The sequence below is a fragment of the Pseudopodoces humilis genome, chromosome 7 (assembly GCF_049639895.1).
Source record: "Pseudopodoces humilis isolate 2021_Gansu_Grassland_sample_001 chromosome 7, ASM4963989v1, whole genome shotgun sequence".
Lineage (NCBI taxonomy): Eukaryota > Metazoa > Chordata > Aves > Passeriformes > Paridae > Pseudopodoces > Pseudopodoces humilis.
The window spans coordinates 7,778,122-8,293,342 of NC_142206.1; the positions used below are offsets into that span (position 1 = coordinate 7,778,122).

The 515,221-nt window shown below is 53.7% G+C and overlaps 42 protein-coding genes, 3 long non-coding RNA genes and 2 pseudogenes across 82 annotated transcripts; 23 read left to right on the plus strand and 24 right to left on the minus strand.

The window, feature by feature from the left end:
* Positions 1-1,147: 1,147 nt before the first annotated feature.
* Positions 1,148-7,599, plus strand: SLC43A3 (solute carrier family 43 member 3). 2 transcript variants are annotated; one of them, XM_005528992.2, is made up of 13 exons: positions 1,148-1,214; positions 3,617-3,864; positions 4,219-4,348; positions 4,511-4,557; positions 4,642-4,718; positions 4,814-4,906; positions 5,105-5,244; positions 5,383-5,489; positions 5,858-6,016; positions 6,086-6,199; positions 6,437-6,623; positions 6,860-6,983; positions 7,333-7,599. In XM_005528992.2, the coding sequence occupies exons 2-13, from the start codon at positions 3,678-3,680 to the stop codon at positions 7,486-7,488; spliced, it is 1,521 nt and encodes a 506-aa protein (XP_005529049.1). In that variant the 5' UTR covers positions 1,148-1,214; positions 3,617-3,677; the 3' UTR covers positions 7,489-7,599. The 2 variants fall into 2 exon arrangements, with proteins under 2 accessions (XP_005529049.1, XP_087913808.1); XM_088057682.1 differs by lacking the exons at positions 1,148-1,214; positions 3,617-3,864 and adding an exon at positions 2,733-3,185.
* A 48-nt stretch (positions 7,600-7,647) lies between these two features.
* LOC106628483 (proteoglycan 3-like) lies at positions 7,648-9,459 on the minus strand. 5 transcript variants are annotated; one of them, XM_014257872.2, is made up of 6 exons: positions 9,379-9,458; positions 8,922-8,994; positions 8,665-8,756; positions 8,425-8,559; positions 8,040-8,154; positions 7,648-7,764 (listed from the first exon to the last, which is right to left on the minus strand). In XM_014257872.2, the coding sequence occupies exons 1-6, from the start codon at positions 9,403-9,405 to the stop codon at positions 7,706-7,708; spliced, it is 501 nt and encodes a 166-aa protein (XP_014113347.2). In that variant the 5' UTR covers positions 9,406-9,458; the 3' UTR covers positions 7,648-7,705. The 5 variants fall into 5 exon arrangements, with proteins under 5 accessions (XP_014113347.2, XP_014113346.2, XP_014113344.2 ...); XM_014257871.2 differs by having other exon boundaries at positions 8,665-8,789; XM_014257869.2 differs by having other exon boundaries at positions 8,665-8,994; positions 9,379-9,459.
* Positions 9,460-10,275: 816 nt separating this feature from the next.
* LOC106628488 (proteoglycan 3-like) lies at positions 10,276-11,873 on the plus strand. The gene is made up of 6 exons (XM_014257879.2): positions 10,276-10,324; positions 10,639-10,731; positions 10,817-10,995; positions 11,063-11,197; positions 11,404-11,515; positions 11,708-11,873. Exons 2-6 carry the CDS (start codon positions 10,671-10,673, stop codon positions 11,764-11,766), a joined length of 546 nt encoding a protein of 181 aa, XP_014113354.2. The 5' UTR covers positions 10,276-10,324; positions 10,639-10,670; the 3' UTR covers positions 11,767-11,873.
* Positions 11,874-12,054: 181 nt separating this feature from the next.
* CNOT12 (CCR4-NOT transcription complex subunit 12) lies at positions 12,055-20,446 on the minus strand. 3 transcript variants are annotated; one of them, XM_014257946.2, is made up of 12 exons: positions 20,321-20,446; positions 19,706-19,841; positions 18,953-19,577; positions 18,193-18,262; positions 16,185-17,426; positions 13,977-15,928; positions 13,539-13,857; positions 13,198-13,327; positions 12,978-13,114; positions 12,662-12,822; positions 12,496-12,561; positions 12,055-12,350 (listed from the first exon to the last, which is right to left on the minus strand). In XM_014257946.2, the coding sequence occupies exons 2-11, from the start codon at positions 19,797-19,799 to the stop codon at positions 12,501-12,503; spliced, it is 4,791 nt and encodes a 1,596-aa protein (XP_014113421.2). In that variant the 5' UTR covers positions 19,800-19,841; positions 20,321-20,446; the 3' UTR covers positions 12,055-12,350; positions 12,496-12,500. The 3 variants fall into 3 exon arrangements, with proteins under 3 accessions (XP_014113421.2, XP_014113420.2, XP_014113419.2); XM_014257945.2 differs by having other exon boundaries at positions 13,539-13,854; positions 18,193-18,265; XM_014257944.2 differs by having other exon boundaries at positions 18,193-18,265.
* Positions 20,447-21,717: 1,271 nt separating this feature from the next.
* On the minus strand, positions 21,718-27,578 carry SSRP1 (structure specific recognition protein 1). Its single transcript, XM_005528991.3, has 16 exons — positions 27,420-27,578; positions 27,035-27,220; positions 26,764-26,869; positions 26,096-26,286; positions 25,789-26,019; positions 25,596-25,699; positions 25,358-25,486; positions 24,974-25,195; positions 24,818-24,890; positions 24,276-24,414; positions 24,138-24,183; positions 23,516-23,639; positions 22,975-23,145; positions 22,650-22,732; positions 22,353-22,533; positions 21,718-22,108 (listed from the first exon to the last, which is right to left on the minus strand). The coding sequence occupies exons 1-16, from the start codon at positions 27,471-27,473 to the stop codon at positions 22,040-22,042; spliced, it is 2,109 nt and encodes a 702-aa protein (XP_005529048.1). The 5' UTR covers positions 27,474-27,578; the 3' UTR covers positions 21,718-22,039.
* Positions 27,579-29,021: 1,443 nt separating this feature from the next.
* On the plus strand, positions 29,022-32,727 carry P2RX3 (purinergic receptor P2X 3). The gene is made up of 12 exons (XM_088057923.1): positions 29,022-29,161; positions 29,930-30,065; positions 30,148-30,219; positions 30,291-30,357; positions 30,684-30,777; positions 30,859-30,936; positions 31,119-31,260; positions 31,784-31,914; positions 32,010-32,103; positions 32,180-32,245; positions 32,425-32,502; positions 32,605-32,727. The coding sequence occupies exons 1-12, from the start codon at positions 29,022-29,024 to the stop codon at positions 32,725-32,727; spliced, it is 1,221 nt and encodes a 406-aa protein (XP_087914049.1).
* A 2,812-nt stretch (positions 32,728-35,539) lies between these two features.
* Positions 35,540-36,925, plus strand: APLNR (apelin receptor). Its single transcript, XM_014257856.2, has one exon. The coding sequence runs from the start codon at positions 35,614-35,616 to the stop codon at positions 36,727-36,729; it is 1,116 nt and encodes a 371-aa protein (XP_014113331.2). The 5' UTR covers positions 35,540-35,613; the 3' UTR covers positions 36,730-36,925.
* A 4,944-nt stretch (positions 36,926-41,869) lies between these two features.
* On the minus strand, positions 41,870-42,795 carry LRRC55 (leucine rich repeat containing 55). The gene is made up of 2 exons (XM_005528990.1): positions 42,186-42,795; positions 41,870-42,105 (listed from the first exon to the last, which is right to left on the minus strand). The coding sequence occupies exons 1-2, from the start codon at positions 42,793-42,795 to the stop codon at positions 41,870-41,872; spliced, it is 846 nt and encodes a 281-aa protein (XP_005529047.1).
* A 3,062-nt stretch (positions 42,796-45,857) lies between these two features.
* On the minus strand, positions 45,858-56,703 carry LOC102112952 (inner centromere protein-like). Of its 3 annotated transcripts, none has more exons than XM_088057773.1 (20): positions 56,610-56,703; positions 56,211-56,349; positions 55,950-56,063; positions 54,126-54,814; positions 53,089-53,140; positions 52,536-52,569; positions 52,191-52,290; positions 51,588-51,675; positions 50,972-51,107; positions 50,809-50,901; positions 50,685-50,696; positions 50,118-50,227; positions 49,878-49,989; positions 49,109-49,204; positions 48,760-48,881; positions 48,496-48,574; positions 47,588-47,695; positions 47,294-47,380; positions 46,539-46,695; positions 45,858-46,180 (listed from the first exon to the last, which is right to left on the minus strand). In XM_088057773.1, the coding sequence occupies exons 2-20, from the start codon at positions 56,339-56,341 to the stop codon at positions 45,981-45,983; spliced, it is 2,520 nt and encodes an 839-aa protein (XP_087913899.1). In that variant the 5' UTR covers positions 56,342-56,349; positions 56,610-56,703; the 3' UTR covers positions 45,858-45,980. The 3 variants fall into 3 exon arrangements, with proteins under 3 accessions (XP_087913899.1, XP_087913900.1, XP_014113277.2); XM_088057774.1 differs by lacking the exon at positions 56,610-56,703 and adding an exon at positions 56,564-56,609 and having other exon boundaries at positions 55,950-56,060; XM_014257802.2 differs by lacking the exon at positions 56,610-56,703 and adding an exon at positions 56,564-56,609.
* Positions 56,704-56,951: 248 nt separating this feature from the next.
* On the plus strand, positions 56,952-70,584 carry INCENP (inner centromere protein). 3 transcript variants are annotated; one of them, XM_014257947.2, is made up of 17 exons: positions 56,952-57,115; positions 57,198-57,311; positions 57,825-58,543; positions 59,914-59,965; positions 60,108-60,141; positions 61,542-61,620; positions 62,078-62,129; positions 62,624-62,741; positions 62,825-62,959; positions 64,829-64,938; positions 65,286-65,406; positions 66,036-66,158; positions 66,353-66,528; positions 66,786-66,873; positions 67,388-67,501; positions 68,597-68,756; positions 69,174-70,584. In XM_014257947.2, the coding sequence occupies exons 1-17, from the start codon at positions 56,961-56,963 to the stop codon at positions 69,386-69,388; spliced, it is 2,565 nt and encodes an 854-aa protein (XP_014113422.2). In that variant the 5' UTR covers positions 56,952-56,960; the 3' UTR covers positions 69,389-70,584. The 3 variants fall into 3 exon arrangements, with proteins under 3 accessions (XP_014113422.2, XP_087914367.1, XP_087914368.1); XM_088058241.1 differs by having other exon boundaries at positions 67,391-67,501; XM_088058242.1 differs by having other exon boundaries at positions 57,825-58,492.
* A 334-nt stretch (positions 70,585-70,918) lies between these two features.
* VPS51 (VPS51 subunit of GARP complex) lies at positions 70,919-76,043 on the minus strand. The gene is made up of 10 exons (XM_005528989.3): positions 75,816-76,043; positions 75,213-75,342; positions 74,822-74,968; positions 74,409-74,625; positions 73,554-74,283; positions 73,155-73,373; positions 72,651-72,872; positions 72,333-72,454; positions 71,787-71,874; positions 70,919-71,446 (listed from the first exon to the last, which is right to left on the minus strand). The coding sequence occupies exons 1-10, from the start codon at positions 76,026-76,028 to the stop codon at positions 71,186-71,188; spliced, it is 2,349 nt and encodes a 782-aa protein (XP_005529046.2). The 5' UTR covers positions 76,029-76,043; the 3' UTR covers positions 70,919-71,185.
* A 530-nt stretch (positions 76,044-76,573) lies between these two features.
* Positions 76,574-79,925, minus strand: BET1L (Bet1 golgi vesicular membrane trafficking protein like). Its single transcript, XM_005528988.3, has 4 exons — positions 79,873-79,925; positions 79,134-79,225; positions 78,401-78,457; positions 76,574-78,176 (listed from the first exon to the last, which is right to left on the minus strand). Exons 1-4 carry the CDS (start codon positions 79,889-79,891, stop codon positions 78,009-78,011), a joined length of 336 nt encoding a protein of 111 aa, XP_005529045.1. The 5' UTR covers positions 79,892-79,925; the 3' UTR covers positions 76,574-78,008.
* A 41-nt stretch (positions 79,926-79,966) lies between these two features.
* RIC8A (RIC8 guanine nucleotide exchange factor A) lies at positions 79,967-92,420 on the plus strand. Of its 3 annotated transcripts, none has more exons than XM_005528987.3 (11): positions 79,967-80,068; positions 81,504-81,615; positions 83,892-83,939; positions 86,009-86,623; positions 86,949-87,043; positions 87,800-87,950; positions 88,907-89,002; positions 89,156-89,300; positions 89,652-89,796; positions 90,457-90,576; positions 91,357-92,420. In XM_005528987.3, the coding sequence occupies exons 2-11, from the start codon at positions 81,532-81,534 to the stop codon at positions 91,475-91,477; spliced, it is 1,620 nt and encodes a 539-aa protein (XP_005529044.2). In that variant the 5' UTR covers positions 79,967-80,068; positions 81,504-81,531; the 3' UTR covers positions 91,478-92,420. The 3 variants fall into 3 exon arrangements, with proteins under 3 accessions (XP_005529044.2, XP_014113294.2, XP_087914050.1); XM_014257819.2 differs by having other exon boundaries at positions 79,974-80,068; positions 81,442-81,615; XM_088057924.1 differs by lacking the exon at positions 79,967-80,068 and adding an exon at positions 81,247-81,358.
* A 1,291-nt stretch (positions 92,421-93,711) lies between these two features.
* On the minus strand, positions 93,712-98,984 carry SIRT3 (sirtuin 3). The gene is made up of 9 exons (XM_005528986.3): positions 98,970-98,984; positions 98,700-98,919; positions 98,423-98,534; positions 97,039-97,230; positions 96,538-96,770; positions 96,320-96,420; positions 95,955-96,116; positions 95,443-95,652; positions 93,712-94,221 (listed from the first exon to the last, which is right to left on the minus strand). The coding sequence occupies exons 1-9, from the start codon at positions 98,982-98,984 to the stop codon at positions 94,201-94,203; spliced, it is 1,266 nt and encodes a 421-aa protein (XP_005529043.2). The 3' UTR covers positions 93,712-94,200.
* PSMD13 (proteasome 26S subunit, non-ATPase 13) lies at positions 98,922-105,989 on the plus strand. Its single transcript, XM_005528985.3, has 13 exons — positions 98,922-99,077; positions 99,355-99,433; positions 100,055-100,089; positions 100,188-100,243; positions 100,606-100,649; positions 100,838-100,924; positions 101,442-101,613; positions 102,112-102,191; positions 102,275-102,400; positions 102,893-102,955; positions 103,677-103,757; positions 104,419-104,535; positions 105,293-105,989. Exons 1-13 carry the CDS (start codon positions 98,983-98,985, stop codon positions 105,386-105,388), a joined length of 1,131 nt encoding a protein of 376 aa, XP_005529042.1. The 5' UTR covers positions 98,922-98,982; the 3' UTR covers positions 105,389-105,989.
* Positions 105,990-107,215: 1,226 nt separating this feature from the next.
* On the minus strand, positions 107,216-108,666 carry LOC106628490 (uncharacterized). Its single transcript, XR_001331881.2, has 2 exons — positions 108,422-108,666; positions 107,216-107,437 (listed from the first exon to the last, which is right to left on the minus strand). It is a non-coding gene; the product is annotated as an uncharacterized LOC106628490 (long non-coding RNA).
* A 1,186-nt stretch (positions 108,667-109,852) lies between these two features.
* On the plus strand, positions 109,853-117,809 carry PGGHG (protein-glucosylgalactosylhydroxylysine glucosidase). The gene is made up of 14 exons (XM_014257853.2): positions 109,853-109,931; positions 110,797-111,058; positions 111,486-111,696; positions 112,160-112,595; positions 112,743-112,862; positions 113,059-113,190; positions 113,466-113,577; positions 113,947-114,019; positions 114,475-114,611; positions 114,845-114,978; positions 115,134-115,229; positions 115,353-115,450; positions 116,852-117,063; positions 117,150-117,809. The coding sequence occupies exons 2-14, from the start codon at positions 110,812-110,814 to the stop codon at positions 117,212-117,214; spliced, it is 2,073 nt and encodes a 690-aa protein (XP_014113328.1). The 5' UTR covers positions 109,853-109,931; positions 110,797-110,811; the 3' UTR covers positions 117,215-117,809.
* A 1,063-nt stretch (positions 117,810-118,872) lies between these two features.
* On the minus strand, positions 118,873-120,692 carry IFITM5 (interferon induced transmembrane protein 5). Its single transcript, XM_005529104.3, has 2 exons — positions 119,974-120,692; positions 118,873-119,256 (listed from the first exon to the last, which is right to left on the minus strand). Exons 1-2 carry the CDS (start codon positions 120,130-120,132, stop codon positions 119,038-119,040), a joined length of 378 nt encoding a protein of 125 aa, XP_005529161.2. The 5' UTR covers positions 120,133-120,692; the 3' UTR covers positions 118,873-119,037.
* A 113-nt stretch (positions 120,693-120,805) lies between these two features.
* On the minus strand, positions 120,806-122,051 carry LOC106628482 (dispanin subfamily A member 2b-like). Its single transcript, XM_014257868.2, has 2 exons — positions 121,831-122,051; positions 120,806-121,223 (listed from the first exon to the last, which is right to left on the minus strand). The coding sequence occupies exons 1-2, from the start codon at positions 122,017-122,019 to the stop codon at positions 121,065-121,067; spliced, it is 348 nt and encodes a 115-aa protein (XP_014113343.1). The 5' UTR covers positions 122,020-122,051; the 3' UTR covers positions 120,806-121,064.
* Positions 122,052-122,244: 193 nt separating this feature from the next.
* Positions 122,245-124,052, plus strand: LOC106628489 (uncharacterized). Its single transcript, XR_001331880.2, has 3 exons — positions 122,245-122,689; positions 123,371-123,551; positions 123,653-124,052. It is a non-coding gene; the product is annotated as an uncharacterized LOC106628489 (long non-coding RNA).
* Positions 124,053-124,590: 538 nt separating this feature from the next.
* LOC102112200 (interferon-induced transmembrane protein 1) lies at positions 124,591-126,618 on the minus strand. Of its 2 annotated transcripts, XM_005529103.3 has the most exons (3): positions 126,528-126,618; positions 125,614-125,836; positions 124,591-125,175 (listed from the first exon to the last, which is right to left on the minus strand). In XM_005529103.3, the coding sequence occupies exons 1-3, from the start codon at positions 126,584-126,586 to the stop codon at positions 124,978-124,980; spliced, it is 480 nt and encodes a 159-aa protein (XP_005529160.2). In that variant the 5' UTR covers positions 126,587-126,618; the 3' UTR covers positions 124,591-124,977. The 2 variants fall into 2 exon arrangements, with proteins under 2 accessions (XP_005529160.2, XP_087914018.1); XM_088057892.1 differs by lacking the exon at positions 126,528-126,618 and having other exon boundaries at positions 125,614-125,929.
* A 1,146-nt stretch (positions 126,619-127,764) lies between these two features.
* Positions 127,765-146,968, plus strand: B4GALNT4 (beta-1,4-N-acetyl-galactosaminyltransferase 4). Its single transcript, XM_088057438.1, has 21 exons — positions 127,765-127,776; positions 127,891-128,095; positions 135,276-135,385; positions 136,955-137,065; positions 137,138-137,233; positions 137,445-137,535; positions 137,860-137,960; positions 138,209-138,276; positions 138,571-138,649; positions 139,879-139,945; positions 141,301-141,444; positions 141,614-141,723; positions 141,973-142,073; positions 142,355-142,434; positions 143,097-144,288; positions 144,396-144,703; positions 144,861-145,014; positions 145,233-145,305; positions 145,396-145,549; positions 145,764-145,890; positions 146,364-146,968. The coding sequence occupies exons 1-21, from the start codon at positions 127,765-127,767 to the stop codon at positions 146,476-146,478; spliced, it is 3,498 nt and encodes a 1,165-aa protein (XP_087913564.1). The 3' UTR covers positions 146,479-146,968.
* A 2,193-nt stretch (positions 146,969-149,161) lies between these two features.
* PKP3 (plakophilin 3) lies at positions 149,162-158,274 on the plus strand. Its single transcript, XM_014257801.2, has 14 exons — positions 149,162-149,297; positions 152,016-152,196; positions 153,193-153,269; positions 153,386-154,092; positions 154,447-154,570; positions 154,704-154,908; positions 155,111-155,285; positions 155,433-155,550; positions 155,758-155,925; positions 156,261-156,446; positions 156,597-156,750; positions 156,959-157,151; positions 157,543-157,630; positions 157,886-158,274. Exons 1-14 carry the CDS (start codon positions 149,259-149,261, stop codon positions 157,919-157,921), a joined length of 2,451 nt encoding a protein of 816 aa, XP_014113276.2. The 5' UTR covers positions 149,162-149,258; the 3' UTR covers positions 157,922-158,274.
* A 1,065-nt stretch (positions 158,275-159,339) lies between these two features.
* On the minus strand, positions 159,340-164,416 carry SIGIRR (single Ig and TIR domain containing). 2 transcript variants are annotated; one of them, XM_005529100.3, is made up of 11 exons: positions 164,282-164,416; positions 163,682-163,797; positions 162,415-162,518; positions 161,953-162,139; positions 161,731-161,861; positions 161,431-161,571; positions 161,190-161,333; positions 161,014-161,116; positions 160,789-160,939; positions 160,051-160,231; positions 159,340-159,910 (listed from the first exon to the last, which is right to left on the minus strand). In XM_005529100.3, the coding sequence occupies exons 3-11, from the start codon at positions 162,419-162,421 to the stop codon at positions 159,714-159,716; spliced, it is 1,242 nt and encodes a 413-aa protein (XP_005529157.2). In that variant the 5' UTR covers positions 162,422-162,518; positions 163,682-163,797; positions 164,282-164,416; the 3' UTR covers positions 159,340-159,713. The 2 variants fall into 2 exon arrangements, with proteins under 2 accessions (XP_005529157.2, XP_087913937.1); XM_088057811.1 differs by having other exon boundaries at positions 163,682-163,875; positions 164,282-164,345.
* Positions 164,417-166,400: 1,984 nt separating this feature from the next.
* ANO9 (anoctamin 9) lies at positions 166,401-181,085 on the minus strand. Its single transcript, XM_088057889.1, has 24 exons — positions 180,885-181,085; positions 177,134-177,199; positions 176,822-176,938; positions 176,459-176,595; positions 176,126-176,175; positions 175,820-175,878; positions 175,528-175,610; positions 174,694-174,828; positions 174,497-174,593; positions 174,149-174,209; positions 173,236-173,318; positions 172,869-172,973; positions 172,001-172,165; positions 171,882-171,918; positions 171,292-171,403; positions 171,067-171,124; positions 170,797-170,894; positions 170,501-170,667; positions 169,922-170,074; positions 169,545-169,692; positions 168,983-169,093; positions 168,796-168,889; positions 168,587-168,699; positions 166,401-166,989 (listed from the first exon to the last, which is right to left on the minus strand). The coding sequence occupies exons 1-24, from the start codon at positions 180,888-180,890 to the stop codon at positions 166,962-166,964; spliced, it is 2,283 nt and encodes a 760-aa protein (XP_087914015.1). The 5' UTR covers positions 180,891-181,085; the 3' UTR covers positions 166,401-166,961.
* Positions 181,086-184,989: 3,904 nt separating this feature from the next.
* On the plus strand, positions 184,990-214,880 carry PTDSS2 (phosphatidylserine synthase 2). 4 transcript variants are annotated; one of them, XM_005528984.3, is made up of 12 exons: positions 184,990-185,180; positions 193,280-193,381; positions 197,944-198,026; positions 202,683-202,750; positions 204,332-204,466; positions 205,273-205,323; positions 206,776-206,889; positions 207,528-207,646; positions 208,285-208,399; positions 210,041-210,186; positions 213,041-213,226; positions 213,978-214,880. In XM_005528984.3, exons 1-12 carry the CDS (start codon positions 184,990-184,992, stop codon positions 214,120-214,122), a joined length of 1,455 nt encoding a protein of 484 aa, XP_005529041.1. In that variant the 3' UTR covers positions 214,123-214,880. The 4 variants fall into 4 exon arrangements, with proteins under 4 accessions (XP_005529041.1, XP_087913909.1, XP_014113366.1 ...); XM_088057783.1 differs by lacking the exon at positions 184,990-185,180 and adding an exon at positions 186,246-186,382; XM_014257891.2 differs by lacking the exon at positions 184,990-185,180 and adding an exon at positions 191,842-191,861.
* A 1,208-nt stretch (positions 214,881-216,088) lies between these two features.
* SYT12 (synaptotagmin 12) lies at positions 216,089-226,831 on the plus strand. 2 transcript variants are annotated; one of them, XM_088057517.1, is made up of 8 exons: positions 216,089-216,180; positions 220,631-220,695; positions 221,985-222,178; positions 222,483-222,875; positions 224,939-225,154; positions 225,249-225,369; positions 225,528-225,661; positions 226,202-226,831. In XM_088057517.1, the coding sequence occupies exons 2-8, from the start codon at positions 220,659-220,661 to the stop codon at positions 226,373-226,375; spliced, it is 1,269 nt and encodes a 422-aa protein (XP_087913643.1). In that variant the 5' UTR covers positions 216,089-216,180; positions 220,631-220,658; the 3' UTR covers positions 226,376-226,831. The 2 variants fall into 2 exon arrangements, with proteins under 2 accessions (XP_087913643.1, XP_087913642.1); XM_088057516.1 differs by lacking the exon at positions 216,089-216,180 and adding an exon at positions 217,786-218,090 and having other exon boundaries at positions 226,202-226,830.
* A 654-nt stretch (positions 226,832-227,485) lies between these two features.
* IGHMBP2 (immunoglobulin mu DNA binding protein 2) lies at positions 227,486-250,637 on the minus strand. The gene is made up of 15 exons (XM_005528982.3): positions 250,544-250,637; positions 249,846-250,015; positions 249,419-249,611; positions 248,815-248,912; positions 244,273-244,436; positions 243,338-243,538; positions 241,199-241,346; positions 239,329-239,503; positions 234,511-234,693; positions 234,059-234,177; positions 233,013-233,107; positions 232,594-232,717; positions 229,916-230,707; positions 229,353-229,525; positions 227,486-227,950 (listed from the first exon to the last, which is right to left on the minus strand). The coding sequence occupies exons 1-15, from the start codon at positions 250,615-250,617 to the stop codon at positions 227,753-227,755; spliced, it is 2,907 nt and encodes a 968-aa protein (XP_005529039.2). The 5' UTR covers positions 250,618-250,637; the 3' UTR covers positions 227,486-227,752.
* Positions 250,638-250,690: 53 nt separating this feature from the next.
* On the plus strand, positions 250,691-261,035 carry MRPL21 (mitochondrial ribosomal protein L21). The gene is made up of 7 exons (XM_005528981.2): positions 250,691-250,743; positions 251,445-251,505; positions 252,644-252,729; positions 254,939-255,102; positions 256,720-256,772; positions 260,218-260,321; positions 260,818-261,035. The coding sequence occupies exons 1-7, from the start codon at positions 250,713-250,715 to the stop codon at positions 260,880-260,882; spliced, it is 564 nt and encodes a 187-aa protein (XP_005529038.2). The 5' UTR covers positions 250,691-250,712; the 3' UTR covers positions 260,883-261,035.
* A 6,490-nt stretch (positions 261,036-267,525) lies between these two features.
* On the plus strand, positions 267,526-273,907 carry LOC102105450 (ras-related and estrogen-regulated growth inhibitor-like). 6 transcript variants are annotated; one of them, XM_088058265.1, is made up of 7 exons: positions 267,588-267,727; positions 268,606-269,126; positions 269,444-269,576; positions 269,875-270,007; positions 271,346-271,402; positions 272,070-272,143; positions 272,609-273,907. In XM_088058265.1, the coding sequence occupies exons 4-7, from the start codon at positions 269,908-269,910 to the stop codon at positions 273,092-273,094; spliced, it is 717 nt and encodes a 238-aa protein (XP_087914391.1). In that variant the 5' UTR covers positions 267,588-267,727; positions 268,606-269,126; positions 269,444-269,576; positions 269,875-269,907; the 3' UTR covers positions 273,095-273,907. The 6 variants fall into 6 exon arrangements, with proteins under 6 accessions (XP_087914389.1, XP_005529037.1, XP_087914391.1 ...); XM_088058264.1 differs by having other exon boundaries at positions 268,606-269,576; XM_088058266.1 differs by lacking the exon at positions 268,606-269,126 and having other exon boundaries at positions 267,597-267,727.
* Positions 273,908-275,203: 1,296 nt separating this feature from the next.
* Positions 275,204-280,033, plus strand: LOC148183960 (uncharacterized). The gene is made up of 3 exons (XR_015772994.1): positions 275,204-275,340; positions 278,953-279,064; positions 279,202-280,033. It is a non-coding gene; the product is annotated as an uncharacterized LOC148183960 (long non-coding RNA).
* Positions 280,034-280,291: 258 nt separating this feature from the next.
* LOC102105259 (SITS-binding protein-like) lies at positions 280,292-290,124 on the plus strand. The gene is made up of 11 exons (XM_005528979.2): positions 280,292-280,397; positions 281,402-281,902; positions 283,849-284,020; positions 284,738-284,942; positions 285,032-285,182; positions 285,270-285,449; positions 285,847-286,115; positions 286,580-286,716; positions 287,742-287,863; positions 288,997-289,176; positions 289,951-290,124. The coding sequence occupies exons 2-11, from the start codon at positions 281,444-281,446 to the stop codon at positions 290,122-290,124; spliced, it is 2,049 nt and encodes a 682-aa protein (XP_005529036.2). The 5' UTR covers positions 280,292-280,397; positions 281,402-281,443.
* Positions 290,125-291,902: 1,778 nt separating this feature from the next.
* On the minus strand, positions 291,903-293,183 carry LOC148183961 (uncharacterized). The gene has a single exon (XM_088057439.1). The coding sequence runs from the start codon at positions 293,181-293,183 to the stop codon at positions 291,903-291,905; it is 1,281 nt and encodes a 426-aa protein (XP_087913565.1).
* Positions 293,184-294,808: 1,625 nt separating this feature from the next.
* DNAJC17 (DnaJ heat shock protein family (Hsp40) member C17) lies at positions 294,809-308,964 on the plus strand. 3 transcript variants are annotated; one of them, XM_088057808.1, is made up of 12 exons: positions 294,809-294,920; positions 296,286-296,355; positions 297,265-297,323; positions 298,079-298,166; positions 298,564-298,646; positions 299,037-299,133; positions 299,522-299,571; positions 300,083-300,160; positions 301,180-301,260; positions 302,115-302,243; positions 304,817-304,893; positions 308,606-308,708. In XM_088057808.1, the coding sequence occupies exons 1-11, from the start codon at positions 294,843-294,845 to the stop codon at positions 304,880-304,882; spliced, it is 879 nt and encodes a 292-aa protein (XP_087913934.1). In that variant the 5' UTR covers positions 294,809-294,842; the 3' UTR covers positions 304,883-304,893; positions 308,606-308,708. The 3 variants fall into 3 exon arrangements, with proteins under 3 accessions (XP_087913934.1, XP_005529035.1, XP_014113417.1); XM_005528978.3 differs by lacking the exon at positions 304,817-304,893 and having other exon boundaries at positions 308,606-308,964; XM_014257942.2 differs by lacking the exon at positions 308,606-308,708 and having other exon boundaries at positions 304,817-304,949.
* C7H15orf62 (chromosome 7 C15orf62 homolog) lies at positions 305,483-308,550 on the minus strand. Its single transcript, XM_088057809.1, has 2 exons — positions 306,537-308,550; positions 305,483-306,280 (listed from the first exon to the last, which is right to left on the minus strand). Exon 2 carries the CDS (start codon positions 306,008-306,010, stop codon positions 305,495-305,497), a length of 516 nt encoding a protein of 171 aa, XP_087913935.1. The 5' UTR covers positions 306,011-306,280; positions 306,537-308,550; the 3' UTR covers positions 305,483-305,494.
* A 114-nt stretch (positions 308,965-309,078) lies between the features above and the next one.
* On the minus strand, positions 309,079-315,462 carry GCHFR (GTP cyclohydrolase I feedback regulator). Its single transcript, XM_005528976.3, has 3 exons — positions 314,645-315,462; positions 313,382-313,476; positions 309,079-309,903 (listed from the first exon to the last, which is right to left on the minus strand). Exons 1-3 carry the CDS (start codon positions 314,678-314,680, stop codon positions 309,780-309,782), a joined length of 255 nt encoding a protein of 84 aa, XP_005529033.1. The 5' UTR covers positions 314,681-315,462; the 3' UTR covers positions 309,079-309,779.
* A 1,247-nt stretch (positions 315,463-316,709) lies between these two features.
* On the plus strand, positions 316,710-336,687 carry RMDN3 (regulator of microtubule dynamics 3). Of its 2 annotated transcripts, none has more exons than XM_014257931.2 (12): positions 316,710-316,854; positions 317,888-318,089; positions 318,658-318,804; positions 322,402-322,675; positions 323,409-323,511; positions 324,328-324,388; positions 330,957-331,032; positions 331,802-331,879; positions 333,076-333,174; positions 333,713-333,766; positions 334,721-334,801; positions 335,417-336,687. In XM_014257931.2, the coding sequence occupies exons 1-12, from the start codon at positions 316,710-316,712 to the stop codon at positions 335,468-335,470; spliced, it is 1,374 nt and encodes a 457-aa protein (XP_014113406.2). In that variant the 3' UTR covers positions 335,471-336,687. The 2 variants fall into 2 exon arrangements, with proteins under 2 accessions (XP_014113406.2, XP_087914089.1); XM_088057963.1 differs by having other exon boundaries at positions 322,402-322,669.
* Positions 336,688-343,594: 6,907 nt separating this feature from the next.
* On the minus strand, positions 343,595-344,540 carry LOC102111290 (olfactory receptor 5AR1-like; annotated as a pseudogene).
* Positions 344,541-351,198: 6,658 nt separating this feature from the next.
* LOC102111102 (olfactory receptor 8U9-like) lies at positions 351,199-352,194 on the plus strand. Its single transcript, XM_005529098.2, has one exon. The coding sequence runs from the start codon at positions 351,199-351,201 to the stop codon at positions 352,192-352,194; it is 996 nt and encodes a 331-aa protein (XP_005529155.1).
* Positions 352,195-355,796: 3,602 nt separating this feature from the next.
* LOC102104354 (olfactory receptor 5AR1-like) lies at positions 355,797-356,771 on the minus strand. The gene has a single exon (XM_005528974.2). It carries the CDS (start codon positions 356,739-356,741, stop codon positions 355,797-355,799), a length of 945 nt encoding a protein of 314 aa, XP_005529031.2. The 5' UTR covers positions 356,742-356,771.
* Positions 356,772-363,204: 6,433 nt separating this feature from the next.
* On the minus strand, positions 363,205-364,214 carry LOC102110919 (olfactory receptor 5G3-like). Its single transcript, XM_014257799.2, is given in 1 exon segment — positions 363,205-364,214. A coding segment is annotated over 1 exon segment (927 nt). The 5' UTR covers positions 364,132-364,214.
* Positions 364,215-385,064: 20,850 nt separating this feature from the next.
* On the plus strand, positions 385,065-387,173 carry LOC102110725 (cobalamin binding intrinsic factor-like). Its single transcript, XM_005529097.2, has 9 exons — positions 385,065-385,216; positions 385,298-385,480; positions 385,585-385,728; positions 385,803-385,946; positions 386,025-386,200; positions 386,287-386,524; positions 386,634-386,775; positions 386,854-386,972; positions 387,059-387,173. Exons 1-9 carry the CDS (start codon positions 385,147-385,149, stop codon positions 387,118-387,120), a joined length of 1,278 nt encoding a protein of 425 aa, XP_005529154.2. The 5' UTR covers positions 385,065-385,146; the 3' UTR covers positions 387,121-387,173.
* Positions 387,174-387,829: 656 nt separating this feature from the next.
* Positions 387,830-390,092, plus strand: LOC148183962 (cobalamin binding intrinsic factor-like; annotated as a pseudogene).
* A 2,731-nt stretch (positions 390,093-392,823) lies between these two features.
* FEN1 (flap structure-specific endonuclease 1) lies at positions 392,824-395,220 on the minus strand. Its single transcript, XM_014257836.2, has 2 exons — positions 395,132-395,220; positions 392,824-394,624 (listed from the first exon to the last, which is right to left on the minus strand). Exon 2 carries the CDS (start codon positions 394,621-394,623, stop codon positions 393,463-393,465), a length of 1,161 nt encoding a protein of 386 aa, XP_014113311.1. The 5' UTR covers position 394,624; positions 395,132-395,220; the 3' UTR covers positions 392,824-393,462.
* On the plus strand, positions 395,199-395,929 carry TMEM258 (transmembrane protein 258). Its single transcript, XM_005528972.3, has 3 exons — positions 395,199-395,324; positions 395,401-395,510; positions 395,665-395,929. Exons 1-3 carry the CDS (start codon positions 395,199-395,201, stop codon positions 395,789-395,791), a joined length of 363 nt encoding a protein of 120 aa, XP_005529029.2. The 3' UTR covers positions 395,792-395,929.
* Positions 395,930-397,095: 1,166 nt separating this feature from the next.
* On the minus strand, positions 397,096-454,576 carry MYRF (myelin regulatory factor). 8 transcript variants are annotated; one of them, XM_088058386.1, is made up of 28 exons: positions 454,021-454,576; positions 424,012-424,099; positions 422,939-423,265; positions 420,342-420,403; positions 417,666-417,984; positions 417,134-417,306; positions 416,776-416,899; positions 411,267-411,462; positions 410,595-410,671; positions 409,995-410,105; positions 409,648-409,738; positions 408,596-408,796; positions 407,859-407,967; positions 407,340-407,449; positions 406,733-406,893; positions 406,220-406,292; positions 405,561-405,649; positions 405,152-405,220; positions 404,564-404,644; positions 403,346-403,431; positions 403,083-403,244; positions 402,286-402,391; positions 402,113-402,186; positions 401,932-402,019; positions 401,540-401,614; positions 401,315-401,417; positions 400,723-400,797; positions 397,096-400,520 (listed from the first exon to the last, which is right to left on the minus strand). In XM_088058386.1, exons 1-28 carry the CDS (start codon positions 454,574-454,576, stop codon positions 400,434-400,436), a joined length of 3,873 nt encoding a protein of 1,290 aa, XP_087914512.1. In that variant the 3' UTR covers positions 397,096-400,433. The 8 variants fall into 8 exon arrangements, with proteins under 8 accessions (XP_087914512.1, XP_087914511.1, XP_087914508.1 ...); XM_088058385.1 differs by having other exon boundaries at positions 401,932-402,022; XM_088058382.1 differs by having other exon boundaries at positions 402,113-402,391.
* DAGLA (diacylglycerol lipase alpha) lies at positions 448,708-507,664 on the minus strand. 4 transcript variants are annotated; one of them, XM_088058389.1, is made up of 21 exons: positions 504,982-505,056; positions 502,486-502,575; positions 480,479-480,617; positions 479,624-479,835; positions 477,599-477,700; positions 477,004-477,142; positions 473,665-473,752; positions 470,028-470,162; positions 469,268-469,345; positions 468,321-468,445; positions 467,249-467,405; positions 466,967-467,050; positions 466,770-466,847; positions 462,835-462,915; positions 461,402-461,544; positions 460,093-460,161; positions 459,039-459,111; positions 458,049-458,245; positions 457,101-457,230; positions 456,509-456,690; positions 448,708-455,897 (listed from the first exon to the last, which is right to left on the minus strand). In XM_088058389.1, exons 3-21 carry the CDS (start codon positions 480,571-480,573, stop codon positions 454,970-454,972), a joined length of 3,096 nt encoding a protein of 1,031 aa, XP_087914515.1. In that variant the 5' UTR covers positions 480,574-480,617; positions 502,486-502,575; positions 504,982-505,056; the 3' UTR covers positions 448,708-454,969. The 4 variants fall into 4 exon arrangements, with proteins under 4 accessions (XP_087914515.1, XP_087914516.1, XP_087914517.1 ...); XM_088058390.1 differs by lacking the exon at positions 504,982-505,056 and adding an exon at positions 504,163-504,289; XM_088058391.1 differs by lacking the exons at positions 502,486-502,575; positions 504,982-505,056 and adding an exon at positions 507,545-507,664.
* Between the last annotated feature and the right edge of the window lie 7,557 nt (positions 507,665-515,221).

Sequence of the window (515,221 nt, forward strand, 5' to 3'; positions counted from 1 at the left end):
CCCGTGCCCCCAGCCCGGCCGCGGAGCCCCCGGCCGGACACCGCTGATCTGGGCAGGGGAGGGGGAGCCCACCCTGGAGGGGCTGTGGGGGGTGGTGCCCACCCACCTGGCGAGCTGGGGACAGGGTGGATAGGGAGGGGTGGATGGACGGTGGAGGATGATGGAAGGAGGGGACAGGTGGGGGGACAGAGAGGTGGAGGACAGACTGATGGACAAGTGGACGTAAGGAGAGGACAGACAGACATTTGCACGGAGAACATCTGGAGATGGGGTGGACGAACGGAGGGATGGGTGGAGGATGGAGAGGACAGACAGGTGGATAGGTGGAGGGACGGGCAGGTAATGGGCAGCTGGATGGTTGTGGGACAGATGGATGGGATGGATAGAGTTGTGAATGGAGGGGGACAGATGGACAGGTGACAGACAGACAGATGATGGACAGATGGATGGGTGACAGACAGATGGATGGGTGATGGACAGATGGACGGGTGATGAACAGACAGAAGGGCAGCTGGCAGAGCAGATGAGAGGCTGGAGCAGTGGGGACAGGTGGGGACAAACCAGGTGGCTGCAAGCACTGATGGATGGACAGAGGGACAGAGGAGAGGATGTGGCCAAGGGGAGGGTGACGGGAGGGACAGGAATGTCTTGGCTCGGGTGAAGGCAGGGGGTGGGGGACCAGGGCCAGGCAGGGGACACAACAGAGCGAGGTGACATGGGAATGGCTCTGAGATGGCACAGCTGGAGTGGCCCAGGGACAGCCCAAGGGTAGTCCTGGGGTGTCCAGGAATGGTCTAAAGGGTGACCCAAACATCACTGAAAACTGGTCCAAGAGTGAGCAAAAGGGCGATCCAAGGGTGGCCCGAGGGTGGCGCCAGCAGGAGCGCATCCTGGGGACACCAGGTGAGGTGTCACACCTGGAGATGCCGAGGGGGGCACCCGCGGGGGCCGTAGGGGCGGCACCGGGGCAGGGCCGGCCCCTCCTGGGCGGACCCGCGGGTGACCGGGCCCGCTCCACCGAGGCCGCCTCCCGCGCCCCCCCGAACCGCCGCGCCCGGGGGCGGGGCCCGGCCCCGGCCGGCCGCTCCGCCCGCAGTGGGGGGGTGCGGGGGGGGGGGGGCGCGGCAGCGGGGGCCCGGGGAGCATGGGGAGAGCCGGGAGCGCCGGGGCGGGGAGGGCCGGGCCCCCCCCCCGCCGGGCCGGGCGGGAGGCGGGTGAGCGGAGCGGGGATGCGGCGGGAGGAGCCGGGGGGCGCGGAGGGGCCCGGATGGACACGCAGCGGAGGGGGGCGGGAGGGGGGTTGTGGCCGGGACGGGAGGATCCCGGAGAAGGGGAACCGAGGGCCCTGGGCTCCCGGCGTGGACGCGGTGTGGATGTCCGGGGTGTCCGGGGCGGTGCCGGGGATGCGCGTGGTTGGAGCGACGGGGCTGCGGCGGCCCCGGGGCCGTGGGGCCGGCTCGGGGGGCTGGCACGGCGGGGCCCCACGGCCGCACGCCCCCAGGACCACGCTGTGTGCCCCCCGTCACACGTGGGCCGCCGGGGCTGGCCCTGCTCCGTGGGGCGCGGGCAGTGCCCGCCCCAGAACACCCCGTCCCGTGGGGGGCAGCGGGGTGGGGAGAGGGGGCCCTGCCGTGCGGCAGCCTCCAGAAGTCCTGTGACCCCACCTGCCCCCTTCACGGCCCGGGGGGAGCTGCAGCAGGGACAGAGGGGACAGAATCACTGATGCTGCGAACCCCCGAGCCGGACCCTCCTGCTCTCCCCATGGAGGGCTCACCAGTCTGGAGCCTCACCAGTAAGGGGGAGGGTCAGTGCTATGGGGACTCACCAGTGTGGCTGGAAGAGACAGCATGTCCAGGACACCCCAGTAAGGGTCAGTGGCTGACACCCACAGTGAGTGGCTCAGGGTGCCCCATGCAGTGACCCCCACATGTCAGGGTGCCCCGGTGCCCCCCAGCTGATGCCACAGCCCCGGCTCCCCCCCCCCGAGCAGCTAAAAATAGTAAAACTCCCCCCAGGCCGGCCCCCCCCGGCTCTGTGCAGGTTAATCTTTAGCTGCTGGTCACTGTAATGAGGCCTCATTACCCGACATTACAGCAGGCAGGGGAGCGGGACAGGCCCTGGACAGTGACACGGTGACAGGGGCTCGGTGCAGCAGAGCCAGGCTGTGGGCGGGTGGGGGAGTGAGGTGGGGGGACACGGAGGACAGTGACCTTGACACCCAGCTGTGGGGCACAGGGGAGTCTCAACTGCATGTGTGGGGTGACCTGTTGTCAGCCCCAGCTCGGTGACAGCCCCCAGTGCAGTGCAGTGCTTGGGGTGGCAGCGTCCCCAGGAGACACCTCATGATCCCCAGCAGTGTGAGGGGATTCCTGGAGACATGGCAAGATCCTCAGGGGCGTGGCAGGGTCCCAGAGATGTGACAGTGTCCCTGAGAACTGTGCCAGGGTCCCCATGGGAGGGCCCCAGGGGCTGTGCTATGGCCCCGGAGGGGTGTGTCACCATCCCCTGCAGTGTGCTTGTGTCCCCAGGGGCTGTGCCAGCATCTCCAGGGATTGTGCCAGTTTCCCAAGCACTGTGCCAGGCCCTGGGAGGAGGGAGGGTGTGTTGGTGTCCCCGAGGGGGTGCCAATGTCCCCAGGGGCTCTGCCAGCGTTGCCAGGAAGAGCGCCAGTTTCCCAAGGGCTGTGCCAGGTCCCCAGCAGGGTGCTGATGTCCCTGGGGCGAGGTGTGTTTTTGTGGTGTCCCCAGTGCTCACACCAGGGTGTGCAGCAGTGTGCCAGTGTCCCCATGGCTGCCCAGGTCCCCTGTGGATGCTGGTGTCCCTGGGATGATGTTGGTGTTCCCAGGGATGTGTTGTCTGTGTTGTCACCAGAGCACACACCAGGATGCCCAGCAGTGTCCCCAGGATTGTGCCAGGTCCTGCCAGGCTGGCTCAGGGCAACAGGGACAGCACGGGGTGGGGGGTCCTGGCACAGTGGGAGGACCGAGTCCCCCTCGGGGGCCGGAGGTGCTATCAGGGGCCCGAGGCACTATCGGGGACCGGCAGCCTGGGGGACCCAAGTGTGCTCCTGGGAGATTAGGGGGGGACCATGGGGGTGTGGAGATGCATCCCAGCCACACTGCCGGGGTTCAAACTCCACGGCGGCGAAGGTGACGGTGACAACAGGAGGGCCTGGCCTCGTGCAGGTGGGTGAGGGGTGCAGCACGGGAGTCAGCAGGCACGGTCGTGTGTGCAGGTGTGCATGCCTGTGTGTGCACCTGTAAATACGTGTGTGTGTGTGCCTGTAACCAGGTGTGTGTGTACACCTGAACATGTGTGTGCGCTTATAAATGTGTGTGTGTGCCCACAAACGAGTGTGCACCTGTAAACAACAGTATGCACCTGTAAATCTGTGTGTATCTGTAAAGAGCTGTGTGCCACATGTCAACAGCTGTCCCCCCGTGTGTGAGCCCTGGCCCTGTCTCAGCTGCCGTGGCCAGGGACAAGGGGCAGGGCTGGGGCCACGGTGGCCTTTGCCCAGGTGGCCACATGCTGCCACGTGCCCCTGTGCACCCCAGGTGTCCCTGTGCCCCTGGTGGGTGCCAGCATGAGGACGCCCAGCCTTTGTCACCCACAGGCTCAGTGAAGACGCCCCAGGCTGGTGACAGCCCGGGCCAGTGGCCGCCTGGGCAGGGGACATGGCGGGGGGCGCGGGGCTGGCCAAGCGCCTGGGGACCCTCCTGTCAGGGCTGCTGGAGTGCGGCGCCTTCTGCGGCATCATCTTCGGCTGGGCCTCCCTCGTCTTCGTCCTCAAGGACCTGGGCTACTTCGAGGGGCTGTGCCAGCCCTCTGCCACCCCCAGCCCCAACGTCACCCTGGGGTCTGGTATGGACCCCCACCTGTCCCCATGGTCCCCTGACTTGTGACCCCACCGTCCTGATGCCCCGTGCTGCCCCATGTCCCCCCTATGCCTGTGCCTGTGCCTGTGTCTTTGCTGCCTGCGATGTCCTGACGCCCTGCAGTGTTCTGTGTCCCTGCTGTCTCCAAGCCCATGTGCCTACTGTCCCCCAGTCCACGTCTCCGGTATGGTCACGTCCGTGGTGTCCCCACATACCCAGTGTCCCCTGCATCTCCGCTGATCCGTGTCCCCGGGTGCCTGCGTCCCTGCATCCCTGGTATTCCCGGTGTCCCCGTGTCCGTGTCTGCGTGTCCCCATGCCCCACTTATGGCCATCCCCAGACTGCAGCGGGCAGGATGAGCAGTTCTCTCTGGTCTTCACCATTGGCTCCTTCATGAACAACTTCATGACCTTCCCCATGGGCGTCGTCTTTGACCGCTTCGGCACCACAGCTGCGCGCCTCATCGCCATGTGAGCCCCGCGCCGGGGGGGACACGGGGGACGGGGCTTGTGCTGGGGGGATACTGAGAATGGGGCATTATTGGGGTGGCCTGGCTCCCAAGGGGCTGGGGTAGGGGAATCACCTGTGATTCCCAGGATCCTGTCCCCACGTATCATCGCTGTCCCCTTTAGCTCCCTCTACACTGGCGGGACCCTGCTCGTCGCCATCTCCACCCCAGGTGAGTCCCTGTGGCCCGGGGGTCCCCAGCCCTGGAGGGGGTCTCTTCGGTAACCCCTGTCCCCGCTGACCCCTGTGTCCCCAGAGATGGCGGTGCTGCTCTTCCCGGCCATGTCCATGCTGTCAGTGGGTGGCATCCTCCTCATCCTCACCAACATGCAGGTGGGTCCCCCGGCACCCTGACACCCACGTGGCGGCAGGACAGCCAGCCTGGCACGGGAGGGCTCTGATGGCACACGGGGGGCTCTCGGTGCTAGGTGGGCAACCTGTTTGGGAACTACCGCTCCATCATCATCACCCTCTACAACGGGGCCTTCGACTCCTCCTCCGCCATCTTCCTCATCGTCAAGGTGGGTGCAAGGGACGCGGCAGTGGCAGCAGGGGAGGGCAGAGCTGGGAACAGTTGGGTGACATCTATGGACATATTGGGGACATAATCTGGGACACAGCTGAGTCACTGCTGGGGCCACACATGGGGACAGACCTAGGGCCCGAGCAGGTGGCCGGTGGCAGCTTGTCTCTGTCCCTGACTCTGTCCTTGTCCCCAGCTGCTGTACGAGCGGGGGCTGTCCCTACGGGCCACGTTCCTTTTCCTGGCGGCCTGCAGCGCCTGGCACCTCCTGCGCACCCTCTTCCTGATGCCGCGCACCCGCATCCCCTACCCGCTGCCCCCCGACTATGACTACGGGTATGGGGGGCTGCCTGCGCCCTGCTGGGGCTCTGGGGAGAGGGGTGGCTGGGTCCCACCCTGTGGGCGGTGGGTCCCGTCCCCTGGGCAGGTCCAGCCCCACCAGGTGGCCGCAGGGTGACACAGGCGCTGCCGCAGGCTGCAGTGCCGGGGGCGCTCCCGCTCCTACCGAGCGCACAAGGACAAGCAGCCTCCGGGAGAGGCCGGAGCGGAGGAGACACCCCTGGAACCCGCCACAGCTCGAGGTGCCGGGAGCGGGAATCTGCTCGCTGGGGGTGGGGCTTTGGCCAGACGGGCGTGGTCACCGCCGGGCGATGGGCGGTGCCATGTAAATGAGGGGCGTGGTCCGGCGTGGCTATGCATGACGTGATTGGAGGGCATCATGCATATGCAGATAGAGAGGCGAGGCCTCCTGGTGGTGGGCGCGGTCTTTTAATGGGAGCGGGTGGAGGACCGGTGGATGCAAATGAAGGGGTGCTGGGTGTGGCTGTGTGCAGGCGCGGTGACACATCGGAATGGGCATAGAGGTGGCTGTGGAGCCCCAGCGGGTGGCAGGGACAAGGTGTGGCCTGGGGTGTGTGTCTGTATGCGCCCCGCCCTGACACCTGCACAGGTGGGGACACCCCCGGGACGCCGTTCCGGGCCTGCGCCTGCTCGTGGCTCTTCGCCTGGCACGTGGCCTGGCTCTCGGTGATGCAGCTGCGGCACTACCTGTTCATCGGCACCCTCAACCCGCAGCTCGAGCACCTGGCGCGCGGGGACCACGCCCTGGGTAAGGCATCGAGGCGGGGGGGGACACGGCGGGGACCCCCAGGGCCCGCCTGACGCTGTCCCCCCGCAGTGAGCACCTACACCAACGCCTTCGCCTTCACCCAGCTCTGCGGGGTGCTCTGTGCCCCCTGGAACGGCCTCATCCTCGACCGGCACAAGCGGGGGAAGGGCCCCCGCCCCGAGGGTAATTGTCCCCGCACCCCAAGGGCAACGGAGCCCCCAGCTTCGTGCCCTGAGGATAACTGACCCCCAAGGCCCTTCACCCCAGGTGGAAGCGCACTCCTTGGCCCCACACTATGGGGGTAATCCCAGTCCTGTGGTCCTTGTCTCCTATACCCTCATTGCTGCCGTCACCCCATGCACGAGAGAGAAGGGGCATAGAGGGGGCCGTGTCCCCAAGCTCTGACCCCCGTGCCCACAGGGATCCTGGCGGCGCTGGCAGACCTGCGCTCGGCGGTGCTGTCGCTGGTGGTGACAGTGGCACAGTGCCTGCTGTTCTCCGTGTTTGCCGCCGTGCCTGTCCTGCCCGTCCAGTTCGGCACCTTCGTGCTGCAGGTCATCAGCCGCTCCTTCCTGTACGGCGGCAACGCCGCCTTCCTGGCCATCGCGTGAGTGGGGACAGCCACGGCCACCGGGCACGCAGGGCTCAGGGTGGCAGGGGACGGTGACATGGTCGTTGTGGCAGGGGACAGGGTCGCATGGTCAGAATGGGGCAGCAGGGGGTGGCAGTGGGGAGGGAGGATGGCAGGGGACAGGGTGGAGGTGTCGGGGGACGGTATCGGGGAGGGGCTGTCAGGGGTCAGGGTGCCAGGAGAGTCCTGTTGGTGACCTGGGTGCCTGGCAGGTTCCCCCCGCAGCACTTTGGGAAGCTCTACGGGCTGGCCATGGCACTGTCGGCGCTGGTGGCCCTGCTGCAGTACCCGTGTGTTGCCCTGGTGCAGGGGCCGCTCCAGGGGGACCCCTTCTATGTGAGTGTGCTCTGTGGGGCCCCCGAGTGAGGGGTGGGGGGGCTGCTCCACGGGGAAATGGGGGTCCTGCCCTGGGAGGGAAGGGGTCTTGCCACATGGGAAAATGGGGGTCTCATCCCATGGGAAAATGGGGATCCCGGTCCTGTCCATGAGAAAATGGGGATGCTGCCCCAGCAGAGATGGAATGATGAGGTCTTATGCCATGAGAAATGAGGGTCCTGCCCCAGAGAGGGATGGGTGCCCTGCTCCTGGGGAAATGGAGGTGCTGCTCCAAGTGTCCTGGCCTAACACAGGGGATGAGGGAGGGCAGCCCCCCAGCCCCCTGCCCTGACACTCTTCCCCTCTGCAGATGAACTTGGGGCTCATCGCCGTGGTGCTGGTGGCCTTTGTCAGCCCCGTGGTGGTAGCCCGCGAGTGCCAGCGGCGAACCAAGGAGCTGGGGATGGCTGGCGCCCCCCTGGCAGCACCCCCCAGCACTGAGATCCACGCCGAGACCCCACACTGAGCCCCACAGCCAGCACACCGTTTTTGTAGCAGCCTCGGGGTGCTGTGCCAGTGGGGTCGGGGGGTGGGGATAATAAACATCGCTGCCCCCTCCACTTGCCGTGCTGCCCCCACGACCCCCTAGCGCTGTCCCCAGCCCCCTGGTGCACACAGACACAGCTCAGGGCACCTCTGCTTTATTGGGAAAGGAGCTGTGATGCCATGGCAGCACTGGGGGCTCAGTACTGGCAGATGAAGGGGCGCAGCTGGAGGCAGAAGCGGCTTCTCCAGAGCCCATCTGGGGAGAAGGACAATGTCAGGGCCATGGGTGGTTCCTGGAGCCCCCCAGTACCCTGCAACCACTTCCAGTGCCCCCTATATCCCTGCCTTGGCTCCCCCAGTGCCCTGTAACCCCTCCCAGTGCCCCTCCCACTGCCCTCAGTGCCCGCCTCAGTTCACCCAGTGCCCTGTAGCCCCCTCTCCACAGTATTCAGTGTTCCTCCGATGCCCCAGTAGCCTGTGCTCCCCTCCCCAGCACCCCCAAGCCTTGACACAGTGGGTGGGTGACCTTACCTCGGACGCTGAGGGTGGTGCAGGTGGTGACAATGTGCAAGGGTTGGGTGGGCGCCCAGTTCGCGTAGTTCCAGGGGCTGGAGTCCTCCCAGTAGGACTCCCAGTTCCCTGCCTGCTGTGCCAACACTTCAGTCCCCAGTGACAGCCCCCACCACCCCTACCCAGCCCCTCGACCCCAAAAACCAGCCCCAGCAGCCAATACCCAGCCCCTCATGCCTCCAAACCCAGCCTCCAGCCCCAGTATGCCATGCCCAGGCTCATCCCCCACAAAGCAGCCCCAACACCCAGCACCCCAGTCCCTCACCCCCCAAAGCAGCCCCCAGCTGGTCTCCTAGCCAGCACCCAGCACCCCTTTGGCAGCCCCTTGTCCCCGTTGTCTCTTCACCCTTTTGCTGGTGACGGCTCCGATCCAGGGTGAGATGACAATTTTGTAGGTTCGTGCCAGTTTGTGCAGCTCCTGGTTGCGGGAAGCGCTGTGCACCGAGGCCAGCTGACCCCGGTACACGTCCTGGCAGTAGCGCTGTGGGATGGGCACGGGCTGGCACCAGGCACTCACCTGTGCCCACGGGCACCTGCGGGCAGTGCTGGGTACCCCCTGCGCCCCCCGTGCCCCCCGTCCCCTCACCTGGGCTTTGGCATAGGTGCGCAGCTTCTTCACCACGGTGTAGTACAGCGGGGGGGTCTCACCAGCAGGGAGCCCCTGCAGCTGGCGAGGGGCTGCAGGGCAGAGGACAGGTACCTGGGGTCCCTCTGCCAGCCCCAGCCCCAGGCATGTGGTGTCAGCGGGGTGGGCACGGCGCCGGGGTGGCAGGGACATCCCAGGGTGTTCCTGGGGGCGGGCAGGGCTGTGGGGGACACTCACTGGGGCAGGGGGACACTCACCAGGGTGGCTGGCAGGGACAGTGCCCAGGAGGGCCAGAGCGAGCAGCAGGCAGGGCCACATGGCAGTGGGACACTGAGGACACCACCAGGATTCTCTGGAGGTGCCTCAGCCCTGTCACCCTTGGCCACCCCCCACCATAGTCCAGAGCCCCTCTGCACCCTTGGTAACAATCTGTTCTCTCTGTGGCCCTTCTGCCATCCCCCATGTCCCCACTGTCCTTCTGCCACCCCCAGTCCCACCTTGTGTCCCACCCTGCCCCTCTGTACCCCATATCCCCACTGTCCCTCCACCATCCCCTGTGCCACTCCCATGTACTCCTGGCATCCCAGAGACCCCTTGTGTCCCCCTGACACCATGGTCCCAGCCACAGGGATGCCCACCTCCGGTCCCCACCCAAGCAGCCAGGGGCTGAGCCCACTCTGATGTCCCCCTCAATGTCCCTGTCCCCATCCTCACCTGGAGGCTCTGGGGAGCTCTGCTCATTGTCCCCCTTATAGGGGTGACAGGGCCACATGTCACCACCACAGCCTTGCGCCACCCAGCTGGCTCTGGGGACACCATGGGGACGTTGGGGTGACACTGGGGGGTGGGAGGAGTCCCTGCCTGCAGTGGGACACATGTGGCCCCCAGGAGGGGGGGCTGCAGGTCGGGGGGTGCACAGGGGTGCCCAAGGCAGAGGGTGAGTGTTGGGGCAGTGAAAGGGGCGGGGGTGCAGGGGTGGGGGCTGCTCCAGTTTGAGGGGTGCAATGCAGGTGTATGGGGTGCAGCGTATCCTGGAGGGGGGGTGCTGGGGGTGCAGAGGGGATGTTGGGGTGCTGATACCATCTCCCGCCGGCCACGCTTGCCCAAGAGCCATTTCCTTCTCAACGGCTGTGGCCCCCTGGGTCCAGCCTGGCCGTTTGCCCACAGACCCCCTTGAGCCCCCCCTAAACCTCCCATGTCCCTGACCAGCTCCCCTGGCCCGCAGCTGAGCACCACACTGGGGACTCTGCATGCCAATCCTCGTCTCCATGCCCTGTCCACACCTGCACCCCAAACTCTCCAGCCTCTGTACCCCAACTTCTCTGAGCCCCTGTACTGACAACCTGTGCCCCAACTCCCGCAGCCCCCTCCCCACACCTTGCACCCCAAACCACCACAGCCTCCTCTTCATGCCCCCGCCCCCCGTCCCTTGGACCAAGCGCACCCTAATCACTGGCTGGGCAGGCTGCTGGCAGAGCCCCCCCCGGGGTGTCCCCCACCCTGTCCCCAGCAGTTGGTGGTTGGGGGTGTCACAAGACTGTGGTTGGGGACACGCGTCCCTGTCACTGATATAAGGGTGGCAGTGGGTAAAGCCCCCTGAAGACCCAGGTGAGCAGTGGAGACAGGGGCATGGGAGTGGGCTCAGCCCTCAGCTGCCAGGGTTGGCATTCCTGAGTTTGGCATTGGGGGACTCTGGGGTGCCAGGGGTGGAGGGGACATGGTGAGGGACAGAATGGCACAGGATGCCCAGGGGAGGGAGTGACACAAGGGTTGGAAGTGAGGAACTGGGCACATGGTGGGCACAGGAGGGCTGGGGTCTGTGGGGGTGGCACTGGGGATGGCAGAGGGACAGTGGGGATATGGGGGGTTTCTGAGGGGACTTGGGGAGGACAGTGTGATGCTGGAAGTAGCAGAGCAGCACATGGGGGTGTCCCCAGGGTGGCTGAGGGTGATGGGGCTTTGGGATCTCCCAAGGGTGCTAGTGGTGTTCCCAGTGTCCCTGTGCCATGCGGCCCTGCCTGCTGATTGCCCTGGCCCTGCTGGGCACAGTTCCGGTCAGCTGCTCTGGTGAGTGCCTCCCACACCCCCACCCACCCACAGGGACATCCCAGGGACACCCCTGATCTCAGGGTGACCCAGCTGGTGTCCCCAGCTCTTGCCAGCCCTGCAGTGGAGGACGAGGAGGATGTGACAGAGCTGGAGATGCCCAAGGAGTACAGCGGGTGCCTGGGGGCCAGAGACAAGCAGGCACTCAGTGTCCCCATCATGCCGGGCACCGCCACCTGCCGCTACGTCGTCATCTCCCATCCCCGAAGCTTCCGTTGTGCGCAGGTGGGATGGGGTGGGTTGGGTGGGGGTGGGGGCACCAGTGCCCCCTGTGACAGCCATGTCCCTGCAGCACATCTGTGCCCGGCGCTTCCACGGGCACTTGGCCTCGATCCACGACTCCCACACCAACAGCTTCCTGCTGCTCCTGGCGCGCCAGCGCTCCATTGCTGGTGAGGTCTGGATCGGTGCCGTCAGCCAGCCCGCTGTAAGGACCCCCACCATGTGTCTACCACCCTGGCCTCAGGGTACCCTGTCTCCTCCCAGTGTCCCCGGTGCCCACCCCGGGTGTCCCAGCCCCACCCCACAATTCCCAGTGCACAACCTGGGTTCCCTAGTGCCTACCCTGGATGCCCTGTTCCCATCCCACTGTTCCCATTGCTGGAGGTCCCCATACCTTTTCTCCCCTGGCAGACCCCAATCCCGAGCTGCCACTGGACTGACCGGAGCCCCTGGAACTACAGCCGGTGGATTCCCGGGCACCCCCTGCCCAGCCACCGCTTCTGCACCGCCGTCTGCACCAACGGTCAGTGGGGGCTCTAAGGGAGGGGTCCAGGGGGGCTCAGGGGTAGTCCCTGCCCGTGACGGGGGGAGGCTGCTGAGGGGCTCAGGATGGGGAGGTGACACTGCGGGGCTGGTATCTGGGGCATCTGGGGGGTTATCCCTTGGGGCTGGAGGGGGGTCCCTGGAGGGCCGATCTCCACTCTTCTCTCCCCAGATGGGCTCTGGAGGAGCGTGCGCTGCAAGAAGCGGCTGCCCTTCATCTGTGAGATATGAGGGGCTCAGCCCCCCTGGATGCCCCCAGGCCTTCTCCACGTCTGCTCCCCCCCGGGGGGCTGCACCCCCTCCCTTGGAGTACAATAAAGTCTTGCTGTTGGCACCCACTTGGTGTTTGGGCAGGGCCAGGGGCCCGGGCTGGGTGCACCCAGGGGGGGCACAGAGTGGTTTTGGAGGTGTCCCTTGTTTCCTGCACAGCTCCTGTGTGGGCAATGGCAGTCACATGGTCCCCTCTTCAGGGATCTCTGTGATCCTCACCCATGGGCCAGGAAAAGAGCCAGGACTCTCTGAACTGACCAGCGAGGTTTTATTGTCTGTGGCAGCGGCACCATGAGCCGGACTCATCGCCCTGTGTCCAGGGCCATACACGAGCAGGGGGGAGGGGAAGGGGGAGGCTCGTGCCCACCCCCAGCCCCCTGGGGACTAAGGGGATGGGGTACATTGGGGGGATGAGGAGGAGGTGTTGGGAAGACAGGGACCCTGCGAGCTTGTACAAAGTGCATAGGTAGGTGTGTGTGTGTGTCCCCATGGTAGGGGACAGCCCTGGTCCGGGGACAGTGGTCTGTCAGCATCAGGGAGCGAGCCTGGAAGTGACACAGGGGGGAGGGGGTGAGGACCCTGCAGGGGTCTCAGCCAGGGCAGAGAGGAGGGAGGGGGCTACCCCCAGCAGTGCAGACATGGGGAGCTGGGGGGGTGTGTCCCCAGCACTGCCTCAAATCCCACACTCACCCCACTCAAGGCTTCTTCCTTTTCAGCTTCAGCACTTGCAGCCAGTTTGGGGCAGAGGCCTCAGATCTGGGGTATTGGCAGAGTTTCAGCATGAGCCCCCCAAAACCTGTCCCGGGACCCAGACTGATCCCCTCAGCCTCCATGAAGATCCTGGCCCCACACTCACCCTGAGGATTTCTCTGGCTTGGGAGGCAGGGTCGGGGGTTTCACACCAGGGATCTTGCAGGACTTAGAGCGCTGCACATGGGGGTCTTTAGGAGGGGTACCCTTGCTGTCCCCTGATGATGTTCCCTCTTCAGCCGAGCGGTTGCGACCCCTCAGCTTAGCCTGGGGGCAGAGAGAGGTCAGGGAGAAACAGTGCTCTGCCAGCCACATCCCCCACTGCCTCCTCCCTGTCTCCCAGGCCCCAGCCCCACCCTGCCTCAGTTTCCTTGCGTTCTACCCTCTCTTTCACCTTGCAGTCAGGAGTCCAAGGGACTCACCTTGATGGCAGAGGCGCTGAGGCCAGGAAAGAGAGGCACCTTGACCCCCTTGCCCGAGGGTGAGCCGCGCATCCGCCGGCTCCGGGGCTCCTCTGCTGCCTCCTCATCGGAGGACACTGCCAGGGCTGGCCGGGGCTCTGTGGGCACACAGGGACAGTGTCACCATGACAGTGTGCCAGGACAGACACCCTGCTCCCATCCCCATCCCCGCTGGGCTCACCCGTGGAGTCTCGGAAGATCCAGCTCTCCCCCTCAGTGGCGGTGGGACGCAGGGATGGCGCCCGGTGCTGGCGCTTGCGGCCCAGGCTGGCCTTGCAGCGAAACACACTGCTGTCCAGGAGTTCTGTGTCCTGCCAAGCCCGGGGGACAGGTCAGAGCTGGCAGAGAGAGCCCAGGGACCCCCCATCCCAACCAGCACACCCACAGCCTCCACAGCAGTGCTGGAGGCCCTCAATCCATGGCTGTCCCTAGGGGCAGAGATGCCCCATCCAGACACGTCCTGTGACAGCCAGGCAGTCCTAGGCCATACAGGGTGATTAGAATCTCCCCACTTCCACTCACCTCCAGAAGAGGAAATTCCTGCCCCTGCTCCATGGACCCCTCGGCCTCGGGGGCAGCCAGAGAGAGCTGCTGCTCCCCCAGCCTCAAGGAGCTCTCCCCATCTGGGTGGTCTGAGGGCTGTTCCTCACTTCCTGTGTCCACTGGGATCCCACTGACAGCCTCTGGCAGCAGAGGGGGAGCCCTGGGGCTCTGTGGGGCAGTGGCTGGCTTAGAAGGATCCCTTTCCTCCTCAGAGGGGCTGGGTGACTCACTCCGGGGGGGCTCCACAGATGGAGGATCACCTGGAATGTCACCCATCAAAGGGCTGGGGGCCAACCTGCTTGGGAGACAAAACCCCAGAGTTGCTGTAGCCCTGGGTAACACAAGCCCTGCCCCAAACCCCTCTGTCTGCCTCAGGAGAAGCTCCTCCCTCCCTGCCACCACCACCCTCCTCCTTACCCATGCTCTGTGTGCGTGTCTCCTCCCAGGCTCCGCTCCCCCACACCAAGGTCCCGGCTGCGGGCAGCACAGCGGGCACTGAAGGCGCTCGCCCACTCCTGGCGACTGGCCTCAGCATCCTGTGGCTCCACACTCCAGCTGTCCAGGTCCTGGCTCCAGCGGGCATTGCCCATGTCCAGAGAGAGATCCCTGTGCAAACCTGCCTGGGGCTGTGGCAGGACCCTGGACATGGAGCCATCCGAGGCTCCAGCACTGCAGGGGTCTGGCACCTGCTCTGTCCCAATGACACCAAACTGGTTCTGGCACTCGGCTGCTCCAAGCTCCTCAGCCCAGTCCCTGCTGCTGGAGCTGTCATGCTCTGGCTGGTGAGCACTGCCCCAGGTGGGCTCCTGGGCTGGGGGATCGGGGCAATGGGAGCTGGGCATGTCCTCCTCACCAATCCTGATCAGTCCTGTCTGCCCGACACTACCCACAGCGGGCCAGCTCAGCCGGGCTGGGATCAGCTCCTGCTCTTCCTCCCTGGGAATCACAGAGCTGTGCTGCCCATACCACGCTGCTCCACTGGGGCTCAACTCTCTGTCCTGGGCCTCCATATCCCTGGTGCTGGATCTGTCATCCCAGACACCTCCGCTGGCACTGAACAATTCCTCATTCTGGGTCTCTGTGTCCCTGGTGCTGTGTCTGCCATCCCTGGCTGGCCTGCTGGATGTGAATTCACTGTCCTGGGTCTCCAGGTCCCTGCTGCTGGATCTGTCACCCCAGGCTGCTCCACTGGGACTGAACTCATCCTGGTTCTCCAGGTCCCTGGTGCTGCATTCACTGGCTTCAGCCAGCCTGCTGGGGCTGAACTCCTGGTCCTGGCTCTCTGTATCCCTGATGCTCGATCTGTCATCCCAGGCCAGCCTGCTGGGGCTGAATTCCTGGTCCTGACTTTCCAAATCCCTGGCGCTGGATCTGTCACCCCAGGCTGGCCTGCTGGGGCTGAACTCCTGGTCCTGGCTCTCCATGTCCTTGGTGCTTGATCTGTCATCCCAGGCCGGCCTGCTGGGGCTGAATTCCCGGTCCTGACTTTCCAAATCCCTGGCACTGGATCTGTCACACCAGGCTGGCCTGCTGGGGCTGAACTCCTGGTCCTGGCTCTCCATGTCCTTGGTGCTTGATCTGTCATCCCAGGCCGGCCTGCTGGGGCTGAATTCCCGGTCCTGGCTCTCCATGTCCTTGGTGCTGTATCTGTCACCCCAGGCTGGCCTGCTGGGGCTGAACTCCTGGTCCTGGCTCTCCATGTCCCCGGGGTTATACCTCCTGTCCCAGGCTGGCCGGCTGGGGCTGTGCTCCTTATCTGGGCTCCCAGCATCCCCAGTGCTGGATCTGCCAGCCCAGCCCAGTGTTAAATTCTCATCCTTGTTCCCAGCATCCTGGGTGCTGTATTTCCTGGCCCAGTCTGGGGTGAGCTCCCTGTCCTTCATCTCCATGTCCCCGCTGCTGTACCTGCCTGCCCAGGTAGGCTGCCCGGAGTGTGGCTCCTTGTCCAGCTGCCCGACATGTCCTGTGCTGAGGCCACTGCCCCAGCTGGCCTGTCCGGAGCCAAGCTCCTCTGTGCTGCCATAGCCCTGGCCCCACTTGGCTGTGCTGGCACTGAAGTCTGGATCCTGTGGGCAGCTCTTCCCAGTGCCAAGGGATGGGGACCAGTCGCTGCAGCCCAGTTTTGTGTCCCCCATCAGCTCCGTTGCTCTGTAGTCACCACTCCAGCTCTCCTGGGCAGTGCCGTCCTTTTTGCTGTGGGTGCTGTCCCAGCTGGATTTGGTCCCGAATTCCTGCTCCTGCTTAGTCTCAACAGGCCAGTCTCTCTCCCTGGACACACCTGGGTGGCTCCAGTCAAAGGTGCTGTCCCGGCGAGGGTGGCCAATGCCAAACTCACTGCACAGGTCCTTCCGTGACCAGCCCAGCAGGTTCTGGTGCAAAAAAGGGGAGAGGAGTTAGAGGGGGGAAAGAGGTTAGAAAGGGGAGAGGAGGGAAACACCTTGGGGACACAGCACAGTGGGGCCCATCCCAAGGTGGAGGCAGAACCCATCACCTGCTCCATAGCACACAGTCCTGCTCAGCCTCCACCCACCCACCCACCCATCCTGTCCCATCCCACAGCTCAGTGGAGGGCAAGAGGAGGAGCCCAGGCCACACCGACCATACAGAGTCCCCCACACCCCTCACCTCTGGAGAGCCGTGGACCCCGGGTGACGCCAACAGCTCTGTCAGCCAGCCTGGGTCAGCGTGGGGGTCAGGGTCCTGCGAGGGTCCTTCAGCCTGGCCTGGGCCCCCAGGACCCTGCAGGCTCCTGGGGCCATCACCTGCCCAGGCTGAGTCAGCTGGAGCAGCTGGATCTGGGGGGGCTGGATCCAGGGGGGCAGCTGTGGTGAGGCTGGGCTGGGCCGAGGACTCAGGCTCAGCTGGGTCCTGTTCAGGCTTTGTCACGTGAAGTGGGGAGTGGGACATGGGAGCATCCTGCTCTGCCTCTCTTTCCTCCTCCTCCTCCTCTGCCGAGCCCTCAGCCTCTCGCTGGGCCACGGGACCCCCTGGGCATGGAGCCCCCTCTGCCTGCTGGCTGTCAGGCCCTTCAGACCTGCTGTCCTTTGGAGGGCTGGGGGCCACAGCCTCCCCATCTGACTCCCCCTCTTCAGAGAGCCCTGAGTCAGGTGTCTCCCGGATGGGGGAGCGGGGAGGGAAGGCTGGCAAGCGTGCCCCCCACGACGGGAATGTCCATTCAAAGGACTGGGAAAGGCTCCAGGCGGACTCGCTGCCCAGGGAGGGCTCTGACAGGAGGTCTCCAGGCCGGGGCAGGGCACTCAGTGAGCCCCCCAGCTCCCCCAGGCCCTGCCCCGTGGGTGGGGGCCGCAGCACCCCCTCTGAGGAGCGCCGGAGCCCCACATCCCGAGGAGGGGGATTGAAATCAGGACCCTGATAGGACTGTGGGGACACTGCAGAGTCATCAGGTCCCTCTGGGGAGCCTGGGGGACGAGAGGATTTGGCAAGGGGTGGGCTGGGGGGGCCCAGGTACTCGGCAGCAGCCCCGGGAGAGCCGGGGGGGCAGGTGACTCGTGGGGGCAGTTCAGGAGTGCCAGGGGGGCTGGCAGTGCCAGGGGATCCCTCCCCTGGAGTGTGTGGGGAGCCGGGGGAATGGGAGACACTGAGCTGCGGTTTGGTGGCCAAGGGAGCGCCCGGGGCCTGGATGGAAGTGACGGGGACCTCGACTGGAGGCCTAGTGGGGGATTCTGGGGAGCCAGGGGGAAGTGTAGGGGAGTCAGGGGCCAGGAGCTCAGTGGGGGCATCAGGGGAGCCAGGGGCTGGGGCAGAGGGCTCAGCAGGCTGGAAAGGAGCTCCTGGGGCTGGGGCTGGGCAGGTGGGTGGCCTTGGGGAGCCTGGAGGTCCGAGGGCACCCAGCTGTAGAGTAGAAAGCTGTGGAAAAAGCCAGCAGGGGGTCTCAGTCAAGAGAGAGCACCTCCAAACATCATGCATCCCAAGGCCAGCCCCCCAAACCTCTGGAGGGTCCCTCCCTCCAGCCCTGCTCCCCTCCCTGCACCCGGGGCAGGAAGTGCCCATGCTGCGTGCCAGAACCAGGCTGCTCCTGCGTGACTCAGCCAGGGCGGCTCCCGGCACCCCAGCCCTGCTCCCTGCCTGGCCCCCCGCTACCCCCAAAGCGCCTGGACAGATGGAGAGAAGAAACAAAGCAGGAAGAAGTCAGAACTCCCAGCACAGCCCCCTGCCCTGCTTGAGGCTGGCATCCCCGTGCCCAGTACCGCTAGGGTTTGCCCCCTTGCTGGGGTGACCTGGTGCCGGTGCCCAGGCTGCCACCCACAGTGTCACCGTGGCCCGGTGTCCCGGTCACTGCCCTGAGTGAACACGGCACGGGGAAAGGGGTTGGCGGTGTGCCCTTGGGGCCTGCCCTGCCACATACCTGCCGGGTCACCGAACCCCAGCTGGTGACTCACGGCTGCTCCCTGCCCACGCCTGGCACCGGTGTTGGCACATGCCGCCCCCACACCCCCGGGCCCCACGACGGGCACCCGGCTCTCAGCCCCAGGAAGGGGCAGCCAGCACCCCAAGGAGAAAGGAGAGACACGCACCCCGCAGAGAGGGAGCCCCGGAGGAGACAGGAGAGCCCCGAAGGAGAGAGCCCAGGAGTGGAGCCGCCATGGCGCCGGAGGGCGAGGCCAGCACTCACGTCAGGAGGGGATGGTGGCCTCCGGCGTCCGTGGGGGTCCCCAGCACAGCTCGGCCCAGCTGGGGGGGAGCTGCTGCAGAGAGAAAAAGGCGAAGGGGGGTAAATCCCACTGTGTGCCTCGGTGCTATTCTCCCACCAGCCACGAGGCACCCCTGCCCCAAACCACCCTTCAAGGACGCAGGGTATAGGGTCGCGCCCTGCCACGGCCACACAGCCCCTGGCTTGGGCTGCGAGGGGAAGAAGGCAAAGTGGCTCCAGCTCCCCTTCCGGAAAGTTTTCGGTCCTTTGGGAGTGAGTTTCTCACACTCTGGTTCAGAGCAGCCCCCGCCCAGCTCTCCCTGAGGTGCCCGGCTCTTGGGAGCGTGGCCAAGCACTGGCCATGGCCCAGGACATCCTGCAGCTGGGAGCCCCGCCAATCTGACCGCTCCTTGTGCTCCAGCATGGCCCAGCAGGGAAAAAATAGCAAGGCTGGAAAATCAGGAGCATTTCCTGGGGGAGCGACCCCCTGCCTGTTACTCGCAGGGGCTGGCTAAGAGCCCACCCACAGGCAGCTCCTGGCCCGGGACAGCCCATTCTGCAGTCGGCACCGGCTGCCCTGGCCTTCCCACGGAGGTAGCTGGAGGCACTGCAGCTCGGGAGGAACCTGGGCCCCGTGCCGGCAACCAGACCTCAGCTCCGTTACATTCCCAACCCTGGGATGGCTTGGAGTGATACCTGTTCCCACTGCCATTCTTCCCAGCATCAGTCCCCGTGCCCTCACCTCATCTCAGACACAGGGTGTCTATCATCCCCCATTCCCAGCTCGCCTGCCACAGGTCGGGGCATCTGGGGGGCTTCACTGGCAGGGTCTCCATCTGCCTCCTCGCTGGGACGCTTCCGGAAGGCAGAAAAGGTCTTGGAGCCGAAGCGGGAGGAGGGGTCGGTGCAGAAAGGCGAGAGCCAGGCCCGGTCTGGGCTTCCTGGGCCCTCCCTGCTGTCCATCTTGGCCAGGATCTCCTCCACGGTGGTGCCTGGGAACCGCTCCGGCCTGGCAGCCACCGGCACTGGCGTCACCTTGAAGGGCGCCGGGCCCTTGCGCGACGGGGTTGGCGGGGCCGGGGGCACCTCCTCCTCGGCGCCTGTGACCACGGGTGACGAGAGCCCCTTCCCATTGGGGGTCTCAGGCGATCTGACAGTGAAGGAGGGGCGCCGGAGGGGCCCCCCCGCGCCTGCGCCACTGTAGGGCTGGGGCCCGGCCAGGCGGTTCATCTTCTCGGCCGAGGGCAGCTCGGGCCGGGGGTGCCGCGGGCCCGGCGTGGGGGGTGGCACCGGGGGCTTGGCAGGCACGGCCGGCTTGGGCAGCACGCGGGGCTTGGGCCGCACTGGTGGCTTGGGGCGCACGCTGGCTGCGGAGAGCAAGGGAGGGGGACGGGGTCAGCGGAGTGGTGCTGCCCCCCCCCAACTGGGAACAGGCCCCCGGGGGCTGCCCCAGCAGTCCCCCTGCTCCGATTCCCCCCAAGCCCGGAGTACTGACCTTTATCGGGGCTGCCGGCCAGCCCGGCCCCCGCAGTGCCAGCAGGGGACGTGCAGGGCACGGCGGGGTGCAGGGGCTGCGGCTGGGAGGCCATGGCGATGCAGGGACGTGGGGGGCACGGCGCGGGGGTCAGCCCCTGGGGAGAGAGGGAGAATCGTTTGGGGAGTGCCCCAAGCCTGGGAAAACACAACCACCCTGTGGGGCCCTGTGCCAAGCCCTGTCCAGCTGTGCCAAACGGAGATCACACCGTGGTGCCACCCTTAGTACATCTGCCCCGGCTCACCTAAGCCAGCCGGACCCCGGCAGCAGACCCAGACACGGCCCCAACCCTCCCCGTAAGCAGCTGGACCCCACACTACACCCCCTAACGCCGTGGGGCTCCTCCTCTACCTGTCTGACCCTGCGCTAACCTGTCCCAACACACACGTGTCACTCTCACCGGCCTTCGCCAACCCCCCAGCGCCGAGCTGGCCCCCAGTTCGCCCCAGTCCTCATCTCAGCTCCCTGCCCAGGTCACCTCCCGCCCCCCCGAGCCCCCGGCAGCCCGGGAGGCACCGCCCAGTCCCCCGAGACCTTCGGCCAGCCCCTCTCAGTGGCCGCGGGCGCCCCACTCACCTTCCCCACATCAGCCTCATGTCGGGGGCGGGCCGGGGACACACGTGGGGGGCGCAGCGCGGGCGGGGAGGAGGGGTTAGTGTCCCCACGAGTCTCACGCTGCTGCCGCCGCCTCTCCCGTGACTCACCGGGGCTGCGGGGACAGGAAAAACCCGCTTGGTGCCTCCTCCCGGCCCTGCCCTCTCTCCGCGCCCTCCCCTCCCCTCCCCGCCTCGCTCCCTCCGGCCCCACCGGGGTCCACCCTCCCCAAGACCCCCCTCCTCTCGCCTTCCACGGGGGAACCGCCGCCTCAACCCACATCTGGAAACCATCGGGCCCGTTTCCCAGCCCGGGATGGCGGCGGGGCCCCGGGATGCGGGTCCGGCCCCCCGGGGTCTTCCGCCAGCACGGCCTAGCCTCGTTGCCACGGCAACGGGGCCTCCGATCGAGTGGCTGAGTAGGCCGCGACCGAGGCCTAGCGCCGTCCCCATGACAACGAAGCCCCCCACTCAATTCGGGGGTCCCGGGCCCATGTTGCCTGCTGGAGCCGAAGCCACGTGGTCCCCCGGCGGGCGCCAGGAGCCCGGGAGGATCCCGGTTACCCGCAGCCTCATCCTGGCAGAGAGACCCCCACTCACCCTCCACCGGCGCTGCTCATGCATATTCATGAGCGCCCCGGCCACGCCCCCGACAGCGGAGAGGGGGCGGGGCAGAGCGGCGCCGCGTGGCGGGCGGACCATAGAGAGGGGCGGCTGGAGAGTCCTCCAAAATGGGGGTGGGGGACACGCCGGAGACCTCCATCACCCCCCGAATCACCCTCGGGGGTCGGAACAGCCGGACAGGACCCCCTGGGCACCCCATGGAGCCCCCCCGTTGCAAATTATCCCATTCCCGGAGTCCTCCAACCGTGGGTCTGCTGCCGGAGGGCCAGTAATGCACATTTAGGTTGCTGTGACAATAGAGCCGCCCCCCACCATTTGGGCATCCAGGGTCCCTTGTGCCCACCGAGGACCCCCGGCTTCCGCCCCCGGGAGCTCCTGCTTCCCCGTGGCCCATCCCAGCGGTGCCAGTAAAGGCAGTGGAAGGAGGGGGGAACAGGCAGCCATGGGGTCCCCCCGGGGCTGGTTCCTGACCGGGAATTGGCTGCAATCAACACCGGAGGGGAAACAGGCCTTAATCGGATCAACCCCCTCATGAGGGAGGTAGAAAAACCCCCAAATGGCATCAGGATCGAGCGAGGGGCTGTAATTAGGAGCCCTGATGGCTGAGCAGGGGCTGGGGGCCGCTAATGGAGGGTGAGGAGAGAATGAAGTCAGCCCTGGAAGCGGTTCAAGGAGGGGAACAAGCTCACGGATGGCTGCAGGAAGGAAGGAGGGATGGGGGAGCCAGCCCCACACCCACACAAACACCATCACTAGGGTTTTTTTTTTATTCAACCCGAGTTGCCATGTCAACAGACCCAAAATACAAAAAAACAACACCAAAAAAAAACATCGAGGGAAGGAAAGAAAAGGAGAGAAACCCAAGTGTTTAGAAAAAATAAATTGATGGGATACAAATGTGCGGGACTGAGGAGCCTCTGGCACCTCCTGCCACCACAGGGTGCTGGGGGACAGGGGAACCTGGCCTTGCTCCCGGGTGGGAGCCATCCAGAGCCTGGGACCCTGGTCCCTGCCATGGGGCTGGCCCGCCCAGTTCTCTCCCGACCTGGGATCCAGCCTGGAGCCTGCTGGGATGGGGCTAATCCGAGCCGGATGCAGAGTCCTCTGAGCTGGGGGGAGGGCTGGCAGCCCCCTCGTCCTCCGAGTCCTGCAGGCAGGGGACAAAGAGGTCAGCAGGGGACAATGAAGGCAGGGCAGTATCCCCACTACAGAGGGAATAGGGTGATGGTGGTGACTTGGGGACACTCCAAGAGGTGTCCCAGTAACACAAACATAAGGTACTACAAGGACCCAGCCTCTCCAGCAGAAACCACCATGATGTTCCCCAAGGAAGAGGGACTGGGACCATCCCAGTTGTTCCCCAGGGACGAGGGACCAGTTGTGACCCCCACCTCCTTCTTGCTCTCTGCAGAGGAGCTCTCATCGCTGGACACAAATTCCTTGCTCTTGAAGCTGTCGCTCATGCCCTTAGCTGGGGACTTGGAGGATGAGGACTTGGAGGTGGTGCCTTTCTTGTCCCCTTTCCCCTTCACCTGCTTCTCCTGTTTCTTCTTCTTCTTCTTCGACCTCTCCCTGCGCAGGTGGGCAGAGGGGAGAGGAGCTGCATTACCTGGCTGGCAGCGCTCTGGCCCAGGGAACAGCCCATTTTGGGGGGCCAAGCCCTGCCAGCCCCTTGCCAGCACACTCACCCCCTGTGGCTGTCAGCCTTGCTGTATTCCTTCATGGCCTTCTCGTAGTCCCGCCTGGCATCTTCCGCCTTCCGATCCCACTCCTGCAGCCAGAGCACAGGGTCAGCGAGGCTGCCCCTCCTCCTCCACCATCCTCCAGCACCCACCTGCACCCCACCCTGCTCCCACTTCTGATCACCAAGCCCACCAGCCCAAGGACGTCCTCAACCCTTCCCAAATCCCCATCTGTGCAGTTCCAGGCTCCCAAGAACAAGGAAGGGTCTTCCATATCCAGCCTCCCCACCTGTACCAGGCCCAACTCTGCCCTGGGCCTCCCATCCCTCACCTCCTTCTTCTCCTTGGACATGGCCTTCCAGAGCTCCCCAGCCTTCTTGGACAGATCAGTGATGCTGATGCCAGGGTGGTCTGACTTGATCTTCTCCCGGCTGGCGTTCAGCCAGAGCATGTAGGCCGACATAGGGCGCTTGGGAGCGTTGGGGTCCTTCCCCTTCTTGCTCTGGGAGGTGGAGAACACTCATGGAACCTCAGTGCACCCCTGACCCAACACGTCGGGACCAGGCTCTGCTCACTTCTGCAACCCCAGCAATCCAGCTGCAGCCCTGGGAGAGGGGCTGGTGGGTCACAGCTGGGGGTCAGGCTGCTGAACAGCCCAGCAACAACCAGGATAGGCTGGGCATGGGAACATCACGCCCTTGGGAAAGGCTCAGCCTGGACCCATCTAGAGGCAGTGACGCCAGGCCTGGACAACAGCTCTGGTCAGCACACTGGTGAGTGCTGCAGGGGCTGAGGTGAGGCAGCTCAGGTGGGGCTGTGACCCTCCTGATCCCACTCCAGGAGCTGGTCCTGCTCCTACAGCAGCCCCTCACCTCCGGCTGCTTCTTGCGGGGCTTGCGGTCCTTGACGATCTTGGCCTTCTTGGCCGGCTTCTTGTCTTCACGGTCGCTGTCGCCATCACCGCTGGAGGAACTGGCTGAGGCATTGCTGTCAAACCTGCATGGGGGCATCAGCCTCAGAGCTGCTCCCAGACACCACAGCCCTGAGGCTTCCCGGGCTGGAGCTGCTCTGCTCCCGTTAACAGCCCTCAAGGGAGCGGCCTTCCACGAACACAGCTCATTGTGTTCTACTTCCTGGATATTTGGAGCTCTCATGATGCCAGGGCTCAGCTTCAAGTTCTCCCCACATCTCCCCCCCCATCCTCACACCCCTGCCTGGGGTTCTAACCCTCTTCCCAACTGTCCTCTTTCCTGAAAAGTGCAGCCAAGGCCTCCCCAGGAGCCCTTCCAGAACTCTCTCATACTGCCTAATGTCATTACAATGAAGTGAGCCCAGAACTGCCCCAGCTGCCCGCCCTTCCCAAATCCAGGGCTGTACAGTCCCAAATCTAGGTGATCCCAGTCATGCTGTGAGCATCTCTCAATGCTCACACAGCCCTAGAACACCACCTTCCTATGGGGCTTTTGGATAGAGACCTGCCTGGCCTCTACTCACTCTTCAGCCACATCATCATCCTCTTCTCCAGGGTTGAAGGACTCATCTGGAGGAGAAAGCAAGTGCTCAGTACTTTGGATCATCACGGGGAGCAGGAGCTGGAGCACCACAGCAGCCCCTCGCAGCCCCAGCCCTCACCTGTCTCCTCTCCAGAGCCATCACTGCTGTCATTGGCATTCTCCTCCCGGATCTTGCCCTCCTCTTTCATCCTCTCCAAGTAGGCATCATGCTGGTCCTCATCAGAGTCGGCATATTCATCATAGCTCTGCTTCATTCCCTGTGGAGAGGTGGGATGAGAGCCGCTCCCTGTGTCTCTCTCTGGAACACAGCCCTGGGTGAGCACGGCCCTGGGCATGCACAGGGAAGGGGACAGACATGACTATGTCCCCTCCTTCCCCCCTCAGGGCCCTGGAGAGAGGGGCAGAGCAGTTATGGGGGTTAGGGGGCCTTCTCACACCACGCTGGGGTTACTGGGTTAGTCAGAGACCACCACAGCCATGCACAGGAAACCTGCACCAGGAGGAGGAGGACAAAGAGGAAGGGATATCGCACGGACCTTTTTCCTCTACAAGGGCAAGGAGAGAAAAGAGAGGTGAAAAAAGGAGGGAAAAGCAGACAGACTGTGGGAGAAGGCAGTGCTAGCACCAGTGGGTGCGAGCCCTGCCCCACGTGGCTGATACCTCCTTCAGCCCCCGGTTCTTGATGTTCAGCTTCTTGGCATTGACAAAGTCGAAGAGCTTCCCGTACTCCTCCCTGTGGAAGAGGGCACGGTCAGGCCAGCTGTGCTGGGGAGCTCTGGTGGGCACAGCCAGGCTGGCCCCGCAGCCCACACCCACCTCTCGATGCTGCTGAAGGTGTACTGGGTGCCCTGCTTGGTCTCGATCTCAAAGTCGAAGGAGCGGGTGGTGGTGGTGCCTCGGGCAAAGTTGACGAAGGAGATCTCATCAAAGCGGATGTGCACGGGGGGCTTGTGAACGTAGATGAAGCCCCTCTCCAGTGGGTACAGCAACCCTGAACTGGCCTTGTAGGAGCAGGTGATGCACTGGGCTCCAGAGTGTCTGCAGGACAAACACTGCTATCCATGGGGACAAACACCCTCCCCGTGCACAGCCCTGGCAGACAGGCCCTGCTCCCCAGCACGAATCACACAGGGAGTCCCTTCCCCTACCTGGCCATGGGAATGAGGTGAAAAGAGAGGGACTGGCCCTGCAATCACTCACCCCTGGAAATTTCCAGGCACGGTGATCTTGCGGTTCACCAGTGCCTTCATCACCCGGCTGACCATCTCGTAGAGGGACCCTGACATGTTCTTGGTGAGCCGCCCCTCAAAGCGCTTCTCCACCTCCTCCCTGTGTGGAGGGAAGGAGGGCAGAGGTGAGAACTGAGTCTGGAGGGTAAGTACCTCCCTCAGGATCCAGGGAGGGGTCTGGGAAGCGGCGTGGCATCAGGAGAGCTCACTCATTCATGTTGAGGGTCAGGGAGATATCCTCATCCTTGGAGAAGAGCAGGATCAGGAAGTGGTAGCGGGTCTGGCCTTGCTTTATCGGGGGGTCCAGGCTGATCTGGAAAGAGAAGAGGAGGTGAAGACACAAAACCCTCCTGAACCACCCCTAATGCCCTTCCAGGGGAGGGCTGAGCCATTCCCACTCACCACAAAGAACATCTGGCGCTGGTCCTTGTGTGGGAGCAGGAAGAGGCGCAGCACAGTGGTGTAGGGGATCTTGTAGTCGAAGGTCTTGCCGTGCAGGTGCAGGAAGGTGGGGTAGATGCGGATGTCGTAGCGCCCCCGTGGCGTCAGGCACTGCAGCTCCCGGAAGATGCAGATGGCATCACCGGTGGCCTGGATCACGTCTGCCTTGGACAGCACGTTCTGGGCGAAGGCCTACGAAGGAAGAGGTCAGAAAGATCCCAAAGGGTCCCTCGCTGCCAGCCCCCACCCTCCTGCCAGCCCCACACACCTCCACGGGGTCCACACCGTCCTCCTGGGTGGGTGGCACGTAGAACCGGACCTCCATGAGCGAGACCTCAGCGTCATCGTTCTGGTGGAACTCCAGCGTCACCTCGTTCTTGCCCGTGGTGCACTGGGACACGTTGCTGAGCGGGATCTCGAACACCGGCTGCTCCCCGATGTCAAAGGACAGCAGCTGCCCTGTGGGGACATCACAGCCAGCTCACAGCTGTGCCCCACAAACCCCATCTCCAGACACAGTCTCGCTCGTCTCCAAAATCCAGCAGTGGCTCTGTTCTCAGATGCTCTCTGCATTCCCACCCTCCAAAATCTCCAGGCTTTCTCCCTTCCAGATGCATCCATGGAAATTGGCACTGAGCAGAAACACACAAAAAAAGGAGCTGTCTGACCCCATGTGTCCTTGTGCTGGAGGCACATCCACCAGCTCCCCTGACTCCCTTAAGAACGGCAGCTCTGCCACACAGGTGCAGATTTCACACCAAGCACAGAGCCCTGGGATTTAGGGCCCTCCTGCTCTCCTGAGATGGCAAATGTCCTCACTGTCCTTGAGGACATCCCCAGAAAGCAGCTGCTCCTAAGGGAATGGCTGGGGGAGCAGAACAACCACACTGGTAGGAACATCCCACCCCATGGCCTCAGGCTGCCATTGGAACTCACCTCCAAACCTCACTGTGCCCCAGTTCCAGCCCTTCACACACAGATCCTTCTCCATGAGCTCCAGGCAATAGTGGGCTTTGAAGAAATCTGAGAGCTTGTCAAATTCCTGGGTTGTGTAAGAGAGAGGGAAGACCATCAGGAACCACCAGTGCCCAGAGCCCCAAGTGAGACACAGCCCCTGGACATGGAGATGCAGGGGACAAAGCTGTTCTGGGGCTGGCAGGGAGCACAGCTGGATCTGGGAGAGTGGGAGCAGGGAACAGGGACTCACCGACTCCCGGAACCCGTCATACTTGTAGACGTGGCCGTTCTTGGTGAGCAGCTTGAGGCCGTGCCCCAGTGCCACGCGCCGCCACACGCCCTCAGCTAGTTCTGAGGCCTGGATGTTGTCCACCTTCCCTGTCTTGCTGTTCTTGAAGATGACGCCCTGCCGGCTCAGCCGCAGCCGCCCATCATTCTGTGGGAGAGCTGGGCATGAGGGGACTCCGTCCCATGGAGCCACCATGGCCCTGTTGGGTGCAGCCCTCCAGCAGCAGCACCACCAAGCAGCCACAGCTTCATCCCCCACACTCTCCTCATCATACAGCAATTGCTCCCACATCCACACCCCAACCCTGGAAGTCTCCCTGGGGCCATTCCCATGTCCCCTCGCTTACCATGGACCCCTTCACCTCCTGGTAGATCTCGTTGAACTCCAGCGTATCAGCCATGGCGGCTGCGGGGTGCGGGAGGGGACAGGGACGAGCTCAGGGAGGGTTCAGCAGCCCCCTCAGCCTGGCATGCCCGGGGCAGGGCAGAGGAGTCAGTCACGGCAGCTGCGGGAGGACAGCGGGTGAGCCAGGTGAGCTGGGCTCCTGACCCTCCCCAGCGCTCCCAAAACCAAACCTCATCCCTCTAAACTGCTCCCACCCCCAGCCCCGGCCGCAGCCTCTCGCGGTGGCACCGGACTCACCGATGGGGGCGACGCCCGGCCTCTCTCGCCCCCTTCCCCACATGTGCCGCGGCCCCAGAGCCACCCCTTCCTGCACCCCTCGGCCACCGCTGTGTCATCGCACCTCTCGAATCCTCCACCCCGGCTCTTCCCCTCCCTCTCCGCACCTCAAACCAGCCACAGCACCCGCAAATTCTTTCCGGGCCTCAGCTCCCAAGCGCCGCCCGGGCCTCCCCCCAACCCCAGGCCTGCCCCCTCGCCCCGAGCCTACTCACATCTCAGGCCTGTTCCCCCATCCCAGCCCGGGCTCCCCTGACTCCGGCTTCTCCCCCGCGAGATTCAAACACCCCCCCCCCCCCCATACCCCGGGCCATCCCACCGGGCCCCTCCGTGCTTTTCCCGCCCGCGCAGCGCGAACCCTGCGGAGCCGCCGCCACCGCCGCCGGGAGGCGCGCGGGCTTCCGCCATGGCGCCGGTCCGCGCGGGCGCCCCCTGGCGACGGGGCGGGGCCGTGCCGCGCTCGCCGCCGCACCGCGGGCGGCACCGCAGCGCTCCGGACGACCCCGCCCACAGAGGCGGTGGGGGCGGGGCTAGAGCGATCGAGACCCCGCCCCCCGGCCCGCCGCTCTGCCCCGCCCAGAACCATAGAGAGTAGGGGGGAGGCACCCTATTGGCCAGCGCGGGACGAGCCCCGTGACGTCACCTCGTGTGGGGACCACCCCCCCCCCCAAAACCCGGGGTGCCCCAAAGTGTTGGAACTGGTCAATGGGGCGGCCCAGAGCGGGGCACCCCCGAAAGCGCACGCAGGGGACACCCTCCTCCTGCTCCCCTGAGGGGGTGTCCCCCACAAACCAGGCTTCCTCGGTCTGGGGCGCATCCCCCACGTGCACCCCAACGCGGGGCTCCCCGGTCTCAGAATGGATCCCCCATTTGGGGCTCCCCACTACAGGGACCCCCGGAAAGGACCACGGCTGAACCCCTCCATCCCCCCAGAAAGGGGGGGCGACCCCTCCCGTCCCCCCGGGCCGTGCCCCCGCCCCCGGCCCCCGCCCTGCCCCCGCCTCCGCCCGCCCGCCCGCACCGCCCTCGCTGCCCGCACCCCTGCGGGTGCTGCCCACACCCTGCCGGTCCCCTCACCCTGCCCGTGCCCCTCCGGTACCCCTGCCGGTACCCGCGCCCGCGCCCTGCCCTGCCCGCATCCCCGCTCACTGCCCGCATCTCTGCCCTGCCCTTCCCGCATCGCCCTCCGTTCCCGCAGCCCTGCCTGCCACTGCCCTGCCCGCAGCCCTGCCCGTAACCCCGTCGCCGGCCGCCTCCCGCGCTGCCCATGTCCCTCCTGCGCTCCCGCACCCGCTGGGTGAGCGACTTCTTCTCCTACGAGACCACCAAGTCGGTGGTGGTGAAGAGCTGGGTGGTGGGAGTCGTCAACCGCGGCGTCCAGCTCCTCATCCTCGCCTATTTCGTCGGGTGAGCCCCCCTGGCAGCCGCCGGGACAACACCCGGGCACCTCTGGGACACCCTGGCCCGGGACATCCCTCGGGACACCGCCGAACCCTCTTCCCGGCACCGCGGCAGCGCGGTGACTCCCACTTGATGCTGGAGGTGACACCGGGGGGTGACAAGGGTGATGGAGGATGACGGCGTGTGGCAGCGGGGTCACAGCGAGGGGACACCCGGGCGGCGGTGTGGGGTGAGGGGGTGGCCAGGCCAGGAGTAGGGGGTGATGGAGCAGAGGAGGGACGGGAGAGCAGGTGACAAAATGTGTCAGTGCTGGGAATTCAGGTGTTCCGGAGCAGGTGACACGATGGGGATAGCCAGGAGACTGTGCCGCTTGACAAGGCGGGACAGAGGATGTCGGTGCATTTGACACAAAGGGGACAGCCGGAGAGCGTGCCGATGCAGTTGACAGGAGGGTGGCAGCGCAGGTGACATGATGGGGACAGCAAGGTGTCGTGAAGGGTGACACAAGGGGGACAACCAGGAGGGCATCTCGGATGGATGACGGGAAGGGGACAGTGCGGGTGACACCCGAGAAGCCGCTCGGCCCCAGGGGATGACAGAAGGGGGTCCCTGTGCCCGACTGCTCCCGGGGGGTGACGGCAGCCACCGGCGGAGGGATGTCAAGCGGCTGTCGGGGACGGGCAGCCGCTGGTGCTGACAGCTCCGGGCAGCTCCGGGGGTGCCGGGAGGTGCCGGTGGTGGCTGTCCCCAGCGTCACCCGCGGTGCTGTCCCAGCTGGGTGTTCCTCCATGAGAAAGCGTACCAGGTGCGGGACACCGCCATCGAGTCCTCCGTGGTCACCAAGGTGAAGGGCGTGGGGCGCTACGCGGGGCAGGTGATGGATACGGCCGACTACATCACGCCCCCCCAGGTGAGGACCGGGGACCGGAGGGGTCGCTGAGGGGCGCGGGGCCACCCCCCCGGACGGGTCGTGTGACAGCGACGTCCCTCAGGGCACCTCGGTGTTCGTGGTGGTCACCAAGCAGATCCGGACCGAGGACCAGGCGCAGGGCGTGTGCCCGGAGGTGCGGGGGGGCAGGGGGCGCTCGGGGGGACCCCTCGATGAGCCCCCCGTCCGCTGACCCCCGCCCCGCAGAGCGAAGCCGCGTTCCACTGCTCGGCGGACCGGGATTGCCGGGAGATGAGCCCGGGCACGAGCAACGGTGAGGGGACCCCGGTGGGAACGGGGGCTGGGGGGGCTGGAGGGACCGGGCGGAGCCACCACGGGCAGGAGTGAGGGACCCTTGGTGGGCTCAGGGAACTGGGGGTCCCGGGGTTCTGATGCGGCAGCTGGAGGTCTGGGGGGAGCCGGGGATCAGGGTCCCAAGGGTGCCGATGACAGTCCGGGGGTCCCAGGGGTGCTGACGGGGGGTCTGGGCTCTCAGGGGTGCCCCCGGGGGTACTGACAGGAGTACAGGGGTCCCAGGGGTGCTGACAGAGTTCAGGGCTCCGAGGTTCCAGGTGTGCTGACAGGGGTTAGGGGTCCCAGGGATGCTGACAGGGCGCTGCGTCCCCTACAACGCGACCCTGCACACCTGTGAGATCCAGGGCTGGTGCCCATCCGAGGTGGACACCGTTGACGTGTAAGTGGGGTCAGGGGGACAGAGGGAGGAGCAGGGGACATGCCCCCTGCCGTGTCCCCAGTGTCACCCCCTTTATTCTAGCCCCGTCATGCTGGAAGCTGAGAACTTCACCCTCCTCATCAAGAACAGCATCCGCTTCCCACTCTTTGGCTTTGAGAAGTGAGTGGCACAAGACATGGGGGGACACAGGGGGACACGAGGACAGGGGGATGGGGTAACACAGGGACAGGGGGACACAGGCACAGGATGGTGGGAGGACACTGGGATGGGGGTCCATGAATCCCAGACTGCTGCCTGATAGCACATCCCTCCATGTCCTCCGCATCCCCCTGTGTCCCCAGGACCAACCTGCCACCCCCTGGCAGTGGGGTGGAGCTGGGCCGGTGTCGCTTCCACCCACAGCTGCAGCCCCTGTGCCCCATCCTGCGCCTGGGGGATGTGGCACGTCTGGCTGGGCAGGACTTCCCTGTGCTGGCTGCCACCGTGAGCGAGGACACAAGGGACACGGGAGGGGGGGAGAATGGGGTGGGTGTGGGGACACAGGGGTACAAACAGGTGGGATGTAAGGGCATGGGGACATGGGACTTGGGGACAAAGACACGGGATGTGGACATGGGGACAAGGGACATGGGATGGTGATGGGGGGATTTGGGGTGGTGGCGTGAGGACATGGACAATGGGGACATGGGTTTGTATAACGTGGGGGGATGCAGGGGTGAGGGATGTTGGGAACAAGACATAGGATACAGGAGCACAGGACACAGAATGAGGATGTGGGGCTTGACACAGGGACATGGATGTGGGTGCATGGGGTTTGGGATGTGGGACATGGGATGTACAGACATGGAGATTTGAGACATGGGGTGCAGGGGGATGTGGAGCTTGGGGAGATGAGACTGTGGGATGTGGGTTCATGGGACACGGAGCCATGGGATGCAGGACTGTGAAACTGCGGACCTGGTGCCATGGGGCCAGGGTCCGTGGTGCTGATGCAGGGCTGGGGCAGGGGGGGGTGCTGGGGATCAAGATCGGGTGGGTGTGTGACCTGGACCAGGCCTGGGAGCACTGCCTGCCCCGCTACTCCTTCACCCGCCTGGACAGCCTGGCCCGGACCCCTGCCCCTGGATACAACTTCAGGTATGGCCAGGGCACACATGGAACAGGGGTGTGCACTGCCTGGCATGGCTCCTGTCCCCATGTCCCCACATCCCCATGTCCCCGTGTCCCCGCAGGCACGCCAGATATTACCGCTGGCCCGACGGCTCCGAGCGCCGCACCCTCATCAAGGCCTTTGGGATCCGCTTTGATGTCCTGGTGTACGGCAGCGTACGTGTGGGGCCGGGGACTCGGGGGGTCGCAGGGGGGTCGGGGTCTCCGGCCAACAAGGGCTCTGCACCCCCAGGCTGGGAAGTTTGGCATCGTCCCCACCCTCATCAACACGGTGGCTGCTTTCACCTCCATTGGTGTGGTGAGTTGTGGGTGTTCTCAGCCCCAGAGTGGGGACACCTCCCAGGGCAGAAGGGGCAATCCCATGTCCATGGGGCATGGGAACATGGCACAGCTGCAGGGTGACAGCGACCTGGCTCCATGGGGGCCTGAGGGTGCTCCGCAGCGCAGGGCCCCTCACCCCAATGCTGCCGCCCCCAGGGCACGGTGCTGTGCGACATCATCCTGCTCAACTTCCTCAAGGGCGCTGAGCACTACAAGGCCCGCAAGTTCGAGGAGGTCAGACATGGGGTACTGGGATTCCGAGGGATGGGGACACCTCCGAGGGGCTCGATTGACTGGGTGCAGCGACTTACCCAGTGCCTGTCCCCTGCCCCACAGGTGTCAGAGGCTGGCGTGCCCGCCACCCCTGCCAGCCCCACGGCGTGTCCCCCCGGAGCACTGGGGGCCTGCTCCCGGGACAAGCAATCCACCGACTCGGGCACCTTCTCCCTCAGCCTCTAGCCCCGGGGGCCATGGGACAGCCCCCCGCCTGTCCCCCCCACTGTGGGGCAGCCCTGCCTGGTGAGGGACTCACCGGGACCAGTCTTCAGTGTTCCCCCTGTGAGCCCCATCGGCATCTGACCGTCCGCAGCGCCCACCCCGAGTTGTCCCAGTACATCCCAGTGTCCCCAGTGCCCACACGGGGTGCCCCAGTCCTGTCCCTTGCCCCCAGGGTGCCCCCCCAGCACCTCCCTGTGCTCACCACCCGACGCCGAGGGGCTGCGCTCCCCTCCACTCCCAATAAACCCGTGGCTCGCAGCACCCACTCGTGTCCAGCCTTGGGGGGGCCGCAGGGCGGTCTTGGGGAGGCTGACGGGCAGAGTTGGGGTGCGGGAGCAGAGGGACAGGGGTGCTGTCCCTGGGAAGGGGGACACTGCAGGAGGAGCTGCCGACAGGAGGAGCGCTGTGCCCACAGCGCTGCCCGTGGAAGAGGGCACAGAGACACAGGAGTTGTGCCCTAGGGCTGTCACTTCCTCGGTCGGATGTGAGTAACTGCTGGATTCAGAGGAAGCCTCCGGATCCCTCCTCGTTCAGGGTCAAGCGCTGCCCTTCCTGCTCGGAGTGGGGGTCTGGCTCCTCATCCCATCCCGTGGGGGCTCCCACTCCAATCCCCCTGCAGAGCCAGTGGGGATGCTGTGAGGCCTGGCTGATTCCCAAAGGGAGCTGCTGGTGCCAAGTCCCAGGAATGACGAACGAGGGTCCCAGAGCCCCTCGCTGGTGCCCAGGGCAGCCCCCGCCCCGCAGGGGGAGCGGCTCCTGCCCTCCCCCCACTGCAGATAGCGGGGCTCCTTATCAGCCCCACGGATTCCTTATCAGTCAGCCTTGGCCACCCACCCACCACCCGTGGCCACCACAAACCCAGCCTGGGGGGTTCCTTCCCCAGCGCTGAGACCAATGGGACCCCCCGGGTGGCACTGAGGCCGACCACCCCAGCTTCCAGGACAGGGAGGGGGTGACTGGGACACTCAACCCGCAGTTTTTGGAAAGGGAAGAGACTGGAAACGGATTCATGTGTGGTGTCTGGAAAGGGATACTTGTGCTATGTTCCAATTAGGACAGAGATAGCTGGCATTGTTATTAATAGCCATTAATAGAACTGCTCATTAGCAGTCCTGCTCATTAGAGGGCCTCTGGACAGGGCGAGAGCAGCCCGGGGAGCCTCGCCGCGATCCCGGGGGGCTCATTAGCAGTACTGGTGTTTCCCCGTTAAAGCTGTTAATTAGCAGAAAGGCTCGAGTGTCTGCGCTGGGCACTGGGGGGGTTCCGGCCCTTCGTCATTCCAACTTGGGATTTGAACCGGAGCTGGGCACTCTCGCAGTTCTGCCACCAGTTGGAGCAGTTTTGGGGTTTAATACCTCTCTCCCCACAAGCCGGCTGTCCCGGCACCGAGATACGGGATCATTCCTTATCTCCAGCCTGATTAAGCCCTGGTTTGTTCTCCTGGCTGACACTGAAGCTCTGGGTGTCTGGTTCGGTGCTGCTGTGCCCCCACCTCTGAGGCCCCCTAATCTGCACCGCCATTGACCAGACCCTTTAAGCACTACACCACTCTGTCTCATTTTGGAGACCCCTGTGAGCTCTCGCCCCCTATTTCAGCCACTGAATTCCCCACACAACCCCTCCTTTACGCCTCTTTGCTGGTAAAAGGGCCCCACTGAGCTGGCGGAGGGTCCCGGGGGGCTCTGTGCCCCCCTCCAGTCTCTGTTGCTGCACTTAAACCTGCCCCTTCCCACAGCCTGTCCCGTGCTGAGTCCCCCCTTCAGCCCCAGCCCGGACCCCGCTGCATGTCCCGGGGGACTTGGGGCTCTTCAGATCTCACTCTGCAAAGTCCCACTCGGCTTCTTTGGTTCTTTTCCCCAGAGCTGGAATTGTGAGAGTTCAGTCCCAATGGCACGACCCCAGACCACAGCCCCACCACCGCGGGGGGGCTTCCCTCCCCCTCCCCCCAATATTTATTTGTGGGGTGGGGGGAAGTTTGTTCTTTCTTGGCTCAGAGCTGCCGCGTCCGGCTCCATGAGCAACCCGCGGAGCTGGGATACACCGAGAGGCTCCGGTGGCAGCCGGTCCTGCCACAGCTGCTGCCCTAAAATGGTCTTTTTACATCGTGGGGGGTCCCAGAACCACCTTCCACATCCAGGATTTTTGTTAAATGTATAAATCTCCTCGGCATGTTGCGCTCAAAGCGGGGCCCCGGTGCTGGGGGACCCCACGGAGTCACCACTGTGTGCACAGTGAGGTAAAGCTGGGAGCAAAACGGAGAATCCCAAGTGCCAAATGCCAAATGCACACCCTCCCCCGCCACCAGTGCGACCCCCCCACTGCGACACCACCCCCCCACTGCGACCCCCACGCCCCCCCTCCGCTGCCAAGTGCCCGATGTGACACTGCCCATGCGAAATGCAGCCCCGATGTGTGACACCCCGGCGCTGAATGCGGCGCCCTGAGGTGAAACCCCAAATGCTGCCTGGAGCCCCCCCGTTCCCGAGCTCCCCAGCGCTGCCGCCCTGACCCCAGCACCGCACTCCACCGTGGTGGGCGACCAAACCCCCCGGGCGTGGCGGGGCCGGGGTTATCTCGGGGGTTGACAGGCGGGTGAGAGCTCGGTAAAACCCCCCGGGCAGGAGCCAGATGGAGGTGGGGGGAGCTGTGAAGTTTCCCACGGGGGCGCCCCCCGGCCCTGCCTCCTGCCCGGTCCTGTCCGTCCCCTCCGGGAGGAGGGCTGGGAGGAGGAGGAGGAGGAGGAGGAGGAGGAAGGGGAGGTAACGCGGTGGGATTCGCGGGCGGCTCAGGGGCCGGAGGAGCGGGTGAGCCCGGGATGAGCTGAGCGGAGCGGAGCCCAGCGCCGGGATGGAGGAGGCGACGGACGCCTACACCTACGGCTTCGACAACGATACGGACTGCGAGTACACGGAGTGGGGCCCCTCGCTGGCTCTGCTTCCCACCATCTACCTGCTGGTCTTCCTGCTGGGCACCACCGGCAACGGGCTGGTGCTCTGGACCGTCTTCAAGGGCGGCCGCGACCGCCGGCGCTCGGCCGACACCTTCATCGCCAACCTGGCCGTGGCCGACCTCACCTTCGTGGTCACCCTGCCCCTCTGGGCCGCCTACGCCTGGCTGGGCTACCACTGGCCCTTCGGCACGGCCGCCTGCAAGGTCAGCAGCTACCTGGTGTTCGTCAACATGTACGCCAGCGTCTTCTGCCTGACCGGTCTCAGCTTCGACCGCTACCTGGCCATCGTCCGGCCGCTGGCCACCGCCAAGCTGCGCTCGAGGGTCAGCGGGCTGGTGGCCACCGTGGCCCTGTGGCTGCTGGCGGCCCTGCTGGCCCTGCCCGCCCTGGTGCTGCGGCGGGCGGCCGCCCTCGGCGGGGACAGCAAGATCACCTGCTACATGGACTACGGGGACTTGGCGGCGCAGGGGACTGAGGGCGCCTGGGAGGTGGGGCTGGGGCTCTCCTCCACCGCCCTGGGCTTCGTGGCTCCCTTCGCCGTGATGCTGACCTGCTACTTCTTCATCGCCCGCACCGTGGCCACTCATTTCCGCCGGGAGCGGGCCGAGGGGCCCCGCAAGCGCAAGCGCCTCCTCACCATCATCACGGTGCTGGTGGCCGCCTTCGGGGGCTGCTGGCTGCCCTTCCACCTGGTCAAGACCCTGTACGTGCTGATGGACCTGGAGGTGCTGCCCTGGTCCTGCGCCCTCCACACCTTCCTCAACAACCTCCATCCCTACTGCACCGGCATCGCCTACATCAACAGCTGCCTCAACCCCTTCCTCTACGCCTTCTTCGACCCCCGCTTCCGCCACGCCTGCGCTGCCCTCCTCTGCTGCCGGACCCCCGGCCCCGGCCCCGAGCGCTCCGCCAGCTACTCCTCGGGGCACAGCCACCCCCCCGGTGGCAAGGGGGGCCCCGGCCCGGGGGGCAAGCTGGACCCCGCCACCCAGGAGACGCTCTTCCGTGCCTGAGCCCCTCCCGGACCGCCCCCGGCGCCCCCCGAGCTGGTCTACTCGGGGGGACACCCCCCCCACACATCCGCCTCGCCCCAAAGCCTGGCTTGCTTTGGGGACCCGCCGCTGGAAAGCCCTGCTCGCTGGAAGGGGAAACTGAGGCACAGCCGGGGAGGAGCCCCTGGGGGGCTCAGGCAGGGGCGGCTTCCCCGGCATCCCCAGGGCTTTGTGTTTTATTACAAATAAATGAATTTTGTTTAAAAAAAGAGCAGGCTGTGCTCAGTTCCCTCGGGGGCCGGGGGGATGTGGTGGGAGGGAGAATGGGGGGGTGGGGGTACGGCTGGGTTTTAGGGCATCTGTGAGGGAGGGTGCAGTGTGTGGGGGGGTGTTTGTGTGCACTATTGGGGGGTCTCGGCCTGGGACAGATCCTCCTGGACTCTTCCTCAGCAACACTTTGGGAAGTGCAGGAAAACCTCCATCCCAACCCTTCGGAGCACTGCAGCACCGGGATGGGGGTGTTTGACCCCGTGGGGTGGGCACCTGCCTGCCCCAGCCCCCCAGCTGTGATTGTATCAGGCAGCAGCACTGTCCCACCAAATCCCATTTTGGGGCTTTTATCCTTATCTGAGGCTGGGATGAGCCCCGCGTGACTCACCTGGGCGTGAAAACAGGACCTGGTGCTGTGAAACACCCAAACCTGAGGGATGGGGACATGGGACCCCCCGGGTGCGGATGGGGACAAGGGACCCTCTGGGTATGAAGAGGGACACAGGACCCTCTGGATGCTGATGGGGGCTTTGGGCACTGGGCAGGACCCCGGCTCACCCCAACTAGGATTTGGATGAGCCACCAAATGGCTCCTGTCCCATTTCCCCCCCACCCCAGCCCCCGCTGCTTCCTGAGGCTCTGCTCGAAATAAATCTTCCCCCTATTTGCTATTTACATCCTTCATTTATCGGTGATGAACTATCCTGTCTCCTCAGCCTTTGTTCTCTCTTGGAAAGGATGCGGGATCATTACTGGGTTCCTTGGGATGCTTCCCGTCGGGGGAGCTGCCTCCGCCTTCCTGCCGGCCCCACCGTGTTTGGGGGCCACTGCCCGAGGTCTCCCTGTGTGGGGACAGTCCTTTGTCCAGAGAAAGGGAATGGAGGGGGCGGCCAGGGGGCTGGGGACTGCACAATCCCCCACCTGGAGGGGTGAGAGCCTCCTTGAGGGTTTTGGGGAGTTTCCAGATGGATCTGATTTGGTCTAAGGGCTGGAGGAGCTTGAGGAATGGGAATGTTGCATCCAGGGACACGTCCCAAATTGTGTTTACATTCCAGTGCCATCCAGGCTCCCTCAGCCTGGAGAGACCCCTGGATAACTCTCATCCATCTGTCAATCCAGCTGTCCATCCATCAGTCCAACAGTCTCATCCATCCATCCATCCATCCATCCATCCATCCATCCATCCATCCACCCACGGGCTAACGGTTTTGGGGTTACAGGGGCAGTGCTGGGTTGATGGTTGGACTTGATCTTAAAGGTCTCTTCCAACCTTAATGATTCTATGATTTTTCCCTTCTCTCCCTCCCTTTGCCCATCCCTCCATCCCACCATTCTCCTTTCCCTCCCTCTCTCCATCTCTCCCTCTCTCCCTCCATCCCTCCACCACCCCCAAATACCCCAACACTATGGGGGTGTCGGCTTTGCTGCTTCCCCCTCGTCCGGCTCAGCCGCCGGGCGCGGAAACGGCCGCAGGCGCCCGGCCAGCGGAGACGGAGCTGCAGACTTTCTATCCGCGTCTTGGAGATTTCCCTTTCCCTTCCAGGAGGGAAATGTTTAGCTGAGGAGTCTCTGGGGAGATATGCAGGGACGCTCCAGAAAATAACAAGGCCGGGGCTGGGGGTGGGGGCAGCAGGGCCGGACCACCCGTCGGAAGAAGATAAGGAAGGTGTTGCCTTCCTGAGAGTGCCTGGGGAAGATGAGGAGGGAAGATAGAGGAGGGACAGGGGGCACGGGGGGATGGGGAGCATCCTTGGGAAGGATGGCTGGGGAGTGGGGGCTGGGTGTGATCCTCAGGGAGCCTGGGGACCCTCAAACCCCATAATGTGATGCCCTGAGGATGCTGCAGTTCCCGGGGGGCACGTCCATGGGTCCCCAAACCGTGGTGGCAGGAATGTGATACTGGGAAAACAGATTATTCTGCACAGGGAGTAGAAGTGGGCTTTGGGGAGGATGGATGCACCAGGGACAGGAGACAAGGATGGGGACAGGGGGACAGCTCCCCACTCCCCCGACAGCTGCTCCCCTCCCCCTCCCCGCTTTTCCAAGTTGCCAAACGGGATGTTCATCCCCTCCAACCTCCCCCGCCTCGCATCCCGCCCGGGGGTGCCGAAATAATCTGGTGGTGCTAAGGATGTCGCCGGGCGTCCCCTTTGAAGTGGCCTCCGTGTTTACAGCCCGGCTCGGGCTCCTTCACACCTCCCGCCCCAAGGCAAACGGGGCGGGGGGGGGGGGAACCATGTAGGTGGGGGGGCTGCAGCTCCCGTTTGTGCCGGGAAAACTCGGATTTGCCAAAGCCGCGGGAAAGCTTTGGCACCACACCCAGGGCTCAAACTTTTGTCACTGTGGGGCGGGAGCGGTGACCGTCGGTGATGGCATTTCGGGGGGGTCCCTGTCTCGGTGTGTTCCCACCGTGCCAAGCCCTGGGTGACGCACCCGACACCCCTTGGGGGGCCGGTCCAATCTCCCCCATCCCCCCCATTGTCAGGGGACCCTCAAAGGTCTGGTGGGCCCTGTGTGACCCTGCAGGACTGAGGAATGGACAGAGAGAGAAAAAGGAATGGAAAGGTTGGGGGGCAGTTTGGGTGGGTGGGGGAGGTTTGGGATGGGAGATGGGATTGGATGGATGGATGGATGGATGGATGGATGGATGGATGGATGTGTTGGGAGGAAGGGAAAGAGGGATGGATGGCTGGATGTACGGACACGCAGGGCAATGCCGGGGTTTGGGGGTGCCCCGGGAGCCGCTGTCCATCCTCTGCTCCCATCTCTCCCCCGGAGCTGCCAGCGCGGCCGGACGCGGCACAGCTGCTGCCCGACCTCTGGGCTCCGGCCAGGCGGGACCGGCCCCGCGTCCCCCCGCCCGCCGGAGGGGGTCCCGTGGAGGTGACCCAGCAGCCACAGCTGGGCCCCACAGGGGCCGGGAGATGCTGCCGGAGGAATAACAGGAAGCGCTGGAGGGAAAAGCACGGCTGATGCCTTCTGCAGGCTGTGGGACATCGCCTGTGCCCTCTGCACGCACCCGGCTGTCCGTCACACACATGTCCCTGTCACACACACACCGTGTCCCCCCGCCACACGCGTGTCCCGGCCCCGGCTGCGCTGACACTCTTTATTGTCGAGGTTTGGCGCTGAAAAAGTGCCCCGTGGTACAAAACCCGCGGTTACAAAACGTACAAAGAGCGGGGTTGGGGGAGAAGAGAGAAAAAAGAAAAAGAAAAAGAAAAAGAAAAAGAAAAGAAAAGAAAAGAAAAGAAAAGAAAAGAAAAGAAAAGAAAAGAAAAGAAAAGAAAAGAAAAGAAAAGAAAAGAAAAGAAAAGAAAAGAAAAGAAAAGAAAAGAAAAAAGAAAAGAGAAAAGAAAAGAAAAGAAAAGAAAAGAAAAGAAAAGAAAAGAAAAGAAAAGAAAAGAAAAGAAAAGTAAAGAAAAGAAAAAAAAGAAAAGAAAAGAGACAGAAAAGGAAAAAATTTAAGATAGAAGACGGAAAGGAAAGGAGAGGAAAGGAGAGGAAAGGAGAGGAAAGGAAAGGAAAGGAAAGGAAAGGAAAGGAAAGGAAAGGAAAGGAAAGGAAAGGAAAGGAAAGGAAAGGAAAGGAAAGGAAAGGAAAGGAAAGGAAAGGAAAGGAAAGGAAAGGAAAGGAAAGGAAAGGAAAGGAAAGGAAAGGAAAGGGAGAAACAATAAAATCAAAAGACAAGGAGAAACAAAAGGAAAATAAAACATAAATATGAATACAAAAAGAAGAGGATGAGGGTGAGGCAGAGGAAGGAGCTGGTGGGATGCAGGTGGATGCTCCATGCCCGTGTGGCTGGTCCAGGGGTGCAGGAGTTGTGGGGGGTGCAGAGGGTGTGGAGCAGGGGTGTTCTTGGACTCACCAAAAGGAAAATAATAAAAACCCAGACAAAATAAAGAAGGCAGAGGCCAGGTTCCCTTTCCCGGGGGCAGCGCTGGGGCTGGGGTGCAACTGGAGCCCTTTTGGGGTGGGTTGCGGTTAAACCAAACCCCCCTCCCCATGCACTCAGCCTCCATGGGGGACAGGGGAAGGGACAAAGCAATCCCTGGGTGACCCCAGCCCTGAGCCCCCACTCCCCACCTGATCTGCTCCTATGGTGACAGGGTGACACAGTCACTAGGGACATGGCCATCCCGGCTGGACAGAAGGTCGTTGGCTTTCTGCTTTTTTTTTCTTTTTTTTGCCCTTTCTTAGAACTCCTTCCACCTCCCAAACCTCCCCCAGGGTGGGCAATGCTGGTGCCCAGCTTGGGCCCCGAAGAGGAGGAAGATGCCATCCCTGGAATGTGCCATCCCTGGGAGATCCCATCCCCTGGAGATGTCACAGCCCATCCCACTCGGTGGTCCCATTGCTGTCCCAGCACACCCCGGTGTCACCACCGAGGTGCAGGCACACCCTGGAACAGTGGTAGAGAGCTGGGTGTCAGCAGCGCTTCCTGCCCCCCTGGATTTTTGGGGAGGCTGGAGAGTATGTGCAGGATTTGGGGGGCTCCAGGGTGCTGCTTTGGGGCTGAAAGCAGGGATTTCCTCGATGCCCCAAGGAGAGTGGCTGTGGTCCCCAAGACACACACACTTTGTCTCTCCCAGGCAGAGGTGGGGGGTTCCCAGGGGATTCCCAAATCGCTGCCTCAACCAGTCCTGGGCAGTGGGAACAGCACAGGAGGGGGTCCAAGCTCACGGTGATGGGGGGGTGCAAAAACTCCCCACTTTGGGGCAAAAGGAAGCAGGGCTGTCCCCTGGCGTCCCCGGCGTCTCGAGGGCCACCCCGGCGCAGGGGGCGGCAGGAGGGGACGCGGACAAGGCACAGTCTGGTGTCCCCGCGGGGGCGGCCGGGCCGGGGGGTGGCCGGGGCGGGGGTCTCTCGGCGGCGGTGCCGGCAGCGGTCCCTAAACATCCTCGTCCTCGCTGGCCTTGCTCCAGCGGTGGCAGCAGTTGGCCGTGATGCCCAGCAGGAAGTTGGTGGCCACCGAGGCGATGGAGACGACAAAGCCAACGAAGGCGATGAAGAGATAGTCGTCGAGGGTCAGCGTGAGGTGGCAGGCCTGGAAGCTCTCCTCTGTCAGCGACAGCAGCGGGGCCCCCGCCACCTCCGGGGGAGCCCAGCACTCCGCCTGCTGCGAATCTGCGGGACGGAGGGATGGCGTCAGCCCGGCCACCGACCCCCGGGCGGGACAGGGCGCGGGGGGGCCCGGCAGCACCTACCCGAGGAGCAGCGCTGGATGCGCCCCCGCAGCCACTTGAGGAGGGGCTCCATGGCACAACCGCAGAGCCAGGGGTTTCCCCCCAGGCGCAGCCCCACGAGGCCGGGCAGCCCCTCCAGGGCGTCGAGGCTGAGGGCGGCCAGGCCGCCGTAGCTGAGGTCCAGCTCGCGCAGCTGGGCCAGGCCGCGGAAGGCCTGGGGGTGGACGCGGCGCAGCCCCGGGTTGTGGCTGAGGTCGAGGCGCAGCAGCGCGCTGGCCTCGCGGAACATGTCGGCGGGCACCAGGCTGAAGTTGTTGTAGCTGAGGTCCAGGTGCGCCAGGCGCCGGGCGCCGCGGAACAGCCCGGCCGGCAGCGCCGCCAGCGAGTTGTTGCGCAGGTCGAGGGCGCGCAGCTGCCCGTAGCAGCCCAGGTAGCCCGGCGGGATGCTGGCGATGCGGTTGTGGGCCAGGCTCAGGTTGCCGGTGTCCAGCGGCAGCTCGGGGGGCACGGAGAAGAGCCGCTGCCCGCTGCAGTCCACCGCCTGCCCGCGGCAGCTGCACAGCACCGGGCAGCCCGCGCCCGCCGCCGCCACCGCCGCCGCCGCCGCCAGCAGCCAGGGGCCCAGCAGCATGGCCTCGTGGCCGCGGCCCTCACGGGGCGCCGGGGGCCATCCCGCCCGCCCGCTCACGCCGAGGGCTGCCGGCGGCCGGCCGCGGGGCCGGGTTCGCGGCGGTCACAGCGACGTTCCCGGCATCCCGGCGGCATCCGGGGGTCGACGCCAAGCCCTCCGGGGGCTCCGGCGGGGCCGGCGTCGGGCCGTCACCGGCTGCCTGCGAGCGAGAGGACGGGGGAAAGCCGTGCCGGCCACACGCCCCGGCGGGGGGGCCGCAGCTGTTGCGGCCCTGGGGTGGCCTCTGGGGCAGCCTCACCCTCCCCGTGCCCCCCGGGTCAGGGTCACTCCTCCAAGCATCCCCCGGGGATTCCAGGCAGAAAAGGGCCCCCCCAGTCCTTCTGACCTTGGGCAGCCCATCCTAGCCGGTGATGGGCAGAGCAGAGGTGCTGCTCCACTGCCCCTCACCGGTCCCCGCCAGCCCCCAGTCACTACGAGCTGGGGTGCCAGGGACACCCTCCCCACCTCTCTCTCGGGGCAATATCCCCATTCCCTGCACTCACCGGGGTCCTCCCAGGCCTGCCCTCGCCCCTCACCACCTGACCATGTCTGCTCCATCCTCCCTCGCCGCACCCCCCAGCTCCATCCTCTCCCACCTTGCCCCGGTCGCTCCCCATCCCCACAGCGCCCCGGCCCCCCCGTGAGGCCGGGATGCCCTGGGGTACTCACTGGCCAGGGAGGGAGCAGGGCCTGGCTCCCTGCGGTGATGTGGGGATCCTGAGTGGCGATGTGGAGGGCTCTGGATGGTGATGGGGGGTCCCCGGTGGCCGCCCACACCCCGGAGGCCGCCAAGTCGGGAGCTGGGCTTCGGCAGCGGTGGCCAAGGCTGCTGCGAGCCTGGAGATGGGAGCAGGTCTTTCCCCACCTCCTTCCTCCCCTCCTCCTCCTCGTCCTCCCTTGTCTCTCTCTTTCTCTGTCTCTTTTTTTTTTCCTCTTTTTTTCCTTAGGGCCAGATACTGACGTGTCGGTGTCTCTTAGCAACTGCCTCCACATCTCTGAGCAACAGGAGAGCGGGATGCAGAGCCGCCGAGCCAGGGAGACAGCGTCGGGCGGAGGTGCCCCCGCCTCAGGGACCCCTGCCCAGGCCGGGGCACTGGCACCCGCACGGCCCAGGCACCCGGCAGGGATGGAGCAGGAAGAGGGGTGGCATCCTGCTCCCCTGCCCCGATCCCCAGCCCTCCTACACTCGCCCAGCCCCGGGAAGCATCCTCGTGGGATGGGGTGAATCAGGGGTTCCCAGGCGCTGAAAACAGAAACAGATGACGTGGCAGCAGAGGGGAGAAACGAGGCAGCCGGGATCCAAGGGGAGCTCTAGGATCCAAAGGGAGCGCTGGGATTCAAGGGGCACTGCCACCCTTCTGTGCTCCTGCTGTGTTCACAGCCCTAGAAAATGCTTCAGGTTGACATGGATTATTTTGCTTCACGCAAGCTGAAACATTCCCTTTCCCTTCTCTGTTTGGAAGGACACAGTGGGGTCAGCCAGCTGCCCCTTCCCATCTGAGAACAGCCCTTTGGGATCACAGGGATCCCCACAGTTTGCTCCGGGAATGCTGCAACACCATGGTTCCTGCATTTATAGGAGCACATCCAGCCCACCCACGTCTAGGGGTTCCCTGCTTAATTCTCTCCTGCTGATTTCATGGAGCTGCTCCTTTTTCCAGCTGGCACTGGCAGCCCGATGCTGGTGCTGCGGGGCCTTTTGCTCCCCACATCCCATGGGATAGATCCTCCCTGGTGCGGCGCTTGGCAGACAGACAGCACAGCCGCCTCTCCTGGGCATTAACCAGCACTGCTCCAGGCTCCTGGAAAGCTCCTGGGAGCTCCTGCAGCGCGAGGCCCGGGGTCCCAGCGGGCTCCAGGAGCTGCGGGAGCCGAACGGAACCAGCGGCAGCACAGACACCTCATTAGCGCTCAGCCCGGAGCCTGGCAGCGCATCCCTGCCAGCAGCTGTTGGCGCCAAGGTTTTTTCCACTCCCCCACTGTTCCGGGCTCCACTGGCACCAAAGAAACTGGGAAATTGTCCACACTGGAGCTGGGCTGCAGCAGAGCTCGTGTCCTCCTCGCCCAGTCCCTTGTGGAAGGGGCCTTGGGGATATCGTGCTGTGGAGCATCTCTGAGGAAGCCAGAGGACAGATGCTGCCCTCTGGGGTGGGAAGCAGTCTGGCTGTCCTCCCCACCTTACCCATGAACTCCCTGCCTGATCCCATCCAAAAAGCATTCCTGGGACAAAAGGTCCCTTGGGCGAGCACTGGCTCTGGGACTGAGGGCTCCAAGAGCTTCCAGCCCCTTTTCATGGAAGGAGTGGCAGGATGGCTCCAGGGATTCTGACCCTATCAATCTACCTTACAGCCACAGCCATTTCTCTTTCACTCCATCCCTGCTCCTGTCAATCCATGTGCACTCAGGCTTGGGAAAGGAAGGAAGGAGTGGGATAGGTGCAGCTCTGCTGCTGAGGTTGGGGAGGGGGGATGTGGGGTGTGTGAAACCTGGCACACTGATAGCTCCCCTGGGGAACCTTCCCCTCCCTCACCCTTCCCAGATCAACCCAACTTCTGCTCAGGACAGGCTGTCCCACTGCTCCTGCCACAACAGGATCCAGAGCTGAGCCTGGGCTTCCTTTTTCCATTAGAAAAACAGAGTGAGGAGGCATTAGCCACTGCTTAAATTGTCCAGGGAGACTTTTCCTACAGCAGGAAGAAGATTCTGGCTCAGACTAAGATGAGTGCACAGGAATTGTTAAAGGAAAAGGAATTAAGGAAAATAATTAAGTCAGTAAAGATAGACAAATACATAAATATAGTAAATATATATAAAAAAAGCCTTACAAAAACATTATGCCCTCCGGATGATTAAAAAACCTGATCTTCCCTACAGCAATTTCCAAGCTTCCTTGTATGAGGGAATATCCTAAGTGAATAGGAAATGAGGCAGACTAGGAAAGGGCTCTGGTTGCAGAATTAGTAACTGTGATTTCTGCAAGGCAAAAGGCACAGTCACCAAGGTACGGGAAAGGAGACACCCACTGAGTGTTGGCCTTTATATTAAACAACTTTATTTCTGTACAGAAGAAGGAAAAAAAGAAGTTAAAATTGTAAACACAGGGTAAGTAGAAGACAGTCCCTAGAAACCCCTTTTGCTGCCTTGGCTCAGCTCTGGAAGGTGCAGGAGGGGCCGCAGGAGGGGCCAGGTGGGGAGTGCCACACGGCTGAGCTCGTGCGCTTGAAGTAGCGGGGTTTGCTCTTGTAGAAGATGTGCTCCAGCCTGGGGCTGGGGATGGCCCCAAACAGCACGTCCAGGTCAGGGGGGTTGTAGTACTGGTGCATGATGGCCTGCTGGAGCTGTGCCCCTGCAGGAACAACAGCAACAACACATGGATACAGGCGCTGCCTCAGCCCGCAGGACTGGCACTCCCCTTTCCCCTCTGAGAACCCAGGAGCTGTGCAGGAGGGGTAGGACACGTCCCACAGCCACCACACCTCACTTCTCAAGAGTTGGGGCTGTCTCCCCCCTTTCCTCTCAGAGGACTCTGGTTTCACCTTAACCCATGAGCGCTTGAAGGATGTAGTGCTGATCCCCTCAGCACAGACAGCTGGGATCTGCCAGAGGTGCACACACTCCTGGACTGCGCTTTGGGATGGCTCCAAGCAAGGCTGAAAAGCTCCAGGGCAGGAGGGAAAGGAAGCCAGCCCAGAGCTGGCACTTACCATCAGCCCAGGCAGGGACGGGTTTCCGTGGGTTGCTCTCATCATCTGTGGAGTCATCACTGTTCAGATCGAGCCCATAGCTGTTCTCATTGGCCGGGGGTGACCCTGGTCCTTGAGCACCCTTCAGGGACCCGAGGCAGGATGTGGAGAGGGATTTCTGAAACCACACAGAGAGCTGTGATGAGCAAGGGGAAGCAGCACTTCTATGGCTGGGATGGCCACCAGAGCCCCAAAGTGCTCAAATCATGAACCAACATAAAACTGTCACCGGGCTCCGTGCCTTGACACCTGCTCTTAACACTCCCTCTCCTCCCGTTTTCTGTGGAAAAACCTGGGAAAGGCACACTGTGCGTGTCTCAGCACTCGACTCTACTCCTAAACCCTTCCACATACTCTGTCTCATATTCCCTCGCTGAAGCTCCGACACAGCCTGGACGGAGCCCACAGCCCCAGAACAGGTTCCCAGCAGAGACAGCGTCGCATCCAGCTCCGAGCAGCCTTTCCTGTCGCTCTGCCCATGGAAGGCTCCGCAGCCGCAGCAGGCACAGCCCGGCTGCCCAGGGCCGCTCCCGCGGGGATGTCGCCTCAGGACCTGCTGCCCTCCTGTGGCCGCTTCCAGCATCTTTTCCGCCACCAACCACTTGTTTTTCCATCGGATTCCCTGTGCCGAGCGCTGCGGGGGCTCCGAGCTGCGGGGGCTAAGTAGCCACAGAAGGTGGGGGCCACCCGAGGGCTGTGCCGGGGCCAGGGCTCACCTTGACGGCTTTGTTCGGCCATGTCCCAGGGGCTGCTGGTTGAATGGGCTTTTTCTCCTCTCCCGGCTGCTGTTGACCATCAGCCTCCTGTAAGACACGGGAATTAAGTAATTTCTCACTCACACAGAACAGACTCTGACACAGAGCTGTGTTCTCGGCAGCTCTGGCAACATCCACCCCTCAGTGCCTCTGTGGCTTCTTCTGTAGAAATAACCCCAAATCCAAGACTCCTAAATAAAGCCATTCCTGTCTCTCAGCTCAGGTCCAACCTGGCTCTCTGGAGCCCACACTCACCCTCTCTGCTTGGAGCCAGACATTAAGAGCTGGGAAAAGGCATTCTGGTGGCTCATATCTTTTGTCCAGCCCAGGCCCAAGGGGCAGCTCTTTGGGACTTTCTTTCCCCTAATAAAGATAAAAGAAAAATAACCGCTGAAGCTCCTTTTTAACCCAAACTATTTCTCCTCAAGTTTCCCTCCTGTGCTGCTCAGCACTTGGAGTTACTTCCATTTTTCTCCTGCCTGGAAAAGCTTTGCCAGGCTCATTCTGGCCCAGCTGCTGGCAGCACAGGAAAGATTCGGACCTTAAATTAAATTTATACAGCACAAAAGAGTCCAAGTGCCAGGGACTGAGGGAAGGAGTGCAGCAAGAGCCCACACAGGAGGAAGAATTGATCCTGAAGAGGAAGAACCATTTGGGGCATTGATTTTTCACTAATGAAGCAATGAATTTAAGAGTAGAGAGTGAAAGCAAATGTTAGTGTGATATTTCAAGACCAGCAACCCTGACTTAAAGCCCCAATGTTCTTTGTGTGAGTGCAAATGAAGTGACACACAACCATGTGGCACCTGAGGTTTGGGGGTCACGTCCTTTGGGCACAATGAGGAAATGTGGCAGTAAAACATTAATAAATCTCTTATTTCCACATTGATTTCAGGATCAGTGAATGCTCTCTTTGGGGTGTTCTTCCAAGTGCCATTTCATGACTGTCACCATACCATGACAGGGCTGAGGGCTCACCTGTCAGGCAGGGAACTCCCAGCCCTAGGCTTGTTCCTGCACAGCACCTCTGTACAATAACAATCATTAGTTTCATTGTATTTGACCCTCTGAACAACATCCCAGCAGCACATGGAAAACACCTAATCCTGAACCCAGCCTGTGTGCTGCAGAGAGGCTGATCTCAGAACACTCCAGCTCCACACCTTGGTGGCCTTGCCAGCCAACGCTGCTGGCTCCTGCTGTGCTTGGGGGGGCTTCTCCTTCCCTCGCTGCTTGGGATCCCTGGGGGAAAAGCAAGAATTTAGAGGGGCAAGCATGTCCAGATGTCCCTCACCCTCTTACAGGCTCCTGCTTCTGCCCTCCAACCTCCAGCCAGCCCCAGAGCCCAGGTGCAACATCATATTTACATCCACTGCTTCCCCATGGCCATGGCAAATTCCCTGATCAGAACAGGCACCAGCTCGCACCTCTCCTTCGCTTGTCCCAGTTGTTGCTGCTCCAGAAGGTTCTTCAGTTCCAAGACTGTCTTCCCCCTCTCCTTCACTTCATCCTCTCTTTTCTGCAGTGGTTCTTGCTGCTCATTTTCCTCCTGAAGAAACAAGAGGAAAACCCTGTAAGGCTCCAGCAGCTGGAACATTTCTCCCTTGTGTCCCAACCCAACCTCAGCTGCCTGGACAGAGATCTGGCAGCCCAGGCCCCAAAATCCCTGCAGAAGCAGGCAGTGACCTGTCCCTATCCCACCAGCCACACTAACACAGCGGGTCCCTGCTATCCCTGTCCTTCTCCATGTGCAGGAGTGTCCTGAGTTACTCTTACCCCTTTCAGGGCTTTCTGCCTCCGTGCCTCCACTTCCCCATGTTTCTTGGACCCTTTCCTCTTGCTCCGGTCCTCTGCCACCTTCTCTTCCTTCACCTGTGAGATGTGCACCAGAGAAAGCCACACCTGTCAGCTCCACCGCTCCAAGGACATACCTCACAGCCTTGGAGGGAGGTCTGGAACTTGGGATATCCCAGATCCCAAGGAGACTGAGACCCAGTAGTGGGTGCACATTTGTCCGCTCAAGGTTTGGGAAGGGCTGAAAGGAACATCACTCCTTGTTTTCCAAGGCTGAACCTTTCCAAAAGTTTCTTCAGTCCAGCCCAAAATGAGCAGCCAGGCCTCAACCCAGAGGCTGCTCAGGCTCTGGGCCCTCAGGCACAGCTCCCTCAGCCCTTCACAGCCATAACACAGCAGCAGTACTGGCATGTGGCCACCAGCTCACCAGCCTGTGCCCCCAGAAAGGGTCAGGTCAGGCTCTGAAACCCAAACCTGGCCCAAATGCACCCCCTGCTGAGTTACAGTCCAGTCCAATCACGTGGGATAGGTGAGGCTGTCACCTGCAGGGCAGACAGGGGCTGCCACATTCCCTGAACACAGAGCAGCATGAACAGGACCTGTCCCAACAGGAATGTGCAGAGGGATTGAGAACAAAAGCCTCCCCTTGTCAGAAGGAATTCTAGCACGCATGGACTTTGCCAGTGCCCTGTTCACACCTCCCTGGTCTCACAGCTCTCAGAGAGGCCCAAAGCCCACTCAGTCTTCTCACCTTCTCATCACTCTGCAGGATCTTCTGCTCCATCCGCTTTTTCTTCTTTTCCTCCATCTGTTCTGCACGCTCCCGAGCCTGCAGGGCCTTCCTCAGACGCTCTTCCCGCTTCCTGGGCAGCGCGTGGGCAAGAGGGGCCCGTTAGCCCTGCCTCCTCCCAAAGTGCTCATTCCAAGTGGGAAGCACAAGGCAAGTCTGTGCTGACCAAGGAAAGAGCAAGGGGAAAGGGGCCCAACTCACTGCTTCATTTCTGCCTGACGCCGTCTCTTCTCCTCCTCCACTTTCTTCCTTCTCTGCTCCTCAGCCTCCTGCTTCTTCCGGAGGTTCTCTAGTCTCTGCCTCTCCTTCTCCTGAAGGGAGGAGAGTTCAGACTGTACCAGCTGCTGGGGGCTGCGTATCCCCTCAGGCAGCCTGGTATATGCAGTCACTGTTGGAGTCCTTCACCTGAACACTGGGATAGGGAGTGAGCAGAAGGGGAGACAACACATATTTGGCAACCAGGACTATCCAATGCAAGCAGAGGTACAGGAGGGAAAAAACACAGTTCTTCAGCTGCCCAGAATATATTTAGAAAAGAACAGCACACCCACTAGGTGACCACTTAACCCAGGAGTCAGGAAAATGGTGGAGAGGGAGCACAGTGCAGCCTGGCTCAGAGGCCAGAAGCTCCCAGCAGTGCCAGAAGTCCCAGCAGAACACACCTGCACAGAGATCCTGCCACCTCACCACTGGTGTGGCCAGAGGGCTGATGGACATCGGCATGAGGGGAGAGAGCAGTCAGCCCCACAGATAAGGTGCCATACTTACAACAAAGTCTCCCTGCAGAGAAAGGGCATAAAAAAAACATCATTAAAGGTTTGGAAGTAACACCAGAGCTCCTCTTCCCAGCACACGCAGCCTGTTCCCCTCCTGCCCCTCAGATGTGACGCACCTTCAGGGGGGGCCGGGTGGGAGTGTTGCGCTTGATGAAGTCCTTGATGCCACCCCCTTGTCCCTGCAGGAAGTTCTTCAGTGGCCTGACAGCCTGAGGGGAGAGAGGGAGGGAGCTCAGGGCCTGCCTGGGACAGGGGGCACAGGGCTGTGGCACCACTCACCTTGCTGGCTGGAGAGGGGGATGATGGAGCCTGGTTTGCTGAAGTCTTGAGCTTCTCATCCAAAGGGGAAAGGGGCCGCGCCCCCGTGTGCTGCCCCTGCCACAGGACACCCAGGGCTTGCTTGCAGCCTTTCATCCTGGTGGCATTAGCAGGAGGGACATGAAGTGGCTGTCACACCCTCCAGAGGTATTTACTGGCTATTACACCTTTCTCCCAAAACCTCACCAGCAACACACAGTGAGGAGACACATCAGGTGTTCCGGGAGCCAGGTCAGGTATTCCAGACACTCACACAGACAAAAATAACCAGGTCAGTCACTTGCACTTCAGGAGCCCTCGGATTTATCTCCCAGCTCTGAGCTAACTGTGCTAGGGCACCTCTGCTGGTTTGTGCAGGACCTCAGGTGCTCCTCCCTGTGCCAGACCCACTCTCAGAGCCAAACAAGGCTCCAAAAGCCACAGGATCTGGCCAAATGAGATTTCAGAGCTACTAGAAGCAGGGAAAGACAGGGAATCAATCCCCCTCAACCTTTTTTTAGCACAAATTACTTCAAATGCTAAACCCGAGTCCTTCCAGACCCCTGGCTCATCCCTGCTACCTTGCAGTGTCTCCTACCACATGCGGGAGGAATTCTCCCAGGACTTGGCACAGTTGGGTTGTTCCTGGCTCTTCTGAGGTTCACTGTTGGGATTTACATGGCTTCCTGTGGAGAAACCTGCAGTCAGTGCCACGTGTGAGGCATCCAGCTCCCTCCAGGGACTCTTTCCTCCATTCCAGCTCCAGCTGCTTGTCACATCCTGCAAATCCCACAGGGAACAAAAACCTACCCCCAACTCCTCCTTCTTGCTCAGAGGCACAGAAAATAATCAGGGCCTCTAAATCTTCACATAATGCAACCCCAGAGGGAAAGGATATGACATTCTCTGGAAGAATCCACAGAGGAGCTCCTTCCCAAACGTCCCCACTCACTTGTTGCACAGACCGAAGCTGGACAGGGATACATTTGTCTCATGGCTTGGACACATTTACATATCCTTTCCCACCTAACTAATGTCTCACCTCTTCAGGAGGTCCAAACTTTACCTGGAAAACCTTCTTGACTAGTCAGAGGTGGTTCTGTTTCAAATCCCTTATTCCCCAGGAACGTCCCCCCCTGAGCCCTAGGCCTGTGTTTTCTGTGGGTTTCATGCAAGTACAGCAAGACCACCCAGAAGTTACCTGCAGCATTCCCTGCCTGCTGCTCCAGAGGGGACAGGTGCTGTGCAGGAGGGCTGGCAGCTCGGGGACTTGTGCTTGGAACAAGGACATCTCCAGGAGCCTGCAGGGAAAGGGGACAAACATTCCCTTAGCACAGCTGCTCCAAAGAACAAAGCTACCAGGGACCTGCTGCCCTGGAAAAGCCAGCTGCTTGCTCAGATAGGGTCTGCCTCCTTCCCAGTGAGGGCTGTGCTGGCTCATTTTGGGACATCAGCCACATCCCTGCATCCAGTGACAACCTCAGCAAAGGTGCTGACTCAGCAAGAAGGCTTTCACACAGTCTGAGCGTTGTTCCTTGGAACTCACCTTTTCCCTTGGGGAATTTGGCTCCAGCTCAGGCCTGTAAAGGAAAAGCTATTTTAATAATTTAAATTCTCTCTGAAGGTGAGTTACAGGTGATGGAGGCAGTGCATGGGACTCCAAGGAAGGTGAAGGTTCCTAAGCACATCCAGAGGCTGTTCCAGCCAGGCACTTCAAGACTGGGCTGTAAATTCCTCTGAGGGACTGTCCTGGTGTGCTGCTGGCCCACAACCACCTTGGGCCCCAGTAGCAGGAAAGGAGGGGGCTCTGACAGCCTTGGGCTGTCCCCTTCCCCAGAGCAGACCTGACTGAACACCAACTTTCTGGGGCTAGTAGCAGCCAGGAATTCCAGGAACCCCAAGACACACCAACACTCACCCCAGTGAACGACTTAATCTTACTGTGCCTGAACAGCACAACCTGAAATCTCATCCAGCCCCAGGTGACAGCAACACCTGAGCAGTCCCTGACAAAATCCATGGCAGAAAATCCACCGGGAGAGTGTGCTTTTCGGGGAATGCTGGGATCCCTTCCCACTTGCCTTATGTGGCAGCCTCACCTTGTGTTGCTGATCACATCTTCTTCCACAAAAGCCTCCAAGGAGCTCTGACCTGGAGAGGAAAGCCTAAGTGGTGCTGGGGAGTTCACTCCCAGGCTCCCAACAGCCACAGGGTGCACATGGAAGAGCTCAGGCTTCCTCCCAGGAACATGGATTGCTCAGCTTTCCCCACCAGCACCACACCTCCCTCAAGTGCCACTGAATCTGGAGTGGGCTGGGAAGGCAGAGCACCGAGGCAGCAGCTTTGCTGCCTGCAGCCTGCTCCAGCTGCCTGTGTCACAGCCAGCATTCCCAGGCCATTGGCTGCAGCTCCTGCCTCCCTGCACGCTCTGGTGCAGGGATCCGGGGGGTTTGGGCTGATTCCAGGCTCATTCCACCCCCCCATCACACCCCTCCGCTCCAAGTGTTATAACAAATGCCTGGATACGGCGTGACTCAAGGCTGACAAAGCTAAATTCCAGGGGCCTCCATGCTCCACCACAGCCTGTTTGCCTGCAGCAGCAATGGTTTTGGAAAGCCCAAGCAGCCAAACCCTGTCAGGAGCAGCAGAAATAGTGGACACAAGGGATTCAGAGTTACCAGGAATAGCCTGGGCTCCATAACCCCTGTTCCTCTGGTGACACAGCTAGTTTGAGTCTTTTCTATCCTCGCCCAAAAAGCATTTGAGCTCCTCTGCCCATTTCAGCCTAACTTCAGGGCTGCACTTTCAGCCCTATTGATTTTTTTGGAGAGCTAGCAGATGCCATAAATTAAAGCTCTTCCCCAGGGAATGCAGCAGTCTTTCCCAATCTAAAGGCACACATGGCTGGAACCAGCCTGGCCACGCTCTCCCGTCCACAATTGTGCTTTTTGCCAACTCCCAACCCATGTACCCCAACACCACCTGCCCCCCAGCCTTTTCACCTGCTGCAGCAACACCCTGGCTTGAAGCTGCACCCCAGAAGCCCACAAGGACAAGGAGACTTGGGGGAGCTGGAGCCAGGGATGAGCCGATCCACACCGCTCCATTCCCACATGGAAGCAGTGCAGGGACTCACAGCTCACTCTGCTGGAGGCTGAGGAGGATTCTCGTGCTGTTGCCTTCCTGGCCATGGCCCTGCTGATGGATCTCCGGATCATGTTCTCCCTCCTGCTGGCCAGGGAGCATTTTTCTGCCAGGGAAGTCCTATGGCTCTTGCGGGGGGCCGCCAGCCCGCTCCGGCGGTGTGTCCTGGATTTTGCTGTTGCACTTTTACTAGGGGAGTCCTGGAAGAGCAGCATCTCAAGGTCTTGAGGAGATCCATTTCCTTGGAACACAGCAGGATCACCATTCTGAGCAGCCTTGGGAGTGGAGGTGCTGGCTCGCCTGGGGTCCTGTTCCCCATCCCTTCCTGGCTGTTCAGCTGGGATCCCAGGGACACCAGAGACCTCCTGGAGCTCTGCTGCTGCATCACCCTCAGGCAGCCGCTCCTCCAAAACTGCTGGAGGGGCTGCTTCACCCCCAGCAGCACCCTGGGGACACTCCTGGCAATCCAGGTCTGCTGTGAGAACATGTGCTTTCACAGGCTGCTTCCTGGGCAGAGCAGGGGGCTGGGGTGTGATGCCAGCCTGAGATTCCAGAGTGCAGCCAGGCACGGATACATCCTGCCCCTCACAGCCAGGGCTCTGGGACTGCTCCTGGCTCAGGCATCTCTGGGAATTCAGACTGGAAGACAGCAGCTTGAAACCACTCCTCCTTCGGGAAAACCTTAAAGGGAAAGAATTTTGAAGGAAAATAAATTTGAAGGAAATTATGTCCACTTCCAAGTAAGTTTTAGAGGGAAAAGTGGACAGTGTAAAAGTGAAGCTGCTGCTCACTTCTCCACTCCACCATTTCCCCCTCACAGCCCATCCTATCCCTGGGGAGAGGCATATGGACACAGCCCAGGGGGGAGCTCACACACAAGGGCTGTGCCACACAGACACAGCCCAGGCTGGGTATCAAGAGTCGGGTATGGAGAAATGGGCATGGGAAAGGTGTATTTAGCCCTACACCAAGATCTGGGTTTAAACCTCACCCTGGGAACAGCGCACAGCAGAGGACAGCACCTACAGAGGGACACACAGTATGCTACCTTCCTGCTGACAGGCCTGGCTGCATCAGCACCTCTCCCCAAACCAAGTTTAAATGAGGAAAAACACCAACAGGAGTTAGCTGGGCTGCTCCCCCGGAGAAGGTGTGACCTGAGCACCCAGAGCAGGGCCGAGAGCTCTCCTGTTCTGATCCGCAGTGCTGCTTTTCCCACTCTCCCTCGCACACACACAAACCTCCCACGCTCCCGCTATTCCTGCTGCTCTCCCCACCCTCCATGTCTGCATCCTGACAGTCTCCCAGCTCTAGCTCTTCCTCCTGTGGGCTTTTCACCACAGTTAGAATGATTTTAGTGCCCTAACACACCAACAGATCAGGTTTGGGCAGCTTTCAAAGTTTGGTTCCAGGCAAATCACTTGGAATTTCCACTTCAGTCCCTTGATAAACTCTTGGAGTCTCCCTGCCAATTTTAACACAGTGCTGGGAATACATCCCTTTCCCAAGTTTTCCAGGCACTGACACAGAGGCTTAGGGAGTGAACATCAGGAGCAGCAACCACAGGCCAAAAGCCAAACCCAGTGAGACAAAATCCAAATCTAAAAAGACATGAAAATAGAGTGTTTATTATTCTTTAACTATAAACAGGAAAAAAAAAAAGTGAAGGAAAGCAGCCAACTTCATCCCAAACTCTCACCAGAATCCAAACAGTGAGCAATCCCGATGCATCCCTTTGATAACTGAGGGAATGCAGGCACTGATTTGTTTAATCCAAACAGCATGAGGCAGAGCCAGAGGAAGCTGACCCACCTACCTCCTCCTGCTCAGCTCCTTGTTTTCCTCCCTCATCCAGGAGGACTGCCTTTTCCTGAGCTTCCTTCTCTGCGATGGCGTTTTGGGCAAGAGCATAGGCTCATCCCTGAAGCTGCTGTGAGGCAGAAGAGGCAGAGCACAGATTGCTTCTCTCACTACCCACATCAACCCTCCCAAAACAAGGGAAGGATGGGGCCCAAACCCACCCACACCCAGCTGGGAGCTCAGGTGGGCAGAGGGGTCCCCTCAGGGCAGCCCCTACCTCTTGAGCATCCTCATGCCCTGCTCCTCCACCTCCCGCAGCCAGGCCAGGTGCTTGTTCTGGGCATCACAGAGGAAGCGGGACAGCCTCTGCCCACAGACTTCCAGCAGCTGCTGGGGACCCTCTGCCATTGCCTTGCCTGGAACACAGAGCGAGAGGACAAGGCTGGTGGGCAGCCAGGATACCCCTCAAGTGGGAAAGAGAAACGCAGGTAGCAGGGTACTCCCAGGCATGAGAGGGAAATTAAGACAGGTCGGGGCACAGGTGTTGGGTGATCCCCCTCCACGCCCCATACTCCCGGGGACCCTCCCAAGCCCCCAGGGACCCTCCAGAGGGTTCACTCGCCGCCCAACCAGAGCTGCCCCCGCTGTTGCCGCCGTCGCCGCCTCGTCCGCTCACCACGCCCTCACAGCATGGCCCGTCCCTTCCCACTCCGAGCTTATCCCCGGCCTTCGCCAATCATAGCTCGCACCTCTCAATCTCCGGGCTTTTATTGGTTATTTCGCCCGTCCGTCACCCCCAGCCTTTAAAGTGGGCGCCCTATGGCCCCGCCTCCTCAAGCCCCGCCTTCTGAGTTATCCAGGGGCGTGGCGACGGGCGAGCCGAGCGGTGCCGAGTGCGAGCCCTTGCCCTGGCAGCCAATGGGAAAGGCGGGCCGTGGGGGGGCGGCGGGCGGTGATTGGCTGCCGCCGGGGACGGGGCCGTGTTTGAACGGCGTGCCGCGCGCGCGCGGCCGTTGACGCTGAAGAGATGGCGGCGATGGGGCCTGCGGCCGCCGCGGCGCGGACGCTGGAGCTGCCCGCGGAGTGCGACCGGCGCCTGGCCCAGTTCCTGCAGCAGGTGGACGAGACCGATATGGTGTGGCTGGATGAGATCTATGAGGAGGCGGTCAGGATGTTTGTCAGGTACCCGCATTCCCGCTCCCCGCTAGGCCCCTACCGGCCGCCCTCCGCGCTGATCCCGTCTTGATCTCCCTTTCCTCTCTAGCAACTACAGCGAGGAGCTCGAGCTGATGCCCAAGACGCCGTCGCAGAAGAAACGGCAGCGGAGGAGGCGGCTGTCGGCCTTCCGGGAAGAAGAGCAGGAGCCCGGCAGGAAGCGGTGAGAGGCGGCGGGAGCGGGGATGGGGGAGCCGTGGAAAGGGGGAGCTTAGAGGGTGTCCTCGGGGCCTGGAGAAGGAAGGGAGCCTGCGGGAGGCTGAACAGACCTGCTGCTATGGGTTCAGGGAAACAATGCCCTCCATGGAGCATGTACTGGCGATCCCCTCCTTTGTCCGATGAGAGTTCCCCTTCCTTCGTCCCGCGCGTCCCGCTGGTGTTAAAGGTCCGGTCAGACCCTTGTGTCTGGGGCACTCTAGGCTGAAAAACACTGGATTTCGATTTTCACGAGAAGTGTTTTTATTGTTGCCTAGTTCTATGTCCCCGTGTCTCTGTCTATTATCTTTCTGCTTTAAAGTCATGACATCCCTTAATTACTGTCTGCGTTAGCTGCTTTATGCAGCTCTGTGTCTCCTGGCCCATCCAGGTGTTTTGGCTCCTTGCCTGCGTGTGAATGGATGGACTTTGGGCCGTTCACAACTCCTGTACCTATCTAACCCACTGTTCCTGTGATCAGACTCTCCAGGAGGAGGAACAGCAGCATCAAACCGCTGTCTTCTGTGCGATCTTCTCAGCAACTTCAGAACAAAGAAAACCTGGAACTCAGCAGAGCCGAGGCCAAAGAAAACTCTCCACCACAGCGTGTGACACGATCCCGGGCTGCAGCCTCTGCCAGAATCTCCAAGGTGGTTCCTGAGACTCCATCTGCCCAGCAGGCAGCAGGGAAGGATCCCTGGGTGGAAGCTGACCAGGCTGGTACTGCAGTGCCTCTCCAGAGGAGTGGAGGAAAGCCGGCAGGGCTGCTCCCCACAGGCTCAGGGAATGGCTCTCCGAAGGAACGTGGTACTCCCAAATCGCTGGTGGTGCCCAGTACTCCTGAGGCCAGCCAGGCTGTGCCTGAGATGCAGACAGCAAAGGCAGCCAATGTCACCATAATCCTGAGCCCACAAGCTGGGCTGGAGGAGGGGGATGGCTCCCCATGGGAACACAGCCGGGTTCAGGAGCCCTCCCAGCCCCTGAGGAGCAGCCCGGACACTCCGACTGGCTCCCGGCTCAGCCGCCGCTCTGTGCGCCGGAGCCTGATGGGGAAAGGTTCCCTAAGCCGCAGAACCTCCCTGGCAGAGAAATACTCCCTGGCCAGCAAGAGGGAGAGCGTGATCCGGACGTCCATCGCCAGGGCAGCGGGTAAGAGGAGGGCAGCTGGGAAGAGATCCGTGTCCTCCAGCTCCTTGGATGGTGAGTTTGGGGGGTGGGGGGGTGTCTGCTGCTTTCTGCCGCTGGGGAAAGCAAAGCATTGGGGCTGGGTCTTCAGTGTGAGGGTGGCAGCTAAGCTTCCTGGGCTAGACAGGCTGCAATCCCTCATGGAGTTCTCCCTGGCTTTCTGGATCACCCTGTGAGCACAGGAATGCAGGTAGCTGAATTCAACCTTGTAAATCACCTGGGAGATCAGCCTCAGTGTTTTCATTTCAATGTAGCTTTAACCAGTGCTGATTTGCTGGGAGAATTTGCTAATCCTGGAATCCCTGGGAAAGGATGATTGGGGTTGGAAGGACCTTAAAGATTAGCCAGGTCACTCCAAGCCCCATCTAACCTGGTTTTGGACGCTTCCAGAGATGGGGCAGCCACAGCTCCTCTGGTCAGCTGGTCTTCCTGGTTTCTGTGGGGACTGCTGGCAAAGCTGAGAAAGATTTGGGGATTCAAAAGGGGTGGTGGGTTCTCCTAAAGCCCTGCCTGTTTCCTGCAGAGTGAAATTCCCACCAGTTCCCTTTTCCATAGCAGGATCTGGCTGCTGGTTCTAGAGTTTGTTTGAGAAGGGAATTTTGAGGTTGGACTTCGTAGATGAAAAGTCTCCCACAACTTTATACTTGGTGGCAGAGGCAGATTTAGCAAGGACAGTCTCATCTAAACTGCTGGAATTATTAAACAAACAAACTGGAGGGAGACTCTTCATCAAGAACTAGAGTGACAGGACAAAGGGAAATGGGTTCACACTGAGGGGAAATTTAGATGGCATATATGGAAAGAATTCTTCTGTTTGAGAGAGGTGAGGTCTTGGTGCGTGTTGATAGAGAAACTGTGGCTGCCTCATCCCTGGAAGTGTCCAAGGCCAGGTTGGACAGGGCTTGGAGCAACTTGGGCTAGTGCAAGGTGTCCCTGTTCAAGGTAGGGGTAGGAATGGATGAGCTTTAAGGTCCTTTCCCACCCCAACCAGTCTGTGACTGTTTGATTCCATGGTTATTCATGGCAGGTTCTGGCTGTGTTGGAGCTTCTGAACTCAGTGTAGCAGGACTAACTGGAATACTGGCTTGGGAAGCAGCAGTCCCACTGTAAATAAGGATGGCTCTGCTGTTGATGTCAAGTTAGGGCCCTGCAGATAAGCCTGAGGCTAAGTCCTACCCCATTAATGCCAGCTTGTATATATCACCCTGAAGTCATCCATAATTGAAAACTGCTTTCCTGCTGGCCACCTTTCTGCAGTGCTCCTGTGCCCCACCCTGCCCCAGGGCAGGACAAACCCTTTTTCAGTGTCTGGAGGTCCTTGTTCCACCAGATCCTTGGCTGCACCCCAACCTTACAGCTCAGGTGTGTTTTTATCTCTCCCACAGCCTCCAGCTCCATAAGTGTGCCAGAGGATGAGGAAACGGTTGTCAAAACTGGGTGAGAATGCTTTCAGTTATTTATTTATCCTCACTACCTTGTTTTCAGGATTTTGTCACTGTCATTTGTGGTGTAAAATCCAAGTGGCTTCCCAGTTTCCTCAGTTTTGCTAAGTACAGCCCCTTTTGTCTTTTATTTCTAGGCCTCCTCCTGGACCCTCCACTCCCTCCAAGCTGGTAAGATTTGGGCAAGGATTAAAAGCATTTGTGTCTGTGTGGATTTGGGAGAAAAATGTGTGGAATACATTCCTTATTGGGAAAATTGGGAGCTTTGCCTGTGGATTGTCAGACTTTGTAACCTGTCCCATAGCAGTGAATGAAGATGGTGCACAGCATCTGGCTCAGAGGTGCCCATCTGAGCCTCTGTGGTTCTAGTACTCAGACTAGGGGAAGTCTTAATCAAAACATTCCAGAACCAGCAAAACCAAAAGCAGCAGTTTTATTTGGGACATGAGCATGTGTGGCCTATGGCTTTGGGTGCAGGTGTTCTGTTGGAAGGGTGTTACAGACCTAAATGCTTTCCAATATTCTCTGACTAAAACACAGCCTTTCCTCTGTCATTTTCCTAAATCTGTTGAAATTATTGCATACCACCCTGAGCCTGACCTCAGGGTTGAGTCCTGCTTGGCTCTTCCTTTTTAACCTCTTACTAGAGATCATTGTGTGAAAATTCAGTCCCTAACCTTTAGAGATAAAAAAACCTTATAGTTCAGGGAAGCTTGGTTCAGCGGGAGTCGTGGTTCACACACTGTATTTTTAAAGCTTCTTTTGACCTTTTAGTCAGTCCTGCAGGTAATTCAACACTTTGTAGTTTGGACACTCACAGAAATATGTGAATATTTGTGAATATTTTTGAGATCAACACCTTTCCCTCCACAGTCCTCACTGAGGAAGTAATCCTGGGATCATGTCAGTGTTTTGTCCAGAATAAATGAATGAGCAGAGCCTGAATTAATGGAGCAGAGCAGTGACCTGAAGCACTTGTGAAAACAAGGAGAGCTGTGCAGAAACTCAAACAAAGTCAATTTTTCTAGGCCCTGCAGAAGCAATTGTGGGGGATGAGTTCTCCACTATTAATCCCTTTTCTTTTCCCAGTGCAGCACTGTGAAGTTCTGACCAGGAGGTAATGCTGGTACTGCTAGCAGAGGGCAATTCCAGAACCACAACCCATTATCCCAGCAGAGCGAGCCCCAGCTTAAGTGCAGAGGCAGCGAGCAGCGATGGGTATCCCATAACAAAGAGATAGATCATGGAAATGAGCCATTTGCCTGCTGTCTCCAGGCTCCCCATTCATCACTGCTCAGGGAAATGGGCACACTGGCTCTGGCCAGAGCTCCGGCAGCACAGATTTACAGCTTGGAAGGGCTCCTGGCCTTAATAGTTGATGAGCTTGGTTGAGCTTAAGCAGTGCAGATGTTCATGTCAATGTCCCTGCCTCTCCTGATGATGCAGCATCCAGGGCTTTGCCAGGAGGTTTGGCATTGCCTGGTAACACCACTGATGGTGTCAGAACCACCCAATGATCTGAACCAGGAATGGCGTGCAATTGTCCTGAAACCCCTTTGCTTTTTCCACAGGATTTCCAAAGCCCTCAAGTGTCCCTTTGCTCCGACACAGTCAGCAAACACGAGCAGCCCCAGGAGCCGAGCAGCAGTGGTAATTCCAGAGGGTTTTGGGGCAGCACTTTGGGAAATTATCATTTTGGGAGGCTGGCTGGGAAGCTGGAAAGATTGACTGGTTAATTTGAGAGCTCAGTTTGAAAGATTAATTAATGTTTGATGAGCAGGGATTTGTTTCAAACAATTAGCAGTGAGAAAACTCTGTGCTGGAGTTATTTCCACCCAGGCAAGCACATGGAGATGGATATAATGAGGCTGGAGGGTTGTGGGAGGCCCAGTTGAGCTCTGTTGCTGAAGCTATGCAGAGCCCAGACAGCTTTGGGCAGCTCTGCTTTATCTCGAGTTTCCAGGTGGGAATGGTGCCATGTGAGCCTGCCCACTCCTGCAGGTGGTTTTGCTGTTCAGTGAGCTGCTACATCCCTTCTCTGCTGCCAAACCTGTGTTGGAGGGATTTTTTTCCTGCTAGAGCTCACTGTGTAACTGTTCTCTTTCAGAAAACAACTTAAATAAGAATGGGGAGACCCTGGAGCCACCCCAGAGTGCCAGGTATGTCCTGGTTGGAAGTGTTTTGGGCAGGCTGTGGTCCTGTTCCAAACAGGTTCAGTGCTGGGATGTTGCTCACTGGCTTCAGTGTTTGTGACCATGAAACTTCTGCAAATAAGTTTTCCCTGCCTCCATGATTCTATGATTTAGTTTTTATTTTCTATTGCATTAGGATTTTATTTATTGGCTAACTGTGCATGCACAATCTTAGAATCACAGACTGATTTGGGTTGGAAGGGACATTAAAGCCCATCCAGTTCCACCCCTTGCCATGGCCAGGGACACTTTAAACTATCCCAGATTGCTCCAAGCCCCTTCCAATCTGGCCATGGACACTTCCAGGCATGGGGCAGCCACAGCTTCTCTGGGCAACCTGTACCAGGGCCCCCCAATACTGGAATCTCTCTTAAGCTCAGGATAGTTTATGGCCCTTTCCAGCCCTGACTTGGAGGCAGGAGGAGGATTTGCCCGGTGTGATGGGCTGTGCTGTCTCACAGGAGGAAGCCGAGCTACAAGAGAGCCGTAGACGAGCGCTACGACCACCAGCAGGCAGAGGAGGGAGGGCTGTCTCCTCTCAGGAGGAAGACCCCATCCCCAGTCCTCCCAGCCAGCAAGGTGGGATCCTTGTAACCCTGGAATGCCTCACCAAGACCCTTTTTTTACTCAGCCCCACTCACACTTTGCTGTTACTCTCACAGGTGGTGCGCCCATTCAAAACATTCCTGCACACCGTGCAGAAGAACCAGCTCCTCATGACACCAAGCTCCGTGGGGAGGAATGGGGTCATAAAATCCTTCATCAGGTACAACACCCCTCTCCAGACTGATCCCAAGGTAAGAGGAGATTCTTCTTTAAGACAGTACAGGGTGGTTTCATTAAGTGCCTAAGTTAAAGCACAGCCATGAGAGGAGCTTTGCAACCCATTTGAAATTGAGTGATTTAAAGTGGTCGGTTTGCACTTAAATAAATAAAATTTGGGTTAGTCATCTTCCTGAAGAATTCCAGTTTGAACTCCAAGCTTTATTCCTGCTTCATTCCCCTGTGCTATTGGCAAGTAACAGTCAGAGATGAAAACTGGGAAGCAGAAATTAAGTGGGTTGTGAATGTTGAGTTGTATTGATAACTGAAGCCTGTCGATTCCAGGTCTCCTTTCTAGGACTTCTGTCATGAGTGAGATTGAGCAAATACTTCTTAAATGCAAACTTTGGAGGTTTTCCAAACCCTTGAGGCAGGAGGAAACATGAGGCTGTCCTGGATGTGGGGCCAGTCAGACAACTGCTGGTGTCCAGATTGAGCGGGCATCAGTATCACTGATGGATCCTGTGGGGACCAGCAGCACACCTTGGCTGGCTGCAGACAGGTGCTTCTGCACTACCCCAGGGAGCTTTCCAAACCTCTGGTTTTCCAAGATAGGAGCAGTTTTAAAGGGAGGGATTTGAGAGCTAGTTCTAGACAAGGATGTAGCTTTCTGGATTCATTCAGAGCCATGCTGGAAGCTGTGTGCCAGGCAGGAATTGCTCATACTCCTGATACCAAACAACTCACCTGTTGTGAGTAGGCAGCTCTGGAGTTAATCTTCCCTTGCAGGAGAGCTGAGAAGGGAGAAAGAGGAGGGCAGGATGCAGGAATTGGTATTCCTGCATCTAGCAACCTAATGGCAGAGCTTCTTAGAGCTGTGCTCAGAGGCTGGCTGTGCTCCAGCAGGTCAGGGGAGGCCATTGGGAAGCAGTGAAGGATTCCAGCTTCAGTCTTGCTGGGCCCCTGCTGATGTTTGTGTCAGTACTACAAAAGAGTTAATAGGATGAGAAAAGAGTCTTGTGGCTAGGGAGTGCTTCTGCTGCTGCTGTCAGTTCATGGAATGTTTTAGGTTTCATTCCAATGCAGGCAGCTCCCCCTCGGGAGTTTTTCCATGTGGGAGCTAAACATAACTAAATAGCAGCAGAGCAATAAGATATAATTGTTAGTTTTATATTAACCAGTTTGGATGCTGACAGCACCAGGCATTTACAGCATGGAGCCCAGTGTATGGGATTCCCTTGGATAATGACCATGCTGATCTGTTGGTTTATGCTGAGACCAGGCCTGCTTTGGCATGGCGTAGGTTGATGTTAAACCATTTGCTGTGGTTGTGGTGGCTGGATCTTGCTCCCCTGGCTGACAGTGTACCTAGGCTGGGTCAGGAAAATGAGGAGAAAGCCCCTGTTTCTGGCTGGCACACGGAGCTGGCTGCATGCTGGAGCAAGCTGGGAGCTCTCAGAGTGCTCGTGGTTCACCACCAGATCGAGCCTCGTGGGAGGCACAGGCGCCAGTGGGAGCTCAAGGTGTTTCCTGGAGCACCATCTGTCCCTGCGCTCGCCGCAGGAAGTGGGAGCCGTGCCAGGCATTAGCGCTGCTTGGTGGCTCCTTTGCACCAAAAGGAAGCATGGGGCTGGCTGCCTGCAATCCCTGAGGATGCTGCCTGGGCTTCCAGAGCTGATGCTCCTGTTTCAATGCTCCAGCTTCGCCTCTTGCTCCCTGAGATTCACAGCAGTGTTTTCCTTGCATATGTCCATTCATGACCAGGTCACAGCCTGCCTGAGCTCTGCTCCATCCCATATTCCTGCCTGCAGCTCCTTGGTGTCGCCTCTTGGACCTTGCCCAAAGCAGCTGAGGTGGGAAAGGGCACTGGCCAGTGAGTACCATGACATTTCAATTCCCCTCAGGAAAAGGAGAGGCAGAAGCTGAAGACTCTGCGGAAGAAGCAAGAAGCAGAGCAGCTGAGAAGGCAAAAGCTGGAGGAGGAGAAGAAACGGCGACTTGAAGAGGCGAAGCTGTGAGTAGATGTGGTCACACTCCTCTTGGCACCTGTAGGGTCCTGTGTCCAGGTGTTTTATCTTGCAGGAACTGTGCAAGCAGCAGAAACTCCTGTGGGCACAGGCAGTGTTTGTCCTTGGGGTATCTCTGGAATGCTGATACGAAGCATTAACTGTCCTTGCCACCCACTGCTGCAGCTTTTTGTCTTGAGTCCCCACTTTCTGACAGAGCTTAAACATGGCTGGTGCTTAAACAAATGGGGAATTTGGGCCATTGAATTTCCTGCTATGTGTTTTTGGCGTTGTGCTGAGCTGTGGCGGGGCTGACCTGGCTGGAACTCGATGGTGAGCTGGGCTCTGTCCTCAGGAAGCGCGAGGAACGCCTGCGCAAGGTGCTGCAAGCCCGGGAGCGGGCAGAGGAGATGGAGAGGGAGAGGAAGAGGAGGATCGAGCAGAAAATTGCACTGTTTGATGAGAAGACCGAGAAGGTATGGCCCCTGCAGAGCTTATTTGGGACAATCATTAGCCATTTGGCAGCATACAAATGTGCTCTCTGGAAAGAGGGGCACGGGGGCTGCTTGGATTCCAGAGGCTGAACCAAAGAGTAGTTTAATAAAGAATTTTCCAGAGCTTTTATGATCCTGATGGACAACCTTTCTCTGGCTCCAGCAAATGGCAGCTGAACCCCTGTTTTTCCATAATCATGAATCTAAATGGGCTTTATTAATGCTTTGGTAGATGGGAGAAGGAGTTGCAGTGGATAAAGGCGGCCTAATGGCCCCAAGGCTTTATCTTCTCCAAGCTGAGTAATAGCTGGACAGGGGAAAGCAAACATCCTTCCTCCAGAGCCTTCATTTGTCTGCTTTAATTACCCTCAGCTGCCTGTCTGATTGCATGGCTCTGAGGTTATATTCCAAAGGCGTTGTGGAACTGGATATGTAAACCTCAGGATGGGGTCAGCTCTTCTGGGAGGATATAAAACAAGGTCATTGCCCTAAATATGACCTTTTTAAAAACAGAGCACAGGCCCTCATGGTTGCTGGGGGAAAAGGAGGGGTGCCCTGTGAGGGGTCCTGCTGCGCTGTCCTACCTGTGACTGGGTCTGTGTGTGCTGCAGGTACGGGAAGAAAGGCTGGCAGAGGAGAGGATTAAGAAGAGAGTGGCTGCCAGGAGGATGGAGGAAGCTGAGGCCCGGCGCAAACAAGAGGAGGAGGCCAGGAGACAAAGAGCTCTGCAGCAGGTGTGTGTGTGTGGGTGTGTGTGGGCCTGTTCTGTCCCACAGGCAGAGCTGGACAGGGGATCCTCCTGCCTTGAGCACTGGGAAGTTACCCCCAAGATGTTTCCCTGCTGTGTAGAAATGTGGATTTTGGGTTCCTGGTGCTGTCCCCTGGAGCCTGCTTCTGTCAGGTGAGTAATCCCTGCCTGGGCTTACAGGAGGAGGAGGAGGAACGGCGGCGCAGGGAGCTGATGCAAAAGAAGAGGGAAGAGGAGCAGGAGCATGCCCGGAAGATGGCTGAGCAGAGGCAGGCAGAGCAGGAGCGGGAGAGACAGCTGGCTGCAGAGAGAGAACTGGAGAGAAAGAGGGAGCAGGAGCGGATCCAGGCAGAAAAGTAAGGCAAAATCCCCATTTATGTACCAAATTCTGTGCTGGGATTGAAACGCAGCTGGAGCAGAGGGCAGGAGTGGAAGGCTGGATCAGCAGGGAACTGCAGTGACCTGGCAGCACAGCTCTGGACTGTTCCTGGTGCTGAGCTGCTCCTCTGGGCTCAGAGATGTCAGGACTGTGGTGGGGAGTTCCTGAAGATCTGTGGGCATGGGATGGCCCTGATGTGGTTCTGGGAGTGAGGGCCTGTGCTGTGGTTCCCAGGCTCCGGGAGCAGCAGGAGAAGGCTTGCCTGCAGAAGGAAGCAGCGTCTGCTAAGGAGCAGCTCCGCAGGGAGATGGAGAAGAAGGAGGTAATTGATTGATTTTGGGACGGGATAGAGCCACAGTCTGGCCTCAGCAGCTGTTGCTGTTGGAGCAGCTCAGCTGGGACGCTGTGGGAATCCCTGAAGAACTACTGTGGCTCTTCTGAGCAGGAAGTTGGACCTGCTTGGCACAGTTATGGTACCATGGGGAAACTTGGCCTCTAAAAATACTGTTTACTAGTCTAGAAAGAGGCCAAGATCAGTAGCACAGACTTCTGCAGATAGTCAGCTGGTTTCTGGCTTTTATAGCCCCAAGATAAAGTCGGCAGCAAGTTTTCCAAGGTGGGAGGCCCTGTCTTTGTCAGGGAAAGGCAGCTGATGCTGTGGCACAGGGGTCAGTGTGTTTGTGTCCCTCTGAGGACGCTGCACCGTGTCCCAAGAGCTCCTCAGCAGCACAAGAACAGCTGTAATGAGGTGCTTGGATATTTTGCCGGCCACAAAGATGGGTGCCTGGGTTGGCAGTGTAGTCCCTAAGGGTAATCCCATGGGTGTCGCTTGGCAGCAGGAGCAGCAGGTGCTGGTGGAGAAGAAGAGGCAGGAGGAAGAGCAGAAGAAATTGGCAGAGGAGCAAAAGGCCAAAGACAACACATGGGCACCACTCCTGGGGAGCAAGGAGGTAACTGGGGATGGGTCCTTAGGGGTGACAGCACAGTTCAGTCCCAGCACTGACCCACTCTTGCCTTGGGCAGTTCCACCCTCTGCTTTTATCTGCCTATCCAATAACACAGGAATTCTGTAAATCCTAGTTATCTGGGGTTGACTCCACGAATATTCCAATGATAGAGGGAAGGGAAGTCTGAGGGATTGGACAGGGTTCTTAGCTGTGGGTAAACCAGCAGCTGTTGGAGCTATCTTAAGTGCCTCTTAAATACTGGAAAGACCTCGGGCAGAAAGTGCTAAAAGTTTTATTTTGGGTCAAATTTGGGAACAGCCACAAGGTGGCGGCAGAGCCTGTGGGATGGTGGTGATTTGGCACGGGAGAATCCTGCGAGAGTGTGTTCATGTCCTGAACTTTGACAGACAGGTGGCTCTTGTCTCCTTGCAATGCTCAGAATCTTAAAGTGTAAAACCAGGAGGTGGGAGTTAATGTCACTGGACACAAAGCCATAAAGAAAGTTTCTGGAGAAGGACAACTGTGTCCAGCTCTCCAGAGACTGATTGAAAATTGAATTTCTACTGGAAATTTCCAGTTGAAAAACATGAAATTCGCAGTTGTAAGTTTTCTCCTGCCCTTACACTTCCTGCCTGTGCCACTCCCATTAGTGTGAGTTTGATTTGGCTGACCTGGTGGGCAGGTTCTCTGTACAGCAATTAGCAGTTTTACATCATTGATCAAGCCCAGAAGCTGGGTTGCAGAGTGTTTATATCATGTGAGTCTGCTCCAGCAACATAACAACTCTAGTTACTTGGCTTGGCTTGGCTGGGGTCGAGCTCTGTTCTATTAGACCTGTTAGATTCATCTATTGCTATGTGCTCATGCCACAGACGGCAAATTAATCAGTCTAATTAAACAGGAGAAGGCCATGCAAAGCCATCATTGGGTCACAACTTTGGAACTTGGGTCAAGCTCTCGGGTCCAAACTTGAGAACTGCCAGCCTCAGGGTTTGCTATGGGGTGACAGCATGAGGTGGGGACGAGCTGGTCCTGCTGTGGCTTGGAGCCTGATGGTGCTGCTGCATCCAGCACCTGTGGAATGTGTTTCCCTTCTAGAATTCCCCTGCCTGCAACTCGTATGAGATGACTCCACAGAGCAGAAAGGATCTCAAGGTGCCTGTGACAAGCTCGAATGACTATGGGATGGACCTGAACAGCGATGACTCGACAGATGACGAGAGCCAGCCGCGCAAGCCCATCCCTGCCTGGGCCACTGGTATGTGTGTGTGTGTGGAGGGATTTGTGTGTCCAGGGCCCCCAGCAGACTGTGGGACCTGCTGTGGGGTTTTGTCCAGTTCCTCCTGCCTGGAGGAGTGTAAAGTACTCCAGCACTGAACGAGTACTTCTGTGCCCAAGACTGGATAGGAGCTTGGAACAACCTGGTCTAGTGAAAGGTGTCCCTGCCCATGGCAGGGGTTTGGAACTGGATGAGTTTCCATGATTCTATGTGGAATGTGGAACCAGGGGCTCCTCCACCACTTGGGGATCTTGTCACAGTGTGATGGGGGACAAATACACTGCTAAGCTGCCTTGGTGCGATGAGAAATGAGCAGAGCGGAGACACGCCATATGCAGCAGCCTACACAGCAATCCCAATTAACAAAATTAACGCAACCCTCATCTGTTCCCACAGGGAATCAGCTTAGCCAGGCTGTGGTCCGGCAGTACTACAACCCCCCTGACCTGGACGCGCTGTTTGGGGCCATCCCCAGCCCCAAGCTGGAGCACATCTTCTACAAGAGCAAACCCCGCTACTTCAAGCGCACGAGCTCGGCCGTGTGGCACTCCCCGCCCACTGTGGCGGCCAAGCCAGCCCTGGGGCTGCCCTGTGGCCTCAAGAAGCCCTGAGGTGAGCACAGGTGTGCAGCAGGTGTGCCTTCCTGTCATCAGGTCAGGAAGGAGTCACTCTTCACTTTAAGTATTTAGGTTCTAGCATTGAATAAATGGCAGCTTTTCCTGGGTTCCTGTGCCTCGGTTTGCGGGGCTGGTTTCTGTCAGGCCAAGCCATGAGGTGCTGCCCTGGAAAGTGCCTCTCTCACCCTTAGCTTGGAGCTGGCATGGACTCAGACCTTCAGTGGGTGAGGGGTGTCAGTTCTACGTCTGTGCTGCCCCCGAGGCCAGTGACAGCCAGGACCACTGCACCAGGGCACAGTCCGGCCTGCTCCGCTGCTCTTCTCAGGAAGGTGTTCCCAGGTGTGCTCTTCATCTCCTGCAATCCCAAAGGGATTCATCACTCAGTTTCCCACCTGTGTGGTGGTGTCCATCAGCTGGGCACAGCTGGGGTGGGAACATGATGAGGGTCTCAGCGACGTTCCATCAGCTGTGGAGGGACATGACCATGGTGTGACCATATCCCTGAGGACCTGCAAATGTGTGAGCCAGCTCTAGGCCTCAATAGGAGAAACTCCACAAGGGTTCTGGCAGACTTTTTTTGTTTCTCAGTGAAATTTCATCTCTGAGGCCAGATGGGACTGAGAGGATGTTTTTAACTTTAATCCCTCTTGTTCGCCCTTGGCCATGGCTCAGCATCAGCTCGTTGTCTCTCGGCCTGTTTTAGCACTTCCTGTTCAGTGAGCCGCTGTTAACCAGACTCTGGCCAGCCCAATTTCGAACCAAAACTTCCAGCTCAGCTTTCCCATTCCAGGAGCCCATGGTGGTTTAGTCATTCCTTCTGCATCCAGCCCAGCCCTGTAAAATCCCTGTAGAGACTGTGCTGTGTGTGAGGGGACGTGATCCTGTCTGTGTTTCTGTAGCCAATGCACTGTTTGTCAGCAAATGTTCTTCAAAAGATGTGGGTTTTGGATTTAAATACACTGGTGTCTATTCTGGGGCTGCTCTGTATGTGCAGATCTGTATCTGTGGAGTGTCTGTGCTTCTGGGGTTGCTCTGTAGATCCAGGTCTGGCTATTGCTGTCTGTACCCATGGAGTGCCCGTGTTTCCATGGCTGTCTGTGCTTCCAGGTTTGTAACCATGCAATCGCGATTTCTTGTACAAAAGCTTCTGAGCTGGCCAAACACTGTTGGATAAAGTGAGTTTAATCATCTCTGGGCTCCTCACTGCTTTTTGTTACAGAAATGGAAGGTTTGGAGTCTGTCTCTTCCGTGCTGATTCCTTGAGGCAGGAATGTCTTGTCTGTGGAGAACTTCTGATCTGTAAGGGAAAATCTGTGTCCCTGGGGGCTCCCCAGCTCTTTTTAGCACCCATGGAGGCTTTTGGTGTCTGATTTTTAAGGGTTGGGGCCATCGTGGCTGTGGGTCCACTGGGGACATCGCTCAGTGCCCAGCCTCTGTCCCTGTGCTGTCAGCTTGGCTGCAGGTAGGATGCCCCTGTGTGCAGGGCCAGCTCCTGTCCCCCAGGCACAGAGACACAACAGTCAATTCAATTCACACATAATTTATTAGTGACAAAGGGGCTGTCTCCAGGCACAAGAAGATGTCACCAAGGTGGGGGGATGACACTGTGTCACCGGGCTGGGGAGGCAGTGGGGAAGGGGGGTTTGAACAACACGGTGTAACCTGGTGTGGTGGCAAGGTGTCCTCATGTTGGGAAGGACACACAAAGCATCCTCATATATACTCACAGGGTCCAGGTCTGTTCCCAGAGGTGTAAGAGGCCCCAGGTGTGGCACGTCCCTGTCCCTCATCCTACCCACGCTCGCAGATGAGCTCAACGACGCTGTGCTCCATGGGGACGGGGTCAAGGCAGCGGTGGGCAGCGCTGGCGGCCACCTCATCCAGCAGCCCCTGCACCACGCGCTCGTCGGAGGCGAAGCGCCACAGGTAGAGCTGCAGGTAGTGCCCGTCCACCTGCACCTGCTGCAGCCCAAAACGCCCCAGCGTGCGCAGCCGCACGCACTCCAGCAGCGTCTTCAGGCTGATCTTGATGATCCCCGTCAGCACCGACACCTGTGAGAGGGGACAGCGGGGACACATGGCACACGGGCATAGGACTGATGTCCACACAGGATGTGGGGTCCCTGGTCCTGGCTGCTACTCCTGAAGGAACTCCCGAGCGTGGGGATGTGTGGCACATGGACACCCTTGGCCTGGTCGCTACACAGATCCCCCTCCCACCAGAGTCCTGACACCTATGACAGGGGACACTGGGGACATCCTTGTCCTGGTCATCAGCTCCCAGGGACCCCCTGAGCCCTGACACCAGGGACATGTGCTAGTGGGAAGGTGGGCAGTTTGGCACCTCTGGGGATGTTTAAGGAAGGACATGGTGCTGTCCCCATGACCTCACCTTATTGAATTCAACAGGGCTGAAGATGTCAATGCGCTCAGAGAAAAGCTTCTGGATGTTGCTGAGCAGGTGGGTGTCCATGGGGGCACTGAGGACATGGACACAGGGACATCAGGGACTTGACAGAGCCAGGGATGTGGGGACATGGACACAGGAACCTTTAGGGGCCATGGAGAGGGTCAGAAGATGCAAGGATGCTTTTGGGGACAGAAAAGCAGGGGAATGTCAGGATGGTCACAGGACATGGAGGGATGAGACAACTGAGTCACAAGGGCCATAGGGATCACCAGGGGATTCTGGGACAGTTGTAAGGAACACAGGGATTGCTGGGACAAATGGGGATCATCATTAGGGAAGTCTGGGGATATGGGGAGAGCTAAGTGCTGTCAAGATAGTGGGAGGGTATTGGAACAGTCTGGGGACATAAAGAGGGTGACAGGGAAGATGCAGTGGATACTCGAGGAGTGTCAGGGAGCCCAGGGGTGCTGGACAGCCCAGGCAGTGACACAGGGTCTGCCAGGGTGACCCAGAGGTGGCGGGGCTGACCTGGGGGTGTAGCTGGGGGCATAGCGGCCAGGTGCCCGCGAGCTGCTGTAGACGGAGAATGCACGTCGGCTGGAATCACTGCTCTGTGCCCGCCTCACCCCCTCCTCGAAGAGCTGCCCCACCTGTGGGTGGCACCACACCCTCAGCACCCAAAACGCCCTCCTGGGACCTCCCAAACCACCCAGCATCCCTCAAAGTCTTTGTGACCCTCACACACCCTTCCAGGATCCCCAAAGGGCCACACAGGGATCTTGGGAAAACCCCTTGGACCCCCCCTCCAGGGGTGTCCAACCCCCTCGGCACTGGTGTCAGCCTGACCTGGACATCGATGGCGGTGATGTCCTCCACCACGCGCTTCATGACGGCGCGCACGTTGCGGGGCTCGACGGTGCCCAGCCAGTCGCGCGTCTCGACGCTCTTGCGCAGCATCTGCGCCACGGCCGCGCCCTGCACCTGCACGTAGTGGTCCAGCAGCCGCTGCGCCGCCGCCCGCGCCTCCGCACACAGCGCCGGCCCCGGCGTCACCGCCGGCCCCGAGTCCTGGGGGACACACACAGGATCAGTGCTCCTCTGCAGCACTGTCACCACTGGGAATATGAGGGGCATGGGGACATGTGGAGATGCCTCCCCTTGCTGTGACTCTACATCTGATGTGCTGGGGGTATAGCGACTTTGGGGACAGGTGGGACACTCTGCCTGAAGCAGCATCACTGCCCCTCTTACATGTCCTTGGGGTTTCAGGGGCTCTTGAGGTCATGCTGAGCCCCCCTGAAGATCCCTCAGGGACATTCAGGATCTCCTTAGGGCCATTTGGGGGTTCACCTGGGGTGGGAACTGTTCATCGGTGAGGGTGAGGATGTAGCTTATGGTGGAGTTCTCATAGTCCAGGCAGAGACGGGCGAGGAGCAGCAGCAGGGCCGGAGGGGCAGCGGGAGCTCCCCGCTCAGCTGGGCCATCAGCGAAGCCACGGGCGGTGCGGCACAGCCAGCGCACGAAGGCCACCACCAGTCCCTCACGCACTGCTGTCACACAGAACTCCCCCTGTGCCACAAATGGGGGGAGGGTCACACCCCAAAACCCCCCAAACTTCCCTGTACGGGCTCCAAACCGCCCTGTGTGACCCCCAACCTACCCTGTGCCACCCATAGATTGCTCCAGTAACCCCCAAAATGCCTCCAGGCCCCCTCAGCCTGTCCAGTGCCCCACCCCACGGCGCCTCACCTTGAAGTAGGGCAGGCTGGCGAAGGCGACGTCCCTGGCAGTGAAGAGCTGCACGTAGGCCAGCACGGCCTTGAGCTGGCCCAGCACAGAGGCGGCCAGCGTGGCCAGCAGGTCGGGGAGGCCGGGCCCCTCCTTACCGGGGGGCCGAGGAGCAGCCAGCGCCTGGCGCACGTCACCCAGGCAGCCCAGGAAGAAGGTCTGCAGGGCGCGCAGGTAGCGGTCGACACGCTCGCGGGCGGCACGGGCCATCAGCGCGGCGGCAGCGTCGGCGCCCGCGGGCAGCAGCTCGAGCAGCGAGCGCAGCCGACGGTGGAAGCGGTCGAGCGCCCGCACCAGCAGGGACGTGTCGCCCAGGCCGCGCTCCAGCGCCAGCCGCCGCTCCAGCAGCGCAAAGTAGCGGGTGGCCAGCGCGGAGGCGAAGGGCTCCAGGCGCCCCGTGTCCTCGCCAAACAGCGCGCGGTACGAGCCGGCCAGCTGGCACAGCATGCCCACAAAGGCCGAGCTGCCGCGGTCTACAAAGTCCAGGATGTCGGAGGCGGGCGGCGGCGGCGTGGTGGCCGTGCCCGAGGGATCGGCTGCGGGCAGCTCGGCCTCCAGCGCCGCCAGCTCGGCCTCGAGGCGTGTGCCCGCCTGGCTCAGGAACTCCTCGCTCAGCTCCTCAGCCGGCTCCTCCAGCTGCAGCAGCATCTCCACGCACTCGGTGAGTTCCTTGGGATCCAGCGTCTCCTCCCTGGTGGTTGGGATGGCCCGGGGTTACCAGTGGCATGGCAGAAATCAGGGAATAAGCAATAGAAGTTAAGACTCCAGAGGGAACACCCCCCCCAAAGCCATCAGCGGGCTCCAGAGTGAACGCACCGGAGGCGTGTGCGGAGGCGCTGGGCCAGGTCAGCCATGATGGCGTGGCTCTCGTCCTCGATGGCGCGGAAGGAGGGCAGGTGGCGGTAGTGGCGCAGCACGGCGCGGGCGCGGGCGTGGCAGCGCAGGGCACGGGCGGGCTCCGTCCCCGCCCAGCACCGCAGCCGCCCCGGCACCTCCACCAGCGCCTGCAGCTTCCGCAGCAGAGCCTGCACCCCTGCAGGGACACAAGGTCAGGGGTGGGGGAAAAGGGTGGGGACACAAATGGAGCAGGATGAGACAGGGGGGGTGGGATCATCCGCTGGATCTGCCCCCCATGGGGAACACCCACCCCTAGATCTGCCCTTTCCCCCCACACGATTCATCCCAATTAATCCCCCTGGATCTGCCCCCTGGCTGGCCCCGCTCCGTACCGGCCAGCTGGGCGCCGCGGCGGTGCCGGTCCTGCAGCGCGGCGCTGACGCGGGCACTCGAGGCGCTGATGGCCGCCATGTTGGCCGCCAGATCATCCATCTCTGCCTCCATGTGCCGGAAATCCACCTTCATCTTCCGGATGGTGTCTGGGGAACACAAGTCAAGGGCTGAGTCCCTCGGCTGCCCGGGACCCCCCCGGCCCGCCCAGGAATAACACAGCACAACCATAACCCCCAGAGAAGGCTGCTTACTGGAGTGGCTGTCACTGGTCTCCAGAGTGAACCACCACGTTCCCCAGGGCAGTTTCCCAGTGAGTGCTGCCAGAGTGAACACCCCCAAACTCCCGTTTCCCAGAGCTGCCATCAGCAGGCTCCAGAGGGAACATCTCACCGGTGGCAGAGATGAACTTGTTGTAGTTCTCGTAGAGCAGGGTCTGCATGTCACTGTCCAGGGCGCGGATCTCCCGGCCCAGCGCAGCCTCGCGGGCCAGGAGCTGCCCCAGGGGGCACTCGCTGCGCACCTGAGGGGATAACAGATGCACATCTGCCCCTGGTTCCCTCCAGGGTCCCCTCTGGAGCCCCCTAAACGAGATCATCCACTGCCCTCTGCAGTCAGTCTGGGACCCTCCGCTGCCCTGCAGCTTATCTGTCCTCCCTGGATTCCTGCCGGGATATGGAAGTGTTTCCCAGGAGGGATCCTGCCCTCCAGGGATCCCCCCCGCGCAGCGCTAACTGCCCCCAGTCCAGCTGCTCCAGAACACCTCAGTACCATTCCCACACGGAATCAGTCTCCATAGGAAGCACATACATCCATCAGGTCCCCGAAGAGGCCCTTTCTGGGATCCCCTCAGGACAGTGGGGGCCCTGCGGCCCGCCCCCGCCAGGGTCGGGGCCACCCACCGAGATCCCTCGACACGTTCCCCCACGGGGCCCATCGGAGTCCCGGAGCCCTCGCCAAGGCGGGGGTGCCCGCGGGAGAGATCTCCTTGGTCACCTTGGTCATGAACGCCTCCGGGTCGAAGTGGGGCCCGTTGATGTCGGTGGGGTCCGGGGCCGCCTCGGCCGCCTCGGCAGTCGACGGGCCATAGTAGCGCTGGAGAGGCCCGTGGGGACGCCGCCACCCGCTGCCCCCCGTGCTTCCGCCGGCGGCCTCGGGGCTGCCTGCGGACCCGCTCCCGGCCCCGCTCCCCGCCGTCACCGCCGCCATCGCGCCGCAGCTTCCGCCCCGGCAGTCACTTCCTGACCTCTACATCACTTCCGGCGAGACAGCCGGTTGCCATGGCAACATGGGAAGCCGCACGGACATGGTGGGGCCCAGTTACCGGGGCCTGGGGCGGCGACGACGGGGACGGAGCCGCCGAGGCCCGTGTCCTGCTGCGCCCCGGGCACAAGGACTCCCGTGAGGACGCAGACATGGGTGGAGACACCGACCCTCGAGGGGTGACCGGCCGGTGGCACCCCCAACCCTGCCCCCGTGTCTCCCACTGTCCCTTCTCCCCAGTGTCCACCTGTCCCCAGGCCTCCCGAGTGTCCCTGTGAGTCCCCGTCGTCCCCGTGAGTCCCCACAGCCCCGGTGCATCCCCATGCTCATCTCCCCATGACACCGGGTGGGGTCCTGAGGACCCCCACCCCACCCGAGGGTCCTCCTCCAGCCCTGGGCTGGCTCTGGATGATGCTGGAATTGGGTTGTGAGGCCACAGGTACAACCAGGTGATCGACCTTGCACCTCGCACAAGGAACAAACATTCGGGCTAAAAGGTCTAAAATCAGCTTTATTTACAGCAGGAAAGGCAAAATAAACCCCACCAGGGTGAGGGCTGGGCTGCTCCAGGGGCCTTTTGTCGGGAGTCACCTGCTCCGGGAATCACAGGCCACTGATTCTTCCCAAGGGAAAGAGCCCAGAGCTGCCACGTTGCACCAGGAAAGCAGGAAGAGCCAGAGGAAGTTCCTGCTGGCTCCCTTCTCCTTGCCCTCCCTGCACCACTTTTTCCCACATGTGGAAAAGAACACACCTAATCCAGCCAGTGTGTGTTTGGTGAGCAGTTTGGTACATGGGACAACATTCCCTTCATAGCTGCAGACCCGAGTTAGCCCAAGGGCAAAGGAATTCCGGGTGGGAACAGGGTGAAGGCAAAGGAACACCCAGCCATCCATGAGGAGGGTTTGCTGGGGAATTTAAATCAGAGGAGGAGGAATAGCTGTCACAGAAGAGAAATGCAAATAAGCAAAGACACCCCCCCAAGGCAAGGCAGGGGTTCCTTTTGTACCTTCTAAATTCATAAACAAATCGGCAAATCCCTCCTTGATTCCCCCCGACTCCTGACAGTGCTGCAGGGGGAATTCCACTCCACCTCAACCTCAGCTTCATTGGCACAATATCTCCCCAGAGTGCTCTAAAAACAGGGTGCCACAGTAAGCATGATTAACTGCCACCAGATTTCTTTACCCTGATTTAGTAACGTAATTTGCACATGTGTGGGAAAGTTCTGGAAGGGTCCACTCAAGTGCAAACCCATGTGGTTATGGACTGTGGCCCTCCCCACAGGGTAAAGCCCAGTTTGCCCACAAGGATGATAAAGACAACCAAGGATTTAATCAGAGTCCTGCTCCCCTGCATCTTTTCCCTGTCACAGTCTGAGTATATCCAGGCCCAGATCCGTTGCTAATTCCACCCGAAAGCAGCACAGGTTTCCTTTCAGCCCAGGAATATGGGCCACAAGTCCCAGGGAAATGGAGAGCGGCCACACGGAATGTAAGTCACACATTGGTACTCCCAAACCCCATAAATCAGCATCCTAAATCCTACAGCTCGCAAAGCTCAGCTGGGTTATGCAGGATCCACAAGTCTCAGGATTTGTCAGTTCCTGGTTTTCAGTAAGGGAGGTGATGTGGAAGTGGCCCTTAGAAACAGCCCACGGGATGTGGACAAGGCAAGAGGTCACAGCCTGAGCCATGACCCCAAAATCATGTTAGGCATGAAAATCCCTTTGGAACCAAACTTGTTTTGGAAGAGCTGTCTGGGCCCAGCCGGAGCGATGACGAGGAGCTGGAGGGAGGAAAGGTCACTGGGAAGGTGGAGGTGTGTCTGGAGGCTCCTCTGGAAAACGTGTGGACAGGTCTGTGGATGGTGGGGCTGGCCTGTGACACCTGCCCTGCTCAGGGCCCTGTGACACCTCCCAGCCTGGGCTCAGCTCCCTGCCCGGGACACCAGGTAGTAGAGGATGAAGAAGATGAGGATGAGCGCCACGGACACGGCAAGGAGCAGCCGGCGGTTGTCCCGGCCGGAGCGCGCCATGCCGGAGAAGCGCTTCACGCTGCCCGTCAGCAGCCCCGTCACGCTCAGGAAATCCGAGTCCTGGCGGGAAAAGACACGCTGGAGGCGTTGCAGAATCATGGAATATCCTGAATTGGAGGGACTCAGAAGGATGAGCCAGTCCAAATCCAGGCCCTGTACAGGACACCCCAACAATCCCGGCGCTGATTTAGGGATTCTTCCTTAAGGGCTTTTGCCATCCCACCTCTCATCCCAATTCCCTGATTTGAACAGAAAGCCCTGTGTCCCATTTCCCAGGTCCCTACCATGCCATCCAGGTAGCGGTTCTGCTCCTCAGCATCCTTGTCAATATCCAGAGCCAGCTGCAGGGCAAGGCAGGAAACGGACATTAATGATCTTTTAATATCCAGAGAACCTCTAAAATCTGAAATGCAAATTATTGAAGAAGCTGCTGCTTTCCCAGCTCCAACAGACACACAGGGGCTTGTCTGGTGCAGGAAAAAAGAAGTTGATTTGCATTTCCCTGTCAGGCAGGTGAACTTTTCCAGCTCTGAAAATAAAGCCTGACTGTCTAAATCTGCCAGGTGGAGAGGGGAGTTTAAACCCTGGGACACAATGGCAGGAATTCAGTCTGCCCTTTTACACGGTGAGTCATTGACTTCTTTCATAGTTTGCATGAAATTTTTAATGATAATTTAAAGTTTAAAGCTCTAAATCAAAGTGTTTGATGTTAATGGGAGCAAACCAGCTTTAAGAACAGTTACATAGAGACACAGGTATTTTCCAAAATTAATCTACCTGCCTTTTTTTTCATTAATTTTTCCCCCAAGGAGCTGAGCTTAGCAACACCTCTGTGTTCAGGTCGGACAGGGCTTGGAGCAACCTGGTCTAGTGGAAGGTGTCCCTGCCCATGGGAAGGAGTGGGAGTGGATGAGCCTTAAGGTCCTTTCCAACCCAAACCTTTCCATGGTTCCGTGGATTCACAGATAATCTGAGCCTGTTCTTCACCTCAACACCTGATGTGACCTCGGCACTCACCGACTTCAGCCTGGTGACCTTGCTGGCCAGGCTGTCGGCCATCCGCTTGTTCTCCACATCCAGCAGGTCCTCCATGGAGCTCGGACTCTGCCCTGGGGAGAAGAACGAGGAGCACACATCATCCCTGCCCTGCCATGGCACAGCTCTGTTCCCGTCACAGCCCCTCCTCTCATGGAACCCTTCGAAAATGTGACCAAAACACCCCAGACTTCCCCAAAACTGGCCAGGGGAAGAACCCAGACTTGTACCCTGAATTGCCACCACAGCCCAGCAGCAGCTGTGGGGGTTCCACGGCCGGTGACATCCAGGGATGAGATTTGGGTGAAACCCGGCAAATCCGTGGCCCTTTGCCCCTCGGCTGTGTTGGGGTCTCTCGGCATTGCCCCCCATTGTGGGGCAGCTGGGGGTCCGGGGGGGTGGGATTAGGAGTTCCGGGGCAATTAGGGGCTATGGGGGCAGCTGGGGGCTCAAAGGGGTACTTAGGATATATGGGGGGCGCTTAGAGGTTCAAGGGGACGATTAGGGGTTTGGAGGGGGGCAGCCGAGGATCCCAAAAAGGGCCCAGGTGAGCAATTAGGGCTTATGGGGGGGGGCTATTCCCGGGCTATAGGAGGAAAATCGGGGCACTGCAAGAGGCCCCGTGGGGTTCAGCGGGATCGGGAGCTCCTCCTCCCTCTGGGCCGCTCCAGCCCCTTCTGCCCCCCAAACCTCTCCCTGTCGCTGTCCCTTGTCCCCTCACCTCGGCCCCGCTCCGCCATGGCTGCCCCGGCCCGTCCCGCCCCGCCGGGCGGAGCCGCCACGAAATGTCCGCCCGCTCTTCCTCCTCCTCCTTCCCCTCCTTCCCCTCCTTCCCCCCGGCACCGGGACCCTCGGGCCGCTCGCCCGGGCCGGGGCGGAAGGGCTGGAACTCCCTCCCGAGGGATCCCGGGCCGCAGGTACGGCCAGAGCCCTGCCCGGGCACAGGGGCGGGACAGGGGGCTCGGGGAGAAAATCGGGGATTGGGGACAGAAAAGGGAGGGATTGGGGACAAATACAGGGGTTTGGGGATAAGAATAGGGGTCTGGGGATTAAAAGAAGTTTTAGGGAAATAATTAGGGGTTTGGAGGGAAAAAATAGAGGTTTTGGGGAAAAAAATTTGGGTTTGGGACAAAAATAGAGGTTTGGGGGGGAAAGTGGGGGTTTAGGGACATAAATAGGGTTTTGGGGATAAAAAATAGGGTTTGGAATTTACCCAAAAGGTGGGGGAAGGAGGTGGCAGTGTGAGGAGCCAGTAGAAATAGGGAAAAGGGGGATATGCCCAGTGATACATTGGTTCATGTCATCCCCCCAAAAGCAGAGGTGGATCCCCTCCATCCCAGCCCCTGTGCTTGGGGATGCTGTGTCCCTGCCCCGAGCCAGCCCAGCCTCCTGTCTCCGCAGCTTTCTGCCTTCCAAAATGCAGGATCTGCCTCTTTTGGTCCCCTCTGGGGCTGCGTGGGCAGGAGTGTGATTCCAAACCACGGGGGCTCTGGGCCTGGGGTCTCGGTTTGTTGAGGTTGGTGTAACCAGCTCAGCCTCACCCTCGTGGCAGCACCGAAGCCGAACACATGTCCGAGTCCAGATCTGCTGGGTTTCCCCCCACTGGGAGTCACGTCCCAGCACCGTGGGCTCGCGTGGCTCCGTGAGCCGCTAAACCGCTGCCGTGTCCAAAATAACCCCGCGGTGCTGCGCATCTGCTCGCTGGCATTGTCGGCAGGGACATCCTCTCCCGGGGGCCGGCCGGCTCCGGACTCGCCTTTTGGCCGCTCCTGCAGGGATCGGCCATAATCCAACCCGCCACCAAACCCTCCTCGGTCTGCTTCCCACCACCTGCCAAGGTAGCCCCGCCTGGAGCCGGAGGATGCTTTCCCGCCTGGCTGCCTCGCCGCTCCATCCCTTGTCACTCCACGGGAATTTTTCTGGCTTTATTTGTTATTTATCCCCCTGTGCGGCAGCAGAAATCAGGGCAGGCGGGGAGGAGGAGGAGGAGGAGGCAGGGAGCTATTTCAGGGAGCTGCTGTTATCTGCTCCACGTTAATCCCCAGCTGCTGGGGGGAAGGTTTTCCCTGAGTGCTTTCCTGGGAGGGCATATATTAAACATTGAAAAGCAAAGCGAGGAAGAAGAGGATTAGCAGAAGAGAGAGAGGAAGCTGGCTGCTGGCTTTGCTCGGGTTATCCATCTGCTCCACTTTTATGGATGCAGCAGTGTGAGCAATATCACTCGGCATTTTTTTGTGTTGCATTTTTTTCCCTCCTTGCTCTCTCCACCCCTTTCTCTCTTCCCTCTCAGAGATCTGTGTGCCGAGCTGCTTTTCCATCACCCTGGAAATCCCCTCGCTTGCCTTCCTCCAGGTTGTGCTGTAGCTGAGCTGTTGGGATAATGGATCTCCAGGCTGTGGTATCCACGCTGGAAAGCGGGGAGCAGGACACGGTTCTCAAGGTGCTCCAGGTCTACAACCAAGAGGTGAGTGAGCATCAACCCCTCCCTCAGCTCAGGGACTCCTAAAAGAAATTATTATCCAGATCCAAAGTAAAACCTGGCTGGGAAATAAGAGTCAGTGTGAGGACTGAGTAGGAGGAGCTTTTATGTTGAGGCAGTTTTGGAGGTGCTGAGAGAGTCCAGGGAAGAGCTGCAGGTGAAGCGATGTTAGGATTTGCAAGTCAAAGATGATTACAGGTGGCTGCTGGGATCTCATATGGGCACGGCTCTGAAAGCAGTAAATAATGAATATAGACTATCAAACCCCAATGATCTGGAAGCAGAGATGGGAGTGTTTCTAGCCTTAAAGTAGGAAAAGGTTATCCATGGTGGCAAATCTCTGCTTGGAGAAAGGAGAGTGAGGGGAGACCTCAGCCATTTACAGCTTCCTCCTGAGGGGCAGTGGAGGGGCAGCTCGAATCTCTGCTCTCTGTGACCAGTAACAGGACCCAAGGGAACAGCTGGAGAGGTTTAGGTTGGATATTAGGAAAAGGTTCTTCCCCCAGAGAAGAGCACAGAACAGGCTCCCCAGGGAATGGGCACAGCCCCAAGGCTGCCAGAGCTCCAGGAGCATTTGGACAACGCTTTCAGGCACAGGGTGGGATTGTTGTGATGTCTGTGCAGGGCCAGGAGTTGGGCTGAATGGATCCTGTGGGTTCCTTCCAGCTCAGGATATTCTATGGCTCTGTGAAATCCTGTTTGAAACAGGCTCTGGTTGTCAGGGAAATTTCCTTTGGAGGTTTCCCCTGGGAAGGGCTGGCCCTGTAGATCACTCTGACTCACTCTGCACCAGGCTGGAGTAGGTGGAAGCCAGCAAAGGGAAAACCTGAGGAATATTTTGCAAGAGTGTGTGAGAGAGAGTGTGTGGAACTATTCCTAACAGTCGGATTTGGAACGGGGAGACACTGGCCAAGAAGGAGCAGGTGTCTGTTAAGGACAGCACTGAGGATTAACAGCACCAGCAGCAGGTGCAGCACTGGCATCCTTGGAGTGCAGTGTCTGTGTGCCCCCAAACCACAATATTTCCTGTTGGATTCCCCCAGCTGGGTCCTTCCTGTGGTATCGGGCCCAGGGAACTGGAACCACTGGGGTTGCTGGCCCATCTGGAGGAAATGGAGCAGTCAAAGAGGATTATGAAATGGCAGATAAACCTGGCATGGCTTGGCATTGCTTCTGCCACAAGACTGATGGTTCTGTATCCTTTTCCTGTGGATTTATTTTAATTCACTGTTGTGCACACAGATTTTGCTTGCTGGGAATAAACTACAGCTAAAGCAAAACCCCAGGTGTGGCCAAAATATCCCCAAATGGGATTACAGCCTGAAGAGAGGATGTTCTGAGGGAAGAACAAGCAGCCTGCTTGTGGAACACGGCAGTGCCAGGACTGAGCCATCAGCTCCTGGTGATGTGGATGGATCAGCTCTTGGAGCTCACACACAGCCTGGCTGAAGGACACCTGTCCTGCCCTCACACCTGGGGCTGCTCGAGGCACTGTGTCCATCGCTGCTTCCAGGTGGGACAGAACCAGTTCCATCCCTGGGCTCTTGGTGACTGCACACACATGATCAGTGTTTTATAGATTTTAAGCATTTTCATTCTCCAAGCTGGGATCAAACACTCTCTTGGTATGAACAGGGATTGCCACAGTCACTGGAAAGTGCTGCTTCTCCCCAGGCACCTGGGGATCTCCCATGCTCTCCAGTTCTATGGGAGCAGGTTTGGTCAGGAAGGAGACTATCAGTGAAGAACAAACAAAATGAATAGCAAGAGAAATACAGTGAATGGAGATCATCAGTGTTTCTTAGCATGAGGACAGGATGGAGTGTGGAGATCAAGTCCCTTGTGTTTAAAGAACAACCTGGATAACCACGAGGATCCATTCCCATGTACCAAGGAGACAGGACTTCTTTTGGTCAGGAGAAGGAATAATAAATATCAAGGGGAGACGTGTAGGCACAGCTCAGTGGCATTGCTGAGCAGGGGAATTACCGGCTCTTATGGGATATTGGGATTGAGATGAATACTCACTGTGCTGCTGCAGTATATAAACTAAATCCATCTGTCAGCTGGCCTGTGGCATTCCACTGGTGCTGTGGATCCAGGGGTGATGCCCATAATGTGGGGGGGTCTTGTCAAGACAAACTGTGTGTTTGCTGTTGCAGCACATTTTGGACCCACTGCTTTCCAGCTGAATGGCTCTGCCCTGGTCCCATGGAGTTTTAACCTATTCCTTTTTATGACTGATTTTGTTTTTCCCACAGAAATCTCAGTGCTTCATCTTTGAGGATGAGGAGCAGGAAGAGAGGAAGGTAGGTACATGCTGCTTGCTGTCCTCTGGTCAGTGTGTAAATCTGCTGCTCTGTACTCATGTCCAGCTGGGCTTGGCAAGCAGCTCCCACAAGAAAGGAAATGAGAGTTTTCCATTAACTTGGCTAGGGAATGGTGTGCCTGGAGTGACTGGCTCTGTTTTTTCCATCAGTAGTTGGTGGTTTTGGATAAGGGTTGGCATCCATCTGACACTAGTAATGGTTCCCTGATCCATATAGTCCCAGCCATGGATGTGATCTCTGGTGCCTCTGGACAGGGATCACAGCAGTGCTGGCTCCTGGGGAGGGTGAGGGGCTCTGCTGGGAGCCAGCAGTGGGATTTGCCAGGAGCTGTGTATTAGCAAATCCTTTGAGCTGGTGTAATCTGGCACTTGGAGGGAAGGAACACTCTGCCTGCTCATTCCTGCTCCTGCACCTCTTTGTGCCAGGGCAGGCCTCAGCCTGGCTCTTCTGCCATAAGAATGACTGTTTTCCCTGGGTTATTTTCCAGCTGGCTCAGTTCTGTGGTCAGTTCACTGGTGGATGGTGCCAATGCCTGTGTTAGCACAGCAGGTGCAGGCCAGGCACCCCGGCTGGAGAGCAGGACCTCCTTTGGCTGTGCCAGGGCCAGCTGCTGGCACATGGAGCGTTCCAGGCACAGCCTGAAATGTGGAACTGGATCTGATGAGATCCGAGCTCTTTGCCTTGCACTGACCCGCTGTTTGAGCTGGGACAGTCACCCAGGACGTGGCTTCAGGTACATTGTCCCACTTTCAGGGTGTATGCCATGAAATATGAGATGAACATCACCACTACTTCCTGGTGCTTGGGTGTTCAGATGGTTCAGCTTCAGGCACGCACCCCCAGATCTCTTTCCCCTGAGTCAGCTTGAGGCTTTGGTTGCTGGGACTGGATCTGAAACTGTGTCCCTGTGAGGAAGGAGAAGAGGAACAGCTGTACTTCATCATTTCCGCAGGATGTGAGTGTGGGGCGCACCATGAGCCTCACGTTAAGGACTGAAGTTCAGTTTTTCTTCACTACTTCCCTCAGTAGTTTCATTTCACTAGGGGTGAGTCAGGTTGGATATCAGAAGGAATTTCTTCTTGGAAAGGGTGGTCAGGCATTGGAAGGGGCTGCCCAGGGAGGTGGTGTAGTCATCATCCATCTCTGGAAGTATTCAAGGAATGACTGGCATTCCGTGCTCTGGTCTGGTTGTGAAGGTGCTGATTGGTCACAGGTTGGACTTGATGGTCTTGGATGGTCATCTTTTCCAACCTGGGTGATTATGATTAATGAGTAATGATTATGATTAATGATTACAACCTTAATGATTCTCTGATTATTTTGTAGTGTAACCAATGGGGCTGTTAAGCCAGTTACAAACCTCATTTTTTGGGTTCTTTCACTGTTGTAACATCACAGAAAGACCTGTGCTCTGAGCTGTGTTGTGTTTGAGGTCTGGTGGGCTCTGGTGAGTGTGTGTGGGTTCCTGGTGTGATGTGAAGTGCTGCCACATGTAGTTCAGCCTGAGTTGCTGGTGTCTGTGAGGCCTTACCTGTGCTCACCATTCCCCATAAGCTTTGCAGCTCCTGTGAATTGTGTTAGTGGGGCTCTGCCAGTCTGTACCCATGGAAGATCTGGGCCAGTAGGTCTCCAGACAGCACTGAAATTAAGGAGATGCTGCTTATTTGAATCTCCTGAGGTCTCTTCACCTCTTTTCCCAAGGCATCAGGTGCTCTCCTCACCTCCCTTGGGTCCTGTGTCCCTCCCTTGTGCAGTGGGCAGGTCAGCCCTGTCAGCCTGAACCATCCTCACTAGGGCAGAGCTACAACAGTGACCTGTTTGTGCTCTCCCTTTGCACCCAATACTCTCTGCAAGACATTTTTTCCTGGTTGTTCTTGCCCAAACTGGTCAGGGTCAATGCCAGAGCCAGGCACTTCCTGAGCGCTGCTGAATGCACACCTGAGCAGGCCCGGGTGATGCTGCTGTTGTCCAGGGCAGAGCATGCCAGGGCTGTAGGGAGCACTGGGAAGTGTCAGTGTCCACAGAATTGCTTGTTTCCAACTGCACAGAAAATGGCCCAGCTGCTGATCAAGTTCTTGGAGAGGGAGCTGCAGCCATCCTGCCAGGTCACCTGCCTGGAGAGCATCCGCATCCTGTCCCGGGACAAGCACTGCCTCGACCCTTTCACCACCAAAGAAGGCCTGAAGACCCTCTCCAGGCACGCGGGCATCGATTACTCAGAGGAACTCATCCGGGAGGTCCCAGACTTGGATGTAATCCTGGAATCCCTGAAATGCCTGTGCAACATTGTGTTTAGCAGCGCCATGGCGCAGGAGCTGATGGCAGAGGGGCGGATGGTGGTGGGGCTGGCCCGGCGCATCAAGCTCTACAACGAGCGGAGTCTTCCTCACGACATCAAGTTCTTTGACCTGCGCCTGCTGTTCCTGCTGACAGCCCTCAGGGTGGACATCCGGCAGCAGCTCGCCCAGGAGCTCCGGGGAATCAGCCTCATGACAGACACCCTGGAGCTGACCCTCGGGGTCAAGTGGTTGGACCCCTACGAAGTCGCCACTGAGGAGGGACTTCTCCCACCTTTGCCTCGGCAGGAGACGGAGCGAGCCATGGAGATCCTCAAAGTGCTCTTCAACATCACCTTTGATTCCAGCAAGAGGGAGGTGGATGAGGTGAGTTCCTTGGGCCTTTGGTATCCATGTGTCTCTGGGCTCTGGCTGTGCAGGTTTTCTTCTCCCTTTCATTTTCTCATGTCCCAGACTGGTCCTTGTGCACCCTCAGGGTCTCAGGTGTCCTTGGGAGATGTCTCTGTCCAGTGCAGTATTATTCCTTACTTTGCCTGTGCTTTTGGAGCATTCCCAAATGGAGAATTGAGAGTCTGCTTCCCCTGGAATGCCCTGCAGTCCATGATCAGGCTGCTGGAGTGGGGGATAGGCTCTGGGATGTGTGGGATCCCCTTTGCTGATCAATGTGTTCCTTTCTCCATGTTGGGGCCAGGAAGATGCTGCTTTGTACAGGCACTTGGGTGCCCTCCTGCGCCACTGCCTCATGATCTCTGCCGATGGCGAGGACCGCACTGAGGAGTTCCACAGGTCTGTGTTGGGAAGAGCTTCACCTGGAGCTTCACCAGCTCCCCCAGGCACATCCTGCCTGACCTTGGGGGATTGGGAGGGACCGTGCTGACCAGCAGCTCCTGGGTTTAGCCTGGGGATCCCTCATGCTGCTGGAACTCAGAAACAGCCTTTCCTGCCCTGGGAATGCTATGTGGGAAAGCCATGGCCTCCTGGCCCCGGAGATCCTCTTCCGTGTCCTGTGTCACGCTGTCCCAACAGTGACATCCACGTCAGTGGGCAACTGGCCAGAGAAGTGTGCTGCTTTAAAATGTCCATGAGGTGGCCTTAATTAGTCTTAAGCCATGCTGAGAAATTGGCTGTGTCATGTTGCCAAGCATTATTGGTGCAGGGGTTTCAGGTGACACCACCCTGTCCCCAAGAATACATAGGGGGATTCCAAGCAGTGCTGGCATGGAACATCAGGATTAGGAGCGACACAGGAGACTCAAGACAGACCTTGGACCACACAGACTGGTCCTGCTTAACTCCCTGTTAAGATCTGTGGGTTCTCAGATGTCACTTTGGACTCTGAGCATATAGTTTGCTGTCCAAAAAGCATCTTAAGTTATCCCCTTTCAGTGGTGTGATGAGCTTGAGATGCTCGAGGAAAACTCAGATCACAGGGTTCTCATGCTCCTGCAAGTTAATGACAGGCCTTCATTTCTGCAGAGCTGAAGAACTTCTGTGAGCAAAGCTCCATCACTCTGTGTTCACTTCTCTTTTTCACCCGTGCAGCCACACGGTCAACCTGCTGGGCAACCTGCCCCTGAAGTGTCTGGATGTGCTCCTGACTCCCAAAGTGCGGCCAGGCTCGCTGGAGTACATGGGTGTCAACATGGATGCGGTCAGCATCCTCCTGGACTTCCTGGAGCGGCGCCTGGACAGGGTGAGTGCTGCTTCTTCTTCCCACACAGGCTGTGCTCCCCACAGGCACAGTCGGCTCGCTGTGACCTGGGACTGATCCGGCCGGGCTGACGTGGCAAAATTGAGGGATGGGTACGATGGAGTGCCCAGAATAGATTTTAATGTTCGTACAGAGACCGTGTGGTCCCAGGGGCTCCTTCCAAAGACCAGGGGACATCGTGAGCTTCACAATGTAAAGGGATATCTGAGAGCAAAGGTCCAATCACGGCCACAGGAAAGGGTTTTGACCTTGTAAGTCTAAGGTCCTGCCTATTCTGGGATGACTCTATTAGCATCCCTTCAGCACCCCGCCTCCCAAGGGCTTCAGGTTTATTCTCTCAGTCTCAGGAATGCAGTCCCATCTAATTGGGTTCCCACACAGGTCCAGAGCACCTTTCCCTCAGCCTGGAAGAGCCTGGTGGGAGCAGCACACTTGCTTTGAAGTTAGCCCTTTGTAGGAGGGACAGCTTTTGGCAGAGCTGTGGTTGGTGGGATTAAACTAACATCCCTGAACTGGCAAGGTGACTGCTGTTGCTTTGAGGGCTGCAGGCAGTGAGATCGGTGGAACAGTGGATAATTAGCTGATAATTAACTGGGTGATTGACAAATTAGCTCTGTTTCACTCAGCAGTGATCCAGTGGGCGATTCTGGAAACCTGAGTTCATGTTATTTTCAAGCTGACTACAGTTTTCAGCCTCTGGAGCTGTTGCAAAGGGCCTCCACATTTTACCACTGCATTTCTCTGCCCTGGATGCCCTGCCCAAATATTTCTGGCACTGCCTGTGGGGAGGAAGGAGGCACTAATGCTTGTGGCAGAGGTTGGGAAACTCCATGTCCATCCGTCTCCCTGATGGTCTGTGCTCGTGTTTTCCAGCATGAGCCAGGCAAGCTGAGCTCAGCATGACTGACGTGCTGCTCCTAATGGGGATGTTTCTGCAGGGCCACAAGCTGAAGGAGAGCTTGACCCCTGTGCTGAACCTGCTGACAGAGAGTGCCCGAGTCCACCGGCAGACCAGGAAGTTCCTGAAGGCCAGGGTATGCTGCGCTCAGCCCCACATCCAGGGCTGCTGCCCTGAGGGGAGGGAAGGCGAGCAAAACCCTGCTTGTGGCCACCAGACACCTCTGCTGTGGGTGGCTGAGGGCCTTTGGTACCCACAGTGACCTGTCACCCTCACTGTGGCCCTGCAGGTGCTGCCGCCGCTGCGAGACGTGCGGAACCGGCCAGAGGTGGGGAATTCCCTGCGGAACAAGCTGGTGAGGCTCATGACGCACATCGACACCGACGTCAAGCACTGCGCCGCCGAGTTCCTCTTCGTGCTCTGCAAGGAGAGCGGTGAGTCCTGGGGGGCTTCCACAAGGAGACCCTGGGATTGGGACCCTCTGCAGGGCTTCTGCCTTCCCTTGGGACCGCCCTGCTGAGTGGGGAAAAGGGGAGAGCTCCAGGAGCTCTGTGGGAAGGAGCTGGTGCCTCTCAGGCCAGCGGTGAGGGACGAGCTGTGCTGGAGGACACCCCAGTACCCTGCACACGGCCTGGCCCACGTTCAGCTCCCACACATGGGCCTTGCTCCCTGTCAGCATCTCTGTGTCTCCATGGCCTGGAGACACGGCACAATGGTGCTGCTGGGAACACGGGGCTGGAGGCAGGAGGGGAGCACAGGGTGGTTTCTGTCCCTTCTCCCGGCAGTGTCCCGGTTTGTGAAGTACACGGGCTACGGGAACGCCGCAGGGCTGCTGGCAGCACGGGGTCTCATGGCCGGTGGCCGGGAAGAGGGGGAGTACTCTGAGGATGAAGACACGGACACAGAGGAGTACAAAGAGGCAAAGCCCAAGTAAAGAGATCTGCTCCTCCTCTAGAGCTCCCCTTCTCCCACACCTTCCTCCTGCTACTGCTTTATCCCTTTTCATGCACCTCCTGCCATCTCCCTGTTCTGCTCTTCCACATGCAGCAGGGGTGGAAGTGCCTGTTTTTCCTATCTCTCTCCAGAGCTCAGTGTTGCTATACCCAGCGGGTTCCTCTTTTTCCCTTCCCTCACTTTCTTTTTCCCTTCCCTCTTTTTTTTTTCTTTCCCTTTCCTTTCCTCTGCAGTGGGTGGTATCTTGAGGGTGGGGGGTCCAGGCCTGTGCCTACCCATGTGTACCACACACACACCTGTCCCTGCCTGTTGGGTTTGTTGGGATTTTCTCCATTACCTTTTGCCTCCTGCCTTGAGGCGAGGGAGGAAATGTCACCTGCCCTCATGTACCTCATTTCCAGTGGCACTGTGGCATTGGCAGAAGGGGATGTTAGAGAAAAGGGAGGTGTTTGTAAGGATGTAGGTCAGAAGCCCTAGTAGCACTGTGATGGCACTTGGGGCTCAGGGCACCAGCAGTGGTGACAGCCAGTCCTGCTGTGCCATTCCTCTGCTCCATGAGGCTCAGAAGGATTCCAAACAGCCCTTTGTCACCTGCTGTCCCCCTCCTGAGCCCCGGCCTCACTGCTCTCTCTGCAGCATCAACCCTGTGACAGGACGCGTGGAGGAGAAGCTGCCCAACCCCATGGAAGGGATGACAGAGGAGCAGAAGGAGCATGAAGCCATGAAATTGGTCAATATGTTTGACAAGTTGTCCAGGTACTGGGACATGGTGCATGTTGGGGGGGTTACATCTGTCACAAACCTTCCTTTGGTTGTGTTTCCAAGGCCTGAAGGGATCAAGGAGAGGGAGTGGCAGGGGATATGTGGGGAAATTCTTCTCTCAGCATGAATTCATTCTCTCAGAATTCATTCTCTCATGGCCTTATGATGTGCAAGGGAAGCACTTCCAGCTCCTCCAGCTTTGGCATGAAGGGTCACTGTGGATTTCCTAGCTGTGCCTGCACTGTTCCCAAGCCCCTGCTGCTCCCCATCTTTGTCCAGGTGCTTGGGAAGGACAGCAGCCTCTGTCCTGGCAATGCTGCTCAGGGGAAGCAGCATTTTGCAGACAGGCAGGGGGACAGATGGCAGCCAGTGCCACCAGCCACTTTCCCTGTTGGAGTGCTTTCTCCAGTCATCTTTGACCTAGAGGAGCCCAAGTGAGTTCAGGCTTTCAAGAGTAGGAGGGAAGTAACTCCCTCGTGTGTTGGAGGGAGAGGAACATGGACACCAGTGCCAGTCTTCCTCTGGGAATCCTGAACCACACAGAACAGGACTCTAGAAAGTAGCCTATTCCAGGAAATAGGATTGTGCTTTCAAGCCATTGCTTTGCCATGCTGGAAGTTTTAGGGCTGTCCCCACTTCTCAGAAGGGATCTTTAGTGGTGCCGGGGGTGTTCCAGGCCATTTCCACAAGCCCCACGTTCCTGCTGTATTCCTGGTCTGTTCCCGTGTTCTGCTGCAGCTCTGCCTTACCTTTCCCCTCTCCTCCCGGCTGCAGGGAGAAGGTGATCCAGCCCATGGGCATCACTCCGAGCGGCAACCTGGCGCCCATGGAGAACGCCATCCGCAACATCGCCGACGAGCGCTCGTCCTCCGACTCGGACCTGGGGCTGGACTGACCCGGCTCCCGCCCCAGCCACGGAGAGCCAGGCTCCAGCCACTCTCCCTCGGAACTGGTGCTGCACCCAGGGGCTGGCACTGTGCCAGGACTCGCCCTGTGGGATCCGGATCCAGCCTGGACCCCTCACAGCCCACCACATGGAACACCTGCCTCCTTCCCAGCTCCATAGCCACCTCTCTTTCCAGAGGTCTCCGTGACCTGGCTCCACCTCGGTCTCTCCTGTCAGCAGCCTTGAGGATTTCACACTCCAAATTGCTTCCAGGACTCTCCAGTAGGATTTTTGGTTTCTAATTGTGTGCTGTTTGGGAAGAAGGGTCAGGGGGAGGCTCTTCCTGCCACTTCATCAGGGTTCAGTGATCCATGGAGCCTCCTGTGTGTGCGTGGCTGTGTGTGTGCCCGGCCCCACAGCGTGGGCTGCTCCCCAGGAATGCCGTGGGAAGGGGGGCTGCCAGAGAGGGGTGTGGGCCTCCAGTGGGAGTGGGATCCGCAGGGCATGGTGCAGGTGGCTGTATCCATGTCCGTGCACACCCGGGATGTGTGGGTGAGCAGAGCAGAGCTGGTGAGGCCTTGGAAGCTTCCAGCATTCCAATGGCTGCAGGAGAGAGCGCGCGGGCGGCTGCTGGGAACGCTCCGATGTCCCTTCCCTGGCACTGGGCACTGTCCCTGTCACCACCCAGCTGGGTATGGGCATTTGCCTCTCCCCACCTCCTGCTTTCCAGACAAAAGGCCAATACCTGTGCTCTGTCCTTGTCTCCTCCTTGCTGTCCCCAGGTCACTGTGTCCCCCAGGGGCTGCTGTCGGGCCTGGTGTAGATCTGTATTTTTATTCTTGTTTTCTTTGGAAAGAAAATCTTCCCATTTGTCTCATGTATCCAAGTTCCCAAACCTCCTGTCACGAGTAGGAATGCACAAGTGACGCTAGAATAAAGCCAACCTGACACATGGGAGTGTGGCCGTGATTCCTCCGAGCAAGCAAATCCCAGCGCCTGCCCCTGTGGCAGAGGATCCCAGGTGTTCCTGCTCATGTGTCCTTAGGAGCTGGGGGTGTTCCTGAACGTGGTCTAGGAGGTGAAGAGCTGGAGGGGTGCTTTGTTTGCTTTTCCAGTTTCCACTGCTGAGGCCCCTTGAGTCCAGCTCTGGGCCCCTCGTGGCAAGGAGGATATTGAGGGGCTGAAGTATGACCAAGGAAGGGAATGGAGCTGGGAAGGGTCTGGAGCACAAGGAGCTGAGGGGGCTCAGTCTGGAGTAAAGGAGGCTCAGGAGGGACCTGCTGGCTCTCCACAACTCCCTGACAGGAGGGTGCAGCTCCCAGGGAACAAGGGACAAGCAGAAACAGCCTCAAGCTCTGCAGGGGTGGTTCAGGTTGAACATCAGGAAGAATTTCCTCATGGAAAGGGATGTGAGGCATTGGAAAGGGCTACCCAGGGAAGTGGTGGAGTCCCCATCTCTGGAGGTGTCCAGGGAAGGCCTGGATGTGGCACTCAGTGCTCTGGGCTGGTGACAAGGTGGGGATCAGTCACAGGTTTGACTGTAATGATTTTGGAGGTCTTTTCCAACCTAGATGATTCTGCCTTCCTGTTTAGTTCCTGACTGACCCCCAAGTGCCATTCCAGGACGCTGTGCTGGGACAGCCCTGCTCTATCACAGTGTGAGCTTTTAGGCCAATTGCATCTTTTTTTTTGAACTAGCAAAACCAACTCCCACTGCCCTTCTGTGTGTGCAGACACAGATCCCTGATCCCTTCCCAGCTGTTGAAGCTTTCCCAAGCTTTCTGTACAAAAGGAAAAGGGGGAGGGCCTGCTATTTTTAATGCAATTGGTTCTGATACTGTTTCAATTTTCCAGAGTGCTTAAATCCCTAAGAACAGCTGCCAGGCCTGGCCTGGAATGCCCTGGAGCAGGGGCTGAGCTTGGCACTGAGCGTTTTGGGAGGAGGTGTTCATAGAATCATGGAACTCTGTTCTGGGGGGCAGCAGGGGATGGTTAAAAATCAAGTCCCCACCATTTCCAGTGTGGATGTGCCACCAGGCTCTGCATTGTGTTGTGGCAGGTGTGGGACAGAGCAGGATGTGGCGGCAGCCCTGTGACACTGCCACCCCCCAGGATGGCATCTACCGCCCGGAAAGGCACTTGTGTGAGGGGAGAAAAGGGAGAAAAAAGGTATCAAAAAGCAGGTGAAAGAAGCAGTGGTGGGGAAGAAGGTGTGACTTTACAAAAAAAACCTTCAGGTGATATCCAGAAACGAATTATCTCTCTTTATTATTAAATAATTAACCCTCCAGCGATTCAGAAATTCCCCGGCAGCTTGAGCTGGAATGGGAATGGAGGGCAGCCCTCCTGCTCCTGGCTTGTCCCCTGATTAGCAGAGATTTCATGGAAGACTAAACACAGCCTGCAGCAGCTGAGGATCACAGCCAAGGGAACAGTGGCTGGGGAGGAGCTGTGACAGGAACTGGATGCTCAGCCCAGTGGGAGCTGGAAAATACTCTCCAGTCTGTCCTGGCCTGACCTTCATGGTATTCCAGCTCCTGCTCCATGGAACCAGTGCCTCTGAGGGGCTCTGGGATGGATGGCTCAGAAGGAGGGAGATCCAAACAGCCAACTAGAGACACAGAGTTCATCAGATTTACTGGCATGAGCCCCCAGGCCCTCGGACATTTGCTGGTGACACTCATGGCTGGATGTCCTCAAGTGACGTGCTGAGGGGCGACAGGAGCACTTTTCTACTTATCCTTGGCATCCAGCTGGAAACAGAGACCACAGAGTTTGCCAGGGAGCATCAAACATTCCAGCCCCAGCACCATGCCCACAGGTTTGACAGAATCCTGGAATCCAAGGATGGTTTGGCTTGGAAGCAGCCTTAAAGCTCTTCCAGTCCCACCCCTGGCCACGGACAGGGACACTTCCCACTAGTCCAGGTTACTCCAAGCAACTGGTTTTCCTCTATCACAGTTGCATCAGCATTATCCCTCAGGGATTCAGAGCAGCACAAGCATCAAGCCAAGGGCTGGCTGGCTGGTCCCCAAAATGTTGGTACTGAAAAAAGACTAAGAATTCCTACTCATTCCTGCCGCATAATCTGAGGGAAGAACACCGTGGATGTTACAATTGCAATCTTGAAGCCAGATTTTATGAAGCACATTTGGACAATGTATGCCTAAAAAATACTGCTGTTTTATGTCAAATGTGGAAAAAACCTCCCAGTGGTCTAAAGGAATGTAGTAATTAACATCAGCACTGAGCTCCAAGTAATTATGAGCTTGTTCCCCTGCAATTTCCAGAAGGTTACAGATTTGAGAATGGTGGGGAAAAAATGTCTGTTTAAGGATTCATCACTGCCAAGTGGAGCCGGTGCAGGAACCCCACTCCCTGTCTGGCCACAGCAGCACTGGTTGGGTCTCAGCACAACTGGAGCCTCCCTTCCCTACATATTGCTCCAGAGGAACCTCTGGAAGTGGAAGCACAGCCATGAAGGGACTGTAGGGAGCGAGGGTTTCCAGCCCCTCACAGCCGAGGGGAGCGCTGCCTATGGAACATCCCAGTTTTGTGCTGAGGTTCTGCTGCCTCATGGCTCAGCACTACTGGCCTGTCTGGTTACTCCCACCTCCTGGAATCTGCACCTCCAGCTACAGAGCTTGTCTGAGAACAAATCACACACCAGGTGATGTAACTGGAAGCTTTTCAGTCCCTGAGAGGGTCACTGCTTTCAGCCCAAATCCTGTCCTTTTCCATGTTCCTAGTTCATCTGGGACTGGCAGATCCATGTCTGCCACAGACACATTCAGCCCACAGCGCTGTGCCCTGGCACATTGGTTGTGAAGCAGCACTCAGGTTTGGGTTGGTTTTTTTTTGCACTTTTCTGTGCAATGTGACCCCAGCAAGCACAAACCCACTCCCCTGCATTAACTCCAGCACAGGGAACGCAGGGGCTGAGGGGAGAGCTGGGGGTCTGAGCCTCTTCCCACCTTCTCTTTCTCCTTCTGGATCAGCGCTTGCATCTCGTCGTTCCAGCCCAGCAGCTCCACCAGCTTCTCGACGCCGCCGACCACGTCCCCGAGCTGGGCCACGTCGTTGTGGCGCTGCTGCCACGAGAAGGGGCCCACGAGCTCCCGGTTGATGAGGACCCGGGGCACGGAGCTCCGCACGGCTCCAGCCAGGCTGGCAAAGGGCTCCACCTGAGGGGGGGACCGAAGGGGCACAGGGACAGTCACCCCATCCAGGGGCACCAGTTCGCGGCACTCTCGGCTTGGAACCGCTCAGCCGACCCAGCTCTGAAGAGGTCACAGTGTCACCAGTTGCCTGGTGGCCTGTCCTCAGCTCTCCAGGTGCCCACCTGGAGACCAGAGGGTCCCTCAGAGCACCTCCACCCTATTTCTTATCCTCCACCTCAAATTTCACATCCCTAATCCATTTTCTCGCTTGCTCTAAGCCCTCTCTCCCCTTCAGGCCCTGTTTTCCATGTGCCTTTTTCCCAGACCTCCAGGGATGTCCCGATGACGAAGAGCAGGTCTGCCATGGGGAAGTCTGTGAGGTGCAGGAGGAAGCGCTGCGGGAGCTGCTCCCCGAAGAACACGATGTCAGGCTTGACGACTCCGGTGCACACAGGGCAGCGAGGGATCCTGTCCCCCATGACATCTCCCTGAAGGGGGAGACCCCAAAACTGCCTGTCACAGGGGGTTCAGAACCACCACATGTCCTCAGAGCAACGCCCAACCCCAAACCCGGTCCCCTCCATAAACCTCTTGTCCCCGAGGGCAAAAGAACAGGTTTGGATCTGTCATTACTATAATAATTAATGCTTCCTTGTGTTAATTGTGTTGATGCCCGGCTGAACCCACTCACCCTGAAGTCCTCTCCGGGGAAGTTCCTCTGACACACCATACAGGTGGCAGTGGCAAAGGTGCCATGGGCTTCCACCAGCTTGTCGGGAGGGATCCCAGCCACTGGAATACAGTGTGTGGGAAAGGACTGAGCCAGAGCCTCCCTGTGTGCATCTCCCCAATCCTGCTTCTCCCCTCAACTCCTGGTGCTGCTGCTGGAGATGGGAAGAGGGTGCTCACCTCTCTCCAGCCCGTCGATGTTCTGGGTGTAGAGGCGCAGGAGCAGCCCCTTGTCGTGCAGCAGCCGGAGGAAATAGTGGGCGGAATTGGGGCGGTAGTTGCCGGGATAGAGCTCCTTGGCCAGGGTGAAGAAGGGCTTGGGGTTGATGAAGAAATACCTCAGCTCAAAGATGGCCTCAGGGTAGGGGATGTCGTACTGCTCCAGGTTGTTGTACAGGCCGCTCCCGGGAGACCTGTGGGGACAGGGGGTAGCTGAGAGGGGCTGCAGTGGGCTGGAGACAGGATCCCAGGATCGAGGAGGTTGGAAAAGACCTGCAAGATCATCAACCTGTGATGCATCATCACTCTGTCCACAAGAGCACCGAGTGCCATGTCCGGCCGTTCCCCGGACACCTCCAGGGATGGTGACTCCACCACCTCCCTGGGCAGCCCCATCCCATGTTAATCATTTCCATGGACAAGACCTCAGCCCTCCAAGGACACAGAGGATGGAGACATCACCTGAAGTCCGGGATGCCGCTGGGCGTGCTGATCCCGGCGCCAGCCATCACCACCACGCGCCGACATTCCTTCTTCCGGAGCAGCTCAGCCACGTCCTTCAAGGTGAGCTTCTGTTTCCCCTTGTCACCTCCCCACCTGCCCAAAATGCCTCTGGCAGCTGCACTCAGACAGAAGGGCCTGGAGCCTTGGATCCTGCTTGGCACAGGGGGAAGCACAGCACTGAGAGAACCAACAGTGACTTTGGCTCAGGGGGGAGAAAATCACCCCAAAATTCCACAGAAAGCTCTTCTCTGGGCAGGATTGTGCTCGGGCTTCACTAGGAGAAGGCTTGGCTGTTAGTCTGACCCACACCCCGGAGCAGACGTGTCCCTCTGCAATGCCTTATGTGAATCTAAGACACCAAATCACCGGTATTCCTGTGAGAGGATTTTTTTGGACAGGGATGGACACAAGGCTGCACCCACTAGGAATCACCAGTCTCAGTGTTGATTTACACTCCTCTGGGAGACCCTGCTGTGTCCCGAGTTCAACAAGTTTCTCTCAGGGTGGCATGTCACCCTGCCCAGGTGAGCAGAGACACTGTCATTTCCCTGTTCCCCCCTTGGGCTCTGTGTGTCCTTGTCCAAAGGAATCGGAGCCCTGTGCCCAGCTGGGCTGGGAATAGCCATTATCATCTGGGAACAGTCATTAGCAGTTCGGGAACAGTCATTAGCAGCAGGGAACAGCTTCTCCCAGAAAATTAGAGCTGCTGGAGCAGGGCATTGTGCACAGTCCAGACCAGGCACGGGGAGAGCCAGGAGAGCTTGGCAAGCCCGAGGAGTTTGGACAGAGCTGGAAGTGTCTCCAGGCCTCAGGGCTCTGCCTTCCTTGGGATGTGCCAGTTCCTTTGCAGTGACATGACACTGCTGTCCCAGGGATGTGACACTGCACTGCCCTAGCCTGCTGTCTCTGCCTTCCAAGAGATGTAACACTGCCTTCCCTGGGATGTGTGACTTGCCTTCCTAGGGAGGTGCCCCTGCACTGCCTTTCCTTGCTGTCAGAGGGATACAGCTCTGCTTTCCCAGGAATGTGACCCTGCCTTACCCTGCTGTCACAGGGACGTGACACCACACTGCCTTTCCCTGCTGTCACAAGGACTCGGCTCTGCCCTATGAGACCAGGATCCTGGGGAGCTGAACTCGGAGTCTTGGAAAACACTGAGATTTCCCTGGCAGAGCCTTGCTCTCCAGGCTCCCAGGCCAGCCCTGCCTCACAAGGTGATGCCCCTGCTCAGACGGCGACGGGGCATCCCCCATCACGGGAGCACATCCCATCCCAACACCGACTCCCGTCCTCCCGTTCCCGCAGGGATGCTCCAGCCCCCAGCCGGGCATTCCCTACCTACCTCCCGGCTCCGCCGCCGGCCAGCCCCTTCCCGTCCCCGCCGCAGCGGGCGGCCCGTGCCGCGCTGCCGCCGGCGCCATGGCAGGGCCCGCGTTCCCACAGGCTCCTCCAGGCTGCAAGGGAGCAGAGCGGTGCTGGGGGCGGGCCGGGGGGCCCCGGGCTCCCCCCGCCCCCGGCGCCCCCCGGCCGCCAGCTGCGCCCGCGCCCCGCGCACCATCGCCGCTACCGCACTGCCGCGAGCGCGCGCGCCCGCGCTCCCGCCACCCGCCGCCGCTCACCCCGCCCGGGGCCGCTCCGACGGTTCCGGCGGTGCGGGCGCGAGGAGAGGCGACGGGGGAAGGCCCGGGGGTTGGAGGCGTTGCCGCGGTGACCGCGGGGCGCCGCGGGACCGGCGCGAAGCGAGTGCGCGGCGGCGGCGGGCGCGGGGCGGTACGGTACCCGGCGTGCCCCGCGCGGCCGGGAGTGGGTGCGCGCGGCGGGGGCGGCGCGGCCTCCTCGCTCCGGTCCCGTCCGGCCCCGTCCCGGCCCCCCCCCCGCCCCCGTCGGGCCCCCGCCGCCGCCATGAAGGACGTGCCGGGCTTCCTGCAGCAGAGCCAGAGCGCGGGGCCGGGCCAGGCCGCCGTGTGGCACCGCCTCGAGGAGCTCTACAACAAGAAGTGAGCGGGGACGGGGTGCGGGGGATCGCCCGCCCCGGCTCCCGGAGCCGAGCGCGGGCGGGCCCGCCCGGCTGAGGAGCCCTCGCGGGGCCCCGCTGGACCCTCGTCCCTTTAGCCGCCTCGTTTGTCGCCCGGGAGGTGACTCCGGCGGTGTTTGTTCCTGTCAGGGGGTGCCAGCCCCCGGTTCGCCCCCGATCCGCGCCCTCGTCAGGCGCTGCACCGTGCGCTCGGCTCGGTCCGGCGCTGTTGGGCTCACGGGGGTGTTCTGTGTCCCTAGGCTGTGGCACCAGCTCACCCTGCAGGTGCTGGACTTCGTGCAGGACCCCTGCTTCGCCCAGGGAGATGGGCTCATCAAGGTGAGCGCGCTCTTCCCAGCTTTGCTGTTTATGTGTACCAGGAAAAACTCGGCCTGTGGGTTTTCTCTTTCCTAATTCTCTTGGAGAATTGCTGACCAGGGTGGGTTCAGCTCCCGGGGTGTTTGCACTGGTGACCGTGTGAAAATTCTGCTAAAATCAAATGTCTCGGGTTCAGAAGCTTCAAAGTGATTCTTCACTCATCTAAAATTTTTATTTTGGGGAGTTGCAGGGGGATTTTTTTTTTTATTTTTTATTTTCATTCCATGCTTTGGCAAGAGGTTTGGAAGTGTGGGATGGGTTTTCACTGGAAGAAGCCTGTGGGGCTAGAATTAGATAAAATGAGCAGTTCTGGGTTCTGAACAGTGCTGGAATTTCTGTATGGGATGCCCAATTTTCTGGAAAAATCATAGGATCCTGGAATGGTCTGGGTTGGAAGAGACCTCGAGGATCATCATGTTTCACCCTCCCTGGAAGGCACCCTTTCCACTAGCCCAATTGGCTCAGAGCCCTGTCCAGCATTTCCAGGAATGTTCAAATGAGCTGGAATAGAGAGGAAATATGGTGAGAAGCTCTGAACCGGGGTGTTCTTTGCCCTGAGTGTCCCTGTCCTTGTCCCTGCAGCTCTACGAGAACTTCATCAGCGAGTTTGAGCACAGGTGAGTTACTGGGAGTCACCTGGGGGGGGCTTGGGTGGGCTTGGGGGTCACCTGGGGGGCTTGGGGGACCCGTGCTGACTCTGAGCTGCTCCATGCAGGGTGAACCCCCTGTCCCTGGTGGAGATTATCCTGCACGTGGTCCGGCAGATGACAGGTGCGTGTCCTCCCCTCTTCCCTGCCCTGTTGTTACCTCTGGAATGCGGCCAGGGACGGGGCAGTCTTGGATGGGAAGTCGTTTTGCTTCTGCTGTGTGGGGAAGAGAAAGTGCTGGCTTAAAAAGATTAAAAAGCTTAAGTTATTGTTAATCCCTGGAGTAGGAAGTCCACAGCTTCCCTTCAGAGGTGGTTGGTGAGGAAAAGGCTGGCTTACCTGGCAGAACCTGCTGCAGGTTGAGGGTGGGTACACCATGGAAAACTTAGATTCCAGCCTTCAGGAATCCTGTAAAAGGTGTCTTGGTAGGCGAGGTTTAGCTTCATGAGAGCTGCTCATTTAAATCTGTTTTTCCCTCTGCTCCAGATCCCAATGTGGCCCTGACTTTTCTGGAAAAGACTCGGGAAAAGGTACGTTGGAAGTTGTTCTTGGTGTGTTTTGTCTCCAGGCAGGCCAAGAGTCACTGGCATGTGTCACCTGTGCTGGAGAACAGCACTTTTCCACAGGGATGGAATATGGTCACAGGTGACATTTGTCCAGCCCCTGGAGCACACCTGGCTGCAGGTGACAGTCTGAACAGGTCCCTGTGTCCCTGCAGGTGAAGAGCAGCGATGAGGCCGTGATCCTGTGCAAAACAGCCATCGGGGCCCTCAAGCTCAACATCGGGGACCTGCAGGTCACCAAGGTGAGGGGTGGCCTGGGGATGGGGAGTTTTGGGGTGCTGTGACATTCCTTGGTTATCCCAGCTCCCGGCCCCGAGGGGCTTGTGAGCTCACCAGGATGTGGGAGCTGTTCACAGTGACCTGTGGAGGTGTTACCTGAACAAGACACATGGGATTTGTCATCCTTGGCTGGTTTTAAAATCATCTTTTAAAGCCGAAATTATATTTTTCAGGCAGCACAGCTTTGGTTCTCTTAGAGCAATTGCAGAGGGGTGGGTTTGGATGATGGAATCCTGGAATGGTTTGGGTTGGAAGGGATCTTGAAGATCACCCAGTCATGGGCAGGGCCACCTTCCACTAGATCAGGCTGCTCCACCCTGGCCTTGGACACTTCCAGGGCCTGTGCCAGCACCTCTCCACCCTCACAGGGAAGGGTGTGGGAGTGATGATGGCTTTGCCCAGGATGTCACCAGGGATCCCTTGGGAAGGCTGCCATCCTCCGAGCTGGGAGCTGTAAGAGCCAGGTCTTTTCCTTCCTAGGAGACCATTGAGGAGGTGGAGGAGATGCTGAACACCCTCCCTGGGGTGACATCAGTGCACAGCCGCTTCTACGACCTCTCCAGCAAGTACTACCAGACCGTGGGGAACCACGCTGCCTACTACAAGGATGCGCTGCGCTTCCTGGGCTGCATCGAGGTCAAGGACCTGCCAGGTAACTCCTCTCCAGGGGAAATCCCACTTTCCACGCTTGGCTTCATCCCCCCAACACAAATAAGTGCCCTGGCTGAGGTTTTCCCTCCCTGTCATTTTGGTTGTGGCGTGGTGGATCCAAGGTCTGGCTGGACTGAGGAGTGGCCCCTGAGGACCTGCTCCTGAGTTGCACTGGGGGAAAAGGGGGAATGCCCTGCCAGAAGGACAAGTTTGTTCCAATTCCCCAAAATATTCACTCTGGATTCAAAAAGCAGCCCTTTTCTGCTGAGGTTACTACAGGCTCCCGAATTTCAGGTGGCACGGGGGAAGATGAGGGCTGGGAATAGTTTCACATAGGTGAGAGAGGGCTCAATGGATCTCAAAGTGGTGCTTCATCCAAATTATTTTTGGCTTTTTTTTCATCCCAATTATTTTTGATTAGGGTATTTTTTATCCATAGTGGTTTTGGCTTGGGTCTTTTTTTAATCCAAATTCTTTTTGTTCTGGTTTTTTTTCCCAGTATCAGAGCAGCAGGAGAGAGCCTTCACCCTGGGGCTGGCTGGGCTGCTGGGAGAAGGCGTCTACAACTTTGGGGAGCTGGTAAGTGCTGCCACACCCCTTCATCCCTGGAGCCCCAGGAGCTGGTTTTCACCTGCTGACATCCCCCTGCCTGTCCCCTGCAGCTGATGCACCCCGTGCTGGAGTCCCTGCGCAGCACAGACCGGCAGTGGCTCATTGACACCCTCTTCGCCTTCAACAGTGGCAACGTGGAGACCTTCCAGGCCCTCAAGTCAGCCTGGGGGCAGCAGGTGAGGGCTCTGGGTCTGCTGAAGGCCCAGGCTTGGGATTTCCACCTGACACTTGTCTGTGGTCTTTTTCTTAATCACCTTTGCCTCATTCCTGGCTCTGGAGCACTGGTGCAATTCTGATTGGAGCCTAGGAGTGGTTATTCCATCTTGATACACATTATTAGTTTTCTTTTGGCTTCCCTCTGGGGTGCTTCCAGTTGGAAAACAGTGGCTTTCCCTCCTGTTCTGGGAATTGTGAGGGAAAACAGTGATGTTGGATCTTAACCTGCACTGGCTACTCTAGGAATCACTGACATAGCAGTGGATTTGTGAGTTCACTGGCACTTGGATTGTTTTCTGGAACCATTCCTGGCTGGTGGGTGGGCTGTGGCAACCTCCTTCCTCCTAAATGAACCCTCACAGGGATTTATTCCTGTATGTAAAGTTGTTCTGCCCCAGGATAGGGAGAAAATGTAATCCTGACCTGATTTGGTGCCTTTTCTCCCCTCACAGCCTGACCTGGCTGCAAACGAAGCACTCCTGCTGCAGAAGATCCAGCTGTTGTGTCTCATGGAGGTGAGCTGGGATGTGCTCAGTGTGTCTGGTCACTCACCTGCAGGAACTCCTGGATACAGGAAGTTCAGTGTGGATTTTGCCTGTAGATGGAGCCACAGGCAGGTGCCATGAAGCAAAACACCTTGTGCTGGGCTGCTTGTCCCTAGGTCCAGGGGGGCTCTCGCATGGAGTGCCAGGACACAGGGGGAATGGCTTCTCTGACAGAAGGTTAGGTGGGATATTGGGAAGAGTATCTTCCCTGTGGGGGTGGAGAGGCCCTGGCACAGGTTGCCCAGAGAAGCTGTGGCTGCTCCGTCCCCAGAAGTGTCCATGGCCAGGTTGGACGGGGCTTGGAGCAACCTGGGATAGTGGAAGGTGTCCGTTCTGTGATATGGAGGAGAGGGAGAGCAACCCTTCAGGGATGGTGTCTGGAGTATGTTCCAGTGCAACATAAGACTTTTAGAACACAGTTAAACATCTTTGTTTCCCAAAGAGTGAGAGTCCTTTCCCTGGTGGATAACCTGAAACAGTCCCTTCCTGTCACTGGATGGTTCTGTTGTCACCACACTATACTGGTATAAATCATTCTTGTTTGACTTCTTTTGAGATGAGTTAAACATGAGAAATGCAGTTGCCTGTGCAGTGTGGGACTGGGCAGGGCAGACTGGGAGAGGCTCTGTGAGCTGTGGGAATCCCTAAAACCCTGTGGGGGTTGTGTTTTTGGTTTGTTCCCTGGATCCAGATGACTTTCACCCGCCCGGCCAACCACCGCCAGCTGACCTTCGAGGAGATTGCCAAGAGTGCCAAAGTCACCGTCAACGAGGTGAGTTTGGGGTTAGACACCCTTGGTAATGTCCAGGTTCTGGAGCTCTGAGACTGCCTGAATGGACCTGAACCACACAGAATCCCAGAATCATTTAGGCTGGAAAATACCTCCAAGATCACCAAGTCCAACCTGTGCCCAGAGCACTGAGTTCCACATGCAGTCATTCCTTGGACACTTCCAGGGATGGGGACTTCAGCATCTCCCTGGGCAGCCCTTTCCATGGCCTGACAGCCATTCCCATGAAGAAATTCTTGATGTTCAACCTGAACCTCCCCTGATGCAGCTTGAGGCCTTTTCCTCTTGTCCTGTCACTTGGTCCCTGGGAGAAGAGACCAACTCCCACCTGCTTCTTGGGAACAATTGGGCTCTTGGCTTTTTCCAATTGCCTTGTTCTTCCGTGGATTTCAGAGAAAAGAAAATAAATCTAGTTTTAGGGAGAAAGAACTAAAAAAACTAGAAAACCCTAAAATCCAGTTTTAGGGAGAAGAACTCCTCTGTGTTGAAGTCCTGAGTCTCAAGGCAGCTACCTGAAAGGGGACAGGTGTGAGAGCTGCAGCCCTGGTTTCTCAGGGGATCTCATGTGAATATGCCAAGTTTTATTCCTCTCAGGGAGAAAACGGTGATCTGGGTCATTTCCCAGGATTATCTGTGTTCCCAGGTGGAGCTGCTGGTGATGAAGGCGCTCTCAGTGGGGCTGGTGAAGGGCAGCATCGATGAGGTGGACAAGAGGGTGCACATGACATGGGTGCAGCCACGGGTGCTGGACCTGCAGCAGGTAAGGGCCACCAGCTCCAGATGGGCCAGGGTGAGGTGACCTGGGAGTGACACTGGAGCTGGGATGACTCATAGCCTGGGAATGAGCCTCCTTGGGGGCTTGGCTTTGGCCCTGGGGTGTTTCACCCAGAAACCTTCCAGGAGGTGGGACAGGACAGGGCTGGCATGTCCCCTGTGGAAGCTGCACAAACATCATGGAACACTGAAGCCATGGCTGTGTTTTCCAGAAGGATCCAGGCCTCATTCCTAAATGAATGAAACAACCTCTGGGAGTTTTGGGGATGTAGGAGGCACATTCCTCTTGGGAAGAAAGAAGTTCAGGATGGTATTGGAGCTGTTGAACTTCTCAAGTTCATCTTTGTAACACTTAAGGAGACTGCAGGGTGTCTTTACCTTGAAACCCAAAAATGAGTGCCTGGAATTCCAGCTACAGATGATTCCTTTGGTGCATTTCAGTTTAACCCTTGCTGATTTGCTGGTAGAAGCTGTTAATCCCAGAATCCCAGGATGGTTTGGGTTGGGAGTGACCTTAAAGCTCATCCAGTGCCATGCCCCTGCCATGGGCAGGGACACATTCCACTATCCCAGGTTGCTCCAAGCCCCATCCAACCTGGCGTGGAACGCTTCCATGGGTGGTACATCTCCCTTTTTTCAGTGTGTAGGGCTTTGAGAAGCGGTTTGAGCTCTCAGGTGTGAGAAGGAACCTGTGGGCATTGCCAGGAGCTGAGGCACTCTGTCCCTGTGGCCTTGCCTTGCAGATCAAGGGGATGAAGGATCGCCTGGAGTTCTGGTGCACGGATGTGCGGAGTATGGAGATGCTGGTGGAGCACCAAGCCCACGACATCCTGACATAGAGGAGAGAGTGATTCCTGCTGCTCCTGAGGCCGGCAGCACTCAGACCACTGACTGCACTGAATCCATGGAGGGGTGGGTGGGCAGAGTGGGTGCAGCCTGGGATGTGGTGAGCAGGAGGACGAGGACATGGCCTTTTGCTGTGTGACCCTTTGGTGCTCGAGCCAAGCTTTCCCTCTGCTGGCACAAGTGGCTCTGATCCCTGATCCCAGAGCTCCCTCCTTGGGGGATGGATCGCTCCTGATCCCTCCTGCCTCCTGCTGCTGCTGGAGGGTGGGATCCTAGTGCAGGATCCAAGGGGTCTTGGCCTTAGGGGACACAGCCTGTCCCGCTGCCCTCTCCCCCGGCCCCTGCAGCAGCCTGAGGCAGCATTCCCCAAACCATCTTCCCCAAATCCTATTCCTCCCCTGGCCCCGCTTCTCCCTACCCCTCCTCATCTGCAGCAGAGGGAGTGTTTGCTCCATCCAAGGGTTTTCCCGGGATTCCTGGTTAGTGGGTGTGTCCATACACTTGAGGGGGTGGTTGTCTTTCACCAGCGCTTCCTGCTCAGGTGAGGTGCAGTGGCATTGCGGAATAAACGTCTCTGCCTTCCCTTTTTGGGAATTTTGTGTTGTCTCCATCCCTGGCAGCTGAGCTGCTGCTAATTCCTTTAAAAATGTGTTTCCACGGTCAGGCCTTGCCACTGCTGGGATTCAGGAGCTTTCCTCACCACTTTGGTTCTCTGGTGTCATTAGTAAATGGCACTGCTGGAATTTTTGTATTTTTCCTGTCTTGACTGAGGGTGTAAATCCAGCAGGAGAAAGGAAGGGAGCATGTGGCTGATGCCAGACTCCCAGAGTGCAGAGATACCTCACACAAGGGAGACAAACTTCGGAAGACAGGACAAAGTGGAATTGCTGGCATCTTTACCTGCTCACCCTCCTGATGCTCTCCAGGCCCTTCTGGCTGAAATTCCCTCCTGGATGGGGGTTCTTCAGTGCCCAGTGCCTGCCTCTTCCCTGCCCAGCCAGTGGGTTTGCTTTTCCCAATTCCTGCTGCATCCTGTCTTCCAGGGCTTATTCCTGGTGCCACTTTTGCTGACTTCAGGAGAACACGTGGAAGAAGTAAATGCTGTGATCAGGAAAATATTCCCTTTATTTCATAGCCGAGTACAGGAGAAGGCTTAAAGGAGCAGTCTCCTTCCCTGTGCCGTGTCAGCTCCCACCCTCACTCCCATGGCTGTCACTACGCTTTAGGGAATAAAGGAAACCACTGGAGTAATTGACCTGTGGGGCTTGAGATCAGTATCCAAAACCCGGAATGTCACTGTGGGAAGCAGTAACAGCTTCTCCCAGGAGCATTCCGACAGTTCCCGTGCTGTGGGAGCGCTCTCCTGGCTGTGAAGCTCTGAGTTGCTCCTGGGAATGAGGGTCAGATCTGCGGAACTGTGACAGCTCCAGAGGTTTTTCCAGGATACCTGGATATACCCCTCACTACCCAAACCTTCCCTGTGCTGGCTGTTTCCCTGGCACAGGTAATTTGGGATGTGGTCAGTGGAGAGGCCCTTCCTTCAAGGAGAGTAGTGGGCAGGTGTGGCACCCTTTTAATGTCACTTCCAGCCTTTGACTGTTTTCCTGCCAGGAATTTACCTTGGAATGGCTTCCTTGCTTGTGCTAGGAGAGGTGACAGGGTGCACCAGCCCTGCAGGTGTCAGAGGCTCCCGAGGGAATGTGGCTTCCCATTGGAACCTGCTGCCGGCCCCTGAGGGAATCCTGCCATCAGGACAGCGGGCAGAGATCTGGATCATTCCCTACGGACACCCCCATGGATGGAGCAAACCCAAGGAGCCATTGTTGAATGCAAATGTGGATTTTAATGAGCAGGCTCGGGGGGTTCCATCCCAGCGAGGCTCTGTCTCGAGGCCTCTTCCCTCGGGATTCTCTCAGCAGGGAGCAGGCTGCTCCTGCCACTCCTCACTCTGGCCTGCTCCTGTAGTTGTATATGTTGGCCAGGACCCAGGCTGTGGGCAGCAGGAAGGACGAGAACATCATGGCGAGGGCGATGGCTTGTTCCTGAGGGAGACAAGGAGCAGGAATCAGTGGGATGGCAGCGCCAGAGCCATGGCACACGGGGCTCTCGGGATGCTGCCATCCAACACCACACGCCCAGCTCGCTTCCCTGTGCTCTTCCCAGTCCCTTGGACCCACCCTGGGGCTGTGGAGGGAGGTTTGGGGAGCAGAGCTGTTCCCACTGGCAGTGGATCCAGCTGGTGCTCTCCAGGTTTGTTGTTTCTCTGGGACGCTGGAGCAGTGCATGACCTTGAGGCTGTGGCCACGGCCTGCAGTGTTCTGACTTTCAGATGACTTTGGGATGGGAATTGCAGCTGGCAGCAGCCCCTTGTTTCCCCAGTGCAACCAGGACAGCATTAACCCCCCACACTGGTGCCTTTCTTTGATTTATTTGCCTGAAAAAAGCCTCTCCAGGCACCTGCAGCTCCTTTGTTGAAGACCCTTCAAAGGCAGCAGAGGGAAAACCCCCAAAAAAGGGGCGGAGGGGGAACCAGGCAGGATTTTGGTGGAAAGCTCCTTTTTCCCAGTTTGTTTCACCCAGCCTGGGAGGGTCTGGTTTGGGGGGACGGTCCCCACAGGGGGAGCGTCAGAGGGACTTTGGGCTCTGTGCTGACAGCATACCCTGTCCTTGCCCGTGGGGACACCCCCTTTGGAATGACTGTCCCAGGATAGGGGGACAGGGTCTGTGTCTGAGGGACCACCAGCGTCCCTGCTGCCCCTTGCCCTGGGCTGCAGGGGTCCCCCAAACCCCAAAGGTTAAAGCAAGGCCTGAAAGGACAAAACCAAACAGAAGCAGGAGCCAGAGGTGGGGAGCAGGGCATGGACACCATGGGGGTGTGGGCTGGAGCCTGAGGGCATATTCCTTCTTTTCCTCCCCCCCCCACTTTTGCTTCCACCCCCTTCCAAAATAATTTGGCCCTGACACAGAGGGTTTGGGCCCTTTCAACTGGGCTGTTCCCACTTTTTCAGCCCCCCCAGAATACTCACACCGGCGGAGAGTGGGTGCTCAGGGGGGTGGGAGCGGAGCTGTGCCTGGGGGACCCGGCTGATCCGAAGTGCAGCTGCCAGGAGCTGGGAGCCCCTCTGGAAACCCCTCATGGTGCTGTCAGGGCGATCCCGCTGCTCCTCTCTCTGCAGCTGCCCTACTTGTCACTGTCACTGCTGCCACCACCCCCCAGCCGCTCCTTGGCACAGCTCCAGGGGCACGGGGAGGAACAGCCTGACACAGCCAGGTTTTCCCGAATTGCTCTCTGCTTAATTTTTCTTCCCTTAATTGGTTTGGGATTTTTTTTTTCCCCTCAGTACTGGGCAGGACTCTGAGACCAAAACTGTCCCCAGCCAGCACAGGGGGACACTGAGACACTCTAGGGGAGAGCAAAGACATCCTCTTGGAGGGGCCTTTTCCCTTAGAGCAAAACTCTTTCTTTGGAGCAGGGCTCCTCTCTCCCTGGACCTCGTCTTCTGTGGGCTTTTATAAACTTTTTAACACTCAAAACACCATTCAGTGAGAAAGGACTTTCTGGAAAGGGCTATTTCCAAATTCCTGTGATAAAGGGAAGGAAGTGAGGTGCGTGCCAGTTGGGATCTGCTGGGAAAGGAACTGCTCATCCCTGTGTGCCAGTGGCTGCTCTAGGGGGACTCCAGTGCCACAGAACCCCTGTGGATGCTCAGCCGCTCTCCAGGGGATGGATATTCCTGTCCTTGTCACGGACTCAACCTGTGCTGGAATCAGCAGCTGCTTGTGAGGAACAAACCAAAGGGGGAATGAATCCTGCTGGGGCATAGTTTGGATTAGACTCTGGAGTACCAAAGGAGTAGAGCAAGTGTTACTGGTCGGGCTCTGCCCTTTGTCAGGGTGTCCCCAGGGCATCCCTGGGGTATTGGCAATTGTAGGATTGACCCTGCCAGGCTCCATAGGAGCTTTTCCATGGATTTACAGCGGAGGACAGATGTGTTATGCCAATCCTGTAAGTGCTGGATCGGGCAATAAAATAATCCTGGTGAGCACCGGGGCCTGTGGCCGCTTGGAAAGGCTGGTGGCACCTGGCTGCAGCTCCAGCCCTGGATCCCTGACCCACCAGGATGGGACCGGCTGGAAAGGGCTTGGAAAAGCACACCAAAGCTAAAGTCCAGATGGAATTTTTGTCCTCCCTGGAAACAGGCGAGGGGAAGAGTCAGAGCGTGGCTGAGGACACGGGAGATCAGTGGGGAGTGCTGCTAACCCGGCTCTCTGCCAGCAGCTTTGGGATCATAGATCATCCAAAGTGGTTTTCCTCTTTCAGTTCCTCCTTGCCAGGCACATGGCAGCCCCAGGACTGCCGCGCTCCCTCCGTGGGCACTGAGCTCAGCTGCTTGTCCAGGATCATTTTTCCAACTATTTCTTTCTAAGGAGACGGAAAAAAAGCGATTTCCTTCCTTCTTTCTCGGTTCGGCAACTTCCGTCCTTCCCTGCAGCAGCTCTCCGCCTGCACAGGCTGATCCGGCCCCGGGACAGAAGGCAAGAGCCACCTCCTCCCTTCCGCACCCCGGGGCTTGGGCTGGGTAGGGATTTTTCACTTTCCCGAAGGCAGGATTTTCCTCACAGTTCAGTCTCAGTGAGGAAACCGAGCTGAGCCTGAGCGTTCCTGCAATCCGGCTGCTGTCAGGGAGGGATCTGGGGGCTGGGCACCTTCCTTGCCCCTGTGTCACCCTGGCTGCATTCCCAGCTCCGCTCAGAGTCTCTCCCAGCCTCATTTCGTCATTCCTGTGTTTTTCCTGTGCCCGGCATTGCCAGGAGCCAGCTGCAGCTGCCTTTTGTCAGGGGCTGCTTACGCCTGTCCGTATCTGTACATATCTTTAGTCTATAATTATATATATATATATGTTTGTACGTGACACATAAACAGTTTTATGTATAAATCAGTGCAATAGAAAGGTTCTGCCCCAGGAAGCTGAGCTGGAGATGCGGGAGTGAGGGGGAACAGAGGGGTGCAGTGAGCTGGGAGAGAGAGGGGGAAGTGTCAGGAACTTTTCAAAATGTCACGAACAGCACTGGGAGGAAGAGCAGGCCAGATGGGGAAGGAAGGTGGCTTTGTGTGTTGGGAGAAACGGCAGCAGAAGAGGAAGAGGGAGGAGGCTGAGAAGTGATGAAGCCCGTGAGCTGTCAGGTTTTGGGACAGCTGGAGATGAGGTGAAGGAGCTGATGGGATGCACTCCCGGAACCCTCCCGGGGCTGGGAGGAAGCTGGGATGGGGGAAAACCTCTGGAGGTGACCAGAGGGGACACTAAAAGGGGCAGAGACCGCTGGTGGCAGGCAGGGGGTGACGGGGAGCGGGCCAGCACTTTGTCCCCTCAGCCCTCATCCCGTCCCCGCGGCCCCGCAGGTGTGGCCAGCGGCGATGGCCGAGGGCGACCCGGGCGTGTTCACGGCCACGGCTCTGCCCGGGGACCCGCGGCTGCTGCCCACGGTGACCAACACCTTCCTGGGCACCCGCGTGTTCCGGGACATCCTGCACGCCGCCGGGGTGTACAGCGGGGCCGCGGGGGACACGCACCGCGCCGATGTCCCCAGCCCCCTGGGGCTGCGCATGGCAGCGCCCGGCGCCTGCAGCCCCGCCGAGAGCTTCACCCTCAACACCTGGACAGGTGAGCAGGGAGCCGGCACCTCCCCTGGTGGCTCTGCCAGAGCTTCTGCTCTCTTTGCTTTTGCCGCCTCTTCTGCTCAGTCACATCTTCCTTCGCCTCATTCTCCGTTCACCTCGGAGTGCTGTTCCTCTGGAACAAGCGGAAAATTCCCCTTTTGTGTGGGAATAAATGATTTTCGGGCTGTAGCTCTATCCCAGCTGGGGCCAGGCTCGGCAGACAGTCTTTAATCACGGAGCCTGGTAAAATGTTTGATGGCACAGACCATCCCTCAGCAGCCTGGCCAGGCTCGCTGTCAGCGGCGTTGTCCAGTCCACAACTGGATCTGGACCTGGGAAAAGCAATTCCTTGGCCAGTGGGAAGCAGTGGATAGGCCAGAGGCAGCAATCCAAATCTTTCCAAAGGCCGGTGGCTCTGGCTGTGCTTACAGGGACCTTCAGCCATACGATTCAGTGCCCTGGATACACGGCCACCCACCAGCTCTACGCCCACCACTCCCTGGTGCACCTGATGGCCTTCAGCATCACCATCCGGCGCTCGGATGGCTCCACACATCCCATCACCATCCAGCTCCAGAGCCTGTTCGTGCCACAGAGCCAGGACCTGGATTTGACCCCAGGGCCAGACTTCCAGGGGGCGCAGTGAGTGTGGGGGATGGGGGTCCCTGCCCTAAGCCCACCCTCCATGGGCGGAGGCACAGTGCCCTGTTCTCCCCTGAGGAGTAAACTGCAGATGTAAGGCTGGAGCGGGGCTGGAATGGTGAGGGGTGTGGGGCTGGAATGGTGAGGGGTGTGGGGCTGAAATGGTGAGGGGTGTGGAGGCTTCTGCACACCTGCTCTGTCCTGGCAGGTTTATAAAAATCCCCTGAAATTAAACATAGAAACATTTTTATTACTTCCAACTCCAGAATTATCCCTCACACTGATGTGTGAGAGCAGTGAAGGTGACAGGGGCTAGATGTGATTCCAGAAGTGAGGTGATGACCTTTAGAACCGGATTCCTGGGGCCGGAGCCCATTTGCGATGGCTTCCCACTGCCGGAGGGTAGGGTAAGATGGCACGTTGGGAAGAAACACCTTCCTCAATCGCTTCCCGTCTCCGGCAGCTACATCTACGGGCAGACGCTGGTTCCCGAGGTGGAGGGGGGCCCCCGTCCCACTGTCCACATGCTGTGGACCCCCATCCCGCGCTCGCTGACGCTGGACGGGGAGGAGCGGGAGCGGCGCTGGGAGTTCCTGACGGCCGTGGCCGGGAGCGAGGAGGAGGCGAAGCGCAGCTTCAGCTCGGGGCTGTCCCTGCTGGCCGCGGGTTCCCTGCACCGCTCCCACGTCCGCGCCTGGGCCGCGCTGCGCCGGGGATGCTCCGTGGAGCTGGACGGGCCCCTGACCCTGCGCCAGGCGCTCCACGGCTGCCTCTACTATCTGCTGAGCGCCATCCCGCCCCGGGACAGCCCCGCGGTCCTGTTCCACGGCATCAGCCCCGGCGGCTTGTCCAACGGCACCCGCGGCGAGGACTACTGGGGACACGTCTTCTGGGACCAGGTGAGGGGGGCCGTGCTCACCTGGGGGCCTGGCACGGCGAGTGGGGTGGAGGAGACTCCATCCTTCCATCGGGATGAGGGTGTACTTGAAGGGTGGAGCTGGCGGGAGCATTTAGATGCTTCCCCCTGAGCCGATCCCTCCCCGCAGGACACCTGGATGTTCCCGAATATCCTGCTGCTGTATCCCGAGGCTGCCCGCGCTATCCTGCAGTACCGGATCCGCACGCTGGAGGGCGCCAGGCGCAACGCGCGGGAACAGGGCTACGAGGTGGGACAGGGACACCGGGCTGGGGTGGCACCAGCGCCTGTCCCCAGGGGGATCCCGGGCTGGGGTGGCACCAGCGCCTGTCCCCAGGGGGATCCCGGGCTGGGGTGGCACCAGCGCCTGTCCCCAGGGGGATCCCGGGCTGTTTCAGCGGGGCGCAGCACAAGGTGATGTGCTCAGGAATGCCTTCTCCTGGCAGGGCGCGAAGTTCCCGTGGGAGAGCGCAGCCACTGGCCGGGAAGTGTGTCCTGAGGAGATCTACGGAGCCCAGGAAATCCATGTCTCCGGGGATGTCCTGATGGCCTTTGAGCAGTATTACTGCACCACGCAGGTAAAGGGAGGGTGCTCCACCCGATGGCCCGGTGGCAGGACACCTGGAGACTGTCACTGTCCCTTCCCTGAGGAACTCTGCTCTCTCTGCTCTGCAGGCTCCCTCCTGCAGCCCTGCCTTCTCTGTCCTTGCTCCTGTGGGCGTCTCAACATCCTGTTGGCTCAAACCAGGCCAGTCTTTCATCCTGCTCCCTCCATTTCCTCAGAGCTCCTCTCCATCCTCCTGCTGACTTCGAGTCTGGTGGAGTCTCCCTCATACCGCTGTTTTTGCCCCAGGACCAGAAGCTGTTCCAGGAGGACGGGGGCTGGGAGCTGGTGGAGGCTGTGGCTCAGTACTGGTGCAGCAGGATGGTGTGGAGTGAGGAGGACCAGCTCTACCACATCAGAGGTACCTCTGCCATGGGAGTGGGGCAGAAAGCAGAGGTTCAGAGCCATCTGGTCTAGCAGAAAGTGTCCCTGCCCATGGCAGGGGTGTGGAGCTGGATGAGCTTTAAGGCAACCCAAACCACCCTGGGATTTCATGACTTGAAGGTCCCCTTCAGGATGCCCTCAGGATGAGGTGCCTGCATGCACCAGCCAGAGCTGTATCCCGAGCACCGTGCATCACCACTGAGCATCCCACTGGGACTGTGTGGGATCCTGCCAGCAGGATCTGGATGGGCAGGAGGGTCCCCTTCCTCCAGCCGTGTCCCTGAGGAGGGGCCCAGAGCCACGGCGGCCCCTGGGTGTGCTGAGGTGTCCCCTCCTGTCCCCCCAGGTGTCATGCCCCCAGACGAGTACCACAGCCAGGTGGATAACTCTGCTTACACCAATGCCGTGGCCCGGCGCAGGTAACGTTTGGAATGCCTCTTGGGAGCACCTGGAAGCACGGCCTGGCTGTCTGCTCTTCCACCTGGCACTCTGCAGGGACGGGAGCAGTGGGGCTCCCGAGGGGATCCTTCCTCCCTCTCCTCACACCCCTCTCCCTGTCACCCCTCTGCAGTCAGAGGAAGAGTGGGGGCTCCCCTGGCTCCTCCAACCTGTTCAGTGTCATGAGGCTGAGAGGGATCTCCATTCACAGCAGGGCTTCTCCCTTGGCATTCCATCGGTGTCTATGTTGTTAGCCAGCTGGAGACATCCACAGCCAGGGGAACGGGCTCCCAGCTCTCTGATGGAAGCTGTTACCCCAGCTCAATCTCTGCCCCTTGTTCTTCCACAGCAGCTTTTTCTGCAGCTCCTTCTGTCCCCTCTCTCCTTTCACTGTCACCCATCCCTGACATAAAACCTTGTACCTCCTTCTTTCCAGCTTAAATTTTGCCACTGACATGGCTCGGGACCTGCTGCTCCCGGTGCCAGAGGAGTGGGAGGACCGTGCCAGGAAAATCAAAGTGCCCTTTGATGAGGAGAGGAAATATCACCCTGAGTACGATGGCTACAGCCCAGGTGAGTGGAGAGGCAGCAGCAGCAGCCATGGCTCACACTTTTAATCCTGGAAAGATCAGAATTCCAACCGTTTCAGACCTGGGAATGGCAAAAGAAGAGTCCCTGCTGTTGCAGCAGTGCAAGAAGCTGGGCTTGGGGTGGTTTTCCTGCCTCACTGGATTGTTTTTCATCAATGGGCTCAACAACTTGGGAAATTTGGGGACTGCTCCCCGTCTGACCAGCCCTGTCCCCAGGTGAGCCAGTGAAACAGGCAGATGTGGTCCTGCTGGGGTTCCCACTGATGCATCCCATGAGTGCCGAGGTCCGGAGGAACGACCTGGAGATGTACGAGCCCGTCACTGACCCGGCCGGGCCAGCCATGACCTGGGTGAGGAGAGGGCAGAGCCCAGCCTGGGATTGTGTCTCCATCCGTCCAGGGGACAGTGCAGAGCTGGGATGTTCACTGGAAATGTTCACTCTGGGTCGGAGGGGTGGCGGAGGTGACACTGCTGGACCGCGCTGTCACCTTTCCCTCTCCGGCAGAGCATGTTTGCCGTGGGCTGGCTGGAGCTGAAGGAGCTGCAGAGAGCCTGGAGCCAGCTGGAAAAGTGCTTCAGCAACATCACGGAGCCTTTCAAAGTGAGTGGCGGGGCTGCAGATCCCTCCTGCTCCCAGGCAGGTGATAATGGGATTGAAACCCACAGAGCTGCCTGGAGCATCCCAAACCAACTCCTGCGTCATCTCATTCTCGTGCTGGAGCAGGTCTGGGTGGAGAACTCGGATGGGTCGGGAGCCGTGAACTTCTTGACAGGGATGGGTGGATTCCTGCAGGTCATCCTCTTTGGCTTCACAGGGTTCAGGTGAGACCTGTTGTGTCACTTTTAACTCCCAAGCAACCACTTGTCCCTTGAAATATCCCTGTTTTGCTGGAACAAAGTTTGGAACAGGTAAGAGGCTCATTACAGGTCACACTTGGGCAGCAAAATGACATTCCCTAAACCTCTTCTCTGGTTTGGCAGCAAGATCATCCTGTCTCCTTTGGATGTGGTGAGGAAACACCTCCTGCAGCCTCACTGTGGCCTCCCTGCTCACATGTGGCTCCAGGATCCTCCCTGGAGGGAAGCGCTGGGCAGGCATCGCCTCAGCTTTAAAATATCCTGGGAAAACATGGAGCTGTTCATGTAATTTCATAGCTGTGGTGGTTTCCACCCTGGAGCCGCCGTCTTTCCAGCCTATTCCTGGTTTAATTGAGGCTGGACCAAGCTTTTTGATTCCCAGTGAAAACTTCCAGCCCTAAATACGCGTTTGTACTCTGTGTGTGTGGCCAGAGCCGCTGGGAAACCCACCCCGTTCTTTGCCAGAGCTGGGCGTGAGCTGCCGTATTCCCAGCTGGAAATCTCGGCTTTGGCCAAGCTGGGAGGTCTCCAGGCACCCGGTGTGTGCCAGGTCAGGTCCCTCGTGGCACAGGCTCAGGCCACGGCTTTGGGGCTCTGGCCAGATTCCAGAGGTGGCGATGACATTGTGCAGCCGTGCTCCTGCCTTTCCCGCCCTAGGACACGGATCCTGTGCAGCACTGGGGCTCCCCAGGCCCCCAGGCCTCCCTTGAGCCCTCTCCAGTCCCTCAAGCCCTCTCAGTGTTCTGGAGCTGCTGGTGGAGAGCTCTCGTGTGCCAGGATTTGGGTTGGGGACAAGAGGGGCCGTTGTTTTCCCTCACCCAAACGCCCACACAGGCAGCTTGGCTTTGGCTCAGGGATGGAGGGAGAGCCGGGATGTTTGCTCCATTGTTTCTGGGGAAGGAGCACGAAGAGCTGTGCTGAGCTTCCAGCCTTCCATCCCATGGGAGTGGGAGCTGAGGTGGGTGTCTGAGGGTCACCTGCTCTGAGAGGAGCAGGGCATTCCCGAAGTTTTTCCAGCACAGCTGCTGCTGAAGCCAAGCTCTGAACCGGAGCAGGGAGTTGAGTTGTGTTTTTTAATACGAAATCTAACCCTATGGAAACCCCAGGCCCCAGCTGTGGTACTGGAATGGGACAGGAACATCTTGGGGTGGGCTGTGGAATCATGGCCCCGGTAGCTCCTCACCAGGTGCTCCATCAGTGCGTTCAGGATCTGCCCAGAGATCCTTGGATGCACCGAGGACCCTTTCAGGCTCCTCTGGTGTGCATAAGGCGGTGATGCCTGGAGAGGTGGCTGCTCCCTGCCCCCGGGCTGGGCTCCCCTGTGGCTCCTGCTATTCCCACCCTGACGTGCTCCTGCCTTTCCAGGATCACAAGGTCCGGCCTCCTCTTCGATCCCGCCTTTCCCGACGATATTGCCAAGCTGAAAATCTCCAGCGTCTCCTACTTGGGCAACAAACTGGAGGTCACCATCACCAGGGAGGAGATGAGGATGGAAGTGACTGAGACCTCCCGGGACCCTCCAGCATCCCCCCTGGAAGCTGTGCTGGAGTCGGGACAGCGCTTTGCCCTGTGGGAAGGTACGGCAGCAGTGCCCAGACCTGCTCCCTGAAATAATTTGGGAAGAAAGCATTCCCATATGTCACACAAAGCTTTTCTGTTGCAGGGCAGAGCGTCTCCTTCCCTACAGCACCTGGATGGATCCAGAGGTCACCCAGCAGGACCCTCTAAACTCTGGCTGATCCGGGTGTTGCCCGCTGGAGCCCCAGATCTGGGATGTTGGTGGAGGGGGGAGAAGGAGTGGATAGGGGGTGCCAGGAGGCCTTTTCCCACCCAGGACTGTGTGTGCTACCTGTCCTTGTGGCCCAGGGGGGGACAGTGGCTGGAGCTGTCACCACGTCTGAGTCCCCCGCTCCCCTCCACACATCCCTTACTTGGCACAGAAGAGGAAACCAAGCCTGAAAATGACCATTTCAAACGTGTTTGTTAAACATCCAGGAGTTGTTCGTGCTCTCAGCATGTTTGTGTTTGTAAGGAAGCCTGTTCCTGACTCCAGGATCCTGACTCCAGCTCCTCCAGCGTGTCCTGCCCTGGTCCTCGCCTTCCCCCTGTGTTGCTCTGTGGGCTCAAGGGGCTGTGGAGGCTCAGCCAGTGCTGTTTCACCAGATGAGTGATATTTTGGCAGTAAACATTACTCCAAAATATGCAGCTGAAAGCCTTTTAACCCCGTGTGGGCAGCTCACAGCTCCTTTCCTGTTATTTGATGTGTAACATCCCTCACATGTTTTTAAACCCTCATCTACATTATTCCTTCTTGTTTCAAGCAGTTCTAGAGTTAAATCCTTTCTCATTTGGCGTCTGAAGGGCTGCAGGAAGTCTGGACATCAGTGATCTGTACTATTATCCTGTCAGATGGTGACAAGGGCAGCATTTTTCCATGCCTGAGCAGCCTCGGGACGAGCAGAGAGCTGCTGTGGGTTTGCTTCAGGGCGTTTTTGATGTCCCAGAAAATCCCAAGGAATTCCTGTGCCTGCACAGAGTGGGTTTGGTACCCTCAGCCCCTCACTCTGGGCTGCACAGCATCCTCCCCTCCACACCCTCCCCGTCCTGGGGGCCGTGCAGAGCAGCCCTGGGTGGGAGCAGGGAAAGCCGAAGGCGTTCACTGCCCCGAGGGGTCTGTCCTGGCCAAACCAACCCCAGGAATCTCGGCCCGATTTATAAAAAGCCCCGCGGCTATTCCGTGCCCCGAAGCATCTGGGAATGCTTAGGGCTGGAGCAGGGACTCTCCCGCTGCCGTGTAATTACTTGGGTTCTGCTCCGGCCTCATCAGAGCCGCCAGCCCCTAATTAGAGGCTCTTGGCACGACAAAGGGACCGTGCTGTCCCCAGCCCTGTGCACTGCACCGGGATTTGGATGGGGCTGCGACACAGCCGCAGTCTGAGCCAGGGGTAGCTGGCAGAAAAAGGGGTTTATCCTCAAAATAGGGGTCCTTTAGCCCCAAAATGAGCTGTCTCCAGCCCAGGCAGGGAGAGCAGGGAGCGCTGGGGGTGCATCCCAACCTGTCCTGGCTGGGACTGGCTGGGGATGTCTGTGTTGCTGTAATGAGTTTGGAGGTCTCAGCTCCCCTTTGGGGTGCAGAGGGGACACCCCATTTGCTTCATCCTGTCCCCACGAGGCCCAAGGAGCGTCTCTGCTTCCTCCCCTCCTTGGTCCTGGGGGTCCCGGTGGCCAGAGGTGGCCCTGAGGGCTGTGGGAATGACGGTGTCTCCTGTCTGCCAGGAGCATAAATCCCTGTTTATGTTTTCCATTTGGCAACCCCCGCCCCTTTCCACACAGAGAAACTCACGCTGTGTGAAGTGTTTAATGATTTAAATAGTGACCACGGGATCTGGGGCTTCACACGGGATAACGGGAGGTAAAAAAACCCACAGGATAAACAAAAACAACCGTGCCCTCACGGTGGGGTTGGGGAGCAGCGTGGCAGAGAGGGGTGGTGGCCTTTTTGGGGGGCCACCAGCGATGCAGAGGAGGTTCCCCCAGCCCTTCACCCCGGGTCACTGGTCCTCATCGTCGCTCACGCTGAACTGGTAGGTGAAGAAGCCGACGGACTCCTGGGCCAGCTTGGAGAGGTGGATGACACCGGTGACAATGAGGGCACCGAGCAGGAGTGGCAGCACCACGCTGCCCGCCGTGGCCAGGGCGTTGTAGCACCGTGCCTTGGAGCTGAAGTGCCGAGCAGCTTCCACGTCCCCGGACACTTTCCGGTCCCGAGCCTGCAACAGTGGAGGAGAGACTCTTCCCTCAGCCCCCTCTTGCACCCCCTTCCTGCAGGCCCATCCTGCTCCAGGGCTTTGTGCCCCTTGCAACCCACAATTTGTCCATCCATCCATCCATCCATCCATCCATCCATCCATCCATCCATCCATCCATCCATCCATTCATCCATCCATCCATCCATCCCAGGCTGCTCCTGCTCCCCTCCAGCCCCACATCCTTTCCCACTTGTGTTTTCCTTCCTGCTTCATCCAGAGCCTCACTGGCTCCAGCTGCTGCCTGTCCCTATCTTTCTATCCCAGTCTAGTCCAGCTGGAGCCGGGATTTTTCCCTCCTGCTTCCTCTGGAGCCTCTCTCACTCTGGACCCTGCTTGTCCCCATCTTTCCAGAGCTGGAGCTGCTCCTGCTGAGGGGTGGAGGTGTCACAGCCCCCACGGAACTTTTTAGGATCAGGCAGCTGCTCCTCGGGTGGAGGGCAGGGGGCTGCGGTTATCCAAGGCTGTTCCACAACCTCCGGAATCCGTGGCAGGAAAAGCAGGGAGGGTTCACCAGCGGCAGGTGTCACCTGCCTATGGAGATTGTTGGGATCTGCCCGCCGCAGCCCGCCCGGGAGTTATCCCAAGTGCTCGGTGCCTCCTTGGGCACCCCTCCCTTGGCATCCACGTGGGGAGGGATTCCCGGAGCCCCCGAGCGCTCCGGTGCCGCCGGTCCCGTACCTTGACGGCGAAGGCGAGCGCCACGAAGCCCAGGCAGCAGAAGTTCATGTAGAGGGTGTTGAAGATGGCCCAGATGAGGTGGTCGCGGGGCGCGGGGGTGGCGGGGGGTGGCCCCCGCTTGGGGGACGGCCGCTCCTCCCGCGGGTACGAGGTGTCCATGGGCACGGAGAGGGACACCCGCGGCTCCGGCAGCCTCGGAGGAGCGCGGCCGGCACCCCTTTTATATCCCTGCTCTGCTAAATATAAACCTGGGAAATTACAGCCCTGAGGAATGTGGTTGTCCCACAGGCTGGGCTGGGAGAGAGGCTGGGATGGCTTTTAATAGCCAGCCTTCCTCGCGGGATGAGGAGCACGGGTGGCTCCAAGCGCGACTCTGACACCGCAGGAGGGTCACTCCGAGGCGGAGCCCAGGACCACCAGGGCGCTGGCTGGCACAGGTACCTCCAACCCCGCCCTCCAGGTGTGCTGGGCAGGGCAGACCCCTCCCTCGGCAGCACTTTGGGGCTGCCGGATGGATGGAATGGGAAGTTAATAGGGAAAGGTGGAAGAGCCACATCCACGGGGCTCTCCGGCAGCGGCGGGGAGGCAGGGCTGCAGGGTGGGGGGCGTGGGCAGCCCAAAACACACGGAGGGGCTTCGATTTCCTTTTTCTGCCATGCCCAAGACGTGCGGAAGAAACTTCCCAGGGATTTGGGCTGGAAGAGCTCTGCTCCGCGGCAGGGAGAGGAGCAGGAGGAAGAGGAGGAGAAAGAGGAGGAGGAGGAGGAGGACGCCACAAAGATGCCCGAGGGCTCTGCGGCGTCCAGCGGTGACTGAGGTGACAGCGAGGGGGTTTGGCGGGACGAACTTTATTGGTGGCAACGCTGACAGGTGTGTCACAAGAGCCGGGAAACGCATGAGCCGAGCAAAGCGGGGTGAGGGGCTGCCCCTAGCCTGGCCACCACGTCCCCTCCCGCGGCTGTGCGGGGACACCCGCGGTGTGGGCAGCGAGGGGACCGGGGGTCACTCCCTCCGCCCCCCCGCCCCGCACGGGCACATTTTGGAGGCAGGAGGAGGGGGGGAAGCACCCCGCGGATGGGGCCGGGCGGTGGTCAGGTGGCCCTGAGTGTGGAAACCATGATGACGAAGGCAGTGATGAAGATCACCAAGACGACGACGACCACCACGGAGCAGATGATGTTCGCCACCCTGGCGCGGTCGCTGTGACGCCGGGCACCCTCCAGGTCCCCCAGGAACTTGCAGTCACGGGCCTGGGGGGGCAAACGGGGGGCTCAGTGTGTGTGTGGCACTGCCTGGGGGGCCAACCCAGCCGCGGGGGGAGAGGTTCCCAGCGAGGTTGTGCTGGGACCCCAGGAACGTGTCACCCAGGGCACGGGGTGGGGCACCGGGCAGCGCCCCGCAGTCCCGGCGCTCGGGGGTGCAGGCTCGGGGCGGGGGGCACACAGCATTGGGGGTCCCAGGGTAGGGTGGCGTCGGGGATGGGAGACCAGACTGGGGGTCCAGGATGGGACACCGGATCTGGGAATCCGGGGATGGGAGAGGGGTTTGGAGGTGGGGAAGGCGGCGGGGAGAGGAGCTGGGGAGAGCAGGGTGGTGTCAGGGAGGGCGGGGGGTGGGGGCACGGGGGATCCCGGGGTGAGGGAAAGGTCCGAGTCGGGCTGGGTCGGGGGGTCCCGGGTGGGGCTGGATGGGAGGTCCGGAGTTGGGGAGGGAGTCGGGACATGTCGGGGGTCCCGTGCCGGGCTCAGCCGGGGGGTCCTGGCAGGGGCCGGCTGGGGTTCAGTCTGGGTGGGGGTCCCGGGGCCGATCAGGACTAGATCTGGGGTGTCTGGCGGGGGTCCCCGGTCCCCCCCTCACCTTGATGGAGAAGACGAGAGCTGGGAAGCCGAGGCAACCCAGCCCGCCCAGCAAGCACCACAGCAGCACATTGAACAACGACCACAGCACGTAGTCCCGGGGCTGCGGGTCGGACCGGGGGCCGGGGGCGGCCGCTCCCCACCCGGAGGACTGCAGTGGGATGGACACGTCCGCCTGCCTGGGCTCCATGATCGGGAATGAACGCCTGGAACGGGAAGGGAGCGCTCTCAAGACGGGGGAGCAGCCCCGCACCGCCCCGCAGAGGGAGGAGGGGCACGGCCCCCCGGGACCCCCACCCCACGCAGTCTGGGGATGCAGGGCAGCTCTAGGGACCAGTGGGGGGCTTGTGGGGACTTGGGAGGCTCCGAGAGGACTTGAGGGGGTGTTTGGGATGTTGGAAATGATACAAATTTATTTTTTTTTTTAATGTAACTTAAATCAGGGGTTTGTTCGCCTTTGCCCAGGGGGAGGGGAATTCAAGTTTCTCCTTGAAAGATTCTGTCCACCGGGAGAGGTCCGATGATCTGAACATCCACAGACTGGGAGAAGTCAGAAGATACAGAGGAGATAAGTGACCAATAGCGAATATTAACCAACATCACCTCCCTGGCTTGGTTAAGGGCAATTGGGCCAGGAAATTGATCCCAGTTGGTGAGAGAACTGAAAAATGAGGACCAAATTAGCATCGAATATGAAGGGATCAAGGACTGATAGGATATCAAATACTAAGAATTGTGTAATTTAAGACCAGTGAATGAGAATTTCTTTGGGGTTTTTGTCTGTATAGATACTGGAAACATCAGGTCAGAGACTACAGGTGGATAGAATGTTTTCCATGGCACGTCCTGGCCAGAACAAGGTAATGCCTTGTTTTCTGTCACTACAAACATTGTGCTGGAGGGTTTTTATTCTCTTCTCGAGTTTTGGTGACAGATGGGCTGGGGGGAGCTGTCCACAGCAGCCTGGAGTGGTCACAGGTGTGAGGGAGAGAGGGAGGCTTTGCTGGTGACTGGTTTGGGCTGGGAAAGGGTGAATTTTTTCCATGTTGGCTTGTGTGAAGCTGCCCTTTGGATTTGTGTTGGAAACTGTTGATGAAAACAGGGAGAAGGAGGAAGAGAGAATCTTGGAGCGATTTGTTGTCCTGAGTTCCCATTGGATGTGCTGGGGTTTGGGCAGGCCAAGCCTAGGGCTGGGCAGGCAGCAGATCCCATTTGCAGTGGGGAGCCCGTGTTTTCCAGGAAAAAAGCAGAGCAAAAAATGATTCACCAGAGGCTCAGTGCCAGGGATCCTGCAACAAATATCCGCTGTGTTTGTGAGTGGGATTTCTAACATCTTACGAGAGTGGTGTCTTGGCAGGAGCCCAATGTTCGTGGGGAGAGGGAAAACCAGAGTTTTGTTCCCATCCTTGAAGGGCCCCAGCACCGAGCACCGAGGCCTGCTGAGGGCAAGGAGTGTGAAGGGGAAGGGGGAAACCAGGCCAGCAGCATAGCTGAGGCTCTGCCAGAAGGGATGCAGCCAGGATTTTCCATGTCCCTGCCAGGGTCACTCCGGACTCTGCCGGAGCTGGGCCGGGAGTGGCACGTGTGGCAGTCCAGAGGCACGAGGATCACTGCCCTGCCGGCCCTTCCAGCCGAGTGACAGGGATTGCTGGTGCATGGTGTGACTTCCTCCAGCCATACTTCCCTCCCCTGTGGGATGAGGAGACAAGCTGGAACATGAATGTGAGGAAACTGGTGGGCTGGGATGAGTTTAATAGTGAAAGCAAAAGCTGCACATGCCAGCGAAGCAAGACACGGAATTCATTCCCTGCTTCTTGTTGCAGGCAGATGGGCAGCTGTCCCCGGGAAAGCCAGGCTCCAGACAAGTGGGCTGGGGGCTGTGAGCCATAGCAGGATCCCAAATCACCTGGCTGCAGGAGGGAGCTGTGGAATCCAGCCCCTGTGTTGCCATTTGGTTCAATAAACTGCATTATTAAGATAGTAACAAACGTTAATAGTTAACATTAGTTGACATTAGTAGTAGTTATGCTAAGGCTTGGTAGGCCACATGTAACCTGCAGATGAACTATATAGCAGATATTGCAATGTAAGCAGTGTAACTAGGAGATAATCTAGGAATGTACCTTTTGGCAAAACTTAAATGTCAGAGAGATAATCGTACCAGGTAGTGAAAGAGAAGTAAGAAATTGTGATGATGAAGAAATCGTGTAGAAAACATACAAAAACCCGTGATTTTTCTGTGAAACGGGGCTCTGTCTTTGGACGCTAGTCCACAGGCTCCCGGGCCCTCAATAAAGCACCGCATAAACAACTTCGGTTGTTTGTGTTTTCTTCGGATCGGGCAACACCTGGGGGACAATTAGGCATGGAGCTGCAGCAGACACCAGCCCCTTAGCTCTGGGAGCCTCTCCAGCCCTGTTGACTCACACAATCCCATTCCAGCTCATCCTGCTCAAGCCCTTTGCACATCCCACCCCACCAAAGCCAGCTTGCCCTCAGCTCTGCTTGCTGCCACCCCTTCCTGAGGGCCGGTGATGATGGGGCTGCTCCCGTGCCACCCCGGCAAGGATCAGGTTCCAGCCACACCCTTGGCATGATCCTTATCATGGTGCTTGGTGTGTCCCCTGAGCATTGTCTCTGGGATGAGGGACAGTTTCCCCCTCCCCCAGGCACATCCCACGGGCTGATGTTTCTCATCCGGCTGAGCTGCTGTGGAGGAAACCCCAAACCACTTCCCCATGATACGAAACCAAGACGGGGCAAAAATAGAATAAACCTTTATTTCAGGGGGCAAAAATGGAATAAACCTTTATTTCAGGGACCAGGTTTCTCTGAACCAGGTGCTTCTCCTCAGAATTATTTTGAGGCAGCTGGGGCTCCAGACCCAGAGCAGAGCAGCAAGCAGGCGACAGCGGGGCTGGGGATGCTCAGCTCCTCTCTGGGGAGCGGTGTCCAGCTCCAGACACTCCCAGCGAGGGCAGCCATCAGCAAGGGCCCCACAAAAGCTCCGAGTGGGGAGAGAAGAGGGACAGGACACCAGCAGGGTCGGGGTGGGGGCACGTGGATTGTCAATTTGCAGTTTTGGTGACCGGAGGGCACTCCCGGCAGGCTCCGGGGAGGGAAGCACAGCCCGCGGGGCAAGGAGGGGCTAAGTGTGGCCAGAGAAAGGGTTGTACCCGTACTGGGGTGGGGTGTTTATGGATTTGGCGACCATCACGGCGACGACGGTGACGACGATGATGACGATGATGATGTTGATCACCAGGGCCGTGATGTTCAGGCACTTGGCTGTGGAGCCGTAGCTCAGCGCCCCGCTGTAGTCACCCAGCACTTTGCGGTCCCTGGACTGGGGGCAGGCAGAGGCAGAGTCAGGGGCGCTGGAGCGGGGCACCCCGGAGGGCTCGGGGCTGTGGGAGGGTGGGAGAGGTGCCAGACTGGGCTGAATCCCCCCAAAACACCGGGGATACCCTGAGATGCCCGCTGCCCTCCTCACCCCCAAACCCCGGCGGTCCCCAGAGCTTCCAACCAGGACTCTGTGGGGTCCATGGGGCACCCTCTGGTCTGAGGCTTTTGGGGTCTAAGGGACACCCCTGAACTGAGGCTCTGCGGGGTCCATGGGTCACCCTGGGGCCGGGAGCTCAGTGGGGTCCACGAGGACTCCGTGGGGTCCATGGGGCATCCCGGGCTGGGGACTCGGTGGGCTCTAAGGATGTCCCTAAGGTGAGGGACTCAGTGGGGTCCCCGGGGCCTTCCCCACCCCCGGTGCCTCCCCCGGGCTCCCCACCTTGACGGAGAAGACGAACGCCAGGAGACCGAGGCAGCAGAAATTGCCGTACAGGGTGGTGAAGAGGGACCACACCAGGTGGTCCCGGGGCGGCCGCGGCGGCTCCTCCATCAGCACCGTCGTGCTCCGGGGCAGGTCCTCCATGTTCACCTCCGCCGGCAGCACCTCGTACGGCGGCAGCTGCTGCTGCATCCCTGGCGCTCGGGGACACCGGCGGCGACACCTGGGGAACGCGTGGTGGTGGTTCGGGAGGTGGAGGCACCGGGGGGCGGGCGCAGCCGTAGTTTCGTTTCTCAGAGATTTAGGACGGAGCGGGAAGAGGCCGCCCCTCCGGACGCCCCTGTAAGGGCAGGGGAGACTCCTCCTCCGCGGCGGGGAGAGCCCCGGGCCCGCTTTCCTTGTTGCCTGCATTATCCCTCTCTTTACCCCTTTCCTGGCTTCTTTCCTTGTCTTCATCTTTACCTGTTCCTTGCCCCCTTTTGGCTACACCGTTTTCTTTCCCTTTTTCTTTCCCTTTTCTTTTTCTTTTCCTTTCTCTTTTACCCCCTTGTTTTCCTGTCCCTTTCCTTTGCCCCGTATCCTCCCTTCATCTTCTACCCAATTCTTTCCTGCTTTTTTTTTTGTTTGTTTGTTTTGGGGGTGTTTGTTTGTTTTTTTCCAGCTGTGTTGTCCCTTTTTACCCCTCTCCCCCTGTTTTGTCCCTTCTTTTCCCGCTTCTTTCCTTACCCTCTTCTTTCCTTCCCTTTTCTTTTTTCCCTCACTTCTTGCCCTTTCTTTGTCCCCTTCATTGCCCCTTTTTTTTCCTTGGCCCCTTCTATATCCCATTTTACTATCCCCTTCTTTCCCACCCCTCCCTCTTTCTCTGTCCCCAGTCCCTGTGAAGTCCTCAAATCCTGCTGGATCCCCAAGCCCACCTCCATCTCCCACAAATGCAGGCTTGATGCCAGGAGGTGCCACTTTTTGGGGATGCCATTTGGGATCCCTGGAAAGCTCCGGCTGCGCCCCCTTAGAGGAATCCCCCTCTCAGGCTTCACGGTGTTAAGAGTGCGTGAACTGTGTTATTACATCGGAATCCGCAGGATATGCTGTCCCGGAACATTTTCCTGGCAACTCCGGGAATGTTTCTGATTAAATAAACCGAACAAGCATCCGCCCTGGAAACTAGAATTTGGTTTCTGGGAATCGCAGCCCAGGGCACTGGTGCCCTCTAGTTTTCCCAGCCGTGAGTGTATTTTTTCCTTTAACAACGGATTTCTCCCGTGTTTTTGCCCCTAGCCTGAGCCGTAGCGAGGAGGGGACACCGCCTCAACCTGTGGGATGGGAGGGGAAGGGAGAAGTCCCGTTGTTTTTCACCCCTGCTCCGCAGAGGGAAGAGCCAGCCCGCAGAAGAACAATGCAGCGAGTTGTGGCCGGTCCCAGCCCGGCTGAGCAGAGCCGCGGCCCTCGGGGTCTCTGCATCCAGCGAGGGGAATCCTGGGGATCCCGGCGTCCAACAGGGGGATCCTGGCAATCCAGCCCCCATGGGATTTCTGCACCCAGCGAGTGGGCATCGAGTGGGGGGGTCTCAGCCCCCATGGCATCCCCGCTCCCAGCGGGGGGATGATCCCAGGGATCCCCGCACTCATCTTCCCGGGATGATCCCGGGGGTCCCACCCCCGATCCCGTGGGATCCCTGAGGGTCCGAGACTGCGGATGGCGCCCCCCTGCGGACCGGGCCGGCCGCTGCAGCCGCTGCCGGGCGGGAAGTACCATCCTCGCCGCGGGGGGGAGTGATCGGGGGGCGGCCCCGCCGAAGCCCGCGTCACCAGCCGCGCCGACCCCTCCGTCCCCTCGGGACGGAAACCTCGTTCGGTTTCGCCTCGCCGCCGCCCCGCTCTCCCGCCGCGCGGGGCCGGGGAAAGGGCCGGGGGCGCGGCTCCCCCCCGCGCCCCTCATGGCCTCGCCCGCGGCGCCCCGCGGGGATGCCGGACCGTTGGCGTGGAGGCGCGCGGCGCCTCCGCGGGCCCCGCCCTCGCGGCACGCCCATTGGTGGAGAGCCCCCGGCTGGCGCGCTGCGATTGGCCGTCGGCGCCGTCGCCCCTGGGCGGGGGCGTGGCCGCGCGCAGCGCCCGCTCATTCATTCCCCCCGCGGGCGCGGCGCGGGGGGGGGCGATGCACCGGCGGGCCCGGGGCCGCCGGGCCCCGCACCGACCCCCGGCCCCCCGAGCCCCACCCGCCCCGGGGCCGGCCCGGAGCGCGCCGGCTGGACGGGCGGGGGGCCCCATGGGCCGGGGTTAGCCCGGCGGCGGTGGTGGCGGCGGCGGCGGTGACGGGGGCGATGCGGGCGGCAGGATCCCGGGGCTCCCGGTGAGGAAGCTCCGGAAGCAGCTGAAGCTGCTGCTGCTGCTGGCGCTGCTCACCTCGGCCGCCTGGTTCACGTACCTGCACATCAGCCTGGTGCGCCAGGGCCGCGCCCTGCGTCTCCCCTTCGCCTACGGCAAAGGTAACGGGGGAGGGGGGTCCCCGGCAGCCCTCGGACCGGGGCCTCGGGGGGCTTTGGGGGTCCCCAAGGTGTGGTGGGTCCCCTCCCTCCACTCCGCCGTACCGGAGTACCTATGGCTTGGAGGTCCCCAGGGAGTGCCGGGGCTCCCCGCCGCTCTGGGCTCTCAGAGCACCTGGGGTTGGGGGGTCCCCAAGGGGTTTGAGGGTCCCCCCGCCACGCTGGGGACCCAGAGCACCCCCTCAGGGGTGGGACCCTCCCCCCTTCCCGGCGCTGGGTTTCTGTCCCGCATCACCCGCGTGGGTTTGGGGCGAGCGGGACCCCTCCGTGGGCCCCGGTGTTGGACCTTCGGGAGAAGGGGACGCCCAGGAGGGCCCCCAAACCCGCCGGGACATTCATTGTCCCCCCTCGAACCGCTCCGTCCTCGTTTTTCCACCCGCTGCCTTGGCTGCGATGACAAAGAGGCCATTTATAGGCGCTCGCCGCTGCTGGAAGGGGCAAGCTCTTCTTTCCTATCCCTTCCCAACGTTCCCAGCCTTTCCTAACCCTCCCCATCCCATCCCAACACTTTCTCAGCCTGTGCTTCTCTACTGTAAAAAAAAAAACACCAAAATTCCTTTCTTCTCCCGCGCTCAGATAGCGGGCGGGATGGATTCCGGGATGCTCCGGAGGGACAGGTGCCCTAAGGCTCGCTTTCATCTCCATTCGCTCCCGGTTTTCCCGTGGCAGACCTCCCTGGGCTGTCCGGGGAGACACAAAGCGACTCGGAATATTTGCTGGGTGAAACTTGAGCCGCAGCGTTCCTGGTGGGACTGACCTCGCCCAGCGCGTTTTGTCCTAAAAAATGAGACGGGAACAGGATTTAGTGCCTATGGAGGGAGGGAAAGGCATTCCCGAGGGGGTCAGAGCCATCCCGGAGGTTGGCAAAGCCGCCCGGCTGGAAAACCCAAAGTTTCCGAGCGGAGCAGCAGCATGATCCTGCAAATTTTTGGGCCTTCTGGTAAAATCGGGATAATGCGAATGAGCGAGGCAGGAAATGAGGCTGCTGAGGGAGGGGGGGCACCGGGGGCTGCCGGTCCCTGCGGGATCCTCCGTGGTGGGAAAGCCGCAGGGTCTGCCTGGTGTTCCCGAGGGGATTTTCCCTGTGTTCCCATCATTATCCCGAGGCGCTTCCCCCGGCCCCGCCGTTATCCCGTGTTTGGGACGGCCATGGCTGGCCTCGGGCAGCGGGGAATGGCGTGGGATCGCTGTCCCTATCCCTGGAAAAGCCATGGAAAAGCGGGTGCCGGGGTGCAGCGGAGCGAGGCTGAGCCGCGGTTTTCCTGCGGGGAGGATGCAGGGATAGAGTGTGCCGGGATGTTCCCAGGTGCTGAGCCCGGCAGGTGCCTGTCCCTGCTCTCCCTGCGTGCCCTGCATCCCGGCCGCCTCCTCGGGATGCTCCAGGGGGAAGCCATGGGTTTTGCTGTGGAAGGGAGGGGGTCCCAGCGAGGCTGCAAACTGGGAACGAGGGGTGCTGGGCTTTGGAGGAGAACGGTATCTCTGGGAGGTGGGAAGAGAGATGGGGAACTACATCGGGTGGGGGAAGTGTTGCCCCTTGCCATGGGGAACATGGGCTCCTTCCCTGGCTGAGGTGTGGAGAGGTGGGTGATTCTCCAGGGAAAGCTGGATCTGGCTGTCCAGGACAGGACTCCGGGGAGATACTGCTCCTTGCACTGGGATTTTCCAGTGGGCGCCTAAAACCTGGGTGAAGGCTCGGGAAAGGCAGAGTTTAGGTCCAACTTGGCCTGTTTGGACACAAAGTGGTGGAAAGGGGAGGTTGGGGAAGGGTTTGGCCATGCACAGATGGACCCTCATCCTGCTGCTGCCAGAGTGGGAGAGGCAGGGAGTGTTTTAGGTGGAAAAGCACTGAATGGAGTGAAGAAAAAAAAACCCAATCAAACAAAGAATCCCAAATAGATCACAGAAAATAAACTATATTAAGGAAAAAACTTGTTGCAACGGTTTGGGGGAAAAGCATCATGCCAAGGGTCTGTGCACCAAAAGGAATTTGGAGATAACTTTTGAATTTGGCTACCATGAGCCAGGACCTGTCTGTGTGCCAGCGGTGCTGCCCAGTTAATTAACAAGGAAAAAGGTTAATTACTCATTAAACAGGATGTCAGTGAGCAGCTGGATGCTCAGGAGGCTGCAGGTGCGGGGCATGAGGATTTTAGGTATTTTTGGGGGGTGTAAAGTGGGGAAGATCCAGCCAAGTGGGGTTGGGAGCACAGTGAGATTATCCCAGGGCTCCCCATGTCCCCTTGGCCCAGCCACTGGTGACACCTGGAGCTGGAGCATCCAGGGGCTGGGCTGCGAGCTGTGCTGGTCCCTGATAAAACACCCCCCGCTTTTCCTCATCTTCTCCAAGTAGATAATTACCCTTCTCTGCCTAATTGAACACGCAGATTCCTCATTGGAAATAATGAGGCCATTACGGTGCTCTCCCAGCTGGAAACCGCGCCGAGGCAATGGGGTGGAAATGCGGATGCGCCAGGTGGAAAGGGAAAGGAAAAGGATGAAAAAGCAAAAAAAGAACTGGGGGAAAAATGATAATAAAGCCCTAAAGTGGCTCGTAGTGGGGGTTTGGGGCTTGGGGCTTGCTGGGATTTAGCATGGGGGGTGTTGGAGGTGCTGGGGGGAGGTTTTGGGGGATTGGGGGAGCACGGGATGGGTGCTCAAGGGTGCTAAAGCCAGTTCGTGGATGAAATGGGGCTCTCTCTGCCTGCTGGACATGGCAGGGCCTGGGTCGCCCCTCTGCCATGGTCCAGAGGGCTCCCAAAACCTCTGATCCTGCGGCAGTGGTGGGATGGATGTTCTGTGTCCTGTCTTTGGCTGTTCTCCCCCCAGGGACCATCTTTGGGGAGAGCAGGAGGGAGAAGGTTTGGGATAAAGTGTCCCTCTGGGATCCATCTCGGCAGATCTTTTGATTTTAATTGGGAGGCTGGAATGCTGCAGCCTGCTGTGGGGCTCATCCTTTTAGTCGGGGATGCCAGGAGCAGGTAGGGAAGGGGATGAGAAGAGCCCTTTGAAGATGAAGGGCAGTGGGATTTGGGACTGGGAGCTGCTTTTCCTTCTGGCATCATCCCTTTCCCTGCTGGGAAAGGCTGGTTTCCCTGGATGGACCCACATGGGGTCCCAGTACCAGGGAAAGGAATGGGCTGGTTTGGGTGTCACTGGGGCCCTTTTTCCTCATGGGAAACCCTTCCTGGACTACCCCAGGCTCCATGCCCTGCTCCTCTAGGGTGCCCAATGGGAAAAATTTGGCAACTGCCTCTTTTGGGTTTTTCAAAGGCAAAAATGTGGCTCTTCAGAAGCACGAGTGGCTTTGAGCGGCCCTGGGGTGGCACCTGCCCCCAGGCTAGCTGTGACCCAGCCCCTTCGGCACCTGGAGGGTCTCCAAAACTGTCCCTTGAAGCCAGGGGAGGTGAGGAACGGCTTTTCCCAAGCACCAAGAGCTCTTTGCGTTGGTGTTTGGGATCTTTACCTTCCCGGCACTGCCCTGGATCTCCCCTCCATCCCTTCCCTGTGCCTGCAGCTGGGGCTCTCCAGAGCTGCTCCTTGGGAAGGGCAAGCTGAGCAGCCCCCTGGGGTGTCAGTGGCCTTGGCACTGGCAGGATGCAGAGATTTTGGCTGGATGAGGAGCCAGGTGGGAGCCAGCTGCTGGAAGAGGCAAGAAAGCTGGAACTGGAATGGTGACCCCACAGGTAATGAGGAGCTCAGAGGCTGGAATGTTTCTGGGGTGAAATGCACCCTGAAATTCCCAGCATTTCACAGTGACCTTCTCCAGAGGCCTCATCCCAGGAAGCCAAATCTTTGTGCTGAGGGCTGTGAGTGAGCATCATTCCTGCTGGGATGGAACAGGGTCTCGTGGGAGCTGCTCCAGCTCTTTTTGTGGCTGGAGCAGGGGGGACCGAAGGACATTGGATGCACAGTGAGGGAAATGGGGGAAGTCTGGGAGCTCCAATCCCAGGAGGGATTTGAGATGCTGCTTTTGAGCATGGAAGTGTCGGAGCCGCCTCTCCTGGTGGGTGTTTGTCGGTTGGAGTGGTCTCTCGGCAGCTCCATCGCCAGCCAGAGCGATTCCGCATCGATTTCCACGGCTCCAGCTGAGAAGGCTGTCACTGAGTGGGAAAACAGCAGAAAAGGAATGGGGGAGGCAGGAAAAATCCCCCTCGCTCCTCCAGTTCCCTCAGCAAGGCAGCGACAGGTCCCAGCAGGCAGCAGTGCCCAAGGGAGGCAGGGCAGGGGTGGCCAGGGACTGATCCCGTGTCCTCATGGTGGTCACAAAGCCCCTCGGCCCCACTGGTGTCACCACCCTCTGTCTGGGGGCTGTGGCCAGGATTTTTGTCCCTTGTTTCCGTGGCACTGATAGAGGCATTTGTGGTATTGATTCCTTTCTGGCTAATTATAATCACTTAACACCTCGTTAGGAAGCTCCTGCAGGGATGCTCCTGCTCCCAGGCTGGGGAGAATTTGGGGATGGAACCTGTGGATTTAACTGAGGCGCCGCCACCACCTCTGCTGCAGCTGTGTCGGGGTTTAAATGTCACCTCCTGCCTTCCACGTCGCAGGGCTTGGAAAAGGGCCAGGAGAAACCCCAGCATGGAAGAAAGGGGCTGTGTTTGGAGCTGGGGAGGAGGAGGCGGGGGGTGGGATGTGAAAGGCTCTCTGTGCTTCCCAGCGGAGTTACAGGGCCGGGATAACGGGGAGATGCTTCTCCCATTGGAGGCATCGCTCCGTGCCCTGCGTGGATCCCTCGTATCCATGGCCTCCTCCCCAGGATGAGGATCCTGACTCCCTGTCTGGAGGCTGCTGTGACTGTGACTCAGAGCTGGGTTGTGCCACAATTTGTGCTTCCTGCCCTCTCCTCGCTGCTCCCAAAGCATCAGCATCGCTCCAGGGAAGAGCTTTTAGTGCTTCCATCCCTTCCCTGAGCATCCCCATCCCACAGGCAGTGGGTCCCTGCTTGTGCTCAGACCTTCCCCTATCCCTGTCCCGCCCTCTCTGGTCGTTGAGGGAGGCTGGCCAAGGGAATGGACACAGCAGTGCTGCTGTGCATCCCGGTGGGATGCTGGGAGGAACTGGAATTCTTCTTCCTCCCGGTGCTGCCTTCTCCCTCCTCTTCTTCTCCTGACTCTGAGCTGCTCCTCCCACAGGGCTGTGGTTGGGACCAAAGGAGCTCGGGATTTTTGGGAGCAGTGATGCTCATTGGCACAAGGCACTGCCCTTCCCCACCCCTTATCCCCCTGGCACTGGTTCCCAGTTCCCAACTGCCTGACCAGAAGTCACTTTCTGATATTTATATTGCCAGGGAATTGCATGGAAGCCCAGAAGCCTTTTCTGAAGCGTTGCTGGTCCTTTTGCTCCTTCCTGGATGTGGGAGCCCCACGGAAGGGGTGGGGGAGCAAGCAGGGGGCTCATGGTTTTGGGTCCTGAGAACTCCAAGGATGAGCCTGCCCAGCGTGGATTAACTCCTGTTTTTTACCCACTTTGCTCCAGTTTATATCAAATAATCTCCCACTGCTTCACAGTCCTGCCATGGAGGGGAGAGAAGCAGGATGGCCACATCCAGGCATCCCTGTGGATGCAGTCAGGGATGCTGCTGGCTCAGGTTGCCATACAGGGAGTTTTGTGTGTGGAAAATCCCACGGGAGACAGGTGTATCTCCTCCAAGGTTGGGAGAGGCTCCCTGAGCGGGTACCACAGAGCCACTCCCGCCTCCCAGTCCTGGGCTGGTCCCTTGGGAGTGCTGAGCTCCTCGTGGCACAGATCAGTGTGGTGGGAATGACGCTGTCCGTGTGTGGAGTGCAGGAGACGAGCGCTGGCTCCGGTCCCGCTGCTCCCCATCACCCTCCTCGCGGAGGGAAGAGGGATGGATGCGGGAATGAGGCTGGCTGAGGGGAGGGGGCAGCCTGGGGAGCTGCCAGGAGCGAGCTGGGGCTGCCAGGGGCTGAAGAATGGCCGAGAGCAGAAGAAGGGGCTTTAGAGCTTAATTTCCTGTCCGTGCCGTGGGGATGGGATTTGTGCTGCCATCTCCAAGGAGACGCCGGCTGCGCGGCCGCTGGAATACTAATGGTGTGGGAGGCGTGTGCCGGGGGGCTCCGGGCACCCCGAGCCCCTCCCTGGCTGTGGCAGTGGCTGAGGCTGTTCCATTTTGGGGAGTGGGAGCCCCCAGGACTTGCTGGTGATGGGAAGGAGGGTGTGGAGGGGTCAGGGACATCTTTCCATACCCCTGGGACTGGGTCGGTGACCCCTTTCCTGCAATTCCCATTGGGAAGTGGGGAGGGGTCACTGCTCGGCACACCTGGGGCTCCCCCGCATTGCCACATGGGGGTGGCTGGTTTTTGGGGACCCACAGGTGTTTGTGGAGGTGGCTCTTGGACACCCACCTCTCCAAGCATTGCTTTGAGCTTCCCTCGACTCTGGATTGAACTGTGGATCCGTGCACCGGCAGCGGTGGCTGAACCACAAACTCCCCCCGTCCCCCTGGGTTTTGGGGTGGAAGAAAGAAAGGATGTCTTCCCCCCACCCCCCACCCCCCCCCCCTCAAAAGTAACATCTTCCAAGTCTGCACTATTGTTTTGGGGGAAGTGGGGGTAGTTTGAAATTCCCTGCCCAAGGAAAAGGAGTTGCAGAGGGGAGTCAAAGGTTGGGGATGATGAATTCAGCACAGTAACAAAGCTGATGGGTCTGGAAGCAAGGTTTTGATGTGAGTGTGATTTTGAAGAGGGACATGGCTCAAGGGGATGATATCTAGGGGGATTTGGGGCTGGTGTGCTCTTGGCAGAGCTGCGGGATGCTTCAGGAGAGCTGGGATTTGGAGGGGCAGGAAGTGGGGATACATCCCTGAGGATGGAAGGGGAGCAAGACCCCCAGCAGCTTATCCCAGCATCTCTTATGTAAAGGGCTGGGAGCTGTGGGGGATGTAATTAAACCTGCTGCTGATGAGCTGCTGCAAAGCTGCTTAATGCAAATGGAATGAGGGGAATCGCAGCCAGGGACCCCCGTGTCACCCCCTGTGCCTGTCCCTGGGAGCAGAGGCAACGCCAGCACCTCCCCTTCCCGGTGACGGGGAGAGGGGTGTCCCCAAAAGAGGTGCTGGGATGGGGGGCTGTGGTGTGACCCCTCTGTGCTCCCCTGGCAGATGGAGAGAGGCCGGGGGAGGTGACGGATGCCGGGAGGCGGCCGGCGGCAGCGTCAGTACGGCGCAGGAAAGCCGAGGATTCCAGCGAGAGCCACGAGGAAGATCTGATGGTAACAGGGGAGGGAAGGGGCCTGTGGAGGTCACTGCTCTGAGAGCAGAGTGCTCCAAGTCTTGTCTGGCTGAGGGGATCCCAGGGTTTGGGGGCTACGTCAGAACTCTGATTCTGCCCAGCAGCCCTCACAGTGGATGAACTCTCTAATATCCCATTGTAACTGGGTGGGATATCCCTCCCAGTATCCCACACTCTGCTCCATGTGCCCTGGCACAGCTTCCCTGAGAAGGGGCCAGCTTCATCTGCTCTGCAGTTCCCACTTTTCTGGGCAAAGCCATCTGCTCCTGTGTGTTCTGCTCTGTCCTGGGCTGGAGAGCCACTGTGCCCCAGGTGGAGCCTCCAAGCAGCAGGAGGCACTTGGAATTGTAGCCACGAGGACACCTTGTCCAGCAGGTCACCAAGCCCCTGCTGAGGGCCCTGCTGTCCCTGTCCAACCTGTTGTCACCAAGAGGCCTCATAGCAGGGCAGCCAGGAGTGGGAAGCCATGGGGTATTCCCTGCCCTATCCCAACAGTGGGTCTCTCCTCAGAAATAAGGGACAGATGGACAGAGGAGGAACCTCAGGTGCCCAGAGGAGGCACAGGCTGGTGCTGGGTAAGGACAGAGGGCACAGCAGGAATTGCATCCTGGCTTTTCCCGGGAGGAGGGAGAATCCTTCCAGTGAGCCTGGCACAAAACCCTCCTTCCTGAGGTCTTCCAAGGGTACTGCTCCCTCCTCCGGGGCTCTAATGAGTTCGTTTAGGCAGTTTGCTAATTATTTCCCCTGTCACTGTGCATCCAAATGGGCTGTGCTGTGGTGACAGTGCTGTGTCTGCCCTGGGGGCTGGAGGAAGAGGGGGATGATGCTCTGGGGAAGCTGAGGAAGAGGGGAATGCTCTGGAGGGGCTCCAGAAGTGCCTGGCTCTTCCTTGCCACCCATCAGCGAGCTGGAGGCAGGTGAATGCTCACCTAATCTCTCTAAATTACGAGATACAAGCAATGGGATTAACCTAATCCCCTTTAAAGGAAGAGGGGGAATGGAGAGACATCCTGCTTCCTCTGCTCAGGATGTAGAGATCACCTCTGTGCTTTTAGAGAAAGAGCCCAAAATTCCAGCAGCCCCCAAGACTGGCCAAACATTTTGGATGAACAGAGAACTCACTGTTTTGGAGCAGTTTTGGCTGAGGGAAGGGAAACAAGTTAAGCTGGAACATTTTGAAACTGCTGCCTGCAGCACCTTGCCAATATTTTTGTGCCTCCTGCTGCTTTCCTTTGCCGTGAGCTGTGAGATGTTTCGCCTTGGTTTGGCAACGCTCAGAATGAGGTGTTTAGATCATGGAATCCTGGAATGGTTTGGGTTGGAAGGGATCTTAAAGCCCATCCAGTTCCACCCACTGCCATGGGCAAGGACACCTTCTGCTAGCCCAGGTTGCTCCAAGCCCTGTCCAACCTGGCATTGAACTTTTCCAGGGATGGGACAGCCACAGCTTCTCTGGGCAGCCTCACCACAGATGCACGGAGACATCCCACAGGCACAGGATGTGCTGGCCCTGATCACACATCCCATCTCTCCCTCTGTTCCTCCACAGAATGACGGGCAGGACGTGGATGGCTGGTTTTCCAGGGGCCAGCGTTTCAACCAAGCCAGCACCCACCCCAAACTCAACCTGACCAAGCAGGCCTTGCCCTGGAACGAGCAGGTGGGTGGGCAGGCAGCAGCCTGGGAGGGGATGGAGGAGGAGCCCCACTGAGCCCCCTCTCTTTTCCCACAGTACAAAGGGAAGGCGAACCTGCACGTCTTCGAGGACTGGTGTGGCGGGGCCGTGAGGCACCTGAGGAAGAACCTCCACTTCCCACTCTTTCCCCATGTGAGTCCCGGTGCTCAGGAGTTGGTGGGAGGGTCCACCCATCCCTCCCTGGGTCTCTACTGGTCCTCAAGACTTTGGCTTGCAGGGCTTGGCTTGGGGAGGTGATTCCCAGCTGGAGGAGAGGTGGGTGGTGATGGGGCCCCCTCTGTGCCGGGGCCATGGGAGCCTGGGATAATGTGGAGGAGGTGATCCATGCCCATCTCCTCGGCAGACCCGCACCACGGTGAAGAAGCTGGCTGTGTCTCCCAAGTGGAAGAACTACGGGCTGAGGATTTTTGGCTACATCCATCCCTTCAAGGATGGTGAGTGACGGAGCATGGCCCTCTTCCCCATGGAGCAATGTGGAGGTGCCGTGTCCTTCCCCTTTCCGGCCACAGGAAAGGCTCTTGGAGATGGTCCCCAAATCCTGGCTCCTGGGCAGGAGGGTCCTTCTGGAGCAAAGCCCCTTTTACCTGTGGCTTTGAAGGGAGGCAAAGCCCTGATCCCATCCAGGACAGAGCCATGACATGAGGTCTGGGGTGGGCCCACCCCTGTTTCCCCATCTCACCACGAGGCAGCAGGACCAAGCTCATGCCACCAGGGTCCCCGTGTTCCTCAGTGGTGACCCTCTCCATGGCTCTCTGCAGGGGATTTCCAGTTTTCCGTGGCATCGGATGACAACTCGGAGTTCTGGCTCAGCTCCGACGACAGTCCCTCCAATTCCCGACTGGCCGCATTTGTGGGCAAGGTACGGCATTGCCTCTCTGCCTCGCCCTGCTCCAGGGGGAAGGATCCATGTGGGCTCTGCTCCCATCCCTGGACAGGCCAGGCTTGGCTTCCAAAGGAGCCCACTTGGTCCCTTCTTGGTTGGAGCTGCCAAAGACCAGGAGATTTAATATTTATTCCTGGGTTTTCTTGGGGTTAATTCCTCTAACGAGAAGCTGGTGGGCTTTGGTGTGGTGTCCTGCTGCTCTCATGCTCCTCCTTCCTTCCCAGCTGGGCACTGAGTGGACGGCGCCAGGAGAGTTCACCAAGTTCAGCTCCCAGGTCTCCAAGCCCCTGCGGTGAGTGTGTCCATGGGGATGGAGTCTGGGACACGGAGTTGCTGGCTCTGACCTCCCCGGGCCACGGCGCTTTCCCAAAAAGCACGTGAGGCTGGGCTGGAGCCCAGATCCATGGTTTGAAGGGGCAGGTGTCACAATGTCCCCTCAATCCCAAAAAACCCCTCAGCAATGGGGACACCCTCCTCAGCTCCCTGTCTCCTTGCCTCAGGAAGGTTTTACCCACCCGTGGGCAGGACAGGGAGGCTTTTCCCAGGCTGGCCCTGGGCTCTGACCGCTGTGTCCCCTCCCCTGCAGCCTCATGTCCTCCCGACGTTACTACTTCGAGCTGCTCCACAAGCAGGATGACCGGGGCTCGGACCACGTGGAAGTTGGGGTGAGTAAATGCCCACCCCCCCCATGCCAGGCCCCTTCCAGGACCAGAGAGCCAGTGCCAGGGATTTGCCCATGTGTGTTCAAGTGCTTTATCCTGGAGCAAAGCCACAGTTTCCCCCTCCCATGGCTGCCAGTGGGGACAAGTCCGTGTCACTTTCCCTGGTTATTCCAGCACTGGGATGCATGGAGTGCTGTTCTCCTTTCCTCCTGGTGGTCTTTGGGCAGCTGAAGACCCTGCCATCAGACTCCCACAGGCAAGAAGAGCCCACAGCAGGCAGGTCCCACCTTGCTGGCTGCATCCCAGCAGTGGGAGAGAGGTGGCCAAGGCAATGGAGCGATTCCCTGTCTTCTTCTTTTTCCCCCTTGGAATTACCATGAATTTCGAATCTGAACTTGCCTGCCTTGGCAGCACAGCCCTGGCAAAGCTTGGAGCGTGTGTCAGGGGCTCAGGCTGGCTGAGGGGAAGATGTTGGCTCGTTAGCAAAGGTTTCATTTCTCCCAAGAACTCATTAATCACTGGAGTCAAGCTGGTGCCAGCAAAGCATCAGGGAGGCCGGCAACACCCCTTCCTCGCTGGCTGCCCCCCTCCTCCCCATCCCCTCTATCCTGACAATATCTGCATTTCTTGGGGCAAAAAACAAGTAGTGGGGAAAACAAATAGATGGGGGAGATGTTTCTGAGATGGGATGTTTTTGCTGGAGGGAAGGAGCGAAGCCTTTCAGCTGTGCAGAAAAACCTCTCAGCTGTGCGGAGAGAGACAACAACAACATCCACAACAAAAGCAGGACCCTCGTGTGTCTTGCCCAGGGGGCATTGAAGGGCTTGTCCCGACAAGGGCTCCAGACTGGCTTTTAAAATGCTGGAGTTAAATCAGGGCAGGCAGCTCTGGAGACCCTCTTAAATCAGGGCAAACTCTTCTTTATAAAGCACTGGAGTGAGGAAAGGAGTCCTTTGGTCACAGGACTTGTGATGGTCCCAGAGGGAACCAGCATGAGCCTATACCCTACCCACAGGAGCCTTTCCCTCTCTGACCCTGCAGGGATCCCTGCTAATCCCAAACCCTGCAGGAAATGGGATGGGATCAGCCCTCTCTCTTGCTCCTCTTCTGCAGGGAAGTTTCTGGGAGCTGAGGACAGGGAGGACCCATCCTGGGGTGCCGGGGTTGGGCAGCTGCGTCCTGACCCCTGCCACCCTTCTGCTTATTCCCCATCTCCTTTTATTTTTTCCCAGTGGCGGGTTTTCCTCCCCAGCCTGAAGTTTGAGGTGATTGACTCCTCCTACATCTCCCTGTACACAGGTAAGGGCCAGGTGCCTCCTGCAGCCACAGCCAGCAGGGGCTGCATGTACTGGGAGAGATGGGAAGGAAAGCAGAACCTGGGAAATGGGGTCCTGGGGGGACATCTCAGCCTCTGAATCCCACCACTGGACTTCTGCCTGGTGTGAGGATGGATGCAAGGGCTGCAGTGGGTAGGATTGATGCTGGGAGCAAGATGAGATGCTGCTAAAAATGGGATGTGGAGTGAACACACCATGGAAGCACAGCTCTGCTGGTGCTCCAGCCTCATCCTGCCTGCCAAGACCCCTCTGGCTCCAGGGCCTGGCCCTGAGTTACGAGGAGCTGTCGTGGAAGCAGGGATGGATGGCACAAGGTTTAATTAAATCTATAGATCTTCTGCTTCCTGCCCCTGCCCTGGCAGCAGGAAAGGGCTTGATAGATGGGTCCTGCCCTGGCGCTCCGCACGGAGCGGGAGCGGTCATCATTCCTGCTCTGGAAGGCGTCAATGAGGAGGAGGGGCAGGCAGCAGGCAGGATCTGTGGGGAGAAGAGGGATGAGGGATGCCAGTGGTGCTGATGCAGGTGCCTGTGAGATGGGTGACGTGCAGATAAATCCCTGTCCCTCAGCACTGGCTCTTCCTGCTTCTCCTTCCTGCTTCCCAGCTGCCTCAGACCCAGCAGCACCCCGAGGCAAAGCCATGTCACCCCTGGGGAGCCCATCCCTGGTGGGGGCTGCCAGCAGCAAGCAGAGCTCCTTCCTTCTTTCCATCCTTCCTCCCTCCCTCTAGACTTTCCCAGGGGCTTCAGCCCAGCCCCAGCCAGCTGCAGGGACGCATTTGGGAAGCCTCTCCCTGCCACAAGAAGAAGAATTTGGGGTTTGGGAAGGGAGATCCTGTTTCCCTGTGTCTCTGCAGCAGGCAGGGTTTCCTGGGAAGGGAGCACCCGTGGGAGGCAGTTTGGAGCAGGGTGACCTCCTGTGGGAGCCTGGGGGCTGGTTGGTGGCCGAGGGTGACATGCTACCCTCTTCCCTGGGTAGGAGGCAAACCAGCTCGTGTTGCAGTTACCTGCAGGAAGGACAGGCAGGGTTTAACCCCTGTGTCCTTGGGAGTTGCAGCCCTGAGCATTCCCTCGTTTTTGAGGCTGTGGTAATTGGAGCAGGACGGCCTGGCTGGGATCGGCCGTGCCCTCGTCCTCATTAGTCGATGCAATAATCATTAGCCTGATTAGTCACGGGGTCTGCGAGACGCCTGGGAGGGCAACACTGCCTTCCCAGGGTGCTGGAGGAATCCACAAACCCTCTTGGAGGGACTGGGAAAGGCCCCCTCGGAGGATGCTCCCGGTGTGCCCGGGGGGTTCAGCCCCGGCCCTGTCCCGCAGATGAATCCTCCCTGAAGATGAACCATGTGGAGCACATCCCGCAGACCTTGGCCAGCCACCCCGGGAGCCACCTCTGGGCGGCCCAGCAGGACGAGCACGGGGCCGACATGCTCAAAGCTGACCCCAGGGACACGTTCTTCCTCAGTAAGTGCCTGAGAATGCATCCACGCTGATCCCCGGCAGGGTTTGGGAGAGGAAAAAGGCTGCTGTGGGGACCTGGGTCACCCCTGCCACCCTCTGCCCATCTCTTGAGTGGAGGCATCTCTGTGGGGGTCTGTGGGAGCACTTTGGGATGCTCTGGGGTTCTCCACAGCCCCTGCCATCGAGGCGTCCCGCGTGGAGAACGTGCTGGTGCCCTGTGCCTACAGCCCCACCTACGTGGTGAAGGATTTCCCCATCGCCCGCTACCAGGGCCTGCAGTTCGTAAGTGTCTCCCTGGGGACAGGGCCACGCTCCCACTGGGACACGGTGGGGCCTAGAGCAGGGGTGTTCCCACCTGGGTCAAATCCAGGAGGAAGCGTCCCTTGCTGGAGAGTCGGGCTGAGCTTGCACGGCTCAGCCTGAGAGGGTTGGGGTTAAATCCCTGTGTCTGAGGTGCTGGGGGTCACTGATGTTGGCAGTGGCCTCAGGTCCCCAACTCCTCGGGGTGATGTGGCACTGTTTACCCCACAGGTCTACCTCTCGTTCGTGTATCCCAACGACTTCACGCGCCTCACTCACATGGAGACGGAGAACAAGTGCTTCTACAGGGAGTCCCCCCTCTACCTGGAAAAGTAGGTACTGGGGGCTGGGATTTTGGGGTGCTGCACAGAGGGGGCTGGTGTCAACAGTGCTGAGATGATGCATCCTCAGCCACGTGTCCCTGTCCCCCGTGGAAGGGCCACCCCAGGCTGGCTCTTTGCCCATCTCCCAGGCATGCAGCAGCTTGAGTGCTGGCAGTGCTCCGGGATTTGGTAACCCCGGTTCCCTTGGCAGCTGGAGCTGGGCAGCTCCCCACACACATCCCCTCGCACCTCCCTTCTCCTGGGCCCTCACCTTCCCTCTCCATCCCCAGGTTTGGGTTCTACAAGTACATGAAGATGGATGAGGAGGAGGATCCGCGGCAGCAAGCGTTTCTCTTCCTTGGCCCTGACAGTGAGTCACTGGGATCGCTGGGCATGGGGGCCGAGCTCCCGGCATCCTCGCTGGCAGCTCATCCCCTCGGAGCTGTGGCTCATTGGGCTGACTGCAGCGCTGCCAGAGGCTGCAGGAGGGCTGAGCTGTGCAGAGCAGCATCCCTCAGAGCACCCCTGCGAGCATTCTGCTTGGCATGACAACAGGGCGATGTGGAATGTGGGAAGCAGGACATTGGATTGGGATTTACTCTCCCTCCAACATCTCTTGGGTTGGCTTTGGCAGTGAGCAGCAGGAACCGGGCCCAGGGTGGAGCCTGGGGATGTCTGTGGAGCCTGGGGGTGCTCCTGGGGAACCAGAGGCTGTTCAGAGTCTGCCTTGGGCAGTTTACAGTTTGGCAAAGCCCTGGCAGGTCGGGTTTGCTCCTAGATGAAGTGGGATTGGTGCCGAGATTTGAGGTGGGAGTAAGTGGCAGCAACTGGAGCTGCCAGCCCTGTGTGGGCATCCCTGTGTGGGCATCCCTGTGTGGGCATCCCTGTGTGGGCATCCCTGTGTGGGCATCCCCTGGTGCCCCAGCTCTGCTCCCTCACCTCAGCCACTCACGGGTTCCTCTCCTGCTGGGATCAGGCTCTGCCTCCTTGTCTTGGCCTCTCAGGGTATTAATGTCTGCCTTCGCTGCCTAGATTTCCTGGAGGATGAGGAGGAGGAAGAGGAAGGAGTGGACAGCCCCGAGCCCACAGACTCCCCTCGTGATGGCAAGGAGCACAGCTTTGGGCCGGCACCCAGAGCCAAAGGGAAGGATCCCGCGCCGGTCACCGGGGATTACGTGGATGACCTGGACTATTACAGCTTCCGCCGGAAGCGGGGCCGGGCGCAGGCTGAGGAGGGCACCCCCGGGCAGCTGGGGACGCGGGGCACATCCAGCCCACCGGCCGCTCTCCAGGAGGATCCCGTGCCGGAGCGGGGCCCGGGCCGGGCGCTCCGCTGGCTGCCCCAGGAGGATGAGGAGGATGAGCTGGGGCTGCCGGAGTCTCCAAAGCACGGCACTGCCCTGGGCCTCCAGCCCCACCTCTCTGTGCCCATCTTTGGTGGCAAAGCCAAAACGCCGGGTCCCAGCAGGCCAGCAGCTCCCAGCGAGGACAAGAAGCCCCGGAAAAGCCAGGAGAAGGTCTACGTGACCCGGCTGCAGCCCGGGAAGCGCAAAGCTCCGGCCCAGGAGCCGGCCTTCCCCGGCATTTTCCTCTATCCAAAGCCTGTGAAGAGAGTCCACCTCCGCTCCAGGACCCCGCAGAAGCATCCCATCACCCCCAACAAGCTCCGGGCTGTCTCTGGCCGCCGGAGCCCCTGGCTCCTGAGCAGCATCTCCAAGGAGAGGGACCCTGCCAGGCGGAAGAGCGGCAGGAGGTGGGACCGGCCACCCAAGCAGCGAGTGCTGCCCGGCCTCCTCACCCTGGGCACCGAGGGGCTCTTCAGCCATGAGGACACGAGCCCTGCTCCGGGCAGGACAGCAGCCACTGCCGGCTACAACTCATCCGAGGCCACCCGCTCCGAGGGGACACGGGTGACTTCCTTTCTGAAGGTGTCAGAAACAACAGCGTCGCAGCAGGAGGAGGGAAAGGGACAGGAGGAGGAGGAGGATGAGGAGGAAGAGGTGTCAGACTATTCCTACGAAGCGGGGGAGCTGCAGCAGGGCTGGCTGGAGGACTCCATCAACTGGCAGCGGACGTTCAGTGTCAGCTCCGTGGACTTCGAGCTGCTGCGCTCCGACTGGAACGACCTGCGCTGCAACGTGTCGGGAAACCTGCAGCTGGGCGAGAGCGAGGTGGTGGACGTGGTGGCCCAGTACATGGAGAGGCTCAACGAGAAGAACGGAGGGTGCGGAGGGAGTGGGATGCCGGCGGGAATTCACGGGGTTGGGTCTTGGATCGTGGGAAGCAGAGCTCATGATGACGGTGATTTCAAGGCTTCTCTTTTCCCTGCAGGATCTACACCCTCCTGAGGATCATCAACGTGGAGAAGCGGCGGGACACGGCGCGGGGGAACCGGTACCTGCTGGAGCTGGAGCTGGCGGAGCGGGGCCAGCGCACGGTGCGGCTCTCCGAGTACGTCTACATCCTCCTGCACCAGGGCAAGCAGGACGACAGCGCCGAGGCCAACCCTGACGGGCTGGCCCTGGGGGCCACCGAGCCCCAGCCCAGTGCCTGGAGCATCCTCTATGGAAAATCTGTCCTGTGCCGGCCGCTGCGGCTCAGCTGGAGGCAGGATGTCATGGTGCACTTCGTGGTGCCGGGTAGGTGACAGCAGGACACGGCTCTCCGCGATCTGTGCTGTTCCCTCAGCATCCTCCAGCGGGGTGAGGGTGTCGCCGCTCCTCAGAGGGGTTTGGTTTGGCTGGGAGGGGGTGCTGTGGGTCCCTGCTGTGAGCCTGAGGGATGTGTCTCCGGCAGTGAAGAACCAGGCCCGCTGGGTGCAGCAGTTCATCTCGGACATGGCCGGCCTCTACGGGGCCACGAGGGATGCCAACTTCAACGTCATCCTGGTGGACTTCGACAGCGAGGACATGGATGTGGAGAAGGCCCTGCAGGATGCCCGACTACCCCGGTAACTCCCAGCCTCCTCCTCGTTTTTGGGGGTTTAAACTACTTTTCCATGTGGTTTTGAGGGTGCAGAAACTTGATTCCATGGGGGGACCCTCAGCTTGAGCTGTAGCACCTGGGTCATCCTGATAAGGCATCTTGCCCCATGCTGGTGGTTCCTGTCCCCTCCTGGCTGTGTCCCTGTCTATCCCCAGTGCTACTTGCCCTGTCCTGTCTCCCCAGGTTCCAATACCTGCGGCGCACAGGGAATTTCGAGCGCTCTGCCGGGCTCCAGGCCGGCGTGGACATGGTAGAGGTGAGCAGGGACAGGGACCAGCTCTGGCTGTGGCTTCTCTCCCAGGGCTGTTCCTCTCTGATTCCCCTGCCCCGTGTCTGTCCCTTCCAGGACGAGCACAGCATCGTGTTCCTGTGCGACTTGCACATCCATTTCCCTGCCAACATCCTGGACAGCATCCGGAAGCACTGCGTGGAGGGGAAGCTGGCTTACGCTCCCATCGTCATGAGGCTGAGCTGTGGCAGCTCCCCTCGGGAGCCCAACGGTGAGCAGGGACCCCTTTCCCGCTGGGAGCACCCCAAAACCAGGCCATCACCTGGTGGATTTCCGCAGGAGGTGGCACAGATGGGGATGGACCCGTGGTGAGAAGAGAGGTTGGGATGGGGCTGAGGCTCCCAGGTGGTGGGGAGAGCACAGAGGGGATGACATGTGCATTTGGGGGTCCCCCCAACCCTCACCTCATTGCTCCCCACCTCCAGGCTACTGGGAGGTGAACGGCTTCGGCCTCTTTGGCATCTACAAGTCGGACTTTGACCGTGTGGGAGGGATGAACACCGAGGAGTTCCGGGACCGCTGGGGCGGGGAGGATTGGGAGCTCCTGGACAGGTGAGCCTGGGGGTCCTGCAGCCCCTAAACCCCCAGGAACAGGGTCAGCCATGTGGATTTGGGTGCATCCATCAAGCTGGCTGGGGGCTGGATGATGGGGTGGCGAAGGGGAAAACTTCGCTTTGGGAGGGCCATCTCCATCTGTCAGTCTATCCGGAGTCTTGTCCCTCTGTCCATCCATCTCTTGAGCCCCATCCCTTCCTTCCTCCATACCCTGAGCCCTGTCCCTTTCTCCCTCCATCCCTTGAGCCCCATCCCTCTGTCCTCGATCCACAGGGAGCCCTCTCCCTCTGTCCATCCTGACCCTTGTCCATCCATCCCATCCATCTCATCCATCCATCCATCCATTTGTCCATCCCCTGAGCCCTATCCCTCTGTCCATCCATCTCCTGAGCCTGTTGCTCCCTCCCTCCGTCCCCTGAGCCTTGTCCCTCTGTCCCTGCATCCCCTGAGCTCTGTCCCTCTGCCCACAGGGTGCTCCAGAGCGGGCTGGAGGTGGAGCGCTTGCGCCTCAGGAACTTTTACCACTACTACCACTCCAAGCGCGGCATGTGGAACGCCCGCAGCAAGAAGCCCTCCAAGGACTAGTGCCCAAGCCCAGCCCGTAGCCACCGACCCCTGGCACCTGCCTGTCCCCTGCCACCATGGCCACCGTGCCCCAGTGCCAGCACGGGGGGCACCCAACACCTGCTGCGGTTTTCCTGGGGAGGGGGAAGCGGGGAGGGCTGTGGCGGGTGGCGGTGGTTTTTTTCTTAAGGATCTAATTTCTTAGTCAGCAATGAGTTCATTAACTCCTTAGTGCCGGTGGGGCCCGGGGGCTTTGTGGGGTCCTGGAAGGCTGTGCCAGGCTGGGGATACCGGAGGTGGAATTGTGGTGCCCAGGATCGCTTTGCAGCCCCTTTCCTGCGTTGCCTCTCCTTAAAACACCCAGTACCTCATCCCCGTGTCAGGCTGGGGAGCTGAGCTTTGGGGAGGGACTAAGAACCCCCTGAGGCTGCCCAAACCCTTCTGCTCCCCTTCCAGGACCCACGGACGGAAGGGGGGGTGTGGCTGTGCCCTGCACTCGGGACATGCTGTGGGTGAGGGGCAGAGCCCTGAGGCTGGCACTGCTTGTGCTGGGGGGGCTGGGCTGGGGGGGGACAGGCAGAGCCTGGAGCAGGTACGGGCAGATGACGTTTCCAAGCTAATTTCTGTGAAATTATGAGGTAGGAAGCTGTTTTCAGGAAGTTTTTGTCTGTTTGGTTTGGTTTTTTTCTTTTGGTTTGTTTTTTTTTTAATTCTTAAAAAATTAAAATCAATGTCTTGGCTGGGATTTCCCTCCACTCCGTCACCCCCACACCCAGACGAGGATGTAGGACATGGGAGCCAAGTTGGCCTTTGTCCCTTGGTCCCTGAGGGTCCCCTCTCTGTGGTGGGAGTGGGCAGCAGCATTCCGTGTTGTTTCCATGCGAGGAGGAGGAGGCAGCACCCTGTTTGATGCCTGACCGCATGCCCGGGCTTGCTGAGCCTCCGCCCCACACCTGGGCTCCACCCAGCTCCATGGGGGCCTGCCCTGGTTCCCTGTGCTCCTGCATGTCCTGGCACACTTGTCCCTGCCCACCCCTGTCCCAGCTCTCTGCTGGTGCTTCCCCTCACCTGTGTCTGGTTGTGGTGGGTGTCTCAAGGGTTCTGTCTCATCCCCCCTGCCATGGGTTCCTGCTCCTCAGCCAGGTGCCCCGTCTCTCAGATCCCCTGGGCTCCTCCCTGACATAGTCTTGGAGTTTCCCCCTAAGTGTTTCATTCCCCATTTGCATCACCCACTCTGAGCATCCCAAGTTTGAGGTGAGGATGGACAAGGGCGGCTCAGCCACCCATGTGCCATCAGCAAACAGCCACAGTTCGGGGCTTTTTGTCCCAAATTTGGTACCTGTGGCCCCAAGCTCTGTTGGGAAGGGACCCTCCTGGCAGGCAGGAGTTGTTTCTCCCCTCTCCTTTTCCTGCTCCCTGGTTTTTTGCAGCACTTTGGAAACTCTTTGTTGTGGGTGAGGGCTGTGCCCGCTATGCCGGGAGCCGGTCTGTGGCTGGGCAGAGCGGGTGGCCCCACAGCCCCCGGGCCACCAGTCCTATCCCAAAACCAGCCTGGCCTTAGGCACAGCTTTTCCAGCAGCTTCCCAACCGGGAGAGCTCCAAAAGCCACCACCATCAGAGCGGGCCCAGCCCAATCCAGAGCTGCCTCTGGTGCTGGGAGGGACTGGTGCCAGCACTGCCATCCCCACTGGTGCTGGGGACAGTTTGGTGTCTGCTTGGGACAGGGCCAGCAGCACAACGCCGGAGGGTTTGTTTCTCCGGTGGTGACTGAGCTGTGGCCACGGGATGACACAGGGATCATGGGGATTGCAGGAGCCACAGGGAGCCTCTCCCGGGCCAGGTGTTGGAGCCCCAGGTGACAGCGGGGTTCGGGCAGCTCCCCACTCCTGGAGGATCAGCCCTGGCCCTCCCTGCCCCGCAGGGACACTGCGAAGGTGTCGGGGCTTGTCCGGGGCGGTGGAGGCGAACTCCAGCCTGGAATTGCCTCGCTGAGGGGCTGCACCAGCCAGGGGCCTGAGAGGGGAGGTCGTGGAGGCTGAGGGGAGCACAGGAACCTCCTGACACCCCCGGGCTGGGAATGGGCCACACGTGGCAGCAGTGGCACCTCCTGCCCTGCACTGGGCTTTGCCGAGGGGCTCCCTCCTGGCATCCCTTGCTGAGTGTGGGGTGTGGTGGGGGGCCTGGGTTAGTGGTGGTAAGAGAGCTAAGTGGTGACCCCCCCCAAACTGGTTTGGCCCGTTTCAAACGCTCCCTCTCAGCTTATCTGGCTTCAAAGGGCTCCTGCTCCATCCCACGCACACAAACACGCTCCCTGCAAACCAGGGGCAGCCCCCTGCATCCCAAAAAATGTGTGTGCCCCCCAAGCACAGCCTCTCCTCCAATCTCTCCTTCTCGGACCCCCAAACCTTCCCTGCTGCACCCATGGGCGCCCCGAGCTGGGTGTTCAGGGGGATGTGGTGGGAAGGACACGTTGGATCATGGCCACGGTGGCGGTGGGGATCCCTGGGGACTTTGGGGCATCATGAAGTCGACCGAGACGTGGCTCCGCTGTGGAGGCTGGCCACCCCCCTTCCCGGCCTCCAGCCTCCCCCGGACTCCTGGCCGTGCTGAAGATTTTGTGGAGCCCCTGTGAGCCCCGAGATCCCAGCCTTGACGGGGAGGCGAGCGGGTTCCATGCAAAACCCGGGCGAGGAGACTGGTTGGGCGAGGTGCGGGGCGGGCCCGTGCGCCCCACGCCCGCCGCAGACGCCGGCGCCCACCCGCACCCCGCAGCACCCAGGGGTGCACCTGCCCGCCCGAGGATGCTGCAGGACAGCGGCCCTCCGGGGCCACCCAGCCAGGTACGTGCCGGACACTCCCGCGGACATCGCCGCCGCTGTCCCCACCGCGGCTCCCTGGGGAGAGCCGGGTGTCACTCGCCCTGCCACGCACCCTGTCCCCATCCACTGGCCAGGGTGGTGCCGCGGGTCTGGGGCTCCGGCATGTGGGTCTGGTGGCTGCCCAACACCGACCAGGAGGCTTTTCTCTCCCTCCCACCCTCTCTCGCTGTGCCTCGGTGTCCCCAGCGTGGCTCCTGGCACGTGCGCGCGGTGGCCAGGCTGCGTGGAGCCACTCCCTGCCCCAACACCGATGGCCCCGGCGGGCACGGCCAGCCCTGGGGACGCGGACGTGGGGACGGCCACTCGGGGCTGCTCGGGGGGTGGGAGAGGATGCGGCGCTCCCAGGAGCCGGGGCTCCCCGGGAATGTGGCGCTGTCACGCCGCGAGGAAGTGACAGAGGTGCCCCCAGGCCGGGGGGTGGTCAGCGGCTGCTTTAGGGATCCCAGATTTGGTTTATTTAACTCTGTGTCATTCCAGCTGTGGTCGGATCCCCTCGGGAATCCCTCAAAATCTTACTTCAAATGTTTTCTTTGTGCTGATCAGCTGATTTTTTTAAGCCCCCTGGTGTATCCCCCTCCTATCCTTCCCCAACTAATGAGCTGCTTGATGAGGCCAGCGCTGCCCATTCCAGCTCCAAGCATTCCTTGAATCCCCCGGGACCCCCACATTTCCATTTGTCAGCTGCAGGGCGGTGTTATGCTGGGGGAATGGGCGTTCGGGAGCGACGCTGGGGGAAGGTGGGATTGCCAGTAGGCTTAGGGGTGTCCCCGGAGCCCCTCTGTCCCCTGGGGCTGGGGGACCTCCCGGGATGGCCCCGATCCCCCGGGATCCTGGCACGGGGACGGCGGGCAAGTGTTGGCTTGCAGAGGGAGCGATCCACCCCCTCCGCCCGCTGCGGGGGGAACCCGTGATTCATCGGGGCTCGGAGCGCTGGGAGCGCCCGCCGAGCTCTGCCAAACTCGGTGCGCCCTGGGGTGGTGCCGCGGAGGGAGGAGGGGGGGCTTTCCTGGGTGCTGTACCCCAAAAAGGCTCAGGGGTGGCCCCTGGGCAAAAGGGGGCTCCTCCAAACCCCAGAGCTGGGGCGGTGGGTTACACCTCCCTGTTGGTCCTCGGCGCATCGGGATGGTGCCGCCAAGGGGGGTTTGGGGGGTCCATCAGGGGACTGTCACCCCAAACTGCTGGCCCGCAAGCTGTTGCCACCCCGCCCCTGCCCCGGCTCCTGCTGACGGCGGCACATTCCTCGGGGACAGCCGCCCTTTTCACCCCCGACCGAAGCGCACACGGTGTCACCGCCGGGTGTTGTAAACCCGGCCCAGCCCGGAACGCCGCTGTCGCTGCCGGAGCGGTGACGCCAAGCGCTGAGCCAGGGCTGGCCACAGAGCCCGCGTGGCCACGCTCACCCCAAAGCACCTGGCCGGTGACACCGGAGCCACCGTGTCCCCGAGCGGGGGCTGAGAACGGCCGCAGCTCTCGGTCAGCGGGCCGGAGCTGGGGGCCAGCGGCGTGGCCCGGCAGCGGGGGGATTTGGGGAGCTGATCCCGAGCACAGCCGGCCGGGGGGGATGTGGTGTCCCCGGTCGGGCTGGGATGGGGCGGCTCGGCAGGTGGGGCGAGGCTAATTAGTACCTGTGGTGGCAGCGGGGCCTGAGTCACCGCGTTCGTCACCGCGGGCCCGCGGCGCTCAGCCGCCCCTTTTTTATTATTGTTTTTTCATTCCCCGGCTGATTTGAAAAGCAAAGCAGGGAGAGCCTAGCCAGGAATTACAGCACGGAGCCCCCACTCCAGACAGGACCCCGGTGCCAGATGGGGGTCCAGAGTGCTCCTGGAAAGTGGCTTGAGCGATCTGGGGGTCCCTGTGGAGGCGGCCTGGGGCTTTGTGGTCAGGGCTGGTTGAGGAGTCTCCCCGGTGGTCTGGGACACCCCTGGGAGCCCATGTGGGGGTCTGGAGCTCACTGGAGTGACAATCTGGGGGTCCAGAGCTGTGCAGAGACGTCATATGGGCATCCAGAGCACTATCCTCAGAGGTTTCCTGGGGGTCTTGAGCTCATTGGAGGGACATTGTAGGGGTCTGGGGCTCAGTGGCAGGGCCATGTGGGTCTCTGGAGATCAACGGGAAGGTTCTCCAGGGGCCTGGGGCTCTCCGAGGAGACCACATGAGACTCGAGGGCTCACTGGAGGAACAATGTGGGTGTCCAAGGTTCAATGGCAGGGATCCACGGGGAGGCTTTTGGAGGGTCCGGGGGCTCTTCCGGGAGGTTGCCTGGGGGTCTTTGGCTCATTGATGGGGCAGCGTGGGGGGTCTGGGGCTTACTGGTGTGGCTGCCCAGGAGTCAGGGGGTGACTGTCTGAGGTGGTCCCGGCTTTTCCCAAGGTAGGACCCCCAGACCCCTGGACCACCCTTCTCCCTCGTCCCCGCGAGGTCGCCCCTGGGCACCTCCACCTGTGGCGGTGACGATGGTGATGGTGTCAATGGTGACAGTAGCCCCGGTGGGGCCCCCTCCTTTTCCCGGCGAGGCGTGGCGGCGGGGCGGGACGGACGGGCCGGGACGGAGCCTCCCTACGGCTGGGGAACGCCGGAACGCCGCCACTGCCGCCGCTCACCTGCGCAGGGCGGCCGGGCTGGCCGCGGCCCCTCGCCGCCATGCAGGAGACTAACGCCTTCCTGCTGTCGGCCCTGCAGCCCGAGGCCGGTGTCTGCTCCCTGGCCTTGCCCTCGGACCGGCAGCTGGACGAGCGTGGCCGGGAGGCGGCCGAGGCCCAGCGGCTGCGCAGCGCCCGTGTCCAGGAGCAGGTCCGCATCCGCATGATGCTGCGGGGGCAAGCGCCCGCCCGCCCCGAGGAGCTCGCCGACGGCACCAGAGGTGGGAGACCCCCCCCAGGGACCCCCTGGGAACAGGCGATGGGAGGGGTGGTGGGAGCACCTCGGCCGGCACTAGGCTCTGGGCGCACCCTGGCTGTGGGTTGGGGTGTGCCCCCCACCCTGACCGAGTCCCCCGAACGCCCCCGAGCATCCCCAGCACTGGGACCAGGGGTAGCTCAGCCCCAGCGCGGGCTCGTTTCGCCCCGCTCGGGGTCCTGCCTCAGTTTCCCCGTCTGCCCTTGGAGGGTTTTGCTCTGGTGGGGTCCCACAGCCTGAATTGGGCTGGCAGGGGGGGAGGATTTTCCCGCTCTGGCAGAGCCCCCCCAGCCCTGAGCGGCGGCGCTGGCCGGGCTCCAGCTCCTCCATTTAACGTCTGCTCCGGCTGCCTCCGCCCTGCCGCCCCGCCCGGCACCGCCGGGATCCCCCGAGCCCCGATCCCCGTGCCGGGGACCCCAGAGGAGGGGACAGACCCCCTGTGACACCCCGAGGGCTGCCCCAGGCGTGAGTCACGTCCTGGCACCACCAGCGCTGGCGGCGTCCCTGTCCCGTCCTTGTGCCGCCCCGCCGGCGGCCCCGGGGCGGTGGCAGGGCGGATGGGGCAGCGTGAGGTGCCATGGGGGGCGGTGGGGTGTCCAGCTCCCTGCCAAGGTCCCGTTCCCAGGACGGAGGAGCAGGGACCGGCTGCGGAGGATGCCTGGGCTGCTGATCCAGCTGCGGCAGGGGGGACCGGGCTGAGCCGCGGCGTCCCCGCCAAGGTGGCAATTAGTGCCCTCGCCGTCGGGGCACGGGGCAGGGCGGGGAGGGAGGCCACTTCTGCTCCCCGTGGCCAGCGGGCAGGTGAAGGCGGCCTCCTCCCACTCCTGTCCCCCCAGCTCTGCTTGCGCCGCCATGGTTCCCGCAGCAGGTCCCTCTGGGATGAGCCAGGGCGATCTTTGATCTCCAGATCCCTTCGTGCCCTGCCCGTGCTTACACTGCCTCCTCTGTGGCTGTCCTGCAGGTGGTCACTACAGCTCGACCCTGCGCTCCTCCTTCAGCTCCCGCTCCCAGAGCAATGGTGTGGACGCCAAAGCCTCGGTACGTTCCGGGGCTCTATCCCCTGCCCACCGCCTCGGCTGTGCCGAGGAGAGCTCTGCGCTCCCCTGCTGGGGCAGGAGGGACGGACTCTCAACCTCCCATTTCCCTCGCTGCAGCTGTACCAGCCGCTGGCCAAGAAGGATTTTGGCACGCTGCGGGGCAGCGGCTGGTCCTCGCGCTCCGCCGTGGACCTCACCCCGCACAAGCGCATGGCCACCATCAGCAACGGGGGCCTGGCCAAGGGCCGCGCCTACACCGCCGGCTACGCGGCCTCGCAGGTGGCCACCGCCTCGCCGCGGCCTAGCTCCTTCCACGAGCGCAACTTCCGCTGCCGGCAGAACCTGGACACGCTGTCGCTGCGCTCCCTGCGCCTGGCCGACGGGCACCTCCCGCTCGCCGACGACCGCTACAGCGTCCTGTCGGAGCAGCTGGACGCGCCGGGGCACCGGCAGCTCTACAAGAGCCAGGCTGGCGGCGGATTCGGCCGCTCCTTCACCTTCGAGCGGCAGCTGAGCTCCGGCACGGCCGGCAAGGCTGGCTGCGACTGGCTGGACGGCGCCGAGGGGCCGCCGAGCCGCACCATCCGTGCGCCCGCCATGCGCACGCTGCAGCGCTTCCAGAGCAACAACCGCTCGCGGCTGAGCACCGGCTCCTTCGGCACGGTGCCGGCCGCAGGCAGCGGCGCCTTCCTGGGGCTGGGGGAGCACAGCTCCCGCGCCCCCTCCGTGCGCAGCCTGGCCGAGTCCGGCCATCACCTTGCGGAGCCGCGCGCCATGGAGATGTACAATGGGCACAGCACGCTGCTCGGACACCACGCCGGCGGGTGAGGGCCGCGGGCTGCTCCGGGGTGTCTTGGTCCTTGTCCCCACTGTGGTCACCTGCTGGGTGAGGGTGAAGCACTCCAGCTCCCACTGGGCACAAAGGATGTTGGGAAGAGGGGTGGGATGATGGGTGCAGCTTGGTCCACAGCAATAGGCTGATCTCTGGTGTGTCCTGCCTCTGACCCTGGCTTCTCCATTGGCACATCCTGAGACATGGCAGGAGGGTGATGCTTATCCCGCTGGGAATGGAGTCACCTGCCCAGAGCTCTGTGGGAAGGAGATGGGTTGGTGGGGCTCCTTGGAGATGGGGGACATAGTGGGGCGCTCCACCGGGACTCACCTGGCTGCGGTTCCAGGTTTGATGACATCGACCTGCCCTCAGCAGTGAAGTACCTGATCGCCAGCGACCCCAACCTGCAGGTGCTGGGCGCTGCCTACCTGCAGCACAAGTGCTACAGTGACAGCAGTGCCAAGAAGCAGGTGAGCCCTCGGAAAGGTGGGAGAAGAGGTTTTCCCAGCAGGAGCAGGGGGTTTCCCAGCCCCTCTGACACCGCAGGGGCCGGAGGGAGCCCTGGGAGCGCAGCATGTCTGACCCCCCCGGGCTCTCCCCCAGGCCCGCAGCCTGCAGGCCATGCCCAAGCTGGTGAAGCTGTTCAACAGCCCGAACCAGGAGGTGCAGCGCCACGCCACCGGCGCCATGCGCAACCTCATCTACGACAACGCCGAGAACAAGCTGGCTCTGGTAGAGGAGAATGGCATCTACGAGCTCATGCGCACCCTGCGGGAGCCCGACGACGAGCTCCGCAAGAACGTCACAGGTTGGGGACAGCAGCAGGGTGGGCGGAGGTCCCGCTCCCCTGGGGGTGGCACTCTGCTCCCCTCATGTGAGTGGAGCTGGGGTGATGCTCCACGGGGATGATCCCTTTGCTTGGTTGTCACCAGCATGAGGTCCCTGGGAAGGGGAGTTGGGGTGGATGTGCTCCCCAGGCATTCCAGTACTGAGGGTTCCCCTCTGTGCAGGGATCCTGTGGAATCTGTCCTCCAGCGACAACCTGAAGGATCGCCTGGCCCGGGACACGCTGGAGCAGCTTACAGACCTGGTCCTGGTCCCTCTCTCTGGGCTGGGGGGCTCGGGTGTCATCCAGCAGAACCCCTCAGAGGCAGAAATCTTTTATAACTCCACAGGCTTTCTCAGGTATTTCCTCCAGGTCCTCCCGCTGGGAGCAAAGTTTTGGAGGGAGGAAGAGACAGGAGTGCTGTCTGCAGGGCTCTTTTTTGAGCTCAGGGAAGGGGTGGCTGTGGGGGATCCCATTCTCTCCATGAGAACCCTGTTCCCGTGCAGGAACCTGAGCTCTGCCAGCCAGCAGACCCGGCAGAAGATGCGTGAGTGCCACGGGCTGGTGGACTCCATGATCCACTACGTGAACAGCTCCCTGGAGGTGGGGAAGTCGGAGGACAAGGTGAGCCCCGAGCTGGTTTTGGAGGGGCTCCCCTGTCCCCTTGTGCACAGGCACATCTTGATGTGATGTTGGGAGAGCCAGCCTGGCTCTCTCGGGACACAGTGGGCACAGCCGGCTTCATGAGTCTGCCACGGAGCCCCCGTGCCAGCTGGACACACCCTGCAGGTGGCCCAGGGATGACACCCTCGTGTCCCTTGTGCCCCCCAGAGTGTGGAGAACGCTGTCTGTGTCCTGCGCAACCTCTCCTACCGCCTGTACGACGAGATGCCCCCGTCCTCGCTCCAGCGCCTCGAGGGCCACCGGAGGAACGCGGGCGGCACGGTGACGGGGGAGCTGGTGGGCTGCTTCAGCCCCCAGAGCAAGAAAGCCCGTGAGGTCAGTGGGGGCATGTCCTGGCCGTGTCACCGGGGTGGGGCTGGCACTGGGAAGCGCTGGCAGCGGAGGTGATGCCAGGGCGGAGGTGGACGCCGGCCTCGGCTGGTGGGTGGGACACAGAGGTGAGCTCAGCAGAGGGTGAATCAGGTGTTTGGAGTGAATCAGGGTGCTGAACCCCTGCTTTTCCATGCTGTGGGGCATGAAGCAGCCAGGGTGACCTGCCAGCTCCTTGCCCAGCCGTTCAGGCCAGGCAGGCAGGGAAAAGGGGACGCTGGCAGTGAGGGTCACTGTGGAGGGGACACCCCCCAGAGTGTAACAGTGCCCCCGTCCCTCAGCACTACCTGAACGCGGACATCGTCACCTTCACGGAGGTCTCCAAGGACCCCAAGGGCATGGAGTGGCTCTGGAACCCGCAGATCGTGGGCATCTACAACCGGCTGCTGCAGCGCTGCGAGCTCAACAAGCACACGACGGAGGCGGCCTCGGGCGCCCTGCAGAACATCACAGCCGGGGACCGCAGGGTGAGGCCAGAGCCGGGGGTCCCCCGCGCCTGTCCATCACAGCCGGGAAGGGGGCTGGGAAGGGGGCACCCGTGGTTCACCCCGACCTGCTCCCGGTGAGCGGGAGGAGGAGGGAGCTGGCGGAGTCTCCAAGGGGTGTTTGCCTTGCAGTGGGCGGGTGTGCTGAGCCGGCTGGCGCTGGAGCAGGAGCGCATCCTGAACCCCGTGCTGGACCGCGTCCGCACCGCCGACCACCACCAGCTGCGCTCCCTCACCGGCCTCATCCGCAACCTGTCCCGCCATGCCCGCAATAAGGATGAGATGTGTGAGTGCTGGGGATGAACCAGGGCTGGGGGTGTGCTTCCCAACCTTTTCCTTTGCCTCCCGCTATCTCCAGCCACAGCCCAAGCCCATCCTGCCTGCTGCATCCCCACTTGCAGCTGAGCATGCGGGCTGCTCCATCCCCTGTTCCCAGACATGGCTCTGTCCCCCCTGGCTCTGGCCACCAGCCCTGATGTGCCGTTTGCCCACAGCCACCAAGGTGGTCAGCCACCTGATCGAGAAGCTGCCAGGGAGTGTTGGGGACAAGGCTCCGCCTGCCGATGTCATCGTGAACATCATCGCGGTGCTCAACAACCTGGTGGTGGAGAGCCCCATGGCCGCCCGTGACATCGTCTACTTTGACGGCCTCAGGAAGCTCTTCTTCATCAAGAAGCGGCGGGACAGGTGGGAGCTGCCATGTCCTAGCCCACATCCAGGCTCCTGTCCTGCTCTCCTCTCCCTCCCTGCTCCAGTGCAGTGGTCACAAATTTCCCTTCCCAAGCCTTGGTGTTGGGAGTCCCCAGACTGGCTCAGAGTGGCCTTGTGGCCACCTGGTAGCCCTTTGTCACCCAATAAACACACCCCACCATTGTCACAGCTGCCTTTTCCCATCAGGGAACCTCTCTCTGCTCCTGCTTGTTGTGGTGGGATCCAGCCATTCACCTCCTGCCCTCTCCCCACCTGCACTAATCTCCCAGTCCCTCTGGGCCCTTCTGGGGTGGTCTCCTTGCGCTGGTGGGCACTGGCCTGTGCTCAGTGGTCCCCAAAATCTCATTGCATCCTGTTCCTTTCCCAGCTCGGACAATGAGAAGTCCTCCCGAGCTGCTGCCAGCCTCCTGGGGAACATGTGGCAGTACACCAAGCTCCACCGGGACTTCAAGATGGTATGTACCCATTCCAGAACCTCCCGCAGCCAGTGGGAGGATCCCTAGGGAATCAAGGCCAGGGGCTGCACCCTGGAGAGCCACACCACTCAGACGCTTCCCAGGATATGGTGGGGCCTCACTCCACGCCTGGTTTTCTTTGGGTGTGGGCACATCCCAGAGCGTTGTCCCTGTGAAGGTGGGGTGGGGACGGTGTGGCCCATCAGTGCCGGAGCACAGGGGCTCCGTGCGCCTGATGGGGCTGTCTCCTTGCAGAAGGGGTACCGGAAGGAGGACTTCCTCAGCCTGTGAGGACACCCTGGGAGCTGGAATGCCTCGCTGGGATGCTCCGTGCTGCTGGCCATGCCATGGAGAGGCTGCTCGCCGCCGGATTCCCGCTCTGTAGCCTAATCCCTACATCCCATACACCTCCCCCCTCTGCTGGGTCCTGTTCCCTGCCTGGGGGACACTTGTCCTCCCTCCTGCCTAGCCTTAAACCCGGCGGCTGCTTTTGGTTGCTGTGGGGCCCACCGGGACCCCAGTTGGGGGGGCTGCCCCATGGCACCCCTTGGGGGCCCTCCACTCTCAGGCAGCTGTCTACAAAACTTGGCTTGTCCTGCAGCTTGATGGGGGGCAGGAGCTGCAGGGAGTTGTGGAGGTTCCTGTAGGGCAGTTCTGGGGTAAGGGGGCTTCTGGGGGCGCTTCATCACAGCTCCCTGAGCTGTGGGGCTGGGGGGGTGTCCGTGCCCTGTGCCACTGTGGGATGTGCTGTGGCTTGCACTTTCGTTCTGCCCTGGCTGGGGATGGGGCTTTGCATGGCTTGGGGGCTTGGAGGGCTCTGAGGTGGCTTCCCATAGTTTATGGGGTGGCACAGCGTCTGCAGGGAGCTGGGAAGTGACACCTTGACAGGGCTGTGTTCCCCATTTGCTAGGGAGGGTGGGCAGGGGGTTGTGTCTGATGGGGCTGCCTGTGCCCTCGCTGCAGGAAGCCTGGGAGGGCCTCAGGGCCCCATCTGTCACCCTGTGGGGTATGTCCCAGTGTGGCAGAGGCACTGCTGTTGCTCCTCAGCAGCTGCAGCCAGGGCTGGGCCCTGCTGGCGCGGCAGGAGCAGGATCCGGGCAGGGCCGCCCAGGTCGTGTTTGCTGAGCAGCGTCGCCCCATGGGTGGGGAGATGCCCCTGGTGTCCCCGGTGCCAGGTGCAGACGGGTCCAAAGCTCCCTGTGCCACAGTGGTGGCCAGGAGGGGACACACGGGTGGGCTGGGGGTGGCTTTGGGCAGCCGGTGGATTTGGGGCTGGGGGAGCCCCCACGCTTGGGGGGCACAGGGCACCCCGGGGGGACGATGTAGAGTAGGTAGAGGGGTGGCAGGATGGGGGGAGCTGCGCCCAGAGAGAGCTGCACCGATGCAGTCCTGGCTCAGGGTCACGGGGGTTTGGCTCTGCAGCTGTCTGTGTACAACCCCCCAGCCCTGTGTACCCCTGAAATAAAGGCCTTGAGTGATGCCCACCTGCACCTGCGTTTGGATGGCACCTAGGAGGGGGGACAGTGCCACCAGTGCCGTGGGGACACGAGCACAGGGTGAACTCGCCCGCGGTGCCACGCCACGCTCCGTGCCTGGCATGGCTCCAAGTTAGTGGGACACTGGTGTGGGAAGGACAGACCGAAGCACTGCCTCTGGTGGGGAGACCCCCCCTCCCTGTGTCACCTGTGTTCCCATCATGGACAGACCCAGTGGGTGCAGCAGCCTTTTATTGTCACGGGGGTTTCCATGGGACAGAGGTGCTGCCAGCACTCCTGTCGGGCACTCCCTGGGGCTGGGGCACATGTTCCTTGGAGAGCATCACCCATCCCAGTATTTGTCCATCATGCAGGAAGAATGTCCCTGCCACCCACGGCAAGGGACAGGGCCCAGCCACCTGGGTGGCACCCAGGGGTGGCACTGAGGCATTACGGGCAGGGTGCTCCTAGGTTTTCCAGTTTTCCACTTTGGAGCCAGCTCCTGCTTTCCCAGCATGGCCGTGCCTCTGATCCCGTAACTCCCAGGCTCCTCGGCCCTAACTTGGTCCGTGTGTCCCCACAGGGATGGGGGACACCTGTGGCCCTGCTCAGATGTCATCCTCTGTCACCAGGCAGTAGAAGTCCGTGCGGGCGCCGTAGTTGCGCGATCCCAGATCTGAGATGTCGAGCTCGGAGCGCTGCCCGTCCCGCAGCTGTGCATCCTCCATCCCACTGCACGCCCTGGGAGTGCCGCGGCCACCGAGGCGGGGCGGCGGGGGGCTTCCGAAGACGCGCCCTCGGAGGCCTGGCAGGAGCAGGGAGATGGGTTTAGGTGGAGGGGGAAAGGGCTGGACCCACCCCACCGCCACAGGAGCAGGAGGCAATGCTCAGGAGGGACCTCCAGGGCGTATCTGTCCCCTCAGGAGAAGCGGCAGGGACACGGACCTGTGCCGAGGTCCCCGTCTGGGTCCAGGTCTCCTGCACTGTCCAGGTAGCTGCTGTGCAGGATCAGCATGGGGTCCTTGTCCTCCTGCAGCTGGGTCTGCGGGTCCCCCACGCTCCCTGGGAAGGACACCTTGCGCGGCAGGGCCAGGCACAGCTCCTTCCAGAAGTCCGACGATGGGGTCTGCAGGGGCCAGGAGGGGATGAGCCGGGCTGGGAGCACCGGAGCACGGCCCCGCACAGTGTCACGGGCTTGGCTCGCTCTCTCCAGCACTGGGAGCTCGGCCAAGGTGAGGGCTGTGCTCTGGCGTGGCACCGTGCCCATGCGCCGGCGGAGAAACCGGCCCGACCTGCTGGAACGCTCCTCAGGGCTCCGGCTCCCAGCCTGGCCCCGAAATGGCCGGAGCTGAGGCTGGGGAGGCCCTGGAGTGTCACAGGGTCCTGACCATGCAGGTTTGGGGGGTGAGCTCCCAGATCCGGCGCTCTTCTGGTTGGGTTTTTAAATGTCCTCCAAAAGGCAAGTGCCCCAACCTGCTCTTTAGCACTGGAGCCTGGGGGAGCAGCCCCAAAGGGCAGCAGGGAGGTTGACCCAAAATGGGAATGGAGGGGGCTGCTGGTGGGGTGGGTCCTGCTCAGCTCTCACCATGGGGCAGTCCCAAAGGGCAGAGAGGGGCTGGCACTGTGGGGTGCTGGGGAGAGAAAGGGGCTTCTGGAGGGGTCAGGATCCTGCTCAGCACACACCATGGAGCCGGCTCTCCACACCAGCAGGGTCACAGCGCTTCGGTGCTGCTTCAGCAGGGTGATGGCGGGGTGAGTGATCTCCCGGTACTGGCTCTCAAAGACGATGAAGATGGGTTTCCTGGAAAGCTCCAGCAGCCTCCAGAGCCCATCCCTGTGAGAAAGGTGGGTGACAGGAGGGTGGGGGACCCGTCAGCCCCTCTCCTGTGGGAGCTGCTCTGCTCCTACCTGAAGCTGCTGTTGCACCAATCCTGCTCCAGGTACGCGAAGGAGAGCACCACGATGAGGCGCCGGCACCGGCTGACATTCATGATGAGGTCAGCTGACGGCTCTGTGGACAAAAAAAGGGTGTCAAGCCCCCAGGTGTCTGTGTCACCCCCTGCCCAGCCCTGCGTGGTGCCTACCTGAGTTGGGCAGGATGTTCTGCTCGTCCAGGAAGAGCTTGTAGCCGTGGCGGTTCTCCAGCTGCGGCTTCATGATGAAGTGGACAAACTTCCGGTCGTCGGGGGCAGTGGCATGGGAGACATAGGCATCATACAGCTTCCCGTCTGGGGAGATGCACAGAGCAGGGATAACATGGGAAGGGCTGTGTGAGCCCCTGGACCACGGGAGGCTGTTCCTGGTGGGGTGTCACCTCCGGCTCACCGTTGATCTCCAGCTCTCCGTAGCGGTCCCGGTACCAGAGGAGCACATTCAGGCGGCACCGGACGTAGAGCACAGCCAGGAGCACCAGGAGCACCAGGACCAGGAGGGCTGCCAGCACCGCTGGCACGTGTCCCACGGCCTCTGCCAGGACAGGGAAGGGCACTGTGAGCGTACCTGGGTTTGGTGCAGGTTTGCACCCCGATGTGGGAGAGGCAGCAGGGCCCCTATCACTCTCCTCAACCCCCCATGCACCTGGGCTCTCTGTGGGATGTCCCCTCCCTGTCCCCAGCAGGTCCCTACCTGCTCGCCGCAGGGTGAAGGTGGCCGTGGCATTGCTGATCCAGCAGGCAAACACCCCAAAATCGGCATAGTGGGTGAGGTTGAGCTGCAGGATGCTGGCCAGGAGCTTCTCTGAAGAGTTTTGGCCAGACCTGATGGGACATGGGGATGCTGTGGATTGGGCTACGTGGTGACACCCCCCCCAAAAGCAGATGGATGGATGTTCCAGGGCAGGCTCCTTACCAGACAGTGTCCTGGCTGCTCCCATTGCCCAGCCACTGCCCATCCTTGCTCCAGGCAGGAATGGGCTGGCAGCGCTCGGTGCCCACCCAGCGCACAGTGCAGTTCAGTTCGACCTGGCTCCCCAGCACCAGATCTAGCGTCTCGTTGGCAGCTGGCACCAGGATTTCAGGGGGCACACTGCAAAGGTCTGGGGGCATAGAGGGCAGGGGGTTTGGGTGGGAAAGCTGATCCAGCTGCCCCCAGGACACGTGACTGCTGTAGCCATCCCGGAAAAACAAGCTCTGCCTTGGGGGTCTGGCAGTGAGTGGTGCTCGTGGCTGTTTAGCAACAGGCTGAGCTGGTTTGAGGGGCTGGGAAGGACCCTCGGCACCCTAGGAGGTGACACCAGAGCAGGACCCCCAGTTGAGCTTGCACAGGGATCCTTCCCAGCTGAGAACAGGGAAGGATTGGGATTTCACTTACCTGCCATGGTGTGCTCAGGTGACAGGCGCAGGCGCTGCCAGCATCTCACGCGGCGTCTTCCGGGGGACAAAGTCCACCTGCCTCTGCCACAGGGTGGGCTGGGCCTGGGACAGACCGGGAATAGCTCCGTGAGTGCTGGCACAGGGAGGGCCTGGCCTCCCCCATCGGCCCCTGCAGTGATTCTGTCTGGGGGTGGTGGGTGCTGCTCTGCGGTAAAGCCAAAGCCACGTCCCACCCACAGCCCAGTGGCCACTGTGTCACCTGCCCTCCCTGCACTGACTCCCAGTGTGGCTTTCCCAACCATGAATTCATGCGTGGGAGGTGATTAATGACCAGCTGGGGGTTGCAGGATTTAAAAAAATACAGCTTCAGCCTAAATCCAAATCCCCACCAAGGTGGGGAAATGAGCTCAGCCATGGGAAACCACAGCTTTGGAGGTCTCAGTGGTACCTCCTTCACCTACCAAGCCCCTGCCTGGGCTGCAGAGCTGCCTCCAGCCTGACATGCCCTTGAACCTGCTAATTACCAGCGGTCTGGTTTGTTTATGGAAATGCAGCCTCCCACCTGGAGAGCTCCCCGGCGGGTGCGGTGTTCCCGGCGCGTTGGGAGCCTCGGCGCGTTGCTACCCCGTGGCTGTGCCCAGGGATTGGCACAGCTGCACAGTATTCCAGACAAGTGGGCAGCACAGGGATGGCACACCCAGAACCCCCCAGCTGGCATCACCAGAGGTGTCATTGTGACGGCCCCGTGGGAAGAGGCGGATACTGGGAGCAGACAGCGGAGCAGAGCTGGGCAAGGCTGGGCTCCTGTGTTCCCACACGCCTGATGTGGGTGATGTGGGTGCTGAGGTGGGAGGCTCAGGGACATCACGATGCCAATGTTTCCAAGGTAAACACCCGGCCTAACTCTGCGAGTGAGGAGGGGTGAAAGCCTCTCCCAGGGCTCCTCTTTGCTCTGGAGATTCAGCACTCCTGGGTGCACCCTGACTTTGGGTGGGAACAGGGCTGGTCCCCCCCGTGTTTGTTGGTGTGGAATGGGAAGAGGAGGTCTGTGGTGCTGCCTGGCTTGGAGCAGGGATGCAGGCACGGTGCTTCCCTCTGGAACAGCCTAGTGCCAGGCGTGGGGTTAAACCAGGGATCAAGGTACGCGAGAGACGCCCAGTGCATGTTCAGCTTGACCAGCTGGAAGTGATTTATACCTAAAGGATTAACTGAGTTTCTCCATGGCCAGGGATGGAAGAGGACGGGATGGAGATGAGCCAACCCACCTGGATTTCACATGGAGAAAGGGTGGGAGACGCTCACGAGGATGGCGTGGGGCTGTCTCTGCCTGGCGCGATGCTCCGGCTCTGCTCCTGGATGGGTCACTCCTAAGCCATTTCCTCTGGTGGTCGGGATAAGGAAGCTCCAACAAGCTGCAGCCCGGCCAGGGGCTGTGGGGAGGCCCCAAACCCCCGGAGCCCTTTGCTCCAGGGAATGAGTGTTGGATAACAGGGAGTGAATGCCGGGACTGCTGAGTGCCAGGGAGAGAGGAGCACCGGCTGACAGGCAGCAGTGGCTCCCATTTCCCACATCCTGGCCTGGGGACACCCCGGATTTGAGGCAGAGGACCATGTGGATGTTGTGGGGTGGTGAATGATGGCTGGGTGCAGAATTCCCTAGAGCATGGCCATGGGGAAAGTGAGGAGGACAGGGAGGCACCATGGCCAGGGAGTTGTGAGTGGGTGTGCCGAGGGAGCAAGCGGGATGGAGAGCTGAAGGAGGGCCAGAATGGGAATGCACAGGGAATGGGGCGAGGGTGAAACCCTGCTGACCTCATCTGAGGTGGCTTGAGCATGGAAAGGGAAGAAGAACTGAGCTGCATTTACCTTTGGAGCTTCCCCAGCCGCAGGCTTCCTGCTTGCTGCCTCCCGCTTCAGCCGACCCGACCGGCCAGATCAGTGCTTGGAATTTCTCTCTTTTTTTCTTTCTGTTTTAATAGTTTATCTATTTCTCCTCCCAGTTCAGCCCCTGCCCTCGGCCGGGCGCTCCCGCTGCCCCAATCCCCGGGCTCCAGGCCCGTGGGAAGGGCTGCCTGTCCCTCCCTCCCACTGCTCCACCTCCACCTGAACCTGCCGGGGAAAAATCCAACAACTCCGGCTTCCGGGGAGGGGAAAAGAGAGGGGAAAAAAGAGAGAAGAGGGGGGGGACAGCAGCATACCCAGCAGGTGTGGGATCGCCTCCCAAGACTTGGGGGCGAAGGAGGAGCCCCTGGTTTTCCATGGCTGGAAGAGCCCACAGAGGTGTCTGGGCAAGAAGAAGCCTTTGCCAGCCATCAGATGTGCCTGTGGGCATCGTGTTTGGTTCCTTCTCCTCCCTTTCCTTCTCTCTGTGCCTTTAGAGCCTTTTTGCCAGATGAAGCTGGTGCTGGAAGTGGTTGCTCCGGCTGACGCTGGCCGTGGGGAGCTGGATCCTGCCGTGGCCCCTGGTGGAAAGCATCCCCTGTGCTAATTACCATGGAGGTGATTAGAGCCTCGGCATGCCCCGGGCATGGATGTGGTGACAGCAGCACCGGCAGCCTCTGGACAAACACCAGTCCGAGCCACAAAAGCATCAACCAGCACGTGATGTGAGGCTAGAAAGGGAAGAGGAGGGCCATGGGTGCAGTGTATGTATTTATATATATACACATATATATATGCATATATTTAATAATAATATAGCATTACATTTAATAATATATCTATGTAGATGGATATTGAGTAACTATGCATATATAAATAAACATGTACAGGTCACGGGTAGGTCTGTGGGCCTGTTCCCATGGAGAAACACACCGACTCGGACTCCTCATTGTTTAGGATATAAATTACCAGTGCTGCTGGCTTGTTGTGGGAGGGAAAGAGACAGAGGGAACCCTGTTGTATTTCTGGGGAGAATCCCCAGCTCCTGGACCCCACAGCCACTGGCTTGTGTGTTTGGGGCAGCAGGTGTTGGAGCAGTCCTTTCTGAGGGCTGCCCGCTTGTCATGGGCACTGTGATTCATCAGCTGTAAAATCCAGTGTAAATCTGTTGGATTTGTGGGAAGGTGAAGGATCGCATGGGACAAGCCCAGGTTCTGGGGATGGCAGGGCTTGGGAGCAAATCAGGAGCTGATAATACGTTTATTGTCTATCAGGGTTATCCCTGTGGTACATAAATTAAATGGAGGAGCAGAGGCAGTTTTGGTCACAGTGGTGCAAAAACAGGACAAGCCCGAGGGCTCAGCAAGCTCCTTTTCATTCCCTATGGGATGGTTAGTGGCTTTCCATGCTCTTGGGAGCAAAGTTTTGAGGCTGAGTTAACCCTGGTGCCTTTCCCTGCAGTCCTGACTGGGGTGTGTCACCTCCAGGGCACAGGCCCCAGGACCAACACCTTGGGAAGTCTCTGTGGACACAGGCAGTGTCAGGGTGGTCCAGCCAGGTTGGGGTAACTACTAGTGGGAAAGGAGGGGGCTTCCCCCCAGTTTTGCCTCTGGGATCCCCTATCAGAACCCCCTGAGCTGTGGCACCTGTCCAGTCCTGGGGTGTCACCCCATTCCTGCTGCAGACAAACACGTTCTGTCTGGAGTAGGGGGGGCCAGCCAGTAGTGGTGTCTCTAAAGGAAAAGGTGGGATAACCCTATCATTTGGGATTTGCTGTGTTTTTCCCATTTCCCCCAGGTATTTCCATTATCCCGGCACATTTACCAGGCTGTGTTCCCACTGTTCATGGCCAAATCCTGGTGTCCCACCAGCCAGCTCCCACACAGCCCTTGGAGTGGGCACAGCTCCCACCTGTGATTGTCCCCACTAAGACAAGGAAAGGTTTTGGGGGATGATTTGGGATGGCAGAAGAGGAAGGCAGGAGCAATACCAGACAGCAGCTGATGGTCTGTGTGTCCATGTGGATGTTGTGTTTATTTACCGAAGGCTGGTGGCAGCTGAGCCAGGAACAAGTCTCAGGACCCAGCTGAGCCCGGAGCTAGACACAAGATAACAACGGCATTTTTCCAATGTCCATGGAGACACCAGGGCAGAGCTGGAGCCATGTGAGAGTCATGCCGGGGAGGAGTTTGGTGAAAGAGGGTCTCAAGTTCCCCAGTGGTGTGAGAGTGAGGAGGTCAGGGAAGGCAGTGGAAAAAGAGCCCAAGGCCAAAGTACAAAATAAGGGCTGGAGAGGGAGCCTGGAATGAGGTGCGTGGTGTTTCCTGTGCTTAAGGAAGTGAGTGACAAGGACCCAGGTCATCTCCTGCAGCCCAGAAGCCGGGTGCTGCCCCTGGGTTTGTCCCCAGCACCACAGCTCTGTCCCAGCCACTCCCTGTGATAGGGAGGCACATCCCGGCTCTGCCCCAGCATCCTTCCTTCCCAAGTTGGAAAGCAGTCTGCTCCTGTGAAGCCACTGTCTTGTCATCACTTCCCAGCTCAAGTCCAGCTCAGTCCCAGATGGGACATGTGGCACCGTGTCGTGGGGCTCATCTGGCACCCCTGGCACCGCCAGGCTGGGAAAGGGGCTCGAGTCCATGTTCTCCTTCTCCTTGGTGAGCGGTGGCTACACCTCGGTGGAGTATTCCATCATGCTGGGGAGAGAAGAGAGAGACATTGGGAACTGTCTGAGTTGGGAAGTGTGGAAAAACATTCCGAGTAGGAACAGGGCCTCTTCTCCAAAACAGATGGAGAAAGGATGACAGGCTGTTTGTGGAAAACCCCTGTTTGTGGGGAATCCCACAGTCAATAGGAAGGCAGAGAAGGAAAGCTGTGACAGTGTGGTGTTGGGTTGTTTTTGCACAGCCTGGTTTTTGGTAGCAGGGGTGCATAGAGGTGGCTTCTGTGAGAAGCTGCTGGAAGCTTCCACCATGTCTGGCAGAGCCAGTCCCTGATGCTCTGGAAGATGGACATGCTGCTGGCCAAGGCTGGACCAATTAGAGGTGTTGATTACGCCTCTGTGACAATGTATTTAAGAAGAAAATGAAAACAAAAAGGGGCACAGGTTTTTTTTCTAGCCAGAGGGAGAGGAGGAGGTGAGAACATGCGAGGGAAACAACATGGTGACACCAAGGACAGTGCAGAAGGAGGGGGAGGAGGCACTCCAGGCACCAGAGCCGAGATTCCTCTGCAGGCCATGGTGATGACCACGGTGAAGCAGCTGTGCCCCTGCAGCCCGTGGGGATCCATGGGGGATGCAGAAATCCACCTGCAGCCCGTGTTGGGGGACGTCCAGGCTGGAGTGGGTGGATGCCTGGAGGGGGCTGTGATCCACTGAAAAATCTGGTGGAGAGGGTGGCCCTGCTTCCAGGCTGGAGCATCCTTTCCTTGAGGGATAAGTAGAAGAGTGACCCACACTGCAGCAGTTTTGGGAGGACTGTGTACCCATGAGAGGGACTCACGTTGCAGTGGTTTTGGGAGGACTCCTGCTTGTGAAATTGGAGCCATGGTGGAGAGGGTTGCAGAGAACTCTCTCCTGTGGGAAAGGACTCCTCTCCCTGAGCAGCACAAGAAAACCTTGGGTGACAAACTGACCAAAACCCCCATGCCCTATCCCCTGCACTGTCAATGGGAAGGAGGGAATGGTTGGGGGAAGCAAAGGTGTTTTTAAAGGCTTATTTTACTTCTCATTATCATCCTCTGATTTTGTTAGTAATAAATTCACTTTGTACTTCTAAGTTGAGCCTGTTTTGCCCTTGGAGTGTTTTCTCCAAGTCTTTATCTCAGTTCATGAACTCTTTGTTAATTTTTTCTCTCCTCTGCCCAGCTGTGGCAGGGGAGGGTGAAAGAGCGGCTTTTGTGAGTGCCTGGAGTTTGGCCAGTGTCAAACCACGAGAGGTGTTTCCTGAACCCTGCTCTCTGCTCCCATTGGGATTATGGGTGGCAGCTGGGATTATAGGTGGCCATGGAGGGAGGTCAGGCTGAGCTCTTCCCAGAGCACAGCTTAGTCACTATAGGACAGCAGCACAGGGGTTTGTTGCACAACTACAAAATGGTTCTGTTTCCCACTGAAATACTTAATCCTTTCTCTTTAAACAAAGTTTAGATGGAAAACCTGGGAAAAGTCCTTCCCTAGGCAAAATCAGTTCATTTTTTAACTTAGAGCTTTTCTTTTTCTGAAGGAAAAGTGGCTCCAGAGCAGACAGATCTTGAAACCTGACAACCCCTGACACCTTCCAGGGCATCACCCACCTCAGTTCGTCACGGAGATTACTGTGTTTTTCCCTCAGAATTTGATTCTTGACCTTCTGGGGGACATCGGGGATGTACCAGGCTGCGATCAGCTTTACGCACAGAGCCACGTGCTGTGGGAAGCAAAGACAGTCAAGGGCTCCCAGCCTGGGCATGAGGCACAGATCCAACCCCTTTTCCAGCCCTCTCCTGCCTCCCTGGGTGCTCACCTCGAAGAGGATGAGGAAAGCGAGCCGGGCTGCAAAGATGTGCCAGAACTGGATGGTGTAGGTGTAGTCATCAGCGTTCCGATAGTCCCGGTACCTGCAGCACAGCTCCGTCGGTGCCAGCCAAGGCTATTCCATTCTGGCCTGGATGTCAAGGTGAGGGGCAGGGGCTGGCAGGGGCTGCTCTTACCTGCACTCCTTGATTTGGACCCCATTAAATTCTGGCAGCACCTTGGTGTGGGGCTCGAAGTCCTGGATGTGGAATATGGAGAGGCTGTTGTTGATGTACCCGGTGGAGCAGCTGTGGGGAAAGACTGGGTTGAGCATGGATTGTACTCTCCTGTTCTGGGGAAGCATAACCCTCCTAGGGCTCTCACTGCCCACTTTCACAAAGCCTGGTGGAAATGGAGGGCTCAGAGGCTTGTGTCGTGTTTGAGTGAACTGGGCCAGTCAGCCAAGGCTTGGAGAAATGGGGGGAGGGCAGGAGAGAGCATGTCCCTGCATCCTGGGAATCCTGTAGCCCTCCAATATTACACACTTCCCTTTCCAGTCCGTTTACCCACCACAGGGATGATGTGATGATGCCTTGTGGGAACGTTCCTCTGCTCTCTTTTCCCCCCCACCTCACTCTGGGTGACAGCTCAGCTGTCTCATGCTCCTGCAGTGGTGGCACTGAGGCAGGAGGGGACACAGCTGTGGGGACAGGGCCGTGGGGATGCTGTGGACAGGGACTGTCTTGGAATTGAACTCACTCCATGCTGGTGTGGTTCTCCCTTGTGCAGGGGCTGTACATGTACTTGTAGACCTGCACAGGGATGAAGTCGGAGGTGATGGCGATCACCAGCCCATTCCCGATGACAGCCAGGGTGCCAATGGCCTCTAGGACCTGCAGCCAGATCCCTGTGGGAGAAGAGCAGCCGGTGAGGTCCCTCTGCCAGCTCTCTGCCACCATTCCAGCTCAGGGACAGCTTTAGCATGGCCAGGTCAAGGAAGGAGCCTCCAAGGTGCCCTTCAGCCTCTGGCAGAGTCTGAAGCAGCTTGTCCTTCTCCGACTTGTGGCTCTCCCTGCGCTGTCCCATGGCCATGGGGTGCTCAAGGGCTCAGCCTGGTGCTGCAGGACCCCTCTCACCGATGTCCTTGGCCTTTCTGGGCACCATGCGCCGGCGCAGCCGCATCATCTTGATGGCGTCCATGTGAATCTCGATGATGTTGTTGATGAGGGCCAGCAGTGGGGCCAGGGGAAAGGCTGCCACGAAGATGGTGGTGAAGCTGTACTGGATCACTGGAGGGGGAAACACCAGGTGCTGGTGTGAATCCACTGCAGAGGGGACGTCCCCCTCTGTCTGGGTTTGTCCTGCTTTGTGGCTTGGGTCAGAGGGGTTTGCAGGGGTGGAAGGGGGAGATAGCCACGTCTTGGGAACACACAGCTCTCACAGGGCTGTCAGAGAGTGGGATCTGTGGGGATAGTTGAGCCAGTCAGTCACAGGCACACCCTGGGGTTACAGCCGTGGCCCTGGAAGGAGAGGAAGGTCCAAGGCAGGGCCAAAGGCTAGCATAGTTTCCTGCTCTCTGTTTTGGAAATGATCTTGGTGTCCCAGGGCTCTCAGAGCAGGGCAGGGTGTGGAGTTGTGGCTCCTTGCCCGTGTATGGACTCCCTGGCATCTGTCACTCCCCAGCCAAGGAGTGCACAAGGATCTGCTCCACGTACCTATCTCCAAGTACTCATTGAACAAGCTGAAGACGTTGACCTCGTTGAGTTCGTAGTTGTTCAGCCACTGCCTTTTGCAGGGGTCCTCTGCCTCCTCCTCCTCTCCTAACATCACACTTCTCTTCTTGGGGGACTTTTTCTTCTTCCGTAGCTGGTGGGATACCCAGCTGCAGTGGGAGAGAGGGATTTGTGTGGCTGCCTGCGGGGCTGGGCTGCTGCCAGCACATCCTTGGAGGAAGGGGAAAAGGAAAAAGACCAGGGTTCATCTCTGGGAAGTATCAGTGTGGGAAGCTTACGGGATGAGGTACTCCATGATGTTGCTGATGGTCTGCTTGAGCAGCATGATGACAGCCATCTGGATGAAGAGGTCGGTGATGCAGCCGCTGGGGTGGCACTGGAGGGGACAACAAGACAGGGGTTGTGCCCTGCAAACAGGGTGGGTGGGTGGGCCTGAGGGACCCTTTGGCAGGTGCTATGGGAGAAAGCTGGGCTTCCCAGAGATTCCCTGGGTAGTAGGGAAAGGAAGAGGAGGAGTTGTTCGTGGGGTCAGAGAGTGGGTGCCTCACCTCCTCCAGCCTCCAGTGGCCAGCAATGCGCACGTAGTGCCCTGGGTGGCCATTGATCCTAAGCAAGGAAGCAACAGTGATACTTATGGGGTCATGGCCCTCCTGAGTCCCAAATGGGGTCCTTGTGCCTGGTGGGAAGGGCAGAGGGGCTGGGCTGTCCATACACCCTGGGGAGATTTGGGAGCATTCATCCCAAACCCTGGCTGCCCTGTGTTCTCCACTCACCGTCCCAGGAAGAAGGCGATGTAGATGAGCGAGGAGAAGTTTGTGAAGAACTGGAAGATGAAGATCTTCACAGTGAAGTTGTTCTCCTGCTCAGAGAAGGTCCGTGGTTTCTCTAGGAAAGAGAGAAATGCCCAGGGGCTTGGTCATAGAGCAGTGGGACCTTGCCCTGCTCCTCCATGGGTACCACCACAGCTCTGGAGGTCCAGAGGGTGTCTCTGCCCCTTGTGAAGCCTTCCCTGCCTGAGCCATCTGATGGATGTGATTCCAGCCAAGCAGGGAGGTCCCTCAGAGCCATGAGCTGGGGGAGAAGGGGCCTTAGAGCTGGGAGGAAATCCATGTTGTGACCTCTCCAGGAGCTGGGGTGGCTTCCTGCTCATGCCAGGTCTCAGCCCTGTAGGGTGACTGTCCCTGCAAAACTGGCTGTGGGACAGCATGTGGGCCACAGGTGTGTGCTGGGTGGCTGCTGGCCTCCCTGTCTGGAGCTGCCTGGAAGCTGCCTTGTGCTGGTGGAGGGAGGGAAAGGGCTGGGAGGCTGGCTGTGCTCAGGGACAAAAGGGTGCTGCAGGTGGGACACACCCCATTTCCCTTACCCAGGCTGCAGAGGAAGAGGGCCACTTGCCAGTTGACCTGCAGGACAGAGGGATACCATGAGCAGGGGGCGGGGCTGGCCGTGGAGAAATCCTGCCAGACATCCCCTGTGGCTCCTCACCTTGGTCATGATGACGATGGTGACGTAGTGCAGCACGGCCCCCGTCATCACGGCGATGGTGTCGGCGTGCTTGCTCAGCAGGTTCACTTCGCTCTGCGTGAACAGTGCCATGGCCACCGCCCGGTAGATGACGAGTGCGTGGGCAATGCCGATCAGCACCACGATCTGTGGAGAGGGAGAGAGGGGTCAGGAGCCACCGAGGGCATGTGCTCCATTGCACCTGATGGCCCCCTCAGCAGGGCCCTGGATGTGGCCTCAAAGGCAAACCAGCACCCTTCGGTGGACAAGCCTGTGAGGTGGATGTAGTGATAGGACAAGGAGTAACGGGTACAAGCTGAAAGAGGGGAAATTTAGGCTGGATGTTAGGAAGAAATTCTTTCCTGTGAGGGTGGGGAGATACTGGAACAGGCTCCCCAGGGATGTTGCAAATGCCCCAGCCTTGACAGTGTCCAAGGTCAGGTGGGACAAGGCCTTGAGCAACCTGGGGTAGTGGGAGGTGTTCCTCCCCATGGCATGGGGCTTGGGACTAGGTAAGGTCCCTTCCAACCCTTAACATTCTATAATTCCAGGATTCTATGTCTCCACCTGAACCAGTCTCTATTGACCCACACTGGGGACAAACGCATTGGGATTTGCCTCTTCCTGCCCTCTGTGTCACTGCCTTGATCCACATGGCAAGAGCAGAGCCTTCAGCCCATGTCCCTGAAGGGTGGGTGGCCCTGCCATCAGCACAGTGAGGTGTGAGCATGAGGAAGCCCCAGGATCCTTGTGATGGGCATGGAACTGCCCTAAAAACCTGGTCTGTGCCTTTGCTCCTTTGGTCCATGCACCCTTAAACCAAAGGTTCCCATTGTCACCGGGCACGTACCATCAGCACAGCCAAGACGAGGACGATGGTGCTGCGCAAGTAGGAGTGCTGGTACAGCCGGGGTTCGTGCTGAGAGTTATTGATCAGCTGCAGAGCCAGCTCCTCCTTTAACAAAAAAAAAGAAAATTAAAAATGGGAAAGAAATGGGAAAGAAAGGACCCAGCAGTGCTTTATCCCCTTGGGTCAGTGGACATACGGGATAAGCAGTGCTGGAGAAGGGCAGAGGTGCGCACCCAACCCACAAGAGTGTGGCCAAGCCTGACTGAGTTCAGTCTGGGCAAGGGATCCCTCTGATGTGTCTTTTCTAGGTCTAAGTGACTCCTGCCCTGAAAAGGGAAGCACCAAGCAAGAAAGATGATGTCCTCACCTCTTCCTCATCCCACCCGTACAGGTCCCAGTTGATGGCCACAGTGGCTCTCTCCCTCTTCCACAGCTCCAGGAATACAGTGGCTGGATTGGGAAGGAGAAAGTGAGGTGACACTTAGGAATGGCAAACCAGTCTGGACTGCCCTTGGGCCATGAAGGACAGGCAGTCCCCTCTGCACCTTGGTGACCTGGAAGGGCCCTGGACAGGCAGCAGTGAGGGAACGGGGATGGTGCAAGTGAGCTTTCACTGGGCTGGTCTAGTGTCAGTAGGGAATTAGGTATAAGTCACTTTTCAGGTGCAATGGGTGTACCTGCGCTGCACCCTGGCAAGGCTATATCTCTCCAACTCCAATTCCAACCACCCCTTACGTTAATTGGATTGATGCTCCTGATTATGTCCCTGTGTGACCCAGCCCATGGACACAGTCAGGACTGTGCCGTGGCTTTGCAGGTGGGACACCCGACCCACTCCTGTGGTGGCTGGTCAAGGAAAGGGCCATGGAAAAGCCAGATGAGTGTGCAACTATGGCAGCAATGGGATTCCATCATTCCATAGCAAATAAGAAGCTGTACAGAGGTTTGGGGAGGTGGAGGAGGAGTCTGGAGGCCCCTCCTTCCTGTGGTTGCAACCATTTACAGGCAGCTGCTAGGAAATTGCTGGGTGCCTTTGGGGAGGCTATGCTGAGCAGAAGCTTCAGGTAGAACAAGCTTCAGGTAAGGAATATTTGGGGAGCTGGAGGATATCAGCAGGATGGTTTTGTCTCTTGCTGTGTCTGGAAGGGGAGCTGAAGGCTCTGGAAGCAGAGGAGATACAAAACCCCCTGCAAAGGGTGAAGTTATGTTGGTGTCCTATTTTTCACCTTCTGCTCCCTCTCCCAACCACATGTACTGGGCACCCAGGCATGGACACCTACCCCAGATGGCCATGAAGATGGCAAACACCACCGTGGCCTCATTATCAATCATGTGAGTGACCTGGAAGAGATGAAGGAAGAGTGTGGTGGGGCACTGAGGTGCAGGGGCTGTGGCACCTTGCGGTCTTGCCATGCTCACCTCCCCTGAGACAGGTAAAGGTGCTACAGGAGGGCAAAATGCAGGAAGGTGATGGACACTGGGGCTTGTCACTGGTAAAATGTTCCATGGTGATGATGGAGACTGTGATCTGGAGTGGGGTTTCTCTTTAGTGGTGTGGGAGCAGCCTGAGCTGGGAGTGTTTTCCCCATTCTTTACCTCAAGCTTGCCCTGGAAAGGGGGTTCCCTACCTTGGCGTAGGTGCAGGTGTCTGAAAGAACCCAGAACGAGCAATTCTGGTCACAGAGCGGGCACATGATGGTGTTGTTGGCATCACAGATCTCCTTGCTGGAAGAAAGGAGGAAGAGAAGCCAAGGGGGACAAGGGTTCCTCAGAGCCACCTGCAGAGCTGAATGGGATGTACATTTGGCATTCCCAAGGGCCTTACCTCACCTGGCTGGAACTGAAAACAGTAGCCCCAGCTGCGACTGTTGCCAGCCCAGCCAGGGCAGCGAAAACCAGCAGGTAGGTGTACCAGCCCAGCCAGGCGAAGTACAAGGCCACCTTCTCTCCAAAATAGCACCTAGGAGGAAAGGTGAGCTGGGATTACAGCCAGAAAGGAGATCAGATGTTGGGAGTCACTAGAAAATGCCCGTGGTGGCAGTATCTCAGTTTTTATGGCATGGGGAGCGGGTTGGAGTCACGGATAAGAAATGACCTACTGACTGAGGGACGGGGAGCCCTGTATCCCAGAGGAATTAACTTCAGCCAGCTGTCAGAGGTGCACCTCTATTTTAAGATCTCTCCTCTCTACCAGAGCCCCTTGGCAGGTTTATGAAGTAAGACGTTCTTTTTGCCCTTCCGCCCCTGCCTACGGAGTTAGTTTTCAAAGACAAGAGCTGTGCTCTTTCCTGGGATTTCATGTGGTTGTAGGAGCCCCATGTTGCCTTTACTGCCCCGAGTTCAGCCTTGGGCTGGCTGTGCAGCACTGATGCTCCGTTCCCACCTCTCCTGCCTTCTGAATGTGTCTGAAAACCAAACATGTTCATTAAAGTCTGCACAGACGTGGGGGTTGTTTCATGCTGCAGGATTAGCAGATGGAGCTCAGAGCCACAGGGATAACCCTCAGGCTAAGAACTCTGGAAGCTGCAGAGGCAGCCCAGTGCTTTTGAGCACTAATGATTTTTAAGACAGTGCAGGAGCCTGGCAAAGGGCACTGAGCTCTCTGCGTTTCAGGTAGGACCACTTGGTTAGAAAAATCTGCCTCTTGTGCCTGTGTTACCTGATCTCCTCAATTGGCTGCTCCTTAAAGAGAACTCTCCAGCGAGCCCACTTCTTCTTTAGTATTTCCCTTATGTCTTCTTTCTGGAGAGGAGAGAAGTTGGTTGGTTGCAGGAACATCAGGGCACCCTTAATGCCCTGCACAGCTCCAAGGCAGGTGCCAGGAGCTTTGCCGTGCCTTTCACCCAGTGAGCTCTTGGTGCAGCCCCGGTCACCCACCGGTCCCCCCCACCCCATCCTGCTCCTCCATCTCTTCTGGATTTTCCTCCCAGGCACTGTGTGCTTGGCCTCACCTTGTGCAAGGGAAAGGCTGCCTCAAACACCTTCTTCTTCATCAGATCACGCAGCTTCTCTGGGAGCAGAGCAGAAGGGACAGGGTTAGGCTTAGGGATCTGGGGAGACGGAGAAGAGGAACTGCTGATTCCTGCAGTCCAAATCTCCCAGCCTCTGGATGCAACAGCAAATTGACTTGAGTTCCCCCCTTTTCTATTCTCCCCAGGATGGCAAGGCAGCTGGGATGCCAGTGCCCAGGATTCTTGGGCAGGATTCTTCCTGCAGATGCAGGCTGAGCATCACCCCTGTGATCCCCGTTCCCTTACCTAGGTCGGACGTCACAGTGTTCTGCAGGATGAAGTGCACGACCCGTATCCTGAACAAGGAGAAACTCTGCTTAAGGGCTGCTCTGGGATACAGACTTGTGTTGTATGGCTGAGGAAAACAGGACAGAGAAAGGAGAAGGTGTGCACTAAAATCCAGGGAAGCAAGGGAGGGAGAAATGTGGGCAGTGATAAGCCATCATCTTTGCACGTGGGAGGTGAAGGAATGTTCTGTGGAAAATAGAAAGCCTGGCACATCTGTGAACCGAGCTGGAAAATGGATGCTGGTGTGGAGAAGAGTGAGTACAGGAGGCTGGAAATCAGCTCAGCACCCACCTGGTGGTCACTGGGACATCCTGGTGGGCACTGGAGTTTTGCTGCCTGCTGTTGGGGTTTGTCAGGAGACACTGGTATTTCCAGAAGATGTGCTGCGGGGCACGGACTCCATAAAAGAGCTTTGTGTCCTCAATTTTCTGGTGAGGGGAAGAGAAGGGCTGTTAAAACAGAGCCAGAGGTGCAGGGAAGGGCCAGAGCTGGAAGGGCTAGGGTCTTTCTCCACTGGTTGAGCAAGTGGGTTATTTTCCAGCTCTGATGTGGTGAACAGTGCAATCGTTCAGGCCTCTCCCATTTCCTGGGATGCAGGAGCCCAAGCCAGGCCAAGTATCTGCTGCCTTTTCTTTTCCTCCTACAGCCCCTCACCTTGATGGTGAAGCCCTTCTTGCTCAGCTCATCCAGAAACTTCTTCCTCTTGATCTCCTTCTCACTGCCCATTTCGTGGATGTCACTCACCAGGACAAAATCCCATTTCTCTTCATTCTGCCCACAAAACCAGCAGGGAATTATTAGGGATGGAAAGTTGACAGCTCTCCTTCCCTGCTCCAGCCTCTCAGAGGTTTGGACTCTCACTGTGGCTCTGTAGAGGGGAACTGGGAATGAGCAAGGGAAATGGGGATTTTTCCCCTCTCTGAGCTGGGCTGGGCTCGCTGCAGATGCAGAAGGAGCAGAGCTTACCGGGGAGGCAAAGGGGTCCATGTCCTCAACAGCAGATTCTCTGCGGGGAGTCAGCAGAATTTCATCCTGGTGAAAAGAAAATCAGTGAAGAGAAGGCTGCAGCAGACTCCCTGGGAAATCCCGTGTTTTCCTCTTCCAGCAGCCTTGAAGAGATGCCCAGGGAGGAAAGTAAGAGGAGGCTTGTGTGAAACCTTCTCCCACATGCTTCTGATCACCAGTTTGGGGTCTTCCTAAACCAGCCAGGGATTTGTGTTTAGGAATGCTGCAGGGACTGCTACCCGGGGAGGGTGTGCAGCCTCCGGTAGAACTCATCATGCACAATGGTGCTCTGGGGCTGTGAGGGATCTGGATTAGGAGAAGAAAACCTCCCTCAGCTCTTTCACCTCATGCCCTGACATATGTGCTGGGGAGGTGTTCACCTTTCACCCTCTCTCTCTGCTACAGTGGATTTTACGGGCTTTAATCAGCCTTTTCCATTTGTCAGATGTTCCTATCAGATAGGGCACTGCTGGCTTTTTGGGGAGGGTGGGAAAGGTAGTTTAAATTCAGGTACAGGGAGAGTGGAGCACGGGCACTTGGAGGCTGGTACAACTCTGCCAGAAAGCAGGTGAATAAAGTTCTTGGAAAACGTGTTGGATGCCTCAGGCTGCAGCCAAGGGACAAAGAGGGGAGGATGAGCTGCTGATCATAAAATCATAGAATATCCCAAGTTGGAAGGGACTCACAAGGATATCCAGCTCCTGGCCCTGCACAGGACCACCCCAAGCATCCATGTGCCTAAGAGTGTTGTCCAAATACTGCTTGAGCTCTGGCTTTTCCGTGTTCTCCTCCTGTGTGTCAGTGGCTCTGGAGATGATGGCTGTGCAGCTCCCACCTTTTTGTTGACAGGTAATTACACTCAGACATCCAAGGGTGCAGATGTAGGGGAGCACAAAGCAAGCATCATGGAATGTTGCTTGGAATGTTGTATTGGAAAGGGCCTTCACACCCATCCAGTCTGTTCTTCATGCTCCAATCTGGTCTTGGACACTTCCAGGGATGGGGCAGCCACAGCTTCTCTGGGCAACCTGTGCCAGGGCCTCAGCACTCCCACAGGGACGAATTTCTTCACAGTATCCCATCTAACCCTGCTTTCTTTCAGCTTAAGCCATCAGCTGCCCCTGTGGGGTTTTTTCCCACCCTTTGATGTGACTTGTCATGTGTCCCCACAAACAGTTACACCGCTGTTCCCAAGGGAAGGTGATGCAGCTGTGGGAAGGAGCTGCCAGGGATGGGGATATTGTCACTCAGTGTCACCAGAGATACTGTGACCTAAAAGAGCTGCCAGCCAGACGAGTTCCTCCAGACGTAATCTTGGCAGCAGAGCCATGGTGGTGTAACTGTGCCCTGATGTAAGATCTGCATCCTGAGCTTTCACTGGAGAATGAGGCCATGGGAACAGAGGAGCCGAGATGAGGAAAGGGCTGAAATATTCTGCCAGATGCTTGCTCACAGGATCAGCCAAAGCACAAGAGCCATGAAGAGACTGACTGACAAGAAGGAGAAGTGGGAAGGCTTGAGAAGAGGGATGCTTTCCCCCAGAGTTGCTGCTGTAATAAGAACCAGAACTTCTCTTAGATAAAAGGCACCCCAGTTTATGACAAGAGGCAAAGGGAGGCTTCTGGTGTTGTCATCTGTTCTAACCAGGTTTGCAGGGCAGGACTGGGTGCAGCAGTTCCCTGTATCCCAGTCTGAGCCCCTCTCTGGGCACAAGGCAGGGAGTGGGAGCCTCTCAGGAATCTGCCCATTGCCAGTACTCCGATGCTGGCATGGATCTGGCCTGGCACACTCTCTGCTGTCATATTAGCTCATTCCTGCTTGGCTGGTTTCTCTCAGACTGCATGTGCACCAGCCTCATCCTGCAGCAATTCCCTGCCAGTGCCACCTGTGATCTTGTGGATGTATGTGGAGGGGAAGCCATCCTTTGGGTATGGGAACATTTTGGGGTGTTCCTAATGCCACCTTGGCACACTTTTTCTCCTGCTGCTGTCCCCGATAAAGCTTAAGATGAGGTGAAGGGACCTGCTGGTCCCTTCACCTCATCTTAACACCTTCTGTTCACAGGTAGCTCCCAACTCAAACACCTGCAGGCACGGTCCTGCTTGGGCATCTGAGCATCCCAGCCAGCACATCTGCTTCCTTGGGAAGAGGCTGAGAGGTTTCCAAGGTGGGCTCACAAATGGGGTGTTGGATTCATCCCAGTGGCTGCTGGGGCTCAGACTGCCATGCAGGTGCCCAGCTTGCTTTTGGGGCCATATGGTGTGTGCATAGAATCCCAGAATCCCAGAGTGGCTTGGGTGGAAGGGATTTTAAAGCCTGTCCAGTTCCACCTTCTGCTGTGGGTGTGGACACCTTCCACTGGCACAGGTTGCTCCAAGCCTTTCCAGTCTGGTGTTGGACACTTCCAGGGATGGGACAGCCACAGCTTCTCAGGACAAGCTATGCCAGGGCCTCACCACCCTCACAGGGAAGAATTTCTTCCCAATATCCCATCTAACCCTGCCCTCTGGCAGTTTGAAGCTATCCCCCTTGTCCTGCCCCTGCAGCTCTTGATGGGAAGGCAGGGATGTGTGGGCAGGGATGGCTTCAGCAGGCAGGGACTTTGGATCACTGCTACTCCCAAATGTTTTTTCCTGGGAATTAAGGACACTGTCTGACAGTGGCACCTGTGCTCTGGCCTCACAGGGCAGTGGGACCAGGTGCAGGTAAGGCCACCCAGACTCTGCAGTGGTTGTACAAACCCTGGGCTCTATCCCTGCTTTCAGGAAGGACAGTTTCAGTTTCACTCCTTCCTGCCCTGTGTTTGGAACAGGATGTGGAGGTGCAACTGTACAAAGGTGTAAAAATGACTGGCACAATGGGAAGCAGGGATTTCCATGCTGAAAAGAGTTTCCGTGCCTCCAAAGGGTATCATTGGTTCTTGTTCCCAGCCAGGTAACCCACTGCCCTGAGTGTTCCTTCTGGGAAATGGCTGCAGGCACCCTTGGGCTGGGTACAGAGTCACCCATGTGAGTAAGTCAGGACAAGGACGTGGATAGGATCTGGCATCCTTGTTTTCCTTTCCAGTCATGGATTGGTGTGGGGTTGGGTGTTTCCTGTCACCCACACTGAGATGATCAAATTGCTCTTATCTCCAGGATGTTTCTTACACAGCTTCCCTTGGAGCACTTCCACCTTAGCCCATGGCTTCCTGAGAAGTGGGACAGCCTTTGCTTGGACAGACAGACCTGTACCTTTACTACCTGCCCTAAATTTGGAGAGTTTGCCTGGCTTTTCCTAGGAAAAAAAACCCAAAAACCCGCATCTCTTCTTCCAAGTTAGAAAAGAAAAAGATCATAGCTCTCCCTCCACCCATACTGTATTCCAGGTGCTCCTGGAACACCTGGGGCTGTCACCTCTGCAGTGCTCATTCCTAGGTTTACATAAGCTCCATCCATACCATCCTTCTTTGATTTGTGCTCTGGCACCTCTGATCTCTGGGACCAACATGTGGGGCCAGTGTGACCCCACTGCACCTTGGGATGGTGCATGGGACCGGCAGCACATCCTGCTTTCCCTGTCACACACTTGTGGCAGGAATTTTGTACCTTAAAGGCTGAAAGCAGATGGGTGGTAGAGATTGGAGGTTAGTGTATCCTGTGTTTCCAAGCCACCGGTACTCAGGTGCTGAAAAGCAGCATCCTGGGAATGTCAGGGCAGTTTCTGTTCCTACCTGCATGGTGAAGCAGAGAGCCTTCCTCGGTGACCCTCTGTCCTGGAGCCCCTCAGGGCAGATCCCTCAGGAGAGGGCTGATGGGCAGGATGGGCTGGAGGCTCCTGGGCTCTCTCACGCTGTGGTTTTCCTTCCCAACTCCTTTGCCCGAGGTCTCAGAGGTCTCGTGAACCGAGCGGTGCCGTGGCTTCCGTGTGGCACTCGTGCCTGCTTTGGGAGGGAGCTGCCTCTGCCTGGCAGTGGGCAGATATCAGGAGGAGGCGAGGGAGCTGCCCTTCACCCTCGCCCAGAGGAGTGGCAAGCCCAGAACCGCCCAGCGCAGGTAACAGTGCCGAGTTCCTCCTGCCAGCTCCAGGGCGCTGCTTTCCCCTCTGCCCCTCGTGGTGCCAGGGCCGTGTGCTGTACCCTGTGACATCCCCAAGTGGTGCCATAAACTGGCCAAAAGGAGCTATTGACAGAAGTTTTGGAAAGCTCTAGAAATCTCCTCTTGACATCTCACTGGTTGGTAAAACAGCCGTGGGAGTCATGTGCTGTTTTCCCCCCATGTGTAATAGTGCCGTCAGCCTGACCTTGAACACTTCCACAGCTTCTCTGGGCAGCCTGTGCCAGGGCCTCACCACCCTCACAGAGAAGAATTTCTTCCCGATATCCCATCTAACCCTGCCCACTGGCAGTGGGAAGCCATTCTCCCTTATCCTGTCACTCTAGGCCCTTGTCCAAAGCCGCTCTCCAGATTCCTTGCAGGCTCTGTTCAGGTACTGGAAGGGGCAATCACGTTACCCCAAAACCTTCTCTTCTCCAGGCTGAAAAATCCTAACCCTCTCAGCCTTTCCTCATGGCAGAGCTGCTCCATTCCTCTGACCAACTTGGTGTCTCTCCTCTGGACTCTCTCCAGGTCGATGTCCTTCCTGTGCTGGAGACCCTGGAGCTGGATGCAGAAGTTCAGATAGGGTTTCACCTGAGCAGAGCAGAAGGAATCAACTCCAATCTGGATGTATGCCTTGGAACAGGGAATAACTCTTATAATAAAAAGTGAGTGAAAATGTTATGTGTAAGCCAGATCTTGCCTTACACTTGTTTCCTGGGGAGGTTGTGGGGGTGGAGTTTGCTGCTTTTATTTTCAAATAAGAAGAGCATTTCCTGGGAATAACAGAAGGGTCAATAACTGCTCTGGATTCCCTTGTGCCCTCCAACAGCATTCCTGTGGGCTGCTGTAAAAGAAACCAAGTCCTCAGGGTGGTAATCCAGCTGTGTCCTGCTAGGAAAGGCAGCCTGCATTTTCAGGGTGGTGCTCCCACTTAAGCCACCATCATCCTGTGGTTTTGCCAAGTGCCTTGAACAGGTGCCAAAACAGACCTGGTGATTATCAGGGGGGGAAAAAAAAAAAAAGAGTTGTCCTCCCAATGTCCTGCCGTGTGTGAAACCAAGGTATGGGCAGACCTTTAGCCTTCCAGGGGTGATCCAGGGGTGATCCATGGGCTTGGGAGCGGCAAACGGGCTTTATCTCTGGGAGAGTATGTGTGTTTACCCAGAGAGAGTGAAGCCCTGTCAGATGGTGCTTTCCACCGACAGCAGGGCAAAGGCCTTTGCAATGGGAGCGCTGCCGTTGTTCCAGGGAAATGGGGTTACCTGTGGGAGGAACAGCTGGGGCACACCTCCCACGCTCCTGCTTCTCCTTCCTGAGAAGGGCTTGGCTCTCCAGACAGCCCAGGAGGTCATGCACCCAGCAGCAGTTCCCACAGCCCGTGGATGTCACCAGCCAGCGGGGAAGGTGAGTCTGTGTCTGCAGGTTGGCTTTGCCTGAGGTATATCCAACCCCTGCAGCATCTTTCATGGCACTTGGAGGAGACCATGCTGCTGCTGCTGCTGCTCCTGTTTAGGAGGAATTTGGTTTTGCCTGGGAAGGATTTAGCTGCATTTGCAGCAAGGCAGGTGAGCAAGTTGATGTCCCTCTTGCAGTGATTCCCTCTCCTTCTGCATTAGCTGCTCTCAGGTGACTGGGGTTGAGGACAGCAGCAGGAAAAACTGAAACTGGGGAGGGAGCCACACGAGCCCTGTGTGAGCAGAGGAAGTTATTTTGGGTGTGATCAGCTCTGTGGCTGCTGGGTTGATCACACACCTGAACCCACTGGACTCCAGCTACTGTGGGCAGCGATTTGACCTGCACTGAGCTTTGGCAGGGAAGCTCCAGGAGCACTCCTGTTAGTCCTGGCTGGATGTGGAGATGGTAATTCCCACCTGAGGAGACTGCAGAAGGGTTTTGTGCGTGAAACCACTGTGTCTGGATACAGGCTGTCCACCTCCTGCCTGGCAGCAATGCTTTTGGACAGGGAGCTCCTCTTCCATGGGTGCAAAGGCACTGATTCAGGCGCTAAAATGGCAGCAGATGTCTGTGTCTTTTCATAAAGCTGGGGTTGTTTTCATCCCAATCTCGGTCTGTCTGGATCTGTGGGTATCCCCGGAGCTACAGTCAATATGTTAGAGCAGAGGATGAGGTTCGAGGTGAAGGCCTGCTTGTAATTAAAGTACTGGGTGCTCACTCCAAGCAGGGAAGGCTTAGACTGGATATTAGGAAAAGGTTCTTCACCCAGAGGGTGGTCGGGCACTGGAACAGATTCCCCAGGGAATGGTCACGGCCCCAAGGCTGCCGGAGCTCGGGGGGCGTTTGGCAACGCTCTCAGGCACAGGGTGGGATTGTTGGGGTGGCTGCACAGGGCAGGAGTTGGACTGGCTGATCCTTAGGGATCCTTTCCAACTCGGGATATTCTGTGATCTCTTGGAACAAGGTGGGTGCCTCCAGCTCTTATAAAGCATCGTGAGATGTGCAGGAGAGTGTTTTAGGCTGGAGAGGGGAATTGTGGAGCAGACAGAAACGTCCTTTATCGATGCCAGAACTGTGTTCCGCTGGGGTATGCCCGCTCCTCGCCCAGCCCGCTCCTGCCCTCCTGTGGCCAGCTCCGTTATTCCACAGAATCCGAGAATCCTGGGGTGGTTGGGATTGGAAGGGACCTTAAAGCTTGTCCAGTCGCACCCCCTGCCATGGGCCCTGACACCTTCCACTATCCCAGGTTGCTCCAAGCCTCGTCCAGCCTGGCGTTGGACACTTCCAGGGATGGGGCAGCCACAGCTTCTCTGGGCAACCTGTGCCAGCACCCTCACAGGGAAGGATTTCTTCACAATATTCCGTCTAACCCTGCTCCCTTTCAGTATTTCATAGAACCATGGAATAGCTTTGGGTGGGAAGGGACCTTTAAAGGTCATCTTGATTATTTGCTGTCCTATAAATATTTCCTCTAATTTCTTTCCCTGTTTCATTTCTCTGCTTCCACAGGACTTTGCCTTCGTTCCACAGAGTATTCCTGGAGCTTGCTGCCGTGCCAAGATCTTTCCAGAAAGCCGGAGCTCCCTGCCTGCCGTCCGGGATCAGCATGGCACATTCCGGATGAGGAGCCTGACCAAGGTAATTTGGGAAGCGCTGAGAAATTTTAGAATTCTTCAAATCCAAGGGCACAGGGGCACCCTGCAAGCACCCCCAGCCCTGGCCAGACCCTCCGGGTGGGAACATAAACTTTTGCCAGGCGAAAGTTTTTTAAAAAAAGGCTTTGTTATTTTGCCAGCAAACCGCACGTATTTAACAGATACTTAACATTTCATGGCACAAAGACGCGGGAATCGGGACAGCCACGGCATCAGGGATGGGGTACCCAGTGTGGGATACTCGAGAGCCGCACGGCAGCCTGGCAAGGGGCGCTTTTCCCCGCACGGTTCCGGTGGGAGCGTGCGGAATGAAGACATTTTTGTTGAATTACCGCACTCGGGTTGCCCTGAGGGCCGCGGGGTCCCGTCCCTGAGGGGAGGCGGTGGCTCCTCGGGGCGCCGCCTAGCGGGCACGCGCGGTTGCCACGGCAACGGGGGGGACGCCCCGCCGGGCCCGGCCTTCCCGGGGCCCGGCGGGCCCGCGCGCGTGCCGACGCGGGGTCGCGCGCCCGCCGCGCCCCGCCTCCCGCCCGGCCTTCCCCGCCCGCCGCGGCCCCGGCCCGGGTCCCCCCCGGCGTGCCCCCTCCGCACGGCCGGTGCGTCCCCGCCGCCGGTTCCCCCCGCCGCCATGAGGCGCGGCGAGCGGCGGGCGCACGGCGGGAACGTGGGCAAGGCCGCGCTGGAGGAGCAGCAGCCGCCGGCGCCGCCGCCCCCCGCGCAGCCCAACGGCGGCGCACCCGGGGCCGAGCGGGACGGCGCCGGGCCCCGCCGCAGCACCGAGTCCGAGGTGTACGACGACGGCACCAACACGTTCTTCTGGTGAGAGGCGCCGGGCATGGCCCCCACACCCCTCGGGGCTCCGCGTGGGCCAGGGGGGCCCTAAGGAATGGGGTGTGGAGGGGCTGAGGAATGGGATGTGAGGGCCCCCTAAGGAGCGGGATATGGAGGGGGCCCCAGGGAACGGGATATCCGAGTTATCTGCTCCCCGTTATCTACTGTTTACGGGCCGCTTCTGTCGCCGATACCGGCGCTGGAATCGGCTGCAAGTGTTTTCCTGGTGTGGCCCTACCGCTAATTGTTTCCTGCCAATGTCACGGGAATTCAGGGCTGGCTTTTGGCGGTGGCGCCTCTTTTCCCAGCCCTGATCCCCGCCTTTCCAGGAGCAGGACCCTTAGGGCTGAGACGGCTTGTCCTGCCTGGTGTGGGTGCTTTGGAGGTGTTTTCCAGTACCTCGGGAGCTCACTGTGTTCGGGCAAGCATTCCTGCCCGATTCCAGTTATCAGCATTGTTTATATGGACTCCACCTCCTTCTCTCCTCTCCCTTAATCTTGGAAGAGGCTTCTTCAATCCATGTTCTTCCCAATGATCCTGGCAGAAAGCTGAAGTTGTCGTGCCCCACTCCTGCTGGGCAGGTGTTGTGTATTTTTATGTGTCTCAGTCGATAAAAAAGGTGCAGAAACCCACGGCTGTGTTTGGCCAGCGGAGAAAATCAGCTTTCTGTTAAATTCAGTCTTGTAGGAAGAGGTGTGTTTGTACTGGAAAAGTGCTCCTAAATCCCAGCCTTGCTGGAGTTGTTCAATAAATCCCCTCAGCAGCACGCGTGTGTGTAGGTAGAGGTGTTTTTCTGTGTGTTAAACACACTTCCCTTTCCACGAAGAAAACCAAGCTGACACTGAAGACGCGCGTTTGGAATCCGAGCCGAGGGCGATGGGATTTGGCTGGAGCCTGGCATGGAGGAGTGGGAGGGGAGGGCACTTGGCTCTCACCCTGCCAATCTGGGCAGCAGCGGAGCCGAGGGTGTTGATCCCGATGAAGGAGGTGACATTCCTGCCAGTGCAAGCTGCAGAGGAACATTGGGATGCTGCTGGGTCCCGGCAGGATCCCTGCGGAGCCCTGACAAGCGTAGGTGTAGCCGAGGGACTTTGTGATCCCGGGGACAAAAGGACCTTTCCTGGCGGGCACACCACATGTAGGCTGAGCGAATCTCGGGACACCGGTGCCAACCTTTAAATGGAAAATGGGTAAAGCTGTCCTTTCCTTACTCCCTCGTTCAGGTGGCTCTTACCAGCTGTTTTGTGAAGCCTTTAAGATACCTATTTTTGCTGTAGAATCTTGTCTCGTTGCAGCTTTTTGTGGTGGTGACAGGGCTGTCATCCCAGGATAAACGCTGTAATTGCAGTTAGTGTGTCCATGTGCCTTGTTCTCTCACAAGCTTCCCTGTGCAGGGTGGTCCCTTCTAGGTGGACAAGTGTGTTCTTTAACTTTCCTATTTATTAAATTTTCTTTTTCCCTAGTAGCTTGTGCTGGCAGCCAGGAGTTTAAACAACTGGAAAAGTCCCAAGGTTTTTCCTCTTTTGTCCTGTGCATGTTAGAGTATCCTTTGGCAGTGACTCGGTTCCTACTGTGTCCAAGAATAAAGGTTATCCAGAGGAATGATTTTCTTCCTGTGACCCTTGGGACTCCTCTCGTGCTGTGGAGGTGGCCACAGGAAAGGGAAATTTTTAGGTGTGGCTGCCCTCTGACTTTGGAATCACATGGAATGTACCGTCTCTTTGGAGTTCAGGAGTTAGGGATAAGGTTACTCACGTGGCTCACTCCTTTTGGGAAAATGAAAGGGTTTGGGATCTGTGAACACAGAAATCATTCCAGGAGTAGTTTAATTTGCAGAGATGGTTTTCCTGCTATAAACGTGGTCTTTGGGAAGGGTCGAGCTTCCTAGCTGGCTTCCTGCCCTTTAAAATCTGTTTGAAACTTTGGAAAACCACTTGTGTGCTAATATCTCTGGTCTTATTCCATATAAATGACTTGGAACTGGAAAATACTGCCTTGTGGGAACCTGCTCAGTCAGCGTAGCCTGGCAACTCCCTTTGCCATTAGGAAATGCCAAGGGAAGGGAACAGGAGGTAGCTTTCTGAGGCAGATCTGTGGTTTCTATATCATTTATCCCTGAACTAATTTCCTAGTGGAGAGCTGGGAATGCCAGGCCTGCTTGGCAAGCCACTGGAGCATGTTCCCTGTTGTTTCCAGCACCTTGGATTGTTCTTGTCTGTGTGCCTCCAGCAGAAGCTTTCACACAAAGCCCTGCTTGTTCTGGAGTCATTTAGTTGGATACTGTGTATGATGTTCTCCTAAAATTTCTGTAGGTATTTCATTGCTTGTCTTTAGCCGAAGAAGATTTTCTAGGAAAACATCCATCCAGTCTCAATTTGAGGGTGCTGGGAGGTGCCAGATGCACTTTTGCCGCCACATTGTGACTCTGTGGGTTAATTGCTTTTTCAAAGACTTACTTTAATTTGGATTTCATTAGCTTTAATGTCACCTTTTGATTATCAATGTGTTTTATCTCTCACACTAATAATCTCATGTTGCCAGTGCGTGGATGTGATATTAATTCCCAAGGTCAAGGTATGGCAGCAGATATCTGTGGAGCTCAGGATGCTAAAATTAATAAGAAAAGAACTAAAAAAGAGGGAATGGCAGTGATTCTATAGGCTAATGACAGTGTTTGTAGGAATTATTTCCACCTTCTTGTGCAAAAAAGCGTGGAATTTGCAGCTAAGGAAGAGGCAGACCCCACTGGCATGTTCCTCTCGGTGTGTTCGGTGTTGTGACTCTTCCCAGATGGCCTGGGAAATGAGGATGTGTGTGGGCAAACCAGCTGGTGTTGGAAAGAAGGGATTGGTACTCAACCCAAAACATTCCTTACCCATTCCTTGTGGAGATTGCTCTTATCTCTGAAATACCCGGGATTTGCTAAGGGTGGTCTGGAGGAAGAGGTGGGGATTTATCCGGAAGAGAGATTAGGGAGACGGAATATCCACATGTTGGCAGGAGCTGCTCTCGTGCCCTCTCCTGAAGGATGGCTGTGGCACTTCCAAGGCAGCGTTCCTTGAGTTTGCTGGGAGCTGAACATGGGATTTTTCCCTGCTTTAATGGGGCCATGCTGAGCCACGCTGCCCACTCGGGATTCACCGTGCTGGAAGAAAGGAACATTACTCCGGAGTCCTGGGTCACCCTGCCATGCTTTTCCAGCCTATGGGAATGCCCTGGGCAGGGAGCAGGAACATCCAGGCCTTGTGCAATCCCACTAAGCCACTTTGCCAGCTGGTCATGGATGAGAGGGGCTGTGCCTTGGGAATTGCGCTGTGGGAATGGCATAGTCGTTTCCGCAAAGGAAGGGGTTACATTGTTCTGCCAAGTAAGCTGGAAATACGGAGGGAATATCTTTGTGGAGAGGGCCTGTCAGAGTTTAGTTCCCCACCTGGATATCAGTTCTCTATGTTACTTTTTTTTTGCACATTGCCAAAGTTTTAAGAAGAATGGGGAAAAACATGCTCAAAGAGTGTTACCTGTAATTCCCCATCACCTGTCTCAGTAGAACTGCCCTAAACTAACTCCTGAGACACGCATTTCCATAGGTTTAAGCAAAAAAATGTTTAATAATCAAAATAGGGCATTTATGAAACTTGCAAGCGCTGTAGAACTGATGGAAACTTTGGAAACTTGGAGAACTTGGTCTTTTCTCCTGATTTCCTTCTGATGAAGGAAAACCCCAGATTTGCCAATGCTTTGCTATTGACCTGTGGTTCTGGGTCTCTGGAGGTCTCGGTGCCTGGGCTTCTTGGAGGAGATGGCAAGGAAAAGGCACGTTGCTATTTTGGAGTGTCACAAGTCTGTACGGAAATTTAATCGGCGTCGGGTGACTTCAGGGATGTGCCGAAGATGTGCGACTGCTCTAAGAATAGGGACAGTTTTATTAACTCTGAGAGTTTAAACCGATTTTAAAGCATAACTTAGAGCTTAAAACCAACAGGGATATTTGTATGGTTGGGTTTGACTTGAAGTTTTCCAAACCCTCTGTCTATCCCTTATATTAATTACAGTTATTATTTCAGATGTGGGTGGCTTTAAGTTAGTATTAATTTTTGTTGTACTTTCTTGTGTCTTATTCTTCATACAAACCCTCTGCTGCTTTTAGAGGAAAAGGTTTGTTGTACTATTTGCTGTATTTTCTTAGAATTCCAAGGTGACGTGTTGATTTATGGAGTGTACAGAGCTTTGACATCCATTTAAAAATCTCTTCCAGGAATGGTTTAATGAATTTGCCGTTATTTGGAATAAGGAATTAAATCATGAAAAAGTCACTGATGGGACTAATTGGTTTTGCTGACAGATCCTTTCACCAGCGGCCGCAGTTAATGCAACTTTTTTAACCCAAGGAGCAAACTGGACTGGCTCTCCTTTGGAATTTTGTTCCACTTAAGAGGACTGACCAAAATATTAATAAATAAATTCTTAGCATTGTGTTCCAGTGATTATTATTGTGTTTAATGGGATTGTTGCATCACTGGTGACAAACAAGCCATGGATAACATGGGTGCGGTCCCTGCTTAAGATGATTTTAATTTGTGGGAGATTGAATGAGGCCATGGGCCGCCTGCTCCTGGGTGTTACTCTCTCCCTTTCACACAAGGATTTGCCAGAATCTCAAAAATAATGACATGTTTAAACAATTTCCTTACATCATTTCTGTCATGTAATTCAGTTGGAAAATAAAAGTACTCGTAGTCATTTCCTTGACAGACCTGCAGCATCTCAATGTGACAGGAGAATGACCTAGCATGAAAAAGAGAAGTTTGGATCAAACTTAATCGCATTAACTAGGAAAAAAAACCACTTTTTTCATGATCTGCAGTGCGGAAGAGCTTCACTTGCTCTCACTTGGTGTTTGAATTAGCAGGGCAAGGGCTTGTGTGAAAACAAACCTGATTTATTTCATTTCAATCTCCCAGGGCTTAAGTGGGGAAAGAGCCAAATGTGTGGTGCAGAAAGTCAGAAAAATAAGGCACTTAATATTCCAGCTTTTTTAACAGTTTTTTGGGATTTGTTGTGAATTCATTCCCTGGCCTCAGATATTTTTGTGCTCAGCTACATCAGGCACTGCTTTGCAGAGTTTTTGATGTGAAACCTCACAGATCTGGCTGCAGTTTGTACCCCCTTTGCTTCGGGCGCGTTGCCCAAACTCCTGTGTGTAATTTTAAGGGGAAGATTCCCAGCTTAGCTCTTTTCAGCCTCCCAGGCTCCAGGCCAGGAGAACATAAGCCTTCCCGTGTAACTCCCGCCTTGCTTACCTTGCTGGGTTCTTCTTAGCTGGTCTTGCCCTAGTGTGTTATTTTAAAGTGTGTGTGGGGATGAAAACAATCCCCTTGTGCCATTAAATTCATCCTGATCTCTTGGACAAGCCCTTCCTTAAGGAGAGCTGCTCCTTTCTGTGAAATTTTATTTTATTTTTAAACTCCCTAGCTGTGAGAAGACATGGTGTGTACATCTATATTTCCTGGCTTTTTCCCCGCTCTGAAGTGGATTTGTGTGGTGCTATGCTCCCTCTCATTGCTGTGTCACTGCTCACAGCTCTCTGGCAGAGCTGCCAACTTGTTCTTTCCAGAAGTCAAGCCAATCTCCAGAGTCTTTCATCCCAGCTCCTGCAATCCACACTGCGCTGGAAGCACCTTTACTTTGAAAACCTGCTAGGAGGGAATCTGGCAGCATCTGGAGATGAAAGCTGAGCTACAAGGGAGGTGATGAGAGGAGCAGCCTCTTGTTTCTCCTTAAACAAGGCAGCTGGTCGGATTTCAGGCTGGTGGCTGTGGCACGAAAAATAAACGGGCAGTGGGATGTATGGGGCTCCCCAACAGCGACCCTTCACTGTCCTACAAGATCCTCACAGGGAGGAACGCAACTAAATCATCCTTGTGCTGGCAGAGGGGTTTTTTGAAGGTGTTTGTCCAAGGGAGGATGTGTAATAACTGATTTTTTGGCAATTTATGGGATCTGAATGCATTGAAAAAGCAGCTGACTTGGTGTGGGTGTTTAGGTGGTGAAAGGTAAGGTGGGATTCCTAGACTTGTTTTCATAACCTCTTCAAAAATGAACAGTGATGTTGCAATTACATATAATACATCATATCTATAACTCCACAACAAGATGTATAATTATATAACAATATAACAATACAATAATAAGTTTCAAAACCAAACAACAGAACAATGCATGAGATACCAAAACAGCCTGGAGTTCACGCAACCTTTTTGGTGTTCGCCATAGAATCCATTCATTATGTCCAGATGTAAATGCAGCGAGCAGGAGCATGGTGTGATTGGAGCGTGGGTTCCGTGCCTGCTGTCCTGCCTCCTGGGAGAGGCCGGGGTTTCGTTTTCCAGCTCCTGCTGGATCCAGGGCAGGCTCCACGTGAGTGCTGATGGCTGAATCACCTGTCCTGGCACCTGGGAAGATGCAGCTGCCGAGCAGGAGCTTGCGGCTCCCAAGCTTTTCCTTGGGTTTTGGCACACTGATTACTTGCTAATTCTGGAAGTACTCGTGGGTCCTCGTGTTTTTGTCCCGGAGCTGGTGTTCTGTGTCCTCGGGACCACAAGGAAGGAGAGCCTTCAATGCCAGACTCTATTCTGGCAGGGGCAGAAGAGGATTGTGTCTGCTTATGAGGTATTGCTCGCATTCCCAGTGGGATTGCAGGAATGCTGTGGAGTATGCGGGGTTTGGAGTAGGTTGGAATTTTCATTCAATAGAATCCTTTCTTTGACTTTTGGAGCAGTTTTGGGTGGGTTACAGCGGGGTTGGTTAAAGGTGACTCAGTGGATGGTTTGGAAATGCCAAGGTTTATTGTGCACTGCACTGCCTGAATATACAAACCTTGGCATGACATGGAGATGGGATGTCAGCTGCTGTTACAAAAGAATATATAAAGAAAATGGAAATAGAGCCAAATATGTCACATACAGACACTTTCTTTTGCAGGTTTTCTCCTCCCTAAGCTTCCTCTTTATGTGTGGTTTGTTCTGTTAGTTTGTGTTAAGGGATGTTGTCCTCTGAACCAAAACTCAGGACGTGTCCTTTGGCCTTACATGGACAGAGTTCCCATGCTTCCCAGCTGGGGCTAGAGGAGTTTTCAAATGAAAACAATGAGTGGCTTCTCATTAGGAAAGGGATTTTCAACTTGAAGGAAGAAAAGATGCAGACATTGTAAGAATATTCTCTGCATGGTGATCACTGGGTGTAGGGTGTGGGTGTCACCTGGCTGGGTGTGCTCTGCTCACTCTCCTTCCATAGAATCACAGAATCTTGGAATGGTTTGGGCTGGAAGGGACCATAAAGTTCATCCAGTCCCAAGGGCAAGGACACTTTCCATTGGCCCATATTGCTCCAAGCCCAGTCCAGCCTGGCCTTGGACACTTTCAGGGACAGGGCAACCATAGCTTCTCTGGGCAACCTGTGCCAGAACAATTTCTCTCTGAGTGCTTCACCAAAATCTGTATAAACTTCTGGGCTCCCGTGGATGGGGATGTTTCACTGCTGTGGAACAGCCACCCAGCTTTGCTGACATGAAGGGGTTCCCACAGAAACCCCTTGTGCTAAGTGTGCTGAAATTGTAGGAATATCACTGGAAATCCGACATCCTGATCTAGCATCGGTTCTTACAATAGCAACTGTTCTCCTGTAGAGATTAAAAAAAAAAATAAAAAATTTAATGACTAGTATTTCTTGTGTAATTCCCATGTCTGAGTGAATTCCCTTTGGTTGCTCTCAAGGGCCTGTTTCCTCAGCTGCAATTTTGATTAGTAGGCTGTGAAATAGGGCAGCACTGTCAGGTGTGGACCTGCCAAACCTGGGGAGACACCTGGAGCTGTTTAAATCTGGGTGTTTGCACTGGGTGCTGGTTTTTTCCAATCTGCTGCTGATCACATGCAGTGCCACTGTAAGTTCTGCTCTCTGTGCTCTGCACAGAGAAAATCTCAGAATTCCTGATTGCTGGCCATGGTTTTAGCCTCCTGAGGCTGCACTGGCAGGAGGAGATGTGAGTTTTTGTGCTTTTTAATGTCTGTTTGCTCTGTTCTGAATTTCAGGAGAGCTCATACCCTGACAGTCCTGTTCATCCTCACGTGCGCACTGGGCTACGTAACCCTGCTGGAAGAGACTCCCCAGGACACCGCCTACAACACAAAGAGGTGAATATCTTAATATTCACAGGTGTGTTTTGGAAAAGGAACCTTCAGTCCTCCAGACCTTCCCCTGTGGAAGTTCCTGTTCCCTTAGGAAGTTACAAAACCAGTTATAAGTCCATAAGCTTCTCTTATGCTGATCATTGAATTAAATTTCTAATCAGGTTAGTGTCACTGTCAGGCCTGTGGCTGCTCTGTGGTGTGATTTAAAGCAAAATAGAAAAAGCTTACTAAAGTCTTCTGGCTGGGCTTCTTTGGCAAGGGTTCTGCCTCTGTTTCTTGAAATAGCCTTTTCTTAAAAATAACCTTTCCTTAAAATAACCATCATTTCAAAATGCTGGGAGCAGTGACTAATTTTTTCTGGCTCAAGTGCTTTTTGTAAAATTCTGTTCAAGATTTCAATACAAATCCTTGTTTTTTGTTGAAAATTGTTGTGAGAACGCATAGCACCAGAGGGAAGCTCTGGGAAAATAAGAATGAATCTTACATGTCTGGTCAATTCCTACTGTAATTTAAGATGGTTCAATGTGGTTGAATTTCTCCTCTTTTAAAATACAACCGGGGAGAAAAAGGAGGTAGAAAAGTGGTGTTTTAAAAAGCTAGGTATGTTTTAAAAATATGCTGCAAAGCGTCATTGCTAGAAGAAAGAAAATAATTGTTTTCTGCCAGTCTGGTTTCTTAAATATAATGAAATTTTCCCCCTTGCTGTTGATGGGTTTTTTTTCCTCTTTTTGTACATTTCTGAAGTGACTCAGGATATAGCATCCATTGTCCTGGAGATGCAGGAATTGGGATATTTCCTGAGATAATCTTGGCTGTTGTTCTGGCAGTCACACAATGTCTGAGGGTAATGGAACTCACACTGTGCCCCACTGAGAGCTGGGATTTCACACGTGGGGGTGACATGGGATGAGCTGGGAAAGGTTCTGGAAGGTTTCTGTGTGAACAAATGCCATTTTATTCCCAGTCATAATGAGGGAGGCCAGGCTGGAGGGATGGTGTGGCCTGGAATGGCCACTCACAATTGGGAAGGGGAAAAGCTGAGAGAAAAGTGATGACGCATCCTTTGGGAGTAATACAGAGCTAAGGTGACTCAGTGGAATATCTTATTATTGAGCTTAGAGCCTCTGCTGCCTTAATCAAAACAAACCCAGGGAAGATTAGTCAGCAGGTGGATCTTTCTCTCAGGAAACAGGAGTTGTTTATCTGCTTATCCAGTGCCCAGTTGTTAAAATCAATTTACAGCATCATGCCGGGGAAGGGGCAGCAAATGGGCTTTGCTCACTCCTGCAGCTCTGCAAGGTCTTGGCACAAAAATCCTGGAAAAGCAGCATCCTGAGCCTTGGACATGATCTTCCAAATATTCCAGGTTTCGTGTATCTCTGAACAAAAGGAGGCATTTCAGAGCAGGATAAGATGGGCACAGTGTGCATCCATTGCCCAAATTATCACAGATTTTGTATTTTTGCTTCCATAATTTAAAATCCCTTGTCCTGCCCCAAGACCTTTGTCAGTCCTAGTGTACTGTAATGTGATTCCAAGTCCCATCCAGCATGAGGCTGTCCCTGTGTGCCAGTATTCCTCGGGAACACTCGGTGCCTAATGACCAGGAGGGGTTTTGTCACCAGGGAGCGGAGTCTGGAGCTGTCACGGGGTTTTATTTCCACCTCCTGCACACTGACAGTGGAGCAGTGTCTGGGGTAGGTGCAAAGCCTAAATAGACACTTCCAAAGGCTCCAGCCTCCTTTGTTTCCATGTCCTGGCTGAGGTGCCCTTGTGAGCTGCAGTAGGTGCTAAGAGCAGTAAATGGAGGTGAACTTCCAAATTTGCTGGGTCTGTTTCCCGGATGGGAGTAATGGAATGGTCCCACCTTCCCCCCTGTAAAAGCAGGATTATGTCACCCTATGAAAGTGCTCCATCCAGTCTCTGGCAGGAATAGGGTGAGAGGTGGATCTGTGGGATCACTCATGGGAGAAGTGATGGACAAGACCCAAGTGAGAGCAGGAACCTCTCAGCTCATGGGGTGTGGTCTCTGCGGCTGAGATTGGTGTTTGCATCATCACTTTTTTCATCCTGCAGTCCTGCAACGGGGCAGGGCAATGAAACAATTAGAGGAGGATTGGTTTGGGTTTTATTTTTAAGATAAGGTTGCAGGAGCCTTTTATATGTAAATGTAGTAAGAGTTCATTGGGATCACACACGTGATCGAACTGCCCCTGGTGTAAGAACAGTGGAACGTTCCCTTTGTTAGGCAAGGAGAGATTGTGCTGTGAGCCTATCTGATCCATGAGAGCTTTATTCCCACTGTTCTTCCAGCCATGGGATAGCTCATCCTGACTGACAGCTGTGACATTCTCCTCTGTTCAGCCTGGGCTGAGCACTAGCTCAGAGTGTACCCAAATTAACACTGAGCACCTCCTCTGCGTACTGTGGAAGAATTCCACAGCTCCCAGATACTTGGAATGCTGAGCCGAGTGTCTTGGGTGGGAAAAAAAGTTCTTTTTTTCCATTAAAACACATTCAGGTTTAAAAACACCAGTGTGCTTCAGGCTCGTATGTTGAATTTCCAGCTGGGAAATGTCTCTCCTGAGATGCTTTTTTACATAGCTCTTGGCAGTCCTTGCTTTCCATGGGGACAGGTCCAGGGATATGTGGGTTTGCATGCTGATCTCCTGCTGCTGTGGCTGAGCACCCACAGGGAAATGGAGGTCACAGGAGGCCAGAGCCCTCTGCCAGGGCTTGTGGTACCCCGAGGGGGATGTACCAGCTGTGCTAGCATGGATCCAGCCCGGGAAGGGACAGGGAGTGGAAGCTGGCTCCTTGAATCCCAGGACAAAGGGCCATACACAGCTCCTCATTGTCCTGTGTGTCTGAATCAACTCTCAGCACAAACAAGAGTTTGTTTGTGCTGATGGAGCTGCTGCCAGCAGCTCACTTTTTTTTTTTTTATTTGGTTAAGTGCTAAAATTATTTTTGTGGGCACACTTTGGTATTTTGTGCCTTCCTGATTTGCTGCTAAGGAAAATCCATTGGCTGTGTCCAGCCAGGTGAGGAGAACCCCTCTCAGGTGCTGGAGCATTCCTGCCTCAGGCCAGGCTGCTGCTTAGGCATTGGAAGCTTCCTAAGGAGGTAGATTAATGATAAGAGGGAAAATTCAGTTACCACTGAGGGGGGAAAAAAAAATAAATTATGGAGCTGGTGTGATTATGCAAATTTGTGATTTGCTTCCAAACTTCCTGTGGTGAACTTGAAGTAAATGAATATATCTGGATCCTCAGCATATTTCAACACAGCTGCTCTTGGGCTGAGAGTGGATTTTAGAGGAAGGAGCACAGCTAAGCTAAGCTGTGGTGATTTGGATTTGAATTCCAGCTTTGGGAAGACAATGCTCCCAAGCCCAGAACAATGGTCTGGACCCCTCAGATTGTGGCTGAGCCGGGATGGGGTTGTCACACCACGCAGGACTGCAGCTTCCAGATTGCAACCAGGGACTCAAAATGCAGAATATTCTCATTATTGGAGGCCATCTGAAAGGGTTTTGTCCTCCAGATCTTTGGAAATCCCCATGGAACTGTCTATTCACAGATCCATTCAGCACCTAATTCTGGTGTGCTTCCCAGTGTTTAAAGCAAGCAAAATTACTGAGTTACATCTGGTAACTAAACCCCATTTTTGTTTTCAGGAAGCACAAACATTTATACTCAGAGGTGAATGCTACAAAATAGTTTCTGTAAATTCTTTAGTGTTCTATTTTGAAAGATTTTTTGACATGTTTAAAGCACGAACAGTCTCCTGTTGCTTCTGGTTTGTAACATTTTTTTCTCTGGCAGCGAAATTACTGTGTATTTTGTGTGACTTCTGTAGACAGCCATTTTATTTGCAGTCAGGGGTTGCATCATTTTCTGCAAACACAGACTGAGCTCTTTCCCAGTTGTCCATCCTTTCAGCCAGCTCTTAAGCAGGTGATATGAGACAGCAAGCAGGATCCAGTGGGAGTTGAAGTGCAGTAAGAAGAGCATTTTTGGATTGCTTTATGCCATTTAATCCATTAAAACTAATGGAACATGCCCAGGGTCGTAGGTCTTTGGTACACTTGGGCTTCTGGTCTGATAATTTGTTTTTATTTAAAATCTCTGTTATGTTCCTTAGGCTTTGTGTTACGGTTCCAGCTCTTGAAATAGCAGCAGTGCTGGTGTGGTCTGGAAAACTCCTGCTTGTCTTTAGTTGCTTAAGAAGTTGTTTTGGAGTGGTGACAAGTCTGACAGCTCCTTTTTAAATTCCATGGAAATCTAGTGGAGCAGTGAGAGCTGTCTCATTGCTAAATCCTGTGTGTCTTTGTGAGCCAGTGGGAATAAAAGCTGCTCCCAGACACAGGGAAGTGTTTGACTTGCTGTGATCTCAGCCTTTTTTTTGATTGTTTTTTCTGGATGGTGTCTGGATCCATTAGAGGTGGACACATTCAGCAGTTAAAAAACAAGGGCCAGACATTTCTTACATCAAAGAACATAATTTTCAGTCTCAGGAGGAGGATGAGGCAATAAACCAGGGTGCTCTGTTTTTCCTTCCAGAGGAATTGTCGCCAGTATCTTGGTTTTCTTGTGTTTTGGGGTGACACAAGCTAAAGATGGACCATTCTCAAGACCTCATCCAGGTAATTCACCTTGCTGGGATCACTGAAATACTCCTGAGGAGCTACCTGGTTTGTGAGGAAGGTAAATGTTTGTGTTGCCTGGAGAGCAGGTAAGTTGTAATTTCAGTAATCACAGATTCCTCCGCACTGCACACTGCTCATGGAGGCTTCTCTGTAACCATCCTGTTGGGATTCCATAGAGCCTGGAGATCTGTTTGGATCTCCCTGGTTTTGGCTTCCTGTTGTTGGTAAAAAGCTCTGTGAGAACTCCCAGGTTCTTAAACCTGGATTTCCCGTTTATCCTCATTTTTTTTCCTTCTCTCTGTGCTGGGACTGCGCTTTTGACCTTGTATCCTGTTCTGGAGCACTTCCTCGGCTCCATGTGCATTTTCCACAGGAGATTAGAGGCCCTTGATTTTGATTTTAAAGGTTTCTTGTAAAACTGGAAGTCTTGAAAGCATTTGAAAGCACAACACAGACCTCTTCCAGGTAATGTAATAGCAGATGAAACATGAAAATATTTAAATGGCTTTGATCTTTTGCCTATTTTTAGATGTGAATCATTGAAAGAGAAAGAATTAAGGGTATTCATATAGGCTTAAATAATATTCCTGAAAGCATTGGGCTCTCCCACAGCCAAATAATGCTGGGTTTTATGCCAGAAATTTAACCCAGCAGCCACCCCACAGCCATCAGCCAAAGCAAGCGTGGTTCCAGAGCGGTGCCCTCAGCACACCTCTGCAAACCTGGGGGTTTATTCCATTTGCCTTTTTGATTAAATACCAGGTTTTAGTGTTTCCTTCTGTTCCAGCTAATTGTGGCTCCTCCTGTGAAATGCTCCTTTTGAGGACACCAGTGACACTGGGGTGCACCCAGATTTTGAGGGTTTGTCTGGGCTGGTTTTATCCCTAGAACAAAGCAGGGAAGTTTGGCTTTTGGTTTTGCCCTCAGTGTAACATTTCCTCATAACATGTTAGCATTGTTTTGAGCTTTCTGCTTTCAAATGTCCTCTCCAGAGCTGCAGGATTATTTTGGGCATTTTTGTGATAATGTGATGCTTCCCAAATTCCTGGTTCCAGGGCGTGGAGTTATGTTAGGAGCTCCTCTGTCACTCCAGTCTTTTGGGATCATCTTCTCCGCTGTCCCTGCCTTCCCTGCTGCTCCTGCTGTGTGTCATTAACCTACTTTTCATTAAGGCCATTAAGGAAACTGATGCCAGCCACCACCTTAGTGGCACCTGTCCAGACTGGTGGCTTTACTTATTTTTTTTAACTGCCTTCTCAGCATTCCCAGCTTTAGCCAGGGGCTTATCCAGCTTTGCTGTTTCCCTACTGATTCCACACACTTCTCCAGTTTAATCATTTTGCTATGTGGACAGACACCAGTTGTCTCCCTGTAGTTCAGAAATGTAGGATTGTCATGGAAATAAATAGGTATGACTGTTCAGGCAAGACTTTACCGACTTGCCCTGCTTTTATCCCGTTTTCCACTGGCTTTGGTTCCGTCCAAACCTTCAGGCAAAGGGGGAGCACTGCTTTAGCCCTGGGAACAGTACAGTGCAAGGGACAGAGCTTAAACTCTGCTTGAGGATCCATTTATTTATTGGTGGGTGAGCAGCCAAATTTGGGGAGCATTTCCTGGTCAAATTAATCCTGGATACAGTCAGCATCAGTAGCCTGTCTCCTTAGGATTTGCAGATGACAGATATTCTTCCTTCTCCCTGCCAGCTCCTTTCCTGGAGCCTGGTGTTGTAGGAGGCCAGGGATGCTTTATTGCCTCTGTCAAGATAACACATCCACGCTGTCATTGCAAAGAAATTTTCCATGGCACTTTCTAATGCTCTGAGAAGCAGCTTTTAATATTCCGAGCCTGTTCCAGGAATTATTTTGACTTGATACACGGTGTGTGACAGGATGAGATGTTCGGGGAGTAAATTGTGAGAGTTTGGAGTAACCTGTGGGATTGTGGGCTGGGATAGCTGGGAACGTGCAGGCAGGGACCAGGCAAGGGCAGCACTGGTAATGCTGGAAGGAGCAGCTCCAGGAGAAGTGGTTTTCCTCAGGCAAACAACCCACATTTTTGTATTTTTTACTCATTTAGCCCCCTCAAGCAGAGTGGGCCAAACTCTGAGCAGAAATAGGGACTGAGGCTGGTTGGATTCAGCTTTCTGGGATGTTCATGCCCTGTTCCCAAATCCCTGCAAGGCAGCAGTTTAATGTTTGATCACAGGAATCTCTGGGTTATCCGGTGTGTCAATGATTATTGGAGACCTCCTTACTCAGGAGAAAAACCCTGATTGGAGGGAGGCAAAATGTCAAGTGAATTAAAGGAAAACAAGTATTGGAGATGTGCCAAAAACAACCTTACAGCTAAAGCTGAGCCTGACCCAGGAGGAGAGAGAACTGTGTTTGTACATCCTTGAAAACATTTGGGATGCAAGTACTGAGTGCATTCAGAACTTCTCGGGGACCTCTGTGAGCTGGGGAGAAACCACAGCACTAAATAAGAACCAGATCTCAATTTTTAATTACCTTTTCTTTGCTGAGCCTGCTCAGCCTGGGTACAGAGGGGAATAAAAGCTCAGACAAGGATTTAGATTTCTCTGCTTTCTGTGTCTACATCACTTTCAGGACCAGTCTGTCACATTGCTGACTGTGAGCGATGTAAAAATCTCTGGTACGAGGTTTATGGTTTAGAAAAAATGGCATTTTTAGGTATCTGGCAGTGACATTTAAAGGTGGGGCAAGTGTGCTGATGAAAGGTTAATTCCCCCTGCTGGCTTGAATGTGGTTCCAGTTTGGAAAGAGGCTCCTCTCTTCCAAGTAATCCTGTGACCAGTGTAGGATATTTTTTTTGCTGTTTGTTTTTTCCTGAGCTGCATTCTGGAAAGGCAAGAGGGTGAAAGCTACCACAGAGCTCTGAACTGCTGTTCTCTGGGCCACACCTGCCTTTTTATTTTCCCTTTTTATTTTTTTTTTTTTTTCCCAGAAGTGAAAAATAGGTGATTCTGATGAAATTAATTCAGCACCTTTGCTGCAAGAAGGTCCCACCTTCCACATTGTGGTCTCTTTTAATGATGGTGCCAGAGACTGCTTTTAAAATGTGTGAAGTTTGTTGGCATTTTTGGTTTCTTTTTTTTTTTCATCTTGTTTCTTTGTTGTTTTGGTTTTTTTAAATAATTTATTTCCTACTCGAGGCTGAACTGGATAAAGACATGTTTTGGGAGAAAACATCTTCTGAGGAGCTCCATGGGGAGTTGATTTGGGGTTCTGAGCTGATAACTCCGTTTGTAGGCAGCTGTTTGTTTCATTCTTGTGTAATTTATGCCTGGCCCTGCTTTGAATATCAAAAGTTCCTACATTGCCTTGGAATTAACAGAGAAATTCCAAGCCAGGCCTGAGGGTCTTGGTTTCCTGGCAAGCCCTGTTGGGATCCCTGTCCCCCATGCACCTGAGGAAGGAGAACTCCATTTATGACCAGGAAACACCTGAAGGCAGGTCTCATCCCAAGACATTTTTGGAATTTCAGTACCCACCCAGAATGTGTCGAGTTTTCCTGAATTCCCTCATGAGGAATCTTTGGATCTGGGTAGGGAAAGCTGCTGGAGCTGTGTCTGTACCCACTCTGCCCTGCCTCTCAGGGCAGGAAACAGAAACACTGAGGGAGTTCAGAGCTCAGAAGTCACTGCATGGAACAACAGCCAGGCTCTGGGATGGATCAGGGGCATGAATGAGCCTGTGGAGCACAAAACCCCCATCCAGGATGGCCTGTGAGCCAAGGGCTGAGGCTGTCAGGAGAGCTGGAAGTGTGCAGACACTGTAATTTGGGCACCCTTTGGATTCAGGTGTCGCTGGGGTGTGCACAGATCTGTAATCACACGTCTGGGGAGGGCTCCAAAGCAGCTGAGCTTTGTGTGGCATTTCTTCTGGAGAGTCCCAGGTGATCTCAGAGGCCTTGCACCCAGCACCTGCTGAACCTTTGGTCTGCTTGCTTTTAATTTCATTCCAAGTAAAAGTGAAATTATCTGTGGGGTTTTGAAATGCTTTCTGCCCCGTGGGGACACGACCTTGTCCTCAGGCTGAAAGCTGGGCTGCCAGACATGACTCCAGCCTGGGTGGGTCTGGAGTAGCCAAGGCTGGACAGGTCAGGTCACCTGAGACCAGGGAGAAAATTCAGGAAGGATCATGTTCTCCTCCAAGGACTGCTGGAAAGCATTGCAGGTGGCACATTCCTTTCCTTCCACTTCTGAACTGCTGAGTTTGTTGGGTTGAAGTGTTCTGGATCCCTTCTCCCAGATCCAGGTCAGTGCCTGAGCAATTCCAGTAAACTTACACAGTAGCCTGTGTGGGATTTGAAGATCCTTCCTGGTTGTATCCCTGAGGGAGGGTGGGGAGCACTGTGCTTGGCAGCTGGGAATTATAATTCCGTGGTGGGAGCGTCTCTTGAAGTGGAATTGGTTTCCTGAGAAGCTGTGGCCCATCCCTGGAAGTGTTCCATGTCAGGTTGGGTGTGGAGCAAGCTGGGACAGTGCAAGATGTCCCTGCCCATGGCAGGGGGTGGAATGAGATGGGCCTTCAGGTGCCTCCCAGCACAAAGCATTCCAGGATTCCGTGATATTGAAATAGATAATTAACTTATTTGCTCCCAACTGCTGACATCCCCTGTGTCTCTCTGCAGCTTACTGGAGGTTTTGGCTGTGTGTCAGTGTGGTCTATGAGCTCTTCCTCATCTTCATCCTCTTCCAGGTAAGTGACTGACACCTCCAGCTCCTAAATTCCACTTCCATGTGGAGATCCACTCCTTTGGGATGTTTTTTTTTTCCTGCTGACTACAGGAGATGCTCATTCAGGCTGTTTTGTGAGACTATGAGGCTGAGGGAAATGATAATGTTTCACCTGCTTTGACCTCCAGTCACCCTCAGCCCGGGGTAGATACTGTGTTGAAGTGGTTTTAGATGAGCTGGTGAGGGAGTTCATGTTCAGGAGCTGGTGTTTCACAGTGGAGTCTCTGCCCTGCTGGGCCATGTGTGACTCGGGGGGAATTGACCTGGTTTCACCTTTGGAAATACCTTTTACTTGGAGTGACAGGTTCTTTGTAGGTGTGGAGGTTTTGCAATAAACCAAACCTTCACACCCAGCTTTGTATGGTGGCAGGAGCTGAGGAGGAGCTGTTTTTCATAGAAAGATGTGCCCTTGGTGCTTCCAACTTAAACAGTTTTTACCATGTTCTTTTTTGACTACATTTTACCATACCTTGTTCTTTTGTAAATTGAGAGCTTTCCCCTGACTTTTACAATTCTCAGAAGTTAAAATTAAATATTTCTTGACAGTATCAGGCAGCTCTAAAAATCATTTTGCATGAGAGAAGGATGAGGAATGTTTTTTTGTCTTTTAAAGGTTTTGCTTCTTAGAGGTCATGTGAGCTTGAAGAAGTGGGGCTGGTCACCCTGGATTTTCCCAGCCATCCTTGAGTATGATATTCCTGAGTAGCTGCAGTCAGACTGAGTAATTTTTATTGGTTGTACTGGTGTGGTTGTGAATTCCAGCAGAAAAGCCTGGAATGGCTTTGATTCCCTGTGGCAGTGTGTGGTGTCAGCAGAGATTTAGTGGTTAAGGAACTCCCTGCTGTTGCTCAGCTCTTCACTAAAAATACATCATTGCCTTGCCCAGGTTTAAATAAGGTTAAATTCTGCTGAGTCTGCAGGTGGCTGAACTTCCTGATAGCAAACCCAAGCTTGCTTGTGGCTGAAACTTGTCCCAGAGTTCATGTGACTTCAGCAGTTTATTCTGTAATTTTATTATTACTCTGTTAATTAGTTCTGGCTTTGTCCTGCTTTGCTGCCTGTCACAGATGTTCCAGGGCCAAGCCTTGACCCATGACACTGATTCCTTTGGGAAATAAATGCTGAGCAAATGTGTGGCTGATTTAGTGACAGATGAGTTCACATTATGGTCATTTTGATCATTTCTTTTTGCTGCTTGCCTGGGACCTTACTGGGAATGGGTGTTGGGAAGGATGAGCTGTGTGAAGCTTCTGGGGAAGAGGGAGCACAGAGGAGTGGCTTGGGGTAAAGGGTTAAAGATCACTGATTTTTCATCTTTAAGGTCATTCTGTAGCCATTTTTTGGCTAAATATTTAGGAGTAGAGGCTCCAAGTCAGGTGTGTGTGTGTTGGGGGGGGTGTGCTTCAAGGCCTGGCTTTATTTCAGGAACTGTAACTGATTAGAGAAAAGGTCGATTTGAAGATCAATGTTGGCCTTAATTCTGTTTGTGCCTTCTGTGTGTGAATCCTTCAGGGGGATCCCGGGTTTCTGTGTTCCCTTGCAGACCGTGCAGGATGGGAGGCAGTTCATGAAGTACATTGACCCCCATTTAGGAGTTCCTCTGCCAGAGAGAGACTATGGGGGCAACTGCCTGATTTATGACCCTGGCAATGGAACTGATCCCTTCCACAACATCTGGGTAAGGAACAGACTCACTACCGAGGCTATTTTGGGGTAAAAAGCTGCTTACTTTAACTCTTGCAGGTGCCGTTGTGAGTCTGGCTGAGTGCTAAATCAGAGCACAGCCTGTGACTGACTCTTCAGCCTCTTTATTTCTCTTCTCTTGACCTTTCCTGTCCATTAGATGGGGGTGTGTCTCTTTGGATCCCAATTACCTGATTGCCCAGGGCTGAACTGTTCAGCAGCTCTTCTTTCTCAGGTCATTGGTGTCAAATTTTCCCCTTAGCGTTTGGATTTCTTCGTGTGCTTGAGAAGTCTTCATAGTCACCCTGAGGCACAAAGCTCTAAAGCTGCACCACAGAATCCCAGAATGATTTGGGTTGGAAAGATGATGTAGCCCTGCCTCCTGCCATGGGCATGGACAGGACTTCCACTAGTGCAGGTTGCTCCAGCAGCACTTTTCTGAGTCCTGAAAACCATCAGGTTCCTCACTGGCAGAAATTCCAGGGCAAAGGAATGATGGTTATTTGCAGCTCCCTGATTGCATGGAGTGAGGTGCACCTGAATCCTTTGGGTCTGCCCTGTAAATCTTCAGTGCTTCAAAAACTGAAATAACTGGGATCTTATAAAAGTAGAGGGAAAGGCACTGTGCCCAGGGACTGGCAGGGCTGGTAAGATTTAAGGAGCTCTGCTAAATTCTTTCCTGATGAAGGAATGCAAGTATTCATGTGTGGAAAAAACAGAAGTTTATTGGTTTATTGTTGAATTTTTCTTGGAGGGAAAAAAAAAAAAGGTTATGACCTTCACTCTCTTCTTGGTTTTCAGGACAAGCTGGATGGATTTGTTCCTGCTCACTTTTTTGGGTGGTACTTGAAGGTAAGAATGGCTCATTTCAATATGGGAACTCTCCTCCACTGTTCCCAAAGCCTCACTGCTGCAGCTTTTGTGGTGCCAGGCCTTAAACCAGGCTGTTTGTAATACATGAAAATGCATGTCAATATGTGAAAAGCCTTTTTCCCCCTTTTTTCCTGTCTCCTGTCCATGTTAGGCCACCTCATTTCCTTCCAGAGCTTTGTTACATCAACAGGCCCCTTCCTTCCTCCACAGGAATTCACCCTGGGGTCAGATCAATAAAGAACTTCATTCCTGTAGCAACAGTAATGCTGGAAAGACCTTTGGAAGTGGAGTGTGGGGCTGGCAGTAACAGTGATATTCCCAAAAGCAGATGTTGCTGCTGCTTTCCCAGTGGCATCAGATCACAGTTTTAAACCATTAAATGGGCAGTGGTTTAATTCATTTTACTTTTCAGTCGGTATCAACCAACTGTGGAAGGAATTCCAGCTGTGTCTGTCTCTGGCAGAACATTCAACAGTGTTTTGCTGATTACTTTGGTCTAAATATTAGCTTTTTTTAACCCCAGCAGACCGGCTAACTCAGGAGATTTTGCCCCCTGCAGACCTTACTTGGGTTTGCTATTTAAATAACAAACTGACAGAGCTCAGCTGTTTTAAAAACAAGCTGGGACTGTTGGTTTGTATTTTCATTTAAAAGTGCAGATATGTTCTGTGTGTGGTTTGGGGGATCCCTCAAAACCAGAGGTGAATTTGCTGGGTGTGGAGAGACCTGGACTTCATCATGTTCTGTTAATGGACTGAATTCTAAATCTGGAAAACTTGGATCCTTTTCTTCCAAGAGAATTGCATTAGAAACTGGGCTGCCCAGCTGGGAGGAGACTGGCTGCTGGATTTCTTCTGGGCCATAGTATATTTTTCTCCTAAATATGTTAAATATTAGCCTATTTCTCTATTAAAAGCTGGAGGCTGAGTGTGTTGTCTCAATAAACAGAGATGGGCTTGTGTTTGGATTTTTTCCTCAAATCTCAAAGCACCAGGATGGCAATATTGAGTATGAATGGGCCTCATTCATCAGAAATTATTGTGGCTTTGGACTCGTTTAGAGCCCATAAAAGGCTCTGAAAAGCCTTTTCTGAGCACTGTTAGAACGATGCTGCCTGTGGTGGTTGAGCACCCAGTAATTCCATGCATTTAACTAATTTCCCTCCTGCTGAATCCCATTTTTCCAGAATTCATCATAATCTGTACTCCTGTGCTGGTTTTGGCTGGGGTGGAGGTGATTTTCTTCAGTGTCATTCCTGTCTCTTGTGCTGGTAATGTTGATAAGTTGAGAGGCCTGTGAGCATTTTGGATCATCATATCATGAAAATAAAATTGTCCTGAGTTTCCTGATCATCTCCTGGATCCTGGAGATCAGATCTACAACTGCAGGTGTTTTTTAGCAGCTGTTTAAAAGACTTTTTTCTCCCTTCAGACTCTGATGATTCGGGACTGGTGGATGTGCATGATCATCAGTGTCATGTTTGAGTTCTTGGAGTACAGCCTGGAGCACCAGCTCCCAAACTTCAGTGAATGCTGGTGGGATCATGTACGTACTGCAGTGGTTGGGGTTTATTTGGGAATACAGATTCTACAGGGAGAGCTAGGAAGTGATGAGAGCTGAATTGTATCCCGTATGTGACTGCTCCCTGTTGAGTTTGTAGCGTGCTTGTCACTGTTTCTGTAATTTTGTGTGTTACAAACACTTGGACATGGTTAAATATTTGTTTGGGTTTATTTCACACTAGAGGGAGACTCTAAAGCTGTACCTGAACATCTTCAAATATTTGCTGATGGTGCAAAGCAGTAAAGCCTGAAATTCAGAGAAAGGCAAAACTTGGTGTGAGCTTAAAGGGACAACCTTTTAAAGCTGTTTTTTGTTTTCCTGTGAGGTGTAAGTTGGTGCCAGAGCAATCAGAATTCCCTGCAGTCAGGGCACACAGCTCTGGGTCTTTGTTTGGATGGATTTTGGGAAAGACCCAAGCTTGGAATGATTTGTTCCATGGCAGTATTTCCAAAAGTCAGTGAATTATTTGAGACATCAAGCCAAGCCATTTAGCCTTCAAAAAACCTGTGGAATTAACACTCTGTCCCACTTCCTGGAATGCAGAGGTCTGCCTGTAGTGATTCCCTTTCCCAAGCTCTAGTGTTCCTTCCCCAGCATCATTCCTGTGTTTCTCCTTCCAGTGGATAATGGATGTGATCTTATGTAACGGATTAGGAATTTACTGTGGGATGAAGACTCTGTCCTGGCTTTCCTTGAAAACCTACAAGTGGCAAGGACTCTGGAACATTCCAACCTACAAGTAAGTTGGGGAGGAGGGAACTACACAGGCACAGCACAAAGGTTGGGTCCCTGTTCAAGAGCTTGGTTGTTCTCTTCGGGTTAGTATGGATTAAAGAATTCCTGGGTGTTCAGGTGACTCCAGGATCCAGTGACTTGTGGATGGGATTGTCGGAAATACATCTGTGTGTCCCAAACATTGCCTGATGGCTGGGAGTGAGGGCATCCTGTGGAAGTGACCTTATTTGATGAAATGGTTTAAGGAGGTGCAGGAATCCAAGTTGGCATCATACTCCCATTCACAGCAAAGATCTGTTTGGTCTTTTTGCATTCCCTAGTAACAGAACTTCACAGGAACTGGGACACTGGGAATTAAAATTTAATAAATCCCTTGTAGTCTTGTACCAGTAATGACCCATCATGCTCTGTAGTGTCTTTGCTGAGCAGAGCAGAACTGCTTACAACAGTGGGTGTAGTATATTAAAGCTTAAATTGATAATTAAAATAACAAGCTCAGAGCTGATCTCATTAAGTTGTAATTTTAATGGAGTAAACGGAAGTATTTTGCATATCTGAACTGGTGTCTCAAATGGAAACGCTGGCAGATGCCTCGTGCCTGCTTTTCCTTCAAGCTACAGTGGTTATTTTGCTTTCTTCCAGAGGCAAGATGAAGAGGATTGTGTTCCAGTTCACCCCGTACAGCTGGGTGAAGTTTGAGTGGAAGCCAGCCTCCAGCCTGCGCAGGTGGCTCGCGGTCTGTGGCATCATCTTCGTGGTGAGGACACCTCTCTGGCCCTTCTGTTTCCTGCTTCCAGGTTCTGTAACTCAGGCTGCAGCTCTGGGGATGTTTCTGAAGCTGAGGCCAGGAGGGATCCCTTCCCAGTGCTGTAGAATAGGGGGCTGTGTATGTGTCTCTGGAACAGGTGACAGATTCACTGCAGAAAGGGTTGTCCTTGCCTGCTGACCACTGTTGCTGGCAATGGGAGCAATATAAACCGGGATCTTCGGGTTTTCAGCAAGTTGCTGTTCTCCAAAGCACTGGCTGTGGGTGAAAGTAGCTCAGATCCCTTGGTTTTATGCAGGCACAGGTCACATTACAGCTGGAAGGGGCTGTATCCAAGGCCTCAGGCTCATATGAACTCACTCCTGAAGCACAGATCTGCTTAAATCATTCAGTTCTCCTAGATTTTTTTGTTTTGATGTTTTGTTGAGGTTTTTTTGCGTTTCACTGCACACACAGCACCTGAGTGGGTGGAGTTGTTTCATGCTGGGAATGCAGCATCTGAAATTCATTCCTGTGCCTGTGCAACTGAACTCATCACCCAAGTGACACTGATAGGGAGGGTAAACTGGGAAGTTTAAATGCCTTTTTCCCACTTCTGTGCCTTTGCCAGCCAGGGGACTTTGGCCTTTGTGCCATCCATGGGATGTCACTTGGCTCTGCTCTGAGCAACTCAAACTTATCTCAACCCAGGAGCTGTGAAATTTAACTAAATCCATCCCCGAGACGCTTGTGATCTAGAGGCACTGGGCATGAACCAGGTTCAGTGGCACAGGACAGAGCTCTGTGTTTGCCAGAACAAGCTCTCAGTGCCTGATTCCTGCTGCAGGACACATTGGCCAAGCTCATGTGGCACAGCAGGCCTGCTTTGTGGGAGGACTAAAAGTATAAATAAAATAAGATGTTTCCCCAAAAGGTTGCTGGTTGCACCCTGAAGAAATTGGGGTTTAGGTGCTGCTGCAACAGAGATCCCAGTGAGTTTATACTGGACTGTGGGATTACATTTCTTTCAGCACATCCCAGCTTCAGCTGACAGTTTCTAAGCAGCTTCAGGTTCTGGCTCACTCCTTGTGCTTCAGCAATGCTTAATGCCTTTTGTTACCACTTCTTTTGAAGTGACAGTCTGGTGTCTCTGCTCCCTTAAGCACATTGCCAGGGCAGCTGCTCGAGAGAACATTTTGCTCTTAATTTATAATCAACTTTCCCAAGTTGGCTTTGAGGGTGAGTTTGCATAACTGAGAAAAAACAACCCAGCCCAGCCCCCCAGGATGTGCAGCTCGTGCCTCTTGTAGTGGTGGGGCTCCCTCAGCTGGGTTTAAAAGGACAGGAGAAATTGTGCTTTTGGGATTTGTCCTCAGTGTTTGTGCAGGTACTTTGGGCTCTTTGAAGTTCAAAAGCTTGCTTGAAATTTGAGGGTACTGCTTGTCCAGCTTTTTGCTGTGGTTTTTAGTGCCTCTTCCAAAGTAGAGGAAATGTTTAAAAACCCAGTTGGTTTTGGGTTGGTGCTGATGGTTCACTCGGTGATACTGAGCAGGGCTGAGAAATGCACAGGGGGAGCCGTTCAGGGAGAGAGGGGCATTCCAGGCTTCATCCAGTGGTATTTTCCAAATGTAATTCCAATGTCCCTTCTCCCAGTTTTTATTGGCAGAGCTGAACACGTTTTACCTGAAGTTTGTGCTGTGGATGCCCCCTGAACACTACTTGGTGCTGCTACGCCTCGTGTTTTTTGTCAACGTGGGAGGAGTGGCCATGAGGGAGATCTATGACTTCATGGACGACCCGTAAGCCCCACCTCTCTGCTCTTCCCATGTCGAGCTCCACGTGCTTTGTTTTGAACTTGCTCCAGCTTGCTGGCATCCATCTCGGGCACCAGTTCAGCTTGTCAGGGACAAAATAGGCCTAATCCCAAAGCATCTGCTTTGTGTTCCTTTGTTTTGGAGGTACCACTCTCACTCCCCCTGGTCAGAGAGCAGCTGTTGTTAAGGGCATTGTGTGTGCACTGTGTTAACCTCAGTGTCTGGTAAATGATCTCTCTGTGGAGAAGGGAATGTGGAAATGAGCTGGAGTGCCCCTGGCTCGTGGGCAGAGGAGCGCTGCGCTCTGATTCCAGATGATTCCAGACCGAGAGCCAGGAACTGCAGTCCTTGGATGTGCCCTTTGGGGACATCGGGGCCCAGATTAAGAAAATGTGATTCTTAAAGGCACTTCTTTCCTTGAACTGTCTTCCCCCTGCCCTCTGGAGCTCTCCTGGCATCCTCTTGTAGGTCAGAGCCCCTCAGTAGCAGGATGTGCTGCAGGTCAGGCACCACACGCAGCAGTGCATGTACTTGAGACTGTTCCCACCTCAGCATCATATTTGTCCTCACTGCTTTTGTTTCTGCAGACCATGTGAGAGCTGAGAAAGCTTTGTTCTCAAAATCACCTTTTCTTTTAATGTCACAACCTGCCTGAGCCCACATCCTCAGCCTAAGGCACCGCCTGGCTTCCAGGGGCGTTCATTGTCTGTCGCTGACCAACGCAAAAAAGTGTCTGTGTTCAGAATTTAGGGTTCCAACATGGTCTGAAGATCAGTTTCCCTTGCAAGGCTTTGACTCCTAGAACTGGGAAGAAGGGCCAGCCCACATTGCTTAGTCGGAATTCAGGACATTCCACAGGGGCAGGATGCCCTGCCCTTGGTGTTGGACCTACTGGTTTGGGACGAGCCTCCAACTCACAGGTAAGAAGAGTCTCTGCCTCGCTGCTGAGCTCCTCTCCTTAGCACCATTCATCTTCTTGTGTTTGGGTTGGAAAAGCTCCTTTGCCCTCTGTTCAGCCACGTGGCATAACACTGGAGTTTGGGAGAGCCATCCCTTGCCAGTGCCTCATCCCTGGTTCCGATTGTTGCTGTTCTTTCCATGAGCTGGAGCAGCTCACCCCGAGCTGCACCGTCCCCTGTCACTGCCACCACCTTCTGCCGTGTTCCCTGCTGGGGGAGGTGACTGCCCCCACATCCTGGGGTTCCTGGCTCTTCTTGATGCCCCCCAGAGCTGACATCAGAGCTGAGCACCTGCTCTTACCTGGTACCTTCTCTGTGGAGGGTTTTGTAATTCCTTCCTGCATTCCAGGCCATCCAGGCAGAGAGGATCTGCCCCCATTTACCGTCTTCCTTTGCCCATCATTTCAAGCCAAGGATCCTTCAGGATTCTTCCCATGGTGTTGTAGGGGAAGAGGAGGGGAAGCATGATTTGCTCCATGTTTGTATTTACAAAAGTCAGTGCATTATTCCTGCTGGGAAGAGCAGACTGTACCAGAGGCTCCCAGCTTACATCACATGGGAAACCTTGCTGACCTTTTCCTTTCGGTAGCTCTTAATGCTCAAAGATTGGAATATTCCACTGACCTTCCTTGACAAAAACGTGGCTCACTGCCTTGTCTGGTGGTGATGGGATTGTTTGGGGTGGACTGATGAGGTCTCTTCAGCCAGCCCTGCAATGTTTGCTAGAAATGCTAGAAAGCAGTGAAATTCCAGCGTGAAGAATTATTTTTCCCGTTCAGCATTCTGAGTATCTGCAGGCAGTTCTGGGGCTTTGCTTGCAGGACTTTGGGCTGAAGTGGTGACAAAGTGGTGCCAGGAATTGTGAAGTCCCAGAAGAGGGGTAAAGCTTTCTCCAGCCCTCACATACCACACGCTGCCTCCGAGTTCCCGAGGACTGGATGTGTGAAATGTTCCTGACCAGGAGTGTCTTGATGCGTTTGTAGCATTTTACCTAGTCACACATTTCTGATTGGAATCTTCCTGTCACCTCCAAGGAGTCTGCATCAAGGCCATGAATTTCTATCTCCTTCATCATGAGAAAAATCTTTTGCATCTTTCCTGAGTATTCAGGCAGGAAACTAAGCTCTCTTCCTCGGCAGCCTTAGGGGCTGCCCAGCTCTTGTGTTGGGATTATCTTTGATTCCGTTGTCAGGGAAAGGATGGCAGAGGAGGAAGCAGCCCAGCAGAGCAGAAAGCTGCCCTCGTCATCCCAGCAGCTGGAATCCCTTGTGAGAGATCTGCTGCTTCCTTTCATCTCTCTGCCTGTGGGTTAGGGCTGGTCTCTGCCCATTTAATCTGTCACCACCTGGAGCAGTTTCTGCAGCCCTTTTATCTGAGCTGATCCAGGCAGGATACCTTTTAAGAAGGGATGCACTCATCCCCTCTGCAACAGCAATCACCTACACTTGATTCATTCCATATTTTTTCCCAGTGTATTTGGATGGTTTGGTGTAGCTTGCACGATAGGTTGGTGTCAAACATGGCTCTGGGCCTTGTGTCTGAGAAGCTCCTGTTTGGAACCATACCCTGAACATCAGCTGGTCTCAGGCTGGTCAGAGAATCGTTTCATGTGGATTTACCTGGGAATGGGGACACTTCCCTGCATTGTGTGGTGATGAAGTTTAACTTTTCTTGCTTTCAGAGCCTCAGAGAGGAAACTGAAGTAACGCCAACATGAAAGTGTCATCCTGCAGAGCCTTAGTGCGTGTGTGATCTGAACTAGACTTGTAGGACTGTGCAGAGCTGAATGAAACCACTGCCCCAGCTGTCTTTTTGTGCTGATTTCTCTACATCCCTAATTTTACAGCAATGAAATGTTTTTGTCTCTGTTTCTCCTGCAGGAAGTTCCACAAGAAGCTGGGCCAGCAGGCCTGGCTGGTTGCTGCTATTACTGCCACGGAGTTCCTGATCGTCGTCAAGTACGATCCCTACACACTCACCCTCTCCCTACCCTTCTACATCACCCAGTGCTGGATCCTGGGGATTATCCTGGTGCTCACCTGGACGGCCTGGCGCTTCTTCATTCGGTGGGTGGGGCTGTGTTTGGGGCTGGCCAGGGTTTTAGGAGGATTTGTTCAACCCCGTCCTCAAATGTGCTCCCTGGGACTGCCTGGGGAGAGAGCACAGCTCTCCTAGTTGGGTGCAGGTTCTGAAATAAACAGAGCTCTCTGGGCCTGATCCTGGCAGTTTCCTGTCTGGATCATGGAAAGCAGCTGCACAGGGCCTGAGGAATTTGCAGCCTTCCAGTATTGGAAGGAACCCACAAAGAGGCTGGAGAGGGACCGAGGGGACAGGCCAAGGGGGAATGGCTCTGCACTGACAGAGGGCAGGGTTAGATGTGCTGTGGGGAAAGAGGAGGGTGGAGAGGCCCTGGCACAGGGTGCCCAGAGAAGCTGTGGCTGCCCCATCCCTGGAAGTCCAGGTCCAGGTTGGATAGAGCAGCCTGGGATAGTGGAAGGTGTTCCTGCTCATGGCAGGGGGTGGAATGGGATGGATCCCTTTCAACCCAAACCATTCCACAGTTGCTTGAAGTGCAGTGCTGTGTGGAGGGGGCAGCAGTGGCTGCTCCTGCAGGTTTGGCTGTTCTGCTCCAGCAGAGGTGGGAAGCGCCAGGCCACCGGTCAGAAACACAAACTGCCAGTGAATCAGTGCCATCAGCACTTGCAGAAATGCTCAGCCAGAGGCTCCAGTGAGTTATTATCCTCAGGAAGCTCTGAGCAGAGAGGTTCCCTTGCTGTTAGTCCTGCAGGCTGAAATTGTGTGCTGTGTGTGTTGCAGGGACATCACCCTGCGGTACAAGGAGATCCGGCGGCAGAAGCAGGAGCACAGGCACGAGAAGGACAAATGCCTGAGCAACGGGGATGGACACTCAGCCCTGCTGGATGAGCCCAATGGGAGCAAACTCCGGGAGAGGAAGCTCTGAGCGCCGACACAGGACTGACAGGAACTCGTGGTGCCCGAGCGGGCCTGGTGCACAGTCCCAACCTTATCCTACCTAACTCCTAATTGTCATTGTTAGCGTTCCAGCGCGTGGGAATCCTCTCGGGGGAGGATGGCACTGACACAGCCCCCCTCTCTCCTCGTGGCACCCGGGCAGGGCTGGAGGAGGTCTGTGGAGGGAGGTCAGCGCTGACACTGCACACGGGGCGGGGCCTTCACCGGCTGCTGTGTGTCTTCCTCGGAACCAGGTGTGGAGACGGGGCTCAGAGCACGGCACACAGGGATCTGCTGCTCCATTCCCAGGGGACTGAGAGCTCCATGGGGCATTTGGGCATTAGGAACACTTGTTTTGGAGTGTACAGAGACCAGGCATAGGAAGTGAATTCTGTTCTTCCTGCTGGAACTACCTGGAGCTGTGGAGGAGGGTTGGGTGAGGTGTTGAGCGAGGTGACCGTGGGTACACGGGGACGTGTGGCCGAGCTGCGTTCCTTGCACGGGATGTACCACACCACACTGCTGCTCCAGCCCCTCCGCAGGGCATCCCACTGACTTCCGATATCCTGGAGCGGCCTGTGGCACGTGGGTGGTGTGTCCCAGCTCTAGGCAGACAGACAACTTCTCCTTAGCTCTTATTTTTAATTTCTCTTTTAGTCTTGGTCATCTTGTAAATGTAAGGGAAGGTGAAGTGAGAAAGGTTAACCTGCCTTTGCTCTGCGGAGTAAAATGTGTCACAAGCAGAAACTGGGAGCGTCCCATCAGTCTGGAGTTCTTTATCCTCAGCTGGGTTTGCGTCCTCACCACGGGGGCTTTGCTCTCTGGGCTCTCTCAAAGTGCCCTTTGTCCCTGCCCTGTTCCTTCCAGGACAGCTCCTGGAGGGGTTTCTGATGCCTGCAGTATCACACCCCCATCCCTGTCCCCCCTGCCAGCAGCAGGCCCAGGTCAAGCACGTCCCTGGCACAGCAGAGCCAGGGAGCATCCTGAGCCAGGCAGTGTTTCTGCTGGTGACTCAGCATCCTGGAAAGGGAATTGGAAGCCTGGGCTGCTTTGTTTCCCCAGGTCATTATTCCAAAATGTGAGAGCTCCACTAATCCACATGGATTCTGTACCCTCTGCTCCGAGCCCTTGCGTCGCTGTCCTGGGCGCTGACGTCACCCTGTCACTGCTTAATCCAATCTGCCTGTTTTTCAGGCAAGTGTTTATCCAGAAGAAAATGACACAAACAGTACAATTCCAAGAGTACAACCTGAACTTTTGAAGTGGCCGGAGGTCGCAGAGCTGCTGCCCAGTGCACATTGGGTTTTTAATCCTGTTCGGTCTTGTACGGGAATGACAGCCAACATTCCCAGTTTTAGTGTCTCACATACTTTCCACCTATTAAACGTGGGCAATGGGCAGTCTGGAAGTCGGGGATCCCCAGTTGGGGAGGTGGCCAGGTGACCTGGGGATACTTGTCACTGCACCCCCCTCTCACCAAAGGGCTACTTACCTGTTGGCAACACCTGGTGAGGAATATCCAGAAAGATCTGGGAGCTTTGACCTCATATGTGAGCCACTGCCTCATCTGTCCGATCCAAGGGATCCCAGGGATAAGCCTGGATCCTGTCCATGTAGTTCTGTGTGCTGATTTGTCCTTTGGGACAATGAATGCCTGTGGGTCCTCTCTTGTCACCTCAAACACGGAGCCAGGGGGCTGAGGGGGCTCGGGCTATGTCCCCCCCAGCACACAGGATGGGTGGCTGGGTGCTGGGCCTTGAGGTAAGGAATGTGTCCAAGCTTTCAGGGAAAAGGTGGGCTCTGGTCACTGCAAACATGCCTGGATTCAGGAATCTTTTTGTGATCGTCTCAGAGCAGCCTCATAGGGAGGAGGTGGAAGGAAGCCAGGAGTCCTCATGGGAGTAAACATTAGGTGTGGCCTAAAATGGGACCCTCTCTGTGGAGAGGGCAGAGGTGGCTGGCTCCTGCTCCCACACAGGAGTGTCCAGCTCACCTGGAACAGGTCTCCCACCTGTGGTCACTGATTTCATGGAGAGCTTGGCCAAAGGTAAGTGTTTGCTTTAAAAAGGAGGAGCTTTTAATAGGTGAGCTGGTGTCTGTGTGAGGCTGGGTGAATCCAGGTGCCCAGCTTGGGGATTTCTGAACCTCAGCCTGATCCAATCCTGTCAGGAACAGCTCTGGGGGTCACTTTTGCCCAGAGTCTGGAGTGGTGAGCCCTGAGGTGCCCTGCAGGAGGGTGCTGGGTCCCAGGCTGTCCTGTAGAGGGACATCCTGCCACATCCCTGGGGATGCAGAGGAGCTTTGGGAAGTGGGGAAGGACCGTGGCCTGCTCTTTTCCAGCTGTACCCAGAGGAAGAGCCAGGAAGCCTCATGGAAAGGAGCCTTGGCTGCAAGAGGAGGCAGCTCTCCCACCCAGGAAGCATTTTTGGTGCAGTCAAAACTTGCTGTGTTTTCTCCCTGAAAATGAACTTCCTACCAGGAAGATCATGAGGGCATCTCCCAGTGCTGCCCTCCCTGGATCTTTACAGAGCAGGGAGCCTGGCCCTGTGGCTGGGTATGAATGTTCCTGGGAATTACAGGTCCTGGAATGTCACACTGGTCCATGGCCTCTGACCTCACCTTTTCTGTTTGTGTGGGTGTTTTTTCCCCACAAAATCACAATTACTCCATTTTCTCCAAGCAAAAATGTTTCTCCTGCTGTCTGAAATTGCTCCTTGTTGTCCTAGAAGTCACCTGACGTTAAGGTGAGGTGGCTGAAGCCATGGATATGAAGGCAGGGAAAGGGAAGATCCCACAGGAGGGTGTGAAGGCACAGTCTTTCCAATGGTCCTGGTGTGGTGGGCATGGAGCCAAACTGTCCGAGGGGCTTTTGGGGCCAGATGCCAAAAGGTTCCACTTTCTGCTGCAGAAGGAGAGGATCTGATGGTTTTTCTTAGGAATATCCACAGCCACGACCTTGCTGGACCGCCCCAGGTGTCCCCATGGCCAGGAGGGACACACACCTGGAAGCTGTTTGGGACAAGGGAGAACCCAAGGATTCGGCTTTGGGGTGGTGATCCAGAGAGCACAAGGGGCTCTGCACCTTTGAGGGACAAGGGGAGGGGACATGGGACCCCGTGGAGAGAAGCACTCGTCAGGGTCCGTGGGGAGGAGCAGCTGGAGATGCAGAGATGTGGATGGATGGGGGAGTCCCTGGGAAGTGGGATTTGGGAAAGCCTGGTATGGCCAAGCACACAGCAGAGGGTCTCTGGTGTGGGAGGAGGGACTTGGCATTGTCCTTCCTCACTCCTGGCTGGGATTTGATTTGGGGTGCGTTCGCAGGGGTTTGGGGTGAATTTTGTTGGGTTGGGGTTTTTTTTGTTTGGTTGTTATTTTTTTTTAGTTTTTTTGATTTGTTTTGTTTTGTTTTTTTTATGGCAACTTCCTCCGGAAAGCTGGGAGCCTGTCAGGCAAACCAGAGTGAGAGACCCCCGGGGTGGGCAGGCTCTGCCGGGGGGTTCGGGCTGGGCTGAGCCAAGCCCGGGGAGGCGCGGAGACCGCCCAGCTCATGGCACGGATGAGCTGCGGCTCCGCCCCGGGCTGGGCTGGGCGAGGGAGCGGAGCCGCTCCCGGTCCCGCACCGCCGGGAAGCATCCCGGCTCCGGGGGGGACATCCCGGATCCCGGGGCTGGGCTCTGCAGCCGCAGGGACCCCCGGGCAGCGGTGTGGGGGCTGTGCCCGGTCCCCGCGGCCGGGAAGCATCCCGGGGTTGGGGAGTCCCGTGGATCCCAGGGCTGAGCTCGGGGACCCTCGGGCGGTGCGGGGGGCTCTGCCCCGTCCCCACCGCCGGCCGGGCGGGCCACGGGGGTCTCAGGGCCCCCCCCTCCCCCCTGGGAGCGGACACAGCTCGGCGGATGCCGGGGCCGCCCGGGGGTCCCCGCGCTGCCCGCGGATCCCTGAGGATTTGTACCTGTCCAGGTAAAGCGCGGGGGGCACCGGTTCGGGTGGGATGTGTCCCTTGTGGGGGCTGGGGAGGGCGATGGGTGAGAGCAGAGCCCAAATCCTTCTGTTTTGGCAAGTTTGGGATGCGTCTTTATTCGTGCCAGGAGCAAGCTCCATCCCGCTTCTGTGGCCTGCGGATGGAGGCCGGGCAGGGCAGGAGAGCGGTGGAAGGGGCTGGCAGAGCAGCGCTGCAGGACCGGCACCACCGCTGAGCCGAGCTTAGCCCGGGCTCAGCACACCGGCCACGGGTGTCTGGGGCAGGACAGCGAGGGAGGATGAGCAAGGAGATCGCTGGAACCTGGGTTGGGACGTTTGGGGACTGCAGTGTGCTCGGGGGGGGTCATAGCCAGGTTGGTCCGGGTGCTTTGGGACCAGCAATTGGGGTCACTGTGCCTGTGGCCTTGGCAGCAGCGAGGTGACAACCCCGTGAAGGCTGGGGGACCCCCTTTTCCAGGGGAGACAGGTGGCTTTGGTGCTGTTTTTCTCTACCTCGTTGAGCTGTTTTATTGTCCCTCCAAGCAGGAAGAGGGACTTGAGCTCTGCAGCAGCTCCCAAGGAAAATGAAGCTGGCCTGGCATTGGGGTGTTGAGATGGACGGAGAGGGTTCTACACCCCAAACCTGGGACTCTGCACCCCAAACCAGGGCTCTGCAGCCCGATCTTGAGGTCTGTGGGTGAAAAATCCATCAATCCCTGTGCTGCCAGAAGCGGGAGAGCGGTGCCTCTTCCCTTCCCAATGCCTCAGGCTTGATTTCCCAGGGATTTGAGCAGCAGGTCAGGGGGATGTCAGAGCAGCTCGGTGCAATGCTCCAGGGAAGAGCTTAGTTAACAAAAAAAAGACATAAATCCTTCCCTGAGCACCTCCACCCCCGTTTCCTTGCTCAGGAGAGATTGATGCTGTTTTCCTAATAGGAAAATACCTCTGGGTTTCATCCCAGTGCTGAGCACTGCAGTCTCTTTCGAGGTGATGCCTTGGAAATCTGCTTAACTTGATGCTTAGAGCTCATTAGAGAGGGAGGTTTTGGGGAGAGCTCTGAAAGGAAAGAAAAATTACAAAGTCCTTCTAATTTCCTGAAGAAATTGGGAAGAGAGATGGAAGGGGTTTAAAGGGGATGTTTGTCTTGCAGGGAAAGTCAGTCCTGAAAACTTTGCTGTTTTCGTATTAAAAATAATTGGGAAGCAGAGAGAGGAACAGAGCTCCTTGCTTGGGCACAGGGGCTTTCCAGGGCATAAAAAAAGGCAGTTTAGGGTAAATCTCCATCACGATGCTCTGTTAAGATGTCAGTTTTCAGCACTAAACAGCAAAGTGGGCCTTGAGCTGAGCTCAGCCCATAGCATGAGCTCAGCTAGGATAGGAGTGTTTTATCCATTGCACAGGGAGATTTGTGCCAGAGAGAGGAGGGTGGGGAGGGACTGGGCATCTCCCAGCCCCATCCCAGCATCGCTGTCACTTCGGGTTACATTTAGGGCTCCCCTTCCTCCTGCTATCCCAAGGATAGGCTGTGTGCCCTGCAGAGGAAGCCAAGCCAGCACAGCTGATATTCCATGCCATGAAATTCCCACTTTTGCCTGTTGAAATCCAAGCCTGGATGGTTTTGGGGGGAGCTGATCACTGCTCCCCCCCACCCAGTGCCTGAGGCTGTGAGCACCCAAGGGGAGCTGGAAGGTGGGGCCCAAGTATTGCAGAACCATCTGTCTGAGGCCAATCCAGCTCCATGAGTGGGCTTTGGGAATTCTGGAGAAGGGCTGGGGGACTCTGAGGGGGGTGCGTGGGGGTTTAGGTGCAGTGCGGAGGTTGTGTCCCCTTGGGGTTCTGTGGGATCCCACCAGCTCTCTGTGGTCTGTGATTCCCTGGCACAGATGCCAGGGAACAAGGGGTGCTGCTCAGTTCCCATTGGATTTGCTTGTTGGGTGTTTTTGGGGATCTCAAACCCCTCTTTTCAGGAGTAGCGGCTTGGATAAATCCTCCTCAGCATCCATGGTGCCTTGTGCTAGGATCTGCTTGGGAGAGCAGCTTCTTTCTGACTTGACTGGGAAAAACCCTTTTGTGGGGGAAGGCCATGGAGCTTTCCTGCTGCAGGAGCTGATTCCTGGGGAGGAACATCCCCTAAACCCCACAAAATGGGAGAATAGGGCTGCCCCCCTCGGCTGGGGCCGGGGCAAAGCCTCAGGAGAGGCTGGGAAGCTGCAGGAGGCAAAGGAAGATTTCAGCTGGAAAAGCGGCAATGGGCTCCTGGAGGGGCAATGTACACACGCTGAGAGGTTGGGAATGTCGCCTGTTTAAAGGCTCCCGAGGTAAATCGAGCGGCTCTGCCCCTTCCCGAGGGTTCCTGTCCCTCCTTCAGCTCCTGCCGGTGGCTGAAAGGCTTCAGCTCGTTTGCTCAGCGCCTGGAAGCGGAGCCAAGGCTGGGAGTGATGGAGGGGGAGCAGTGATGGAGCATCCCTGCTGGAAAATCACAAGGCATTCATTCTTCAGTTCTTCCCCTTCATCCTAACGCTGTGTCTCACGCATTCCAGGCTGTCCCGCTCGCCCGGAGCGTTTGCCATGGACACTGGGCACGTAAGCAGATCCCGCTTCAGTGGTGAGTCCTCCCCAGGGAGCCCAGGAAGGGTTTGGGGCAGAGCGGCTGGTGCTCTCACACCGAGGTTTTTTTGGGGAAGGGTTGGCAGGTCCTCACTGCTTTCCGTGGGGAGAACCCTCTGCTCCATGGGCCTGCTGGGTTTTGTTTCCTAAAACAAGGGTAAAACCCTTAAATCCTCTAAGTTTTCCAACGTGAGTGCTCAGCCCTCGGAAACGAGCTGGAGGGAGGGGGAAGCAGATTCCAGTTCAGCTGGGATTTGCACTTGGAGTTCCTCAGAGCCAGTAAAAGATTATTCTGCTATTTTTTATTTCCAGTTTTACCCCTCCACCATAGCAGGAGCCTGGGAGCTCTGTCACGGGAAACCTCCAACTGCTTCCCACAGCATCCTTAGCCGGGATGCAGGGATAAAGCAGAGCCCTTTAGGGTTTTGGATCAGGGTGGATGAAGCAGGACCCGGGTCCCATCCCAATGTTTAACCTCGCAGATCCCTGTGGGCTGCTCCTGGGATCCAAAGCAGGTGCTTTGGATGCGAGTACTCAGTTCCTTCTGCTGTTCCCGCTGGAGGAGGGCTGGGGGGAGCAGCAGGTTGTCCCTGCGCTCGGATGCGATGTGGGAGTTCAGCCTCGGCTTTGGGCTTTTTCCAGCTCCGAAGGAGGGAGCTCTGCGGCGTGATGATGCCGGAGGACTCCCCGGCAGCGCTCCGGGATGAGAAATCCTCTCTTTCCCCCTTTTCCTGTGCTGCACGGGGCGGCTGGTGCCGGTTCGGTGCGGGAGTGATGGAGGCTGGTGCAATGCAGCAGGAACCGCTCGCAGCCCAGCCCGGCGCTCCCTCCCCGCTCGCTCCGCCGGCACCCGCGGGGCTCTGCCTGTTTCCAGCAGCTTTTCCTTTGGTTTTTCCCTTGTCCCGCCTTTCCGTGGCATCCCCAGGCAGCAGCTGGGCCGAGGGCGATGCAGATGTGCGCTGGGCACATCTGTCGGTGGCACAGAGCCGCAGCTGGCAAAGGGACCCCCGGCACCTCGGGAGTGACACAGCCACTCGCTGGCAAGCGGGGCTGGGACACAGGAGAACTTCATCTCCCGGGAAAGCCAAGCCAGAGCTGCCAGTTTTTGGCCGGCACAGCCTCTGCCTGACCCGTTTGCAGCCACCCGGGTGGGAGCTGCGGTTTATTCCCTCCTCGGCCCATCCCATCCTCGGAGCTTGGAGCCGAGTTCCCGGCGTGGAAGCAGCCGAGGCTGAAGGCTCATTCCCGGGATTGCGACCAGCTCATGGAGCCCCCTGTCCCCTGCAGTGGCCTCCAGCCCGCCGCGGTGGGAGATCGGGCTCTACGCCGCCGGCGCCTTGGCGCTGCTGGGAATCGCGGCCATCAACCTGTGGAAGCTCTGGCGCTCCGGGAGCTACCCGGCCCCTTCCCCCTTCCCCAACTATGACTACCGGTACCTGGAGCAGAAATACGGAGCGGCGTGCCCGGACATCAGGAACAAGGTAAGGGGGGGAAGCTGCCCTTGTCTACTTCCCTTTGCAGAGCGCGGGATGCGGGAGGGGTGGGAATATCTCCTGGATCCCCTCGCCGGGGGGAAGAGCCACGGGCACCAACCTGGTGCTGCCGGAGCTTTTGAGGGGACCGCTGGAGCTGGGAGCTGCGGGAAGCTCCGGGCTCGCTGCCGCGGCAGCTTGAGGCGAGGCAGGGGCCGGGATGCATCCAAGGAGGCGGCGGAGAAGCCCAGCTGTCCGGCTCCGCACGGAGGGATGGCATGGATGGCAGCGCCTGCTTTCCTCTCCCTGGCAGCGAGGGCTGGCCCCGGGCTCGCAGCGGGCTCCAGGTCGGAGCTCTTCGTCCCGCAAGAGCAGCCTGAGGGCAGAGGACACCTTGGAGAGCATCCAGGAGCTGGGCAGCCTGGAGCTGATGGGCAGAGACCTGGGCCTGGCCCACTACGGCCCCCTGCGGAAATCCATCTCGGCCGACTCCCTCAACTCCATCTCGTCCATCGGGAACAACTTCGGGCAGGATTTCACGGTGGGGCAGGTGGAGGTGTCCATGGAGTACGACGGGAGGGCGGCCGCCCTGCACGTGACGCTGCTGCAGGGCAAGGACCTGCTGGAGAAGGAGGATGCGCGCTTCGAGTCCTGCTTCATGCGCATCAGCCTCCTCCCGGCCGAGCAGATCGTCGGCATCTCCCGGGTGAGCCCCTCATTCCCACCCAGACATCCCCACAGACCCCTGGGCACACGTGGCGTTTTGCGTGGCAGCGTTCCTTGGCCGCATTCCCCAAGGAAGTGGTGTGGTTTGGGAGCAGGGAGCTCCAGGCATGCCAGGATCGGAAATGGCTGGCACAGGATTTGGGGGATACCAGCTCCCCAAGGCAGTGGTGGGGTTTGGGAGCACGGAGTTCAAGGCTGGATGTGGTTGGCATGAGATTTTGGGGTGGGTCTCATCTCCCCACAGCGGTGATGGGATTTGGGTGCAGAGAGCTCTGGGCTGGCACAGGATTTTGAGGATTTTGAGGGGTGTCCCAGGTGGGTTTGCATATCAGAAATGCGGCAGAGGCAGGAATGTCTCCCCCTTGGCTGGGATTTGGGCTGACTTTGTCATCTCCGAGCATGGCTGGTGGCAAGTTCTCCTGCTTGACTGTCCCTGCTGTGGGAAGGATGCAGTAGCATGGGGAGGAAGTGGCCTTGGATGGGATTTGGGTGGCAGTGGCAGTTTGGGCAGGTGCTACTGGTGTCTTGCCACGTCCCCACAGTCCCCTGAGTCCCCACAGTCCCTCTCCTTCCCACAGCAGTCCCAACGCTGTTCCCTCCCCACAAAGGATTGTGGAAAATCCATGTGGCAGCACTGGCAGCCACAACCAAGGTTGGATCTGGGGCAAAACCTCACTTTTTAGGTGCCTCAAAAGCTGCTTTTGGAAAGTTTTCTTCCAGCAGCTCTTTTATTGCAGAGTCAGTTTGATTCAATCAGGATATTCCAGCAAGGAGTAGGAATTTGCATTCCATTAAAGCACCTCTCCACTGGGGTGGAGGTGCTGCTCCATCCACACAAACCAGCTGCTGCCTCCAAAATATTTCCACAGTGCCCTTTTAGACCATTTTTCCATCCAAATCTCTGACTCTTTATTTATGCTCTGGAGTTATTTATTATTTAGTGTCATTATTTATAATTCACCAGCACAATTTACCTCCTCGGCTGCCCCAAGGCCACAGTTATAAAGGCCCAGCTGCTTTTTTTTCCCAGTGCTTCTGGAGGGATTTTAAATAGCAGTTCCTGTTTGGTTGTACTTGATCCAGAGCTCCCAAAATACAGCGTGGGCTGCAGACAGACAGTCTGTAAAATCTGTAGGGCTTTAAAATCTGCTCTTCACACAGAGGAACTTCAATCCCCCAGGGACTCTGGAGGTTGGTGGTATCCAGTGGGAGAGCATGGACTAAGAAGGCAGGAATGGCAGGTGCTGCCTTTGTGTCCTTCCTCCCAGGGATGGAGCAGGGCTAGGAGCAGACTGAGACAGGAGAGAGTCCTTGGGGCAGAGGAACCCTCTGCTGGGGGGCTTTTGGGGTGACACAGCCCCACAGAAGAGCCCCTTCTCCACCCAGGTTTGGGTGGCTTTGGGGAGCTGGTGGTTCCACTTAGCTCCATGCTATCCAATCCTACAACTTTCCATCCTATGGGACAAACCCCTGGTTTGCCTACGACATCTTGGATGTGAAACAGGGCTGGAGTAGGGAAAAAAGAAAAATCCCTAAATTTTTGACCTCGGAGCATTTTCCCTCGGCCAATTCTTTGGGATCAGCACCTGCAGGATGAGCCATGGGAGCTGCTGCCGCCTCTGCTCCCAGAGAATGACATGACACAGGGACAACAGCAGCCAAATAGCACCATTCGCACTGGGCACGTTCAGGAGTTGGTTCTGCTCGGAGAAGGTCTGGGGGTTACACCTTGTGGCCATAAATCCTGTCGCCTGATGTGCATCCGCACTCCCAGGGAGTTGGGATGTATCTGAGAGCACCGGGCCAATGCCGATTCTCTAATTAAAATAATTAATAGGCACTGGGGCAGGTCACAGCCCTGATTTTCATGCCAATGGCTGAGCAGTTGCTGTGGTCAGGCCGGGAATAAACCATCCCTATTGGATGGGGCGTGCCCTGGGGATGGCCTCCCTGCACTCCTTGCAATTCCCATGAGGTGGGGTAGAGCTGGGGAGCAGCACCCAGCCCCATGTGTGCCAGGGCTATCCCTGCTTCCCACGGCAGATCCAGAGGAGCGCCTACTCCGTGGCCTTTGACGAGCGTTTCTCGGTGCCGCTGGATCCGGCGGCGCTGGAGGAGAACAGCCTGCGCTTCTCCGTCTTCGGCATCGACGAGGACGAGCGGAGCGTCAGCACCGGCGTGGCCGAGCTCAAGCTCTCCGACCTGGACCTGGCCACGCGCCCCTTCAACGCCTGGCTCTACCTGCAGGACACCAACAAGGTGAGGCAGGAGTGTCCCATCTCCCAGCTGGGATTTGGGACAGTGGGAGGTTGTCGTGTGGTGGATGTTGTGTCCTGGATGTTGTGTCCCACAGGCGGTGGACACGGTGGGGGAGATCCTGCTCTCCCTGAGTTACCTGCCCACGGCCGAGCGGCTCACGGTGGTGGTGGTCAAAGCCAAGAACCTCGTGTGGAGCAATGGGAAGGTGACCTCAGGTGAGGGGGGCTCCGTGGTGGGGTTTGTCCTGATTTATCTGATTTGCTACCCGGGAGGGCTCTCTGTGAGGACAGACCTGACACCAAAAAGGGTCCCCCCGCTTTCTCCACATCGCCTGGGACACGTGTGACTGATCCCTCTCCTGCCCTCTGAGCAGATCCCTTCGTCAAGGTGTACCTGCTGCAGGACGGGAGGAAGATCAGCAAGAAGAAGACAGCAGTGAAGAGGGGAGACACCAACCCCGTGTTCAACGAGGCCATGATCTTCTCCGTGCCGGCCATCGTGCTCCAGGTCTGGCCCAGCCCAGGGTGGCTGGAGAGGGAGGGAGGACACATCCCAGTGCTCTTCAAGCTCCCCAAGCCCTCCAGTGGGGAGCTCCTGGGGGTGTGGGGTTCTGGGGAGTGATCCTGGGAGCTGTGGGGGTGTGGGTCTGGTTTGGGGCGGATGTGTGGGGGCTGTTGTGGGGTATACGGATGTGTGGGGGCTGCTTGGAGAGGTGTGGATGTATGGGAATGGCTGCTGGAGGGAGGATGTGGATGTGTGGGTTGGATGCACAGGGATGGTCTGGTATGGGGACAGGGGCAAAGATGGATTTAGGGGATGTGGGGGAAAGAGGGAGCTGTGTGTGGGGGGTATATGAGGGTGAGTATTTAGGGATTTGGAGGGGTTTCAAGAACAGGGGGTGGGTTTGAACAGGGTGGGGGCACAGAGCGTGTACACGGGGCATGGCAGGCTGGGTGGTGATGCACGGATGCGTTGCCCATGGAGAGGGCACAGGGATATGTGTCTGGGGGGGTCTGTGCGAGGCCATGACAGCCCCGTGCCCCCCAGGAGCTGTCCCTGCGCGTGACGGTGGCCGAGAGCGGCGAGGACGGGCGCGGTGACAACACGGGCCACGTGCTCATCGGGCCCGCGGCCAGCGGCATGGGCACCACGCACTGGAACCAGATGCTGGCCACGCTCCGCAAGCCCATCTCCATGTGGCATCCGCTCCGCAGGAATTAGGCCGGATCTGGGGACAGCGGGCCTGAAGTGGGGACTGGGTGGCACCGCACGAGGACGAGGTGCCGTCACTGAGGAGCCCAAAACACCGGGAGCACGGACAGAGCGGCTCCGTGGGCACGTTCCGGGTCACCCCTGCACGTGCTGGGCCAGACCTGCCGGAAAGGAGCCCGAATGGATCAGAATCAGCAGGAACCTCCCCAAACCATGGCTCCCGAGCGTTCCACGTGCTCCCAACGGCCTTGAAATCCGTGGAATCCTCAAATGCAGACTCTGAGCGAGGGAGAGGGGAGGATTCCTTTGGAAGGTGGTTTTCGGGTGGGAATCGTCAGGGGGGTGATAAAAGCCAGCCTGGCGTGGGTGGTGATCCTGAGGGGATCTTTTGTAGTGACTTTGGTGTGCTGTGCCAGGGTTGGAATGTTTCCAGTGAGAATGGAAAAAGGGAGCAATAACAGCAGAAAATCAATTGTTACATACGGCTTCTCCTCCCATCTGTTTCCCCACACAGTAAATCCCTGCCCATCTCCACTGGCTGTACAGGCAGGGATTGGTTTCCAACCTCTTGGGACTGAGGTCAGATCCATGCTGGGAATCATCCCCTAAATGTCCAGTAGGATCAGGGGCAGCTTTTCCCAACCAAGCCACTTTTCCAACCCAAACTTACCCTCAGAGTGCTCAGGACAGCACTGCAAATTCCTGCTCCTTAACACAACTCTCACAACTGGCGATTGCTTTTTCCAGCCTCTAATCCTGGACTTGGGCTGTGACTTACCCTGCAACTCATTTTATCCAAGATTTGGGCATAGAGAGGAACATCTTGGCCCTATGACCCAAGGCATGGTTTGGGCTCGAGGCCTCCCCTTCCCCATCCCTATTCCCATTCCCAGGCACACCTGGAGCAGGGCTGAGCCCCCTCCTGAGCCCCTGGCCCAGGTGGGGAGGGAATGGCTGCAGTGTGTGTAGGCCGGGTCCCTCCAGCTCTGAGTGGTGCCGGAGGATTGCTGGGCTGGGACACATCCATTTCCTCAGTCATCCTCCCTGGAACACGGGCTCACCCAGGGTTTCTGGTGCCTTTTTTGATGCCCTGCTGCAGGGCATCCACCATTTGCTGCTGCAGGGACCGATGTGACAGTGACAGCTTTGGGTGTTTATTGCCCGTTTTACCAGCGTGCTCTGGCCACTGAGTGCATCCATCACCCTGTCCATATGGATAATCAGGACAATACAGCAGCTCTCCCTCCCCTGCCTCGGCCCTGCACCTCAGGCAGGCTCCCAGCTCCAGGTTTTCCCCCCAAAATGGAGCCCCTATTCCACCCAGCAGCTTTGCCCTGGCGGGGCTGAGCTGCGGCTTTGAGGTTAAAAAAGCAGGATTCGGGTCCCTCATTTCTCCTTGTCTTTCTTTTTGCCCTTCCTCTGGCTCGTCAGCTCACTGAGCTTCTTGTCCAGGCGCCGCTGGAGGTGGGCTCGCTTGGTGGGATCCAGGGATTTGTCCTTGGAGCCACTCCCAGGATACAGGACCCCTTCCCGGCTGATCCGCTGCCGTGCGTGGGCCTTGGCCTTCTCCCCACAGCCATGGACCTGGTGGGAGAGAACGGACACCGGGAAGTGGGGCAGGGATCTCCCATGTGGGAACCAGGGGCTTTCACACCTTGAGCCTGGAATTCTTTTTTTTGCCTGCTTTGCATTCCCCTAAAATCATCTCCCCTCATTTACAGACATTATTATCATTATGTTATATATTATTATATTACTGTGTTGGTATATTGCTTTATATACTCACATATTTTTATCATTTCAATTAATTATTTTTTTTATTATTTATCATTGTTTACTATTTATCCTATTTATCCTAATTTTATTTTTATTTAGTTTCATTTTATATTTAGATTCTATATTTTTATAGATTTATTATTATACTTATTGTTTAAAATTAATAATTAATATTTATTATTCTGTATTTTATTAAACCATCATTTATAGCTCCTCTCACACAGAACAAAATCTAAAGATCCAGGTCCTGGGCTCTGAACAGCAGGTAAATCATCCTTTGGGATGGTTCAAGTGGCTCCTTCCACCTCCTTTCCAGTGAACTGGGAAAGGTGTTTTGGGGAAAAGGAGACCTTTTTTAGCCATGAATCTGCTCCTTTGAAGAGCCAAGTCCGACACTGGAATTATTTCTCGCAGGTGAGATCCTAAAATCTGATCCCTTTTTTTGGCCCATCCCAAAGTCATTTATGCTTCCATGGAGTGGGGACCCAGCCTGTTCCCTCAGAGCTGTGACAGCCCTTCCTGGGGTTGGGTTGACATGGATTTGAATCCCTACAATTGCTGGAGCCTCGTTACAATTCAGCAGCGAGAGGCCATTCTGCAGGGAATAAATCTCCATCCCCCTGGCTGGTGAGTGACCATAAATACAACTATTCCTTGCCATGGAAACAGATAGCTCTTAACAGAAGGAAAAGCGTGCCAAGGATTTATAGGGCTGCTGAGCTCTGGGAGGCTCCACAGGGTGTGGAAGCTGCGGGATGAGGAACAAAGACACAGGGAATTCTGAACTGCTGGCCAGGCAGCACTGCACCATGCCTGACCTGTCTCCAGGATTCAGAGAGAATCTGCAAAGGGCTGGGATTGTCCTCAGAATGCAGAGGGAATGTGCAAAGAGCTGTGAATTCAGTGCAGGTTCACTTGAGCCTGAAACTTGTGCTTCTCCATTTCTGCTCCCTGCCTCACTTTATCCACACGGCCTCAGAGTGTAAGTGCCAGAAAATGGTAAAGAAGGGCACAAAATGAGAGGAAGACTGAAAAGCCCTCAGGAAGAGGTGAGCAGAGCCCCAGGTGTCAGCACCTGCCAGCCCTGTGTACCTGAGCTCAGCACAGGCGCTGACAGGGAGGGCTCTGCTCAAGCTCCCTGCAAGGAAACCCTGCCCAGGGAGCTCCACAGGGAAAATTCCCAGGCTAAGCCCATCCTGCCCCTCCTTACCTCGGGGATGTGGTGGCTGAGGCAGAACTGCCGCTGGCAGTGGTGGCAGAGCTGGCCCAGGGTGGTGACAGAGGCCTTGCAACGGGGGAAGCCACAGGTCCTGTCAGCTTCGATGGCAGCAGCAATCAGAGCGTCAAAATCCTCTCCGGCTGTGCTCCCGATCACCGGTTTTCCTGGGAAAGGTGAGCACACACCTGGATTGGGGCCTGGGAACAAACCCACCCCCCTGCAGCCACAGAGCAGCCTCTCCCTTTACATCCTTCAGCATGGGCCGGGTATTCCCCTCTGCTCCTCTCCCTACCCTTGGGAGCCTCCCATGTGATTCCCGAGACTCACTACTACGAAAGGGACCCGAAAGGAAAAGTTCAAAATTCCTTTGACTTAAGGAATGCGCCTCCAGGTATCCAAACCCCTCTACCTGGATACTGCAGCCAGTTCCCACCTCCCTGCAGCTTTCCAAGAGCCACATGCTCCATGCCCAAATCCCAAAGACTGGAGCAAACCCATCGGGATCCATTCAAGGAAGAGCATTAATTGTGCTGGTTAGAAAAAGCTTGACCCACCTTTGGCTTCGCTCTTGTCCTTTTTCCTGCTGCCACGGCTGGGCTCCTGCACCTTCCTCGCCGCCTCCTCCCGCCTGGCTTTCTCCCTCTGGACTCTCTCCAGGTGCAGGGATTTCAGGTCCACTTTCCCTGAGCCCTTGCTGCCTTCCTCTGGCTCTGCAGGGTCGGGGGTGTTCCCGCTGGGATGCCGGGGCTCAGGAAGGGGTTCGGAGGGCAGCGGGGGCTGCTTGGGGAGTCTCTTGCGGACACTGATGTACCTGTCCCGGCCCTCCCCGGAGCTCAGGTGCTGCAGCCCATACTCCTCGGCCAGCACGTGAACCAGCATCCGCTCGTGGGAATTCAGGGATGCCGGGAAATCCAGCTGCACCTCGCTGCTCACCAGGAAGGCCACCAGCATGGCCCTGAACTTGTCCCCACCCTCCTTTGACCCTGAGTCATCTCTCCCAGCCCTGGCAGCACTCGGGGAGCTCCGTGTTCCTGGTTTCTGGCTCCCTGCTCCGGCTGCTGCCGCCTTGAGCTTCCCAGCTGGAGCTGGCCTTGCTTTGGGGCCCGGTGTTTTGGGGCCCTGCTGGCGCTGGGCACAGCCCTCCCCGGGGTAGTTTTGGGGCACGAGGTCATCCAGGTACTCGAAGGCGGAGCGCACAAGGCCGTGCTGGGACAGGTGGTCCAGGAGGCGCCGCAGGAAGGGGCGGCTGCCCACGGTGTGGCTGTCACACACCACGGCCACCTGGCGCCGTGCCCGCGTCACCGCCACATTGATCCGCCGCTCCTCGGCCAGGAAGCCCACCTCACCTGGGAAGACAGGAGGGAAGGGATGCCAGAGGGGACAGGGCTGCCTGCAAGTAGGGATTTGGTCCAAGTGATCCAAGGATTTCTTGGTTGGAGGGTGAGAGCTGGTGTTTATGGGGCTCTGGTCCCTGCTCACACCTGTTCCTCTTCCTACCTGTGGAAGGCTCCACACTGAGCTCCTGGGGTTGGGAAGAGGATGGAAGGCACACGGAAAGGGGAAATATCTCCCTGCCTGGCCCACGACACGAGCTCAGCTTGGAGCTGGGAGCAAACATAAGATAGAGCAGCATGGAAAAGGCTCACCTTGCGACAGAGCGGGGACTGCAGGTAAAGAACTCCCCCCTGCTCCCAAATTCTCCGAGGGTCTGTAGGAGCAGCCATTTGGGAATCTGGGGGGGTTTTGCTCTGCTCACAGACAGCAGCTGGAGCCTGCCTGAGCCGGGATGACTCAGGCAGGATCAGCCAGCAAGAGCGGAGTGTGGGCGGCTGCCGAGCTCCCAGCTCCAGGGAACAGTGAGGAGGCCAGTCGGGAAGAGATTAATGCCTCTGCCGGAGCAGTGCCCAGCCTGGCTCTGCCTCAGCAGCCTCACTGTGCTGCCTTGGAGGGACAGGGTGAGGGGGAGCCCCTCTCCCAGCTCTGCAGCTCGGAGAACAATTCCCAGTTTATCTGATGAGGTTTAACCCAGCTGCAGGGCAAATCCAACTCCTTTGAATCCTGGAATGGTTTGGGCTGGGAAGGACTTTAAGGCTCATCCAGTTCCACCCCCTGCCAGGAATACCTTCCGTTATCCCAGGTTGCTCCAAACCCCATCCAACCTGGCCTTGGACACTTCCAGGGATGTGGCAGCTACAGCTTCTCTGGGCAACCTGTGCCAGGGCCTCACCACCCTCACAGTGAAAAATTTCCTCTTAAAAGAAGATTTCCTGCTGGATCAGGAATGGCTGCAGAGGGACAGATCAAGGAGAAGCCTCTCTGTGCCCCCAGGAAAACAATTCCTGCCCCACACGTGAGCTTTGGCCTCTCCCTGTGCAGGAGAAGGGGCTGTGGGACACTCACCATCCCAGGGCCACCAGCTCCCACAGCACAGGGGTGAGTCACTCCCGGATCAGGACTATTCTTAGTGCTGTCCCCACCTCCATTCTCCCCACAAGGCTGCTTTTCCTTCTCTAGGCTTAGAAAAAGAGGCACCTCCTCCTTACACGCATATTTTTCCCCTTTTTTTCTCATTCCAGCCCTCAGCACTCAGCATTTCACCTCCAGCAGCACAGGTAGGGCCACAGGGCTGTGGGTTTCGAAAGGGAATTGATCCCAGCATGGAAAAGAGGTGATCACAGAGCGATCCTGCTCAGCCAGCTCCACAAAACCTTTCAGCTCCCCGCACAGGAGCCTTGTGCCCCGAGGGCAGCAGCTTTTTTCCAGCTATTAACTTTCACTGCAGCTGCTGATAGCAAAGAACTTGATTTTCTGCTCTAGATTTTGCTCCCAAAAGCAGCATTTTCTGTGCATGGCTTGGGATGCCAACTCCTGCTCGCTTTCTGCAGGGAACTGACGCAAAATGGGCTCAAAACCCAATAAATTACCCCCCAACTCCCCTAAATGTGGGGCTAAGGGGATGTGATATTCTTAGTGCCCTGGTTTAAATAATTTCTGAGGCCTCAAGGGCCAAGAAACCTTCAAACTGAGCAGTCCTGGACCTGCTGTACTATGGGAGCCTCCTCCTGACAGCAAATATATTCATTAATCAAACAAAAAAGGCTGAAAAGGGAGGGTTTGCCAGTAAATCCATCCAGAGCCAAGTGTTAGAGCACTGCAATTAAACCACAGCACTTGGCTACATGACTTTCCTCCCCTTTCCCCTGGGAGCAAGGCTCCAGCAGCGAGGTCTTACCTTTCCTGTTGGATCTGACAAAGGACAGGATCACTGCCTCCTTCTCCCTTCCTTGGAAACCATCCACTGATTTAATTTCTAGCTCGGGGTGGCTGTGGCAAAGGTGCTGTCGGAGCATGTCCACCTGAGAAACAGGCCAAGGGTTGTTTTTCAAGGAAATACATGGGTGAAAAGGATTAAAATAGCATGGTTTTGGGGAAAATCCCTTCCTCCCAAACCCACAAGGACGAGCACTGGCGTCTCCTGAGGCTTTGAGTGGAACACCTCACTAGCAGCTCTTCCCTCCACGGCCTCAAGCTGCTCAAAGGTGCAGGAGTTGGTCCCAAATGCTGGTTAAATTTGGCTCTGCAGCTCTCTGGGATCTTGTGGTGCTCTGTGTGCAGGGAGAAGGGGGATGCCTTGAGAGAGGGACAGCTCACCTGGAGGTTGTAGGGGGCCACCACAGCGATGTCCTTGGCCTTCACACCAGCATCCACCAAGGCCTGGATGTGCATCCCCACCAGCTGGACCTCCCCTGGGACAGGAACAGAGTGTGACAGGGAATAGAGGCGGGAGGAATGTGCCCACCTCCCCCAAAACAGCAGGAAATGCTGTCATGAACTGGTTATCCAAGATGGTGCCTGGTTCAGAGGGATCTGAGGGGAAAAATTAAATCCTATATGAATTATTTCATGTTTTATTGGCTGGGCTTCTGCTTTGCAGCGATAAACATCAAGACTCTGCAGTGAGCTGTGCCAAAAGGCTGCCTCCCAAATTTGAGGAGATCTGCTTCTAATCCCCTGCTCCAAATCCCTGAGTTCTCTCAGACCAGGCTTTTTGGCTGTCTGTGAGGGAACAAGAGCCTGTTGTGTTCAGCAGGGCCCTGGGAATGGTGCATGGAGAAATGAGGCTTAAATGATGCTGGGGCTCAAACAGAAAGTAAAAAGATATTTAAACTGGTAAAAACTGCCCTTGTATTTTCCAACCTGACTTTGCACTCAAGCTCTGTTAATGAAACCTATTTTGTCAGGTGAAAAGTGGCAGAACTCGGTGTCCTAGGAAAATCCATGGAGAAGAGCCAGACAGGATCTCTGAGACATGGAAGGAGCAGAGGACTGGGTGGTAATTCTGAGCCTTATCCACAGCCTTCCCAAAACAGGCCTGTGCTCTGCCTGCTGCTGTTTGCCCTTCCTTGGTGTAAAGCACCTACCACAGGGATTCTCCTCCCTGTCCCCCAGCCCTCAGCACGGATAAATGTCCCTGCAAGGTGACACGGCAGCCAGAGAGGACACCCACAAGCTGGACACTGTCACCAGAGCTCAAACAGAGCTTGGAGTCCCTGGAGGTTGAGGATTTATGGAGGGAATGATCTCTCAGCTAAGCAAGGCTCTCTGTGACCCCACCTTCCCCAGGGAGACATCTTTGGGACATGGCCAAGCCTGTGGTGAGCTGAGCACCTCAGTCCATCCATTCTGGCCAATGGTACCTGGATTCCCCTTGGACTGTTCATCCTCCACTTCCAGCTCAAACAGGCCACAGCCAGCGGTGTCTATGAGCAACAAGGGAATGCTGGTCTCTTCTGTGGAGGAGACGCCCGGCAGGTCCCTGCACAAGGTATTTGGGAAAGGGCCAGTTACTGAGGCTGATGTTGCAGCAATATCCACACGAGCTGTGGCTGCCCCGTCCCTGGAAGAGCCAGGCTGGATGGAATATGGAGCAATCTGGTCTAGTGGAAGGTGTCCCTGCCCATGGGATGGGACTGGGTGGGCTTGTAGCCTTCCAACCCAAACCACTCTGGGATTCCATGATTACCATAGCAAAGGAGCACGCAGAAGACAACTCTGTATCACTTCTGATTAGAGAACAAAAAGGACAAAATGCCCCCCCCCCCCCAGTAATGTCTCCTCAATGAAACAAAAACACCGCCAAGTGCCCCACCTGAGCAGGTGCTGTGCCACGGAGGGGTGAGCGCTGAGCCGGCCGCCGTAGAGCTCCGAGGACGCCCATTCCATGATGTCCCGGTGCATGCGGTACTGCACCGTCAGCATCCGCACCGCCTGCTCCCCGTAGTGCCCGGCCAGCCGCTCCATCAGGCTCAGGGACAGCCCCTTGGCCGCAGCCCTGCACGCAGAAGCACCTCAGAGTGGGAGTGCCCGTCCCCCAGTGATGGCCCAGGGTGGGATGGGACTCAGCCAGCCCTTCCCGACACACGCCGTGTCCGTCAGGGCTGAGCGTGTCAGTGGGAATGCTGTGGGAGCAACTGCACTCCAGCCCTGCTCAGCACCTTCATGTGGCTCCCCTGGGGTGGCACTGTCACCTCTGTTCCCAGCTGGGTGCCAACAGTGCTGTCTGTCTGACCCTCAGGGACAGACCTGTGCCATGAGATTACAGAAGCTTGGACACGGATCCCGCCCCTATAATTCAATGTAAAGCAATGCCAACAGTATGGCCTGGGGAGTCACCACTCCTGGAGGTGTTCAAGGAACAACTGGATGTGGAACTCAGCACTCTGGCCTGATTGACAAGGTGGGGATCGGTCACAGGGTGGACTCAGTGGTCTTGGAGGTCACTCTCAACTTCAGTGATTCCATGGTTCTGTGATCCATCGGTGTAAGGCTACACCGGTGCTCCTGCAAGCTCAGCCATGGCATCAGCATCACCCAGTGTATTAGGATCAGAGCTCCACCCCAAATTTTGGAATGCCTGCTGCTCACACAGCCAACCCTTGCTGGTTTCATCAAAACCCCTGCTGCTCCAGCATTTCCATCCTTCCCTGGCCATTCATCCTGTGCATGGATTCATCACACTTGTTGCTTTTTCACCCATTAAATCCCCATCACATCCTGCAGTGCCCCTTGTTCATATATGTGGCACAAATTAATCAAATTCCTACAGAATTCAGCCTTTCAGGAGCCTATCTGCTTTCTCCTGGGCCCATGGAAGATTTGTTGGAAGGCACTGTCTGAGGAAGAAGGATGGGAAGTCGTTGTGCTTGGATTTTGTGAGCGTATGGAGATTTTTCATACTGAGGCTGACACTGAGGGGTGCTGGTGGCTGCCAGACACAATGAAGCAGCATGAAGATGACAGAATGATGACAGGGAACAGCTCAGGAAAATGCTTTCCATCAAGCTCTGGGGCACAGCACGCATCCGATCCCTGCCGGGGGAATTCCAGCGCTACACGGCCCCACAGTGAGTGGATTGTTGTGGCACCAGCCAGCCCTGCCACACTCACCACAGGCACTTGGGAAATGTGACAAGAGACTGCCAAGTCATTAAACCTGCAGAAGGGACAATTAAGGACAAATCTTTCCCTCATTAGCTCTCCTCCTCGCTGAATCACAGGATGCAGCACACAGTCAAAAAAAGGGGAATAACCTCTGGATGGACAGAGCTGCAGGATGTGGGAGTCAGCAGCTTGTCAGAGGTGGGCTGGGGTGGATGGGATGAGGGGACATGGCAAGATGTGGGATTGGGGGATGCATTCCTGTTATCAGGAATTAACTTGATTCTCCCAGCTCCGCTCTGCCCACAGAGCCTGGATCTCCTGGAGAGGAAGGAGATTTAGCAGGGAGAGCTGTTGGCACTCAGGATGAAGCACATGCCTGAAACAGCCAAAAAACCTCACAGCAAGCCTCAGGAATGATGCTCTTCCCTACCCTTCCAGCACCATTCCCACCACAGGGATCCACAGGAGGTTATATGCTGAATTAATAATAAGGAATTCATCTGCTCGGGAATATTTCACCTGTTAATTTGCTATTATTTTACCACTTGATTAATTCCTCCGGTGGTTGATTTCTCTGCCAACGAAATCCTGAGTGCCCTGAGTAGATGTTTTTAACCTATTGATTGCTTTAGAGAAATAAAATCAGGATAAGAGGTTGGACAGACAGAATCATGCATGGGATGCTTAGGAATATCAATTGTAAAGTGCCTAAAGCACAGCTGGGAAAGGCAGAATTCCCAAACCCAGCCCACAGCAAGCAGGATTTGTTGCTAACATGGTTTCACCTTGTTTTGCCTGCACAAAATGCTGTGCTTGGCCAGTCTGCCCTGAACGTGTCCAGAATGATCAGTACTAGGAGAAAAACAGGAATTTTTTCCCATGGAAGGCTGGAGCTGTGTCCTCAGTCATGGTGTATTTTTCCTTATTCATCCCTGAGACAGGAGATGCTGGTGTGACTGATCCCTGCAGTACACGCTGGATTTGACAGGAAAAGCCTGGAGAAGGAGGTCACCGTGTTTTCCCACCTCAGGAACTCCACATTAATGGATTTCATTCATGGATGTGCACTGCAACATTCCAGCTGTGGGGGCTACCAGAGAAACCCAAGGCCTGGCACTTCAGTGACAAACTGAAAGGAACTCCATTCAGACGTTCCATGGGAATCAGCACAGGGATTTGGGATGGTGCAGACATCCAGACTGCCCATTGACAAACAAGGTGGCAAAATGTCCCTGTGTTTGTCCAGGAAAAGGTTTGAGAGCAAGAGGTTTGATAAGCATATGCCAGTACCTGAGGGAAGTAAAATCAAATTAATACATCAGAGCCCTGATGTGGAGATGAATTCATTGGGAAAATGGATGGAATGAGGGCTCCAACAAGGCAAACAAATATTCCAGTCAGACTGCAGGAAGGGCCCTGGCATGGAGATGCCCACAAGGACAAAATGGAAAAGGAGAAAGGAGATGGAAGCTGCTGCCTGTGAGTGTTGGCTGGAGCTGCTGAAGGAATCTGAGGAATCAGAGGGGGCTGGAATTTGCCAGCATGGACTGGAAGGTGTGTGTGGGGATGCCCTCTGCACCCTGGGACAGCTCCAGGTGTGTCAGAAAGCAGGGAAGAGGGAGCAGCCTTCAGACCCTCTGTCAAACATTCCCTAGGCCTCAATGGGTCACTGCTGATAGGAGCAGGTAAATGCTGATTCCATGGAGGAAAAAGCAGGTAACAGGAAGGTGGATAGAGTCTCACAGCATTCCTGCTGGACAGAGGCTTCCTGCCCGAACAGGACTGACTTCCCTTGCTGTAGTAACAGCCGAGCCTCCTGCCAGCCTGGATTCATCCCCAGTAACTTCAGACCCTTCCCTGTGGCCCCAAAAATAGGAGCCCACCCACTCCAGGCCCGCTGTCATCAATGGAGAAGGGGAAGGTGGGCGGAAGGGTTGGAGTCCTCCGCATGAATCATCTCTGGAAATAGCTCCTTGCTTTCCCTGAACCACAGAGGAGGTGGCAGGTGATTTGGGGCCTTTGTAGGAGCTCTGGAAATACCCACGGAAGGAGGTGGATCTGCCTCTGTGCCGCTTCCCGGCCTGCAGGGAACGTGGAAAGCCCAAACACTGGGCTCTCCAGCATCCCATTTATTTGTATCACAGCTGTTCAGGTTGGAAAAGATCTTTCAGATCATGGAGTCTGACATCCCCCCAGAACTGCCAAGGCCACCAAGTCAAAAGTTGATGGAGAGAAAAGCTCCTCAAGCAGGAGGAGTGGGAGATCCAGGAGCTCTGCAGGACGTGAGGAGCTTTTGGCTGCCAGCTCCAGCCAAGGCTCCTGGCAGCAGACACCGTGACAGAGCAGAAAAAAGCAGCTGCTATAACGTTTTGGGAGTGAAAAAAATCTGCTTTTGTCTCAAAAGAAGGAGCCAAAAGTGACACCAACTGAGCATCAGCCCCGTTCCAGAGTAACAGAGCTGGGATTTTTACTGTTTTGCCCTTAATCTGACAGTCTGGGGGGAAAAAAAAAACATGCTGAGATGCTGAGGTGGATCCAGCTGGATGGGCACTTCGGAGCTATGAAGCATTATGGAGCTATCATGCAGTCTTTCTGGAAGAGAAGAGGGACTTCATGCACCACTTACAGAAAATAATGATAACCCTGAAATTAGAAGGACCAAAAATGGCCAATTTCTTCTTGCTACCAACAAGATACCAAAAAGTGCCTTGCTTGGAAAATCCAGGCATGGAGAGCTAGCCTGCAAATTCACAGGGAATAAACAGCAGGGACACCAGGAGTGGAGGGCTCTGGAGAGGCTTTTGGAGCTCACCAGCCTGGACACTTCCAGGCAGTTGAACATGTGTTTATCACCTGCCAAGATCTGCAGAACAGCAAGCTTTTGGGCATCTGAGAGAGGTAAAATGAGAGGATGCTGCAGCCCCTGAATGTTGTTCTCACTATCTCTCGGCCATGTGCAGGGAGCTGCTGCCTGCCTTGGATTTTTCATTTCCTGTGCTCAAAATCCAAGTGAGACGGCAGATACCCGTCTTGTTCATTATTTTCTGGAAGCAGGAGAGGATGTTTATGAAGTCAGCCTATTTCTCTGCTTCAGTGGTTCAGTAATTCCAGATATGGAGCTGCCTAAACCAGATAAACACAAGCACATTTATGTTTTAAATTACTCAAAGATTCCTCAGTACTTTTTGCAGCATCTCCCTGGAAGCACAGGAAATTTTCACTATTCACAGATCTTTTCCACAAACTAACTGCTCTTATTATCCACGTTGTAGGGATTGGGAAGTTTTATAATCCCTGAGGTGTGTGATAATGCAGCATCTCACTGGGCCAATTTACATATTAATACATTAAATAAATAAATGTGGAAACCACAGAAGCAGAACTAAAGGCGAGACTTGGATGAGCCTGAGGATAAGCCCAAATGCATTCCACAGAGCCTGCAGGCAGCACAGATCACCACGAAATGTCTCCAAGCATGAGGGATTCGGAAGCTGCACAAAGAACAGGGAGGATGCAGCATTTTTACCTGTGGGAGATGATGGTGGGGGGCAGCTGCTTGTGATCCCCCGCTAGGATGCACTTGGGAGCCTTCAGCAGAGGGATCCAACAGCTGGCTTCCAGAGCCTGGGCACACTCATCAATCACCACCAGGTCAAAGTGGGTTTCAGGCAACAGCTTCAGGGGGCCATCTGAGGAAGCACCTGGTGGAAGGAGAAGGTTCCCAAGTGAGCAGGGAGGCGAGGAAGAGCAAGGAACCTGCTCTGGAAACAAACCTCACAAGTTGTAATAGTGATTGAGACAACTGAAATAATGTTTCTTTGCAGAGATTTAGGAATTCAGCCCTGCCAAACACGTATCCATTGATGTGTGTAAGTCAGGATTGTTTTTGCCAGTTCCGCTTTGTCCTTTTTTTCCTTGGCATCTGGGCCCAGAAGCTTCCAAGTATCTTTGGGAACAGCAGCGAAGCCCAGAAGCTTCCAAGTATCTTTGGGAACAGCAGCGAAGCCCAGATGCCAAAGAGAACAATATGCTCCAGTGCTTCATCTGGAGCAGAGCAAGGAACACCCACCTTCCTGCTGCCCCCCAGTGCCAACAAAACTCCTCATCCCCAAGTGAGAGGGTGAGGGACTGACTGGGGATCCACCTGTCTGGTAACTGAGGGACACCCCAAGAGGGGGAGATGGGCTGAGACCCCTATGCCTCTGCTCCTCCTCGTGGCACTGGGAAAAGGGAAAGGAGACTGGAACCAGACAGCCACGGCAAGAGCTGATTTTTAACATCAGAATTCCATTTGTAACATTTGTCTCCTTACAGACATCCTGCTCTATCCCAGACCCACAGATAAGTGATCCAGGCACTGACCAGAAATCTGAATTCCAGAAGCCCTGAAGTTCACAAAGAAGAAGGATGCAAAAGGAGGAGAGCAGTCTCCCAGCCCAGGAGATTTTTATTCACAAAAATGTTTTTTCCAAAGCTCCTGTGCTATTGCAGCTCTGAGAGCAGAGATTTGGCTTTACCACTGTAAATCCTGCTGCCTCTGCAGCTCGGCATCACTTCAGACATTCAAGTTTGCCATCAAAGACACTGTTTTCCTTCCAAAACCATTTTCCAGCCTGTATGAATCCGCTCTGGTGAGTAGTACAGTTATAACTCGATTTTTGCCACTTGCACAGACCCCCAGCTGGCTGGGAAGCTCCAGTCCCAGGGATAATCAGAGCTGACCAACAAAAATACCAGTTTTACTGGGAGGAGGAAATCTCCCCCTTTCTTTCAGGCAAATAAAAAGGAGTGACAGGCCAGCTCCCAGGGACTAAGACACAGAAGGATTTATCTTTCCACTAACATTCATTCCAGTAACTTGCTTTTTTATGATGTAAAATTATTGATGTTTCCTTTCAGCAAATGACCCTTGAGCAACCAGATCTGAAGATCGTAAGTGGGCCCTGGGGTATGAAAAGCTGCCAGTGTCCCAGCCCAGTCAGGCCAGCCAGGAAAGCCCTTCCACATGTGCCAAACCTTCCCACCTGCAGCTGCCCGATGGACACCTGGAACTGCTCCCTAAAATCCCACGTCACATCATTTGGGTGAGTGCAGAACCAGCCACACGCAGCCTGGGAGCAGGCTCTGGAAACATGTGCTGGATTCCATCAGTCCTGGAAAGGGTCCAAGCAAGGAAGTGATCCCATGTGATTTATGCAATTGGGAGCAGATTGCACACCTCCAGCAGCACTTGTTTACTCACTGCACTCCCAGCTCCTACTCAGAGCCAACAGGGGCCCTTCCAGATCCATATTCTGTGCTCAACAACATCCTGTGCCACAGTGGAAGCTGGGAGAATCCCACTGCCCATGGTTTACCTGGCAAAGGGAGGGAAAACAAGCAGAAGGATCTCACACCTGTGTTGGTGGCAAGGACAACGCTGGCCTGGCTGAGGGCTGTAGCCATGGCAGCCTCTTCTCGCTCCTTCAGCTCCTTCCTCAGGGTTTTAATCTCACCCAGAAAATGGCTTCGCTCTCCCTTGTCTTGGGCCTTTTTGGTTTTTGCCTAGAAAATAGAAAAACATGGGATAGAGCCAACTGCTGCTACTCAGTTCTGGTCATGTCTATGACCAGCCAAAGCATCTGGGCATGGGGCACGGAGGAATATTTGGGAAGAGGAGCCTTGTTTCTCTGCTGGCAGAAAGACTGGAATTTCCTATCTTGTTCTGAGGAAGCAGAGCCTTTCTGGAAGCAGGATGGCTCCCCAAGCCCCAGCAGCAGTTCTGCCACCTCAAACTGGCCTCTCTGAGCTGCTGGAAAGGATCCAGAGCAGCATCCAGACAGGCCCAGGGCTTTTTTTAGCAGGTATTAAATGTATCTACCACCCCAATCCACCAGCACTGGGCACCAGCACTGCCAGAGCAGCAGCCATGGGACCACAGCTCAGCTATGGCTCACTGAGCAATCCCAGATGGAAACTGGGATTATTTCCCTGGAGGAAAGGCTGATGATTTGGGAAGGATGAAAAGGCTGCAGACAGAAGTTCTTATATGCAGCCAAAACAGTAAGACCTACTGGTTCCTAGATTTATGCCATGGATGGATGGATGGATGGACGGACGGACGGACGGACGGATGAGTGAGCTCAGCCCCGTTTTGGTTGAACTCAGGAATTTAAAACTGTGACACCTCCATGTGTCTGTCAGGTGTGGTTGAAATGGGCTCAGGAATTCCAGGGGTGGGATCATCGGCCCTGAGGATGAGGTCAGTCTGGATGTCACCCATTCCTAGCTAGGGATGAGGAATATCACCTTTAATCATCCCCACCTGCCTCATATGGACTTTCTCATCCACTCACTGGTTTGGGAATCTACTTAAGGCCAGCTCATGGAGTGAGCTTGGTTTCTTTCTTGGATTCCCTGCCTCATCCTCCTGGACTGTTCCCTGATCCCCCTCAGCATCCCTGGAGCTGGACTGGCCCTGGACTGTGCTGCATTTCTTTCTCAGTACTGTGGGGCTGAAACCTTGCTGGGGCAAGGAGTATCCAGAAGCTGAGTTCCAGGGAATCTCGAAGCCAGGTGAGGGAAGGAGGCACAAAGGGGTAGGAAATGCCTCAAGAGGGCACAGGTTTTCATTTCTGTTACTGCTCCTTCTGTGGCCTGGGGTGAAGGGAAGGAGAGAGAAGAGTCAAAATGTGGAGCTGCAAAGGGTGAAATTGTTCCAGTGAAAAGCAGGGAATGTGGCAGTGGAGAAACAGAGGCAGGAGGAAGAAAAGATGGGTCAGGACCTTGGAGATGAGCTCTCTGCAGTCAAGGGCAGCTTCTGTGACAGACTCCTCCCAAGGAGATAAAAAGGAAAATTAATCATCAGTAAGAAAGATGGAAAATAAATTAAGTAAAAAAATGGCTTTTGGACAGTGCTGCCACCAGAAAAGGGAAGGAAAATAACATAACTAGCATCAAATCCTCACCCCAAGTACTGGAGCTATGTTGTGAGAGAATGTTAGGAAAAATTAGGGTGAGAAAGAAGAAATTAAGGATGCATTTTAAAATGTGCTCTGCTTTCTCCTTGAGGTGGCTGAGAGTGGGAGGGAGTATCAGGACAGGCAGACAGCTTGTTAGGAAGTGAATTAATGATGGGAATGTTTCTCTGGTAAAGACGAGGGCATGGATCAGGCCAGACAGGTGATGTGGGGGGCAGCAGCTCCCCACACAGCAGCAGGGCCTGGAATTTTCCCAATTCCATGAGGGATTCAGGCAGGAGGAGTTCTGTCCTCCAGAACATGAAGATTAGAGAATTTCAAAATGGTTTTGGATTAGAAGGGATCTCATGGATCATCTCATTCCACCCTCTGCCACGGGCAGGGACACCTTCAACTATCCCAGGTTGTCCCAAGCCCTGCCCAACCTGGCCTTGGACACTTCCAGGGATGGGGCAGCCACAGCTTCTGTGAGACATCCACTCCAGGGCCTTCCCACCCTCCCAGCGAAGAACTTCTCCCTGATACCTGTGGGATACACATTCCCACCCCCGCGGGATGCGCTGCAGGGCCACGCACCCATGCCTGGTCCATGTCCCTCCTGATGTCAGCCACGATCTGGGCGTTGTCCCCTCGGGCCAGCACGGCATCCAGGGAGTGCTGCTGGATGGGCTGCAGCAGCCGGGCGGGGTGGCCCAGCCGCAGCAGCCGCGCTCCGTGGCCGGCCAGCCGCTCCACCAGGTTATCCACAGCCACGTTGGACGGCGCACAGCACAGCACCTGCCGGGGGAAAAACACGGCCTCGGCACCTCTGAGGGCATCCAAAGGCTGCAGCAGAGGTATCCAAGCAGGAAGAGGCAGGGAGAGGGAGATTGGCGTGCTTCTGTTGGGAATAAACCGCTGGCGTCACCACAGGTGATTCCCTCCTGGCTTTGCAGCACTTCCCTAGGGTCCCCAGTGAGCACCAAACCTGAGCTCTGTCAGCACTGCAGCTGTGGGGAAGTCCCTGGTCCCTGCAGGCTGAGCCAGGCTCTGGACTAGTGCTGCTCCAATGGGAGCTGCTCCAGCTGCCACAAAGCCCAGGAGTGTGCAAAATAATCACAGAAACCTGGAATGGTCTGGGTAGGACCTTAAAGCCCATCCAGTCCCACCCCCTGCCATGGGCAGGGACCTTCCACTATCCCAGGCTGCTCCAAGCCCCATCCAATCTGGCCATGGATGCTTCCAGGGATGGGGCAGCCACAGCTTCTCTGGGCAACCTGTGCCAGGGCCCCTCCACCCTCACAGAGAAGGATTTCTTCCCAATATCCAACCTAAATTTCCCCTCTTCCCATTTGATGCCATCTCCCCTTGTGGGATCCAACCCAGTTCCTGATGAAGAATCCCTGTAAAGCTTCCCTGTATGCCCCTCCCATGACTGGAAGGCTGCTCTGAGGTCTCCACACAAGGCCAGCTGGTCACTGGTGGCCACCTGAGGTGGTCCCTGGCACCACAGCCCTGGCACCAAGTCTCACCTTCAGGCCCTGCTGCACAGCCTGCAGGATGATCTCCACCAGGGTCGTGGTTTTCCCTGTGCCAGGAGGCCCGTGGATGATGGCAAGCTCCCTCTGAGCCAATGAGAAGGACACAGCTTCCTGCTGAGACTCATCCAGGGAGGCATTGAAGAACTCCAGAGGTTCTGGGGAGACAGCAGGAGAGTCACTGGGACCTCAGCCCCAAATGGGAAGAGGCTGGGAAGCACAAATCCAGAAATACATGGAGCTCTCTGCACCCAGCCTAATTTCATTTGATAATGAGGAGAACCTTGGGAAGAAAGCACTGTGGGGCATGGAGGACCCCAGAAGGTAAAAATAAGCTTTTTATGCTTCCAAAACATACAGGCTCTCTCCCCATCCTGCACTCACGCTTCCCCAGCCCTGATAATTTGCCTTCAGCCAGTCGGTGGTGGAATTCCCAGAATTTAAGAGGCATTTAGCTGCTCCAGCATCAAACAGGTAGGTTTTCCTGGCTCTGGAGGGAGCTCTGGGTTTGTTTTGCAGGGGAAGCAGCATCTTTAGTGGAATCTTCAATGAAAACTGGGGAGGAACAGCTCCTGAACTGGCAAACAAATCCCTGCCAGTGAACGAACCCAATGCAGCACCAGTGAAAAATCAGAAAAACCTCTGTGAGCAGAACAGAGCAGCCCTGTGGTGGTCAGCCAAGACTGGGAATGAAGGCAGGAAAAGGTACAAACAGCAATTTAAATTATAAAACTAAAATTAGTTTCTTCTTTGATAAGTGAGGGAAAAAAAGAGAAAAGAATATGCAAATCGCATTAGAAGAGAATTGGTTTCACTGCAGAGACTGAATTCCCAAAAGCTGCTTTTTAACCTCCCAGATTTATCTCATTTAGGCCCAAATTTATTCTCATCCCCCCCCTCCCCTAATCCTAATGCTAATCTCCTTGTTCATTATGGGAGTTAATTACAGCAGGGATGATGACTCACTACACCGAGGTTTCCTGAAAATAACGTTCCCACAAAAGCTTATATAAGACACATCTCTGGGCATCCTTCCCTGCTGGGCATCATGTGGCTCATCCCTGCCTTTGCATTAAGGGCTGGATTAAAAACATGGGGGTTTCTTCTGGTTTTAGGCAGGTGAACCTGTAGCTTTTGAAGCAGCACCACTAAATGAGGTTAAGCAAGAGACACTCATTGAGAAGGTGATGATGAAGAGAGAAATGGCGCTTAAATGTGCTTTTTGCTGTCACTCTGCCTCTTGGTTTATATGTAAATTTGGGGTGAGTGTGTTAATGACTAAGACAAAACCAGGAAGCATCCCATGGGCTGGGGAAAAAGCAAGAACAGCTTCAAACCTGAAAGGCTTTTCCCACAGCGAGGAACAGCCGGGATGTGGGAGTCATTGATGCTTCCTTGCTCAAGGATGAGCTCAGGAACTTCTCCAGGCCTGTGCCCACCCTCATCCCTCCTAACCACAGGCTGCCAGGAGCTGCTGTGTGGGAAGGCTGGGATTGTGCCTCTCCTGGGCTGGCCACACTGGTGGGGAGGAGGGAAGAGCCTCTTATGGGATGCTGTGGCTCCTCCAAACTCTTCTCCCTGCAGCAGCTGGGCTCCAGGTATCCTCACCTGAAGAAATCCCTGGAATGTGTCCCACTGGTGGCCAGGTAATTGTGCCCTGATGCACAACTCCATTTATTAGTGTTAAAAACCAAATCACCTTGGCCAGGTTGGTGCCCCAACATTCCCAGGAACTGAGATTATTTTTTTTTTTTTGCACAGTTCCAGCAGCTCTGGTGAGGCAGTGGGTTGGGGGCATGATATCCAAGCCCATGAAAGGGGTATTTGCACCAAAAAGGGACGGGAACAGCCCTTCCTGGGAAGAAGAGCCCAGGTTTTCCAGAGCTGGAGGTCCTTTCCATGGTATATTCCTCCCCAAGAGCAATCCAGATCCCCCCAGCAGCTATTCCCTGGTACAACCTCACTGCAGCCAATGCTGCTGGACAAAATCCAGGTGGGTACTTCAGCCTGGATCAGAACTTTCCCTGATCTCCAGAGGAAATGTCTGGACTGCTTAGTCTTCCCCAAGAATCTCAGAGGCCTCTCCACAGTCCCTGCGATGACAAGAGGTGTCACAGGGCACAGGGATGAGAAGCATTTTAGGTTTTTTTGCAAGTGCCAAAATGCCAAGAAAGTCTTGCTGGAAATCCCTGGTGCTTCCCCAGTACTCTGCTGCCAGATTCGCTTTTTCTGAGGACATTCCTGCTCTTTCACCAGGATTTTTAATTGCTTTTTTCCCTTTTCAAATGTTTTTACAACTATGGGCAGAGCTGGACATGAGCCAGGAACAAAAAGGAACATTCCTGACTTTCTGCAGCCCAGGAGCACAGGAGAGAGCTGGCAGCTATCAGTGACCTGCACAGGTAAAGCAGAACCTGCTTTCCAAAGGGAAAAGGGACATGTCCCTCTTGGACGGCCAGGAGGAGCACAGCAAGCGGAGCAATGCTGGCCTCTGCTGGCAAGCAAAGCCTATCCACGCCCCCAACCATTCCCAAAATGTATGGATCCCACATGGATGCTGACATCGGGGGAGGATTGTTTGGAGGAGATTCCAGGTGTGGAAGGTCCAGCAGGGCCACGAGTGCAGGTCAAATTGGGAGACAAGGAGGGAATTTTTGATGGGGGAGCACCCGGATTCTGCTTCCCAGGGAGTCTGATAAGGGCAAAATTCCTGCTCAGTTCAGACTCTGCCCTTTTTGGGAAAATTGTTCTCCCACTTGGCACCTTCCTGGAGGCAGCAAGGTGAGGTGGGGAAGTGCTTTGAGCCAGTCCCAATCTTTGCTGCAGATCCTAGATACCCACTGGAGAGCCCTTCCTTTCCTATTTCCTTAGGTTATTCTTCCCACAGCCTGTCCCATGTTTCTGTTATGCCAAGGGTATTTATTGTTGCATATTTAAGTGTTTTGAAAGGACTTGGGCTTTGATGTGTTGTGTTGGGCTGCTGCTGTCTGGTAATTAATTACCGAAATACACAGCGGTGTCAGAACCCCCTGACAAGATTCCCTGATTGCAAAATTAGGATTCTCCTCTTGCCCTCCACACTTAAATAAAAAAAAAAATCAGATTCAGGCTTCTGCAGCTGCACATTTCACCTGCTGGAGTGGATTCTGCCCTCTCTCCCACCTGTGGCTCCCTGGTTTCTGACGGAAGCGAGCTCCTCTCGCATCCCAGAACGGTGTTGACACAGATGTGTGTCTAGACAGCCAATTTCATCAGCTGTCCAGGGTTTATTGACTCAGCCTGCTGCTGATGGGTTTGTTTGAAACCAGGTAACGGATGGGATGAGACAGATCCCCAAAGAAACCAGGCTAATGGGTGCTTTGTCATGGAAGGAGAGGCTGTGACATGGAAAAGCTGCCTGAGTGCTGTGAGGTTTGTCTGGCAGAGCCCTTCAGCTCAGGGCAGGCTTATTCCAAGTTATTATCCCTTAATTCCTGGCTGGTACAACATCTCTCTAGCTGGGGAGAAAGCAGATCTGAAAGGAGGAGGTAACTGCAAGGCCTTTGTGTTCATATTGCACCTCTTCTGTCTGTCTAACGTGGCTCAATCTATCCATCAATATTCCCAGTGCTGAGGAGATGGAAAATTCACCTCTGCTCAGCCTGGCCCAGCTGAGCAATGTGGTGAAAAGGAGTTTTCCTTTATTAGAGGCAGTTCTGCTCCCTCAAGGGTAAAAGCACTGTTGAGGAAAGTTGGTTGATTAAAATTTAATTATTTTATTTAATATTAAAATCTTGAGTGCACCAAGGTCCCCAGGCAGCCAAAGGGCTAAAAGGTTTCACTCAGACTGGGATCAGTGTTTAGAGAAATGGGGATAGGACTCATTAACACCCATTTTTTGTCCTTGGCACATCCTATCAGAAGTCAAGCCTGGCTGAAGGGGATGGGAGAGAGGCAAACCATGGTGGGCTGCCAAATCTGGGAATCTAAGGAAGGTAAACAGTGCAGGGAGCTGTGGAGGGGAGGAAAAGGGACAGAAGCCTGGCAGGGATGGATGGCACGAATGGGAAGAGCAGAGCTGAGCTCTGTACATGGCTTAGACACAGCTCACCCTCCTGGGCAGCTCAGCCCCACCCTCAGTATTCCTCATTCCCTGACTTTTGCATCCTTCCCTTCTGTCAAGGGATAATATCCATTAGCAGTTGTTGATACCTGACACAGCTGCTGATCAGAGGCTTTGCTCTCCCCGTTGCTTCTCCGAAAGGCGAAGCTGCATAAATTCATCTTCGCTTTTTTCAAACAGGCACAACAGAGTGGATACTACTTATATCCAAGTTTTTGTCAAGGTTCTTTCCATGAGGAAAGTATGCCCAGTATAAACCAGTATGAACATAATGCTACCAGGTGCAGCACCACTGATGACTTGGATTGAATACTGGGGTCTTTTCTGGAGCAAAGTGGCTGCATATGTGGATAAAAACAGGGATCAGAGCTATTTGTGCTCTCGGGGGCAATTCCCAAGGATGCTCACCATGCCTGATAAAAAAGGATCCTTACTTGTTTCAGGGAACGCCCTGGGAGCAGAGGTAAAGAAGAGGACATCGATCAGGTCGGAGGCTGGGCCACCACGGTACTGTTTGAGTGCAGTTAAAGCTCTGCCAGAGAAGAGAATATCCAGGTTACAGGCGCAGCAGGAATTCTTTGGAGACTCCCAAGTGCCCAGAGACAGGCTGTGAGTAAAGACTCAACTACTCCAAAGCTGAACAATGCTACCCCACAAGACTAATCCCACACAATTCCTGCATCTCCCAACCCTTGCACACACATCCCTGTGCTGGTCAGGCTTCCACTTCTCATTGTCCCTGCTTGGTACAGCCAAATCTGATTTTTCAGGGTGTTTATCCAGCAAGGGGCTGTTCACTCCTCCTACCAGGATGGAAAATGCCCTACAAGAGTGTTCCAGAGGCGATGCAGCGGGACGAAAACACAGCTGGGAGAGGGAAAGGGAAGAGCAGGACCAGCCAGCAGGTGGCTAAACTGAGGCTGTTGTGAGGCTCTAGAAAGACAAATCCAAACTGGGAAGGCTCTGGGAAGAGCTTTTCCAGACTAAACTTGGCATTCCTCCTCCTGCTGGGCAGAGTGAGCCTGGGTGAGCCCTCACCTTTTGAGCCTGTTGTAGGTGACGTCGTTGGCCAGCTTGAGCAGGCGGAAGGAGCGCTCGTGGTCCACGGCCAGCTCCCCATCCCGGGGCTCCTCCAGGGCCACCGTCACTGCCTTGGGGGTGACACGTGTCACCACACCCGTGCACAGCGGGTCCCCCTGCCCAGCTGACTCATAGAGCCCCACGATGTCCCCTGCAAAGGTTTGAAGGGACAGACAAACGTGTCAGTATCCAGGGAAGCTGCAGCTGCCCCATTCCTGGACGTGTCCAAGGCCAGGCTGGACAGGGCTTGGAGCAACCTGGGCTAGTGGAAGGCATTCCTGCCCACAGCAGGGGTGGGACTGGGTAAGCTTTAAGGTCCTTTCCAACCCAAACCATTCTAGGACTGCATGATCTCTTTCTTGGGAAAGAAAGGAGCATCACTAACCAGGCCCAAAGCTGTTGGAGGGCAGCTCGGCGTCCGAATCCCACTTCCTGGGCTGGAATGTCACGAGGAGACGCCCGTAGAGGCCGGTTCTCTGGCTGGTGACCTGGAGCTTGAGCAAGCAGACGCCCCTCCGCTGCAATTCCTTCAGGGAGACGCTCTCCTGCCATGCCCTGGGAACCACACACGGGTGGGATCACCATGGGGTGAGGCTGAGGGTCACAGCTCCAGGAAACAGAGCGGAATGACCTATTCCTGGCTCCCGGCACCTCCATCCTCATGGCTGGGTAAGTGTCTGTACTGCCAAGGGCATCTAAGAGGATGGCTTGGTGCTACGGGGGCGAGTCCAGCAGGATTCCCCATGGATCAGAGCCCTGTGGGGTGGGTTTCCTATGGGGTGAGCTGGTTAGGAAGGTGGGATTCCAGCAGCATTCCCACAGGTGACAGGAGGGCTTCCTAGAGGTGACAGGGGGCCCCAGGTGAGGGCTCCCTCTGTGTTGCCCATGGGTGACAGCAGCTCCCAGCTGAGGGTCCCTCTGCGTTCCCCACAGGTGACAGCGCTCCCGTGTCCCCCCCACAGCCGCTGTGGCCGCCCCGTAACCCCCCGGCGGCCGGTGCCGTGTGCCCGGCGGCCGGTGCCGTGTGCCCGGCGGTCGGTGCCGTGTCCCCGGCGGTCGGTGCCTGTGCCGTGAGTGCCGCACCTGCTCTGTTCCAGCTCGGCCTCCCGCTCGTCCCGCAGCAGCTCCAGGTGCCGCTCCGCCGCCTCGGCCGCCATGGCCCCCGCAGGCCCCGCCCCCGGCCCCCAGGGCCCGCCCCCCGGGCTCCCTGGCCCCGCCCCCGCGGTTCCGCGTCCGGCGCGAGGTCACCGCGATGGCGGCGGCGCGAGCGCGGCGGGCGGGAGGTGAGCGGGGACCGGGAACGGGGACAGGGACCGGGGACAGGGAGGAACAAGCTCTGCTGCTGGGAGGGAATGAGGGAGGAAGATGCTTCGCCTGCCACTGAAAGGTGGGGAGGGAAGGAAAGGAAAGAGCTGTGGTTGCTGCTGGAAAGGAGGAATGGATGGACTGGTCTGTTGCTGCTGCTGGGATGGAAGGAGAGAGTGAAGCAGGGAGCTCTGCCGGCTGCTGGGATGGAAGGAGGGAAGGAAGGAGGCTGACAGTAGGTCGGGGTCTCTACCGCTGACTCCTGGCCCCTCTGAGCTCTGGAGCTCTTCCCTGGGCGGAGGTGGAAGGAATTCGGGTCATTCCCAGCATCCGCCTCGGAGCTGCCTGAAAGCTGGGGAATGCTAACAAAAGAGGAGGATCAGCTTTACGCAGTTCTTTCCACCTTGGCATAAACCCTTCAGCAAAATCCAAGGGGTGGGAGGGAGAAGAGAATTCATCAATCTTGGGGCTGCCCAGGGAGGTGGTGGATTTCCCATCCCTGGAGGTGTCCCCAGCTTGGATGTGGCACTCAGTGCTCTGGGCTGGGTGACAACGTGGTGACCAGTCACAGGTTGGACTCAGTGGTCTGGGAGGACTTTTCCAGTCTGGATAATTCTGGAATTCTGCAAAGGCCCAGCAGCTGCTGCCTGTGTTTAATTCTCTTTTTTCTCCCTTTCAGCCTCCCTGCTTTCGGCTGTGGTCCGGCACCGGAGTTCCCAGAGCTCATCCCCACAGCCAGGGTAATGTCACACATCATTTTGCCTCTTCCCCCCTGGAATGCTGGCCTGCAGGGTGAGGAGGGCAGCTGGTTTTCCTCTGGGAAGGAGACTTGGCTGCCCTTTGTCACTGTCTACCTTCTGTCACCTTTTCCAGAAAGCTGCTTCCCTTCATTTTTTTTTCTTTTTTTTTTTTTTTATTTGTCCCAACCCTGGGAATGTTCAAAGCCTGGTTGAAGAGGGCTTGGAGCAGCCTGGTCTGGTGGAAGGTGTCCCTGCCTTGGGTTGTGACTGGATGAGCTTTAACATCCCTTCCATGCCAGACCCTTCTGGAATCCTGTAATGCCTCTTCCAGTAGGACCTTCAGGCTTCGCTTTTTCCAGCAGTTTGGGAGCTGCTTGTTGTGCCTTTACTCCATTCCCTGTGCCGGGATCTCCTGCAGGACTGAGCTACTGCTGTCTGTGACCAGGAGGGGACACTGCAGGAGCAGAGAATTCCTGCTGGGAGAATGGCAGGATGTACTGTTCCCTCTTCCTGCTTATCCTCAAGGATCAGGGATCCTTGGATCTCTGCCTGGGTGATGCAGCACCCAAAATCCTCACTAAACCCTGTGAGGCTGGAGCCTGTGGTCATGTACTCACACGTACTTGCAGTTCCTGTTAAATTAAAGCCCTTTGGGATGTTTGGCTCAGGGTTACAGAGTAAATCGATCATTGCAAAGGATTTGGAGTCAATTTTGCTTTCTCCACTGCATCTCATGTTTATTCCTGAATATTTTATGCATTTGGTGCCTCCTGTGTTATTTAGGCAAAGTGTGGATTTCTGTGTGCAGGAAAACCTGAACTGCTCACTCCTGAGGGGGATGGCATTTACTTTTTATTTTGGGATGGGATTTACAAAATCTACTACATTTTCAGATTTCAGAAATCATGATCTTTGTGTTCATCTCATGGAGTTTTCCAAGAGAAATCTCCCTCCTCTTTATATCTAAGATTGGTTTTGTGTTATTGTAGATTCTTGCCTAATTGTTAACTGTAGTCTGATGCCTTTTGTGAGTAATGTCCATTTCTACTCCATCTCCTTTTTCCTTCTTTCCTCTCCCTGTTTTCCATCTCTTGGCAGTATCTGTTTGCTGCAGTGAGTTTTACCTTGTCCTTCACAGACTTGTTGCCAAAACTTCTCTGACTTCACCCCCGTGGCCTGAAGTGAAACTTCCAGATCCGGTGGAAGAAGCCAAGTATCATGCAGGTAAAAAGTCTCAAATCTGGTCTTCCAGCATTGCCTCGAGGTCTGATTGAGCATAAATGTCTTCTGCTGGAAGTTTATGTCCTTCACTTTTTTTTTTTTTTCATTTATCACGTGTTTTAGTGTTGCTGGAATTGTGCTCCAGCTGCTCTCCGGGTTTGGGAGATTTGGGTACAATATGATTTCTCTTTAGCTTATGGCAGCTTGCCACACTTCCTGAGGAACCTTACCTGATGTGATGTGTGACATGAAACACTATATTAAAAAAAATTAAAGAATAGAAAAGCATTTTGAGCAGGAGAAATGAGTTCTTTTCATTCACTGGCTAAATCAAAGCCAGCAGGAGCAGTTGGATGGTGGGCACACGGAGAGCTGGTGTATTTTGGTGCATAAAACAGAACATCCAGCCAGCAGGAGCAGTTGGATGGTGGGCACAGACCTGCAGAGGTGGGACACAGCGTGACAGAACGTTGGTGGTCGTGTCCCTGTCCCCCCAGCTTGTCAGGACTGCTGGGTGAGAGGAGATGGCCTCAAGCTGTGCCAGGGAAGAGTCAAGTTGGGCACCAGGAGGAATTTCTTCCTGGAAAGGGCTATCAGCCACTGGAAGGGGCTGCCCAGGAAGGTGTTGGGGTCCCCACCCCGGGGGTGTCCAAGGAATGACCAGACGTGGCCCTCAGTGCTCAGGGCTGGGTGACAAGGCTGATGAGCTGAGCTCACCTTCCTGCAGATCTCCCCATCACGTGGCTGGAGCGTGTCCCTGACTGAGGGATGTGCTTTGGAGAGAGCCTCCTGCTCCGTGTCTCCTCCTGGGCCGTTTTGATCCTGCTTTTTATCTGCTCCGTGCTCCTGGGATGGCTCAAGTGACAGATGGGTGCTGTCCCTGTGTGCGAAATAACCCAGCGGTGAACCACAAACTGCTCCGTGCGAGCTCTGTGGGGAGCAGGCCCCATCCTCGGGGATTGATCCCATCCTGCTCCCATCCCATTCCCTCCTGCTGCTGCTGAGCATTGAATCGTTATCTCCTGGCTGTGCTTATCCAAAGGGAACAGCAGCGGGAGCGTTTCAGTTCTGCCTCCCGTCTCCTGCTGGCCATGGAAACAGCCCTGGATATTTTAGGATGGGCCTCTCCACATGGTGCTGAGATCCAAGCCAGCAGTCACTTGATGTTTCCTGGCACTGGAGGTGTTGGAAGAGTCATCAACAACTCTTTATCCTGGTGGGAACTGCAGCAGCTCCTGCCCTGCAAATAATTTGTGTTCCTACCTCTACCTTTAAGTTTGTATCCTAGGGCTGGAAGCTTGGACCTTTTCTGAGCGTTCCTGTAAGGATCGGGTTGGGTTTGCTTGGCTGCTGGATTCCCCTCTGTCCCAAAGGGATGTTCTGTTTGCATTCCAAGGAAAAAAACAAAAATTATTCAGCCACTTTTTAGGACAATGTGTTTTTCTCAGTGGCTCAGGAGGGTGGGAAGCTGCTGTTTGGCAGTGGGATGGTGTCAGGGAGCAATGCCTTTTGGTGTTCCCATGAAAACTGGGGTTGGATTCACTGCCCAGGAAGCTGATCACAGGGAATGGAGTTTGTCCATGTGCAGGACCTGGTCTCTGGGATCTGTTCTGCTCCTGGCACCACTCTGCATGCACGTGGGAAGAGGTTTTTCTGGGAAAGAGCAAGGCACAGGTCTCTCTTGTCCTTGCTGCAGGTACAAGTTCTCAGGCCAGGCTTTGCCCTGTGCTGGAAACCTCTTCCCTGGTACTTTGCCAAGCTCTTCCCAACATTCCTGTGTGCCTTAGGAACCACTCAGAGTCCTGGGCTGTCTGCATATGAAATGGAAATGGAGGGAATTTCCTCCAGACACAGGACACACGGACAAGAGCTCTTTTCTGGAATGCTTTATATCCAAGTACAGTGTATTTTGGGATGCCTGAGGAATGGACAGAGAGTCAGCAGTGTAGAGAAGCTGCACAGTGTATACAAGATGTTTACTTATGTGTGGCTTTGCCAGCACCTAAAATACAAATAAATCATTAATTTTAAGAAAAGGAGGCTCACACGTCTGGGAAGCAACACTGCTGTTGATCCTTGCTTAAAGATTCCCAGGAGATAAGAGTGCTGGGGGTGGGGGGGGTGGAGAGCAGGGTGGCTGGGTGAGTTTTCCCAGCCCTTCCCAGCTCCCTGGGTGTGCTGCCCTGATCCCTGCCCTGCTGTTTGCCAGCAGAAGTGGTGCGGAAGGTGAACGGGCTGATCTCCGCGGGGCAATACGGGCGGCTCTTCGCCGTCGTCCACTTCGCCAGCAAGCAGTGGAAAATCACCAATGAAGACCTGATCATGATGGACAATGTCCTGGAGGCTGAGTGTGGGGATCGAATCCGGATGGAAAAGGTGAAAAAAACAGAGCAGATTCCCTGCAAACGTTCCTGGAGGCAAAACCCATCACCAGTTCTAACACCACATCCCAAAGTGCTGCTGGGGGTCTCCCACCTTCATTCCAGGCCTTTGCTTTGTTCCAATTCCCTTAGTTTTGTTCCAGTTTCAGATATTACAGTGATTTCTGTTCAACAGGGCTGGAGTGAGTCTTGCCAGACTCTGTGGGGAGACAGATTTTTGTTGTCCTAACTCCTTCCAAAAAAAGAAAATGACAGTTGTTGTTTCCAGAGCCGGCAGCGAAAGCCTGTGTTTGCCTTGAGACTCCAGCACCCTGGATCACAGAATCATTCAGGCTGGAAAAGACCTCTAAGATCATCGAGTCCAAGCTCTTAATTCCTTGCAGGTCTCCCAGAGGGATTGTAAACTCCTCAGGGCTCTGCAAGATCCTTATCGTGCTGGGCCGGGTGGAGGCAGAGGGATGGGGCACGGAGGGGAGGATTGCCAAGATCCAATTAATATCTTTATCCTCAGCCTTGGACAACCAGCAGGGACTTGCAGAGGCTCATTAATCCAGACTGAAGGGAAATATTATGGAGTAGGATTGTGTTGGCTTCACCTTCGTGTTGGTTGTTAGAGTAATTAAGGAGAGCTGTGGTGTTTTTGTGCTCGTCCATTGCTTTGAAGCCCAGTTTTGAAGCAGCTTTTTAGGGATGTCCTCAGCTGTGTCCCACATCCCTGTGTCCAGCAGAGAGGAGGGATTTCTGTGGTGTAGCCAGTTCAGAGTGCAAAAGTCTAGATGGGAGTGAAGGAGAAAATTTGCCTGAACACCAGAGCCCTGTAGGGGACTTTTCCCATCTAAAACAAAAGCCAGGACTTCTTCTGACCATTTCTGTGTGGTTTTTAAGTGCTGCCAGAGGGTTTGTGAGGGAGCCCTGGGAGAAGTGGCTCTGGATGTGGCACTTGGGGGACATGGTTTAGGGAAGATTATGGTAGTGCTGGGTTTGATGGTTGGACTCCATGACCCTGAAGGTCTCTTCCAAACTCGATTCAGTGAAATGCAGCCTCTTCCTATTGTATCCTCTCTTATCCTGCCTGTTCCTTTAGATGTGGCTGAAATGCCCCAAAACAGCAGGGGCTGATGAACCCCCAGATGTTAATTTCTTCATTTCCCATCTTGAAGCCTTACAGAGGCGAATGAGGGAATTGCTTCTCCACTTTTGTAGCAATTTGCTACAAATTGATTTGTAGCAATTGCTGTAAAAAATCCAACGGTTTAGGAGCTGCCATTTGTCCTGATCCCACACGAGGCAGGTTATTCATCCCTGATTGCTTTCCATTTTTTTATTCAGCTGCTGGTAAGCCAGGACAGGGAGGTTCAGTGTGTTCTGATCATGGAGAAAGATACTTCTGCAGTCTGTTTTAGTGGGATGAGTTCTCTGGAAGAGTAATGGCTCTGTCTCCAGCCTGTTAGCAGCTTTCTCCACTACCCCTCCAGTTAGTGTCAGGTTTGAAATGTGGGAAGGCCTGGTTTGAAGCAATTTGACTCCTTTATGGTTGTAGAATTTGAAAGGTCTTGTTTGCACTTCTGCCAGGACAATGAGCAGTGATTTGTGCCTGATTTATTTCCCCCAGGTTTTGCTGGTTGGTGCTGACGACTTCACGCTCATTGGAAGGCCGCTGCTGGGGTGAGATGCTTCATAAAGGAATTATATGACATTTTTGTACTTAATTGTGGCTTCAGGGCTCTGCAGTCCCTGAAAGTGGGATTTATCAGCACTAACTTTGATCCCAGCCCCATGGCTTTTGAAAGAATCACCAATAAAACAGCTCATCAGCCTCTGGTGACTCTTGCCCACCCCAGTGCCGGGAGAGCAGCAGGTCTCAGTTCTGAGGTAGCTCTTGGATATTCACCTCAGCTGGATTTTTTCCTCCTTGCACAAGCTAGCAGAACATGTTGCACTTCAACATCTCTTCCCTCTTACCCTGAAGTTGGTGGTAGTCATCTTGAAATAAGCCAGAAATCCTTCTCCTTAGTCCCTTGAGTTGGGTTTTTTAACCCCTTTGCTTTTGCCATTGTCTTACCCCAGCAAGCCTCAACCCTAATTTCGGTGTTCCTAATTTTTCCCTTCTGCTTAATCACGTGGTCCAGCAGCCACAGAACTTGGGAGAAGTTTATCCTTTGGCGCTGCCTCCATCCCAGTGCTGTTGGACTTGCTGTACAGAACCCCTGGTTCCTCAGCCTTTTTCTTCCCAAAAGGAAGGGGGGTGTGGACCAGGTGTTACTGCTGGTGGCATTTAGGAGTTATTTGTGCACTGATAACATGGCTTGAGAGGCACTGGTGGTACCAGGTACTCGGGTCCCTGTGTTGGACAGGATTTTGGGAGCTGCCAGTCCTTGTAACAGCACTGGAAGTGGATCTGGAATAGCAGATCATCAGGATTCTGAGCTGCTGACAGATACTGCCCTTGGGGAAGGCTTTAGGAAGGGAAATCTCATTTTTAGGACTAGAAAGGGGCTTTTAGTTTTGGGATGTGCCATGTCAGGCAGGTGAGGAGCAGCTTCCTTCCCCAGCTGATCCAGGGGCCCTGGGGTGGTTCTTCACAGCTCTCTGTGCTGCGTTTGGCACAGGGATAGCCAGGAGCTCCAGGACAGGAAGAAAACCAGCTATTGACTCCTGCAGGTGCTCTGAGGGTGTGGGAAGTGTTGGCAGCTGCTTGAGGCAGGCCAGGCTGCACATCTGGCCTGGCCTCCAGGGCCTTTGGCTGAAGGAAATCAGTGGGAGGAGGAAGAGGCTGGCCAGGAAGAGTGAAGGCTGAGGGGGAGATGCCATCACCCTCTGAGCTGCAGGGAAACCACCCAAATCCCAGCTCTCTGGTACAGGATGAGGAAAAAGAGAAGGGGGAAGAGAAAAAGGGTGTCACCACAGCAACGTGCGCTGCAGTTCTCTCTCACAGTCCCCTAACCCACAGACATTTTGGGGAGGAGGGAAGAGGCTGGATGAGAACAGAGGCAGTTCTGTGTTCCTGTTCCTGCATAAATAAACACCCAGTGAGTGCTCACAGCCCGAGACACTTCACTGGAGCCGCTTCCTGTCAGCTCCCAAACCTGTCCTGTTTGGGACAGCTGGACAGGCCTTGTTCCTCTGATACCTCCTGGCATGACACTTTAAATCCTAAAATGCACCATCTGCATGGTGGAGGCTATTCTGGGAGCTTGTGACTGGCTCCTGCTCTGGAATCTGTTGGGCTCTGTGTTTGTCCAAGTCACCGCCAGCCCCGGCTGGCACGGGGGCTGGAGCCTGCAATAGGCATGAGTGGACGGAAAGTTTGGCTTATTTCTAGACAAAATGGAGCTGATGAGAATTTTTCCCTCTAGGAAACCTCACTGTTTCTTCTGCTACCTGCCCCTTTTTGCAGTGGAAGTGCCAAAGGCTTTGGACCTGTTCTTGTCCCAGACAGCTGGGCTGGGGTTCAGTCCTGCGGGGAGCCGGCTTGGCAGCTGGAGTTATGACCTCCAAGAGTTATGATCCTGTGGGCTTGTAGCCTGCCTGCATCTTTTTCTCTGCCTCTTGACAGCATCTTTCAGCCCAGCTCAGATCCATGGGATTGCAGGCTGAGTTTTTCTCAACTCCTGCAAAAATCCAATCTGTGGAACATTTTGCTGCTGAAGGCAGCAGACCCAGCTGTTTCGGGCTCTGGGAAATGTGTGACCCCCTTCTTATTTTTATGGACATTCCAGTCATACCTAAAACGTTTGATAGAGACTTTTATTTTTTCCTTGGGCTCTGTTTTGCTAAGAACTTGTCCTGCCCACGAGCTCTTCTCCAGAAAGTTGGTTTCTGTTGTGCTTCAGCCTCCTGCCAGCAGTTCCTAGAGCTGAGTCTCACAGAGAAACTCATCAGGGCCTTAAATTCAGGAAGTTTGGTCCCAAATTAGTGGTAAACCACGGCTGGAGTGCAGTTTGCTTTCTGGATTCTCCCTCAGGGTTGCAGGGTTTGTGTGTGGTTCAGTGGTGCTGGATCTGGAACAAGTCCTAGAACTGGGATGTCAGGGTCACACAGTGGTCTCTTAAAAATCTGTATTATTTTATGTCCCTTTTCTTCTGTGCTGGTCACTAACTGCAGATAAATCAGTTTCCTCCAGGATGCAGTGTTTGATTTAATCACACCCCCAGGGTGGATTTTAAGAGATGGTGGCTGTCTGAAGCCTTTGGCCTCACCGTGACCTTGCTGGAACAATTTCAGCTGGATGGGCTTCCCCCTCTTCCCCCCTCAAGTGCAGACAGAGCCGTTTGTCAGCAAAATGGTCTTTAAATGTCTTCCTGTGGCAAACTTAACGAGCTTTTAATGGAATTCTGCAGTGCTGTGCATGGAAGAGCAGCTCCTCCTCCTTCCCTGTGGCTGCTGACTAAAACCCCCTTGTCCAAAGCTCCAGTCTGGATCCTGCCTGGGGGTTCTCACCTTCTGAGACCCTTGAAGCATGTCAAGGTTGATTACAGTTGTTTTAGCAAAACTTAGTTTCTGTAATTTTCCCAAAAGTTGTGTTCCCACAGCAGCAGCTTCTGGCAAGCCTTGCTAAATGCTGGCTACAGTGGAAAATTGCTTATGGTTCATTTAAACAATTAATTGGAAAATTATTGGGAAAGTTACAGCATTTCCAACAAGGTGAGATTTTTCTTCCAGCTGTCTCTGATGCTTTAGAGGAGGAGGAAGGACTTGTGTGGGGAGCAGGATGGGAGGAGGAAGGTGACCGGGGCAGGGATGGGCTCATCCTGTGCCAAAACCGAAACAAGGCACGTGAGATCACCTGGAGGTGCCAGGGGAATTTGTCTTGCCGCAATCCTACAAGTTCCTGCATGTCCCTGTCTCTCCTGCCTGCTGTGATGGGACGATCTCATCCCTGACGTGACAGGGAAGTTGTGACCTGTCACATCTCCTGATCCAGGTACAGCACCTGGAGGCTTTTGGCTGTGCCTGGGCAGGTGGCCCTCCTCCCACAGAGGATCCGTAATTCCCGGGATCTGGCTGTCAGGCAGGATGTGTTATCCCTTTGTCTCTTCTCCCAGGAACCTGCTGCCAAGAGTAGGAGGTAAATAACTAAAGCCTGGTGCTTCTCACACTCATTTTTAAGGAAGGACCTGGTCCGTGTGGAGGCCACGGTGATTGAGAAGACGGAGTCGTGGCCCAAAGTCAACCTGCGCTTTTGGAGGAGGCACAACTACCAGAGGAAGAAAAGTAAGAGGGAAAGGACACATTTCCTTCCCTGCTGGATGTGGGAGGGGATCCCAGCACAAGGACCTGAGGCAGGGGCTCGTTCTCTGTGTAACCAAAGCCCCACAGGAACCAGCCCCTCTCCCATGTGTGCCCACAGAGCACCAGGATTCCCTCAGTGTTCCCTGAACTTCCTGGGCAGGAAAGCAATCCCAGTCTCTTCACAAAGCCTTAAACATTGGATGTGTCATCACAGCTCCCAGCAAGCCTGAACAGGGTCCCACACAGGTTTTGGTAGCCACATTTCCTTCTCTGAGAGAGGAAAGAATTATGGCTGTTTTTATATGGGATGGATGGTAAAGCCTTGAACAGGCTGCCCCAGTGACACTCTGCTGTCCTTGGCATCCCCATGGAATGCTGCTCTCTGCCAGCACAGCCCTCCAGGAGCCCTGGCATGAGGTAGGAACCAGGTTTATGCTGTTACCTGATCCTTTTTTTTTTTTCCACCCTTCTTTTTCAGTCATTGCAAACCCCCAGACCGTCCTGCGGATCAACACCATTGAAATCTACCCCTGCTTGTCCTGACTGGGGGGTGTGCCTGGGAATCTTTGTTGCTCCAGGCAATTGTGGAAATAAAACTGCCTCGGCACTGGAAAGTTCTGGACTTGTTGCTGTGGTGGGAAATGGAAATCTCTATGTGCTTTCTTTTTAAAATAATGAAATATTTTTTAAACTGTTGCTTCAGCCTTGCTGGTGTTTATTTGCCAGGGGTTTTAAACCACCCAGGATCCATTGCTGGCTCTCCAGCCTTTTCGTGCTTAATGGATCTTTTTGCCTCTGCACCACCCTGAACTTTATGAATTCAGGAATTCTGATCATGTAATTCCTGGCATTGTGTGGCTCCAGGGAATATCCTGGGATACAGCATGGCCCTCAGCCTGTGGGACTTAACAGAGCAGTGAAACCAGTGACTGCAGGGTCTCAAATCTGCTCCCAGATCATGCCAAGAGGTGAAAATCCTTAACAATTAGCACTGGGAAGTGGAGCTGAAAAATTCCTGTCTTGAAGGTGAGCAGCAATAAATTGTGTGTGCGTGTGTGTGTGTGTAACACCATCAAAATGAGACACTGGTGGCTCAGGAGGGATTTTGTGCCTATTTCAGAGTTGAGTTTTGCCCTGCTGAGTGTATTCCATGTCTAGATCCTGGTCTTTTTTCTCTTCTGCGGCTGCATGTTGAGCACTGTCCTTTCCTGAGCAGCCCATACAAGGCCAGGGGGATCCAGCTGAGGTCTGCTGGTGTTTCCAGGCTGGATATCCACCAGGAAGCAGGTTTCCTGAAGTTTCCTGGAGTCTCTTGAACTGTGGGGTTCTCAGTAGCCACCATGGGAAGGGATAACGCGCCCTGCTCACCTTGTATTCCCTAGGGAATACCTTGCTTCAAACTGGGAGTAAAACCACGTTTGAGTGCCCTTTGCACTCCCACCATGGCTCCTCCTGGGACAAAGGTCGCCACAACCCTGTGCTGAGGGAAATGGGGCTTTTTTTTCTCCATCTGGAGCTGGCCCTGGCTGTCCAATCTCACAATTCCTTTGGGAGGTCCCTTCAGGCACCACTGTGGTGGCTATGGCTGCATCTCGCCTTCAGCTGGAGAAGGATCCAGCTGTGCCAGGGTCAAGCTGCTTCTTCAGCCACTGGAGACATCTGGATCTGCAGGGGTGGACTCAGCCCTTTCCTGTTTCAGATCCTCTGGCACAAACAGCCCTTGGGAATGCTGTTCTTTCCCTGCTGCTGAGGTTGAACACAGAGCTTTTAGCAGCTGATGGAACGTGGAGGCAGGGACAGCTTGGATCATCGCATCCTTGTTCTCAATCTCTTCCAAACTGAAAGGGCGGGGAGGCCCCCCCAAAAATCATCTCCCACCTGTTCTCCTTCTCCCACAGGTGATTGCAGTTCCATGCTGGGACCAGCAGATCCCAGCAGCAGGCAGAGTGTGCTGTGGGCTGGCACAGGGACCACAGCCTCCGGATGCAGGCTGTTCCTGGTCCACAGCGGAATTGGCGTTGCCAGCCGAAGGAATTGGACTGGAAACCCTCAGTCCCTCTGTGTTTGAGTTCTGGGGCTAAGAAACAGCATGTCTTGGCTTTAAGGGGATGTAGCAGGAATGTTCTGTCCTTCCCAAATAGGAAGAAACACTTGGAAATAACACGAGATTCAGGGCTCAGCAATACGGAGGGCAGAGGCTGCTGTGGAGTCAAAGGAAAAGCAAAGGGCTTAAGTTCTGTAAGTCTGATTCCCCCAAAAAGCCCTTGGGAATGTAGTTCTGATCCAAGTGAGATACTGCACAAAATTTGGGTGGTTTCACGGCATTTTGAGGGGGACAAAAATTCAGGAAGGGAAAATCCAACCGGTATCAGGAAGTTTTTAGTTTGAAAAGTTTATAATGCAAAATAGGCAGGTTTTGTTGGAATTATTTATTCAGACCGAGGTAAAAAGGGATTATTTTAATGTTTTCTTCAGAAGAATTTAAATCTAAAGCTTTTTGTCGTTCCAAGTGGAAGCAGGAATGCCCAGCTCCTGGGGATGAAGTCACAGGTCTCCATGGGGCTCCATGTGTCAGGGGGGTGATCCTTGTCACCCTTCCTGCTGCTAAATAGCACTGAAATAGTTTAAGAGCAGGAATTTCTCAACAAAACAGGTTTGGGATTTTTTTTTTTTTTCCTGAACTACTGATTCACGGTGGAAATTTATCTGCCAGGACAAAACAGATCCGGGTGGAATTTGAGATGCTTTGCCGGAGCTGAAGATCCACGTGGGTCAGACAAGAAGCAGGCCTGGGCTCCGGCCACCCCTGTGGCGTCTGTCCCCCCCGGCAGGGAGGCTGGAGAGCCGGAGCAGAGGGCATGTGCTGGGAACTGGGAGTGAATTCCAGCGCTGATCCCTGCCCGCTGGCCACAAAGCCGCTGCCTGTGCTGCTCCTGCTGTGCTTTCCAAGAATGCCGGCAGAGCTCCGCGGCAGCAGGACAACTGGCTCCGCAGCCCTGACATTTCCCATCATAAGGAAGCGTTGTTTTCTTGCCAGCTGCAAGGTTTGCTCGGGCATAGCTGTCGGGAATGATTCGGGAGGTGCCGTTGCTGCTCTCTGGGCTCCCCATGGCATCCCTTGTTTTGGGCAGGAGCACCAAGCAGATCCCTGGATCTCCCTGGATCCCAGGTGTGTCCCCCGAGACCCCTCCTTGTCCTTCCCTCTCCGGAAGAGGTTGAATCCCTAATTTCTGTGTGCACTAAGCCCAGCCCTGACCTCCTCCTCTGCCCTTCCAAGAGTGGCCTATGGCACCGGAATTTCTTTGTGGCTCCAGGTTTTTCCCTCCCCCTTAGCTCCAGCTGCTTTTAGGAGCCGCTTTGGAGCGAGGTTTCCATCATTTCAAAGGCTGGTCCTTTTCCAAACCCCTCCAATGCTCTGGATGTTGCAGCTTCGAGGGGCTAGGACTTGTGTTTCACATAAAACCCTTCTTGTGATTGAAGGTAGAACAGCCCCATCCTGGTCATCATCCCACAGGATCGCTTTTTGCAGCATTTCTGGAGGTTTAAGTTACTTCCACGATGGGATTTGTCTTCCTTCCCTCAGCACAGCGCGCTGTGTTCTAAAATCAGCTTCCCAAGCAAAGCCATTCCCGCAGTGGGAAGCTTCCTGCCGTGAGGAGCTGCTTGTGGAGTCTGATGGAGCCTGACAGGCGGGGTCTGTGCCAGTGTCCTCCTTCCCAACAGCCAGCTCCTGCGGGAAAACAAAGTGCAGGACACTCTCTTTGGAACCCACGGGGCAGCAGAGGGATTTAGCAGCTTTGTCAGGACATTTGGATCACTGGCTCTGCCAGCCCACGAGCTGCCGGCGTTTATCCAGTGGCAAAGCAGCTCGGAAAGCTCTCGGGACACGTTGTTCAGGCCCTGGGGCGGGAGGGAAATGTTGTTAATTTGCCCCTTCCCTGTGTTTTTTATCCCTCACAGCTTTGGGAGGGAGCCTTTGAGCTCTGACGTGGAGCCAGATTTGTTTTCTCAGCGTGATCCGGCCGCGTGTCGGAATCCGCTTCAGCAGCAGACAGGAACAGGACATCAGGAAACTCTGTTGGTTGGGTTTCTCTTGCACTAGAGGCTTTATTGTCTCCCGTGACCTAAAAAACAGCCTTTTATTAAAGAAAAGAAAGGGAACATGTACCCAGTGGGTCCGTGTTGATGTGAATCCCACAGGGAGAAGTCTGGCCGCGGCCGGCACACCTGGACACTGGGCCTTTCATCTGTTTTCCCTCTCCCTATTTATAGCAAATGGAGAAGCAACTGGGACCTGTGTCCCTGTGCTTTGTCCTGGATGCGAATGCAGAGGTTTCACAGCAGGATTGGTGTCAGAAGGAACAGAGTTGAATCAAGGAAGGTGAGGGGCTGAAGGCTGGGAGGACCCTGGGGCATGCTGGGTTTGCTGCAGCAACCCAAAATATGTTTATGGACAGGGCAGTGTGGCTTTGGTTGTACCCTTGGAGAGCATTCCCTGACGGAGCTGCACGTGGGAACATTTGTGCAGTAATTAATGAGTGGCAATTAAATGGGGTTGGTGAGCTGGAAAAGGGTTTGAGCCCTTCAAATGGAGACTTGGGAGAGGAGCTAAACCTTGGGGAACCAAAGTTTGAGATACCTCAGTCATTTTTGAACCGGAGTTGGCTCCTGCATGGATCTGTTGGCATTCCATGTCTTTGGATCACCTCATGAAAAGAAGAGGGACTGGTGTTACTTCATCTTCCTTTCCTAAGTGAAAAAACACCATTGCCCAGTTTCAGAAGCTTCAGAGTTCAGTTTCTGGGCAGCTCTCAAAACAGCTGCAAGTGGTTTGAACCACGGAGCGGGATCCCCCCGATCCGAGGCTGCGGCCCAAGGGGATTTGGCTCTTTGCTTTAGGCCAGCTTTTCATTTCAGCTGATTTTCTGTTTGCAGGGCTGTGATTCATGGGAGCCTCTGGCATGGTTCGCAGAGCAGACTCCGTGTCTTGAAGGACCGGCAAGTATGGAATAGCCTGACCACAAATATTTCACCAGGACACAATATCTCCTGCACCTTTCCCACCTGGCTCTGCTGCGGAGCACCGGAGGTGGATTATTCAGCGATCACTGCTGATAAAGTCCTGTTTCCACTGTCATCCAGCCAAATATTCCCTGGCAAACGTGGGATGTGGCGCTGAGTGCTCCTGTGGGAACATGCATGTGGCTTCCACCACGCCAAGGAGAGCTGTGCGTGAGGAGCAGGAGTTTCCCCCAGCTGTGCTGTCAGGGACACAAACTCCCCAGCTCCGGGACTCACACTGACCTCTTCCTAAAGAATCCAGGGGTGCACTTTTCTGGAGCAGCTGGTATTGGATTAGAAGTTCATAGTGGTCCTGGAGGTGGTGGGAAGGGAGCCGACTTTCCCAAGGTGGCATTGGAAGTCTGTGGCATGAGTGCAGCTGTGCTTCCATTTTGACTCCATCCTTCTTGTCCCTCTGTTCTCTCATCCCCAAAAATCCATGTGCTGTCAACACACTTGGAATTAAGGCAAGTGTGACTGATGTGCTGCCGAGGTGCTGCACCTGAGGTGAGCACAGCAGGAACCTGGAGCAGCAGGAATTGTTACTCTGCACTCCCCCAGCCAGTTCCTGCCTTCCAAAGTGCAAGGCTTGATTTTCCATGAATTTTTCCCATTTGTTGTCACACAGCTCACAGGGAAACGTTTTTTTCTGTGGCTTCTCCCTCATTTGCCTGGAATCAGGCAATGTATTAAAAGTGGTCTTAGAGAGGATCAGGCAAGAAGAGGACTTGATTGCACACATCTCATTTCCGTAGGAAATGGGGCTAAAAATAGGGAAGGAATGCAACGGAGACTTCTTTTTCTTGATGCCTCCCTGTTCTCCAGCTGGGAATGAGCTTTTGTCCCAAAATCTGTTTATTGCCTCGCTGTTGTTTTCTGGGCCCCAGATGTAGCCATGGGGCTGATTTTTGGCTTTGGAGAAGCTGGAGCTGCTTCCAGGTTTGATGCACAAGGAAGACACACGTGATGGCAAGATAGGTTTCTGGGAGAGGTCTTCTGGCTCTCCACAACAGTCCCTGTGTTATCCAGGGGCCTCCCTCCGTCACTAATCCCACTGGCAGCAGCTGTGATCCCGATAACCCTGCGGCTGGTTGAGTGCTGATGTCCCTGTAGGCACCAGGACGTTCCCTTTGGACACCTGATAGGGGCTATAAATACCAGGAGGGTTCATGTTCCCTCAAGCACCAAGTGGTCTGTGCCAAGTCACCCCAGATGGTCGAGATCCCTGTGCCAGAAATGACTGCAGCCTTTGGAAAAGGGGCTGAGTCCCTGATGTGGGCATTTGAAGGCTCCACACCCTTGGCCAGATCCCTTCTCCCAGCTTCTTTTTTTGCAGCACTGGTGTCACCTGGGATCTGCATCCCACGGGTCAGAAGCGTTCTGGGGTCTGATGGAGAGAGTCAAGATGCTGCTCAAGGTGTTGCCAGGCTTGTCCCTTCTTCCCAGGATGCCCAAGGCACATCCATGCCAGCTCCAGGTGGTGCTCCGAGTTGTTACACGTTCCCTGCACACCTGGGTACACCCTCACGCTGCTGCTTACCAGCCTGGGGGTGCTGCTGCACCAAAACGCACAAAGTTCGGTCCCAGGCCTGGTGTGGAGTCCTTGCTCTTGGATATCCGTGGGGATTTAGTTGCTGGTTTGTGCAGAGCCAGGATTCACTCCTCGCCCTGCTCCCGGGACAAGGGGGAAGGCTGGGGCTGAGTCAGCTCCTCTCATCTTTACTAACTTGTCTTGTGCACCAACACGGGGAAAATTATGATAATTATGATTTCGGGCAGAGTTTTGGGGGCAGGCAGTACTCTCTGGCTGTGTTGCTCTGGCTGGGGAGGTGCCGCACCACTTCCCTCTTTCCTCACTCAGGGAATCCCAGGAAGGTTTTGGGATGGAAGGAACCTCACAGCCAATGCCGGCCTCTGCCCTGCGTAGGGACATCTTCCAAAGCCCAGGTGGCTCCGAGCCCCGTCCAACCGTGCCTTTGCCCCTTTGAGTGGAGCAGCTTTCCCAGTCCGGGAAGCGCCGCCCGGCGCTGCTGCGTGCTGGGAAACTGAGGCACAATTCCCGAACCGCCTCCGGGACGGGATGAGGACCGCCTCCGCGGGCCGGGAGGAGGAGGAGGAGGAGGGCGGCATCAGCCGGGGCCAGCTAAGCCCAGCCCGGCCCTCGGGGCGGAGCAGCGCCCGGCGGAGCGGGGAGCGGCGGATCCCGGGGCAGCCCCGGCGCGGCTCCGGGATGAGCTTCCCGCGGCCCCTGCGCCGCTCCGTGAGCCTCAGCCCGGCCCGCACCCTGCGCCTCGTCGTGCTGGGACAGAGCGCCGTGGGCAAGACAGGTAGGACGGGGCTCCCCTGTATTCCCCCCAGTGTCCCTCGGTATCCCCCGCATCCCTCCGGCATCCCCCCAGCACCTCTCCGGCATCTTCCTGCATCCCTCTGCTATGCCCTGGCACCCCTCTGGCATCGCCCTGGCATCTCCCCGGTATTCCTTCTCCCGGGAGAGGGACCAACACTCCCATGTCCCTTAGAAAGCCGGAACGAGGGACGTTCTCCCGGTGCCCCCGCAGCCGGTGGGGTTTAAGGGCACTGAGTTCCCTTCCCCTCGAGTTTCCCGCATGGACGCTGCAGCCGGGGCTCGTTTCCCTTGCCCGAGGGCTCCCCAGCTACGTGGGGGCACGGGGTGGACATCACTGACTGGGAGAACTTTCCTAAAAGCTGGGCTCGGGGTTGGGTTTTCCCGGGTGTGAGGAGTTCTCTGCTCATTCCCAGCGCCCACAGCAGCTTTGTGGAGCCTCCTCCACAGCGCCGGGCTGTTTTCCTTCGGGAAAACTCTCTTTCCCTGCGCCTTCAGCTCTCCGTCTGTGCCTGCTGAGGTGGGGGTTTGGGATACTGTGCTGGGAGCACTGCTGCTGCACTCCTTCCTTAGGATCATCCTTCCCTACCTCCCACTCCTCCATCCCGACCTGTGAGCACTTGAGGGCGAAGATGTCCCCTGTAGCACCCAGAATTCCAGGGCTGGAGTCAGAGGCAGGGAAAGCTGCGGATCCATGTGGATCCATCCACACTGATCCGGGCAAAGTCTGGCAGGACACAGCTATGCTGCTGTGCCCTTGGGGACAGCGAATGTCCTGCCCCTCTGGAAGAGGGAAGGCACCACAGCAGTGGCACCTGTGCCGGACTTTCAGAGCCTCTGGAATTGTGTTTCCATGCACAGCAACCGGCATTAAGGAAAAATCCGAATTCCCTGATTAAACTGAAGGAAGGAACTCCCAGCTGTCCCTGAGCAATGCTGGAGCACGGGATGGAGCTCAGCTCCGGGGTACCCAGAGCGCCGGGGGGTGGTCCCTGGCGGCCTCGAAGGATCAGGTGGTTTTATGGGGTGTACGAAGCCTTTGGCTCGCCCCCACCCCAAACACGTGTGCCTCCCTGCTTGTGGGCATCCCACCCGGCACACAGCAGATTCCTGGCAGCTTTGGGCCCCTCCTGTGGGCAGGTGCGGGGTTTTTGTGCCGCCTCCTCCTTAGGTTGGATCGTGCCGAGGGTCTCTAGAAGTTCCTCCGGTTAGGTTCGGCTGTCAGCGTGTGTGCCTTGCAGCAGCGGGGTGACAGTGTGACAGTGACACGGGCCATGGAATGGGGGCACAGGGAGGTAATCGATACCTCGTGAAGAGGAGAGCTGGAGCGTGCCAGGAGCAGGGAGCAGCCCCCGGGAACGGCAGGCATGCAGCCTCCCTGAGTGAGTCCCTCCCCATCTGTGTCCCCTGGGCGCTGTTCTGCACGTCCTCCCCTGCCAGGGGACAATTGTGTCACCTTCCTCGGGGGCTATGCCCGAGCTGCCGGGTCCTGCTGCCCGCCAGCCCCTGCGCTGGGGACGAGGACACCTGTCCTGCTGTCCCTGCCCAGCTGGCAGGTGACATGCCAGGTGATGGATCTAGTGCGGGAGAGGCGAGGGAGGAGCCAAGAGCATCAGCAGCTTCATTGCTTGGGCTCCTGTGGGGGGGACGAGGGAGGCAGCTGTGTCCCCAAGGTGGGAATGACATCTCTTCTGGCCAGGGTGTGAAGCAGGGGAGGCCGAAGGTGGATTTCATCGCCGAGCTGCCAAGCTCCCATCCTGGCAGGGTGTGAGCGGGCCCCACTCAGGAGCATCCCCGGGACGAGCTGCTGCATCCATGGGATACAGAGCCAGGTCGGGAGAGTTGAGGGCTGGGAACAACCCAAGGGTAAATCCCACACGGGCAGCTGCAAAAGGAAAAAAACAAACCTTGATTCTCAGCAAGAGTTAGGGGTTTTTTTTTGAGCAGTTTGGAAACCTTCAGGATCTGGTGACCCGAGGTCCCAGACCCCCCGAACAGGGATGGGTTTGGGTGCAGCCGTGTGTGCATCAGGGCTGTGTGAATCAGCAGCGGGGGCTGGAAATCCAGCCCAGCTGGGGCTTGTGCTATCCTCTGCTGCTGCTGCCCAGCGTAAACTTTGCCATAATCCAGAGCAGAGCTCTGCCTGCAGCACGTGGAGCGAAGATGGATCGGCGCTGGAGCCGCTCGGCAGCGGCACAAACCGGGCAGCACGTGGGCGCGCACTCGGTGCCATCCCGAGGTGCCCAGGCTGACTCCTCGGCAGGTAAATCACCCCTGGAGCCCGCAGCCACCCCCTCACCCCACGTTCAAAGCACAATTAACCCTTTCAGCTCCAAGGAAAGTCCTTCCCGCGGTGACTGATGTTCGGGATGGGGAGAGAAAGCTCCTTATAAGGCTGGGTGGCCGCGGCCGCTCCGCCTGCAGCCGCTTCCCCCACTGGCAGCTCCCCTCGTGTTCCTGCGCTCCAGCCAATTTTTAATCAATCTAATTGGCTCCTCTTCTCATCCCACACCATGTGCTCCAGCTTTGGGTGGCTGCCTGACATATGACACACAATCAGGTGCTTTCTAGAGACCGAGCCTGCCTCGTCCCGCTCCCCCCCGATAATTCTGTCGCCTCTTTGAAGGTGCCTGCAGGTGCCTCCTGTGGGATCCCTGGTTATCTCCTCAGAGCGGTTTGGCTAAATTACCTGCTTTTTTCTTCAAATCACTTCCCTGCTGGCCAGGTTTTTAACCCACAGACTGCAGCAGGTGAGAGGATGGTGAAGCCCCCAAAGAGGAGCCCAGCAGGTGTGGGAGGCAGAAGTTCCTGCATCCCTCTTTCCCATCGTGTGGTTATTTAAGCCTGGCCTATGTGGAGTGCCACATTCCTGGGATAAACACACAGATCCTGATCGGCTTGGTGAGGGCAGGACACCAGCAACATCTGCTGGTGGGCAGCTGGGACAAACTGACCCTGGGTTGCAAGGGAAAGGGAGCTCCGAGTGTTGTTCCAACTCGGTGTTGGCTTTTCATTTCCCTTTTTGTTTCTGGAGGGGTTTTCATCACATCCTGGTTCTGGTGAGGTTTATCCTCCTGTCACACTCCTGATCTGTTTTCCATTCCTCCTCTCCCTCCTGGTTCTGTGCTCCTGCCTAGCTCTTTTGGGTTTTTTTCCCCCATTTCTTCCCCCATTCCATTAATTTCAGTTTCCACTCCTGTTGCCTTTCCAAGCCAGCTGTCAGCCTCTTCACTACCTTTCACTCCCATCTCCATTATCATCATTAACGCCTCGAAGGGCTCAAGCACCACTTCCACCCTCCACCCCTGCACTCTCTGCACCCTCCCAGCCGTGGCTTTATCCAGAAATTCCCACTTCAGGCATCAGCACTGTTTCCAAAGCAGCTTCCTGGAAAAGATGTTAGGTCCAAAGGCCCCACGGAGGGTTTTGCCAGCAATTTGGGCTTTGCCTCACCCAGGCTGTAGTGCAGGGAGATGTGTAATCAGATGAGAGGGTTTAATTGCTTGAGCTGTGGCTCCTGCTGCTTCTTTGCCCTTGCAAGGAGGAAAAATGAGTCCAGAGGACTGACAACTCCAACAGGGTTCATTGTGTTTTTTTCTAGCGCTGACCGTACGATTCATCACCAGGAGATTCATTGGAGACTATGACCCAACCCTAGGTAGGAAACTTTTTTTCCTTGGAGCAAACTCCTTTTCCTCCATGGCAGAGCCAACCCTGCTCCCAAATTCACCATATCCCCTCTTCTTCCTCCTCAACCAGACAGGCAGCCCGTGGACATCCTGACACCCCCCTGGGCCCTGCATGCCTTTTTCCCTTTCTGTTATTCAGGCAAAATTTATCGGGACGAGCCATTGGATTTCACAGGGAAGTGCTGCAGGCTCAGTCATGGGATCATGGAATCATTTAGAATCATAGGATCACACAGAATCATTTAGGTTGGCAAAGACCTCTGAGAGCCCAGCCACCAAACCAACCAACAGTTCCTCCTCAGTTTCTCAAATTCCTTCCCAACCTGCTGGAAGGTGGCTTTTAAGGGACAGGAGGCTTCTAAGCTCCTGGAGCCTGTGCTCTCCTGAATTCTAGGATTTTGTGGTTTTGTTTTTTTTTTTAATTGTTTTTTTTTTGCATTTGGGTTGTTTTCTGAGCACTGAAGCCATGTCCCTGCTGGAATGTCCCAGAAATATCCCCTCCTCCCACTCTCCTGCGGAGCCCGTATCCCTCCCTTGATGCTGCCATGCTTTGGTCACTGCTGCCCTCTCGGCCACCTGGGCTGTGACTGCTCCCTGGGGGTTCTCTCACACACCTTTCCTGTGTGTCCTGCCCAGAAATGATCTACAGGCACGTGGCTGTCATTGATGGGGAGATGGTGCACTTCGAGATCCTCGACACAGCCGGACAGGTGAGCTCAGCCAGGAAAACACCATCGGAGCACAGCGGCCTGCCAGGCAAGGCAGTCCCTGCTCTTCCACTGGCCTCATTCCTGGTATCTGGAACATCGTGGTGGTTACCTCAGGAAAAGGGTGTTTTGGTGAATTTATGTCTAGCCTCAGTCACAGTGCAGCTTAGAGTAAATATTCCCCTATTCCTGTGCGGGGCATAGCTCTGCTTCCTGTGCCAGTGGAGCATCCTGGCAGCTCAAGGGAGCACTGATTCCCCAATATCCACGCCAGGACAGGGCTGATGGTCGTCCCCACCTGCCACACCACCTAAGCCACCCCATCCCTGCCCCGAGCTGCCAATATTAGCACTGCTGTCCCCAAACCCTTCATGGAGAAGGCACCATGCCCTCGGGAGGTTTTCCAGGGTTGCACCCGGCAGTGCTGGCATTCCAGCGGTGCTAACGGGAGCCTGTGTGCCCGAGCAGGAGGAGGACTCGCTGCAGATCGAGGAGAAGATCAAGTGGGGTGATGGCTTTGCCGTGGTGTACTCGGTGACCGACCGCTGCAGCTTTGACGAGGTGATGCGGCTCTGCTTCCTCATCAACCACCTGCACACCAGCCCCAAGCGCAGCGGCGCCGCCGAGCAGCCCCCTGTCGTCATCGTGGGCAACAAGAAGGACCTGCAGTTCGACAGGATGGTGTCCACTGAGGATGGGGAGAACCTCTCCAAAGCCCTCAAGATTCCCTTCTACGAGATCTCCACCCGGGACAGCTACGAGGAGCCGGTGGCGGTGTTCAGCAGCCTCTACCAGGAGCTGCTCAGGCAGGGGCACTTCTCCCCGGGCTCCTTCAAGAGGAGGACAGTGTCCAAGCTCATGGAGAAGATTCCCAAGATGCAAGCCAGCTCCACCCTGAACTCCACGGGCCGGAGCCTCAGCTTTAACTCCTTCAGGGACTACATTCCCGAGTGAGCGGCCTGGCTCCAGCCTGCCATGGGGGCGGCTGCTGGGGCTGTGCCGGCTCTCTTCAGGGGAAGGTCAGGAGCAGAGACGGTGGCACTGGGGTACAAAAGACTGTGGGTTCTTCTTACAAGGGGCTTTGTGCCAGCAGGGAAGGTTTTCTTCATCCATCTGATCCCTTTGTTCCCTCCTCCCCCTCTGGTGTGGCCCTGATGGCTCCAGTGGTGCTGGGACAGCCCTTGGAGGGAGGCTCAGCTGTGTTTTGGTGGGGCTCAGACCCAGCACAGACACGTCTGGGGGGGCTTCCCCCCTCCCCTGAGCTGGCTGGGTGTGTCTGTACCCCAAATCCAGCACCCACCATGCTGGGTGACCCCGAGGGCCTTGCTGGCTCCTGGGGAGCACCAGCCATTCCCTGGGAATGGAGCCTGCTTCCTCAGCGTGGCTGGTGAGTAAAGCTTCTCGGATCCTCAAACCCTTCCAGCCCATCCAGGCTGTGCTCAGTAGCATGGACACAATGGAGCTGATTCCAGAAGCTGCTTGCAGGTACCCCTCTGTCTGCTCATCAGCTGCCCTGTTCCCAGAGGGGAAAATCACCATGGGCTCAGGACTTGTCCTTTTACACAGGGATGGGGCAGGAAAGGCGTGGGAAGGAGCCAGGCTCATGGCTCATATTCCTTCCCTCCCTCTGGGTGTTGGGGGCTGTGTGGGTGGTTGGGGTGGCTGTGCTGGGACCCTGTGGTGTGATGTCCCTGTCCCCCCTGTTGTGACCGACCCCACTGTCTGCTGCTGTGTCCTGTGACAATAAAAGCCAAGTTTCCAACCGCCTGTGGCACTGCCAGGATAGATTATTTTAGGGAGCTTGAGGAAAGGAGTGCATGGTGTGGGATCACCCTTAAATTAGGGCTGGGCATCCCCCTTATCCTCTCCCTGAGCCCTGGCACCTTGCACCCTCCTGCCTCCCTCCACCCCTAAAACATGTCCCTGGAGGATCACAGCCTGGGAAGCCACTTATCCCACCTCCCCAGCCTGCTCCAGAACCCACTCAGGCACCCTTTTCCCTCCTACAGCTCCCAGACGTGTTTCCTGGTGCTGCTTTCGTCTATCCAAGGGGTTTCCCTTCAAGGAAGGGGATTCATTATATTCCATTTCTCTTCATACACCCACATCCTTCTGTGGGGGGGAAAATGAGCCCCATCAAGGAGCTGGGCTGGGAAAGCAATTTTGGGCTGCTCTTTCTCAGCACCTTCATTAAAATCACAATTTTACTGAATTAAATTTAATTTAGTGAATTAAAATTCGCTCAGGGATCTGTGTATGGGCAGAGCCCAAATGGGGCTGGACAAGGGGTGTGTGTGTGTTTATTTTTAGGGGGTTTATGGCATTCCCAAGGGTGTTGAACACTGGGAGCTGGGTTGGGGGTTTGTGATCCAGCAGCTGGGGTGGGTGTTGCTGCCCTGGCTGGAGAAGAGCCAGTTTGGGAAGTGCTGGGATGGGGGGAGAAGAGCTCAGGAGGGATTAAACTCCAGTGGGATGCTGAACACACACTTGAGCCTGTCAAATGCAGGATTTGGGTGCTCTCATTCCACGTAGCTCAGTTCCCAAATATCCCCAAGGCTTGTCCAAGGGGGTGGATTTAGCTGCTGGCTGGAGCCGGGCATGGCGGAATCGTGCAATATTCAGCAGGAATTATTCCAAGTGATGGATGAGACAGGACCAGCTCATGAGCAGGAAGCCAGGCCAGTGCTGGAACAGCATCCCCAGTGCTCCTGGCAATGGAGAAGCACTCGGCACGGCCGGGATCGCTGTCCTGGAGTAACCCCGGCCCTTTTTCATATCCCAAGGAATCCAGAAGGCTCCGTGTGGTCGCTGCCTCAGCCCCTCACCAGGGCTCCTGGCCGTGCCTGCTATAATTAGCACCAAACCTCATTAGGAGAGGCAGGGGCAGCTCTTCAGCACTGGTAATTGCTAATTACTGGAAGCCTCTAATGGCTCTCCAGGGAAAGTTTCCTCTCCCTTATAAAGGAAGGTCTTGAGGATGCAGCATTCATTGGGGTGGGGAGAGGTTTTGCGGGGGGAGGAATTCTGGGGGGCATAAATCCTAAATTCCTGTGGTGAGAGGTCTGCAGGGGCTGGGCAAGGGAGAAGGAGGAGGAGGAAAATAAAAACAAGAAAAAAAAAGAAGGGGAAGAAGATGAGGAGGAAGAGGAAGGTCTATGACTTACTTGGAGCAGAGCCTGGAGATTCAGAGCCCCAAGCAGGTGAGTCCAAGCCAGGTCCCTGGAAAGGAGGTGCCCAGAGCCTCCTGGGAGCCCCTTGGAGGCACACGAGGTTCTGTGGGGACCTGCAGCCTCCTCCCTGCCAAGCAGGGCAATGCCACTAAAACAACACTCCATGGGGGTTTGGGACTGGAAGCCGAGAACGAGAGCTGCGGTTTGGTTTGTCTTGGAGCCCTCCCAAAAGAACCACAACTGTCCTTGGGGAACACCAGGCCTCAGGGCTGCTAAAAACTCTACCAGGGAACAGGGATAGATGGAGCTGGGGTATCCTGTACTGATCCCCTGGGTGGATGTTCCCATGTGTAGCTGGGAAGTGCCACCTCTCTGGAGACAGGTGGGTGTCCTGAAGGCTGTCCTGCACCTTTCCAGCCTGCGGTGGCTCAGCTCCAGGGAGAGAAGCTGAAGAATTTTGGTCTCATCATTATCCAAACAGCATCTCCAGGGCCGGGATTGAATTTGGCAGCAGGGAGGCTGCAAATCTGCTCACCAGATTTCTGGGAAGTTTGGGAGAGGCAGATGAAGCAGAAAGGTCCTTTCCAAGAGCTCCTGGCTGTGCTCACCCCCAGCAGCTCCCTGGCATGCCAAGCCCCCCGATTATCCCCCTTTGTCCCCTCTGCCAAGGGGTTTCCAGGAAAACCAAAATCATGGGCTGAGGCTGTGGGGTGCAGCTGCTCTCTCTTCACAGCCACAACTTTTATCATCAGTTGTTCCTCGTTTTAATTTAAATAAATAGAGGTTTGGGGCTTTTTGAAGGCTTCTCCTGGAGGAGCAGCACATGGATCTGGCCTCAGTGCAGCCCTGCTCCTAGGAGGGGTGGGGAGAGTGGAATTGCCAACAATCCTTTCCAAGCAGGTGCTGCCATCAGAGATGCCAAATCAGCACCCTCACACCCTCTGAGGGGTTTGAGCTCGGAAAGGAGCATTGAGGGTGTCTGGGGGCTGCAGCATTCCCTGGATTTGAGGTACCTGGGCTGGGTTTGGAGGTGCAGGGGGGTGAGTGCCCCATGAAGGGGAGGGGGGGGGGGGGTTTCCTCAGCACTGTGGGATCCTCTCTCCCCAGATTAGAAATTTTAGGGAATACTGTGCATTAGGAATTTGGGATTGATGTCCCCAGAATATCAGGCTTTTCCTGAAGGGAAAAGAGGGGGGAAAGGGGTACACAGGGGCTGTGTCCATCCCATCAGTACCAGCTAAAATTGGCAGCTGGAGCTGGCGACTTTCCACCTGGAAAATTATCCATCTATGGATTATTTCAGGTGCTGCAGCCTGTTCCCCACTGCCCATAATCTGTTTTGCCTGTGGGACCCTCCTGAAAATCTGTGGATTGTGGGCTGTGGATAGAGTCAAACAGCTCCCAAATCCAGGTATTCCTGGTTCAGGGGGCACAGTTGGGATGGGAAGGGACGATGGTCGCTTCCAAGAGCTGCTCCTAAGGCCACGTTGTCAGTGCTAGTCCTGCTCCTCATTTTTTGTTTTATAAATAGCTGTGGAGTTCATGGAAATCTGGGATTGCTTTCCAGGAGGAAATCTGGGCTGAGATTTCAGGAATTAGGAACTGTATCATCCTTTTTGGTTTGGGTTTTTTTTTTTTTTAACCTTTTAAACTGAGCAATAGTTCAGCTCCAATAAGGAGCCCAAATTTTCTACTGAAGAATTCCAGCACAGCCAAAGGCTTTTGCTGGCCCTGAAAGGCAAGGCTGGGAACTGCAAGGGGAAGGAAAACCCAAGGAGAACGCCCACTATGGCACATTGGCTGGTTTATTCCCGGGGTGGATTCTGAAGGTTTTTTTTTTCCTTTAAATAAGCTCTGGTAGGGCGGGAAGATGGGATATCCATGGCCATCCATGCTGCCAGCTTCAGGAAATCTACTCTGGTTCATCACTGTGTCTCCCAGCTCATAGAAATCATGGATAAATGGATAAAAATGAGAGTTTGGTGTTGGCTTTTGAGGTACTGTGGGATCCATCCCCATAGGGAGAGTTTTGGGATGAGGCTGCTCCTCACTGGGAAAAATGGAGGAAAGATGCCAAGTCCTGGAGACACTTTGCTGCTCCCACCGGTTTTCCTTTGCTCTCGGCCAACCCACACATCTTTCCTGTATATTTTTTTTTAAATTAATAATAATATTTAAGAAACCCCAAACCAGAAACCCCAGGAGGGTCTGGCTGGGAAGCTGAGGTTGTAATTGCTGGTGCTTAAAGGCTGTAGGAAAATATTGATGGAAAGGGCTGTGCCTTCCCAAGTGCAACCTCATAAAAGTGGAAAATCCCTGTGGCTCTCTGTGCTCTCCCTTTTCCCTGCCAGCCTGAAAGGTGATGGCAGAGCTCTGCAAAGGAGTGTGATCCACAGGGTATGCAGTGATGGAAGCCTCTCTTAGGGGACAGCGATCCTAAATCCCAGTGGGAATAACCCTTGGTCCTTGCTTTATGGGTGTTTCACCAAAAAGCTTGGGTTCTCAAGCTCTGCTTATGGATGCTGGTGACATAAATCTGTTTCCAGCCTCCAACTCCATCCTTTCCCTGGGCACTGTCCACCCATAGGTGCCACATCCCACATGGCCCAGAGAACCTGGAGGGTTGGAAAATCCCAGAATCCTAGAATGGTTTGGGTTGGAAGGGACCTTAAAGCCCATGCAGTTCCATCTCCCTGCCATAGGAAGGGACCCCTTCCACACCAGATCAAGGTCCCTCAGCCACCCTGGAGCTTGGAAAGCTCCATTGGATATTAAAAAATAACCTCAAGGTGTTTTCAACCCTGAAAAGTCATGAAGAGGGAAAAGATGCTCTGTTTTGCAAAGGGGAGATTTTAAAATGTTTAAAAAAACAACAAACCAAACCTCTGGAAGCAGAGGGGCAGGACACCCTTCTGGAATCCAGGGAGCCACCCCGAAATATTTTTTTTCCCTGTGGCCACTCAAGGCTAAGTGGTTTTTGTTGGCAGTGGGAGGAAGATGAAGGGAGGTTTCACTCTGCTTGTGGGAGCCAGTTCATGCTGAGATTTGTGACAGGCAGGAAAACTCACAGATCCATTCCTCCTCCCAAAAACCAGGAGTTCTGGGAGGGTGGGAGAGGGCTTGGCCCAAACCCCCAGGCTATATGCAGAGTTGTGGGGGCCAAAGCTTGGCCAAATATTGAGTTGTTAAAAGCTCCAGCAGGATTTTTCCCTGGGATTTGAGCTGCTTTTTAAGAAAAGGTTTTTAAAACCATCCCCATTTTCTGCTATTCTGCCTAGGCATGGTGTCCTGTCCCTGCTTATCCCTCTGCATCCGTACCACTGGACGCGCCATCCCAGGGTTTCCCTAATCCCACCTTGGGGGCCCCTCTGCCATTCCATGGATGTGATTTAATCTTGTGCCATGTGACAGGGCTTTGCCTTCAGCTGCTGCAGCCAGCAGCCTCATCAGCTGCCCCCCTCCCAGCCCATTCTGTGGTGGGAAGCAGGAATTGTCAATCCTTGTGCAGCTTTTGTGTTGGGTGCTGCTGCCATGTCCCTTCCTCTCCCTTGGACAGAGGATTAAACCTTCCTGGTGTACCAGGATCCCAGATCATCCCAAAGATCCCTTTTTTTTCCCCCCTCCTCTGCCTTGTTTCTGCAGGTTTTACAGCCAAACTGAGCTCTCCCTGGGGCACATGGATCTATAAATCCCCACAAGTAATTCCATTGGTTCCGGCTGATGCCGTGGGTGAACAGCTCTGAATCACCACGGGGTTTGCTCACTTCTGCTTGTACCCCTTTTCCAGGTCATGGGGAGTGTTGAGCCCCTCGAGTGCCTGTAAGATCCCTGGTGGAAGGAACACCCCTTCTTCCTCATTTTTTTTTAATTTTTTCCCTTTATTTTTCCTAGATTTGGGGTCCCATGGGTCCATCACCTACAGTTCTGCAATAAACCTCTCCTGACCCCATTCCAAGGGGATCCCCAGCCCCTTTGGGATGGACATCATGGTCTCCTAGCTCATATCCAAGCTTTTTTCATCCTTTCTCCTTACCCTGGATCCACCTTCTCTCTGGAGCCCTTCTTGTCCTGACATGATCCATGATTTTTCCCTCCATCCAACACTGGATATTGCCCCACCTACAATAAAACATTAATCCTGGAGAGGAAAGGCCCCATCCAGGGGCTTATTTGGGCCACAGATTAGAATTTTCCCGGTGGATTTGGCTGTCCTGAACTCTCCTGAAGAGCAACATCTTTGGCCTTGGGATCATCCGGGGTTTTACCTGGATGCAGGATGGGGAAACACTTTTAAGTCCCAAGTTTTTTATATCTTGGCAGCCAACAGGTTGTAATATCACTTGGGAAAATCCAAATCTTCCCTGATCATCTGTAGACAGGGTGAGATGAGTGTGAAGGGGGACCAGAGCATGGAAAAGTCAGTGGAAATCTCAGATTTCTGGGGTTTTTGCACCAGTGGTGATTGCAAGTGTCCTGGGAAGTGGCTTCCCTGTGGTTTTGGGTGCAGGCAGCCACCCTTAGCTGCAGCACCCATTTTGGCAGCCCTGGAGTTGATCTAAGGGGGTGTCCCAGTGGCTCATGTGAAGTAGGAACAGGGATAAAATCCCCCAAAACTGAATAATAACAGCAACAAAAGCCAAAGCAGGAGAATGAGGGGGCTCAGCACTCCCAGGGCTTCACGTGTGGATTCACAGGTGCGGAGTAAAGATTCAACCATAGCCACCTCAGCAAACTGGCAAAAAAAAAAACCAAACAGAAAAAAAAACCCTTTAAAATTATTCCCCTATATATAAAAGCCTTTAAAAATTAGTATTTTTAATGTCCTGCCCCTGCTGGGGATACAGCCACCTGTGGCTACGTGCGGGCTGCAGGGGAGCGGGTTGGGAGGGAGGGAGGGAGCCTGGCTTAAGTAACGCTCCTGGGTTAGTCTGGATCAAGTTCCTTCGGCTCCACGGGTCTCAGACACGGCCAGGAGGGAAAACCGCCCGGGAAAAGAGGAGGAAAACCTGCTGCTGGTGGGAAAGGCACTGGGAAAAGCATCGCGGACACTTCGGGGGCTGTGATAGCATCTCCGAACCTGTTTTTAGGTAAGGGGGTGATGGGGGGTGTAGGAGTGGCTGTGCTGTGCCAGGGGAGGTGGCACCGTTCCCAACCTGCCATCGGGCAGTGGAATGGGGCCTGGGATACAGGGACAAGGCAGTGTCACCCCGTGAAGCTGTCACCACAGGTGTCCCCTCACCTGGAGGAGCAGTCGGTGCCCATTCCCTCGGGCTCAGCCAGCGCCCAGACCCTGCCCACAGGCGCTTTTGCTCCGTGCGTTATCCAAATGCTATTCCAGGGAAGAGAGACGGGAGATGGAAAGAGGATCTTGCATCCCCTCCTTTCTCGACCCACCCTGGGATATTTTCCTGCACCCCTGGCTGCTATTTGCTGCTGCTTCCAAACTGAGCAGGGAAGTGATGCCAAACCCCAAGGAGCAGCAGAGGCTGGAGCGCGGCCGCGATTCCCATTGTCCGTGGCCCCATCTCCCTCCCGGGCTCGGGGCCACGTGTGTCCTCCTCCTCCTCCTCCTCCTCCTCCTCGGTGTCACTGGGTGCTGCTGGCTGTGCCAAGGGGCTGAGCCCCTGGGTTTGGGCGCTGAGCCACCGTCACCGAGCCCAGCAGTGGGATTTGCTGCGGAGGAGGCTGTGGAAGGGACTCCCCTTACCTCGGGATCAGTGCAGAGAGAACAGAGTTGCAGCTTTCCTACTTTTAAACTATATTTTTTCATATTTCCTTAGTATTTTGTGCATGCTTTTGGAGCTATCCCAGAGGATCTTTTGGAGCTATCCCAGAGGATCTTTTGGAGCTATCCCAGAGGATCTTTTGGAGCTATCCCAGAGGATCTTTTGGAGCTATCCCAGAGGATCTTTTGGAGCTATCCCAGAGGATCTTTTGGAGCTATCCCAGAGGATCTTTTGGAGCTATCCCAGAGGATCTTTTGGAGCTATCCCAGAGGATCTTTTGGAGCTATCCCAGAAGATCTTTTGGAGCTATCCCAGAAGATCTTTTGGAGCTATCCCAGAGGGCTTTCTTTGCTGTGCTGCTGCAGGAGGGGAGAGCAGCGGAGCCGCGGCATCCCTGCGATCGCACCATGCCCCTCTCTCGCCACACCGGCCAAATCCCGGAGTCCACCTGGACCTTGGGCCTCAGGGAGATGACGGAGCCCTGGAAAGGCGCTTTGGGCTGCCTCGGCGTGGCCGTCTTCTTCGCCATGACCATCGGCATCATCTCGTGGCAGGCGCTGGAGCAGTCCCCGGAGGAGTGGGTGCTGCGGGGCCGGGATGCGGGGATGCTGTGGGAGCGCGGCCGCGGGGCGCTGCTGCTGCGGGCGCTGCCGGCCGGCCGGCCCGTGCTGGCCATCGCCGTGGGCAGCGTGCCGGCCACCGAGCCCCCGCCGCCCCGGGACCGCTGCTGGCACGACGGCGGCCAGTTCTGCTATTCCTGGGAGGAGGACGCCGAGCTCCGGCTCTCCCTGGAGCCGCCGGCAGCCCCCGGAACCGAGTGCTACGGCGTCCGCTGGACCCCGCTGCGCCCCGACGTGACCCTGAAGGTAACGGGGACCCCTCTGTCCAGCTCCAAATCCTTTGGGATCCAACAAGGGAGGGCCTGGCCCGACAATAATCCCCCAGCTCTGTAACGAGGTCACACTGTGGCCGCGGCTCCCTGTTTTCTGCAGCCTGAAGGCGCTGGGTGGGAAAAACCTTTTGGAAGCATCGTGCTCCGAAGCTGAGCCCCAAAATCCTGTGGCGGTGCCACGTCGGTGACCCCGAGGTGGGAGAGCTGTGTTTATATGGAGACGGAGTAAATACCCACTGGAGATGACAATGCTGGCGAGAGCCTTGGAAGGTCTCTTCCAACACAGACACAATGGGCAGCTCCCGCGGGATGGGAATAATCCATGTCCGCTGCTGCAAACATTTTTGGTATCATTCCCTGTTTTCTCCCTCAGCTAAATAAAAGCAGACTCTGGGAAGGAGCCTTAGGAGGGGAAGGAGAAGCTGTCAGAGCAGGGTGTACGGTTGTGGGGAGCCCTCAGAACAGGGAGGGAAGCAGGACGGGATTGTCTGGGATGGAGGATTGTTTCCCTTTCGCCATAAATCACCTGTTGGCACCGTTTTGGGTGGGTGGAAGGTGTTGCCTGGGCACAAACCCTGGGTCTCCTCCACTGACATGGGTGTGAGGCGTTTGAGAGGATGAGCGAGACAGAATAGGCTTTCGCCCACTTTTTAAAAAAAAACAAAGCCAAACCATTGGAAAATATGATCCAGCGAAATCTGAGTTAAGAACAGACTGTTTTCCCTCTTTCCCAGCTGGTGTAAGGAGTTCAGCTGACACCCGGTACAGCTATTCTGAGCCTCCAGGGTTTCCACGTTAATAATTTACATCACCTCTCCACACCCCCTGGAGAGACTTAACCTCTCTGTGCCCCCGAGCTCAGGACTCCAGGAGGCTCTGAAGCCTTGGGATTGGGAATAAAGATGGGGTGAGTTGAGTGGGGGCTCTCCGGGTCCCCTCTGCCACTCCAGACCCTCTTCAAGGCCTCAGATCTCTGGGCTTTTGGGGAAGCCTGTCCTGCCTGGGAAGTCACGAGGACGCTAAGTCCTGCTGATCCTTCGATTTGGCAGAAAGGGGAAAGTTTAAGAAGCTTTGAAGTGAAAACTAATGACTTCTGGCAGGAGGCGGGTCAAGGATGGGGATGTCCCCCATCCCAAGGCCCTGTCATGCCTGCGAGAAGTGCCCCAAATCTCCAAACCGAGTCTCTTGAGGGAAATTCTTGTTATCAGCCCTGGGGAAAGAGGGAAGCTGTGCCTTGGGAGGGAGAATGTGTCACCCTCAGCACACTGGTGACATCAAGGTGAGGCCTCAAGATGGGGCTAAAAGCTCAGGTGAGGGCAGTGGCACTTGCAGATTCACCAGAAACTCTGGGGAGGGCAGCTGGAGAACTTAATGTGTTTTTTAAGTAAAACAGAGAAAAAAAACCACTAGAGAAAAAACCACCAAACTAAAAATACCAACAAAACAAAAAATCTGAACAAACCGAAGAAACCCGACCAAACCGAAGAAACCCAACCAAACAAAAAACAACCAAACAAACCAGAATACATAGATTTTCCAGCTGGGTTTCTGAAAGTGCCCTAAGTGCATTTTAAAGCCGTTTTCCTTGAATTTCCCCCTCCATTGTCCTGTCCTACAGCCAGCCACCTGCAGAGTCTCTTCGTTCAAACCTTCGTCTTTTCACCTGCAACTCAGAGGTGTTTGATAACTGTGGTGGGTGTAGAAAGTGTGATTGTCATGGCAGTTTGATTTTATTTGTGCTCCTCCAGCAAAAACTGACAGGCTTTGGGAAACACTTCTTGCTGTCCCTTTTTTTAAAAATGAAACCATAATCTTACGCTGTATGAGGGACACCTTCCACTAGCAGAGTTTGCTCCAAGCCTGGCCTTTCTGCTTCCCCTGAGTATTCCTTGCTCTTTGATGATGCTTTCCTGGCTGCAGGATTGTTTTTCCATGGCCAACGTGTCCTGGTACGGAGGGCCAAGCATCCGTGCCCAGCGCTGGCCCCTCAACAGCGCTGAGAGCCCCGCGCAGCCCTTGGTCAGCGGCGACCTCAGCACAAACCCCAGCGGCTTCGGGCCTGTCCTGGAGAGGTATTTCCTGGGATCCACAGGTAACCACTTCCTTCTCTGTCCAGTGTCCAAGAGCTTCAACCCCTGTGCTTCTCTGCCCCTCTCCTCCCCTCTAAAGCAGCTGGTTTAAGAGCAGCGTAGATGTCCCTGGGAATAAAATATCCTGCAAATGTAGAAGCAACAGGCCACATGGGATGGATCCCACACTGCCTCATCCCTGTGGGAAAGGCCATGAAACTGAAGCTGAGCGCCTGAGCATGGGGTGGCCCAAGCCACTCCAGGGCCATCCCACGCTCTCGGTGTGCCTGGTTTGTTTTTAAGCCCAGATCTGTGTCCATTGCTGCATCCCTGATGCTGCTGTGGGATGCTGGATTCAGGCAGGAGTTCAGCTGCCATTTTTAGACACATTTCAGGTGTCATTTTATGGGGTAGATTTGTATTATTCTGCAGAACATCAAACTTCAGATATTACAAATTAATTTAATTGACCTGCAGCTGCCCTGCACTGCTGAGGCTGCTGAATGCCGAGCAAATAAAGCCAGGAAAGGGAGAAATCCAGCCCTTGAACGGCATTTTGGACTCTACAAGGGAATAGCAGAAGCAGGGTGGGGATGGCTGGCACAGCTGGATGCGTGGTGGGATAAACGCAGGAGGCCTTGGCACCAAGTCAGGCTCTTCCCTGATCATCCCTGTGGCTCCCAGGACGAGGAGCAGCCGGGTGCTCGCTGAGACACCGTTTCCCCACTTTTCCCCCAAAGGAGTGACGGTGACAGTGGCTCCTGACGTGTCCCTGCTGCTGTCTCTGGAGAGCCACAGGCAGTTCTGCCTGGAGACGCCGGCAGGACGAGCGGAGGCCCTGCAGTACCAGCTCTGTGTCAGCGCTGACGTGGCGGCCGCCCGCCGGCACACGGCCAGCGCTCCGGCGGGAGCAGCTCGGACACTGCCGGACACCGCGCTCCTGGGGTGAGCTCTCCTTCCCACGACGGTGGGAACCCTTCCAAATGTTCGGCTCGCAGTCCCAAGCATCTCACGAGGAATTTCCCGCCCTGCAGGTCTCCGATCTGGCGGTACCACGGCCCAGAAGCTTCTGCCGCCAAAATCAAGCGAGGCCTGAGGTCTCTGGTGAGGAGGCTGAAGCGGCATCGCCTTCAGGAGGGCGTCGTGGCCCTGGGGGAGCGCGGCACCGCCGTCCTCGCCGCCGCGGTACGGCCGTCCTGCCGCCCTGCGGGCACACGGGAGCGTGGTGCTCCTCTCCCACAAAGCCCTTATTCCTGCCCTTCCCGCCCGCAGGACCTCGTGCCCTCGGAGCGCAGGAAGAGGCAGGCCCCGGCGCTGGTGGAACCTCTGGAGCTCTCCATCACGCTGTCCCCGTACGCCGGTGTCACCTCCCCGCTCTTCCTGCACTCCCTGCGCGGCGGAGAGGCCACGGGATACTGGCTCAGCCGCCAGCCCCGACCCGGGGGCAGCTCGGTACGGGACCCCCTCAGCCCCCAAACCAAAATTAAAGCTGAATAAATCCCCTCAGGTTTATTATTTATCAAGGGACATAGCCTGATCCCGCTGTGCTGGGACACAGCAGGGCTGAGGGAAGCAGCGTCTTTCCTCGTTCCTACGGAAGCAGCTTTAAAATGTCCACGTCCAGTGTTCAGAAGATTCCCCAGCTCCATTTTGTGTGGTCATTTTAATGATTCCTTTGCCATTAGCTCAGGGATTTTTGGGGGATTTAGGGAGAGTTTACACCTTGATGTGCTGCACCGTGACAGCGCAGGGTGGGATGAGGGCAGCATGGCATCCCCCAGCCTTGCACCCTGGAATCAGCAGGATATTCGATGGATCCGACAGGGATTTCAATCATCCTCCTCTGCAGATCCCGCTGCTGACCACCTGGAAGGGGCAGCTCTGCGCCCGCCTGAACGTCACCAGCGAGGCAGCGCTGGGCTGGTACCTGGCTCGTGCCCGGCGCCTGCGGCAGGCGCTGGGGGCCACCTACGTGGCCTTTGAGGGAGTTGAGGGCAATTCCTTCCTGGAGCAGGATGTCCCCGCTCCTGCTGAGCTGGCAGGTGATGGATACACCGAGGTGCTGGCAGCAGCACTGGCAACACTGGGAAATGGCACCGTCATCAGCGCTGGGAGCAGGTGGGCACCAGGGAGAGGCTGTGCTGGAGCTGACAGGCACAAGAGCTCGCTGGGGGATGGCTGAACTGGCACTTGGAATATGTTCTTGGTATTCCGAGAGGTTTCTGGGCACCCAGGGAAGCAGTGATGAAGCGGGCTAGGGCAGTGTGTTGGAGCCAATGATCCTTGTGGGATCTGAGAGTGGTGTGGCCCTGGCATATAGGGTGCCCAGAGCAGCTGTGGCTGCCCCATCCCTGGAAGACTCCAAGGGCAGGTTGGATGGGGCTTGGAGAAACCTGGGATAGTGGAAGGTGCCCCTGGCCATGGCAGGGTGTGGGCCTGGATGGACTTCAATGTCTCTTCATACCCAAACCATTCTGGGACTATAATCCGGCCCCAGTGACTCCCAAGCCAGCTGGGCATCATGGAATTTCAGCTCCTGCAAGCCCTCTAAACACCTTGAAGGGTTTGTGTTGTTTCCCCAGATCCAGTCACCTCCCGCTGTTTGTCCAGATGAGGCCCCTGCGCTCTGACTGGAGCCATGCCGGGCTGAAGGGGCTCATCCCCTCTGTGCTGCACTACAGCCTCCTGGGCTACAACTTCTTCATCCCTGATGCAGTAGGTAAGGATTTTCCATTTTTCCCCCTATTTCTGGCTTCTCTGCAGTGAATTCTGAACCCTTTTTCCAGGCATGGGAGGTACGTTTGTACCTTAGGTGTTATATGGGATGGCTTGGAGAGTTTTGCTCCCCAGTTTTCTGTTATGCTGGCTTGATTGGGATGAATGTTACCAGGAAGAAAGTGAGGAATGAAAACCAGAAGAATATGCTGTAAATATTGCCAGGCAACTCCAGCAGCAGCTGAGTCTCTGGGGATGCTCTTCCCAGAGTTCCACCACAGCCCACTCCTGCAGGGCTTGGCTTGGGCTAAATCCCACCTGGCACAGCCAGGATCCAGGCTACTGGCTGAGGAATGGATGTTCCTAAAACTCCAGCAGCTCTGCTCCAAATCTGTATTTCTGCTCCAAAGCAAAATGGCTGCAGAAATCCTGAAATAAAAGCATTATAAATGGGCAAGAAACAACCTTTAATCAGGGTCAAGTGGATCCATTTCCCTTTTTCTTGGAGCTGATGGAGTTAGTGGTGGTTAAAACGCCCTGTGTAGAAGTGTCAAATGTGGAGAGCTGAGCTAAACAACAGCCCTGAAATAGGGCTGAGAGCAATATTTCAATTTGACCTCTAGTTTTAGCCTGTTTTCCTTAGAAAATGAGGCTCGAGCAATCCCAGCACGGGAGTTTGCTTCCCAAAGAGGTGCTGGAGCCCTTGGCTTGGATGGATGGGAGTGCAGATCCTCCTGCACAGAGAGAGCTGGGCAGTTTGCTGCCAGGGGTTGTGTCCCAACAGCCTGGGAGCTGCAAGAGTTGGGAAAAGCCTCTGGAGGAAACAGGAATTTGTGGATGGCTGGGTGAGCCCTCGGCCTTGGGGGATTTGTGCCATTTCCAGGGAAGCTGTGCCAGGTTTTCAGAGCGATGGCTCCCAGGGATGATCTGGCTTCCAGGGGTGCTTTGGGCATTGGAAGGAGCTCTGAGGTTTCCCAAGGACCTTTTCATGCCATGTGAGGCCCTCGCTCCAGCCCCATGTTCCTGCAGGAGGGAGCGTGGCTGGAGCCACCCTGGGGGACCCGGAGCTCTTTGTGAGGTGGCTGCAGATTGTGACATTCCTGCCCGTGATGGCCTTTGGGACCCCGCCCTGGCTCTGCTGTGATGCCTGGGTACGTATCCCACACTCCAGATGGCAGGACACCGGGATTCTGACATGGCCAATGCCCCCAAAACCCATGGAAGGCCTGGCAGGGGTCTCCTACCAGCTGCTGTTCTCAGCTTTCCATTGAAGTGGGAATAAATCCATTATCAGTGGGTTTCGATTGAAGTACCAATGGATTTAAATCCCATGGATTTGTACCTGTTATCAGTGGATTTAATTATATTTCAGTTCAGTGGATTCATATGCACTATCAGGGGAATTTAAATCAAAATTATTAAGGTCCTTTATCAACAGATGTCCATAGATAAATCCATTTAAATCCAATTAATTACCATTATCAGTGGAAGTAAATCCATGTGTTCATATTCATTGTCAATGGATGTAAATCCATTTAAATCCAGTGGGTTTATATTCATTATCAATAGGTTTAAACACAATGGGTTTATACTGAGGATCAATACACTTAAATCCATTTATATCCAATAGATTAATGTTCAATATAAATGGATTTAAATACATTTAAGTCTAATAGATTCATATTTATTATCAATATATTTAAATCCATTTGTATCCAATGCATTTGTAATCATAATCAATAGATTTAAATGCAATGGATTTATAATAATTATCAATACATTTAAATCCATTTACATCAAATGTATTCATATCCATTATCAATGTATTTAAAATCATTAAAATACAATGATTTTGTATCCATCAGCAGTGTATTTAAACCCATTTAAGTCCACTGGATTTAAATTAATTAAAAATTAACAATGGATTTAAATCTATTAAAATCCAATGCATTCATATCTGCTATCAATACATTTAAATCCAGCCAATTTATAACAATTTACAATGGATTTAAAGCCATTTAAATCCAATTGATTTATGTCCATTATCAGTGGATTTAAATGTATTACCAATGGATTTATATTCAAATCAATTAATATCCAGTATCAACCCCATTTTGCACCGTAACCTGATCAGGACAATCCAACTCATTAGTTTTTCTTCCCAAGGGAATACAAATTTTACTCTTAAATTTTTAATTTTTTTATTTTTGGGTTTTTTTTCCCTCTGCCTGCTTTGCTGTTTCCTGGGTATCGGGTTCCTCATGGATTTGTCCCCCACCTTCAGGTCCTGAATCTGACCCGCCAGTGCATCCAGAGGCACCGGGACTTCGTTGTGCCGCTGCTCCTAAAATACAGTGAGGAGTGGCAGAGTTTGGGATACCCCATCTTCCGTCCTGCCTGGTGGCTCAGCCCCACGGATCCAGTTGCATTCACCATAGAGGATGAGTTTCTCATTGGAGATGAGGTGGGAGTTCTGCGTTGTTCCTGTAAATCCAGCTCTACGCAAGTACACACCAGGGGTTGGATCTGAGCAGATTTAAATCCAAGCCAAAGCAGCTGAGTTTTGTGGGTTTGGGTTTTTGCTTTTTGGAAAAGCTTGGCTTTCCTCCTGAAGCTCTCATTTAGGGCCCCGACACCCTCTATCAGCTTTGGAAGTGAAACGATTTAGTAGGATAAAGAGTCTCAGAATGTTGGGAACCGCTTTTGGGAACTGCTTTTCCCATAAAACAAGAGAAAAAAATGCTCCCTGAAGGTGGGATTACATTGGTTCTATCACTGGGGAGGAGGTTTTGCAAGAAACACACATTTCTAATGTGTTTTTTCATTCTGGTTTTTGAAAATATAGACTGGATGGAATCTTGGGGCAGGTGCAGGCAGGGATGACCCCAATCCCAGTCAAAGGAATGTCAGTGCACTGCATTAATGTTTTTAAACTGACAGAAGGCTGGGATAGATGGGATTGGGAAGGAACTCCCTGTGAGGGTGCTGAGGCCCTGGTGTGGCTGCCCCATCTCTGGAAGTGTCCAGGGCCAAGTTGGATGCAGCTTGGAGTAATCTGAGATAGTGAAAGGTGCCCCTGGCCATGGCAGGGCGTGGGACTGGATAATTTTTAAGGTCTCTTCCCACCCAAACGATTCCAGGACTCCCTGATGATCATCTCATCTCCACACGTGCATCCTGGCTAATCCTCCATCTCCTGAAGTTCTTTTTTATTTTTTTTTTTTTCTTTTCCCTGCAGGTCCTGGTTGCTCCAATAACAGAAAAGGGACAAACATGGAGGGATATCTACCTGCCAGGAGAGGGGCACCTCTGGCTGGACACCAACACTGCCCGAGTGTTTGATGGTGGCACCACCCTCAGGAATTACTCTGCCAGCCTGGCCGAGGTGCCAGTGTTTGTAAAGACCTCCTGAATCCAGGCTGGGCAGCTCTGGGACAGAGACCTCCAAGGACAGTGCTGGCCACAGGCACTCGCTCTCCCCTCAGACCTCCAGCCTCTTTGCACTTTTCCAAAATCCCTTTTTTTTGTTTTGTTTGTGGGGTTTTTTTTTATTATTATTATTTTTTATTTTATTTTATTTCAGCAGAAATGGTCTGAATTTTCTTACTTGTCATTATCCCAAAATAGTGGCTCTGCCACCAACATCCATCCACAATGAATGCTGCATTTTTTCCAGGGTTTTCCTCATCAAATGTCTGTGTGTGTATGTTCAGGTGGGCATATCCAGCATTTGCAGAGCCCTGGAACCATGCTCAGAGAGGCAGGGAGAGAATTTCCCAGGAGATAAACAAACATCAGCTTATACCTGAGGGGAAGATTTGTATTTAATGAAAAAATTAAATCTAAAGGAAAAACTCCCAGGATAATTTCGGGCCTCCTCCTGTGCTGAGCAATGCTTCTCCCACCTGAGGCTGTGTGTGGTTTCCAGGTTGCAAGAGCCCACCTTCTGAGTATATTTGGGAAAATGACTGAACTCCAGGTGTATTTGAAGCAGGTTTCCGTGGAAGAAAAATATATTTGATCGAGCAGAGGCGTGGCTCTACCAGAGCATGACGTGGATATCAAAGATCTTTGCCCACCCCTGTGTGCCCAGGCTCCTGCTTTTCACTGTTTGTTGAATTTTATATCTTTTTTCCAATTATTTCTTGCAGTGCAAGAGGGATCTGGTGTGACCAGCCTCCTTCTGTCCAGCAGAGAACATATCCATAGACAAAATCCACATCCCACACGCGGAATATGCATTTAGGGAGATGATCAGCTATGCTGATACCCCAAATTAGGGATCAATGGGACATTGCAGGATGATTCCTACAATGGGATGATTCCAAAGGCTGGCATTTGGGGACAGGGGCTGGATGACAGCTGGGAGGGAAGTTTAGGGCAAGTTTTGGCCCTGGAGCTGGGCTTGGGCATCTCCAGCACTGAATTGTATCAGCCACACCTTGGGTTTTTGGGGAAAATATTCCTGTACCAAGCTGTGGCTCTGCTGAAAAAATGCTAAGGGGTGCTAACTTCTCCCAGCAAAACTTCCCTGGATAAAAGGCTGTAACAAGGGAAATATAGGTTGGATATTAGGAAAAAGTTTTTTACAGAAAGGGTGATAAAGCATTGGAATGGTCTGCCCAGGGAGGTTGGTAGAGTCACGATCCCTGGATGTGTTTAAAAAAAGACTGGGTGTGGCACCTGGTGCCATGGTCTAGTTTTCAGTTTTTTTTATTATTAGGGCATGGGTTGGACTCAATGATCTTGGAGGTCTCTTCCAACCTAGTCATTCTGTTGAATTCTATTGAAAACTGAAGGGAAAGCAAAGGCAAAATCCAAGCCAGGTTCAGCCATGGAAAGACTGTGAGGACATGGAAGAGGGGAAGAGCCCCTTGGCTCCTTCCTTCTTCCACAGAGGTACTTCATGGTGCTGGGGGAAGTTCACAGAGGGACAGGATGAAGCTCATGAGGGCAACCCAAGGGCCTGGGATGCTCCAAACTATCTGTGGAGGCTCCTGAGGTGGCAAAAACACAAAAAGAAGAAAAGGAGTGCTGGCTCAAGTGGCATTTGTTTATTTGCAGCAAGTCAAGCCCTGGAATGGGATGTCCAGGGGGGATCTGGAGGCTCCATCCTGGGAGATCACCAAAGCCTACCTGGACACCCTGGGCTGAGCCTGAGTGTGGCAATTCCCGTTTGGGGAGGGTGGGCTATGTGTCCCTGCGCTGGTGCCAGCTCCTCCCTGAGGAGCCTGGGATGTCCTGCTGGGACCTTGGAGCTTGTCCCTGGTCAGCATCCCAGCTCCTCCAGCGCCTCTGGTTTGTGGAGTGGTTGCGGGGCACCATTCCCTGGGAGGCTCTTTGGGAGATCTGGCCTCTCCTGTGGGATCTGCCCCGGGTTCGCCTCCTTGTCGCATGCTGTTGCCTGGGGGAATCCCAGTCTTCCCACTGGTGTCTCTCACTCCTCCTCGAGGGAGTGTCACGCTGGGACCTTGGAGTGCGTCTGTCATCATCATCCCATCTTGGAGTGTGTCTGTCATCATCATCCCAGCTCCTCCAGCGCCTCTGGTTTGTGGAGTGGTGGCGGGGCATCGTTCCCTGGGAGCTCTGGCCTCTCCTGTGGGATCTGCCCCGGGTTCGCCTCCTTCTTGTACGCCGTTGTCTGGAGGAATCAGAGTATTCCCGCTCTCTGTGTGTCTCTGGGGAGATGTCTGTGGGGACATCGTGCTGGGGCCTTGGAGCGTGTCTGTCATCGGCATTCCAGCTCCTCCAGCGCCTCTGCCTTGTGGAGCGGTCATGGGAGCCTGTCTGGGCATCCTGGTCTCTAGGGGAGGACCTGCTCTGTCGCCTGTCCCAGCCATGGGAACGCTCCCTGTCCCTGCTCCACCTGCGGTGGCCCCATGGCTGCTCATGCTGGCTCCATGACCTGCTGGACCTGCGCCAGGATTGATTTCCCTGTGAGGAGGCCGGGATGGCCCATTCAAACCTTGGAGTTTGTCCCTCTTCAAGTGCTTCCTCCCAAGCCCTTCTCTGCTGCTGCCACCATGTTGAGGAGTCGCTGCCTCGGTTGTGCCGAGACTGCCAGCGGCCATTGCGGGGCCACCTCATGGATCTCCTTCTCCTCCTCTCCCAGGGCCTGCCATGTCTGAAGTGTCCGTAAAGGCTCCATGGCTGCTGTGCATAGTGGCTGCGCCATCTCTGCTTGCTGTTGTACACCCGGTCCTGCACCTCGTGGTACAGGGCCATGTGCTGGGGGTAGGGGTGGCGCGTGGGCCGCTGGCAGCACGGGCACACGGCCTCGCCCAGGCTCCAGTCCCACGTGCACAGCTGGCAGAAGCAGTGCCGGCACGAGCTGGAGCACACGGTGCTGATGTGCTGGCACTCCGGGCACCCGGGATTCTCCTGGTTGCTGTCCTGCGGCGCGGCCGGGGCCGCCTGGCTGGTGTTGGCAGCAGAGGTGCCCGGCTCTGGAGTGTCCTCCCTCGATGACATCTCACCCTGCAAGATGCACAAAGTCTGTTTGCAGGTACCTCTCCCCCAAACCCCACATCTCCTTGTCCCTCCGGGGCTGCCCCACACCTCATCAGCAGGGCTGTGGTGGGGCTGGAATAGCGGTGTTTGCATCCCACAGGCCTCACCGTGGGATTGTGGCTCCGTGTCCCCTGTCCTGCTTTTGTGACATGGCCCATGTCCTGTGGCTGCTGTGACATCACTGATGGTGGTGTCACAAAGGGCCATTGTTGAGGTGTGGGACAGTCCCCAAGGGCTGAGGTACTGTACTCGGGTTTTGGGACAGGTGTCAGCGGATAAATTTTGTTTTCTTTCAGGGCAAGAAGGTGTCACAGGGGGGGAATCCAGAGAGGATCCTCAGGGGGAGGCCACAGGAGGTCCCTGAGGTGGCACCACGATGGCATCACAGGTGGCCTCAACATGCCCAGGGCTACAGCTCATCAGGAACTGCAGGGTTAGGACAAGGGGAATGGCTCCAAAATGGAAAAGGGGAGATCTAGGTGGAATACTGAGAAGAAATTCTTCCTGTGCAGGTGGTGAGGCCCTGGCACAGGGTGCCCAGAGAGGCTGTGGCTGTCCCATCCCTGAAGCATTCCAGGTCAGGCTGGACGGGGCTTGGAGCAACCTGGGATAGTGGAAGGTGTCCCTGGCCATGGCAGGGGGTGGCACTGGATGAACTTTAAGGTCCCTTTGAACACAAACCATTCCAGGATTCTCATCAAGAAGAAGGAGGTGGCAGTGGAGCACGAATGACACTGACAATGACTTTAGTCTGCACCCTGAGAGAAGAGGCTCTGCTTGGGTGAGACTCCATGGAGACAGACCGGGAATCTTTCATTTTATTTCACTACTGGCTAAGATCACCTCTCTGAAACAATTAATTTTGCTGGAATCATGGCTATCCAGTTTTCTTCATGATCTCAGGTTGATCTCAGCTTTGTTGCTATTGTTGATAAAGGTAAGTAACCTTCAGCCATGAGGACACAAATCCTGCCAGAATAAAGGAGTAAGGGCTGAAAAATTCAGTATCCTGTGTGTGGGACTAATTGCATAGGCTTTCTTCTACAGTGCTCTTTTATTAGAGCAGTGGGGGGAAAGGGAGATATCATAGATCAGTAAGAAGACCAGAGTTTCCCAAGAAGCTGTGCCTTGGGCTGAGATGGATGTTCTTTCAGAGCAACAAAAACAAGTATGTTTTTGGGAACAGGCTGTAGCTGGGCTCACACCACCCCCCACTGCCACAGGCTTCCCGAGGAGGTGGTGGAGTGCCATCCAATCCCTGGAGGGATTTAGTGCGCGGATGTGGTACTGTCCGTGGAACTAGGGCATAAAGGGGTGACCTTGGGTCACAGTGAGATCCACGTGCTGTTTTCCCTAAGGGCTCGGTGCCCCCGCGCACGGCCCCACGGGACTTGTAGTTTTCACCTAGTTTCTCCCCGCTCTCAGCAGCCACTAAAGAACTACAACATCCACCATGCCCAGCAAGGCGCTGCGCACCCTGACTGTCGCTGCCTCTGGGGCCGCGCGGTGCATCACGGTGCTTGTAGTCCAACCTTCCCGGGCGGAGCGTGGTGCGGCGGCGTGTGAGGACTACATTTCCCAGCGACCGCGGCGCCAGGAGCGGAACCGGGAAGCGCGAAGATGGCGGTGGATAAGGAGCTGTTGGAGCGGGACCTCTACGGGCTGCTGGGGGTCGGTGAGAAGGCGTCCGAGAAGGAGGTGAGGGGCGCAGGCGGCTCGGCTCCTTCTCCCCCCTCCCTCCCTGTCCCGGTGTTCTCGGGAGCGGCGTGTTCTCGGCGCGGCTCGTGCTGCTCTCCAGTGCTGAGCTGAGGGGCTGCTCCAAGCGCTGCTGCGGGACCGGGGCTGTCAAATGGAAAAAGCCCGTTTTTGCTGAGGTTGGCGATGTCATATCCCGGTTTTACTGGAATTGGCGTCATTCCCCCAATTCACCCCTGTGCGTTCTCAATCCTGCGGGGCGAGGCCCGCCTTTGGAGGAGGAGATGGCTGGGAGAGAGCTGCGGAGTTGGTCTGGAGCGCTGTTGTTCTCGCTTTGTTTATTTGCTTCCAGAAAGGAAATTCCCGTGTTGACCCAAAAATCCAGTTGTTAGAGGTTTGTCCGAGTGCCCAAAAGTCGTGTAGTTGATTTTGTGCGGTTGGAATTTCATGTTTGCGGCTCTTAATTGAATTAATTGGTTAGTCAGTGCTAAACACAGGAAGGAAGTTCCGATAGAGCTGCAGAGGGGCTCTGGACAAGGGCCTGGAATAACAGGATTAAAAGGGAATGGCTTCCCACTGCCAGAAAGCAGGGTTAGGTGGGACACTGGGAAGGAATTCTTTGCTGAAATGGGAAGTTGGAGGATGGAGCCCGGGAGGAGACGCCTCTCCCTCAGCTGGACTCTTTTGCAGGAGGTGGGGTCATCTGCAGGGCTTTTCCTGCACACTCCCGGGACTCCAATCCCGGGAGCTTTGTCCACCAGGTGGGGCCGGGACACAATTTTTTCCACTTGTTTTAGCAGGGAGTTGGTTAGGAGTGGGATAGAGGGGCTTCCTTTTTTCGTTCCTCCCCCCCCTTTTTTTTTTCCATTTCCCCATTTTTCGTTCTCTTTACCTCTTTTTCTTTTCTACTTCTCTTCCTTTCCCTGTTTGTTTTCCTTTCCCTCTTTTCCCCTTTCCCCTTTTTTGGTTCCTTTTCCCTCTTTTTGATTCTCTTTCTGGTTTTTTTTCCCCTTCCCCCATTTTTTTATCATCTCCCCCTATTCCCCCTCCCCACCTTTTTCCTTTCCCCTCTTTGGTTTCCTTTCTCCATAGTTTTTCCTCTCCTCCTTTTCCCCCCCTCTCTTCTTTTTTCTCTTCTCTCCTTTTTTTCCCCCTCTCCATTTTTTCACCTGGGGTTTAACTGCTGCAACACAAGACACCTGGGAAGGAAAAACAGCTTTTAAAAGCTCCAACTCCTTCCAGATACAGCTGTGGCCTGGGCCCAGTGGGTTACCCTCAAACACAGGGATGATTTTGGTTTTCCAAGTTGCTTTTTTTGGCAGAGACAAACCAGTTTCCCCCCAGTAACTCCCGGTGTGGCCCCTGCAGGTGAAGACAGCGTTCCGGCAGAAGGCCCTGACCTGCCACCCGGACAAGAACCCGGACAACCCCCGGGCAGGTGAGATGGGGCAGCTCTTCCTGCTGGAGTTTTCACCACTCCAGGCTCCTGGAGGTGGCTCTGCTTCCCTAAGTCCTTAGGGAATGGCTGGGTGTGTGTCCCTGGGAATATACACAGAGCTGGGAGTTGCTCCTGTTGGTGTTAACTCTGCTTTTTAATGCTGAACAATCCTTGCTGGGTTTAGAAATTCTGGCATTAAGTAAGTGCTGGAATTAAAGCCACACCTCTCCAAACCTTCCCAACCTTTGCCTGTTTGGACACTGCTTTGATCTGTGTCTCTCACAGTTCAAACTTCACCAGCACTCCATGAATCCCATTATCTGTGGGCAGGGCAAGAGGAATTTCAGCTGCCTGCAGCGAGTGATTGCTGTGGATGGAGGCTGTAGAATTAGCAGTTACTCTGTATTTTGTGTGTCAAGACTGACAATTCATCTTTATAAAAGATAAGAACAATTTGCCAGTGCTTGTAATGAGACAAGAGGAAAAACTTTTAAACAATATATGGCTGTCATTCAACAACTTCCAATACAACATAAGCAGGACTTCTTGTTGAAGGAGAAGGACTGAGATGGAGAAGGAAATTGTGAGCTCCAGCTAAAAGTGGCATGAAGAAGGTACAATCCAATATAAATCCAAAATACAAAGAATCAGTAAGAAAAAATAAGTTTGTGTGTTCCAAGATTTCTCTTGTAATGAAACAATCCCAGTTTTTTGTTTCTTTATTTACTCTCAAGTTTGTATAACACCTTTGAGTTGAGGTGGCCCTGACTAGAGGTTGGCTTACAGATCTTTTGGAGAGGTGATTTTTCTTCCTTGGGAGACCTTCCTGCAGGATTTTTTTTTGCTGGTTCTTCCCCAGGTCCCTAACCTGGTTTCCCTCATCTTGCCCTTATTTCTTCTCGTTCTCAGCGGAAATCTTCCACCAGCTGTCCCAGGCCTTGGCCGTGCTCACAGATGCAGCAGCCAGGGTAAGGATGCTCCCTTGGGAAGGGTGGGATTTTTTAGTGTTGCTGGGAACTGTATTCCTGCCTGTCCTGCTCTCTGCTCCAACAGAGACTTTGTGAATACAGATTTCAGCTGTTATTCCCCCTGGATCTCCATGAGATCATATCTCAGGTGCCAGGTAAAAGGCTGGAGAAATGCTTGGGATTTGCTGCTGGGAACAGCTCTGCCCCAAGATTCTGCCTTTAGTAACTTGCTGGGCTGCGGCATATCCCATTTAATAACACCAGTAATAACCACCCCTGATTCAGGAACACCAAATTTCCATGGCAGCAGTGCATCTGCCATTCTCATCAAATTAGGGGCTAACAATTGAGTAATACCTGGATCCAGTTCCTGAGGCTCCAAGCTTTGCTGTCTATGGAACACAGGAGAGCTTGGATCCTTCTGGAGTTGTGAGGAAGTGGCTGAGAACCCACTGCCCAAAGCCTGAAAGAACCTGGAAATGTCCCTGGAAAGAATAAAAACAAACCAAAAAATGAGCAAGGAGCTCTCTCCAGATTAGCTCAGGAGAGGGAAAAGTGTTGATTCCAGGTGATAAGAGCTAAAAACATTTACTCCTCTTTTCAGGGACTGGCAAAGCTTGTAATCCAAGAAGCAGCATCCAAGATGCTTCACCCCTGCTGACAGGGTTTCAGTCCCTGATGTTGTTGTATTCCCTGTTTTCCAGTTTCTCTCCTGGTTTCTGTAGTTTCCCACTGTTGTGCTGGTTCCTTGGCAGGCAGCCTATGACAGGGTGAGGAGGGCGAAGAAGGAGGCTGCAGCAAGGACACAGAAACTCGATGAGAAGAGGAAGAAAGTAAAACTTGGTAAGAAAAAACAAAACTTCACATTCTCCTGAAGTCTCCCTTAGCTGGCTGTTTGCATTTCTCCTTCTACAGGAATCCCCCAGCGATCAGTCCATGCAGGGCTGGCTCTGGTTTCTTTGTGCCCACTAATGTGCAGGAGCCACCTGGAATCTCCTCCCACAGCCATAGCTGGGGTGGTCCTGCTCTGGGAAGGAGGGAATTAGGTCCAGCTGTTTGAATTAGGGGGTTGAGGACTGTTAAGACTCCTTTGGTGTGTGGGACCAGAGGGACATGCAGCAGAGTTATCAGGATATTGGTGCAGCTGTAGTAAAGTTTGTGATCTATCCATCTTCCTCTGGTCAGCAGGGAAAATTCAAATTCTCTTTGGATTGCTTTAATTTTGTTTCTTTCTCTGCAGATCTTGAAGCCAGAGAACGAGAAGCCCAGTCCCAGGAGAACGAAGAGGAGGAGATCAGGATAACGAGATCATTAGAAGAAGAAGTAAAGATAAATTCTTAGTTCTGTCTGCTGTTTTTGAGAAGAATTGCTGGCAGTGTTTCCATTCATGAGGAAATCCATGGGATGAGGTGCAAAAAATCTCTGGAGAGCAGTCCTTCAACCTTTGGGGTTAAAAGGCTCTGTGAATCAGAGAATCCTGGAATGGTTGAGTTGGAAAGGACCTTAAAGCCCATCCAGTTCCAGCCCCTGCCATGCTCAGGGACCCCTTCCACCAGACCAGGCTGCTCCTTTTGGAGCTCTCCCAGGGGAACAGGCAGGAGGGGTGTCCTAGGAGATGGGTGTGAGACCCAGAATGTCCTTGGAAGTGTCCAGGTGACATTCCAGGCCTGGCTCTGTGCCTCAGGTGTCCGTGCTGTGTTCCCTGTGCCCTAGATAATCCGCCTGCGTGAGGAGGGCTCCCGGCAGCTGGAGGAGCAGCAGAGGCTCGTCAGGGAGCAGATCCGCCTGGAAAGGGAGCAGCACAGCCGAGGTGAGCACAGGGGAGCCTGGAGCCCTCACCTGCAGGTGGCATTGGGCTCTTTGGCAGCTGTCCACACTTAATTTTTCCAGTTGTCCCAGCACAACCTTCTTGCTGGGGAAAATGCCTCAGAACATGTCTCCTGCTTGTATTTTTGCTGACCCGTTCTTAGCCTTGATTGTGGCAAGTCTGAGTTGCCTAGAAGGGAAAAATGCTGCCATGGAGTCTTCAGTCTGTGCTGCAATTCCTGTTGCACGAGATTTTTGGGACTGGAATGGTCCAGTGGAAATCCGAAAGTGTTTCATCATATGTGTGTTCTCAGGGAAAAAAGAAATTGTGCAAAATGCTGAAGAATTTTCACCCATGTCCTTTCCATTTTTTTTGCTTTTTCTCTCTTTAGGCAAGCAGGAAAGAAATGGGGCAGAAGGCAAAATAACTCCTAAGCTCAAGGTAAGACATCCTTAAAAAGCTGTGTTTTGGTGAAAACTGTGATAGAGCATGGTGGAAAACAGAAGGGACATTCCAACCCTGCTGAGCTGGCACATCCTTTTTTATACTGAAGATGAAATTCCTCCATGGAATGTGCATCATCAGGTGAACAGCTCCTGTCCTTGCTGTTAGAATTCCTTTCTCTCTCACCTTTTCTTTGGCTGCTCCAGATTTCTGAGTCTGGGATTGAATTGTCTGTGCTTTAAACACAGGGAAACATCTGCTAATTACCCTGTCAGAGCCATTAGCATCCTTTCAAATGCAATCTTTTTTTATTCCAGTGAGCAGCGTTTCTCCCTGTTCCCCAAACAGTTTGTTCCCTGTACTCACTCCCATGCTGAGATCACTGTCTTGGCAGGCCTGGGAGTGTGGCTGGAAATAGCAGACATGGTGAATGTGTACTGGGTGGGAGCTGCTTGAGCAGACAGCGCATCCAAACGGGAAAAATTAACTCCTGGTGTTTGTTTCCCAGCTCAGGTGGAAATGCAGGAAGGAAGATGAGACAGGAGGGGGATACTCCAAAGATGTGCTGCTGCAGATCCTGAAAAAGGTCCTGTCTGACACTCTTCCCTATTTATTACTGTGTCTTCCCTGCTCTCAGTGTTGTAAGAATAGTGAATTCTGGGAAGCTGCATATCACAGAACCATGGAATGGTTTGCCTTGGAAGGGACCTTAAAAATTATTCAGTTCCACCCCTTGCCACAGGCAGGGACATCTTCCACTAGACCAAGTTGCTTCAAGCCCTATCCAACCTGGTCTTGGACATTTCCAGGGATGGGGCAGCTACAGCTCCTCTGGGCAACCTGTGCCAGGGCCTCAGCACCCACACAGGGAAGGATTTTATCTAATATCTAATCTAAACAGGTAATCTGATCTAAAGAGCTGGTTTGAAGCCGTTTCCCTGTGTCCTGTCACTTCATGGCCTTGTAAGCTCTAAACTGGAGTGGCTCATTTCTTTCCCTGTTCAGCTTTCTCATGCAGTTTTCAGAGCTCATCAGCATGATCGTGGAGTCATTAAGGTTGGAAAAGATCTCTTAAATCATCAAATCCAACCTTTGAACCAGGTTGGATCCTTTGATCCCTGAGCTGGGAGCTGTTTCCCAGCTAACAGCTCTGCCTGGCTCCCAGCAGGGACTCTTGCTGAAACAGAGCGACTGCAGACTCTTCCCACTGGATGCTTCCTGCCCACTTAGTCTGGCTCTGTGGTTGTGGTGCACTCATCCTTCACTTCAAGCACTCCACATCCCTGCTGTGGGAAGTGCAGAGACAGGCACAGACAAGCCTTTGATTTGATCAATCTCAGCCTGGCATCTTTATTTTCCCTCTGAGCTCAGCAGCCCTCTTGCACCGGGTCTTGCTGGGAGCCAAGTGTGTAGCTCCATGCCTGCCCAGATTATTTCCTGGAGGGACAGAAATGGTGGGATTAGTGGAAGCAGGACAGAAATGGTGACAGCTCAAGCCTCATGTCTGTGAAAACACATGTTTTGTCTTTGTGTTCATTTGATAAATGAATTTGACATCTCTCCTGGCTCTGTAATTAACTTTCCTTCCTTTCTTTCTTTCCACAGTATGGTGATGTGCTCAATTTGTTGATCTCCAGCAGGAAGACTGGGAGTGCAGTGGTGGAATTTGCCACGGTGAAGGCAGCTGTGAGTGTGCAGAGTCCCTGCTGGGTGTGCTGGGGGTGGCACAGGACAGGTGACAGCCAGGACACCACTGCCCTGTCATTAAGGCAGTGGAGAAGGGTAATGAGAGTCTAAAGGCACAGAGGCACGGAGGGAGTGGCACAGCTGGAGGCACAAACCCAGAGATCAGGCACATAAACAGGTTGTGCATGGAACAGGTTGAAGGAAGAGGCACTGCCTTAAAAATCAGGCACTGAGCACTTCCTCAGCTCTCTCTGAAGATGGAATGCCTTGGACTTGGGCTTATGTGTTTTGGAGGTGATATCAAGCATTTGCCAAAATGTCTTGACTGAGTTATAATAATTCATGTGGCTGTGGGAGCAGAAGTCATCAGTTACGCTAAATTTTAGTAGTTCCATCACCTTGGGCTGTTCAAGAGTTTCCTTGTTGGCTTTTCTTTCACTCATTCCCAAATAATAAAAACCCCCAGAACTGTGTGCAACGTGTATATCAAAAGTACTGACCGGGGAATGGACCATAGAGGTGCTTTTCATGTAGGGCAGCTGTGAAATCTGAGGGTCATGGAATGGTTTGGGTTGGAAAGATCCTTAAAATCTTACAGAATGGAATCATAGAATGGTATGGGTTTGAAGGGACCTTAAAAGACCTTGCCCCCAGCCATGGGCAGGGACACCATCCACTATCCCAGGTTGCTCCAAGCCCTGTCCAGCCTGGCCTTGGACACTTCCAAGGATGGGTTTTATTTGTGCCCTACTTGGCCTTGAGGTCATTCTGAGATGGGAACATGATTCTTAGTGACTTGTGAGGGAGCAGGGTCTGAAATTCAGGTGGTGATGGAAGGATGTTTTCCCTGCCAGGAGATGGCTGTGAAGAATGAAGTGGGCCTGCTAAATAACCCCCTGAAGATTTCCTGGCTGGAGGGCCAGCCCCAGAGCCGCCCCAGCACCGTCCTCCCTGACAGCACCAGCCATTCCAGGACCTCACAGGTAAGGAGAATGGGCTGTGGGATGGAAATTTGCTGCTGTAAATCTCAGTGTGCTCTGTGGATGTGGTCAGATAGAAGCTCTTGGGGCCAGGCCTGGCTTTCCCAGCAGCCCTTTCTGTGCTGGATCAGTGGCTTTTTAAATCACCACTTGCCTGGGCAGCAGCACACTGGGAACTGGAGCTATTTGGATGACTGGATCTTCACACATTCCCTTTCTCCCAAGTGAAGAACAAGGATGTTCCTTGTTCAGCCTAAAGTCTCTGGTGTCATTCTGATGTTGGAATGGTGCCATTCTTGACTGTTGGAGTCCTCTGAGTGAGAGCTGCTGAAAGATTCCTTTAGAGAGTCTTGGTTACTCACTGCATTCCCAGGAGGAGGTTTCAGTGCTGGAAGCAAACCTCTATTCTTAGGGTTTGCAGGAGGGACAAATATAAAACTAAATACTCTTTTGTATGTTCATTCCCTAAATATTTTAAACTTGTGAGGTTGTTCAGTGCATTCACTCTCTTGGTGTTTTATTAAGATAAATATTATTTATTTTATTTATATAATTTGTAATTATGCATCAGAATGCCTGATTGTTATCCTGTCTGTGTAGGACCAGGGAGAGTCCTGCAGCCACAGGAGATTCACCAGAGTGTTTGCAAGGAAACTGGGGCAAAAAGCAGAATCCAAAGCATGTTATTTGAGAATTTCTCACTAGCAGAGAGTGAGAACCAGCTCATCCCTACCCAAGGGGGCTGCTGGTGCAGTTGAAGCTTGGTAGTGGATTCCAGGCTCTGTGGGTTCAGATCCCTGAGTTTGTCTTGGCCTGTTTCCATGCCCAGAGCTTGTTAGTGTGGAAGTGCAGCGTCTGCCTGCGGTGCAGGATTAGTGTGGTGGGGCGGCAGAGAAAGCAGGAAAGCAGCACACGGTGTTGGTGACTCACCTCTGCCCAGCACAGCCTCCTCAATCCCACCTGGCTCTGGGAATGCTCAGAAGCTGCTGCCAGGGACCTGCATCCTTCCCAGGAGTTGCACAGCTGGTGCTTTGCTGTCCTTTCTGCTGCTTTTAGCTGTAAGAAGCTGCACTTTCTGGGATTGCACTGGAGCCTTGCATCTCCAACTGCTCTTCTTCCTGTTTTTCCTTGTTCCTACTCCAGACCCTCCCCACATCCTCCTGCTGCATCCACTAGGATGCTTCTAAAACCTGTAATGTGTTTACAGCTCCTCTTGGCTGATCTGCTTCCAGCTGACTTAGCTTGTTCTCTCCAGTTCACGACTGTGCAAAGTGAGCTCCCAGATCCCTGTTCCCTCTGCCTCTTCCCTTCACACCCAGCCTGGCTTCCCAGCCACCAGACTCCACGATTTTGCTTCCAGGCTGCACTTATCTCATTCTGATTCAAGCTGCCCTTGCTTCCTGTTCGCTTCCCCCCTCTGTTTTTGTCTGAATCCACCCCCGTTTTGTTCCCACTCTGTGCAAAAGCAGCTCCTTCGCTGCTCTGCTTCAGGAAACAGCCCAAACCTGCAGCATTCTCATGGCAACGCGCTCACTACTCATCCTCTGCTCCCTGTCTGGGACAGGCAGCCAGGTATTCCCTGCCTGGGAGAGCCAGCCAGAACCTGAGTGCCAAAATCCACAGGTAAAGGGCAGCCAAACCCCAGCCACAGGGTTTGGAAGCAGCTCCCAGGTAGAAGCTGTGCTGTGAGGAGGTTGCTTGTCTTCCACAGCCTTGTTGTCTCCTACAGCAACAGGTGCACGTTGTCCAGCAGTTCCTGGAGAGCTGCTGGAGCCAAGCAGGCTCCAGTTCCCCTTGGAATTCAAAAGTTGTGGCTTGGCCAGTGTTACTCCAGGCTACTGAGAGCAGTGGCTGTGTGATGGTTCAAAGCACACAGTGGCTGCAGAGAGCTTGTTTTGCCACTCCAACAGCGTGCAATGCTCATTTTTTGGGAAGATTTTCCCTGCTCCTGCAGTGGAATCTCCCTGCCACTGCTCCCTCAGCCATTCAGCCCTGAGAAAAGCCTCCTGCCTGATGTTGTTGTACCTGTTCTAAGCTCCTTCAGAGATTTCAGAGGGTTTATTTCCTATTATCTGATTTTGGGAGGTGAATTTCACTGGCTAAGAGGCAGCTGTGCCTTCCCTAGAATGTGCACTTTGCTGTGGCCACTTCCAAAGCTCCTGGTTATCTGGGGGCATGGAGGTTTTATCATTGTTATTTTTTTAAAAGAACTCTAATAGTCAAAAAGGTAAGAACTGGTAGTTTCTTTTAACCGTTTGTCCTGGTGCTGCCCAAAATGTTCTAAGCCTGGCAGAGCCTTTCCCATTGTCCAGCCCAGAGTGGGGAACTGTTCCTGTCTTGCCCCAAGTTGTGTGACCTCTCCTCAGGGGAAAATCAAGTCCCAGCAGCTCTGTCCTTCCCTCAGAGGTTTCCCCCCTGCCCATCATAAAACCCTGCAGTTCCAGGGAGGATGGACCTGGGCCACTCCAGATACCCTGTGCTCCCAGTGCCTGGGATTTCTGTGGCTTTTTCCCAAGGAAATGAGGCAACCAGACACTTCCAGTCACAGATACATTTATTCTTCTATGTCTGTACAGCTGGGAGCTCAGTGCATGCGTGAGGCAGCAGTGTCAGAGACATCTCTTCTCCTGCAAGGAGGATAAATCCGCTGCTGGTGCTGTATCAGGAGCCTACTTGGATGCTTACCTGCTTCCAGGCTGGGAATGCCACCTGCACTGGAGTTGAGGGAAAAGAAACCCACAAGGAGGAAGAGAAAAAACGGAGGAACAGCTTTGAGCTTTCACATCCAAACGTGGTGGGAGGAGAAGCCCCAGTTCCCATCTCTCAGCCCTCAAAGCTTTGGCTTTGGGGTGCAGTGCTGCTACCTCCTTGCAGGCTGCCTGCTGTTCCACAAGTGATCCATGACAAATCCTTGTGTGTCTCTGCCCCACAGTGTCACATCCCCAAAATAAGTCCCAAAAAATGCCAGTCTTCCCTGAGGAGGGGATGTGCAGTCTGGAGTGGGAAATTCCCCGGGGTGGAGAGTGGAAAGTTGCCCATGAGACAGAAGACTGTGTTCTCACCTGAACACGGAGCCCATGAGCTCTGCTCCAGAGGAATCCTTGGCAAGGACAGGGATGGTCTGTGGTGGGCGAGGTGAGGACAACAAAACAGGCCACACACAACAGGCATGCTCCAGTATCCTTCCTCCCGCCGGAACTGGAGGAACTGGCAGCAGCAGTGAGTAACTGGGATGTGATGGACAGTGAATACCTTCAAATGGCGTAATCCCTCGGGTTCTGTTTCCTGAGGGTCTGCAGCACATCCTCGAGGAGTGATAGCCCCAAATCCACTTTGAAGGACAGGAAGGGGTCAGCCAGGTCGGGAAGAGTGGTGCTGTTCGGGAGACCTGCCTCTGAGGTGCCGCGGTCTGTAGCCTGGTCCTTGTGCGTTGGAGTGGCTTTGTGGTACGGAGCAGCGTCGGAAAAGGAGAGGTCAGAGTGGGAATCTGTGCGATCGATGATGTTGGGGCAGCTGGAACTGTCCAGGTACAGCCGGGGAGGCTTGGGAGGGGCTTGTGCCTTGGCCAGGTTCTGCTCACTCTGACAGGACAGGTACTCAGACTTGTCCTTCAGATCCCTCAAGCATTCCCTCTTCTGGCCATCTGTGTCCAGAGTGTGGCTGTTCTGGTTCAGGATGATGACTTGGTTGCCCAGCTTTTTGTGCCTCCTGAGGGAGAAGCGTCGGAAGAAGGTGGTGGACTTGATGGACCCCCTGCGCCAAGTATCCATGCTGAGGAAAGGCAGCGAGGAGCAGGAATGCTGGCTCCTCACAGGCGGGAGCCGAGGGATCAGCAGAGAGCCACGCAACAGGAACAACCTCTTCCTGCCCCGTTCCTGGAGCTGCAAGGAAAACAGAGAGGCTGGTAGTGCAGGAAATGCGAAGTCCACGCCGTGGCAAGGAGCGCTTGGCTCGTCTTGGATCTCAAGGAGTTTCCCCCTGGAGTGGAGAGGAGCGGCGGTCCGTGAGGGAGCTCGTCAAACGTGTGCTGCGGCTCTGGGCTGGTGGGGAACAGCAGAGGCACAGTCACCATGAGAACAGATCTAATCTGGCATCTAGAACAGAAGGGCACTCGGGTGCCATGGTAACCAGGCACCTTCTGCGGAGGGGCACTGCCGGAAAAGCGCCGTGGGTGGCTGGGAACGAGACAGTGACTCAGTCCCACCGAAGGAACCCAGGGAATACAGGAGAAGGGGGATGTAAAAAGCAGCAACACGGGAGACAGCGTTGGGAGAACGGAGTGCAGAGGAGACTTACGCCCTGTTGGATCAGCCCGGAATCCAGGAGCGGAGAGGAGAAGCTGCTGGAGCACTCGGAGAACTGGGTCTGCCACACTCACCAGGATGAGGAAGCTCTCCAGGGAGAGCTCAGCCAGGAGTCCAGGAATTCAGCCAGGTTGGACCCAGAATGCCAAAGCTCCCCAGCGCTGTCGCTGCCGTCCCTTCATGAGCCACCCGTCGCTGCTTCCCGGGCTGCGGCTCCCTGCGTGGATGTGTTTGTTTTGAGCCAAGCCCTTGCTGAGTCAGCCACGTCAGAAACTGGGTTTTACTCGATTGGTAATTGCCAGGATTGCAGGAAGTAGGTGTGTGGAGTGGCAGAGCCTCAGCCCACGCTCAGGCACCCAGGAGCACGTGCTGGGAGCCCACCTGGATCAGGCTGCTCTCCCTCCCGCCACTCCGAGGGCTTCTCGTGTCAGCAGAGCTCCCAAACCAGGCTGCAAATAATCTCCTGGCTGTTTTAAATTTCAATACCAGTGTGAGGTGGGGCTTCAGGTTTGTGTGGGTGATTCATCTGCATGAGTCTCATGCAGCCTCTTCCATCCAGCCCAGCAAATTCCTGGGGTTGGTGGATGGGACTTAGAAGGATCCTGGCTGAGGGCTGATACCATCAGTGCTTTCTCAGACACTGCTGCTACCAGTACCCAAAGGTCATTTTGCTCAGGTGGCTCCTAAGACACCAATTAGACTCTTAATTTCCCTCTTGATGTTCTTTATCTGTTGTGGGCTTTCATTGTGTCCTCGCAGCAGCCGGAGGAACCACTTTGCTGGCACGGGATAAGGAATTGCACTCACCCATGTTTCCATGCAGAATCTTACTTAGGCATTCTATTGCTTTTGTATCCCTTCTGCTTCCTAAGAAATCCTTCAATATCTGGAGAAGCTGTGGCTGCCCCATCCCTGGAAGTGTTCAGAACCAGGTTGGAGCAGCCTGGGTTAGTGGAAAGTGTACCTGCCCATGGCACGTGGATCCAGATGATGTTTAAGATCCCTTCCCACCCAAACCATTCTGGGATTCCGTGATTCTCTGTGATCACCACTTAACCCGCTTCCTAGAAAAATGCATATGAAGTGGGGTTTTTTCCATTCACCTTCCGTCAAGACACTCTTATTTCCACCTGAACTGTCAAGGAACGAGCTGGATGTTTCCAAGCCTTGCAGTGCTTTCATACATCCAAAATAGCACGGCCACCTACTAGTGTGGAATGGCTTTGGAAGCAGCGCCAAAGCACCGGAGCAGCTGTCATCTGCTGCCCACGTTCATTAGGCAGAGTCTGCAATCAACTGCCTTGACATGACAGTTGCTGCCACACGCAGCAGAAAGGCTCTGGGAGCTTTGGAAAACTGTTCCATTCCTGTGTCAGGCTTGGGAATATCGCTGGTGTTTTTCTTTCTGCAGTTGCTTAGAATCATGGAGTTGTTTGTGTTGGAAAAGACCTCTAAGGTCATTGATTGCAACTGTTAGACTCATGGAGTGGCTTGGGTGAGAAGGGACCTTAAAGCCCATCCAGTTCCACCTCAGGGCAGGGACACCTTCCACTATCCCAGGTTATTCTAAGCCACATCCAACCTGGCCTTGGACACTTCCAGGGATGGGGCAGCCACAGCTTCTCTGGGCAGCCTGTGCCAGCGCCTCACCACCATCAGACAGTTGGAAGTTTCATGACTAATCCACACAAAGGTTTGATTTTTTTATGGCATTAACCTTTAAAACTGGTGAAGTGTACGCTGGACTTTGGCACCAACGTTGTTGGTGCAGGGTGATCTTGTCATCCAAAATAATGCCCCATCCAGCCTCATGGAATGCTGGCTCTGTCTGTCTCACTTTCCTCATCAACCACACTTATTGCTGGTTATTTGTAATAATCATTTTAATAACAATTCCTGGTTATTTCCTGTAGCCAGGAAGCTTTCACCCACCTCACCTGATTTCTGTGGGATCAAAACCGCTTCCTGCCTGGAATGCTGGTGGTGTGAGGGGGATTTGGGGAAGGTCTGGGAGTCTGTGCTGTCCCTGATGGGTTGTGTGTGTTTCCTGCTCCTTCCTAGGCGTCGGTGGTGTCGGAGCGGGACTACGAGAGCCTGGTGATGATGAGGATGCGCCAGGCAGCCGAGAGGCAGCAGCTCATCGAGCAGCTCCAGCGGGAAGATGAGGAGGAAAAGTCTCACACTTAGCATGAGAGTATGGATTCTCCCCACCCCTCCGTCCCCCCAGAGCTGTTTCTTAATTTAAGTCAATAAACCTCCTTTCTTTTTAAAGGTGTTGTGGGAATAGAATCTCCCAGGGACTGCAGCCCTGATCCCTTTCCAGGTTTGGGGAAGGAATGCTTGGGGTTCACAAAGTACAGGTGTTACCATGTGTGTGTGCAGAGCAACTGCCCTATCCCATGGGACAGGATGTGAGAGATGCCATGAGAACGACCAAACCTTGGAGCTTTTAATTCCTGAAAGCTCAATTTGGGATCCAGATGCATCCAGAGGGATCCGGCAGCAGTTTTAAACAACCCACAGAAGGACATTGGTCTCTTTGAGCGATGTTTTATTGGTGCTAACCCCACAGCAGGATCCATGCACAATTCCAGATGTTCCAGCAGTGTTTGGATTAGCACCTGGAATAGTCACACAACCTTTCTGTGTTATTTTGGGAATCCCATGTTAGGCTTGGATGGCAGTCTGGGATCTGGAAGTTTGGTGGTGCTGCTTAGATGGAAACGGGCCTTGCTGTCAAAGGGAAGGGATTCTCAGGGCACTGGGAGTAGGTTTAGTGGTTCCCCCTTAGGTTTTCAGGGATGAGATGGGATGGTGTCCATGCTTGGTGTCCCTCCCTAACCCCTGACCCAGGAGAAGGCACAGAGCTCTCCGGGGCAGCCCGAGGAGGAGGCAAACAGGGCTGTTACTGAGCTTCCTCCAGGGCATGCTGAATACATGATTAAAATGTAAAAAGCTGGAATTTGCCAGACTGCCATCCTGCTGAAGGCAGAGCTGGAGCCATCTGTTCCCTCTGCCTGATTCTGGGCACACCTTCCTCCCCCTGCTCTTGGGAAATGAAACAGGGATGGCAAAATTCCACTGGGTCCAGCTCTGCCTCTGTGCCGTTCCTCCCCCTGCCCGAGTGCCTGGAGTCTGGGACAGGAAGGAATTAAGGGGGGAAAAATTTGCTGCCGGTCGTATAAGATGATCTCCAGCAGGATGTTGTCTGGGCGGAATGCAGGATTCTCCCTGGCTATTCCCTGTGGAGGCACCAGACCAGGGTCTGGCCCACACCGGTCATGCTGACCACGCGGTAGCCGAGGCTCTCCAGCTTGTCCAGGACCACGCGCGGAGCGTCGTTCACGTAGTACTCACTGCTGCATCCAGGAAAGATGGGAATAAGGTGAGCTGGGGGAGGAAGAGGTGGGAATTTCCTGGTGGAAATGAGCCTGCCTCGCTCCTGATCCCTGTAAGACCAGCGGCCACACCTGGCACAGGTGTGTGTGTGACACAGGGCCTTGGTTAACCCCAGGGGAAGGCACAGCCCAAGGTGCCAAGCCACGGGAATCCTGTCCAGGAGGGAAGGATCAGGTCGAATGGGAATGTGGCTCAGTGGGGCTGGTGTCCAGAGCCACATGCTGCTCGGTAACTGGGCTGACGCTGCAGCTGAGGATTCACAAGTAAACACAGTGAGCACATTTTTAACACCCAGGAATTCATGGATGAGGAGAGGAATGATTCAGGTGTTTCTAAGGAATGAAATCACAACATTCTACCTATGTCAGAGCATGTCCGTGAGATGGGTGGGTTTGAGAGACTGTTGGAATTTGGCGATTGCAGCAAGGTGCTGGTTTCAGCCAGGTGGGAAACCTTTGGAAAGCCAGTAGGCGAGGTGGAGCCCAGGCTCCAAAGTTCCAGCAGTGCCTGGGAGCTGATACCGGGATCTTTGATCCTTGTCCAGCTCTGATTCCCCGTTGGTTTGTGCTGGCTTTATGCTTGGAGCAGAAGCTGTCCCACATTCCTATCCCTCAATCCCAGAAGTTTAAGGGCTGTGACATTGCTTCCCAGTGAAGGGACCAGGCACAGGCTGGGCTGAATTGGGTGGGGACAGCTGAGCTGAGCTGGCCAGTGGGACCTTTGGCACTGGATGTGCCAGGCTCTCCTTTGGCACAACTTTTGGAATAAGGCCCAGAGCAGCTCAGCTGTAGCTGACTCGCAGTGCCGGATAAGCAGATAATGATGGGTTGCAGGATCACTGGGGATCCTGTTTGGGCACCTGAACAAAGCCTCTCCTGCTTTTCCTACTAATAATGATAAAAAAAGATCTCCAAAAGCCGTTCCAAAACTGCTCCTTCTTGGATTTCAGAGCCGTACTGGAGCTGGGAGTGCTTTAAAGCACAAAATAACCCGAGATGTGAGAGATTTTCCAGTTTCTCAAGACAGACTGTACTTGGCTGTAATTATAGATGTGGTGTAAAGATAATGTGCATTATTAAAAGTGTCTTTGAAGTCTGTTCTTTCTCCAGAAGGGTTGCCACATACCCTTCAGATTCATAGTGGGAGCTGGTAAATATTATTTGCATTATTCAGAGGAAATAGCAGACAGGGATTTGTAGGAACCTAAAAAACGGAGTAGCTGAGTTAAAAGCAGGAGGGAAGAGTTTCCAGGGCTTTATCCCAGCTGTGTGTTGAGGGAAGTGAAGATTGCACACTGTGGCTATCAGATATGTTGCCATCTGCATGTGCATCCAGTCAGGACGGAGGGGCTGGGATACCTGCAAAGCCTTTTCTTTCAGGTAAACCCCCACCCCAGCCCTTGCCCCACCTGGATGCCCCAAGGGCTCTGACCCTGAGTGAGAGGGCAGGGACCACATCCCTGCTTCCCACACCTTCTGAGACTTAATGAGGGGCCGTGTGTCTGTGCAGAGCTGCGCAACATGATCCGTGCACTCCCTCGTTACAGGGATTTCAGTTTCACCTCTACATCCCAGTTTCCAGCAGGTCTGCGCTGCTCAGGCTCTTTCTTTCAGGCTCCCTACAAGTCATGGCTAAAGTTTTGGGGCCCAAGGTGCTACAGGAATGGGGTTTGCAGCATCCATAGCCACGCTCTGCTCCTGAAGGAATTAGGGATGGAAAATCCTGCTCGGCCACAGTGCAGATCCTGGAGCTCCCAGCCCTGGTTGGGATTCTGGAGGAGGCGGCCAGGCTCACCCCACTGGCACGTGGCTATGCTCTCGGGGGTGCCAGCAGCCACATTCCAGCCAGGGGACTTTCCCCACTGCCTGTTGCTCAGGCACACACGGGGAGGACGTGCTGTGCCGCAGGGATGTGCCGTAGGGATGTGCCACGGGGACACAGCTGAGTTCCCAGCTGTGACAGGCCATGCCAAGGAGCAGGTGGGGCAAGAGGTGCTCAAATGCTCCAGGCCACAGGGAGGGGAGAGAGGTGGTGAATCCACCAGGGAGATCCCATAGGAAGCTTGTATCCCTTCCCCAAAACAAGCAGAACGTGGTGCTTCTGTTCCTTACAGTGCTGCGGCTCCCGCAGCTGCTGGGGCAGGCACCACAGGGGCTTTTATCTGTCTTTGCCTTCCTTTTCCACCTGAATCCCAGGGATCCTTGCCCAAATCTCTCAGGATCCAGTTCCTTCTTGGAGCCTGTTGTGTTCCTCCCCAGCTCTGTCTCCCATCCCGTTGCACAACTCCTGGCTCTGCACGGCGGGTGGCAGCTGGCGGTGCTGCCAATCTCTGCCCACCCACGGGCTTGGGAATAGCAGCACGGAGCTGGATCAGCCCAGCAAACCCCTCAGGAATTCAGCTGGGATTGGGGTGGGGGGGGCCTCAATAGTTACATTTTATCCTCCTTACTATTAAAATTTCCCACCCCACTCAGATTTTTAGTGCTGCAGCAGCTGAGGATCCAGCCCTTGGTTGGCCAGGCTGGTGCCGAGTAGGAAGGTTTTCCCAGCTCCATGGATTGAAGCTTGGGAACGTTTGGGATGAGATGCACCTTCTTTTTTAATGCCTTATCCTTCTCCTTCTTTTCCTACTCCACACCATGGCACACTGGACACAGGAGGAATTGAGCTGCTCCTCTCTGTCAAGTTCTTTTGCATTTGGGGGTTTGTTTTGCTTTGCCATTGTGGGATTTTTTTTTTGTGTGTGGTTTCTTTTTTTTTAATGTGTTTTTGTTTGTTTGGGGTTTTTTGTTTGGTTGGTTTGGTTTTTTGAGGGGTTTTTGGGTTTTTTCCCCCAGGGGAAACCAAGAAGTGGTATATCAAGTGAAGAAAAAAGAAAAAAAAATGTGGGTCAAGCCATGAGGAAGATGCTGGTCACAACTCTGAGTGGCAGAGGTGGGGACATGGAGAAGTGTCAAATATCCACAGCTTGGGAACACGCCAGTGGAGGGGTTGGAGTCAGGGGTGACACAATGGGAAATAGCTCCAAACCCAGGGATCAGCTGCCCATGGAAATGATTTGGGAGCTGTTGGCAAGGGCTGGCTCAGGTGAAACCTCGAGCTGCACTGAAGAGCAGGATGGGATGGACAGACAAACTGCAGCTGGGAGGGACAGGATGGACAGAAATGGGTGAGCATTCTGGGTGTCTCAGCACCCAGAAAGGCCACAGGCAGAGCAAGGCAGGGACGGCACCGAGACAGGGAAAGGGGGGGTCGGGTGCTAAAACAGGGTCGGAGCAAGGGAAAATAAAGAACCAAGTGAAGTACCAGGCAGCATTTCCTCATTAACAGGACACATGCAAGTCCTGGGATTAACTGTACAGCTGGAAGGTGCTGTGGGGAATTCCAGGAGTGAAAAAGTTCTGCGTTTCTTGGGAAAATAAGGAGAGGAGGACTTACAAGTTGTTCCCCAGCGTGCTCCTCTTTGTGGCCCCCAGGATACTCATCAGGTGGGGATCCGAGTGCTCGTCGCCCACCATGGTGGGCCCAGCCTCCTGTGGGACAGGCACAGAGTGGTGAGTGACACGTGGTGACACGGCCACCCCAACACACGAGCCCAACACAGCTCCAGTGAGAGCCCTTAAGGAAGAGAATTGCCATCAGCCCATCCTGGGAGGGGCTCAGTCCCAGCCACTGCCTGGAAGGCGCAGCTGCTCACCCGTGTAAGGGCAAGATGGGAAGTTTCCAGCCTCAGCTCCGTGCCAAGTTTGACACTGGAAATGTTTGCTTTGCCCCTTTGGTAAAGAGCAGAGTTTCCAAAGTCTCTGGAGGGCAGACTGACCCCAGCTGCGCCAGGCTCTTCCCTCCAGTGCCATATTCCATGTGCTCCTTCCTCATCCAAAATCACTCAGTCATCTTGCACGATCCCAAATGCCACTGCCAGCAGATGCTTTGGTGCTGCAGCATCCCCACATCCCCATTCCCCACCCCCTGCTGCTTCCTTTGGGACATCTCCAGTGGCAGCAGTAGCAGTGCCCATCACAACTCCCTCCCTTTGCTCATTTGCTGTTTCCACTGTCCCTGCTTCCTGCCCCAAACCACACCGGCAGATCCAGGCTTCGGGAGGGATGATTGTCGGGAGAAGGGAAAGCCCAGATGAACACACAGCTGTGGGCTCCTCCAGAGTGCTGCAGGATGTGGGTGCTGCCAGTGCCGGGGAGTAGCGTTTGTTTTGTGGCTTTATCTGACAGTGACAGGCAGCAATCCCACCAGTGCTCCCCGACGGTGATGCCAGCCAGAGATCCCAACCACTGCCCGGCTCCTGTCAGCTCCAGCCATGCCTTTTCCACCCTGGAATGGCTCTTTGGGGACGAGGGAAAAACCAGCTGCGAGGACAAGTGGAGCCGTCCCTTTGGCGTTCGTGGGATCCCGCCGCAAGTTTCCCAAGTCAGTCGCTGTTCGGGACAGGAGGGTTTGGGGGCAGCAGAGCCGGGACGGGGGCACCGGGGGCTCTCACGGAGTTGTGCCGGACACCCCACACCGGCCACGGCCGCTGGGGCACAGCCTGGCCGTGCTGGGGGTCACCCCCCGACCCCCCTCCAGCAGCAGCAGCAGGACCAGCACCGGAGACACCGCGGGCTGAGCGGGTCTCACCGCTCGCCCCGGTCGGTCCCTGTCCGCCCCCGGGAATTCCCCGTCCCCGGGGGTCCCGCCGGGACTCACCAGACGGATTTGGGTGCTAATGAGCAGGTAGGGCATCTCCGCTCCGCCGCTCCCGCCGCCGCTCCGGGGGCACCGTGCCCGGGGCCGCCCCCGGTCCCGCCCCGCCACCGCCGCCCCCGGGCAGCGAGGGGGAAAAGGCTCCCAAAGGGGTCGGGGGGCACCGCGGAGCTCCGATGGGTCCTTCGGGATCTGGGCGCTGCCGTCCCAACAAGGGATGGGCAGGAGGTGAAGGGCTGGAAGGTGGTGCAGCAGGAGGCGACGGGGGACAGATGATGAGCAGGGAAAAGGTGGACCAGGAGATGAGCTGCAGGGATGCGGAGGGCAGGGAGATGGAGGACAGAAGATGATGAGCAGGGAGGCAATGAACAAGGAGATGATGGACAGGGAGATGATGGATAAGGGAGACGAGGACAACGGAAATTAATAGCAGGGAGATAAAGGACCAGGAAATAACAGCAGGGAGATGAGGACTGGGAGATGATGGAGCAGGAGCCAGGCACGTGGGGAGCCGTGGGCCCTGCAGAGCATTCCCTGTCCTACCCCACAGTCCAACCAAACGTTCCCCTGAAGCAGAATATTCAGCATTACCAACATTTTTTTGGGAAAAATCTGTTTTTCCACTGGCTGTTGAGTTATTATCTGGGAACACAGGGGTTAAACATCAGCTTGTTTTGATCATTCCCATCCTCAGCAGAGCCTCTTCCCCAAGTCCTGGAACAGCTGGAATGTTTGCTCATTGCTCTCCTGTCCAGTGCAAACCTGTTACCCAATGAACCAAGGGCACATTTCACCCAGTTGGGTTGGATTTTGACAGAATTCCCATAATCCATGACCCCTCTGGACCTCTGCTGGACACGTGTGGCCTGTGCTTATGCAGGCAATAATACGGATATGAAATCCAGACCTTTCCAGAAATTAAAGGAAAACTAGCCAGGGTTCTGGCAGCCTGCCCAGCTCTGTGTCTGACATGGCTCTTTCCTGGGGAAAAAAAGATAGTAAGGAAAAAAGAGGGAAATGAGAGCAGAGTTATACGTAACATTTTAATATTGAATTTCTTGAGGAGATACCGAAATCTGGGAGGCAGCCGGACCACTGATGGATCTCATCCATCATCCCAAAGCAGCTTATCACCCTCTGGCTCCGAGCTGGCTGCTCCCAGCTCTCCTTGGATTGGGCTGGCTCGGAATTGCTCCCAATAATACAGATAAAGGGAAGCAGGTTCTTTGGCTCTGTCCAAATCCTGCTGTCACCCAAACCCCCAGAAGTGGGGAGAGCACACAAAGGACTCGGTTTTCCTTCTCCTGACTGGCACATTTTCCTAAGGAACCTTTTTGCTCTTCCAGAAAAGGGTATTTCTAGTTTCAGTGATTCTGGGATAAATAAGTTCTTCCTGAGGGATCCCACCAGGAATGTAGCAGCCCACCACATTTCCTGCAGAAGGGAGAATACCAACCCCAAACGCTTGGGATGATTGTTTGGCCATTCCTGTCTCCTTTGTGCCTATTCCACCTAAAACTCACTATCTCATCCCAAAAACCGGTGGCTCTGTGCCCACACTCCCACAGCCAGCCCCGTGCCCAACTCCCTCACTACAACAGCCCTGTCCCACTCAGCTCCCTGGGGCATCCCAAATTCCCATTTTTCTGTCCCTCGCTGCCGGAAGCCGAACCCCAAACCCAGCGGGGTTTCCTCCCACGCGGGGCTGTGCGGGGACACCCGGCCTGTCCCCCCCGCACCCGGGTCACGGCGCGGGCACCACCGCGGGACAGGTGCCGAGGTGGCAGCGGGTGCAGAGCCCGCGGCCTTGGAGGGATTTTTCCCGGGACATTCTGCGGATCCAGCGCCTGTGGGACGGCGGTGACACCTGCGGAGGGTGACACAGCCCCACGGCCGAGCTCGGCTCCCCTCCCACCTCCACCTTCAGGCGGCACCAGGCGCGCGCTCGCCGCCCCGCGCGCCGGTGACGTCACGCGCCCGTAGACAGCGCCCCCTTCCCGCCCCGTTGTCGCTTCTCCGTGACGTCATCGCGCCGCGCCGCGAGCGGTGGCGCGCGCCCGGAGCGGCCATGGCGGTGCCGGTGGGGGGGGCGGCCCGGGCCCGGCCCCGGGGGGGGGTGGCGCGGGGGCTGGCGGCGGGCGCCGGCCTCTGCTTCGGGCTGCTCTGGGCCATGCGCCGCCGCTCCAAGGAGACGACGAAGCCGCCGCGCCACGGTACGAGCGGGATCGGGCGGCGGGGAAGCCGGGTCGGGATGTGGGGAACGGGGCTGGAATATGCGCAGCGGGGGTGGAATCGAGAGGAATGGGGCTGGAGTTGGCGTTGGAATTGGGGTTGGGATAGAGGGAATGGGGAAAATGGGATAGGCATGGAGCTGGAATGGAGGAAATGGAATGGGGCTGGAGTAGGAAGAGTAGGGAGAAACGCGATTAGAGCTGGAAGAATGGGATTGAAACGGCGGGAGTGGCGTTGTAATGCGGGAAATGGGATTGGAAAAGGAAGAATGGGGGAAATGGGGCTGGGGTAGGGGAGGATAGGGATTGAATGCGGGGCATGGGGTGGAATGGGGGAGTGGGACCGGGATAGGGGGAAGTGAGGTTGGGATGTTGGGCTTTTAGAAATGCTAATTCAGAACCCTGAACTCGCTGGGCTTCACCCACGTCTTTGCGAAACTTCGGGAACAGAAAGTGAAACCGTGCTTTTGACGGTGATCATAGAATAATGGAATCCTGGAATAGTTTGGGTGGGAAGGGACCTTAAAGTTCATCCAGTTCTACCCCCTGCCTTGGACAAGGACACCTTCCACTATCCCAGGTAGCTCCAAACCCCATCCAGCCTGGCTTTGGACACTTCCAGGGATGGCACAGCCACAGCTTCTCTGGGCAGCCTGTGCCAGGGCCTCAGCTCCCTCACAGGGAAAGATTCCTTCCCAATATCCCATCCAAATCTCCCATGTTCTAGTTTGGAGTTGCTCCCCTTTGTCCTGTCCCTCCAGGCCCTTTCAAAGAGTCTCTTTCCAATTTTCCTTCAGGCCCTGGAAGGCACAGTTGGGTCACCTCAGCACCTTCACTTTTCCAGGCTGAACAATCCCAATTCTCCCAGCCTTTCCCTTCAGCAGAGCTGCTCCACCCCTCTGATCACCTTGGTATCCCTATCAAGCCTCCCCTGCACACAGAACTGGTCAGATTTCCATCCCCTTTGGAATCCTTTCCCGCTTGGATCTAACGGCCTCGTTGTGCTCTGGTGCAGTCCATACCATGCCCAGAGCGCTGCTCCCGGCGGATGCGGGCGATGGAGCCATGCCCAGCCCCCTGCTGAAGAGGGACGGGGAGCTGGAGCTGCTGGAGCGCCTGGACTGCATGGTGAGGAGCATCGTAGAGCTGAGGAAGGAGGTGGAGGAGCTGCGGAACAGCCTCCAGCACCTGGCGGTGGAGATCGTTGGGGAAGTCAGGTACTGCTCCTCTCTCCTGGGCTTGGAGCAGTCCCTCCCTGGCATGGGAAAACAGCCACAGGATCCCAGGACCTGGGAATGACTGGGCTGGGGGGGACCTCAGAGCTCACCCACCCATGGGCAGGGACACCTTCCACTATCCCAGGTTGCTCCAAGCCCCATCCAACATGGCCTGGAACAATTCCAAGGGATGAGGCAGCCACAGCTTCTATGGGAAATCCATTCCAGTGCTGCACCACCCTCACAGGGAAAGATTCATTCCCTGTATCCAACCTAAATTTCCCCTCTTCCACTCTGAACCCATTCTGTCACTCCAGCTCCTGATGCAGAGGCTGGATGAACATCACATCTGTGGATTCTGTTTGCATTGTCCATGGGTTGTCCATGGAGGAGGATTTGCTTTAGCTGCAGAACACAACATTAGCTCCATTTGAGTTTGTACAAACAGCATACACCACCTTGTGAGTTCTTTGGATATAAAGGGAATTGGGTGAAGTCTGCTGGAGAGGAGAAGGGGAATAGCAGATGTCTCACTACCAAAGATTTATTTCTCTCCTTTTTCCTCCAGGACCCACCTGGAAGAAACCCAGCGCGTGACTCGCCGGAGGAGGATCCCCTTCCCCAGGGAGAGAAGTGACTCCACAGGCTCCAGCTCCATTTATTTCACAGCCAGCTCAGGGAATATCAACATAGATGATGGAGAGAGTGAAGGGGGGTAAGCAGAGCACTGGGACAGATGTTTTAGGGGATTTGGTGCCACAGCTGGGCAGTACAGAACATAGGGAAGGGAATTTTCTTCCCCTGCAGCCTGTTTTAATTTGCTTTTATTACAGTAAGTGTGTTACTGCCAGGGCCAGACTGAGAGATCTGAAACGATCCTGACTTTTAGAGAAAGGAAGAAAAAATAAATTTATTAGGTTTTAAAGAAGTAATTTGATTAAAGAACCTTGCAGAAGGAAAGGAAGTGCGAGTCCAGCCTGGCAATGGAGCGAGAGAGTTTGCAAATCAAATTTGTGGACAATATATATTATATGAAAGTGATCAAATCAAAGAATATCCTGAGGTGGAAAGGGCCCAGGAGGATCATCCAAGTCCAACTCCTGGCCCTGTGCATGACAGAAGAGTTCTGTGTGGTATAAGAACATCATTAAAAATGCCAATATAGCTGTGGGTTTAGTCTTGCTAGACAGGTAACAAGTTCTCCTGCACCTATGATTGCTGATTTTCTGAGGAAGTGCTGCTCTTTTATGCCTGAATCTGACCACTTTTGTAGCTTTTGGGGTATGGAAGCACCACCCAAACCAGGTGGTGCTGCTGTATACATTTTCCCAGAGCACTGGGGATGAAATGTCATTTACAGAGGGATTTTAGAGCAGTGGGAGCATTCCAGGGGGAATTTGGGCAGCCAAATGATCTGGGGGCTGGTGGCATTTCAGCAGGGATTTGTCCTCCCAGGGCAAAGGATAGGGATTTGTGACTGCCCTAAATTATGTTTATCTCTAATAACTGGAGCTGGTGAGGTAGCAGGGAGCTGCTGTGATCTCATTGGGGTTTTAGAGCTTCATTCAGCTCAAGTGGGTGTTGGAACGAGAAGGAAATTAGGGAAGAGGTGATTCACGGTGGTGTAATAAGTAACGAGGCTGCAGAACAGATTTTGAAACTGTGGAGTTGGTTCTGAAGGCAGGACTTGGATATTTGGGTAACAGCAGGTGCACTGAGTCACCAGGGGGACAATAGTTTGTGTAAAACTGCTGGAAAAGGGGGTTTTGTCCACACATCCCAGCCCTGGCTGTCCTCAGATCACAGAAAATTGTGAGTTGTGACAGAGGCCAAGAATTCAGAGTTACAGAAAAGACACCTCTTGAGGGGATCGGGGTGTATTTTACTGCAAAACCTCATTAATTTATTTGGAATCCAGTGGTTGTTGGTGGAGTCCTTACATTTTTAATTAACATCTGTAATTAGCTGTAATGATCAGTGTGGGGATCGATTGATTAGCAGCTCTCACCTGATTTAAAACTGGAATCTCAGGTAATGCCTCACTCTGGTCCTACACAGAGGTACAAAATTATCAGTCAGGTCAGGACCAGCTGCCTGTAGTGTGCAGTGTTGGCTGCTAGGGATGTAAATGTGCTTGAAAAGTAACATTTTCAGGGTAGGAAATGTAAATTTTGGAAAAAAACTATTGAAGCTTTGGGCCAGGCACTGGGAGGAAGAATGAGCCTGTTGCCAACAGATGGATTTCAGCTGGGTGTTCCTTGCTGACAGCTGAATTCTTTCAGTGAAATTCAGAACAAAGAACCCCCATTTCAGCTTTATTTTGTAAACCATGTGGGCATGAGCAGCTTCTCCAATTTCAGACACAATTCCCAAAAATCTCCCAAGAGTTTTTAGGTGGCTTGTGCTGCTTAATTTTCCTGTGTGGCTTTAGATTTTGGGCTTCTTCACCTTCTCTTCCCATGGGCTCTCTTTTCCTTCAGGATCACCATATTAAAGCATTCCAGAGCTTTCCATCATTGTAAACATTGAAAACAGGCTGATAACACCTAAATCCCTTAATCTCCCTGAAAACTTGGCATTTCCTTGTCTTTTTGAACTGGCAGAATCTTATAGGGGCTTCTCTCAGAAAACACAGTTGTTTTTTGAGCTGAAGGACCAAAATCTTGGCAGCTGCCAGTAACATGTTGGGGGTTAGGATGGGGAAATCAGGGAGTTAAAGGAGTTTAATTACTGGAAATGAGGAGGTCTAGAGAACTAATGATGCCATTAATGTTAAGAAATGTAAATAAATGAGGATTTTAATCTGAGACAGAGCCGTGCCAGTGTCACCTACCCTTGTTTTGATGTGTTATCCATTAGTTCAGTGTCATCTCCAGCATGCATCCTTGCTTTCCTGCCTTTGCAGCTTGAGGCTGATGCTTTGTTTCTTCCTTAAAACGTTTCAGGACAACATGGTGGGGTTTTGAATGTCTGGGTGAGGGTTGGAGGCTGTGGTGAGGGACCAGAGAGGAGAATTCATGAGAATTAGGGATGGTTCTCAGGAAGTTTTGATAGCCAGCTGTGTCTTGTTATCTGTGTATGGGTAAAGCCCTGTCACTGCCTCTGTCAGATAGGGGCTGTGGTCACATATCTGTGTCACCAGACAAAGACAGGGCCACAGAGCTGTCCCTGGGAGGAGCAATCAGCCAGGAGAGAGGGAAGCACAGCTGGAAGTACCCAGTGCCCCCAGAGTGCAGGGAGTTCAGTTCCAGCAGAACTGCTGAAGTTCTCTTGGGCAGTTCCTGACTTAAATCAACAAAATCCCCGTGGTCAAGTGCACATTTTGACATGACTGGCTGATTTGTGCCTGTTCTCTAGTTAAGGGTTTTCAGGTAAAACTGAGGGGCACAGATAGTCTTGTTTGAAAGGGAATCAGCTCTGTAAGTAGACTCCCTCCTGCTGTGGTACCACTGTGTAACGCTGGTTTAAATTTCAAATTTTAATTCCCAGCTTTAGTAGCTTAATTTTCACCATTTTCAGGAGCTTTACAGGAACACTGAGGCTGGGAGAGACCTCCAAAGTCAGGGAGTCCCACCAGCACCTCCATAATCTCATGTCATAAACCTCCATAATCCCTCATGTCCTGGTTTGACTGACTAGTTTAGCTGCTGGTCATTCCCTGGGTTTTTGCACATGTGGTGAACCCTTGCTGGATTCCTTGCTGGCAGGATATAATCCTGGTGGTTTTCCCACTGTTCTGCAGCTTTCCAGGTGGCAGTGGGAACAGGCTGTGTAGCATTTAATGTTCGGGGTGGTGGAGGTGTGAGGTGTTGCCAGGACAGCTGTTGTGCCTGACATTCCCTGGAACAGGCTAAAACCCTGAGGTTATGTTTTTTTTTTGCGCAGGGATTGTTGAAATTCCCTTTTATCACCTGTACATTTAACTGCATTGTCCTGGCTCTGGTTTCAGCTGTTTAATTCTCTTATCCTGAGGTTAGAAGGGCTGAGAGGGAGGAGCTGTGACAGGGTGTGCAGAGGAGGTGGGGACAAGTAGAATCTTGGAATGGTTTGGGTGGGAAAGGACCTTAAAGCTCACCCAGTGCCACCCCCTGCCCTGGACAGGGACACCTTCCATAGACCAGGTTGCTCAAAACTGACTTGGGACTTAACTTTGTTGCCACCTTCATCCTTCAGCTTTCTGAGGGTGATACAAGAAATGAGGTTGTGTGAGGCACTTGGGTTGTGCAGTTTTCTCTGGGGTAAGCTAAGATACTCTTCCTCTTCTGAGGAATAGCTCCTCAAATTGCTTTGGTGATGTTTTTTTCCCCCAAAGTTACACCACGGCCAACGCCGAGTCTGACTACGACCGGGAGTCGGAGCAGGAGAGCGAGGAAGGGGAGGACGACGTGAGCTGTGACACAGTGAGGGCTGTGCGCAGGGATTCCCTGGATCTGGTCCCTGAGGATGAAACCCCTCTGGTCCTGGATTCCTTGCTGGAGGAGGGGCTGGGGCAGCTCCTGGAGCAGGCTGACCGGCTGCACAGCGGGGATGAGCAGGACAAGAGAGAGGGGTTCCAGCTGCTCCTCAACAACAAGCTGGCGGTAAAGGTGCCTTGTTGTATTTTCCAGCACCAGGAAAGGGTCAGCTTAGATATCAGGAGGGATTTCTTCACTCAAAGTCCAACCTGGAACTGATCCCCACCTTGTCATCCAGCCCAGAGCATTGAGTGCCGTGTCCAGTCATTCCTTGGACACCTCCAAAGATGGGGACTCCACCACCTCCCTGGGCAGCTCCTTCCGTTGCCTGACCACCATTTTAAGGAAGAAATTCCTCCTGATGTCCAATCTGAACCTGCCCTGACACAGCTTGAGGCCATTTCCTCTTGTTCTATCCCTTGCTCCCTGGGAGCAGAGCCCGGTTCCCTCTGGCTGCCCCCTCCTGTCAGGGAGTTGTGGAGAAGGTTCCCCCACCTGAGCCTCCTTTTCTCCAGGCTGAATCCCCCCAGGTCCCTTCCCTTCCCTGGACATGCCCCATCCCCTCCCTCACTGCCTTTCCTGACTTGAGGAGCCCAGAGCTGGGCACAGCACTGGAGGTGCCCCTGCAGTTCCTGGCACAGGGGGACAATCCCTGCCCTGCTCCTGTGGCCACACCGAGTTCTAAACTTGCCCTCACTTCCCTCCGCTGCAGTTCTGCTTCAGTTCCTTTGGAATTGGGGCATTTTAAGGCTTAGAAAAATCCCTGCATGACTTCAGCTGTGAGTGCCCTGTTCAGCCTTTGTTCTTGACTCCCTTTTTCGGGGCCAGGCCGGGCCCTGATGTGGGATGTTTGTGTTCCCTGCAGTACGCCGGGCAGCAGGAATTCCTGTGGCGCCTGGCACGGGCGCACAGCGACATGTGGGAGCTGACGGAGGACGCGGAGGAGAGGAGATCCTACGCCAGCGGGGGTAAGGAATTCCCTGCTGGCCCACAGGAAGGCTGGCACTCAGCTGTACGACCTCTCCACCTGACAGCAGGGCTGTGGATTTATTTGTTTTCTTTAGAATCTGGATTTTAGGGGAGTGGGAAGCAGCACTTTAAACAAAAAATTTTTGTGTTTAGCAGTTGAGCTTTCTGAAGGAGTCTAAATAGACTGAGACCTATGTAGAGCTGGGAAAGTTGTTTCTCAAGCCTGTCATCCATTTCTCTGTGATACTAAAATAAACCATAAAATAAATATAAAGTAAACAAGCTTAGGCAGTGGCACACTGGATTTTCTCTGCTGCCAGCAAATGCAGATATAAAAACAATACCTATTTTTAAATTTGCTTAGGGGAGTTACTTTAATTTCATTCCCTCCTTCTTTACCACCTCAAAGGTGTCTATAAGGTTTTAGGTGAGTTAGGATAGAACAAAAATCATCTTTATTACAGCAAAGATGTGCAACAAAAGATACTAATCTAAATAATTTTTTTTTATTATGCACAGAAGTTATTTAATACTATCGCTAATACAATTATTCTTTTCTGTAAACCAGTGGAGCCACTTAAACATGGAATTTTAAGTTTTATATTGTCCTTTTAGCCATCAACAGGTGCTTAGTTTTCTAAGTTGGACCTGCCAGAGGATAAAAATATGTATGGGATGTTTTCAAGCCAAATGCATTATCAAATTAACAAATATATGACTTTTATGCCATTCTGTTACTCTGGCAGCCTCAGAGAAAGAAACTGGGAGAGAAAACAACTGAATTTCTTACCTCTGACTACCTTTTTTTATTCCAGGGAAGGAAGAGCTGGAACTTGCCTGGCAGAAATGGGATCAAAGCGCTGAGTGCCACCAGTGGTGAGTGACTTATGACTTCTTGCTTTTAAGAAGTGTAGGAAAAGGACCTGTACATTTTTGTGAGCTGAGCTGCAGTTAAAAAAAGAATACAACCCCCACCCCCCACAAACTTACTTGCTGTTACTTGCACACTGTGCCACACTGGTGGTGTTTTTCCATAAAAAGCCATTTTTAACAGCTTTGCTTAGTTGGTGTAAGGAGTTACTTGAAGGACAGTAGGTTTGGTTGTGATGGTAGGAATAAATTTGGGGTATATCTTACATCAGTTTAATTATTTTCTCTTCAAAAAGTTCTGGAGGAAAAGCTCCTAAATGGAGCTGCTTTTGAGGCAAGAGGGGATGTGTTTGACTCCATCAGCCAGGCTGAGTGTGAGCTTGGAGCTGTGCCAAATTCCCTATTTTCCACTTAATTCTGGAGGAAGGAGATCCATCACTCTTATCAGAGAAGGCTTTTAGAGTCTCCCTGGAAGCGTTTTCTGGCGCTGCTGGCTCTGCTCTCGTCACCCTGCAAGACCCTTGGCTTGGAAATGAAGTGACACAGCAGCACATGGCTCTTTTTTTATTTAAACTAAGGTATTTTATATATTTGTTCCATGCTAAAAGAAGAGATGATCTGCAGTTCAGCCAAGCAGCTGTGGCCAGCATTTCTGCCCAGGATTTCAGGAAGGAGGCAGGAGAGCAGGGGAAGGACCTTGCTCCCTTCAGCATCCTGGATGAGCAGGCTGTGCTTGCAGCTCATGTGTGGAATTTTTAAATGTCCTTTTATAAAAATTACTCTAAAAGAGAGTTTGTGGAGTGGTACAGATATTTGTGGAGATAAGGGAATGTGCTTTTCTCTTACTCTGGTGAATTCCTCTGTGAATGGTGTTTGTCAGCAGTTGCTTTGAAGGAGTGACAACTCTTATATTAGAATAAAAGGGATTTTTTTCCCTCTTTAATGAAAATTATTGGGAAAATAATTTTTAATTATTTTTATTATTTTATAATTAAGATCAGTATAAATATAATTATTTTATAATAATAAAATAATAAATAATTTTATTATTTTTTATTATTTATGTTAGCACACATTGCTGAGTGTCTTTACCAAACGAGATCTGTGCTCTTAAAATGAGTAAATTTACTTGAAAGATAGTTTCGATACTGGCATCTGAATAAATGCCTTTATCATCTTAAACTGTATTTAATTTGTTGGTAATGAATTACTGCTCTCAATTAAAACTTTGATAGGAGGGAAGAATTTGGGAGCAGGAAAATCTCCAGCAGATGAAGGGTTGGGCTCTGTCTACTGGCTTAACATCTTTGAATTACTGGGGTTTAGTTGCCAGGGTGAATCTTAACATTTGTTTTTTACAAAGGCAGGTTCTTTTTACTCCAGTGTCCAAATATTGACAGTTTTGCCTTGAAATTCCAAGCTTGGGACAATTTTTGGCCCCTCAGACTACTTTCCCGAACAGGGATAAGGCTCCTTCCTGCACAGCTACATCTTGCTTCCAGTTCTCCAGGGCAGCTGGAGAAAGGAAACAGCACAGCAGCATGTGGGAGGCGTGGGATTTCTTGGGAGTGAATATGTAACTCCCTTTATCAGCACACAAATTACTATTTTCTGCCACGAATAGAACAGGAAATTATTCCCTTCCCCACTCTGAAGTGGTCACAAGCTGGCTTAATTGCAATCTTTCTTTATGCAAATTGAATTCACCCTGAGGAGAAAAAACAGCAGAGGTTTTTGGGGGGGGTTTGATGCCCCAGCTCTTGGGAGAAGCAATCAGAGAACGTTGTTCACATTTATTTAAATTACAGTTTCATTCTGTCATACTTCTCTCTAGTGACTAATTCCCTTGCTGAAGACCTTAATCCTTTATTATCTTCTGTCACAGGGGAATAATTTATTATCTCTCACCACCCATGTTGTCTTTCCAATATTCTTTTCCCTCTTCCTTACAGTTTTTCAGACAAAAGTGAAGGAATTCAGTGCAGGACACAAGCTGTGGGAGTGGCATGGCTTTGTGCTGGTGGGATGGTCCTTTGCATTCTTTCTTCTACACACAGCAGTCAACATCATCTTTCGCTTTCCCATTGCATCCGAAATGGCCACTTTAATAGAAATATTCCCAGTTATTTTGCTCCCTCTCCACAAAGGCTCTGTGAAGCCTGATGGTGCAGGTCTCCTGGGCTGCCTTTTTTCTCTGTGTGCATCATTTCATACTGATTTTCTGTTTCATCAGTTGCCTCTTCAAAGTTTGTGGACTCCTTCAGATGAAATTGTGCTGGTTTTTCGTGCTTACTCATTGTCTCTTGTGCTCATCCTTTCCTCCTGCTGCCCACATCATTCCCAGTTTTTTGAGATGCCAGGGAGGACAAGAGGTACTTTGCCTGCAGTTATCATTGCAAGGAGAGCTTTCTCCCCTCGGTGCCTTGTCATTCAGTCATCACTGACATTTTAAAGAAACAAAGAAAGAAAATAACGGGGGGAGGGAAGGTTTTCTGCTGGGGAATCAGTGCTGGCTACAGCTCCTTTCAGGGTTGGATGGTTGGAAGGATTTGGCAGCAGAAGGAAAAGTGGTTTGTCAGGAGTGACTGTGTGGGGCTGTGTCTGGCCTGGCTTTGAGATCTGTCCAAGCTCAAAGGAGAGGCCTTTCATGGCTCTGTTCTGGCTGTGGAGTGTGGGACAAAGCTCTCCTTGTAGTCATTGCTGTTGGAAGCTGGCCGGTCCCAAGGGAGCCATCTCCGGGTGGAATGGAGAGGGAATTTGGTCAGAGCTGCACAGGCAGGCTCAGCCATGTGCAAAGGGACTGATCTCTGTCCCTGCTGCCCTTTGGGAAGTTCCCTTGGGAAATGTTGGAGTTTTGTTGGGCATTTGGTGCCTTAAGGGTAGATCTGTGTATGGGAAATGAGGGATTTACAGGGAATGATCTTAGAGGCTCTCTAAAATTACCTGTTTCTTACCTTGGATTTAGACACCAGAGTCATTCTCTGCTTTAATTGTCTAAGATCCCTGAGCAGGTGGAATTTTTGTCCATTTAAACTGATTTCTCCATGAGCTGATTTCAGCTCTTGAGTAGGACAGAGCAAGTTCTCAAGTCTGTTCTTGCTTTTAGGGAGGGAGGGAGGGATGGATGGATGGATGGATGGATTGTGATTGCCTAGACCTTTCAGAATCAGTGATTGCACAGACCTTTCAGAAATTAATTGAGAAACAGCTGTGGCCTTCTAGAATTCCCAGTCCATTCCCTGTGGGTGAGTTGGACATTTTACCCTGGAAATGAAGCTGAAAGCCACTGTTGTGGAAGGAATAGTAAGCTCCAGCCCCCTTGGAGTTATCCTATGTGTAATGGAAAGTGGGATTAGGTTGGATGAGTCTTCAAAATGTGCCCTTTCTTCTGGAGAGTCTGGCAGTTTGGTGGAACATCTTGATCACCAGCTCTTTTCAGTTCCGTGGGTACATCTGGCTGTCCGTGGGCAGATCCAGGATTTTTGAAAAGTCACAGCATTCCAGATATGCCTGAGAAATGGCTTTAATTTAACACCTGGCAGGGCTTCAGGATTTAACTCTTGGTGCCTCACTGCCCAGATCTGGCCAATTCTGAGCTAGATTTTGGATTTATGAGCCGAGCATTTTCTGTTCTACAGGCAGATTAAACAGGGAATTTGCTGTCAGTGTGATGTGGGGCAGGAGCAACTCTGGGAATAGGTGTTAGTTCAGAATTTAGTGGAGGGAAAATATAATGGAATTAGAGCTGTCTGAATGCATCCCCCTGACTTGTGTGCCCTGGAAGGTGAATTCAGAAATGTGAACATCCAGAAGACAGGAGCTCTCCCATACGGATGTCTGTGTTTTCCCCTTGGAAAAGCCAAAGCTTTTTTTTCCCAACCTCTTCAGGATCAGCTGGTCATTAATTTCAGGTTGAGTCACTGGGAATTTTGCTGTCTCTCCCAAAGTACTAATTCCCAAATAAATTCTTACTTTTAATTTTTGGTTGTTGCAGTCTAAATATCTGCCTACTAATTCCCTGTCCCCTCTCTCAAGTGCAGGGACTCACATACATCTGCCCAGTGCACAGGAAGCTGAAAAACTGGGAATGCTCACAAAATATTGGGAAGACTGTCTTTGGGGTGGCTAAAAGAGCTAAGAGCTGCATTTGGGCTGGCAGAGCACCCTGACTGTGGAGGGGAGGTGCTGGAAGCTCTGTATTCCATGGCAGAGTCCTGCTTCCAGGGAGGTCGGGATGCAGAACTCAAAAAGCCCTTCACAGTCCTGAGCCTGGGGATTTAAGCTCTCTCATCAGGCTCTCTCAGCTGGGGATTCCTGCTTCCACAGAGTTTATTTTCTGATAAATGGGGAAATCCTGAGCTGAGATTCCTGTGGGAATTGGTGTGTCAGCAGCTTAATGAGGAGTCTGGCTACTAATTAAATCAAGGGATATCCTAAGGAAAGGTCTGGATGGGTCTGAGCAGTAATGCATAGGGCACCCACTGGTTACAAGGGATGAAAATCCCCGTAATCATTATTTTTAATCTCTCCTGCTGCTCAGCCCTCCTGCACCTCCACAGTGCCTCTGGTGACGCTCATCCTGAGGCATCCCATCGAATGAGCTGGAATGAATGACTTCATCCTGCCAAGCTGAGCAAGCAGGGGAGAGAACAGCAGAAAGCAGAGCCTAAAATCCCAGAAGTGCAGAGTTGTGGGTGTGAAAATCCCCAGCAGTCCAGTGGCCCTGAACTGGGATCTGCAAAGCTGGGTTGGGAAGAATCATCTTTCCTGGGAATACAATGAAAAAGCAGATCAGGTGTCTCTTCCCCTATGTATTTTTTAGTTTATTTCATGGCACCAAAGTAGGACTGCAATTTAATTTACTGCTGCTTTTATGGCTTTTTCATCAACATTTCACCAGGCTGTTAAAAAAACCCTGGAATTTATATCTGACATGAGACAACTGCATGATTTATTGTCTAGGAGTATTTTATCTCATGATCTTAGAAAATAAGTTTTTTATTGGCTTGTATTTCTCAACCCCTGTCATGCTGTGGTTAGGGATGTTTAGTCCAGGCTGGTGTATGTTAGGAAACAAAATGGAGAAGATCCTAAAAAACACTCCATCATCTGAACACAACAGAATGGTGCAGTGGAGTCCCAGCAGCAGGAAAAGATTTCTTTCCAGCTGGCAGGATAAGATTTTTGTCCCATAACTCACTGATCTGGTAATTCTTGACATTACCATGAAAAATAAGAGCTGATCTAGGGCTTTTCCACAAGAAAGCTAACAAATTAAAGGAAGAGATTTAAGGCAAAATGCTAAATTGTTCATGCAACTTTGTGCTGTAACTTACACACTGGAAATGGAGCAGCGAGGTGTGAGGGGATTTGTGGGATTTTGTGACTCTGAGGAAAGTGTAATTGGAGATTTAAAGGTCTCCTGACAGATTCCTGCACGTCTGCTATGGTTAATCATCCCAAAGGATGCTTTGGGAAATCGATGCCGGTATCTGTGGCAGCACTGGGTGTGGGTGTAGGAAAGGGGCTTTTTATTTTCATCTTTCTGCCTTTCAGCTTTATTTTTTGCAAGGATAAGCCATGTTATTTATTTGTCTATCTCTTCCACCTGATACTTCTTGATCCAGACTTGGAGAAGGGGTGGAAATGTCCTCCACTCCCAGAGCTCTTGCCCGAGCAGGATAAGAGGCCAAACTTCCATCTGCATGTTGTGTCCCACTTGAGAGCACTCTGAGCTGCTGTTGTCTCTTGGGAAGTGATGCAGAGAGGGAGGTTTTGAGCCACTGTGCTGCAGGGAGGTGAGATGGGAGGGTGCAAATCCACAGGGGATTAATCTTGAATTTCACAGCTCGTGCAGTAACTGCTTTTGCTGGGGCCTTGTTTCTCAGGCTCACAACTCAGTCTCTGACTGGACAAAACTAAATGGTTTTGCACTTTCAGCACTGAACATGTGTCATTCTGTTTCCCAGCTGCAGGATGTAGGTAGGTTTTCCAAGTATTTCCCTGTGTGCTGCAGCTGGGCTGCTGCGTGAGGAGGTCGCTGTGCCCCGTAGTTCATTAGAGCTGCTCCTCGTCTGCCTCTTGCTGCAGTAACTTCACTCTGCACTGCTCTGTGTTCTGGCACAGTTTTCCGTGCTCAGAGAAGCAATTCCAGGTGTGGAAGTGTGCTGCTCCTGGTTTTTAGCCATCGGTGCAGTGAGTTTGTGTCACACCCAACCCCTCTGGCTGCCTCATCCTTTGAGCTCATTCCTTCCTGGGAGCTATGATTTTGCTGCTTATGTCTTTTCCCTGTGAGGGATGTGCTGTATTCCTTGTTTTCCCCACTAAGGTATGAAGCTTTAATGCAATTCATAGAATCCTGGGATGGTTTGGGTTGGAAGGAACCTTAAAGCTCACCCTGTTCCACCCCTGCCATGGGCAGGGTCACCTTCCACTATCCCAGGCTGCTCCAAGCTTTGTCCAGCCTGGCTTTGCACCCTCATAGATCTTCCTTCTGCAGCCATGGACAGCAGGTAAATGTGGATTAAATGTGGATTCAATCCCAGCTGGCTCATGCAGATGTCTCCCCATGCAGGTTTGCCATTCTATGTGGGCAGGTGTCAGAATATGAGAGCATTCCTAAGCGCATCCAGGCTGGATATGTTTTCAAGGTGAGTGGCCAGGAGGTGCTGGCCTTTGTGTGAGTACCAAACACTTATTTCTGCAGCAGGAAATAGGGAAAATTGGCTCCAGTTCTTCTTAGGGAAGCAGTAGATCTCAGAGATGCCACAAGTGGGTGGTTTGGGGTGAGGAGGCTGATTCCAACCATGCCTTTTGGGAGTGACTGATCTGCAGTTTTACACACTATAATTGCAGAAAAAGGAGAAATCTTGGAAATTAATTTAGGCAAAGGATGAGACTTAGAGCTTGAAACATGGAATTATTATGTGGTGATGAGATACAGCACCAGGTTCTCTGCAGTACATACCTGTGAACAACCTGCACCCTCCCAGGAAGCAGTTACTGCTCAAAGAGGACTTAATTTGTCTCAGATTCCATTTTTTTTTTTATTCCTATTATTATTACTATTATTATGATGTCTTGTGGATGTTCCAGGGGAAGAGGATGTACATGGAACAGGCCACAGGTAATTGTTTCCCCATCAGCCTTTGGCAAGATCAGTGAGGTTATGGCAAAGCTCTGGAGCAGGAATAAAATGCAGGTGTGTGTCCAGTAATTCTTGTCCCTGAGGCTGGAGAAACGCTGCTTTTCCTTTCACTGAATCCACTCTTGGGAAAATTCAGGATCTGTAGCTGTAATTTTACTGATTGTGACACTGAAACTGTGGATTTCTTCCTTTGCTCTTTCTCCACGTGCTGTTGTGGGTATTTTATTTGCTTTTGACAAAGATGTGACGCGTGCTGGTGGTGCTTCCCGCAGGAACACATTGATAAAGCCATTGCCCTGAAGCCACAGGACCCACAGCTCTACTATCTCCTGGGCAGGTGGTGTTACCAGGTAACAGAGTTTATCATCACCTCCTGGGCAGGCCTCTGAAGGGTTCAGAGCTCCAGCTTTGGGTTTTTAGTCACTGCTGGTGGCATGGGAGGTAAAATGGCAAAGGGTGGGTTAGGAAAAGCCCAAGCTGTGAACTCCTTTCCTGTTCCCAGGGCTTTACTCGGTAAAAACAACCTTCCTTACACCCTCTGAGCACACAGGGATGTGGTCAAGGCCATCTGAGGAGCTTCTGCTCATAGTGTTGGTGTGTGACGTGTTGCACGTGTCCCCCTGACCCTGCCACACACAGAACTGGAGGCACTGGAAGCATGTGCCAGCTGCTTTATGCTTCCTGACAGGGAAAAGCTTGGAGTCAGATGCCATCAATCAGATTTAGAGCCTAAAAAGGGGAATAAAAGTCTGCACTGACTGCTTCTGTTCCATTTGTGCCATTGGAAAGCACTTTGTTGGGAGTGGAGCCACGGTGCAGGGATTGTAACTAGGATAATTGACAGTGGGAATTACAGAGCAGCCCTGAGCTGAACTGCTGGGAGCTCCTGGCTCTTTTTCCTGTGGGGAAAATCCTTCCTTCATGCTGAGCCTGGGGCTGCTGAGGTCATGGAATAAAACCATGGATGGAAAGTATGGTAGTGCTCCATCTAGTCTGCATTGTTAGAATTATACAGGATTAAACAAGGGAGGTGGTGGAGTCCCCATCCCTGGAGGTGTTCAGGGAGTGCCTGGAGGTGGCACTCAGTGCTCTGGGCTGGGTGACAAGGTGGGGATCATTTAGGTTGGCCTCCATGGGCTGGGAGGGTTTTTCCAACCTAAATGATCCCATAATTATTTGGTGGGAAGGCTTCAGCCTGCCTCTCCCAAGGGATCTCTGGGTGGGGAGGGGAGCAGGTTCTTATGGAAAATTTAGACTTGGAGAAGGGAGGGCACAGCTGGGGGCTGGTTTGGCTGCAGCATGGCAGGTTGGGATTTGGGGCCATCCAAATCCCCGATGTATGGAACTGCAAAAGCTGACTCGGTACAAGGGAAAGCGAATCGGGTTGAATTCTGTGGCCGGACTTGGATACTCCATCGGAATATTCCAACCCTGCCGAGGGGTTTGGCTTCCTCCCGGGTGCAGGAGCAGCTCCCAGGGACCGGGCAGGCCCTTTTTGCTGGGCTGGTGTTGGATGGGTGGCCAGGTTGCCCTTTTCTCTCTGCAGGTTGCCCACCTGGGCTGGCTGGAGAAGAGGACGGTGTCGGCGCTGTTCGAGGCGCCCCCGACGGCCACGGTGCAGGACGCGCTCCAGAACTTCCTGCGGGTAAGGAAATCTGGGAATCTGCCAGGCAAGGGCATCACTGACCTGCACAGCTCACAGGGATGGGAGTGGGGTGCTTGGATCCCTCACTGGTGCTTCCCTACAGCCTGGGACCTGGGTAAAGGAAAGCTGTGAAACCTCCGTTCCAGGATAGCCAGACAGAAGAATGGGATGTTGAAGATGTCAGAATTACAGCCCAAAGTGTTGGGAATTGGTTTAGGGGGGGTTGGTTTTCCTTTCTGAGGCTGCACAGCAATTCCTTCTTGCTCAGTACTGGATACATCTGGGCTGTGCTTCCAGGGGCTGGGAGCTGGGAGCTCCTCCCTCAGAATATTTTACTTAAAGCCTGGCTAACTTTTCCATTTCAAACTTTTCCAGGCAACTGTTTGAAGGTTTCAGGGGCATAGTGCTTTACGTATTTATTAGGATTCTCCTTCTTGCCATCAGTTTTTTTTTTCCTTTAAAAGCTGCAATGAGCCTGATGTAAGAATTAACTGTGTCCTTGCATGTTGTAATGTCACACCCTCCCTCTGTTCTGTAGGTCGAGGAGCTGAGCCCAGGGTTTTCCAAAGCAGGAAGAGTTTACATTGCCAAGGTAACCACTCACTTGTTTGTTCAGAGGGTAAGAAATACTTGTATTAAAAATCACCTTTGGCTGTGAAGTGCTGACTGGGTTGAAAATACTCCATGCAGGAGCAAGATTTTATAGAATGATAATACTTACTTTTATCTTTTAAATCTTAGGCCAAATCACCTCGTGCAGAGGCTTTAGAATTCAGGGGTTTTGCCTTTGAGTCACCCAGTGGAGCATCCCTGGTTTTTAACAGATTAATTTCTGTGTAAAGCAGGTATAGTGACTTGGTAGCCACGGGCTGGAGGTTTAATCCTTCTCCACCACAACTTCTGTGGTGATACAGCCAGAGAATCATGGGGAAAAATAAAGAATAAAGTATTTTTCTTTTCCTGTCCAGCAGGGGAGTCTTGAGCCCTCTTGCTGAGGGGGTTTTAGCACCCATTTCCTTTTCTTGGGTGTATTTCATGGTCTCCAAATACCTCCAAGACTCTCTGGGCACCCAAAATCTTCCTGTTCCCAGAGGGATCACTGTGCCTCAGCTGCTGGTCACGTGGAGAATATTTCATACCTGCTTTAGGACCTGAGACTCCTGTAGATAATATTTATTACACTTTCAACAGTCTGGGTTTCTACATGTGCTCCCAGGAGAGAGGTTTTAGTGGAGGAAATGGTGTGAGGAAGAGGGGAAATAGCAACTGAAAATCCAAGTAGAGCTTTGAAAAGAGTGAAAACCACAGAGACACCTTAAAATGTCCAAGCAAAACCCAATCTCCTTGCCCAAAATGAAAGGGAGTCAAAAATATTTAGTATTCCAAGATGTGGTGGTGCTTCTGAGGCCTTGTGGCTGATACTGCAGGAAATGCCAGTGCAGAGGATTAAGAGGCAGGAAGAGCTCTTTTTAGCAGTTTCCCAGTTCCATTTGCTGCCTGTTTTTTTCCATTTAACCCTTCTCCCATTGCCATTTTCCCTTCCCAGTGCTACAAGGACCTCGGGAACGCCTCGGCGGCGGTGCTGTGGATGGACCTCGCTTCGGAGCTGCAAGGGAACACCAAAGAGGTAACGCTCAGCTGGGAGCAAAAATGGGTCCTGCCCCTCTGTTCCGCTCCCCTGAGATCCCAGCTGGATCACTGCACCCACAGGGAGGACAGGGAGCAAATCCAGAGGAGGGACAAATTGGTTGGGAGGGATGGGGCACCTCTGCCATGAGGAAAGGCTGAGAGGATTGGGATTGTTTAGCCTGGAATAAAGAAGCTTCGTGATGCCCTAATTGAGGCCTTCCAGTGACAGGAAAGGTGGAGAGAGACAGTTTTACAAGGGTCTGGAATGACAGGAAAAGGGGGAGTGGCTTCAGACTGAAAGAGATTATGCTTGGATCAGGTATTAGGAAGAAATCCTTCCCTGTGAGGGTGCTGAGGCACAGGTTTCCCAGAGAACCATGGCTGCCCCATCCCTGGAAGTCTCCAAGGCCGGACTTGGAGCAACCTGGGCTTGTGAACGGAGTCCCTGCCCAGGAACTGGATGAGCTTTAAGGTCCTTTACAACCCAAACCATTCCAGGACTCCACAATATGCTCAAAAGCTGGTTTGGGGTTGGAGATAAAGAAGGGAAATAGTGTTTTTTATTTGTTCTAATTGAGTTGTACATTTATCTATTTCCCTCTTGCATTTCCAGGATGTAGAAAGCCAGAGGGAACTTGAGGAGATGCGCTCGGTCTGGGAGGAATAATTTTGGCAAAACTCATCCCATTGCAGAGACAGTAAAATTCCAAATGGATTTCACAATCCTGATAATTCCAAGTACACTTCAAGGATAAACAGCAAGAGCTTACAGGAAAAGACCCAGCAGCACATCCAGGAAAACATCTTGGAATTAATGGGATAAAATCGTGGTTTATTTTCCTTTGCAGAGCACTGCATGTGTTTGATTTTAGGATCCCTAAAAATGTTACATTCCTGAAAAACGGGGGGGAGTATGGGGGTTTATAGGTAGAGGTTGTGATATAAAAATATTTGTGGTTTTATATATATATATTTATGGCAGATATATGTGAGGTAGATACTTTGTGATATAAGTATGTATTATATATATTTTATATATGTGTGTATAAATATATATATATATATTTATTTATATATAATATATATATATGCACATATATATTTTATATCACACACTCTGCCTATTGGGAAGCCTTGCTGGTGAGCTCCCAATTCATTTCTGAGGAAAACTTAAGCCAAATTTTTTTCTAGTTTATTTGTATTCTCTTTTCTGTAGTAATTAATGATATCAGTTGTAATAACTGATAAAAGCCTTTTGTGGATGTTTTGGGGAGATCAGTTTCCAAGTGGGACCAAAGAACATTTCTGCACAATCCAGACTGGATTTTAAGAGGTTCGTTAGTGAAAGAAGCGAGGAATAGAATTTTGTTTAGGATTTTGAATTTAGGATTTTCTCCCAGTGATGTTTCTGTCTTCCCTCACACGAGGCTGAAAACTTCTGTCCCTCCAAACCGTGCTGCTGTGGTTTAGATGGAATTACTGAGTTGGGGAAGTAGTTCTTGATCAGAGAACAGGTTACAGGAGCGGGAATATCCTGTGGCAAAGATGATGTTTCACTGTGATGATCTTCTGCCACTGACCAGATTCATTCTCTTCGAATTAATTATCTCCTGGACTAACGAGGTGATGCTGAGAAGGTGAAGCCAACAACTGACATTCCTCTTGCAGCTCCTGGGGACCAAACAGGAACAGGGAACTGTGCTGGATGCTGACACAGATGGGGAAGGAAAACGTCTTGTGGAATTCCCCACATCAAGGCTTTGTTCATATCCCTTAAAATTCCAATGGCAGCTACTGAACACTAATTCCTGAGTGTCTGTTTCATGCTGGGGGGGTTGTGAGGGGTTAAGTGAGGAATGTGAGAGTAAAACATTCCTGAAATCACTTTTTTTTTCCTTTGCACTGTGATGAGTTTGTTACTTCCTGAAAATAACACAATGCAGCAGACTCCAGCATTAAAACTTCCTGAATTTCGGGTCTGGATGCTGCAGGGCTGGGTGACAGCCTCGGGCACAGGCCTGGGGGAGGTGTGGGAGGGTTTGGAGCAATGGGAGGAACTGGATGGAGCGATGGGCCTGTGCTCCTGCCAGCAGGGCTGGGCTTTGGCTCCTTGTCAGGAATGTGGTGGCAGCCCCGGGGGGAGAGGCTGGAGGTGAGACCTGGGGCAGTGTCTGGGACTGATCCAGGGCAGGGCAGGGTTTACCTGTGGGGGGGTTGGCCCCACACGCTGAGTTCAAGCAGGATCAGGGTGACAGATGCTGCATTTTGTACATCCTGAGAGTTTCTGTCCCCCCTGGAGATTTTCTGCCGGGATGGGGCAGCGCAGGGAGCAGAATTAAACTTGCACCTCCCGTGGGCATTGCTGGCCTTTGTCTCTCTGTTGTGCCATCAGACCGTGGGAATTTGCTGCTGTCACTGCCACTGCCACCCCACCTGGGGCTGCATCCTCCTGGCAGCCCTTGTCAGCCCCACACACGAGCTCCAGTGGTGCCTCTGTGCCGTGTTGGGAGTGTTTGCTGGGAATGTGCCTCGCCCCTAGGAGTATCCTTTTGTTCCAGAGCAGATAGACACAGCTTTTGGGCTTGTCAGCTTCAGAGTTGGATTGCAGAAGTCCCTGGAGAGAAGAATGACAGTGAAGTTTGCCCAAGTGGTGCTTTCAGACCCCACCTGACACTGTTTGCTTTGTGTTGGAAGTCGCTGTGCATTTGCACTGCAGGGAATGAATGTCCCCATCCCAGTTCAGCCCAGCACATCCCAAAGGCTCTTACGGGAATATTTATCCTTTCCTTCCCTTTGTGATAATCTCCATCCCACCATGAGCCTTTCCTTGACTTCTCCTGGAGCAAACCCCATGGCAGAGGCAGTTTGCAAAGGAGCCCAGAGCTGTGTTTGGAGCAGGGAGAGCTGAGAGCTGCATCTGCCTGTGATGCCTCAGCCTGGCAGCACCCACATGGAACAGCCTGGGCAGAGGGGATCAGATGGAGCAAAATCCCTTCATGGAAGAGATTTTCTCCTGTGCAGATCAGGCATGGGGCAGGCAGTGAACTTTGGAAATCAGCTGATTTCCCCCAGGAAGCATCACTCACATCAGCATGAATGACATGACACATGTCCACCTGCTCAGGATTCACCCAGCCAAAATCAAAATGGGTCTGAGAACTTGAAATAACGTGGAAGGAGAAGAAATTATCTCTCCTCTCCCCTCCCCTTTCCCCTTCCCTCCCCTTTCTCCTTCCTTTCCTCTTACCTTTTTCTTCCTTCTTCCCTCCCTCCCTACCTGGCTGTGAGTTTGTGTTCTCACTGGGAAACTGGAAATAACTATTAATTAATTGCAGAAATGTTTTCTGAAACCTTTCCCCTTTGCTGGTAGATCTTCTCTTTCTGCCTTTGAATTTACAGCTGTTCCCTGCTGTCATTTGCCCTGCCTGAACTCCTTGCAGCTCCTAACTGGGAAAACCTGGGATAACTTAGAGGGGACAGAGGTGAAATTTTTAGCTGAAAACCTGGAGTAATTGAGAGGGGTCACAAGAACTGTTTGTGTAAGAAGATATGAGGGGATGTCCAGGGGAGTGAGGTGGCATTTTTGAAGGGAAAGCTGAGGTGATGTTTAGGGGAGAGAGTGCCCATTTTTGGGGTAGAAAAAGAGTTAATCAATATTGTACAGGAAAGAGAATCCTGGGGGTAAAACTCAATGTAATCTGTAGGGGACAGAATTAATATTTTGGAGTACAGATGAGGTACTCAGTAGTAGAGAAGTAAGGAAAATTTTTGAGGCAAAACTTGACAAAATCTCAAGAGTAGAGAATGAACACACTGAGGAAAAAATGAGCAGAGGGTGTGTAGGGAAAATTTGGGAGCTAAATCTGTGTTAATGGATCAGGTTCACAGTTTTTCTTCTATGTTTTTCAACTATTTCAAAATTCTTGGAATTAACCCTCGAATATGCCCAAGAAAATTCCTGTGAAAACATCAATCAGAGGAACATCCTGAAAAGGGGAAACACCTCCAGCAGCAGCTGGAATGATCCCATTTCTGTTCTTACCTGGTCTCCAGGTGCTCGTGCCAGAGTTCCCACCAGCCATTGCCATTCCTAAACAAGAGCTATGGAAGACATTTGTGCTGTCCATGAGGATGAGGAGGCAGTTTTGGATGTTCTTTGCTGTGGAATCAGACAACAGAGTGTAAATGATCTTTGTGGTTCCTTCCAAGCCAAACCAGCTCATGATTCCATGGTTGTGAACAGCCCCTATCACAATTCCATTCCAGAAACATCCTCCCACTAACCCAGAATTTCCCCCCATCTCTTTTTGCTCCCCATCAGGGCTCTGTTGCCGAGTGCCACAGGCACAGGGTGCCTCAGCATTCCCTGGGGATGCCATTCAAGACTGAACTTGTGGCCTCAGAGCTCTGAAATGACCTCTCAGCTTCAATTCCAGTCAGGAATGTCTCAAATGCCACCCCCTACCCCTCTTTCTTCTCCCTCACACCCCACCACTGGGACAGTTAAGATAGAATGACTGACTTACTGGATCTGGAATTCCTGGCTCAAAAGGCAGGTGTTGGATACCAGTAGGGGTCCCTGGAAGCCAGGCAGAGTCAGATGAACAATCCTGAACAGGTTTTCAGGGGATGCATCCCCAGCCTGTGGCTGCAAAGTCTCCAGAGCTGTTCTTTCCCCTTGGGACAGCCAGGGAAAACATCCCCGTCATGGATTTCTGACAGGAAAAGCCTCACAGCTCCAGGATACTCTGCTCCTCCCAAATCCAGGCCAGCACTCCAGCAGGCTCTAAGGAATAAACAACAGGAAAGGCCATCTCAGGGTGCACACCACAAGCTGAGCACCGCACTCCTCACTGGAACTGGACTGTTCCCACATCTCTGACAGTTGGGAGCATCCTCATTTCCTCACTCTTCCATTCAGGAGAAAGAGAGAACAGAGCCCTTAAACACCCAGTGTGCAATCCCAACAATCCAGGGAAAACCACCTCACTCAGGCAAGAAATGTAACTCCCACTTTTGGAAAAAAAACAAATAGCAGAACTGGAAACATTTCCAGGCATGGAGCCTCCCAGCTCTGGAAATGCAGCTCCCAGGCTTCTTCCCATGGAGACCCCAAACTTGCCCCTGACTGTGCTCAAGGAGAAAACCCTGCTAGCCTGGGACAGAGCAAATTCCATGCACAGCCCAGGAAGGTGTCCCTGACCATGCCAGGGGGTGGGAACAGGATGATCTGTAAGGTTCCTTCCAACCCAGACCCTTCCAGGAATTTAAGGCAGATCTTAAACTTCTCAGCTCACAGCTCCTTCCCAAGCCTCATCCTCTGGGCTGCCTTTCCCAGACCTCGCTGGGAAGGGAAGCAGGGGCTCCTCTCCCCAAACACACCACTGCAAATTGCTGTTCCCTGCCCAAAACCACTGGGTGACACCAGAGGTTGATCCATTGCCTTGGCTGTTTTCCATAATCCAGCATTTCAGGGACTCCAGAGTCAGTCAGAATCAGTCCCAGGTTCCAGGCACTGGCACAAAGCACCTGCTCTGCTGGAAGGGGCAATTTTAGGGGCTCCCCTCCCCTTAGCTAGGAATTCAGTGCTGGAAAGGGCCTGGCAGTGATTGTGGATTTATCTGTTCCTCTGGATTAAGCCCCAGCACTCACTACCAAGTGCTGCTGGAGCATCTCTCCACAAAAAACTCTGCCCAGTCCAGAGGGTCCTCAGTGGGGTCCCTGCCCAGTTTCCCAGGATGGGAAGCTGTTACTGACAGGCTGGAGAACTTCAGTAATTTGCTGGAAGCTTCTAAAAGAGGGTCTTCTTTCCAAGTGTAAGGTAGCTCAAATCCAATGGCCAGCCAGGATTCCTAATAAGGTGCTGCATAAATGTGTCTGTGTAGGGGAATCTTCTTTTAAGGTGATTTCAGGGAACAGCTGCCTGGGATTTTAGTTAAATTTCATGTAAATGTAAAATTTACATTAGCCTGTGACAAGTCAGACAGAAAAAATTACCCAGAAGCTCAAGGTTGACTAAGTGACAGTTCCTTGGAAGGCAGTGTCTCCTACCTGGACCTGTGCCTTGCCCAGCCTTTGGTGGCCGCTGTCTCCATCCTCCCACACCTCCTCATCCTCCTCCTCACCAGGGTTGGCTTCCTCATCCTGCAGAGCAAACACAGGGACATCACCAGCCTGCTCATCCCAAACCTGGGCAGCAGGGATGGACTGGTGGGACCCTCTGGATGGTCACCCCTGTGCCCGGTACCATCCCTGCTCCGCAGCCCATTCCTGTTCCTGGCTTGGCATCTCCTTTTAACGGGATGTTAAACCACAAGCGTTTGCTCTGCTGGGTTTTGGGACATCAGAGACTCCCCTGAGGCACTGGGCAAAGCTCCTGTTCCCACGTCCTCTGCCTCCCAGAGCCCTGCTGGGGCTGGACAGAGCAAAGGAAATGTCTCAGTTCCTGCTGGAAATTTCCTCCTGTGCCCATAAACCCACAGAAACTGTGGCTGCTCCATCCCTGGAAGTGTCCAAGGCCAGGCTGGACAGGACTTGGAGCACCCTGGAATAGTGGAAGGTGTCCTGGACTGAACTCAGCAGTTCCTGGGGTTTCCTGTGGCTGTGCTCATATTGCTGTGGCCTGAACGTTTTGAACACTGACTGGTTCCTGCCCAAATTACAAAAATCAGCATTTTCAGTCACATTCCATTTATTCCCCTTTCCCATTGTTATTTCTGTGACATTCATTATTGTTGCAACAAGAGAAATAAACAGGAGTGGAAATTTGAGAAACAAAGGACAAAATACGGTTTTTGTGGCACATTTTTTCTCGAGAAATCAATTCTAATTTTTAAAATAGGACTTCAGTTTCAAAGGGAGCAAGATAGAAACTCACTTGGAGGGAGGTAAGAGAGAAATCCTCTACTTGGAGGTCCCCTTGGGTCTGACCCAGCTGGGCAGGTACAAAAAAGAGACCTCAGGAACTCCCGGAGTCTGAAGAATGAGGGTGGTGCAAGGACCAGCACAGGATTTGAGCCCACCACGGCTCATCCTGGGACACTACACAGGAGCCAAATCCCACGTAAGGACATTGCCCAGGGCGTCTTCCTTCAGGGAAACGGGAATGCTTCCAGATCCTGACATCTCTGCACAGTTAAGGAAAACCTGGAACTCTCCAAGGCTGTGTCATCCCAAAATGAGTTCCCTCCTGAAAACCAGAAAACAAGGAAAACACCTGGGGAGCACTGGGAAGGAAAGCTGCTGGAACAGCTCTGATTTCACACACGGATTTACAATCCATTTTATCCCTTCTGGGACTTTCCCCACCTCCAGTGCAGATTGCCTCGCTTTTACCTCAGAACCCTCATCCTCTCCCCCTCACATTAATTCAGATTTTACTCCCAAAACGTTCATTTTGCCCTCTACGGAATCCGCCCCGGAGCGACGCCCCAGGCCCCGCACGGCCGGTCCCAGTAGTGGTGCCGGTCCAGTTCCACGTCCTGGTGCCGGTCCAGCTCCATGTCCCGGTCCAGCTCCATGTCCCGGTCCAGCTCCATGTCCCGGTCCAGCTCCATGTGTCGGTCCAGCTCCATGTCCCGGTCCAGCTCCATGTGTCGGTCCAGCTCCATGTGTCGGTCCAGCTCCATGTCCCGGTCCAGTTCCATGTCCCGGTCCAGCTCCATATGTCGGTCCAGCTCCACGTCCCGGTCCAGCTCCATGTGTCGGTCCAGTTCCATGTCCCGGTCCAGCTCCAGGTCCCGGTCCAGTTCCATGTCCCGGTCCAGCTCCACGTCCCGGTGCCGGTGCCTGGAGCTGCAGTACCGGGTGTCCCCACAGGGCGGCAGCACTGAGGGCGTAGCAGCCACCGCGCATGCGCAGCGTTTTCAGGCGTGCCAATAAATCCCAGTTTCAATCCCACCCCTGATCTCGGATTTCGGGTGTTCCAGCGGGAGGAGATAGGAAAATTCTGGGTACACAGAGCTGTTTTTACTTCCTTCATTCAGATCATCTTGTCTTACCTTTTCAACTCCTTTATTGTTTCATTTATGTACACAAACATTGCATTTGTATTTTCAAGTCCTACAGATCCATATTCAGAGTTTCTTACAGTCTAAAACCCTGACTATAACACAGCAGATAGGGGGGGTTATTTTAAAATCAATTTATATATAAATTAAGGTTATTTCTCAATATATATATAAAATTAGAATCTTTGCAGTTTTAAGTATTTTAAACACAAACCTCTCAAGAATTTTCAGACATTTTTTGGCCTATAACCTCCCTTGGGTTTTGGGGGGACCCTGCCTGACCCCCCTCATCCCTCACTCACCTGCTCCCCCCTCTGCAGACATTGGTGTGCCCCAAATGACACCATCACCCCCTGGATTCCCCCATCTGCCTTTTTCCTCTCCCCCAAAGAAGGCACAAAACAAATCCAAGTGTCCTCACCAGCAGCTTGGTGCTTCCTTTCCACATGGACAGCCCCCAAAAAAGAGGGATAAATCAAGGGAGGTCAGGGCAGGCCCCCAAAGGGTTGGAATCTCCCCAGGTCCTGTCCTGCAGCACAGGAGTGGTGCCTCGTCTCCCACCCAGGCTCTGCTCTGCCGTGTTCCTTGTGCGTTCCTGCGCTCCTGACAATGCCAGGAGATGTCTCATCCCTTCCCTGCAGTGCTGCTGCAGGAACATCACGGCACCAATGGCTTGGAAGATGAGTCTGGATTATGACCCTGGAATCCTGAGGGTCTGATATGCATCCCCTCTCCCTGAGGGGCCAAAATCTAACACAGCAGGGTTGTCCTCTCCTTCCAGCTCACCGGGAGCCACGGATGGACCAGGCAGTGAGGATCCTACTTTTTGCTTTCCTCACGGCATTCCTCAAGTCTGTGTTCCTGAGGCTGTAGACAAAGGGGCTCAGCATGGGGACGGTGACGGAATACACCAGGGAGATGAACTTGCCCTGCTCCGGGGAGTGGCTGGAGACGGGCTGCAGCTACGTGGGGATGGAGCTGCCGTGCTACAGAGCGATGGAGGCCAGGTGGGAGGTGCAGGTGGACAAAGCCTTGAGCCACCCCGCTGCCGAGTGGATCCGCAGGACAGCGGTGGGGACGGACGTGTAGGACCGGGATGAAGGCCGTGGTGCTCAGCACATTGAACCCCACCACGGTGGCCACCACGGCCTCGCTGGTGCGGGTGTTGGAGCAGGACAGGGCCAGCAGTGGGGGCCCATCACAAAAAAAGGCGCTCGATGGCGCAGGAGCAGCAGAATGGGGCGTGGGATATGGAAACCATGTGTAGGGTGGAGCTGAGCGCTCCAGCCAGGTAGGCCCCGGCCAACATCCCAACGCAAATGCTCTGGGACATGAGCACGGAGTAGAGCAGGGGCCTGCAGATGGCCATGCACAGGTTGTAGGCCATGGTGGCCAGCACGTGGCACTCGGTGGTGGCCCAGGTGGTGAAAGAGAAGAGCTGGGTGACGCAGAAGGAAATCACCTTCTTCTCTGCCAAAAAATCCCTCAGGCTCCGGCGATGATGGTAGAGGAGAAGCAGATGTCCAGCAGGGACAAGTGGCTAAGGAAGAAGTACACAGGAGTGTGGAGGTGCGGATCGATCCAGATCAACACAATGACTCCTGGATTTCCCATGTTTTCCACGTAAAGGGCAAGGAGCAAGACAAAAAACATCACCTGCAGGTCTGCTCAGGAGGTGAAGCCCAGGAGAATAAATTCAGATGCAAATGTCTCATTCTCTCCAGCCATACTGAACATTTTATATATGCAGTTCAGCTGCTTTCTGCCTTTAGATGGAAGTGTTTAATGCACATAAATCCACTGATAATGATAAGAATGTTAATTTTTGTCAGGCAGTTACAAAACCTTCAGTCAATTAAAGGTAAATCCTCCTTGAAAAAAAACAAGTTCCTGGCACGGATATCCCTGTTCAGCCCACATATTTGGAAGCAGGGGCATATTTAAACCATTAAGAAGGGAAATACCATACCAAAATAAATAAATCACAAATAAGCTGCAAGGCTTCCTCCTAGTTCTTCTCAATCCACTTACACATGGAATTCCATGATTTTCCTGATAATTCCTGGGAAAATGAAATTATTTTTCATCTTTTGACCACTCCCAATCCAGCCTGAGCACTTGAGGAATAAATACCTGCTCCCCATGTCCCAGGAAGAGATTTTCTAGAATTGGAAAATGGGACTTCTCTTAGTGTATTTTTACCTGATGTCAGAATAAGAGCTGGATTTTGTCTTACCTCACTTTGCTTTAGACATGATGCTTCATTTGGAGGTAAGGGATAAATTCAGGCTCCATCTTGCTATTCACCAGGGAGAGATCAGCAGCTCCTAAAACCCCACTCTGCGACAGATAGGATAAATAAACATGGATTTTTCTCCTGGATCATCATGGCTTGATGGAGTTACACCAGAGACTAAACCAAGGATAGCCACTACTGGCTCCTGAAAAATGGATCCAGACCTGGAAATCCTCATTATTGCATGAGCCTTGGTTGAAGGGCTGAGTTCACCCCCAGAACATGACGTCTCCTTTCAGGTGTTCCATGGTCCCCTGGAGTTATTAAGGAGGATTTAGAGCTGCTTTTCATTACCCTCGTGAAGATGACAGAGGTATTAAAATAAGGAAAGTCAAACATTTTTGGGGCTGGATTTCCCCCCAGAGGCAGAATCCATCTGCTTCCATTAGAGAGCTGACCTCGACTTCTTGCTTAACTAAAGTCCAGCTTCACTCTTCCTTACTCAACCAACCAACTTTGCTTTGTGTGATGGATCAGACACCTGGAATGAATGTAAATTCAATTAAAACCCATAGGTTATATTTTATTCCTGCTGAGAAGCAGGTGGTTGGTGTGAAATAACTAATGGAGTGTTCATCCTTGTCCTCCTGTGCTGAGGATCTCCATTGTGGCACCCAAATTCCGTAAAATCTTTGGCGAAGCAGTGGAAGACCTTCCAACGAGCTGCCCTAGTATCAACCAAGATCACCCCATCCAACCTGGCCTTAAACACTTGCAGGGCAGGGGCAGCCACAGCTTCTCTGGGAAACCTCTGCCAGTGCCTCACCACCTTTCCAGGAAAGAATTTATTCCCAGTATTCCATCTAAACCTACCTGAAGGTGAGGTCTTGCTCCTCTTCGCTCCCAGGTCCAGTTGAAGCAGTTTTTATACTTCCAGCTGCTCCCAGCTCCAGCTGGAGAGTTACACCAGGGCTTCTCCCATGTAACACCTGTGTTTCCAGGGCTTTGCCCTGCGGAGGATTCACAGAACCAGGGACAAAACAAGTCAGGGAATAACATCTTACCCTCCAGGGAGCTGTCACACCAAGCAAGGGGCAGCCAAAGCCCTGAGGGGTCCCAGGATCCTCCACTACCAAGTCAAGAGATGATTTGAAAATTAATGGCAGCAGAAGTTGTTATTTAAACAATAACAGCTCAAAAACATTGCCTTTAATTGTTCAATATATCCTAAAACTATCCCCCTGGGACTTTCTCACAACATCTGTATTATGGAATGGTTTGGGTTGGAAGGAACCCTATGGATCATCCCATTCCATGGGCAGGGACACCTTCCATCAGCCCAGGCTGCTCCAGACCCCGTCCAGCCTGGCTTTGGACACTTCCAGGGATGGGGCAGCCTCAGCTTCTCTGGGAACTCCATTCCATGGCCTCACCACCCTCTCAGGGAAGAATTCCTTCCCCCTAACCCATCTAACTCCACCTGAAGGATTCAGACAACCTGAAGCACAAAAATAAAGTGCAGTTTAAAGCATTGTTTCCAAATGTGAGGAAAACTTCAAACACCCAATATTTTCAACCAGCTCAGGAAATGATGCTTGGAAAATGAAATACCCATGTGGGATCAGGCACATGATGCCATTGTTTTATTTATTGCTGCTTCTGAGTTTTCTGAGCAAGAACAAGACACTTTGCTACCCAGGGCCTTCAGGAAAAAAGGAGGTTTTATGTAAAATAAAAAGGAGATCGTGTTCCCAGCAATGTCCAATAAATGGTGGTGTCATACAGGAAATTCTGCTGGACATTTTTAACCTTATTCCCCTTCCAGTTCTCTACTTCATACCTTCAAAGGATTTTAAGTTTACTTTAACATCCCTTGGGATTGACAATGGAGCAACATGGTGCACTAAAGGAGCAAAAAAAAGTTGTTCATGTGAAAACAGGAATTAAATTGATTCAGAACTAGAAGAAATTAAACCTTTTACAAGGAAAGGGTTTTAACAACAAATACCAGGTTGATTTGTCATCCTTGCCAGCACCAAGTTTTCATCCAGAGTGTGGTGAAATGAGGGAGCTGCAATTTCTGTCAGGAGATATTTCTTGCCTAAAGAAGGAACTTTAAAATAATTATCACCCTTAATTTTTTATTTCAGGTTATTCAGGTTTTTTCTTGCTTTGCTTTGTTATTTTTCAGTCCCTTCTCCCCACTGCCAAAGTGCAAATCTCTGGATATAAACTCCACTGTTAGCAAACCACCAGGGGCATAAAGTGGAAAACTAATTAGAGCTTTGTTTGAAGTTTTTGAAAGGCAGAAATTGGGAGTGGAAAAAGGACAGGGAAAATGTGACTGGTTCAATTGAACCTGGAAATTACCCTGTTTTCAAATCTGGAGCTATTTGTTAATTAATTCATTGACTTGGCTTATGGGTGATATCTCATTATCACCAAACTGCAAATTAATCCAGTTAGATGTTGTCTTTCCATCTGTCCTAGAAGGAACTTTTCATGGGAGCTGCCTCCCTGATCCAGCCCAGAAATCACAGAAGCCTGAAGCATTTCATTTATTAAGTCCACATGAAAGGGGATCCTGACACCTTTCACACAATCCCGGAATGGTTTGGGATGGGAGGGACCTTAAGGATCATCCAGTTCCACACCACTGCCGTGGGCAGGGCCACCTTACACTAGCCCAGAGTGCTCCAAGTCCCATATCCATAAATATATATGGATATAAATGTATAACTTTGCCATCCTAGGGCCAGGGATCTCCTAGATGTCTGTCCTTTCTGATCCAAAATTATAAATATATACATATTTTAAAATATAAATATTATATAAATATTATATAATAATATTATACAAATATTATATAAAATATAAGTATTGTAAATATAAATTTTATATAAACATATAAATATATAATAAATTCCAATATCAAATGTATACTATCCCATATATTTATATGAAAAATCCAGAAACATTCTTGGGTTAAATATGTGCACCAACACCCACATATTACTGGATTTTCTTCTCTCTCACAAACCTCCATGAATCTTACTTCGTTTCCAGCTGTAAACAAGGTCTGGATGAGAGCCCTGGCATGAGGGAGGGAAAAAAGAACCAGACAGAATTCCCTGTCCCTGATTATACAACAAATCAGAATAAAAGGATTAAAGATAAAAATCCAATTCCTACCTCACCAGAGGAGCATCGGGATCGGAAGTTTCTTTGAGGAACCCTCTCTATCAGCAAAACATCCTTTAACAGAAATATGATTTATTTTTTATAGTGAATACAACTTTACTTCAGGGTCAGTGGGGGGCTTTGCTCCAGGTATCCATTGCAAACAGCTCAGGCTGTCCTGGATAGATCCCTGGAGCAGCCAGCTGGGATTACAGGGGGTGAGGGCTGAGCCAAGCCTCCAGGTAAAGAATGTGCCCAAAATGCATCCAGGCTACTCCTGGCTTAGCACTGGGAGGTCTGTACAGGACCCACCTGTCAGAACATGATCCAGACTCCATTAAACCTTCTTATTCTGCTCCAGGTATTCCCAGGAATATCTCAGCTGCCCACAAAGCACAGTTTGGATCCACAGATGGGATTTGTCTGTCAGCTATCAGTAACATATCAGTAACAGATATCAATAGCATTAAGCACATCCTATCTTAGGTGGAATTAGAGGGATCAAGAGACTCCAGGCAGGCTGGAAGTGGATGTGCCATGTCCAAAGGAGACCCATGCAGGGTCACAGAATCTTGGAATGGTTTGGGTTGGAAGGAGCCCTAAAGATCACCGAGCTCATGCTGATGTTTTGGTTTGGTGTTGCTCTGCAAACAACACTTGAACATCAGTGTTGGAATTTGGTGAGTTTCTGTAGCAAAATTTCACCACTGACTCTCATTAGTTCCTGCTTTATTCCCAATCCCCCAGGCACAACTTCAAACACCCCTTCTTTTCTCAAAATAATAAATAAAACCAGGAAATCTAATTATTTCCATGAGAAACTTTTAATACTTAGAAAAGAACCAGGAAGGTAAAACAGCTTGTAAAAGAAATTAAATAATTATCAGGAAATTGAGTATAAACCTTTGAACTGTTTATCATTAAATTCTTCTTCTACCTTTGTGCATTTTCCAAGAAAAATTGCAATTTTTGCTTTCATGAGCATTTCTGCTCCATTTCTCTGGCACTGGCCCAAATCAGATTTGTTTTATCTTTTTCCAGGACTGTATTGCATGCTGACTTCCCCAAAAACCTTCTTTTTCTACCTTCCAGCTTGCTTCATAAATCAGAACCAGATTTTTTCCAGGCCAAGATGTTCTCTGGGCCAAGACTCCAAACCACCAGGTGAGCTGGTGACAATGAGGCAGGTCCAAAGATGACCTAAATTCTATATTTTGTAATTTATCTGTTATTTATTTTAATTATGAATCCTGTCCATCAAACTCTTATATATCATTCACCCTGGATATAGTTCACATTGATAAATGAATGTTTTGTACCTTTATGAGCTCCAGCAGGCTGTAACATCTGAAAACCAACTCAATCCTTGGTCAGGGCTGGTGGATCAAGACAAGCTGCAGATTAAAGGAATCCAAGGATGTGCACATGTTGTTAAACTGGCAGCCCAGACTTGTAACTCCAGAGGGCCGCAACCTCTTTGGGCTGAGCTTAAACAAAGTTTGAGGGTCAAGGTGTGGATGGAGCCCCCAGATGGGGTGATTAATGCAAATTAGCTCACTTTGGGACAATTAATCACTGTCTGAAAGTGCCCAGAGCCACCTGCTCAGGTGTGGACATCTGGGCTGCAGGTATCTCAATGTGGGTAATTCCATCCTTGAAGGAAAACTGGGCTGTCTGGGGTCCACAGAGGGACATCAGCAGCTCCAGAGCCTCTTGGGGACCCTCTGACCAGCTGGTGCCATGTGTCCATGTGACGTGGTGGCTCATCCACACGATAGATATGAGCTCTCTGAAGCACAATGGATTTCAGAATTCCATTCTATCCCTTCTTTTCCCTCTCTTTTCTTCGTTTGCTGTGCCATGAGGAGCCCTGAGGGTTTTGTCCCAGGAGAGCAGAGGGAACATATTTACAGCCCTGTCACCCACAGGCTCAGACTCAGAGGAGCACATCCATCTCCACATCATCCTGGGTGTCCTCTGCCGCATTTGGGATAAACCCTTGGCTCCCACCACCACAACGAGGGCACAGGAGGAGCTGTAAATCCAAGAGAAAGAAGTTGACTTCTTTCTTCATGTCCTGATATCCTCTTTTTTTTCTGGGCTGTGTTGGAAAACAGCCTCCCAAAAATAGTTTGTTTTTTATAATAGATGGGAACAATGGATTCTGTAAATCAGTTTTTGTTTTCCTTAGGCAGCTAAAGCAAGATAAATGGATTTATGGAAGTGGTAAGGACAGGTCCTATTTAATTATAAAGAATTGTCAGCAGAATGCAGTTGTTATCAAACCAGCCTCTGGAATTGGATTGTTTTATAATTCATTCCCATTCCAAGTAAGTTTTATCTTAATTCACATGGTTTTTGGATGTTTCAGCCTGCTGGAGCTCAGAAAGATATAAAACATAAATTTATCCATGTGATTTTTATCCAGTGTGAGTGATATGTAATGTAACAGTTTGATGGACCGGATTAATAATTAAAAAACAAGGAAAAATGTTCTTAATGTGGTGTAATCTGGGATTTCACTGGCACTGGGACTTTCTCCCACTCCAGGTTTACGTTATCTCCGATGAGATTCCTCCAAGGTGTCTTCTGAAACAGATTTCTTTCAAACCAAAAGGGAATAAATATCTGATTCTTTTCTTCATTCTTAATTAACATGTGCCAGAATAAATCCATAATTTTAGGTATCCAAGCACAAAAAAGCAAATTTGCCATTTGTGTTTCTTCAAGCTCTGTGTTCTTTTCTAAGCATTTTAGTTGATAAATAAAAAGTATGGAATTTATGTTTGGAAAATATATGGAATATACCAAATTAAATGAAATGCAAATAATTATTTAATTAATTAAATTATTAATTAAATGCAGTTAAAATGGTGATTGATTTGAATTAAATATGACCCAGAAGAAAAACTCTGGATTTTACAAGTCTGATGTATTTCTTCCCTTTGCCTCAGCAGGTAACACCCAGCCATGGGAGGAAACCACACACAGCCCAAATTCATCCTCCTGGGAATTACAGACACTCCCTGGGAACAGGCCCCTCTTTTTGGGCTCTTTCTGTTGATTTACATCGTAACTTTGGCAGGGAACATCGGGCTGATAGTCTTGGTTTGGGTGGCTCCCAGCCTCCACACCCCTATGTACTTCTTTCTCACCCACTTTTCCCTGGCCGACGTCTGCTATTCCACCATCATCTCCCCCAAAATGCTCACGGATCTGTTATTTGGGAATAAAACCATTTCCTGGGCCGGCTGCGTGACACAATTCCACCTCTTTGCTCTCTTTGTCACGGCCGAGTGTCACCTCCTGGCCGCCATGGCCTACGACCGGCTGGTGGCCGTCTGCCACCCCCTGAGCTATGTCATGGTCATGTCCCCCCGGGCCTGCTGGCAGCTGGTGGCCTGGTCCTACCTTGTGGCCTCCCTCAGCGCCCTCGTCTACACCGGCTCCACGTTTGGGGGCTCCTTCTGTGGGCCCCGCCACATTGATCACTTCTTCTGCGACGCCAGCCCCGTGCTGAGGCTGGTGTGCTCCGACACCCGCGGCAGCGAGGTCGCCATCTTCGCCCTGGCCACCGCCAATGGGCTGGGCACCAGCATGGTCATCCTGCTCTCCTACGGCCGCATCCTCCACACCGTCCTGGGGATGCCCTCGGCACCCAGCAAGGCCAGAGCCTTCCACACCTGCGCCTCCCACTTGGTGTCCGTGTCCGTGTTCTACGGCACCCTGTTCTTCATGTACTTGCAGCCAGCGTCCCGGCATGGCAGCCGGGACAAGGTGGCCTCTGTCTTCTACACCGTGGTCAGCCCCATGCTCAACCCTTTCATCTACAGCCTGAGGAACAAGGAGGTGAAGGTAGCGCTGGGGAAGTGCAGGAGGAGGATGTTAAACCTCTGCCGGCATCAGAGAGGTGCAGCTAATGGCATCAGGGAATCCTGGAATGTTTTAGGTTGGAAGGGACCTTAAAGATTGTCTTGTCCGATATGCCATGGGTGGGGATACCTTCCAGGCTTCCAGGCTGCTCCAAACCCCATCCAATCTGGCCTGGAACTCTTCCGGGGATGGAGCAGCCACAGCTTCTCTGGGCAGCCTGTGCCAGGGCCTCACTCCCTCACAGGGAAGAATTTCTTCCCAGAATCCCATCTAAACCTACTCTCAGCTTAAAGCCATTCCCTGTTGTCCTGCCACTCCATAACTGTTCCTCTAAAGCAAGAATAAAAAAATAAAATTAATTTATTTGGATTTTTCCCTGATCCTCACAATTTTATGTAGGTTCTTCCACAGTTCTTCACAAAACTCAATTACAATATTTATCCTGGAGAAACAGACCTCAACAACCACATCTTCCTTGGGAGGAAACAGGAGTGGGAGCCTCAAACTTGAATTCCCTTTGCAGCCATGAGGCTGTTGGAAGAAATCACCCAGAATTATTCTAGGCTATTATAAACCTCTCTTTCTCTCAGGAAGAGCAAATCACAGTTTTATTGGTTTATCACTTATTTTTCACTGATCCATATGTATTTTTCTTGCAAGATTATTGTCCTTATCCCTAAACTCCAATAAAATTCCTCATTGTTATCTGTGAGTTATTTATTAGAGCTGGTGGGAGGGAGCATTTGGGAAGAGTAAGAGGATTTTTTAATTTGATAAATGAGTAAAATAAAAGGCTTTAAAAATGCATTTTTTTCTGACTTAGAGGGATAAAAAGCTGATGTGAGTCAGGATCTCAAAATACACCTTGAAATAAGGGGAAATACCAAGAGGAATGCAAGTGTCCAATTGCCAAAAATACATAATGAAAACCTAACAGGTGCATTTCACCCAAGCTTTAAGCACATGACTTGGTTTCCGTAGGTGAAAGAATTCTCAGCACCTGATCTATTCATAGTTGGGATCTGTTTGGGTCTGGAAAAGGCCCTAAAAAAGCCAAAAACAGTGGTTCTCCTAATTATGGCTCTATCATGGCCACAACACTGGGGAGAGACCAGCAATCATTCATCTTTTCCTGACAGGCACTAATAATGGAAAAAACCTCCTAATTTTTACCTGTCCTAACAAATTCAAAATAATATTTGCTGTTTTTGAGGGCAAACTTAGTGCAATCCTGCAACTTGCTTTCACAGTTCAGGTGGTCTGGATAAGCTCAGCAGGCACTTCCCCCTCTTCCTCCTCTTCTCTGCACCCCTCATTTTGTTTGTCCCTCATCTGTTGACACTTTTGGGGGTGGGATGAGCTCTGACTCTGCAGAGGGAAAAGTCTTGGCTGTGGCAGGGAAAGGTGGAAGCAGAAAACATTTCCCTTTGGTGTTGTGTTGTGTAGATGCTGTGTTCTGAGGAGTTACATGAGAATTCACTTCCATTTGAGAAGTAAATGGAAGGTGAACAGTGTCCTTCTGCTCTGGAGAAAAACAGCAGGAGAAGAGCTGCTTTAGGCCTGGGGGGAAGTGGGGAAGGTGGATTTGGACCTGGATGAAGAAGTTGGAATTGATATAATTAAATTATAAAGGTCTTGGCAAGACAGAGACTTTTGGTATCAAAGATGGGTGGGAAGGGACTTTAAAGCTCATCCTGTTCCAACCCCCTGCCATGGGCAGGGACACCTGAAGCCCTGTCCAACATGGCCTTCAACACTTCCAGAGATGGGGCAGCCACAGCTTCTCTGGGCAGCCTGTGCCAGGGCCTCACCACCCTCACAGGGAAGGATTTCTTTCCTATATTGTAAACCCACTCTCATTCAGTTTATGATTTTCAAGTTTAAATGAAGAATTGAGAAAGCCCACAAGCTGGTTTGTGCTCCAAGGTCCCACCACACAGGTGCTTACAGCAATTTTTGCCTCAAGGGATGCTGCTCCCATTCTTAGAGCAAGAAGTGATCCCCTGGGGACCAACCAGCCCTTGAAGGGATCACCAGCTTAACAAGATCTTCTGGGCTTTGCCAGGAAAGTTTCTTAATCATCATCATGGAACTTCTCAGAGAGCTTTTCAACAAGTTCTTCCATTCTTCTTAACGAGCCATGAGAGACTAATTAACAAAGGAAAACGAGGAAGAAACTTTCTTTCTCATTAAAGACAAAGTGAACTTCTTCAGCTGCTTTGTTTGTCAGATCCAGGCCCTGGAGCCAAAAAGCTGGAGGATCAATGTGGACTGTGTTAAGAGACCTTAAAGCTCACCCAGTGCTGCCCCCTGCCATGGTCAGGGACACCTTCCAGTATCCCAGGCTGCTCCAAACCCCATCCAATCTGGCCTGGAACTCCTCCAGGGATGGGGCAGCCACAGCTGCTCTGGGTGACTGGTGCAGGGCCTCTCCACCCTCCCAGGGAAGAATCTCTTCCCCATATCCAATCTAAATGCTCTGTCAGTGTAAAGCCATTCCCTGTTGTCCTGCCACTCCAGGCCCTTTCCCAGAGTCCCTCTGCAGCTCTCCAGGAGCCCCTTTAGGCTCTGGAAGGGGCTCTCAGGTCTCACCTCTACAGACTGAGCTTAGACATGGGTTAGTGCTGGTCTTAGAAGAGCTGGCTTAACAGTTGGGCTCCATGATCGTAGAGGGCTTTTCCAACCTAAATGATTCTGGGATTCTACAACTGTTTTTACCCCATATTTGCTCCTAGTCAGCATTCCTGCCACTCCTTCTGTGCATTTTCACTTTTTCCTTCCAGTTTGTTTTTCCTTCCTCTGTGTCTCATGGTTTGTTTTAGAGGGGAAATTGCACAATTGCTCAAAACTAAGCAAAACCTGTTAAATAATAAAACCAAAATAAGGACAAAATGCCAGGGTAGGGAGCAGTGGTTGTAATTCCACTGTGATCCACAGGAGATGCCAGATGAGGGGTCTCACTGCTCTTGGAGCAAGCTTGGGCCTTGAGTTGGGTCACTGCCCACCCTGTGGTGGCACACCGGAAATTCCCTTTGGAATGGATGACTTTGGAAGCAGCTCCTTCAGCAGGAGACTTGCACTGGTGAGTAAACACCATCAGTTTCAGGAAGTTCAGTGGAAGCCCGAGGGTTTGTGTCCCACTTCTTTATATATATATTTATATATGTAATTATATATATATAAATGTATATGTATGAAGATCTTAATATATGTATTTCTTTATGTATATAAAGAAAGTTTATAGAATTTATTTATATATTTTTCTTTAAATATTTATAATTTTAAATATATACAAATTTGTCTTTGAAATATATAATTGGCTTCTTGGCATCAGAGAAATAAAAAGAACTGGTGTAAGAAATGGAGATTCAGGGACTGGGAAACAGCTTGGGATTTGAAGAAGTGCTGCAACTGCTAATTGGGAAGAAGGGAGAAGGCTTTAGAAACTCTCCTGCTGCATTTTATTTTTACATTATCTGGGATATCCTGATGCCTGAACACCCAAAGGGTGTCAGAATCAGGCATATGGAGAAAAGTTTCTCTTTTTATTCCCCTAAAAGGAGGAAATGGTCCCAGGTAACTGTAGTCAGAACAGATGAAGAGTCCCTGGTCCTCAAGCTCTACAAGTGGTCAAGAAGGGCTTAAATTCCTGAAATTAAAATACCAAGCAGCAAACACAAATAAAATAGAAAATACTATTTTTCAGCTGAATGTTTCCTCCCCATCAGTCTCCAGAGCGCAGCCTTCACCTCCTGGTTCCTGAGGCTGTAGATGAAGGGGTTCAGCATGGGTGTCACCATGGTGTAGAACACAGAGGCCACCTTGTCTCGCTCCCGGGAGCTCCTGGAGCTGTGCCGGGAGTACATGGACACGAGGGATCCGTAGAAGAGCACCACAACAGCCAGGTGGGACGCGCAGGTGGAGAAGGCTTTGCGCTTCCCCACGGCCGAGCGCGTGCCCAGGACAGCGGCCAGGATGAAGCCGTAGGAGAGGAGGATGGCCAGGACGGTGGCAGCCAGGTTGAAGCCCGCCATGACAAACATCCCCAGCTCGTTGGGCGCGGGGTCCATGCAGGAGAGGGCGAAGAGCGGGGGCCCCTCGCAGTAGAAGTGGTCGATGACGTTGGGGCCGCAGAAGCTCAGCCCAAGGGCCAGGCCCGTGTGCAGGGTGGCATTGGTGACCCCAGCCAGGCACGAGCCGCCCACCAGGAGCACACAGATCCCGCGGGACATGGAGAGGGAGTAGAGCAGGGGGCGGCAGATGGCCACGTAGCGGTCATAGGCCATGGCAGCCAGCAGGTAGCACTCGGTGGTGGCGAAGGCCACGTAGAAATAGAACTGGGTGAGGCACGCGGCATGAGAAATGACCTTGTCCTCATCCAGGAGATCGCGGAGCAGCCTGGGACTGATGCAGGAGGAATAGCAGAGGTCGAGGAAGGCCAGGCTGCTCAGGAAGAAGTACATGGGGGTGTGGAGCTGGGCAACCAGCCGGATCAACACCAGCAGCCCCACATTCCCCAGCAGGGTGAACACATAGATCACCAGGAACACCATGAAGAGGACAACCTGGGTGTTGCCCTGCTCTGAGAATCCCAAAAGGACGAAGTGAGCACTGGGTGTTCCATTCCCTTTGGCTGCCATCCTAACTCAGGTGCTGCAGGAAAGCCGAGATGCAGAGTCAGGATATCCCTGTTTTCTGCACAAACATGTTAAAAATGCTTGTATTTTTATCAGCAAGCACAGCCTGGAGATGCAGGAACTGCAGAATTTACTGTTTGTTCAAAATACATTGTTCAAAGTACATGTTCAAAGGTCATCAAAGTTCACTACTGAGTTTGTTTCTAATGGTTTTAGTCTGGTTTAGCCACTAATTTGGTTTGGTAAATCGCTTTGCACAGTGGAAGGTTTATTCCACCTCCCAAAGAGGTTTAGGGGGTTGTTACTAATCAGATTCAAAACATTAACCCCAGTAATTTATCCTGACTTTAGAAGTAATTTTAAAAACAAACTGAAAACAACAAAAAACACCCAAAAAACAATCCCTTCTAAATCTGGTTTAGAAGATCCAAAAGAGAGAAAGCACTGTTTAGAGATCAGGACATCTTTAAAATTTTCTTTAGGAGAGTCAGAACAAATGAAAATAAAACAAATTTCTGTCCTTCCTTCCCATGAAATTGAAATTCAGGTTGAAGCAGGATATTTGTATTAAAAAAAAACCTCTAAATATTGTGATACTCATGTTATTCCTGTGAGAAGTGTGAAGTGGAGGAAGAAAAGGGTTTTAAAAGTCTGTAGGGACCAATTGTTGTGGTGCCATGGGGTGAGTAAGATGCTGATAACACAGTTCAAATAAATAGAAATAAATATATATAATTTAGGAAATAATCCAGGTAGTGCTACTATGAAATGAATGATCTTCAAGGCCAGGTTGGACAGAGCTTGGAATAACCTGGGCTAGTGCAGGGTGTCCCTGCCTGTGGACCATCACTGGAGGATCCATAAGGTCCCTTCCAACCCAAACCATGGATTCCATGATAAATTCCTGGGTTTCACCTCAGAGGCCCTGAGGCTGGATGATTATTTATTGTGAGAACAGGCTCCCACCTCAAGCCCTTTCCTTGCAACAAATAACTCCTGCAGCCTAATTTTGGGTAAATCTCACCTATTTCCTCACATCTTGGGGCCTTTTATGTTTAACCAGATTTTATCTCCCAGACCAAAATTTCCAGGGAGAAATGAACCCAGATTTCTCCCAGTATTAGTGTGGAAGACAGGAATAATTTACTCTCACAAAGAACATCAAAACTTGACCAAAAAACCTGCTGTGTGTAGTCTTCATTCACAGGAACACCAGGGGGTTTGTCATTGCCCAGCCCTGGAGGAAGAAATTTCCCTTGGGAATGGATGACTTTGGAAGCAGATCCTTAAGGAGGAGACTTGCACTGGTAAATAAATGTTATTAGTTAAAACAACTCAATTAGTTTTGGGAAGTTAAATGGCAGCTTGAGGATTTATTTATCACTCTCTCTCTCTCTATAGATATATAATTAAATATATTAACATTTTAAAATATAAATAAATATAGATGTTTATTTTATATATGCAGTTATAGATATAATTACTTAATACATAGAAATATTTTCCTAATAGATATAATTTTATTTTATATATTATATGTAATTACATACATTTAAATGTATCTCTTGGAATATATAATTTCCTTGAATCACAGGGAATTAAAAAGAAGTGATGTAAGAAATTGAGATTCAGGGATTGAGAGACAGCCGGGGGTTTGGGGAAGTGCTGCAATCAGGATGAAAGAAAAACTCTGCCAGAACTTTCCTGCTGCAATTTATTTTTACATTTTCTGGTAATAATGATGAGCTGAATTTAAGATTTTTAGGCTCTGATTGACCCTTCAGTCAATTTTCCCAGAGTGTGCCTCCTAATTCTGCTGATATGAGGAATATTCATCCAAAATTTGAGTTAAGATTGAAGGTTCAGATGCACTGGAATACATGTTTTACCATCAGGAAGGACCTTCTCGATTTCCTGGACTTATTTGCTATTATATTCCATAAAAACCTTCATGGAGAGGCTCCTGCTTCTGCAAACACCTGGGAAGGACAATTTTCCCCACCCAGAAAAAAGTTGTCTCAAAAACCAGTTAAAATTTCAGCGTTTCTGATTAATAAGATACTCACAGTTCCTTGAGCTGAAGTCCACAAGCTCCATCAGTCTGGCCAAAACCAGGAAGTTTTCTGCTTCCACCCTCTAACGTGGCTGGAATATTTAAGTTTTACCCCTTCCCCATGTGACCAATTACCACAGGGTCTCTTAGGCACCTGAACACAGAATGGGCCTTCTCCAGAGGCCCTGGAATCCATCCCGAGGTTTCTCCCTGGAGTTTTAGGGATGAGATGCCCACAGCACATCGGAATTGATGCAGGCAGAGCCTGGGCGATGCCATTTGTGAACACAACGCTGTCAAGAGGAAACACCAAAACAAGAATTTTTGCTAAAGGCTTAAAGTGGAAAGATTTTTAAATTCTTCTCTAATTCTGTATTTCTCTTCCCCTCTCACCCTCCCAAAGAAACTTTTCCTTCCCTGTTCCTCCAGCTCTCAGTCAATGTTTTTCTCCACCTGCTGGTGCATGTTCTTGCACCCAGGAGGTATCGATGGCTCATCTCAATCTTGGTGGCCACCACAAGCTCCACAGCTGCTCTCCAGCCTGTCCCGGTGTCTGAGACAATTATTGCCCATGGGCAACACTCGGCATTTTCCCTTTTCCAAGTTCTTCTCGTTCCCATCTGCCCATTTTTGACCAGAAAAGCTCATTTTGAAAAGCCATTTTGCAATGTGTGCTTCAAAATGGGTTCAGGAGATTCACCAGGAGTAAACTGTGCCAGTCAGAGCATCCTGGAAGGGCTGGGGTTGGAAGGGACCTTAAAGCTCATCTCAGTCCAACACCCTGCCATGGGCAGGGACACAAGATGACCCCTGAGGGGGGGTGCATCCATCAGAAGCAAACATCAATGCTGGACATTCCATCTCCTTCCCACACAGTGGCTCCAGCTCCTCTCATGGTCAGATGCTGTTCCCAGAGATGCTGGACACAGTTCACCCTCCTTTACCCAATCCCCACTTGCACAATAAGCCAAAATCATTTGGTTTTGAGAGCAGCGGCTCCAGCTTGAAGCCACAACATGCACAGTGACAGTGCCTTGGCCACAGGCTCAGTGTTTAATTCACTAAGGGCTCATGTTCCAGTTTAAAGGTCAGGTGATGGTCAAGGCAAGACTGGCTGGACAAAGTCATTGAATGGTTTCTCAAACTATTATTCAAATATTGAATATTTCTCAATTTTAAAAAAAATATTCAATATTTTATTGCCAAACAATGGTTGTAAGGCCCCAGTTGCTCTGGAGCTTATGTTTTAAATGTCTTCATGTTTTATTAAATTAATAATTATGGGGGGGTTATGTTTTAAATAAAACATTAAAAATAATCTATAGTCCTGTTTAAAGAAAAAACGTACAATCTTTTCTGCACTTAAATCAAACAATGTCCTGAGGGAGGCAGGGAGGAGCAGATGAGTGGGAGAACAGCAGGAGTTACACAGAGGTCCCAGTTCCTGGTCTTCATCACAGAAACATGGAATTGGTTAGGTTGGAAAAGCCCTCTAGGATCATCAAGTCTGCCCATTCCCACGGCAGTGCCAACATCACCACTAATCCATGTCCCCAGGTGTCACTTCCACACGCCTTTTAAATCCCTCCAGGGATGGGGGCTCCACCATTGCCCTGGGCAGCCTGATCCAGGGCTGGACAGCCCTCACCATTAAGGGATTTTCCCTCTATCCAACCTAAACCTCCCCTGGTGCAGCTTGAGGACATTGATTCCACACCTGGAGATGTGTGAGTTGGGGACCTCTGGGGTCCCTGCCATGGTGGGGTCAGTGTCGTGATGTCGTGGTTTTAAAACAGTAACTAAAGAAATTACTTATTTCTTGCTGTGAGATATGGATTAGAGCAAGAGCAAAACAGGCTTAAAACTTAAAAAGGAATAAAGAAAGTTTATTAACAAACTACAAGAATAAGAACACCAGAATAAACTTCCAGAAAACCCTTTTTATCCCCTACTACCCACCATTCCCTTGTTCACATGACAACAGAGACAAAAACTTTGGAACTTTGGTGTTTAAAACAGTCCCAATTCCTGCTACAGTCTTTTCATCAGTCTTTGTAGAGAAACAGAAGTTTTCTTCTGCTAATCTATGGAGTTTTCCACAAGAAAGCTATTTCTGTTATAGCTTTCTATTTTTCTGATGCTAGCTGCTCAGAACTCTTATCATCAGAATTCACTCCTCCCATTTCACATCACTCTGAGGTGTGTATGGGTCATGAGTCTAGGGATGTCATTTTAAGGATGAGTTATTCAAAGGCAAAAGTCTTCTTCATCTGCCTCTGTGAGCTCCACTGGAAAACAGTTTTCTCATTGCCCCTCAAGGCTTCAAATTTTTGCTTCACTCTGTTCCAGCACTTCACTGTATCACAATTACTCTACTTTTTACTCAAAATCTACACTTTGAACACTCTATTCCTCCCTATATACTCTGTCATGAATTAAAGGAGTTTTTTTCAAGACCTTATTGTCCATCTCCATAGCTTTAACAGAAAAATATTTCAGCTTGTAAAGCATCTCCTTATTCTCTACCTTTTCTGAAGCTTAATTCTTTTCTTTACTGTCTCTGATAGTTTATAAATCTCTTTACATGTTAATTACTCTCTTTTTCTCTCTCTGGATAAAAGAATTAATCTGCAAGTCTCATCTGGGTAATGAAAGGGTTAAAATCTTGCCCAGGCTTTGTAGATGGTTCTGTGATCTCTGCTGGAGCAGCAGCTGGAGCTGTCTGTGATGGAAGATTCCTCATAGCTGCTCTGGAGAGTGTGGTCACTGTCTCAGCCCGCTGCAGGTCAAGAGCTTTTTTTCTTTTCTTTACTTGGCAGTCTCTGGTGAATTCAGTCACGGCAAAAACTGCAGCGGAGCCAGGGACCGGCCTGGCCCGGCCAGAGCCCGGGGCAAGCCCCGCAGGCCCCATCTCCCGGCCGGGAGCCGCTGGGCCCAGCCCAGCCCCCGCCCGGGCCACGTGGCCAGGCAGGGAACGGGAGGCCAGCCAGAGCTCTGTTACCTTTCACAGCCAGGAAACAAAGAGAGACAAGAGTGCTCTGACTTTACATCTTAAGGAGGTGTTTACAAGTTGACTTCACTTTTTAATGGTCAAAACTGCTGTCAATTCTTAGAAATTACTGAGAATTGGTCAGGAGGAAAGACTCCCATCAGCCACCAGCAGCTTTAATTTCCTTGGCTCCCAAAACCACCTGAAAGGTAAAGCCACCCCATGACAGTCAGCTAAGCTGGTAAGAAAGGAACAGGAGCATGAACAGCTCATGGGGATTGATATCCAGGCAGGCAGACTAAATAATAATCAGGGAATTATCAGTAAGTTCTGGTGATGTCTTGAGAGTCTACCTAGAACAGAGACTAGACAGAGTAAAGAATAAAGTAGGTATTTATTAAAAGGCCTTCAAAGGATACACCTTGGGCAGTACAGGAGCCCAGCAGAGGCTATGCCCAAAATGGATGCTGGGTCAAGAGTTTTCACACTTTTTGTAGGTTTTGGTCCATTTACATATTGGGGTTAATTGTCAAAATACAGCTTCAGGTAATGAAGTGCCATCCTCCCAGACTGCTCTCCTCAATTCGCCGTCGTTTGCACTTTTTGGGCCTGAAGCTGTAACGGTGTCCTTGGTTCTTGGGCTGGAAAAGGATTGTTTTGTCTAACTGAACTGTGAGGAGAAGTTGCTAACACTTTCTATGAAGTTCTGAGTTATATACTTATGCAGTACAGAATCTGAAAAATATGAAAGCTAAAACTTAAGGCATCATTCCCCCCTTTAGAGGCTTGACAAGGCCTCTACCTCGTCGAGTCTCTATTCTAAACATCTACTAATAATAAAGGAACAAAGGGAACAAAGGACTCAGCTCATTGATCCTAAGTGCCTGTGAGTTGTGTGTCATCAATAAATCAGCAAACTACCTTGATCCAACCCAAATGAGCAGCTTCTCTTCCATCCCAAGTTATTCCATGTCTCTAGGAGAGTTCCATCATTCTGGATTTTACCATGGACCTGAGACAGGATGAGATAATGCACTGATTGGAGGTTTTGGGTTTTTTTCACATATGCAATGCTTGTGCACCAAAACATTAAGACCAAATATATCTCAGAATTCTGGAATGGTTTGGGTTGGAAGGACCCTCAAAGCTGATTCAGTTCCAACCTCCTGCTGTGGGCAAGGACACCTTCCACTAGACCAGGTTGCTCCACACCTCATCCAAACATCGAAATTGGAGTGAGATTACTATTTTCAGCTGATATTAAATCAGCCAGCACATCATCTAAATCAAAGTGCAGAGGGTGCCAAAAATGTCCCTCTGACATATTACACAAAATTCCCAGAGTAGCACCCACATCTCCATTGTGGCTGGCCACAAAGTTAAAGCTTTGCTTTAACGAAGTTAAACAGAGTTAAAATCCAAGCTCATTTTGTTTTCCTGAGTCTCCTCCAAGCCTCCTTCACCTCTTGGTTCCTCAGGCTGTAGATCCAGGGTTTCAGCATGGGGGTCACCACAGTGTAGAGCACAGCAGCCCATTTTTCTCCTCCCCTGGAGGTGTCTGACCTGGGGATTAAGTACATGAAAATCAACGCCCCATAGAAGATGCTGACAATGGTGAGGTGGGAGGCACAGGTGGAGAAGGCTTTGTGCTTGCCCTCAGCTGAGCTGAAGCTCAGGATGGTGGGGATGATGGCCACATAGGATGCCAGGACCACCAGGATGCTGGGAACACCAAGCAAAGATGAAGCAGTCCTCAGGATGGTGAGGCTGAGGGTGGTGTTGGAGGTGGAGAGCAAGATCAGCAGGGAAATGTCACAGAAGAACAGATTGATGGTGCTGGAGCTGCAGAAGAACAAGCTGGACATGCCGATGGTTTGTCCCATGCCATTGGTCAGCCCCAGGAGGTAGGACCAGGTCACCAGCTGGGAGCAGCGCTCTGGGGACATGACAAGGGGGTAGAGCAGGGGTTGGCAAATGGCCACGTATCAGTCATAGGCCATCACAGCCAGTAGGAAGCACTCAGTGACCAGAAACAGGGCAGAAGTGAACACCTGCGCCATGCACCCAGCATAGGCCATTCTCTTCTTCCCCAAAAAAATCCCAAACAACATCCTGGGGGTGATGATGGTGGAAGTGCAGAAGTTCACAAAAGCCAGGTTGCCCAGGAAATAATACATGGGGGAATGGAGCAGGGGGCTGGCTCTGATCAAGGTGATCATCCCCAAGTTCCCCAGGATGGTGACAAGGTAGGTGAGCAGGAACAGCAGGAAGAGGGTGACCTGAGTTGCTGGGTTCTCGGTGAATCCCACCAAGCTGAACTCAGTTGCTTGGGTGCAATTGCTTCCCAGCATTCCTTCAAAGAGTGTTGTCTGTGTGAACTCCTTGCTAAAGGTTTCTTCCAGCTGGAAAACCCTCTTTGCAGTGGGATCTGCTTGGAGACAATCCTACAAAATCTAAAATGAGAGTTTAGGCACAGATTGATTAGACAGTGCTGGGTGGAAATCATGGCATGGGTAGGGAGAAGCTGTTACACAGCCAGGAGGAGCTTCACCTTGGTGCTGCGTTTAATCCCCCTATGTGTGTTCAGTCTGGGACTTTGAAATTATCCAGCACAACCTGAAACATGGAGAAACCAAATAAAAGCTGTAAAACACAGCAGATTATTGATTATTCATCCTTGTCCTGCCAACCACCTGCTTTGTCTGTCTTCTTCATAGAATCTGGAAGGGTTTGGGTTGGAAGGGATCTTGAAGACCATCTCATTGCACCCCCTGCCATGGGCAGGGACACCTTCTACCAGACCAGCTTGTTCCAAGCCCCCATCTAGTGTTGTCTGGCTTCCAGAGAAGGGGCATCCAAAACTTCCTGACAATGAAGTCTACCCTCCCTCCTGATTCAGCTGGTTTTGCCCTAAAAGATTTTCCCAGCTCTTTACCCTGTTCCTGCAGTCTTCAAACAAAAATACGCAACACCCAAAGCTGAGCAATCTCCTCCTGAAAATATTCCTTTTTGGGTAAAAAAAAAATTAAAAATCACCTTTTGGATGTGTCTTATATCAGCAAGAGTAAAATCCATAAGTGTTCCTTACAGGAAAGCTGCCAGTACTCATCCAGGAGCCCTTTGTGGTCAGTGAGAAGTACCCAGAGTGAGTGTTGCGATGGGGTGTTCTCACCACACACCTGCTGCAGATCACCCGGATTTGGTGCTGAGCCCAGAGTACAATAAGGAACTTGTTCTGGGGTGACTTTATGATACTGGTATCCCTAATCGACTGGTTTATGTTATATATTAAGTTCTGCACTTTTAAGATTGGCTTTGAGAGCAAGAGAGAGGGAAGAAGAAGCGCGCAGTTTGTGTTAAGGAAAAACATCACTCCCCCACATCTCGCTGGCAGGACTGTGGTGTCTGCAGCACGGACAGACAGCGGGACAGAGCTTCTCTCTGGATTTTAGTTAGTTCTAGCTAGCTGAGGCAGAGGAGTTCCCTGGACCTTTGTTTGTTTTTTTTCCAATTTTCTTGGATCTGTGCAAGCCTGCTTTGGACTGAACACTCAGCCAAACTTCGGGAGCTCACGCCTGTGGCCCACCGGGGCCTGGGCCTCGGCACTTTCCAGCGCCAGAGGGACTGATAAGAACTTGAGCGAGCTGAGCTACACCACATGAAAAGGACTTTTCTTCTTAGACTTGCCATCTCATTGAACAGCAAGAGGTTTTATTATTTAATATTACTCAATTTCTGTTAAATAAACAGCTTTTTCCACTTCTCTCTAAGGAATTTTTTTTCTTTTCCCGGACTAGTTAGTGGGGAGGGGCATTTCCCTGGGGAAATCCCCATTTAGAGTTTTTCTTCTTAATTTGCCTTAAACTAAGACAGAACTGGAGCACAGGAGCCTCCAGGTAGGAGCTGAGAGGAAGACTGAAGTTGTTTCTTCTTTGCAAGGAAAAACGATAGGAGATGGGTGGCTTGGCACACGCTATCCTTGCTCGTGGTTCTCCAGGATGATCCTCCCCTACATCTCCACGCTTTCCCTGCTTGCCTCCTGATGCTCTTCAAGGTGGATATTAAGGTGCTCTGCAGGTGAGTTTAAAAATATATCACTGTCAGCAAAGACCTTTTTCCATGCAATTTGGGGATTTAGAGGCTCTTGGAGCCCCAGGAGAGTGACAAAGCCCAAAGCAGGTTGTTATCTTTTCTCTGAGCTTTTGAGTTTAGAGGCAATTACACAGAGGAGATGATCTCACCTTGAGTAAGCCACAGGGCTTTGGGGACTCCACAGAGCAACCACAGTGCAAAACCCCACCTGTTGTGTCAAATTTTTGAGCATTTCAGGTATTTTCAGCTCTACAAATGCTGTGTTTGGCCTTATCACACCAGTGAATTGAGTGGAATCTCACTGGTAGGGCACAGTCCCATGGGAGCTGGTATCCACCAGCAGTTCCAGTCACCAGAGATGATGAATCACCTTTCTACCTATTCTAAATTCCTTAGACCCAAACCACACTCATCTGTCCCATCCCTGTAAGTGTTCAAGGTCAGGTTGGAGCTATCCAGTCTAGTGGAAGGTGCCCTGGCCCATAGCAGGGGGATGGAACAAGATGAGCTTTAAGGTCCTTTCCAACCCAAGCCATTCCAGGATTCTATGAAGTTGGGCTGCAAAAATCCAGGAGAATCACAGAATACGCTGAATTGGAAGGGATCCACAAGGATCATCAAGTCCAGCTCTCAGCCCTGCATAAGCCCATCCCCAAGAGTCACACCATGTACCCAAGAGCATTGTTGAGATGTTTGTTAAGCTCTGTCTGACTTGGTGCTGTGACCACTGTTCTGGGGAGTCAGTTCCAGTGCCCAACCACACCCTGGGTGAGGAACATTTTTCTAATACCCAACTCAAACCTCCTGTCACTAGGACAGAAAAGACATCAGTGTTTGCCCCTCTTCTTCCCCTTGCGAGGAAGTTGCAGACTGCAAGGAAATCTCCCCTCACTCTCTTCTTCTCCAGGCTGAACACACCAAGTATCCTCAGTCACTCCTCCAACAGCTTCTCCTCAAGGGCCTGCACCACCTTTGTTGCCCTCTTTTGGACAGTCTCTTATAGTTTCATGTCTTTCTTATATTGTGGTGCCCAGAACTGCCCCCAAGACTCAAGGTCAGGCTGCCCCAGTGGGTTGCCTTGTCATAAAAGGAAATCAGGTTTAATAAGCAGGACTTTCCCCTCATGAAGCTGGCTGTGATTGATGACTGTGTTGTCCTCCAGGTGTTCTTCAATAGCTCCCAGAATCACCTTCTCCATAACCTTCCCAGGCACTGAAGTGAGACTAACAGGCCTGTAGCTTCCAGGGTTCTCCTTCCTGCCCTTTCTGAGAATTAGAACAACTTCCAGTCAGCTGGAACCTCTCCAGATTCCCAAGACTGCTCAAAAAATTGAGAAAGGTTTTTTGATGACATCACCAGCTCTTTGAAGATTCTTGGATGAATCTCATCGGGGCTCATGGATTTATAGGGATCCAGCTGGAGCAGCAGTTCCCACACAATTTCAAGCCTGTCTTGTTACTAGAGGTTCTACCCACTGTCCCTTCAGCACAAGACAAAGATCCCACTTCTGTGCTAGATCCAAACACAGAACAGGACCAGCTGCCTTTTACTGATGGAGGAAAGAAAACACCCAGTTTACAGAAACAGAAAGTGCATAAAAATCAACAAAGACCATACTTTTGGAATTCAGAACTAGCAGTCCCCTGAGCAGGAATAGGTGTTGAAATGCCCCAGACCCCATTTCTTGTTCCCAACAGAAGCAAAAGTCTGGGCTGAAAGATGCCTCTGGATTTCAGATTTCCTGTGCTTGGGATGGGAACTGCCACAGGACTGGGAACAGTTCCACCTGACATGCAGCAGATCCCCAATGGAATAATAAACCAACACTAATGTTTTCAATCTCTGAGTGACACCAACTTCTAAACTTCCATCTCCTGGCCTTTGGGGCTCCCTAGAAAAAGAAATACTTTAGATAAGAGCATGGGCAGTTAAACATGTCCTCAAGCAGACACACAGCCTTGTAGCTCTGTCAGACACCGATCACACCTGAAGTTTCCCTCTGGGATAACCAGCTACACTGGGGACATTTACATTCCACCTTGGACACCTCACCAACTTCCATGGCACAGTCAGAAGGCATTTACTTAGCTCAAGGGAGGCAGATGGTAGGAGAGTGTGGGAAATGGAAAAATAGAAACTTCCATGGATGCTGAAAGGTTCAATCTGCAGCCTTAGAAAGAGCTTGGGTTAGTGTAATGATAAAGGTACACAAACATTAAGTAGAAAAATTATAAACTTATGTTCCTATAATTGTAAGAATATGCCTTGAGTAAGTAGGAAATTATATTAGGTAAAATAGTGAGAAGTTTAAGTTGTAATAATGTGATTTACAGGGTAGGCTAAGACTCTAGAAGCTATAATAGAGGGGGGGTGTCTGGGTACATGACCTATCAGTTTATTGGCTGAAAGACAGATACAGTGTGGCAGAATTAGCCAAAAGTGATGGGTTATTAAGTAGAAGCAAGTTTTGTGTTAACTGTCTATTGGACCAAAATGTTACACATTGCTGTGTGAGGAAGAAAGGAATACCTTTAAGCTATGGCTGACTTGCTGCTTCTCTCCAAATCTCATGTCTTTGAGACTGATGTCTTATCTGGCTTACTTGAGCAATAAATCACCTTAAATAGCATGGTAGTCCCATCCCTCGTTTTTCATCCCCACAGGAGAGGTTTCTACAGCTGTGAAGTTCAGGAAGTCAGACCAACCCATAGGCATCCAAACCCAGGGATGGGCTCCTGCCACAGCCTGGGCTGGGAAACAGATGGGGGAATCCTTTAACCTCTGTAGGGAGCAAGGGATAATTGTTGTTTTAACACTTCCTGGCTGGATTGCAGTTATATCTGTCCTGCAGAGTGAGAGAAACAGAGATGGAAATATGAAGCTGTAAAGCCAGGCTGTATGGAAAAATCAAATATAGTCTGGCTAAGGTATAGTCTCCCACTGGGCTGGAAACATCCCAATGCATTAGGGAAAGGAAGTGACACAGAATTAAATGCTCCTTTGACACCATGGCATGTCAAAGCCCTTTCCAGAGGCTGGGAAGAATTTACAGAACTTTGCGAGATTCTCCTTTGGATTTTTGTTATTCCAAGCAATGCCAAGCAGAGAGATGTCCATGGACCAGGGATGAACACCCTCATTGCTCCCACCCCCCAAACACTGAGGGAAGTCCCCTACCCTAGCAAGGGACAACATCATACCCAGTACTGATCTTTCAAATATTTGGATCATTTCATGTTTTGGGTGACATTCTGTGCTTCCAGCCTGTGAGATCCCAATAGCCAGTGTCATTCCAAGAAGTCCAGCCTGGATTCTCCCTGTGCTGGCCCATCTCCACCCCAACCATCCAAGCAGCCTCCTCCTCTTCTAAACAAGCTTTTGTCATGAATATTCCAACCAATCCATTAAAAAAAGCAGGAACCAGTCCCACTAGAAAGACAGAACCCTTCTCCTTGACACATCAGATCCATTGCTTCATGGAATGATGAAGAAAGCAACACAGGTTTTTCTCAGTGAAACGGGGCAAAAACAGTGAAAAGGCTGAATCATTTCTCAGGTCTTTCAGCTGCACAATCACCTTGAAAAGAGGCACTAGTGGTCAGCAAGGACATCCATGGATCCACTGGCTTCCACCATGAAAAACCCAACTGCTTGACCTTGGTTTCCATCACAGCTTGGGAATACTGTGTCAAGTACATTCCTGGTGCAACATCAATACCCAACCCCCAGGTGTGGGCAGGACATTGAAATCACTGTTCCCTGGGCTAGAAATTACCCTTAAAAATAACAGACATGCCAAGAAGACTCAGCTTTGTAATATCTACAAATATCTCCAGTGCTTGGCTGTGACAGGGACTCCCCAGCTGCAGTTCTGGAGGACGGTGAAGTGTTAGGGTCACTGGTGCTGTATCTCAATCCCTGTAGGGCTACAATCTTTGGTAGCAATGATGGGGGGCATTGCTGAGCTTCTCCTTGTGTGATTCTTTGCTTTGAGCTCTAGTAAATGACACTTAATTCCTGAAGCTGGTGTCTGTGTCTGCTGCTGACCCTGCCCCATGGCAGAACAAAAACCTGCAAGGATTTAAGGTTTTAGGCCTGGAATTCCCCTTGGTGAGCTTGCTCCAGGTCCTGATGATGTACTCCTGCTGGAAGTGCCACAGGACCTCCCAGGACGCAGGAGCTGTAGGCTGGGTGCTGCCTCCGTTCTGCACTGGGAACAGGGAGCCACTGGGAGGATTTGGGGAGAAATCTGAAGATGGGCTGGGGAAACCTGATCTGGGATATTTTCCGTTCCTGATGTTTGGTACCAGTGCAGTAGGAAAATCCAGGTTTCCATCTAGCTCAGAATTTCTTGGTCAAATGAACAAAACTCTAGAAGATCCTGGAATCTGAGGGGGTATTGTTCTAATTCTGATTTAGAGCCACCCCCTGTCATAAAGTAAACAGCATTTCCTGCAACTGGCAGACTTCTGTCCATCTCCATCCAAACATTTAGTCTGCTCTGTAGCTGATGTGCTGTTACCAACATGTGCAAGGTCCTTTTCTGTGCAATGTAATTAATCTTACTCCACCTAAAACTGAATGTCCCTCCAAGTATTTGTGACCTAATGAACTGATTTCTGAACCAAAGTTCCCAACCTGAATGAGGTTGGCTCTAGTAGACATGTAGATTCCTGGTAATTGTGCCCTTCTGGCTATGGAGCACCTTGGGTAAGTCAGAGACTGGGAAATCTGTGGCTTTTCCTCATATAAGTAAATGCATTTATGGATATGGCACTGTAAAATCAGTTGTGTTATTGCTTATCTACAGAAATCAAGTATTTCACTATCAAATAAAGCTTTTCTGTCTTCTGTCTCTGTTTCTCAGAGTTTTCAATAAATTTTCATATTTACTTCTTGAAATTCAAAGTTCTTCCAAAATACACAGGGAAGAAAGTGAATGACGGTCACAACACTTAAGCACTTGTGAGAGGCAAAGCAGAGGCTTAATTCAAGAGCTCTGCTAAGGAAAATGTCAACAGAATTAGGTACAAGCTTCAAAAATAGTTAAAATTTTTCTTCTAATAATGACATAATGAAAATAAAGGAATGGAATAGATAGTATAATTTTAGTATAGTAGTATTTATATATATATTATATATATATTTAGTATAATTATATATATAAATATATATAACATATAACATATAACATATAATATATAACATATAATATATAATATATAATATATAATATATAATATATAATATATAATGTAATTTATATAATAAATAAATAAATAAATAATTTTTTTTAGTATAATTTTAGAAGTAGTTTAGGAAGTACAAACTGCACAAAATTATATCAGCAAGATGGAAGAAATCAGTTCATTTCCCTGAAATCACAGCTTTGGTTGAAGTGATTTTTCTGGGCAGTTTTTCAACTTGAATGGGAATGAGAGTTTCCAAGGTATGCTGAGATCTAGTGTGACACTTCGTAGCTCAAGCCACCTCTTAAATAACAAGCTGATATTGATATTTTCACTTTCTTTTTAGGGAAGAAATGACCTGAAGCTGTTCTTGTCTCTGGCAATTTCAGGGCAGACTTGGATCTCTGCTCCAGCTGTCCTGGTGTGTATGACGGGTGGTTTTCAGGGATGTGATGGGTAAGGGGTAGCATTCCAACCTGGAGAGCTGTTCTGGCTGCACTGCAGGGCTACTATGGCCTCCTGGGTTTCTCCTCTGCTTCTGCCCCAGTGCAGACCTGTCCTGCCCTTTCAAGCAGCATTTCCTTTCCTTGGAAATTGATCCATCCTATGTTCAAGAGAGAGATTTTGGTTGTGGCTGTGTTCTGCCTACCTAGACTGGCAAATGTTGCATCTGTGGTTGGAATATTCTTATGGAGAGTAGGTGATTTAGGCTCAGCCTGAAGGAGATTCCCAATAGAGTTTTAGAGAGAGGTGATGTTGGGTTTCCTTGGTTTATTTAATTTTAGTGTTGCTCAATAAACAGTTGAACAATTTTTTTCTTCCAGAATGCTGCCAGAAAACCCACCTCTGTGCTTCACACATCACAGGTTTTTCCATCTGTTGTCCCACTGGGACACCCCAGAATCCTCAGGTACAGAGGGACTTTGAGAAACAGGATTCCCAGCAAGATAAACATGATCATGCTTTTGTTATGGATTTGCTCGAAAAATTCTGTGAGAAAATATTTTTCAGCTGTTTTTTGCACAAAACCAAAATTAAACAAGCCAGCTCTGGGAAACCCTACAGCAGCTCTCACTGAAACTCCATTGGGAGTCTCCTCTGGGCTGACCCTAAATGCTCTGTGCCCCTGAGAAAAAGTGTCACCTCAGTATGGGGTACAACTGACTTGAGGCTTTAGCTCCACAGCAGTGCTGCTCCTCTGTGGATGTACACTATGGATGAGGAGGGACTGGCATGGAAGAAGGAAGAAAACAGCCAAGCCTTTCACAAGCTTTTCACAGTTGGCATTGGGGCTGGAGGTGCTTACCTCCTCTGCTTTGCATGCATTTTGTCTGCTGTTGTTTTTCCAACACCCTCCTATCCCACAGGTTAAACTTCCCAATGCACAGGTGCTGTTTGGCTCCCTCTGGACTCAGCTATCTGGTACAGGGGCAGTCTCCCTCTGTGGGTCCAAGAACACATCCTGTGATTTCTGCAATGACCTTCTCTTGCTGACCTTGGAGCCATTAGACCATGTTACCATGTAGAGCACATTGAGAGCTTTGGAGTGGTCATGGCCATTCCTGATTGTGGCTATGTTCCTGAGGAACTGTCATATCTTACTGCCTTTGCCACAAAGCCAGGGTGGTTCTGAAGGTGTCCCCATCCTGGCTGTGGCATCCCAGCTGCTGCCGTGGGAGGGCTCTGCCAGGGGAGCTGATTATGGCCTGGATGGGGGTTCATTGGATCCATGAACCCACCAAGTGCATATCTAGGCCACAGCCATGCACTGTTCCCACACCTGCCACACACATGGCACACAGTAAGCACACATACATTCCTTTTACCCTGACTACTGACCTCTGACTGTGACATTTGACCCTGACTACTGATATCTGAGCTTTTGCTTTGACCTTGATGTCTGCCCCTGAACATTGACTTTCAAACCTGGTATTGTCAGTAACAGGCAGCCAGTCCATTCCTGCATTTAGATCTAGTACAGAAATGGGATCTTTATCTTGTGCTGATGGGGCAGTGATTGGGAGATGTGGTAAAGAGACCAGAATGCAAAGAGTTAAAAAACAAGACAGGGGCTTAGTTTTGTGTCCAGAGCCCAAACTGCTGTAACACATTTCCTGAGCATGGCAACCACATGCACATGCCACTAGTACATACCAAGCACGTACCACACCCCATGTGCAGGCCAAGCACCTGCACAGGTTGCACACACTGAGAGCACAGACAGTATGCATGCCACACACAGACATTGCCTTTGACACTGGCCCTTCAGCTGCTCCTTCACCTGTGACTTTTTCCTGTGATTTCCTGTGATTTTTTATTTCTTGTGACCAGTGGGTTTTCCCACACTGTGGACTGGATTGCATGATCCCATCCATGATTTCCTGACTGCGGATTATGTTCCCTCCACTCTGCATTTTCCCACATGCTGGACTGCGTGTGCAATCTGATCTGTGTGTTCCCGATTCCTGAGTCTACATGTGACCCCATCCACATTTTCCCAATTCTGGACAATGCATCATCCAGTCTGTGTTTTGCCCCGTTCTAGACTGCATGAGCGCTCCAATCCATTTTCCTGATTCTGGACCCCATGTGTGTGTGCTCTGCTTTTTCCAACGTTCTGCTCTCTGCATGTGATCTGGTCCAATTTCCTGATTCTGGACTTTGTATGCAATCCAGTCTGTGTTTTACTCCATTCTGGGCTCCACATGTCATCTAGTCTGTGAATTCCCAATTTTGGGCTCCATGTGTGATCCTGTGTTTTCCTCCACTCCAGACCCCATGTGCAGTCTGCTCTGTGGAGAGTTTTTCCCCCATTACAGACTCCATGTGCAATACAATCCTAGTTTCCCCCTGCTTCAGTCAGGGGAGACAGAGGCACAACACAACATCGGGGTTTCATGCAGCAGAGAGACCTTTAGTGGCATTTGCACACTCTTACACACCCAATTCAAAAGACTCCACGTTCAAACCTGATCGGCTGTGAATGGTTACCACCCAGTTCACTGACCAATAGCTGCCTGCTCACATTCACCATCGGGGGTTGGCTAGCCTCTGCTCTCTGTAGTCAAACCTCTCCTCCTTTTACGATCCATACAGACCATCTGTATGCTGTCATAGTTCCCCCTTTTCTGTTTTCAAATATAAAAGTTATTATCTTTCTGCAGGGCCCTTTGAAAGAATGACAATTAACATGGTACAAGAAGAATGAAACTCCTCACCAAACTGACAAACCCAATCTTTCTAGCTATTGCTGTGTCCCATCAAGTTTCTACTATCATGTCCAGGAGCTATTAAAGGTATAATGTTACTGGATGGCATGTTGCAAGTTACTTACTTAAAACTTACAACTTGAACCTTACAAATAAAACTTAAAAACTATCAGAGGTAATTTAAAACTGTCAGAGGTAGCATTTAATATCTTTAAAGTGTCCGATTTTTGAGGTCCAGGTGAAGTCACAGGTAAGTTGTCATTCCAAAGGTCTCAGGTTTCTTTCCACCTGGTGCAGTGGGTTGTTACGTATCAAATACCAACATCTGTGGGAATATATGCTTACTTGCGCCCTTAAGTGACAAGGTCCCATACCAGTACTTTAAGTTTAGTAACTGGACGTCACAAGAGGGCTGTCTGTAATGACAAAAAATTATTTAAGATGACAGTTGTGCTGGTTTTGCATTAATTGATATTTAGTAAGGAGGTGTCCACCCCAGGACAGGAGGAAAGAAACCACCCATGGAAATTATTTTCCTGAGAGAAGATACTAAGAGCTTCCTCTGTGCTTGGAAAAAAACAATACCTGGCTAGCTCTGAGAACTGACATCCTATTAAACCATTTAGAAGCTGGGTCTGCCTCTGTGAACTCCATATTTTAAAAACAGGCAAGCCCCGGAAATCTCTCTCTTGCTTCTGACCTTGAAAGGTAACTGAGCTCTGGTGGGCCAGCCCCGCTCTGCCATGGCCCACATGGCCTGGTGGAGCCAGGCCGGACCGCAGCAGCTCCCGGGCAGGGGACGGAAGGCTGTGGGGCCCCGGCTGAGTCTGGGCTGGTTCACAGCTGCTGACATCTTGCTAACACCAAGCCCTGCCCACCTGTCACCAGCCTGCGCTGAGCTGGGGTCTGCTGGGTTCCAGGGGTGGCTCCGGGCCAGGCCAGGCCCCTCCACCACAGCCCCACCCGCAGTGGCTGCCATGGCCTGAAATCCATCACCGTGACTGCTGCGGCCACTGCCCGGCAGAAACCATTATGACCATCTGCAGGCCTGGGCAAGATATTAACCCTTTCACTACACAGATGAGACCTGCAGACCTTGATCATCTCTCAAGGGAGAGAAAAGGACAGGGTGATCACACATAGAAAGACAACATGAAAACACCAAGGTCAGTTAAAGAAGGAGTCAAGTCCCAGATGGAAGGAGAATGAGGAGATGCCCTAGTAATGGGGCTGAAAGTTCTTTTGGTAAGGCCATGGAGATGGACTATGATATGGTGAAATATCGTCTTTAATTCCTGAGAGAGTATGGGGGGATGGAGTGTTCAAACTGTAGATAAGAGCAGAAGCAACCATAATTAAGCCAAGCAGATGTTAGAGTAGCTGTGATCCCATGAGAAGCTTGAACAGAGAGAGAGATGAGAGTGATGAAGACCCTTTGCCCCCAGGGAGAGAAGACCGCTGTTCTCAGAGATAAAGATGATCACAGACACAGATGAAGAGAACCTTTGTTTTTTGAACAGCTCATCCTTAAAGCAGTACCCCATAAACTGACATGACCCATAAATTCAGCGGTGTGAAGGCTGTGAAAATGGGAGGAGCATCACGATTACAGATTTTTTTCCCAGGCAGCTGCTATTTGTGGAAATGAATGGCCATGAGAAAACTGCTTCTTGTGGAGAAGTCTCCATGGCATAGCAAGAGAAAGCTCCTCTCCCTACAAGAACTGATAAAAAACTACTGTAGAGTTGATAACTGATTAAAAATCCCAGGTTTTGTCTCTACATTGTCAGTTTGGAAAAAAAAGAAGTCAGGTGCAGGGAAGAAAGGTGTTCTGAAGGTTTTATTCTGATTTTTTTATTCTTTTAGCTCTGTTAATAAAGTTTTCTTCATACCTTTTAAGTTTTGAGCCTGTTTTGCCCTCCTTCTAATCCATATCTCACAGCAATAAATGAGTAAGTGCACTGTTGGAGTCTGAGGCACAGAGTGCGTGCCCTTATCTCTGATACCTGACTCTGACATCCAAGAAAACACTGAATTTCATATAACACCATGAAAATAACTGTTAAATAGAAAAACTAAAAGTATAAGTGTGTAGATTAGAGAGTTTTTTTAAGTCACTAGGTGAAAAAGTTAGAGTTTAAACTAGTTTAGAGAACAGAAGACAAGATGGAGGATTTAGAGTGTTGTCTTTTTTCCTTCTTTTTTCTTCATCTTCTTCTAGAGGTTTTGGGGTAATAGTAAGTGATTAGATCGAGAATGCCGTAATGCAACACACAGGTGATAGGTCATTGGGTCGCTAAGAAAAATAATTTACATGTCTATTGTTAATTGGGTGAAAATAAGTATAAAGATAAAAGAGCTGTGTATTTTGGGGCCATTTTGTGCTTTTCAAGCCAATTTGAGCCAGACGATGGTGGGTTCAACTTGAGAAGAAAGTCTGGGGAAGACCTGCCAAGTCTTTTGATTATATATTAATAAACATGAGAAACAAGAAGCTAACGAGCCTTTGGCGTATCCTTCCTGAAACAGAACTGAGATAAGGGAAACTCCCCATGAGGGAGTATCCCAAGGGGCTCAGCCCTGAGGAGACCGAAATCTCCAGCAACAGTGCACTGGTGATTTTAGCCAGCGCTAAATCCACCACATTATTTGGTGCATTGACTGGGATACTCAAATCAGCAAACCTAAACCACTACAACAGCACTTTGAGAGTTTTGCAACACTGTTGAAGTGCACAGGGCTTTGGCTACCCTAGTCTGTGAGGTCTCACCACACATCCCCCCTCTCTGTTTTTCAGAGGCACATTTTTACCTGTGTCAGTATGTTTGGTTATGGTAAGCTGGCGATAGTAGCTTACAATTTTGTAAACAGGTTGTGCTGCTGAGATTAATACAATCTTTTAGGTCTACAATCAGAATACCCCAGGTGGCAGGAATCATTGTAGGATATGGCATACCAGGTTGCAAAGCACCCATGCTTTCCATGACTGCATTGATTTTTCTCAAGTCATGGAGCAACCACCATTTACTGGACTTGCACTCTGGATTTCTAACCAACACAAATCTACTACTCAAGCAGCTCTGTGTGGTCTCTCCAAGGCCAGCAATGGCAGATCCCCCAGTTGTGGTGGGCTATGATGGAGGCCAAACATTGGCAGAGATGATGGTGACGTGTGCCCCTGTGTCAATCATTCCACTGACCTTTATTTGCAGGGGGCTCGCCCGAGGCATTGTGACAGTACACACCATGTTAGGTCTTTGATCGCACACGACCTGGGTCCAATATACCTGGGGTTCTCCTGTTGACCTGAAGCCTCAGTCTCCTTGCACCTTAGGATCTGTTTTGGGGACAGAAGACTTAAAAGGGATGAGTTGAGCAATTCAAGTTTTAGCAGGGATAGTCACAGGTGGAATAGGGGTTGATATCATGTGTGGTAGTTTGGCATTTAGGAAAAAAAGTGAGAAATATCCATGGAAGTGATTCCTCTGAGAGAGGCTGCTGCGAGTTCCTTCTCTGCTTGAGATCAGGCCAATAGCTAGCCAGTTTTGAGAACTGACAGCATTTTTGACCCTGAAAAGTGAGATCACCTTTGTGGATACCACTCTTTAAACCCAAGCCCGGGAACTTCTTGTCTGTTTGTTTCTGGCTTCAAAATGTATCGGAGCTCTGGTGCAGCTGGCCCCACTCCCCCGCAGCCTGTCTGGGCTGGGCAGGGGAGGCTGGGCCCGACTCCAGCAGCTCTCAAGGTGAAGGATGAAGACTGAGGAACTTCCTCAGGCTGGGCTGGGCTCTGCTGTGGCCACCGGCCCTAGGCTGGGCCAGGCCATGGCTCCTAACATCTCACCGATACGCTCCCCCATGGCCCAGTCAGACATCTCCTAGCCAAAAACCACCTGCTCTCCAGAGGCCACTGAGCTGAGAGAGACACCTGAAATCTGACACCATGAAGGCCTGTGTGTCTTGGGCCAGATTTAACCTTTTCACTACACAGATGAGACCTGCAGACTTAATCCCCTCTCCAGAGAGAGGAAAGTGGGAGTGACCAACATGTAAAGAGACAACATGAAACATCAAGGTCAGTAAAGAAAGGTGTCAAGCCTCAGACAGAAGAATGAGGAGATGTTTTAATAAGCTGAAATACTCTTTTTGTTGGGCCGTGGAGATGGACAATAATGTTCTGAAAAACTCCTTTAATTCATGAAAGAGTATTGGAGGGAATGAAGTATTCAAACTGTAGATCTGAGCAAAAGTATCCATTGATGAAACTAAGTAGATGGTGGAGTAATTGTGATCCCATGAAATGTGTAAACAGAGAGAGAAGTGAGAGTTGATGAAGATCCTTTGCCCCAAAGGGGAGAAGAAGCAGACCTCTGTCCCCACGGATTATCACAGATATAGATGAAGAAAACCTTTGCCTTTGAATAACTCGTCCTTAAAATAATACCCCTTGAGTTCATGGCCCATGGACACACCTCTGAGTGGTGTGAAAATGGGAGGAAGGCATGATGGCAGAGCTTTTTTTCCAGGTGGCCGCCAGTCATGAAAATGAAAAGCCACGAGAAAACTGTTTTCTTGTAGAGAACTCTTCATGGAATGACAAGAGAAAACTCCTCTCCCTACAGAGACTGATGAAAAGACTATTGTATAGTTGGTACTGCTTTAACATCCCAGGCTTTGTCTCTATGGTGCCAGTTGGGAAAGGAGAAAAGTTGGGTGGGGGGAGGAAAGGTTTCTGGAGGTTTTATTCTGGTTTCTTATTCTTGTAGATCTATTAAAAAACGTTCTTTATTCCTTTTAAGTTTTAAGCCTGTTTTGCCCTTCTCCTAATCCATATCTCACAGCAAGCAATGAGTAAACACCTTGGTGATTTTTAGTTAGTTTTAGTTTTTAGTTAGAACTAAAAACCACTACACCATGGCATGTATCTGTAAAATCAGAGTCTATGATACCTGAGTGTACAGCGATACCTTGCAAAGTGGCACTGGATCTTCCAGTCAGCAGTGCATTGCAATCCTCTCCTGATGGATTGCCTGGGCCTGGCCTTGAGAGGGACTTTATGTACCTTTGAAGTGCTTATGCTTGTTGAGACTGAGGTGGAAACATCCATTCCAGCTGATCCTCTAATCCTTCCTGTGAGCTGATCACATAGGCTTGCACAGGAAGGCGGGAAGATGCTCGTGTCATTGCACATCTCCCCATTGCACCCAGTCTTCCGTTTCCCTGGTACTTAAAAGATTGTCAGTTAGTATAGACTTTGTATTTGCATTGTCTGGCCGGGTTTCCCACACCAGTTACAGTTAATATTTACACTCCTCTGTCCTCGAAATGTCACCATTAGAGTGGCTTGTGGGGACAGTTCGCTCTCAGGTGGCCTTGTTGTCCACATCTGTAAGCACGGGATGTCAATTTTACAGCAGCTGCAATGGAATCTGCTAATAAAGACACACTGTGAGATTCAGATCTAACCTTGGCACAGGCATTTATCATTTCATTTAAAGATGGATTTTCATTTGGCAGCAGTTCTATAATCTTTCAGCAATCCTCATTCACATTGTCCCTTGCCAATTGTAAAATTAATTGATTCCTGGCCTCAATATTTATGATTTGTTTTTCCATGGCATCCTGCAGTCTCTCTATGAATTGCGTGTAACATTCTTTGACTCCCTATCTGATCTTTGAATACCTTTGGGTTGGGTTAGCCAGGTTTGCCACTTTAAATAATGCCTGCATCCCCAAGTTTTTTTACTTGTGCCAGCACTAATGGATGTAATCTTGCTTGCAGTTGGGGGTCCCGCAATGGTGGTAGTCCTAGGAGTTGAGAAACCCCTGCCCCAAAACATGGGTCTTGCTGTGAAACTCTTAGGCTTCTTAGCTCCTGATGTTCTGCACTGCTTCTCCAGGTTGACTCAAAACTATATATTGAACTGGGGTATAAATCAATTTTGCTAGCTGCTTAATATCAAAAGGTGTTACTTCCTCAGTGGTTAAAAATCACAGAGTGTTAGCAATGGCAGAAGACCTCAATCCATGTTGGCAATGAGCTGGCGTAGTTTGGAAAGAATTGGCCACTGGAAGGGTGTGTATTTATCAGGCACGGCTTCGCTGCCTCTCAGCACAGAGAATGCTTCAACAGTCCCACCGCCAGGCTCCCAACCCCCGGACACGGGCACGTCAATTTTGTCTGCTCCCTCATAATCTCTGCTCACGACAGCCACTCAATTTACCTGTTGCCAGAGACTGACCAGACTGGGTGCTCTCTCAGGGTTTGGCAAAGGGATGCTGGCTCCAGTTCTCTCTGTGGGTGTATGTTGAGTCCCAAATTGGTATATATCACAGGGGCTGCTCCGATTCCAGTAGTGGGGGCGGTGCGTGTGCAGTGGCAACAGCTTTAGGAACCTCCAATCCACCGGCATTTTCAGGTCTGACATTGGCTTGGTTTCCAGGTATCCATGACGTGTCTCCAGGGTCCACCCACAGATCATGGTCTCAGAGCCGAGCCAATCAGCTCTGGGAGAAGGTGGCCTGAGTGTGCCCATGGTGGCGAAGGACAAATGTGGCTCCAGTACGTGCTGTTCAGTTGCACAGGCATACTTGGGACAGGTGACCTGAGAGCTGCTGCAGGGGCAGCAGTCCAGTGTGACTGCAGAGCTCTTGTCTGACACAGCTGCAAGGCATGGCACAGCGGCAAACACGCCTCCACAGCTTGATGCAGCATTGCAGCAGCTTGGTGTGGCTCCACAGCAGCCTGGTTCGGCCCCAGGGTGCTCCATTGGCAAGGCATCTTGACACGGGGCGGTGGTGCAGCTTGGCTTCATGGCACTCTGCTGGCGAGGCATGCTGGCATGGGGCAGCAGCGCGGCTCTGTGCAGCTTCACAGCGGTCCACTGGCGAGGTGTCCTAGCACAGAGCAGAAGCACAGCTCAATGCAGTTTTGTGGTGCTCTGCTGGAGAAACATCTCGGCACAATGCAGCAGTGTGATTTTGTACAGCTGCAGGAAGCTACACTCGCGAGACATCCCAGTACGGAGTGGCAGCGCTATTTCACATGGTTGTCTCTCCTGTCCTCCTCTCCCACGGACTCAGTGCAGCATCCAAATCTCCTGCTGCTGCTCCTGGTGCCCTGTCCTTGTCACCGGCCTTGCTGGGCGGCACCCACAGCATCCCCACTGCTGTCATCGTGTCACGCTCGGTTTTTAACTGCTTTAGTAAGTTCACAATGAGCCTCCAGGGCTTTTTTACATTAATGGCAGTCTCATTGCCTATGGAGGCTGCTGCAATTATAAATCTGCCAGCCCACTCCCATGTTCTCAAGTCTAGGATGGCTCATTCAGTCACGTCCAGTCTGTGGTTCTTGGACCACATTAGCAAGGCTAGCAAAGCCCACTCACCATATTTTATCCTTTGTTTCTTTAAAAGAAGAGTCCATATCTTAATAACAGGGTCTTCCTGACTGAAGCCTATGTTCCCACATCTACCAGTGGCATCTTCTATTCACAAAGGGTCTGGACCCACACGGCTTTCTCTGCCGCCTTCCACAACTCTCTCCACTGCTCACAGCTATACCCACTGCTCCACCAGGACTACCGTGCCTCTCCCCACCGCCGTACAGGCTGCAGGCAGAAATTCCCGCTGCCCCACGGCTTCCCCCACCACTCTCTGCAGCCTTACAGGCTGCAGGAAGCAATCTCCGCTGCCCTCTCTCTCCCCGCAGTATGTGTGGCAGCTTGTTGCGTCACGTCGGGTGTAACCACTTATTGTTGATGTTGGAGACAGGCACGTGAGAAAACACACTGAGGTTCATGCACAACAGCCAACTTTTATTAAGTGCTCTTCTCCTTATATTGTTTTGAAAGCCTACATGGTTAGTCCTGATTGCCACCTGGCCAACCAGACAATAGCTGCCCGTGTCCCCAGCAGCTTTACCTGCTCCCCAGAGGTCCATACACCTCCAGGTTCCAACACACTTCCAGTTTCCAGCATTATTCCAGTTTCCAGCAGACACGATGGAGGGGGTCCCCGGTACCGCGGCAGGGGCAATCCTGACTGCCGTGCAGGCATTTTTGATGCCAGTGTCTTAGCAGTCACTGTGCAGGTTATGCAGATGCCTCCAGCACCAGCAGGGGCCATGGCTTCGGAGCTGCTGGCTTTGTCTCCGACTTCCAGCGCTGCGATGCTTCCCAATTTTCCAGGGGGCACAGGGTGTGTCAAGTGAAGGCCAGGCTATCAGCAGGGCTCCAGGACTGCACCACTCATCTGGAAGCAGAGGCAGCCCAAGTGTTTCCATAGCAATGCATTGAAGAAATGATGAGTGGGTCCAGCAGGCACTCCTGTCACAGCTCCTGCCACAGTGTGGGCACTGCAGCGGCTTCTGGTGCTCCTGGGGGATGGCCACCACATGGGCTGGGCACACACCTTTGGTGCCTGTGGTGGGGGGGCTCTGACCCTGCTATCATGGCGCGCCAGCACTGCGGGGCTGGGGAGCCCAAACAATGGCTGCTCCCCCTTCGGCCGTTCCCTCCATGTGCCCAGCCTGGCATCCCCTCCCCCACAGGCTACCCTCAGTGTTCTGCCATCTCAGGATGTTTAGGCGGGCAGATCCCATGCCATGCGGCGACTGCCATCTTGGGTGAATGACTCTGGTGCCATGTGGTGTCCAACATCTTGGGTGAGTGACTCCAGTGCCATGTGGTGTCTGCCATCTTGGGCGACTGGCATAGGCTTCTTAGAAGCTGCTTTTTCGGTTTTTTTCATATTTTATAAATTCTAACATATCCATTAAAGTTCTCCAGGTAGTTAAAACACTCAGCAATTTTGTTGCCTCTAGAAGCGAAGTCAAATAGCAATCAGCTGACTTTTTCCCAGATTTTAACATTAAAGGCAGCATCTGTGGTGATTTCTACACCCTGGATCCTATAAAACTGTAATAAAGTCTCTAGAGTCTTTTTATCATTCGCAACCCCTCTTTTACTTAAAATCAAATTCCAAATATTCACTATAGCTCGATCTTCTGCAGAAATTGTACTACCCATGTCCCAGCAGCAGCTCACCCTTTTATGTCCTCTTCTAGATGGTCACAGCTCCTCAGCTGTTGGTAGCTCTTTGGCTATCTCTTTCACACAGCTCTGTAGGCTGTTTTTTCCCCTCACACAGCTCTGGCTGTTCTCTTTGCAGCTCTGGCTGTAACACCTCTCTGGCTAATAGCTCTCTGGATTTTCTTTCACACAGCTCTCTAGACTGTATTTTCCTCACAGCTCCCAGCTGCTCCTCTCTGTCACTCCATCTCCTTTGTTTTCTCACGGCTTAGTTACCATCTTCATGTCAGAGGTCACCATATGTCGTGGTCAGGGGAGAGGGAGACAGGACATGACATGCCAAAATTCGGGCAACAGAGAGCGTTTATTGGTGTGCACAGCTCTTTATGTAGGCTATTCAAAGACTCCGCGTTCAAACCTGATTGGCTGTGATTTGGTTACCACCCAGCTCACTGACCAACAGCAGCCTGCTTATGCTTTTGTCAGGGATTGGCTCTCTGTAGCCAAACCCCTCCTCCTTTTAGGAACAGACTAGCTGTTCTCCTGTTACAGGACACCTCCAGAAGCATTCTGTGAGGGACAGGGACAAAACTCACACTACAATTCCAGAAATGAACAGGCTCTGTCTTCCCATCACCTCTGGGCTGGGTGACTGTATGGCAGCAGGATAAGAAACCAGTTAGACGGGAATTTCTCTCCCTTATCCTGAACTGCTTGTGCCTGATGCAGGCATTGTCCTTGAATTGCTTTCCCAGCAGGGTCCAGTATGACCTTCTCAACCATTTTTCTTAGTACTGAAGTTAGATTATCAGGGCTGGAATTTCCTGGAAGAGTCCAAGCGGGATACAGCTGGAGAATGCCCAGCCAGCAATGGAGCTTCTCAGGTTTCCAAGACTTTGGGTGGAAGATTGAGATGGTTCCTCCTGGGACATACTGGGATGAATCCCATACAACATCACAGCCTCATGGATACTGAAGTGGTCTGTCTTAGTTCAGGGCAAATTAGGAAGGAAAACTCCAAATGGGGATTTCCCCAGGGAAATGCCCCTCCCCACTAACTGGTCCGGGAAAAGAAAAAATTCCTTAGAGAGAAGTGGAAAAAGCTGTTTATTTAACAGAAATTGAGTAATATTAAATAATAAAACCTCTTGCTGTTCGATGGGATGGCAAATCTAGGAAGAAAAAAGTCCTTTTCATGTGGTGTAGCTCGGCTCGCTCAGGTTCTTATCAGTCCCTCTGGCGCTGGAAAGTGCCGAGGCCCAGGCCCCGGTGGGCCAAAGGCGTGAGCTCCCAGGGTTTGGCTGGGTGTTCAGTCCAGAGCAGGCTTGCACAGATCCAAGAAAATTGGGGAAAAAAACCAAACAAAGGTCCAGGGAACTCCTGCCTCAGCTAGCTAGAACTAACTAAAAGCCAGAGAAGCTCTGTCCCGCTGTCTGTCCGTGCTGCAGACACCACAGTCCTGCCAGCGAGATGTGGGGGAGTGATGTTTTTCCTTAACACAAATTGCGCGCTTCTTCTTCTCCCTCTCTTGCTCTCAAAGCCAGTCTTAAAGGTGCAGAACTTAATATATAACATAAACCAGACGATTGGGGATACCAGTATCATAAAGTCACCCCAGGACATGGTCCAAGCGGTCCCCAGTGATCCCAAATGGAAAATCACTGCCCCTCCTCCCCCACTGGACACACAGATAAGCCAGTGGTGCTTGGCAGAGCCAGCGCAGCTGTGGGAGGGCAGGTGACTGGAGAAGGACACTGGGAGCAGCTAAAAGCAGAGAGGACACCCAGAGAGCTGAATTCCCACAGGACTCTACCACCCTGAGTGGGTCAGCTGGCTCCAGGAGGATGCTTGGCATGGCTTTGGGCATCGGGGTCCTGCTGGCCCTGGTGGGCTGCACGGCCACCGAGAGCTGTGGTGAGTGCCAGCCAAACATGGAGAACCAGAAGAGAACATGGATATGACACAGGATCCTGGTGACCTCTCCTCTCCTTCCAGTGGCCCCACAGGACATGGTTTCCCAGCTGCTCCAGCGTTTGGAGGGATCTGTGAATCTCGAGGAGGCAGCAAATCCCAGTGTCCTGCTGGCCATGAACCTGGCTGGGGGGGACAGTGACGGTCCCATCCACAAGTGGCTGCTCCAAGAGCTCAAGGAGGAGGCAGTGAGAAGAGCCCAGAAAGGTATGGAGGGAAAGGAGGGAATGCACTAGCTCCTCAGGGACTGTTTCTGCCAGTTTTTGGGGTGCCCAGCTCAGCAGAGCCCAGCTGCCCTCTTGTCCCCACAGACATGACCTCGGGACAGGTGGCTCTGCACGTCCTTGCACTCCTCTCCTCCTGCCAGGATCCGCAGCGTGTCCATGCCCTGGAGCAGACCCTCAACCTGATCCATGTTCTGCAGCAGAAAACAGATGAGGAGATGGCTGAACTGGGTTTGTTGGGATTTAGGGGCCTTAGGGGTGTCACTGTCCCCACAGCCTGTCATCTTGCCACTCTTTGCTTTCAGAGTCCGAGGGGATTCCCAAAACTACCCTGTACAGCGTGGGCCTGGACGCCCTGGCCCTGTGCCTGGCTGATGCGGGTGGTGCTCAGGGGCCATCGGTGGCCCTGGCCAAGCAGGTGCTGAGCCCTGAGAGCCACCTCTCCGTGGGTAAGGAACCCCTCTGCTCCCACATTCCCGCTCCTGGGGTCTATCCCAAACCTTGGCAGTGACTCCAGGATCCCACAGACACCCGGGCCATGGTGGCACTGGCGCTGGCCTGTGTCTACAACTATGTGGAGCTCCAGGATGTGCGGGATCTGCTCCAGGAGGCACTTTGGACAGTGAGCAACAGCTTCCTGGATGAGCAGGAGAAAGGGAATGGCATGATCGGAAATATCTACAGCATGGGGCTGGCCCTGCAGGTAGGAGAGGTGCCAGGGGAGCGTGGTGTTACAGCCACCTGGTCCCCTTCCCTGATGTGTCATTCCACCTTCCACCCACTCCACAGGCGCTGGAGGCCACAAGGAAGTTTTACGCCCCACGGAAATGGGACTGTGCCCAGGCCTTCTCCGTGGTGTCCGCCCATGACTACCAGCAGCCCATGGCCATCGCCCAGGTGCTGCCAGCCCTGGTGGGCAAGTCCTACCTGGATGTGGCTGGCCTGGACTGCGCTGCCACCCAGGATACATCCCCAAGCCAACAGTTGTCCCTGTCTCCAATGCTGGGGACACACGGTGTTCCCGGAGGTACGCTGATCCCACCTGGAGTCCCCCAGACCCTGCAGGGATGATGTTCCCAGCCTGTGCCCGCAGGGGGTGTGCCAGGTGACCCCCCTGCCGCTCTCTCCCTGCACAGCTCCCATCCAGGTGACTTACTCCATCACCAACGAGCTCCAGGGAAAACACTTCCACTACTCAACCACAGTGACAGTCCCAAGTGGCTCCACTCTTCTCAAGGTGATGGAGGTGGCAGCAGAGGAGAACCCCCAAATATTTAGGTGAGAGCCAGGGTGGCTTTGGGGGGTGGGATTTGGCATTTCCCCACTCAGGTCTGAGCCTCCTCAACTCTCCTGCAGCTTCCAGACAGAACAGACATCCTGGGGTCCCTATGTGACCTCCATCCATGGGCTGGCTGGCAGCACGGATGACAGGACCTACTGGCAATTCCTCAGTGCTGGGGACGCCCTCGATGAAGGTGGGGCAGGGGCCCAGTCCCGGGGCTGGGGAGGAGCCTGTGGTGGGGGTCTCCATGTCCCAGCCTCACTTATCCTTGTGCCACAGGGGTCGGAACCTACAAACCACACGACGGGGAGCACATCCAGGCTGTCTTCAGCACCTACTGATGCCACCAAGACACCCTGGACCTCTCCAGGGAGCAATAAAATTCCATTCCAGCATGTCCTTCTGTGTGTGTGTGTGTCTGTGCCTGGGAGAAAACACAGCTCACATCCCTCTGGAATTCATTCCTGCTTAATTCCATGAGCTCAGCTCCTCTCCTCTTCCCCAGCACCACACAAAAACACTGCCTCTCAAACTCCATGGAATCAATTCCCCCCTGGACATCAACAAAACCTTTCCCCAGCAGCCACGGACTTGTTCCTCTGGCCACAGTCCTGTGCTTCAGTTCAGCCTATTCTGATCCCCACACATGCTCTCATGGCATTAATCAGATGCAATTATCTCTGATTATTACAATCCCAATTAGCATCAGCCTCAGGCCACCAGTTGTATTTCTCCCCGGAAATCCCCAGGTGGTGGCCTGGGGTTGCAGCTGATTCTAATCCCAATTCTGTGAGTCTATCTCTGGCCAGGAGTCACCAGCACCTCCCAGCTGGGTCCCAACAGCTTTCCAGCCAGCCCCATTCCCTACTCCCACTGGGCCTTGCACAGCCAGACCTTCAGTCTGGACCTGCTCCCAGATGGACCCTTCTCACCCAAACCATTTTACGATTCCACAGACACCATCTCTAGAAGGAGCTGTGAGGGACGGGATCCAAACTCTTCCTAACAACCCAAAAACCAGCATCCACACCCTTCTATCATCTCCAGGACATGTGGTCTTATCCCAGACATCACACCAGTCAGACAGGTGCCATCCTGTCTGACTCAACCCACAGAGACAGTGCCACCCTCCAGGTCCTTCCATGACCACACAGATAAGCTGGCACTGTGTGTGGCAGCAGCACAGCGGGTGTGGGCGGGCAGGTGACCACAGGATGGAGCCAGGAGCAGATAAAAGCAGGGGGCACAGCTGGAGAGATGAGTGCCCGAGGGACTCTGCTGCCCTGAGTGGATCAGCTCTCCTGAGGACAGAGGATGCCCGGCATGGCTTACAGCATTGGGGTCCTGCTGGCCCTGGCAAGTGCCATGGTCATGCAGGGCTGGGGTGAGTGCCAGTCCTGCAGTGGCACTGCAGACAGACCGGTGACACTGCAAGGGGACAAGTGGATGATGCACAGGGCTCCTGCTGACCTCCCCTTGGTGGCAGAGGGGTGCCAGGCTACAGTCACCCACCACCACCTGGTCCAGAATCTGCTGCAGCGCATGGAGGAATCCGTCAAGTTTGACGAGCCACCGAACCCCAGCATCCTGTTGGCCATGAACCTGGCTGGAGCCACCCATGGCCACATCCACAGGTGGCTGCTCCAGGAGATAAAGAAGAACGCAGTGGAGAGAGCCCAGACAGGTGGGGAAAGGAGAGGAGGAGAACCCAGGGTAGGGAGGGGGTGCACCTGATCCCAGCAGACCCTGTACTCCAGGCTCGGCACCGCCAGCTCTCAGGATGCCATGTCCCATCCCACCACTGTTTCCTCTTGTCCCCACAGACATGACATTGGGACAGGTGGCTCTGCACGTCCTCACCCTCCTCTCATCCTGCCAGAACCCCTGGCGTTCCATGCCAGGGGGAAGACCCTCAACCTGATTCCTATCCTGAAGCAGAAAATGAACGGTGAGATAAGCAAAAACAGTACACAGGGACATGAGGGAAGGACTGGGGGACTAGGGGGGAGTCACCCTCGCTGCACCCCATCAGCTCCCCCCTCTTTATCTTGCAGTGATCACCTAGTATGGAGAGAGCCTGGACATCCTGGCCCTGTGCCTGGTGAAGGAATACAACAACCAAGATGCAGTTGAGGCCGTGGCCAAGGAGTTGCTGAGCCCCAAGAGCTCCCCCTGTGTGGGTAAGGGAACCCTCTAGCCCCGCTGTGCCCACTCTGCTCCCAGTGTCTCCAGGCTGCTGGCAGTGACACTGGGATCCCACAGACACCCGGGCCATGGCAGTACTGGAGCTGGTGTGCGCCTACAACCACACAGACAAGCAGGATCTGATCCATGATGCACTAAAGGTGGTGAACAATGATTTCCTGGATGAGCAAGAGAGGAGAAATGGCATGATTACGGATATCTACAGCATGGGGCTGTCCCTGCAGGTATGGAGAGGGGCTGTGGGGTCACAGCTCCACTCCCTGGTTGCTCGTGACACCTTCCACCTCCTCCACAGGCTCTGGAGACGTCAAGCAAGTTTTATGCCCCTCAGAAGTGGAACTGTGCCCAAGCCTTTAGCGTGGTCTACAATCAGGACTACAAACAGCCCATGGCCATAGCCCAGGTGCTCCCTTCCCTCGTGGGCAAGTCATACCTGAATGCAGGTAGGCGGGGCTGAGCTGCCACCAACAGAATGTCCCCAGGCCAACAGCTGTTCCTGTCTCCAATGCTGGGGACAATTGGGGTTCCAACCTGAAGCCGACCCGTGGGGATGACACTCCTGCCCTGTGCCAGGTGGGATGTGCCAGGTGCCCACCCTGGCCCTCTCCCTGCCCACAGCTTCCATCATGGTGCAGTTCTCCATCACCAACACACTGAAGAATTACTTCCACTACTCCACCTCAGTGTGTGTCCCAGATAACTCTACGCTGCTCTGCATGATGAAGGTGGCAAGGAATGAGAAACCTGACATCTTTTGGTGAGAGCCAGAGGGTAGGAGAGAATGGGAAGTGTTTGCATCCCCCCACCCAGCTCTGAGCCCACTCCCTTTGCTGGCAGCTTCCAGACGGAGCAGACATCCTGGGGTCCCTATGTGACCTCCACCCATGGGCTGGCTGGCAACAAAACTGAAAGGACCTACTGGCAGTTCTTCAGCTGCTGGAGTCCCCTCCAGAAAGGTGGGCACCTGGGGGATGTGGGGCACAAGGGGCTGTGCATGGAGGTCTCCATGTCCCAACCTCACACATCCCTCTGCTGCAGGGGTTGGTACCTACAAGCCAAAAAACTGGGAGCACATCCAGGCTCAGCAGGTGTCTTCAGCACCTACTGACGCCACCAAGACACCCTGGACCCCTCCATGGAGCAATAAAGTTCCATTCCAGCATGTCCCTGTGTGTGTGCCCCTGGGAGAAAACACAGCTCACATCCATTTTGAATTCCATGAGCTCAGCTCCTCTCCTTCTCTTCCCCAGCACCACACAGTGCAAGTACAGCTTCACCCAATTCCTTGGAGACAAGCCATGTCCCTGGCTCCATCAGCCAGGAAGTGAGACCATCATCCTCCTCATCATCACTGTGTCCTACTTTGCTGAGAATCCTTCCATCTGTTCTGCTCCAGAGGGCCAGCAGTATCCACATGGAGCCCCTTGCTCCTGGAACCACTGGTGTGCCCTGGGGCTGTGAGCACCAGGGTGAGGCGGGGCTGTGACGTCACACAGGTGTCCCATCCACAGCACTGTGACATCAGCACGGTGTCTCTACAGGACACGTGCCACATCCCCCCGGCTCCCAGTGTGGCCAAGATGGGACATGGATGAAGCCATGAGTTTCCTGCTCCCCTTGCTTGTCCTGCTGGTGGCCAGTACAGCCGTCCTGCTGGCCACCTGCATTTGGAAGGAACGGAAGCGCCTCAGGGGCCGGGCCAGGGGGTCCCGGCGCAGCCGAGCGACTCCAGAGGCTCCCGGTTCCCCCCCGGCTGAGGAGACCCCTCCCCACGGCCCGGCTGCCCCCGGGAGCCCCCTGTACATCCCCTGTGGCTGCGGCCCCGGCTGCACCCCCTGTGCGACAGCGGCCCGGGAGCTGCAGGACCTGGTGACACCGCTGTGGCCCGGGGTGTCCTTCCCGCAGGACTCAGAGATGTGGCAGCTGTTGTGGGAGGACCTGGGGCAGCTGCTGGAGCGAGGCCACCTGCCCTGCTGCGCCTCCTCCTGCTTCTCTGGGAGTCCCCGGCCCTGCAGGAGCCCGCCCCCAAGATCCCTGATCCATTGGAAAACATCTGCCGCTGGAAAATGCTCAGTCCTCCGCAGAACTCGACGCCGGTTGAGATCCTGCCCCCTTCCAAGAATGTCCATCCCTCGGAAAGGCTCCTCCATTTCCATCCAGACCCTCTGTGACCTGTGTTGTGCTCCAACTGGAACCTGGCCCGTTCCTTCCAAGAAGCAAGTGGAAGTGTCCTGGAGCCACCGGTGCCCAATCCATGTCTCCCAGGATCCTGCGGCAGAGCCATCTGGGCAGACTCTCCGCACACTGCTGGACAAGAGGCTCCAGCAGCAAAGGCAGCTGTTCCCATGTCCAGGATGCTCCCTGGAGTTGGCTATGAAGGACGAGGAAGATATTCACACCTGGGATATTTATAGCAAAGGTCTCCATCCCTGCCAGAGCCTCCATGAGATCTGCTGGACTCCAGATGGAGAAGCCCACATGGACAGGTCTCCCTGCTGCCTTGGAGCTGTGGCTATGCACAGAACTCACCAGATACCCACGGACAGGAAAAGCCTGGAAATACAACTGGGAGCCCAAGCAATTCCAGCAAAGCATTCCCAGCAGCAAGTGGCACGGCAGAAAGTGTCCCTGAGCCGCTGGTGCCCAAAGCATGGCTCCCAGGACACTGCAGCAGTGCCACAGAAAACCCTCCAGTCAGTGCTGGACAAGAGGCTCCAGCGGGAACGGGAACACCCCCTTTTCAAGGGAGCTCTGGGGAGATGGCTGTCACGGCTCAGGATGCAGCTCGTGGCAGCAGTGGGAACACTGTAGCATTCTCTCTGCTGGATAAATTCGGTGTTTCCTCAAAAGCTGTGTGAGAGCTCCCACTGTTGTGCTTTCCACTGGGACAGGGTTCCTTTCTTCCCTGGAGCTGGTACGTGTTGGGTTTGGACTCAGGATGGGAATGCTGTGGGTAATACATGGGTCATGGCCGAGCCAGCCAGAAAACTGGAATGAAGGAGTCGAAAATCCATTTAATTTGAACTAAGAGGTGGAAAAGGGGAAAAGGTGGAAAAGTATTCCACTCTTCCCATGGGGAGACCACCCACACCTGAGAGCCCCAAATCCCCCTTGCCCCCTCTGATTGGCCCTGCTGGGTCCCTAGCTTCCCACAGCACTTGCTCCCGGGATAAAGAATGGAACTGAAATTCATTAATAATGATATCATTGTCAGAGGCAGTGGGAATCTGTTGGGAATGACAAATGGAAGAAAAATGGAGTGAAATACCACAAAGTACCAGGTAGGGAGAGGGTGGTGGAAAAGCAGTTTTTAGAACTGGTAAATTTCCCAGACTTATTTCCAGATATTATTATTTTTAAATAATTTTTTTATCCCTCTGCCACAAAACCATTCCTGTACCTATGGCGGTATTTGGAGATAAAAGAGGAATACTTAATTTTAAAACTTCTGGTAAAAAAAAATTACGGATTGAAACATGCAAGTGAATCCACAGCAAGGAAACATAAATCCCAATTTTAGCAAGATTAATAGATAATAAATATTTATTATTAATTTTCCCACAAAACAAGCCAGCTTCTTATTTTCCAAAAGGGCAAAGAGCCGACTCACAGATTTGTCATGTCTATGAAGCATCCAAAGAGCTCAAAATTGGAATTCTTTGTGCTTCAGACTGTGTTTGTTTCGTTGGCTGTAATGGAGTTCCCTCTAAAACTGGGATTTTCATTTAAAAACATGGCTTAAGCCACTTCTCTGGAGAAACAGTGTCTTTGTGTTCAAATTTTATTCTGAAAACAAAACCCATCCTGTGGCTCTGACAAGCAAAAAACTATAGAAAATACAGAATAAAATAAGAAGGAAAACATTTTAATTCCCATCCTGGGACCTGTAAGTGTGTACAACACAGAAAAATGCCTCTGGAATTCAGGGACCGAAGAGGCTGCAGTTCTAGGCTTATGGATATTTTTATTTTTAAGCATTTCTAAGCAAATTTCAGGCTGGGAGAGAGCTGCAGTCTGGGCTCAGCTTTCCTTGGATTACGCGCTAAAAGCGGGCCAGGACATTGCTGAAATTGAGATCACAACTGGGTTTTAAGTAAGAGTGACCACGAGAAGGGAAGGAAAAACCTTAATGAACTCTTGTTAAAGGGAGAATTTTACCTCCTTAATTGAAGCCTCCTTCCCAGTTCCAGCTTGCCTTCCACTCCTATCTTTCTAGTTTCTGCTTGCATCTACCTCTTCTGGGATGGATGAGATCAGGCTGAAATCTAATTTATCCTGAGTCTGCTCTGCAGCTGTTCAGCTTTGGAATTCTGAGATCTGGGTGTGTTTGTGCCCAGAAACTGTTCCACTCTGCTGGCCTCATCCGTTCCTTCCCAGCACTAACATGCAGCATTGACATACAACTCTCATTAGTCTAAAATGCTTCGTTAAGCCCCCCCAAAAACCCAATCCCAGAGGTCTACGGGTGCCCAATCCGGTTATTTTGCCTTTTTAGTCTTTGTGGCTGAGGTGCCATTGGGCTTGGAGTTGGTCTTGGTTTTCTTCTTGGCTGCTCCCTTGGGCTCCGGTTCCTTGCGCTTGGCTGAGGTGATGGATCCGGTGACCTTGAAGAAGTCGTCGAGCCGGCCCTGGGTGCTTCCCTGGCGGCTCTTGCTCAGCCTCTTAACGCCGTTGCGGATGCGCTCCTCATTGAACTGCTTCTCCCCACACATGAACTGCACCAGCTGCTCCTCGTCCGGCTCACTCCACTTCAGCTCCACAGTGTCGGGATCGATCACATCGGGCTCCAGGAAGAGCTTCTGGGCCTCCCTGTGCAGCCAGTTCTCAGGCAGGGGGTATTTCTTGGTGTCGAGCTGCTGCACGATCTTCTCAATGGATTTGTGCTCCCGGATGAGCTCCACAGCGCGCTTCGGCCCGATGCCGCGGATGCTGGCGCAGTAGTCGCAGCCCAGCAGGATGCACAGGTCCACAAACTGCTCCCAGGTCAGCTGCAGATCCTGCAGGATCCGGTTCAGGTGGAACTCCTGGATGGGCAGCTTCTTGGTCTCACTGGCCGTGAGGTGCCGCATCAGAACGGGGCTGCCGAAGGTGAGGCAATCCATGTCCTCCGTGGCGGCGGCATAAACCTTCCCAGCCTTAACTAGGGCGGCACAGCTGGCCTCTGCCTCTCCGGGTGCCTCCACGTAGGGAATGCCCATCAGCGTCAGCAGCTTCTTGCACTCCTGCGTGTGCTGCGGGGTCACCTTGACCAGCCTCTTGCTGTACTTCTCAATGTTCTCCTCCTCCCCTGCTTCCTGTGCTTCCTGCAGGTGCTTCTCCGCCTCGGCTCGGCGCTCCGTGCGCTTGGCCAGCTCCCCGGACTTCAGCTGCGGGGGCTTCCCATCAAACACGTACACTGGCTTGATGCCATTCTCCACCATGCGGATGGTGCGGTAGAACATTCCCATGAGGTGGCTGGTGGTCTCCCCATCGTCATTCTGGAGCACGTCGGCTCCCTGCCGCACAGCGATCAGGAATTGGTAGATGCTCATGGAGGCATCGATGGCCACTTTCCGGCCAAAGTAGGACTTGATGTCGTTCTCCCGGATGGCCGCGGGAGCCACGTCGGCAATAAGCTTGGCCAAGCCATGGATTCCCATCCTGGGGAAAGGAAAAAGGGGATGTTGGGATCAGGCTCTGCATGAGGAATGCTCGGCCACCGAGGGAGGGGGAAGCAAAGAGGGCAGTGCTTCCCCTGCGAACCATCACTCCAAGGGCTGTGGCCTCTACTGGCAGCCGCTATCCCGAGTCTTGCCTCAGGCCACCTTATCCCTCACCACACCCCTCCCGGCTCATCATTTCTACCCTCCCAACCTCTACCCCTCCCATCCCAATCCCTCTCCCGAAAATTTGATTATCTCCACCATTACAACCATCCAGACCCCATCACCTCCCCATTATCTCTTATTTCCCAGCAACCTCGCTTCCCTCCCCCTCAGAGCCTCCGTTTCCCCTCATATCCCCGCTCTTCCTCAGCCGCCATTAGGGCCTCACAGCCCCCGTTTCCCCTCAGATCCCCGCTTTCCCTCAGCCGCCATTAGCGTCTCAGAGCCCCCGTTTCCCCTCAGGTTTCCCCTCAGATCTCCCCTCTCCCTCAGCCGCCATTACCCGGCCGCTCGCGCCTCCGCCGCTCCCGCGCTCCGCCGTCGTGCTCGCCGGGAGCCGCCGCCAGCCAATGGGGAAGCGGCTCGCGCTCGCCGCGCCTCGTTCCCATCCTCACTTCCACTTCCGGCGGCGGAGGAGGCCGGACGTGCGGCGGCGGGAGCGGAGCCGACGTGTCGCAGCAGGGACCGGCGACATGGTGAGGATGGGGATGGGGGGAACCGGGGTTTGCCACAGGGGGCCCGGCCCCGCTGAACACCGCCGTGTCCCCGCAGGAGCTGGAGGCGATGAGCAGATACACGAGCCCGGTGAACCCGGCCGTGTTCCCGCACCTCACCGTGGTGCTGCTGGCCATCGGCATGTTCTTCACCGCCTGGTTCTTCGTGTATCCCCGCGGTTGAGCGGGCGGGGCGTGCTGTCCCCTTGCTGTGCCTTCCACTCCTGGATTATCGCCCTAATTCCCGGGGCCAGGGGAGCGGGTGGGGGGGTCCCCTCGCCTTGTTGTGCCTCTGTTACCACCTTAACCCCCGGCCTGGCAGCTACGAGGTGACATCCACCAAGTACACCCGGGACATCTACAAGGAGCTGCTGATCTCGCTGGTGGCCTCGCTCTTCATGGGCTTCGGCGTCCTCTTCCTGCTGCTCTGGGTCGGGATCTACGTCTGAACCCCCCGGGGGCCTGGATGGGGGACTCGGGGAAGCTCTTTTTATATTTCTTTTTTTATTTCAACGAGAAAACGCCTGTAGCAGGTGTGGTCTGTGATGGGCAGTGATCCACAGGTGAATAAAAGTGGCTCTGTGACACACCTGCCTGGAGACTGCTGGTTTGGTTTTGTTTTGGTTTTTTTTAACCTGTCTTTTCCAAAGGGCTTAGATAGAATTATGGGGAGTCTAAGGCTGGAAAAGCCCTCTAGGATCACCCAGTCCAACCATTCCTCCAGCACTGCCAAGGCCACCACTAACCTGTGTCCCCAAGTGTCACAGCTTTTAAATCTGTGTCCCCAAGTGTCACAGCTTTTAAATCCCTCCGTGGATGGGGGCTCCACCTCCGGAGCCTGTTCCAGTGCTCTAAAACCCTTTCCATGAAGGAATTTTTCCTAATGCCCAACCTAAACCTCCCCTGGTGCATCTTGAGGCTGTTTCCTCTTGTCCTGTCACTATCCTTGGGAGAAATGACCAGTCCTACATGGCTGCACCCTCCTGTCATGGAGTTGTAGAGTGAAAAGGTCCCCCATGAGCATTTCTCTCTTCATATTGGCACAAGATCCAGGTACTTTGGGATGTGCTCACTGTTATCCCAGATTTCTGTGCTGTGCGTGGTCACAAGTGTACCAGTGCCACCTTGTGTCCGGATGCAGCCAGGCTGTGCAAAATCTGCTTTTAATCCCTCAGCCTCCTTTGTCATCACATCCCCTCACCCTTTCTTTTGGGAATGCTGTACTGTTCTCATCCCTAACCAGGAGTTTTGTGGTGCTGGATGTGTCCTTCATTAATTCCTGAATTAACTGCCTGACCTAGAAACAAGGAATTGATTTATGTGTCTTTAAGAGGCAGATTGGAATTTTAGCCCAGCTTTCAAACCATTCCACTTCCAAATCACAAATGCAAGCCCCAATTTCCTTCTGTGGACTTTTGGATCCTTCTGGATCTGAGCCTGTCCTCTGACATGAGCAATGAGAGGTCAGAGGCAGGTTTTCCTCTTCCTTTCTTTTTCCTTCCCTTCTCCTCTTTTGCGCTCTTCCTTCCTCCTTTTTCCCTCCTTTTTTCTTCTTCCTCCTTTCTTTGTCCTTCTGCTTTCTTTTTCTTATTTCCCTTGTCCATTTAACCTTTCTTTTTCCTTTTCATTTTCTTCATTTTTCCTCCTTCCTTCATTTTCCCTTCCTAATTTCTTTCCCCTTCTTAGTTTTCCTCCTTCCTTTCTCCTTTTTACCTCCATTCCAAAGAACCATGACTGGGCATATCCAGAAACTTCCACTGACTAAAGACCAGGAATTTCCTCCATCCCATGGGCAGTTCTACAGCCACTCACCTGAGTTATTTCCTAGGAAGGGAGGAAAACACCAGGAGCCATCCTTGGATACAAAGCAGTATTTATATATTTTATTCATATGGGCACATTTACCTCCAGCATAAAACAAAGTCTAAATAAGCAAAACAAAACAAAACAAAACAAAAAAATCCAGGGAATCCAGAGACTCAGCTCTCAAATTCAGCAAAATATAAATATAAATCAGGAAGAAAAGAGGGAAACCACGCTTGTTCCCCACAAATAAAAACCAGGAATCAATAATAACCTGCTACAAATGCAACTCTACAAACTGGCTGGCAAAATACAGTGATTAAAGCTGTGGCAGCAACATTTAAACCAACAAAATTAGTGCTTTACGTGGTGGTTTTTTCCTTAATTCTTCCAGTGGTGCCATAGTCTCTATTTACAGGCTTTAAGCTCCAACAGTAGGACAGAAGAGTTGGGAATTTGCTTTTGAAACAACTCCCAAACAGCCTCGTTCTCCACCCTTTTTTCTTCCATTTCTGCCAGGAATGTCTCTTTGCCGCTGGATAGGGAGGGATTTCCCCAAGCTGGAGAGGTCGGCTCAGAATTCCCTCCATCCCACGCAGGGAAAGGCCTGATTGTGAACTCTCTTGGTACTGATTTGGGACAGGGAAGGGGCAGAGATGCGTTTTGGGGGGGAAATCCATGCAGACAGATGTTTCTACAGGCCTGGAAGCAATTCCATGACTCTTGCATTTTATAATTCTGAACCCCTTTGGAGCTCTTGTTGCTGCCTCGCTGGGAAGCAGCTGGTGGATGATTTTTATAATGGAATCCTGGATTTGGGTGGGAAAGGACCTTAAAGCCCATTCAGTCCCACTAGTCCAGGCAGCTCCAAACCCATCCAACCTGTCCTGGAACACTTCCAGGGATAGAACATCCAAAACTTCTCTGGGCAACCTGTGCCACTTTAAGACATAAGGTACTACTGACACTAAAAACTTCATCCTTGAATCCCTGTCCTTTCCTGATCCCAGGGATTGCTGCCAGTTCCACGTGGGTAGGGCTGGCTTTGGCACTCCAGGAATTGCCACATCCCAGTTAAACCTGGGCACCATTTCTGAGGCAGCATTTGGGAATATATGTGGGAAAACACTGTTCCCTGGGGTTGTTCCATAGGGAAAAAGGCACTAGAGATGTTTCCAAGCCCTCAGGCACTTGGTTTGTTGGGGAGCTCCCTAAATCCCATGGCTGAGTGTCCTGGGGACACCTGAGAGATCCCAACTCCTCCTGGGCCACCACTGATTGATTCCTTTCCCCAGGAGCGGGGTGGGATGCACTGGGGTGTCTTGGCTGAGTGGGGGTGATTGCTGGCTCTGGCCCCCCAACATTCCCTGTTTCCTCTTCCAAGGGCTTTTATCCCAGCTCAGCATCACTCACCTGAGGAAAGACATGCCAGCCTGGGCCACTGATTGCCAAGGGGACAATAAACCTGCCAAGGAAGTAACTTCCCAGCTTAAAAACAGGAAAAACTGTGCAAGGCAGGTGGAAGGAAGAGCACTAAGCTACATCCAGGTGTTTCCTTCCCAGTTCCAGGGAAAAACAGAGAATCCTGCTGAGCATGAAGCCCCCCTGCTTGGGGCATCCTTTCGTCCCACTGAGCTTCCCAAAACTGAGTTTTCCAACTGCTTGGCTGCTAGGAATTCCCTGCTCACCCACTATTCCCCGCTTCCCAGGATTCAATGGATTTTAGTAACTATAATTCAGTGTTTCCAGGCCTTGAAACCTGCCTACAAAATGTTTTTGAGGGCAGATGCCAAATTCAAGTGACCTCACCAGGAATTTTGGGGCTGCTTTGCTGGGATAAGCTCAGGAGGGGGATGATGTGAGATAAAACCAGACGTGCCCAGGAACCATACATCACTTTACCTGGATAAAATCCATCTTTGTTTTCCCAGAGCAGCTTTAAAATGTCCTTAAGATCAGCATGTGGCATTCCCCCCTCACTTGTTTCCTCAGGGAAATCCATCTTGGAATAACCTGGAGGTGGCTGAGCCTCCAGGAACGCAGACAACTCCTTTGTAGCACAAGGAGCAGGATGGGGAGGAGGAAGCACAGGGAGCCACTTGGCTTTCCCACAGGACACACGTGGCTCAATGGGGCCAGAAGGAAATTCCTATTTTTTTACGGCTTAAATCCCACAAGAATTCAGTAGTTTAGCAAGTTAAGGGCTTGTAACAGTAAAATATCCCAAATCCCTCCAGTGCAACTCTGTGAGGGCAGGGACAGCCTGCAGCTGCTGCCATCCCAAATTTTGGGAGAACACCACCCCTCTCCCGAGGCAGAGGTCAAACCTGGACACAGATCCTGGTGTTCCCAGGGACTCAGCCTTGCTCTGCAGGGCACTCCAGGCTTTGCCAGTGCTGCACATCTGGGCAGAGGTTGGCACTGGCTCCAGAGCCGACCAGGCAGCTCTGCACATGCCACTTCCAAGCGGATAAAAATGGATCCCACCACACTTAATGTGGGTAAATCCCTGTCATGTGTTATCCCTGGCCTGGGGACAGGTGTCCCCAGGTGTGGCATGGCCTCAGCAGCAGCTTGAGTGGGGGGTTTATCCATTTAGACCTGGATATCCCACATGGATATGGGATGTAAGAGCACAAAGAAGAGGGGGTATGATGTCGAAGCTGCTCCTTCTCTGGTTGTTCCTAGAGGAACTTGCCCATTGGCAGGTCCGGGAGTCTCTGGGAAGTGGCCCTGGGCCAAGCAGAAGGAACAGCAACTCCAGTGTACGACTTCCAGTAGGTCCAGCCACCCTTTCCAGGCCAAACTCCAGCATTTGGCTCTTGGAAAGGGCTCCAGTGTTGAAGCAATTCCAGTGTTGTGAAGAAGTGATGTGGGACAACTGAGAGCACCGGGATGGGGCTCCTGTCCATGGAAGGAGCATCCCTCTGAGATCTGGCAGAGCCATCCAATGCTCAGTCCAGTGTGATGCTTCCAAATCCAGTGTTGGAAGGGGAGGGGGAAGTGATGGAGGACACAAATGTTCCCATAAGGGAAGGAGAGGGATGTGGGATGCTGGGAATCGGTGCGAGGTCCCCCCAGGAGCCACCACGGGGCTGGTGGTGGCTTTTAGGTCCTGTATGTGCTGAGCTTCAGCGTCTCCAGCCATCACCATTCCAGCTCCGGAACTGCCGCAGGACACGGGGATGAGGTGGGGCTGGGGGCCAGTGGAGCAGGGAATTTGGGAGGCTCCCAGTGGCACCAGTTCCCCTCCTGTCTCCGAGCAGAGGGCACTGGTGCTGCCAGGACTCACTCACAGAGCCAGTAGAACTGGAAGTAATAGTCAGTGAAGAGGTGTCCCAGCTGCTCCAGGGAAGTGTTGCAGTCAGCTCGGCCCTGGGAAAGGGAAAAGCAGCTTAGAGAGGGGTGCGACTCCAAGGGCGGAATTCTGCCTGGATTATGGGCTGGGGCAGGGACAGATCATCCTCCCACCACCCACAGAACCGTGGGAAGCTCCTGATCCTAAACCTACATTTCCCAGATTTCATAAATCCCACATTCCTCTCCATGTGGCCCTAGACAAGCGGCGGGCACTCACCGGCTGCGCCACTCGGAAGTGGTAGGAAAACTCGCGGAAGGACAGCATCACCAGAGGCCAGCGGTGCGTGGTGTCCTGGGGAAGGAAGGGCAAGAGCTGGGATGAGATCAGGGATGAGCTTGGGTATGTTCTTCAGGCCAGATCTGTGAGGAAATCCACAGCCTCGTGCTGTTAAGTGACCTCCATGGGTGTTTCCTGGAGCACAAGTGGGATAAGGAAGGGCTCTGGGAGCTGAGGGGGCTCAGCCTGGAGAAAAGGAGGCTCTGGGAGGACCTTCTGGCTCGGCATAACTCCCTGACAGGAGAGGGCAGCCAGGTGGGATCAGGTTCTGCTCCCAGGGAACAAAGGACAGGATGAGAGGAAACAGCCTCAAGCTGTGCCAGGGGAGGTTTAAGTTTGATATTAGGGAAAATTCCTTCATGGGAAGTGCTGCCCAGGACAGCGGTGGAGTCCTCATTCCCAGAGGGATTAAAAAGCTGTGTGGATGTGGCACTTGGGGACATGGTGGCCTTGGCAGTGCTAGGGGAATGGTTGGACTTTTCCAGCCTCAGTGATTCCACGTATATTTTGTGAGCTGTCCCTTTCTCCCTACCTGTGCATCTGTGGAGTCAGTGGAGCTGTTCCCACTCACAGCACCCTGGCAGGGATCACTGGAGACCAGCCCACAAAGGGAGATGGACACAGCGGAGGAGGAGCTGGGAAGAGAGGACAGCATGAGAGCCTGGAAGGGGGAACATGTGTCCCTTTCCTACAGAGACACCGCAGCCACATCGGCCACTCCAGGGGCTCCCAAGGGACATAATCCATGGGTACTCACTTCATCTCCAGGGTCAGGTTGGTGTTCACAGCTGTCTGCTGGCTCACAGGGATGCGGTAGCTGAAATTCCCAGTCCTGGGAACACACAGAGAGCATTAGATGGCACCAGGCTGTGGGAAGGCTGGGACAGGACCCAAAACCCGTGGCGGACTGAGAACTCAAGAGGGGAGAACTTCCCAATGTCCCAAGGACGAGCCCACCACCAAACACAACCCCTGAGGGAAAGCTGGGAGCGCCAGCTCCTCTTCCCATGGAGCACCACGTGGTGATGGCATGATGAAACACTCAAAAAAATCTTGGAAAAATTCCCAGATTTTCCTATTTGCTGCTCCCACAGTACTGCTGCCACCGAAGTGCCACCGAGGAGCCACCAGCCAGCCCTTCCCACTCACCTGCAGGCGTCGGCAGCAGCGCAGTACTGGGAATGGATAGCCAGGTTGATCTCCAGGATCCGGATGGATTGCAGCACCGGGCTTGGCCCTGCTGGGGAGAGAACAGTATGTTTAGGAAGAGCAAATGGTGGAAAATCCCAAGAGCGTAGGCCGGAAGGGAAAGAAGACGGGATCCACGTACCATCCGTGCTGGGCTGTTCCGTGCGGGGCCGCTCGCTCACCGGCTGCCGGAGGCTGCGCTGCTGCCGGGAGTTGCTGCGGGAGAGCGAGAGGTTGGAGATGTACTTGGATTTGCCCTGGATGTGGGAGAAGGGGGAGGAGGGGCTGGCATTGGGGCTGCCGAAGCTCTGAGACCTGTCAGGAGTCTTTGGCCACTTGGTGTAAGAGGTGGATTTCCCGGTGATGCCCCTGGATTTGGCTTTGATATTTGTCACTGGCAGGAGGGAGGGCTGGCTTTGGTCTGTGGAAAAATGGGAGAGAAGGTTGTGCTGAGAGAAAGAGAGAGGCTGGCAGCACTGGGATCACCCTGTCCCCATGTCACCTCCTGATGTTTCCCAGGTTTCCCAGAGAAGATGTGGCTGCCCCATCCGTGGAAGTGTCCATGGCCAGATTGGAAGGGGCTTGGAGCAACCTAGGATAGTTGGAGGTGTCCCTGCCCATGGCAGGGGTGGAACCAGATGGACTTTAAAGTCCCTTCTAACCCAAAGCATTCCAGGATTCTGTGCTTCCATTCCCTCTGTGCCTGACGGAGCTGGTGATGGAATGAGGAGGGAATGAGGTCAGACCTCAAGGTAGGGCTGCTCAGGTGAGCTGTGCCTGGTGTAGCTTCCCATGACCTCTTGCTGGCAACATAGGAAGTTCCAAATCCTTTCCAGCCCCCACATCCCCCTGGCAACAGGATCCAAACTGCACCGCATGGGCAGAGGATATAAAGGATATATCCAAGGATAAGGATAGAAAGGGTATCATCTCTTAGAGAGCTTCCAAAGGAGTGGAATGAGGATGAAGAGGGATCTGGAGGGGAGAGAGAGCTGGAATTGTTCATCCTGGAGGAGACTGAGGAGACCTCATAAGGAGCAGGGCAGGGGACATGGGGTGACACAAACCTTGGAGATGTCCCAGCATTTCTGGGAATCCAGGCTGGGCCTCACCTGTCCGGTTGGTGGCATGGGCAGGGCTGGTCTCCAAGGGGACAACAGAGGAGATGTCAGTGGGAGCAGCAGAGCAGCACGTGGAAAAACAGGGAGGGCTGAAACAGGCCAGCACACTGTGACTGGGAATGCCAAGGGCTGCTCCATGTGTCTCATCTGGGACTGCAGGGACACAGGGAATAAGTCAAGGGATGGAACAGGAGCAGCACCTGGTGTCCTGCAGCCCTTCCATGAAACCAGAGTCATCCCAATCCATCACCCACCGTGCTCTGGGGGTGTCCTGCGGCTGGCTCCGTTGGATGCAGCCGTGGATCGCACTGTCTGCGTCTTGTCAATGTTCTGGCTTGACCTGGAATGCAGGAAAAGATGCTGGAAACCTCCTGGATGTGGACAATGGGGTCACTTGTAGGTGGGGAGAAAAGTGTCTGCAGCAGGAGGATGGGAAGAGGGACATGGAGCAAGTGGAGATGTGGAAGAGAACAGAGTGACCTGGGAAAAGCAGGAGAAAGGCACAAGAGCCATGAAGACAGCAAGGAGAGCTCAGAAATTCCATAGGGAATCATGTGGCAGTTCCATGTCTGGCAGGGAAAAGTCACAGATGGTTCAGAGGACACCAGCAACCCTCCTGGAACATGCTGGAACAGGGTGTACATGGCAGATTTGACTCCCATCAGGAGTCTCCAGGTGGAATTTTTAGGTGCTTGGGAATCAACAGACTCCAAACTCTCACCATTCCCTAAGGAATGTGCCCCTTATCCCTTGAAGACAGACTGTTCCTCCCCTTGCTCCTTAGAAACACACACAATCCACACAACCCCCCCAGTTCATCCCATGGAATTCCAGGTGTTTCACTGCAGCTATCCAAGACCTGAGCTGAGGACACCACAGGCATCTCCTGAAGGTAGGGGAGATGGGAAAGGGAGGGAATCCTTCTCCCAGGCCTGCAGAACAAGGAGCATTTCTGGACACCTGTGTCCATGTCCTACCCATCCCTGAGCATCGCTCCAGGTTTCTGTGGGATTAATGGAGCTTCACTCATTTAGAGGAATTAAAAAAACACTTTGTCATCTCCAAGATTTGTATAATTAGAGGGATTTCTTTTTCAGATGAAAAGAGACTCAATGCCAGTCTCCCAAAGGGAACGTGGGCACAAGCCTCTGGAGGCTTCACCTTCATCCCAGTCTAAATCCAATCCTTATTCCTCATGTTCCTCCACTGCCTCATCCCTTTTCCTCACACAGCTTTATCTCACTCCTGCTCTCCCTGAAGGATGCAATTTCTTTATTTAACCTTTAATTAATTGATTTTTCCATCTCCTACTCCTAATTTTCCTTCCCTGACAAGATCCAATATCCCACTGGAACTCTCACATCCCTGTCTCTGTTTTCAGCTTCTTGGTCTTCCGTGGTGCAGGGAAAAGAAAAGAAATCAAGAGAAAGGACAAAGGAATTAAATAATGAAATAATGAAACAGTCACATACCGTGGACACAGAGCGACCGGAATTCCGGGACCCCCATGCCGAAAGAGGGCCAGGAGACAGGCAGTGGGTACAGCAAAGGAGCTACAGGACAGTGCAGGGAAACAGGGAGAACAGGAAAGTGGGAAGATGACCAGGAGGACGGGGAATGAAAGAGGATATGGAAGATAATGGGAAGGAAAAGACAAAAATGGGGAAACCGAAGACAAAGCGGGAGGAAAATGTGTTGGAGGAGAGATGTAAGGAGGAGAGGAGGGAGAAAAATGGGAGAAGGAAAAGAGAGGGAGAAAAAGAGACTCATTATCAGGTTACACCATCTCCCAAAGCTGATCCAGCACTGGTGCATCAGTGGGATGAGGCTGTTTTAGTCCAGCTGAGGCATCCAAGGAACATTCAGCACATCCTAACAGGACATTCTCTTTTCCTTCTCTATCCCTCACTTCTTGCTCAATTCAACTGCCGTCACACCGGGGTGTGTGGCTGTGCTTGGCAGGGTTTGCAGCTCTGGAATTGTGCTCAGTAATCCCAGTTTCTGTGCTCCAGCCTCTCCCAGGTGACCTCATCCCTCCCAGCGATTCCCAAAGTACCCACCCATCGATGTCCACGAGATCCTCCTCGCTGCGCAGGCTCAGCACGTAGAGCGTGGACATGGACACCACACTGGAAAAGAGAGATAAGGACAGGTAAGGAGGAGCAGGGATCAAGGATACAGCATGGGATCAATCTGCTTCCACGGGATTCCAGCCCAGGAGAGATGGATGCCCCATCCCTGGAAGCACCTGAGGTCAGGTTGGAGCAACCTGGGATAGCAGAAGTTGCCAGCTCATGGCAGGGGACTGGAACCAGATAAACTTCAAGGTCTCTTCCAACCTAAAGCACTCCAGGATTCTCTGGAAGAAGCTGCAGATCCACAGCCCCTTGCTGCACACCCCATGGATGGCCCAGCCCCAAGGGATGAGCTGGAGGGAGCGGATGCAGAAGCCCAGGAGTGGGATCTCACCTGAATGCCATGATGATGACCAGGGCAATGATGGTGCCCTGGAGGAAGCGCTGGCTGATGCAGGCCTGCTCCGGGACAACCGACGGAGACTGCGAGGGAAAAAAATTCTGGATCAGCTCAGGACCCCCTGGATCAGCTCAGCTCCCTCACTGCTCTGGTCCTTGCACAGATCTCCCCCAGCCCATCCTGAGCTCTCTTCTTGCCTCCCTGAAAAACCTGACTTCCCCAAGTTTAGAAGTCATTTAATGTCTCCATTAGGAGATAGAAAGGAAGATCATGGGAAAACTGAGGTTGGAAGAGCCCTCTAGGATGATGGAGTCCAACCCTTCCTCCAGCACTGCCAAGGCCACCACTAATCCATGTCCCCAAGTGCCACATCCATATGGTTTTTAAATCCCATCAGCAATGGGGACTCCACACCCACTCCAGTGCCTGACAGCCCTTTCCATGAAGAAATTTTTCCTAATATCCAGCCTAGCTCTCCCCTGGCACAACCTAAGGCCATTTCCTCTTGGATAAGCCAGGGAGGAGAGCCTGATCTCCTGGCTCCAACCTCCTTTCAGGGATTTGTGGACAGTGAGGTTGCCCCTGATCCTCCCTTTTCTTCAGGCTGAGCCTTCTCTGCTCCCGGCGCTATTCCTTTGGGATCCATCCCTTACCTTGCTGGCTACTTTGTGGGGTCTCTTTTTGTGGGGCACACTTCCTGCCCGGCTGAACTGGCTCCCAGTTTGGCTGCAAGGAGAAAGGAGGAATGGAGTGTAGCTGGGCAGGAATAGCTCTCCAAACCATTCCCAGGCAAAAATGGGATTTTCTGGGAGGGAAAAGACCTCTCTGTGGTGTGACAGTCACAAACCCTTTTGGTGCTCTGCCCCAAAACTGGCATAGGCAGGGTCAGGATGGAGATTTTGGAAGTATGGGAAACTATTTGCCATGAGAAAGCAACTGACTTTAGGGAAACATGGAAACCATTCCATCCTGGGTGTGGTTGGGCTGGTCCTGTGGGAATTCCAAACTTCCCCAAGCTCAGCTCTTTAAATCCACTCCAGGCCAAGCAACACCAGCCAACATCCCACTCCTTCCTCATCTCCCTGTTCCCAATCCAAGCTGCCCCTTGGAGGGGGGATTCCCATTCCTGGGATGAAAGGGGACACTCCCTGTGGCTCCATGGGTACCTGAAGGCTCCAGAGCTCACAGTTGACTTCATGCTGTCCAGCCTCTTGAGCTTGGCCAGCTTGTGGCTCCACCTCTCCAGCTCATCAATCCGTGTCTCCAGGTTATCCGTGAGCTTGCACAGCTCCTTCACGGCTCCCACGTTCTCCATGAAGATCCGCTCCTGTCAGGGAATCAGGCCAGCAGGCTGAGGCACACCTGGATCTGGATGATCCATGAGTGCTGTGGGAGACTGTCCCCTCGATTCCCAGAGCAGCAACCAGGCTGCCACAGGCTGGGAAAGGTCAGGAAACCAGGTGCTCCAGGTTATCCTGACATAAGCACTTTATCTTATCTGGGAAAGGGAGATTAGGACAGGGAGCCTCCCTGCAGGAAGCTGCCAACAAGGAGCCCTTCCCAAGGGAGATGCTGCCAAATTTCACCAGCATCAGGCTGGTTCCTCCCTGCCAGTGTCTGATATCCACCCAGGGCTGCTCCCGACTTCTGGAAGACCAGCTGGCTCTGAAACTCATCTGGGAGCATTTCCCAGGCATCACACTTTCCCTCTTCCATACCCAGCTCCACGATTCCCTCGAGCCAGGTTCCCCAGCCCCCCAGGCTGCCACCAACCTTGTTCACCACCAGGAAGTTCTCCAGGGTTTTCCCATTGGAAAAGACCAAGTCCCCAGTATCTTTCACAGCTTCCGGGAGGATCTCCTTCACTTCCTGAGCAATGACACCTGTGTGGAGGTGGAACAGTGGGATGGGATCATCCTGCACCCCCTGAACACTCTGGGAGTGACACCAGGGGTGTTCCCTCCTCATTCCAAGCTGTGCAGGGCTCCTTGGAGACCCTGAAGGGCAGATGATGGTCAGACAAGGCTGTTCCCCAAATTCTGTGGATAGGGATAATCACCCCACCATAGTGTGCTTGGAGAAACCTTCTCCCTGTGGGAAGTGCCACCTCCTCTCCTGCTCACTAAAGAGGAAATTGCATCAGGTTCCTTCATTTGGGAGGTTAAAAGGCCCCTCTTGCCCACCCCACACCTGGGGAGGTGCCCTGGTACAGAGCTCGGTACAGTCCCTGGGAAAGGCAGGGAATTCCTGTGGGACATTCCTGTGTCGGGGGCATATTCCCGTGGGATGTACCTGTCTCAGAGGTGCTGTCAATGCCCACTGTGGCTGCAAACTCGGGTTTGTAGCTGTAGTGCACCAGCCTCATCCTGGAGATCCGCTTCAGCTGCTCTGTGGTGTCCACCTGGGACAAAACAGGCACATGGAATTCCCAATGGGATATTGCTTCTTAAATCCCCACCACTCTTCATCCAAGCAGGACAACCCACTGTGGCCCATGTGATCTTCTGTGGGAGATCGCCCTGAGCCCTGAACTGTGCTCTGAGCAGCCACAAGGACAAACAATGGGGTTAATGTCCAGGTCAGGACAAGATCCTTGGATGGGGAAATCAGGAGACTGAGTCTCCTTGCAGAACCAGACACAGGAAAGAGACAGCTCCCAGAAACAGGTGACATTATATCCAGCTTTTCTGCACAGGAAAATCCTTCTGAGAGGAATTCAGAGCAGATCCAAGCCTCTCACCCAGGCTCTGGCAAGGCCCAGTGTGGTACCTGCCATATTGACCTTTTTTCCACTTGTTTTCCACCTTTTTCCCACTGTTTGCCACTTCTGGCTAACACTGGAAGAGTCAATATTCCCTAAGACACGGTGGACTGGCTGTGCTTGAGACAGAAGAATCCTAAGGCACTTCCCATCCACTCTACAGTCATAGGATCATGGAATATCCTGAGTTGGAGGAGACCCACAAGAATCATTTGAGTTCTTCAGACTCCTGGTGACCCCAAGCCTGCCCTGTTTTCCAGGTTCTCACCTCCTGGATGTCCTCTTTCACTCGGGCATCCGAAGGGTGCATCAGGGACCCCATGACCTTCACATTGCCATGGACCACCAGGGCTTCATCTGGGCGGTCTGTGTTGATTCCCACACGGCCGTGGTGGAAGACGGTGTCTGGGAGCTGCGCCCGCTGCCAGAGCACGTCACTGTCACTCTCAAACTGCCCCGGGTTGGAAGCCTGTGGAGAAATGGGAAAACAGCAACAGACTGAAAGGCAGGGAGGGGAGTGCTGGGAAGCAGAGATGGGGAAGGTTGGCCCTTCCTGCTCCTCTCCTCCCCCTAAAGGAATATCCTTGCTTCCTTCAGCTGTTACCCCCAGCTATCAGTGTTCCAGCCACTCAGGACAGCAGGAAACCAAGTGACATGGATGACACTCCTGGGTCCCAAATTCAGAGCATTCCAGGCTACCTGCAGTTCCCTGAAATCCTGTGCTGGACATCCTGGAAGCTGCCTAACCCATTGTGGACTTCTTGTCTGAGGTGCCTGTTTGGGTTTTACTACCTGTTTTCATGTTTTGGAGCTGAGTGCTCCAGTAAAACCCTGGAAGAGCCTGGGAATGGTGCCTTTCTTTTCCTGCTCCTCTGCCTTAGGACATGAAAAGGTGATGGTCTGGGAAAGTGCCCAATTTTCCAATTTTTTTTCCAATTTTTGCATCTTCTTGTTCCTGCTGCAGAGTTCCAGCAACACTCTTCCCTCATTCCCAACAGTTCTACTGGACACTGATCCCATTTGGAGAATGGGATTCCTGTAACAGGTTCTTGAACCAGGTATGGAAAGTCTGTAGCCAGAAGCCAAGTGTGGACAGGAAAAGCAAGGCAGGGAGAGTCTGGAGGGGGTGGGAGAGGTGGGAAATCAAGTTTGGAAAAGACCACAAAGAACATCAAAGCCAACCCAGCACCACCATCACATTCACCATTAAACCATGACCTCAGGTGCCACATCCACATATTTTCTGAATGTGGAATGTGGGAAACAGCCCAGGATGGTGCAGCAAAGGAGTGTGGATAGAGGGAGGAGACGGGGATTTACCCGGACGATGATCCGCTCGGAGATGTGAGCTGCCAACGTGTAGTTCTGGTTCTGGGCATGTGCCTGCAGGGCCACCACCAGCATGAAGTACCTGCAGGAGGACACAGCTCAGGGACACAGCCTGTGCTGGGAAGAGGTGGATCACCATCCTCTCTGGGCACCATGCAGCACTCCCTCTCCTTGTGCTGGGTGTCCCCAACCCCTCTCAGAGCAGGGACACCCTTCTAGTGTCCGCAATCCACGCCCTATTCCCACATCCCACTCCATCCACTCTGCCCAACCCAGGGACGGGCAAATCCACAGGATTCTCAGGATGTTCTGGAGGAGGCCCCCGTGTCCTCTCTCACCTCTGGTCTGGGTTGGGTTTGCCTTTTTTCCTCATGTTGTTGGCCGTGGTCTCGCTGAAGTGCAGCCGCCCCACAGTGACCTTGGTGACCTGCTCCGGGGGCAGGTTCACCCTGGAAGGAAAGGAAAACAAAGGAATGAGTGAGGATGGTGGTTATCTGGGAATGGTGTCTCTCTTTTCCCACTCCCCTCCTATCTCTTCCTTCCTTAGGGGGGAAGTACACAGTTTTCCTGCACCTGGAGGCCTTGAACCCACCAACACTCCTCCCTCATTCCCAACTGGACAGTGGTCCAATCGTGGGACCTGCAACACATTCTTCAAGCCCTGAGGAAGCAGGTATGGAGAGGCTAGAGCCACAGCCTGGAGAGGAGGACTTTCTTGGGAATGGCCTTCTCCTGGCCTGCTTCACCATGGCAGGTCTATGAACTGGGCACAGAGCAGGGTTGGGAATACAAAGAGAGGAAAACAGGAGAAAAACTGGAGAGAGTGACACCCACACAGTGAAGTGGGAGACCTCCAACTCCACCGTTTCCCCACCTTCTCCTGCTGTTGCTTATTCCCTGGAAACACAGGATGTTCATTCCCACATGGGCATACTCACGTGACGGGGTTGAAGGGCCGTTTGCTGCGGTCCGACTGCGACTGCTCGATGTTGATGGACTGGTTCAAGGCCTCGAGCTGGAGAGAAGGATTTGGGAATGTGGCAGAGAGCACAGAGACCTTCCCCTTCCCACCTCCTCCTTCCCAGCTCTCTACCCACCCTTCCATGACTGGGTACATCGGACTTGGGACACCCAGCCTGAGGGCGGGCATTGTCCAAATGTCAAAGAAGTTGAGGGTGGAAGGATCTTCCCGAAGTCCCTTTATCCCTCTGGAGTCAAAGGTGAGTGGGAAGCAATCCTGAAGATAGCCAGACTGAGCCCATCTCAGGGCTTGTATTTCAGTGGCCTCGGGGGATGTTTAGACTGCACATTAGGGAAAATTCCTTCATGGAAAGGTGGTCAGACATTGAAACCAGGGCAGTCACCATTCCTAGAGGGATTTAAAAGCTATGTGGATGTGGCACTTGGGGACATGGATTAATGTCGGCCTTGGCAGTGCTGAGGGAAGGGCTGGACTCCATGATCCTAGAGGGCTTTTCCAACCTAACCAGTTTCATGATTGTGTGATTCCACACATTCCCCTACTACATGAAGAGGTTACCTGTTCCCAGCCACCTCCCAAGCCCTCTTTTCCCAGCTGGCTTCACCATGGTCCCTCAGCTCCTGCTTACCTTCACTCCGTGCAGCTTCAGGTAGAAGCATTCCAAGGGTTTCAGGCCCTCGGGGGTCTTCACGTACTTGGGATCGCCGAGCATTCCAATGTACACGGTGACCTGGAAGTGGTTCTTCTTCTGGCACACGAAGGCGTCGTCTCCCACGGAGAAATTGAAGCCCTTGTCGGCATCCACGCGGTACGTGAGCATCGGGCTGGGAAGAGGGAGCAGGTGAGACCAGGAATTTCCCACAGAAACTCTGGATATCCCATCCCTCAAAGTGTTCCATACCAGGCTGGACAAGGCTTGGAGCAATGTGGGCTAGCAGAAGGTGTCCCTGACCATGGATCATCACTGGATGATCCATAAGGTACCTTCCAACCCAAACCATTCTACATCTCATCCCATTCAACTGGGAATGAATATGGAGATCCCAGTTCCAAAGTCTGTCCAAAGCCTGGAGCATCCTTTTAATGTGGCTCACTGGGAGAAGCAGCTCAGTGACCCACACCTTGTGCATTCCCAGTGTCACCTTCTACCAGGCTGTACACCCCTGTATCCCAAATTCCTGCTGAAATCACAACCACCTGCTCTGGCTGCTGCGGAAAAGCTTCCAGCTCCCAGCAGACAGGTCTGGAGGAGGAGGAGAGGGAGGAGGAGGGGTCCTGGCTGCTCCATGAACACACACCAGCTGGAAAGGTTTAATCTACATCTCCTTAATGGGCTGGTTTCCATGGGAATCAGGAAAATATGTGGCCTTTGCAGTGAGTCCATTTTCCTCACCGTCCATAAAGCCCAGTCCTGTGCCGGTGGGCCCTCGGAAGGGGGGAAGGAGCTGCATCTCATCCCACAGAACACCCAAATCCCATTGTTATTAATTAAGGAACCAGGGATGAGGTAAAGAGGGAGCTCAGCCCAGCCTTGGATCTCAGGCTAAAAACTATGGAGCACTTTTCCCCCAAAACCAAACCTCTTCTGACCTCCAGACAGACACACAGATTCCACCTGGAGCAACAGGAGGGGAGCTGGACAGACTGACAGTAAGGAATATGGCAGAACTCTGGAGACTCTGGGAAGCAGACAATAAGGATTCTGCACTGGTATCTCTCCTTTTTTTCTGGAAAAAAAACATTCTCCCCCTGCAATCACTTGAGGAGTTCATGTGGATGAGAGCCGGGGGTGATTCCAGGTTGCCACGAGTGATTCTGGGATGGTCACGAGGAGCTACTCGCTCCTTACGCCCCAGGGAGTCGGGAATGCTGTGCTGTGCTCCAGACATAAACCAGGCGGTGGGAGCAGAGCACTACCTTAGCCCAGAGGCATGAGAGGAATTCCCCAACCTCCTCCCAGCCTCAGCCCTGGATTCCCCATCTGAATATTCCTGACTGGGACACGCAGCTGAAGCTGACCCAAGCACCCTCATCCCAAGGGAGGTGAAGCCATTCCTGGCTGTTTTTATGGCTCCTGAATGCTCACCAGTCTTCCCACTGTTTTTAACTGGCAGAGCCAAGGAGAGGGAGGGTCTGTCTGAACTTCCAAGCCATGGATGCTTCCCAAACCGGAAAACTGATGGCTGCTAAATGTGTGCTGACAGAGGGGATACAGGCAGGCTCCCCCTCCTCTGCCTTCTGGAGATTCCAGGTCTTCCACAATCCCCTTCCGGAGGCTCCTTTTCACTGATTTTACCATTTTCCCAATGGCTGTGGCTGGTGCATCTCCCAAATCGGGATCACTGCACTGGGATTGACCAGAGGGAAGAAGCTGCTTTCCATGCTGTCTTTTCCAGGAAGAGTGCAGGGGCCAAAGGGCAAAGTGTCAGGAATAAAAGGTCTGGGGTCAAATGGATTATTTGATCCTGAACATCCCCACTGACAGGGGTGGATTAAGGCAGGATAGAAGGGCAGGATCAGACAAGGTTTTTCTTGATCCCAATGAGGGTGAGGGGTTGCAAACTTCCCACAGGGAATTGTATGGGGATTTTGCCAAGAGCAGGACAGCAGAGGGATGCTCATGTTCCCCCATTTCTCCCTCCCTCCCTTCCAGGTTTCCTCTTATCTAAACCATTCCTAAAACAAAAACCTAATCCAAAAATGTTCCCTAATTCCATGCAATCTGTGATTTCTTTTGCTTCCAGGACACAAACTCCAACTGAGCAGCAGGACACTGTCATCTTTCCCACACAGCCCCACCTGTGTGCCCATACTACGTATTCCCTTCAGCTTCCCGGGATACATCCATGATCCATCACCAGCACCCCGTATCACATATCCCAAAACACATCCAGCAGGTCTGGACCACATCCCACTGGTCTCCATTCCCTTGGTGAGGTCCAGGATGTGCAGCACAGCCAAGTTCGGAGCTGTTTATCCGGACACTTCTACCAGCCAGAGGGTGCAACCCCAAAACCCCAGGATTAGCCCCCAGAAAACACCAGTTTGCAGGATGGGAAAAGAACAGCACCTTCCCAGTTTCCCAGTTCTAAGGCTCTGGCCTCAGCATGGAGACGTTTCCATGAAGGGCTGCACTATTCCCAGCTGCCTTCCCTCAAACTGGGAGAAGGAGGAGGGAGCTGGAATTTATCGGAGCCCGCTGTCAGGGAGATGAATGGCTCCTTCTCCCAGGAGTAAATTAGGGAATTGCCCGGTTCCAGGCCTCTTTGGCTCCGCTGCTGGAAACCAGCTCATCCCTGGAAAAGTTCACTGAGTCTAAAACCACAAAGTCAGAGCAAAAGGCAAAAAAAATTCTATGTTATCCATAAAATTAATCCAGGGATTTCTGTCTCCTTCAACAACACAGATTCCTTGGCAAAACCTGAGACATGAGCCTGGAATGGAACCTAATCCCTACCCCATCCCCTTATGGAACCTAATTTTTTGTGTGCAAAGGGAGGCAAACATGGAATAGCATTAATTGTATTTTTTGCCCTGTAATCGTTCCCAAAAATCTGGTAAGAACCTGGACAGCTTCCCATGCTCTCCCTCCTTCACCTCCTTCCTGGACTCTTTTCTTAGGATCAAGAGTAGGAAAAATCAGATAATTCAGATGATTCACATTCCTGAGGCCGTGAAAAGGTTTTGGGCACCTGGATCACAGGGAACTCAAACAGCATATCGAGACTGGGGACAGCTTCCAGCAGAAACCAGACTGGGAATGAAGTTCCAAGGCTGCTCCTTGGAAGCTAAATTGGGAGAATAATTATGGATCTGGATGTGGATGATGCTCGTTTGCTGAGGACACCCAAAAGCAGAAAGGAAGGAGACAATTCCCAACTGCCAAATTTGAATTAACCAACTTAAAAAATGCCATTATAGGAGCAAGGAAAGATGGACTTTTTTGTGTGTTTCTCATCTGTTATCCTGGGAAAGTGCTGCACCAGGAGAATAAAGGGGTATTCCATTTAAAAAAAGATGTAGGTCCACCTTGCACAGGAGCAGGAAGAGTCCCCTGAGGTAAAGTGGAGCTAAAAATTAATTAATCAACCTTTAACCCTTAATTCCGCTCAAATCCAGCGCCACAACAAAGCCCACGTGGTTTCCTCAAATCTCCACGGAGTCACCTCAATGGAATTTATTCCTTACACAACGGGATGACGACCTCAATGCCCCAGGAGTGGGTTTGATCTGGCTTTTACTCTAAACCCTGAAAGCAGGAATTAGGGAAGTGATCCCAAGATCCGAAGAGCAAGGCTGGTTTTGTTCTCCAGCAACTCCTCTGGACTTCTTTCTTCCCAGCAGAAAATACCATGGAGTTTGTCTCTGCCAATCCATCTGGGATCTCTGGAACTGGGATAGAAATGCCTGGAAGTGGCCCGGGACAAGCTGTGATGTGTTTGGGATGGAAAATCATTTTCCCAGAGCAGGAAGCAGTGAGAAGGAAGGCTGGAAAACCAAAGGATAAGAGGTGATGTGTCCAGACAGGTCAGAGGAGGTGGCAGTGGAATTCCTGCACATGGAAGAGGGATTTTGGGGGCAGGATCCATGGGAGATGCTCAGCCTTCCCCATCCCACCATCCAGAGAGAGCAAACTGATGGTGGAGAGCAGGGAAAGGTGCAGGGTGGCTTTGGGGCTGCTGATACTCCTTTATGGAAATAGCTAGGTAAACCAGAAGGAATTGTCTTCCCAAATTATCCCTCTCCTGCTGTGGGGTGGGAAAACAGCCACAGAGTCCAAAAGAGGTAACCAGCTCCAACAGAGAATTCCTTACCCTGGCACCACGATGAAAGATGGGATAAACACTGGATGAGCGATTTGTGTGGGAAAGCTGGGACTCTGCCCCCACCCTTGGAGCCCTTGGCTCCCATTCCCAGGTCCTGGGTTATCCACAGGCACCTGAGCATTCCCTGTTCTGTGTCCCCCACAGGACCCCAGCTGGCTGTGTGGAAAGAGGAGGGGGGGAATTGGGAGGGAACAGAGGGTCCCTGAGAGGTTCCTGGAAGCCATCCCACTGCTTGCCAGCTCTTTGTCACCTCCCAGGAATGCAGGGAGGATCCAGAGTGGTTTCCTCCTGAACACTCCTCCTCCCCGGTGTGCTGTCTCCACCCTCCGCTGCCTCAATTCCCAGCCCAGCTTCCCACTTCTCCCTTCCCTGTCTTGGTCATCCCAGCCTTCCTCTCTGGCCTGTCTGCCACTTCCTAGATTTCCTAAACCCCTTCCCTCTTTTCCCTTCCTCCTCTGCCCCTCCAACCACTCCCACTCCTCCTCCTCCAGCTCCTTTCCATGCTGCTCAAGCTCTCCTGAAGTGGCTCTGGATGACCTCCTATGGATGCTAAATCTGAACCAGAGTGCCTGTAGTTATTACAGGCCACATAGCTCTCAGTCCTGCCTGAGAGCTAGCCTGAGAAATTCATGGGAGGATTTAAAAACAATCCTCAGAGACAGAAAACAGCCATGCCAGGTGCTGTTTGTCTGTCCCTTGTTTTCTTTGCAAAAGAAAGTCAGAGGGTGGTGTGCACCACTGACCAATGATGGTGATGTAGTGGTTTGCTAACCAATAAGAGTTTCCTTTCTGTACTTTCCACGTATCAGTCTATAAAGAGACCTGAAGCAATAAACTAAAAAAATTCTCCTGTTCTGACTCCATGAGAGTCTGTGTCGTCTCTACCCAGCTGGTCCTAATAGAGCGGCAACTTCCAGCCACCCACACTAGGAATTCACAATCCTAAATTTAAAATGCAGGATCCTGGTGAACCTAGGGAGAGGGAAAAGGTGCTGCTCATCCCAACATTCCTCAGGACAAGGACGGATTTGCCAGTAAAGCCCTCCATGGTGAGCGAGGTCTGAGTGGCTGCAGAATTGTCACCAAAGTTGGTGAAATTCCTTCTGCTATTCCTTAATTATCCATAAAAAGCGTAGAGGAGTAACATTCCCAGTAGGAAAGAGGCAGTGGGGAACATTACCCTCACCACAAAGCCCAGCCAAGGGAGATCCGTATCCCACGTTTTGAGTGGGATGCTCCCAACCCCGGAGGCTTGCCACTTGCACGAGGAATATGAATTCCACTTTTTCCAGAGGCGAAGGAATTACTCACAGCTCCTTGTAGTTGGCATCGTATAGAGTTGCCCACTTGTTCTGCTGATGTGGCTGCCACTTGATGGACTGGAAGTTGGGATCCAGGTAGGAGCCGTTCAGGCTGTCGTTATCCTGAATCAGGCCTGTGGAGAACGTTAAAACGGATTAAATCCCGATTTTACTCCCTGGGCCGAGTATCCAGAGGGGTGGGAGCCCAAGGAAGAGACTGGCACTGCCGAAAGCTTCCCCTCCTGACTGCCAGAGCAGCACCAGATGCAGGCCAGGGGTGAATCCCACAGGTTGGCAACAGTCTCCCCTCCTCCCAGGCCCCTGGCCCGGCGGGAGCGGGGTTGGAATTCAGGGGATAATGGGGATACCTGGCGAGAGCGCACCCGGCTGGTGCCAGGGAGGCGTCTGGACGCGATCGGGATTGAGCGGCACGGATCCCATTCCCGGCTCCTGCTTGATCAGCCCGTTGAGCATCTGGGCATTGAGGGTGTTGGGGGGGGACTCGGAGTGTTTCCGCTTCTTAGCGGGATGCACCGGGAGGCTGCGGATACCGCAGGAAGGCTCAGCAGGGAACGGAGAGTCGGGAGGTGACAATCCCACAACCACGACAAGCGGGATCTCACAAGGAAAACACAACATTCCCACAGTGCTGCCCCACCTTCTCCCACACTGCTGAGTCTGCGTCACTCATGTGCTGAGCCACATCTTTAATTCCACAGAATCCCGGAATGGTTTGGGTTGGAAGAGACCTTAAAGCTCATCCGGTTCCAACCCCCTGCCATGGGCAGGGAACCTTCCACAGATCTCCCCTTGTTTGTTCCTACAACCGAATCCCCCAATCCAGGCAATCCACACAGCTCCAGCTCCCATTCCCTCACCCCCGCCATTCCCAGGCCTTACTCTGCTCCATGCTGCTGGAGGAGCTGGTGCAGCATCTGGGATTGCTGGGCATGGTGGAGCTCAGCGGGCGCCATTCCTGGCCCAACGCCGTACGGAGGCATCAGGGGCTCGGCCTTCAGGAACATATCCCGCTGCAGGCCGGGAAAGTGGGAATTGTGCTGCGGCTGGAGGGGGTGAGGGGGTGGTGGGGGTGGTGGGGGGGGACCTTGGAGGTGAGGGGGTGGAGGAGGAGGCGGCGGAGGAGGAGGGTGCTCCAGGCGGGAAGGGGGAGTCAGGTGACACATATTTTCGGGAGTCATGGTCCGGAGGAGGTGAGGATCTGGAAAGGGAGAAAGAGCTGAAGTTAGGAGTGTCCTGATCCCAGGTCCAACACTGACCTGTTTGTCTTGGATACCCTGGCTGGATGAGGCTTGGAACAACCAGGAAGTGTCCCTGCCCATGGCAAGGGATTGGAATGAGTTGAACCTTCAGGTACTTTTCCACCAAAACCATTCCAGGATTCTAACATTCCATGGGACAATGAGAGAGAAGAGACAATGGAATGACCTGAACAGCCCCAGCACTTCCAGGGAGGATTTCTGAGGGGGCGCTTTAAACATTTTAACTGAAACTAGGAGGAGACTTTGATCCCTGAATTTAAATAAATAAAACAGCAACATTCAAATGCAATCCCACCCTTCTCCTCCTCCATTTGGAATGGGATACTAAAGCCATTCCTTAATTAGAGAGGATTTGACTACACCAGCATCAAAATAAATGTTTGGGGTGTGGAGGAACATGCAAATCCACGTCCCTTCCTGTTCTGCTCCTCATCACCTCAACATTCCAGATCCACTCCCTTCCATGGGCAGGGATATCTTCCACTCTCCCAGGCTGTTCCAAGCCCTGCCCAACTTGGCCCTGAACATTTCCAGGGATGAGGCAGCCATATCTTCTCTTAGAAATCCATTCCAGGGCCTCACTGCCCTCACAGGGAAGAATTCCTTCCCAATGTCCCATCTAACCCTGCCCTCTGGCAGTGGGAAGCCATTCCCCCTGGTCCTGGTATTCCACGCCCTTGTCCAAAGCCCCTCTCCAGCCTCCTTTTTCTTCACCAGGACAAAGCCCATCTGTTTTTCCAGCCTTTCCTTTGCATCAACCTGTGCCTTCAGGTGTCCCCACAGGACACCACAAACCTGGCAGGAATGAGGGACTGACTCCTGGGACATGAGAAAACCACCGAGTAGGAAGGGACAGTGACTTTGTTTTAAATGCAAGGCAAAGCTCCTTCATGCTCCAACGTGGAAAACTGGATGGAAAACGCATCCAGGGACTGGCCAAGCTGGGCACAGCCTCTGGGAAAACGGAGAGGGACGGCAGGGAAGGATCTGTTGGATCCTTCCAGGCTTAGCTGGATGGACTTTGGCCTCAGAACACCCAGGCAAGGGTTGAGTAACAAGGCCAAAGCGCTTGACCAGGAATGGGAAAACTCCTCCCGTCGGAAGGTTTGGAAAACTGGAATGTGTTGGCGCTGGGTCCTCCTGCTGAAGGCTGCCGGGGCAGGGCTGGCTTCCACCCATCCTGCTCCATTCCAAGGTTTTCTGCTTCCTGCTGGACCTCTCAGTGCCTTTTCCACACACATGGAACCAGATTCCTCCTTCCAGGCTCAATCCCAAACCAGCCTTCCTTTGGGAGCTGCCTCAGGGACAGCCCAGCCAAGGATAGGCAAGTGATGTGCTTGCCCAAGGCATTCCCAAATCCAGGGAAAATCATCTCCAGGAATGCAATCCCAGCTTTGTGGGTGCCCTCCAGAGCCTCCTCTCCTTCCCAAATGAGCTCCGAGCACTCCAAAGTCGCTCTCCCCATGGTGAGCAGCCCGGCCTCTTTGTTATATTTAAGGAAGGGCCAGGAGGAATTCCAGGGATTTTTTTTAGCAAGATAAACAGAACTCTTGACCTCTTCCATCACAAAAAAAAAAAAAGGAGCAGGCGCTGTTCCCAGTGGGGACTGGGCTGGAGCCTGGGGAAAAGGGTTCTCCTGCCGAGGGGGAAGGGAGACCAGGACAACCTTCCCACCTTCCTTCCCAAGGAGTTTTTCCATGGCAGAACAGTGAAGGTCATCAGAGGGACCAAACAACCCTCGGTGGCTTTCCTGGGGGAAGCCAGGAGTACCTTGCAGCGACCCTGGAGGGGGTCCCAGCTCCCTGTGCCATTTCAGTGGGAGCTAAGATCCTCAGGATCAGCTGGAGGGGAGGGAAAGGCTGGGAAGGAACTTACTGGAGAATGGCGGGTTCATGGCTGCTTCCCAGAGCCAGGTTCCATGTCAGGGACGTGCTCCCGCTCCGTGTTCCGGAGGTAGAGGGCAGGACGAGCGGGATGGTGAGCTCCACATCCCACCCCGCCACGATCTCCCTGCACCCACAGACTCCCACCACGGATTCAGTGTCTGTGGAGTCTCAGCTCGCCTTCTGTGCCGGTCCCTCTCCCCTTTTCCAAAGCCGGGAGCGGAACAATGGGTGAAAGCCGAGGGATATTTACTAACTGATAATCTCCCCACGTAGTGCAGCCGCCTGTTTTCTCCCGGCTGATAAAGATTGCAGAGCCAACCACTTTCACGGAATAAAGAGGGGGTGGATGCTGGGATTTGGGGTTTGGATTAGGATTTTTTTTCCCCCTTCTCCCTTTCTGAAGCACTTACCATTCACCTGCTGAGGGGAGTAGGCTTCTGATCCGGAATCCGGGGGAGAGTCTGGCAAAGTGCTGCGGAGCAATGGGAAAAGAAAAGGGAAAGTAATTTTAATCCAGTTTCTAGCACAACCAAGAGGTCCAGGTGGATCCAAGCACCTTCCAGGATGTGGCAGGGAATCCCAGGTGCACCTGCAGCAGATCCTGGACACCCTGAGTGTCTCCAGCTGGGATTGCCATCACTGCCAGTGTTTTCACAGGAGCTTGGGAACAGGGACGTTCTGTTGAGCTGACAGTGAAAATTCCAGGGAATAGAAGCCAAACAGAAATTTATCTGCTTCCCAGGGAAAGGTGTGCTTCCCATGGAAATGTCAGTGATCAAGTGGAATGCACAGAGCTCTCTCCCCATTCCGGGAAGCTGTTCCAGGCCAGGTTGGAAAAGGAGCAGCCTGGGATAGTGGAAGGTGTCCCTGCCCATGGCAGGTGCTGGGCTACACAGTCCCTTTCCATCCAAATAATTCCATGACTCTATGAAATGGGAGGCTTTGGGGGACCTGGGGAGTCCCTGGGATGGATTTTGCCTGTACAAACCTGAGCACCACCACAGCTCCTTCTGTATCCCCCTAGATATATTCCAGCATCACCAGGAGCAGGATTTGGCTCTGACTGTGAAACATAACCCAAAAAATAGTGGGAGCTCCCAGCTGCCTTTTCCAGCACATCCATGGCTAAGGATGGCAGGACCAGGTCCTGTATGGTGGCACAGCAGGGACAGGCAGGGAAACCACGCCACATTCCCATTTTCCACAGGAATTATTTTCCATTCACCCATCCTATACCATCAGCTTTATGGATGTGAAATAATCCCAGACAAATCCCAGTGCTTGTTGGATGAAAGCCAGCCAAAAAGCAAATGAATAGGGGAGGAAAAGCACAGGACACATTGCTCCACCTCTGCTCCAGACAGCACCCACAATTCCAGCTGGGAACCAGGATATGGAATCCTCCTGGACCAGAGAAACCCAAGGCCCATTAATTGGATTCTGCATCGGAAGTTGCACACAGCAGGGGCTGGAGGGATGAGCTAGGGTGATCCCAAAAAAAACCCTGCCATACCTCTCTCATCCTCCACCTTCCCTTGGATCACCTTTCCATCCTTCCCTTCCTATGCCTGGCTAGAGCATCTATTCCCAGCCTTATTTCCAGGCTCCTTGCCATGTGGGATCTGAGTTCATACTGTATTTCCTATGGATTTATCAGGATTTATGCACCAGCAAGCCAAGTCTTGGCCAGTAACGAAAGGGAACAGCACAATTTAAGGAATCCAGAAGGCTGGAAAAGGTGGACACTGCAGGATTCCCACAGGGAGTGTAGCGTGGAAGTGCCCAGTCCAAGGGAAGGGTTTTTTGGTATCCACCACATTGTCCCTGAGCACATCATGGGGTGCTTTGGCCAGGAAGTGGACTCCATTATCCTTGTGTGTCCCTTCCAGGATATTCCATGACTGTCCACTGGAAAAAGCCAGGCACAAGGGGGAAGAGTCATTCTGGGATGCTGAAGGCATGCTGCCATCAAAGCTGATCCAGTTCAGCTACATGCAAATGAGGTCTCCACCTCGGACAGCAAGATGTGATCCTTGCTCATGACATCCTGCAGAATTCCCGATGCATCCAGAAGAAAAGGACATAACAAGGCATCACTTCATTCTTTTGATTCCCCCTAAGCTCCAGGTATCCTCCTGGGATCACTGCAAGGGAAAACCCCCCGGTCTGGAAATAAAAGAAAGGCAGATTTTTTTCTTTTAGCTTTCTGAGATGTCTTTCCAAGTTCATCCAAAGGGTGAAAGTCATTGGCTGAGTGTTCCCAAATTTGGGAATCCCCACGTTGTGCTTGGTGGCAACACTAGAGGGCACAAGGCAGAGGGAGAAGAGCCAGTCCTGGAGCCATCCTAGCATCACTGTCCTTGCATCCATAATCCCATGGGAGAAGGCTGTCCAGGGCCACCACCACCTAAAGATCCAGGCTGTAGCACAGCACAGCACCTTGGGATGTTACTATTCCCCTCCTTTCATCCCAGAGAGCAGGAACCACATCCTTTCTGCTCTCAGGAATAACTCCAGTTGGGTCCATCAGCAATTCTAAAACCTGCCTTTCCTCTCCCTCAGAGCTTGTTGAAAAGGACACATCCAGCTCAGATCCATGTTTTCCTTCTCTGGAGCAGAGCATCTGCAACATCAGCCCATAAGAAGATGATCTCCCTGCCCAGGGTAGCAAACTATCCTCTGGGATAGTCATGGCAACATCCCGCAGACTGAATTTCATCCCAGAGACTGAATTTTGTCTTGTTCCAGTTTATTCTGTGTCTCTTCCTCCTTAAAAAATGCTCCAGTGTTCTTCCACCGGCAGATGTCCAGCACAGGTATCCAGAACTGTGTGATGGTGTGGGGGTTTTCCCAAAAAACCTTTTGGGAAGCTTCAGGAGCTCCACTTGTCCAAAACCAAGGACATACACAGAGCAACAGCTGTCACTGCTCCGTGGGACCCTCCAGGTGCCACCAGCCCGGAGGAGCCTCCATCCCACCCTCATCCCACCATCCCATTCCCTCTTACCCAGGTGCGTAGGAGGCCTTGGGCTCGGATTTGATTGGAGGGACCACGTTGTTCAGGCAGTGGCCACCCAGGAAGCCCTTGGGCACCACCATCCCATTGTTGTTGTTGCAGTTGAGGTGAGCTCCGTAGGCGGCTCCGCAGGGATTGGCCAGGAGAGGACCATGCCGGATGGGGAGCTGGCTGCCAGCGGGAGGGAGGTGGAGGGGAGCGCTGGGAGAGGGATTGCTCACGCTGCTGATGGAGCTGGCAGGAGGCGCGGGGATGCTGGCGGAGCTGGAGGGCTGGGGGTGCGGGTAGCTGGCGGGAGCAGGGATCTCAGGGAAGCAGCTGAGGGAGAAAATGGGACAATGTCAGGAGAACAGGTCAGTGGGAGTGATGGAAGAGTCCAAAACACACCCAGGAAGTTCTGAAGTGCCCAGTACAGCAACCTCCAGGAATGTGTAGCCAGTGGGATCTGCTCACTGTACTCCAGCTTCACAGAGCTGCTATGACAAAGATCCCACTCCCACCCTGCTCCCAGATTCCCTTGGTGCTCTCCAGGTCTACTCCGTCCTCCTTCCCAAAGTTGGGGTACACAGGGAGATCCTTCCCTTCCCCACACTCATGTAGTCCTGGGGATTTAATCCGAGCTCCCAGCGCTCAGATTAAGGGAAAGCGTTTATGGTGCCCTTGGGGAAATAAAGAGAGGGAACAAAAAAGACTGGGAAAACTTGGAGGTAAGAAGCCAGAAAGAGTCAGGAGGGATGGGAATGATAAAGGAGCAAAGAGCAGTCCAGGAAGACTCTGGAGGGGCAGAGGTGATTCCTAAATGATTCCTCAAATTTCAGGGCTGGAAACTGCTCAACAGGTTCCCAGAGAAGCTGTGGCTGCCCCATCCCTGGAAGTGTTCCAGGACAAGCTGGGCAGGGCTTGGAGCAACCTGGGATAGTGGAAGGCGACCCTGCCCATGGCAGGGGTGGAAATGGATGAGCTTTAAGGTTCCTTCCCACTCAAACCATTCCAGGATTCTGTGATCTCTCCACGGAAAATCACAAGGAACACCGTTCCTGCTGTGGAGCAAGGGAAGCACTTACATCTCCGGAGAGTCTTCCTTGCTGATGTACTCTTCCAGGATGCTGGTGTCGATGTTGGATGGTTCCAGAGCTCCATTAATGTCGTGGCCTGGAGGGGAGAGGAGGAGGAAGCATGAGCTGGGAGAAGGACAGGAAAGGGCCTTTGGAAACACCACCAGACCCTTGTGCAGTCAAGGAGCTGATCTGAGAATCATGGAATCACGGAATGGGTTGGAAGGGACCTTAAAGATCATCTCATTCCAACCCCCTGCCATGGGCAGGGATGACTCACTAGATCAGCAGATCCCTGGGGATTGCCAGCTGTCCATACCCACTCATCCCAGTGCGCACACTCATCCTGGGAGATGGGGCACATGGGACAAGCCAGGGCGGGGACTCAGACACATGGTGGGGACCAGATCCTTTGGGATTCCTTCCAACTCAGGACATTCCATGATTCCCTTTGGACCCTTTGCAGAACACACTGGAATTTCTCCACCACAGCTCTGGATCAGCTCCTGACCTTCCTCCCTCTCCTCTGCTCCACGGGCAGGCAGTAGATTTCTCTGTCCTTTCTCCGGAGGGCTCCTCCTCCCCTCCCTGCCCTGTTCCAGGGAAGCTGGGCAGGGTTTTGTTGACAGAAAATCCTTCCTTTATCTGTCTCTCCCAAGTGGGAGTCCGGAGCCAGCCCGCGGTGCCAAAGGCATTGCCAAGAAAGTGGAAGGGAAGATCCAACTCCCCCTGCCCCGATAAGGAAGTCAGTGAAAGACCATCCTGAAAGACCCCACGTGAAAGCCCAGGAGAAGCCCCTGACCCCCTGGATCCCCCAGGTTCCCAGGAAAGGTCACCCGCTGATCCGCAAAGGCCGGCCCGGGGGGCTCCAGCCCACCCCGGCCAATTGCAGCTCTCCCTCTGCAAATCCCTTTCATACCAAGACAGGCAAATCGGCAGGAATAAATCCAGCTAGGAATTCTGCCAAGCGGACAGGGTGTGTGTGGACACAGGGATCTCTGCCTTAGAAACCTTGGCTGGAGAGGGGGGAAATGCTGGGTAACTGTTCATTTTTGGGACATCTCCGTGGCAGAGCCTGGGGACCTGGGGGACAGGGTGAGGAAGTTCTTCCATGTGAACACAGGATCCATCTGGAGCAGGGACACACAATCCTGCTTCCAGGTGAGCACTGAGGTGAGGAGAAGATGGAGCAGGCAGAGCCTCTGGGATCTCCAGGTGTGCCAGCACCTCCAGTATGGAGTTACAGATCCCAGGCAAGCAGAGAGGTGGCTCCTGTCCCTCCACTGTGACAGCCGCATCCTGTCCTGAAGTTCCTGTGATGCAGCTCCACCCTCTTTTCCTTGGAGTTATGGGACCTCATTGATGACCATCTGTATATCCCTCACTCATCCCTAAGGATCTCTGCCATAGCCTGCTCCCAGCACTTCACAATGACCACATCTCCCAAGGCACCTCTTCAAGCCTTTACTGTGATCCCATAACATCCCCGAAACCTCCTGCCAGGAATGAGCACTCCAGGAGGGTGGGAATCCTCCCCGTGCTCCATTGCCTCCCTCCTAGCAAAAAAAAAACCCTGGGCTATAAATCACAGCATGCCTTTGGCAAACAGCCACAGAGATGTCCCAAAAGTCATCAGGAAACTTGTCTTCATCCCAAGTTTTGGCACTGGGATCCACGATCAAAGCAGTGAAAAGGACACCTGGCCAATTTTTGTGACTCAGCCTGTCCAAGAAAAGTCCAGCTCCAGCAGGTTTCCCTCATACCTCCAAACTCCAGGAGCTCCTCTGTGGTGGAAGAGGAGCCCAAGAACCCTCCAGGAAGGAAGAGATGTCTCTATAGGCAGTAGGATGCTGCGCTTCCAAATTTTCTGAGGGTGCTGAGGCCCTGGCACAGGTTGCCCAGAGAAGCTGTGGCTGCCCCATCCCTGGAAGCATTCCAGGCCAGGTTGGATGAGGCTTGGAGCAACCTGGGATAGTGGAAGGTGTCCCTGCCTATGGCAGGGAGTGGGACTGGATGAGCTTTACAGTCCTTCCAACTCAAACCATTCCAGGCTTCCTCTGCTTCCCTGGAGTCACCTTGAGGAGGGCGAGATAAGCCCGGTGACGCGAGAGGTGCGTCAGGGCTGGAGGGGAGACGTGGCTGCCCACCAGAAATCAAGGACCTTCCTCTGCTCCAGGGCAGTGGGATTTGCACAGATCCAGGGATATCGGGGCAGGGACAAGGAATGTCCCACCGCCCAGAGCTTCCATGTAGCTCTTACCAAAGCCAGCTTAGGTGATTAATTAAAAGCTAATACTGCTCCATAGTCACGAGATCCCAACGGCACCAGCATTCCCTCCCCCTCCCAAGTGGGGATTAGTGGGAAGCCACCAAGGAGGGAAGCTCAACACCCACATGGCTCCTCATGGGACAGGCTCCTACATCTCATCCCAGCAAAGATGGAGGGGCCCAGGGAAACACTGAGCTCATCCATCCCAAACCTGCCAGGTCCCTACATCCCTCCTCCTCCTGTCCCTGGCATTGCCACCCTGCTCTCCCACCATGTCACCGCTCCAGTTTCCAACTCTTCTTTGGGAAGAGAGCTGTGGCAATCCCAAAAACCCCCAGCCTCTGCCTGAAGAACAAGAAGTTAAAACTCTCAGCACCCTCCTCGTGAGCTGAGCCGGGCGGGCTGAGGCCCCCGGACGTGTGAGAATGTCAGGAATCCCAATGTTTGGACTGGTTTTCTCTGCCTTCCCCAAACCTCCAAACACGCTCCATATCCCAACGGAGGTGCTTCCCACCCCGCCACCTCCTCCCTGCCCCTGCTCTGACTGGCTCGTCCCTCCTGGTGGCACCTTCCCGGCTCAATGTCCCAGTTTTGGGTGCTCACAGAGGTGGGCATGGAGCCATAGGGCTTGGAAAGAGTTAAGGGAGCCTGGCCTCCGTGAACTGTCATATTTACAGGTCCAAGGGATTTAACCCGGAATTTTCCTGGAGTGATAGGCTGAGAAGTTTATGGAATTTCTATTTATAACAGTCCCCCCCTCCCTCTTCAATTCCTACTCTGTTGCCTGTCTTCAAATCACCCCTAATCCTGCCTGGGTCACCTGGGGGTGGGAGGAAGGGAGAGAGCTGGAGAACTTCATCCCAGGATGCGCTAACACGAACCAGATGTGGGAAGCTGGAGATGATGACGAGGTCAGCACTCTGCAGGGGCTGGGGAACATCAGCCAGGGGTGGGGGGACACCGTGGAGGAGGAGGAGAAGGAGGAGGAGGAGGAGGAGAAGAGGCTGTGCCAAGCCCAGAGCTTTCCTGTGCCATTGGAGCCACGTACCAGAGAATTTTCAGGGAAAACTGAGGCATGGAACAGCCTGGGAGGTGATACAAGCTGGTATTTGCACCAAACTGGTGCAGAGTGAAATAGGATCAGGAGACGCCAGGAGCTTCTGGTTCTATGTGGTCCCTCTCCTAATGGTCCTCCAGAACCTGCTGGAGCAGCAGTGGGATACATGGATGAGCAGGACAGACGGAATGAAGCTCCACCAGGAGTCACCTGGGATGCCACAGCAGTGCCAGTGCTTGGCGAGGCGGCGAGCCCCGGCGCATCCCTGGGCTCATCCCTGTGTCCGTGCACCGGGGCTTGGTTGTGCAATCCTCAAGCCAGGCTGCAGCATCGGCACATTCCCGGGGCCCCGCTCCGCTCCTCACCCCCTTCTCCCTCCTGCCGTGTTTATCCTTCGGCCCGGGGGGATTGGCTGCCGGCCTGGCCGCGAGCACCAGGAATCCGGGCCATGGCAAACAAACCAAACACCGCCTAAGCCCAGGGAGCCGCAGGGCCAGTGCTCGGCTTCGGAGCTTCTTCCCATCCTGGACGGCTCTGCCCCTCAGGGAGAAGCTGCTCCAGCTGGGAACAGCATCCCTCCCGTGCCTGCCACCTCAGCAAACCCAGAGACCTGGCCTGCACACCTGGACACAGCTGCTTCCATAAGGAACTGCGGGATGACCACCCTACTGCCCACATACCCAGCCCTGGGCTGCTTCTATCCCCTCCGGTGACCCTGGAGGAGCCCCTGGCTGCCCCTGCATCCCGGCCCAGCATTCCTTCTTAATTAATGCTCTTTATTACCTGACTAGGATGATAACCAGCCCCCAAACGGGGCTCCTGTAACCAAAGCAGGACAAGGAGCCAGCGCTCCCACAGCTCCCCAAAGACCACCCCAGAGCAAAGTCCCGACTGTCCAAGGCATTTCCAGGGGATCCCAGGCCTTTCCTCTGAACCACAGCCCCTCCCCATCCCATTCCCCCCAGGAATATCATCCTTGGGCAGTTGCCCCTTGGATTAGGACACCTTTTGTCCCTACGCATCCCAACCCAGCCCATGTCCCTTCTCATCACAAAAGGTGGGACTGTCCCAGGCCATGCTGAGGTTCATCCACCCCGTGAACCATCCTGGGGACATTCCCTAGCCAGCCCATCCCCAAGGACAGCCCTGTCCTTCCAAAGCAAACGGGCAGCTCCTGCATGCCCTGCTCATACCGGAGCAGAAAACACAAGGTCCAAATTCCAACTAATTCCACACCAAAAACACAGCCAAGGATGAGCTCTGGGATCTGTGGGATAAGATCCCAAGGAAAACACCAAACTGAGAATTTGGGGGTTGGGCTAAGAATTTGGGGGTTTGTGAAAATTTGGTTGTCATGGAATTAAAATGAACTAATCCACAGTGCAATGGATATGGGCTTGGAAAAGACACATCCTGCCAAACCTTCTCCATGGAGGGGCCAGGATTGTTCCCAACCCACCCATACCTGACCCTCTCCTTCCTGGTGAGCTCCCAGCCAACATCCCTGCTCCCAAATCCAACCCTCTGCATTCCTAGAGAAACTAGGCAATGCCAAGCAGGGCTGGATGCAGGGAAAGCAGTGATCAGGGATAAGGATACAGGACAGTGGGATTTAGCCAAACCCCCAGACTTAGGGAGAAAAAAGAATTTACAGGGTGTTCAGGAAAGACTCAGGAGAAACAACCTGTGAGCCAGCTCCAGAGGCAAAACACTTGGAATAATGAACTGGCCTGGTAGGAAGTACAACCAAACCCATGGCAGGGGGTTGGAACTCGATGATCTTTAAGGTGCTTTCCAACACAAACCATTCCAGGATTCCCTGAATACCCAGTGTCCAGAGGCAGCAGCATCTCCCTGTTCCCTGGAAAGCTCTCTCTGCTCCTACATAATCCCACAACTCTTTAGTTCACATCCACAGATTAATATATTTGGCACAAGTACCTTTGGATGAGGAGGACAAGGGCCTGGGAAACACCCAAAACTCAGGGATAAGGAGATAACAACTTCCATTCCCCCTTCCCAAGAGGACAAAGTGTTGGTGGGAGACATCCCAAGGCACAGGAAGTGTGAGGAGCCAGAGGAAATGATCCTGCTGTGCCATGGCAGGCCACGGGCATGTTCCTTGGGAAGCTCCGCAGGAAAAGGAGGCAGAAAGGATGATCCTCCCTCCCAAACTTCCCTGAGCCCTCCCTCAGAGCACCTTCTCTCCTCCAACCCTCCTGGAATATCCCCCCATCTCCCCTCGCCGGAGCTCTTCTCTCTCCTGCATCCCTTTCTCCTGGCAGCTCCCCACCCTTGTCCTGGCCTTTCCCCCACCCTGGCCAGCTGTGAACCTTGGCATGGATGGAGCCATTGTCCTGGGAGAACGGGGGCCGAGGAGGAGGAGGGGAAGGTGTGAGAGGGGACACAGAGGCGCGTTTGTCCCTGTCCCTGCGGCCGTCAATGCCGCGCTTGTCCATTCATGCTCTCCGAGGGCAGGAACAGCGGCTCCATTTGGGAGGCTCCAAGGTGCCTGCCCAGGGGGGCACATTGCCCTGTTTGTTTGGAGACAACGCCTTTATCTCCCTTCCCGGGATGAGGGTGTTGGAGCAGGGACAACAGGACTGGAGGAGGCCACTTCATCTGGCGGCTCCCGCTGCACGAGGCCACAGCCTCATCCATGGGAACAACAGGGATGGGGAAAAGCTCCTGAGGATCCCTTCTGCTGAGGTGCCTCACCTGACCTTGTTTTATCCAGATTGCAACTTTGGGAGGGGACAGGAGGGACATTTTCCATAGGATAACACATCATGGGTGAGCTCCTGGACACTGCTGTGGTGGTGAAGGTCCACATCCATATCCCACACCATTCCCTCAGAGTGAATTATTGCCAGAACGGATAAAAAATTAATAATATAGTTAACAGCTACATACCAGCACCAAGAAGAGACTCAATCCAGCTGCCCAGAGCTTTCCCATGCTCAGCAGTGACCAAGAGCGGGAATACTCAGGGAAGCACAAGGAGATGACAAAGTTGATGACAGATCCTGAGCTGTCATCCCACTGCTCTTCTGCTTCCAAGGAAAGAACCCAGGGAATGCCTGGACACTGACCTTGATGCAGGGCAACACTGTGGCTCTGGAAAGGCTCTTAGGGAATCTGGAGATCCAGGATGAGCCATGATCAGCTCAATTCTAAGATATTCACACCACACACACAGGGAACTCAGGATAACTCAGGTTTGGAGAGGTGCTGCCTCTCCTGGAAACCCCCCCCAGGACAAAACAATCCTTAGGGAGGGAGGTTAAGAATGGAACAGCACCAGGATACAGGAGCAGAGGCAGCCAAGCATCGCCGGGAACACCGTGTCCAGATCGGACACATCATTCCCTCCCTTCCAACTGGGAGGCACCAAGGTCTGTCCAGGCTGGATAATCTCCAGAGACTGGGAGGAAAATGCAGAGCCATTTATCTAGATGGGACATTTTCCAGGGCCTGGGAAGGGCCATCCCAAGTTTTGTGCAACCACCATGGATCTTTCACAAGGAGCAGCGTTGGGTCACCAGGGTTTTCCTGCTCCTCACACAGCTGGGACGATTGCTCCAGAGTTGTCTCCCAAGAAAATCACAAGGGGTGTGAGCTTCCTCAGCCATGTGGCACAAAGCTCCCAAGGAGGATCCCACTTTTCCCAGGATCTAACACAACCAATAGAAGTGGGACAGGTCCAGGGCTGTCATTTCTGTCTCCATGGTCCCACGGCAGGGGGTGGAATTGGATGGTCTTTAAGGTCCCTTCCAAACCAAACCATTCCAGGATTCTACGCAATTTAATCCATTATTGAAACCCCAAAATTCCCTAGGGATTGCTGCCATGCTGGCTATTCTCACATCCACTTTTCACAGTGCACTGAGGTTTCTTTTAAAAAAAAAAACAACAAACCCTTGTTTACCTTTTCTGACCAAGTCTGAGCCATCCTGGAACATATTTCCTGCTCCAGGGATTTAGCAAACACTTCCTAGACAATACAGCCGAGATACCAAACGTGCTGCTTGGATCCCGTCCATCCCATGTGCTCCCTGGGTGTTCCCGGGATCACTTCAAAGCACTGGGCTGGCTGGAGAGGCCTAGATCCAGAGGGAAGGTTCCCGGCATGCTCCATGGGGAGGAGAGGATCAGGAGGTCGCTTGGGAAGGTGGGAATGAGTCGTCTCCAAAATAAATACCAGGCACAGGGATATTCCTAGCAGAGACCCCCAGGAAGGGACCGCGGTCAAAAACATTCCAGGGGGACCTTCCTGGTCTCCACAACTCCCTGACAGGAGCCAGGTGGGGGTCAGTCTCTGCTCCCAAGGAACAGGGGACAGGACAAAAGGAAATGGCCTCAAATTGCAGCAGGAGAGGTTTAGATTGGATATTAAGGAAAATTCCTTCATGGAAGGGGACATGGGATAGTGGTGGTCTTGGTAATGCCAGGGGAATGGTTGAACTGGATGATCCCAGGAGGCTTTTCCAACCTAAAAGACTCCATGATTCCACAATCTCTGCTCACATGGGGTGAAAGAAACTCCCAGGATTCCTGGCCCCTTGTTTCTGTTCAATTGCCTCTGCAAGGGATTATACGGATACAAGAAAGGAAGAGGCAGCAAAGCCCTTTTCTCCTGGTAAAATCAGGATGGTGATCTCAGTCTCATGGATAAACTCTCTGTGGCAGAGGGAAAAAACCTTTGGAGCTCATCCCTGCTGCAACAATACCAGCAATGAAGTAAAAACACCTTAACAACGTGAGAACGGGGGATGGTTCAACTCCATGATCCTGCAGGGTTTTCCAACTTAGACCCAGCTTTTACAGGTTGGAAATCCTATAAAAATCCCTCTCAGTGATCATTCCTGACCTGTTGCATCCAAAGATGCCCTCTGGATGTCCAGAGCCACACGATGCGTTCTTAAAACCCAGGAAGTAGGAAAGGTCCCTACCTTGACATTCCACAGCCCATCCCATTGGACTGAGTTGAGCTTGTCCAGTTCCCTTCCCTGAGAACACCAGCACAGCTTCCAGCATCCAAATTCCTCATCCCAGGTTGTGAAAGCTGTTCCCAGCCTGCAGGTCCTCACAGGGCTGTTCCCTGTATCCCTCTGGCTCCTCAACACTGTGAGGTGAGTTTGGGAATATCATTTATCACCCAGCATGTGTTGGGCTGGAAGGGACCTTAAGGATCATCCAGCCCCACCCATTCCATGGGCAGGGACACCTCCCCCTAGTCCAGGTTACTCCAAGCCCTGTTCAATCCAGGCCTGGCCTTTCCTACACCTCAACCTCTCCATTCCAATACCCCTTCCAAAAAACTGAATTAAAACAACACAGAATGGAAGGGACATGGACAGGTAGGATTCCCCCCTGCCCAGAACTCCTCAGAATTTGGGATAGATGGGATCTGGGAAAACCCCATGTCTGTTCGGGAGAGGAGTACCGACCGCATTATCAGCAAGCAGCCAACTGTAAAAAGGTCTGATGGCCCTTAAAAGCCTCGGTTTTCCAAGTTTTCCTTTACTTAAGCAGGTGTTTCATTCCCAATAAAGTCAAAGCGTCCTTTTTAGTGCTTCCATGAATCAATGTCCATAAACCCTGGCTTGTCATAACACAGGAGATAAGCCAAGATCCAGTAGGCTGATAAGATGTTTGCTTTCCTGTTTATGTGGATTTCGAGCAATCGACACTCAGCATTGAAAGTCGTAAATGATGTGGATGCCCCAGCCTCTGGAAGTGTTCAAGGCCAGGTTGGATTGGGCTTGGAGCAACCTGGGACAGTGGAAGGTGTCCCTGCCCATGGAAAAAGATTGGATTTAAGGTCTCTTCCAACCTAAACCATTCCAGGATTCTATAAATCAATGACTGAAACCTCCAGTTCTTTGGAAATCCCACCTGAGCCTTCCAAAAATCCTGTTCCATGCCAACCCCAGGCCCTCTGCACTGTCTCCTCCCCACCAAACTACTTGGGTAGGAAAACCAGAACAATTTGCCACTCCATAGCAAAGTTGGGGTGATACCAAAGACAGTAGAAAAAAACAGAGAAAATCAAATCAACCCAGAAAAAATTCCTTTAATGCCTGCTTTTTACACCCAGCCTGGATCCAAGCACTCTGAGGCTGTTTAAAACCCCAGCCTTGGCCTTCCCAACCAATTCTCCTCCCCACCACCCCAAAACCCAGGGAAGTACGCAAGTGCTGGCACTTAGGAATATTTGTGGACAGGGAATTCCACAAGAATTCTGTCTGCTCCATTTGCAGCCAGGCCTAGCCACTCTTCCCACCTTTCTCTCTCCCAGTTTGGAGTAACTGCCCCAAAGCAGCCAAAGTTCAGTGAGATAAGTGGTGGACTCTGAGTGTCACATTACATTTTCCCTCGGGAAAGAGTCCTTTCCTTCAAATGTGCCTTGAACATGCTCCAGGTGCCACTGGAAGCCGGCCTGGAGTGTGGGATCCTGGGCAGGCCATGTTATCCACCACCACTGGATCAGGAAGAAGATACCATGGATGGGAGTGGAACTGGAAAATCTTTAATGTCCCTTCCAACCCAAAGTATCCCATGATTACATGTCCTGCTGCGCAGGAAGAATGGGGAGAAGGAAGGTCTGTTGGATAAGCAAGGGCATGCCAAGCATGCCAGTCAGTTGGAATAAAAGGATATATCCATGAAAATACAAGTGAGAGCCACTGGATAGCCAAGTGTGGTGTCCAACCATAGAATCCTGGAATAGTTTGGGTTGGATGGGACCTTCAAACTCATCCAAGTTCCATTCCCTGCCATGGGCAGGGACACCTTCCACTAGCCCAGGTTTCTCCAAGCCCTGTCCAACCTGGCCTTGGACACTTCCAGGGATCAACCCACCCTCCACTCCTCAGAGTTCCCATTTACCCTCCACAGCAGCAGGATGGCGGCTCTCTGCCACTGTCTCATCCCTGTCTGTCCATCCCCAGTCCTGGCATCCCTCTGGAATGCCCCATGCTAAGGGTTGTCTCTCCTGAATGATGCTGGAGCACGGGATGGACACCCGGAAAACACCAGCTTGGCCCCAAAAGCCACGAGACCGTTCCTGTTTGTGTCTCCAGCCACAGCTGCTCCCTTGTCCTCTGGCACAGCACACGCTGGTTAATCATTCCTCAGACACATTCAGTGTCCCGGGACTCTTATCAGAGAGTGCAAAGTCCAATCAGCAACACCACTGGGAAGAGGCAGGAGGGTTCCCCGGCAAGGGCGGCAAAGCTGTGCCGGAGCAACGCCATCCCCAGGCTAGGATACCCGAGAGGGATGCCAAGGCATGGGCTGGGAAGTGCCCTTGGGTTCACTTGCACCTTCCCAGCACAGCTCCCAGCTCCGGATCAAGGAGTCCTGGAATGGCTTGGGTTGGAAGCAACTGTAAGGATCATCCACTCTGCCGTGGGCAGGGACACTTTCCACTACCTCAGGTTGCTCCAAGCACTCTCCAACCTGGCCTTGGACACTTCCAGGGATAAGGCAGCCACAGCTTCTCTGGGCAACCTGTGCCAGCACCCTCACCACCAGATCACTGCAGCCATTCCCACCAGGAGCAATCCATAGGGCCCCTGTCCAGAAGAGGGAAAGCAAAGCAGGATCCCATCTCTCTTCTTTGAAATAACCAAGCCCAGGAGCCATTTAATTCCCTCTTTCTGCCAGCTGGGATGACTCTGTCCTGTAAAGCCTCTCACTGATAAGGGTGAGGAAGCAGAAGGAAACCTGTCCATCCAGCATCCCAAGGCTCCTCCTTGACCAGGATTCCTTTCCCATATCCCTGCATGCAGCAGCCCTTCCACACCCCATCCCACACTGTGTCACCGTTTCCATCCTGATCACACCTCCAGCACAACTCCCTCTAGTCCATCCCAACTGCCACCTCTTCTTGAAGCTTCTCCCTGCCCGTGTCCGGGCATCGCTCCCAGGGCACCAGCCAATGGAAGGGGCATTACCCAGGACTTGGGCAAAGTTCCTCCTCCTGGAGCCTCATGCTGACATCACATTTCCAAATCCCAGCCTGCCCTTTATCAGGCTTTACGGATCCCCCTCTCATGAACAGCTCTCTGGCCTTACTCCACCTGGATGTCTCGTGCTCTTTTCCTAGGATAAAGGAGTTTTGGGGTCCAGGATAAAGGAGTTTTCGGGAAATGGGAGGGAGAAGTACCAGCACAACCATCACCAGACCACGCCAGAAGTTGCAGCGTTTGGCACCTTTCCCTGAAGAGCAGACAAGGGTGAGTCCTTTGGCTGAAGAGACTCCAAGAATCTCCTACTGGGATGGACGTGGCAGCTTCCCCCAGTGTCCAGGAATGCCACCTGGGTGTGGTGATGAACTCAAGGGAATGTTTTTGTCTCTTCCCTGCTCTGCTCAGGCCCTGGGATCGAGCTGGACTCAGCAGCATCCTCACATCACCTGCTCCTGTCAAGGGCTTACCAATCAGGCAGGCAGGGAAGCTTCAAACAGAGGGAAGAGAGAGGAAAACCAGGGAACAATCCCATTGGGAAGAGAGAGAGAGGCAGAGGGGAAAGCAAGGCAAGCCATGGAAGGGCTGGGGGTCCGTGCTGTTACCTGCTCGGATCCAGCGCATCCTGAGCATGGTGAGAGCCGATGTCAAGCTCCCGCCGTATCCCTGCTCTCTCCCTGTGTCATTATTCCCTGAGCTCAGCTCCTCCAGCTCCCAGGGCTGCTGCTGCCTGCTGGTTTTTCTATTACCTCCGGGAAGAGTGGGAGGGCCGGGGAGGCGAGCGGGCAGCAGCTGCTCCGCACTGGGATTTGGGACCGCGAGGGGATTACCCGCAGGGATGGTCATGTGTTTGTGCTGTACCAGCTTCCCCGGGCCCATTCCGGCACGGGCTGACTCCCGGCTCCCAAAGAACTCCGGGCAAAGCCTCTTACCTTCCCACGGCGCCAGCCAGGCCCCGCAGCGACTGTCACCTGCGCCGCCACCTCATCCCCAAGCTGCTCCTCCCTCAGCCAGGAGCACCCCCCGGCAGGGATCACGCTGGGCTTTTCCGAGGGGTTCTCCCCCTGCTACAGCAGCTCCGTGTGGGAAAAGCTCTCTCCAGCATCGAGCCTTGGAAATGGATTTGGGGGCAGGCAGAGGGTGGTGAGTGAGCAGGAAGCCCCAAAAGAGCCATTTTTTCAAGGCATTCCATGAAAAACGATGTTCTGATCCATGTAGTTGCATTTTTATGTCAAGCCCAGGAACCTAAAACATGAGATATCAGGACAGAATCCCCAGGTTCTACTGTCCTCCTGCCCTTTCTGCTCCCAGTTTTCAACCTCAAGACATCCCAAAAGCAACAGGAAGACTTGGGAGCAGCCCCTGGATTCTCATGGATAAGCTGGTTTACACCTGCAGGAATCTGTGAATTCCTTCTCCACTCATTCCCACCACAACCAAACCCCCGCTTACGGCCTAGCATGGGGGACAAGGGGCAATCCCAGCTGTCCAGGGGTCACCTCACTCCCTCAGCTCCACTATTCTATATTCCTTCATCCAAGGAAGTCAGGGAAATGCTCCAAACCTCTTCCTGCAGGGTGACACTTCCTCCTCACAGGCACCAAGTGTTCCATAATCAAAATCACCAGGAGTGTTAACCAACACCAGGAACATGGGAACAGGCTGTCCAGAGAAGTTGTGGATAACAGAGGGAGGGTTTAGATGGGATATTGGGAAGAAATCCTTCCCTGGGAGGGTGCTGAGGCCCTGGAAAGGATTTCCCAGAGAAGCTGTGGCTGCCCCATCTCTGGAATGTCCAAGACCAGGTAGGATGGGGCTTGGATAGTGGAAGGTGTCCCTGCCATGTGGGACTGGATGATCCTTAAGGTCCCTTCCCACCCAAACCATTCCAGGATTCCTTGATCACACATATCCAAACATTCCCCCAGGCAAAACCATCGACTCCCGATTCCTGTGCACACACAGAGCACAGCAACCCCTGCACAGACACACGGCTGCTCCACAGACAACATTCCCAGTGTTCCAGCCACTTGTGCTCCATGAAAACCTGGAGCTGTTGGATAACTTCCATGGAAATCTTCCCCTTCTGCTGAACCAACTCTTGTCTTTCCCAGATCCACCTCAACCCCAAACCTGTTCAACTTCCAGCGCTTGCTCTCCTTTCTCTCTTCCTTTCCCGAATTCCCGCTTCCCAGCCCCCGCCGGCCCCGCTCCGCACATCTTTCCCGCTGTACATTCTTCCCCAAGCCCTTATCTCATAAATTAGCCAGGAGAGGGATCCCAAATAGCTGAGCCGTGGCGTAAGCGTTTCCCTGAGGCAGGGGCGGGCAGGAGCAAGGGAAAGGTTGGGAGCAGGATGCCAGCCAAGGGTCAGACGCTGTCAACTCCCTCCTTTTCCTTTGAATCCAAACACAAACGCTCCAGGAACACTCCCAAACCCATGGAAATCTCCTTTCCCTCCCCTGCCAGAACCCTCCCCGGCATCCCATGCTCCCTGCTCCAGGATTTTTGCCTGAGCTCTCCTCAGGCAGGATGGGCTTGGGCACCTCCAAACACATGGATCAGCTGTGCTAACACAAACCACAGAGCTTGGGAAGATTCCTGAGTGGGAAGGGATGATCCATAAAGATCATCCAAGCCCAACTCCTGGCCCTGCACAGGACAATCCCAAAAATTCCACCATGTTCCTGTGGACAACAAGAATCTTCCTAACACAGAAGCCCAGCTTGAGGACGCTCAATACAGAAAGCCAGGATTGCATTCCCTGCACCTTCATCCCAGGAAAGTGTGAAATTATTCCCAATGCATCTTTTCCCTCAGAGAGTTTTCCCATCCCAAACACCAGAGCAAAGCTTGAGATCTTTCCCATCATTTTTCTGCTTCTCCATCCTCACACGCCTCAGATCTCGCCCACAAAGAGCTGACAGCCATATTCCAGGGAAATAAGGATATCTGGGAAAACAAGATTACCCAGGGAAACAAGGATATCCATGGAAGTAAAAATACCCAGAAAAACAAGGATATCTAGGGATACAAGGATACTCAGAAAAACAAAGGGTACCCAGGAAAACAAAGACATCCATGGAAATAAATATATCCAGGAAAACAAGGATACCCAGGAAACAAAAATACACAAGGAAATAAGGATATCCAGGAAAACAAGGACACCCAGGGAAACAAGAATAGTCAGGGAAATAAGGATAACCAGGGAAACAAGGAAATCCTGCCTGAGCAAACACCAAGGAAAATTTAGGAAAATCCAGGTCCATCGCTCACAGCCAAGAAAACCGGAGGCACCAACCAGAGCTAAGATCTTGGGAGCACTTGCTTCCCAAAATAAGCCTGGCTCTGCAGATGGGACCAGCCAAATTCCAGGATTTGGAATGACCACAGGCACCGATTCTTCCCCAGCTCCACCAGCACAGCCCCCACTCCCAAACGTCTCCGTGAGGAGCCCAGTTAATCCTTGTCTGACACTGGGAAATACAAAGGGCTCAGGGATTCCTCTTAAATTTTCTGGGATTGCTTACAGCAGGCTCAGATCCTGGGAAAATCAGAGTCAAGGAAAAGAAAGAGAATTCCCAAATTATTCCAGGGTTCTCAGCCTACAGGAAGAAATCTCTTCAGGGATGGGATGATATGTGAGAAGAAGAAAATATTTCACTCCAAGAGAAAAAGAGTTTGGAAAATTATTTCCTTATGATGGGAATTCAGTGATAAATTTTAAAGGAGTGATGGGATAATTAATTTATTCCTGTAAATTATTAAATTCCAACAGTTCTATTGTTTACCACATCCAAAATCCATTAATTCCTCAGGAGGGCCAGATTCCAGCGTAAATCCAACTCCATGCCATGATTTAAGGCCCTGACCTTCACTCCCAAAAAACCAGAGGATCAGTTTGGCCTCAGAATTCCGCGGAGCACCACAATTAAACTGGGCACAAGAGGGGAAAAACTGAGCAACAATTCCTGGTGGTAAAACTTCCTTCTCTTCCCTTCTCCTCCTCCAGCTCCGTGTTGGAACAGATGCTCTGGAATAACAGCGGGAAAGGGATTGAGCTGCCCAAACAAAGTTGTGCTCCATGGAATATTTGGCTCAGAGAGGTTTTAAGAAGGATTTTATAGCTGAGGGTAAGAAATATCCTTCAGGCACAGTTTCCTTGATCCTGGATTTTTACAGGAACAGGATGGTTTTGATTCAAGAAAGAAAGAAAGAAGGAGAAAGAGATAAAAAAAGGGGAAAAGGAGGAGGAAAAAGGGAGAAAGGAGAAGGAAAAAGGGAGAACAGGAAGAAAAAAGAAAGAAAAAAAGAAAATAGAGAGGAAGAACCTAGAATGGCTGAGGTTGTCAGGGATCTCTTGGAGTCACCTTGCTCACCCAGAAAGAATGGGAAAATAGTAAAAGAAAGAAATCTCCACATTATAATAAATACACTCTGGGGAGAGGGAGAAATTCCATGAAGAGACAGAGAGCTGGTCCATAAACAACATTGGGATGCAGAGCCAGAGCTCTGCAGGACTCCCAGGAGGTGCTCAGCACCCTCAGGATGGGAAGAGGGAAAGGAGAATTTAAGAGTTTGGCCCAAGTAAAATCCTAAAACCAAAGGAAACCTCGGAAGACTGCAGAGAACATGGGCTGGGAGCAGCTGATAAGAGCCCTCATGGTGAGGCTTCCCATCTTCCCTAATCCTGGGGCTCCTGGGAATCTGGGATCATGGTCAGAACTAACAGGAGGTGCTTCTTCCTTTGAAGAAGATATGCCTTATGAGAGATCAGATGGATGCCGGGAGAGAGGGAAGCAGGGAGGAAGCAGCTTGAGCTTCCACTTGCTCCCAAGAGCATCTTCTGTTCCCACTTCCCAGGACAAATCCTTCTGCAAGACAAAGAATCCACAGGGACACTATTGTCCCACCCCAACTGCCTCTGGGGGCTCACTGCACAATCCCACTGCTCCTAAGGGGCTGGATCATGGATCGGGATCCACCCCAGGACCTGTCGGGGCAATGGAGCCTCACCAGGATGGGCACGTTATTCCCTCAAGCAGCACATCCATGTGCCAGGGGCTCATCCCAAAGGACACAGCCCATGGCAACTACACCTCGGCCTGGCAAGTGACCAAGAACCCCACTGGAAAACAAGGGAGGAAAACAAAGCAACGAGGAGGAAGGAGAAGGATGCAGCCACTCTGAGGAAGAGCGGAGCGTGCCAAGCAGACCAGAGCAAGGAAGGGAACATGGACCTGAGGCAGGAATAACAATGGGATCAGGCAACACATCCCAGTGCAGCCATGAGCAACCACATTCCATCCAACAGAGGCCAACTCCTCTTCCCAAACACTTTTCCACTCTGGTGGGAAGGAGAGCGATCCAGAGCCATGCGGTGTCCACAAGGATCCAGGTTCCAGAAAACATCTGGAATCCATAGGCCAGAGCCACTGCTATGAGCCTGCTCCTGCTCCAAGGATGGTGAGGGACATTCCAAGGTCCATGCTGGGGTTGCAGTGGGAATCTAACGCATGGCACAACACAATTCCGAGGATATCCAGCTTGGCACCCACGGTGTGCACTGAAGGATGCACAGCTGCCCCTGGATTGTGCCCCAGGACAGGGATCTGTGCCATTCCAGAGCTGGACAAGGCTAGGATGGTACAGAACCAGACTGAGAGAGCTGGGATTGTTTAGCCTGGAGAAGGGAAAGCTCCAGGGATACCTTGGAGCCCCTTCCAGTGCCTCAAGGGACTCCAGGAGAGGTGGAGAGGGACTTTGGCAAAGGGCCTGGAGTGACAGGACAAGGGGGAATTGCTTCCCACTGCCAGAGAACAGAGCTACACGGGATGTTGGGAAGGAATTCCTCCCCGTGAGGGTGCTGAGGCACCGGAATGGGTTTCCCAGAGAAGCTGTGACTTCCCCATCCTTGGAAGTGTCCGAGGCCAGGTCGGACGGCGCTGGGAGCAACCTGGGACAGCGGAAGGTGTCCCTGCCCACGGCAGGGGGTGGCACTGGATGAGCCTTAAGCTCCCTTCCCACCCGCCCCATTCCAAGGCGCGCGCCGTGCGCTGCCTTTGGGGGATCCCGGGATCGAGCCGGGATCGAGCCGGGATCGAGCCGGGATCGAGCCGGGATCCCGGGACCGCGGTGCCCCCGTTACCTTCAAAGAAGCGCTGCAGAGCCTCCGTCTCGTCCACCACTTCCATGGCTGGGCCATGCACGGGCCGGCCCCGGCTCAGTCCGTGCGGCTGCAGGGAGGCATCGCCCCGGCCCGGGGGGCTCCGCCGCGACCCCCGAGCCCCGCCCGAGCCCCGCTCTCAGCGCCGGGCTCCCGGTGCCCGTGCCCAGCGCGGCCGCCCGATGCCCATCAGCGTCCGCCGAGCGCTGCCCCGGACTTGGGCTGCTGCGGCCGCTCCTCCCTCTCTCCCTGCTGCCCTCCCTCTCTCCCTGCTGCCCTCCCTCTTTCCCTGCTCCTTCCCTTTTTCCCGGCCCTTCCCCGCCCGCTGCTCCTCCTCCGCCCCGCAAAGGGGGTTCGGCAACGCCGCCGAGTCCCGAGGTTGCCAAAAGTCACCCAAAAAACAGTGGCGAGGCACCAGGAGGAACCCTGCGAACTAAAAATCCGGTGGTGAAGCGCTAAAAAGCAGTCACGAGGCGCCAAAAAACAGCTGCTAAAGCCCCAAAAATCTGTGCACAAAGCACCAAAAAAAAGGAGCCATAAATCACCAGAAAACAAAACAAAAAGGCACAAACTACCAAAACCTGTCCAGAAACCGCCGCAAAAACAGCCAGAAAGCACTAAAATATGTGCACAAAGCACCAAAATCCCTCACAAAGCATCAAAATTTGTTCACGAGGCACCAAAATCCCTCATAAAGTACCAAACCCTCCTCACAAAACACCAAGATCCGCCACAAAATCACAAGCTACCAAATATCAGCCAAAAGCTGCCAAAAATCCAGCCACAAACCACTGGTAGAAAAACAACAGCAAAGCACCAAAATCCAGCCACCAAAGCACTAAAAAAAAAAAAAAAAGCCCCAAGCCACCAAAAACCCAGCCACAAACTACCAAAATCTGTCCAGAAACCACACAAACAAACACTACAGAGCACTAAACTATGGCCACAAGTCACCAAACATCACAAACTACCAAAATCCATCCAGAAACCACCAAAAAAAACAGCTACAAAGCACCAAAATTTGTGCACAATGCACCAAAAACCCTCGCAAAGCACCAAACTCCCCTCCCAAAACACCAAGATCTGCCGCAAAGCAAAGTCACAAGGCACTAAAAAAAGCCACGAGACACCAAAATCTGTCCAGAAATCACTGAAAAACACCCACGCAGCACCAAAATCTGTCCCCAAAGTCACACGGTGCCAAAAAAGAGCTACAAACCATCAAAAGTCCAGCCAGAAATGACCAAAATCCATCCAGAAACTACAATAACGCAACCACAAAGAACCAAAAACCAGCCACAAAACACCAAACCCACCACAAATTACAAAAATGCAGCCACAAACCAACAAACCTGCTCATAAAACCAGCCCTGAGGCACAAAATGCAACCACAAACCACCAAAGTCCTCCCCGAAATTCCAAAACCAGCCACAAATCAACTGAATCCAGTTTTTAAAAAAGACACAAATCACTGAAATCCACGTACAAATTACAAAACGAGTAAATCCCCAAAATCTAGCCTCACATTCCAGCCACAGACCACAAAAACAACTGCCAATCACCAAAATCCAGCTACAGATCACCCTAAAACAGCTCCAAATCATCAAAATCCAACCTCAAATCACCAAAATCCAGTCCCAGATCATCAAAATCCAACCTCAAACACCAAATCCAGTCCTAAATCATCAAAATCCAGTCACAAATCAGCCTCAGCCAGCCCCAAATACCAAATCCAGCCCTAAATAATTAAAATCCAGCAGCAAACCACCAAAATCCAGTCCCAAATCACTAAAACCCAGCCCTAAATCCACCAAAAATTAACCCTCAAATCACCCTAATCCAGCCCCAAATCACCCTAAACCAGCTGCAAATCATGAAAATCCAACTGCAAATCACCCTACATTAGCCCCAAGCACCAAATTCAGCCCTAAATCACCAAAATCCAGCCCAAATCACCCTAAACAGCCCCCAACACCAAATCCAGCTGTAAATCACCAAAATTCAGCCCCAAGCACCAAATCCGCCCTAAATCATCAAAATTCAGCCCTAAATCACCAAAATCCAGCCCCAAATCACCCTAAACAGCCCCCAACACCAAATCCAGCTGTAAATCACCAAAATCCAGCCCCAAGCACCAAATTCAGCCCTAAATCATCAAAATCCAGCCCCAAATCCAGCCCCAAATCACCAAATCCAGCCCCAAATCCCACCCCAAAGCCCAACCCCTGCCCCCTCAGGGGAAGGCCCAGCTGTGGTTTGTTCACCCCAGATGTTCCCACAATCCCAAATAACGCCCGACTCCCCCCTTCCCCCCCTGCCCCTCCCACCCCATAATGACTCCAATCAAATAAATAAGGGCTCGCTGGGAATAATGTCCATGAAGTTCCGAGTTCTCGGAGCGCCGGGGCCCTGCCAGCCCCAAACTGTGGGGCCTTTCTGCTGCGGGCCAGCCCGGGCACAATGAGGGATTGTCCAGCCCCACATCCCAATTGAGAAGGGCAGATTCTCCGGGATATATAAATATATTTATCCCGCTCCCACAGCTGTGCAGTGACCAATTCTTCTCCCGGGAGAGGAGGGGGATTGAGGATTGGGGACAGTAATGGGTCTATTATTTCGGGATGGAGAGAACGAGCCCTTTTTTCTCCTCTCTCTCCACATTAAGACAATTGTTATTTTCTGCTCCCCTTGTTCCTGCTCTCAGCCCCCCGTCTCGGGCACAAGATGTGTGGGAAGGAAGGGAAATTTAGGGAAAATGGATTTTTCCCAGGAAGCCAAGCGCCAGCCCAGCCCAAAACCCTGTTAGACGTTGATCTGTAATATTTTAATGAAATAAAGATTAAATCCAGAACTAAAAAACTAAAGTCAGAATTGGACTGGAAGATCCTCGGGGGTCTTTTCCAACTCAGGATATTGAATCCTAGAATGCATGATTCTGTCATTTAGAATCCTAGTATCCATGGAATCATATCCCATATTTTTATAGATTCACAAAATCGTAATTTGATTTGTAGAATCCCATTCCATGATTCTATGATTTAGAACCCCAGAATCCTGGAATGATTTGCCTTGGGAGGGAATTTAAAGCTCATCCATGGAATTATTCAGCTGGGAACAGCCCCAGGCCATGAGAACCTGCTTTACAACTCCAGAGCCTTGTCCCTGTGTCCCTAGCCCTGCAGGACACTGGGAAAATCCCAGCTGGGACTCACCTTCCTTGCAGAAAGATCCCAGCATCCAAAGGGCAGATTTCCACATTATTCTGGCTCAAATATCCAACATAATTGAGTATTTGGGATATATTTTTGACTGAGAGCATTCATCTTCTTCTACCCCTGCCATTCACATCCACTCCCAAAAATTCCCTTGTACTCAACTTTATTTGCACTAAAATCCTTCTTTTTATATGGCATGATGACTTTAACTTGGGATAACTCAAAGCATCAAGTTCATTCCTTAATTTCCTTCTCCACTGAAGGACAGGTTCCTAGAACTGATCTTGAGGGACAGGGATCATGGAATCCTGGAACGGTTTGGGTGGGAAGTGACCTTAAAGCCCATCCAGCTCCACCAGCACTTCCACAAGTTCCTGCCCGTGACAGCCAGGTTCAAGGAAGATCAGAAGATTTGGTGAAAGGATCCTGAGCCCCGATTTGGATCCCTCTGGATTGACCATGTTGGAGTTGCCCTGGGATTCCCCATCCTAAAGTGTAAAATCCTGTGGAACAACTCATTTACAATAAAAACAGGACACTTCCCTCCTTTCCTTAGGGACAATGTCAACATTCCCACATTCCAACCTGTCAGTGAGACAGCTCCCGAATGCCACACAGCCCCTACCAGAGAGGAAAACCCCTTTGGGAACGGTTCATTAAGGATTCAAATCCTCAAATTTGAGCCTCACCGAGTGGCTGCCATTCCCAGACCACCCTCCTCTGGACATATCCCTAGGAATCTTTGCTCCTTCCCATTTTTCCTCCTTCCCTGGTGCCTAAATCGAGGTGTGGATGATCCACATCCTTCTCACCTGAGTTTTCCTCCTGCCTCCCAATCCTGCTCAGCTCCCACTCCCCCAAGGAATGCTGCTCTTTCCCTTCCCAGACCAGATTAAAGGGAAAAGACCCACTGGAAAAACCCACTAAGAGATGGAGCCAAACCTCATCCATACGGGATGGTCCAGCTCCCTTCCTGCACTGAGCTGGGAATGCTGCACTTCAGGGACGGACTTGTGTGATACCCAAAGGATCCTAGAGAGCTCTGAATCCCAAAAAACCCAAAGTATTGCTTTGATCCATAGAAAGTTGGTTCCAGTGGATCCAAATGCAGTCCCTCATTGGTCTTCCTTTTTCTTGCCCTCCACATTTCCCACATTTCTCCCCCTTCCCAATCCCCTCCAGCTCATGCTCCCTGCAAACCCTGCTCTCCCTATCCCCACATGGCTGGCTGGGAGCATGAGCCAGGAAGGGCTGGAGGGATATTACTTGGGATATTACTCATGGAAGGTGTGGCCGGGGCTCCCTCCAGCGCCGAATTTCAAAGTCCAGTTTGCAACAAAAGAATAATTCAGGAATTTCCCCTTCCCTTATCCCATCCCTCCCCACATCCCAACCTCCAGCTGAGATTCCCAGGAATGACTGGAAGGATTTGGAGTCTGGTTTTAACCTTTTTCCACCAGCTCTGAGCATGGACACCTCAGTGTCTGGAAGGGCGCTGGAATCATTGATCCGGCTCACACAGGAGGCTCAGCCAAGCAGGGATCAGGGATCCAGGGATATTCAATGGATAGAAGATCTATTTCTCCTGGTGGGACCAGGTCCCGAAGAAGCTGCTGGGTCGCTGTCAGAGACACTGAAGACTTGGAATCTCCTATTCACAAACCACCCCAAAATCCAGGCACAAATTCCCCAAATCCCAGAATGGTTTGGGTGGGAAGGGACCTCAAAGCTCACCCCATTCCATCCACTGCTATGGGCACGGACACCTTCCACTATCCCAGACTGCTCCAAGCTTTGTCCAGCCTGGACTTGACACCTCCAGGGATGAAGCAGCCCCAGATTCTCTGGGAAATCCCTTCCTACCCCCAGGGAAGCTCAAACCCTGCTGGAGGCGGAAGCAGAGCTCCCTCCGTTATCTCCTCCTGGCAGGAGACCCTGCGGATCAATCCCTTCCAGGTTATCCATTAACTCCAAAGGGTTCATTCCCGAGACGGCGAGAACACCTCCATTGATTTATAAAGAAATAAAGGGCTGTCCTCAGGGAGGAACACATGTCCTGGGAGACCTCAACATCCTGGGAGACCTCTGGAGCTGGAAGCACAAGGACTCAAGCCAGGCCTGGAGCCAGGAAGTGTCACCCACGTGCTCCCAATGAGGACATCCAGGCTCCATGGAAAACCCCTCTTCACTCTACCAGGACAAACAAGGGCACAAGGGCTGGATGTGCTTTCCAAGGAAGTTCTGTGGTGGAAAGGATGAGTACAGATTGCTAGAAAATACAAGGAGACATTGCTGAGGAGGCAGGAAAAAGCAAATGCTGCTGGAAGAGGCCAGGAATTACATCTGGACCATCACCCCCAGATCACCGTTTCCTTTCTTTTCCAAAGGAAATACAACCTGGAATCCTTGGAAAAGCCCCAAGGAACTACTTGTGCCATGCTGGTTTCCATTGAATTAATTAACAATTAGATGCCAGCTTTAGCTAATTAAATATTTTCATTATTTTCCCTCCTTTTCTTTGCTTGCTGGGGAATACTTCAAAAATTTGGAAAATTGGGGGCTTTTTCTGTAGTTCTGAATTTTTTTGTCAATGGATTGGAAACAACTTTTCTCAATAAGCTGGATTTTTTTTCCTAAGGTCACCAACACACCCAGCAGCTAGAGAATCTCCTTGGAAAACATGACCACATCCCAAAGGAAGGCTTTTAATAGGTTTCATAGCAGCATCCCCCATTCCTGCTGTGTCCACATCCATATATTTTCATCCTTAAAAACTGAATTAAAGCAGCCTCTCCTAAACATGGATTATTCCGTGTTTATCCAAGGATAGCAGCCAGAGTTGGATGTTTTCCTTCCCCAGCAGAGGAAGGATTTCCAGAAGAGCCAATATCCTTTTATGAGGCTGATATAGCTCCGGGTAGGGACAAAAATCCCACAAAACCATCCCAAAGCATCAGGCACTTCAACATTCCAGCACTTTTTATAGGCATTTTTATAGGAACTCAGTAGTTCAGCCACCTTTGAGCTCTTAATTCCCTGATAGTCCCTTCAGGAGCAGCCATAAAAACAATTCCACGCAGCCATTAATAGGATTACATACTTCCAGGCATTCCTTTTCTCCCTGGATTTCTCCTGGCTGGTCAGTGAGCTCCAGGACTTCTCTTGCCCTTATTCCCCGACCCTGTAAGCCATGAATGCATCTTTTCCCTTTTCCAGAATATGAATTATGTGGAATTATACAGCTGGGAACAGCTCTCAGGCAGTGAGATTCTGCTTTACAACTCCAGAGCTGTGTCCTGTGGGACACTGGGAAAATCCCAGTTTGGACTCACCCAGCTCACAGAAGGATCTCAGCACTTTCATATTCATCCAAAGGGGAGATCTCCACACTATTCAGGCTGGAATATCCAATAGAGAGCACACATGCTCCTCTTCTATCCCCATCATTCCCATCCACTCCCAAAAAATTCCCTGTTTGCACTAAAATCCTTCTTTTTATAGGACAGGTTGAATTTAACTTGGAATAACTCAAAGCATCCGGTCCCTTCCTTAATTTTCTTCTCCACAAAAGGAGAGATTCCTAGAACTCATCTCAAGGGATAGGGATCTTTAAGGTCCCTTCCCACCCAAACCATTCCAGGGATGGGAGCCTGGAATGGTTTTGGTGGGAAGGAACCTTAAAGATCCAGTTCCATCCCTGCCATGGGCAGGGACACCTTCCACTACTTCCAGGACAACTTCCAGCTTGCTCCAACCTGACCATGGGATGGCAAATCCACAACTTCTGGATGTTCCTCCAAGTGTTTTCCCACTCCAAAGGCTGAGATCCAGAGCAGAGAACTGGAGAAGAAACAGCCAACCCTCAGTGATTCCCTGGATCCTTCCCAAGAGCTGCACACCCAATTCCTGGTGTCCTTCCCACCTCTCCAACTCACTCACCGGCCTTTAAGGCAGAAACCCTCAGGCAGCTCCCAACCATCCATGTCCAAGACATCCTTGGGAACAGTCACATACTCCAGCCATGCTTCCAACATCCATTTTATACAGAGTGCCATAGAATATACAGAAAATTTATATACATCCATGTTTCTGGAATTAGGTTATAATTCATCCGGATCTTTCTTTACAGCGGGATTAGTTCAGATCTTTTGTACAGAGGTACAAAATAAGTCACATGGAGAATGAAGGGCACATGAGGAGTGCTTGAGTTTCCTCGGAATCTTCATGCTGGGGCAGCTCGGAGCAGGGATTCTGAGGGCAGCATTCCTGGGATGAGCATGGGGACGCAGGATGCTGGGCTGTTTTCCCCCCCCAGTTGCATATCCAAGTGCTCCAAGCCCTGCCAGAAGCAGTGGGAGTGCCTCAGAGCTCTCTGGAAGGGCTGGTTCTCCCAAAAATGCCAAAGGCTTCAGCTCTAAGGAGGCAATTAGGATCCAGCAGGAAATTAATCCAGAGGTATCCTGCTCTGAGCTGCCCCAGCACGGGATGGGACACAGGTGACAGGCAGGAAGGGTTTTTCCAGTGAGGCAGAGCCAAAGGGAGGGGGCTTGTAGGGCACAACATTCCAGACAGGGAGGCACAGCCCATCCCAAAATATCCCTGTGCCATTAGGAATTCCGCTCAGAGCCAGGACAGGAGCTCAAGAGTGGATTTGTGGAGGGAAAGGTGGGAAGCTGGAGCTGCAGCCACCACCAAGTGCTGGGGACATCCCGGGAAAGGATTTAGGACCCAAAGGGTGTGGCAGTGTCCTAGGAAAAACCCCTGCCGGGATCCCTTTGCACACAAACTTCCCAAAATTGGATATCCCGGCAGGACAGGACCGTGCCACCCCTGCCTTCCGACTCGGAGCCATCGGAACTGCACAAAGCCCGGGACGGGAAGCAGGGAAGTGGAATCCAAAGAAAAAACAACGTCAAGACTTGTTCCTGTGCTGCAAGGATTTTCAGGAATCAAGAGGTGAAGACGGGAGATGTTCCTCTCATCCTACAGGTGTGCTGGGAAGGTGGGAAAGTCGGGACACGGAGCATGGTGTGACATGATGTCAGAGGGATTGGACACAACAAGGAAAGCAGGAAAAATTCCCAGGGGAGCTTACCTTTGGCAGGGGGCTCCTCCAGAGCCAGGGAGAAACGCGGTGTGGGTTGGAGGAAATCGCCTGCCTCAGGTCAAGATTTGCTTTTGGCACTTGGATACGACCTCAGGCAGCAGGGAAAAGTGGGAAGATGTGGGAAGTCCTGACTGAGGCAGAACAGGAGACAGCTCGGGAGCAAGGCCAGCTCCTACCAGGCCTTGGCCACACTTCCATACTCCCAGAGAAGTGGGAAAGGAAGGTGGGAAATGTCTGATCACAGAAATCTGGCACCTGAAGCCAGGGAGAACAAAGGCACAACAGGTATGAACTCAAAAAACATGGAAAAAACAATGGGAATGGAGATGGCAAAGCACTCAGAGGCTGATGATAATTCCCTATGACAAAGCAAGGAGTTGCCTTAATCCATGGATGTTTGGAATTTCCAGCCCTTAAGCAGCTCCTTGGAGCTGGAAGAAGGGAAAGGACATCAGTGACTGCTGATCCAGCCCCCTTCCCATCCCTTCTCAATCCCTAACTCCCCTGTGGATCTGACTGGAGAGGACTCCCAGACTGGATCCCTGCTTCCAGCTGCGATATTCCCTCCTCTCCTTCTTCCCCCAGCTGCCAAAGATGGGCAGTGTTTGCCTCCAGCAGGATCCACGCAGCATTGCTTCCTCCATGCAGGAGCCATGAGAGGGAGCTTTGGCACAAGAAATGAGGCTCTTCCCAAAAATCAGCACTGCACAGGCTCTGGGAACAAAGCAACGAGCCCAATTCCAGGCAGTGCTTTCCAACTGCTTCCTTCAGAGGAACTTCTCAGCAGAGCAATCCATGCAGAGGTGCTGCTGGAATTCCAACCTTCCCTCTCCTGCACCACCGTAATACTGCAAGCAAGGAATCACAGAATTCCAGAATCATTTGGAAGCTCCCACCTGCTGCCATGGGCAGGGACATCTTTCCCTACCCTAGATTGTTCCAAGCCTTATCCAACCTGGCCTGAAATATTTCCAGGAATGAGGAATCCACACCTCTCTGGGCAACGTTTGGAAGTTCCTCAAAGGCTGCAGTTACAACCACTATCCCTAAACCCATGGGAATTAAATATTCCTGCTCCCATCCTGCAAAGCCAGAATGTCCTACTGCCAGGGGAAAGATATCCCAGAATGGATAAGGATAAACCCAGCATGGAGGGGAGCTCCAGCCCAGCAATTCCCAAGGCAAACACAGAAGGACTCTGCTGCCCATGGAAATTCAATGAAGATTCTTGGATATAGCCCCAAAACACAAATCCAATCAAACACACCCATTCCAGCAATAATTAATCCCACCTAATTCCCATTGCCAGGGGTAATCCTGATTATTCCTATGTCCCAATTTGTAAATGAAAGCTGTGTGGGTGATTCTATGGAAATAATATTATCTGCCTGCAGGAAAAGAGCAGCAAAAGCTGGGAAAACATCAAAGTGCATGGAGAATGTGCTAGATACAGACCCCGTATCCCCACGCTTGGAGCTTTTCCTCCTTCTTACATGCCTTTGGAAACACATTTCCCACTTCAGTCCTGCTTGGGACCATCAACTATTCCTGGAATCTAACATCCTAAAAGAACAGAACTGGGAATCACTGGAATTCCATACCCACACCACCCTCTGCTACCCCAGCCCTCTGCAGAGACCAAAATACCTCCTACAAATCCTGTTTGCTTTGGAAAAAAAGTTCTTAAAAAGTTCCAAGAATCCCATTTAACTGCTTTGGAATAGTTTTCCCATGTGCTACTAAGGATGTGGAATGAACCATCAGCACCCTGAGAGAAGAGAGGGATAAGGTGCCTCCTGAAATAGGTGAGAGGAATAGGGAGCAAAGAAAAGAGGGACGTTTTAGGAGGAAATGAATATTCCAGTTGAAGAAGGCAGCCCTGAAGGAGAAGGAATAATGATAAATATTGGGAAAGCGCCAGTATATCCTCATCACTGCAGGGTCCTTCCCGAATTTTTGGCACTGCTGCAACGAAAGCAACAATAAAATCAATTTACTGGTGCAGGAAGAGCCTCAGCTCCATTCCTCTGCCAAGAAACCCTTGGAACAGTTTGTGTTGGAAAGGACCTTTAAAGGTCACTCAGTCCAAGGAAGAAGGATCAGAATGGATTTTAAGGATGAGGCATGGAATGGGTGACCTGTTGGCCAGTCTGGGGTCTGCGGTGTCAGGCGCTTCCAGCCTGTCAGGCACTGGCTGGAACATCCTGTTGGAATATCATGGGAATATCCGAAGATCCGAAGGCACAAAGCTGAAGAGGAAGAAGCAGAAGACAAGAGATTTGGAAAACTGGAGATGCTTCATATTCCCAAAGACAGAGAGGGAAGAGAAAGCAGGAAGTTTGTACAGTACAGATGAAGGAGGTAGCTGCAGCTTTAACATTTATTTCAGCATTCCAGGTGTGCTTTTCCAGGAGGAAATGGGAGATCAGCCTTTCCAAATGCCCAGATAGCAAAGAAGTGATGGGAATGGAGACATGGAATGCTGGGGATCAAGACACAGTGATTGGGATCAAGACACAGAGACATTTAAAGCAGAAATAATTCAAAGAATGTGGATTTCATTTGAGAGGACTGGGATCAGATCAGTTTGTCAACAAAAAACAGGAATTATCCATGATGGGATACAATGAAAACCTTCGAGGGGCTCTTTTGTGCCTTTACTCCTTGACCTGTGGCAAGCCCAGCTCCCGGGAATTATGTATTTCCAGGCTTTTCCAAAGTCCAGTAATCACAGAGCTAAAAAAATGCAGCATTCCAGACTGCTTCCTGTCAGGGCAAGGGTAAGCCATTCCCATGGGATACAGTTCCAATGGCACAGAGAAGGAAGGAGTCACCCAAGGATTGGGTCTTCCAGGACACGGCAGAGGAACGTCAGGGAAGGGACTTTCTAGTGCAACATTCGAGCCATGGAACATCAGCAGGTTCCCACATTTCAGGAGGGAGATATCCCACTTTTCCTCACCTGGAGGCACCTCCCACCAGTAGTTCCATCTAATCCCAGGTACTCATGTCGCTCCCAGGGACAGAGATGATCCCTTTCCTTAGGGTTTTAAAGTGCTTTGCAGATCCCAAGTTCTGCCTTAGTGCTAAGGGTTAATTCCTGCCAGGAGGAAGGGCAGGAATGAGCTCCTTATCCCGACTCCTGGGCCAGGAGGGGAGCTAGCCCGCTAGCCCCGGCCTCCCTGCCTCTCAGCTCCCCTTTTCCCCTCAAATCTTCCCAGATTTTTGTGCGTATTCCTGAAAAATCACCTCGGTAGTGTTTCCTGAGTGCAGGAATTCCTCCCTACCCTGTGCTGTGCCTGCTCCCTGCTATTTTTTTTAAGGATCTACAAAAACAGAAAGAACTTCTGGTTGCTCAGAATAAAAGGATTTTTCCTTCTCCAAATCCCTCTGAATGTAGAGGGACTCCTCTAGATTCCCTCTGACTCCACTCAGGGAAAGGTCACTTTTGGAACCTTAAACCACAAGGATAATGTTTTCCTGGCCACTTGAAGCACTTCTGAAGGCTCTGAAACGGCTAAGGAGCAGGGGCTGGAGCATCCCATGCTGGTTATTTCCATCAATGCACACCGGCTATAAAGTGCTCCTCGATGGCATCGGATCACACTGGCTCCCGGGAAGCGCAGCTCTGACCCATCCCGGGGCTTCTGGAGTCCACATGGACAACAGGAAACCTGGGATTTGCCAGGAGCTGAGCTCCTGGAAAGCACAGCGTCCTCCCAAAATGGAAACAGCACTGCTAAGGAGGGGAAAAGGGAGCAACCACAGGATTCTAAGGAAGTTAAACCAGGAATTTCTTTTCCAGGGAGGGAGGATGGAGCTCCGGGGAGAGCCATCAGTAACTGCTGAGCTTTGAGGGGGAGTTGTGGCAATTCAAGGCCTTTTCCAGGTCCCAAGAATGTTTCATTTCCTAGGATAGGTAGTTTTCCTTCTGCTCCCATCATTGGAAAACCTGCCTGGAGAGGCAGAGCAGGCTCCTCTGGGCCCAGAGGCTCAGGTAGTTTTCCTAACAACTTGCTCAAGCTTTCCTACATGGAATTGTGCGGGTGGGGAGAGGGAAGGAGAGGAGGCAGGCAGTTACCCCCGAATCCAAGCCACCTGGGAAGCAGGGGGCTTGGAATTCTGCCTGCTCATCCTCTCTTCCCTCAGTCCCCACAGGAAACAGCATGGGAAGGAGAGGATGACCATGGGTTTTCCTTCAGGAAAGCCTCCCTATTTCCTTAATAAATACCTTCCAACCAGCTCAGCAGCTCTGTAAACATACAAGAGATTGCAACACTGGGAAAAAGTCCATCTTTTCCCTGAATTCCCAAGGACAGAGGCCGGCACTGATCCGTGGATGCTGCATATGGGTGGTGTGAGGACCCCCAGGGATCCAGGAGGAACTCCCAGACTCCACAGGGGCCTGGAAAATAATGCTGGGTGCATTTTGCAGTTGATCCATCCATATCCATGCAGCTCTGAGATGAGAATCCTGGCAGTCCCGCGGGAATGCCGCCAGCTCGGAGGGGTCCAGGGAACTGAGGAGTGATGGGGGTGATATCCAGGAGAACCTTCTGCCAAAAGAGGGATGTGGCAGAGGGATTGGGCTCTTGGGAACAGCGTCCTTCCCTCTCAGGAGTGCTCAGGGGAGAGAAACCATGGTGCCAGCCCCATTCCTGCTGTGCCTGGCGGGAAGGGGAGACTGGATCTGCGGGGAATACAGCCCCAATGGCTTTAAAACAGGAGTGTCCTACAAAAGCAATCCCCATGGAAGTGTGCCGAATTGGATCTTGGGCCGGATCCATGGTAGTGCAACAGGGCCCAAAGTCTCAATCCGCTCATTTCCCACACCACCGGCTCAGTCCCGACGGGAGGGATCTGGCCCGGCCCCCTCCTGCTTCCATCTATCCAGGTATCTCACTCCCAAACTCAGCAGGTGCCCCAGGGCAAGGAATCTGCCTCTGGAATGAGACAGGCTGAGGTAGGGAACTTTAGTGCCTCAGACCCTCTCAGGCCCCGTGGGGCAAAGCTTCTCCCAGCTCCAAGCACAGGATTCCAGCACAATCCATCCTCCAGACACCACCACTGTGTCACCCCAGAAAGGATTTTTCCAGCTGTCTCCTCTGATCCCAACTGCCCGATGACAGCCTCCTCCATGGATTATCCCACTGGGATCATTCCACCCCTTTTCCCCTGCACTAAAGGGCTGAAATCATGAGATCGTCCTGCTTGGCAGGGCTGGTTACATGTCCGGAGGGGGTGGAAGTCCGGATTTTGTCCGTGGCCAGGCATTCCTGGCTGCTCACACCCGTGGGAGTGATATCCATGAGTTCTCCGGATGAACTAAGGGGGAAAGAAGGCGACACGGAGATTCCCGACGAAGGATCCGTCGAGCCCGCAAACAACCTCGGGGGCTTTGGGACTAAGTTAGGCTCGTACTGCGCCCTCAGCAGGATCTCCTGGTCGCTGACGGATTTGGGAATCTCCGCAAAGTCGCTGGAGCTGTCCGACACCATCATGCAGTAAATGTCCTGAAAGGAGCTGCTTTTGCTGTCCAGGTTGAAGAGGCTGTCGATGAACTCGGCGAATTCCAGCACCTGGGGACTGGGAACGTCAGCCAGGCGGCCATTGTGGAGCGCCGGCTCTTCCCGAGGGGATGAGGACACGTGCTCCCCGTCGCTGCCGGTGCCCTCGGCGCTGCAGCGGCGCTGGGGGGTGGTGCCGCCGCTGTTGAGGACGTTTTCTGGGGGCTGCGTCTCCTGGGAATGCTTGGAGAGGCTGTCAGCAGCCAGCAGCTCTGTCCGGGAGCTGAGGGAAGGGTTTTCCTCAGGGATAACGGGGTCAATATAAAAGCAGTGCGTCTCGTCCTTCTCCATGACCGCATGGAGGCTGGGGGAGCCCCGGATGCTCCGGAAACCGGAGGAGCGCCGGGAATCAAAGCTGTAGATGGATTCGTTGTCCGAGAGGCTCTCCATGGTGGCCAGAGGAGCGCGGCGGTCCTGGAGCTCCACGGAGAGACGTTCCTTAGTGTCCAGGAGAAGCAGCTCCACGGGGTCCTTCTGCACGGGAGAAAGCGGCTTCGTCTCGTAGAATCCCTCCAGGCTGATTTCCGAATGGGATTTGCTCCTGCAATGGGAAAACAGAGAACATGAGGCTGCAGAATCCCAGGACAGCCAGAGGATCCAAGGGTTCCTCACACAGTTCCTCCAACCAGAGGCATCCACAGCCTTCTCACTCCGTCCTCCCAGCTGGAAATATTACAAATGGATTCTCCCTCTGCAGACTCCAGTTCTTGCTCTTTTTTCCTGGCTCACTAAATCCTGCCCTGCCCAGAGAGGCTGTGGACTATCCCTGATTCCTTCCAGGTTGGATGGGGCTTGGAGCAACCTGGGCTGGTGGAAGGTGTCCCTGGCCATGGCATTGGCTGGAACTGGGTGATCCTTAAATTCCTTCCAACCCAAACCAAATTTGGCTCCAAGTTTTACCTTGGGAAAACCCCATTTGTCTGGATAAAGAGAAAAAAGGAAGTTTCTTCCATACCTTTTCCTGACCTTGCTGCACTCAAATTCCTCAGCAACACACGGGATTTTTCCCCCCGACATTCCATAAGAAATCCTGAAGCTTTAACTCCCACAAAGGCAGCCCATGGATCTGTTCCACTAACATGGATCACAATGCCCCAAGAGGAAGAGGACCCAACACCTGGAGCCACTATTCCATGAGAAGTCTCTCCTTACTTGGTGCTGCTGTTCCTCCTGTCCGCTGGGATGGCTCCAGTTCCGATCTGCACGGAGGGGCAGCTGGGCAAGGGCTGGCTCTGGAATATCAGCTCCGGGGTGAGATCCACTTCCGTAGGACTCACCATCACTTTGGCTGCCGAAAGCAGAGCTGTTTTCCCCTTGTTGTAGTTCTCCAAGACCTGTCCAAGGAAAGCAGAGGAACAGCAGGGATTGACTGGAGGCTTTCAAACAGCTGGATTGGTCTCTTTCTTCCCAGAGCCTTCTGGAAGCACAGGGAGATAGAGGATTAGATGGATAAAGCCTGACACATCCCTGGATGTCACCTGGGCTACAGTTTAATGGCAGCTCCTGGAATGAACCATCACCACCGACCTCATGTTATCCTGACATTAAATTTGGAAAGAGGAGCATCTGGGATTTCGGGAATTCCATTCCCAGACCTCACCACACTCCACTCCAATACCCTGTGCAAGACTGACCCTTTCCTCCTCTTCTCCAAAATAAATGGCCTGGTGTATTTAACCAGCAGTATTCCCGGGCAAGGCTGGCCTTTCCCAGTGTTTTTTGGGATGGCAATTCCCTACCTTACCTTGTTGAGCCCTTCCATGACCACGTAGGGGAGGTGTTCATGCAGCATGGCTGGGGAGATGATCACCTCGTTGAAGGCCTTGTTGTCCCCCCAGATGGCAAAGTAGGTGGGATCCTCCTGCTCACAGCAGCTGGAAAAGGGGTCCAGACAACAGGGAAAATGAGATGGAAGAGCAGGGATGTGTTTTGGCATGTGAAAACAGCAAGATGTAGAGGGAGAAAAAGAGGAAAAACAGAAGGAGGAGCTGTTAAAATACATATTGCTCCAAAAATCCTGCATTATCCAACAGGGACGTGATTATCCAATCATCATTTAAAGAGGAAAAAGACTTTGGACAAGGGCCTGGAATAATGGGAAAAGGAGGAGCGGGTTTAAGCTGAAAGAGGGTGCGTTTAGGTGGGATATTGGGAAAAAAATTCCCCCCATGAGGGTGCTGAGGCCCTGGCAAAGGTTGTCCAGAGAAGCTGTGGCTGCCCCATCCCTGGAAGTGTTCCAGGCCAGGTTGGATGGGCTTGGAGCAACCTGGGATAGTGGAAGATGTCCCTGCCCATGGCAGGGGGTAGAAAGGGGTGATCCTAAGTCCCTTCCAACTTGAACCATTCCAGCATTCCATGTGCTGGTTTAGGTTAGATATTGAAAGAAACTCTTCCCTGTGAGGGTGGTAAGACTGGAAAATTGGGATGGATTTCCAAGGGAAGCTGTGGCTGCCCCATCCCTGCAAGTGTTCAAATCCAGGCTGGACTGGGCTTGGAGCAACCTGCTGTGGTGGAAGGCATCCCTGCCCATGGATCTCCACAGTCCCTTCCAACCCAAACCATTCCACAACTCCACCAGCACAGGCACAACTACTGTCACCGTCAGACGGTGGGTGGGGAAGAAAAAACCCCCTTCTCCTTGTGTCAGGGAGAGTTTTCCATCAGGAGTCCCGGCAGGAATTGCAAGACTCACCAGCACTGCTCGGCAGGGTGGTTGTGCACCACGTGGATGATGCGGCCGGGGGGGTACAGGGGGGTGCTGGCACTCAGGGCGATGGTCAGGTCACTGGGATGTGTCCAGAGCCGGTTGCTCGTCACCGAGTTCTCCTCTGGCTCCTCGGGGAGCTCGGATTTGGGAATGCACTTGGTAGCCCCCACAATGATCCGCCACTGTTCCCACAAAGAGAGAGAGAGAGAGAGAGAGAGAGAGAAGGGAGGATTTGAGGAAAGAAAAGAAAAGCACAATTGCCTCATAAGACTTGAGAGGTTTAAAGAATTCCAGAGGCAGGATATTCTCTATTTCTTTCACACAGAAGGGATTGGCCTAAGGAAGATGAGTGAAACACCAACAGAGGTCTCCAGGTAAAACACAGTGACACTGGGAATAAATAAGGAACAATACAAAGACAGGAAAACCGGGAAGCTGGAGACAGAGATGATCCAAGCATTTCTGAAAGTTGATTTTCCTTTCCCAGTTATATACCTTCTCCAGGTAAATTCCATCATGTATTATCCCTAAAAATCTTCGTATTTTATGGTTTTTTCTATCTTGGTGCAATGGTAAAGACTGGGGAGGGACAACTTCCCACATTTCCTATCTCCAAGAAATGAGCAGACCATTTATCCTGGAACACCATCACCCCAATGTTCCAACAAGCACAGTAGCTGCTGTACTTCCAGCCTGTTCCCAGTTTTAACTGGCCAGGAAAAGCCACATTTGGAATACAGACTTTAAAAGAGGCTCAGACAGAAAATTCCCTGCTTGGTTATTTGGGATCTGTGATGGTGAAGTTTCAGCAAGTGAGCTGGAATGATCTCACTGAGCTCTCCAGCTCTTTCTATCATTCCTCTGGTTCTCTAAATAATGATCCTGAGGAAACCTGGAGGAAACCCACCCTTCCTGTCATTAAAATTTCCCATCCCTGCTCAGAGATGTCTCCAGGTGTTGGTTCTTCTCTCTTACCTTTGGTTTGGTGCTTCTTTGGAGAACATCCAGAAGCTGCCGGCGAAATCCCTCCAGCTGAGAGAGCCCGATCCTGGAAGAGAGGAAGATGTGATCATGGAAAAGAGGAAGATGTTACTCTGGAAAAGAAGGTGTGGTTATGGAAAAAAGGAAGACATGATTCTGGAAGAGATGGAGATGTGATTCTGAAGAAGTGAGTCTGGTAAAGAAGAAAATAATGGATTATAGAAGAGGGGGAAACGTGTTCACAACACCTGGGCAGGGAACAGGTTGAGGATACAGAGCACGGAAAAACAAGGCAGTGTGTTTAAAAGGACACAAAATGGAGCAGATGGATGCAGAGGTGGGCTGTGGCATCACCCAGGAGCAGGAGCCAGGAGTGAGAGGCTCCAGGGAATTACCGGGACAATAACCAGGGTAAGATCAGTGAACAGGGAAGGAGGGAGGTGACAACAGAAGATGGCAGAGAACAGGGGAGTTGGAAAAGTGTCCTGGAGCTGAATGACACCACTGAGCAGATGACAGGATGGACAGGATCATGGCATCCAGGTAAATCCCAGGTTGCCTGGCTCCTGCTCCAAATCCCTGCTCAGCAGAACGTATGCCCGGAGATGAGGAAGGTGAGGAATGCCAAGGCACAAGGAATGAACTGGTTTGGAGATGAGGCGACATGGAACAGGGATTTTGGGACAAACTGGTCCCAAATCAGTCCCCAAATCAGGTGACAGCACATCCAGGACACAGCCAAGATAACACAGGAAACCAGGAAGGTGGCACACCTGATATTCCAAGTACCACAAGGAAGGATTCCAGAGGTAGGACATTCCTCCTTTTCTTTCACACAGGAGGGATGTGCTCATAAAAAAAACCCAACAGAGGTGTCCAGGAAAAACACAGTGAATCAGGAAGATAAACAGGGAACAATACAAGGACAGGAAAATAAGGAAGCTGGAGACAGAGATGATCCAAGTGTTTCAGACAGGAAACACTTCAGACAGGATTTGGGACAGAACAGCAGAGATTCATCAAGGAATTCAGACACTTCTCCACTTGCCTGGGCACCAGATCTTTGCCAAGCACTACTGCAGTCACAAACTCCTTGGAATACTCCATGGCATCCTCACTGGAAGAGAAACAGGAGCAAGAAGAAGCAAACAGTGTTTCATTCCCAGTTCGGTGGCAGGGAAACCAGGGGCACAAACCCAAATCCAAACTGCTCCAGGCTTTGGGGATTTGCGCCTTGTGGAAAAAGAGCCTGGTCTCCACATCCCACGGCCCAACCATTCCCCTGCACATGACTCTGGATATAGCTGGGAAAGGAAACGCTTGAACTCAATGCCTCAGTCATTTTCCAATTGTTTGGGAATGGCAGGACGGCCAAGGAAGAAGATATTCTGTGCTCCTGAGGCTACAGTGTAGGATGAAATACCCCAATATCTGGGAGAATTCGGATGGCAGATTTCTGCAATCAACCTGACTTCCAAGACAAGAAGAAAGAAATCAAGATTCCCACTCTGAGTTTCCTGGAGATATTCCCAACCAGTTACCATGGGCAGAGGCTGCCTCACTGACCTAGGGATGATCCTGGGCATGACACAAGTCAGGAGCTACCAAGGGATCCAGGAGTGGAAGTTTGGAGCAAAAGGTTGTACAACTCTCCTGAAATATCTTCCTCTGCAGCTCCATGGCTGCAGAAGACATGGGAACACTACAAGGAATACCAGCATCCAGATCCAGCAGCAGGATGGTTTAAAACCCTTGGCTGCTCCTGGAATATGATGTAGGAACTACCATGAGAAGCTTCCCACAATCCATAGCTGATTCCAAGGATCCCCATGGTGCCTGTCACAACTAGGAAGGCCTTCCCTCACCTCCCAGCACTCCAATGGGATGTTTTGTTTGGGAATGACATGACCAGAAGGTCTGTGCCCATTTATAATGGGAGGGATTCACGATTAATCTCTCCCTGGTTTTGCCCCATGGCCAAGGGAGAGAAACCAGAACAATCCCTGTGACCCCATTTTAGGCTGCAGAATGACAGAAATCACATCCCAACTCCAGTTTCTTTGGAAAAGGAGTCCAAACAACAGGATCAGCTGCTGCAGACACCTGCATTTGGTCAAGTAGCTCCTTTACTAGTGGGACTGGGCACAGAGTAAGGAAATTGCACCTATTTTCCATTAAAATTAGAGCCACGGATAATTCAGTTATAAACCAGAATATTTCGGAAAGCAGCCATCTGCCATCCTAACTTGAATTCCAAACTATATCCCAGAGGGAACACTCAGCTTCTCCAGGCTGCCTGTCCATTTCACTGCTCCCTAGAGCCCCACAAGCAGGATCCAGTGTATCCCAACACCTACCTGAGCAGCCCACCTGGGGGGGAATAGGCAAAGCACTTCAGGGATGGGTACTGGGGACGCAGCAGGAAGGACAGGATGGCAGCTGTGCCAGCTCCTAGGGAATGCCCAACCACAATCAGGCCATAGTGTTTTGTTCCTCTTCCCTAAAAAACATGGAAGCAACAAGGAATCCAGCTCAGGCTGGAAATTAAATTGAATGTATCCCCCAAATCTCTCTCCCCAGTTTTGGAGCCTGTTTCTATACAAGAGCACTCCAGATTCCAGCTGAATGGCTCTCCTTGCTTGCTCTGAATCATGGAATCATCACGGAATCCTGGAATGGTTTAGGCTGGAAAGGAAGGGAGAGATCATTCCATTCCACCCCTGCCATGGGCAGGGACACCTTTCACTAGCCCAGGTTGCTCCAAGCCCCATCCAGCCCATGCTGGAACACTTCAAGGGACGGGTCAGACACAGCTTTTCTGGGAAACCTGTGCCATGGCCTCACTGGAGGCTGGAATTCATTCACTTCTAGAATTCTACATTTGGCCTACTGGGACTTCCCTGAAAGAAAGAAAGAAGGTGGGAAGAAAAAGGAAAGGCACACCAGCTGTTTCAATTATTTAGGATTTGATGGGAGCCTTTTGCCCCTCCTGATAACACCCAAGCCCACACAGTGTCTCTACACCTCACTGGATACTTTTCTCTGGAATACCTGTCCTTGGCAGCTGTCAGAAACAAGGTCCTCAGCTAGTGGGACCTGGGATGGGACTTATGGACCTAAAGCCAGGAAAAATTCCTCCTAACAGGAACAACTCCCATTTTCCCTTTCTAGGCAGAGAGGAACGAAGCTCCATCCCAAAACGCTGGATGCTGGTTTATCTCTCCCTCCATCCACCAAATATCCCAAGGCAGCACTTCAACAACTATTCCCATCATACAAACCAAGGTAAGCTGCTTCCCAACATCTCCCTTGAGTCCTGTGACATCTCCCTGCCACCAGGAATGTGCCCACAGGGAGAGTCAGCATGGCATTCCAGAGAAACTCTCCATAAAAATGGGATTTTAGTTCCTGCTGATTTAGTTTTAATGCTCCCTGTCCTTCATTGCCACCACGTGGGACTTCTTGCCTCAGGAAAAGGAAAATAATCAGGAGCTCTGCAGTACTGGTGCTTCCAAAATAAAAAAGCCTTGCAGGAAGTCTGGATGGGGCTTGGAGAGACCTGATCTTGTGGAATGTTCTCTGCCCGTGGCAGGGGGTGGAATGGGATGCAATTCAAGGTGCCTTCCAACCCAAACCATTCCACGAATGAGTAACTAGCTGGAAATCCAGAGGGACAGGAATTAAAGGAAGAGTTGAGAAATGAATGCAACAGACTCAGGGACACAGATTCCCTTAAAACCCAGTTTTCTATGGAAATCTCATCCTCTGTCCAGAGACAACTCGTACTCACCAAATCTCGTCCAAAAGCTTGGGACAGCACCATCTCCTGCTCCAGCTTCTTCTTGATGTACTCAGCAGACAGCACCATTCCCTGAGGGAAGTGGGAAGACACAGCAGGATGTAAATGGGATCTCAACATCCAGCAGCCAGAAGGTGAGGAAGTTCTGGAATGCCCCTCAGCATGGATGAGGAGGGAGGGAAAACTGACTCTCCTCTGCATTTCCAAAGTTTTGGTGTTTAAGGAGTAATGGCAGCTCTTAATTAAGGAACACTCCAAGGGCTTATTCCAGGGCTTTTAGAGGGAAAACTACCCCAAATCTAATTAAATTAAACCTAGGATTGTGGATTTGGTACTTCAGACCCTGGGACCTGGGGCAGAACACAGAAGCAGACTTGGATATTCTAAATATTGGTGGTTTTAAAGCCAAATTATCCTATTCCAGGTAAATGTGGGAAGAAGTTTTCCGTATAAATGTGGGAATAAAAATATTACTTATTCTAACAGAGATAATAACACAAACACCAAAGGAAAAAGTGGCAGCAATTAGGAACTAGTTCCTGCCTTTTCCAGCCATCAACATTAAGGGAATTTGGCTCTCAGAGGACATTCATCCCAAATTATTAAAGGTTTTTATTCCCTAGAAGTCAAGGAGTGCTGGAAGATGGGAAAGATCATATCTGAGTCTAAACAATCCTCTTCTCTGCTGAGAAGTGTTTCTCTGTGTGGTGATTCCAAATGTAGTTGATCCAATTCCAAGTGCAGTTATAAACATGCAACTGGAATTTGGTTTGTTGCATAAATTCCTGATGATGCTACAAGTTAAATTCAGTGGGAAGTGAGCCTGAACTCCAAAAAATGGGGGGAAAATGGGGGAAATCATCTCCTTGGCTGTTTTCCTTTAAATCCCTGTCTTGAAATGGTGTAAGTACAATGGGAATGTTACTGGGGACTCACTCTCCATGCTGGAGATATAAAGGGATTCCTGGCTCCAAAACCAAAGAAAAAATATATAAATAATAATATATAAAACCTAAATTATCCTGGAGAGATGGATTGGGGGTTGGAGTTAAACATGGCAGGATAACCAGAGGGGAAAATCAGGGAAACATCAGGGAGAAACCAGAGGTGAATCAGAGGAAGAGCTGAGGGGGAAAATGGCTGGGGGAAAATGAGGGGGCAGAAACTGGGCAGGAAAATCTAAATCAGGGAGACATCAGGAGTAACAGTGCTGACTCTCCTGCATCAATATCACCTCATCAAGCCTCCAGAGATCAAATTTTATTCCATTCTTATGGAATTTCTTGGATTATTTCAAAGAGGGGCATAAGAGAAGCCAGTGAGGAAAAGAAAGCAAATAAATACGGAATTTTCCAGGTCCTCAGTATCCAAAATGTCTTTGATGCCAATCTGGATACTGGAGAGGGGAAGCAGGACAGCAGAGACCCTACTCCATGGAAATGAGATTGATGGGATGCTGCCACCACCAAAAAGCACCAGCGTGGTTGTGCCTTATCCCAGCTCCCAGCAGCTCCCCAGCTTCCAGAAGAGTCTCCATTCCCAATCCTAATGAGAAGTGAGCAGCAGGCTGGCCACTGATCTAAATTCCCACCGCGAATTTGGGATTCTATTTTTAGAGAGCGTGACCCAAATCCACGGTGATGTCACTGCTGGGATGTTAGTCAGCCTTTGGGACATGATTTTGGTAATTATATCCTAATGGAGACAGGGTTTTAATTATTATGGAATGAGACTGCAAACTTCCATTTAGATTTTCCATTGGAAAAATTCCCTAAACTTCATGGAATCTTGGTTTGGGTTGAAAGGGACCTTAAGGATCATCCCATTCCAGGGACAGGGACATGTTCCATTAGCCCAGGTTGCTCCAAGCCCTGTCCAACCTGGTCTTGGACTCTTCCAGGGATGTAGCATCCGTAAATTCTCTGGGAAACAAACCCAATTTCAAGTTAATAAAACTATTTGGGTTTAATTTTGGAAGTTCACACATAAATAACCAAATGGACCAAGGATTTAGGGAAAGGGAATGGAAATATTCTGCACTATTTTGCATCCCAAAGGCACAAAACTGCTCTGGGATATTGGAGATTTTGGGGGAAAACCCTCAGAAGGGTCTATTTATGAGAGAAAAATGTTGGAAATTCTCATTACTGGATATTCCACCAACCTGGTATCATGGCTGAGTTTCCAGGACTTTCCAGCAGCTCCTTGTTGTCCTCCTGGTTGGCTTAACACCAGGAAGCAAAGCTCCATAACATCCTATTTTCACTCATTTTGTCCTGGGAGTTCAACAATTAAATCTGGATTCATCCCTTTGGCTGAGGATTATTTTTCAAATTGACTTTGTTATAAAATCAGCGGATTTTATAACAAAAATAGTGAAGTTGGATTCTTCTTTGAGTTATAATCCCTTTTTTTTTTTTTGGCATTCTAATCCCCAAACTTTAGTTCCAGCTTTATTTTTTGATCCAGAATAGCTCAGAGCCCTGACAAATATTTTTTCAATTGTGACATTGGAGCTGTGGAGTGATAACAAATTTCATGTAAACATCAAGACTTGGAATTTTAGGATGGCTGATGGACACCCACAGGGATGGGTGGGACAGAATCAGCAGGAAAACACCCCAAATCAAACAAATCCTGGGAAAGCTCCCACGTAGCCAAGTCCTTGTTTCCAAATTAAATGTGTAAGTGAGACACTGGATTTGTTTGGATATTAAACTTGACTCCTGGACATTAAAAATGCATTTAAAATTCCATTATCTCCCTTAGTTTTCCCTCAGGAATCAACAGCACATTATTGTCTGCAGATTAATATTGATAATAATTCCAGAGAAAGTGAATATCTGTCTCCTGGCAGCAATCCCAAAAAAGAAATAACACAAAGGACAAACGCTCTGTCTGGAATAAAGGGAATAAACTGATAATGTTTCATGGAAGTCACCAGTGGAGGAATATTTTCATATAAAGATCAAAAACAAAGCCAATTTCTGCAAGGATCTATTCCTGGATTTTCACTGAATTGTGGAATTTTGGAATGGTTTGGACTGGAAGGAACCTAAAAGCCCATTCCAGTCCCATGAGCAGGGACACTTCCCACTAATCCGCTTGGCTACTCCAAGATCCATCCTCCAAGGTGTCCCAGCCCGTGGCAGGGGTTGAAACAGGATCTTTGGTTCCATCCAAACCATCCCAGGATTCCTAAAGCAGAGGGAAGAGGTTTGGTATTCCACCAGGACACCATGAAGCAAGCTGAAGTTCCCAACTCATGGCTTCCAAGGACCTCCAAGCTCCACATCCCACCTGGAGCAACACCTCATCCCCCTCCAGCAGCACTCCCAGCAACTGCTCCATTCCTTCCAACCTTCACTCTGGATTTTCCTTTTCCAGCCTAGCACTGCAGCTTTGGAAGCTGCCAAATTCCTGATCATCTTAAAAACTTGGCACGTTTTTCCTTTGCCAGACAGGGGCAAAGGTCAGCTCTGGAATAAATGGATTTAGCCAGCCCAGAGCTGCTCACAGACAGAGCATCCATCTAATTTCACGGATCCGAGTCCTGCCAGTATCCTTTGAGGACATTCCCATCACAGCAGAATTTTAAGCACATTCTCAGGCTTTGATTGAAAATTCCTTAAAGGTCGTCGGAAGAAAAAGTCGTTTGAGTGGCTCCAGGAATTTCATTGTGGGTCTCCACCGTGCCTCTCCGCATTCGGAACCCTCTAATTGTACCGAGTTTTTAATTACACGCCCAGCGGTTTTAACTGTTCCCACTAATTATTTAACACCTCAAAGCCCTTCCTGTAACTCCTTTTTCAAGTAATTAAGACCGTTTGGGGGTTTATAATTAAAAAGTGAAATCATTAGACAAAACCACAGGATTTTGTTTGGTTTTGGGTTGGTTTGGAATCGTTTTCCCTTTGTTTTCCCACCTTGTGTCCCAACCACGTTCCGTGGTGCCCCTCAACCGGCAGGCGCTCCGCGTCCCCTGTTAGATCCGTCAGGGCATCCTGGAAGAAAAGCAGTCACCTTGCTTCAGGTGAGTCGAATCCGGGTCAGGATTCCAAACCAGGAAGGGCTCAAGCTCTCTGGAATGTCCACCAGGGAGGCCACCACATATCCCACTTACTTTTGGGGACAGAGTTCCCCGGATGCTGATGACCACCTTCTTCTTGTCATGGTCCACAGCCACATAGAAAGGGGTTTCATAAACCTGGAAAAGACCAGGAGAGACATTCCCATTGGATTATCCCCAGGGAAAAGGAGGGAGAGCATGTGACAGGATTTGTGTCCAAATAACAGAATTTCTTGATGGAAATGGGAGAGAAAAGGGCTTTGTTTCCCTTCTTTGTCCCACAACAGCTGGAAGTGGATAAATCCCATTGGGAAAGGGGTCTGGGATTGTCCTTACGGCATCGTGGCAGGAAGTGTAGACGATGTCCACGGAGGTCATGTTCTCGTCCAGGAAGTGGCGCCGGATGGCAATGGCGTTGCAGCCACAGCAATTGTCCTCCTCGATGGTGACGCCAGGAGCGTAGCGCGGACGTGACGGGCACAGGCAGCAACATCTGGGGAGAGGAAGCACGGCTTTGAGGCAAAAAGGCTGGATTTAGAGTGGCATTCCTAGAGGAAATGGAAAGGCGAGCCCTCCAGACCTCATCCCAATGGCAGCGAGTGCCAAGTAAAGGATAAAACCACAAAACAGCCTCGAAATCTGGGATCAGGTGCAGTTTTCCTTCTGAGCACCAGAGAGAGCTACAATGCAGCCAGTCCCTGAGGAATCCAAGGATGGTGGGGTGGGATGGCTCCTCAAAGGATACTATCCAAGGAAGCACAGTTTTCCAGTGCTTCAACATGAAAAAGCCAACACTGACCGAGCTCCAGGTTTATTTATAGGGAAGAAAAAGGGTTTAGAATCATCCCAAAATAAAATGAGAAGCACAATTGATTTTCCTTCTTTGTCTCTCACAAATAAAAGTATTCCCAAGGAATCACATTCCTCCCAACAGCCCAGGAAGTGCCAAAAGCTTGTCTCCAAATTGAATCCAGTGACAGAATTCTGGCAGCTGGAAACAAACCCTTGCACTGGAGCAAAAATCCCGAGCTGGAAAAATCCAATTAATCCAAGGGAGAACAGCCCAAGCCAGGCAAATCTTGGAGGTCTTTTAATTAGGACCCAAGTGTCAACTCCCTGATTTTTGAGCTCCAAGAAGCTCTTTATGGAATTGGTGTTGTGCCAGGTGAGATCTCTCCACTGGGTGTTCCAGAGAGGATGGAGCAGAGGACAGGCTGTATGAGGAACTGGAAGAGATTCAGAAAGCCTTTGGAATACGAAGCCTGGAGACATGGAAAAACATGAGGAGAAAAAGGGCAGAAAAGAAATCGAGCGGGGACGAAGCACCAAGGGGATAAATGTGGGGAAAAAACCATTTTCTAAATGTGGGAAAACCAGGCAGGAAAAAGGGATGGGAGTGGGCACTCACGAGCAGGATCTGGCCAGGCGGCAGAGTCCACATGTGGGCTTCCTCATGAGGTAAATGGGCCATCCATAGGCTGCCAAGGCGAAGAGCATGTAGTAACACACCTCCCGGTACCGCTGCATCTCTTGCTGGAAGACACGGGACTCCCTGAGCCTGGAATCTCTTGGAATTTCTCTCCTCCCCATTCCCTTTTTCCAGAGTTAGGCACATGCTGAGTGCCAGCCCCCTCTCCCAGCTGCGCTGCGGTGACTGAGGAGAGTGAGGTGGGATAGGCAAGAGCCACCCCCTCCTAAGGATTTCTCTGCCTGATTTCCTGAGGAATTCTCTGGGTATCCCACAATGCTGCCAAGGAAGGTGTTTCCTGCAGATTTGGAAATGAGCTCCCTAAATATCCCCTTTCCAGCAGGCTGGAGGATGCCTGGAGAGGCCCACAAAGCCAATTTAGGGCCATGTGCTGTGGCTGCACCCTATAAAACCTCGATTATCCTGGAGAGCTGGATTGGGGGTTGGAGTTAAACATGGCAGGATAACCAGAGGGGAAAACCAGGAAAACATGAGGGAGAAATCAGAGATAAATCAGCGGAAGAGCTGAGGGGGAAAATAGCAGGGGCGAAACTTGGTGGGAAAATGAGATGGGAAAATTGGGCTGGAAAATCTAAATCAGGAATAAATCAAAATCAATCGGGGTAAATCAGACAAATCTAAACCAGAGATAAATTTGAGATAAACCAAAACCAGGGATGAATCAAAATCTGGAATAAACCAGGGATAACAATGCTGACTTTCTTGCAGCAGTATGACCTCATCAAGCCTCCAGAGATGAAGTTTTATTCCATTCTCATGGAGTTTCTTGGATTACTTCAAAGAGGGGCAGAAAAGCATAAGAGAAGCCAGTGAAGAAAACAAGGGTCACAGGTGGGTTTGGAGGATCCCACATCCCAGAGACTTACCGCATTCTTCAGATCCAGGTATTTGGTGTTCCTGGTCACTGGCATTCCAGACAGGAAAGCTAAAATGTCATTGTTTGCCTGGAAGTCACAAATACACAGAAAAATTCTTCTGTGTGACAGGAAGACAAAAATCCACTCCCAAATATCCCAACCAGGACCCTCAAATAGTTCTAGTGGTTTTATTTCTGCCTGATTTGAATCCCTACTCAAGGGGGGAAAAAGCCATTAGAATAAATCAATTTCCTACTGGGCTGACAATCTGCAAACCTCAAAAGCAGCTTGGAAAACTCAGAATTTTTTCCTTCTGCAGCCTGAATCCCAAATCAAGGGAAAAGCCCTAATAAAATAAGTAAGTTTCCTATTGGCTGGACAATCTGCAAACCTCAATAACGGCTTAGAAAGTGGGGAATTTTTCCTCCTGCAGATTGCTGAATTCTTCTCCACATCACTGTACAGTGGGAATAATCTTCCCATTCACTTCCAAGTACCTACAACCCCCTTGGAGGCCCTTTTGGGATCAAAAGCTCCCCCTGTATCACCTGCCTGGAGAAGATCATTCCAGATTCCGGACTTGATTCAGCACCAGCTGAGCCCTTTGAGATGGAAAAACCACTCAAGAAAAGCTGCTGAAGTCACCATTATTTTCCTTTCCCACCTCAGCAAGCGAGAACAGCCCAGAAATGAGGTGGGCAGAGCCATGCAGCTGTTTCCCAGGGAATCCTGGAGCAGCTGGGAAGCCGAGATTCCCAGGTTTTCCCACCTCATCCAGCACGGCGCTGCGCTTGGCCCGCTGCCGCTGCCGCAGGAGAACCAGCCCTGCGATGATGTCAGAGGGGACGATGTCCAGGTCACGGAAAAATTCCGCAAAAAGGTAGGCGATCTCAGAGTAGGCGTCCTGCAAAATCCAGGGAGAGAGGGGTTGGAGGAGGAGGAGGAGGAGTTTGGGTGTGGGAAGCCTCAGAACAGGACACAAAGTGAGAACTGGACTTGTTCCTGGAGCTCTGCCTCCAAAACAGCCATGAGATTCCTGCAGGGAATGCCAGATCTGGACTAATCACATGATTATTGTCTCTTTCTTTTCCACAGTCCCACTTGGGGGCTGGATTTGTGCTGTGTGTGGGCACCTCAACATCCAAACAGCTCACACAGGACAAAGGGAGGGAAAGGGAATGGTTTTGGCTCTCTCTATTACACAAAATAGAGAAAATGGGATGAAAACCTAGCAAATCCCAATCCAGTACAACCTCGGAGTCATCCTTTCTCCTCTAAATAAAGGCCATTCCATGAGGAGAAAGCACTAATTTTGTCCTACTTAAGAGTCTCTTCAACTCCAACTTTGCCCTGGGATTCTTTTACCCATATTCATCCCAGACCTGAGATCCTCTTGCCCAAATTTAACCCAAACCCAGGAACCTTTCCCCAACTTTACCCCAGACCTGGGACCCTTTTGCTAACATTTATCTTGCCTGTGCTTATTCCAGACCTGGGATCCTACTGCCCAAATTTAACTTCTCCAAACTTATCCCATACCTGGGATCCTTTTGTCCATATTGCCAGGCTTTTCCAGGTTTATTTGGGACAACACCCGAGCAAAAAGGCATGAAAAGTAAAAACTGAGTCACTGAATGCAGAATTCCCAGGAAAGGTGACCGAACCCAAAAAAGGAGGGACAGAAATGGAAGTGACCTGAGAGGGTCAAGCAAAAGGTCTGGAGCAGAGGGACAATGATATTTTGAGGAGAAATGTCCTTTTCCCGCTTTTTGCTCTAAGCTACAGGGAAAAAGCCCACAAGACCTTACAGGAGAATATTTTGGGAGGGTGGAGAGGGGCTGGAATGTGGGTCAGTGCTGACCTGTCACTACTCCGGCCTAAGGACAAGGGTGATCCAGAGGCTGGAGCAACAAAACGTGGAGCTGTACCCACCAATGGTCCATATTCGACTCCTGACATCCAAAACTTTTCCTACAAGGATGATCAAAGCCTTAGCTGGAACCTTTATCCCGTGTTTTCATAGTATCCTTTATCCAGCATCAAAACCCACAAGACTGGAGTGCTGTGGAAACCCCGAGCACTCCAGGACGGGATTTCTCCTCTCCCTTCTTTGACCATCAAGACAGTAAAACCCTTCTCTTCCCTGCAGGAGTGACCTACATCCTTTTATCCCTGCCAAACTCCTGGCGTGTGGGATGACTTTCTGTCATTTTTCACTTCCCTACAAAAGCCAGTTAAATCCCCATTAAGAACTGGGGCTCCAGGTGCCAACTCTCCGTGCCAGCAGTGCCTTTGGAAAGCCAACGGCATTCCAACCGCAGTATCCTTGAAATCCTGACCTCATCAATCCTAGCATGGCTCCTGTGAGCTCACAAGAAATGCCAAGAGCCTCCAAAGGAAACAGGACAAACACCCATTAATCCAAAGTGGCAGCTACAGCCCTGGATGCTCTGACAAAAAAAGGCCCTGATGGAAGTTCAGTGTGAATTTTCCGCTCCAAAGGAACAGCTTTTTGTGGGAACACCTGACATTATTCCTGTTTGTCCACCTGAAGTGCTCTCTGCTACAAACCCTGAAGGCTCTGAGCCTTCAGACTTCACCCCAGTTCCTTTCCCCAAAGCCATGTCCATCCCATAAAACACTTTTCAAGCCCAGAGGACAATGATCCTCTGCTGCTAAACCTTTTTTTTTTCCATGGAGTCTGGGATAGGCAGCAATGGATTCATTTCTGATCCATTACGTGCTCATTCATTCCACACGCTGCCATGCCAGGACACAACGTCAGGGCTTGTTCCTGCAGAGAAAAGAGGCTGGAAATTGCTCAAAAGCTAGATGTAAAGTGGAAATTCAACAGCACGAGGAATGTGAGGCATCTGGCATCCACTTTTATTCCAAGCTTAAAAAAAAAGAGAAACGGTCACTGCAGAACGGAAAGTTTGTTAAAAAGAACTCGAAATATTTGGAATAGTTTGCAATCCTCAATGAAATGGGAGCTGTTCAGGGCAAGGATGCAGCATCCATGCTGTGCCCTCAGGACAGGAGTCTCCAGCACCTGGGCAAGGTGACCTGGATGTGCTCTCAGGGAGAAGGGAAGCGCTGTGGAGCACCAAGCGGCTCTGGAGCACCAAGGAAAAGCTGCTGTGGGAGCTGCCAGGGCACAAAGCTCCTTTGGTTTCGGTTTTCCAGATGGATTACCAGATGGATTTTCCCGGCAGATAAGCTGGGAGCTGGCAGGCCTGGGCTTGAACTTCCCAGAGGGACATTCCTGGGGAACATGGTAGCATTTCAGCCAGGGAAAGGGATCCTCGAAGGGGCAGCATTCCAGGACACGGTGCTGGATTTCTGCACAAGAGCTGTGACAATTCCTGCAACCTTCCACACTCTGCGAGCTGCACCTGTGGATTATTCCACAGCACTCCCTAAGAAATGCTGTTAATTCAATTCATCACCTGGGAAGAACAAACGTTCACCTGACTCTCCTTTATTTTTCCACTTTCCCTTTGGAGATTTCAATCCCAGCCTCATTTCTCTTCCTCTCCACGTTCACATCCCTTCCAATGTGCTCCTTTTCCCGCTGCATCCTTTTGGAGCACGAACTCTGGGCTATATTTAGTGAGGACACGGCGGCTGTGGTCGGTCCCTTGGTGTTTTCCCTGTCATTTTCCGTGCCCTTCTAACTGGAGTTAAACGTCTGGGCGGATTTTTTGGCCACTGCTGGTTTTGTTGGAATGTCCTTGATAAATCCCAGCTTTTTTCCCTGAGAGGTTGTAACTAATTCAGAGCTCAGTGTCTGCAAGTGCACAAATCTCCTGATTTTTATGACTTTCTTATACCTTTGGGAACAATTCCCTGCTTCTGCTGGCTCCTTCAGGAGTCCTCAAATCCTCAGAATTCTGACCAAATTCATTAAATCAAAAGCAAAGTTTTCCAGTGCCAAATTTTGACCTGCCTCTCCGGCAGATTCTCAGGAATGCTGGTGAGTCCCACCCTCAGCCACCAACCTGCTCCCAGTGATTCTAAGGAGAATGGAATGAAAACTTTTGGGGAAGGAATTTCAAGGCCCTTACCCTTCCCTTCTAAAGAACAGCAAGGGAAAATCCCAATGGCAGCACATGAAAATTCCCAACGATCTTCACATGGATCTATGGATTAAACAGTTTTTGACCATCAGGAAATCCAGAAGGATTTTGGTGATTCTTCCAGGTTTTTGTTTTCCCATTTCCAAACTCTCCTCCTTAAGGGTGCGAGACTGATGGAAACAACAGGAGAAAATGCTGAGGAAAGGGCTGATAAAGGGAAACGGGAGCTGCCCAGGAATTGCTGCCAAATGTGATCCTAAGCTGAGGGAAAACAGGGATTTCTCCCACTGGTATTTTGATTTCCAACAGGAGATTTTTGGTACCCACCGACTGTGAGTCCTTTGTCCGTGTGCAGCAAAGGAACACTTTGAGCCTGCGTGTCCAGCTGCTGGCTTGTCCCTCTTCCAGGCGGTGTCTGGGAATAAAAGGGAGAGTAGGAATGTGAGGAGAGGCAGAACATGGTGTAGGATCCAACATGGAGTGGCACAGCCTGTGTTGTCCCTGGAAAAACAGAATAAGGTTCTCCCAATCCTCCTTTCCCCCAGGTTGAGCCCCCTCAGCTCCCTCAGCCACCCCTGGTGCTCCACACCTCCTCCCACAGCTCTGTTCCCTTCCCTGGATATGCTCCAGAGAAGTGTGAATCCACAGGATCAAGCACTGTGTTTGGATACCTGGTATCCTGCCTGAATGGGATGCATGGAATGAAGCTCCTGTTGCAATCTGGCAGCTGCTCCATGTGCCAGGATGTGCAACCACTCAGGAGGAAAAAATCTACCTCAGGATGAGGGAGTGGGAATGGTACAAGAGACCCCGAGCATTTCAGACATGCAATTTTTCCCAGTCACAGAATCATGGAATGCTTTGGATTGGAAGGGACTTTTAGGATCATTGTGTTCCACCCCTTGCTATGGAAGTAGGGACTGATTCTGTGCCAAAGTGCCAAGCTCCCTGAAGTCCACAGCTCTTTTTTTTTTTTTTAAAGGAAACACAGATTTAATCCAGGTCAGAGCAATCCAAAATAAAACACCACTCCATTTTCTGGCAGGGTATTCCATCAGGATAAGCCCAAGCCCAGAAAAGCTGCAAGCAGCTGGAAGGAAAAGATGCTGGTAAAGGAATATTTGCTGGAAATGTAAGGAGCAGATCCCCCAGGCATCCATCAGCTCCTGCCTGAGTCCTCTGAAACAGCATTCCATAACCTTTCAGAAGAGGAATGGGAATATGACTGGCAGCAGGGCTTTGCTCCCCCAGGTTCAAAAGAACTCCAGAATTTCCCTGGTGAGGTTCAACAACCAAGTGTACTCTGAGCTATTTTCCCCTCCATCTTTTCCCAAATTCTTTCTTCCTAACGCCAAACTTCCACACATTCAGTAGGAACTCCAAAGCTCCTTGGAAAAACCTTGGCACAACAAGCCAAGCCTTTTATTGGGTTGTTTCTTTTTCCCAGTCCACACACACTACAATGCCACTAGGAAAGGAAAACCACCATGGGACACAATCCAGCCAGGCAGAGAACTTCCTCATCTATTCCTTGGACAGGATTTCTTTCAGCAAGAGGGAGAAGTTGGGAATATATCCTTTGGAAACAATTGTTTGAGCAGTGAACAGTCAAATTTGATGTTTGTTTTTTCACATCATAGCCCACAGCGTTTGCTTGTTAACAGCTGTTAACATTCCCTTTCCAGAGAGAAAATCCATGAACAGCAGGAACAAACTCTCCATAAATGTTGCAGGCCTGGAGGGAAAAACCCGGCCAAGGGAGAAAGGCCTTCAGTCGGCTTTCTGGAATCTCAAAATTCGCCCCAGAGGAGATAGTTCTGGGGTTGGTTTGAATTTACTTTTGCAAGCTGTGGAGCTCAGATTTGCTTTGTTAAAATTAGCACAGAATTCCGGAATGGTTTGGGATGGAAGGGACCACAAAGCTCGTCCAGTTCCACCCCCTGTCATGGGCAGGGACAGCTCCCACAATCCCAGATTGCTCCAAGCCCCATCCAGCCTTGGACATTTCCAGGGATGAAGTAGCCACAGCTGCTCTGTGAAAACCATTCCAATGCCTCACCACTCCCACAGGGAAGAATTTTTTCCTTGGATGCAGTAATACATCCACAGTATTATCCTTCTTACCTTCCTGGGAATGCCCTGATCCCAAGCAGCAATCACCACGCTAGGCACTAATTCCAAATATTCCAGGCTACTGTAACATACTGGAAAGGTCAGGAGGAACATCTGGCATTCCACAATAAAACCCAGGCTCCTTCCCACAGAACCTGACACACTATCCTTAGACAAGCCTAGTTTTCCCTCAAAAGGGACCCCATTCCAAGTCATTGGAATACACAAAATACACAAACCCAATGAAAAACGGGAGTGTTTTTTGAAAGCCTCATTTTTTTATCCCTCGGATCCTGATGCCCTCCAAAGCCACATTCCTCAAGGACAGTCACATATCAAAGGAAACAAAGCCTGTTTGTGTTGTCCCCTACTGGAAAAAAATCCTTTAGAAAAAGCTCTGCTTGGTGAAAAAAAGCTTTTTCTCTCCCCATCTGGGGAGCTCCAAGATGGAATCAATTCTTAATTAAAAGATCCAACTGCCAACACAAAGGAAATTGTTCCTTGGCCAAGACTAAGTAGGAGAAACCTCCGGGCAAAAGGTTGGATTTTGGAAAGGAAGAAAAGGGATTTGCAAGGAGATGCTGCCTCAAAGTAAGGAAAATTTAAGCACAGACTCATTGTTTCCATGGAAAATGCTGCTATGGAATATGGACTAATAGGTTGTTGTGGTCAGCAGGGTCCACGAAGATCCACAAATACAGTAATCAAGGCAGAATCCAGCTGGATTCTGCATGGCTTTGCCTCCTCTGGCTGCAGGTGCACACACAGCACCTGACAGGGAGCTGCATCCTCCCAAAATTCCCCTCAGCAGAGCAGAATGCTCCCTGCAGCAAGGCAAGGAGAAGGGCAAGATCTCAAAAAAGCAGGACACCTGTCCAGAAACCTTGGCCTTGGAAGCTGTGGCTGCCCCATCCCTGGAAGTGTTCCAGGACAGCTTGGACAGAGCTTGGAACAACCTGGTATAGTGGAAGGTGTCCCTGCCCGTGGCTTAAAAGGCTTTAAGATCCCTTCCAACCCAAACCATCCTGGAATTCCCTGGCTCTGGGAGGATTTTGGGTGCCTGTAGCCATGAGGCTATGGCATTGTTAACCCTGAAACCCTCCACTGGTTCTTTCCTTAAATGTATGTGTCCCTGGATAGAAGGGAAATTCTGCCTGCTTTGAAGACAGGCTGGGAGAGCTGGGAATGTTCACACTGGAAGGCTCCAGAGAGATCTTAAAGTGCCTGAAGTGCATCCAAGAGAGCTGGAGAGGGACTTTGGACAAGGGGCTGGAGGGACAGGACAACAGGAAATGGCTTCCCACTGATAGAGGGCAGGGATAGATGGGATATTGGGAAGAGATGCATCTCTGTGAGGGTGCTGAAGCCCTGGAACGGATTTCCCAGAGAAGCTGTGGCTGCCCCATCCCTAGAAGCATCCAGGGCCAGGTTCGAGCTACCTTGTCTAGTGGAAGGCATGCCTGCACATGACAGGGGGCTGGAATTGGATGATCTTTAAGCTCCCTTCCACCCAAGGCACCTGGAATTCCGGGATCCCATGGAATGCTGCCTCACCTGAGGTTGTAGGTCCTTAGGTTGCGCTGCCGGCGCTTGGTGGCGCGGAGCTTGACAAAGGTGCGTCCCGTGGGATCGAAGACACACAGCACGGTGATGCACACACTCAGGATCACCACCCAGTTGCACACCACCATTCCTGAAGGAAAAAAAACAGGAGTCAGGTGCTCCAGCCTTTACTTCCCACCCCAAACTCCCACAGCAAAAGGAAATCCTCTGGAAAGGCTTTTAAGCCACAGCTGGATGAGTCTTCCGGCTGTTTTATGGGGCCATTAAATGCTCCCTGAGTATCCGGGACTGCAGCATTAACATCATCCCCACCAGGAGACTGGGAAAGGCTTCCAGGAAAACAGTAAAGCCATTCTGAAGGGAAAAAGCGGAATTTACAGACTGCCCTTCCCTAGGAACACGGATCCCTGCCTGAGTGCTGGCAGCACAGGCTGATGAATGGAAGGACTGTTCTGAGCAATAAACAGGAAAACAAGCCCCACATTGACAGCTCCCATCCACTTCCCAGAGTCAATCGGCACAGGCGGGAATGAAGGATGCCCGCCAATCCGTCGGAATGCACCCAGGCCGCATTCCAGCTCCGTACCCAGGGTGACACTCTTGGCTGTGATGTCGTTGCAGGAGGTGTAGTACTGTGTCAGCCACACGATGCCCACGATGGCGTACACGAACTCGATCACCAGGATCGCTGGAAAAAACGGGAACAGCACGGATAACAGCAGTCTTTTCCCTAAGGACGAGCTCCTCTCCCCATTTTCTCTCAGGGAATAGGTATAAAAACACTTCAGAAGGGGACATGTAAGGAGATGAGCCAAAAGTGTGATGTGTTCCAAACAAATGGGATCGTGGAGGGGTCAGCGCCCCTGGTTGTGTCACAGGTATGAATCAGAGATCCAGACCTTCCTCCCACGCTGCTGGAAAGACTTCCTGAGGCAGCAGGAATGACAGGACCCAAACCTTAACTACCTCAGACAGCTGGCCTGACTCACGGATCTAAAATAAATCGTGTGGATCCAGGATTAATCCTGCTCACTACGCTTAGCAAACATTGTCAGCACCTTTTCAGCCCTTCCCATAACAGTTCCAAAGAGACAGCGCTCAAGGAGCTCCTCAGCTTTGCACGTGACTCTGACAGCAAACTAAGAAACTGGGGATTAACTGCAAGAAAAAAGCTGGAAAACTGCTCTAAAGTGCCCATCCTCCCACTTTCTCCCCAGAATTCCAGAGGACACGTGGGCATCAGGTGTGGAGAAGGTGAATACCTTGTTTGGGATTGCCTAAATTTTTGTGGAACTGAGACGAAATCCAGCCTGGCTTATCCCACTCACCCTCCTTATCTCCTGCTGGCACACAATCTTTCCATAAGTGGCTTTGCTACAGACCTGGAAAGACCAGTTCCAGGAGACAGAGCTTTCCTGGGCAAGGAATCAGGGCTGGGACTAGCTCCTGATGAACCCAATTTATGCCTGAGTTAGGTTATGCTTCCCTTGGCTCCTCTCCCCTTTGCCTGCTGCAGGACAGGAGCAGCAGGAGCAAGGATGAGACATTCCCAGGTTCACATTGGATTTAACTCCCTGAATTCCTCTGCATTAAACAGCACATGCTTAAATTGGGACAGTCACATGGACCTTGCCCACGCACTGGTCACGCTCCCACTTCCATCAGCACAACTGATCAACCTCCAGGAGCAAAAAAGCCAGGAAAGAGGGAATACAAGACCCAAAATCCAGAGAAAATCCCACTCCTGAGCACACAGAGAGTTTAATGAAGAAGAAGGGACATTTTGGGGGGCAGGAAAACCTTTCTTTGGAGTCTCCCTACCTCCCCTGCCCCACTTAGTCTGGTTTTAACAGAAACTGCCAGGCTCTCCATGCTTCCCTAGGGAGACTGGCTGGGAAGCTGGAGAGGGAGATTTGTTTGCTGTTCGCGTTAATGACTTGCACTGAGCATTCCAAGTCTTCCACACTGAGCTTTCAAGCAAGGTTATCCCTATTTTAGTGGATTCTGCAGGAAAACAACCCAGCAAAAAGCAGAGATGCAAACCCACGGGATGATTTGTTTGGAACGGGTTTGGCACTGCATCTCCAAATATTTTTCTCTTCATTCGGCACAGAAAAATCTGATTAAATTTCTATACCTGGAAGGCAACAGAACCCAGGGAAAACAAGCTAAAAGGGAATGAGGGATCAAGGAATAATCTTTTTCCTGCTCTAGTTTTTGGAGAGGGAGCAAGACAGGAATTGCTTACAGGAAGAAAAAAGGGAGTGAGCAGGTGGAAAGCCTATTTTCCTCCCAGCGCCTGGAGGGACGGATCAGGTGAGTCAAGAGGCAACACCTCGGGGTCAGAACCTTTGGGATTTACACCTCTATCCTTGGAAAATGCAGGGGGGAAAAGAGAGACAGAAGGGAAGCAGATTCCATGAGAGGAAAAGGAGGCTATTTGGGACATCGCCCGCCAGTCTGACAGCCGCGACGAGGCGCAGCCCATGGATTCATCGGGATGCACGGCACATCCCGGCAGCCATCTGGCCGTGCCAGGGGAGCCGCGCTGGGCAGGGAGAGGAGGCTGCAGGGAAGAGCACACGGAAGCGCGGAGGCTCTGGCCGCTTACCCAGTCGGACATAGAGGACGTACTGCATGGAATCCCGTGGCTCCGTGTACAGGATGCTCCCGCGCATGCTGAGCCAGATGATGGCCAGCTCGGCGATCATGCAGCTCAGCAGGATTCCCAGGTAGCCCCGGCCGTGGTCCACCAGGTTCAGGGAGCACGTCTCGTTGGGATTGTACACCAGCCCAAAGAGCACCACCGAAAGGATCACAAACCTGCGGGGCAGGAAAGCCAAGGGAAACCATGGAATAGCCCACAGCTGCTTCCCTCCTCAGTGTCCCACAGCTCCTTACTGTAATCTTCATTTGGGCCCCAAATCCCCACAAGCCATCCGGAGGCCCTGCTACCCTCATCAGAACCATTTAATCCTGTGCCACATTATCCCATGGGATTTGCCATTCCAGAGAAATTTTGGCTGCCACATCCCTTGGAAGTGTTCAAGCCAAGTTGGATGGGGCTTGGAACAATCTAGTGGGATCTAGCTGTCCCATCCCATGGCAGGGGGTCGGAACTGGATGGTCTTTAAAGTCTCTTCCAACCCAAACTATTCCAGGATTCCATGCTTGTTTTTCCTGAGCCTCTGTACAGAAACACAGTCGTAAATTCCAGTGGAGAAACTGGGGTGGCACAGGAGGATAACAAGGAGCTCTGGTCAGGCTCTTTGGAACTAGGCTAGAACTTGGAACAGAGCTTAACTACAAAAACAGAAGCTGGAAAAATGTTGGTGTCCATCAGGAATGCCCCAACCAAACTTTCCACCCCGTACAGAAGTGCAGAAGAATTCCTGGCAGCCGTGCCAGGAATAGCCAGAAGAATTCCTGGGCGAATTCCAAGCATCCCTATGCCCTTCTCACTTACCAGGTGGTGTGAAGGAGGAAGAGGAAGACGGCTGGCAGAACCAGGTCATCGCTGCCCACAGACCAGCGCCGGCGGAACACGACAATCCCTGGCATGGCTGGCGGGTCCAGGGAAATTCAGCAGGCACAGTACTCACCTCCTGGAAAAGAATGGAAGCAAAGCTGCTGCTGAGCCTCTCCAGCCCCCTCTGGAGAGCCCCACATCCACCTGGGAGCCATCCTGGTTTATCCCAGAGCTGCTTCCTTCTGGCACCAGGGGGCACAGCATGCTCGGAAAGGAAGGCCAGGAGTTGAAGGAGTGGGAAGTATTAGGTGAAGCTGGTGTGAAACTCATCCAGCTCCACTTCATGGGATTACCTGGAATCCTGTTAGGCTGTGATGGTGAGCAGCCACCGTGGGATTTGGGACAGGTCATCCTGGCCACAAATCTCTGGAAAACCCTATTAACTGTGTTTTTCCATGGACAAACCTGCTGCCAGAATCTTGTTGTTCAACAATCCCCCCCCATTTGGCTCAGGAAGCCAAAATATCCATTAACAGTCAGTGGCAGCATCTGGGGAACTATGGACTGGCTCCCAACAGCACTTCCAGTGAGGATATTGGCTCCTAGGAGATCTCCCCCTGGACCAGCAGGAGAATCCTGCCAGCTCCACATCTCCGTCGCACCCACACCAGCCTTAACAGGCACAACCAATTCCAAGGTGGAAGATTGAGGAGCTGCTGTTCCTCCCTGGGTTTTGTTTGTGCTCCTATTTTTAGGGCTTCCCAAACCCTTTGGAAAATAGAAACAGGAGCGGTACAAATTCACGAGACTGCACAGGGTGCTCCAGCCTCCTCCAGCACAGCCATCCCACTCCATCCCAGCTGGCTGTACTCCAAGCTGCTCCAGAGGGACTCTGGCAGCACACCTCATCTCCTGCCTTCCTGGCCCAACACACGACCCACAACCAGGAATTTTCCCCGGTTTTGCCAAATCTGGGAAGGCATCTTTGCAATCTACCCACAGCCACCAGGGATTTCTGGATTGTGGCACCAGTCCTGTCCTTCTTTCCATGCCCCAAACCCTGTCCCACCTTTTACCTGTGCCACCAGAGAATGCTACATCTCACTTGGGCCTCTCTGCTCCAAACTCTCCCAACTCATCCATCTCAGTTCCAAACCCCCCCAACCTCCCAATTGCCACATCCATGCACTGCTGCTGGAGTGCTCCATCCACGGCTTGCGGTGGCCATACTGTTCCAAAGCTGCACTTGCAAATCTCTAAGTGCTCTTGGATTTTTGCCTCTGTGAACCCAACAGCAAACTACCTGGTCAGGACAAAGTGTCCTCATCCATTACTTACAACAGGATTTCCAACAGCATTCCCAAGGGAATATCACCTGCAATATTTCCTGTATCAGGCAAAAAAAACCCACACTTGGATATGATACCCCTAATTTAGTGCTGTGGGTAAAACAAATTAGAAAGTGGAAGACATCCATAGAATTCCAGCATAGTTTGGATAGGAAGGGAGCTTGAAGGTGATCCAGTTCTACCTCCCCATCATGGATTGGGACACCTCCCACCAGTCCAGGTTGCTCATGATTTAAACCAAGTTGAACCTTCCAGGTAACACAAATGTTGGGTTTGGGACAGCCCATGGCACCAATTCCTGCCCTGTCCCACTAACTCCAACCCAGCAGTCAGGTGTGGTTACCCCACCACTTCCCAGAACATCCCAAATCCAGTGTCTCCTCTCTTGTGCCAACACCCACGGCCACTGGAATGGATCTTCCAACCTCTTTCAGCCACCCATTACTGAAAACCTACACAATTCCCTCAAATTCCAGGAGATTCCATAGTTAACAGGCTGCTTCCAGCCCATCACTCAGTTGAAGGAAACGCTCCATTCCACAAACAAAGCAAATGCAAAATTCACATGCCATTTGGATTCTCACTTCCTCAGCAAAGAGCACTGGGTACATTCCAGCTCTACCTTCACTTCTCTGGCCATCTGGAGACTCCCTCCCAGCCCCATCGTGCCTGTCATTCACCACCCGGAATAGCTGGGATATCACAAACCCTGGATACACCTCCTGCTCTCTCGCTGCCTTTGGACAGCACTTCCCAGCCCAGCTCCGTTCCCGTCATCCCTCGGCTGCATCCCACCAACGCACTTTCCGGAACTCTTCCACCCCTCCAGTTGGGCTCTCCCAGTTCCCACCACTCTCTCCCAGTTTGAGAAGCAGATATCAACAACGGCAACAAATATCCAACGTGGATTCCTTATCCACAGCAACAGATGGGGACAGAGCGGAGAAGCCTGTCACTCGCTGTCACATATGGGAATACTGACTGTGGAACTGACACTCCACTTACCAAGCTCCCAGGGCAGGAACATTCCCAGTTAATTCCCAAAGACTCCTGAATTTAAACCAGGAGGTTAGGGCTTTCCCCTGCTTTGGAAAGGAGGGAGATGACGGAAGGCCTGAGACTGGAAAACCGACCAGAAAAAGCTCTTGTGAGGACTCCTCAGCTTTATCCCAGCACAGCATATCCCAGGAACCGTGTTTTAAGATGCTGAAGATATGATCCAACAGAGGAATTCGGAGGAACCGGAAGGTTGGAGTGCAAACAGCCCTGAGACCACTGACCCCGGCTCTGTGACAGCAAGAACCCTCACATTGCCCCTCAAACTGCTGGGAAGAGCCAAACATTCCCAGGATCTTGAAAGCTGAATCCCAGTAATGAGCAGCCCCGAGCTCCCAACACTGAAATAAGGCAAGCACATGCACAAGGAGTCCCCTCGGAGCCGGGCAAGATCTAAGGAAGCAGGAATCTTACATGGCATGTGGTCCAGCCGCTGCGCATCCTTCTCTCCCAGAAGGGTATTTCAGGAAAAGTGAATATCCAGGGAGACAGGCATCACAAGCTCAGGAGGGAACAGCAAACTCTTCCTGCAGCCATTGAATATCCCACTCGGAAAAGGGAAGCATGGCGTGGGAACTGGGATCTGCCTGCTGACAGACCCGGGCATCATCCTCAGAGCTACTCCCTCCCTGCACCTCATTTATCCACCGGGAATGCCGAGAGCCAGAGGTCGTGACTCCCCCCTTCCACACCCCCCAGCACCCTCTGGAAGGAAGTGACATCATCCCTATTCTGAGGAGATTGTACGTGGATTGTGGGAAGGACTGGGAGCGAGAGCGGGCGATGCTGTCAGAGATGCGGAGCCGGGAGAGGAGGAAAACCCTGGAGCGGCACAAACCTCCTCCCTCTTCCCACCGAGAAGCCGGGAATGCTGCCGGGAGCCCTCGGACACGGCCACGGCATCGGGCTGGGAAAGGCTCCTGGCCATGGACTCTCCAGTGAATGGCCAGGGGGAGGGGACTTGGATGGGACACAAAAGGGACACACAGAGGGGGCCACCCGGGCACAGAAAGGAGAGACTGTTCCAGAGGAGCCTCTCCCGGCCTTTCCAGCCGTTAATTCCTTGTGACAAGCTCTGGGCTATGACAGGATGTGGGGGAAGGGGAGAATTAGCTGTCTGTAGGGAAAGGCTTAGAGAAAAGAGCAAGGGAGAAAAATGCTACAGTGAGACAACATTCCAGCTAAACCTCGGAGACTTAGGCTAATCCAACAGCCCATCCCATCTGACAGGAGCCTCCTTAGGGAGAAGTACACCAGGAAATAAAGCTGAAGGAAACAGGCTGTGCCTGGATACTGCATGCCAAGAGCCCACCCACACCACAGCAACACCCCCGGAGTCACCCACTCCCTCCACCCAAATCCAGGCAGGATTTGCTCCAAGCTCCCAGAATCGCAGATTCCCGAGGCACCCACACAGCCCACTGCTCCAACCCCCTGCAATCCTCATCCCTGAATCCACAGGCTCACAATCACAACCCCCCCACAATTCCCCATCCCTATATCCAAAGGTTCATAAACCTCTGTAATTCCCCATCCCTGAAAAATCCCCATCCCTGCATCCAGAGGTTCACAACCCCCTGCAATTCCCCATCCCTGCATCCACAGGCTACCTCAACATTCCCACTTCCATCTCCCCAAAACCCCCCTGGTTCCAAACCTCCTGCTTTTCAGAGCAAAAGATGGGAGGCCAAGCCAGGCTGAAATTGGATCTGCTGGGAGTTTTTTCTCCCTCTGCCAGATCCCTGGGGATGTCTACATGGAGGAAGCCCTGCTATCCCAATATTCCTTCCCTACCTTTTCCTTCAGGCACCTGATGGCACTTTCACAAGACCCAGGTATGACAAAGCAATCCCATCTCATCTCTGCCAGCACCCTCTTCCAGCTGGCCTCTGCAAATTCCAGAGTCCTCTACTGTGACTCACCCAAGGAAATTCCCTCAAAACAAGTCAGATGTTTGCTTGCACTGCTCAGGGCTACAGAATTCCCAAAAAAAATTGGATTTGTAGGTCTCAGTGGGCAGTTGCAAGCATCGCTAAAGGACAGAGCCCTTTGCTGTTCCATAGAAATCCAGCACCATGTCCTGGAATGCTGCCCCTTTGAGGATCCCTTTCCCTGGCTGACATTTCACCATGTTTCCCGGGAATGCCCCAGTCCCAACCTGCTGTCCCGCTGGGAAGTCCAAGCCCAGGCCTGCCAGACCCCAGCTCAACTTCTTGGGAAATGCATATGGCACACCGAAACCAAAGGAGCTTTGTGCCCTGGCAGCTCCCACAGCAGCTTTTCCTCGGGAGTGATTTTCTGCTCTGGAGCAGAGGCGCTTCCCTTCTCCCTGAGAGCACATCCAGGTCATCTTGCCCAGGTGCTGGAGATACCTGTCCTGAGGGCACAGCATGGATGCTGCATCCTGCTTTTTCACTCTGCAGGATAACAGACAGTTCACTTCCCTAACCAATGGAATTCCAGACCCATCAAGTCGCCCCAAATACTTCCTTCCCTCACCAACATGGCCCACATGGAATATGGGCTTCCCACTCCAGGCTGGATCGCTCTCTTGCAGATCCCAGAACCCTCCTGTTCCCACCAAGCACTTACTGGACTTGATGGAAATCATTAATTCCAGCTTGGATCCAGCTCCATCGGGCCCCATCCAGCTGTTCTGAAGGGCTTTAAATGAGGCTCTTTCTGTTTCCAAGTTGGTTCCTCACAATCTGGGAATTGTTCTCGCCTTCCAGGGAGAAGGGGGATGGGGTTATATCCATACAGAATGTCCTGAAGCTGGCCAGAGGAATTTGCAAGAACCAGTTCTGCTCTGAAGCCAGGCTGGGAGAGCTGGGATGGCTCAGCCCTGAGAAAAGAAAGCTCCAGGGAGCCTTAGAGCCTAAGGAGGCTCCAAGAGAGCTGGAAAGAGCCTTTGGAATAAGGCATGGAGTGACAGGACAAGAGGGAATGGCTTCCCACTGACATGGTGTGAGTTTGGGTTGGATATTGGGAAGAAATCCTTCCTGTGAGAGTGGTGAGGCCCTGGAATGGATTTCCCAGAGAAGCTGCAGCTGTCTCAAGGCTGGAAGTGACAAGACCAGGCTGGGCAAAACTTGGAGCAAGCTGGAATAGTGGGTGGTGTCCTTGTCCACAGCAGGGGCTACAATGGGATGAGCATTCCATGTCCTTCCCAAACCAAACTATTCCAGGATTGAATACCAAGAGGGGATAAATTCCATGGCACCAAAGGAAAGCAAGTCCTTTCTGCCTTTTCCAAGGGGCAGGAAGTATCTGCTTCAAGCACTGTCTGCAGGAATTGCAGGGAAAGCTCCTCCCAGGGGGATGAAGGCACAGCAGCTGCCGGAAGCTTGTGAGGAGAGTTCTGCCCTCACCAGAGGTGATTAAGGGAACAGATCCCTACTTCAAGGAATATTCCATGAATTCATGGAACATTTAAGAGTCATATTTATAAGGAAATCCCAGGCAGGGATCACTGGCAAAAATTGATGGGGATTAGAATTTTGGGATATCTTCACAGCTACTTTGAAGATTCTCCTTGATAATCTCCCATTTTCCAAGGAGAAAGGAATAAAATGAGTCAGCTTCAGAGCCAGGGAATCAAGCTTGGAGACAGGAAAGGTTCAAGCACCCTCCTGTGGCTTGGCACACTTTGGATGCAGCTCCCTCGGGATAAGACCATGGCACCACAATCACCTCCACAATGTCATCGTGACAGAACTAATGGGATCAGCTTGGATCTGGAACTCCAGTGCTGCCCACTGACACAAATTCCCAAAATAATCCCAGAGTATCAACTGACCTTCAAAACGCAGAGAACAAGAACTTACTTGTTTGGCCCACCAGCTTAACCCTGAAATCCTGGATTAAATTCCTTGTAACTGCAATGGTGATGGACACAAGATTGGTGTAACCACTTCCCTGTTGGCCCAGCATTGATCCATCTCCATCCCAGCTCATTCCTCCCTCAATTTCCTTCCCAATGCCCCTTTGCCATAAACACATCAAGGTGCATGTTCTCCTTGGTTAAATCCATCCCCTTTTTCCTTAACTCCAAACTCTTCTGCCTTGGGTAGAAACAGGTCCCATGAATCCCACATTCCTCTCAAACATGCATGACATCCCCTTCCTGTTACATTGGAAATGATTAATTTTTAATAAGGAGACTCCAGAATGTATCTCCTTGGCACAGACTTGACCGCAGCAGTGGAGTTTTCAGGAAAAATGGGACTATCTTGCAAACCTTAATGGATTTAGTGCAAGAGGATGGACAAATCCCAAACAAGTGCCGCTCCCAGCACTTGTTCCCAGTTAAAAGCAGGAAAGGGGATTCATGGAATCAAAGAGAAACAAGGAAATTCTCCACTTCGGAATGCACCTCCTCCGAACAACTGGGACCACCTCTGAGACTGTTCCCAGGGATCGCAGTCCTGCAAACCAGTGACACAGCACATCCCAATGGTTCTCCCCACTGGATATCAAATGACATGCCTGTAACACCCCATGGGCCAGGACTTGTCCATAGCATCACCATCAAGGCTGGAAAAGCCCTCCAAGATCTGTCCAACCATTCCTCCAGCACTTCCAAGGCCACCTCTATCCCATGTCCCCAAGTGCCACATCCATGTGGCTTTTAAATCCCTCCGGGGATGGGGATACAGCACTGGAGCTTGCTCCAATGCTTTAAAACCTTTTCCAATGAGGAATTTTCCCTAATATTCGACCTAAACCTCCCCTGGTGCAATTTGAGGTCATTTCCTCTCATCCTGTTACTTATTCCCTGGGAGAAGAGCCTGATCCCAGCTGACTCCACCCTCCTGTCAGGAATTTGTGGAGAGTGAGAAGATCCCTCCTGATCCTCATTTTTTCCAGTCTGACTCCTCCAGCTCCCTCAGCTGCTCCTTGTGTTCCAAGCCCTTCCCTGCCCATGCCCCAGCACTTCCATGCCCTCCTTGTGTGAAGGATCCACAGGGCTTTATTAATTCCAGACCTCAGCAACTGGGACATAAAGGAAGAGGTTTGTAGGGATAACTCCATAAGGACAGGGATTGCTGAGACATTCTAGCTGCCCACATGAAAGGGAGGATTATGCTTAGAAAGGGATGGAAAAGTCTCACTCACACCTCCAAGATTCCCAAGACTTTTCTCCTTGACCTCAACAGGAGCACACCTTAACTCTGAAGCTCCAGACTCGTTGGCCTATGGGAAATCCAAAGCCTGCACAAATACCTGACCAAGAAACAAGGAAAGCCACCACTTTCTCGGGAAACTGGGTGTGGAGAAGGAACTGTCCCACACAATCCCAGTGTGCTGCCAGGAATGGAGTTAAAAACAACCCCCAATCCTTGTCTCAATGCCGGCAGCTCCGCAATTCCACCCACAGTTTGTGCCAGCAGAGCCCACGGGCAGCTTCCCGACCACTCCGAGCTCTGGCAAAAATAACGGCCAAGTTGCCAGGGGGGAAAATGTAATAAATCCCAATTAATTTGGGATTTGAAATAGAACTCCATGTTCTACAGGGGAATAAAATCCCCTACTACAAGGAAAGCTTGGCCGGAATGTGTTAGGGAATTCAAAGGAAATACCTGGATGAGGTGATGGATACAGCAATAAATGCTCCCAGCATCCCAAATCTGCTCCCAGCTGTGGAACAACAGCTCATTCTCCCTGGATATAATTACTAGGAATCACTGATCCTTGGTTTTGTTAGAATATCCCACAGCTACACACAGAACTTGGTAATTCCTGGTTGGAAAGAACACGGCCTCTGAGTTACTTATAGCCAAAACTCCAAGGGCTGGATGAAGCCAGCCAGGGCAGATCCAAGAAGTGACCAGTACTTACACAAGGAACATTTTGGATGGAGCCTCATTTCTTTAGGAAAAGTAATTTCCACTACAATCCTGGCAAATTCCAATCTGACAGTTTTACTCCACCCTGGAATGCTTATCAGCTCAGCATCCTTTTCAAAAAGGCGGAAAAAAAGCAGAAGGAGCAAATTTCGAGGTGAGATATTGAATTCGGAGGCACATTCCTGGTCCGACACATCTGGAAGCGATGCCTTCAGAAAGAGGGAGAAGAAACCCAGCCATTCCCAAAAGGAATTGCCTCTCTCCCCTCCTGCAGGCAGCTCCTTGGCTCCCTAGTTTACACTAGTGGGCAAACAGTTTTCCCAATAACTTGACTCATTGCTTCAGGAATTCCCTGGGAATGAGTCACATGCAGGGAAAGCCACCGGGAGCGGCGCCGGGACCACCGCTGCCAACACGAGGAGAGCGAAAGAAGTGGGAGAACACAAAATCCCTGCCAAACTCAGGAAAACTGTGCGGTCAACACCATTCCTTGGCACTCCTTCCCTGCTCCCCTCCCCACAAATGTGCTGGAGAGGAGAAGCACATCCGGAAAGGCGCCTCCAGGCTCTGGAGCCATGGGAATCACCAGGGAGAGGTTCCCTCCACGTGCATCTGCCGACATAGGAGGGAATGCTGGCCTACTCATCTCCCAGGAATGATCCTAAGCAATTTAAAGTACTGATTATTTCCCTCCCTCCTGGCACTGAGGGGGAAAATAGGGACATGCGTGGAATTCCAGGGACTCCAGCTTCTTACTCTACTCCCTGCTCACCAGCATTCCCAATTGGAATTGGCTTTTTTCTGCATCACATTCCACAACTTATCCCAGGAGTTTTCCCCTTCTCATATTCCATGACTAAGTGGTTAGGCAGGTACATGCCCAGCTGCAAGTCAAAAATCCTGGGAATCGGGGCTATCAGGGAAGTTTTTTTGGGACTCTAAACCCAAATTTCTCAATACAATTTGTCCTCGTTAAACAGGGATCCTGGATCTGTGACGCTTCCAGGCTCAAAAGCCATGGGAATCGTTTCAAACAGCCTAAACTGACCTGGACGTGACCTATTCCCATTTTCCTGATGCTGCCTGTTTATTTCCCTCAGCATATCCCTGCTTGTTTCCTTTAGCCAAGGACATGCCTATATCACACATTCCTAGAAATCAGCCTGGAAAGATGAGGCCATGGAGGTTGTGCTTCCCAAAGTCCAAGTGAAACTTCCAGTGGAAGCCTGTTTGAGGACATCATCCTGTGGGAGTATGTCCAAGAGAGAATATTCTCAAATGCTTTGAATTCCCTGAAAATGCAATGTCTGTGTTTTGGCTTTTCCCGTTACTCCCCAAACCTTCCCAAAACCATTTTCCATTAACTTGGAAAGCATCATCTTGCACCTTATTAAGCAAAATCTGATTCATGGCCCCTATTCCAGATTTCTTCCCAGCCTCCAGTGAAAATCAAACCAACATCAGGATACCCTGGAATCAGTCATTTTTGCAAGCTCATTCGATAAACCAGAACCCACAGGAACATTTATGGATAAAATACCAACCCTGAATTCATGTTTTTCTGGCAAGATCCTGTGAACTAACTGCCAGCATCCAAAGGATTGCTGCTATCCAAGGGCTTCTTTCCACACTGAATCCAGGAGAGCATCAACTTTCAGTTCCATGTTTACCCTGGAAGCAAGGATCAAACACCAAAGTCCTGTCTGGGGAAGGGCCACAACAGGTGGGAATTTTAAATGCACAACAGCAGAGAAGTGGGAACTTCAGCCCAGAAATGTTCTTAGCTTGGATGTGGATATGGAGAACATCATCTTCCCCTTTCTTTTAAGATCAAAGGGAACATTTCAAGCCTAGCTCTGGATTTCCAGCTGCAACTTCCCAAGAAATGTGGTTCTGCCCCTCCCATCCCGTGGCTTCCACCTCAGTACATAGGAATAGCCCTGGCAGTAAAAGAAATCATCAGGCTGAGCATTCCCAGCAGAAGAATCCTACTTTATTCCCACCTGGAGAACAGTTTTCTAAAGGAAGCTGCTAGCTCTGCCCTGTCTCCCATAAAACTGCTGATTACAGTGCAAATCCAAAGAAAGCAGGAGCAGAGAAGGAGGGAAGGGAATGGGGAAGAGAGAGGCAGATTAGAGTCTCCAGCTCAGCCAAATGACAGCTTGGGAAAACTTTTCCTGCCTCAGTGGTTGTTCCTAGGAATAATTCATCTCTTCTAGTGCTGCAGGACCCTAAAATTCCAGCCCCTGTGGAGACCCTCAGGAGCAGCTCCCTCCTTCCATACCCCAACAATCCCTCTCTCATCCCATCCCAAAAAGGCCCACTGCCCATCAGGAACATGGAGCTCACCGAGGAAGAGAACATGGAAAAGCACCAATAACCCAGCACATGCAGCTCCAACTCTCTTTCAAGTTTATGGAATTAAGTCCCAAATTCCCACCCCATGGAAATCAAATCTTGGGACTTACCAGCCTGCTTTTCCTCCATCTGATGCTTGGGACAAAGATGCTGGAATCACCACAGGGAACAAACAGCACTGGTCCCACACCTCTCCAGACCACCAGGACCAATGGACCAAATGCTTCCTTCTCCTTTCCCCAGGAATTCTTATCCATCCAGCACTTCCCTAATGCCAACCGAACAACCTAGAACTGGAATCCTGGGATGAATCCTACCAAGCTGAACTCTCCAGACTCTTCCTGAATCTCAGATTTGTGATGGAAAGCAGGAATCCTCTTTTCCTTTTGCTTATGTAAGCAAAGGATGAATCAAGCCCAGGCTTCCCTGATCCTGTGTCATATTTAAGCCTTAAATATATTTATTTTTTCACATTCCCTTCTCCTTGGACACTCCAGGAGCTGCATTTCCAAATCCCAGCACACACATCCATCCTCCTCACCACCCACAGCCTGCACGTGGAGCTGATCCGCAGCTTCTCCCGGCCCTTGGGATCTGTGCTCTCCTGGCAGCCACAACACCCATCCCCTCCCCAGCAGGGATCCAGCCCTGCCCACTGCTCCCCAGGGAGAGCCAGGAGATAGGGATTCAGTTTCAAACTCAGGAATTATATAATTCCATAAGGCAGTCTTAATTTTTATCCTTAAGTTCCACAGTCCTCTGGTTTTCCAGCCCTGACTCCTGGAATTACTCACATATATTTACTCCAACTTTTTCCTGCTGGTACAGATTCCTTGTGCCTGTTTCTCCCTGTGGATTCATCACAACAGATCCTGGAGTTGGAGCTGATGATTCCCATCTCTACTCTCCAAATATTCAGCAAACTCTGGTGCCACAGGAAGCACAGCCACACATTCCAGGCTGCAGCCATGGCACCAGGAATCTCCTCCCATTTCCATGCTTATTCCCTAATTGACACTTCTGGTGTCTCCTTGATACACTGACCTTGCTCAGCCTGGAGAAGGGAGGGCTCCAGGGAGACCTTGGAGCTTCTTCCAGTACCTGAAGAGACGCCAAGATTGCTGGAGAAGGACTTTGGATAAGGGCATGAAGTGACAGGACAATGGGAATGGCTTCCCACTGCCACAGGGTGGAATTAGATGGGATATTAGCAAGAAATTCTTCCCTGTGAGGGTGATGAGGCCCTGGAATTAATTTCTCAGGGAAGCTGTGGGTACCCCATCCCTGGAAATGTCCACGGCCAGCTTGGCTGGGGCTTAGAGCAACCTGGGCTAGTGGAAGGTGTCTCTGCCAATGGCTGGGAGATGGAACTGGATCACATTCCAGATCCCTTCCAACCCAAGTTATTCTGGGATTTTCCTCCCCCTTGCCACCACTCTCCATGTTTCCATACCCTCCTCACTTTCCCTCATTATGGGGGAGTCCTTCAGCAGAGCATGGAAGGGCTTGGAAAATTGTGAGTCCAGGGACACTGTCCCTGCCCTCTTGGCCACCAGCCCCGGAGCCAGAATTCATTTGGAAAAGCTGGACAAGAGGGAGGTGAAAGGAGGTGAGGCAGAAGCAGAGACCCCACGTGACAAGAGCAGAGCTGCAGCCGAAGGAATCCTCAGGAAAAGCATTCCTTTGCTCCAAGCAGCTGTGCAGGCGCAAACTGAACAGCACAGATTGGAACTGACTGTTCCTAACAACTGGTTATACCACAGAGAACCGGGAACAATCCTTCCCAAGAGAGCGGGGAGCAGGAAAGATGAACTGGCCACACGTGGGAATGCACCAGTTCCGGGGTTGGGGAATGCCAGACTACGGCATGAGGTACCCAGAAGCAGCAGGAGAGGATCCAGAACCTAAATCAACCACATGGTTTCTAAAATATAGATAGAAGGATCCTGAAAATGAGATGAATGTGCTCCTTCTAAAACTATCCCTGAATTCCAGATGGTTTGGGTAGGAAGAGACCTTAAGCTCATCGCATTCCAGCCAGCCCCTGCCACGGACAAAGACACCTTGCACTATCCCAGGTTGCTCCAAACCCTGCCCAGCCTGGCCTTGGATGCTTCCAGGGACTGGGCAGCCACAGCTTCTCTGGGAAATCTATGCCAGGGCCTCAGAATCCTGACTGGGAAACATCTCTTCCCAATATCCCATCTATCCCTGCCCTCTGGCAGTGGGAAGCCGTTCCCATTGTCCTGTCACTGCAGGCCCTTTGTCCCAATTCACTCTCCAGCTCTCCTGGAACCCCTTTAGGCACTGGAAGAGGCTCTAAGGTCTCCTAGGAGCCTTCTCTTGTCCAGTCCAAACATTCCCAGCAATCCCAGCCTGTCCTTAATCCATGTGTGAATTGAATAGGAAAAACACCACCTTTCCTGCAGCAAATCCCAGCAGGATCATCCTCAGAGCTCTACCTGGACTTCACACATGGCTGCTGGACATCCTGGATCACAGCCAAATGATCCCAATCCCTCTCTACTGAACTCAGCAACTCTGCAGCTTTTGGAAAGTGATACCATTTTTCCAAAGACAAACTGAGCTCAAATCTTGTCCAGGGAAGTTGGTAACCCTCAGAAAATGAGAAGGACCCCTGCTCCAACAGCACAGGGATGCGTTTTGCAATTGATTTCTCCACAAGGAGCCACCTTTCCCCTCACCCAGCAGACACGAATTCCAAACGAATTTCACACTTGAATTTATAATCCAAATAGGATTATAAGGAAAAAAGATGTTTATTGGGATCTACTTCAGGACAAGCCCATGGCTCCCAGCCCAACCAGTTTGAGGCGGCTGGAAAAGAAATTCCTTTTTCCTCTCATTCCCGAGGCAATGCATGCCCATCCTGGTAATTAAATGGAGTGCCTTTGCAGAGATTCCTTCAGCAGGATTTGTCCAGGTGTAGATTTTCCCCACTTTCCTTTAATTATCTTATAATTAACCATGAAGTATCCAATCATCCAGAGCTTTTTCAATTAAGCTTCAAAAGGAAATGCCTGGAAGAGCTCTTGGTGGGAATGTTCTAATCAGCTGGGAAGAGATCACAGGCACCAGAGTTGGGGTTTGGTGACTCATTCCGTTATAGCCAGGGCAAGTGAACTTCCAAAGCCAGAAAAAATTCCTTTATTCCACCTTTTTCAGTTCACATCCTCATCCCTGATCAGAGCTCAGAGGCCTGGGAGCAATAGGATATTGTAATTAACACAGTTGATTAAATAGTAATAACCAAGCTCCAAAGGATCAGGAATTATCCCTGCCCAGGTCTGACTCTTGTCCATCCCAATCCTGAGCTGCTTTTTCCCCTCAGTTCCTTCCCCCAGCCTTAAATCCTGAGTACAGGCACAAGCTGAGATCTCCTACAGTTCTTTTCTGGGCAGTAAGGGAAAATATTCCCACTCTTTTTGATAAGGAATAAGAGGAATTTTGCCTGCATCCTTGTGGAGATGTTTTGGGATTCCACAAGCTCACAGGAGAGGCAAATTGTTCTCAAATGCCAGGCTGAGACCTTCTTCGTGTCCAACAGCACTGACAAATGGATCATGGAACTGTTCAGGTTGGAAAAGCCCTTCAAGATAATCCAGTCCAACATTCCCCTGCACTACCAAGGCCACCACTATCCCAAGTGCCACATCCACACAGATTTTAAATCCTTCCAGGAATGGGGATCCCACCACTGGAGCCTGTTCCAAATGCTTTGCAACCTTCCCATGAAGGAATTTTCCCTAATATCCAACCTAAAACTTCCCCTGGCACAACTCAAGTGTCACTTGCCACCTGGCTTGTCAGATGGCTTTGATTTTTTTTCCAAAATACCAAGAGAATTCCAAAGGTCTCTTGGAGTAGGGATCTCTTGAGCCCTCCTAACAGCTCCCAGAATTCCAGGAGTTTCTCACACACCTTCCCAGCCATGTTCCTGACAGTCTTTTCCACATTCCACAGAAAACACACCTTCTCCAGTGGGGAGAAGAAAAAGAAATCAATCAATGTCTCCAACTGCTGACATTCCCACTTTTGCAACCTCAAGATCCCATGGATATTTAAGGATTTTATTTCCATTGCAAAGAGGTAAACAGCGGAACAGACAGACATAAGGAATATCCAGCTCCAGCATCCTGCCTGGAATTGTCCAGCACAGGATGAATCCAAGCATTCCTTAAGCTGGAAAAACTCAATGTCCACGGATTTCTTCCTCCCTCCACCATATTCCTTGCTCCCCAGCCAGTTACATGATTTCCTGGCTGGGATTTTCAAGGTGTTCCAGCTGCCAGCCTGAAGCTGGAAAAGGAAAACAGGACACCAGGATGACCCCATCCCTTTCCATGAGGAGGTTTTAAATTCCAGCACCAGCAGCCCACACATCCCTTCTTCCCTCTCTCCCTCCTCCTCTCCCTGACAAACCAGGAAGGAGACAACACAGCAAAATGGGAAAATTCCGTATTTCCACCAGGAAAGCAACGGGGGAGGGGGAAGCACAATCCAGGCTCTGCAATGTGTTGGGATAAAATCTCACCTCCACCCTCATCCAGCTCTTCCCAAATCCACCACAGGATTTAGCATTACCAGGATGGGAGCCAAAGAATCCAGAAGTAAACATCCAAGAGAAAAGGAGGGAAGGGGTTGGAATCACTGGAAGAGGCCAGCAGGAGCTGCCTCTTTAACACCCCTCCCTCAGCTGCCAGCACCCAGGAATCCCATTCCTGCTCTGGGCTGCCAGCAAGGAGTGACCTCTGGAGAACACAGATCTGTCCACCAGCAACACACAACTCACCCCTTTTCCCTCCTACAACGTTCCAACACCCCCATTTTAGGGAAATCTGAGGCACCAGAATCAATTCTGTGATTTTCTGCAGGGAAGAACAGAAGCTCTGAATCCCCCACGTTTCTGGGTGGGCTTTTCCCCCGCTCCAGGAGGAAGATGAAATCATGTTCCCAAAATAGTTCCAAGGAAAAAGGCTCCAAGGAAGGCAGAGCTCCCCTCTAACAGGAGAGCTGAAACTTCCCTGCCCTCCAAAGGGCTGGATGAATTCAAATTCCATTCTACAGCTTGGAAATGTGGAAAACTGAAGTATTAAAGTACCAAGTTATAATTAATAACAACCACTAATTAATGGAAAGTCCAAATTTAGGGGAAAAAAAAGACAACCCCATTATTACAAAATATGGCATGACAACCTTCAGGCAGAAGTGCCAAATCCCAGATTTATGAAAAATTAAGGGATTGGATCCCTCAGGCAGGAGTCCCAGATGCATTGCCCACAACTCAGCCATGGTGTAGTGGCAGAAGAGCCTTTGGGAAGCTCCCACAGAGAAAAAACTGCACAGCTGCTTCAGTCAGGATCCAAACACACCGAAACCCAGGCTCCATCCCACGGCAGGTGCCTGATTTCCATTGGATTTGGCTGGAAACCTGCTTAAAAACCACAGTTCTTCTTTAATTGATCTCTCATCTTTTTCCCGTTTCAATTTTCCAAGCAAACTTTGGGACTGCAGTTTCTCTTCCCTTACACAATGCAGCTATTTTCCTGAATTCCCCCTTCCCCCCACAAACCCTTCTGAACACACATGGGGCAATATTCCTGGGAAGAGTCCTGCAGACAGGACTGGGCAAAGGAACCAAGAAAAAATTCCTTGGGAGCTACTTAAACAACAGCTGCACTGGGAGAAAATCCCCAGGTTTCTCTGTCCTGAACATCTTATTTACTTCCAAGGAGGTGGGGAAAGCAGGTTCAGGAATAGCTTAGCCTGGAAAACTCATCCCAAGGGTTCCTAGCCCTGCTCCATAAGCATCCAGAATCCAGGGTGGTCTTTTTGCTGCCCCTCTCCCTAAAAAAAGGAGTTCTCAGCTGCTGAGTCAGCAACACAACAGCAGGGCGGATTTGGGCATCTCCTTATCCAACTTGTAATTAACTCCGAGGCCACAGAGCAGCCTGGAATGGGAAAACTCAGAGTCAGGAGCCAACCGGGAGAGAAGGAATCTTGGTTTCCCACTTAAGTCAGAAATTAAATCCCTTTCCCACCTTTCCTGGCTAATCTTCTTATGAGAACTCCAAGCCTTGCAACTCCCTGTTCCCATAGGAACATGAAAACTTCCAACCTCATCTCCTTTTCCAAGAGCAGCAATGTCTAACGGAGCCTCGGCAGCAGGAATACTGTAAATATTGGGAAAGGTAAAAGAACAGTTCTCTCATTTATCCTCCAAAAAGAGCAGCAGCCACAGCCCTGAGGGCCACCAAATCTTGGGTAATCCTAAATTCCTCCCTCTTCCTCTCTCCTAATGGGATTTGTCACTTTTTCTCCTCAAAAATTCCAGACTTGCAATAAAAATTCCAATTTGAAATGCAAATTCCTTGGAAAACCCTTGCAGTCAGGTGTAAGGAGCTGAGCAAACACCAGGACAGCTGTCTAATGTACAGGGAAACAAAACGGTCGCGTTGTCTGGGAACAGGATCTCCCGCTTCTCCAGGCCTGGGCAACCAGGAATTCCAGTATCCCACCCTCTGGCACAACACCTTGTACCTCCGGACACTGAGGCGGAAGATCCATCTGCTTTCATCCTATCCATGCAAAACTTCCAGGCCCTGGCACACTGGAATGGTGAAAGCACTCCAGAAGGAAAAGGGGATTTGCTCCCACTCTCCACCCAACAAACTTCCCTAAATACTACGGTTTAACCAATTGGCACCTGCTGGAAGAATGGAAAGACCAACTCACTGTTTATCAGGAATGTCGAGCCCTCATGCTCCAGAGCAGAGGCTCCAGGGCTGTGTTTTCCATGCCAGGCAGGAGGGAGTGTTTTGGCCCAGCCCCAGGGAACTCGGAGCCGAGTGGTTCGCCAAACAAATCCACGTTAACATTGGGATTTTGGTGTCATAAATCAGGTGCTTTCAGGTGAAAAGGTTCCGGATTGCTCCAACCACGCCCTTCCACGCTTTTTGCACTCCAAAGGGCAGCATTTCCCAGCTCTGGCACACACAAAGCAAAATCCTGGAGCAGGAAACCAGAATGAGTTCTTCCCATTCCATCTGGTTTTCCAAACCCCTCGTTTAGGCTTTCCTGGAATGAGAGGCCTCACTTCTTAGCAGTGGGAAGAGCCTCTTGCTCTCCTCAATCCATATTCTGCTTCCAAGTGTTGATCAATTAAGAGTTAACAAGGAAAGAAAAACAAGGACAGCATCTGGAAAACAACAGGATAAATACAATGGCAGCTGGGGACACCAAGGACAACAGGAGCCGGATTTCGATGAAATCCTGTGGGTCCCTTCCAACTTGGGATATCCTATGATTGACTTTTCCATTGAGCAACATCCCAAGGTTTTAAGAGGATAATTGGCCGTGGACAGTCCAGGATCCTCCGTGTTGGAGAGATTCCCATGTTCCCTTGGGCAACTCCACCTCTTCCTCAGCCTGCCCAGGTGACGCCTCCCCGGCACCTCGTCCACCCGGTTGGAGCTGCCACGGAACGCTGAACTAATCCGACCCTTGGGATGAGCACCCAGTGAACAAACACAGCGCGTTCCCTTCCGCTCTCCTGAGCCAGAAGGATTTGGGTGAGCCCGGAATCATTAAGAGCTACCTCGGATCAGTTCCGCTGCCTGAACCCCCTCAGTGTATCCCAAAAATCCAGAACTGTGAGTCCTTACTGGGCTTGCAGATGGTGCAATTTCAAAAGTTCACTTCCCTGTCTTGTCACCCCCCAAGGGAAGGAAAATCTGGTGGGATCATCCCCCGATAAGCAAACTAAACCTCGTATGTCCCAAGTAATAAAGGCTAAATCTGAGAATTCTTGGAGTTCCTACCCAGAAATGGCTGGAAACCAGGGTTCCAGGGCATTCCAGGGAACAAACATCCAAGGAGCCAGCAAATCCATGGACACAAAATATGGGTTATGGTATGAAGGACATGGGAAGCGTTGGGAACATCAAATGCCTCAGGAGTGCCTGGCCTGCACATACAGAATCATGGAATTGTTAAGTTTGGAAAAGACTTTTAGGATCATCAAATCCAACAATAACCCATGAACCCATGTCCCCAAGTGTCACATTCACATGGATTTTAAATCCCTCCAGGAATGAGGGCTCCACCTGTGCCCTGGGAAGCATCTTCCAGGGCTTTACAACCCCTTCCATGAAGAAATATTCACAATATCCAACCTAAACCTCCCTTGACGCAACTTGAAGCTGCTTACTCCTGTCCTGTCATTTGTTCCACAGGAGAAGAGCCCAATCCCACCTGGCTCCCACACCCAGTCATGGAGTTATAGGGAATGAGAAGCTCCCCCAATCCCCCTTTTCTCCAGGCTAAAACAGATCTTGCAAACTTGCGTGTTAGATAACAGAGAAACTTCCAACATCAGCATGTTCCTGATTTCCCTCCCCAAATTCCTGCTCCCCACCTCACAAGGGAATTTCACCGACTCTGCCAATATTCCCAGGAGGCTCCACACTTACTCAGCCGCCCATTCCCGAGCACTTTCTTCAGCTTCCCACGTGCTTCCCTCCCTCCTGCCTCCCGCCTCTCCTCATTCCTCCGCCCTCATCCAAGGGGAACACAAAGTCAGAGCAAGGCCCCGGAGAATCCCGAAATTCTCCTTGCCAGCTGGGATTCCATAAGGCAAAGAGTTACATGCAACAAATCTCTATCTCAGGCTCTTTCAGGCCTTGGAATAACCACGGATAACACTGGATTTGGGGATGTGCCCATTTCCTACTGAGTTAAATTCGATTGTGACGCTGGAGGTGTTCAAACGAGCTCAGGGAGAAAACATGATCCCTTTTTTTTATTTTTTTTAAGGGCCAAAAGACTATTTTCCAAAAGCAACACATTGATCCAGGAATAGCCATGAAATTTAGAGGGTAAAAAGGTTTTCCAAAGCAGCCTGTGGCTTCCCGCAGAAGTTTTAACACCACAATTCCACAAAGGAAAAAGGAATTTTGCCCCTGGATTTGTCACTGAATTTTGAGGAAAGCTCTAATCCTTCCAGATTTGGAACATGGATGCCTCTTTTTCCACTAGAAAATAAGGGAAAACTGACAAAGGTAGAGGGAAGAGCAATCCCACAGAAAACAGAATCTCCCTAGGAAATGTCCCCTTATTCCCTACTCTATCCAGGGAAGAAAATGAGCAGCACAAATCATGAATTCCTGCTTTTATGGGAAGTTTTTCTCCTTCCTCTGACAGGGCATATGTTTTCCCCTCTCCAAGGAAAAATCCAGTTCATCCCTGAATGCTCTCATTTAGGGAAATGCTGGTTGTCATTAGCCGATGCTCCGGTGCTATGGAGATGGTGACAAACAACTGAATCAGCCGGAAAAAACCCGGAGTCACAAAAAGGGGAATGTGCTTCCAAAGGTTAAACGTGGCCCAGAGGTAAATGAAGAACATTTATGGGATCTGGATATCAACAAGAAGTAAGCTGCCCAGGGAAGCTGTGGATCCATGGAAATGTCCACAGCCAGGCTGGATGGGGCTTAGAGCAACCTGGAGTAGTGTGGGGGAGCTTTAAGGCCCCTTCCAACCCAAACCATTCCAGGACTCCAGCATTCTAATCACAGGATCCAAGCAGAGCAGGATACACTTTTTTCAGGACAATCCTTAGCTGGTTGAGATGCTGGAAACTCCCAAGCAGCACCTGCCTTGCTCTGATTTTCTGGGAGGTGAAGCAGTTCATTTCCCACAGGAGAAAACAGCACCAATTTGCAGGATCATTTAGCAGACCCAATGGGAAAAGCCAAGCCTCCAGAGGCTCCCAGTTTGGAGCTGACATCCATATTCCAAAAATACATCCAGGCTGTGTCAAGACCAGGGATCTGGGCTGCAAAGACAAGCCACGACAGAATAATAAATAACATCCCAAAGGACGCAGAACTGTGGAAATTCCAACTTCCAGAAGACATGGAGCAGCAGGACACATCCAAATGGCAACCTTTCAGGGAAGAAAGGGCTGAATTCCATCCCGACCTCTCCATTTTCTATTTACTGCACTGAACTATAATAGGAATGTCCTGAATTTTCCTGTTTCTTCCCATTATCCAGTTCAAAGGTTTTAAGGTAGCCCGAGGGATTCAGCATTTTATTCCAAAAGAACACGGATAAGGATTCTGTCCTGCAGCCTGCCTGGATCTAAACTCAGGATCACTCAGGTCTGTGGTGACAATAAAACCTCCAGGCCAAGAAAGCCCAAGGAAACATATTCCAGAGGAAAAAAGCCATGGAAAATGCTCATTTAAGGTGGCATTCCCATATTTGCTGATGGCTACGAGTAAGTAGCACTGGGATGCTTACCACTGACTCCTGATGAAATGGCAAGTTTTTCCTTGGAAAAAACTTGGAATGGAAGGTTCTAAATTACATATTGTATCCTTTTTTCAGGGAAAAAATCCTATTGAGCTTAAAGCCATCCCTGAGGAACCCACTTGTTTTAATTCCACACCAAGGGAACATGCAGGAACTGAAATCTCAACTGGAAGGGAATGAAAAGACAGGAATTTTCATGCAATTCCACAGACCTTTGAAGAGGAGCTCAGAAGGCTCCTCAAAGACAGGGAGAAATGCCAATGGATAGGGCGGGATGAGGATTTTCAGGAACCTGCTGGAACACAAGGGCAGTTAAGGAAGCATTTGAGTTAAAGAAGAAATTCCTGGATTAAGAGCCCAGGACAGAATTCCTGACAGTCTCTGCCTACCATGTGGATTTCCAGCTCCTGCTGAAAGGAAGAAGAAAATAATCCAAAGCTTTTTTATTTCATCTTTCCAAAGAGATCCAGAGGTAAGGGATCCGTGTGCCTTCTACTGGAAAGAGGGGAGAAAGGAAAGAAAAGGAGGAAGAAGGAATGCCTGAAGGTACAGGACACATTTTTCCTAAAACTCTGTGGGAATTACATCCTGTATCCAAAATCCCCGCAAGGGTCCAGCCACATTTTTGTCCATATTTCAGGGCAGGATATTCCTCAGCAGGGCAAACTTCCCCATTTCTCACCAAAACCTGGAAAACTATTCTAATTTCTTCCATTTTCAAAGTTCCAAGCTGGGCAGGTGCTGCGCCTGGCACATTTTCAAGGACTTTTTCCCTGATTTCTCCTTAAAAAAAACACACAATAACGTACAGAAACACACCTAAATGAACAGTATCATGTATGGAATAACAAAAATATCAGCTCCAACTGGCCTGAAGAGCCTGACTGACTCCCATCTATCCCAGCAGGAATAAACATCCCGGCGCTCTCTGCAGATCCCACAAAAGTCCATTTGTCACACTTCCCATGGCACAAAGGCCACTTTCATCTGCTCCCAGCTCCCAAAAAACTCCAGCCCTGCAGCTTCAAGAGTGGATTAAAATGGTTTCACTCACCCCATCTCAACTGCTTCGTCTTTAACTGGAAATTCCTCAAACTCCAGGGCTCAGTCCAGCTCGGGATGTTCTTATTCATCAGCTGGATCACTGTCGGGAGCAGAGGTGGAAGCAAGGGTCATTTATTTGGAAAAGATGGAATGGGAGAGGAGGCAAAGCAGGGTGCAGGCTCCCCAAAATAAAGCTGCGTGGTTTAGGGGAGGTACAAAAGTTTAATTCCCAAAAAAAACCAAAAAACCTTCAGGACAGGGATGTTTGGGACAGAAGAGAATTCCTGCTGGTTTAGTCCAAGGAAGTTCCATAAATTACAGCCAGGTCTGGGAATGACTGGAAGCTTCTCCAAACTCTTCACCATCCAAAGCTGAGCAGCATCCCAAGCTTTACACCCTCCAATCTGAACACTTTTCCTCCCTACATCCTTCCAGCTGCCTCGAAAAAACCCGCAAAAACCAGAATTATGCCACTTTAAGGAAAAATTTCTGAGGCACGCAAGCCTTAAATCCTGATTTTGCAAATCCATACAATGATATGGCAGCTCTGAAATCCAAGTGACCTCGTTTGGAGCAGCCAGCTCTCAATTAATTAACTTCCAAGGGGAGGGAGAGCACAAGGAACAGGATTGAGATTCCCACACAAAGTCCAAAAAAAACCCCAAGCAGGGGGGCTTTTTTTGGTTGCTGAAATTGTTTGTCCAGGGAATTTTAACAAAGTTTCCAAAACGTAGGATTTTTTTTTCCCCCCCCCACACATTTTTGGTCGTTGGGAGGAGCACTTTCACCCTTCCCACTTTCCCTCCTGGCACAGCACTTCCCTTAAATCCCATCATTGCACAACTGCTCCTTCTTCCCACCCCTCTGGAAAGGGAACGGGTGGACACAGCCCAGAGAAGTTTCCCTTTCTCACCGCCCTTTTCTCAGCAACCACGGAGCTGCCAGGGATTCACAGCATTCCGTCTCCAGGATTTGGGTCTGGCTGTGCAGGTAGCGGGCAAAAAGTGCCAAGTGCCTTAATTTAAACTGGAATTCGGGTCAAATCTGGATTTTTGTAGGTCAGCACTGGCAAAAATCAGTACCTGCAGTACGCAGTCCATATCCTTAAATCCCTGAAATTGACCCTCTGGAGTAAAATTTTGGAAAGCAGAGCTGCCAACTCCCAGATTTCCGATTTAAATTCCCATTTAAAGGGGGAATTTTATCCTGCTCCTTGTTGAAGGGTTTTGGCTGCAGAAAAAAACAGGTTATTTGTATAATTTACCACGTAACAGATGCTTTTCCAAGTCTCTTGTCCCTGTTGGGCATTCCCGACCCCCTCAGCCATTCCCAGTCCAATTTGGCACTGCTGGAATTTCACCAGCAGCTTTAAGATCCCCATGCAACTTTTATGACCATGAAAACCAATACCTGGCACAACAAACACCTTCCCCCAGCTCAGGTTTCCCACTTGGAAAGCTTTTTCCAGCGGTGTCCACAGGATACACATTTCAGCCAAGCCAATGCCAGAATCACAGAGAGTCCGAAGCTTTCCAAGAGCCACTTCCCACAATTTCATTATCTCCCATTTAAGAACACTCTTAAGCCTGACCACAAAAACTAGGATGCTTCTTCCCTGTCCAGCCAGGAGGATGCAGCAACTCATCCCCACTAAGTTTCACCCCGCGGGAGAGATGAATATTCCCACCTTGGAACACTCCTTTAAAACCATTCCCCGGAGTTTTGCTGCTTTCATGTCGCACATGGGGTTACATGTCCCACCTTTGGGAAGCACTGTGGGATTTCCCACCTGGAGCAGGCTCTAAGGACCATGGTGTGCACCAGGCTCGGCAATCCCCGTTCCCATATTCCCAGTGCCAACTGAAGCCCGTCCCAAATACACCAGCAGGTACTAATTCCCAGAATTGGGCACAGCGGGAATTCTGGCTGAGCAGCCTGGCAGCATCCCAGCTCCAAGATCTCGGAGCGACATCTCCCTTACTTTTATAAGGATATATCACTTCTGCAGCTGCCTGCAATCCTAAATTTGAGAATTTTACGGCCACGGCTCAGCATCCGCCCGCGTTGCTCAAGTCGGGTACCATTCCCTGCGGGAAGTAATAAAAGCTGGGAGCAAGAATCCCTGTGTCACACCCACACCGCAGCTTCTTCTCCCCGGACATCCAGCAGCACCGCTCCCGCCTCCCACCGCAGGATCCCGAATCCCAAACGACGGGATCACCTTCACGCCTCGCACCTGCCTGGGGCAGGATGGCGGCTTTCCAGAGACGCAGGTGGAAGCCCACCGCTTCCCACGGGCGCAGGCCACATGGAGCGGGGCCCTTCCCGACGGGAATGCCGCGCTTCCTGCGGGACCCAGACCCCTGGGGCGGCACGGGCCTGCAGCCCAGCGGGGCGGGGGGCGGGGGGGGGCGCACCCCCGGCCCTGCCCGCGCCCTCCCCGCTCCCCCGCCCCTGCCGCAGCGCCGCCCCCCGCTCCCGCGCCATTCCCATCGCCGTCCCTCACCTCGCTCCCGCCGCCGCCACCGCCTCGGGAGCGCCGCGGCCGCCGCCGCCTCCTCCATGCCGGGGGCCCTGCGGCCCCCGATTCTCCAACGCCGCCTCCGCCCTGCCGGGGCCGCCCCCGCCTCGCCGGGGCCGCCCACTGCGTCAACTGCGTAAGGGCCGCTACGCAACCTGCGGTCGCCACGGCAACGAGGGGTGCGGGGCGCGGCGGCGCCGCCTGGTGGCGCCCGGCGGGAGCGCCACGGGGCGGGGCAATCCCGGGCCGGCCGCGGACTCCAGCGGGGAATTCTCAGCGGGATCCAAGGAAAGGACACCTGCTGCGGGCACAGGCCTCTGCTGGGCTGCTGGTCACCTGCGATACCGATGTTATCACAGAATGATTGAATCGGAATCACGGAGGGATCCCACGAGAACTAATTCCCTTGGAAAAGACTTCCAGGACCACCGAGTCCAACCTGTGACGATCCCCACCTTGTCACCCAGCCCAGGGCACTGAGTGCCACATCCAGGCATTCCCTAAACACCTCCCGGGTTAGGGACTCCCACACCTCCCTAGGCAGCCCCTTCCATGAAGGGGCTCATCACCCTTTCCATGAAGAAATTCCTTCTGGTGTTCAACCTGAACTTCCTGTGACACAAGTTCAGGCCATTTCTTCTTGTCCCACTCCTTGTTCTCTTGGAGCACAGCCCAGCTCCAATCTGCTCCTCCCCAGTCAGGGAATTTAGGGAGCAATAAAATCTCAGCTCAGCCACACCTGGGGCTCTCCCAACATCCCTTCCCTCAGGAAAACTACCCAGCACACCACTTCAGTCTTCCTCATGGAGAGGGCCTGGCACACTGCTTTCCATGCCCAGTATGGAAAAGCAGTGCTTTCCTATCAGGAGATATTCCCAAGAAAGATGGAGACAGCCTGTTCACAAGGGTATGGACAGGAAAGGAGGGAATGGCTTCCCAGTGACAGAGAACAGGGTTAAATGGGATATTGGGAAAAAATTGGTTAGGCCTTGGAATGGATTTCCCAGAGGAACTGTGGCTGCCCCCCATCCCTGGAAAGGTCCCAGGCCAGGTTGGACCAGCCTTGGAGCAACCTGGGACAGTGGCAGGTGTCCCTGCCTATGGCAGGGGCTGGAACTGGTGGGGCTGTAAGGTCCCTTCCAACCAATCGCCCTCCTCACAAAAAAACCCTCGCAGGGATGGACACACCACAACAACCATCCCGTTTGGGAGGAAGGACAGTGATTCCCTTTGAACACAGCAGCCACCATCATCCAAGGACACAACTTAGATGCTCCTACCACAAAAAAGAAAAAAAAAAAAAAAGCTTTTGAAAAGAAAAAAAAAAATTAAAAAAATATACATCCCTGTCCCAGAAAAGCTGATCCAGTAGGGAATAGCAGCACATCCTCGCCTGCCCATTCCTCCTTAAAGCAGCCTTCAAATGGTCTGCTGGGTGATATCACCGTACCTGGGAAATAAAACAGCCTGACAGGGGTGAAAAAACATTCAGGAAAGGCTTTGAAGCTCAGGAATTCATTTGTGCCAAGGCCTTTGTATCCCGTTCAGGCAGAAAAATCCCACTCACGCTCATTCCGAGTCCCTTTATCTTCCCAGACAGGTGCAAAGTGGCTCCGGTTTGGATGAAAAGCTGCTGCCAAATTTAGCATTCCAACAAATCGTTTCATCCAGCCCGTGGCACTTCCAAGGTCTCCCTTTGGCACAATCCGCTCCCCAGCCGGGCAGACACCCCTGGAAGCCCCAAAACCTGGAGCAGACAGAGGGAAGAAGCTCAGAAAGACTGGAAATTACTCTTTTTTTCAGGGAAATACAATCAGAAGCCGTCCGAGGCTTTCTAAGGGGTGGGATAGAGCACATCCCAGCCCAGATCCTGCCAATTAATGGACACCAGGCAATTAATCCGATACAGCTCCGGATTTCTGAGTTCCAGCAGCTCCAGCTGCCCGTTTCCAGCCTGGCTTCACCGAATTGCAAGGACCAGACCACATTTATAACCCAGCTGCAACGTCAGGATTCGTCCCAGCGATCCCCAGGGCTCTGTTCCCTGACTCCTGTATGGCAGTGACACCATTTACAGGAAATTTCGGAATGTTTTGGATAAACTGGATGCCTTAACATTCCCTAAAGCATTAAGGGAGGGATTAATGCCCTCAGAAATCCCATTTTTCCCCACTGTCATGACACGGCAGGCGGGTGGCGAAGCATTTAAGGGAATTAAGGAATTAATTTGAGCCTGTCACAAAAGACGTGATGTTTGCATGGATCTGTCCCCACCTCCAGCCTCCAGAGCAAATCCATTCATTTCAGAGCTTCCCAATCTGTGAGAAAGGGTTGAGTCTGGGTTTAAATGCCTGGGGCAATGGCATGGAGATGGAGATTCCCACGCATTCCTGGGAATCCTACACCTTCAGAGGGATGCAAAGGAGAGACATCCATCAGCTGGGTTATCCCCGTGGATAATTCGGATGCAGCATCTCCATCAGGGCATCCCCATCCCTTTCACAAGGAAGCCTCTGCAAGGCTTAAGGAATTGCTATTTCTTACTCACCTCTGGATGGATCTGTGTTCTTTGTGCAGGAATGACCTGGGAATGTGAGGGAGAGGGAATTCTGTGGTGTTCTTCCAGCTGGAGCATCATTCCTCAACACATGGATATGGCACGGGGCTGTCCCACACCACAGCCTTGGAATTCTCCATATCATCTCCCAGGAAAAGTGCAGACCACTGTAGAGAGCCCTGGAGCCCTGGAGATCCCTGGCATGTGCCAGGAAGGGATTCAATCAACAAAGAACCCATCCAGCTCGGCTGATCCTGGTGTCCTGAAAAAAAAGCCAACAGATTCCAGGACTGAGGATTTTCCTAAACCTAAAAGCAAACCAACCCCTCCTCCAGGGAATTTGGACAAGGAACAAGGCTCCAGGAATAGCTGGGAACATGGGAAGCTTTTTATTATTATTCAGTTTGTTGTTGTTGCCACCGCCCCCAGGCACAGCACATCCAAACCCGCTGCTCCAAAATCCTGCTCCTGTTGGGCTCCCAGTCAGAGTCAGACGCTCCGTTACTCCCGGGGTAACGAGCCCCTTTCCTCCTCCATCCCAACCCTGCCAATTTCCCTCAGCTGCTCCATTAGGATTACAATAAATCATAGGGAAATAGCGTGAACAAGGCTGGGAGTGCAACAGTCTCCCTGGCGCAGGGATTCCAGCATCCAGGTTATCCAAACCACCTCCCCTCTCCTCAATCCCTGCAAACACCAGTCTGGGCTCCATCACCCCTGGAGCAGGCACAGGCTGTTCCAGCTGGCTGAATTCCAAGGGCTGACAGCAACAAGTGTCTTGGGAAGGTGTTTGTCATTCTCAGAGAGGACAGGCCACCAGGGAAAGCTGGACGACAGCATTATCCTGACATTCCCTCCAGGGGAAAAAATTCCAGCACCTCACCCATTGTCTCACTCTCTAGGGAAAATCAGTTACGGAAGAACTGAGGTTGGAAAAGCCCTCCAAGATCACGGAGTCCAACTGTTCCGTAGCCACCACTAACCCATGTCCCCAAGTGCCACATCCACACGGGTTTTAAATCCCTCCACAGCTGGCGACTCCACCCCTGGATCCGGCTCCAATGCCTGGCAGCCCTTTCCATGAAGGAGTTTTCCTCCATACCCAATCTAAACCTTCCCTGGAGCAAGCCAAGGCTGCTCTCTCTGTGTAGCCAGCCGTAATCCCCCACAAAATTTCCACCAAACCACGCGTTTGCCAACCAGAATTTGGGAAGCGCTTTTAAAAACCGCAGCAACAGGCATTCCTGTGTCCCCCATTCCCATGTCACCAAGCAGGAAGTGCCTGTGTTTGCTTCCATCCCCATGGGAGCTGTGCCTTCCCAGCCCTCCCTCCCTTCCCAGCATGATTCCCGCCCGCGACTCTCCGGAGCCATCAGCCTCCATCACCTCCTACCAAAACGCTGCTGATCCAGTGCCTCCAGACTGTTCCTGCTCCTCAAATCCTTCATTATCCCAGCAGATCTCCCCACAAACCTGCTCTTCCCAGATGCCCCCCAAGCCAGCACCTCCTCGCTCGACCCTCCTTGTCGTTCCCAGCCCCTGGGAAGCTCCCAAAGCAGGGATGAGCAGCTGGCAGTGTCCCCCCAGCAGGAGCAGCTGCTGCAGCTCTGCAGAGAAACAGCATCACTCAAACCTTAACTAAAAATCATTCCCTAATGGAGAGGCTTCTCCTGCACTCCGGATGTTCGGAAAAAATCTCCTCCTCCAGCTGCCTTGGCTTTCTGTGGTTCCTCCAGCAGCGGGAAGGGATTTGGGGGGCCCAGGCTGCTGTCCCACACCTGACCTGAATCCCTAAAAAACAGTTAATTCAGAGGGGAGACATCCCAGTCAGAGCCAAACCTAGGGAGAGCTTATCCAGGGATAAGCTGGAAGCTCAAATTCAGGCTCAGGCTGGCACACCAGGGGCTGGAATGCGAGCCAGAGGCAGGGCAGGACTTGGGAAACCTCTGTCAGGCACCTGAAGGGATCAGACATGGAATTCTGGGATGGTTTAGGTTGGAAAGGGTCCTAAAGATAATCCCATTCCACCCCCTGCTGTGGGCAGGGATACCTCCCATTATCCCAGGTTGCTCCAAGGCCCATCCAACCTAGTCCAGCATTTCCAGGGATGGGGCAGCCACAGCTTCTCTGGGAAATCCATTCTGGTGCCTTACCACCCTCAGGGAAAAGGGAAAAATTTCTTCCATAAATCCCCAAGGTATGGGCAGCATCAGGTCCCACTTCAGGTAAGAAGGGCAGAGCAAAGCTGGCACCTTCCCTCTGGCACAGCTCTTCCCATTCCCACCTGGAGACCCATGCTTTCCTCAGGACCCCCCTTTCCAGCCTTAAAGCCGCCTTCCTAGGGGGATCCCTCCCTTTTCCAAGGGGTTCCCACCCCGTGGGCTCACTCTTGGCACGTAGTAAACACACCCATGCACACACCGATGGGTTTGACGCCACAGAAAAAGCCTGGAAAGGATTTCTCCAGCAGGTTGCATTCTGGAATTCAGCACAGCCCTCACTGCTCACGATTCCAAGCACAAACTCCTCTTTCCAGCTGCTTTGCTAAATTGGTGCCAGATCTAACTCTGGAAGCCAAGCCTCGGAGACTTGCTATCAATCCCGCCAGCGCTTCCCCCTCCCAAGGACATTATCCAGCATTATCCAAGCTGTGACTCCTCAGCCCAGAAATTTCTCCCTGGGAAGGAGCCATTGCCATGGAAAAGGACCATTAAATAACAGTTCACTGGGGTTTCTCACCACTGCTCAGCAAAGCTCAGGGCATCTTCCTGCCTGGCAGCTCCAGGTGGCTTTTCCTTTGGGAAAAATGAGAGGATAAAGCACTGCTCCAGGCTGTTGGGATATTTGCCAGCATCCTCCATGCTTCCCCTTGGACAAACCCTTCTTTCCAAAGCTTTTCCACCTCAGGTTGTAAAAGCCTCGTTGTTCTACAGGGAATTAAAAAACCAAGAAATTGTGGAAACGAACTCTGAAGGCTTCGAGGGAAGGAAACTGCAAACCCCCGAGCTCCCCTGAGTCACAAGGCTGTGTTTGCAGCGCTGGCAGCCGCTGGAATTCCCAGCTCCATCCCGGCCCTGCCTAATCCAGGTGCAATAACAACGTGTCATTTTCCTTATCTGCTTCACGCCCCGCCGAAATTCCTTCGTGTTATTCCTCCTCCCCGCCCACCTTTTGAATGCCCTTGGCTCCATCCTCCTTCGGGAGGAGAGCTCCAGCCCAGGAATGAATCAGGATTTTAGCAGGAGCTTTAGGGACGTGGGATGCCTTCACCCCCACAAGCAGGAGCGCTGGCCTTTTCCCAGGGCTCCACGGCACAAACACAACTTCCCTGGCCGAGATGCCAAACCACAGAAATTTACCTGGAGGATGAGCTGCTTCCCGATTTCCAGGAGCCTGCTCACCTCCTGTGCTGGGAATGGCTGCGGCAGGACAGGGAAATTTACGGATCAGCTGTGTTGTTCCTGTCAGTGCTCCAGCAAAGCAGTGCCGGAGAGCTCTCCCTCACCAGGCAGCACCTGCAGCCTCCCAGGCTCTCTAGGAAGCCTGGAATGCTGCTGTCGGATGTGGGCACAGCACGGAGGATGCGGATGCTCCATGGAGGACTCGATCCCTCCCCGCAGGCCACGTCTCTGGACATCACTCGGATGCGACTGCAGAGCAGCAGCTGGAGCCAAGGCACTTGGATAATTTCATTAGGTCAAATCCCTCCCTCCTCTGCTTCCTCAGGATCCTGCTCCTGCTTCTGGAGGCAGCTGGACTGAAACAGGAGGTTTCCCATTAAGGATTCCTTCCTGGCTCTGCTCCTGGCTCCTTTCCCGCTCCTCACACCAGGCTGCAGAGCCATTCCCCACTTCTCCCGGACCTCAAAGCCTTGTCTAACCCACTTGGCTCCATCCCAGCTCCGAACTGCCGGAGGGGGAAGCTCAGCTCTCGCCGGGAGACACCGTTGCCCGTGGAGATCCCAAATCCTGAATTGCAGCACAGCTCCTCCACAAAGTCCTGGCGGAGGCCTTAGGATCACAGCCCAGCAGGCAGATGGGAGAGGGACCTCAGAGCAAGGCAGAGGTTGGAGACCAGCAACCGGGAATTATTATCCTAAGGAGAGTAATCCCAGTTACCTTGTGAAGAAGTCCCTGAAATACAGCAGGGAATTTTATCTTAACCCGGAGAAGAGGAGGCTCAGGGGTGACCTTCTCTGTCTCCACGATTCCCTGATGGGAGGGTGGAACCTGGTGGGGGTCAGGCTCTGCTCCCAGGGAACAAGGGACAAGCCTCGAGTTGCCTCAGGGGAATTTCTCTTTGGATATCAGGGAAAATTCCTTCAGGGTAGGGTTGGATCAGGCTGCCCAGGGCAGTGGTGGAGTCCCCATTCCTGGAGGGATTTAAAAGCTGAGTGGATATGGCATCTGGGGACATGAATTAATGGTGGCCATGGCAGAGCTGGGAGGCTGAACTCAATCTTGGAGGTCTTTTCCAGCCTGAACAATTCCTGAAGGAGAGGAACTGGAAAAGATCTGGCTGGAAAGAAAAAAGCAGCAGGCAGGAACGTGAGCAAACAGCCCCTATCCAAGCATTGTCCGAGAATTCCTGGGAGAGGGGCGTGCTTTGATGTCAGGACTCTGTGCCACAGTGAGAGGAGAAGATGGGAACGATCCAGAAAGGCAAAAAGGGAAGCGGGAGAGGGTCTGCCAGGCAGGATCCGCCTCAGACACTTAATGAAGGAGAAAAGGACGGATGGTTGCTAAGGGAAATGGGACAGATGGCTGTCACCGGGAACTTGCTGACTCTCGGAGACTCCAAACTCTTTTTTTGGGAAGTGGCAGAGCCGAACAGGCAAACACACAGCGGCCAAGCCCAGATGACCACTTCCCCCTTCCCCCCCGCTCCGAGTGTCAGGACGGATCACATCGGAGCAGAAAAGGTCACGGAGGCAGCGGGAGCCAAGGCGCATTTGCTCTTCTGCTCATCACCAGCGCTCCCCCCGCCAGCCCTTCATCCTCCCCTTCTCCAGAGGCCAGCGGCACCATCCCACGGGCAAATCCCAGCCGGCCCCGGGGCAGTGACTGGGCAAAGCAGCGGCTCCCAGAGAGGGAAAACCGCAGGATGCTGGCTCTGGAGCAGCTGTCTGTGAAATCTCGTGGCTCCTGGACATGCTGTCTCCCAGATCCGTTTACACCTCTCCCTGACATTTAAAACCATCTGAGCCTCTTGGCTTCTGCTGCTGTCATCCCTGTGCCAGGGCTTTTCTGGCTCTAAAAAAAGGCTGGGCGTTGATTTCCCGGCAAACGCGGCCCTCCCAACAGGTCTCCAACCGCAGTGGCAGGGCAAGGGAAAAGGGGAAGAGGGCGGGAATCGCTGCTGCCATGGGGGTGGGAGACGTGCCAGGAGTCTGTCAAATCCTGACGGCCACAAACAAGGCTCTGAATGCAGGAGCTGGGAAGAAAAGAGGGGAAAGAATCCCGTGGCAGCGAAGGCGGTGGAGCTCCGAAGCTGAGGCACGCCGCATTGTGCAGCTCCGGGCTGGGATTTGAGGAATCCAATGGGAAGAGCAGGGGGTTTGGGGAGCCTCTGCCCACCTCGGGCTGGCCCCAGGCACTGCCACGTCCATGGGCATAAAACAGAGGGACTTGGGAAGGAAGCACCTGAAAGATCTCCAAGAGAAAGGTCTCCAGAGAAGGACCCTGGACAAAGGATGGAGTGACAGGACAAGAGGAATGGCTTCCCACTGCCAGAGGGCAGGGTTAGATAGGATATTGGGATGAAATTCTTCCCTGTAAGGGAAGTGAGGCACTGGAATGGATTTCCCAGAGGAGCTGTGGCTTCCCCATCCCTGGAAGTGGTCAAGGCCAGGTTGGCTGGGGTTTGGAGCAACCTGGGATAGTGGAAGGTGTCCCTGCCCTTCCAACCCAAACTGTTATGGGATTCTCTGAAGGGAAAGCTCTGGAAGCAACGATTATGTCTCCCCCATCCCAACTATTTACAGGCACCTCTTGGATTGAAATCACCCCAAAAAGTCCACGAAGAGCTACAGATCCCAAAATTCAGTGACCAAGAGCCCACAAGGAGCCTTCACCAGGCGCTCATTCCCAGCAATCCCACATCCCACACAAACCAGGCAAAGTCCTGAGCAGCAAGAACAGGATCATCCACGCCCCGGGATGCTCTGCTCCTGCTGCCAAGAGGAGAGGGAGGAATTTGCTCTGGCTGCCTTGCACTGCACAGCTCCAGCCACAGAGCACCTCCACAGCCCTGCCAGCAGCAGCCAGCGCAATGGAAAACATGGAAATCCCTGGATACTACAGAATCCTAAGATCAGAGAACAGTTAGGATTGGAAGGGACCTCAAAGATGATTGAATTCCAAGTCCATGCCAAGGGACACCTTCCACTATTCCAGTTTGCTCCAAGCCCTGTTCAGCCTGGCCTAGAGCACTTCCAAGGATGGAGCATCCACAGATTCTCTGGGGAACATTACAAGGCAGCTGCTGCTTTGCAGAAGGATGGGAGGACACTGGACATGACACCATCACCCTCTGGATTTCTTTTGGACCACCAGAGGTTCCCAGAAAGGGAAGAAGATGAGGACAAGTGCCAGTGCCATCTGGGAGTTGCTCTTCCAGCCCATTCCGCTGGCTGTGTGGGCAGCTCCATCTTGGAGCCACATTCCAAGGAGCTGCTCCAAGCAGCAGCTCCCAGATTCCGTGCCAAGCTGCCACTGGCTGCTGTTGAGATAAACCCACACAAACAAACAGATGCCCGGAGAAGCCAGGAAGATATGGAATACAGCAGCATGGATGGGCTGTCCCAAGGCTGGCTGCTCTCCAGCTTGTCCTTCCTGGTGATCCCAGTATTTGGAGATGTCACCAAGCACAGATTGTCCCAATCCCTCTGAGCAACGGGGAGTTTTCCAGGGGATCACACCCCCTCCTCTTTGCCTGCCAGCAGCTCCAATTCAATTCCCATGAAGTGGGAATGCCCAGGGATTGGAGAGGAGCATCCACCCCCGGGTAAGGAGAATTCCGTCTCTCCCGCAGCCCTGGAGCTGAGGGAACAAACCCCACGGACACATCCTTGTCCCATCCCCACCTGACTGGTGGTACCTGTGGGAGCAAGGCCAGATGGATTTGTGCCACCCAGGCCACTTCCAAGTAGGACACAAAGCTGAAGTCCCTCATCCCAGGACACTGACACCAAAAGTCTCCCAGGAACAAAATTGCCTTAAAATTCAAAGGAAGAGAGAGACCTAACCCAGGAGGAGAGCCTAATCCCACAGACATGGGCAAAACTAAACACAGACTCTAAAAAATCCAAGGATGCCCTCCCAAACCTTTTACACCTTTTGCTTTCCACTGCATCCACAAGGAATTCCATGCCCTCTGTCCCTCCTGCCAGGTGCTGATGAGGGTTCCCCTTCCCCTCAGGCAGCAAATCCCCCTTTTTGGGGGAAGAGGGCCAAGGATTTGTGCCGTGTCCACCCCTGGCAGGCACAGAGCCAGGGACACGCCGGCATTCCAGATGTCCGGCTGCCGGCACAGTGACTCCGGCTGCGCCAGGGTTGTCCTGCAAATGAGCCCGGCAAGACACAAAGAGCCTGATTTCCCAAATTAAGCTGCTGGAATTACTCATCCCAAAATCAGCAGCATCAGCTGCTCGCGGTGACACCAATTACG

What these genes read in the sequence shown, in the direction of transcription:
- SLC43A3 (XM_005528992.2), top strand. Translation starts at nt 3,678, where the DNA reads ATGGCGGGGGGCGCGGGGCTGGCCAAGCGCCTGGGGACCCTCCTGTCA. An exon ending in CCATCTTCCTCATCGTCAAG is followed by an intron (nt 4,907 to 5,104) that starts GTGGGTGCAAGG and finishes CCTTGTCCCCAG; the next exon opens with CTGCTGTACGAGCGGGGGCT. An exon ending in GAAGGGCCCCCGCCCCGAGG is followed by an intron (nt 6,200 to 6,436) that starts GTAATTGTCCCC and finishes CCGTGCCCACAG; the next exon opens with GGATCCTGGCGGCGCTGGCA.
- LOC106628483 (XM_014257869.2), bottom strand. Translation starts at nt 9,405, where the DNA reads ATGAGCAGAGCTCCCCAGAGCCTCCAG. An exon ending in GAGCTCCCCAGAGCCTCCAG is followed by an intron (nt 8,995 to 9,378) that starts GTGAGGATGGGG and finishes TGGTGTCCTCAG; the next exon opens with TGTCCCACTGCCATGTGGCC. An exon ending in GCACCTATGCCAAAGCCCAG is followed by an intron (nt 8,560 to 8,664) that starts GTGAGGGGACGG and finishes CCCATCCCACAG; the next exon opens with CGCTACTGCCAGGACGTGTA.
- LOC106628488 (XM_014257879.2), top strand. Translation starts at nt 10,671, where the DNA reads ATGCGGCCCTGCCTGCTGATTGCCCTGGCCCTGCTGGGCACAGTTCCG. An exon ending in GAAGCTTCCGTTGTGCGCAG is followed by an intron (nt 10,996 to 11,062) that starts GTGGGATGGGGT and finishes ATGTCCCTGCAG; the next exon opens with CACATCTGTGCCCGGCGCTT. An exon ending in CACCGCCGTCTGCACCAACG is followed by an intron (nt 11,516 to 11,707) that starts GTCAGTGGGGGC and finishes TTCTCTCCCCAG; the next exon opens with ATGGGCTCTGGAGGAGCGTG.
- CNOT12 (XM_014257944.2), bottom strand. Translation starts at nt 19,799, where the DNA reads ATGGCCTCCCAGCCGCAGCCCCTGCACCCCGCCGTGCCCTGCACGTCC. An exon ending in GACACGCACACAGAGCATGG is followed by an intron (nt 13,858 to 13,976) that starts GTAAGGAGGAGG and finishes TTGTCTCCCAAG; the next exon opens with CAGGTTGGCCCCCAGCCCTT. An exon ending in GATCTTCCGAGACTCCACGG is followed by an intron (nt 13,115 to 13,197) that starts GTGAGCCCAGCG and finishes GTGTGCCCACAG; the next exon opens with AGCCCCGGCCAGCCCTGGCA.
- SSRP1 (XM_005528991.3), bottom strand. Translation starts at nt 27,473, where the DNA reads ATGGCTGATACGCTGGAGTTCAACGAGATCTACCAGGAGGTGAAGGGG. An exon ending in AGCGCCAGATGTTCTTTGTG is followed by an intron (nt 25,700 to 25,788) that starts GTGAGTGGGAAT and finishes TTCTCTTTCCAG; the next exon opens with ATCAGCCTGGACCCCCCGAT. An exon ending in AGAACCGGGGGCTGAAGGAG is followed by an intron (nt 24,415 to 24,817) that starts GTATCAGCCACG and finishes ACCTCTCCACAG; the next exon opens with GGAATGAAGCAGAGCTATGA.
- P2RX3 (XM_088057923.1), top strand. Translation starts at nt 29,022, where the DNA reads ATGTCCCTCCTGCGCTCCCGCACCCGCTGGGTGAGCGACTTCTTCTCC. An exon ending in ATCCTCGCCTATTTCGTCGG is followed by an intron (nt 29,162 to 29,929) that starts GTGAGCCCCCCT and finishes GTGCTGTCCCAG; the next exon opens with CTGGGTGTTCCTCCATGAGA. An exon ending in GAGCCCGGGCACGAGCAACG is followed by an intron (nt 30,358 to 30,683) that starts GTGAGGGGACCC and finishes TAGGGGTCCCAG; the next exon opens with GGATGCTGACAGGGCGCTGC.
- APLNR (XM_014257856.2), top strand. Translation starts at nt 35,614, where the DNA reads ATGGAGGAGGCGACGGACGCCTACACCTACGGCTTCGACAACGATACG.
- LRRC55 (XM_005528990.1), bottom strand. Translation starts at nt 42,795, where the DNA reads ATGCTGCTGGGCCCCTGGCTGCTGGCGGCGGCGGCGGCGGTGGCGGCG. An exon ending in CATCCAGCGCTGCTCCTCGG is followed by an intron (nt 42,106 to 42,185) that starts GTAGGTGCTGCC and finishes TCCGTCCCGCAG; the next exon opens with ATTCGCAGCAGGCGGAGTGC.
- LOC102112952 (XM_088057773.1), bottom strand. Translation starts at nt 56,341, where the DNA reads ATGGCAGAGGGTCCCCAGCAGCTGCTGGAAGTCTGTGGGCAGAGGCTG. An exon ending in GAGAATTCCTCCCGCATGTG is followed by an intron (nt 51,108 to 51,587) that starts GTAGGAGACACT and finishes TAATGCCACCAG; the next exon opens with GATGAAAGGCTGCAAGCAAG. An exon ending in CGTCAGGCAGAAATGAAGCA is followed by an intron (nt 49,990 to 50,117) that starts GTGAGTTGGGCC and finishes CGCGCTGCCCAG; the next exon opens with GAAGCGGGAAGAGCGTCTGA.
- INCENP (XM_014257947.2), top strand. Translation starts at nt 56,961, where the DNA reads ATGGCGGCGATGGGGCCTGCGGCCGCCGCGGCGCGGACGCTGGAGCTG. An exon ending in GCGGTCAGGATGTTTGTCAG is followed by an intron (nt 57,116 to 57,197) that starts GTACCCGCATTC and finishes TTTCCTCTCTAG; the next exon opens with CAACTACAGCGAGGAGCTCG. An exon ending in CAGTCCTCCCAGCCAGCAAG is followed by an intron (nt 62,742 to 62,824) that starts GTGGGATCCTTG and finishes TTACTCTCACAG; the next exon opens with GTGGTGCGCCCATTCAAAAC.
- VPS51 (XM_005528989.3), bottom strand. Translation starts at nt 76,028, where the DNA reads ATGGCGGCGGTGACGGCGGGGAGCGGGGCCGGGAGCGGGTCCGCAGGC. An exon ending in CCGCGGCGCCCAGCTGGCCG is followed by an intron (nt 74,626 to 74,821) that starts GTACGGAGCGGG and finishes GTGTCCCTGCAG; the next exon opens with GGGTGCAGGCTCTGCTGCGG. An exon ending in CCAGCCTGCCCTACTTCAAG is followed by an intron (nt 73,374 to 73,553) that starts GTGAGGCGCCGT and finishes TTTGTGGCACAG; the next exon opens with GGGGAGTTCTGTGTGACAGC.
- BET1L (XM_005528988.3), bottom strand. An exon ending in AGGTCACCAGGCTGAAGTCG is followed by an intron (nt 78,458 to 79,133) that starts GTGAGTGCCGAG and finishes CTTGCCCTGCAG; the next exon opens with CTGGCTCTGGATATTGACAA. An exon ending in ACCGCTACCTGGATGGCATG is followed by an intron (nt 78,177 to 78,400) that starts GTAGGGACCTGG and finishes TTTTCCCGCCAG; the next exon opens with GACTCGGATTTCCTGAGCGT.
- RIC8A (XM_005528987.3), top strand. Translation starts at nt 81,532, where the DNA reads ATGGATCTCCAGGCTGTGGTATCCACGCTGGAAAGCGGGGAGCAGGAC. An exon ending in CGCACTGAGGAGTTCCACAG is followed by an intron (nt 87,044 to 87,799) that starts GTCTGTGTTGGG and finishes TCACCCGTGCAG; the next exon opens with CCACACGGTCAACCTGCTGG. An exon ending in CGTGCTCTGCAAGGAGAGCG is followed by an intron (nt 89,301 to 89,651) that starts GTGAGTCCTGGG and finishes TTCTCCCGGCAG; the next exon opens with TGTCCCGGTTTGTGAAGTAC.
- PSMD13 (XM_005528985.3), top strand. Translation starts at nt 98,983, where the DNA reads ATGAAGGACGTGCCGGGCTTCCTGCAGCAGAGCCAGAGCGCGGGGCCG. An exon ending in TGGAAAAGACTCGGGAAAAG is followed by an intron (nt 100,650 to 100,837) that starts GTACGTTGGAAG and finishes GTGTCCCTGCAG; the next exon opens with GTGAAGAGCAGCGATGAGGC. An exon ending in GGGACCTGCAGGTCACCAAG is followed by an intron (nt 100,925 to 101,441) that starts GTGAGGGGTGGC and finishes TTTCCTTCCTAG; the next exon opens with GAGACCATTGAGGAGGTGGA.
- SIRT3 (XM_005528986.3), bottom strand. An exon ending in AGCGGCATCCCGGACTTCAG is followed by an intron (nt 96,771 to 97,038) that starts GTGATGTCTCCA and finishes CTGTCCCCACAG; the next exon opens with GTCTCCCGGGAGCGGCCTGT. An exon ending in TCCAGAAGGAGAAAGAGAAG is followed by an intron (nt 94,222 to 95,442) that starts GTGGGAAGAGGC and finishes CTCTGTTTCCAG; the next exon opens with CTGGATGCCAAGGATAAGTA.
- PGGHG (XM_014257853.2), top strand. Translation starts at nt 110,812, where the DNA reads ATGGCCGAGGGCGACCCGGGCGTGTTCACGGCCACGGCTCTGCCCGGG. An exon ending in AATGCCGTGGCCCGGCGCAG is followed by an intron (nt 114,020 to 114,474) that starts GTAACGTTTGGA and finishes CCTTCTTTCCAG; the next exon opens with CTTAAATTTTGCCACTGACA. An exon ending in GTACGATGGCTACAGCCCAG is followed by an intron (nt 114,612 to 114,844) that starts GTGAGTGGAGAG and finishes CCCTGTCCCCAG; the next exon opens with GTGAGCCAGTGAAACAGGCA.
- IFITM5 (XM_005529104.3), bottom strand. Translation starts at nt 120,132, where the DNA reads ATGGACACCTCGTACCCGCGGGAGGAGCGGCCGTCCCCCAAGCGGGGG. An exon ending in CGCTCGCCTTCGCCGTCAAG is followed by an intron (nt 119,257 to 119,973) that starts GTACGGGACCGG and finishes CCACTGTTGCAG; the next exon opens with GCTCGGGACCGGAAAGTGTC.
- LOC106628482 (XM_014257868.2), bottom strand. Translation starts at nt 122,019, where the DNA reads ATGGAGCCCAGGCAGGCGGACGTGTCCATCCCACTGCAGTCCTCCGGG. An exon ending in CTCTCGTCTTCTCCATCAAG is followed by an intron (nt 121,224 to 121,830) that starts GTGAGGGGGGGA and finishes TTGCCCCCCCAG; the next exon opens with GCCCGTGACTGCAAGTTCCT.
- LOC102112200 (XM_005529103.3), bottom strand. Translation starts at nt 126,586, where the DNA reads ATGGCATCCCCAAAAAGTGGCACCTCCTGGCATCAAGCCTGCATTTGT. An exon ending in TGCATTTGTGGGAGATGGAG is followed by an intron (nt 125,837 to 126,527) that starts GTGGGCTTGGGG and finishes CGCGTTCCCCAG; the next exon opens with GTGTCGCCGCCGGTGTCCCC. An exon ending in CGTTCGTCTTCTCCGTCAAG is followed by an intron (nt 125,176 to 125,613) that starts GTGGGGAGCCCG and finishes GCCTGCCCCCAG; the next exon opens with TCCAGGGACCGCAAAGTGCT.
- B4GALNT4 (XM_088057438.1), top strand. An exon ending in CCTTGCCCTGGAACGAGCAG is followed by an intron (nt 137,066 to 137,137) that starts GTGGGTGGGCAG and finishes CTTTTCCCACAG; the next exon opens with TACAAAGGGAAGGCGAACCT. An exon ending in CTCAACGAGAAGAACGGAGG is followed by an intron (nt 144,289 to 144,395) that starts GTGCGGAGGGAG and finishes TTTTCCCTGCAG; the next exon opens with GATCTACACCCTCCTGAGGA.
- PKP3 (XM_014257801.2), top strand. Translation starts at nt 149,259, where the DNA reads ATGCTGCAGGACAGCGGCCCTCCGGGGCCACCCAGCCAG. An exon ending in AACTCCACAGGCTTTCTCAG is followed by an intron (nt 155,286 to 155,432) that starts GTATTTCCTCCA and finishes GTTCCCGTGCAG; the next exon opens with GAACCTGAGCTCTGCCAGCC. An exon ending in CCGCAATAAGGATGAGATGT is followed by an intron (nt 156,751 to 156,958) that starts GTGAGTGCTGGG and finishes GTTTGCCCACAG; the next exon opens with CCACCAAGGTGGTCAGCCAC.
- SIGIRR (XM_005529100.3), bottom strand. An exon ending in CTTCACCCTGCGGCGAGCAG is followed by an intron (nt 161,572 to 161,730) that starts GTAGGGACCTGC and finishes CTGTCCTGGCAG; the next exon opens with AGGCCGTGGGACACGTGCCA. An exon ending in CGGAGAGCTGGAGATCAACG is followed by an intron (nt 161,334 to 161,430) that starts GTGAGCCGGAGG and finishes GCATCTCCCCAG; the next exon opens with ACGGGAAGCTGTATGATGCC.
- ANO9 (XM_088057889.1), bottom strand. An exon ending in CATCTTCATGGCCATCTGGG is followed by an intron (nt 173,319 to 174,148) that starts GTAGGTGTCCAT and finishes TTCCCAATCCAG; the next exon opens with CCACTGTATTCCTGGAGCTG. An exon ending in CAGAAAGGCCAAGGACATCG is followed by an intron (nt 169,693 to 169,921) that starts GTGAGAGGGGTC and finishes CTTCTCCCACAG; the next exon opens with GGATCTGGCTGCAGGTCCTA.
- PTDSS2 (XM_005528984.3), top strand. Translation starts at nt 184,990, where the DNA reads ATGAGGCGCGGCGAGCGGCGGGCGCACGGCGGGAACGTGGGCAAGGCC. An exon ending in ACCGCCTACAACACAAAGAG is followed by an intron (nt 193,382 to 197,943) that starts GTGAATATCTTA and finishes TTTTCCTTCCAG; the next exon opens with AGGAATTGTCGCCAGTATCT. An exon ending in ATTCTCAAGACCTCATCCAG is followed by an intron (nt 198,027 to 202,682) that starts GTAATTCACCTT and finishes GTCTCTCTGCAG; the next exon opens with CTTACTGGAGGTTTTGGCTG.
- SYT12 (XM_088057517.1), top strand. Translation starts at nt 220,659, where the DNA reads ATGGACACTGGGCACGTAAGCAGATCCCGCTTCAGTG. An exon ending in ACCTGCAGGACACCAACAAG is followed by an intron (nt 225,155 to 225,248) that starts GTGAGGCAGGAG and finishes TGTGTCCCACAG; the next exon opens with GCGGTGGACACGGTGGGGGA. An exon ending in TGCCGGCCATCGTGCTCCAG is followed by an intron (nt 225,662 to 226,201) that starts GTCTGGCCCAGC and finishes CGTGCCCCCCAG; the next exon opens with GAGCTGTCCCTGCGCGTGAC.
- IGHMBP2 (XM_005528982.3), bottom strand. Translation starts at nt 250,617, where the DNA reads ATGGCGGCCGAGGCGGCGGAGCGGCACCTGGAGCTGCTGCGGGACGAG. An exon ending in GTGGCACAGCACCTGCTCAG is followed by an intron (nt 234,178 to 234,510) that starts GTGGGGCACTTG and finishes TACCTTGTGCAG; the next exon opens with GGACCTGCCGGGCGTCTCCT. An exon ending in TGTCAGATCCAACAGGAAAG is followed by an intron (nt 230,708 to 232,593) that starts GTAAGACCTCGC and finishes CTGTCTTCCCAG; the next exon opens with GTGAGGTGGGCTTCCTGGCC.
- MRPL21 (XM_005528981.2), top strand. Translation starts at nt 250,713, where the DNA reads ATGGCGGCGGCGCGAGCGCGGCGGGCGGGAG. An exon ending in AGAAGCCAAGTATCATGCAG is followed by an intron (nt 252,730 to 254,938) that starts GTAAAAAGTCTC and finishes GTTTGCCAGCAG; the next exon opens with AAGTGGTGCGGAAGGTGAAC. An exon ending in ATTGGAAGGCCGCTGCTGGG is followed by an intron (nt 256,773 to 260,217) that starts GTGAGATGCTTC and finishes CTCATTTTTAAG; the next exon opens with GAAGGACCTGGTCCGTGTGG.
- LOC102105450 (XM_088058263.1), top strand. Translation starts at nt 267,631, where the DNA reads ATGAGCTTCCCGCGGCCCCTGCGCCGCTCCGTGAGCCTCAGCCCGGCC. An exon ending in GAGCGCCGTGGGCAAGACAG is followed by an intron (nt 267,728 to 269,893) that starts GTAGGACGGGGC and finishes CTCTGCCTGCAG; the next exon opens with CACGTGGAGCGAAGATGGAT. An exon ending in CCAGGCTGACTCCTCGGCAG is followed by an intron (nt 270,008 to 271,345) that starts GTAAATCACCCC and finishes GTTTTTTTCTAG; the next exon opens with CGCTGACCGTACGATTCATC.
- LOC102105259 (XM_005528979.2), top strand. Translation starts at nt 281,444, where the DNA reads ATGCCCCTCTCTCGCCACACCGGCCAAATCCCGGAGTCCACCTGGACC. An exon ending in CCGGACACCGCGCTCCTGGG is followed by an intron (nt 284,943 to 285,031) that starts GTGAGCTCTCCT and finishes CCCGCCCTGCAG; the next exon opens with GTCTCCGATCTGGCGGTACC. An exon ending in GGCTCTGCTGTGATGCCTGG is followed by an intron (nt 287,864 to 288,996) that starts GTACGTATCCCA and finishes CCCCACCTTCAG; the next exon opens with GTCCTGAATCTGACCCGCCA.
- LOC148183961 (XM_088057439.1), bottom strand. Translation starts at nt 293,183, where the DNA reads ATGTCATCGAGGGAGGACACTCCAGAGCCGGGCACCTCTGCTGCCAAC.
- DNAJC17 (XM_005528978.3), top strand. Translation starts at nt 294,843, where the DNA reads ATGGCGGTGGATAAGGAGCTGTTGGAGCGGGACCTCTACGGGCTGCTG. An exon ending in GAGGAAGAAAGTAAAACTTG is followed by an intron (nt 298,167 to 298,563) that starts GTAAGAAAAAAC and finishes CTTTCTCTGCAG; the next exon opens with ATCTTGAAGCCAGAGAACGA. An exon ending in TTGCCACGGTGAAGGCAGCT is followed by an intron (nt 301,261 to 302,114) that starts GTGAGTGTGCAG and finishes TTTCCCTGCCAG; the next exon opens with GAGATGGCTGTGAAGAATGA.
- C7H15orf62 (XM_088057809.1), bottom strand. Translation starts at nt 306,010, where the DNA reads ATGGATACTTGGCGCAGGGGGTCCATCAAGTCCACCACCTTCTTCCGA.
- GCHFR (XM_005528976.3), bottom strand. Translation starts at nt 314,680, where the DNA reads ATGCCCTACCTGCTCATTAGCACCCAAATCCGTCTG. An exon ending in TTAGCACCCAAATCCGTCTG is followed by an intron (nt 313,477 to 314,644) that starts GTGAGTCCCGGC and finishes CCTGTCCCACAG; the next exon opens with GAGGCTGGGCCCACCATGGT. An exon ending in AGCACGCTGGGGAACAACTT is followed by an intron (nt 309,904 to 313,381) that starts GTAAGTCCTCCT and finishes TCCTGGATGCAG; the next exon opens with CAGTGAGTACTACGTGAACG.
- RMDN3 (XM_014257931.2), top strand. Translation starts at nt 316,710, where the DNA reads ATGGCGGTGCCGGTGGGGGGGGCGGCCCGGGCCCGGCCCCGGGGGGGG. An exon ending in GACGAAGCCGCCGCGCCACG is followed by an intron (nt 316,855 to 317,887) that starts GTACGAGCGGGA and finishes GCTCTGGTGCAG; the next exon opens with TCCATACCATGCCCAGAGCG. An exon ending in GAAGAGTTTACATTGCCAAG is followed by an intron (nt 333,767 to 334,720) that starts GTAACCACTCAC and finishes TTCCCTTCCCAG; the next exon opens with TGCTACAAGGACCTCGGGAA.
- LOC102111102 (XM_005529098.2), top strand. Translation starts at nt 351,199, where the DNA reads ATGGGAGGAAACCACACACAGCCCAAATTCATCCTCCTGGGAATTACA.
- LOC102104354 (XM_005528974.2), bottom strand. Translation starts at nt 356,741, where the DNA reads ATGGCAGCCAAAGGGAATGGAACACCCAGTGCTCACTTCGTCCTTTTG.
- LOC102110725 (XM_005529097.2), top strand. Translation starts at nt 385,147, where the DNA reads ATGCTTGGCATGGCTTTGGGCATCGGGGTCCTGCTGGCCCTGGTGGGC. An exon ending in CACGGCCACCGAGAGCTGTG is followed by an intron (nt 385,217 to 385,297) that starts GTGAGTGCCAGC and finishes CTCTCCTTCCAG; the next exon opens with TGGCCCCACAGGACATGGTT. An exon ending in TGAGGAGATGGCTGAACTGG is followed by an intron (nt 385,729 to 385,802) that starts GTTTGTTGGGAT and finishes CTTTGCTTTCAG; the next exon opens with AGTCCGAGGGGATTCCCAAA.
- FEN1 (XM_014257836.2), bottom strand. Translation starts at nt 394,623, where the DNA reads ATGGGAATCCATGGCTTGGCCAAGCTTATTGCCGACGTGGCTCCCGCG.
- TMEM258 (XM_005528972.3), top strand. Translation starts at nt 395,199, where the DNA reads ATGGGGAAGCGGCTCGCGCTCGCCGCGCCTCGTTCCCATCCTCACTTC. An exon ending in CAGCAGGGACCGGCGACATG is followed by an intron (nt 395,325 to 395,400) that starts GTGAGGATGGGG and finishes GTGTCCCCGCAG; the next exon opens with GAGCTGGAGGCGATGAGCAG. An exon ending in TTCACCGCCTGGTTCTTCGT is followed by an intron (nt 395,511 to 395,664) that starts GTATCCCCGCGG and finishes CCGGCCTGGCAG; the next exon opens with CTACGAGGTGACATCCACCA.
- MYRF (XM_088058381.1), bottom strand. Translation starts at nt 454,576, where the DNA reads ATGGATCCGGCCCAAGATCCAATTCGGCACACTTCCATGGGGATTGCT. An exon ending in GCCGGGTGCGCTCTCGCCAG is followed by an intron (nt 416,900 to 417,133) that starts GTATCCCCATTA and finishes CGTTCTCCACAG; the next exon opens with GCCTGATTCAGGATAACGAC. An exon ending in CCGGTCGCTCTGTGTCCACG is followed by an intron (nt 403,432 to 404,563) that starts GTATGTGACTGT and finishes CCTGCATTCCAG; the next exon opens with GTCAAGCCAGAACATTGACA.
- DAGLA (XM_088058391.1), bottom strand. Translation starts at nt 480,573, where the DNA reads ATGCCAGGGATTGTCGTGTTCCGCCGGCGCTGGTCTGTGGGCAGCGAT. An exon ending in AGCCAAGAGTGTCACCCTGG is followed by an intron (nt 477,143 to 477,598) that starts GTACGGAGCTGG and finishes TTTTTCCTTCAG; the next exon opens with GAATGGTGGTGTGCAACTGG. An exon ending in GGCAAAGATCTGGTGCCCAG is followed by an intron (nt 459,112 to 460,092) that starts GCAAGTGGAGAA and finishes CCTCTCTTCCAG; the next exon opens with GATCGGGCTCTCTCAGCTGG.